Below are 482109 nucleotides of genomic sequence, written 5' to 3'. Positions count from 1 at the left end.
TGTGATTTTTCTACGCGGTCCTCCCCCTCCCTGGTGGTCCATAGCTACCGAAACTCTTAGAGATAAAGAGTTGTCTGTTGACACGTCTCTGTTGCTTTGTGCAGCGCGTTCAATTTGATCAATGAATAATGATGCGTCGTGGTTGCTCTCAGGCGTTAATACTGTATTTATAGATGTGGGTAGGCTGGTACCATTTAGTGCTATATTTATATACCCCGTATCACCAGCCGTCAGTTGAGAAAAATGCACAATCTCATCTAAAATATTGTGTAGATGAATATTAAAATCTGCCAAGTCGTTTGTATCTATTTCACGGAGATTCAGGGTCCTATGGATTTCTAGTCCGTTGAAACGTGGTCGAGGAGTTATTACAAAGTTGCCTACACGTCCTCCTTCAGTCGTCAACGTATGAATTTCGTCCTGACTAAGACCCATATTAGGGAGTTGGTGATTATAATTCGTAAACCCATTACCGGACTGTACGTTTTCATCATCATCATCATCTTCAGGTGTTTCTAACCACGTTCGTTGTTCGGCTATAATATTTTGTAATCTTTCGGATGTGGATAGTTCACTTGTGTTTAGCATCCCAAGTTGTTCACGTATTAAAAGACGCAATTGTTCATTAGTACTCTGACGCCTTGATCTTACGTGCTCTACGTCTTCATCTGAGTCTGACTGCATATCAGTGTAACATCTTTTAGATGACATTTTGGGGGTTTTATTATTTTATTTTTTATTTAAAAATGTGTTACTAGTAAACTACAAACGAATACTCCAACACCACTACCATTCATAAACAATATTAACGATGGCTAATGACTATGGATAGCAAACCCGAAACAGTAATAAAAATAACAATAACAGTCAAATGAATAAAAAATTATAACAATCAAATGAATAAAAAAGAAATCAGTCACCAAATATGAAAACTAGAGATTGTAAGCTTTCAAATGATATACAATTTTTCAAGATTAGTTTAGGTTTAGTATAGGGTATTAGGCTACTGTTTTAAATGTGTAACAGATTTGGGCCCACCGGCGGGCCGGTAACACTTAAGGGGTTCGCTAATGACCACTCAACAGCCATAGGTGTAATACAAATAACAACAACAAAACGTAACAGAAATAAAAAATAGTGTATTCTACATTAAAAACTACACATATTCATAACACATATTCATAACTTTCAAGTGAAAACGCTAAAATAACAGTCAAATATAAAATAATAATCAAATGAATAAAAATAAATCAGTAATTATGAGATGTAGCATAACTTCTCTTGAATGCTTCATGTCTTTCCATTAATAATCTGGATAACATTCGGACGTTCATTTAAAGAGAGTTAATGTTACCGTTATTAACTGTTGTCCAGGTCCCATTTCTCCATTCTCCCCTTGTGTTTAAAAGATCGTTACGAAGTTCACCGTTTACATCCTGACAAATCCCCAAAACGTTTGATTCACCCAGTGAAATATTCCTCTCGCTGTGTTTGATACTCCACAAAGAAACGTGTTCACCCAATAATATTCCTCACGAAGAATAATGGTCTGATACTCCTTAAAAGATCCCGTGAAACATTGGTTAATCCAGTAAATATTCCTCACGTGAGTTTTCCTTAAAAGATCCAATGAAACAGGGTTAATCCAAATAAAATGTTCCTCTAGCTGTGTTTGATACTCCTTAAAAGATGCAACGAAACCTGTGATTAATCCAATATACCGTTCACTGATGCGCGTCGTTCCTCTGCACTTAAACAGGAGCTGAAGTCCGAGCCACGATCCACAGTAAGTTTAGTAAATTTTAGATACGAGTTTAAACAGACCGCGTTATCCTGTCAACCTCGGCATACGGGGATCCCCGGTGATGTCATCGTCAGCGTCACCAAATGCATCCAATGAAATCCTGTGTGTATGCGTGTGTGTTGGTGAGGAGGCGGGGCCTCCGCGCCTCTCAACACAGATGGAATTTGACCATTCCAAGACAGAATGGACAGCCGTCGGTCGTCTTTTCTTGAAGCTGCGCGAGGAAATAATTTTGTTCACTTTTTTCTTTTTTGAGTGTAGAGATGTTTCACGTGTCGCTCCACACCTGATGGGTCTTGGTAATCTGGTGGATAGAGTACAATCCTCAGTGTATTTTTGTGTATTTTTACAATTTATTTGAAATATTCGACGGATAAATAGTTAGGTAAATGTTTATCATAACTCACCGTAACCTCTCCTCTTGTGTTTAAAAGATCGTTACGAAGTCCTCTGTTTACATCCTGACAAATTCTCAAAAACTATGGTTCACCCAATAAATATTCCTCTCGCTGAGTTTGATACTCCACAAAGATGCAACGAAAAGTGGTTAATCCTCTCGATAGTTTGATACTCCACAAAGATGCAACGAAAAGTGGTTAATCCTCTCGATAGTTTGATACTCCACAAAGATGCAACGAAAAGTGGTTAATCCTCTCGATAGTTTGATACTCCACAAAGATCCAATGTGTTGTAAGATCGTGGCAGTTTGTTTGGCTCCGGGTGAGTTTACATTCAGAAAGTTCCGCTGTTTGTGAGGAGAGACTTGAGTGGCTGTTTTGGGTAACCCCAGGAGTGATGTCATCGCGAGCGTCACCCGAGGCCTCCAATGAGACATAAGTAAATCTGTGTGTGTGTGTGTGTGTGTGTGTGTGTGTGTGTGTGTGTGTGTGTGTGTGTGTGTGTGTGTGTGTGTGTGTGTGTTAGAGATGTGTTGAAAGTCTTTGGGCTGAAAGTTAAAATAACTTCTCCTGTGAGGCTATGCATTGCATGGGTTTATTTATATAGTACATTTCGTACACTATGACAATTCAAACTGATTTAGATAGAAAGGAATTAAAAAGAGATAAATGATAGTTATAAAAAGGAATTAGAGTAAAATGAATTCATGTATAAAGATGAAACATAGTATAAACAGTGGGAGGGTCTTGGTGTGGGAGGAGTCTACGTGTGGTCACTTGCTCCAGCCAGAAACAGTTAGTCTTGACTCATCTCTGAAGCGGCTACATGTGTTTCATTGAGCTCCCAGGACTCATGGATTACTTTACACAAAGTTGGATAATTTTTGTTCTTCTTTAAACTTTGGAGATCGCTGAGTTGGATAACCTTTGTTCTTCTTTCAACAAACGGAATTGTAAAAACGTAAGTCTATTTTTAAAATGTACGCATGTGTTTATGCGTTTGATGTGTTTTAATATTTAATGTTTGATAACTTTTTTACATTTTGATAGCTTTAAGAAAATGCAATTTAAACTTTTTCATTAATGTTTTAACATTTTACAAATGTATTTTAACGTTATATGTTTTATACACCTTTAAACAGTATGTAATTGTGAAAGTACAACTTTTCTTCAAATGTATTAGAAAATAGAACTATTTGCATGATATAATTTTAATACATGTTGTTTTAACGTTTTAATGTGGATCGTGGGAAAATTTTCCCACGGTCACATGACCTGTTCAGAAGCGGGGTGGGGTTGGGGGTGTTTGTAGGGAAGGGTACCGTGGGAAAATTCTCACGGTCACGTGACTTGTCCGGAGGTGGGTGGGAGGGGTAGAAAGGGGCGGGGCAAGCGTGGGAACCTTTTTATAGGGGGGCAATAAATCACTCAAAGTGACAGAAGCCGCCCTATATTCTCTCTCTCATTTTAAATATGAATATGTTTCTTACACGAACACATCGCATTGCTTCAGAAGGCCCTTATTAAACCCCCGGTGTGGTGTGGATATTTTTTATTATTGATGGATCTACTTTTTGGGTTTAAAAATCATGTCCACTCTTCTTTCCCATTACAAAGCTTGGAAGAGCCAAAATATTATTTAATATATAACTCTGATTGTGTTCATCTGAAAGTAGAAAGCGCTTTTCCACTACACAGTACCAGCTCGCCTCGGCTCGCCTCGACTCGACTCGGCTTTGTTTGGTTTTCCACTGTGTAAAAGTTGTACCTGTACCTGCTTCCAGGTACTTTTTTTCGTACCACCTTCGGCGAGGTTCTAAGCGAGCTGAGGCGATACTAAAATGTGACGTGAAAACAAGGCAGACTGCTGATTGGTCAGAGAGAGAATTGTCACTATTCACTGCGTCATTATTGCACGCGTGCCAGACGGAGTATCCTGAATAAAAAAACAGCAAAAACAACAACAAAAACATCCAAAAACAGCATACACTCGATTTCCTCCATTGTCCTGTGTGTGTGTGGGTAGCAGGTGTGTCTCGCGGGTCTCGCGTAAAAGATAAAGTCATGTCAGTTTTCTGCGGCGTCGCTATGACGACCAGGTACTATTGTGGAGGTACCATCTGCAATGGAAAACGGAGCGAAAAGCGAGCCGAGCGTTAAAACTAACGCTTCATCTTTTGTGTGATGTACAATAAACTTCACTGAACTCAACAGTATATTTTGGTCATCATTCGGACGAGGTCTGCTACAGCAGGCTTGTATTAATGGTGGATAAAAGCAGATGATAAATAAGTTATAACCATAATTAAACTAAACTATACCTGTTCTATCTCCGTACAGCATATATTCTCTGGCTCTGAGGGCATTATTGTCCGACGAGTCGAAATGAACACGCTACTGAGAGTTTCTGTTTTGATATTATGATATGATTATGGTATGATTATAATATTCAGATGAGATTGTCCTGACAATTGTCCTGAGGCTCCGCCCCTGGGCCGTGCAGCAGCAGTTAATTTGCATTTAAAGGGGACACACTAAAACGTCACGTTTTTCTGAGCCCCCCAAAAAATGACAATTTAAACATGCTGTAAAAAAATATCTGTTGGGTATTTTGAGCTATATGTGATTTCAATCTCATTTTTTAAATTTTTTTTAATTTTATACATTTCTTTAATACTTTTCTTTATTGAATACAAGTGTTAATGTCAAAGGTCTGACATGTCCCCCTCGTCTCATCCCTGAGGCACAGAATGTGCAGCAATCCTCCAGTCATCTCATTTTGAAAATATTCAACCATGTTGGTCCTCACCTGTTGATTACACAAGTCAAGTCATCTTTATTTATATAGCGCTTTTTACAATACAGATTGTATCAAAGCAGCTTCAAAGTGATACTGTAACATGAAAATAATACAACAAAGTTTGCATCATCGTCCACCTTAAGGCAAATCAATAATATTGTTGAATATTAAATGTCCCCAACTAAGCAAGCCAAAAGCCAAGGCAACAGTGGCAAGGAACCAAAACTCCATCAGTGACAGAATGGAGAAAAAAACCTTGGGAGAAACCAGGCTCAGTCGTTCAGTTCTCCTCTGGCCAACGAGCGAACAGTGTATAATTATGATTCAGGCAGCATTACAGGTCAGAGGTCAGATTGAATCAGAACATTCAGAATATTTATCCAGTTCCATCTGGTTGGAAGTCGGAGTCATCACACCGGTATGGAGACGAGTTTGTTGAGGATCAGTCGTGTGGATGAGGCCTTCACAGGGCTGATGAGGCTGGCCCTTCAGGGATGCGTCATGGATGGGTCCGGGCGCAGGTCCACCTTCTGATCTGGATACGGCCCGGATCCGGCTGACTTCAGTAAACTTTAGAATGAACAGAAAGACAAACATTAGCATAGATGCCATTCTTCTTATTAAATAATGAGTACATCAGTTGTTATAGGAAAGTGTCCCCGGTTCCGGCTGACCTATGCAGCCTAATAATCATTTAACTGATTTGAATAATATGTTCTATATGAATGCCAGGTAAAAGAGATGCGTTTTTAGTCTAGATTTAAACTGACAGAGTGTGTCTGCTTCCCGGACAATCACTTAGAGTGTTGCAATAAAACTGACATGCAAGTTAAGCTTTTTTTGTGGAAGTATCAATTTATTATTGAATATGCAATTAAAATTATTGCAAACATTACCAAATGACCAAATGTGAAAAACAAACAAAAGGTGTATTCAGTATTTGCAAACTGAATTACAGTAATAGTAATAAAAAAGTAATTTGGACAAATATTATCAACATTAAGGCATTAAAATAAAACATTACTTTATTAAAAGTAAAATATTACTGTAATGTTGATAGTGTCTTTAACATTAAAACTCAAAAACCCACAAAGCTACTCGTTAATCTCCTGACTGGCAGCGCTGATGATCGCCTCATTTAGATGTTACACACAATAAAATGACCAATCGGCCAATCGGAATCTTAGCACTTGCGTCAGAAGCACACAGCGTCAACTGAGCTCGCCATTGGATGAGACACCTGGCTACCACGCGAATCTGATGGAAACTCATAACGTGAAGTAATCTTATGTTCAATTCGAGGTAAGTCAAGCTTTTTGGAGCAAAAACAACAGCTATTTGTTTGCTTGATTCAATTAACATTAGCTACCGATTTTTTATGTGATATAATTTACAATAATATTGGATTGTTTGTCGTCATCCCTATGAATTATAGCCGCCAGACCCGGAGATCGGCTGAATGGTTTCCAAAACGGTAAGAAACAGTTGTTTTACTCGAGGAGAGGTGGAAAATTTGCTTAATTCCCCAAATCGTTAGCCGGGTGCTCTGCCCTGAGTTCCGAGATATACAGCTACTAATCGAATTCTGAGCCACCCTGAATATTCTTACGGAGGTTGTCGTGCGCACTCATGTGGTAGGCAGTCATTCGTGATGTGGGTAAGTTAAATGCGACTGTTTACACAACAGCTGATGCGAGAGTATGTGTAACATAAAGCAATTTGGCAACCGTGTTAATCTCTTGTTGCATGGGATGCGCCGCATACCTGGTAAACAGTAATTTCTAACAACATAGGGCTATTTAGATAATCTGGCGAGCATGTTGTTTTAGGCTAATACACCAACATCAAATTTATGTGTATAATAAAGCACTCAGAAATTGTCATTTGCATATTAAAAATCACAAAACAAATCGAGCTGGGGGCACGCCCACGCCCCCCCGTTATTTATTTATAATAAATGTATTTTTAATTAAAACATTGGTTAGTAATAGTCATTATTGGGATTTGATCTGGTGTTTTACGACTGCATAATGGGTGTGATGTAGGTCTTAATTTTCATTTAAGTGGTCTTAAAAAGGTCTTAAAAAAGTCTTAAATTTGGGGTGATCAAACCTGGGGAAACCCTGTGAAAAAAGATGGTATTCATCCGTCCTGGGATGGTGCTGCTCTTCTCTCTAGTAATATGGCACATAGTCTTAGAGCTCAAACATGACAATCTGGGGCTCAGGTCAGAAAGCAGACAGACTGGCTAAACCGACCGTCTGCTAGCGGCCTCGCGTCACCAAGGTCAGATAAATCCCATCACATAGAGCCTCTTTCACCTAGCTATCATCATATAGAGACTGTGTCTGTTCTCCGAATTAGGACATACAAAAAACGTTTAAACTCATCTAAGGTTAAAAATGTAATTGATGTTCAAAATATAAAAAACAGCTATAATACAGATGAGCAAATGATAAAGCACGAGTTGCTGAATATTCAATCCCTTACTTCAAAAGCACTCATTGTTAATGATATGATTTCAGATAATAACCTTGATGTGCCGTGTTTGACAGAAACCTGGCTATAAAGTTGTGGATGGTTGTCTTTTTTAAAAAGTCTTTTGTCTTTTATTTTTCGTGTTCGCATTTATGAGGAAAAAACTATTTTACGTGACAGTTCTCCGTAACGGACGCGGCTGATCAAAGCGGCACTAAAAGACTGCTTTAAAACTTTCACAGAGACCTCAAACAGAAAGCACAAAGCCTTTCTTTAAAACGAATTTCGTTTTGTATTAATTGTATCTTAATTTTAATCAGTGTTTCATTATCCAATTTTCTCGATTTAATAAATAAAAAGTAAATATAGCAGATAGATATCACGACACGGAGGCGCCAGCGCCTGAACTGGAGCTAACGTTAAGCTATCATCCATGAACCGAAACTCAACGTATAAGATAGCTTACTCTCGCCTCACACACCTAAAAAAATAGAAATATATCTATTATCTACAGAAATCTCTACTTTTAAACAGAACCATTCAAAACAAAATAAAATGATTTAATCCGTATGAAATGTGTATTTCTCTCCGCCGCGTTCACTACTGCGAAGATCGCGAGTCAGACTTCATCTTTGCAGCCGACACAGAAAACACTTGTTTATTAATAGACAATTAAAATGTCTCATTGCAATATTTTACATTTACATTACTTTTGCTGGTTCTTTGTGACAGCTTTTAGGTGCCGTTTACATGAACGCATCACTGCATCAGCACCGAAAACAGAGAGAGAGAGAGAGAGAGAGAGAGAGATTTTTTTTTTACTTATTTTGAGGAAATAATGAACAAACAAACAAACATCTGTTAAGAGCGCCGCCAAGTTGGATTGCGTAGAACGTTCACCGAATTCTGACAGAAATATGTTCTAATTTTGGAATAAAATATTAAGTGACCTTTTTGTCACTTGTAATGAAGCTTGCTTATTAGTGAAATTATTAATATCATGGAATGGTAATTATTGACTTTAGTAGGCTGTGGAAATGCAAATTTATTAAAATATTTAATTTAGGTTTACATTGAATTTAGCATGTTAAGGTTAGGTATAAATTATGGTTATCAGAGTTTTCTAGCAAAAGACTCTGGTCAGTCCTGTTTTACTGAAACTCTTGGAGTTTGTGTTTTAGCAAGAAAGTCCAGCCAGTCCTGTACTCGGGTCTCAGTGTTTGAATAGATATGCTGAGTGGATTAGGGTGGGCAATGCTCTCAGTCTAAAACCGGTTCCTAAACCTGTCTTTTTCGGTTCCTGCCCCTAAATGTATATAAACTGTAAGAGAACATTCACATTAGACTTGGTGACTGCAGCTACCGACAGCTCGTGTTCTCAATAAAGAATCCTGCTGAAGAAACAACCAAGTCTCCTGGTCTTTCGATTCTAAGTTCACAACAAGGCCTATATTGATCATGGGTCGCAATATCGCAATATATAGGCTATCGTTGGGAAAAAATATCGCAATGTAATTTTTCCCCAATATCATAATATTTTCCTAATATTGTGCAATATCGTGCCTGCAATTTCGCAACTCTGTCGCAACTCTGTGCCGCTCTGCCTCCCGCTTTGGCTACCTTTCTCACCCGAAGAGGCTTGCGGGTGTCGCGTTTTCAGGTGATACATCATAGATGATGTGTTACTACTGTATTTAAGCACTGTATCACACAAGTTGCAGCTTACATCTATGTCATTCTTTTTGGTGAAATGGTCCCACACACTTCTTTGCACGCTTCATCCTGTTGTCTGCCCTGGCTCTAACCTCGAGTGTTTTAGCCTGTTGCCTTTACTTTTCGCAAACCTTGTGAGCGCGCGAACCCAAACGCTGTGACCTCGCGCCAAATGTTTTTATTGGTTTATTAAGTACAAACAGGCGAGTTATGAAAAATTGAGTGTGAGGGATTTGTTCACTTCACACAAAAAGATATTGGAATGAGATGGCTAACTGTAATAGCGTTTAGTCCACTGTCTATAATAGCCTAATTTAGAAATCACGTTTTTTTTTTTTAACCGACTACCGACAATTTTGACCGGTTAACGTTAAAACGGTCAACCATCGGTCAAACGGTCATCGGTTAACATCCCTAGTCCACACCGCAAGATTACTGTTATAAACATGAGCCTCGTCTGAAACGCAAAGGGGAAGGTGTTGCTGTAATTTATAGTAATATTTTTAAATCCACTAAGAAATCAAGTTTTAAATATAATGCTTTTGAAGTGTTGGTGCTTAATGTAAAAATATATAGTATAAACGATAAATCACACTTGAGATTTGTGCTGGCTACTGTATACAGGCCACCAGGGCACCATACAGACTTTATCAAAGAATTTGCGGACTTTCTATCAGAGTTAGTATTGGCTGCAGATAAAGTACTAATTGTTGGTGATTTTAATATACACATCGATAATGAAAAAGATGCATTGGGTTTGGCATTTAAAGACATTCTTAACTCTATTGGAGTTAGACAACACGTGTCAGGACCTACTCATCGTCGTAATCATACTCTAGATCTAATATGATCACATGGAATAGATGTTGATGCCGTTGAAATTCTGCAGCAGAGCGATGACATCTCAGATCATTATCTAGTCTCGTGTAAATTACATTTAGCCAAGGCTGCAAAGCCGACTCCCTGTTATAAATATGCTAGACCTATCACTTCTGCCACTAAAGATTTCTTTATTAATAATCTTTCCTGATCAGTTTCATCATCTCAGCATCCCGGATAGCTTAGAAGAGCTAGATATTGCGACAGAAACTTTAAACTCTCTCTTTTCCAGCACTTTAGACACAGTTGCTCCGTTGTGCTTAAATAAGATTAAAGAAAATAGTCCAATGCCGTGGTACAACGAGCACACTCGGGCCCTTAAGAGAGCAGCCAGAAAAATGGAGCGCAGCTGGAAGAAAACAAAACTAGAGGTATTTCGCATTTCATGGAAAGAGAGCTCGATTGCTTACAGAGAGGCTTTAAAAGCTGCTAGATCTGCTTATTTTTCAAACCTATTAGAAGAAAATAAACAATCCTAGGTATTTATTTGAAACAGTGGCTAAACTAACGAAAAAGAAAAGCTTCAAGCACTGAAGTTTCCAAGCAACACAGCAGTAATGACTTTATGAACTTCTTCACTTATAAGATTGATAATATCAGGGACAAAATTACAACTATGCAGTCGTCTACTACAGTATCACATCAGGCAGTGCATTGTAGTCTCCCTGAGGAAAAATTTAATTCATTCATTGCTATAGGAGAGGAAGAATTCACTAAACTCGTTAAATCATCTAAATCGACAACATGTATGTTAGACCCTATACCGACTAAGCTACTGAAAGAGATGCTTCCAGAGGTCATAGATCCTCTTCTTAATATCATTAATTCATCTTTGTCTCTAGGATACGTACCAAAAAACTTTAAGCTGGCTATGATTAAACCGCTTGTTAAAAAAACGCAACTTGATCCTACAGAATTAGTCAATTACAGGCCGATCTCGAATCTGTCTTTTCTGTCAAAGATACTAGAAAAGGCAGTATCCTCACAATTGTGTTCCTTTTTAGAAAGAAATGATATTTGCGAGGATTTTCAGTCAGGATTTAGACCGTACCATAGTACAGAGACAGTTCTCAGAGTCACAAATGATTTACTCTTATCATCCGATCGTGGTTGTATCTCTCTTGGTGTTACTCGATCTTAGTGCTGTATTTGACACTATCGACCACAACATTCTTTTAAATAGACTTGAACATTATGTTGGCATTAGTGGAATTGCATTAGCATGGTTTAAATCATATTTATCTGACCGTTATCAGTTTGTAGCAGTAAATGAAGAGATGTCTCATCGATCACTAGTTCAGTATGGCGTACCACAAGGCTCAGTACTAGGACCGTTGCTGTTCACTCTGTACATGCTACCATTAGGAGATATCATTAGGAAGCATGGAATCAATTTTCACTGTAATGCTGATGATACTCAGCTCTATATTTCTTCAAAACCTAACGAAACTTGCCAATTCACAAAATCAATGGAATGCACAGCTGATATAAAAAATTGGATGACTAGTAATTTCCTACTTCTAAATTCAAAAAAAAAAAAAAAAAAAAGATTTTAATTATTGGACAAAAAAAAACTTACATCATAAGAAGAATGGCATCTACGCTAATTTTACTGTCTTTGTTTATCCCGAGGTTTTCCCCCAGCCTGCCGGATTCAGGCTGTATCCAGATCTGATGAAGGACCTTCGCCTGGAACCGATGACAACGCAGTGCTGAAGTGCCAACTAGTCTTTCCCTATGGAGGATCCCTTCACTCTACAGATAAATCGTCGTCGGGAAAACTCAATTCGCATACCTACCCCGAAGTGACAAAATAAAATAAAATAAAAATTTATAAGGAAAGTACTTTGTTTACGCTTGGTTTGTAGGGAATTCCAAACCTGCGCACATATATTCAAACGCACATAACTATAGAACCAATTCTTAATGCGCATGTGAATGCCATCAGCGTTTCTCACAGGTTCGCGTTTAAAGTTGAACTAAGTAACTTTTTTATCTTAACCGAACAGCCTCGAAGTTATTGGAATAGTTATGACTTTTTTCGGGTTGAATGTTGGTCGTCTCGCACCCCCAAGTACATGTGAGACGAAAAACCACCCTTGCAACTTTGGGCCGGAGGCTCAAAGACTCACGGAGGCGATTGACATCTCACAACTTGTACTTTATTCCCCAATCAAACTCGTGTTGGCTAACTGTCTATCACCCGTTCTACCGTCCACAGCTTTACTTGATAAACAAAAGTAGGATAAGAATGAGCATCAAACTGAAATAACCCGCATACATGGGGTGTTCGAGGTGCACATACAATACAGACTGCCGACAGTTCAACAGGGCACGCGCAGCTCTTAACCCTCTGGGGTCTGAGGTTTTTTTGCCGTCCTTGAGATGTTCTGACATGCTCTTACATTTGTGTTTTTGTCAGTTGCTTATAAACAAATTAATGGAAAAGGTGTAATTACACTCTATTTAGCACAAACACGGCTACCATAATATGTGAGCAACATGTACATGTTTTCATTTTTGAGAGAATAATGTTTATGCATAGTTATTGAAAAAACTAAAAATGAAAGTTTCTGAAATAAGGCCACAAAACACATAGTAAATATGTGTCAATAAGACCTCTGAATAATGTATTTTGTCGCCTAGAGTTTTTTCTTCAAAATGATGTGAAAATCATCCTGCCTAATCGTTCACATAAAACAATACATTGATTTAAATTTTGTGAAACACTTTTAGTTTGGAAAGGCAATATGCGGATGGGGCGTAAACGATCCAACACCATCATGAATATTTAGTGTTCACACCTGAGAAGTTTACACCCATAATGAGCCTTTCATTCAGGTGTGTCACTGAGCCACAGGAAAGAATGCAAGGATATATATACACTCACCTAAAGGATTATTAGGAACACCTGTTCAATTTCTCATTAATGCAATTATCTAATCAACCAATCACATGGCAGTTGCTTCAATAGGGGTGTGGTCCTGGTCAAGACAATCTCCTGAACTCCAAACTGAATGTCAGAATGGGAAAGAAAGGTGATTTAAGCAATTTTGAGCGTGGCATGGTTGTTGGTGCCAGACGGGCCGGTCTGAGTATTTCACAATCTGCTCAGTTACTGGGATTTTCACGCACAACCATTTCTAGGGTTTACAAAGAATGGTGTGAAAAGGGAAAAACATCCAGTATGCGGCAGTCCTGTGGGCGAAAATGCCTTGTTGATACTAGAGGTTAGAGGAGAATGGGCCGACTGATTCAAGCTGATAGAAGAGCAACTTTGACTGAAATAACCACTCGTTACAACCGAGGTATGCAGCAAAGCATTTGTGAAGCCACAACACGCACAACCTTGAGGCGGATGGGCTACAACAGCAGAATACCCCACCAGGTACCACTCATCTCCACTACAAATAGGAAAAAGAGGCTACAATTTGCACGAGCTCACCAAAATTGGACAGTTGAAGACTGGAAAAATGTTGCCTGGTCTGATGAGTCTCGATTTCTGTTGAGACATTCAGATGGTAGAGTCAAAATTTGGCGTAAACAGAATGAGAACATGGATCCATCATGCCTTGTTACCACTGTGCAGGCTGGTGGTGGTGGTGTAATGGTGTGGGGGAGGTTTTCTTGGAACACTTTAGGCCCCTTAGTGCCAATTGGGCATCGTTTAAATGCCACGGCCTACCTGAGCATTGTTTCTGACCATGTCCATCCCTTTATGACCACCATGTACCCATCCTCTGATGGCTACTTCCAGCAGGATAATGGGATCAGGCCGTGAGTGCAGAGATGGCTCTGCGCGAGTGGTATTTACGACAGTAACGTTAAATACAAGTACTCCACAGCGACTCTAGGGGTCGCCGTTTGACAAAAACGGAAAGCTGCATAGTGTGCCTTTAAAGTCTGTGTAGAGAGAATGGTGTCATCTTGGCGGCCCCTAATTTAATTTAATAACATACGATCGTTGCGACGGAAGTGAATCAATCAAAACTAAGTTTAGCTGGAAAATAACTTTTAAAAGAACCGCTATAAAGCCAAAACAATCTCTGTTAAATAATCAGTATGGGTTTCATGAACTTATTTCAGTGACAATTCTTTTTTGTATTTTCACAAACCACGCATAAATGTCATTATCTCAAAACTACAAACTTTTACATACATGCTGCTGATATATTATTGTAGCAGAGTTTGTGCTGAATACAGTGTAATTAGACTTTAGCCATGAAAATGTCACAAGTAACAGAAATAAGCACAAATGTCAGAGCATGTCAGAACACCTCCAGGGCCCAGAAAACACCTCAGACCCCAGAGGGTTAATAGATATCAAACAATCAACAAAGTGTCCTGTGCTCACCACACAACGGCTATAGGTGGAGAGGAGAGATTTGCCTATAGGGAGATGTGTGTCTAACTTACACAGAAGAGACTTTGTTGCTCAGCACATGAAAATAAACTACTTACCGTGATCTCAGACTGAGGTGATGTGGTTTCTCCACTGCATGGATCTTCATGTGTAGATTCAGCTGAGTTTTAATAGAGAAACTCTTTCCACACTGATCACACGTGTGTGGCTTCTCTCCAGTGTGGATCCTCTCATGTTTTTTCAGAGATGTTGACAGACTGAATCTCTTGTCACAGTGTGAACACTTGTAAGGTTTTTCTCCAGTGTGGATCCTCTCATGCGTTTTCAGATCTGATGACTGACTGAATCTCTTGTCACAGTGTGAACACTTGTAAGGTTTTTCTCCAGTATGGATCCTCTCATGTGTTTTCAGAGATAATGATCGATTGAATCTCTTGTCACAGTGTGAACACTTGTAAGGTTTTTCTCCAGTGTGGATCCTCTCATGCGTTTTCAGAGATGATGAGTCACTGAATCTCTTGTCACAGTGTGAACACTTGTAAGGTTTTTCTCCAGTGTGGATCCTCTCATGCGTTTTCAGAGATGATGAGTGACTGAATCTCTTGTCACAGTGTGAACACTTGTAAGGTTTCTCTCCAGTGTGGATCCTCTCATGTGTTTTCAGAGATGATGAGTCACTGAATCTCTTGTCACAGTGTGAACACTTGTAAGGTTTCTCTCCAGTGTGGATCCTCTCATGTGTTTTCAGAGATGATGACACACTGAATCTCTTGTCACAGTGTGAACACTTGTAAGGTTTCTCTCCAGTGTGGATCCTCTCATGTTTTTTTAGATGTGCTGACCGACTGAATCTCTTGTCACAGTGTGAACACTTGTAAGGTTTCTCTCCAGTGTGGATCCTCTCATGTTTTTTCAGATCTGCTGACAGACTGAATCTCTTGTCACAGTGTGAACACTTGCAAGGTTTTTCTCCAGTGTGGATCCTCTCATGTGATTTCAGAGATGATGATCGATTGAATCTCTTGTCACAGTGTGAACACTTGTAAGGTTTTTCTCCAGTGTGAATTCTCTGGTGCAGTTTTAAACAGTTTGCTGTAGTAAAAGTCTTCTCACACTCAAAGCACATGTACTCTCTCACACCAGTGTGAGTTTTCTGATGTGTGTGTAAATATTGCAGCAGTGAAAAACTCTTTCCACACACACAACATGAATGCGGCTTCTCCTTCGTATGAACTGCCAGGTGTGTCTTCAGGACTGATGCCCTAAGAAATGTTTTGCCGCATTGATCACATGAGAACGGCTTCACTCCGGTGTGGATCCTCATGTGACTCTTAAGAATACTTTTGCATGAGAATCTCTTTCCACACTGATCACACATGAATGGCTTCTCTCCAGTGTGGATCCTCATGTGAACATCAAGTTGCTTTTTGTTAGTGAAACAATTCCCACACTGATCACACGTGTGCGGCTTCTCTCCAGTGTGGATCATCTCATGTGTTTTCAGAGATGATGATCGATTGAATCTCTTGTCACAGTGTGAACACTTGTAAGGTTTTTCTCCAGTGTGAATTCTCTGGTGCAGTTTTAAACCGTCCGCTGTAATAAAAGTCTTCTCACACTCAAAGCACATGTACTCTCTCACACCAGTGTGAGTTTTCTCATGTTTATGTAAATAATTCAGCAGTGAAAAACTCTTTCCACACACAGAACATGAATGCGGCTTCTCCTTCGTATGAACTGTCAGGTGTGCCTTCAGGACTGATGTACTAAGAAATGTTTTGCCGCACTGATCACATGAGAACGGCTTCACTCCGGTGTGGATCCTCATGTGAACATTAAGATATCGCTTGCATAAGAATCTCTGTCCACACTGATCACATGAGAATGGCTTCTCTCCAGTGTGGATCCTCATGTGAACATTAAAACTGTGTTTGCTTGTGAAACTCTTCCCACATTGATCACATGAGAACGGCTTCACTCCAGTGTGAATTCTCATGTGACGTTTAAGATCTCGTTTGGTTGTGAGACTCTTTCCACACTGAGTGCAGGTGAAAGATTTCTTGGCTATTTTCTTTAAAAAAAAATTTTTAGTCTTTGAGCGACTCAAAGGTTTTCCTCCAGGTTTGACATGATGTTCCTCCTTCACTTCACTCAGTTCTTCACTCTCCTCCTTCACTTCACTCAGTTCTTCACTCTCCTCACGCTCTTCCATCAGGTCTGAAATCAAAAGAGAAAATTATTAATTTGATTTTCAGTACATCAAAATAATTCAAAGAGAGAAATATAAAGTGAAAGGACATGCAAGTGAGCCCTGATGTAATAGTAGAAAGTAGAAAACTGTTATAAAATATTGTTTTTGAAACTTTCCAAAAATGAGGAACATTTATCTTCCAATTATTATTTTTAAAACATTATAGGCACGAATCCCATGTTTCTTTAGCAATAACTATTACATATATTTGGTAAATGACACAATTATCTAACATGATATTAACATTAAAATATACAATACTGCCATATTTTGACACCAACTTTGAGATATTTATTTGACTAAAATGTTTTAATTATTAATGGACGTTCACACTAGACTTTTCCTTGCACTGACTTCCATTCATGCGCATGTGAAAGTGGGACACCAGAAACACAAGCTCAAGTGAATTACCCTGTGAGAAATAACACAAACGTTTATTAGCATTACCCATGTCCTACTGTACATGTTTCACTCAACTCTGTTTCTTTTGACATGATTTTTCTCCTTTTAAAAACAAAGCATTTCTTAAAACTGTGACACACAGGAAGTGACACCATCTGGGCTCTTTCTACTGCATGATGGGAAGACAAGAAAATAATCTCAATCCTTTGTCTCAGTTTTTACAAAAACTGTAGCACTGACTGTATTCATCAACCCTGTTACCAAAGTTACTCCAAGAAGAATCTCTATAACTATGAACAACATATGATATTTGACAAATACAACTTTATTAGTAACTTGGTGTTTACTGATTATGTAAAATAAAAGTTAAAATAGTATTTAGGCTTGATCTGATGTTGGCAATCAATATAAAATTCTCAAACCTTCCTCTACTGACCATTTGTTGAAAAAACAAAAAAACAAACCCAGCAGGGCTCAAGATTGTGACCAATTGGTCACATTTTTGCGTCCATTTTTCCTGCCGGTGTGACCAAATATTTATTTAGGTTGCGCTGGTGTGACCATAGCGTTGCTGAGCAGCAAATGCAAATGCCAAAAAAAAAAAAAAAGTGGAATGAAAATGTGCTACTCATTTATGCTTCCGTTTATTAGACCGTTTAATATTTCGGACCAATCATAGACAGCGCAGCGCCCCAAACATGCCAGTCGCGGGCCGATCTCAATCACACAACACTGTTACTAGGAGATCCAGACTCTGGAGATTCAGTGAAGAAATCCATTGAATTTGCTTCAGAATTAATATCATCATCGCTGCGAGTTCCAGTGAGAAACATTCAAATTCAACTAACCCTAACCCATAGATATCAGATCAAACAGCGCTGATGTGGAAACAAGAGAAACACTTATAGAAGGCTATCAGTCCACAAATCAGCAACATTCACCATGGATTGAGGCTAATGTAGTAACTCTAGGCATAACTACTTGGTTACTAACATAACCTCAGTTCCCTGAGATGAGGGAACGAGTATTGCGTAAGGCTAGCTTACGCTATGGGAAAACCTTTTTCTTCAGAATATTGAAGCAAACTTTTTAAAATGCAGTGCAGCTGCACAGCGAGCACAACTAAGTGCGAGAGCAGTCATTGGCTGTGCTGCGGCAACTCACAAACCTATGGCAAGGCGGCTTTGATGCTAGAACCAATCAGGACGCCTGGCATGTCAGAGCCCGCCAGATGGCCGTGGTCAGAGGCTATATATTGCCGTACTTCGCCTAGGTGCTCCAGGTTTTAAACGAATAAAGCGATCTCCTGATCCTAGCACAGTAGCACGGCGGGTTACGCAATACTCGTTCCCTCACCTCAAGGAACTAAGGTTACGTTAGTAACCAAGTAGTTCCCTTTTGAAAGGTCTCTCGTATTGCATAAGGCTAGCTTACGCTATGGGAACCCCCTTCAAAACACTGTGTGTGCTAACTTTGCCCTACCGTAACCCAAGGCATATGAATGAACCACAAGGGAAGCATGATCCTAATATAAGCCAGTTCTAGACGGGCTTCATATACTGGATAACTAGGAACCGTAGTTCATGGTCATAAGGGATACATAGTAACCAGTTGAAGGCCAGAGCCGGGTATGTATGAGGCCTAAGACTTTTTTGGGGGGGAGGGGGGTGCTTAACACTTACACTGAGAGAACCTTGGCCTGGTACCTCCAAGTTATAAAATTTCACAAATGTGGATGGCGAGGCCCAGCCAGCCGCCGAAAAAATGTCCTCAATGGATATTCCACTGAACCAGGCCCACGAAGAGGCCATGTCTCTCATGGAGTGAGCTCTGACGCCCAAGGGGCAAAGAAGGTCTTTGGACTTATAAGCTAGCGCAATAGCATCCACTATCCAGCGCGACAGTCTCTGCTTTGTGACGGCTAAACCTTTAGTGCAGCCACCAAAGTATACAAGGAGTTGCTCTGACTGCCTAAATGACGCAGAACACTCCAGATAAATCTCCTGAGAGCCATTACGAGGCAGAGTAAATAATAATAATAATAATAATAATAATAATTCATTACATTTATATAGCGCTTTTCTAGGTAGGCCTACTCAAAGCGCTTTTACATGAAAGGGGGAATCTCCTCAGCCACCACCAATGTGCAGCATCCACTTGGATGATGCGACGGCAGCCATATTGCGCCAGAACGCCCACCACACACCAGCTTACTGGTGGAGAGGAGACAGTGATGAAGCCAATCAGTATATGGGGATGATTAGGAGGCCATGATGGACAGAGGCCAAGGGGCAAATTTGGCCAGGATGCCGGGGTTAAACCCCTTCTCTTTTTCGAAGGACATCCTGGGATTTTTAATGACCACAGAGAGTCAGGACCTCGGTTTAACGTCTCATCCGAAGGACGGATAATAGACATAACTCTCATCATCTGGCGAGGATAGAGCCTTCAGGGAAATGACCTGTGCTCTGAATGGAATGGAGAGTACTTTAGGAACATAACCGTGCCTCGGTTTAAGGACGACCGTGGAGTCATTTGGCCCAAATTCCAGGCAGGAGGCATTCATATATAACGCTTGTAGATCACCCACTCACTTGACTGAGGCAGCGCCAGCAGAAAAGCAGTTTTGAGCGAGAGCAAATTCAGGTCCACAGACCGAAGCGGCTCGAAGGGGGACCGTTCATGGCCTCCAGGACTTTAGAGAGGTCCCAGATAGGCACAGACGGGGAGCATGAAGGGTTTAACCTCCTAGTGCCCTTGAGAAAACGGACAATGAGGTCGTTCCTTCCCAGTGGTTTGTCGGCTACCAGTGCATGAAACACTTTTATAGCTGCCACATAGACTTTGAGTGTGGAGGGGGTGCGACTGAGTGATCCAGGAGCTCTTGTAAAAATACGAGCACACTCGGTACTTAAAATGAACGAGGGTCTACGTTTAGTGTAGCACACCAGCTAGAAAACACTGCCTATTTCTGAGTGTACAGGCATCTTTGTTGAGGGCGCTCTAGCTTCCAAAATGGTTTGCAGCACTCTATCCGGGATATACCTGGGTACCTGTTGAGAGGCCATGCGTGGAGGGCCCATAAGTCGGGACGTGGGTGCGAAATTTTCCCGTTCGCCTGTATGAGGTCTTTCCTCTGTGGAATTGGCCATGGGGCTGTTTTCAGCAGCTTTATCAGCTCTGGGTACCACGACTGGGTTCTCCAGGGGGGGGGGGGGGGGGCTATTAACAGCACTTCACATCTGCACTCCCTGATCCTTTTGATGACCTGTGGTAACATCGTGACAGGAGGGAACACGTACAGAGGGCGGCTCGGCCAGTCGTGGCCCTGTTATTTGTAAAAAATATTTGGCAGTGAGCGTTGTCTTCTGAGGCGAAGAGGTCGAACTCCGCCCTGCCGAAGACATCCCCACAGCAGCTGAACCGTTTGTGGGGGAGGAGACCATTCCCCTGAAAGAACATTGCGTCTGGATAACATATCCGCACCCTGGTTCAGAATGCCTGGCACATGCGCCACCCTCAGCAAGCACAGGTTGTGCTGGGACCAGAGAAAAAAAAATTCTCTGCCATGCTTTGTAGGTTGTGTGACCTGAGACCTGAGACCTGGCGGATTATGTACGACACCACTGCCCTGTTGTCCATCCGGACCAGGACGTGGTGGTCTCTTAAGTATGGGAGAAAGGCTTTTAAGGCTAAGGCTACCGCCTTCATCTCTAGACAGTTTATGTGTTGGCGTTTCTCTGGGTCTGATCACAGACCAGAGACGGGCCTGCCCTCCTAAAGGGCCCCCCAGCCTGAGCTGGAGGCATCTGTCGAGATTGCTTTTCTCCTCGAGATCACACCCAATCTCACGCAAGACCGAAACCAGTTGGTCGCTTTCCGGGGGGTCAGGGCTCTGATGCAGTAGTGACTCGCTCTGATTTGTAAGTGGCCAGATCGCCATGCGTGAGCTGGGACCCGTGGTTTTAGCCAGCACTGAACAGGACGCATTCGCAGCAGTCCTAGTTGGAGTACTGGTGAGGCCGAAGCCATGAGACCCAGCATCTTCTGGAATCTCTTGAGGGGAACGCGGGCACCCGCCCTGAAAGATGTCGCCAGGCACCGAATAGAAAGCGTGTGCGCTTCGGTAAGGTGCGCTCTCATGTGTACCGAGTCTATTTCTATACCCGGGAAGGAGATGTTCCGGCTGGGAGATAGTGTGTCCGATTGGGCAACGATGAGCCAATCGTCAAGGTAGTTTAACACTCGCACTCCCCACTGTCTCAAGGGGAAGAGCGCCGCGTCCATACACTTCATGAAGCTACAGGGCGCTAGAGACAGGCCGAATGCTAGTACTGTGTACGGATAAGCCTGCTCTCCGAATGCAAACCTCAGGAATGGTCTGTGTGTTGAGGCGCTATCTGGATGTGAAAATAGGCGTCTTTCAGATCTACTGAGAAAAACCAATCTCCCGGGCCAATATGCACGAGAATTTGTTTGGTTGTCAACATCCTGAACAGACGCGTCATAAGCGCTTTGTTCAAGTGTCTGAGATCTAGAGGGTCTGAGACCGCCATCCTTTTTGGGGACGAGGAAGAAGTAGCGTCTGTAAAAGCCTGTCTCGCTTTGTGACATAGGAATGGTTTCGACAGCTCCCGTTTCCAACAGTTTTGTAACTTCGGTGTGGAGAACACGGTCCATGCCCTTTTCGACCGTTGTCTCGACCTTGGCTAAAAAGTGTGGAGGTCTGGAAGCAAACTGGAGCGAGTATCCTTGTTTTATTATGTTCAACACCCATTTTGATATTTCGGGGATAGCCTCCCAGGCTTCGGGTCCCATAGTTAGGGGTTGGATGAAGACAGGACCTGGGTCGCTGTGAGACAGGTGCCCAGCTGTCTGGCTGTCTAATGTTTTCCCTCCCGTGCGAGCAGCGCTCATGCACAGGGGCACGCGCCTCAGGGAGCGCAAACCCCCTAAAGCATCTATAGTGTGGGCTTGGGTGGAAACTAGCCCCACAGGAACAGTTTTCACATGTAGCGGTGCGTTCATAGCAGTGTGCACACAGTCTACATTTATTACCTTCTTTTCCCTGATAGGGGAAAAAGATGACACCGTGTTGGAAGTGTTTCTGTGTAGGGGCGCGCACATCATAATGGACACCTGAACTACACTGGCAGCGTGAGCTGTCTAGAGACTGTATGCACAGTGTTTATGTGTGGAGGTGCAGAGCTTGTGGTGGGCACACCTTCTATATTTGTTAAATTAGCAGCACGTGATGGCGAATTGTCTACTGTGGGGACAGTGCTTGTGTGTAGGCGTGCAAACTTCATAGCGGGCACATGGCCTACATGACACATGGAGAAAAGAGCTCTGTTCTTGCTTTTTTTGTGTCGCTGTGAAAATGGCGTTTGTTTGCAGGCGAGCGTGCTTCACGGCAGACTCGTTTGCTGCAGAGTTTCCAGAGTTTCTAGCCGCCTGAACAGAGGGAACTGGGGAATGTCTGAAGGATTTGAGAGATCGGTCCGGCCTCGGTGGGACTCGAATTCTCTCTTTTTCTCCCTGTGACTAGGACGGCTTACGAGGCTCAGGGTCCAACGCAATCCTGGGTCGGGGTCCCCGCCTCTCAGGGAACGGAGTGCGCCTAGCAGAGCGAGAGCGGCGACAGACTTCAGCCGCTGGGCGGGGGCTGGGTGACCGGTGGCACTGACTTGGGCTGCTGTTGAGGAGGCTTCCTTCTGGTCTGGCATCGAGCTGGAACGTTTCGGAAGGAAGTGCATCGCCTGTGATGCTTTCTGCACCTCTGTGTAGCGCTCGGAGAAGCTCTTAATGGCCGGGCCAAAGAGACCAAAACTGGAGATGGGGAAGTCCATGAAAGCCGCCCCCTTCTACCTCCTTCATATCTGTCAAGTTCAACCACAGGTGCTGCTTGAGCACCGGTAGGTAGGCCATGCTCCTCCCGATGGCCTGGGCTGTAGACTTCATAGCCCGCAGGGCCAGGTCAGAGGAGCTACGCAGCTCCTTGAAAGCCTCTGATTCAGGTCCAGACTCGTCCAGGGAATGGAGAAGTTTGGCCTGAAAGACTTGCAGGACAGCCATCGTGTGAAGCAGCGGCGGTGCCTTCCACGACTTAGTAAGTCATCATGAACTAAGGTGAAGAAGGGGGCGGGTCGCTGCTGAGGGGTCTGTCGGCGCCCCTGCAGGAACCACTCGTCGAGCCTGCTGCGTGAGGGTTGTTGGGGTGGAGACCAGTCGAGCCAGAGGTCTGCCACTGCCTTCGTGAGTACGCAGAGAATTCCATGTCGATGTTGGTCCTCACGCTGTCTTGTTCATTCATTTCATTTCATTAATTTATTATTTATTTGAACAGGGACAATGTAAAATATACATTAACCTTATAAAGGAGAGATGCATTTTACCAGGTTGTAGCACATGTGCTAATTTCCACCTGTAGTCCCTGGGCAGGCTGATGTCAACATATAAAGTTAATAATACATTATCTCAAAAATAATATTAAAATTATCACACCCTTCATTCATTCCTCAGCATTCATTTACAAGTACACTCTCACATACACATCAATTACAATACATTATGTGAACATGTTTGTTTTAAAAGAAGCCATTTTTTGGCCCGATGTGAAAAGGTGTTAAAATTTACACATGTGGTCAGCTCTGTTGGCAATTTATTCCATTGTCTGATGGCCACACTCGAGAAAGCTGAGCTGGCGAATGCTAGTGTGGACGGAGGGGGGCCGGAAACGGACCCCGCCCAGTCGTCGCAGTCCGAAGCCGCGAGGGAAAGGCTCTCATCCTTTTCCTCTTCTTCCTCGTCTGAAGTCCCAAACGACACGAGGTCTGCCGCTCACAGAGAGGGTCGCTGGTCGACCTGTGTAAACAGGACTGGCGAGGGAGACCGCTGGAGAGAGACCGAGGCACCCGGGGACTGAGCCGGCGTGAGCACGCTCGTCTCGGCTCGCTCAGGCTCCCTTTGTGAACGGTGCTTCTTCTTGCGCGGCTCAAGCAAAGGAGCGGGGAGCGGGGAGCGGGTCATCATCGGTGAAGCAGGCGAGTCGAGCCCGCAGAGTGGTAAGATCCATCACATCACATCACATTCCGGGCAGCTGCCCTTAGTGAGTGCAGCTCAGGCAGGAAGTGGGCCTCTACACGAGGTGCGGGTGGTGCGAGGCATTTGAAACAACGCCTCAGAAATATACTCTTTTAAAGTGTGAACGCAGCGGTGAACACACAGGATTTGCAATAAAAGGATATGGCGCGCCCGATGGCACAGCAAAACAGCGTGCTGAATGAAGCCGGCATCCGCTGAAAGGCGTTTTGACGGCGACGAGTGCTTCTATTCCGGAGGTCAGCGAAGTGGAGAAGTCGCTGCAGGAGTAAAAATCTAAAGGACCTAAGCGAGGCTCGGCAATATATAGCCTCTGACCACGCCCATACTGGCGGGCTCTGACGCACCAGGCGTCCTGATTGGTTCTCGCGTCAAAGCCGCCTCGTCGTAGGTTCGTGCAGTTGCCGCAGCACAGACAATGACCGCTCTCGCGCTCAGTTGTGCTCGCTGTGCAGCTGCACTGCGTTTTAAAAAGTTTGCTTTAATATTTTCGAGAAAAGAAGGTTTTCCCATAGCGTAAGCTAGCCTTACGCAATACGAGAGACCTCTCGAAAGGGAACTATGAATTGTGACAGAAATAGTCAAAGGCTTACAAGTACTACACATCTTTTTCCAGCACTTCAAAACTATAATATCATGTGTTATTTTTAATGTGATAACACACTTTGTTCATCCTTCAAAGATTCCCCTAAAACTAAACATTTTAAGATGTAGGAAAACTCTTATTTAAACACTAAATTACCATTGTAAACAGTAGGATGATTATTGGCTATTTTCACTCCCTAACGTCAATTTTTTCACTCATTTTGCTTTTAATTAATATTAAGACATTATGGCCCGGTTTCACAGACATGGCTTAGCATAAGCCAGGAGTAGGCCTTAATGTGTACTAGTTAAACTGGGGCATTTAAGTACCTTTCATGAACGTGGCTTAAAATAAGCTTAGTTAGTCTGAGACTACAGAGTCCTGGAGTAAATTAAGTAATCTTAAATGAAAACACCTGGGATAGGCCTGATTAAGTTGAGTATAAGCACATGCCGTTGGGCTGATGGTGCTCATAAAAACCTGGAATGGACCAGAAAACATTATTATTGGTGAACATTTTGACACAAAGCAAAGGCAGATGCAAAAAGAATTCGTTCCAAAAACTTCAGTGAGTATGAAAAAACACTACTGAAACAAATTTTGACCAACCATCCAGTTATTGAAAGTAAAATCCACACTACTGCTAGTGAGCAAAAGAAAAGGAGTGCTTGGAATGCAATTTGCAATGAATTTAATGCAAATGAAAATGCAACCACAAGAACAATACAACAACTTCAGGTGAGATTTCTTCATTATTATCATTGCTCATTTCTCATATTCATATTTTTGGGACAATTTATAATGAATGATTTTTGCCTGTATAGACTCTGTGGAAGAACCTTAAACTGGCTTTAAAACGACAGAATGCAGAGATCAGAAGACAGCGATTTACTACTGGTGGTGGACCACCAAATAAAGACAAAACTGATGAATTGAGTGACTTGCTGTCTGGAATAATACAGCACCAGCAACCTCTGGATGGTATACCAGATGATGATCACTTGAACAGTTCAGATGAAGATCTGGGGCCGTATTCACAAAGCATTTTATCTTACCACTAGGAGTACTCCTAAATCGCACTAAAAGATTTTAGCTAGGAGTTTTCTCTTAAAAGTTATTCACAACGCCTTTTAGACCTACTCTTAGTAAAGAAAAATGACAACTCCTAAACTAAGAGTGAGTCTTCGTTGCTATGGATGACGTCATTACTCATGCACAAGCTTGACTGAAGTGACCACCTTGATTGGCTGATGATTGTAACGCGGGAATGATTCCAAACACCTCCCCTACGATGATGATTGACAGGTGACAGGTCTGAGAATGCGTGCGCTACACAAGTAGTGCGAAGGACGGAAGATGATGAATAACTGAATAAATAGCCTAAATGAATAAAGAGTAAGGCAAAACAAATAGCCTAGTAGCCTAATGAAACATATGGATTGATGCAATATCTTTGCAACATTATTGAATTAATCTGTCACTATATGCCTCTGCCTATACGTTTGCAAAGAGAAGAACATTTTAATTTGATTCACAATGAAACGTTACAATTACTTTACATGCAATGAGTAGCCTAGTTTTGCTTGTTGTTGTTATGCCTACAATGCAAAATTGTTCCCTCTCCTGTAGCATACGCATTTCAAAACATCGCATCGTGAAATGCCACAAAAAATGGTTTGTGAATAGGTCTTAGTGAGTTAGGAGTCCTCTCGACTTCTTTTAAGCTGTCCCAGGCTTAGGTGCTACTTTTAGGGCTAAAATGTTTTGTGAATTACTCTTAGTCAAAAAAATTAGGAGTCCTAAAGTTACGAGTGACACGGCCATTATTTTTAGGAGTTGCTCCTAAATTCGCCAGTTAGGAGCTACTTTAAGCCTTAAAATTCTTTGTGAATACGGCCCCTGAGCACAAATGGTATGTTAGAAAGAAATTGATTTCTTCCTTTGGTACATATATTCCACTCTGTCAATTTTTATTCTTCTTTCATTGTAAGGATCATGTGAATTTATTTGTGCCTCTGTTTTTCCCCACAGAAGAAAGGAATCTGAACGGGTTGGAAAAGCCAGAGCACAGTGAGTGTGTGCCTTCCACATCTGCTCCTGCATCCCTGAGAAAAGATGCTGCCACCACCTTTCAGCAGAGAACAAGCAAGATGACCATCCATGAAAAGTTAGCCAGAGAATTTCATGAGGAAAAAATGAAATATCTGAAGGAAGAACATGAAATGAAAATGAGAATTCTACAGGTTGAATTGGATATGAAGTTGGAAGAAAGAGGTATGATCCAAAAACGATACAGTAAGGAGCCAGCCATGGTGAACAATATGATGTATAAACAATAAAAACAAAAATAAACCTTTTGTCATTTAGATATTCATGACTGAGTGTATTTAAACAACCACAAACTACATTTTCAACCAGTATTGGTTTAGTAATTTTTTTAAATTTTGCTGCACACTATTTTAATTTTGTACAGAACAAAAATTATCAAGGCAAAATAAGGCATAATGAATACATTCCATATTGAAATGCATCTCATCTAGCTGAAGTGCTGCAATGTGAAAGCAACTCTGTGTGCAAGTCCTCGTTGGTCACTGGCTGCCTCAGTCATGGGCACATCTGCTTCATCGTCATCTTCCATTGGAGGATCAGGACAGCAGCGCTGCTTCAGGTAGTTGTGCAGCACCGCTGTAGCAATGATGACCTTGCAGCATCTCCTTGGCCTGAAGCGAAGTGTATTACGTAAACACTGGAATCGATTTTTCCATATTCCAAACATGCGTTCAACCATGCCACTTGTTCGGATATGAGCTCTGTTGTATCTTTGCTGCTCAGCTGTTGTGGGATTTATGTATGGAGTGAATAAAAAGTTACTCTGACCATATCCACTGTCACCAAGTAGAAGTCCACTATACTGTCCACTCTGAAACTGAGCACATAATGAAGAGTTGACAAAAATCCTTGAATCGTGAGTTGAACCTTTCCAGCGCGCAACAATGTTTGAAAACTCTAAATTAGGTGTGCATACACCCTGAACGTTGATAGAAAACCAGTTCTTACGGTTCCTGTACTCCTCAGCATCAGGGGTTGATGGACACTTGACAGGAACATGACATCCATCTATACAGCCAATGACACCTGGGAAGTGCCCATATTCATAGAATTGCACTTTATATTTGGCTTGGTCAGCAGCATCTCAGTGTGAGCAGAACTTGGAGAGAAATGGGTAAAGGCCTTCCTCTCAGAGACAGACAGGAAAGTCTAGGCTCAAGCAAAGATATTATCTCCACTGCATTTTCCTTGGACATACGAAAGCGGTCTTGAAAAGCTGTGTCATCAAAGTAATGTAAAGGATCACTCCTATCCACAAGTACTCTGGCTGGCCTCTGTTGTGCATGTTGGTTTTCATTTAGATATTCCAAATATTCCATGCTCCCTCACAAACAGTACTAAGCACGAGTTAAACCTGCCTCTTTGAAGGATTAATTTAAGATTCAATTTAGTCATAGACTAGCTATAATCCTTCCTCTTGCAATCGGCTTTGTTTAATCCAGAACAGGCTAAATCTTTGACTATTTTAATATATATCTGTGCAAGTCGCTTTGAGTTAAGACAGCTCAAGTGGGCAGTTTAGTCTGGGACTAGGCTTAAGCCATGTCTTCTTTTATTATTATTAGAATTTATTAGGATTAGCCCCTTGAGATGTATCATCTCGTTTTCTAGGGGGTCCTTACAATGAAACACAATTACAACTTAAAGAACATAACAAGATTACAATTAACAATACATCAACAAACAGACAAAACACAAAAACACATCACCCAAAAAATAAAAAGAGCAACAGTACACATAACAACAACGATAGTTTCAATGATAGCATGTGCAATCTACTTTAAAATAAGATAATATAGATTGTTTAAACAACCGAAAAGAAGTAATGGATCTAATATCTACAGGCAAGTTATTCCAGTCTAGTACAGCTTTAAACATAAATGCTCTCTTACCAATTGTTTTTCTAACACGAGGAACGAGAAAGTAAGTCTGAACAGAATGCCTAACTTGATGGTTTGAAGAAAAGAGTACAAAGTATTGTTGTAAATAACTAGGATAATCAAAGTAAATACATTTAAATATAAATTGGAGCCAGTGAGTCTGCCTTCTCACATTCAAAGATGGCCACTGAAGTGCATCATACATTGTACAGTGGTGAGTGGAAAAAGAACATCCTAAAACAAATCTGCAAATTCTATTATATGCCGAATTAAGTGAGACAAGATCAGATTTTAATGCCGTCTGATAAACCACATCACAGTAATCAAAAAACGGAAATATTAATTGAACAACTAGTTTCTTACGAACACTGTAAGAGAAGCAATTTCGAGATCGATGCAAGATACTCATTCCAACATTGACTTTTCGTAAAACATGATTAATATGTGGTTTAAAGGAAAGTTTAGAATCGAGCCATAAACCAAGATATTTAATAGTGTCAACTCTATGCAGAGGAGTACCGTCTTTACATGATACAACACAAGAACAGGTTTTAGAATTAAGTTTATGTCTAGAACCAAAAATCATAGTATATGACTTGGTTTTATTAAGCACTAATTTATTAGCCAAAAGCCAGTCTTGTAAACTATTAAAATCCGATTGAAGAGATAATTGAATTTGTATAGGATCCGAATTACATGTATATATGACAGTATCATCTGCGTAAAGTTGAACCTGACAGTTTTTAAGAAGTAATGGTAGATTATTAACATAAATAGAAAAAAGAAGTGGTCCCAGAACTGAACCTTGAGGCACACCTCTTTGCTGAATCAGAAAATCAGATTTATTCCCATTTAGGACAACGCATTGTTTCCTGTTGTGCAGATATGAATTAAACCACAAAATTGTATTTTTTGAACAACCAATAGCATGAAGTTTATCTAGAAGCAAATAACGATCAACCAAATCAAAAGCTTTAGTCAAATCAAGAAAAATAGCACCTGTGAGCTTTCCATTATCTGAGGCTGAAAACACATCATTTGTAAACTTAAGTAATGCAGTAGTTGTGGAATGATTAGACCTAAAACCAGATTGAGACGATGATAGAATATTATTGATAGATAAATAATTTGAAAGTTGTTTATAAATTAATTTTTCAAAAACTTTAGATATAGAACATATAATAGATATTGGTCTATAATTATTAATATCAAGTACATCACCTCCCTTATAAAGCGGAGTAATGCGTGCACATTTCCAGATCACCGGCAACTCACATGTAGACAAAGAAAGATTAAATAAATCAGCTAGTGGATACATAAGAATATATGAAGTTAATTTAAGATACCTATTTTCAATTCCATCTAATCCTTCACCACTAGTCACTTTTAATTCATCAATAGCACTCTGAACATCAATTGGAGCAATCTTCCCAAATGAAAATGAACTATTACATGATGCAGTCTCATTACAAATATCAGTATTCAAGTAAGAGGCGGATACTAAAGTAGACCAAACTGAAGAAAAATGCTGATTAAATTCTTGCGCAATAGATAAGGAGTCATGAAGTATTATATTATTATTAACTCTAATTTGATTAACTGAATGTTTATTTGATGTATTAATAATGTTTTTAATTTTATTCCAAAATTGTTTAGGATTTTTATAATGAAAAGAAAGACATTCTTTATAATAATTAGACTTTGCATTTCGAGTTTTTGTTTTGCTCAAATTTCTCAAATGCCTGTAGACTTCCCAATCAGCATTACTTCTTGTCTGACGAAATGTTGTCCATGCTTTGTCCCTTTGCCTAAAAAGACTAATAAGTTCCGAATTAATCCAAGGAAGATGATTGCCCTTAACCCTAACAATTTTCCAAGGTGCATGCTTGTCTACAACATTTATAAATTCAGTATAAAAAAAATCCCAAGCGTCTTGTACATTAGGAATTAAATTATATCTATTCCAATTAATAGAAATCAGATCATGAATAAATAAATCTAAATTCAGTTTTTTATATTGTCTGATTTTAATTAATTTTGGTGGCAATTTAGGTACTTTAATTTTCCATACACAGAATATAATCGAATGATCACTAAAGCAGTCAGACATCACACCGGACCTTAAAAATCTATTTGGGTGTGAGACAAGTATCCAATCAAGAAGAGATTGTGTGCGAGAAGTAATTCTAGTAGGCTCAGTAATTAATTGGGTAAGATTTAAATCATTAAATATATTTTTCTCTTTATTACATGACGTATCCAACCAATTCTTATTGAAATCGCCTAATAAGATTAACTCATTTTTACCAAAAACTGAATTAATAGTGGATATCAGGCAGTTAAAGGACTCCACTGGTGAAGAGGGTGGTCTGTATATGCTCCCGATGATTATACATTTATTTAAATGGAAAACCACCTTAACAAAAATACATTCAAAATATAAAGGATCAATCGAAGGTATAATTAATTCAGAAACAAGACCTGTAGATACATATATAGCCACACCTCCACCCCTGGAGCACCTATCCGATCTGTAAACAACATAATTTGTTAAGCTAATTTCATTATCCGAAACATTGCTATTGAGCCATGTTTCGGAAAGAGTGATAATATCAGGCTTATTTAAATCAACCCACACACGAAGTAAATCAATTTTACACACCAAACTTCTAATATTCAAGTGAATGATTTTTAATCCCTTAACCTTATCCAGCTTGAAAAATAACTAACAATGATACTGTCACTGGTCAAATATAAGAACACAAATAACTGAATACAAAAATTCATAACAAGGGTGAAAAAACTATCAAATAAACTGATCACAACAGAACAAACAAACAGGACATAAAATACAAAACATATAAACATAAAAACATGACACCCTTCAAGACTAACCCAGCTGCCCCAGAGACCATGTCCCAGGGCACTCCAGTGAGTAAACCAAATAATATAGATCAAAAACCGTCTCATCAACTCAACTCAAACAGCAATAATAATAAAAATAAAAATAAAAAAGAATGTAACTTAATGAAAAAATAAAAAATAAAAAAATAGAAAAGAAAAATATAGGCTATATGCCAAACAGTAGCTCTGTGTGAGGTAATACAGAATCCAACGCTCCAAAATAGTATTTCACATCACAAAACTACCTCCACACAATAATAATAATTATGCTACTAACAAACTTCGGTTATCCAAAAAATCAAGCCTCTCTTCAGACAGTCATTAAATTATCCTGGTGAAGTCTGAGGTGACATGTAGACAGCTTCAGCATCTTTGTGGCAGCTAAAACGCTGCTGTTTGCCATCAACAAAAACACACAACGTGCAAGGATATCTAAGATAATATTTCATATTAAGTTCGCGAAGCTTACGTTTAACAGGATCAAAGCTCCTGCGCTTCTTCATCAGGTCAGCACTGAAGTCCGGATAGATATATACACGTGTCCCGTTGTACTCGAGCTTCTTTTTCTCCCTCGCAATGCGAAGAATTTTCACTTTGTCCTGGAAATTAAGGAGCTTGATCATAATAGGTCTAGGACTGGCTCTATCGCTTTGACGAACTGTCGGAGAGCGATGAGCCCATTCAATGATCAACGGAGTGGAAAAGTTGTCTTGTCCCAAAAGCTGTGGAATCAAACGGGACATAAAGCCGGCAATATCACCGCCTTCCGATGACTCTTGAACTCCAACAAAGCGGAGATTAGAACGTCGACTTCGATTCTCCAAATCGTCAACTTTGTCCAGCAGGTATGAGTTGTCTTTCTCCAGTTGTTGAATCCGAGCGACACATACTTGCACGTTGTCCTCATTAGCCCCAACACGTTGTTCTAACAAATGAACTTGATCTCCCAAAGTACTTAATGAATTCTGAATACTAGTCAGTCTGCTATGAATGACGTCCATTTTTACATCAAAATGCTCCAGCATATCAGTCTTACTCTGTGTAATGGCGTTCCACAAAGTTTGGAGTGTGATATGTGACTCATCCATTGCGCCAATCGTGTAATCCAAACAACAAAAAACGTGTGGCTGTATGAAAAACTTTAACGCCAATGTATTGAAAAGCAGTCAAAAAAGAGGAGATCTTACAAAGTTACTATGATAGCAATAAGCATGCTTGAGTAGAGCTTTACAAACGTTCACTCACGCCGCGACCATCTTGAATTTTATTTCTGTCTGTGAAACCGGGCCTATGAATGATAGTAATTAAAGTTAATGTCATCTAGGGGTCGATCGATTAATCGTGTGACTATTTCACTGTAGACTAGGGGTGGAACGTTACATGTATTCGTATTGAACCGAAATGGTACGGGCCGCGTCACGGTTTGGAGTATAAATTTACACGGAGAATACACGGTATAAAAATAAATAAAACTCGCGTGCAAAATTAATTCATGTAATGCGGAACTACTGTTAGATACGCGGGTTCTTTAGGGACACCTAATCTGTAGCTCCGCCTTAACTCTGAAGCAGGCTGCGATGTAAAGATTGCAATGCTGGAATCGACTGTCTATGGCTGGAATATGGTGTGTGTGTGAGAGAGGGAGAGAGGGGCGCGGGCGCGATCGAAAAGTCGCGTGTGTTTAAAGTCACAAAGTTTTTACTTATATTTGTGTGTGTGTGTGTGAGGCGCGGATGCGATCGAACGGTGGAAACATAAAAACATACTCATTTTGTTTATAGCCTACAAGACATCGTTCAAACTGCAAAGTGTTTAAGTTACTGTTAATTAATTAAGGAAAACAAATATATTAATCTGAAATGTAGCAAATTAATTTAATTCATTCAGGTGCAATTACCAAACATATCTCATGGTCTTTTTGTCTTTTGTACAAGTGCAGATTGGTCAATTGTTCATTGTTCAATAAATGTTTTTGTTGAGAAATCTTGTCCATCTTTAGTAATTATTTGTGTTACATTTTATCTTTCAAATAGAGGTTAAAAACAAGCACATAATCGGCCAAAATAAATCGGCAGCATTTCAAAAGATCGGCATCGGCCTGAAAAAAAAAACATATCGGTCGACCTCTAATGTCATCTACACCCTAAATTAAGCTTAGTGCTTTATTGTCAGCCCCAGTGCCACCAGATACTCTCTGCAGAACTCAGTGGCTCCGGTGCCGCCGCCCTCAGATGCTAGTCTGGAGCCTGTGAACTTAAAGGAACACGCCGACTTTTTGGGACTTTGGCTTATACACCGTTTACCTCCGTTTACCTCCAGATCGAGCCTTTGCCGTTGCTGCACCAAAACTTTGGAACAGCTTACCTGCTTTTATTAGAACTGTCACTACACTACATGAGTTTAAAGCTAAACTCAAAACCTACTATTTTTCTCTGGCTTATAATTGTAGCTGATTTGTGCGGTGTCTGGTATGTTCTGTGTTTTGTCCTGTATTCGTATGTAGTAAATGATGTCAATGCCAATGTTTTGTGCAATAATGTACAGCACCTTGGTCAACAATCGTTGTTTTTAGTGGTGGTATATAAATAAAGTTGAGTTGAGTTGAGTCTTTGTGCTAAGCTAGGCTAGCGGTGGGTGCGTCAGACAGAGTTACAGGACACACGGAGATGAGAAGGGTATGTATGGACTCATCTAACTCTGGGGGATACGGAGAATAAGCTTAAGTCCCAAAAAGTTGGCATGTTCCTTTAAAATAAAACTGCACATTGTAAAATCTGTACGTTGTCTATTTATTATTAAAGAATTTGTCAGTAAAAAAAGTTAGTCTGGAGCCCTGCCCAGAACATTCTGTACCATTTCATAGTTGAACTGTTTATCTAAATGTGATGAAGTGCTTGAATGTTTCTAACATGAATGTTCTTCAGCATCATGAATGAATGAAGAATAAACACCAACCTCTTTGTTCTTCAGGATCTTCAGTGTGTTTCATTCTGCAGGGTTCTGGATCACTCATGTTCTCACTGTCCTCTTTAATAAACTCAGTCTTTGCAGATTTCAGCTCTTCCTGATGCTCTGATGCTCGACTTCACTTGCAGCAGATGGGAATTTACAGCATTTATTGGGGAATTACTGTGGGAGGAGCTTCACTGATGATGTAATTGCTGTGGGAGGAGCTTCTCTGATGATGTGATTGCTGTGGGAGGAGCTTCTCTGATGATGTATTCCAGCGTGGGAGGAGCTGATCTGCCTAAATCAAAAAAATCAATTACTGAGTTTTCAAAAAAAAAATTACGACACTAAGGATTTATGTCTGTCTATCTATTTATTAGACATCCATCTATTTGTATTGCTAATCCTAACATTATTCTGCTTCTTCATTAAAATACAGAAATTAATATAAATAATTTAAATTCTTCCAAATATAAATAATAGTAAGAAAAACAGATAAAATCATAAAAACATAAACGTGCATATTATAGTAGCCAACAAATCCCCTCAGTCTGCTGACACCAATGAAATGAGCTTTAAGTGTCAATTTACAGGAGATCTGAAGACATCAGCATAATAAATGAGGTGAAAACAGGAACTATTGTCATGAAATAAAGAGTGTTTTCAGCAGATCTGTTAATATTGATGAGCCTCAGACTATCAACACTCATTCAACAAGCCATTCAGGATCATCAGCAGATCATCTCACTTTATTCTGAGTGTTTGCTGTTAGACACACATTATTTGAGTCAGGATACATGATAAAAGCCTGTAAAACTGCTATATTGAAAGACAATACTGTAATCTTTCACAATATGACATGAATAAAACATCAATAACACAAAAAGAATCACTAATGACACTCATCTCCATCAACCACCACAGAGAAATAATTACAGCAGCTTATACCATGGTCTGGGTGAATACTCGATTCTGATTGGCTGCAGGGTGTCCGTTAAAAAGTGATAGATGACACCTAGTAAAGGAGTTCTGGTGAAACTGCCTGTTTACCGTTCGAAATTAATAAATAAATGTGCTGGCTGTGAGTATAACCATAGCAACAGGCAGTCAAAGTATCCATAGTGTATTTATACTGGAGAATGCTTTGACGCACTACAACAGCGCACCCTTAAAGGGATAGTTCACTTTGAAATTAATTTTTGATATGTTTTAGCTTACCTCAAGGGCATCCAAGATGTAGGTGTCTTTGTTTCCGCAGTAGTTTCAATTTTGATATTTTTAGGTCAAACCGTTCTTGTCTGTCAGTCATATAATGCCAAATTAAAACAATTCCCCATCATAAGTACACATTGATGGCCTAAGACACGAAACGAGCGGTTTGTGTGAGAAAACGAACAGTATTTATAGCGTTTTTACCTCTTATACACAGCCACGTCCAAATGATCTGATCTGACGTGTACGCAGACTGGTGCATAGATATATACACTAGATGTCGCATTGTCTACAGCAGTTCATTGGAACGAATGTCTTTAAGGCAACATCTAGTGTATATATCTATGCACCAGTCTGCGTACACGTCAGATCAGATCACTTGGACGTGGCTGTGTATAAGAGGTAAAAACGATATAAATACTGTTCGTTTTCTAACACAAACCGCTCGTTTCGTGTCTTAGGCCATCAATGTGTACTTATGATGGGGAATTGTTTCATTTGGACGATGGAGAATTGTTTTAATTTGGACTCTGTGCTTGTGTTTTGAGACAGTGACCATAGACCTGCATTATATGACTGACAGACAAGAACGGTTTGACCTAAAAATATCAAAATTGAAACTACTGCGGAAACAAAGAAACCTACATCTTGGATGCCCTTGAGGTAAGCTAAAACATATCAAAAATTAATTTCAAAGTGAACTATCCCTTTAAGGGAACGTCTGGCAATTCCACCAAGTGATTAAAACGTATAATTTATTATAATATGATTTGATAACTGATAGGAATGTAAATGTGTAATGCAATGTAAGTCACTTTGGATAAAAGCGTTGTGGCAGGGGGGAGTGTGGTTCAGCGATCTCTGTGACGGGAGAAAGTGTGTGTGTGTGTCTCTGCCTGTCGTCTCACGAGGAGAAGCCTAAAGAAGCCGCTGTTTTGTTTGAGGAGAAAGTTATTGAAGAGTGTGTGAGAGCGCACTGAGCGCGATTATTGTTTGGAAAAGACTTATCTAATAAAACACACGATCCACAGCAAGCCGACCCCATCTCCTTCCTTTCCACAAACAAACCTTTGTAGACAGACATCAACATTAGACGTGTGGAAGACGTCGAAAAAAGACGTCGCCTGGCGTTACAAAACAACCCCTTCAGTGGACCGAATTTGGACGTCCAAAAATTACATAAAAAAGACGTCACTCCGACGATGGTTTTTATTCGTTATTTGACACTATAAACCATGCTATAAACACACTGACCTCCTCCAGCTTTTATTTTGGCACTTCCGGTTACCGGCATTTGGAATTTGCATATTAGTTAAATATTTAGTTTCACCCAAAACATTTAGATTCAACATTTATATTTAACATTTATATTTAATATTTATATTTAACATTTAGATTTAATATTTATATTTGGGTGAATGACGGATAAGGATTAAGATGTGAAAAAATTCAAATTTTAGGACTTTCTATACTTATTAGAGTGTTGTGTATGTAATGCAATGACATGTACACATTTCAAGAATGTAATTAACCACTTTTTTTGGTGAATCAGATCTTTTTCCCCATGAAAATGTCATTCCTGGGTAACGTAATGAAATTTTAAATTAATTACATTTCTACCATTGTTGGCATATACAAATGTACTGATATCCATAATTGGAGCTCAACAAACAACTAGTGCTCGTAAAACTACATTTTAATCACAATAAATATAATCAATTTGGGATTTCATATAGACATGGGCTCAGTTTTGGCTGCTGATAACTCAAAATTCAGAACCAAATTTAAAAAAAAAGCTGGAAAATGTTTTAAAATGTTTTCCAATAAAGTAAATAAGACTTGTTTTATCATTAACTCAACAAAAAACAGAATTGTGTAATCTAACACACAAATATGGGTTAAATTAATTGCCTGTGTCATTGTTAGCCGGAATGACATACTGTTAGACGGAAGGACATTCTGTAATATTTTTCAGGATTACCATAAAAACCATCCTCAGTATCATTTTTTCCTTTCCAACACTCAAACTTGAAACAAAGTAAGAGACACTGACAAGTTTTTAATGATTTAAAAAAGTTAAATTCATTGATAATGACCCATGTGACTCATTGAATCATATGAAATCAAGATGAATGACAGCTAAAATATGGCAAAAAACATACAATTATGTAAATAATGTTAATGTTAATAATATAACAATGATAACTTTGCCTAAAAGTTTACAAATGTTAATTAAAAACTAGATTGTTGTGCATATGTCATTCTGGATAACGGATGACATGTCCTGGCTAACAGGTTTTTTGTTATACAAGAATGACATGTTGTTATCCAGGAATGACAAAAACCAATATTTTTTCTTTATAATCAGGCACTAACTTAACCACCTATGGAAAACTACAACTTAGCTATCATCACTTAAGGTAACCTTTTAGATCAAATAGATCGTTTTTTAATATAAAATCATTATAAATGTTTTATTAGTGTTATCCAAAAGGTCACATGATATTGCTACAAAGTGCACCAGTGACCGAAATATCAAAATATCGACATTTTAAGAGACGCTTCCTGACCTTTGCACATGTTCTAGTGCTCCTTCAGGGTCTTCTTTTTGATACAATATTATGTCACATGACATACCAAAATGCATTATGGTCCAAAATGGTCATTGATGTCTGTTATCTAGGACTGACATTAGAGAAATCACAATTTGGGGACAAAAGTCGTTCTGTCATAAAAATTTAAATAAGCTTAGTATTATCACTATATTTGTAGGAATCATTGAAAACATCAATACAATTATGCCCAAGTAGATTTTAAATACTTTTATTTATATTTTTAAAAATTTTGTAGTATTTTTGTATTCAGATTTTAAGCCGGGACAGTTACCCGGAATGACATTGAGACTTTTGAGCTCAATAGTTCCTTAAAGATTAATTATTTATAATGAATTCTCACATGAGTAATTAAAGAGGGGGAAGTTGAGTCACTTAATGAAGTGCATTTAAAAATGTATACATTTTTATATTATGAATATGCTTGGGACACCAGAATTGACACGCCACGTCATTGACCCATTTAACATTTAGATTTATATTTAACATTTAGATTTAGCATTTAGATTTAACATAGCCTATAGGTGTAACATTTAATATTTATATTTAACTATTTATAATATTTCTAAGTTGACAAATATTGTTGTAAATGTGGTAAAAAGTGACCGTCAAAAATTAATACCAGTTTTTTAAACATTGTTTGAAGCTAATGTGACAAAATGTTGCCGTTATTGCGTGAGCCGCTTTACAAACGGCGCCCCATACTCACGTGGCTCATTATACGCTCAACGTAAAGTAAGAGATCGATTCACATAATTCCCCTCACAGATCTCAAACTTTACCTCTTGACTCGACATTCAGTAACAGTTCTCACTCCAAACATCGAGACAATCACACAAACGAACACAAAATCGCTCAGGTCTGAATTAACTCAACATTCTCCTCATGCTCGCTGCTGCTGCACTAAATGATTATTTCAGAAGGAAGACGCCAGAAAAGACGCACAAGTATCGCTGTGATCGATGAAAACAACACAGAAATGAGCCTGTCGCTTAATCAAACTGTATAAAGTGTTTGTGTAAATATGAGAAATACCGTGAACTGCTCTCCTCACCTCAGAAGACTCGACGGTGCGTCCCAAATCGCATACTATCCGCCCTAAATAGTCTCAGAAAATTAGTAGGCTACATCCCTGTTCGTTGTATTTTGGTTTCAAAGATACCCGGATGGTCTACTATTTCCGGTCAGAATCCGTGCAGATCGCGCGTTTGGCCGAGGATTCGGTTAGAACTACAAACACGAGTGAAAAGAGCTAAAAAACTACAGACAAGGAAGACGCGCTGTAGAGAAGTTTAGATAAAGTTTTTTTTTAATTGCAATATTAATGTGGCCGGAGCAGTATATTTGTAATATAACTCAATACGGATAGCCTGACTACGCCACCTTGGGAATTACACCCAAGGAAATATAAAAAGGAACCCAGGTTCGGTGGTGCAGAGAAAAGTCAGAGTCGTGTAATTCAGCAAACAAATAAATAATTTTATTTGAGAGGAAAATATTCTGCTTGTATCTTTAAATAGTATAAATCACTAGCAAGTTTATTGTAACAATACTAAGAACAATGTTAAAAGAACATTCCTACAGGCATACGGGATCCAAGCAAGTTATCACATCAAACAAAACATCACAACCAAAGAAACAAATGTATTGTCTCCACCCAAAAAAAAAAAAAAAAAAAAAAAAAAATTATATATATATATAATAATATATATATATATATATAATAATAATAATAATAATAATAATAATAAAAAAAAATATATATATATATATAAAAAAAAAAAAATATATATATATATTTTTTTTTTATATATATATATTTTTTTAATTATTATTATTATTATTATTTATATATATATATATATATATATATATATATATATATATATATATATATATATATATATATAAAATATAAAATGAACAAGGCTAAAGTTACTTTTTATTGAAAACTCAACCATTTATGTGTGCACGGCAAACCAAATAAGTCGAGGTGCTCAACCCTGGTGCTCCAACCTCACAGCAAATGTGTTCACCCAGGTGACTAGCCTCCCCCTCGGCGCACTCAGCCTTGACTCAAACAAAGAAACAAAAAGAAGAAAGATTAGTGGGTACGATACAAATACAAAATAGTCACAGTACATCCGACACAAATAGAAAGATTGACCAAATCAGTAATTATTGGTCTCAACAGGTGACCGTTAGAGAGACGCTACTGATATGATATGATATAATATAATTAATTACACCACACGGCCAACGGCCCAAATCACACTGGTCAAGCAAACCTCATTAAGGAAATAACAAAAATAACCCAAACCATGAAATGAAAAACAAAGCAAAACACAACAATCATAAAGTAATAACTATCCGTTCACGAGAAACAAGGAGACTGATCTAGTCACGAAAAACAGAAAAAAAATAACCTAATCATGAAAAACAGCAGCACGACCTGAATTAACCATCACGTGGTACACGAGACTGAAAAACAAAACATAATCAAATAATGATTTACTCCAATCAAAAAAAAAAAAAAAAAAACTTTCACTAAATCATACATACCACACGAGAATCACACATGTCACGAGGTCAGGATGCACTCGCGAATGTTCTGCTAAAACACACAATAAACCCAATTAACTTGACTAACCCCATATAACCCTCATCACATCGCGATAGTCGGCATACCTTAAAGCCTTCAATGAGCGCTTGACGCAACTCCCAGAGAACGCCGCCGAGACGGCTACAGCCATCACTTCAAAGGTAAAAAAAACACATACTCTAGACACTCTTAAAACTCCATGAAGCCGTGTATAACCTCCATCGCTTACCTTAACTATAATGAAACCGGAAGAGGGGCGGGTATGACAAAGCCTACATTCAAGGGTTCTTCTTCTTCTTCTTATATAGGATTCCGGCAGTGTAGACGCTGCTGAGCGTATTACTGCCCTCCACAGGTCAGGGTTTGACTTAAATTCTTACATACAGTCCTGTATCATGCAAGAACTGAAGAACTGCCTTTGAGATCAGTTTATGCTCATCACTGTGACCAAACAAAGAGAAAAGAGAAAAAGCCTTAACTCCAAGTCCTGTCAGTTTAATAAAGAATATATTTCTTTCTGCCCTATACTTTCTGCATTCCAGGAAAACATGCCCTACTGTCTCAAGACTCCCACATTCACACAAGCCAGAAACATGCTTTCCTACAATGCACAAAGAATAATTTAACCCACAGTGCCCCAACCTCAATCTACACATTTTAACTGAGTCCCTACGTGACAAAATGTTAAATGAACGTCTTTTCCTAACTTTAGGTTGTATGGAAAAGTAGTGTCTACCCCTAATTTCCTTTTCCCACCCTCTCTGCCATTCATTTATTAAACCCTCTTTAATTTGTTCCCTCAGTTCCACCCTCCCTAATAATACATGGACATCTACTTCTCTTCCTAAGCTCTCCTTTGCTATTTTATCTACCCGCACATTCCCCCTCACCCCAGCATGCCCGGGAACCCAGCAAAAACTGATGTTAGAATCAAACCTAATTCTAAAAAACACATTCAAGATGTCAAATACAATGTCAGGACGAGCTTTAGATTTTCCTACTTTTAAATTTTCTAGAGCAGCTGCAGAATCAGAGCAAATAATTACTTCTCTAGGTTTTACTTCCTCAATCCACCATAGAGCCCATAAAATTGCCATTAACTCAGCAGTAAGAACAGAACTTCCATTAGAAATACGTCGACCAATTTCCAACCCTAACAGTTCCACATATACCCCAAATCCAGCTTTCCCACTAACTAGATCTCTAGATCCATCTGTAAAAATAATCATAGTGCTCTCACTGATTGAATTAAGATATTCCTCTATTTTTGGTGCCACCTCACATTTATTTTTTTTCCTGAAGAAAACCAAACTCAACACACATTTCAGGCAGCACCCAATAGGGCATAGGTAACCAATTTGTGTGTTCTACAATACCTCCCTGATCCATGCTCATCTTCCCTGCCCACTTATTTATTATGACAAAAAAATTATTGTATCTATTATCTCCAGAAACCTCTTGCAACAGACACCTTGCTGGGAATGTATGATTACACCCACTAAGTTTTACCCAGTACTGTAACCCTAGCTTAATGCGTCTTAACCATAAGGGCATTTCTCCCATTTCAATGAGCAGGGCAGGTACTGGGGTAGCTCTGAAGGCCCCACAGCAAAGCCTCAAAGCTCTTGCCTGCAACACATCCAACCTAGCCAGAACAGTTTTGGAAGCAGATCCATATACAAAGCACCCATAATCAAGAGCAGATCTGATCATAGCCTGAAAAATTAGCATCATTGTCTCCCTATTAGCCCCCCACTCACACCCAGCCAGACTTCTCATCACATTCAAAACTTTTTCACACTTTAACACAATTTTACCAACATGCACAGCCCAAGTCATACGCTCTTCAAACCAAATACCCAAAAATTTAAAAAACTTTACCTTCTCCAATGGAGACCCATACATATGTAGCCCTATTTTAGGTAACTTTCTTTTAAAACCAAATATCATATATTTAGTCTTAGAAGCAGAGATTTTGAAGCCCCATGTATTTCCCCATTCCTCTACAGATACTAACACTCTTTGTATCTGTTTTAAAACAAACTCTACATTACGCCCTCTTTTCCAAACGGCCCCATCATCTGCAAATAAAGATAACCCAAATCCTCTCTCTATTTTACCAAAGATATCATTAATCATTATATTAAATAAGACTGGACTTATTACACTTCCCTGTGGGGTTCCATTCTCTATGTCCACAGTCTTTGAACTAACACTACCAACCTTTACTTGAATTGTTCTTTTCATTAAAAATTCCTTTATCCAATTAAACATTCGTCCCCTAACTCCCATGTCAAAAATTTTAATCATCAATCCCTCCTTCCACAAAGAATCATAAGCCTTCTCAATATCCAGAAATACACTCACTACTATTTCCTTATTGCTAAATGCCCTTTTAATATCTTGATCCAAAACTGCAACTGACTCCATTGTAGATCTTCCATTTCTAAAACCATTCTGAATATCAACAAATTGTCCTCTAGTTTCTAAAAAATATACCAATCTGTTAGTTACCATCCTCTCCATAATCTTACAGGTCACTGCTGTGAGTGCTATAGGACGGTATGAGTTAGGGTCAGATGCCTCTTTCCCTGGTTTCAAAACAGGGACCACAACTGCATGTTTCCACTCCTTGGGCAAATGACCCTCTGCCCACACAGTATTAAACAAAGCTAAGATTTCTTCAAGTACAAAATCATCCAGATATTTAAATAACTCATAAGACAGCCTATCTCTCCCCGGGGTAGTATTTGCTCCAGACATAATTGCATCCTTTAATTCTTTTAAAGAAAAGAACAAATTAATAGGATTTTCATTTTCTAAACTCCTCTCTAACTTCCACTGATTAACTTCCATCAATTCATCCCTCTTCCTACACCTCTCAACCCCCATTCTCTCTGATCTATGCACAGCTTGAAAACTCTCAACAAACATGTCTGCTTTTTCCTTATTGGAAACTGCTACCACCTCACCCTTCTGTAACACTGGTATCAATCTTCTTTTATATATCCCTGACATTCTACGTACCGCTGACCACAAATGCCTTACTGGTGTATCAGGACCTAACGTACCACAAAACTTCCTCCAACTATTTCTTTTTGCATCTTTTATAACTCGTCTTGCTATTGCCCTCAGACGTTTGTACTCTATTGCATTAACCAACATTGGATACTTTCTTAACCTTCTATATGCTTTATTCCTACTCCTTACAGCTTCATCACATTCTTTATTCCACCAAGGAACCAGCATACGTGACCTAGGTTCCTGCTTCACAGGTATAGTATAGCAAGCAGCCTCATGTATCATGAGACTAATTGAAGTATTCCAGTTATCTACAGAACCCTCACTATCAACATTTCCTACTAAGCTTTGAGCTTTCTCCTGGTATTTATCCCATCTGGCCTGAGAAAAGTTATATCTAGGGACATTCTTTTCCACTTCTCTTCTCAAATCCCTACCAAACCTACATAAAATTGGATAATGATCACTACCTAATGTATATGAATCTATAACATCCCACTCACCAATTCTAGCTAAGTTTGATGAGGCAATTGATAAATCTATATGGCTGTAGGTATTTCTCCCAATATTATATCTAGTTGGTCTTCCGTCATTTAACACTGCCAACTCATACTTATCTAAAAATTCTTCTACTATAATACCATTTCTATCCCTGTGATCACTCCCCCATATTGGATTGTGCGCATTAAAATCCCCGACCCATATAACAGGACACCTTACCTTCTCCATTATCTCATCAAAATCTAACAATACCAAAGGTTGACAGGGGTTATAATAGTTTATCACAGTGATAGAACTGATACTACTCCAAACCTCCACAGCCAAACACTCAATATTAGAATTAATGTCAACCTTCCTATACTGCAACCCATTCTTAACAAAGGTTGCACAACCCCCGCCTGATCTATCAAGCCTGTCTAATCTCAAACATTCATAACCTGGAATTACAAAATCTAGACAGGGCTTTAGCCATGTCTCCTGGATACATATCAAAGCTGGTACTTCTTTAAAATCATCTACAAACCTTTTTAACTCCTGACCATTTCCAATCAGACTCCGGGCGTTCCATTGAAGAATATACCACATTAAAATATTAATGAGGATCCTCATCATCCACCTCACTAACGTCCTCCATACTGCTAGCCTTCGACAACTGTGACCTGTTTATACACTGACTCTTCATCATGTATTGATGTAACTTTTCTGGCAACTGCTTTATACTCAGATACCTTTCGGCTGCACCCACCACTAACCTAATGACATCCGACCGGTTAGCTGCTTTCTTAGTTCCCACCAACACATCAGAAACAAAAGACAAAAATGACTCCTTACTAAAGATGATCGTGTCAGATGAAGGTACAGATGGTAGATTGGACATAGGGACCTGGCATCCTAGTACCTCTCTTTCAACAGAACTTCCATTTCCGCTTTCTCTAGCCACTCTTTGAACCGCCTCTGCATATGTTACCTTGTTCTGATCCCTCACAACCTGCACCCGCTTAGCTTGGACAAAGTGCACACAACCGTGAAACCCTGCTGCATGAACCCCATCACAGTTAGGGCACTTAGGAGTCTCTGCCTTACAATTTTGTATTATATGATCTCCACCACACTTTGCACACTTTCTTTTGCCCCGACACGATCCAGCAACATGCCCAAACTTCTGACAATTATAGCAGCGCAACGGTGGTTTAATGTACTCCCTCACATAATATGCCATACTTCCTAGAAACACTCTCTGTGGCAATACACCATCTTTAAACGTTAACATGATGGGCGGATCCCCAGCTCCATCTCTACGCTTAAATCTTACCACATCAGTTACTTGGGCTCCCTTAACATTTTCTAAGATTTCCTTCTCAGATAAGCCAGCAAACATTCCATATACTATTCCCTTGACACCCTGTTTGCTTCCTCTTGGGACCAAAGTCTCCACCTTAACCACCAACTTCCCCACACCTCTAGCATCATCATACTGTTTCTTATTTTTGCAACAAACTCTTAACATTCCATTGTATAATATCTTGGCCTGAAAATCCTTGCCTATCTGACTCTCCAAAGCATTAGTAACCTTTAATGGATTAATTGCTCTGAATCCTGCATCTCCTTGATTAGCTCCCTTGACTTTAAACAGCACAACTAACTCCTCAGAACTTCCTGTTCTCCTAACTTTATTTCCTTCATCTCCTGACATTTCAGGTCTTTCACTCGATGCCTCCCTCTTAGAACCCCCCTTTTCCTTAACCACCGTATGCCACCCACCATCCTCATCATCATCCCTTCCACTCCCTGAAGCCATAGGCCTCCAATATCACTTCCTTATCTCAACACTAATCTAATATTATTATAACTTCCACTACTAAAAAGAAAATAGGAAAAAACAAGGTCCTTCCAGCATAGAAACACCAACTGACCTCCAGACAGACTCAGATATCACTTTAGAGCCTTCGCTCGCCCCCCCACATTCAAGGGTTTCCAGTCTACACACTTAAATACACCGGTACTGATTACCTCATCCTCCCACTCCCATATAAGGGTAATGACGCAAAGAAAAGGAAAGGGGAAATCCCCTACTGCTACATTCACAAACAGAACAAGACGATACATACAAGAAATATAAACAATCTTTCAAAAAAAAAAAAAAAACAGAAATTATGGTTCAGTATACATTAAATGAGGAAATGTGAAATAAATTTAAATCTATTCAACAATAGTCTTAAAAAAAGAAAAAGAGAGAAGAAAAAAGATAAGGGCACAAAAAAGAAAACCATATTAAAGGGACACTATGTAGCTTTTTAGGTATTCTATTATCTAAAATCAATATTTTTATTCATACATATGCCCTCAATGGTGTACAAATACCTATGCCAATGATCAGACTAATCCTCGTAAACGAAGAATTTATTATCTTTATATACATAGGACGGGTAGGTCCACGGAGGCTTCCATGTAGTTCCGCCATCTTGAAAAACTATAATAGCAGAGAGGGACAAAAAGTACTAGGCCAACGCGTTTCCACAACGCGTTTCGTTCAGAGCCAGCGTCACGTGACTGAAGCCAGCAGAAGTGGAGGAGCAGAGCAGTGAGAGGTGCTTGTCACTGCCGCGGCAAGTTTAAAAGGCTGCACTGCACGGTTATTTATCCACCGTTCATTCATACATACATATGAGTCACAGGATAAGGAGTCCTCGTCATCGAAAAAGTCCAAAATAGACCGTAAAAGGAAACGTGACCGGAGATTACAAAAACAAGGGTTAATGTCGGGATAGCTAATGCAGGAGAAAGCTTTCAAAAGAGATGCTGAAGTTGCCTGCTTTCTTCTCGACAGGTAAGTCAATGTAACGGTCTTAATTACAAGCTTATTTTTCATTGCTTGGTTGTGAACTTTATTATATAGATAGTAGAACATTTATAGTTATATCTATTTATCTATTCTATTCATAGTAAGTTAAACAGGCTCTTTGATGAATAGCAGCTATTGAGTAAAGTAACGTTAGAGAAGGCACGGATGATGATGATATCTAACAATGCACGTACTTCAAAAATATAACGAATAAAGGCGGCATTACTACTAACTACCATAGTTAATGTTTTTCACAGTCAGTAATTTATACTGTAACATTCTTTTTTTCGTTGATTCAAGTTTCAGTTTGTTTTTAATAACAAACCTGTATGTTAGTTGTATGCATAACTATGTTATGTTAGTTGTATGTTAATACATATATTAACATGTAATATATGTTATATATATGTGATGCGATCTGGGAAAACCCACCACATGGTGAAATTTTACCTATTACAGGTTTTGATATCATATGGAAGCTGGTATCAAGCCCTTTCCAAATCTGTTTTTATTTTTATCATAGCTTGTTGGTAGCAAAAGTTATGTTTATCTGAATTCGGCCGATCGCTATGATTTTCTGGAACGGAATTTTGAGAAAAACAGGTTTAAATAACTGTCACCGTCGGGACGCGATTGTTATAAAACTGCGTGACGTTATAGTTTAAACAGGCTTGGCGCGAAATGCGCACTAATACACATTCACTGTACATGTTATGTGGTTTATTTTATAGGTAAACTATCTTTGTAGTGTTAAGAGACGGACAGGTGTATGGGATATACGGCGATTGTTTTGTTTTTTTCACCTCTGCCGGGCGTTAGAGAAAATGGTCGCATAGAATGCATTAGAGAAAGAGAGTATTTTCAGCTTGACACTATAAATCGCTGTTTTTCTGCACTAAACAAGGGAATTTTGCCACGATATTTTCAGAGATAAGAGAAAAGATGTTATAGAATAATAATTTAATGAAAAAAAAAATTGACAAAAAAACTGACATTCAAACTATTTTTGAATTTACTGAAAACGGCCCAGCGCGACATCCGACGGGTTTTCCTAGATCGCATCACATATATATGTCAATATATAACATATATTGATATGTTTTATCAATAAAATCTAATATTTACATGGTGTATTTCATACAACAATGTTCATGAATATGCATGGTCCCTATTCAAATAAACCAATAAATAAATACCAAACATGTAGGATAATTATTCACATTAAACCATATAGATTCTTGGGTGAATTTCAGGTGATTTCAGCATGAAAGTGGGGGAAGTGGGAAAGACATGCAGATTAGGATGATTCTGAGGTGAGACTTGCGTCTCGAATGATGGTGCTAGTTTCACAAGAGAGAGTTCAAATGTTAATTTCTTTGTTCTCTCAGAGAGTTGCCTTCTGTTCCAGTTCTTCCAGCCTTACATTTTCATGATCCATCGTCGCTGTCACGAACAAGTACTCATGCCCATCCCCAGTTATTTTATTGTTGCAAAAAAAAATTAAATTAAAAGAACATTCCTAGAACATTATTTATTTCCCAAAACAATAACAAAACAGGAACCAAATACTAACGTTAGGGGAACGTTCTGTGTTTGCTGGGAAGCCCCAGAAGCAAACGTAATACTTAGCTTTCAGAAATGAAAACTATGAAATTATTCCTGATGCAAATAAAATTGGACAATAACAATAAGCTGTTGATAAAATGATAGTTTAATTAAAAGTGAAAACGAACAGAGACAGATCTCAAACAATGAACAAGTTAAAATTAATTTCAGATTCATGTCTCTGTTGAAAGTGTTACGGCCTCTTCTTCAGCTCCTTGAACACGGAAGCTTTTTCCGGTGTAATTTTCCGGTGCTCTTCTTCAGAATGATTTCAGAACGGAGGCTCCAGTGAAACTCTTCCCGCATTGATCACATTTCACAGTTTCTCTCTGCTTTGACCTCTCATGTGAACCTCCAGACTTTTCCATGTGAAGTGTTTTTTTATACTGAGGGCAGGAGACAGATTTTTTGGCTTTCATTACTCCTTTCTTGTTCCCGTCCATCAGGTCTAAAAGAAACAATAAATCAAGTGAGATTTCAAATGAAAGTGAGGCTCAAAGTCAATATTCAGTCTTCAATAGATATTTTAATCCCATCAAATCTGGTCAACAACTGCTGTGCACGATTACGCTCTATTTTAATGTCATGAAGATGATGTGTGTTATAAATCACAAGTTTGGTCACTAAACAATGTAAATCTGGTGAGAATCAGCATGTTCTTCATCATGATGAATTAATGAGGAGTCAAGAATGAACACTAACCTCTTTGTTCTTCAGTATCATGATGTTTCATTCTGCAGATTCTGGATCACTGGCGTTCGCTCTGTCCTCTCCTTCCAGATGCTTGCTGGCAGTTCTGCTAAAAACAAACAAGTTTCTTTTCTAATGCTGGGTACACACCAAAAGATAATCAGGTTGATTTTGGGCCGATTTCCCCCCTTCCGACAATCCTAGCTATGTCCAGATTATCTTGATGGTTCTACAGATTATTTTATCAGATGTTCCCTTGGTGTGAGGTGTGTTAAGAGTGTCCGAACCTGCTCGGAAGAACGTCGGAGCCGCCCCGATCGCGAATCATAAATTTTCAACAGGTTTAATATTTACGATCAGAAATCCTGATGTGTGGGGGGAACCCCGAGGACAAACGCGCGCACACTCTGGAGATTATCACGTGAAAGGAAACAATATCCAATCAGAAAGCGAGATGATGGAAGACACGGTCATTCTCACACACACACACACACACACACTTGCAGGAAGCTGAGTGGGATTAAATAACTTTTTCTAAAGAGACAATCCAATAAAGAATAAATACAGATAATAAAGAATGAATATCTGTATAAAAGGTTATATATAGCCTAATGGTGGGTACAATGTTTTTTTTCACGTGAATTTTCTGTGAAAATCATTCTTAACACTATCATCGCAATTTCTTCCTGCATATCATCCGCCATGCTTATTCTGAAGTCTCGCGAGATTTTTACATTACGAGTATCTTCTTCTCCCTTTCCTTTCACACTTATATCTTATTTGCTTTACTCAACATGTGCTTTCAATACATTTCTGTTGTCTCTCGACAACGCTTTTTCATCACGCGCAGGAGGCAGCGCAATACTGCTAATCTGCGTCCCATTCTCTCATCCTCACACACACCTCTCTCTCTTTCTGTGGGTCTATGGAATTGTCAGTCAGCAGTCAATAAAGCTGACTTTATTCCAGCCTTTGCATCTCATTCTACTCTTAGTATCTTGGGCTTGACTGAGACCTGGATTCGTCCAGAAGACTCAGCATCCCTTGCTGCTCTCTCTAACACTTTCTCTTTCTCTCACTCCCCTTGCCAGTCTGGGAGGGGTGGGGGTACAGGGCTTCTCATTTCTAACAATTGCAAATACTCAGCACTCTCTATCTCTATGCAACAATAACTCGTTTGAATATCATGCTATTACACTTACAACTCTCAATAAAATCCATATTGTAGTCATTTATCGCCCCCCAGGTCAGCTGGGTAACTTCGTAGAGGAGCTGGATGTGCTGCTGTCCTCTTTCCCTGAGGACGGCACCCCACTTCTAGTCCTCGGTGACTTCAACATCCATCTCGAAAAGCCGCATGCAACAGACTTCATCTCTCTCCTAGCCTCTTTCTGCTCATCATCACAGGTACTCACAAATCAGGCAACCAACTGGACCTGGTGTACACACGCAACTGCATCACAGACAACATTCTGGTGAGACCTCTCCATGCACTTCTTCCAGCACTCACACACATCAACTCATCCCTCCATACTGGCATTTTCCCTACTGCATTCAAGCAGGCTCAGTTAACTCCACTGCTTAAAAAACCAACACTAAACACATCTTTTGCAGAGAATTACAGACCTATCTCTCTCCTACCATTCATTGCGAAGACACTTGAATTTTCAACCAAGTAACATCTTTTTTCAACCAAGTAACATCTTTCTTGTCTCTGAACAACCAGCTGGATGTCAACCAATCCGGCTTCAAGAAAGGGCATTCAACTGAGACTGCACTACTGTCGGTCACTGAAGCCCTACGGATCGCAAAAGCTGCTTTCAAATCTTCAGTTCTCATTCTCCTGGATCTGTTTGCTGCCTTCGACACTGTGAATCATCAGATCCTTCTGTCCACCCTCTCATCACTGGGCATCACAGGTACTCCTCTCCACTGGTTTGAGTCCTATCTCACAGGTAGGTCCTTCAGGGTCGCATGGCGAGGCGAGGTATCCAGAGCACATCAACTGACCACAGGGGTTCCTCAGGGTTCAGTGCTGGGACCGTTCCTCTTCTCCATCTACACCACATCACTGGGACACATCATACAGGCACATGGCTTCTCCTACCACTGCTATGCTGATGACACACAGCTCTTCCTCTCATTTCAAAAAGATGATCCCACAGTAGCTGCACGGGTCTCAAGCTGTCTGGCGGACATCTCGACATGGATGAAGGAACATCACCTGCAGCTCAACCTGGCAAAGACTGAGCTTCTCGTCCTCCCTGCCAATCCGTCTCTACAGCACGACTTCACTATCCAGCTAGATTAATCATCAATCACCCCATCAAGGTTGGTCAGAAATCTTGGAGTAATATTGGATGACCAGCTGACCTTCACAGATCACATTTCAAAGACAGCATGTACAAAGATGTACAAAGATTACTGTCATCTGCATACATTTGGGTATTGGCATTAGGACAAACATTTGGTAAGTCATTTACATACAAAGGAAATAAAAGTGGACCCAAAATAGAGCCCTGTGGGACACCTGCAGACAAGGCAATAACACCTGATTGATAATTCCTAACTCTAACTGAGTCTGATGTGTTAAATACGATTCTACACATTTAATAGTGCCTGTGGCGAAGTTCAAATTTTGTAACTTAGATAGAAGAACTCCATGATTAATGGTGTCAAATGCTTTTTTTAAATCTAGAAAAACAGCACCAACAACCCCTCCTCGATCCAACAGTGACTTGACTTTGTCAACGAAATAGTAATTGGCTGTTTCTGTTGAATGATTAATACGGAAGCCGAATTGATATGGATGTAAAGAATAGGAACTAGTATTTAAATGATTTGTCATTTGTTCTGAAACAAGTTTTTCGGCCACCTTGGAAACCACCGGCAGGATACTAATAGGTCTGTAGTTGCAGATAGACAAACGATCACCCCTACTTTAAATACAGGAAAGACTGCAGTCAACTTCCAAACATTTGGGAACAATCCCTGAGCAAATGAAAGGTTAACAATTTTCGTAATTGGGTATTCTAATGATTCAGAGAGCTCTTTCAACATAACAGCGTTCAAACCAATGACATTTTTAGCTCGAGAGGGCCTCAATGATCTAATCACTCTCACAACATCTGCCTCAGTGATATATTCTATGCTAAAAGCTGGCTCTGTGTTTTCGACTTGACAAGGAGTGTTTTTATATTCAGAGGAAAAACACTTGATGATATTTTCTACACAGTGAATGAAATGATTATTGAGAGCATCAGCTACTTCAGCTGGCTTGTCTCTTAATTTTCCACCAACAACAAGTTCAATTGATTTGGCTTTGTTAACATCATGTCCCATTAGTTTTCTCAACTGGCTCGAGATAGTTTTAGTATTACCTCCTGCTTTTTCAATTATGGTCAAAAAGAAGTTTGCTTTGACTTTCCTTATCTCTTTAACTACTCTATTCCGTAGCAAAGTGAAAATATGTCTATCACTGCTTGCTTTGGATTTAACGGCAGATTTTAAAGCCATATTCAGTTTTTTCATTAGATTTACGATTTTTATGGTTATCCAAGGAATGGTGTTCGTATTTTTTTTTCTATGCCGTTGTCTGCATGTAAATGCATCAATTGATCTCTGCAGTTGTTGTGTAAATCTGTGACTGTCTTCTTCCAAAGATCTGCCTAGAAGTATGTAATCCCAGTTGATGCTCTGGACAGCACCTATAAACTGACCCTGCATATTTTGGGGGATATTTAAAGATTCTTGTTCTTGGACAAACGACGTGAAACGCTTGTTAGTTAGCTTCCTGGCTACCAGGATCATATTGTGGTCTGATAGTCCAGTCAGCATATTAAAGAATTTAACAATTTGCTTTGGCCTATTGCTAAATATTAAATCTATTTGTGTTCTTGTAGAATTTGTTACTCTGGTAAGGCCCATTGATCAACTGTGTAAGATCACAATTTGACGATTTGTCTTCCCAATTGATATTGAAGTCTCCCATAATAATCACCTCCTTATTAAAATTACTTTCCTTTTACATATTTTCAAAATGTTCATAAAAGATATTCTTAGAAGATGGAGGGCGATATAGTGTAATAAGTGAGAAGGACATAGATGGAGATAAAGTTATGTTAAGTCCAATACACTCCAATTCGTGTGTGGCCAACTTACACAGAAGAGACTTTGTTGCTCAGCACATGAAAATAATCTACTCACCGTGATCTCAGACTGTGTTGATGTGGTTTCTCCACTGCATGGATCTTCATGTGTCGCTTCAGGTGACTTTTAAAAGAGAAACTCGTCCTGCATTGACCACACGTGTGCGGCTTCTCTCTGCTGTGGATCCTCTCATGTTTATTCAGAGTCACTGACTGACTGAATCTCTTGTCACAGTGTGAACACTTGTAAGGTTTTTCTCCAGTGTGGATCCTCTCATGTGTTTTCAGAGTTGCCGACAGACTTAATCTCTTGTCACAGTGTGAACACTTGTAAGGTTTTTCTCCAGTGTGTCTCTTTTCATGTGTTTTTAGATGTGCTGACCGACTGAATCTCTTGTCACAGTGTGAACACTTGTAAGGTTTTTCTCCAGTGTGAATTCTCTGGTGCCGTTTTAAACCGCCCGCTGTAGTAAAAGTCTTCTCACACTCAAAGCACATGTACTCTCTCACACCAGTGTGTATTTTCTCATGTCTATGTAAATATTGCAGCAGTGAAAAACTCTTTCCACACACAGAACATGAATGTGGCTTCTCCTTCGTATGAACTGTCAGGTGTTTCTTCAGGTCTGATGCACAGAGAAATTTTTTGCCACATTGATCACATGAGAACGGCTTCTCTCCGGTGTGGATCATCATGTGACGCTCAAGATTTTTTTTGTACATGAAACTCTTCCCGCACTGATCACATGAGAACAGCTTTTCTCCGGTGTGGATCCTCATGTGACGCTCAAGACTTTCTTTGTATGTGAAACCCTTCCCACACTGATCACATGAGAACGGCTTCTCGCTGGTGTGGATCATCATGTGACGCTTAAGATTTTTTTTGTTTGTGAAACTCTTCCCACATTGATCACATGAGAACGGCTTCTCTCCAGTGTGGATCATCATGTGACGCTCAAGACTTTGTTTGTATGTGAAACTCTTCCCACACTGATCACATGAGAACAACTTCTCTCCAGTGTGGATCCTCATGTGAATCTCAAGATTTCCTTTCTTTGTGAGACTCTTTCCACACTGAGTGCAGGTGAAAGATTTCTTGGCTCTTCTTTTCTTTAAACATTTCTTTTTAGTCTTTGACCGACTCAAAGGTTTTTCTCCAGGTTTGACATGAAAGAAAAAAAATATTAAATACATTTTTCAGTACATCAAAATAATTAAAAGAAATATAAAGTGAAAGGACATGAAAGTGAGCCCTGATGTAAAAGTAGAAAGTAGACAACGGTTATAAAATATTACGATAATTTGATGCCTTTTTATAAATTGATTATTATTAGTGGTGCAACGGATCAACATTGATCAGTGATCCATTCGGATCAATATCTTCGGCTCGGCACACGTGATCCGCGGATTGATTTATGAAAAAAGAAAGAAAGTTGTGCGCATGTTCAGTCCACACACACAGCGTGGTCATGGAGAGCGGATGAACGGAGGAGCTTGAATGCCCTGCGTCATTTAAATCCCCTGTTTGGGAGCATTTTGGCTTCCCTGTCAAATATAATGATGAAGGAAAGAGGTTAGTGGATAAAACCGTGACAGTGTGTAGGCACTGTGGCACAAAAAAGCCATATGACAGTAGGGCTGTCAACGAATATTTTAAATTCGAAAATATATTCGAATAGTTTTAAAAAACAATATCGAAGGTAAAAATTAATATTCGAATGTGGAAAAACACGCCCGCGGTAACAGAGACGCGGCTGTCTGCTTTGCGTGTGGGCGCGCTGCCTGAGGGATCAGGGACAGCCAGGTCATTTTATTTAACGTTAAACAGAAACATTATTAAAGTTTAGGCTACGTACTGACGGAATCGATACTGCATGAATAAGGTAGGTTAGTTACGGCATTTTTATGCACTGTCTGCAGGCTTCCACTGGTTTGATTATTTGCCGTTTCATGCCAAGGAAAAGTTCCATGTTTACCACAGCACAGCTCGCTCAGAGCGTTCAATGTCGGTTCTATATAGACTACTGTAAAACTTCAATTAATGTTAATAATATTTGTTTCAATCACTGAATGAAGCCTGCTATATTTGGGACAAGAGTCGCGACCTTAAATTGCTTGCACAAAACTCTTGATCAGCACTCAACATTTGCTTGTATTTGTTGTTCATTTAAACCGTTATGAACCGCAGAGAGCGTGACGCCTCATTCGCGCCGCAAGACCTCCAGTGCCTGCGAGTGTGAGTGAGGTCTGCGGTCTTGGCCATTAGTTGATTTACTTTTGTAGGTAATACGTTGTCAAACATGTTTAAACTTAAACTACCAATACAAGTAGTTATGTCTCTTTGTATTAATTTGTCCTGTTATTGACGTAATGCGCGTCATTGACAAAATGCGCAACCAGATGTTCGAACTTCGAATAGTTCGAATATATGTGTTTTTTTAGAGGGAATATTCGAACGTCATTTTTGAGCAATTTTGACAGCCCTATATGACAGTGGAAACACATCAAGCATTGGTCCATGTTTAAAGGAAGGAGATATGCCTTTTTATGTTGCACTTTAAGTTGTTTTTCATTAATTATGTTAAAAAGAAGATATTATGCCTTGTGCACTTTAAGTTGATTTTATATATTTTAATTTAATAATTTAAAAGTGTTAATAAACCAATTTTTTTTTTTTTTGCTGATCCGAAAAATGATCCGATCCGTGACTCTGATCCGAGAAACGATCCGAACCGTGAGTTTTTTGATCCGTTGCACCCCTAATTATTATGTCCTTGAAACTTTCCATGAATGAGGTAAATTTATCTTCCAATTATTATCTTTAAAACATTATAGGCACGAATCCCATGTTTCTTTAGCAAGAACTATTGAATATATTTGATCAATGACACAATTCTCCATTCATCCCACCATAATGCTTTTAGAAAGCTTAGGTCCAACAGTATCTACAGCTGACTGTTCCAGGGACACGTTTAAAACTGAAAGGAGATCGTGCCTCTTCAGTGGCCGCTCCACAGCTGCGGAACAATCTGCCGTCTTACATAAAGACTGCACCAACATACATTGTTTTTAAATATCTGCTTAAAACCCACATATTTACTGTTGCTTATGGTCATCAGTGGGCCTAGTGGTATAAAGTGTGGTGTATTGTTTATTTGTGTGTTTTATGTTTACTCATTAGGATACCCGTTTACACTTTGTACAGGACAATGGCCAACAGCTGCTGTTTTTATATGTGCTCCATAAATAAATGTGAATGACTGACTGACAACTATCTAACATATTAACATTAAAATATACAATACTGCCAAATTTTGACACCAATTATGAGATTGATATTTATTTGACTAAAACCGTTTTAATTATTAATGGCCGTTCACACTAGACTTTTCCTTGCACTGACTTCCATTCATGCGCATGTGAAAGTGGGACACCAGAAACACAAGCTCAAGTGATTTTCCTCCTTTTAAAAACAAAGCATTTATTGAAACTGTGACACACAGGAAGTGACATCATCTGGGCTCTTTCTACTGCATGATGGGAAGACAAGAAAATAATCTCAATCCATTGTCTCAGTTTTTACACAAACTGTAGCATTGACTGTATTCATCAACCCTGTTACCAAAGTTACTGTAAGAAGAATCTCTGTAACTATGAATAACTTGTATGATATTTGACAAATACAACTTCATCAGTAACTTGGTGTTTAATGAATATTCCTAAAAAAAAAAAAAAAAAAAAAAATGTGTACACTAGGTTGAAAATGACAAAACTTCCGGTATCGTTGTTACAAATTGGGACCAGATATAAAATAAATGTAAAATACAATAGTTAAAATAGTGTACTGGACAAATGTCTTGTGTTTCTAAATGTATAACTGTCTTTTTTTTTTTTTTTTATTGAGAAGAGAAGTTAATTATGTGTATTTCGGTCTGAAATGATACACACATACGCAAACAAAGTGTCGATGGACTTTTCTTTGTTGTTTTTTAATGTTTTCTATATGAGATATTTATAAAAGTTTTGTTTCCAATGTGTGTGTAAGGGAAAACAAAACATGAATGGCTACATTTTGTGTGTTTTCTGAGAGCGTCGCTCTGACGATGAGAACTGTGTACTTTGACCCCTGAAGTTCAAGGTGCAGGGGGGGTAGGGTGATAGAAGAAAAAGGCAACGCCCAGAAGAATATTCCCGTGTTTATTTTCTCAAGTTCAGTGTTGCAGTTTAAGTTATAATAGGTTGTGTAATTCGTTTAAAATCCGGAAGAATATACCCATGTTTATTTGGTTAATTTTGGGTAAAAGTATCGCAGTGGTCTATGTAGTTGAGAGTTCATGCCAAGTGTGTTTTATCGTCTTTAACACGGAGAGAACGGGAGATCTGTGTGGATTTTCATCGAGATCCACTCAACATCGTTGTGGGTTGCGTCACGGATGCTGTTTGTCATCTCGTCGGGGAGCAAGGATTAGAGATTACTATTCTGCATTGGAATTCTTGTTTTCCTGATTCGTGAGTAGCCTACACTGGTTTTGCATCAAAGAGCTCCAACTAGCACTATCTGTGCACTGAGAATCCCAGCTGGGAAAAATAATAATATTACTTTGACATTATTATATTTTTTTTTTTCTTGGTTTATGGTGATTATTGGGAATCACTGCAGTTGTGTTGTGACTTTGTGAATTGAATTATTTGGTCATTCAAAGAGAAACAAACGAGAAAAGAGTACTGAGAAGAATAAATACATATGTTTATTGATCTGCCATAATTTTGTGTGATTTCCAATGGAAAGAACTGATTTGTTCATTTGTTTTGTTTTATCTTTGAGAGATTTGTTTTTTCAATTCTAACGGTAAACACAGTAGTGTTGTTTTTATTATTATTTCCAAATAGAAAAAACATAAATCTGACACTATTCTGAGATCTGGGTTATAGTTGTTGATACTGTAACTGAAGGGAAATGTGCCTTTACCGGGGTAGTGGGTAAATTTAAAATCCCCTAGACAGATTCCTACCTTGTGAGCCACAAGATTCTACCCGGCGGGAGGGCTACAATAGTATTTAGCTTGATCTGATGTTGACAATCAATATAACAATGTCTCAAACCTCCCTTTACTGACCATTTGTTGAAGAAAACCCAGAACATTCTGTACCATTTCATAGTTGAACTGTTTATCTAAATGTAATGAAGTGCTTGAATGTTTCTAACATGAATGTTCTTCAGCATCATGAATGAAGAATAAACACCAACCTCTTTGTTCTTCAGGATCTTCAGTGTGTTTCATTCTGCAGGGTTCTGGATCACTCATGTTCTCTCTGTCCTCTTTAATAAACTCAGTCTTTGCAGATTTCAGCTCTTCCTGATGCTCTGATGCTCGTCTTCACTTGTAGCTGATGGGAATTTACAGCATTTATTGGGGAATTACTGTGGGAGGAGCTTCACTGATGATGAATTACAGTGGGAGGAGCTTCACTGATGATGTGCTGCAGTGGGAGGAGCTTCACTGATGATGTGACTGCAGTGGGAGGAGCTTCACTGATGATGTGATTACAATTAATCAATACAAATATTTTACAACATGCAGAAATATAGAAAAGATTAATAACTTAATGTAAATTCTTCCTAATATAAATAAATGTTAAGAAAACAGTTAAAATCATAAAAACAGAAATAAAGGTGCATACAGTAGCCAACAAATCCCCTCAGTCTGCTGACACCAATGAAATGAGCTTTAAGTGTCAATTTACAGGAGATCTGAAGACATCAGCATAATAAATGAGGTGAAAACAGGAACTATTGTCATGAAATAAAGAGTGTTTTCAGCAGATCTGTTAATATTGATGAGCCTCAGACTATCAACACTCATTCAACAAGCCATTCAGGATCATCAGCAGATCATCTCACTTTATTCTGAGTGTTTGCTGTTAGAAACACATTATTTGAGTCAGGATACATGACAAATGCCTGTAAAACTGCTCTACTGAAAGAAAATATTGTAATTTCTCACAATATGACATGGATAAAACATCAATAACCGAAAAACAATCACTAATGACACTCACCTTCATCAAACACTACAGAGAAATAATTACAGCAGTATAATATGTCCACATTAAGTTTGATCTTATGATATACAACTTTTACAATTAAAGAGCATCACAAGCACTATTGTTCCAAGAGTAAAACGCGATTCATATTTATTAGTATTGCTTTAATGTCTCACATGGCTCATCTTAGGCTCAATGTAAAGCATTTAGCAGTCTCTGTTCCAGTATGACACTTGAGATCGATTCACATTAATTCCCTTCACAGATCTTAAACTTTGTCTTTTGACTTGACGAAACAATCACACAAACGAACACAAACTCGCTCAGGTCTGAATGAACTCAACATATTCTCCTCATGCTCGCTGCTGCTGCACTAAATGTTTATTTCAGAAGGAAGACGCCAGAAAAGACGCACAAGTATCGCTGTGATCGATGAAAACAATACAGAAATGAGCCTGTCGCTTAATCAAACTGTATAAAGTGTGTGTGATGGTTGTGTAAATATGATAAATACCGTGAACTGCTCTCCTCACCTCAGAAGACTCGACGCTGAGGGAAGAGACGGCGCGAGCGAGCGGTGACGTCATCGGCCACCAACTGTAGGAGAGGGGGTTCAGCTAAAAAATCGACAGCTGGCAGTACCTGTCAATCAATCCAGACGTCAGCTGGCGCTAATAACCGGAAGTCGGAGGGGGGATGCCGCTTTTAGCCAGGCAAATAAGGTATTATATCAATATAAAATTGTAGTACTTATTTAAATAAAATACTTATATTAGTAATTATTTTATTATTTTATTAAAAAAGGTTTATCCAATATAAATCAAGTAACAAAGATCATAGACATAATACAAAAAAACAAACATTAAGCTGCACTTGAAAATTTGTAGGCTACGTGTATAAATATAATTTATGAATGAGTGTACATGTTTGTTAAATAATGAAATCTATACAGAAATAAATGCCTATGTAATCATATTGTATATTTATTAAAAACACATTCATTAAACTTAAATAATGAGAACAGGCAAAGGCAAAATTAATTTTAGGATACATCTCTGTCCAAATAGGCCCTATCTTAATTAAATTATAAATATTGTAGCTAATATATTTAAAGGTTTTTCATTTAAAAAAATCAATCGGAGTGTTCAATGCCAGTTGTTTCAACTGATTTCGCAGTTTTAGAATGTTTAAACAGTGTGTATGAATGTCAACAATCTGGCCTTATTTAAACATGAACAGTTGACAAAACGCGTTCATGCCAGCTAGAAATGAATGCGAGTGAGCAGCAGATACAGGGCGCTTTAATTCGCGATCAACCTCGTTTTATGATAGTAGTTTTTATTCTAGTCCTATAAGGTGAATTCAAAAAGGCATTCTTTTTCTTTGAAGCAACAAAGGCTAAATAATTTTTTTTTTTTTGTTTTGTTTTGTTTTTTAATTGGTGCGGATGACACGCAGCGAAATATAATATATAGCATTTTTATAAATATAATATATAAATTATGAATTTTTACATGTATAAATATAATTTATGAATGAGTGTATATGTTTGTTAAATAATTAAATACATACAGAAAGAAATGCCTATGTAATCATATTGTATGTATTAAATATATATTCTTAATACATATTAAATATACAACGTTTAAACTTAAATAGGCTAATGAAAGTCCTGTCTAAAAAAAAAAGAAAAAAAAAAAGAACTTTGTCTCATCAATTACCTTTATTGAAAATCATATTTTGCTATCATTTAAGTTCAGTTTTACATTTGTAGTACTACTTTAATACATTCTTGTATTTGTTTAATGAAGCAGCTGTAACTGTTGAAACAGGCTTTGTATTTGTTGTTCTGAAATCAGAATGACTGACAACAATCCTGAACTAGATGGTAAAGTTCGGGCTTGAATAAACCTAGCCAGAAAGTTTGAAAAAGTTTGAAAAAGTGTTGTAGCATGGTTTTTCCTATGTTGTTTCTAGTATGGTTATCGCTGGCGCCACCATTGACCATTGGCTACTGTCGCTTGACTTCCAGTTACATGTGATTGGTTGCTACTACGTTGGACGGTACTGATTGGCTGTCACGAAATGGCAGGTCCCTCCTAATATGGCAGGGCTTCCGGCTGTCAGGCCGCTACTTCCTGCTGCCAGCTGCCGATTTTTTCGCTGAACCCCTACTGGACTGTAGATGATCAAAGAAGTGCATATGGCAAGCCGTTTTAGCATTAAATACCCCTGGCTGTACTAGTGTAATTAAGTTTTGACTAGTCAAAATTCAAATTCCAGATATCTTAATTCCAATTTTGACTCGTAGTAATTGAAATTAAGATATCTACAATGTGATTATGACTAGTCATAATATCTACATTTGAGATATCTACAATGTTATTTTGACTAGTCATATTCTTCCATTGACTTCCACTGGAAAATATTTCCTGATATCCTCAAATGAGTTTTGACTAGTAGAAATTGTAATTAAAGATATCTATAATTGATTTTGTACTAGGCATTATTATGGCTAACCGTTTTAGCATATAAAACTACGTTTTGACTATCCATAAATATATTTTGGAAAGTCATAATTATAATTTGACTAGTCAGAATAATATTTATAGATATTTGCAATTATAATTGCACTAGTAAGAAATCTGATTTGAGATATCTTTAAATACATTTTGACTAGTCAAAATTGCATTTAAGATATTTGTAATGACGTCATAGATATCTTCAATTGATGAGTCACACATACGCAAAGGTAATTAGAGATATCTCTAATTCAGTTTCGACTAGTCACGATTATGTTTTAAGATATCTGAACTGTATGAATCTGCTGTTGTGTGATGTGAGAATAGATTTACTCAGCTCCTCCCCCTCAGCAGAGTCAGCCCCTCCCTGCCTAATGATTAGTGCTAACTGCTAACAACAGTAACACTAGTCTGCTGAGAGAAAAGATACTGGATTAAGTTAATTACTTCAGGAATTATTACATAACATCTGGATGCATTCATATGGTAAAAGGTCTCCAACATGTATGTATTAAGAGCTTTGATTTTAATAGAATCATGTTGCAAAACTGACCATTGTTGTGGTTTGTCACGGGTCTATGAAGGAGGACTCAAATGCAGAACGAGTGTTAACCGGTTTATTGACAAACAGTAGACAGATGACAAGATGTGGTGGGAGAGGTGAAGTGAAGAATTTTCTAGTAATCCTGAGGACCTTGATTAGCTTGTTCAGGTGTGTTTGATTAGGGTTGAAGCTAAACTCTGTAGGACAGTGGCCCTCCAGGACCGAAGTTGCCCATCCCTGGTTCAGACCATAGGCAGGGATGAGACAATGACAGCCGTTGTAACTAGCCGAGCAGCCGTTGTAACTAGCACAAGAGGACTGTAGGCTGGAGATTCAGGCCGCATCATAGCACTGAAACTGCGCTCGTTAAAATCACAAATGATTTACTTTTAGCTTCTGACCAAGGCTCTATCTCAATATTAGTTTTACTTGATCTTAGTGCTGCGTTCGATACTATAGACCACACAATACTCTTAGATCGACTACAAAATTATACTGGTGTTCAAGGACAAGCATTAAGCTGGTTCAGATCATACTTATCTGACCGCTACCATTTTGTCTATTTAAATGAAGAAAAATCGATCATAACTCCAGTAAACTATGGAGTGCCGCAGGGATCTGTGTTGGGCCCTCTGCTATTCTCAATATATATGCTGCCACTTGGAAATATTATAAGGAAACATGGAATTAGTTTCCATTGTTATGCTGATGACACTCAAATATATATTTCATCACGGCCGGATGAAAACGCTAAATTATCCAATTTGACAGAGTGTGTTAAAGATATAAAAGATTGGATGATGCGTAATTTTCTTTTATTAAATCCAGACAAGACAGAGGTACTACTTATCGGTTCAAAAAACCGCCCACAAAACCTCTCAGAATACAACTTTAACATAGTAGGATGTCCTGTTACTTTATCCTCTACAGTAAAAGACCTGGGTGTTATACTTGACTGCAACCTGTCTTTTAAAAATCATATTTCATATGTTACAAAAACAGCCTTTTTCCACCTTAGAAACATTGCTAAGCTACGTAACATGCTATCAGTTTCTGATGCAGAAAAGTTAGCTCATGCATTCATGACCTCGAGACTAGATTACTGTAATGCTTTATTAGCTGGTTGTCCTGCATCCTCAATAAACAAGCTACAGTTAGTCCAAAATGCCGCCGCTAGAGTTCTTACTAGATCAAGAAAATATGATCATATAACACCGATTTTATCATCACTACATTGGTTACCTATAAAGTTCCGTATTAATTACAAGGTATTGCTACTGACTTATAAAGCCCTTAACGGCTTAGCTCCAGTCTATTTAACGGATCTTCTATCGCCCTATAATCCATCGCGCTCTTTAAGATCACTAAATTTGAGGCTTTTGGTCATACCTAGGATATCCAGATCCACCAAAGGAGGGAGAGCATTTTCACATTTAGCTCCAGAACTCTGGAATAGCCTTCCTGATACTGTTCGTTGCTCAGACTCGCTCTCCCAGTTTAAAACTAGATTAAAGACGCATCTCTTCAGCCAGGCATTCATATAATACTTTTAATCTTACAGTTAAATCCGACCTCTAGTTTATAAACGCCAGAGGAGAACTGGCCCCCGACTGAGCCTGGGTTCTCCCAAGGTTTTTTTTTTTCTCCATTAGGTCACCTGATGGAGTTTTTCGGTTCCTTGCCACTGTTGCCTTTGGCTTGCTCAGTTGGGGATATTTAATTAAATTAATCAATCAACAATACTATTGATCAGCATTACCAAACGTGGACGTTTTCCACTAGAAACAAACATTGATGTATTATTTTAATTTAATACTGTGAAGCTGCTTTGATACAATCTATATTGTGAAAAGTGCTATATAAGTAAACTTGACTTGACTTGACTAGTAATGGCAGAGCAGAATGAGACCAGAGAATACCGGCAATAGCCAGACAGGAACTTCAAGTACACCAGGCAAAGCACTCAGGGATCTCAGGCTTAGCACCAGGCTTGCTCCAAAGCAAAGAGGGTAAGCAGCCAGGGATGCTCTGCTAGCAGGACAGGAATTTAGTAACAAGAAACAAACTATGTAGCACAATAGCACAACATCTAACGAACTGGCAACACATATAAAAGGAGCTAAGAACAAGAGGAACAGGTGACAACACTCGGACAAGGAACAGGTGACAACACTCAGACAAACGAGGACTCAAATAGACAAGAGGGCGTGGTACAGGGAAACAAGGAGGCAGGAACAGAGGAGCACATGGCCAACACAAACAAAGACAGAGCCATAGATACATGAAACAAAGACACAGTCAAAGCTGCCAGGGAAGAACCCTGACATGGTTTCAGTCTTTTGGGGAAATCACTTCTCAGAGATCTTTGATGCCAGAAATATTAGACTTTATTTCACAAACAAAACCGAACACCTCCTGCAGAAAGACACTCCCTACATCCCTTCCAAAGATGGTAATGCCAGAGACAATTTATATAAGAGACATGCCACTTCCTCAATCCTCAAAACAACTATATAAGGAAAACCTGTAACGGCAAAGATGGCGGTTGTATGCACATGTCCCGCCCCTCCCGCTGGAAAGCCAATCATCTGCTTTTAACAGTCAAGCCGGGAAACATTTAAGCCTATCGTCTGGTTCCACTGATGCATGCGCACAGTTGAGGTTTTGCGTGAACCCTTGCGCATGCGTAGTAAAAGTATAACCTGTGGGGAAAAGGGCGTTTTAAACCTTATTTTGGGGCAAAGTCATCAAACTTTTTCAGCGATTTTTATCATATTTTACTGCTGTTTCTATACATGCAGTTTTTATGTCCCGGTGACCAGTGAAAGTGCAGTTCTGACTCTCTGCCCATTCATTTAGATAGGAGCCTGGTCTTGTTAGTCCGAAATAGCTGCCCAGAGGCGTTGCCAAGATGGCGGCCGAGTGGCACGACCTGCCTAAAAGGACTTTGGTAATGCAGTGGTTCCCAACTCTGCTCCTGGAGTACCCCCAACACTGCACGTTTTCTTTGTCTCCCTAATCAAACACACCTGATTCAACTCATCAGCTCATTATCACATGGGTTAATGAGCTGATGAGTTGAATCAGGTGTGTTTGATTAGGGAGACAAAGAAAACGTGCAGTGTTGGGGGTACTCCAGGAGCAGGGTTGGGAACCACTAATTAATGCATTCTAAAGATATTTTGAGAAATATTTTGTACCATGTGACATTACTGAAATAGAATTCTCTGTTGCATCAACATTCTGGTCGTTCAGGTTTCCAAAGTCAAACCCAAAGACACACACACAGAAAGGAAATAATAGTGTACAAATATATAGCTAAATTACTTATTTTCTAAATAATAAAATCTTCAACATTCGCTGTGTATTTTGATGATAATTGTGGGATATTCTGCGCGCAATGGGATGGCTGGAACTCAACTGACCTAATTCTTCTGTTAGAAAGAACTGCAGCTACTCCATGAACATGCTCATATCGAGTTTCATTTAGATTCTGAAAGTCTTTTCTTATTAGTCAACCCTCCAAGCAGATTCATAAAATTATCTTCAACATAAGCAGCTTGAGCGTCGTCCTATCCAGCGTGCATGCGCTTTGTAATACCGCGCATCTGTAACGCGTCACTGTCAGACGGAATAACACTGATCAAACACTCAAGCTGTTTGCCGTTTATATCGAAGTCTATTTTAGACTTCAATAAATCCAGTTCATTTATGTTAAATTTTTTTTAGTGCAGGATCATATGGCAATTATTATTTTCTAATAAACCGTAACGGTACTGATCCACTTGTCCGTGCGACACTTCTGTCGCGCCGCACTCCACTATATTCCTATGGGTGACGTCAAGCGGTAACGCCCATCAACGTACAAATGTGGGGAGGCGTCGCAACACCACGCGACAGTCGTGTCGCAAAAGAGGATCTGCATAAGAGTAGCATAAGCCAGACAAGAGAGGATTAAAGGAAAAGGAATTTATTTGTATGTTTTTATGAGGTTAAGTGCTCACGGAAGAGACGAGTTTCCAGCTGTGTTTTGAATGTTGTCAGGGATTCTGCGCTCCGGATGAGGGTGAGGAGATCATTCCACCAGCATGGAACCGTGAATGAGAAGGTTCTGGAGAGGGATTCACTTTCATCTCCTCTAGATTATCATTCACCTCTACAGATGTTTCTGAAACACTTGGATCTGCAGTTTCGGTAGTTGTCACAACATCAACAGACAGAGAAGGTACAGGAGTCACATAAGATTTCAATAAATTAACATGACAAACCTTTATATTCTTTCGACGATCTGGTGTAATAGTTGTTATTCGGAAAACACTTCGCAATCGTATAAGGTCCAGCAAACCTAGCCTGGAAAGGATTATTCAAAACAGGCAACAACGCCAACACTTGATTACCTGAGGGTTGTTCCATAAAACAAGATTAGAATACAAGCCAGGCTTATTTTGGTTATTATTTTTGACTTATTGTTGGTGGATTCTGTTTCATAAAGCAAACTTAAAATAGTTCAAACTCAGTTACCCTGGCAACTTATGCTGGGAAACTAGCCTGGTCCAGGGCAGGCTAACTGTCAGGCTAAGCCTCAGTTACACAGATCCTCCAACACTGACCAATAGGAACACAATGATATTACCACTGACACTCTCTCATACCATTATTGGACTTTATTAACCACTATTAGTCCAAAAATAAATACACAGTATACAGAAAATCAACTTAAATAAGGCTACATTGATAAATATACTGTATATAGATAGATAGATAGATAGGCCTAAATACAATATATATACTACAGGTTTTCATTTTTACTGGCTGAATGTTTTGTGTCCAAGATTTAATTAGATTGTTTTAAAGATTTATGAATACATTTCTCTCTGGTTTTGTTTGGCAGCTGTAGTACATGGTTATGATTATTAGAAGAACATTAGAACACAATTTAAAAAAAAAGCTTTGTAAAGCAGAAGTTAAAATCACAAAATTAAAAATAAATAATTACAAAAGCACAGTATAAATTTTAACTGGTAAGATGAATCTGAGCTTAGTAATTGACAGTATATTAGCCTACATTTGATTTACCCCATTACAATAGTCCCTTTACAGTTATTGCTATCATAAAAATACACTTGTAGGTTTAAAATTCTAAATAAGGGACATCTAATGTCCAACTAACAAATATTTTAGCATATATATATATACACACTCACCTAAAGGATTATTAGGAACACCATACTAATACTGTGTTTGACCCCCTTTCGCCTTCAGAACTGCCTTAATTCTACGTGGCATTGATTCAACAAGGTGCTGAAAGCATTCTTTAGAAATGTTGGCCCATATTGATAGGATAGCAACTTGCAGTTGATGGAGATTTGTGGGATGCACATCCAGGGCACGAAGCTCCCATTCCACCACATCCCAAAGATGCTCTATTGGGTTGAGATCTGGTGACTGTGGGGGCCATTTTAGTACAGTGAACTCATTGTCATGTTCAAGAAACCAATTTGAAATGATTCGAGCTTTGTGACATGGTGCATTATCCTGCTGGAAGTAGCCATCAGAGGATGGGTACATGGTGGTCATAAAGGGAGGAACATGGTCAGAAACAATGCTCAGGTAGGCCGTGGCATTTAAACGATGCCCAATTGGCACTAAGGGGCCTAAAGTGTGCCAAGAAAACATCCCCCACACCATTACACCACCACCACCAGCATGCACAGTGGTAACAAGGCATGATGGATCCATGTTCTCATTCTGTTTACGCCAAATTCTGACTCTACCATCTGAATGTCTCAACAGAAATCGAGACTCATCAGACCAGGCAACATTTTTCATTTAACATATTAAATAAGTAAATAAATAAAATAACAAATAACTAGAAATAAAAGGGAGGGAGGGTTATATATAAAAATGTAGTTAATGTAGGCTAATATATATTCCTTTATTTTATGGAATATTCTTTGATTTTAGAGTTGCACATATCTTTTCAAAATGTATACATTTGCTCTTAATTTCATTTTATCCTCTCCATAATGTACTGTAGAAACTAAATCTACTCATTTAAAACTGGGGATTCTTGCTTTCTCCAAAAAATTATTGCATTAAAATCTGTAATTCTCAGCATTCTAAATAAGTATACGTCATCTTTATTAAGTAGCATAGGTCTTATACCCAAAACTATATTTTGTATCTTTATATATTTAGTTTCTTAAAAAATAATCTTCCCTGAATTAGGCTACTTCTGTTCACTGAAGTACTTCTGTTCGCTAGAAGTTCACTGCAACTTATCCAACATCCTAAAGATAAATTATTATAATTAGAAGATATTTCTAGTGTTATAAAATTTCGCATATTAATTTTCCAAGCAAAATTTATATTTTAGTCAGAATTATAGCGCTCCTATTTGGCGCGCATGCGCGCAGCAGCGCTCGTTCAATATGAAGATTAGCAGCAAAATGGATATATTTGCATGACTTTCTAACATTTACAGATGGATAATATAACTGTAAAATGTAAGTTTTGAACTGAGAAAAAAAAAAAACATGTCACAAACGCATAAAACAGCACAAAATATACGCTGTTTGATGGTGGATCGATTTGATCCACGATCGACCTCTAGGGCTGCTTAAGAAACGCGTGCACACGCAATTATCTAGACTAGATAAACCTGGATCAAATTAGTGAGATTGCGTGAACTTCAATTACCTTTTATGGAACCACTTTAGCCCCAACTTATTTGTTAGGCTCATTCAAGTCCGGTTTTGGAGTTTAATCCCCGCTTTTCTAAGCGTCTTTTATGGAACAACCCTCTGCTTGAAAGTGTCTGGACTTGACTTTGCGATCAAACAACCTCTGCATCTTTCCCTGAGTCTTGGCTAACTTTCGTAGAGCAATAGTTCTAGCTTCGTCGAGTCAATAACGGAAACTGATTACATAGTCTAAAACATTCTCAGGAGGGTCAAAAGTCATCCACTCATCTGCCAGGACAGCAATAGGGCCCCTAACAGTGTGTCCAAACACTAACTCACTAGGGCTAAAACCTATGCTCTCCTGTACAACCTCACGGATAGCTAGCAACATCAAAGGAAGTCCTTCCTCCCAGTCACAGTCAAGTTCGACACAATAAGACCTCAAAACTCATGGAATCTTTCCAGACCTTTCCTCTTCCAGACTTTGAGGGTGATAAGCACTTGAGATATTATGTTTAACTTTAAGTTGTCGCATGACCTTAGAGAAGGTTTGGCACATAAAATTCGAGCCCTGGTCTCAGACTGAATGGTTTTTGGAATGCCAAAAATAGACTTTTTTATTTATTTATTTTTTTTATTTTTTATTATACCTTTATTTAACCAGGGAAGAAAATCACATTGAGATAGATATCTCATTTACAAGTGAGCCCTGGCCAAGGTAGCAGCACACAGTAAACATAATAAAAACAAAGTAAAATTAAGTACATAAAACAATAGTCACAACACACACATACACTAACACACTCACACACACACACACACACACACACACACACACACACACACACACACACTCACACTCACACTCACAACCACACACATACATACTCACACACACAACAATAAAACAAAATTAAAAGTTAAGAACAGGTGTAGACAGTTTGGAATGTTTGGTTGAGATATAACTTAAACTCATTGATTGAAATAAATACAGTAAGTTCCAATGATCTTTGAATCTCATTCCAAGCAGTTGGTGCACTATAAATAAAAGCAGTTTTTCCAAACTCTGTCTTCATTAAGGGAACATTTATTGAATATATCTACTTGAAGGCAGATTATACCCTTGACTATTGACAGTTAATAGACTAATCATATACAGAGGAAGCTGGCCCAATATGGCCTTGTACACAAGTATAAGCCAATGCTTGTACCTTCTTAAGTGAAGTGAAGGCCAACCAACCATTTCATACAGCGCACAGTGATGAGTATAATAATTTGTACGAGTTATAAATCTTAGAGCAGAGTGATAAACAGAGTCTAATGATTGTAAAAGAGCCTTAGTGGTATTTCTGTATAAAACATCTCCATAATCTAAGACAGGTAAGAAGGTAGCTTCCACCAACTTTCTCTTGGCTGACTGTGAAAAACAGGCACTATTCCGAAAATGAAACCCCAGCTGTAGCCTTAACTTAGATAGCGATTGTTTAACATAAGTCCTCCTCCAACACAAAGCCTAGGTATCTGTAGGAGGAGACCAGTTCTATAGATTTACCCTGCAGAGTGTAAAGAGGTGGTGGAGAAGATTCACACTTATGTTTCCAAGAAAATACCATGTATTTTGTTTTCTTATCATTCAGAACTAGTTTTAAAGAGAGGAGGTTGCGCTGAACTATTACAAATGCTTCCTGCACCTTTAAAAAGCAACTATCAATGGAGGATGCAAAACAATAAATTATGGTGTCATCTGCATATAAATGAATACTTGCGTCTGATAGGTTATCACCAAGATTGTTAATATATAGTGTAAATACCAGGGGACCCAAAATGGACCCCTGCGGCACACCAGATTCAATACTGAGCCTATCAGAAAGAGACCCCTTAATTTGCACCCTTTGGCACCTATTCTTTAAGCAGTTCCTAATCCAACCTAATGCGGTTTCAGAAAGACCGATACTGTGTAAACGCGATAGAAGAATACCATGATTGACAGTATCAAAAGCTTTAGTCAAATCAATAAACACTGCAACACATGATCTTCCATTATCTAGGGCACAGGTAATGTCATTTAGAACTTTCATAGTGGCAGTTACCGTACTATGATTCTTTCTGAAACCGGACTGAAACCTAGACAAAATGCTGTTACTAACCAAAAATTCCTTTAGCTGTTCGCTGACAATTTTGAAAATTTGGGCTTTAACTGATAGCTTAGAAATCGGTCTATAATTATTTAAGTTGGTTGGATCACCACCTTTCAACAGGGGTACAACCAGAGCAGATTTCCAAACATCAGGGACAACATTCTGTTCTAATGATAAATTGAAAATATAAGCTAGTGGGCCAGCAATGATCTCAGCAGCTACTTTCAAAAAATATGGCTCAACTTCATCAGGCCCCGCAGACTTCTTAATGTCCAGGTGTTTTAAGGCCTTTAAAACTTCACTTCTTAAGATTGGAGAAAAGCTAAAAGTATGGCTATCTTCTCTCAGAAGAGGAGATGGATTTGGTATTTGGTATGGTTCTGCTGAAAAAACTGGACGTGACCTATCATAGTGTCATACGCTTTGTTACAAATGCTCCTTACAACACCCACCACTGCAAGCTCTATGCACTTGTTGGCTGGCCATCATTAACTACTCGGCGTTTAACTCATTGGTACCAACTTATCTACAAGTCTCTGCTTGGTAAAGTCCCACTGTATTTAAGCTGTTTAGTTAATATTGCTCTACCTACTCGCAGTCTACGATCTAGTAGGTATATCGCCTTAGTCATCCCGAAAGTCTGCACATCATTTGGCCGCCAATCCTTCCAGTTTGCAGCCGCCAATGACTGGAATGAATTACAAAAAACCTTAAAACTTGAAACACTCATATCACCAGTTGCCTTTAAATTACTCCTTTCTGAACATTTCACCGATTTATGTACCTGCTAATTGTTCTCAATCTTCTCTCTCTTATGCTATGTCCGCATTGCACAGTGGACTTTTTTCATCTGCACTACTGTCATACCTGTTGACGTTCTTGTATTATTATTATTATTATTGCTCTCTATTCCTTTAAATTCTTTTTCCCATAATATCGCAGTCTTATAATCCATGCACTTAAATGACTTATCGGTTAGATACACTTTAATAAGGTACACTTTATTATTGTTATTATTATTATTATTTTATTTTTTTTTATTTTTTTTTTCTCTTAAAATACATTTGCTTGTGCCTTAATTATGTTGTTCAACAGAACCACATATACCTTATCCTTTTTCTTGATTTTGTATTGCCCTATTGTGTTTCACTGTAATTTGTAAATTTGCACTCCTGTGTTTTGTGTATTTATTATGTAACTCTATGTTGTCTGGCACATTTTTCGCCTTATCTTGGCCAGGTCGCCGTTGCAAATGAGAATTTGTTCTCAATCGGCCTACCTGGTAAAATAAAGGTAGAAAAAAAAAAAAAATATATATATATATATATATATATATCACTCACTGAAATTTTGTTAAAAATAGAACCTGAAGAAATTAAATGCTTATTAAAGCTATTTACCATATCCGTCCTATTAGTAATAAGACTATATTGTACCAAAATTTGATCAGGAAAATCATTAGATAACGTGGAGGGAGAAAGTGACTTGATGGTTTTCCAAAATTGAATAGGATTATTTAGAATTTTTGACGTTTCATTTAGATAATATTCAGATTTTGATCTGCGTATAAGAGCTGTACATTTGTTTCTCAATATTCTAAATGCTACCCAATCTCTTTCTATATCCGATCTCCTCGCTGTGGCCCAAGCCAAGTTTCTTTCATGAAGGAGTTCAGATAATTCATTTGAGAACCATGGATTATCACGGCCTTTTACTCTGAATATCCTAACAGGTGCATGCCTATTCACAATCTTCAAAAATAAAGTGTGAAAATACTGTGCAGTGGTCACATCAGGTATTAAAAACAATCTATCCCAGTCAGATGCAAACAACTCATGCAGAAACCCTTGAGTATCAAACAATTTAAAGCTCTGTAATAATTTGTAATAATTTGTAATAATTCTAGGTTTTACTTTGGGAATTTTACAATTCCTTATAGCAACTACAGTACAATGATCACTGACATCATCAGGAAAACCCATGTATAGGTGTATTTATGGGGTTTATTTATTAGTATAATATCTATTAGAGTGGACTTGCTTGGGTTCTTATGATTAGGTCGTGTAGGTAAATCAATAAATTGAGTAAGATTCACAGAATCACAATATGCTTTGAACTGATCTGAGTTTGATGTCAATCAATTCCAATTCAAATCACCCAATAATACAAGATCTTTAGAAAGCAGGTCAATTAAAACAGCTGACAGTGAGGTAAGAGCATCACTGATAGCTGCAGGAATATGAAGAAATATGAAGATAGTATCCGTACGTTTTGATGGGAGATGCATGTGGAGACGCTACAAATGAATCGCTTTGTCTTCTTGTTAAAGTAAACTTCTTGTAAACTTGTTAAAGCCTTTAAAATAGCTTTAGAAGTAATTGATCTCAGAGGATAAGCTGCAGGGTAACATGTAGTCTGACACATTACAGTGAGTAAATAAGCATGTCCAGCCTTAGATCGTGGTAAAGGACCAACGCAGTCAATAGTCAAGTGTGCAAAAGGAGTGGTAACTGCAGCAATAGGCTGTAAAGGAGCCAATGGAACTTCTTGATTTGGCTTTCCAGTCATTTGACAAGTATAGCAGGACCGTATATAGTTAATCACATCTCGCTTACATCTAGGCCAATACAATTTCCTAAGAACTCTCTCATAGGTCTTTCGTACCCCCATATGACCAGCCATGCCCTGGTGTGAAAGCTGTAGGAGGTCTTGACGGAAATTAAATGGAACCACAATTTGGATCCTAGGATCGAGTGAAATGTCGGAGGTTGTTGTCTATGAAGCAATCCATCTTGAAGAAAATAGAAGGGAGATGAAGTCTTGTCTCCTACTTCTTGAGCTAAAGAGAACAATTCTTGAAGAGTATCATCCGCCTGCTGTGCTTTGATAAGGTCATCTCGAGTCGCACTATAAAGCGGAGATCAAGACGTGTTAACATGGTCATCACAGATAAATGGACTTTCTGACATAGAATCAGACTTATCAGTCTTATGGTCATCAACAGCATGTGACTCATGAACAGGAATCACATCTTCCACATCCGTACACACAGTACAAGGAATTTTCAGAAACGGTATTCAGTCATTGGTCTGACCTGCCCTGTTAATGCTACAGGAATGAATGGTTACTGAGTAAATAGGCCAAGTCTTTTTTATACAAGGACAGTTTTCATCTATATACTTTTCGAATTTTCTGTTATTCTGTGTTCATTATATTGGGAAAGGTGATCCTCGAAATGTTTGTAAACAGTCATTGGTGGCCCATGAGTTGCAAAAGGTTGAGAAAACCTGTGCTATAGGGCTGGCACTAACGACTACTTTTGTATCTCCTGTTTTGTGCTCTTCTGTCTATTGTCTAGCCCTTCCCATCTTGTTACCTGATTATTGATTAATTTGCCCCACCTGCTTTTCTCATTGCCTTCTTTTATTTGCTTCCCTATTTAGTCTCCCTGTGTTTGCAGTCCTGTGCTGGTTCGTTGTGTATGTTCCCTTGTGTTTCAAGTTCCTGTCTAATGCCTGTCTCCGGTTGTCCAGGAGAACCTGACTTCGGTGGTCCCAATCCTGGTGGTTGAGGAGAACCTGACTTCGGTGGTCCCAAGCCCAGTGGTCCAGGAGAACCTGACTTTGGGGGTCCCAGGCCTGGTTGTCCTAGAACAGTCAGACTGGACTGTCGCAGCCCCAGTGGTGGCTGTAGAGGCAGTGTCACCGTAAACAGAGGAGGAGGAAGGCGTTCTCCGTCCCACAGGGCAAGGAGGCCACGCCAGAGCTCCTGGCCCTGCCGGCACCGGACAAGCTGGCCGCCCCCGAGCCAGTGTCTCCGGACAAGCTGGCCGCCAACGAGCCAGTGTCTCTGGACAAGATGGCCGCCGCTGAGCCAGTGTCTGTTCCTGAGCCGGTGTGTGGAGCTGTTCCTGAGCATAACTCCACAACTGCCTTTAAGAAAATTTTGGGAGGGGGCAATGGGTCCTTTGACCTGTCATCTCTGCCCTGGCCAGCCAAAGGTTTGTCTCCGCCCTGAACTGTCTGGTCAACCCTGGCCCCCTGCTCCACCCTGGCCGCCTGCACAGCCTGCTTCGCCCTTGACACCTGCTCCACCCTGGCCCGCAGCCAAGAATCCTGACCCGTCTGAGTCTCCTTCCCAAATCTGCCCCCTGGATCTTGTGTACTGCAGTGAGGACCATCTCAAAATACCTGAAGTGTAATACATGGAATAATCCACTGGGTTTTTTGGCGGTTACTCTGTAACACAGGTAAATTGCAATCAAGGATTTTTTCAAATTTAATACTCCGCTTTAATCGAGGAATCGTGACAGCCGTAGTCTGCTATCAGACCAGCTCTTCTCTTCCATGGAGATGAAAAATCCATCTAAAGCACATAGATTTTAGAAACACACACACCTTTTAAAACAGCAAGGATAAAGACAATTAGGAAAAATAAACTACTGACACTGAAATGAATTCGTATTGACCTTGTTTAAAAGCTTACTTTTCTAGTTGATCACTTAAAGATGTGAAATTGCAATCTAAATCCAGTGTTAGTTCAGTCTAATTGCCACGTGCTGAGCAACAAAATCTCTTCTGTAAGTTAGTCACAGTGAAATCACTCCATCGCCACCAGTGTAAATGTCCAAGTTTTGTACCAGAAGCTCAAAGTGATCGTATTTGGAACAAAATTATCATACACAAGTCAAACGTACAGAATACAGCTATTTATTGACCAACAACTTTTTGACACACATGAAAATGACTTTTTTTGCTAAAATATCAACCTCAGCTTGGAAAAGCGGAAGGAACCCTTTACTTTTTGTTTTGTTTTTTCTTCTTCTTGTAAAACATACAGAGATGACATGTTAATGATACACAACTTTGTATACAATATACAAAAAGAACATTAACTTGTGCTCATGAGAGAGTCATTCTCCATGATGATTGGCCGAGAACACATAACGTGAGATGAGATGAAAGACATGCGTATTCAGGTTCTTCTCACGGTAGACGTAGAATCCACAGCTAGATCAATGAGAATAGAAGCCCTATGATTACAACCACCATCATTTGAAGTGGCACACAATTCTGAAATTAACGTACATTATGGGATTTTTTTTATTATTATTGATCGTAAATCGAACAGAGGTCAAAAATATTGTACAAATACGATAATTATTGTACGTCTGGCAACACTGATTTCCACTTATAGCTGGTGTGTGGTGATGGTTTTAACAACCGTGAGTCTCGGGCTGGTTTGTCTTCTGTTGATTATCATCATACTGCGGTATTTCATGATCACAGCAGAGAGAGACGAGAAGAAGAGTTACAGGAACACAGCTGAAGAGTTTGATCAAACTAAATACTGCATATGTGGTTTCAACACTGCATGGGTCTTCATGTGTCGCTTCAGGTAACATTCAAAATAGAAACTCTTCCCACACTGATCACACGTGTGCGGCTTCTCTCCATTGTGGATCCTCTCATGTGTTCTCAGATTTGCTGACTGACTGAATCTCTTGTCACAGTGTGAACACATGTAAGGTTTTTCTCCAGTGTGGATCCTCTTATGTGTTTTCAGAGATGATGGCTGACTGAATCTCTTGTCACAGTGTGAACACTTGTACGGTTGTTCTCCAGTGTGAATTCTCTGGTGCAGTTTTAAACCGTATGCTGTAATAAAAGTCTTGTCACACTCAAAGCACATGTACTCTCTCACACCAGTGTGAATTTTCTCATGTGCATGTAAAGATTGCAGCACTGAAAAACTCTTTCCACACACAGAACATGAATGTGGTTTCTCCTTCGTATGAACTGTCAGGTGTGTCTTCACGTCTGATGCACTAAAAAATGTTTTGCCACACTGATCACATGAGAACGGCTTCACTCCGGTGTGGATCATCATGTGACGCTCAATGGATGATAATCGACTGAAACTCTTCCCGCATTGATCACATGTGAATGGCTTCTCTCCAGTGTGGATCCTCATGTGAATCTCAAGACCTCGTTTGGTTGTGAGACTCTTTCCACACTGAATGCAGATGAAAGATTTATTGTCTTTTCTTTTCTCTAAAAATTTACTTTTAGTCTTTGAGCGACTCAAAGGTTTTCCTCCAGGTTGGACATGATGTTCCTCCTTCACTTCACTCAGTTCTTCATTCTCTTCCTTCACTTCACTCAGTTCTTCATTCTCTTCCTTCACTTCCATCAGTTCTTCACTCTCCTCCTTCACTTCTCTCAGTTCTTCACTCTCCTCCTTCACTTCTCTCAGTTCTTCACTCTCCTCCTTCTCTTCACTCATTTCTTCACTCTCCTCCTTCACTTCCATCAGGTCTGACATGAAAGAAAAATGTATTAAATAAGTTTTTTAGTGCATCAAAACAATTCCAAGAGAGAAATATGGACATGAAAGGACCAGTGAAAGGACATGAAAGTGAGCCCTGATGTAATAGTAGAAAGTAGGGGTTTAACCCTCTGAGGTCGACAAACGCGCGGGCGCGTTTTGCTGGATTTTCTTCACATTGTAGCACTATAAACTTAAATTACTTAAAAAAAGAAATATAAAAAAATAATCTGTGATATTTCTACTTTTGTATGTGTCCACTTACAATCAAATCAAAACATTGTGCTTTTGTAAAATAAAGAGAAAATAAACAGGGTGTGCGTTCTGCCTCTCCGTCGCGGTGAACTTTTTTTTCTTGAGCACGTCTATAAACTGAAACAAAACTCAGCGAATACTTGTCACACATTTATGAGCCATATACCTTTATAAACATTTAAGTGTGTACTTTTAAATGATCGGATTCAAACTGAAAACAAATATTCTCTGTTTAAGTAATTTGTATAAAACCAACAAGATGTCCAGCTTCTCAAACGCTTGCTCATTACAGTTAATTTGGCCACGCCCACTCGCGCAAAAGAGATTGACATGCAAATCTCCACATGGAACGCGAACTCGCTCATTACCTAAACAACAAAACACCACTTCACTTCACTTTTCCTCGAGTTTGAAAGACACGCCTGAGCTTACATTGGATTTAGGCTACATCAGAAGAAGAACGCGATTTGAAGACAAGAAAGAAAGATGTAAGGTAAGAAATTCTTACATATTAGTTTGTTATTGTTGCATAAATGTCACGTTGCAGTTGAACTGTTGCTAGATATATGGGGGAATATTATAATATTTAGACCCATGTTTACTGTTACTGTGTTTGTGGATATCTGCTCAAACGTAGATATGTATATAGGCCTAACCATAATGTTTTATATTTGAGCGCGATCGCGTTTGAATGTATCATATTTTGGATCGCGATCGCGTTTGAATGTATCATATTTTGGATCGCGATCGCGTTTGAATGTATCATATTTTGGATGAAAGCAAAACGCACCAAACGGCTTCATGTTTTTACTATTATCTCATTTCATATCATAACGAATGGAAACATTTGAAGTAACATGATAATCAATATATTTTTCTCTAGCTTAGTTGTTACTGAAACTGTTATTATTATTTTATCCAGCACTGCGCATAGCTTATGCCTACAAGGCACAACAAACCTGGTGTTCATTATATTATATATTGTTGGAAACATTTGTGTGTATGTGTGTGTGTGTGTGTGTATGTATTCTTTGAATTTTTAAAAAGCAATTTTAACCAGAAAAATCTAATATTTATTCCAAAATCGTGCAGGACTTTCTCTTGATATCAGTATGTTCACTTTTTTTTTTCAGGGCCCAGATGCCACTGAGGACTTTCATTCACATGAGTCTCTGTACATGAACATGGTAAAGTGAAAATCAAACACCTCGGAAATGAAAGGTATGTACAATGTTTTTAGGAATGGCCCAAAGGTCTCTGTCTTTGGATCACTGTTTTCAAGTGCTTTTTTGGCATTTGTTTTGTATCTTTGGATTATGTTTGTGTTGTAAATAAATCCAAACAATTTAAAAGCCATTCTTTTTTAAATCTCCTCATTTACAGTATTGTGCAAGGTTGCCCAGAATGACAGGGCCTGATAGCTCCTAATAGGGCCGTTTTGTCTTTCTCAGGTGTGAAAAGCTTACATATTAATGACCTCCGCATAAAGCTTTTTCACACAAAACACATCGTAAAATTTTTTAATCAATATATTGTCTTATCTGAATGAGCAGTCAGGGTGATTTTCGATACAGCAAAAATAAAGAAATGCCAGATAATTTTTTTATTTTTTAAATTAAAACTAACATAATAAAGTATATATATATATATATATATATATATATATATATATATATATATATATATATATATATATATATAGGGGTGTGCAAAGCAGCCGGTATTTGTATCTGTATTTGTATTTGTTGAGGGGGGAAAAGTATTTGTATTTGCATTCGAGTAAAATTCAAAATAGGTGTAAAATCCAGTTTTTTTGTTACACTTCTAATTTACGTTATAGTGTAAGTATTCTTTAATTATATCCATTATAATAATTATAGATATGCAATATTGGTTGATGTTTTTCCATAAATTCAGCAATGAACATGTAAAGGAACGTCATTGAAAAGAAAATAACATAACAACCATTACCTATGTTAACGTTACTCTGTCAACAGCCTATTGTCTAAATTACCGAGCTGACAGAGCTACTAGTGTTGTCACGGTACCAAAATTTCAGTATTCCGTACCAATACCAGTGAAAATCCGCGGTTCTCGGTAACAAAGCTTAATTTAGATTAAATTTACATATATTAAAGTTTATATCACGGTTACAAAGATAGAAACTGTAGTATTATTTTATTATCTACATTAGATAAAATTACCTAACAATAAATAATAGTTATATACTGTCGCAATTATTCTCCTTGGGGTTAATTTAAAAATACATTTTTAAAATCAAAAGTTAACATTATTTATGTTAACATTATTTAATGCACAATGAATGAAGTGAACAAACATGACCAGTGTGTTTGTATTAAATAACATTCACAAACATTAGCCTAATTGATGTTGTAAAAATATATTGTTCACTCAATGTGTTGTTGTAGATAACGCATTAAGTAATGTTAACTAGATGTACCGCATGGCGGTACAAAATATGACCGCCGCTCAGGCCTGCACTGGCTTTCCACAAAAATAAATGACGTGGAGCAATTTGGCTGTATTGCGTGTTTATGTATATACCTAAAAAAAATAGTAGTATGTGCATGTCTGTCTGTGTGTGTTTGTATGTGTGTGTGTGTGTGTGTGTGTGTGTGTGTCTGTGCGTGTATGTATGCGTGCGTACATGTGTGTGCGCGTGTGTGTTTGTGTGTGTGTGTCTGTGCATGTGGATTTGTATGTGTGTGTATGGGTGTGTGTCTGTGCGTGTGGATGTCAGTGTGTGTGCATGCTTGCGTTTGTTTGTATTCCTGCATGTGTGTGTGTGACAGTTAGGGTTGCCAACTTCAGAAAAGGAAAATGCGGGACAATCGTGGTTATTTATAGGAAAATGAGGGACACTCAAAATATTTGTACTGTATCACACAGTGTACGTCATTTCAGTGTCTGCAGTTAAGTTTGTGGTTATCAGACATAAACACATTTGTATTGCTTAACCTATTTATGTATTTAATTCTAAAAATAATTTTAATGTCATACATGAAAAAAGTAACATTACAAACAAACCATAGTTCAAAATAACAGCATTTATCTAAAATAGAAAGCTTTTTTAACATTATACACTAGGCTTACAGTTCAAAAGTTTGGGGTTAGTAAGATTATTTTTTGGGAAAAAAAATAAAGTAATTGCCTACTTTTATTCAGCAAGGATGCATTACATTAATCAAAAGTGACAGTTAAGATAATGTTACAAAAGCTTTCTATGTACTTTCTAAAAGCTTTAAAACATTAATAATAATCAGAAATGTTTTTTGAGCATATTATTCCCTCAGGTAGATTACATGTTTTCTTGCGTGGCTGGATGTTAGACTCATGAACAATAATCACTTGTTTGCATTCGCCAAAATTGATTAGCCGAAATCAAAACGTGGACAGTGAAAGGAAATTACCGTTAGCGCGAGACGAGTCCGGCTTGAAGCGGAAGCGACCAGACGGCAGAGGATGTTCGCAAATCAAACAATGATTTGTCTCAAAACAGTGATTAAAAAAATTTACATTTGAGATTAACAGCTTGAGGGCAATTTCATCCGTAATGTCAAAATAAAACCGGCCAGACAAGGCGCATCTCAAACAAGCCTTTTCTCAATCCATTGTCTCAGTTTTTACACAAACTGTAGCATTGACTGTGTTCATCAACCCTGTTACCAAAGTTACTGTAAGAAGAATCTCTATAACTATGAATAACTTAATTTAAAATAACTGATATTTGACAAATACAACTTTATCAGTAACTTGGTGTTTACTGATTACTCCTAAAAATATATATTTTGTAAACTATGTTGAAAATGACTAAAATTCTGTTAATGTTGTTGCAAATTGGGAACCAGATATATAATAAATGTAAAATAAAACAGTTAAAATAGTATTTCGCTTGATCTGATGTTGAAAATCAATATAAAAATGTCTCAAACCTCCCTTTACTGAGCATTTGTTGAAGAAAACCCAGAAAATTCTGTACCGTTTCATAGTTGAACTGTTTATCTAAATGTGCTGAAGTGCTTGAATGTTTCTAACATGAATGTTCTTCAGCATCATGAATGAATGAAGAATAAACACCAACCTCTTTGTTCTTCAGGATCTTCAGTGTGTTTCATTCTGCAGGGTTCTGGATCACTCATGTTCTCACTGTCCTCTTTAATAAACTCAGTCTTTGCAGATATCAGCTCTTCCTGATGCTCTGATGCTCGTCTTCACTTGTAGCTGATGGGAATTTACAGCATTTATTGGGGAATTACTGTGGGAGGAGCTTCAATGATGATGTAATTACAGTGGGAGGAGCTTCACTGATGATGTGACTGTGGGAGGAGCTTCACTTATGATGTGACTGTGGGAGGAGCTTCACTTATGATGTATTCCAGCGTGGGAGGAGCTGATCGGCCAAAATAAAAAATATCAATTATTGAGTTTGTTTTTATAATAAATTACTCTAAGCATTGTAGCAGGATTTGTGAATTTTAATAGGTATTGCGAACCTACAAATACACTTCCAAACACATATGCACGCACACACATACATAGAAGTCCAAAGCGCAGAGGACGGAAAGGACGCAAGAATACCCATATATGGGAAACAGAGATATCAGCGAAAACCCCCGTCTGAAGCAAGAGACGATTGATGTTGCAAGGCTCAGTCATGAGACTGAGTTCCTCTGGAAAAAACCCAAGAAACTGTATTAGAACAATGTAACCCAGTTCCGTATAAATATGACTGCATTTTCGACTGTACGTTGCTGCATTTTTGATTTTGATGTCGATTGCATCCCTAGAGAGAAATCAAATCTCTTCTAGTTTAAACCTAGCTGAATTTCGTTTGGTTTAATTTTGCTCTGCTGTATTATTGTAACTTGAGAAACCTCGGATGAGAACAAGTTCGTATTTACTCCAATTGCTTGAACTGCTTTAAGGTAATTAGCCTTTGTAATATTCACTCATACAGGACTGCCCTGTTGAGATTGAATAAGCTGAAGTTTTATAACCTGTAACATTTTCTTTTTAATTTGCTACGAGTTTTAATTTTGTGTAACCAGTGTTTTAATCTTTTGTATAAATAAATTTTTATTTCTAAAAGACAATCACTGTTAAGTTTTTACTTCAGCTATTACAAACAGTTCTAAAAAGCAATAGACAGAGCAATTTATTGATCCTTTTCTAAACAAAGAAAACAAGGATTCCAAGAGAAGTTCTGCTGGATGGTAAGCATGATTTTTATTCATATGTCTAGTAAATGATGTTTATTATTGTTTCCTGGGAGTGTAGGGACTACACCTAGATTTACTGGTATAAATTATAACAAGCTAATGAGGGAGTTATATCTATTCTGACCTGACAGCAAAAGACCACCTAGACACAGTGATACCAGGGGTTATTCAGGAAAGTGAGAGTAATACCAGATCTCACCACATGGGGGCTCGTCCGGGATTGGGTCAATGTCTAATTGCCCAATAAAACCCACAAGAACCTAAGGGAACAATAGTTTTCAAAAAAAAACTAAGACAACGGCTAAATCCAAATGCAAAACAATGTCTCCTTAGTGCTTTGAGGAAGTTACTGAAACAGTTATTTCCTCCTAACCTCAGTAAATATCTCGGGGACGCCTGAGATAAGATTGTTGGTTGGGCACGACAGAGGTAACAAGAGATCTCAGAGGCAGCGCTGTAGGACCATAGAGTACCTAAACTAGAAACCTCATATAAAGAGATTGTTACCAAAAAAGAGCCTCAGAGGAGTGTACAGATTCACACAGTCATGGAAAAAATAACCAATATTACTTTGCTATCGCAAGACCAATTAAATAAAAAATTAAAAGATGCAGGGCTTGTAGGTAATGAGGAACTACTGGCTACTGATGATACATTATATACTTCTAATGAAGCTGGATTAAGTAAATTAGTCCAGGTAGTAGGCCATAAAAGTAGAAGTAAAAAGGTTACCGTTGAAATTGGGGATAGTGATATTACTGTACCAATAATTAAAGGGACCGACATAAGAGTTACCAGGAACGGTGTTCCTGACCCAGACGCTTTAATCACGGCTGACTCCCCCACCCCTTCAGAATACACTGACAGGGAGGGAGCGGCTGGAATTGACTATGGTCATGTAGGTTTAAACTTTGACATGACGACGGTAGAGACGGGAGCTATTCCTAAACGTAAAAATATATTAGCCGGATTCAGTCCCCTGATAACAGGGGAAGAAACATGGGAAAAAGAAAAGACAGGTTTTAGGCCCTATAAAACATCTACAGATAGAAAAAACAAAGAAAGATATCAAATAAAAGTAGATGAAGAGTCAGAAGGAAGCTCGAGTTCAGAGTATACTGAGGATGAGGAAATACCTCGAAGAAAGATTATTAATTACAAAAAATCTAGAAGCCAATCTCGCGAGAGGCGAAGTAGCTCTCATCAGAGAGAACATGACAGGCTGGGAGGAAGGACATTTTTGACATGTCCTGGTCTCATTTTTGCTCCCAGAGATTCACAGTTATCAGCTGTAAAGGGAGCGATGCAGAAAATAGTGAAACTAGCTTGCGGACCTACTCCAGATGAAATTCTGGATATGCCCGGAACTAGTTCTAAGGCAAAATTAGATATGCTGGCAGAACAGCTAGACTGCATGCAAAAATCTTTGTGTTACTTGTTATTAGGCGAACAGAAAAAAGAAAAACAGGAACCAACAGTTAATGATGTGTGGAAACTCAGAGAGGCCACACATCAGGAAGCACCACCTAATAAAGAAAAAGCGCCCAGAAAACAACAAAAGTCGAATCAGGGCGATAACTTAAATAAAAGAACTATCAAAAAGGATAGGAATGAGAAATATGAGCAAAGGGAGGTTAAAGAAGAGGAACCTTCTGATTCTGTGTCTGAGTCTGAGAGGTCAGAGTCTGACACAGAGGGGGAGAGTGACAGTCAGGAAGTGCCCTCTCTGATTAGCACACAGATAGATCTGTCTCTAGTAGCGGCCGTTGCACGGCAGGAAAGAGAAAGAAAAGAGGGGACATCTAAAAAAGAAATGACTCCTAAGCCCAGGCGTGGTCCATCGAGACAGGCCAAGGGTGATGGCATTACTACAATTCAGATGTTACAGAATATGAGATTTCCAGGTGCAAAGGATGATAAAATGCTAAAAGCAAAAATGGTAGCTGATTTAGGAAAATCCATAAATGCTACTAAATCACTGATAGAGCAAATGATTAAATTCCATACAGGATTATCTTTAAAGCTAGAAATCCTAAATGCCCATCATGCACAAGTCTTAGGGACAGATGAGGAAGAGGAATTTAGAGAAGAAGTAGAATCAGTAAAAGCTACAGGTCTGTGGCCTTATATTTCTTATAAAGCCAGCGAAGGCTGGACCGAGCTGGAAATGGTAGCCAAATTGAAGAAACTAGCTCCTGAACTGCCGGGCTGCCAGGTGATAGCAAGCTGGGGATCAGAGACTGATTGGACAGAGCTATCTAAATTTGCAGCTAGATATGACAGAGAATGCAAAAGAAGGAAGAAGTTGAAAGAAACACAAGGTCAATTCAAAAGCAGACCAGCAGAGGGGGTTAGGGTCAAACCAAAGACTGATTTCAAGAAGTTTAACCCAAAATCCAGTGAGGGGAATAAAATGAAACCTCAGAGAAATGATTTTACGAGGAGTATAGATAAGAAATTTAAACCACAGACCAGAAAAGTGCAGAATAGAAAGCCGGAAAGAAATAACAAATATATTGAACCAGAAGACTGGGCAAAAATGAACGAAGAACAGAGAAAAGCCCATATCGAAAAGAGGAACAAAAAAGCAGAACCAAGACAAGAAAGGACACGCACTGTCAAAACCAATAGAACAGAGAGAGAGAAAAAACAATAGGACATAAGAGCTCCAGGAAAAGCGACCATTGCCTCTAGTTTAGTGGAAGAATCGAAAGACCAAGAATTTTTTATTAATTATAATGGTATCAGATTTCTTTTAGATACGGGAGCTGAGGTAACGACAGTAACAAAACTAGATGCGAAAGTTCGTCGAGACAAACTTTAAGTTGGCTTGAGAAAGTTTGGACCAGAAAGTTTTTTGCTAGGCGGTTGCTAGGATGTTATGGGTGGTTGCTATGGTGTTGCTAGGGTATTTTGGGAGGTTGTTAGGGTGTTCTGGGTGGTTGCTAGGTGGTTGCTAGGGTGTCCTGGGTGGTTGCTAGGGTCTTTTGGGTGGTTGCTAGGGTGTTTTGGGTGGTTGCTAGGGTATTCTGGGTGGTTGCTAGGTGGTTGCTAGGATATTTTGGGTGGTTGCTAGGGTCTTTTGGGTGGTTGCTAGGGTCTTTTGGGTGGTTGCTAGGCGGTTGCTAGGGTGTTCTGGGTGGTTGCCAGGGTGTTTTGGGTGGTTGCTAGGGTATTCTGGTGGTTGTTATGCGGTTGCTAGGATATTTAGGGTGGTTGCTAGGGTCTTTTGGGTGGTTGCTAGGCGGTTGCTAGGGTATTTTGGGTGGTTGCTAGGGTATTCTGGGTGGTTGCTAGGGTATTTTGGGTGGTTGCTAGGCTATTTTGGGTGGTTGCTAGGGTGTTTTGGGTGGTTGCTAGGGTATTCTGGGTGGTTGCTAGGCGGTTGCTGGGATATTTTTGGTGGTTGCTATGGTGTTTTGGGTGGTTGCTAGGGTGTTCTGGGTGGTTGCTAGGCGGTTGCTAGAGTGTTATGGGTGGTTACTAGGATGTTTTGTGTGGTTGCTATGGTGTTGCTAGGGTATTTTGGTTGGTTGCTAGGGTGTTCTGGGTGGTTGCTAGGTGGTTGCTAGGGTGTTATGGGTGGTTACCAGGATGTTTTGTGTGGTTGCTATGGTGTTGCTAGGGTATTTTGGGTGGTTGCTAGGGTCTTTTGGGTGGTTGCTAGGCGGTTGCTAGGGTGTTTTGGGTGGTTGCTAGGTGGTTGCTAGGGTGTTCTGGGTGGTTGCTAGGATATTTTGGGTGGTTGCTAGGGTCTTTTGGGTGGTTGATATGGTGTTACTAGGTTGGTTGGTAGTTGTCACAGATGGTTACTATGGAGTTTTTATAGAGTTCTTACTTAACTAATCGCTATTAGCATGTAGCTATTCACTGCTAGCATGTGTAGCATGTTGAAAGTGCTGTTTGCTAGCATGAGTCAAAAGAGTCAAACCTCATCTCTATACGATGTTCTGATACAGAGATATAGGTCTTGCAAAACGGTTGCTAGGGTACTCAAGTTTGGTTGCTATGGCGTTGCTTTGGAGCTGGTATATTTAAATTAAGAAGTTTAAAGTGGTTTGAAGTTTAAAGTAGTTTAAAGTAGTTTGAAGTTTATGATAGATAGATAGATAGATTGATAGACAGACAGGCACACACACACACACTAACTCGCTCACACACTCACTCAGACACACACACACGCACACTCAGAGTTTATGAGTTTAGAGTTTATAAGTATAAATTGATGAGTTTATAAGTGTACGAGTTTTTGAGTTTAGAGTTTATAAGTTTAAATGAGTTTTACAGTTTATAAGTTTGAGTTTAAGAGTTCAGAGTTTATACATTTATGAGTTTAAGAGTTCATAAGTCTATGAATTCATGAGTTTATAAGTTAATTAGTTTATAAGTGTATGAGTTTAGAGTTTATAAGTTTAAATGAAGTAAATTTAGTAGTTTGAAGTTTAATTTAGTTTGAAGTTTAATTTAGTTTGAAGTTTAATTTAGTTTGAAGTAGATAGATGAGTTTATTAGTTTAAATGAAGTAAATTTAGTAGTTTGAAGTTTAAATTAGTTTGAAGTTTAAAGTTTAAATTAGTTTGAAGTTTAATTTAGTTTGAAGTTTAATTTAGTTTGAAGTAGATAGATAGATGAGTTTATTAGTTTAAATGAAGTAAATTTAGTAGTTTGAAGTTTAAATTAGTTTAAAGTTTAAATTAGTTTGAAGTTAAAAGTTTAAATTAGTTTGAAGTTTAATTTAGTTTGAAGTTTAATTTAGTTTGAAGTTTAATTTAGTTTGAAGTAGATAGATAGATGAGTTTATTAGTTTAAATGAGTCTCAATGGCTCATATAGTATATAGAACGGCAGTTTGGTTTAGTCTTCAAGGGATTTAGATTTGAATTTTTGTCGGTTGGTCAGTTTGAAAAAGTCAATGGGAGTTTTTCCGAGTTTTGATCGTCATTTTTAGGAAAACCGTAAGTCCGATCAGTTAGAAAAGATATAGCATACCGAGTCAGAATAGTCTGAAGGTCTGAGCCGAGTTTGGAGTATGTAGAGTTAAAGCTCTAGGCTGTATTAAAGTTATATTTTTTTAGTCTCAGAAGAAGAAGAATAATATTAAGTTTAAGTACAATATCAGTAAGTTGGCTCTCTCAAGCCAACTTAATTACCCGAAGGGGCAGTTAAGTTAAAAGGAAAATACCGGGTTTTTGGTTTTAGTAATGAAATGAAGCCAGTAACCAGAGATAGGTATTATTGGCAGGGTTTACATTGCATATTAGACAGCTCGAATTTGATGTGTCTAAAGGATGCCATTCTTATTAAAGAGATGAATGAAAAGATTACTGATTCTGACAAAATAATTAGATGGCTTAAACCGGTCGACCTGGAGTCAGAAATGAATAGGGTTATAAACGAGACCCTATTACCAAAGGTAGAGCTGAGAAAATTGTTGGAAAAATATAAAAATCATTATGCAAAAAGCAAAAATGATTGCGGAAAATTGTCCGACAAATATGAACATACCATTGTAGGTGGAATTCCAGCACCACAGAGGCAATACCCTCTAAATAAAGCAGCATATAAAGAAATAGGAGTAACAATAGATGAATTATTGGAAAAAGGGGTAATAAGTATAGGAGAAAATTGTCCTACTAATTCCCCGATTCAGGGCGTGGCCAAGGGGGATGGTTCTTGGCGTTTAGTTTGTAACTACAAGGCTTTGAATAAATGAACGGTACCGGATACCAGGTATTTAATAAATGCGCGGGACGCGACAAACGGTTTGAATGGTGGCAAGATATTGTCTAAAATCGACTTAGCTAATGGTTTTTGGTCAATACCATTAGCAAAGGAAAGTCGAGGGCGGACCGCCTTTACCTATGAGGGCAGACAATTCGTCTTCAACCGTTTAGCTCAGGGATTACGCAATGCTCCAAACGTTTTTCAGGCTTCGATTCTAGAGATTTTACAGGAATTGCCGATTACGGTTTATGTTGACGACGTTTTAATAGCCACTCAGACAGTGGACGAACATATGAAGGTGTTGGCAGAAACGTTAAAAAGACTGACAGATGCAGGTTTTCTTTTGAACTTGAAGAAATTAGAGTTGGGAAAAGAAAAGGTTGACTTCCTAGGGTTTGAAATATCAGGTGAGGACCGAGGTATAGCTAAATCAACCCAGGAAAAATTAATTGAATTAAAAAATAAAACTATAACGAACTTGAGAGAATTACAAAGTCTCTTAGGAAGATTAAATTTTGTAAGAGATTTAATACCTGGTTATAGTGCTAAAGCAAAACTGCTGTATAAAGCCACTTCAGGAGAAGATTTTAAATGGGACGAAAACCTTGAGAAAATCAAATGTGAAATCATAGAAATGGCTTTAAATTCTGGGAGGATCATCAGAAGAGATCCTGACAAAAACCTTATAGTCAAAATTGATAACACACCCGAAGAAATGGAAGTTGTGTTATTCAATGAAGGTAATAGTAAAAGCCCAGTGATGTTTATCTCTCATGAAAAACCAGCTACTCAGAGGAAACAAGAGAATTTGTCTGCAGTAGATATATTAGCCACGGTAGCGAGAAATTTGCTAATCATTAAATCATTGGCTGCAGAACGATCTATAATAGTCATTGCCAAAAGTGAAGGTATTGAATTATTGGCCAGGGAAGCGAAGAATTTAGTGAATGAAAATAAGCGTGTTCACACTTTTACCTGGTCAAAATGGACTAAATTAATCAGTGACAATCAGATAGAATTTAGACATGAAAAAACTCCGAAAAAGGAGAAAAAGACTTTGATTAACCCAGCACATTTGTGCTACTTTACTGACGGAAGCTCAGAGAAAGGACAAACGTGGTGGGGTTTTCTGGTGAAATTGAGAGGTAAAATAATCCACAGAGAAAAGGGAAGGTTAGAGGATGACAAAAGTGCTCAGGAAGCTGAAGTTACTGCAGTTGCTAAGGCGTTATCGCACATGAGAACTAATAATCACGTTAGGTGTTTATTAATCACAGATAGCGAATACACGTATTTAGGATTAATTGAACACCTGGATAGGTGGGAACTTAATAGTTTCAATAACGCTAAAGGCAAACCGTTAGCACAGGCAGAATTGTGGAAGAGCATAAGTGAAAATTACAAGGTTGTGAAACCTAAAGTATTGCATCAATCAAGCCACACAGTTCAGACAACGCCTGCAGCAGTTGGAAATAAGGAAATTGACCAATACATACGCATACGTGCGATTACTAAACAGAGTGAAGGGGACTTGCTGCAGAAACTGCATGATGAGCTGTTTCACCCTTCAACAACATATCTTGCGAAATACTGTCAGCAGATGGGCCTACACATTCAGAACTTGAAAACTAATTATCAAAAGATTAAGCTTAACTGTCCTGATTGTAGGAAAGGGATGACCAGTATATATCATGATTTTGGAAAAATCAAAACTGATAAGGAGAATGTTGAAATAAGTGCAGACTTCGCTGGGCCTCTTTTTCCGAAGACAAAGAGGAAGAACGTTTATTTCTTAATTATTGTGGACAATTGCTCTAACTTTATACAACTTTATCCATGTCAGCAAGCAACAAGTGCAGTTGTAGTAGACAGCCTAAAGACTTGGATTAGATACCGTGGAACGCCACAACGTCTGAGAGGGGATAATGCGCATAATTTAACCGGTCGTGAAGTAGAGACCTTCTGCAAAGAGCAGGGTATTACTTTAATTAAGTCGGTTAAGTATGAATCGTGCAGCAATGGCTGCGCGGAACGGGCTATCAAATCGGCTAAACAGTGGTTTGTCAAGAATCAAGGCCTAGGTGAGTGGGATACTTTAATTAATGAATGCACCCATTTCCTTAATTATAGGGTCACGAAGACCAATAGAACTTGTGAACCAGCCGACACAAGCAAAAACCCGTTCACGGTAGGAGATAAAGTATTTATCTTATTAAAGCAAAAACAGGGACGTTTCCGTAGCAAAACGGGGACTGAGGATAAAGTAGTTGAATTAACTTCAAATACTACTGTTAGATTAGAAGCTAACGGGATTTGGTCCATCAGAAAGCTTGTGAGAAGCAAAGATTAATTTATTGAACATGAGTAAGGTATACAGACCAAAAGTAAGTTTCCAGACGGACGCTAAGTGTCCAGCAGAGGGCACTGTTGTAGTGTGTAAAGACTTTAGTGACTCTTTCTTAGTAAAGATATGGCATAAAGACTGTGTTACAGGAACTGCAACAACCCGAAGGAAACCTACTGACTGTGTGATCTGTGGCAAACAGGATATTTGTCAACTCCTCTGGGAAGGACCTAGGGAGGTCAGAGAAAGTCAGCATTGGCTTAGAAGTCAAATGACTGTCTTACCAAAATGGTTTTGTTCGGACAGGTCCGTAGGATCTTGTTCACTGGGAGATGTAAGCATTTGTGGATCGTGCCGGTTGTCCAGACAACGTTGGTCAGTCTGGCAATATGAATTAACCACGGGAAATTGTGGTTGTAAAACATGCATAGACTGTAAGATACAGTTGAGTCTCAGAGGTCAAGAGTGTAAATGTACTCTAGACAACCAAGGACAACTGAATAAGTGTCCAAGGTGCAAGTTAATGTTAAGAAAACGATGGTTAAAAATTACCAGTTTAAAGGAGGTTTGGCAGTCTAGAAAAACTGAGACAAGTCTAGGCTGCTTAATTGATGATAAAATTATGAATAACTGGGAAGTGAATCCCTTGGCTTTGGTCTGTAATACAGAGAAAGCCTTCCTTTGGGAAAGGCTGTTAAGTTCTGGTGGCCCAATGCCATTGGATTCTGATCCATTGTTGAAAAATAGTGTTTTGGATAAAACGCTGTCAAGGGATACTGACCTGAACCGTTGGAAAACGGTGGTGAGGGATCCATTTTATGACAATGGTTGCTCAATTCAGTATAAAGAGGAAGGAATGTATAAGGAATCAAATGTGCATGACTTACTTGTTGAATTGATGACCAAAATGTCCTTTCAGGAGGAATTTCCTATATATATGCCTAGAGAATATAGTCATTTTGTAAGGGAAACCTCGTTGACTGTCAGAGCAAGGTCACAACAGACCTTCTTAGGGACAGTTAGAATTAAAGTTAAGCTTGATTCACAAAGGAAAAGTGAATTTTGGCAGGTGAAAGTTTTTATCACCACCACCTCTGATTACCTAGGCATAGGCAAATCAATAGAGGGGGTTAAAGTTGAAAGGATGAACATCAAAAAGCCTAACAAACTGAGCAGAATGTCCGCATGGTTAAAAGGGCAGATAGGGAAAGCTTAGGAGGTTTTTTGTGCATCTATATCTTTTTGTGTTTTTCAGCAACAGAATGGTGAAACGAGGAAGCGGACTAAAGGGGAAGTATCAGGAGTTACTTCGTCTTCGAAGTGAAGTAGGACTGTTCCTGTTAGCCCTACAGATGGTTCTGGTAGTATGTCTCCTTATAGTTGGTTTTGGAATCACAGTAGAAAATCAAACAAATGAGGTAGGAGTAGCCTCCTGTTCTGTTGTTGAGAAAATTGTACCAAAAATATGTTACAATCAAACTGTGAATTTTGATGGTACTATATATGGTCCAAAAATGATAAAGAATATGTTTAAAGGATTTATAAAAGATATAGACAAGTCATTCTGGAACTGCACAGGTACTAAGCGTAGGAGTGCCACAAAAGGACCTAAGATTTATGGAAACAAGATTGTTAATAATAAAACTAGGTTACGGTGGAATTACTTAAAAGGATATAATCAGACACATGTCAAATTACAGGGCCTTAAGTATAATCTTTCGGATGTCTTTAATTTGACGTCTACCATGGTTGTATATAGATTATGGAATAGTCCAATTCTACAGATCACGAAAATGGATGATTGGGATTGTTTGACTAAAACTGTTGTCCCAATAGTGAAGAGATCTTGGCTGGGAAAGGATAGTTCTGAAAAATCTATTGCCATGACAATAAATGATAAAAGAAAGAGCAGAGGGCGGAGTGGAAGATCCGCTTCAGACGGCTCTAAATATTTGATAAGTAAGAATACATGGAATAATATGGATAATCGGAACCCAGTGCAAAAAGGCTATTGGCCTAAGGGCCTAAACCCGTATGTATTGATAATTGGTGTATACAAAAATAGACCTAAACCAGCTTATGTGGAATTAGAATGGGTGACATGTGAGAAGCTCATTATGCCCATTGAAATGTGCGAAAATCACAAGAAATGTCCGTTTCTGAAGAAAAATAAATTCCTAAGTGATATACCTGAGAATCAGTTTTGGTATGACATTGATAAACATTGTATGTCTGCTTATGAGACGACATCTGCATGGGTGTGTTATTTGAATGACACCTCGATATGGGATGATAAAGTTTTTGAGCAGCATGGTGCTAACATTATTAAGCTGTGGCATGAATGGATGGGATTACAGGACCCAGATCATGACATGGTGAAAGCAGAAGGTCAACGTATGACATGGACCATTAATGACACCTTGTGGGCAAACGGGGTAGGAGGCAGTAGACTCCATCCAGTGACTTTAAATTATAGCCCTAGGCCTGGATTATCGTTAGAGCTGGCGAACCATTCGGGTATTATGGAATATATTTTAAATAATATTACTGAACAGCAATATAGATCGGCTATTGTTCTGTATTGTATGGGCTGGTCTAGTATTCTCCGAGTTACCCATACCAATCAAGGCATCTGGAAGAATCATAGTGATGCAAGTAATAAGGGGACTTTGAGGTGGATTGGCCTATCGAACTTTTTATACAGAGAATGGGACGTTTTTCCGGTTGCGATGGGTCTAGATAAGACCAGCAATCATACAATAACGTGGAGGTCATTTAATAATCATAAAGCTAATGAAGTCATATTCCCAATAACATTTTACTATAGACATAATAGAACTGTGGGACTGAACAGTCACAATATAGCGCACAGGTATTGGAGTACTAAGTATTACATACCAATGATGAAACCATCAGAACTGAGATATGGTAATTATAGGGTAATGATGGCCTCGTCAAAATTTGATATTAAAACATCTCAACCGTTCTCACGAAATAGCCTGAGGCCAGAGATTTTGGATAATGATCAAGGGAAGATTAGATCAAGTTCATGGAATTTTGGTTTGGGCAGGTTTGAATTTAGACGAGATGAGGATGTCAAATATTTATGGTTCCCAGGTAAAGAGCAGTATTGTAGCTCTGAGATGTTTGACTCATGGAAGGTCAAAACTCCAGGAACAAGGTTTAGTCCTAATATATCTTGGATGCATGAGGAAGAACATATATTTTGTACTTTTAAAGATCTAATGAGAATAGGGGCTACGAGGGTTGGTAGCACTAAAGCTTGGTACGACATTAGTTCTATAACTAGTGCGGCTCCATTGATGATGATTGCACAGAATCAGGTCATGAAAAAATGCGCTCTAGCCAGGCTGGTTAATAGCGAATCTGAATTAAAAGGATTTTTCTTTCCAATCGATGATTTTATCGAGGGTTTTTCCGTTGGCCCGGCATGGGTGTATGTAGCGGATCTAAGTGCCCAATTAATTAAACCGAATAAGGGGGATATCTTTACGGTATATTGGAAAATTCAGAAAAAAGCTATTTTATGGGTTGTAGATAATGTGAAGGATTTTGCGGTCTCTGTTTGGGACCTAATAGTACAATATGGATACTACATAAAAATAGTGATTATCTGCTTAACAATTATCATAGTAATAATTGTCATATTGGTAATGGTGTTTAAATCGACAAAACTGGGGCTGGTGTGCAGGAAACTTTCGAAAGAGTCTGGTTCAGCAAAAACCAGTGAGGAGCAGGAAGGCCTAACTTCCTCAAACAGCAAGTGAGCTGGAGACGGAGGTGTGACCTGTATAGCGAGAGGGGCTATAAGGAGGTCTGTGGGAGTGACAAGATTACAGAACTTGACGGTTGCAGACGGAACCTCGGGCCTTTTCAATTCAAAATTTTTGAGAAATAGTACTTGGGATGATGGCAGGCAATAGCACCAATTCTACATGGCGTTGCGACGAATCTCCAAAGGAGATTGTGAGTATTATCTCTGTAAATTTTTGGTTGATTTCCTATTGGCTTACTGGAATATTGACCAGTCGCATGCCAGAACAAATAGTCTTGATGTGCTTAAGCCTGACCTTATATAATGTTCTTGATGACTTTTCATTAGTGTTAATTTTAATTTCCCAATTACTTCGAAGTTCTCGTTATATTAAAATTTTTGGCTTTAAGGGAATTATCGCAGTTATGATATTTGCCGTGGCCATCGCTGTGTATAACTTGACACAGTGCTATATTAAAATGATTTGGCTTAAATATGTTGGTTTGGGACTGGCATTCCTTACCTACACGTTTTTGGTTATCATTAGCTATAGGAGGAATACAGTTTTAAGACCACTAGTGATTAAGCTAGCGGTACTTTATTTTATTGTTTTATTAATGGCGGGGACTTCCAAAAAAGTGAACGAACCAAAGTTATTTTTTCTGGGTATCCTGGTTGGGATCAATGATTATTCATTAATGTTTAAATTTTTAGACAGATGTAGAAAATAAGTTGTTGGTTCTATAGACCATATAGGATTAGGGGTTCATTTACTTTGAGTTGATTTTTGCTTTGATTTGTTGATCAATCACCATTTTATTTTGTTTACTTTCTTGCATGGATGATCGACAATATAGGGGAAATGATTCCTAATTATGATCTTGTTTCAAGTTGATCTGATCTTAGGATTTTGTCTTGCTTTGGCAGACAAGTTGAAAAAAAAAAAATGGAATTTTTTTTTTAATTAATTTTTTTTTCACGATGATAATTTTGTTTTATGTTCATTATTATTATTCAAAAAAAAAAAAAAAGAAATTAATTATTATGAATTTTTTTTTTTTGGGGTTTATTCTCTTTCGTTTATAATTTCAAATGAAAGTTACAGAAAGGCAACTTAGTGCCATTTTACATGATTTTAGATTATTTCAATTTTTTTTTTTTTTGATTTGATTTATTAATCTGTGTTTGTATTTTCTTTTATTTTTATTGAAGATAAAAAGGGAAATATTAATTTTTATATGTGGTTACTTAGTATTTTATGAGAATTTTGGGGTTACTGTGCCTAAGAGGTAATAACAACAGTTGATTTGCGATTGTTTTATTTTGTGTTATTGCTATAGGGTCCAGGAGACAGGAGACTTGCCAACGGATATGGGATGTATAAAGTGTGTGATGAATGTTTAGAGGTTAAATGTTACCCGTTGAAGATTGAAGCATACAAACGGGGTTGTTTTGAGTTTAAAAACTTCTGTCAATCATGTATAGTTTCCAAGGGTTATTACATGGCCGAAATGAAAACATTTGCTTTTTATGATCGAGGGGCTAACTTTACGGGTCCAGGCTGCACTCATTACTTAACCTATGATGCAATGAGATTTATCATTGCGATGAAATGGCTGATCATCGATTTAGATGACGCACTTGAACTACTAATTGGGAACAGGGAACGTGTGACCAAGACTACGTGCTGTGTTGACATTCAGACCTACCTATGGAAAAATAAGGTGGTCTCGGGGTTTTGTACTAAACAAGCACGTGCTAACGGGCGAATTGTTTATGTAAATGTGATTGATCCATTAGATTTGTCTTCACCGCCTGACACAAGCCCGGTGGGAGCTGAGAGTGTTGGACGAGAGCTTGGCGGACAGTGGTTCCGAGCTGGCTCTGTACCCAGAGGATCTGGTGAAATTGGATCAGGCCCCGAGACACCGGGACTCGTTCAGGTAGAAACCTGTGTCCCAGCGGTGGTTCCGCAGAAGCATGGAGAGTCTGTTGACCCAGCACGGGAGAGTGACGATGGGTTTCTTCCATCGGGAAAGTCAATTAGTATTTAGGTTTCATGAGTGTTGCTTAGACTTCATTATTCCAACGCAATTTGTTTTTAAAGTTAAAATTGATGAACTGGATGTGATTTACCCTAGGAATTTTCTTAGAGAGCAGCATGATGGAATTGACAGGAGGATTGTACATGAAAGTGCCATTGTACGTTCGAGAGGGGGTGTAGCAGGATTTGTGAATTTTAATAGGTATTGCGAACCTACAAATACACTTCCAAACACATATGCACGCACACACATACATAGAAGTCCAAAGCGCAGAGGACGGAAAGGACGCAAGAATACCCATATATGGGAAACAGAGATATCAGCGAAAACCCCCGTCTGAAGCAAGAGACGATTGATGTTGCAAGGCTCAGTCATGAGACTGAGTTCCTCTGGAAAAAACCCAAGAAACTGTATTAGAACAATGTAACCCAGTTCCGTATAAATATGACTGCATTTTCGACTGTACGTTGCTGCATTTTTGATTTTGATGTCGATTGCATCCCTAGAGAGAAATCAAATCTCTTCTAGTTTAAACCTAGCTGAATTTCGTTTGGTTTAATTTTGCTCTGCTGTATTATTGTAACTTGAGAAACCTCGGATGAGAACAAGTTCGTATTTACTCCAATTGCTTGAACTGCTTTAAGGTAATTAGCCTTTGTAATATTCACTCATACAGGACTGCCCTGTTGAGATTGAATAAGCTGAAGTTTTATAACCTGTAACATTTTCTTTTTAATTTGCTACGAGTTTTAATTTTGTGTAACCAGTGTTTTAATCTTTTGTATAAATAAATTTTTATTTCTAAAAGACAATCACTGTTAAGTTTTTACTTCAGCTATTACAAACAGTTCTAAAAAGCAATAGACAGAGCAATTTATTGATCCTTTTCTAAACAAAGAAAACAAGGATTCCAAGAGAAGTTCTGCTGGATGGTAAGCATGATTTTTATTCATATGTCTAGTAAATGATGTTTATTATTGTTTCCTGGGAGTGTAGGGACTACACCTAGATTTACTGGTATAAATTATAACAAGCTAATGAGGGAGTTATATCTATTCTGACCTGACAGCAAAAGACCACCTAGACACAGTGATACCAGGGGTTATTCAGGAAAGTGAGAGTAATACCAGATCTCACCACAGCATTTATGTCTATCTATTAGTAACTGATGCCAGTAGTAACTGATGCCAATTCATTATTTATTTTTAATAATTTTTATTACTAATCCTAACATTATTCTGCTTCTTTATAAAAAATCAGGTATCTAGAAATAAAGAAAATAATATAAATTATTTCAGTTCTTCCAAGAATAAATAATGGTAAGAAAAACAGATAAAATCATAAACACAGAAATAAACTTGCATATAGTAGGGCTGCACAATAAATCGAGATTATCGAAATATCGCAAATATATCGCGATATGAATATCGCAACGGCTTGCAATAACTGGAACAAAAGACAAAGAGAAAATCTCTCACTCTTGGCTGAATAACTTTTGTAGCTTTAATAAGAATCAGTAGGCTAAATATATTTAATTCATAGAGTGAAAACTAAGCCGTGTTTTATTTTTACATTTGAATATTCAGTTTCTGTTGTTAAATAAACCTAATGTAGGATAGCCTAAAACCCTAAACCCTGTGGTTTACACTGATGTTAAAATAACACTTCTTATGCGACAGTAAAACACTGATGTTCACTCTCAGAAGTTGTGGGGATGTTTTCTTGTCACAAAAAGAATGTGAAACATGCATGTAGGCTATATAATAGAGCATTTAATTTAATTTTACACACTTTAAGCATTATCATATCACATGTTGCATTATTTAATGAGTTATCACATTTTTCTTCAATATCGTCCAGCCCTAGCATATAATAGCCAACAAATCCCCTCAGTCTGCTGACACCAATGAAATGAGCTTTAAGTGTCAATTTACAGGAGATCTGAAGACATCAGCATAATAAATGAGGTGAAAACAGGAACTATTGTCATGAAATAAAGAGTGTTTTCAGCAGATCTGTTAATATTGATGAGCCTCAGACTATCAACACTCATTCAACAAGCCATTTAGGATCATCAGCAGATCATCTCACTTTTTATTCTTAGTGTTTGCTGTTAGAAACACATTATTTGAGTCAGGATACATGACAAAAGCCTGTAAAACTACTCTACTGAATGAAAATACTGTAATTTCTCACAATAAGACATGGATAAAACATCAACAACACAAAAACACTCACTAATGACACTCATCTTCATCAACCATTACAGAGAAATAATTACAGCAGCATAATATGTCCACATTAAATTTGATCTTATGATATACATAAATCCCTATAAAGTAGTTAGATCATTAAAAAAACAACATTTTATATGCTCAGAAATTGAAAATGATCATAAAACTTTCAAAATAAATTGCACCACAAGCACTATTGTTCCAAGAGTAAAACGCTATTCATATTTATTAGTATTGCTTTAATGTCTCACGTGGCTCATCTTAGGCTCAATGTAAAGCATTAGCAGTCTCTGTTCCAGTATGACACTTGAGATCGATTCACATTAATTCCCTCACAGATCTTAAACTTTGACTTTTGACTTGGCGAAACAATCACAGAAACGAACACAACATCGCTCAGGTCTGAATGAACTCAACATATTCTCCTCATGCTCGCTGCTGCTGCACTAAATGTTTATTTCAGAAGGAAGACGCCAGAAAAGACGCACAAGTATCGCTGTGATCGATGAAAACACTACAGAAATGAGCCTGTCGCTTAATCAAACTGTATTGTGTGTGTGATGGTTGTGTAAATATGAGAAATGCCGACGCTGAAACTCATTTACATTTAGTCATTTAGCAGACACCTTTATCCAAAGCGATTTACAAATTAGGACTAAATTAAGCGAGTCATCGTGAAGAGGCAAAACCAATGCAAGAAGTGCTCAAAATACAACGTTCAGGCATTGTTCAGAGTAGCATAAGCCAGACACGAGAGGATTAAAGGAAAAGTAATTTATTTGCATGTTTTTATGAGGTTAAGTGCTCACGGAAGAGACGAGTTTCCAGCTGTGTTTTGAATGTTGTCTGGGATTCTGCGTTCCGGATGAGGGTGAGGAGATCATTCCACCAGCATGGAACCGTGAATGAGAAGGTTCTGGAGAGGGATTCACTTTCATCTCCTCTAGACTATCATTCCCCTCTACAGATGTTTCTGAAACACTTGTATCTGCAGTGTCGGTAGTAGTCACAACATCAACAGACAGAGAAGGTACAGGAGTCACATACGATTTCAATAAATTAACATTTTCTTTCGATGATCTGGTGTATTTAACCTGTTAAGCTGCAATCCCACTCATGAAAAATCCCCAGAAATTGCATACCCAAACTGAAACAGGACCCTTCATGAACCCTTTGCACTAAAAGCACAAGTATGATCTCACTTGAAAGCTGACACCTTTATTTATTATTGTAAATGGAGAATTAATTAATCATAATGAAAAAATAGTTATAAATAGCTTTAAAGTTTTGTAAAGTTATTTAGAAATGTATTTTTATGAAACATCTTCATGAACATAAAATTGAAGTTGGCATTGTACCAATCTAGAAATGCACTGCAGCTAAAGCCACATGTCTGACCATGTTATATTTAAAATCTGAAGATGATAAGTCTAAAACTAAACTGTATTTAGTTAAATGTTTTTCAAGATCATGTCATATGACTTTATTTTGATTAGACTCTAAAATGCAAACTGATGTTTATTGTCATCTTCTAAGCATCCAACATTCAGTCTATTGTCTCTATTGTTTTGTGGTGCAAACGAGCCCCATTCAGTCTCAGTCTCTCCTGCACACATTCACACCTCTTCAGCCTGGTTATGGCTCTAAATATGCATTTCTTTTGGCTGCATTATAATTACTAACAACTGACTATTCACACTGTTTCAATCCCTAATTTCTTTTATCAAAGTTCTCATTTCACATGAGATTTGAAACTGTATAAAATGCCCTTCTTGAATAAAGAAACATTTCAGTAAGCATTCCTATTTAGAAAAAAAATCATAAAAGAATAACTGCTAGGTGGCAGGTGCACCTAGGGCGAGCTAGCATGTTAGCTTAGCACACCATCAATACACGACAATATATGAGATTAAACCATGTTTGTGCTCCAAACTTACTTTATAACGCAAGTCAAGTGTTTTAAATAATCTTCTGTGATCTAATTTGGTTTCAGATAAAAAAATCAGACAGAAAATATATTATTTTATAGTATTCTGCACGATGATAAAGTCTATATCGATTAGCATTACATTATAAATATAATCTATTATTATGAAAATACCTGACATGTGTGCCATGTGCTCTCCTGTCTATTGTCTAGCCCCTCCCATCTTGTTACCTGATTATTGATTAATTTGCCCCACCTGCTTTTCTCGTTACCCTCTTTTGTTTGCTTCCCTATTTTGTTTGTCTTCATGTGTTTGCAGTCCTGTGCTGGTTTGTTGTGTATGTTTCTTTGTTTTTCAAGTTCTTGTCTAATGCCTGTCTCGTCTAATGCTTTCCCTCTGGAGACCACATGATAATATCGGGCCTTAGAGTTGTGAACAATACCGCCTCGGGGAAGTGGAGTTTCCTCCCAAAATCAACCTCCATTTCCCATCCCTGGGCTGACGGCAGGAGATTCTGCCTGGCTTGGCTGTGGACGACAGGTCTTTGGCCCTCTTTCACAAAGGCGATGGTGCTCAGCATTGGCCTTTGGCTGGTTGTTTCTTCCTCCTTTCTTGCTCCAGGATATCTGCGTGCACTGCCAACACCTTGTCATGGCGCCACCTGTATATCCCGTGTGTCAATGCAATCTTACACCCTGACAGAATGTGTGCCATTGTTTCTTTCCCACCACACAACCTGCAGAGTGGGTCCTCTCTCATCCCCCACCTGTGCAAATTGACTGGGGCTGGATGTCAATGGACAATGATAGGGCTGGAGCATTTGACGTTTGGGGAATTCATTAATTGTCTGGATCGCCAAAGGAATCCTCCAGTTAGGGAGGCTGCTGTCATCCCAGAAGAGGCGGTTAGTTCCACACCATCTCACCCTCGCAAGCGCAGGAGGAGGAAGGCTCCTGTTGCTTCCCTTAGCCCGGTGGTCCAAGAGGACCTGACTTCAGTGGTCCAAAGCCCGGTGGTCCCGGAGGACCCGACTTTGGTGGTCTCAAGCCCGGTGGTCAAGGAGGACCCAACTTTGGTGGTCCAGGAGAACCCGACTTCGGTGGTCTCAAGTCTGGTGGTCCAAGAGGACTTGACTTCGGTGGTCCCAGGCCTGGACACCGGTGTGGTGAACAATCGAGTCCGGTTGAAGAGGTGAGTCCGAGCTTAGGACTCAAGAAATCCGATTGGTTCAAAGCACGTTTTATGGGTAATAATCGTTTTAGTGCCTGGTTACAAATAATACGAAATCACTTTATTATAGTTAATTTAAATTTAATTTGACTTAATAATTTAAGTTTGTACTACGTTATAATGAGTAATTCATGTATTTTAACTTATATGTTTAATATACTAGTATTTAACCGAAGCTATATATTGTGAAATTAAACATTTCTCGTTGTTAGTGTGTTTTTTTATATAATAAATAAACAACATATTTGAGCTTCAAACAACTATATTCTTGACTGAGAAACTCTTAAATCTACATTTCGTGACACAATAACAGTCGTATTTTTTAATTTTGCAGTCTTTCTCCTCTGCTATTGACAAAGCTCGGACTCATCTCTTCAACCGGACTCGATTGTTCACCACACCGGCTCAGAAACAGGAACAGACACCGGCTCGGCGGTGACCATCTTGTCCGGACACACTGGCTCGGCGGTGACCATCTTGTCCGGACACACTGGCTCGGCGGTGACCATCTTGTCCAGAGACACCGGCTCGGCGGCGGCCATCTTGTCGAGAGATACCGGCTCGGCAGACGTGACGTGAACAGTCTCTGGATCGGCAGACGTGACGTGAGGTGACTCAGGCTCGGCAGACCTGACGTGAAGAAACTCAGGGTTCTGTCACTTCTGTCTGGTTTGTATCTTGGTTTGGAAACAGAGCTCTGACACTCCCGGTTTGTCATGTGTTTGAGCACATGGCTTGTCATGTATTTCCTTGTGCCATGTGCTCTCCTGTCTATTGTCTAGCCCCTCTCATCTTGTTACCTGATTATTGATTAATTAACCCCACCTGCTTTTCTCATTACCCTCTTTTGTTTGCTTCCCTATTTAGTCTCCCTGTGTTTGCAGTCCTGTGCTGGTTTGTTGTGTATGTTCCTTTGTGTTTCAAGTTCCTGTCTAATGCCTGTCTCGGTTTCCCCCCTCACGGGAAGGTTTTGTTTGTAGTTGTGGTATTGCTTTTCATTTACTTAATAAATATTCCTTTTTGCACTTGAATCCTCGCTTCGCCATTTTTCCAGCCCGTGACACAGACAGTGAGCTAAGACAGTGGGCCTCCCTTTTGACACAACTTACCCCCCTCCTCCCCCCTCCCCCCGGGGTTTGGGGGGTTAGTGCGTGTACACATGGAGGGGGTGTGGAGGAGAGAGAAGCATGAAGAGGGAAGTTTGAATTATGGCCGACACACGACCAAAGAGAGGACGTTCTGATGAACAAATTGCAAAGAAGAGGGACAAGGATAAGGGACAAGGTTAAGGAATGCGCGAAGTATCAAATTTATATCGGAAAAGCCTTCGAAAGGTGAAAGAACTCCGCCGGCAGAAGGGATTCCAATCCGACATTCAGTTGTTCTGTTTTTGCTGGACAGGTAAATCCATTTTTCTTTCTAAACTGACGTTCATGTTCGCCAAACCAACACAAGGATGTAGTTAGCTAGAACTATGCAGTCAGCGTTAACTTTGGTGAATACAACATGTATGTTTCTAGCAGCTAGCGATCAATCTCTATTGTAAATGATCAAGCAAATTCACAGTAGGTGAAGATATGTGTGTATGATTGTTTTCACCCACTGTTTGTTATGAATTTGAATGCTCATTTATAGGCTATTGACAACTTTGACTAAATTTGTTTACGACGCTGCCGTTGTTTATGCTCACTGGGAAACGCGAAGCTAATGTTATCTTGCTATTATTGTGTCCTTGTATGGGAGCTATAGTTACAACCTCAGGTGGCGAAATGATTTTAAGATAATGTTTCTCTTTTTCTGCATTCTGTTCTGCAATATATAAAAGCATTTATCTAACTTGGTGACATTACACATTGAATGAAGTATCAGTAAAACTTAACTTTGTTTGTAGTGACTACTTTGACTTTCCTAAATGCCGGGAGGGAGGAGACAGGATGAGGAGGAGGGAGGGTCTAGCTAGCCACCATTTTGTTTGACAACAATTCGATTGTCAACAAGAAGTTACGACTCCCGGCATCGCTTAGAGCACCTTTAACTAAATCACAGCCTTTGTGATTTCACAATAGCACTATGCTATATTATGATTGTAAATGGTTTTAATATATCGCGTAGCTTTAAAAAGGTGTAATAATGTGGTACATGGATTCTTCCATGTATTATACTTACGGTACTTTGGCGGTTACTCGACACGTAAATTGCAATCGAGGATTTTTAAAAATCTAATACTCCACTTTAATCGAGGAATTGTGACAGCCCTAGTCTGCTATCAGACCAGCTCTTCTCTTCCATGGTGATGAAAAACCCATCTAAAGCACACAGATTTAAGAAACACTCCTGACACTGAAATGGATTCGTATTAACATTGTTTAAAAGCTTACTTTTCTAGTTGATCACTCAAAGATGCAACATTGCGATCTAAATCCAGTGTTAGTTCAGTGTAATTGCCACTTGCTGAGCAACAAAATCTCTTCTGTGTAAGTTAGTCACAGTCAAATCACTCCATCTCCACCAGTGTTGCCAGATTGGAAATGTCCAAGTATTGTACCAGAAGCTCAAAATGATCGTATTTGGAAGAAAATTATCATACACAAGTCAAACGAACAGAATACAGCCATTTATTGACCAACAACTTATGACACAACATGAAAATTATTAATGACCTAGTGAGTCTTGGACTGGTTTGTCTTCTTCTGTTGATTATCATCATACTGCGGTATTTCATGATCACAGCAGAGAGAGACGAGATGAAGAGTTACAGGAACACAGCTGGAGAGTTTGATCAGACTAAATACTGCATATGTGGTTTCTCCACTGCATGGATCTTCATGTGTCGCTTCAGGTCACTTTTAACAGAGAAAGTCTTCCCACACTGATCACACGTGTGCGGCTTCTCTCTGCTGTGGATCCTCTCATGTGATCTCAGATTTGATGAGTGACTGAATCTCTTGTCACAGTGTGAACACTTGTAAGGTTTTTCTCCATTGTGGATCCTCTCATGTGATCTCAGATGTTCTGATCGACTGAATCTCTTGTCACAATGTGAACACGTGTGCGGCTTCTCTCCAGTGTGGATCATCTCATGTGTTTTCAGAGATGAAGACTGACTGAATCTCTTGTCACAGTGTGAACACCTATACGGTTTTTCTCCAGTGTGAATTCTCTGGTGCCGTTTTAAATCTCTCCCTGTAGTAAAAGTTTTCTCACACTCAAAGCACATGTACTCTCTTACATGTGTATGTGCTTTCTCATGTCTATGTAAAGTTGGCAGCCATGAAAAACCCTTTCCACACACAGAACATGAATGCGGCTTCTCCTTCATATGAACTGTCTGGTGTGACTTCAGGTGTGATGCCCAAATAAATTTTTTGCCGCACTGATCACATGAGAACGGCTTCTCTCCGGTGTGGATCATCATGTGAATATCAAGACTTTGTTTGTGCGTGAAACTCTTCCCACATTGATCACATGAGAACGGCTTCTCTCCGGTGTGGATCCTCATGTGAACATCAAGATTAGGTTTGCTTGTGAAACTCTTTCCACACTGATCACATGAGAACGGCTTCTCTCCGGTGTGGATCCTCATGTGTTGCTGAAGACTTGCCTTGGTTGTGAGACTCTTTCCACACTGAGTGCAGGTGAAAGATTTCTTGGCTCGTCTTTTCTTTAAAAATGTCTGTTTAGTCTTTGAGCGACTCAAAGGTTTTCCTCCAGGTTTGACATGATGTTCCTCCTCCACTTCACTCAGTTCTTCACTCTCCTCCTTCACTTCACTCAGTTCTTCTCTCTTCTCCTTCACTTCACTCAGTTCTTCACTCTCCTCCTTCACTTCACTCAGTTCTTCACTCTCCTCGCTCTCTTCCATCGGGTCTGAAATCAAAGAAAAAAATATTACATTTAATTTTCAGTACATCAAAATAATTGAAAGAGAGAAATATAAAGTGAAAGGACATGAAAGTGAGCCCTGGTGTAATAGTAGAAAGTAGACAACTGCTATAAAATATTATGATAATTTGATGCCTTTTTATAAATTGATTATATGTCCTTGAAACTTTCCATGAATGAGGTAAATTTATCTTCCAATTATTACCTTTAAAACATTATAGGCACAAATCCCTTGTTACTTTAGCAAGAACTATGGAATATATTTGATCAATGACACAATTATCTAACATGATATTAACATTCAAATATACAATATTGCCATTTTTGACACCAACTTTGAGATTGATATTTATTTGACAAAAACCGTTTTAATTATTAATGGCCGTTCACACTAGACTTTTCCTTGCACTGACTTCCATTCATGCGCATGTGAAAGTGGGACACCAGAAACACAAGCTCAAGTGAATTACCCTGTGAGAAATAACACAAGCGTTTAGCATTCAAGTGGAGTGGGTTGTTTATTTTTACATTTTGAATTATTATTATTTGTTATTTGTTAAATTTATTTCCATCATTTCACGGCCGTTGCAGTGTCTGTAGAAACTTCACAAGCTCAAAGTGTAGAGTGGCCATAACTTTAACTGGCTTCAAATTAACTATTTGTATTAGCATTATCAGTGTCCTACATGTTTCACTCAACCCTGTTACTCCTGACATGATTTTCCACCTTTTAAAAACAGAGCATTTCGTGAAACTGTGACACACAGGAAGTGACATCATCTGGGCTCTTTCTATTGCATGATGGGAAGACAAGAATATAATCTCAATCCATTGTCTCAGTTTTTACATAAACTGTAGCATTGACTGTATTCATCAACCCTGTTACCAAAGTTATGTAAGAAGAATCTCTATAACTATGAATAACTTGTATGATATTTGACAAATGCAACTTTATCAGTAACTTGGTGTTTACTGATTACTCCTAAAAAAAAATTGTGTAAACTATGTTGAAAATGACTAAAATTCTGGTAACGTTGTTGCAAATTGGGAACCAGATATGAAATAAATGTAAAATAAAACAGTTAAAACAGTATTTAGCTTGATCTGATGTTGACAATCAATATAACAATGTCTCAAATCTCCCTTTACTGACCATTTGTTGAAGAAAACCCAGAACATTCTGTACCGTTTCATAGTTGAACTGTTTATCTAAATGTGATGAAGAGCTTGAATGTTTCTAACATGAATGTTCTTCAGCATCATGAATGAAGAATAAACACCAACCTCTTTGTTCTTCAGGATCTTCAGTGTGTTTCATTCTGCAGGGTTCTGGATCACTCATGTTCTCACTGTCCTCTTTAATAAACTCAGTCTTTGCAGATTTCAGCTCCTCCTGATGCTCTGATGCTCGTCTTCACTTGCAGCTGATGGGAATTTACAGCATTTATTGGAGAATTGCAGTGGGAGGAGCTTCACTGATGTATTATTCCAGTGGGAGGAGCTTCACTGATGTATTATTCAAGTGGGAGGAGCTGATCTGCCAAAAAAATCAATTACCGAGTTTTTTTTATAATAAATTACACTAAGTATTTATGTCTGTCTATCTATTCATTGTACAGTAACTGATGCCAATTCATTAATTATTTTAAATTATTGTTATTGCCAATTCTAACATTATTCTGCTTCATTAAAATACAGGTATCTAGAAATAAAGAAAAGAATATAAATAATTCAAATTATTCCTAATATAAATAAATGTTAAGAAAAACAGTTAAAATCATAAACACAGAAATAAAGGTACATATAGTAGCCAACAAATCCCCTCAGTCTGCTGACACCAATGAAATGAGCTTTAAGTGTCAATTTACAGGAGATCTGAAGACATCAGCATAATAAATGAGGTGAAAACAGGAACTATTGTCATGAAATAAAGAGTGTTTTCAGCAGATCTGTTAATATTGATGAGCCTCAGACTATCAACACTCATTCAACAAGCCATTCAGGATCATCAGCAGATCATCTCACTTTATTCTGAGTGTTTGCTGTTAGAAACACATTATTTGAGTCAGGATACATGACAAAAGCCTGTAAAACTGCTCTACAGAAAGAAAATATTGTAATTTCTCACAATATGACATGGATAAAACATCAATACCACAAAAACAATCACTAATGACACTCATCTTCATCAACCACTACAGAGAAATAATTACAGCAGCATAATATGCCCACATTAAGTTTGATCTTATGATGTTGTAATAAACCTCAGAGAACAGCCCAACGGTGGTCAAAAACTCTCAACAGCCAGCCGGTTTGATCAAAAGGAGTTTACACTTTATTTCAGATAGAAAAGATAAAACTCATATTCACAGGCACAGATATAGATACGGAGAAGGGGAAGAGAAACACGGGAAGACCCGCAGGGCACATCACTTCATCTACACACAGTGAGTTTCACGCTTAATACGTCACACAGTGTTTTATACTCAACGTAACACCCCAGCCTGCACAGCACACAGTGGACACAAGTAAGGCGTGTTTTCTCCGTTCTCAATTCCCCGACCTCCCTCCTTAACTCGCTGTCCGTTACACAATCACCAGTCCATACATACATACATACATACATATAATCGATTAAAAACACTTCCCTCTCCCAGGGCAAAGAAGACCCATCCATATGGGGTGAATAGTGCAGGCAGCTTCCCGTATCCTCAGCCAAGGACGCTAATCCACCATCCAGGAGTGGCGTTTAAAGCATAAGTTCATTCATCAAGTCAGTGCGTCGTTCGCGTCAGAGAATTCTCATTCGCAGAGTCTCAGTGGCATGTGGGCGTCAGCCGAGCAGTCTTCCGAGGTAATTGGTAACTCTATAATAATCCCCCCCCCCCCCTTCTAAGTCCACTTTCTCACCCAAAGGCAGCTAACTAACTATCTTTATCTCCAGAGGACCTATTGTCCCCGAGAGACAGCCAAAACGTTCTCCCCAGGTCACCACCTCAGAGCCCAGCAAACCCGCTTGCCCCACGCCTCTTTTTTAACCCTCTGATGGTTTACGGGGTCTTTTTGACCCCAAATGACTTTTGCTCAAATAAAAAAAAAAAAATCCCTTTGTCCAAATGGTATGAAACCTTCTACGGCTCTCAACACTTTCTAGATCTATATAAAAAAAAAAAAAAATTGGAATGATATCTGTTTTTATGTTAGCGTGACAAAATTTGTGACACTCGTGGTCTTCGGGGTCTCTAGAGACCCCACAATCAAAATAGACTAAATTCATCATCAAAATCAGAAACAACGCAGAACACATCGACAGAAATGGCACAAATAAAGTGGCACACTTCCACCAATGCAAAAAACATCCACAATGCTAAATTATATTGCTCACAACACGCGTACACACTAGCAGGGCCGGCCCTGACCAATTTGCTGCCCTAGGCAAGATTTTACCTGGCGCCCCATGCATCACAGCCCATTTCACCCTGTCATTGTGTTCATGATTTAGCATGCATATATATATATATATATATATACACACACACACACACACACACACACACACACACACACATTACAGCAGAACTGTTTCCAACACTCATAATCAATCATCATATTAGAATGATTTCTAAAGGATCGGATCTGATAGACCGGATGTCACATGTGACACTGAAGAATGGAGTAATGATGCTGAAAATTCAGCTTTGCATCACAGAAATAAATGATAATTTAAAGTATAATAAATTGAAAACAAATTATTTTAAATTGTAATAATATATCACAATATTACATTTTTTTCTGCTTTTCTGATCAAATAAATGCAGGCTTGATGAGCAAAAGAAACTTCTTTCAAAAACATTAAAAATAGCAATGTTTCCAAACTTTTGGCCTGTACTGTATCCCCCAAAAACTGCACAACTGTAGAGTAAAACATTAATAAAAAAGTGATAATAAAAAATGCGTCTTAAAACTGACATGATTGTACAAAATCACACCGTCTGGGGCCTCTGGAGAACTCAGAACAACTGCTAACATTAAGTTTAAGGTAAAAATAACTGCCATGAAATTATAGTATCTTACTCCTATGCAATAAATTGTTCATTCACTACATCTCTTTACCTCTGTCTTTATCCTCTTCTCTTCTTTTTGGCACTGTATCTATCGCAGACTATGCTCATTTATAATGTGTCATGTAAATTCGGCCTTCCGTCACAATCAGGAAACTTTCACCGTGTCTAGAACTGGCGCGAGCTGCCAGGCCCGTTTCTACGAGCTGTGTGTTTACAAAAGCAGTGCTGTCTACATTGGATGCGGCGTCGGGCACGCTACACAACAAATTACCAACAACTGATCGCGCGCGCGCTCTGTTTCTGACGCACTTCAAGCACTCGATGGGCGGGGGAAGATTGAAGACCCGGACTTTTTTTTTTGCTTTATTTGGTAGTATTTCGAATTAATGGTTTTAAAATAGTAGCCTATTATAAAAAAAAAAAAAAATGTAAAAAAAAAAAAAAAAATTTCACTCGTTCACTCATTCTGGCGCCCCTATGGATGAGTGGCGCCCTTAGCATTTGCCTATACCGCCTATGCCGCGGGCCGGCCCTGCACACTAGGGCTGTCAACTTTAGTCGTTTAGTCGACTAATCGGTCGATGCCGTCTTGGTCGACTGACATTCTCATTGGTCGACCAGTCGCATCATTTTTTTTTTTTTTTTCACCAATAAAGAAATTTTCATTGATTTACTCCTTGATATTTATTCCTTTATAAGCAGTTATATATTACTGTATTCTAAATATAATTAGCCTATGTTTTATCCCCAACTTTATGCTTTAATTTAGGCTATTTTGTAACAGCGCCACAGTTTAGCGCACCACGTAGAACACTCGGGAACCGCACCTGTGGCTGGCTGCACTGCTGCTTCGCGCTAGGAATATAGGTAGTAATCTCTATGTGTCTGTCTGTCCGTTTGCATTTTGATTATTTCGAGAACCGTTCATCCAATCGACTTCACAAGGGAGTGCAGTGTCGCATTTGGTGCAATATAGACAGACACGCGAGACGCGACACGTTCAGAATTAATAGTAAACTACAGAACAGCGCGAGCGGGAAGCGGCGCACCTCACGCGAGCAGGGCGGCTATATTCTCCGAGAACGGACACTGCACGAGTGATATAAAACGCACACAGTCTGTTAACCCTCTGGGGACCAAGCTGTTTTTGGGGCCCTTGAGATGTTCTGACATGCTCTGACATTTGTGCTTTTTTCAGTTATTTATAAACATGTTAATGGCAAAGGTGTAAATTCACTCTATATAGCACAAACAGGCCTACCATAATATGCGAGCAACATGTATGTAGATGTTTGTATTTTTAAGAGAATAATGTTTATGCGTGGTTATTTAAAAAAATAAAAATGAAAGTTGCTGAAATAAGACCACAAAACTCATACAAAATATGTGCCCACAAGACTTTTGACTAATGGATGTTGTCCCTTTCAGTTCTAGCTTCAAAATTATGTGAAAATAGTCTTGCTTTATCGTTCACAAAAAAAAATACATTGATTTAAATGGTGTAAAACAGGTTTTGCTTGGAAAGCCAATATGCGAGGGGGAGGAGTAGTTTACACCTTAGTCCCACCCACTCTGCATAATGACTCTGCATAATTAGCCATTCATTCAGGTGTGACACTGACTGAGCCACAATGCAAGGACAAAATATATATTTTGAAGAAGACTTATATTGACCATTTAAGATTTTGCTTACATCTATCTTGTAAATATGTTTTGCTATTTTATTAAAAAGGTTACAATTACAACAATAATTACAATTTCAGCAATATTTCTGCAAAAAAGTACTCTTTCTTTGTAAAAAAAAAAAAAAAAAGATTATAGGCCTTCATTTTATCATATGTATTCATTAGTTTGAATATAGCCAACATTGGAACATCTTAGTCTATGACTTTATTTATGACAAAATAGTATTTTATATATATTCAGAAAAGCTTATTTGATGTGACAGTATATTCTACAGTAAAAACTGTACCCAAATTTAGTCAACAAAATGTTGTCTTTCATACTTCGCCTGACTGTAACGCAGTAACTGTAACTGTAAAAGCAGTTTATTCTTTCACACACAGACGCGCGATTCATATTTAGGCTAAACACTCTTTACAAATAGACGCGCGATTCATATTATAGAAACGCGATTCATCTTTTTGTTTACATAAGCCTACAACGTTATTCCATAACGTTATTCCACATTAACACTTGAGAAAGGATAACTTAGCCTACCTCACTCCTCAGCGGGATCTGCTCCTCATATCAGCACGGAAAATTTTCTCCATAAGGTAGGCTATATTATGCCTCTTTGTTTACAGCTGATGTGGGGGCGTTTCACAGACTGAAATGGTTCTCAGAATTTGCGTTTGAATAGCACGCGCTCTCCGGGGCGTGGTCAAATTACTTTTGAATGGCTCGTAATGAGCTCGACTGGAGTCGCTCTCTTTTTATACAGATTACAGAAGCTGATAATATTTGTTTTTTATATAAATTACTTCATTTAAAAGCTGCGATCTCAAGCTTTATGCCCGTGGGTCTGTTTGCCTGTTTGACTGAATTTTCGCGGAGTTATAGATAATTTTCGAACGCGTTTCAAATGGGAGTTTACTGACAGAGAGAAGGCAGAAATAGCATCATGTTAGTTTTTCTTTATTTGTCAAAAAGCAAAACACTTTATTTGTATTGTGAGTATACAGAAAAAAAATAGAAACTGAACAGGATCGATTGATGTATTACACGAAAATGAAAGATCAAAATTAACAGAGCATTTTGTGTTTATTTTTCATTGCTAAAAAAAAAAACGAGCAAAACGCGTGGGCGCGTTTTTGGTCCCCAGAGGGTTAACTTAAGCAATACTTTTAAGGTAGTCTAATATTTTTCTGACTAACAAATTACTGACACAGTAAAGGGTAGATTTAAATAAAGACAAACGAAATTTAAATAAAGAAAAACGAAATTTAAATAAAGAAAAACGAAATTAAAAAAAAAAAAAAAAAACGAAATTTAAATAAAGAAAAACTAAATTAAGTTAGCCTAAATTAAAAACGCATGCACGCATTTTCCGCGTGGCTCGAGCCGCGCCTGAGACGCGTGTCTCACGCAGGCAGTGTGCAAACTCCAACCTATTAACATGGGAGCCGAAATAAAAACAGACACCCAACGCAGCTGAGACTCTCACGCCAGCAGCCGGTGTGTCGCCGGCCTTATTCAAGCGCGAATGAGAACCGTTTCGCGGGGGATCCCAGGTGTCAATAAAAAAAAAAAAAGTTTTTTCGTTGTTGTTTTATAAATGCTCTGTGACAATTGTTTAATAAATGTTCAATCAAAATGCAAAACAGCGTCGACTAATCGTTGTGCAAGACAGGACTTTGGTCGACTAAGCATTTCTTTGGTTGACTACAGCCCTAGTACACACACACACACACACACACACACACACACATAGAGGAATACATTTTTGAGACTATAAAAACTGTTCTCTTATCATTTGTAAAATAAAATCATCCAAAATGCAGTACCACCACACAAATAAATTGGTGACACTGACACATTGAAAATGTGCACACTCACACACACACACACACACACACACACTTGTAAGGCTATACTGCCTTACACTACTGCCTGCAATGCATTGACGCATAAACACCTGCAGTGCACTATAAAAGAAGCTGTATGAGATGAAACCACCAATTATTGTTCCTCGTTGTTTGATTTTTTTCCCCCATTTACTGATTTTTTTTACTAAATGTTAACTTTTTACTGCTTTATTTGCTCACTTGTTATTGCTGTTCAGTTCATGTAATGTAATGTACATTACATGCACTACATGCACATCAGTATGTAATATGTTATTGTTATTAAAAATAGATGATTGAAATAAATTCTTAAGACTCCAAAATTTCTCTTTGTAACATTTTGTTCAGGTTTGATTCTAATCATAATGTAACATTATTGAAAAACTGGGGTTTTTTTCAGTACAAAAAATGCTAAACTTTGACAAAAAATATTTTATTTTTGTTATAATTGTGATTTTATAATATTTAGATATGAATCCAACTGAATCCAACTTGTGAAAAGATACCTTTCAGGTAGTCTAATAGCAAATAGCATATAGTGGAGCTCTATAGCCATATAGTGGTTAAAGTGATTTTTTTTTATTTTAAAACTGCATTTTCCAAAAAATGGGCATAAATGTTACATTAAACCATTTAAAATTATCCATGTTATCCCCATGAATGAAAGTTAGAAACCTGGGTCTTTTATAAAGTGAATTTTACATCAAATGCGTTTTTTTTTTTTTGTAAAAAGCCTATTTAAATAAATATTTATTTATTCATTTATATAAATTTAAAAGATATCATAAATCCTCCAAAAACTGCACAAATGTTGAGTAAAAACATTAACAAACAGAGTAAAATTACATTTGTAAAAAAAAAAAAAAAACTATTATCTTGTTACAAAATTAAATGTTATTGTCTGGGGTCTCTGGAGACCCCAAAGACCACGAGTGTAGAAAGAAACGAAGACCATCAGAAGGGTTAAAGTCCCTTTGTGTACTCCTTCCACATGTGAATGCCATCAAAGCAATCATGAGATCACCTAGTGACGACACACTACAATATACATAAATCCCTAAAGAAGTAGTTAGAGCATTAAAAAAAAAAAACATTTTATATGCTCAGAAATTGAAAATGATCATAAAACTTTCAAAATAAAGAGCACCACAAGCACTATTGTTCTAAGAGTAAAACGCTATTCATATTTATTAGTATTGCTTTGTCTCACGTGGCTCGTCATAGGCTCAATGTAAAGCATTTAAAGCAACAACATGGAACTTTTCCTCTGCGGTCGCCCTACAGGTTGGAAGCGGAATTGTCCATTACCGCTGTCGTAAAATGATTTACGGTTACTGTCAACGCATTCTCATCCCCAAATCGTCACTTTCAAACATTCTTCAATATCCGACGCACAAAGCACCCTTCAATATGAGACGCTTCGGTTATGGGTACGTTTAGGTCTGTGGTAGGGTTATGCGTCTCATATGGACGCTAAAGGGTGCTTTGTGCATCAGATATTGAAGAAATTTTGAAAGCGTCAGTATATGACGACTTGGGATGAGAACGGGCTGTTACTGTATGAAGCATGCAGGTTTTTTTCATATGGGCAATGATAATATTATTAATCTTCCTCCTTTCATAATTTATACATGTTTAGTAGACTAAACATTTTAACTCAAACATTTGCGATTTGCATGTCGATTGCAATGCTCAAATCTGAACGAGAATGATAGCGATAGCATCCTAACCATCTAAACCTAGCATGTTAGTGTTTACTAGCTACCAGATTTTCGCTCATCTACTAACGTTAGCTGATTCATGAAGATAAATGGAGGACCAGATAGTTTCCGTAACCTAGCCAGGCAGACAACAGATTAGAAAAACTAAAGATAGTATGCAAGCAATTTACTTACTAGTTCAACAGCATGACGGCCAAGTCAGCATCGGTCTGATGATAAGCTCACGCCAGCGAGCAAACGCTCGACCAATATTGATCCTAGTTCTGCCTTTCAGTTTATCACTCTCCCTTTTCCTCTTCCGACTCTACTCCGACAAAACCTTGGACTTCTTACGTTTCGCTGCTGCTTCAGCCATGACGAAAACAGACGCGCTGGTTGGCCTGTCACGGCCGAAGTGAGGAAGCGAAGTGACGTATGCCGTAAAGCAGTCGAATTTTGTAGTTCTTTTTGAGCTCTGGTTACTACCCGCACCCCGAAGTTACATAGTGCCAGTAAAAGCGATACAGACCCCGTCAGGCTCTGGCAGACGTGTCATTCAACCTATTGTAAGTCGATGTACCATCACAAGGGTCTTGGAAATATATTATGAAGGTTGAAAAACTACATGTTGTTACTTTAACAGTCTCTGTTCCAGTATGACACTTGAGATCGATTCACATTAATTCCCTTCACAGATCTTTAACTTTTGACGAAACAATCACACAAACGAACACAACATCGCTCAGGTCTGAATGAACTCAACATATTCTCCTCATGCTCGCTGCTGCTGCACTAAATTTCAGAAGGAAGACGCCAGAAAAGACGCACAAGTATCGCTGTGATCGATGAAAACAATACAGAAATGAGCCTGTCGCTTCATCAAACTGTATAAAGTGTGTGTGATGGTTGTGTAAATATGAGAAATACCGTGAACAGCTCTCCTCGCCTCAGAAGACTCGACGCTGAAACTCTCAATGACGGAAGAGAGACGGCGCGAGCGAGCGGTGACGTCATCGGCCGCCACCTGTAGGAGAGGGGGTTCAGCAACATTTGTTTTAAAGAACTGGGAGCTAAGCTTACAAATACAGTCGTTTTAGTAATGCTTATTTGATTATAGCTGGAGATTTTAATGAAACCCCTGACGATGCACAAGATAGATTTCATATAAGAACTACCTCTAATTCACATGATAATATTATTTTATGGTTGTGTGGAAATCTTTCAGTGGCAGATGCTTGGCGTTTCTTTAACTCTGGTTGTAGAGGCTTTACTTGGTCCAACAAATCTGGATCGCTTAAAGCTAGAATTTATCTTTTTTCTAATTTCTCATGCTATTTTGAAAGATGTCCATACTGTTAATCATCAATTTGCCCCGTTTACTGACCACATGTTCATTTCTTTGAATCTTGAACAATACATTTAGTTAAATAGAACAAGGGGTTACTGGAAATTGAACAATTGTCTTTTGGAAGACCCAATTTTAATGATAGTGTAATTCAACTGGCTAATTCTATGTTTAGTAGGCTAATACTGAAAGCGACCCTGGCTCTAGCTGGGAGTTTTTAAATTTAGAGTTAGAGACCTTGCTGTTAATAGAAGTAAGCAAATTAAAAGAGAAAAAAATAAAAACATGAAAGAATTAGAACTCATTCATAGATTAAGTGTGTTATGCAGAAGGAAAATCCCAGTAAAGAGGATGAGGTAGAAATGAGCACATGTCATTTGCAAATTGAAAATATGTACACAGAGATTGTTAAAGGTGCTTTTATACACTCTAGAGCAAAATGGATCGAGAAGGGTGAAAGAAGCACTAATTACTTTTTTGCTCTTGAAAAAAGAAATCGTAAAAAAGACATCTCTCTCTGCCTTAAACATTAATAGTGTTTTATGTACAGATCCAGGAATGATTTCAACCTTTGTAGGCTATACTCCTTTTATAAAAAAATTTATACTTCTCAGTTTTCTCAAGAAAAATCTGACGATTTTCTTTTGAGTATTCATGATAAGATTTCAGGTATTAAGGATGACTTTAAGCAACTTTGTGATTCTGATATCTCTATAGTTGAAATGGAGGATGCACTGAAATCTATGAAGAGGGGAAACTCTGCAGGTACTGATGGCTTGTCTGTTGAATTTTATTTACATTTTTGGGACATCTTAAAGCAACCTCTACATAGTTTGTTTAAAGACTGTATTAAAAAAGGAGAGATGACTCCCTCAATGAAGCAGGGTCTTATTTCCTTGATCCCCAAAACTGACAAAGACTCGCTTTTAATTGAAAACCGGAGACCTATATCACTGTTAAATGTCGATTATAAATTACTTGCTTTAATTTTGGAAGTTCGTTTAAAATCTGGCCTTAATAGTATAATTGGCGAAACACAAAATGGATTTATGAAAAATAGGCATATTAGCTCTAACATAAGATTAGTTCTTGATCTTATTGATTATTCAGAGAATATTGATTCAGAAGCTATTATAATGTTTTGGGATTTTTATAAAGCATTTGACTCTTTAGAACACCAATTTTTGCTTAAATCTCTTAGTCTTTTTGGTTTTGGATGTACATTTATCAATATGGTTAATAATAACATTAACTCTTCAGTTTTGGTTGGCTTTCAGGAGTGCGCCAAGGTTGCCCCATTTCCCCATTTCTTTTTCTGCTAGCTGTTGAATTGTTATCAATTGTTATTTTACAAAATCCCAGTTTAGAAGGTATTTCAATTTTTGGTAAAGAATTTATATCTGAACTAGCTGATGATACAACTATATTTCTTAAAGACCACAGTCAAATTCCCCTGTGTATCAATATTATTCATTCTTTCTCCGAAGCTTCAGGCTTATATTTAAATGTATCAAAGCGTAATGAGACATGGTTGGGGCACTACAAGTCCCATCAGCCCTAGCGCTATATAAGGAAGTAGTGAGGTTTGTTCGCTCTCTTGCTTCCTGTCTTTGACTGATTTGGATGATTGGATGTCACGGCACATCTAAAACTTCAACTGATGGTAGGTGGAAAGATTAGTTTGCTCTCTCGCTTCCTCTGTTGCATTGATTGTGAGTCATGTGTGAATAATGTTGCGGCAGATTTATCACTTCAGAAGAAGAGTAGCGGACGAGTAGTGATGGCCAAATGAAGCGTTTCGAAGCATTATTGCTTTCTCATACAATTGTGTCGAAAATGGTTCATTACTCAAAGCTTCATTCAGATAGAAATTGCAGCACCATCTCATGGTGAAGTAAATGTAATGCAACAAAGCTGTCAACCATAAAATGCAAGTAACGTCCTGTTTATTACGTGTTTTTACCGAGGCGATCAAAGCTGAAACAGTGTTAGTGCTGTGAAACTCATTTATGCAGGTGAATTTTACAGATACTGATGAATTCCATGTGTTCACCTTGATAATAAAACATTAAGAATGATGTGTGTGTGTGTAATTATTTCTTTAGACAAGGACAGAAGATCAGACCAGCTTAAAAAAAGTTGGAAACCATCACAGAAATTCTAATGATTTCTATTAAAATACCAATAGGAACCATTGGCTTTTACCATTTAAACCACTACAGAATTATTTTTTGTAGTGTGTTTGGGACATATTTCATTAGGATTTAATGCCCCCACCAATACAACCCAACACAAATCAGTAGAGACCCACAGAGACCACTATAATTCCCATTACAAGTACAACCAATAAAATTCCCATGAGAACCATTCAATCCAATAGAATTTCTGTAATGGTTTCTATAGTTTTTTTTAGCAGGGCAGTATCATGTGTGAAAGCTTTATCTTGTTTAGCTGTGGGAAGCAGAACTCTATAACTTGTTAACTGGTGGGACTGATATTTTTGTATGTTGAAAAGGATGTGCTTGTGTAACTACTACAACCCACGGTGTTGCCATGGTTTGGCATCACTTTTATAAGAAATACAGCCGCCAGGTTTCAAACCTGTCAACACTGGATTGGGCTGTCAAAGCAGTCAGGTGGTTCACCACAAGAGTGAACCAGTGTGTTTGCTTCAGAAGTCATTTTCACGTGACTAGTGACGTTATGATACAAGCTCCGAAGCAGTGGTTCATTGCAAGGGCGTAGATTTGGTTTGAACATTGGGGGGGTTGAAGTTTGGGTATGCCTCCTGATATTGTGATCATGGTATAAATATTGGGGGAGTTGTAATGCATAGATTTAAATATAGGGGGGTTATTAGGTGGTTTAGAGTTTTGTTTCAAATGTAATTTCACCCCTTCTAAATTACCCATTTCTCTCTCCAAATTTCACCAACATGTTTTACTTGCTTGGAAATTGTTATGTGTCGAGGGCCGCTGTTGGGGGCGTGCCGAGGGCCGTTGTCGGGGGCGTGCCGAGGTCCGTTGTCGGGGGCGTGCCGAGGGCCGCTGTCGGGGGCGTGTCGGGGGTGTGCCGAGGGCCGTTGTCGGGGGCGTGCCGAGGGCCGTTGTCGGGGGCGTGCCGAGGGCCGTTGTCGGGGGCGTGCCGAGGGCCGTTGTCGGGGCGTTGAAATGTCCAAGTCTAAGAATGTCCAATGTACCAGGTTAAGCAGTGGAAGGAGTCTTAATAAATACTGTAATATCTAAAAATTAGGGCTGGGGTTAATCTTTGCGATTAATTTGAGATGTTTAACGCGTAAAAAAAAAATAACGCAATTGAAGCAGCATTTTTTTTTTTTTGCCTCGTTTTAATGATTTCCTGTTGCAAATATGCCGTCCCGCCCCTCCGTGTTCGGCGATCAGGTTTCATTCTCACGCTGCTTTCATGAGCGGGTCTTTCGGTCTTTTCCGCTCCGTGTGTGCGTCGCACTCTCTGTTCGGTGTGTGTGTCGGCGCGCTGCACTCTCTGCTCAATGTTCTGCTCCGTGTTTGCGCTGCGCGATCTGCTCTGTCGTTAACGCCCCAAACGCTCGAATCATGTACGGATCACGCACTGGAAAAGCAAAGTCCGCTCAAATAACGTGAAATTTCTCAGTAGTAGACTTCTGTTTGCTGAGCTGGTATAGCCATGCTGGACAACAATGGTAAAATGACCTGCTCTGATCACATGCTCTGGTAATAATAGCTCTGTAGGACTATATTTTATTTTGATAATTAGTAAAAAAATAAAATAATTTAAATTGATTATGTTGATTGATTATTGAAAAAGATTAATATATTGATATATTGATGTTTAATATTATTTTAATATAGGGCTATTTTCTGTTCCTTTTTTTTTTACCTGTGTTGTTTAATTTAATTAGGTGATTCTAAGTTTAAATATTGATGATTACAAGCTTTGGGGAATTGCAATTAATTGCAATTAATTGCAATTAATTACAGCAAATTGTGCAATTAATTAGTTTTTTTTTTTGTTTTTTTTTTATTAATAAATATTTCAACTATACAAAACAGTGAATGGTCAGATATGCTGTATTTGTGATAGATTTGCATATCAAATTTGAAAAGTTACCCAACACTGCCTGGCTGTGGATATTCATAGCTATCTTGGTATCGAAAGCCTTTTTTATGCTGCTCAATCGTAGTTTGTTTTTGTGACAATTGTATTGGTGAATGATATTCCTCATGAGAAACAGATGAGTTGACGGTAAAGCCATGTTTAAGAAGTACAACAGTTTTTCATTTTTGCAAACAGCTGTTCTGCTACTTGACTATTGACTATTCCAGCAAGTTGCGAGACCAGGCAAAGCATCATGGGCATCCTTTGTGGAAAAGATCGTACAGAGCATAATGCTCTGCTGAACCAGTTATGGGATGGCTATCACAGTCTGGGACCACTTTCTTGCAATTCAACCAAGGAAGTGACACCTTTAGTTTCCCATCTTTGGCAAGTGCTATGTTTTCTGCATTTGGGGCCTTTAACCGTCCTTCAAATGGTTAGAAGGGCAACCTTTGTGGTTCTCTCAGAATCATGTGTGTTGATAGTCCACGTGCGAAGTCATATATTACAATATTTGGCATGTATTTCCAAGAAAGGAGCATGTCTGTGAAGTCACGTGGGCTTTCAGCTCTAATGTTGCACTTTATACTGTATACAATGCCACACAGGTACATAATCACAGCCCAACCGCAGAAATGAACAGACTGTAAAAAGACAACCCTTGTTTATCCAACCATTGAGCTCAATTAGTAATGACAGAACTTGCGACCGTAGGTCTGTAATTGAATCTAAATCAGTCCATTCCAGGAAAAAAAAATGTACCTGACAAATGGAAGGCTCCCTTTTGATGGAGGTCCATGATGACCACTGGTGGATGATCACCACAATTTACACAGGAATATCGATAGTCATGATCAGTGAGTGCTTCAAAATAAAGATACCCATGTAGAACTGTATTAGCTGAGGGTAACTTTACCCCTGAAGTCAATTCTACATATTCTACCACTCTGCTCACTGCAGTATGCACCTAAGGGAGAAACATTATAGTGAAAATACAGAAAATGTTCTGTTTAAATTTCATATATTTACCCTTTTAAAAGATTAATTCATAGATTATATTTAAATTAAATATGGTATAACAGTTCCTTATGGTTAAGCATAAAGAGAGATCAAGCACTATCCGGTCATTAAAATTGTGTAGGCCATCTTTCCACTCTTGGTAACGGTAGAAGGTTCCGCTTTGATGGCAAGATTTACAGTACGTAGAGATGTCTAGAAATCAGAAGTTTCAACAATATTTTCAGTACGGTTTACAATACATTCAATGATTAATGAAAGCACAGCAAATCTACCACAGTGGATTGTCATAAGATATAGTTTCACTGACCTACCTTCAACAATACGCGAGTTGGTGAGGATGTTGGCCTTATTTGTCTTGTTGGCCTTATTACAATGAAGATTGTGTCACTCATAGGTACATTGTCAAGGCACTGCTGGCACATCATCTCCAGTGGAATGAGGTGCCTTGGGTATTCTTTTTCCAATAATGGATGCCGTAAATGTTCTGGCAGAACAGCAGGTAATTTTTTGAACTTCAAAATATACTCAACCTTGGCTTTGAACTTTTGGTCATCTTTTGGAGGATATGGAATGTTACCCAGCTCAACCTCATCATGACGGCATCCATCCTCTGTTGATGTTTGAAATTCCACCTCCTCAGTGCACCGGACTTTCCTGAACAGTCATGATCTAAGAGTACTCTAAGAGTAGGTGAGCTTCATGCCCTCTCGGTGAGTCCACAGTGTCTCAGATGGGGGCCTCAGATGAGTACAATCAGGTTACACTCTGGCCGAATCCAGCTTTCCGACCTAAAGTGTTGTCTGATCGCTTTGTGAACCAACCCATTCAGCTTGCGACGTTTAATCAAGAGGCTTCCCAGACAACTGCGTGTCCAGTGAAAGAGCATTGCGACAGTATGTGTTGAAGACTGCTTCATGGCGTATCACTGATCAGCTGTTTGTCCGTTTTGATGCCTGTCAGAGAGGCTCACCCTTGTCAAAGCAAAGGTTGTCTCATTGGGTGGTGGATACCATTGTACAGGTATATGATTCGGCTGGTCAGACAGTTCCAGCATCTATAAAATGCCATTCAACCCAGTCAGTGGCTACTTCTTGGGCAGCACTACGTGGAGTGGCCCTTTCTGTAATATGTGCTTCTACATGGACGTCACCTTGCACGTTCACAAGATTCTACAGGATCAATGTGGCCCCTATTCCTTTGGTCAGTTCTGCTGTGTTAGCGGACAGTATCAAGGTGAGTGGCCCTCGTGACTTGGTTGTATTCGTCTTCCACTATGTTCGGCTGTCTCTGGCGGTCTGTAACAATGAAATAGAACGCCGGTTACTGATGTAACCTTGGTTCTATGAATAGTGGAAGACCGCCAGAGTCTCTGGTCACTCGGATTGAGAGAATAACTGCAGAGAACGACCGTGACATGAACGGAGTGGATATAGCTTCCGACACGTTATCGGTCAGGGTCACAGGTGACAAATCAATGCAAGATTTTCGATATGGCTCGCAAGACGCGACTCCTTCCACTATGTTCGACCGTCTTTGGCGGTCTTCCACTATTCATAGAGCCATGGTTACACCAGTAACCGGCATTCTGTGGACTCAGGGGTCCTGAGCTGCAGTAGGCAACCAGTTACTTATAGTGCAGCGTTTTACATAGCGTCCCGACTGCATATAGCTACACAATACGAAGTGACCGTTCGAAAGAGAACTACTGGGTTACTATCGTAACCTCAGTTCCCTGAGAGTAGGGAACGAGTATTGCGTAGCCGGCTGCACTATAGTAACCTGGCGAGTTGTCGCTTCAGTCGTTTAAACCTGCTAAAATGGCTTTTGTCCGGGGACTAATATAGGCTGATAAAGACAATTTGGAAAAATAAACTACTGACACTGAAATGGATTCATATTAACCTTAATTAACCATATTAAAAGCTTACTTTTCTAATTGATCACTTAAAGATGTGAAATTGCGATCTATATCCAGTGTTAGTTCAGTGTAATTGCCACGTGCTGAGCAACAAAATCTCTTCTGTGTAAGTTAGTCACAGTCAAATCACTCCATCTCCACCAGTGTTGCCAGATTGGAAATGTCCAAGCATTGTACAAGAAGCTCAAAATGATCGTATTTGGAAGAAAATTATCGTACACAAGTCAAACGTACAGAATACAGCTATTTATTGACCAACAACTTATGACACGACATGAAAATGACTTTTCTTGCTAAAATATCAACCTCGGCTTGGAAAAAAACGGACCTAAGCGTAGGGCTGGGCGATATATCGCATGACATTGTTAGGTGCATCTCGTCAGTAAAGCAGGTTCCTTGATTAGTAGTAAATCGCCATCACCTGCTTTCAGATGGAGCGGCATTTACAACAGAGCCGTAGTTAACTGACAAGCTGAGCCATATCGCATTAATTATCGCAGGCGATACGTCATGCGATATATCGCCCAGCCCTACCTAAGCGGAAGGAACTCTCTTCTTTTTTATTTACTTTTTTCTTCTTCTTGCAAAACATACAGAGATGACATGTTAATGATACACAACTTTGTATACAATATACAAAAAGAACATTAACTTGTGCTCATGAGAGAGTCATTCTCCACGATGATTGGCCGAGAAGACATAACGTGAGATGAGATGAGATGAAAGACGTGTATCACCACGTTCAGGTTCTTCTCACGGTAGACGTAGAATCCACAGCTAGATCAATGAGTATAGAAGCCCTATGATTACAACCACCATCATTTGAAGTGTCACAAAATTCTGAAATTATCGTACATTATGGGATTTTTTCATTATTGATCGTAAATCGAACAGAGGTCAAAATTATCGCACAAATACGATAATTATCGTACGTCTGGCAACACTGATCTCCACTTATAGCTGGTGTGTGGTGATGGTTTTAATAACCGTGTGTCTTGGGCTGGTTTGTCTTCTTCTGTTGATTATCATCATACTTCGGTATTTCATGATCACAGCAGAGAGAGACGAGATGAAGAGTTACAGGAACACAGCTGAAGAGTTTGATCAAACTAAATACTGCATATGTGGTTTCTCCACTGCATGGATCTTCATGTGTTGCTTCAGGTCACTTTTAAAAGAGAAACTCTTCCCACACTGATAACACGTGTGCGGCTTCTCTCCAGTGTGGATCCTCTCATGTGTTTTCATATTTGATGAGTCACTGAATCTCTTGTCACAGTGTGAACACTTGTAAGGTTTTTCTCCAGTGTGGATCATCTCATGTCTTTTCAGATTTGCTGACAGACTGAATCTCTTGTCACAGTGTGAACACTTGTAAGGTTTTTCTCCAGTGTGGATCCTCTGGTGCCGATTTAAATCTATCCCTGTAGTAAAAGTCTTCTCACACTCAAAGCACATGTACTCTCTCACAGCAGTGTGAATTTTCTCATGTCTATGTAAATACGGCAGCAGTGAAAAACTCTTTCCACACACAGAACATGAATGCGGCTTCTCCTTCGTATGAACTCTCAGGTGTGTCTTCAGGATTGATGCACTAAGAAATGTTTTGCCACATTGATCACATGACAATGGCTTCTCTCCGGTGTGGATCATTATGTGACGCTCAAGACTTTGTTTGTATGGGAAACTCTTCCCGCATTGATCACAAGAGAACGGCTTCTCCCCAGTGTGAACTCTCCTATGCACATCAAGATCATATTTGGTTGAGAAATCCTTTCCACACTGATCACATGAGAACGGCTTCTCTCCGGTGTGGATCATCATGTGACGCTCAAGACTATGTTTGGTTGTGAAACTGTTTCCACACTGAGTGCAGGTGAAAGATTTCTTGGCTCTTCTTTTCTTTAAAAATGTCTGTTTAGTCTTTGAGCGACTCAAAGTTTTTTCTCCTGGTTTGACATGATGTTCCTCCTTCACTTCACTCAGTTCTTCACTCTCCTCGCTCTCTTCCATCAGGTCTAACATGAAAGAGAAATTATTCATTTCATTTTCAGTACATCAAAATAATTTAAAGAGAGAAATATAAAGTGAAAAGACATGAAAGTGAGCCCAGTTGAGTTTGTAAAAAAGCTGCCGCAGAATGTGACGTCATTTCACGACCATTGCAGTGTCTGTAGAAACTTCACAAGCTCAAAGTGTAGAGTGGTCATAAGTTATAACTTTAACTGGCTTTAACTATTTTTATTAGCTTTATCTGTGTCCTACAAGTTACATCATCTGGGCTCTTTCTTTTTTTTTTTTTTTTTTTTTTTTTTTTTATAAAAATTAAATTGCTTAACCCAAAGAGAACACACTGTCAGATAGTTTGGGAATATTCACACATAACATATACACATAAAACATGATATCAGAGTTTTAAAATCAAACATTTTAAAAGAGAACAATACATCACGGTTGTTTAAACCAATGAACATTAAGCTGTGTCGTCAGCAAGTCGCATCGTGCTTTTGATCAGCGCAGTCGGTGGAGAGCAACTGCGCGCGACTGCAGAATCCGACACGTGCGCCTTGCGCTCGCGAGAGTTTCAGATACACGTCATCATGACATCAGAGCAAGTCGGACCGCACTCGGACACATTTCTAACCAGCATGCATCTCGCGCTGATCACCAGTGATCGGTTCTGCGCAGATTTTGCTCATCTCAAACAAGCCTAATCTCAATCCATTGTCTCAGTTTTTACACAAACTGTAGCATTGACTGTATTCATCAACCCTGTTACCAAAGTTACTGTAAGAAGAATCTCTATAACTATGAATAACTTGTATGATATTTGACTAATACAACTTGATCAGTAACTTGGTGTTTACTGATTACTCCTAAAAATATATATTTTGTAAACTGTTGAAAATGACTAAAATTCTGGCAATGTTGTTGCAAATTGGAACCAGATATGAAATAAATGTAAAATAAAACAGTTAAAATAGTATTTAGCTTGATCTGATGTTGACAATCAATATAACAATGTCTCAAACCTCCCTTTACTGACCATTTGTTGAAGAAAACCCAGAACATTCTGTACCGTTTCATAGTTGAACTGTTTATCTAAATGTGATGAAGTGCTTGAATGTTTCTAACATGAATGTTCTTCAGCATCATGAATGAATGAAGAATAAACACCAACCTCTTTGTTCTTCAGGATCTTCAGTGTGTTTCATTCTGCAGGGTTCTGGATCACTCATGTTCTCTCTGTCCTCTTTAATAAACTCAGTCTTTGCAGATTTCAGCTCTTCCTGATGCTCTGATGCTCGTCTTCACTTGTAGCTGATGGGAATTTACAGCATTTATTGGAGAATCGCAGTGGGAGGAGCTTCACTGATGATGTATTCCATTGGGAGGAGCTGATCTGCCAAAAAAAAATCAATAATAAATAATAATTTTATTTTTCAATAATAAATGACACTTCTAAGCATTTATGTCTGTCTATCTATTCATCGTACAGTAATTGATGCCAGTTCATTGATTATTTTTAATTATTTTTATTGCTAATCCTAACATTATTCTGCTTCTTCGTTAAAATACAGGTATCTAGAAATAAAGAAAAGAATATAAATTATTTTAATTATTCCTAATATAAATACATGTTAAGAAAAACAGTTAAAATCATAAACACAGAAATAAAGGTACATATAGTAGCCAACAAATCCCCTCAGTCTGCTGACACCAATGAAATGAGCTTTAAGTGTCAATTTACAGGAGATCTGAAGACATCAGCATAATAAATGAGGTGAAAACAGGAACTATTGTCATGAAATAAAGAGTGTTTTCAGCAGATCTGTTAATATTGATGAGCCTCAGACTATCAACACTCATTCAACAAGCCATTCAGGATCATCAGCAGATCATCTCACTTTATTCTGAGTGTTTGCTGTTAGAAACACATTATTTGAGTCAGGATACATGACAAAAGCCTGTAAAACTGCTCTACTGAATGAAAATACTGTAATTTCTCACAATATGACATGGATAAAACATCAATACCACAAAAACAATCACTAATGACACTTATCTTCATCAACCACTACAGAGAAATAACTACAGCAGCATAATATGTCCAAATTAAGTTTGATCTCATAAAACCCTATAAAGTAGTTAGATCATTAAAAAAATAACATTTTATATGCTAGGAAACTGAAAATTATCATAAAACTTTTAAACTCTATTCATATTTATTAAAGAGTCAAACGCTATTCATATTTATTAGTATTGCTTTAATGTCTCACGTGGCTCATCTTAGGCTCAATGTAAAGCATTTAGCAGTCTCTGTTCCAGTATGACACTTGAGATCGATTCACATTAATTCCCTCACAGATCTTAAACTTTGACTTTTGACTTGACGAGACAATCACACAAACGAACACAAACTCGCTCAGGTCTGAATGAACTCAACATATTCTCCTCATGCTCGCTGCTGCTGCACTAAATGTTTATTTCAGAAGGAAGACGCCAGAAAAGACGCACAAGTATCGCTGTGATCGATGAAAACAATACAGAAATGAGTCTGTCACTTAATCAAACTGAATAAAGTGTGTGTGATGGTTGAGTAAATGTGAGAAATACCGTGAACTGCTCTCCTCACCTCTGAAGACTCGACGCTGAAACTCGTTCACATTTAGTCATTTAGCAGATGCCTTTATCCAAAGCGACTTCCAAATTAGGACTAAATTAAGCGAGTCATCGTAAAGAGGCAAAAACAACGCAAGAAGTGCTAAAAATACAACGTTCAGGCATTGTTCAGAGTAGCATAAGCCAGACACCAGAGGATTAAAGGAAAAGTAATTTATTTGCATGTTTTTATGAGGTTAAGTGCTCACGGAAAAGACGAGTTTCCAGCTGTGTTGTGAATGTTGTCTGGGATTCTGCGTTCCGGATGAGGGTGAGGAGATCATTCCACCAGCATGGAACCGTGAATGAGAAGGTTCTGGAGAGGGATTCACTTTCATCTTGTGGTGAGATCTGGTATTGCTCTCACGTTCCTGATTAACCCCTAGTATCACTGTGTCTAGGTGATCTTTTGCTGTCAGGTCAGAATAGGAATTATTCCCTCAACTTGCTTGTTATCATTTATACCAGTAAATCTATGTGTAGTCCCTACACTCCCAAGGAAACAATAATAAACATTACTAACCAGACATATGAATTAAATTCATGCTTACCTTCCAGCCGAATCGCTCTTGGAACCCTTGTTATCTTCGATTAATAAGGATTAATGTATTGCTCTGTCTTTTGCTCTTTGAACTGTTTGTAAAAGCTGAAGTAAGACTTAACAGTGATTGTCTTTAGAAATAAAAATGTATTTATACAAAAGATTAAAACACTGGTAGTACAAAAATTAATACTTGTAGCAAATCAAAAAGTAAATGTTACAGGATATAAAACTTCAGCTTATTCAATCTCAACAGGGCAGTCCTGTATGAGTGAATATTACAAAGACTAATTACCTTATCATCAGTTCAAGCAATTTCGAGTAAATATGAACTCGTTCTCATCCGAGATTTATCAAGTTACAATATTACAGCAGAGCAGTGCAAACCAAAAGAAATTCAGACAGGATTATACTAGAAGAGATCTGATTCCTCTCTAGGGATGCAATCCGACATCTAAATCAAAAGCCCCTAACAGTAAAAATGCAGTCATATTTATACGGAACTGGGTTACATTGTTCCAATACAGTTTCTTGTTTTTTTTCCAGAGGAACTCAGTCTCATGACAGAGTCTTGCGACATCAACCGTCCATTGTCTCTGAGGGGGTTTTTGGTAACATTGCTGTTTCCCGTATATGGGCATTCTTGCGTCCTTTCCGTCCTCTGCGCTTTGGGCTTCCATGTATGTGTGTGCGTGCATATGTATCTGGAAGTGTGTTTGTACGTTCAAAATACCTATTAAAATTCACAAATCCTGCCACACCCCCTCCTGGACGTTCAAAAGCACTTTCATTTACAATTCTCCTGTCATTCCCAACACGTTGCTTTCTAATAAAATCCCTTGGGTAAATCACATCCAGTTTATCAATTTTAACCTTAAAAACATATACCATATAGGCATTACGAAATCCATGCAACACTAATGAAACCTATACATTAATTCATTTTCCCGATGGAAGAAACCCATCGTCACTCTTCCGTGCTGGGTCAACAGACTCTCGAAGCTCCTGCGGAACCACCGCTGGGACACAGGTTTCCACCTGAACGAGTCCCGATGTCTCGGGGCCTGATCCAATTTTACCAGATCCTCTGGGTAAAGAGCCAGCTCGGAACCACTGTCCTCCAAGCTCTCGTCCAACACCCTCAGCTCCCACCGGGCTTGTGTCAGACGCCACAGACAGATCTAGTAGATCAAGTACATAAACAATCTGGCCGTTATAACGCGCCTGTTTAGTACAGAACCCCGGAACAACTTTATTATTCCATAGATAGGTTTGAATGTCAACACAGCACGTAGTCCTGGTCACACGTTCCCTGTGCCCAATTAGTAATTCAACTGCTTCATCTAAATTGATGATCAGCCATTTCATCGCAATGATAAATTTCATTGCTTCATAGGTTAAGTAATTAGTGCAGCCTGGATCCGTAAAATTAGCCCCTCGATCATAAAAAGCAAAAAGTCTTCATTTCGGCCATGTAATAACCCTTGGAAAGTATACAAGATTGACATAAGTTTTAAACTCAAAGCAACCCCGTTTGTGCTTCAGTTTTCAACGGGTAACATTTAACCTTCAGACAGTCATAACACATCAACTTATGTTTATAACAGGCAAATACAGTAACCCAAAGTTCCCAAAAACAAAAATTGCCATCAACTGTAATTCCTAAGTCAAATCTCATTTTTTTGTTATTCATAAAAAAGAAAGAAAAGAAAATAAACTATAATAAATCAAAACATTAAAAATTATCATCAATTTCATACTAGCAGCAGTTTGTTGTTTCCTTTCCTTCCAAATATATATATATATATATATTTTAAACAAATCAAAAAGATAGTAAGATAGAGAAAGGGAACATAAAACAATAATTATCAAACCTTCTATGTCCTCCAATAGGAAGGCTGTTTCTGTCATTTAGACAATTGTTGGAAGCCAGGGGGCCCTCCCGACTTACAACAATGTCATTGACTTTGACATATCAAATCTCATGCCGAAAGATCGTTTATAAAAACTTGTTTGTTAACTTGGGTTTAAAAATTTGTAATTAAATCAACATTAAACAAAAACAACCCAACATCAAAAGTGAATAAAGAGGGGGTAAAAAATATATATTTAAAAAATCAAAAATTAAAAATGTCAATTGACAATATATATTTCCCTTCTTTTTTTTCTTTTTTTTTTTCAGTTTGTCCATTACAATCATAATAAAATGCCAACAAAATCATAATTATGTTTCGTTTTCTTTTGACTCCACCATCAATCACAAAAATACAACAAATGAAACAAAATAGTGATCAATCAATTGTTTCAAAATAGAACAAAGTAAACAAATCCCTTCAAATTCTATATGACCACTGTTTTGTCACTGTTTACTTTTTTGTACTTTAATAATACAATAATCTATTTCAGAAAAAAAATCAAAAATCTGAAACGCAAAGGAATAATCATTTATATCCAGAAAAAATAGCAAGAAATAATAACTTTGGTTCATTCACATTTACGGAAGTCCCCGCCATCATTAAGATAATGAAATACAGCACTGCCAAGTTTCCACTAATGGTCTTAAGGCTGTATGTCGTCAATAATTTAAAATAATCAAAAACATCTAGGAACACAAGTTCCAAACCAGCATATTTGAGCCAAAACATTTCAATATAGCACTGTGCAAAATTATACACAGCGATGGCCACGGAAAATATCATTACTTCGATAATTCCTCATTCGCCAAATAATCTTATTTGCGCACTCCTCAACAGCTAAGACACTAAATTCAGTAATAACGAATAATCGTTCAATACATTATACTGGCCAAGGCTTAAACACATCAAAACTATTTGTTCGGGCATGCGAATGGTTAATATTCCAGATATCCAATAAGAAATCAACCGTAAATTTATAGAGATAATACACACTATCTCCTTTTGGCGGTTCATCCCAATGCCATGTAGAATTGGTGCCATTGCCTGCCAACGTCTTCAGCTGTTGTTGCGCCCAAAGTTTATCAAGGGATTACACTTCGATCCTTTCCCCATTACCAACTTTGTCTTCAAATGTCCGTTACCTTGCCACGCCATGTGACCCCCTTATAGCCCCTGTCGCTATAATAGGTCACACCTCCGTTTCTGACTCACTGTCAGTTAGTGGAAGCGAGGCCTTCCTGTTCTTCACTGAACCAAACACATCCGAAAGTTTCTTGCAAACCAGCCCCATTTTGGACGATTTAATAATCATTACCTTTATTACAATTATTGCTATGATAATTGTTAGGCAGATTATACCCATTTTTAGAAAATACCAAGATTATACTATTAGGTCCCAAACAGAAACCGCAAACTCTCTCACGTTATCTACGACCCATAAAATAGCTTTTACTGTATCTCCAATTAACGTAAAAAAGATCCCACACATTTGGTTTAGTAGTTGCGAATTGTAATCCGATACGTTAATTAACGTCGGTGCCGCCGAAATTCCTTTTGAGAAAATTGTCGACCGGAAAGAAAAAATCCTTTCAATTCAGATTCGCTATCAACTATCCTGATTAGAGAACATTTATACTGTCATAATTTGATTCTTTGCAATTAACATTAATGGAGCATCACTAGTTATTGAACTAATGTCACTCCATTCTTCACTGCTGCCAACCTTCTTTGATCCTATTTCTCCTTAGATTTTTTTTTTTTCAAAATACATGTTCCTTATCATACATCCAAGTAATATTCTGACTTTCCATAAGTCAAACATCTCAGAGCTTCAATATTGCTCCTCAGCCGGAAACCACAAATATTTGATTTCCTCATCTCCTCAGAATCAAACCTGCCCCAAACCAAAATTCCATCAACTCGACTTAAATCTTTTCACGTTCATTATCTAAATTCTCTGGCCTCAAGCTGTTTCTTTGAAAACGGACTAGATGATCTAACATCAAATTTTAAAGAGGCCATTATTACCTTATAATTACCATACCTTTGTTCCGATTGTTTCAACATTGGTAAATAATACTTGGTACTCTAAAATCCATGAGCTAAATTGTGACTATTTAGACCTATAGTTTAGTTCTTCTTATACGAGATTGAGATTTGGAATATATCCTCATTAGCTCTATTCAAATTAAACAACCTGCATGTTACCTTACGATTACTGGTTCTATCCAACCCCATCGCAAAGACCCTTTATTAATCGCATCACTATGGTTCTTCCAGATGCCTTGATTAGTATGGGTAACTCGGACAACACTAGACCAGCCCATACAATACAAAACAATAGCCGATCTACATTGCTGTTCAGTTATATTTTTTAAACATAGTCAATAATACCTGAATGATTCGCTAGCTCCAAAGACAAACCTGGCCGGGGTGCATAAGTTAAGGTTATTTGATGAAGTCTAATTCCACCTACCCCGTTGGCCCACAAGCTGTCATTGATAGTCCATGTCGTACGTTTGCCTTCTGCTTTCACCATGTCATTATCTGGGTCCTGTAATCCCATCCATTCATGCCATAGCTTAATAATATTAGCACCATGCCCCTCGAAAATTTTATCATCCCAAATCGAGGTATCATTCAAGTAACAAACCCATGCGGATGCTGTTTCATAAGCAGACATACAATGCTTGTCAATGTCTCGACATTTCTTGTGATTTTCACACATTCCAATGGGCATAATCAGTTTTTCACATGTCACCCATTCTAATTCCACATAAGCTGGTTTAGGTCTATTTTTGTATACACCTATTATCAATACATATGGGTTTAGGCCCTTAGGCCAATAACCTTATTGCACTGGGTTCCGGTTATCCATATTATCCAATGTATTCTTACTAATTATATACTTCGAGCCTGACGAGGCTGATCTTCCACTCCGCCTACCGCTCTTTCTTTTATCGTCTATTGACAGGGCAATTGATTTTTAAAAACTACCCTTGCCCAGCCAAGATCTCTTTACCATTGGGACAATTTGTTTAGTTAAACAATCCCAATCATCCATTTTTGAGATCCGTAGCAATGGAGTATTCCATAATCGATATATGGCCATAGTAGACGTCAAATTAAAAACATCCGAAAGATTATACTTAAGGCCCTGTAATTTGATGTGCGTCCGATTATATCCTTTTAAGTAATTCCATTGTAACCTAGTTTTATTATTAACAATCTTGTTTCCATAAATACTAGGCACCATTGTGGCACTAATACGTTTAATACCTGTGCAGTTCCAAAATGACTTATCTATATCCTTTATAAATCCTTTAAACATATTCTTTGTCATTTTTGGTCCATATTTAGTACCATCAAAATTCACCGTCTGTTTATAACAGATTTTTCTTACAACTTTCTCAACAACAGAACAGGAGGCTACTCCTACCTCATTTGTTTGATTCTCTACTGTGATGCCAAATCCAACTATAAAGAGACATACTACCAGAACCATCAATAGGGCCAACAGTAACAGTGCTTCACTCCGGTCATGAAGCAATTCCTGATACTTCCCCTTTAGTCCGGTTCCTCTTTTCACCATCCTGTTTCTGAAAAACACAAACAGATATAGATGCACAAAAACCTCCTAAGCTTTCCCTATCTGATCTATAATCCATGCGGTCATTCTGCTCAGTTTGTTAGGTTTTCTGATAATTGTCCTTTCAACTTTGACCCCCTCTATTGATTTGCCTATACTTAGGTAATCAGAGGTCATGGTGATAGAAACTTTCACCTGCCGTAATTCACTTGTCCTATGTGAATCTAGCTTGACTTTTATTCTTTCTGTCCCTGAGAATGTCTGTTGTGACCTTGCTCTGACAGTCAGTGAGGTTTCCCGTACAAAATGACTTTATTCTCTAGCCATGTATATCGGATATCCCTCCTGAAAATACATTTTTGTCATCAATTCAACAAATAAGTCATGCACATTTAACTCTTTATACATTTCTTCCTCTTTAAACTGAATTGAGTAACCATTGTCATATAATGGATCCCTCACAACCTTTTTCCAAAGGTGTAAATCAGTATTTCTCTGCAGTGTTTTATCCAAAACACTGTCTTTCAACATTGGACCAGAGTCCAATGGCATCGGGCCACCTGAGCTTAGCAGCCTTCCCCACAGAAAGGCTTTCTCGCTATCACAGACTAAAGCCAGGGGATTTATGTCCCATTTACACATAAGTTTATCATCAATTAAGCAGCCTAGACTTGTTTCAGTTTTTCTAGACTGCCAAATTTCTTTCAAACTTGTAATTTTTAACAATCATTTTCTGATCATTAACTTACACCTAGGGCACTTACTTAGTTGCCCTTCCCAGTTAACACAGAACGTTCCCCTAATGTTATTTTTTGGTTATTTTTTTGGGAACCAAATACTTACGTTAGGGGAACGTTCTTTTTTGGTTTTATTTTTATGTAACAATAAAATAACGTTCCCAGAACGTTGCTGGGTGGTTACCATAAAAAAATAACGTTCTGGGAACCATAAACTAACATTCTGAGAATGTTCTGGGTACCAAAAACTAACGTTATGGGAACTAAAAATTGTTAGCTGGGTTGGTTGTCTAGAGTGCATCTACACTCTTGACCTCTAAGACTGTACTTTATCTTACAGTCTATGCAAGCTTTACAACCACAATTCCCCGTGGTTAATTCATATTTCCAGACCGCCCAGCGCTGTCTGGTTAATCGGCACAATCCACAAATGCTTAAATCTCCGATCGAACATGATCCAACGGACCTGTCGACACAAAACCATTTTGGTAAATATTGTCATTTGACTCCTGAGCCAATGCTGACTTACTCGGACCTCCCTCAGTCCTTCCCAGAGGAGCTGACAAATCTCCTGTTTGCCACAGATCACACAGTCAGTAGGTTTCCTACGGATTGTTGCAGTTCCTGCTTCACAATCCTTATATCATATCTTCACTAAGAAAGAGTCACTAAAGTCTTTACACACTACAACAGTGCCCTCTGCTGGACACTTAGCGTCTGACTGGAAACTTACTTTTGGTCTGTATACCTTATTCATCGTGAATATTAATCTTTGCTCCCCACAAGATTCCTAATTGACCAAATTCGCTTCAAGGCGAACGGTTGTGCTTGAAGTTAATTCAACTAGGCCTACTTTTTTGGTTCTCGTTTTACCTCGAAAACGTACTTGTTTTTGTCTTAATATAACTAAAACCTGTTTTGCCCTTTCGACTTAGGGCTTTTGCTTTTGTCGGTCGATTTAGGAATTTGATTAGTCTTCGATGAGTTCATACACTTTAAGTAACCTATCCCGATCCCCTAGATTTTGATTTTTCAAAAAAATCTGTCCTTAAACAAAGGTATTGCACGTACAACCAATCCGCTACTCTGTATTTATCCACTACTTGGATGGTCGGTGTTCAACCGCCTTAATTAAAATAATACCCTGCTTTTTTGCAAAAGGTCTCCACTTCATGACCAGTTAAGTTATGTCTGTTATCGCCTCGAACTCATTCGTGCGAACCCTGCTATGTTATCAACCTCTTAAGGCTGTTCAGGACAACAGTAGCCTACCTGTCGCCTGTTAAAATGGGTAGATCTCTATAAAGGTAGAGCAGTTATCCACAATAACTAGGAAGTAAGCGTTTTTTCTTTTTTGTTTTAGAACAAAACTAGTCTAGCGAAATCTGAGCTTATTTCAACGTTCTATTTCTCAGTTTTGATTTTTCCCATAATCAATATAAATACTGGTTATAACCTTCCTACAATCAGGGCAATTTAACTTAATTTTCTGATCATTAGTTTTTAAGTTCTGAATATGTAAGCCCATCTGCTGACAATATTTCGCAACATACGTCGTTGGAGGGTGAAACAGTTTATCATGCAGTTTCTTCAGTAAGTCCCCCTCGCTCTGTTTAGTGATCGCTCGTATGCGGTTGTATTGGTCAAATTCCTTGTTCCCAACTGCCGCAGGCGTTGTCCTGTATTCTGTGGCTAGACTTATGCAATACTTTCGGTTTCACAACCTTGTAATTTTCGCTTATGCTCCTCCACAGTTCCACCTGACGGTTTGCCTTTAGCGTTATAGAAACTATTCTGTTCCCACCTATCCAGGTGTCCAACCAATCATAGATAAACAAAACCGCTGTCCGTTATTAACAAACAGTCCATGTGGTTATTTTCTTTAATAAATAACAATGCCTTCGCTACCGCTGTGACTTCAGCTTCCTGTGCACTTTTGTCATCTTCTATCTTCCTTTTTCTCTGTGGATAATTTTACCTCTCTGCTTAACAAGGAAGCCCCACCATGTTTGTCCTTTATCTGAACTTCCGTCAGTAAAGTAGCACAAATGTGCTTGATTTATTACGGTCTTTTTCTCCTTTTTAGGAGTTTTATCATGTCTAAATTCTATCTGATTGTCACAGATTAGCCTAATTTAGTCCATTTAGACCAGGTAAAAGTGTGAATGCGCTTATTTTCATTCACTAAATTATTTTGCTAATAATTCTATTCCTTCACGTTTAGCAATGACTATCACTAATTTTTCTGCAGCCAATGATTTAATAATCAGCAAATTTCTAGCTACCATAGCTAATATTTCTACAGGTGACACATTTTCCTGTCTTTTTTGGTTATCTGTTTGTTTTATCATTATCAGTATCTTTTTCCTTAATTTATTTAATTAGAATGTTATCATTTAGACGCATCAAAGTTGTGCTGTCAACTATACACTGCAATCCTTCCCAGGAATATCTATCTCTGGTCACTGATTTCATTTTATTACTGAAACCATAATCATTATATTAACCTTCAAATTTTATCGCTCCGTTAGGAACTTTCGTTACAACCTTTTCTAGGTTATCTAACATAATTTTTATTCCTTTTTATTGGACATATAATCCTTATTTTTTGTCTCCCCATGTCAGAGGCAGTGGGATTATACTTCCCTACTTCTAGTTTTCGGTTCTGCTATTTAGTTTCGTTTGTTTATGTGGGCTTGTTTCTGCTCTTCAGTCAGTTTTGCCCATTCTTTAGGCTCTATAAATTTAGTTCCTTTTCCGGTCTTCTTAGCTGGCCTAACCTGGGGTTTTAACTTTTTCTATAAAGTTTCAGGATGCTCATTCCTAACTGTCCTAGCCTCATTTTTATCCTTCTGATAGGCAGTTTCCCGTTTCATCCTATCCCCCTCTATTGGTTTATTTTGGCCTAAGCTTTCTCTGGTCCTATTACTTCTAACCGTTTCCCTGTCATATAGGTCCGCTAAACTAGTTGGTAACTGTGGCTAGCCTTTTAAGTCTAGCTAACTCTCCTCCATTTGTCCACCCTTGGGTGGCTTTCTCGAAAAGACATGGCCATCAGCCTCTGGTTTTAACCACTTCTGTCTTTTTCCTGAATTCAGTCTCCTTATCTATACCTATCCCTTTGGAGTGGAATGCATTAAGGTTTTCTAGTTTCATGGATATTCCTGTATGATATTTAATCATTAGTCTTACCAGGCTAGTTGAGGCACCTAGGGTTTTCCCCAGATCAGCCACCATTTTTGCCTTAATCATATTGTTATCTTTTGCCCCTTTGAATTTCATATTTTGTAGGAGCTGGATGACTGTAAAACTGTCTTCCTTAATCTGTCTAGCTGGACCGCGCCTAGGTTTAGAGACCACTTTTTCTTCATATTCAAATTCTGACTGTGTCCTCTCCTTTTTAACTGACAAGGGCTTCTTAGAGCGCCTGCTTTCTTTTCTCTTTATCAGAGTCTGAGGTGTATGAGCTGGAGGAAGAATTAGAAGGTTCCCCTCCCTTTTTCAACCTCTCGTCTATACTCTTTCCTTGCTAGATCTCTGTTACTAAAAGGGGAAGGTGATACTTCCTTTTTCTTTTAGGTGACTTAGCTTTCTGCGGTTTTCTTGGAACTCTACCCTTATTGATGGGAGGAAACCTTGCTATGCGTGGCCTCCCATAATTTCCACAAGCCTTTCATCATTGGTACATATCTAATAAAATATAACACAATGTGTTTTGCATTTGATCTAGCTGTTCTGCTAACATGTGACATTTTACTTTTTTGCTGGTTCCCGGCATATTCAGGATATCATTAGCAGTAAGTTCATAAACAAACTGCATTACTTTCTGCTCTGGCCCCTTGAGTGCTGTTGAATGTGAATTCACTGAATTAAGCACTTGACCAGTGCAAGTTAGAAATGTTCTACCTCCCCTGGTATTATTTTCTCTTTTATGCGAGCTGTTTTTCCATTCTTTAGACGGGCTTCCAGATTTTGTTAGCACTATCTCTGCGAGGTATTTTCTCGTCTTCTGTATTTTCTGAGCCGAAACTATGATCAGGCTCTCTAATTATCTGCACTTTGGGTTTATTATCGTTTAACTCTCTCCCTGTTGAAGCTTTGTATGATCTAAACCCTGTCTCTCTTATTTCCCCTGATATTTCCCCTGTCATCAGGGATCTGAACCCGGTTACAACATCTTTTTTGTTTAGGAATCGTTCCCGTTTCTAAGAGCATTTTTTCATAGTTTTTATCTATTTGACCATAGTCACATCCTGAGGCCCCTTCCATTTCAGTGTACTCTGAAGGGGTGGGGGATTCAACTGTGATCAGAGCTTCCTGATCAGTAACGCCGTTTCTAGTTACTCTTATGTCTATTCCTTAAACAATTGGTACGGTGGTATCACTGTCCCCAATTTCTACAGTAACCTTTTTACTTCGACTTTTACTGCTAACGACTTGGACTAATTTACTTAATCCAGCTTCATTAGAGGTGTATAAAGTATCGTCAGTAGCCAGTAGTTCTTCATTGCCTACTTGCCCTGCGTTTTTTTAACGTCTTGTTTAGTTGATCTTGTGGGAGCAAAATGATATCAGTTATTCTCTCCATGACTGTGTGAATCTGGCTTCTCCTCTGAGGATTTTGGCAACTATCTCTTTATATGAGGTTTCTAAATGGGTACTCTGTGGTCCCACAGAGCTGCCTTCGAGATCTCTTGTTACCTCTGTCGTGCCTAACCATAGAACCTTATCTCAGGCGTCCCCGTGATACTTTCTATGGTTAGGAGGAAGTATCTGTTCCTGTAACTTCCTCAAAGCACTATGGAGACATTATTTTGCATTTGGATTTAGCCGTCGTCTTAGTACTTAAACTATTATTCCCTTAGGTTCTTGTGGGTATTATTGGGCAATTAGAAATTGACCCAATCCCGGACGAGCCCCCATGTGGTGAGATCTGGTATTGCTCTCACGTTCCTGATTAACCCCTAGTATCACTGTGTCTAGGTGATCTTTTGCTGTCAGGTCAGAATAGGAATTATTCCCTCAACTTGCTTGTTATCATTTATACCAGTAAATCTATGTGTAGTCCCTACACTCCCAAGGAAACAATAATAAACATTACTAACCAGACATATGAATTAAATTCATGCTTACCTTCCAGCCGAATCGCTCTTGGAACCCTTGTTATCTTCGATTAATAAGGATTAATGTATTGCTCTGTCTTTTGCTCTTAGAACTGTTTGTAAAAGCTGAAGTAAGACTTAACAGTGATTGTCTTTAGAAATAAAAATTTATTTATACAAAAGATTAAAACACTGGTAGTACAAAAATTAATACTTGTAGCAAATCAAAAAGTAAATGTTACAGGATATAAAACTTCAGCTTATTTCAATCTCAACAGGGCAGTCCTGTATGAGTGAATATTACAAAGACTAATTACCTTATCAGCAGTTCAAGCAATTTCGAGTAAATATGAACTCGTTCTCATCCGAGATTTATCAAGTTACAATATTACAGCAGAGCAGTGCAAACCAAAAGAAATTCAGCCAGGATTATACTAGAAGAGATCTGATTCCTCTCTAGGGATGCAATCCGACATCTAAATAAAAAATGCAGCCCCTAACAGTAAAAATGCAGTAATATTTATACGGAACTGGGTTAAATTGTTCCAATACAGTTTCTTGGGTTTTTTCCAGAGGAACTCAGTCTCATGACAGAGTCTTGCGACATCAACCGTCCATTGTCTCTGAGGGGGTTTTTGGTAACATTGCTGTTTCCCGTATATGGGAATTCTTGCGTCCTTTCCGTCCTCTGCGCTTTGGGCTTCCATGTATGTGTGTGCGTGCATATGTATCTGGAAGTGTGTTTGTACGTTCAAAATACCTATTAAAATTCACAAATCCTGCCACAATCTCCTCTAGACTATCATTCACCTCTACAGATGTTTCTGAAACACTTGGATCTGCAGTTTCGGTAGTTGTCACAACATCAACAGACAGAGAAGGTACAGGAGTCACATAAGATTTCAATAAATTAACATGACAAACCTTTATTTTCTTTCGACGATCTGGTGTATTTAATAAATAGTTGTTATTCGGAAAACACTTCGCAATCGAAAAAGGTCCAGCAAACCAAGCCTGAAAAGAACTAGTCAAAACAGGTAACAACGCCAGCACTTGATCACCTGCTTGAAAGTGTCTAGACTTGACTTTGCGATCAAACAACCTCTGCATCTTTCGCTGAGACTTGGCTAACTTTCGTAGAGCAATAGCTCTAGCTTCGTAGAGTCGATAACGGAAACTACTCACATAGTCTAAAACATTCTCAGGAGGGTCAAAAGTTGTCCACTCATCTGCCAGGACAGCAATAGGGCCCCTAAAAGTGTGTCCAAACACGAACTCACAAGGGCTAAAACCTATGCTCTCCTGTACAACCTCACGAATAGCTAGCAACATCCAAGGAAGTCCTTCCTCCTAGTCACAGTCAAGTTCGACACAATACGACCTCAAAACTGATGGAATCTTTCCAGACCTTTCTTCTTCCAGACTTTGAGGGTGATAAGCACTTAAGATATTATGTTTAACTTTAAGTTGACCTTAGAGAAGTTTCGGCACATAAAATTCGAGCTCTGGTCTCAGACTGAATGGTTTTTGGAATGCCAAAAATAGACATGAAACTTGTTAAAGCCTTTAAAATAGCTTTAGAAGAAATTGATCTCAGAGGATAAGCTGCAGAGTAACATGTAGTCTGACACATTACAGTGAGTAAATAAGCATGTCCAACCTTAGATCGTGATAAAGGACCAACGCAATCAATAGTCAAGTGTGCAAAAGGAGTGGTAACTGCAGCAATAGGCTGTAAAGGAGTCAATGGAACTTTTTGATTTGGCTTTCCGGTCATTTGACAAGTATAGCAGGACCGTATATAGTTAATCACATCTCGCTTACATCTAGGTCAATAAAATTTCCTTAGAACTCTTTCATAGGTCTGTCGTACCCCCATATGACCAGCCATGCCCTGGTCTGATAGCTGTAGGAGGTCTTGACGGAAATTAAATGGAACCACGATTTGGATCCTAGGATCGAGTGAAAAGTCAGAGCTCATAGGTTGCTGTCTATGAAGCAATCCATGTTGAAGAAAATAGAAGGGAGATGAAGTCTTGTCTCTTGCTTCATGAGCTAAAGAGAAGAATTCTTGAAGAGTATCATCCGCCTGCTGTGCTTTGATAAGGTCATCTCAAGTCACAATATAAATGGAAATAAAGAACAAGACGTGCTAACATGGTCATCACAGATAAATGGACTTTCTGACATAGAATCAGACTTGTCAGTCTTATGGTCATCAACAGCATGTGACTCATGAACAGGGATCACATCTTCCACATCCGTACACACAGTACAAGGTTCTGGCTGAGAGGAAGTTTCAGAAAAGGTATTCAGTCATTGGTCTGACCTGGCCTGTTAATGCTACAGGAATGAATGGTTACTGAGTAAACCTTCCAAGTCTTTTTTATACAAGGACATTTTTCATCTATATACTGTTTGAATTTTCTGTTATTCTGTTCATTATATTGGGAAAGGTGATACTCAAAATGTTTTTAAACAGTCATTGGTGGGCCAAGAGTTGCAAAAGGTTGAGAAAACCCTATAGGCAGGCACTAAGAAAACCCTATAGGCAGGCACTAACGACTACTTTTGTAGTCTAATCAGGGTTCTGTCACTTCTGTCTGGTTTGTATCTTGGTTTGGTGACAGAGCTCTGACACTACCGGTTTGTCATGTGTTTGTGTATAGTCTGGTTTGTTGTGAGCACATGGCTTGTCATGTATTTCCTTGTGCCATGTGGTCTCCTGTCTATTGTCTAACCCCTCCCATCTTGTTACCTGATTATTGGTTAATTTGCCCCACCTGCTTTTCTCGTTACCCTCTTTTGAATGCTTCCCTATTTACTCTCCCCGTGTTTGCAGTCCTGTGCTGTTTAATTTGTTTAATTATGCCCTTGATGAGCCCATCAACGTCTGGACAATGATAGGGCTGGAGCACTTGATGTTTGGGGAATTCATTAATTCTCTGGATCACCAAAATAATCCTCCAGTTAGGGAGGCTGCAGTCATCCCAGAAGAGGCGTTTATTTCCACACCATCTCACCCTCGCAAGTGCAGGAGGAGGAAGGCTCCTGTTGCTTCCCTTAGCCTGGTGATCCAGGAGGACCTGACTTCAGTGGTCCCAAGCCCGGTGGTCCTGGAGGACCCGACTTAGGTGGTACCAAGCACGGTGGCCCAGGAGAACCCGACTTCGGTGGTCCCAAGCCCGGTGGTCCAGGAGAACCCGACTTTGGTGGTCCCAAGCCCGGTGGTCTAGGAGAACCCGACTTCGGTGGTCCCAATCCAGTCTCCCTGTCGCAGCCCCAGTGGTGGCTGAAGAGGCAGTGGCACCACGCTCTCGTAAACGGAGGAGAAGGAAGGCATCCTCCGTCCCACAGGGCCTGGAAGCCACACCAAAGCTCCTGGCCCTGCCGGCTCCGCCCATGCTACCCGTAAAGCCTAAATCTCTTCACAGCATGCTTGTCGAGCCTGAGTTTCCTCACGTCAGGTCTGCCGAGCCTGAATCACCTCACGTCACGTCTGCCGATCCAGAGACTGTTCACGTCACGACTGCCGATCCAGAGACTGTTCACATCACGCTTGCCGAGCCAGTGTCTCCGGACAAGATGGCCACTCCCGAGCCAGTGTCTCCGGACAAGATGGCTGCCCCCGAGCCAGTGTCTCCGGAAAAGATGGCTGCCGCCCAGCCAGTGTCTGTTCCTGAGCCGGTGTGTGGGCCTGTTCTTGAGCATAACTCCACAGCTGCCCTCAAGAAAATTTTGAGAGGGGGCAATGGGTCCTTTGAACTGTCATCTCCACCCTGGCCAGCCGAAGGGTTGTCTCCGCCCTAGCCACCCGAACTGTCTGGTCAACCCTGGCCCCCTGCTCCGCCCTTGACGCCTGCTCCACCCTGGCCCACAGCCAGGAATCCTGACCTGCCTGAGACTCCCTGGCTCCCCTCCCTCCCCTCATTATCTCTTTGTTTTGATCTTCCTGTCTTGTTTGTTGTCTTTTGGTCTTGTATTGTCATGTTCCTGTCTGGTTTTGGTTTCCCTTTGAGGGCGGGGGGGTAGTGTCAGGGTTCTGTCACTTCTGTCTGGTTTGTATCCTGGTTTGGTGACAGAGCTCTGACACTCCCGGTTTGTCATGTGTTTGTGTATAGTCTGGTTTGTTGTGAGCACATGGCTTGTCATGTATTTCCTTGTGCCATGTGCTCTCCAGTCTATTGTCTAGCCCCTCCCATCTTGTTACCTGATTATTGATTAATTTGCCCCACCTGCTTTTCTCGTTACCCCCTTTTGTTTGCTTCCCTATTTAGTCGCCCTGTGTTTGCAGTCCTGTACTGGTTTGTTGTGTATGTTCCCTTGTGTTTCAATTTCCTGTCTAATGTCTGTCTCGTTCCAGATCCAAGACCTCCCAACTTACATATACCTAAACCTACCCATCTCCACCCCCTGATCTCTAAACCCACCCCTAAATCTACCAATCTCCACCCCTTAGATCTGGATCCAACTCCGCCCCCTGGATCTCGTGTACTGCAGTGAAAACCATCTCAAAAAACCTGAAGTGTAATACATGGAAAAATTCACTCGGTATTTTGGCGGTTACTTGGTAACACAGGTCAATTGCAATCGAGGTTTTTTTTAAATCTAATAATCCATTTTAATCGAGGAATCGTGACAGCCCTAGTCTGCTATTAGAACAGCTCTTCTCTTCCATGGAAATGAAAAAGCCATCTAAAACACAACACTTTTTAAAACAGCAAGGATAAAGACAATTAGGAAAAATAAACTACTGACACTGAAATGGATTTGTATTAACCTTGTTTATTAGCTTACTTTTCTAGTTGATCACTCAAAGATGTGACATTGCAATCTAAATCCAGTGTTAGTTCAGTGTAATTGCCACTTGCTGAGCAACAAAATCTTTTCTGTGTAATGGTGCGTTCACATCGGACGCGAATAGAGCATCAAGCGTGAGTGATTTCAATGTTTTTAAAAAGTCAATGCAATGATGATTTCAAAAAGTCAATGCAAAGATGCGTTACGCGCGTAAAAATTCCTGCGGTGCGAATTGAGCGTCTGGCGCGTAAAGTGCGAATGATTTTATGTAGTGATATTTGTGCATTCACACGTTTGACGCGAATTCGCGTCTGACGCCCGAGTTGAAAAATCTGAACTTCTGCGTCAATTTGCGCCGCCTTAACCAATCAGGAGCCTGCTTGCTGCTGTCACGTGGTGAAGTAAAAACAAAGTAAATCTATTATCACATAAAAACTTAATTTCAACATACAAGACATTCATTTTGTATTGAATGCTATTTATTCCTTATCTAAATCCAGATTATATGAAACATTATTATTCTAATGTAAAGACAACCAATACACTTTAGTGTATAAGAATAGTTTGTGTCTGGACAGTGTTGTGTGAGAAAAAAAAAAAAACACAGGACAGGTGTTACTTTTGGAGGCTGGCTCCATTTATCATCAATACAAAAATAAATGACAGATTATGTGGGTGAGGGTGCGGGTGATCCTCGCTCCGATGCGGGACAACAGGTCCTCAAACTGGGCGCAGTACTGGCGGAAGCACCGCTGATAGCGGCCGTCATCCAGGCGCAGCTCCTGGAGCAAATGGTGAAACTCGACAAACTCTGTAGGGTCTCGGTGGACCCAAATACGGCGACGATGATCCCTACGCCGCTGTTCTGCTCTCCAGAGCAAATACAGAGCGGTGACTCTGTCGATAAATGATCGATTAACATCAATCAGACATCTTGTAAAAAGATGGCTGCCAACAGGTTTCGTAAATTTAGCTTCAAACTTTTGTATTGACGCGCGTAAAAACGAATGGACATAAAGTGGTCAAGTGTATAACTAGATGCGGCAGGTCGCAAATTTGACGCGCTATTCGAGTCCGGTGTGAACGCACAGTAAGTTAGTCACAGTCAAATCACTCCATCTCCACCAGTGTTTCCAGGTTGGAAATGTCTAAGTATTGTACCAGAAGCTCAAAAATGATCATATTTGGAAGAAAATTATTGTACACAAGTCAAACGTACAGAATACAGCTATTTATTGACCAACAACTTTTTGACACGACATGAAAATGACTTTTTTGCTCAAATATCAACCACAGCTTGGAAAAAAAACTGACCTAAGCGGAAGGAACTCTTTACTTTTTTATTTACTTTTTTCTTCTTCTTGCAAAACATACAGAGATGACATGTTAATGATACACAACTTTGTATACAATATACAAAAAGAACATTAACTTGTGCTCATGAGAGAGTCATTCTCCACGATGATTGACCGAGAAGAAATAACGTGAGATGAGATGAAAGACATGCGTATCTCCACGTTCAGGTTCTTCTGACGGTAGACGTTGTAGCAACAATGACAATGACATCCGGCCAGATCGTCTGAATTAGCGAATCCTGCTTGTTTCTCTCATGCTAAAAACACATATGAGCATATACATATTCGTTTTCAGAAAGTTTTGAATAATGTGGCTTGGTAGCATGTCTCCAAGTTTGCAAGCAGACCACGGGTTAATGTTTACCACGACTTAATGAAATCAACGAACAGGTCCATGTTGTTTCTCAAACTATCATGTGCTGCGACAACAATTCCCTTACTGTGTCTAACGTTTTTTCTTTGTGTACTGAAGGAAAATGACAAAACTGGCTCCATTCAGTTGTCTAGGACCACTAGCAAAATTCTACGACGCCTCAGGCTGATAAGTGTTTGCATACAATACTACCTTTGTCTCTGAGACTGCCATTTCCAATTAAACCCCCAACCCCTCATGTGGTACGCGTACCACGGGATGCAACAGACACACACACACAATCATGCACAAACACACGCACCTCTCCAGCTAACGGAGTGGAATTCCGATAGCAGAATGCAGTAATACCTCTCTCTTTTACCCTGCTCTCTCGCTCTGATCTTCTCCTCCCAACGCAACCAGCTGGACAGGCCTTGCCTTGGCCTCTGGGACGCATGCCCCGCGTCATGTAGAAGCTGCCGTCCTTTGCAACTAAGTTCATATTCGCCTTTCCCTCCATACGGGAAATGATCTAAATTTTCTCTGTAACCTTAAATTCAATCGAGCCTTTACATCGTCTTGCGAGACGACACCGGAAGACGACGCTAGACGCAAACTTTTCCAGCACCACACTAAAAGAGCACAGAATCTTGCAAGTATCTCTCTCTAAAAAGCTGATTTCAGGTGTCTAGCTCGTAGGTCTGTGAATTAAGTTACCCTCTTTTCTCTTCTCTCTATATCCTTCTTTCTTTCATTTCATTCATTCTGATCACGTTATGTCTTATGTTCTTGTTTGGTTAAATGTTTGTTTGTTTTATTGTTTGCATTTTTACGTACGTTTATATTTGTAGCTCATATAATCTCTAGTTTTACATTTATTAAAATCCATTTATACTTTTACTGTCTCTGTGTTTGAAAACCCCACCTTATAAAGTCAATGAAATAAAATATCTTATTAAGCTACAAGCTCGATATTATAGATTACCTTGATTAGTTTTTAATTCATAAACTCAGAAAGTTTGATGTTCGTGGCCAGAAGATAAACTTTCTTGGAGTTTGTAAACAGGGATACCCCTTCTTAACTGTGATAATCTTACATTTATTCGCTGGACGAATGACTGATGACCAGACCAGTTACGGAACAAAGTAATCTCGATAATTGATAAAGTAAATGTTCATGCGATTTATGAATTATTATGACCATGAGTTATGATTATTAATATTTCCAAAATTCCCTATATCCTTGAGCTAATTCGCATTTACCCAGAGTCGTTTACGTTACAACGTAGAATCCACAGCTAGATCAATGAGTATAGAAGCCCTATGATTACAACCACCATCATTTGAAGTGTCACACAATTCTGAAATTATCGTACATTATGGGATTTTTTTCATTATTGATCTTAAAATCGAACAGAGGTCTGAATTATCGTACAAATACGATAATTATCGTATGTCTGGCAACACTGATCTCCACTTATAGCTGGTGTGTGGTGATGGTTTTAATAACCGTGAATCTCGGGCTGGTTTGTCTTCTTCTGTTGATTATCATCATACTGTGGTATTTCATGATCACAGCAGAGAGAAACGAGATGAAGAGTTACAGGAACACAGCTGAAGAGTTTGATCAAACTAAATACTGCATATGTGGTTTCTCCACTGCATGGATCTTCATGTGTCGCTTCAGGTCACATTTAATAGAGAAACTCTTTCCACACTGATCACACGTGTGCGGCTTCTCTCCAGTGTGGATCCTCTCATGTGTTTTCAGATTTGATGACTGACTGAATCTCTTGTCACAGTGTGAACACTTGTAAGGTTTTTCTCCAGTGTGGATCATCTCATGTGTTTTCATATTTTCTGCCCGACTGAATCTCTTGTCACAGTGTGAACACTTGTAAGGTTTTTCTCCAGTGTGGATCATCTCATGTGTTTTCATATTTTCTGACCGACTGAATCTCTTGTCACAGTGTGAACACTTGTAAGGTTTTTCTCCAGTGTGGATCATCTCATGTGTTTTCAGATATGAAGACTGACTGAATCTCTTGTTACAGTGTGAACACTTGTAAGGTTTTTCTCCAGTGTGGATCCTCTGGTGCCGATTTAAATCTATCCCTGTAGTAAAAGTCTTCTCACACTCAAAGCACATGTACTCTCTCACACCAGTGTGAATTTTCTCATGTCTATGTAAAGTTGGCAGCCATGAAAAACCCTTTCCACACACAGAACATGAATGCGCCTTCTCCTTCATATGAACTGTCAGGTGTCTCTTCAGGCCTGATGCCCTAAGAAATGTTTTGCCACATTGATCACATGTGAACGTCTTCTCTCCAGTGTGAACTCTCCTATGCACATCAAGATCATATTTGATTGTGAAACTCTTCCCGCATTGATCACATGAGAACGGCTTCTCTCCGGTGTGGATCATCATGTGACGCTGAAGACTTTGTTTGGTTGTGAAACTGTTTCCACACTGAGTGCAGGTGAAAGATTTCTTGGCTCTTCTTTTCTTTAAAAATGTCTGTTTAGTCTTTGAGCGACTCAAAGGTTTTTCTTCAGGTTTGACATGATGTTCCTCCTCCACTTCACTCAGTTCTTCTCTCTCCTCCTTCACTTCACTCAGTTCTTCACTCTCCTCCTTCACTTCACTCAGTTCTTCTCTCTCCTCCTTCACTTCACTCAGTTCTTCACTCTCCTCCTTCACTTCACTCAGTTCTTCACTCTCCTCCTTCACTTCACTCAGTTTTCCACTCTCCTTGCTCTCTTCCATCAGGTCTGACATGTAAGAGAAATTATTCATTTCATTTTCAGTACATCAAAATAATTTAAAGAGAGAAATATAAAGTGAAAAGACATGAAAGTGAGCATGAGTATATTAAATATATTTGATCAATGACACAATTATCTAACATGATATTAACCCTTGTATGGTGTTCGGGTCTTTTGGACCCGGTTTCATTTTTTATCAAAAGAAAAATGATACAATTAATTATTTTTTCAAACTGAGACTCATTGGCCTTGGCTCATTTTCTGTGAGGAATATATATCAGAACACATTTTCAATGAAAACCCACTGTACACCCCCCCTACACATTTATATTACACACAGGATGTTCGGGTCCACTGGACCCGGGGCTAATAAAAGTGTGGAAATTGTAGGTCCTGTGTGTACCTTTACTATGTCCTACTCCTGTCAGGGCCTGCTGTTAGTGTGTGTATGTTCTTGTATATGGTTTATGAGGACACAAATGTGTATAATGACATGGGTATTACAACGTAAACATGGTTTATGACGACATCTGTGTCCTCATACTAAAACATACTAAATGGTGTTTTTTGAAATTCAAAAAATGCCAAAAGTTTTCTGTGATGGGTAGGGTTAGTGTAGGGGGATCGATTATACAGTTTGTACATTAGAAAAACCATAATGCCTATGGAGAGTGACCAGGGCCGGAGTGGGGCCACTTTTCAGCCCTGGAGTTCAGGCCCAAGACCGGCCCACTTTTTTCATTGTGGAATTCCAAATTAGCACTTTTTCCAATTTGGATAAATGAAGCAACAGTTCAGCTGTTACTATTGTGTAGTTTGTATTAATACCATAGTTCAACAAATAATGTAAAGGTTAAATAATAATTCACTTAGACTTTATAAGAAGCAATTGCGACTTTATATCACACAATTCTGACTATATCTCGCAATTCTGAATTTCTGACTTTAAAAGAAGCAATTGCAACTTTATTTCACGCAGTTCTGACTTTATATCTTGCAATTTCTGACTATAAAAAGCAATTGCGACTTTAATTCACACAATTCTGACTTTATAACACGCAATTGCGACTTTATATCTCACAATTTTGACCATCTCGCAATGCTGACTTTATAACACGCAATTGCAACTTTATTTCAGGCAATTCTGACTTTATATCTCGCAATTCTGACTTTATAACACGCAATTGCGACTTAATATCACGCAATTCTGACCATCTCGCAATGCTGACTTTATAACACGCAATTGCAACTTTATTTCAGGCAATTCTGACTTTATATCTCGCAATTCTGACTTTATAACACGCAATTGAGACTTTATTTCACGCAATTCTGATGTATTCCGAGATGTAAACTCGCAATTGTGAGATAAAAAGTCGCAATTATCTTTTAAAATGTTTTATTCTGTGGCGGAAACAAGCTTCCATACCTCCTGGCCTCTTCCTCCCATCCATCCTCCCTGACGCGTACCGTTACGGTAGGGCCGGCCCAGCTATCGGTAGGCGCCGGCGATGCCGCGGGCCCGCGGCCGCGGTAGCCTACCTAAAACGTTTTGGAAAAGACGGGCTATGGACCCAACCAACTCTATAGTAGGGGAGGGGAGAACTCCCTCACATGGTACAACCCATGCAGAGGCTGCGCGCTGCAGTGTCAGAAGGCGGAACGTGTAATGTTACTAACGTGACATTGAAATGTGAAACAAAAAAAAATCCTTGACCGGCCCAAAAGTGAAGCGGCCCACCGGGAATTCTCCCGATTCTCCCGATTACCCAATCCGGGCCTGAGAGTGACCGTACACCACATATCCAAATGAGTGAGTGTGTGAGTGAAATGAAATGAACTCTGAACTCTGTGTGTGTGGGTGTGGGTGTGGGTGTGGGTGTGTGTTTTGTGTGTGTGTGTGTGCATGAGTGTGTGTGTGCGTGCGTGTGAGAGAGAGATTGTGTGTAAGTGTGAAAGAGTGCAGAAGTGAGTTTTGTGTTTCTACTCCTGCCATTCCCACACGAGGTTGCAATTCTTAAATGTGATCTAACAAAGGTAAAGAGAAAATATTAACCATATATGCTGTTTATATTGCTTGTAATTGGGATGAAGTAAACATCTGTTGAGTATTTTAAAATAAAATTTTTGATTGTGTTGAATTAAAAACCCAAAAATGCAGCGGGTCCACCAGACCCACGAACACTGGCTGAGAAAAATAAATATGAACACCAGACACTGCAACGGCCGTGAAATGACGTCATATTCTGTGGCAGCTTTTTTACAAACACAAGTTCAACTTACAACAAATAATAATAATTAAAATTTAAAAATAACCAATCCACTCCACTTGAATGCTAAACGCTTGTGTTATTTCTCACAGGGTAATTCACTTGTGCTTGTGTTTCTGGTGTCCCACTTTCACATGCGCATGAATGGAAGTCAGTGCAAGGAAAAGTCTAGTGTGAACGGCCATTAATAATTAAAACGGTTTTAGTCAAATAAATATCAATCTCAAAGTTGATGTCAAAAATGGCAGTATTGTGTATTATAATGTTAACCCTTGTGTGTACAAACTTCACAAGCTCAAAGTGTAGAGTGGCCATAACTTTAACTGGCTTTAAATTAACTATTTGTATTATCTTCAGGGGCGGACTTTACCATTAGGCAAAGGTCGGCAATTGCCTTGGGCCCCGAGCTACCTAGGGGCCCCCAAAATGCCCCATTAACTTATGCTTAAGATTTTTTTTTTTTTACTTCTTGCAAATTATATATTTCTAAAACTCCATTTGCGAAAAATGGCATCAAATCATTAGTGTCGCAGACAGGAGGGGGCCCCCCCACCTCACTACATTGGACTATTCCATTATCTCACTTACTGCGCATCTGCGAAAGTGACAAGGCTGTAATGCGCCAAAAGAAACTGACGGAGAAGAAGTGATTGACAGTGATAGACAGAGTGTACAGAGAGAGTGTTGACAGTAAAAATGAAGCGAAGCTACCCAAGCGGTGCTGAAAAAAGGAGGAAGCGGGAGGAGAGCAAAAAGTTTTTAGCAAAATTGCCGAAGGTAACAAACTTTTTTGTGATGCCCGGCCCCGCTGACAATGACAACAACGCTAACACCATCACGACCGTTAGCACTGCTGCTAGCGAGGAGGAGCTACCCGTTGCTGTGACTGTCGACAGTGCCAGCCCAGGCTGCTCAAGCGATATTGCTGCTAACGTTAAAGTTACATGCAAGGCAACTTCACAGGATGAGGAGGATCCTTCAACTGCAGGTAACAAAACTTCCGCGTTCACTTTCAGTGACAGTGATAATAATGATGACGACGTCTATGACGAAAAAGACGACAATTCCAATGATGAACAACTAATGAGTACTAGCAGTCATTCTGACCAATGTGTTACACTTGAACTTGAAGATGACCCAGCACTCTGGCCAAAACATCTCACTGACAAAGAGCGCTGCTCAATAGTGCAGAGAGGCCCAGTTCAGAGCAAAGACAGAATTTATCCTAAAAATCAAGAGGGCCGAAGATTTACAAACAGCAATTATTACCTGCAAATGAAGAATGGAGAAAAAATAAAGAGGTCCTGGCTTGTGTACAGTGAAAAAAATGACTGTGTTATGTGCTTTTGTTGCCGCTTGTTTGGTAACCGAGAAAAGGCCACTCAGCTAAGTGCGGATGGGTTTAATTACTGGAAAAATCTTTCTGCACACTTGAGACAGCATGAGAGGTCTGCAGAACACATCACAAACATGGATGCTTGGCGCAATCTTTCACAGAAACTACAAACCAACACAGCTATAGATCAGGTAAACCAAGATCTAATTGCTCTTGAAGTAAACCGCTGGAAAGAGATTTTAAGACGACTTATTGCAATTGTAAACCATCTGGCAGAGCACAATCTTGCATTTCGTGGCCACTCAGACAAATTGTTTGAGTCTGGTAATGGAAATTTTCTTGGACAAGTGCAATTAATGGCTCAGTTTGACCCAGTGATGCGAGAGCATCTGAGGAGAATTCAGGCAAAACAGCTAAGTGACACCTATTTAAGCAAGAATATCCAAAATGAACTTATTTCCCTTGTGGCAAAATGTACAACTGATGCAATTGTAGAGAGAGTGAAAACAGCCAAATACTATGCAGTAATTATGGACTGCACTCCAGACCTCAGTCACAATGAGCAGCTCTCAGTGGTGCTACGAATTGTTAATTGTGAATTATCGAAGGGTGTCTCCATCCATGAGCACTTTGTTGGATTTCTTCAGGCACTTGACACAACAGGAAAAGGCTTATGTGAGACATTTTTAGGCCAACTAGAAACACTAGGATTGGATCTTTGCAATTGTCGAGGCCAGTCTTACGATAACGGGAGCAACATGCAGGGTAAAAAGCAGGGAGTCCAAAAGAGAGTGCTGGAATTAAACGACAAAGCGTTATATGTTCCTTGTGGAAGTCACACACTGAACCTTGTTGTTGGTGATGCAGCCAAGTCCTCTGTGACGTCCATCAGCTTCTTTGGGCTGATACAGCGACTCTACAATCTTTTCAGCTCCTCAGTTCAACGTTGGAACATTCTCAAAGAACATGTCAAGAATTTTACACTTAAAGCATTGTCAACAACCAGGTGGGAGTGCAGAGTTGAAGCTGTGAAAGCTGTTCGCTACCAGCTGCCTGAAATCGTGAAGGCATTAACTGCTCTAAAGGAGTACGCCACAGAGAAACGAGATGCAGATGTTGTCTCAACAGCTGAAAGCATCTACAAGGAGCTGCAGAGATGGCCTTTTGTGGTAAGTACCATAGTGTGGTACAATGTGTTGTTCCAGATAAACAAAGTGAGTAAGATCCTTCAGAGCCCCAAAGTTTCAGTTGAGACAGTGAGGGAAGAAATCAGGGCAGTGAAAGAATTCCTTCAGGAATTTCGCAGTCATGGATTTCAATCTGCGAAAACAGATGCCAGGGAGATAGCAGAGAAGCTTGAGGTGGAGATGAGCTGGCCTGAGGTGCGTCAGAGAAGAAAAACCAAACAGTTTGAGTATGAGGGAACAGAGCAGACTCAGTCAACTGCAGAAGAGCTCTTCAAAAGAGAGTTTTTTCTACGTCTAATAGATACAGCTCTTGTCACAGTAGAGAACAGATTTTCCAACATGGAAATCTTCTATGAGCTTTATGGATTTCTCTACTCACTCGACACAATGAGAAGCACTGAGAAGGAAGGGAAGCTGGATGAATGCTGCCACAGATTAGAGCAGAGGATGGATGACATTGATGCAGAAGATCTGAAGCTTGAGGTTAAGGGTGCAGTTAGGTCATTCCCGCCACATGTCTCATCACCATTTGAGATGCTTGACTATATATATAAAGAGAATTTACTTGACATATATCCAAATTTGAGTATAGCTTTCAGACTCCTCCTCACTCTCCCTGTTACAGTAGCTTCAGGTGAGAGAAGTTTCTCATCACTGAAACTAATCAAAACGTACCTCAGAACAACTATGTCACAGGACAGGCTGTCTGCTCTAGCTGTTCTCTCCATCGAGCAGGAAGTCAGGAAGTCACTGGATATGGAATCAGTGATAGCAAGATTTGCTGAGGCCAAAGCTCGCAAGGTCAGATTATAGCGCTTTAGACATGACAATACAGACACTCACTCACTCACTCACTCACTCACTCACTCACTCACTCACTCACTCACTCACTCACTCACTCACTCACTCACTCACAGACACACACTCACACAGAGACACACACTCACACAGACACACTCACTCACTCTCACTCACTCACACAGACACTCTCACACAGACACAGACACACTCACTCACACAGACACACTCACTCACACAGACACACTCACTCACACAGACAAACTCACTCACACAGACACAGACACACTCACTCACACACAGACACACTCACTCACACACAGACACACTCACTCACACACACAGACACACACACAGACACACTCACTCACACACACACACACACACACACACACACACACACACACACACACACACACACACACACACACACACACACACACACACACACACAAACTCACTCACTCACTCAGACACAGACACACTCACTCACTCACACACACCCAGACACAGACACACTCACACAGACACACTCACTCACACAGACACACTCACTCACACAGACACTCACTCACACAGACATACTCACTCACACAGACAAACTCACTCACACAGACACACTCACTCACACACAGACACACACACACACACACACACACACAGACACACTCACTCACACACAGACACACTCACTCAGACACAGACACACTCACTCACTCACTCACTCACTCACTCACTCACTCACTCACTCACTCACTCACTCACACACACACACACACACACAAACACACACACACACACACACACACAGACACACTCACTCAGACACAGACACACTCACTCACTCACTCACTCACACACACACACAGACACACTCACTCAGACACAGACACACTCACTCACTCACTCACTCACTCACACACAGACACACACACAGACACACACACACACACAGACACACTCACTCAGACACAGACACACTCACTCACTCACTCACACACACACACACACACACACACACACACACACACACACACACACACACATAGATCGGATGAAGAAACTCAATGTACATAAATACATTCAAGAGAGAGGAAGAGAATACAAAGACATAGAAGAAAGGTGAGATGAAGGGAAAGACGGACAAATACAAATAGAAAAGGGAGAAGGAGAAAGACAAAGACCAAAGAGAGAAGAAGAAAAAGACAGGCAAAGACCAAAGAGAGAAGAAAAAGACAGGCAAAGACCAAAGGGAGAAGAAGAAAAAGACAGGCAAAGACCAAAGGGAGAAGGAGAAAGACAAATACCAAAGAGAGAAGAAGAAAAAGACAGGCAAAGACCAAAGGAAGAAGACGAGAAAGATGCAAAAACAGAGACAAGGGAAATGAAGAAATGGTCAGGAAAAAAAGGGAGAGCAGGAGAAAGTCAGTGAAAGAAAAAAGGTAAACATTTTAAATGGTAAGTTATTTTTACTAAAATTATGTCTCCATAATTGATCACTTATTGTCTTGTGTGTTTCTTCTCACTTTAGTAACACAAGACAGAAGTCCAAAAACAACATGTAGCAGCAAGCAGATCCATATAGAAGATACTATCAGAAAGCCAACCAAGGTAAATGACAACCAATGGCAGCTCTTCCCTGTGTAAATAGACAATACATATTATTGTACAGAGAACATTTTATGTAAATACAATTTTACAGAGGATGCATCTGTTAAACAAAATGTTGTTCTGTGTTTTTTTTTCTTCTTTTTTTCTTACAGATACAACTCCAAGCAAATCTAGACATCATTGCTGTGTGAAGACTGCTGAAGAGAAGTAACAAGTAGGGCTTTCTTAGAAAAATAAGGATTGGCAAAAGGGGGGAAACAAGAGATGTAGAGGGCCCCATGTCTGTGTTTGCCTTGGGCCCCAAAATGTCTAAATCCGCCCCTGATTATCTTTATCTGTGTCCTACATGTTTCACTCAACCCTGTTACTCCTGACATGATTTTCCTCCTTTTAAAAACAGAGCATTTCGTAAAAATGTGACACACAGGAAGTGACATAATCTGGGCTCTTTCTACTGCATGATGGGAAGACAAGAAAATAATCTCAATCCATAATCTCAATCCAATCTCAATCCATTGTCTCAGTTTTTACACAAACTGTAGCATTGACTGTATTCATCAACCCTGTTACCAAAGTTACTGTAAGAAGAACCTCTATAACTATGAATAACTTGTATGATATTTGACAAATACAACTTTATCAGTAACTTGGTGTTTACTGACTATTCCTAAAAAAATAAAATTGTAAACTATGTTGAAAATGACTAAACTTCTGGCAATGTTGTTGCAAATTGGGAACCAGATATGAAATAAATGTAAAATAAAACAGTTAAAATAGTATTTAGCTTGATCTGATGTTGACAATCAATATAACAATGTCTCAAACCTCCCTTTACTGACCATTTGTTGAAGAAAACCCAGAACATTCTGTACCGTTTCATAGTTCAACTGTTTATCTAAATGTGATGAAGTGCTTGAATGTTTCTAACATGAATGTTCTTCGGCATCATGAATGAATGAGGAATAAACACCAACCTCTTTGTTCTTCAGGATCTTCTTCAGTGTGTTTCATTCTGCAGGGTTCTGGATCACTCATGTTCTCACTGTCCTCTTTAATAAACTCAGTCTTTGCAGATTTCAGCTCTTCCTGATGCTCTGATGCTCGTCTTCACTTGTAGCTGATGGGAATTTACAGCATTTATTGGAGAATCGCAGAGGGAGGAGCTTCACTGATGATGTATTCCAGTGTGGGAGGAGCTTCACTGATGATGTATTCCATTGGGAAGAGCTGATCTGCCAAAAAAAATCAATAATAAATAATAATAATTGTATTTTTTAATAATAAATGACACTTCTAAGCATTTATGTCTGTCTGTCTATAAATCGTACAGTAATTGATGCCACTTCATTAATTCTTTTTAATTATTTTTATTGCTAATCCTAACATTATTCTGCTTCTTCATTAAAATACAGGTATCTAGAAATAAAGAAAAGAATATAAATAATTTAAATTATTCCTAATATGAATACATGTTAAGAAAAACAGTTAAAATCATAAACACAGAAATAAAGGTACATATAGTAGCCAACAAATCCCCTCAGTCTGCTGACACCAATGAAATGAGCTTTAAGTGTCAATTTACAGGAGATCTGAAGACATCAGCATAATAAATGAGGTGAAAACAGGAACTATTGTCATGAAATAAAGAGTGTTTTTAGCAGATCTGTTAATATTGATGAGCCTCAGACTATCAACACTCATTCAACAAGCCATTCAGGATCATCAGCAGATCATCTCACTTTATTCTGAGTGTTTGCTGTTAGAAACACATTATTTGAGTCAGGATACATGACAAAAGCCTGTAAAACTGCTCTAATGAAGAAAATATTATTGTAATTTGTCACAATATGACATTGATAACACATCAATACCTAGGGCTGGGTATTGTTCAAAATCTTTCGATCCGGTGCCAATTTCGATACCTCAGATTCGATACCGGTTTCTAACGATATTTTTTTTTTCGATACCAATTTTATGAAATACATTTTAACAAGACTAAATAACACTCTTATTTTTTTCAGTTTGACTCATTCTCCTTAGCCAGTGCACAAAGAAACAAAAAAAGCACAAAGGAACAAAAAATGTTTTATAAAGAGCTCATGCTCACCAAAGCTGATTTTTTTAAATAAAAAATACAGTAAAACTTTTAATATTGTGAAATAGTATTACAATTTAAAATCGTTTTTGAATATATTTCAAAATGTAATTTATTCCTGTGATGTCAAAGCTGAATTTTCAAAATCATCACTTCAGTGTCACATGACCCTTCAGAAATATGAAAAGTTTGCTGCTTAATATTTTGGAAACTATGATAAATAATACATGATTCTTTGATGAATAAAAAATTCAAAAGAACAGCATTATTTAAAAATGAAATATTTTGTAACATTAGGCCTACACATGTTTTAATGTTTGATCTTATAATAACTACATTCATCAAGTAGTCAGATCATTAAAATAATAACATTTTATATGCGCAGAAACTGAAAATAATCATGAAACCTTTAAAAATAAAGAGCACCACAAGCACTATTGTTCCAAGAGTAAAACGCTATTCATATTTATTAGTATTGCTTTAATGTCTCACGTGGCTCATCTTAGGCTCAATGTAAAGCATTTAGCAGTCTCTGTTCCAGTATGACACTTGAGATCAATTCACATTAATTCCCTCACAAATCTTAAACTTTGACTTTTGACTTGACAAAACAATCACAGAAACGAACACAACATCGCTCAGGTCTGAATGAACTCAACATATTCTCCTCATGCTCGCTGCTGCTGCACTAAATGTTTATTTCAGAAGGAAGACGCCAGAAAAGACGCACAAGTATCGCTGCGATCGATGAAAACAATACAGAAATGAGCCTGTCGCATAATCAAACTGTATAAAGTGTGTGTGATAGTTGTGTAAATATGAGAAATACCGTGAACTGCTCTACTCACCTCAGAAGACTCGACACTGAAACTCTCAATGACGGAAGAGAGACGGCGCGAGCGAGCGGTGACGTCATCGGCCGCCAACTGATTGGAGACGCGCCTATGGCAAGCCGGTTTAGTATTAAATACCCCTGGCTGTACTAGTCGTAATTTAGTTTTTGACTAGTCAAATTCCAGATATCTTAATTCCAATTTTGACTCCTTGTAATAGGAATACAATGTGATTATGACTAGTCATATTCTTCCACTGGAAAATATTTCATGATATCCTCAAATGAGTTTTGACTAGTAGAAATTGTAATTAAAGATAACTATAATTTATTTTGTACTAGGCATTAGTATGGCTAACCGTTTTAGCATATAAAACTGTTTTGACTATCCATAAATATATTTTGGATAGGCATAATTATAATTTGACTAGTTAGAATAATATTTTGCACTAGTAAGAAATCTGATTTGAGATATCTTTAAATACATTTTGACTAGTCAAAACTCCATTTAAGATATTTGTAATGATGTCATAGATATCTTCAATTGATGAGTCACACATACGCAAAAGTAATTAGAGATATCTCTACCCTTACGAAAAAGAAGTTTATTCAAGTGTGCTATTAGTATACTTTTTTAAAACTAAAAATAAGAAAGTATACTTTTAGTCTACTTTTTATGTACTTCTCAGAAATATACTTCATGTACTTCTCAGAAATATACTTCAAATTCCACTTAAATATACTTGACTTATACTGACAGAAAAGTCTAAGTATATTTAGCCTCTACTTGTTGATCGAGATATACTTAAAAGTATAATTAAGTATTCTAAGTATTCTTGGCTTGTACTTGTGTTTACTATTTTAATTGAGAGTAGCTTATTAAATACTTTTTTTTTAAAACATAATATTACACACCGTCTTATAAACTAACATGTTCAGGTTTATATAGTAGCAAACTTTCGGGTGGAAAGTTATTTATTGGCTTATAAAGTAAATAAAATAAGCATGGAAAATAAGTTTATTCAAGTGTTCTATTACTATACTTCTTTTCAACTAAAAAGAAGAAAGCATACTTTCAGTCTACATTTTATATACTTCTCAAACAGATACTTTATGTACTTTCAGAAATATACTTAATTACACTTAAGTGTACTTGACTTATACTGAGAGAAAAGTCCAAGTATTTTTGGCCTATACTTGTACTCAATCTTTTGATTGAGATATACTTAAAAGTTCAATTATTCGAGGCTTGTAGTTGTGTTAACTCTTTTGATCGAGTAGCCTATTAAATATACTTTTTTTTTACATTGTTTTTCATATACAGTCTTATGAAACTTTGTTTGAATATATTGATTAAAATATTGATATAAAACAGATATTTATCTAATTCTGCATATCTGAATTTTTGGGTTGGCTAGTCCACTGGTAGTGTACAGAGGAATTTACTTGATTCTAGAGATGCACCGATTACAATTTTCTAGGCCGATTCCGATTTCCGATTTTTCATTGAGTTTGACCTGCCGATACCGATTTTAGCCGATTCCGATTTAATTTTTTTCTAACCACTTTACAGCACACACAAATATTTATTTTCGATCTTTTCTTTAACCCTTTCACGCGTAAATTTAAAATATTCTAACTGACACCCCCACCCCCAGAGTGAGTTTTTTCAAGGCGAACGTTCCCTTTAATGTTTCCATGGCGACGCGTCACGCGATACACCGCAGCCACAATAATACTGTATGACAGATGTGTCGCTTTTATTTAGCTTTTCCTTTTTTATTCAAAATATTCACAAACTTGCTTACCATGTCATCAACTAGCCTATCTGATATTCCGATTCTCAAATACGTGTGAGTGAGTGTGTTTGGTCGTTTAAAAACCTTTATAAATATCTTGATCTATAACATGAGATGGGCGCCGCAATGTTGTCCTGTCAGTCGGATTTACAGCACGTGAATTCATCAGTTTCACCCGAAATAAATGCAAGAAAGTGGCCGGTGAACTGAGAAGAATAGAGTCAACTTTATAGTTAACGTTACTTCTACTATGTTTGTCTGATATGAATAACACATGTCGGCAAATTATATTTGAATAGATTGTTATTGCTGCTTCCACAGACATCAGTGTGTATTTTACAAACTCCAGATGTATTGTTTTACTCGTGCTTGTGTGTATTTAAATATCTGAAACCTAAAATAAACATTATGAGGTTGAAAACACTGCTTAGTTGTGATATGACAGCGCTGAACGGGTCCGACTCTGGCTCAGCGCCAGCCAACGCGCGAAAGCACAGTTTGAATCTGGCAGTTATGCAACGTCACTGAACATCCTAAATGTGGCACCGTAACGTTACTCTCAGGGGCACAGAGATAAAAATCCCATATATGAGACCGTACCGCTCAAAAGGTTAATCATGCGGCGCCCGAGTGCATTTGACCGGCATAAAATCGGCATATGTCAGACTGCCCGGCCGGTTGCCGGTCATGGCCGATCACGTGAAAATCGGCCAATTCCGGTCACCAGCCGATCAATCGGTGCATCTCTACTTGATTCTGCTTTACTCTTTCCCCACCATTGACTGAATTTTCCAGCCATCCATGTTTTCACTGGTATACGGTAGGGGGCGCTATGACACATCTTCTAGTGCAGAATCTCCAGATCAAAACACAGGAGAAGAAGAAGCTGAAACAAGTGATAGAAGATTGCTCACTTAAATGTAAATGCAGGGTTCTCAAGTCTCACGCATTGGCCGTGAGACACACGCAATTCAACCAGTTCACACGCTCACACGCCACACCGTGTATTTCTCACGCTGAAAAGGCAATGCCAACCAAGTTGTCCTGCAAGCTTTATATATAACGTTGTATACGAGGCGCATGCACACAAAGTGAAGCTTCCTGCCGCCAGCACGTATCTCGGCCAGATTGCGTTCGTTACTAGGCAACATAGATGCGCGAACCATAGGCGCGAACACACGGAAGTTTACGGAAAATTCTCGGCCGCCGTACGTTCGTTACTACCGGTAAGTAATCAACAACATCACGCGAACACACGTCGTGATGGAGAAGGTAAGTTGGAATTAAGAAAGCTCGTCTAACATTTTTAGGCCAGAACATTAAATATATCAATGTTATCAAGGCGTCAAAATGTGCAACAAACACTTACAACACAAAACACATTTCATAAGCTGCAGTGTGTACTCTTGTGTACACACACACACACACACACACACACACACACACACACGTAGTGTTTTAATTTTTTATGGGGACTTTCCATAGACATAATGATTTTTATACTGTACAAACTGTATATTCTATTCCCTTACACTAAACCTACCCATCACAGAAAACTTTCTGCAATTTCACATTTTCAAAAAAACATAACTTTTTTTATTTATAAGCCGTTTTCCTCATGGGGACCAAAAAATGTCCCCACACGAACAAGGATTTCGGATATTGCCATCCTTGTGGGGACATTTTGTCCCCATAATGTAAGGTTTACCAGGCCACACTTACACACACACACACACACACACACACACACACACACCTTAATACTATGTCATTTGTTTACAATAGGGTAGGGTTAGACTAGACACATTCAAAATGCAAAAAGATTTGTTTTTCAAAACTGTTTGGAGCAATTTGTTATATTTTTGTATATTTGTAATTTTGAAATATAACATTAAAGAGTAGCCTATATTTGATGTGATTAATTGCTCTGTCATTTATCAGATTTACCAATTGTTATAATTTCAATTTGTGCTGGTTAATTATGAACAATGGTTAAAATTGGGGGGGCGGGGACGGACGGGCGGGGGCGGGGCTCCATTAGGGCTCCTCCCCTAACCGCATGTGATCTCACTCCAAGCTTTTGATAAAACTTGAGAACCCTGTAAATGTCTTGTAACAACAATGACTTTGTGTTGGGGAATTAATTAGCTCAAATTAGCGGTAATATTCATCAATGTGAATATGCATCTGTTGCTTCCATAAATTAATTTATTCAAATTAGGGAATAGGTCACAACCTCGGCTTGTATCAGCGATTACACAGTTACTTGTAATAATCACTGATAGAGACGGGTAGAATTTACTCAATTTGGGGGAATTTGAGGTAAAAGTTGAAGACTGTTCATTTATCACACAGATTGGCCGTCCAGCAGACAGAATGTATGATTCATGAACAGAAATCGGGCGTCTTTAACACTGATAGATAACACTTTCTTGTGGCCACAAAGAAGATAATTATCTTCGTGTTTTAGACAATTTTAGGTTTCTTTTAAGAATAAAAGAAATCGTAGAGCTTATAAGGTAAGATCTGCACTACTCAGGGACTCAGAATTTGAAACAAAACAGGCAAACTTAATTCAAATGATTTAACAAAGTTTATTTAAACAAGCTAGCGATTACACAATCATTTAAAATCACGCAGGAGTAAAAATGCATAAACAAAACAAGCAATATAACGATCGTAATACAGAAAGACAACAAAATAAAAAGGTTTGAGAGAGAGAGAGAGAGAGAGGAAACTAATAGTGAAGAATGGAGATAAGAATGATTTTAGGTGTTCGTGTGAGATGTTGAGAGGGTAGCGTTTTGTAAGGAGAGATGGGTTTGCCGACAGCTCCGTGAGCACGTGGCAGTGTGTTTATCTCGGCACACGTGGGTGAGAGTATGTGTGTGTGTGAACGTGTATGTTTGTGTGTGTGAAAGAGAGAATTTAGAGGGAGAGATAGAAACAGTTTTAGTCATTCACCACAAAACCCCAACGTTTCTTAGTAATATCTAGACAACTTTAAACAGCATTTCCTTCAGATTGCAAATTTAAAAGATCTGCGTTACTCTGTTTGGGAGATCGGCCTTCTGTGTGTGTCTCTCTGGCGGATTGCGATGAGAGGAAAGGGGGCGCGCAATTTTAAAGGGCTAAACTCACGCCTCCCTCACGTACGTGGGCCAATCGTCTTTAACAACGTATGGGCCCACCTCCTGACGTTTTGAGGTCTATACGCCTTCTTTCCGCGGGGTTTTGAAACGATGAATTCGTCCATAACTTACTAACACTGGTATTTAATAAAACAATGCATTCTCTGATATTTTGTGTTAAAGATTCAGCATCGTTGTGGTTTGTGGAACACGGCAATACCGCGAATGACAGTTCTAATATCTAAAATCAAGGAGGTACATCATTTCTTGTAATTGTGGGCACCACAGGGTGATTTACAAGCCAACAAACTACATAGGCATAATATTTGGGACAAAGGGGGTCAGGCACACATCAAGAAAATACATTTAAAATATTTCATACAAGGATTTGAGTCCCACGTGGTGGGCCTGCGTGTGTTTCTGTGTGTGTGTGTGTGTGTGTGTGTGTGTGTGGTGTCAAACAGAGTTCACACCATGCGTTGAACTTTTGGCTTTCCGAGCCGGGGAGGGTGAGGGTGTAAATGTGTGTACGTGCGTTTGAGTCCTTGGATTGATGTATTAGGCACAGACCACATGTTTTGGGTATCTGGTCTCTAAAACACTGTTTTATTGTCGTGAAGAGTTAATTAGTGTCTATGTGTAAATCAGTGTCCGAGAGACTCCCTGGGGGGGGGGGGGGGGGGCGCTTTCGGGATCGCTCTCATTGGTCAGCGTCAGGCTCTCCGGCCATAAACAGACGGTCTCTGTTGGTTTAGACGTAAGAGATCATGTAGAGTGAGAGATAGTCAATGATTTACACCATTTTTCGGCGCCGTTTGGGCTGCACGTCTTGCGTAGAGCAATCTCAAAACAGCAGAGGTGTCGTAAATGAGAGTTCTTTGGAATGTGAGAATAGCTTGGGTCAGAGCGAGACAGGGGTTTTGTAGATTTAGACTGAATTAATTAATTTGATTTAATCACCATGCAACTGGTGATCTGCTCTCCGTTACATTCCCCCTTTTGATGAGTCGACCGGGCGTGTATGGGCCTAGTCGAGTCATCACGGTAACAACGGTCAGATGGCAGGTGCATGGATGGGCGGAGGCTGCACACGGGTGTTGCTTAGGACTGCAGCGTGAGCTCGATGAGGTCTTCAGCTTGCTCTGGTGGGGAGTCATCCTTCCGGAGGTTTCTCCTGAAGCCGACGGAGACTGCCTCTGTGAGCTTGGCTGTGGAGGTTCGAATTGCGTTGATCCTTCTGTACAGGATATAGGCCAAACCCAAAGCTAGGGCGTGTCCGAGGATGTTGGTAATGCACAGTGCGGTATCAGCGGCTGTCCATGTTTGTACCACAGGTGAAGTGTTCAGAATGGGTAGTCGAGACAATGCTTGAAGGGCTGAGTCCAGGGGAGCTATGTCGATGACTTGTGACCCCCTTTTTGCAATCCAATCTTCCAGTTCGGGATCTAGAGTGAAATTGCGGCTCTTGAAGAAAGACAGAATTTCTAGTTCGGCTTGGTACTCTTCACTTGGGAGGTGGTACGAGGCCAGGTCCTCTAGGTGGAGGATGGCTCCTCGTGGGACTTGAATCCACATGCTTTGGTTGAGCAGGCTGACACGTGTAGCAGTGTCGTGTTGGTCATAGGTCAGCGAGGGTTGTCCCGGGGGATGGGACAGTCTTCTTTCCTGTAGGGACGGCGGTTGAGTTTAGTTCGTATTGGCCTCTTCTTGTCTGTCCCTACTACGGGCCACATATCTTCTAATTTGATTTCGGTGGACCCATTTGAGAACGGGTTCTCTTGGTCCCCGTTTAAGCTGGATCTGGTATGCTACAGGAGAGAGTTTGTTCACAATTTCATGTGGTCCAGTCCAGTGAGGCAGAAACTTTTTTGACAGTTGCTTGGGTGGCAAGGCGAAACTGTAGTACAGGACTTTGTCGCCCACACTGAGTTCTTGGTGGGATGCCTTTCGATCATAGTATGCTTTCTGGCCATCAGCGCTGGTTTTCAGGTGTTGCTGAGCGAAAGCGAAAGTTGTTTTCAAGTGTCTATGGAGCTCGTCCAGATATTGGGACGTGGTATAGGCGGTGACGAGGTTGTTGTCTCCTGGTTGGTACAACAGGTGTAAGGGCAGAGTCATCTGCCTCCCAGTCATGAGTTCAAATGGAGCCACTCTGGTGGATTCCTGTGGTGTGGCTCGGATAGCCATCAGCACCAGGGGAAGTTTCACATCCCAGTCTTTCTGGTTAGCCGACACATATTTTCTCAACATGGCGACCACCGTTCGGTTAGACCTTTCTACCTGTCCGGATGAGATCGGATGGTGACTGATGTGAAGTTTGGCTTGTACCCCTAGAATTCTCCAGATCTTTTGCATGATCTCTGCGGTGAAATGGTTACCTCGATCTGAATTGACTTTCAGTGGCAACCCGAATCGGGAGAAGATGTGGTTCATCAGGAGATATGCCGTTGTTTGGGCGGTGTCGTTAGGTGCTGGCAAACACTCTACCCACTTGGTAAACTGACACACCACCGTGAGAAAGTATTTGTTACCTCTGCTCGATCTGGGCAGCGGTCCCACCCAATCAATTTGGAGATCTGACCAGGGAAATGTGATTCCTCTGCGTTGCAACGGGGCTCTGTGAGTCAGGTTTGTTGGGTGAAACTGGCAACAGACCAGGCATTCTCTCACATACTCTGCCACATCCTGCTGCATACCTGGCCAGTATGCCACTTGTCTAAGTGTCTCATACGTGGCTCTGGTACCGTGGTGCCCCGCGTAAGGTGCGTTGTGGGCGTGGTTTATCATCTCCCCCCTTTGACATCGGGGCACGACAAGCTTGGGCGAAGTGGTGTCATCGGTGACAAACCATAAAATGTCGTCCCGCACACGCAGCATGTGTCTGCTGTTGTGTAAGTGTCTGAGATCTGAGTTATCAGTGGTGTCAGACGGTGCGATTGGGTTGGGGGAGGGGTCTTTGAGGTGGAGAATCATAGTCTTTATGGCAGTGTCTGAGGCTTGCATTTCTGCAAGGTCGTTGTTTGAAATTTGTGGGGTTAGTGACAGCATCTGTGAAGCAGGTGCAGTAGCAGGTGATGGTTTCTTGCTTCGGGTTAGCACTGCTACATCGGGGGTGGGTGAGGGTTTCGGGGAATTCCACGGTTCACCGTGTAGGGCGCCCGCTTTTGCGAGGGCGTCAGTGTGGTCATTGAAGTCTTTGTCTTGGCCTGGGAGTTTGGAGTGTCCTTTTACCTTTTTCCAGTACACGGCGAGATCGTGTGTCGTTGTGATGTTATCACATTCCTGGAACAGGTGTTGGTGTTTTACAGGCTTGTTGTTAGCAGTTTTGAAACCATTCTGTTTCCAGGTCTGGAGATGGCATACAAAACTGAGTCTGGCATAGTTAGAGTCTGTGCAGATGAGAAGTTCTTTGATGTTGTGTGATGCTGCGATTTGCAGAGTTATGAGAATTGCTGCGATTTCTGCATACTGGGATGACTTGGGGCCTAGCTTGAAGTGTTGTGGTGGGCATGGGTGGTCGTTCACCCACAGTACCCCTGCACCTGCTTTTAGGATGCCCTCGCTGTTGTAGGAGCATCCGTCCACGTAGGCTGTGGGCATGCCTTCGCACGCATTCTTGTCAAAGTACCTGTGGCAGGTCAGTGGTGGTTCTTGGGGCTCAGGTGTGTTCAGCGTTGCGGCAGGAGAGTTGTCAGAGCAGTTTTGACAGGCCGCCAAGCCGTTACCTAGAGCGGATTTGTGGTTTTGTGCATATCTTGCCTCGACGTTTCGTCCTTGGAGAGCCATTAGCCATGTAGCAATGCGTGAATTAGTGACAACGCCGTCGCGGATTCGCTGGCTATTGAGGAACATGACGGGCTGGTGGCATGTTTCTATGATGACTTTCTGTGCACCAATGTAGTTGGAGAAGCGCTGAATTGCCCACACTGTACAGAGCAAAGCTTTTTCGCAGTCTGAGAATTTACATTCTGGAGGGAGAAGTGTCTTGCTGGCATATGCGACTACCTTCTTGTCTTGGTCATGTTGTTGGTATAGGCCAGCACTGAGACATTGGTTTGAAAACCCAGCTTCCAGGTGGAATTCTTTCTGTGGATCAGGGTAAGCAAGGCATGGAGCTGTGCATAAATGTCTTTTTAGTTCTACCATAGCGTGTTCTTGAGCATCTGACCAGACGAAAGGGCAGTCCTTTTTCAATAAAGTCGTTAGAGGCCTGGCGATGTCTGAGTAGTTTTCGATGAACTGTCGGGAGTAGTTGCAAACTCCCAGAAAGCTTCGAAGTTCTGAGACGTTAGTGGGAGGCTTGATGTTTTGAATGGCATGAATACGGTTTGATTGTGGTTCAATGCCATGTGGTCCAATGAGCAAGCCAACGTAATTGACCTTGCTTTTACACCATTGTCCCTTGTGGAGGGCTATTTTGGCGCCGGCAGCAGATAACTGGTTTAAAACATAGTCAATTTCTTTTAGGTGGTCTGCCACCGTCGTGCTTTTCATAAGCACATCGTCGACGTAAATCAGGTTACCTCTCATCCTGGCGTCTGGGCATGCTTTGTTCAGGAATATGTTGAATTCAGCTGGTGAGTTTGCATATCCGAACGGACACCTGTTGAAGGTGTACTGTCGGTTGCCGAACGTGAATGCCAGCTTGTGTTGGTCGTCAGGGTGTACTGGAATGGTCCAGAATCCAGAGGCCACATCGAGTGTAGAGAAGATGGTGGCTCCTCTGATTTGTGGGATTTCCTGTTCCAGCTGAGTCATGGGCCATCGTGACAATGGCACCTGTTGATTTAATTTGCGATAGTCGATGGTTGGTCTCCACTTTCCATTAGGCTTGAGAACAGGCCATAGTGGCGCAGAGTATGTGCTGTTGCAGGCTCGAATGACATTTTTCTCAAGCATTGATTCGATGATTTCCCGCACCGGTTCGTGTGAGGCGATGGGAATCTTGTATTGCTTGACAAAGGTGGGCGGAGCCTCAGGGTGCGTGGGGATACGCACTGTGTGGAGGTCCGTCAGACCACAGTCTAAAGAGTCTTTCGCAAATGATTCTTTGAACTTGTATAGGACTTGTTTTAGTCTTTGGCGGTCTGCATCATCCTGAAGGGCATCGGCATCCTGTAGAATTTGTTGCACTTGCAATTCGAAACCTTGGTATGGTTCCTCTGTTGGTTTGTCATCAGTCGGGTTGGTTTCAACCGGCACGGCAGGTGCGTCAGCTTCACTGACGGGCTGGTGGGAGACTGTGTACACTGTGAGGTGTTGATCCTCTGTCAGCTCCGTTCTGCACACACGGTGTTTGGCTACCGACATGACAGATGTGATGGCAATGAATTGGAAGGGTGCTGTGAACAATGTATTGTCAGTATGTCCCTCAGGTATCAGTGCAGGTGGAATAGGCCCTATTACGGGTAGTATCAGTTCAAAGTCATGAAAGTCATTACTGACTAGCCATCCCAGTCGGTAGGCTTTGGGGATGTTGATGTCGGCTGCGGTGCAGTTGTTGAACAGAATGTAGACTACCCGAGATGACACTTCAGTGAGGGGTGTGGCTTCTAGGGTGAGTCCGAGTTCTACACATTCAGGTGAAGGTTGGAAGAAAGCCAGTGTGTGGTTTAGGGTTTGGCCCTGTCGCAGGTTGAGGCGCACGGCGACGCCTTTCGTGTAAGCAGGTATGACTGTTCCTTGTTCGTTGATGAGGGTGCAGACTTCAGGGATGGTCTGACCTGACAGTAGATTGTCATGACTGATGGGAACAGGTGGCAGTGAAATCAATGGAGCCCATACAACCTCATTAAACATGTCCACATGAGCCTTGAGGCGAATCAAGATGTCTGCTCCAATGTAGACGTCGTGAGCTGGGTCTTCCAGGATCAGGAAGTAATGGGTCAAGTGCCGGTGATTCCATGTCAAGTTCAAGGCACAGATCCCTTTGGCAGATGTCAATGAGGTTGGTTCTGGGTTCAAAGGGAAACGGGTGCGTTTACAGGTGTAGGGCAGGTCTGGAGTCTTTTCAAGAATTGCATTGAATAGTGACAAGCTTATAGCTGAGTTGTCTGCCCATAGTGCCAGGATAATGTCTGTTGCGGTTACGTCCTGCAGCTGCAGGGGAGTTTTTACCTGGGGGCAGTAATTATCGGAGTCTGGCGTTGTTCTGAACGTGCAGAGTAGCGAACTTGAACCCTGAACAGCTGTGGGGATTTCATCCTCATGTCTGGCTGAGGAAATTTCCACGATCCTTGTGGCTTGGCATTTTGGCTCAATGGATTTGTGCGGCTGGAGGGGGAGGGGTTCGCGCACCTGAGCCCAAATTTGTAGATGCTTGAAGTCCAACAAGGGTTCAAAACGGTCCAGCAGGTCCTTGCCTATGAGAAATTGATAAGTGTTCACAGGGGAAATATACACAGGGTGGACTACGCTCATAGGACCGATTGCCAGGTGAATGGGAGCTAAGTTCTTTAGCTGGATGTCGTTCTGGCTGTATGACTGCACGTTCAGCTCACAAGTGTGGAATTTAAGAGTTCGGTTTTGTCTTTGCGCTTCACACTTGAGTTTTTGAAATAGTTGAGCAGAAATTAGCGTTAGGTCAGAACCTGTGTCCACCAGGGCTTCGAGCTGCATTTCCTTTTCTAAGGTGATGGTTAAGTACAGTTTTCGTGCCACTCCTCTCTCAATGAGGTTGCCCAGGAGTTGTGGCATGGGCTCTTGTGTGTTGATTGACAAGCAGTGGGGGTAGGTCTCTAGTGTCTCGTTGTTGGTGCAGATTACTAGGACAGCGCTGTCTGGCATTTTGTTGTGAGAGCTGCTGCAGTCTTGTGCAGGAAGTGTTGCTGTCAGCTGGAGGGAGTGAGTTGAGCTGTCATTTGGTGATGCAGCAGCGAGTTCGATAGTCTGAGGTTTAACAACAGTGTTTTGCGGGGCTGTCAGCTTGAGGGAGTGAGTGGAGCTGTCATTTTGTGATGTGACAGCGAGTTCGATAGTCTTTGGTTTGACAGCAGTGTTTTGCGGGGCTGTCAGTTTGAGGGAGTGAGTGGAGCTGTCATTTTGTGATGTGACAGCGAGTTCAGCAGTCTGAGGTTTAACACTAGTTTCAGGTGGGCTGTCAGCGTGAGGAGCATTGGTTTCAGGCCTGTGGGCTAGTCATGCGGTGTCTGGTTTATCTTTGTCTTCCTTGTGAGGTTTCTTTTGGACAAGATTTCTCAGTGCTCTTATGAGTTCTGCTTCTTCGGGCGTGGCTGCACTGTTTCTGTCGGGTGTGGGCTCCATTTTGACTTTACCGTTGTCATGTCGAGATGGGTCCCTTGGCCGTTGATCTGGGCTTGTGGTTCGGGGAGATCGGGGTCGGCCCCTTCTGGGGTTGCGGTCGGCTTCCCAGCTGACTCCGCCTTTTTGGTTGTGGGGGAAGCGATGCCGGTCCCAGGATCCACCGAAACGATCATTTTGCGGCCTTGGGCGGACACCTCCCCGGTTTCGCTGTCCTCTGCCGGCTTGGAACGGTCGGGACTGTTTGTTGCCGGGTTCGTAGTTGGCAGGCTGTGCACCCTCCAGGGCAAGTTCTGGACCGGGCGCAGCGACGGCACACACTGTGGGGTATTTTACAGGTTTTTCAGACACAGTCTTTTGTTTTACGTACGCTTTGTGGGCCAGGTCACGTAACTGTTGAATTGACAGGGTCCGTGGACAGACTAGAACGCCCAGGTGCGCACTTTGACTTGGGTGGAGATTCCGCAGAAAAAGCGTTTTGAAACTCACGTCCTCTTCCATGTGTGCCTCATTCCTCGGTCCGAAGTAGGCGAGCCGCAGACGTTCGTAGTAGGCCGGCGGCGTTTCCAGACGAGCTTGTTTGAGGTCCATTGCCGCAATGATGCCTTGGTCCGAGTCTGGATCAGAGAATTCACGGATCAGGGCTTGTCGTAATTGTGGATAGTTCGTTTTAACGGATTCTGGCTGGCGATCCAGGAAACTTCTCACGATGCGCCCAGAAGTGGTCCGAAGGAGATATAACTTGTCCCAAGTCGTGACATTGTCCACAGTTTGCAAGTGAAATTCAATATCGGTTAAATAAGAGTGCACGTCGTTGCCACCTGCTGGATTTGGGTTGAATGTAGGGATGTTTCTTGCCAGCTTGTCCAGTTCTTTAGAGGCTGTGCGGTGACTGGTGGCTCGTCTTTCCGGGACGGGGCCAGCAGGTGAGGTAGTGTCAGGGCGTGGGCTTTCCTCTTCTTCTTTAGCTTTAATAGTTTGTCTGTGAAGTGCAGGTTCGCGGGTGAGGAGAGACGGGGTGGTGTGTGTCTCCCCCTCCCGCTTATCTTGTAGGTCGTACACATGTTTGAGTTCACAGTGGACCATGTCCAGCTCGCCCTTAAGCTCATGTCTTTGTTGGATGAGCTCGTCAATTTCAGCTCGGGCTTTCTGCAAAAATGTTTCACAAACTTTGACTCTAGCGTCTCTGTCCGTTAATTCTGTGCGTGCTCTTGCTAGCAGATCCTCTCCACGTAGCAGCTTGGAATTTAGGGCAGCCGTGGTCTGTTTCTCCGCCTCCACTGTCCTGTCCGTGTCCAGACGCAGGTCCTCCAGGGCCTGCTGTAATCTTTCCACTTCCTGTTGTAGTCTTTCCACTTCCTGTTGCAGTCTTTCCACTTCCTGTTGTAGTTCCGGGTGTGTTTCCTCCTCAGTTCCCAGAAGTAGCTCGTCCAGTTGTTGTTGTGCCAGCTCCTTTTGTTTGCAGGCCTCCTTTAGCTGAGTCTTTAGTCCAGCGGTGTCCTTTTCCAGCTTGGCTTTGTCCTTTTCCAGCTGGGCTTTGTCCTTTTCCAGCTTGGCTTTGTCCTTTTCCAGCTGGGCTTTGTCCTCCTCCAGCAGACGTGCCTGGGACACCAGGTAGTGAGAGAGACTCCCGATGAGGCGACTCCATTCTTTTGAACTGTAGGCCTGCGTGGGGTCCTGGGACATGATCTGGTCCACGTTGTTGTCCAGTTCCTGTTGGGTCAGGAGTTTTGGGTCACCGAAGTCTTTGGATAGACATCCGGAAGTCATGGCGGACAGCCAAGCTTCTAGGCTACTCCAGTGAGCTGCAGGGCTGGGTGAGCGCGACATGTTGACTCACTGTAGGCGAGAGAAAACACAACACACACACACACAAGAAGGGCCAATGCAATCGTGTCGTGAAGCTAATAAACTATAGGACGGTGTGCCGTCTATAGAACTTTGGGCTAACTGACTTTAGACAGTTAGGCGGGTCAGCCTAGGACCCGGAATAGAGACTGTTCAGTTGTCCCTCTATTACTTAGCTTTCTGGGGTCTCGTTGGTGCACTGAAAAACAAGTTACCACAGAACATGCAAGGCACGAGTAGGCGAGGATTTAAAGGGGAGGAAGAAACAGAAATTGAACACAAAAACAAAAACAAAAAATATCAGTGATTTGATCTGAGCTGTAATTTGGACACTAATAGCACAAAGGATGTGCCTTGGGGGAGATATTTAAGATTATGTGGCTTATAGTGGGAGGCAGAGTTTTCTTTTTTTTTTTTAAATGATTTAGTCTTACCTGAAATGGACGGAGGTCGCCCCGGCCGGCCCTCCCTGAGCGCGGTCAACCTTCCTGGCGCCCCGAACACCTGGCCGCCGTGACCTTGGATTCTCCGTTACTCTGCTCACGGACACGACCCCTCAAACAGGGTGACTTTTAACACAATCCTAGTAGTTCCGGAGATATCAACCAACCAAACGCAATGCAAAGGTGAGTGCGTCACAGAACGGTGGCAGGGGCTGCCTAGTGTTTGCGCAGCGGTCTCAACAATTGACTCTTGCGTCGGTTTTTATGGCTGACACTCCGAAGCACCGGATTGCTGAGGTCACGCACTGCGTGCCGTCGCCCGTGGCAGAGGTAAGAGAAACTCAAGGGTCACCGCACGGTCAGTGTCGGAAACGTCAGTCGGGAGACTCACCCACAGAGGGCGAACCGGGACTCCTGTGGTCCACTGCAAGTGCTGAGATTCTTGCCTATAAAAGCCACAACATGGAGTGAAACAAGGGACTCTAGAGTGAATTAAGATTTCTTGCTTACACCAAATGGGTTATGTGGTAAAACAATAATAACAAGGTAAAACTTCGCAGAGAGAAAAAAAAACAAAGTAAAATTAAACCAACCTTGAAACGGAAAAACCGAATTAAAAGGGTGTATGGTCTTGTCAGTTAAAGGTGAAACAGAAGATGGTTAGCGGTTTCTCGATGTAGGTGGAAACAGGAGAAGCGGTGCGGTAGACCACTGTAGTGGTTTAATAGAGCCTCTAGGGGGCGCTCTTCCTCTCGTCGGTTCGCCTTAACTGTTGGACACACTTAAACTTTTAATTCAAAATTGGCTTAAAATCAAATCCAAATAATCCTGGGGTACCTTAACAGAGAATTCGAATGGTTATTTATAACAATCAAACAACACTTAAGTTATTTTGTAATGATTACAAACTAATCATTCGAAATCAGCATCTATGGAATGAAATTCAACAGAGTAAATTTGTAGAAAGCTGACTTGGACAGGGAGCTTCCACTAGGGGGCTCTGTCTTTCTCAGGGGTATGATGATTGGAAATAACAAAAAAAAAAAAATTTTTTCTTTTAGAAATGGAAGGATTTCAACAACAAAATAAAATAATCACTATAACATTGAAGTCGTTATTAAATGATTATTTAAAAACGGGAGTAAACCCAAACAGAATCATCAATGTAGATTTAAAAGTGGAAAACACAGCAGGGTATAGTGACCCCGAGGAGAAGAGGGATAGTTGACCTGGAGGGGTGTGGCCACGTGGGGCACTGTCCTCTTCCGGGTGAACTATCAGTGCTTTTGGGTTGAGACACTCTATAATTTCCGGTTTCCTTTCTGGGAATCTAAATTCACAATAAAATGTCTCAGTTCAAAATACAAGGGTTGTTTTAAACGAACTTAGCGAGCTGTAAATACAAATATGTATTTAAACAGCGTCTTAGATACTTACGACCGCGAATTTATTTATTTATTTTTTATCACCAAAAATCAAGGCGGAAGGAAATGGCCGACGGGTGTTTACCCCGTCGTCGACCACGCGGTGGCAGTGTTGCGCTTACGCGGAACAAAGACACGAGGTGGTAAATTTAAAACATGAGAACAATACACGCCTGTAGGATTGACTTCAGCAATCGCAATTTCACGCGTGCAGGCCTTTTACAAACACACAAAAAAAATCACACTGCAAATAAATTCTTTAAAAAGGTCACGGCGGATCTTTTGTTTCTGTTCTGTGCAGAAACTATAACGCGGGTTTTTTTTGCTGGTTAGCGAAGCCAGTGGTTTAACCCGTAATGTGTCGTAGCTAGCAACATGCAATAGAATATTCTTTCTGACCGGAGTAGCTTACTTTGCTCTCGGGATTTACAGAAGTACCGGTAACAATGCCTGATGGACTCCTTTGTTCCAACACAGGTATTAAAACAGAATTACATGTACGGTCAAGCAAAAGAGATGTTTATTTTCCTCTAATTTTGGACTCGCAACAATACTGTAAACTTAACTGCAGTTTTTCTCCACGACCAGACTTAACTGGTGGGTTTATGGCTTTTTGCCCTTTGATCAGTTTTTCGAGTCGACTTATTCAGTAATTCAATACTTATTCAGTAACGTTACAAGATTCAAACGCGCACAAAAACGTTAAACTTTCAAAAATCACACATGAATATCAAATTGCACAATTTGTATCAAAACTGAGTATGAGAGTGCCCGCATTCAAAAAACCAATATTTATGTAACAACAATGACTTTGTGTTGGGGAATTAATTAGCTCAAATTAGCGGTAATATTCATCAATGTGAATATGCATCTGTTGCTTCCATAAATTAATTTATTCAAATTAGGGAATAGGTCACAACCTCGGCTTGTATCAGCGATTACACAGTTACTTGTAATAATCACTGATAGAGACGGGTAGAATTTACTCAATTTGGGGGAATTTGAGGTAAAAGTTGAAGACTGTTCATTTATCACACAGATTGGCCGTCCAGCAGACAGAATGTATGATTCATGAACAGAAATCGGGCGTCTTTAACACTGATAGATAACACTTTCTTGTGGCCACAAAGAAGATAATTATCTTCGTGTTTTAGACAATTTTAGGTTTCTTTTAAGAATAAAAGAAATCGTAGAGCTTATAAGGTAAGATCTGCACTACTCAGGGACTCAGAATTTGAAACAAAACAGGCAAACTTAATTCAAATGATTTAACAAAGTTTATTTAAACAAGCTAGCGATTACACAATCATTTAAAATCACGCAGGAGTAAAAATGCATAAACAAAACAAGCAATATAACGATCGTAATACAGAAAGACAACAAAATAAAAAGGTTTGAGAGAGAGAGAGAGAGAGAGAGAGGAAACTAATAGTGAAGAATGGAGATAAGAATGATTTTAGGTGTTCGTGTGAGATGTTGAGAGGGTAGCGTTTTGTAAGGAGAGATGGGTTTGCCGACAGCTCCGTGAGCACGTGGCAGTGTGTTTATCTCGGCACACGTGGGTGAGAGTATGTGTGTGTGTGAACGTGTATGTTTGTGTGTGTGAAAGAGAGAATTTAGAGGGAGAGATAGAAACAGTTTTAGTCATTCACCACAAAACCCCAACGTTTCTTAGTAATATCTAGACAACTTTAAACAGCATTTCCTTCAGATTGCAAATTTAAAAGATCTACGTTACTCTGTTTGGGAGATCGGCCTTCTGTGTGTGTCCGCGTCTGTGTTGGATAAAAGGCACCTGGATCACGTGGCCACAGCGTTCTGGTTGCTATGGCGACTTGAAGCGAGCGAAAGGCTCAGCAAAGATTATTTTAGCCTTCGTGGGTTGGTTTTAGCAGACTATCAACTTCAGTAACAGTGGTTCTAAGAAAAGACTTGGAAATAAAAGAAAATAAAAGCGAGCGAAGCTTCCTGGAGGGAAGGAGGCGTGTCGTCTGTCTCTCTCTGGCGGATTGCGATGAGAGGAAAGGGGGCGCGCAATTTTAAAGGGCTAAACTCACGCCTCCCTCACGTACGTGGGCCAATCGTCTTTAACAACGTATGGGCCCACCTCCTGACGTTTTGAGGTCTATACGCCTTCTTTCCGCGGGGTTTTGAAACGATGAATTCGTCCATAACTTACTAACACTGGTATTTAATAAAACAATGCATTCTCTGATATTTTGTGTTAAAGATTCAGCATCGTTGTGGTTTGTGGAACACGGCAATACCGCGAATGACAGTTCTAATATCTAAAATCAAGGAGGTACATCATTTCTTGTAATTGTGGGCACCACAGGGTGATTTACAAGCCAACAAACTACATAGGCATAATATTTGGGACAAAGGGGGTCAGGCACACATCAAGAAAATACATTTAAAATATTTCATACAAGGATTTGAGTCCCACGTGGTGGGCCTGCGTGTGTTTCTGTGTGTGTGTGTGTGTGTGTGTGTGTGTGGTGTCAAACAGAGTTCACACCATGCGTTGAACTTTTGGCTTTCCGAGCCGGGGAGGGTGAGGGTGTAAATGTGTGTACGTGCGTTTGAGTCCTTGGATTGATGTATTAGGCACAGACCACATGTTTTGGGTATCTGGTCTCTAAAACACTGTTTTATTGTCGTGAAGAGTTAATTAGTGTCTATGTGTAAATCAGTGTCCGAGAGACTCCCTGGGGGGGGGGGGCGCTTTCGGGATCGCTCTCATTGGTCAGCGTCAGGCTCTCCGGCCATAAACAGACGGTCTCTGTTGGTTTAGACGTAAGAGATCATGTAGAGTGAGAGATAGTCAATGATTTACACCATTTTTCGGCGCCGTTTGGGCTGCACGTCTTGCGTAGAGCAATCTCAAAACAGCAGAGGTGTCGTAAATGAGAGTTCTTTGGAATGTGAGAATAGCTTGGGTCAGAGCGAGACAGGGGTTTTGTAGATTTAGACTGAATTAATTAATTTGATTTAATCACCATGCAACTGGTGATCTGCTCTCCGTTACAGTCTTTACATGCAAGACCCAACATTTGCAGATCAACATACTACTTATTTTCTCTCCGGCTAGTAGCAAATTAAATTAAATTAAATTAAATGTGGAGGATATTAACTGTTAAAAGATGATTGACAGGCCAGTTTATGATGTCCGTTAAACATTATGTCCCAAAGCTTGCCTATACTCTTCTCTCACACACTCAAAAGTATGTACTTTTTCTTCACAAAAAGAGCACATACTTTTAGGGCATGGTATAAGTAGGCAAACTGGGACGCAGGGATTCTTAACAAGCCTTAAGATAATTGTCCATGGATGAAAAGGGGAAGAAAAGAACAGATGGAGCTGAAAAGCTACGCGTAAAAAAAAAAAAAAAGCATTAGAGGTCGATGCTGTGAAATGCTTCAAATTATATACATTTGGCACGAAGAGTAGAGGTTCAGCAGGCTCTGACGGCTCTAGCTCCCCCTGAGTACATTCAGGGTACATTCAGCACACAAAATAATTTATTCAGTACGGTGCAAATACATTTCGGCAGTCATTCCTTTTTCAAACGCTTTACTAAAAAATTATGAGCCAGTAAAGTTCTTAATGATTTTTTTTATTTATTTATACTGTGCATAAAGGACACAATGCACTTCTTTCTGAATTCCACCATTTAAGTTTCATAATAATGTCGTCGCTTCTAAACAGTAAATTATTGTTAATTGTTCGGGGGTGGAATTGCATCTGTGATCGTTGTGAAGAATTCTCCGGTTGCTCTTCTCGTCGACGATTGATGAGTGGGAATCTCTAGGCACCTCACGATTCGATTACGATTCAGAGAGTAATGATTATCGATTATTAAGGATTTTTTTTTTTATTTTTTTTTTTACTACTTGGTACTTTTAAAGCAAAGTATTTATGATGACCCATAAAGTACTTACTTCCTATACTTTCTATATTAATTTTATTAATAAAACAAATGGAACTGATTTGGCAAGTCAACTGTAAGGTTACATTTGCCAGCATTTGTTCCAACATTGCAAAGAACCAACAGGAAAATAAGTGTGTGCCTGTAGCAGTGTACTTGTAGTAAATGAATACAAACTTCAGCATATTCTGAATCTCTAGCATTTAATAATAGACTTCTAACCAACATCCTCTTGTTATTTCCAATGAGCAATATAATCCTTCAGACAAAAAAACAAACAAAAACATTTTGCTTTAGCAAATCCACAAACAGTTTTCGTTCAAAAATATAGAATGATGTACCAGCAGCTCTCATACAAACATAATGCTTGTGGACTTAGGCATATTCTGAATAATTAGTTACATACACAACTAAATAATAAAGAGTTATGATGACTTGAAATGTTTGCTGTATACCACAATCAAAAACAGCTTACAAAAAAAGTGAATGAACATCTGCAGAGAGCACAGTCAAAATGTAACTTTTTGTGACTGGCATTGCACATATTGCAGGGCAGTATAACGTACGTATAACAGATCGGTTTACAGCATATTGATGTGATAACTAAACAATACAGAAAGCAGCTCTTATACAAAAAATACTAAATAGGTAACAATGAAATTGCCAATTTTCCATACGTTAGCTTTTAACGAAGAGGGTGCCGTTCGAATTTGGCGCTCAGCCATCATGCGTCTCTGTTAGCGCGTCTCTGTAATGTGCGCATCTCTGTTATGTGCACGCCACAGACTGTCCGTCCGCGCACTGCACGTCCGCTTTAGAGTTCCGCCTTTTGTGTTCCATCAATATTACGTTATTATTAGGAAAAATATATATATATTTTTAGAAAATCGATTTTTGACTTTTGTGAATCGATTCAGAATCGTCCATGTCCGCATCGTGATGCATCTAATAATCGATTTTTTCCCCCACCCCTAGGTACGGGGGCCAATCAGGGGCCAATCAGATTTCTAGAGTGATTTCAATGTTAAGTCAATGCAAAGACACGTTACGCGCGTAAAAAATTCCTGCGGGGCGAATTGAGCGTCTGGCGCGTTAAGCGCAAATGATTTTATGTAGTGATATTTGTGCATTCACACGTTTGACGCAAATTCGCGTCTGCCGCCCGAGTTGAAAAATCTGAACTTCTGCGTCAATTTGCGCCACCTTAACCAATCAGGAGCCTGCTTGCTGCTGTCACGTGGTGAAGTAAAAACAAAGTAAATCTATTATCACATAAAAACTTAATTTCAACATACAAGACATATTCATTTTGTATTGAATGCTATTTATTCCTTATCTAAATCCAGATTATATGAAACATTATTATTCTAATGTAAAGACAACCAATACACTTTAGTGTATAAGAATAGTTTGTGTCTGGACAGTGTTGTGTGAGAAAAAAAAAAAAAAAACACAGGACAGGTGTTACTTTTGGAGACTGGCTCCATTTATCATCAATACAAAAATAAATGACAGATTATGTGGGTGAGGGCGCGGGTGATCCTCGCTCCGAAGCGGGACAACTGGTCCTCAAACTGGGCGCAGTACGGGCGGAAGCACCGCTGATAGCTGCCGTCATCCAGGCGCAGCTCCTGGAGCAAATGGTGAAACTCGACAAACTCTGTAGGGTCTCGGTGGACCCAAATACGGCGACGATGATCCCTACGCCGCTGTTCTGCTCTCCAGAGCAAATACAGAGCGGTGACTCTGTCGATAAATGATCGATTAACATCAATCAGACATCTTGTAAAAAGATGGCTGCCAGCGGGTTTCGAAACTTTTGCCTCTGACGCGCGTAAATTTTGCTTTAAAAGTCTCGCTCTTCAGTCTACAGTCAAATCATTCTCCACCAGTGTTTCCAGGTTGGAAATGTCTAAGTATTGTACTAGAAGCTCAAAAATGATCGTATGTGGAAGAAAATTATTGTACACAAGTCAAACGTACAGAATACAGCTATTTATTGACCAACAACTTTTTGACACGACATGAAAATTACTTTTTTGCTAAAATATCAACCACAGCTTGGAAAAAAACTGACCTAAGCGGAAGGAACTCTTTACTTTTTTATTTACTTTTTCTTCTCCTTGCAAAACATACAGAGATTAGAAAAAGAACATTAACTTGCGCTCATGAGAGAGTCATTCTCCACGATGATTGACCGAGAAGAAATAACGTGAGATGAGATGAAAGACATGCGTATCTCCACGTTCAGGTTCTTCTGACGGTAGACGTAGAATCCACAGCTAGATCAATGAGTATAGAAGCCCTATGATTACAACCACCATCATTTGAAGTGTCACACAATTCTGAAATTATCGTACATTATGGGATTTTTTTCATTATTGATCTTAAAATCGAACAGAGGTCTGAATTATCGTACAAATACGATAATTATCGTATGTCTGGCAACACTGATCTCCACTTATAGCTGGTGTGTGGTGATGGTTTTAATAACCGTGAGTCTCGGGCTGGTTTGTCTTCTTCTGTTGATTATCATCATACTGTGGTATTTCCTGATCACAGCAGAGAGAGACGAGATAAAGAGTTACAGGAACACAGCTGAAGAGTTTGATCAAACTAAATACTGCATATGTGGTTTCTCCACTGCATGGATCTTCATGTGTTGCTTCAGGTCACTTTTAATAGAGAAACTCTTCCCACACTGATCACACGTGTGCGGCTTCTCTCCAGTGTGGATCCTCTCATGTGTTTTCAGATGTTCTGACCGACTGAATCTCTTGTCACAGTGTGAACACTTGTAAGGTTTTTCTCCAGTGTGGATCATCTCATGTGTTTTCAGATGTTCTGACCGACTGAATCTCTTGTCACAGTGTGAACACTTGTAAGGTTTTTCTCCAGTGTGGATCCTCTGGTGCCGATTTAAATCTATCCCTGTAGTAAAAGTCTTCTCACACTCAAAGCACATGTACTCTCTCACACCAGTGTGAATTTTCTCATGTTTATGTAAAGTTGGCAGCCATGAAAAACCCTTTCCACACACAGAACATGAATGCGGCTTCTCCTTCATATGAACTGTCAGGTGTCTCTTCAGGCCTGATGCCCTAAGAAATGTTTTGCCACATTGATCACATGTGAACGTCTTCTCTCCGGTGTGAACTCTCCTATGCACATCAAGATCATATTTGATTGTGAAACTCTTCCCGCATTGATCACATGAGAACGGCTTCTCTCCGGTGTGGATCATCATGTGACGCTCAAGACTTTGTTTGGTTGTGAGACTCTTTCCACACTGAGTGCAGGTGAAAGATTTATTGTCTTTTCTTTTCTCTAAAAATGTCTGTTTAGTCTCTGAGCGACTCAAAGGTTTTCCCCCAGGTTGGACATGATGTTCCTCCTCCACTTCACTCAGTTCTTCACTCTCCTCCTTCACTTCACTCAGTTCTTCACTCTCCTCCTTCACTTCACTCAGTTCTTCACTCTCCTCCTTCACTTCACTCAGTTCTTCACTCTCCTCCTTCACTTCACTCAGTTCTTCACTCTCCTCCTTCACTTCACTCAGTTCTTCACTCTCCTTGCTCTCTTCCATCAGGTCTGACATGTAAGAGAAATTATTCATTTCATTTTCAGTACATCAAAATAATTTAAAGAGAGAAATATAAAGTGAAAAGACATGAAAGTGAGCATGAGTATATTAAATATATTTGATCAATGACACAATTATCTAACATGATATTAACATTAAAATACACAATACTGCCATTTTTGACACCAACTTTGAGATTGATATTTATTTGACTAAAACCGTTTTAATTATTAATGGCCGTTCACACTAGACTTTTCCTTCCACTGACTTCCATTCATGCACATGTGAAAGTGGGACACCAGAAACACAAGCTCAAGTGAATTACCCTGTGAGAAATAACACAAGCGTTTAGCATTCAAGTGGAATGGGTTGTTTATTTAAAATTTTTGAATTATTATTATTTGTTATTTGTTAAATTTATTTCCATCATTTCACGGCCGTTGCAGTGTCTGTAGAAACTTCACAAGCTCAAAGTGTAGAGTGGCCATAACTTTAACTGGCTTCAAATTAACTATTTGTATTAGCTTTATCTGTGTCCTACATGTTTCACTCAACCCTGTTACTCCTGACATGATTTTCCACCTTTTAAAAACAGAGCATTTCGTGAAACTGTGACACACCGGAAGTGACATCATCTGGGCTCTTTCTACTGCATGATGGGAAGACAAGAAAATAATCTCAATCCATTGTCTCAGTTTTTACACAAACTGTAGCATTGGCTGTATTCATCAACCCTGTTACCAAAGTTACTGTAAGAAGAATCTCTATAACTATGAATAACTTGTATGATATTTGACAAATGCAACTTTATTAGTAACTTGGTGTTTACTGACTATTCCTAAAAAAAAACTGTGCAAACTAGGTTGAAAATGACTAAAATTCTGGTAACGTTGTTGAAAATTGGGAACCAGATAAAAAATAAATGTAAAATAAAACAGTTAAAATAGTATTTAGCTTGATCTGATGTTGACAATCAATATAACAATGTCTCAAACCTCCCATCACTGACCATTTGTTGAAGAAAACCCAGAACATTCTGTACCGTTTCATAGTTGAACTGTTTATCTAAATGTGATGAAGTGCTTGAATGTTTCTAACATGAATGTTCTTCAGCCTCATGAATGAATGAAGAATAAACACCAACCTCTTTGTTCTTCAGGATCTTCAGTGTGTTTCATTCTGCAGGGTTCTGGATCACTCATGTTCTCTCTGTCCTCTTTAATAAACTCAGTCTTTGCAGATTTCAGCTCTTCCTGATGCTCTGATGCTCATCTTCACTTGTAGCTGATGGGAATTTACAGCATTTATTGGAGAATTGCAGTGGGAGGAGCTTCACTGATGTATTATTCCAGTGGGAGGAGCTGATCTGCCAAAAAAATCAATTACCGAGTTTTTTTTTATAATAAATGACACTAAGTATTTATGTCTGTCTATCTATTCATTGTACAGTAACTGATGCCAATTCATTAATTATTTTAAATTATTGTTATTGCCAATTCTAACATTATTCTGCTTCATTAAAATACAGGTATCTAGAAATTAAAAAAAGAATATAAATAATTCAAATTATTCCTAATATAAATAAATTTTAAGAAAAACAGTTAAAATCATAAACACAGAAATAAAGGTACATATAGTAGCCAACAAATCCCCTCAGTCTGCTGACACCAATGAAATGAGCTTTAAGTGTCAATTTACAGGAGATCTGAAGACATCAGCATAATAAATGAGGTGAAAACAGGAACTATTGTCATGAAATAAAGAGTGTTTTCAGCAGATGTGTTAATATTGATGAGCCTCAGACTATCAACACTCATTCAACAAGCCATTCAGGATCATCAGCAGATCATCTCACTTTATTCTGAGTGTTTGCTGTTAGAAACACATTATTTGAGTCAGGATACATGACAAAAGCCTGTAAAACTGCTCTACTGAAAGACAATACTGTAATTTCTCACACTATGACATGGATAAAACATCAATAACACAAAAACAATCACTAATGACACTCATCTTCATCAACCACTACAGAGAAATAATTACAGCAGCATAATATGCCCACATTACGTTTGATCTTATGATGTTGTAATAAACCTCAGAGAACAGCCCAACGGTGGTCAAAAACTCTCAACAGCCAGCCGGTTTGATCAAAAGGAGTTTACACTTTATTTCAGATAGAAAAGATAAAACTCATATTCACAGGCACAGATATAGATACGGAGAAGGGGAAGAGAAACACGGGAAGACCCGCAGGGCACATCACTTCATCTACACACAGTGAGTTTCACGCTTAATACGTCACACAGTGTTTTATACTCAACGTAACACCCCAGCCTGCACAGCACACAGTGGACACAAGTAAGGCGTGTTTTCTCCGTTCTCAATTCCCCGACCTCCCTCCTTAACTCGCTGTCCGTTACACAATCACCAGTCCATACATACATACATACATACATATAATCGATTAAAAACACTTCCCTCTCCCAGGGCAAAGAAGACCCATCCATATGGGGTGAATAGTGCAGGCAGCTTCCCGTATCCTCAGCCAAGGACGCTAATCCACCATCCAGGAGTGGCGTTTAAAGCATAAGTTCATTCATCAAGTCAGTGCGTCGTTCGCGTCAGAGAATTCTCATTCGCAGAGTCTCAGTGGCATGTGGGCGTCAGCCGAGCAGTCTTCCGAGGTAATTGGTAACTCTATAATAATTCCCCCCCCCCTTCTAACTCCACTTTCTCACCCAAAGGCAGCTAACTAACTATCTTCATCTCCAGAGGACCTATTGTCCCCGAGAGACAGCCAAAACGTTCTCCCCAGGGGCCTCATGTACAAAGACTTGCGTTGAATTCATACTAAAACATTGCGTACGGACAAAGCTGTAAATGTGCGTACGCACAAAAAAAACCAGATGTATGAATCTCTGCGTACGAAGGATCCCACGCATATTCTCTTTGTACATCCCAGTTAACGTAAAATTGAGCGCACATGCACGAGCACAACGCCCCACCCAGTCTCCTCCCTTAATTAAATTAATTTAAATATGGTAATGAGTCCACTTTGGCAAAAGAAAACAGTAAGAAAATGGCGGCAAGAAACGAAACTTTACAGAAAGTGAATTGGAGGTGCTACTATCGGAGGTAGAAACGAAAAAAATAGTTTTTTTTATTTGGAACTTTGTCCTCCGGAATTAATAACAAAAGGAAAAAATATGAGTGGGAGAGTTTGGCTGATGCCGGTGGGATCTGAAAGTTGCACTGTAGAGTAGACTGAGTACAGTTGAGACACTTTTTGCGTTTTGATTTTCCACACAAAAATAGACACTGAAAAGAAGTGAATTTCCACATGACACGCCACATGACATTTCATTAGCTTGTAGACTAAGATATTATCAATCAATAATACCCACAAGTAGTTTATATTTTCCACAATTAGATCATAAAAATAAGGTGCTTTTTGTCTCAACTTTGTCTCAACTGTACCAATATGTGGTACAGTTGAGACAGTGCATGGTACAGTTGAGAGTGAGACACCCATTTTTAATGATGTAAAGGTAACTAACCATTCATTGTAAATATAAAAAATAAAAGACAAATAAAGAAAATAACAATTGGGCAACATTTTTTTTATTCATCCATTTATATTCATTCCTTTTATTTAAATTAGCACAGGTTAAAATGTATAAAGCACGAACAAGATATTTAACAATATTTATTAATAATACACAGTTTAAATATCAAAAATATCTAATTTTATTTTAATTTGCATCCTATGCTGGCTAATTTACATTTACATTTACATTTAGTCATTTAGCAGACGCCTTTCTCCAAAGCGACTTACAAATTAGGACAAAATTCAGCGAGTCATCATAAAGAGGCAAAAGCAACAACAACGCAAGAAGTGCTCAAAGTACGAAGTTCAGGTATTATTCAGAGTAGCATAAGCCTGATAAGTGATGTTACAAAGGGAAAGGAAAATTATTTTTTTAATTTTTTTTTTTTTTTTTTTTTTTTTTTTTTTTTTTATAAGGTTAAGTGCTCACGGAAGAGATTTGTTTTCAGCTGTCTTTTGAATGTTGTCAGGGATTCTGCATTCCGGATGAGGGTGGGGAGAGCGTTCCACCAGCATGGAACTGTGAATGAGAATGTTCTGGAAAGTGATTTTGTGGCTTTCTGTGATGGAACCACGAGACGTCGCTCGTTGACCGATCGTAGGTGTCTGGTAGGGATGTAGACTCGTAGGAGTGAGTGAAAGTAGGAGGGAGCTGAGCCTGTGATAGTTCTGTAAGCAAGCGTCAGTGCCTTGAACTTGATGCGAGCAGCGAGAGGTAGCCAGTGCAGAGAGATGAACAGAGGAGTGACGTGGGCCCTCTTGGGCTCGTTGAAGATAAGACGAGCTGCAGCATTCTGGATCATCTGTAGGGTTTTGGTTGCACATGCTGGAAGTCCAGCCAGAAGAGCATTGCAGTAGTCAAGCCTAGAGATGACCAGGGCCTGGACGATGAGTTGTGTTGCATGCTCAGTTAGGAAAGGCCTGATTTTCCTGATGTTGTGCAGTGCAAACCTGCATGATCGAGCTGTCTTTGAAATGTGATCTGTGAAGGTCAGCTGGTCATCAAACGTTACTCCAAGATTTCTGACCGATCTTGATGGGGTGATTAATGATGACTCTAGCTGGATGGTGAAGTCGTGCTGTAGAGACGGATTGGCAGGGAGGACGAGAAGCTCAGTCTTTGCCAGGTTGAGCTGCAGGTGATGTTCCTTCATCCATGTGGAGATGTCCGCCAGACAGCTTGAGACCCGTGCAGCTACTGTGGGATCATCTGGTTGAAAGGAGAGGAAGAGCTGCGTGTCATCAGCATAGCAGTGGTAGGAAAAACCGTGTGCCTGTATGATGTGTCCCAGTGATGTGGTGTAGATGGAGAAGAGGAGGGGACCAAGAACTGAACCCTGGGGAACCCCTGTGGTCAGCTGATGTGCTCTGGATACCTCACCTCTCCATGCGACCTTGAAGGACCTACCTGTGAGATAGGACTCAAACCAGTGGAGTGAAGTTCCTGTGATGCCCAGTGATGAGAGGGTGGACATAAGGATCTGATGATTCACCGTGTCGAAGGCAGCAGACAGATCCAGGAGAATGAGGACTGAAGATTTGGAAGCAGCTTTTGCGATCCGTAGGGCTTCTGTGACTGACAGTAATGCAGTCTCAGTTGAATGTCCTTTCTTGAAGCCAGATTGGTTGACATCCAGCTGGTTGTTTAGAGACAAGAAGGATGTTAGTTGGTTGAAGACAGCTCTTTCAAGTGTCTTCGCAATGAATGGTAGGAGAGAGATAGGTCTGTAATTGTCTACAAATGATGTGTTTAGCGTTGGTTTTTTGAGCAGTGGAGTAACCCGAGCCTGCTTGAATGCTGTAGGGAAGGTGCCAGTATGGAGGGATGAGTTGATGATGTGTGTGAGTGATGGTAGAAGTGTGGGAGAGATGGCTTGTAGAAGGTGTGAGGGGATGGGGTCAAGCGGGCAGGTGGTAGGGTGACTGGAGAGGAGAAGTGTAGATACTTCTTCCTCGGTTAGCGAAGAAAAGGAGGACAGAGGGATATTGGCTGTGGAAGGGGTCGGTCTGGGTTCCTGTGTGTGTGGAGCTGAGAATTGACTGCTGATAGCTGTTGTTTTCTTGGTGAAGAAGTGCGCAAAATCGTCAGCAGTTAAGGAGGAGGCGGGTGGTGGTGTAGGTGGACAGAGGAGAGAGTTGAATGTCTTGAAGAGTAGTCGTGTGTTGGAGGAGCTGTTGATCTTGTTGTGGAAGTATGAAGATTTTGCAGCATGAACATCGACAGAAAAGGAGGAGAGGAGAAATTGATACATACTCAGGTCAGATGCGTCTTTTGATTTGTGCCATTTCCTCTCCGCTGCCCTGAGTTCGGTCCGGTGTTCACGAAGAACCTCAGATAACCAGGGGTTAGAGGGAGTAGCGCGTGCTGGCCTGGAGGAGAGGGGGCAGATAATGTCTAGAGAAGAGATTAGAGTGGAGCATAAGGTGTCCGTTGCGGTATTCACATCCAGAGATGAGAATTGTGAGGGTGGGGGAAGAGAGGATGACACGGCAGAGGAAAGATGGGAGGGGGAAAGTGAGCGCAGGTTTCGTCTGAAAGTGACTGGTGGTGGGGGTGGTGGTGCAGGGGTAGAGAGTTGTAGACTGAAAGTAATGAGGAAATTATCTGAAACGTGGAGAGGTGTCACCAGGATGTTTTCTGTGGTGCAGTTGCGTGTGTAAACCAGGTCCAGTTGGTTGCCTGATTTGTGAGTACCTGTGGTGATGAGTCGTTTGAGATCGAAAGAGGCTAGGAGTGAGGTGAAGTCTGTTGCATGTGGCTTTTCGAGATGAATGTTGAAGTCACCGAAGACTAGAAGTGGGGTGCCGTCCTCAGGGAAAGTGGACAGCAGCACATCCAGCTCATCTACAAAGTTACCCAGCTGACCTGGGGGGCGATAAATGACTACAATATGGATTTTAATGGGAGTTGTAAGTGTAATAGCATGATATTCAAATGAGTTGTTGTTGCATAGAGAAGAGAGCGTGGAGTATTTGTAATTGTTAGAAACGAGAAGCCCTGTACCCCCACCTCTCCCAGACTGGCGCGGGGAGTGGGAGAAGGAGAAATTGCTAGAGAGAGCAGCAGGGGTTGCTGAGTCTTCTGGACGGATCCAGGTCTCAGTCAGCCCCAAGATACTAAGAGTAGAATGAGATGCAAAGGCTGGAATGAAGTCAGCTTTATTGACTGCTGACTGACAATTCCATAGACCCACGGAAAGAGAGAGAGGAGTGTGTGAGGATGTGAGGATGGGACGCAGATTGGCAGTATTGCGCTGTCTATTGCGCGTGATGAAAGGACGTTGCCGAGAGATAACAGGAATGTATTGAAAGCACATGTTGATGAAGGTGAACAATAAGATAAGTAGAGGGAAAAAGAAGGGAAGAGGAGATACTTAAGTGCCTTTCTGGTGTCCTTGCTCGGTGGAGTCGCGCAGGTAGAGTCGCTGGTCTTTACCCGAGTCGGTCTTCACACGAGGAGGCTGAACACGAGAGCTGAATGCTTCCGCTGACGCTTCCGCGGCAGCGTGCAAATTACACAGATATACAGATAATGCTCTCACCGCTTGAGTGAGTACAGCTGTTTCGTTCGGGCAATTAAGTCAATAACGGCAAAAATGTGTCAAATCTAAAGTGCTAGGAGCAACGGCTTAAGTTACGTGCAAATTAGGTTGCTATAAACAGTTACATGTGTTTCGTTCGCGGCTATTTCTCTAAAGTGCCAATGCGTCTAACTGAAATACAGGATTATGTCAAATTAAAATTACAAAAGAACAAGAAAATCGAAGATGGCCTTACCTTGACTAAAATACAGCACTGAAAAATCAGGAGAACAAGGTATTCTAGAGAAAACCACTTGCGAGCTGCGTGCCTCTAGTATGCTGCCCGCTGGTCCTATTGAAGTGATCTTGACTAAAATACAGCACTGAAAAATCAGGAGAACAAGGTATTCTAGAGAAAACCACTTGCGAGCTGCGTGCCTCTAGTATGCTGCCCGCTGCATACTAATTACGACATTTAACCTGTTATCATAACACTGAACAACTAAACAATGTGTTTCCTAATAGAACTCTATTGGGGGTACAGTAGATATGTGTCTCAACTATCCCCCGCTGGACACCTCGCACATTTCTCTAGATTTTGCAATTACCTTGCATGACACAATACCATGAAATATGTCAGTTTTTAGGGCACAGAATAACGTTTGTGGTGATACCAGTTATGTTTAACAGTCATATAGGGATAATAAGCTATTCATTGTGGAGAGTGCATGGTGAAGTGAACGTCATATCTTAGAAAAAAAAAAACTTTCCCCGATATCTTCGGATCGGAGATGCGTCCGTTGTTCAAATTTCCCACGATCAAAGAGGACACTAATACGCATGTGCACAGCAAAAATCACAACTTGTGCTTGCTGCGAACGCAAGTTATTTAAGGTGTCTCAACTGTACACATGTCTCAACTGTACACCGTCTACCCTAAATGACCTTAAAAAGAAATGGTCTGATATAAAGGTGGACATTAAACCAAAGCTATCATTGCCATAGACTAAGGGTTGTATCAGTTTGCATATGCTTTTATATGTTCTTACTTAATTGCAAAATTGATAGAATATTCCCATAATGCTCGTGTGACAATATATGTCAATTATTTTATAAATTGCAAATTAATAGCAATGCTTCCCACAGGTGGTGGTGCGATAGACTTGTAGAACAATTCGTTGTGTAATGTTTGCAGCTTCACTTCATTGCCTGTAAGAGTCGCCAACGGACAAAAACAATGAGAAATGTACGTACGCCAGACATGAAATTGGCGTGGAGGAACGCACATTCTCGCGTTTATTTCACTGTTAGTACATACGACCGTGAGCGTGAAAGCTGGCGTACGCAAAGTTTTTGTGCGTACGCAAGATTGATACATGAGGCCCCTGGTCACCACCTCAGAGCCCAGCAAACCCGCTTGCCCCACGCCTCTTTTTTAACCCTCTGATGGTTTTCAGGGTCTTTTTGACCCCAAATGACATTTGCTCAAATTAAAAAAAATGTTCCCTTTGTCCAAATGGTATGAAACCTTCTACGGCTCTCAACACTTTCTAGATCTACAAAAAAAAAAAAAAAAAATTGGAATGATATCTGTTTTTATGTTAGCGTGACAAAATTTGTGACACTCCAGTCTCTGGAGACCCCCCAATCAAAATAGACAAAATTCATCATCAAAATCAGAAACAACGCAGAACACATCGACAGAAATGGCACAAATAAAGTGGCACACTTCCACCAATGCAAAAAACATCCACAATGCTAAATTATATTGCTCACAACACGCGTACACACACACACACACACACATATATATAGAGGAATACATTTTTGAGACTATAAAAACTGTTCTCTTATCATTTGTAAAATAAAATCATCCAAAATGCAGTACCACCACACAAATAAATTGGTGACACTGACACATTGAAAATGTGCACACTCACACACAAACACACACACACACTTGTAAGGCTATACTGCCTTACACTACTGCCTGCAATGCATTGACGCATAAACACCTGCAGTGCACTATAAAAGAAGCTGTATGAGATGAAACCACCAATTATTGTTCCTCGTTGTTTGATTTTTTTCCCCCATTTACTGATTTTTTTTACTAAATTTTTTCTTTTTACTGCTTTATTTGCTCACTTGTTATTGCTGTTCAGTTCATGTAATGTAATGTACATTACATGCACTACATGCACATCAGTATATATAATATGTTCATTTCTGTTCATTTTTATTCTGTTACAGTTAGTAACTGAAATGTTGATTAAAATTGTAGAATTATATTAAAAATAGATGATTGAAATAAATGATAAAATCTTAAGACTCCAAAATTTCTCTTTGTAACATTTTGTTCAGGTTTGATTCTAATCATAATGTAACATTATTGAAAAACTGGGTTTTTTTCAGTACAAAAAATACTAAACTTTGACAAAAAATATTTTATTTTTGTTATAATTGTGATTTTATAATATTTAGATATGAATCCAACTGAATCCAACTTGTGAAAAGACATCTTTCAGGTAGTCAAATAGCAAATAGCATATAGTGGAGCTCTATAGCCATCTAGTGGTTAAAGTGATTTTTTTTTTTTTTTTTTTTTACTGCATTTTCCAAAAAATGGGTATAAATGTTACATTAAACCATTTAAAATGATCCATGTTATCCCCATGAATGAAAGTTAGAAATCTGGGTCTTTTATAAAGTGAATTTTACATCAAATGCTGTTTTTTTTGTAAAAAGCCTATTTAAATAAATATTTATTTATTCATTTATAGAAATTTAAAAGATATCATAAATCCTCCAAAAACTGCACAAATGTTGAGTAAAAACATTAACAAACAGAGTAAAATTACATTTGTAAAAAAAAAAAAAAAAAACTATTATCTTGTTACAAAATTAAATGTTATTGTCTGGGGTCTCTGGAGACCCCAAAGACCACGAGTGTAGAAAGAAACGAAGACCATCAGAGGGTTAAAGTCCCTTTGTGTACTCCTTCCACAGGTGAATGCCATCAAAGCAATCATGAGATCACCTAGTGACGACACACTAAAATATACATAAATCCCTAAAGAAGTAGTTAGAGCATTAAAAAAATTACATTTTATATGCTCAGAAATTGAAAATGATCATAAAACTTTCAAAATAAAGAGCACCATAAGCACTATTGTTCAAAGAGTAAAACGCTATTAATATTTATTAGTATTGCTTTAATGTCTCGCGTGGCTCATCATAGGCTCAATGTAAAGCGTTTAACAGTCTCTGTTCCAGTATGACACTTGAGATCGATTCACATTAATTCCCTTCACATATCTTAAACTTTTGACGAAACAATCACACAAACGAACACAAAATCGCTCAGGTCTGAATGAACTCAACATATTCTCCTCATGCTCGCTGCTGCTGCACTAAATGTTTATTTCAGAAGGAAGACGCCAGAAAAGACGCACAAGTATCGCTGTGATCGATGAAAACAATACAGAAATGAGTCTGTCGCTTAATCAAACTGTATAAAGTGTGTGTGATGGTTGTGTAAATGTGAGAAATACCGTGAACGGCTCTCCTCTCCTCTGAAGACTCGACGCTGAAACTCTCAATGAGGGAAGAGAGACGGCGCGAGCGAGCGGTGACGTCATCGGCCGCCACCTGTAGGAGAGGGGGTTCAGCAACATTTGTTTAAAGAACTGGGAGCTAAGCTTACAAGTATACAGTCGTTTTAGTAATGCTTATTTGATTATAGCTGGAGATTTTAATGAAACCCCTGATGATGCACAAGATAGATTGAACTACCTCTAATTCACATTATAATATTATTTTATGGTTGTGTGCAGGGCCGTATTAAGACAGTGTGGTGCCCCTGGGCACTATACCTCAAAAGGCCCCCCACCCCCCATCAATTATCAATTCATTGACAGCGTCAATTCATGTTTGCCCAAAAATAATAATAATAAAAAAAGTATTTTACTTGTGTAAAAATACTTTCTCTCTCTTTTTCAAATTTATGACATTTGTCTTTTAACAGGAAAGGAAAGTGGCATAATTTTGAAAATATTTGGTGCTGTTTTATTTAGAGATGCACCGATTACAATTTTCTAGGCCGATTCCGATTTCCAATTTTTCATTGAGTTTGACCTGCCTATACCGATTTTAGCCGATTCCGATTAATTTTTTTTCTAACCACTTTACAGCACACACAAATATTTATTTTCGATCTTTTCTTTAACCCTTTCACGCGTAAGTTTAAAATATTCACAAACTTGCTTACCATGTCATCAACTAGCCTATCTGATATTCCGATTCTCAAATACGTGTAAGTGAGTGTGTTTGGTCGTTTAAAAACCTATAAATAATCTTGATCGAAAAAGATGGGCGCCGCAATGTTGTCCTGTCAGTCGGATTTACAGCACGTGAATTCATCAGTTTCTCCCAAAATAAATGCAAGAAAGTGGCCGGTGAACTGAGAAGAATAGAGTAAACACTGCTTAGTCGTGATAAATGACAGAGCTGAACGCGTCCGACTCTGGCTCAGCGCCAGCCAACGCGCGAAAGCACAGTTTGAATCTGGCAGTGATGCGACGTCACTGAACATTCTAAATGTGGCACCGTACTCTCAGGGGCACAGACATAAAAATCCCATATATGAGACCATACCGCTCAAAAGGTTAATCATGCGGCGCCCGAGTGCATTATTTGACGGCGGTACCATCTGAGATGCTAGTACCGTCTCCACAGTTAGCTCCGGCTTCGCTGCTAGTGAACTTCTCACAAAAAAAAACCTTTCGATCCCTGGAACATTTTGAATTGTAGCTAAACGTCTAGCGACTAGCGTCCTTGTCTTTCTTTAACTTTCTTTTTGCAAAACCACTCAATTGACGTCGGTCCATTTTGGATTTAGATTCATTTTCTGTAGTCGTTAAAAAAATGACACATTTGCGCGTACTTGTTGTGGACCAACTCAACTCTGACAGATTGGGGAGGGAGGGGGGGAGTGATAGTGGTCATGTAATCTTTATTTATTTATATTATTATTTATATTATTATTGTTATTGTTAAATTAGTGTTCATAATCGAGTTATGTATGGTCTTTCAAGAATTTCAAGTTAATAATATAACAATTTACGAAAAATATTTTTAAAGCTTGTGTCATGTGGTGCCCCCCTAGTGGTTGTGAATGGTTGGTGCCCCTGGGCACTGGCCCAAGTGCCCTTATGGATAATCCGGCTCTGGTTGTGTGGAAATCTTTCAGTGGCAGATGCTTGGCGTTTCTTTAACTCTGGTTGTAGAGGCTTTACTTGGTCCAACAAATCTGGATCGCTTAAAGCTAGAATTTATATTTTTCTCATGTCTCATGTTATTTTGAAAGATGTCCATACTGTTAATCATCAATTTGCCCCGTTTACTGACCACGTGTTAATTTCTTTGAATCTTGCACATACAGTTAGTTAAATAGAACAAGGGGTTACTGGAAATTGAACAGTTGTCTTTTGGAAGATGCCAATATTAATGATAGTGTAATTCAACTGGCTAATTCTATGTTTAGTAATACTGAAAGCGACCCTGGCTCTAGCTGGGAGTTTTTTAGAGTTAGAGACCTTGCTGTTAATAGAAGTAAGCAAATTAAAAGAGAAAAAAACATGAAAGAATTAGAACTCATTCATAGATTAAGTGTGTTAATGTAGAAGGAAAATCCCAGTAAAGAGGATGAGGTAGAAATGAGCACATGTCATTTGCAAATTGAAAATATGTACACAGAGATTGTTAAAGGTACTTTTATACACTCCAGAGCAAAATGGATCGAGAAGGGCGAAAGAAGCACTAATTACTTTTTTGCTCTTGAAAAAAGAAATCGTAAAAAGACATCTCTCTCTGCCTTAAACATTAATAGTGTTTTATGTACAGATCCAGGAATGATTTCAACCTTTGTATACTCCTTTTTATAAAAAAATTTATACTTCTCAGTTTTCTCAAGAAAAATCTGACGATTTTCTTTTGAGTATTCATGATAATATTTCAGGTATTAAGGATGACTTTAAGCAACTTTGTGATTCTGATATCTCTATAGTTGAAATGGAGGATGCACTGAAATCTTTGAAGAGGGGAAAATCTCCAGGTACTGATGGCTTGTCTGTTGAATTGTATTTACATTTTTGGGACATCTTAAAGCAACCTCTACATAGTTTGTTTAAAGACTGTATTTAAAAAGATGAGATGACTCCTTCAATGAAGCAGGGTCTTATTTCCTTGATCCCCAAAACTGATAAAGACCCGCTTTTAATTGAAAACTGGAGACCTATATCACTGTTAAATGTTGATTATAAATTACTTGCTTTAATTTTGGCAGTTCGTTTAAAATCTGGCCTTAATAGTATAATTGGCGAAACACAAAATGGATTTATGAAAAATAGGCATATTAGCTCCAACATAAGATTAGTTCTTGATCTTATTGATTATTCATAGAATATTGATTCAGAAGCTATTATAATGTTTTTGGATTTTTATAAAGCATTTGACTCTTTAGAACACCAATTTTTGCTTAAATCTCTTAGTCTTTTTGGTTTTGGATGTACATTTATCAATATGGTTAATAATGACATTAAAGGCTGATTTATACTTCTGCGTCGGACCTACGCCGGAGCCTCTACGCTGTAGGCAACGCGTTGGTTTTCATTTATACTTCTGCGTCGTTGTCCGCGTTCACGCGGGCAGAGGGAGCATGTTGAACCCGAGGGAGCGGTCCAACAGACCAATCACAGCGCTTGCGTCCGCGTAGAGTTGACGCGTTGTTACATTTTTGGAGAGGTGCACGTCAGGGTACGCCGAAGGGTACGCGCGCTACACACAGCCTACGACGTAGCTACGGCGTAAGTTCGACGCAGAAGTATAAATTGGGCTTAACTCTTCAGTTTTGGTTGGCTTTCAGGAGTGCGCCAAGGTTGCCCCATTTCCCCATTTCTTTTTCTGTTAGCTGTTGAATTGTTATCAATTGTTATTTTACAAAATCCCAGTTTAGAAGGTATTTCAATTTTTGGTAAAGAATTTATATCTTAACTAGCTGATGATACAACTATATTTCTTAAAGACCACAGTCAAATTCCCCTGTGTATCAATATTATTCATTCTTTCTCCGAAGCTTCGGGCTTATATTTAAATGTATCAAGTGTAATGAGACATGGTTGGGGCACTACAAGTCCCATCAGCCCTAGCGCTATATAAGGAAGTAGTGAGGTTTGTTCGCTCTCTTGCTTCCTGTCTTTGACTGATTTGTGGATGAATGGATGTCGCGGCACATCTAAAACTTCAACTGATAGGTAGGTAGAAAGATTAGTTTGCTCTCTCGCTTCCTCTGTTGCATTGATTGTGAGTCATGTGTGAATAATGTTGCGGCAGATTTATCACTTCAGAAGAAGAGTAGCGGACGAGTAGTGATGGCCAAATGAAGCGTTTCGAAGCATTATTGCTTTCTCATACAATTGTGTCGAAAATGGTTCATTACTCGAAGCTTCATTCAGATAGAAATTGCAGCACCATCTCATGGTGAAGTAAATGTAATGCAACAAAGCTGACAACCATAAAATGCAAGTAGGCTTATATGTTAACGCCCCGTTTATGACGTGTTTATCAAAGCTGAAACAGTGTTAGTGCTGTGAAACTCATTTATGTAGGTGAATTTTACAGATACTGATGAATTTCACGTGGTCACCTTGATAATAAAACATTAAGCATGATGAGTGTGTGTGTAATTATTTCTTTAGACAAGGACAGAAGATCAGACCAGCTTAAAAAAAGTTGGAAACCATCACAGAAATTCTAATGATTTCTATTAAAATACCAATAGGAACCATTGGCTTTTACCATTTAAACCACTACAGAATAATTTTTTTGTAGTGTGTTTGGGACATATTCCATTAGGATTTAATGCCCCCACCAATAGAACCCAACACATATCAGTAGAGACCCACAGAGACCACTATAATTCCCATTACAACCAATAAAATTCCCATGAAAACCATTCAATCCAATAGAATTTCTGTAATGGTTTCTATAGTTTTTTTTAGCAGGGCAGTATCATGTGTGAAAGCTTTATCTTGTTTAGCTGTGGGAAGCAGAACTCTATAACTTGTTAACTGGTGGGACTGATATTTTTGTATGTTGAAAAGGATGTGCTTGTGTAACTACTACAACCCACGGTGTTGCCATGGTTTGGCATCACTTTTATAAGAAATACAGCCGCCAGGTTTCAAACCTGTCAACACTGGACTGGGCTGTCAAAGCAGTCAGGTGGTTCACCACAAGAGTGAACCAGTGTGTTTGCTTCAGAAGTCATTTTCACGTGACTAGTGACGTAATGATACAAGCTCCGAAGCAGTGGTTCATTGCAAGGGCGTAGATTTGGTTTGAACATTGGGGGGGGGTTGAAGTTTGGGTATGCCTCCTTATATTGTGATCATGGTATAAATATTGGGGGGGTTTTAATGCATAGATTTAAATATAGGGGGGTTATTAGGTGGTTTATAGTTTCCTTTAAAATGTAATTTCACCCCTTCTAAATGACCCATTTCTCTCTCCGAATTTCACCAACATGTTTTACTTGCTTGGAAATTGTTATGTGCCGAGGGCCGCTGTCGGGGGCGTGCCGAGGGCCGCTGTCGGGGGCGTGCCGAGGGCCGCTGTCGGGGGCGTGCCGAGGGCCGCTGTCGGGGGCGTGCCGAGGGCCGTTGTCGGGGGCGTGCCGAGGGCCGCTGTTGGGGGCGTGCCGAGGGCCGCTGTCGGGGGCATGCCAAGGGGCGTTGAAATGTCCAAGTCTAAGAATGTCCAATGTACCAGGTTAAGCAGTGGAAGGAGTCTTAATAAATACTGTAATATCTAAAAATTAGGGCTGGGGTTAATCTTTGCGATTAATTTGAGATGTTTAACGCGTAAAAAAAAAAAAACGCAATTGACGCAGCATTTTTTTTTTGCCTCGTTTTAATGATTTCCTGTTGCAAATATGCCGTCCCGCCCAGGGACGGATTATGGCGATGATGTGCCCTGGGCACGGATGTCTCAAAGGCTACGTTCACACTGCAGGGCTTAATGCTCAATTCCGATTTTTTGAAAAAATTCGATTTTTTTGCAAGGCCGTTCACATTTCCAATTAAATGCGACCTTTTGTGATCTCCTGTGTGAACGTGAAATGACCCAGAAGTGACCCGCATGCGCAGAAGAGTACTCAACGGTCAACGACGTCACTTGTTGTTTGCGGAAGTAACGTTAGCTAAACTTTAACTGTGATTCTCTCACACACACACACACACACACACGAGCTCGCGCAGCGACCGTTACACAAGAGCCAGACAGCAGCCGCTGACCTATCTAATATCAGATTCAGCACAAATAAGTTAACATAACGTATATAATGGCCGTGGGCTTTTATTTTTATTTTTTAATTAACGGGCTCGTCGAGGTCGACCCGTTCGGCAGATTTACCTCAGCTCGATGAATATGCAGTCCGTTTTCAAACCGACGACTACTTCAACGCAGAATTATGACGTTTTTCGCGTATCAATGACGTGCGGGTCGGATACATGCGACCTGGCCGTTCAGACTGAAGTCGCATTTCAAAAGATCGGATATGTATCGGATTTGGGACCATATACCCAAGTGGCCTGGGTCGCATTTGAAAAGATCGGATCTGTGTCGTTCAGACTGTCATGAAAAGATCAGATACAGGTCGCATAGGGGCAAAAAAATCGGAATTGGGTCGTTTCAGCCTGCAGTGTGAACGTAGCCAAAGGCACGGACTCAAATGTCTGGGCACGGATGCCCTGGGCACGGATGTCTTCACCAATTTTTTGGACAACAGTGTTGCACCTGTATGCACAGGCGCCGCAATAGGGCAGGCAAGCCAGGCATTTTAAGGGGGCCCCCGAGGGCTGATCATTTAAACAATCAGAAATGTTAATATAAAGACGCAGCAACATCTCTGCATCCCCCTTAGTGGGCCCCCTCTCTCGTTACGCTCGTTATGCTTTAACCTTTTTCAAACTGGTGCAGCGCTTACTCGCGGTTGCTAGAAAATGCATGATTTGATTTGTTAAACATGAAAAGGACTTATCCGTCTGGCATGGCAGCTCGCTCTAACTTTAACCTAGATAAATGCATATCCAAAGTGTTTGTGCGGAGTGTGCAGCGCGCACTGCATGGCAGGCGTCGGCGCGAACACTTGCATTTTCCTATCAACAGTGGAAACAACTTGAAATACTCAATCTTTCCTAGTCATATACAGAAAAGAAGAATGCATCAGTCGCAAGTAGCTACTTTTATTTTTGTAAACTCACAATAACAAGAAACGTTGTGCTTTTGTAAAATAAAATAAAACAGACAGGGCGCGCTTTCATGGTCTCCGTGGCGTGAACTGGAGCGCGTCTCAACAAAGAACTGAAACACAGTGTATAGCCTCACAGACATGATGAATATTTCTATATAAAGCTTGAAATCTACACTTTTAAACGAAAAAATTCGAATCGAAAGCAAATACCGGCTGATTAGGCTGATATATGAAAGGTCCATTTCTCTCTAAAGGCGCATCCATTTTACAGCGGAGATATAAATATGTTTGCAGCCGACACTGATTTAAAAATATTTTTTTTTATTATTAAACAATAAAAATGGCTATTTTAGACCATTAATTTTAGACCATTAATTTTAGACCAAATTATTTTTTTAGACAAAAATTTAGACATATTATCATTTGCCTGCTTTTGCCGGTGCTTTGCGGCAAGATTTATGCATGAAATTAATATTAACGTGAGATTAGTCGACTAGAAAAATCTTTAGTCAATGGCAATTCTAATCAATGCATTTAGGCTAGTTGACATTTATTTAATTAGTAATTCTAGTATCCAGGTCTTTACGTTAAATTAGTTGAGTTAACAATTAGTTAATGAACTAAAATAATAAAAAGATGCTATATAGCATTGCTTGTTCCACCACAAAAGACACTTTTTAAGGAGACAATCCGTTACACATTTAAAGATTTACTGTATCTTGATGATTGTTGTATTGTATTTTATCTTCTGTTATAAAGATGAAGATTGACATTTCGTTAAAAAAAATAAGCCCATAGGTTTTAAACTCATTTTTGTTTTGGTTTTTGAGTAACCGTCTTCTACGCGTGACTTTTATATTACAATGCTTTTCACTCGCCTCTAGATGTCCCTCTCAACAGCGCAGCAATACTTTAAAATTATTTATTTGATTTATTTACAAGTTAATACTTTGCAACTGAAAAAAAAAAAAAAATCACATTATTCCTCAATATTTAACACAATTTTACTTAAAATAAAAATAATTATTTGAAAAGAATAGACACAGTAAATTTGACAGGGCCCCCTGCTGGCCCAGTGCCCTGGGCAAGTGCCCAGTAGGCCCGTGCGTTAATCCGTGCCTGGTCCCGCCCCTCCGTGTTCGGCGATCAGGTTTCATTCTCACGCTGCTTTCATGAGCGGGTCTTTCGGTCTTTTCCGCTCCGTGTGTGCGTCGCACTCTCTGTTCCGTGTGTGTCGGCGCGCTGCACTCTCTGCTCAATGTTCTGCTCTGTGTTTGCGCTGCGCGTTCTGCTCTGTCGTTAACGCCCCAAACGCTCAAATCATGTACCGATCACACACTGGAAAAGCAAAGTCCGCTCAAATAACGTGAAATTTCTCAGTAGTAGACTTCTGTTTGCTGAGCTGGTATAGTCATGCTGGACAACAATGGTAAAATGACCTGCTCTGATCACATGCTCTGGTAATAATAGCTTTGTAGGACTATATTTTATTTTGATAATTAGTAAAAAAAAAAAAAGTTAAATTGGTTATGTTGATTGATTATTGATTATTGAAAAAGATTAATATATTGATATATTGATGTTTAATATTATTTTAATATAGGGCTATTTTCTGTTCCTTTTTTTTACCTGTGTTGTTTAAAGGAGAACTCCAGTCAATTTTAACATTGAGCTAATTTTTTTGTACATTTGGAGTGCTGTCAATACAGAGAACAACGACAAAAATCGGTGTTGCCTACACCGTGTTATCCTCTTTTTAAAATTTGCACCCTGTTGACTTCAATGGGGCAAGTTTTAAACCTGCTTTTAGCCTCTTAAAGTAACACTAAGTAACTTTTCAACCTTCATAATATATTTCCAAAATCCTTGTGATGGTAAATCGACTTAAAATAGGTTGAATGACACGTCTGCCATAGCCTGACGGGGTTTGTATAGTTTTTAATCGTACTTTTAAACTTCGGGGTTCGGGTAGTAACCCGAGCAGCACAAAAAGAACTACAAAATTCGACTGCTTTACGGCATAGGCTACCTCACTTCCCCCAACACGTCCTCACATGCTGTTGGACTTGTAAGTATATTGCTTATATTGTATATCACTCGGACAAGCACCTGGCGTTCTTGTTGATGGATTAGTAGACATCTTCGGAGGCTAGCTGTGCTTGTTCGATGTCCGACGATTTGTAACGCGTTGTGTTTATTCCCCAATCGAACTCGTGTAACTGTCTGTCACACGTTCTACCGTCCACAGCATTACTTGATAGACAAAAATAGGACAAGAATGAGCGTCAAACAGAAACAACCCGCTTACGGGGTGTTCGAGGCGCACATACAATACAGACTGCCGAAAGTTAAACAGGGCGCGCGCAGCTCTTAAAGGGGCCACACCTTATTTCCACTCGTTACAGCTTCTATCCGACTGAACGGGGACCGGTATAAAGGGGGGAGGGGATCAGGCCGTGAGTGAAGAGACTGCTCTGCGTGAGTGGTATTTACGACAGTAACGTTAAATACAAGTAGTCCACAGCGACTCTAGGGGTCGTTGTTTGACAAAAACGGAAATTCTACATAGTGGGGCTTTAACATCCTTGATGTGTCATTACAAGTGCACAGAAAATGTGAGTGATTCCTTCAGAGTGAACACGAGTGAATCTGACTGCAGTAGATGTGAAAGATATGTATAAAAATGATGTTATTTAAGCCAGCGCAAATACCTGTGTTTACCTGTGTCAAATACCTGCGTGATCATAGGTAACTAAAACTATGCGCGTGAACTCGGCAATCGACTACTTTGGACTTCGACCGAAAACAGGATGTAAACACAGGTATTTGCGCTGGCTTAAATAACATCATTTTTATACATATCTTTCACATCTACTGCAGTCAGATTCACTCGTGTTCACTCTGAAGGAATCACTCACATTTTCTGTGCACTTGTAATGACACATCAAGGATGTTAAGAGGCTAAAAGCAGGTTTAAAACTTGCCCCATTGAAGTCAACAGGGTGCAAATTTTAAAAATAGAATAACTCGGTGTAGGCAACACCGATTTTTGTCGTTGTTCTCTGTATTGACAACACTCCAAATGTACAAAAAAATGAGCTCAATGTTAAAATTGACCGGAGTTCTCCTTTAATTTAATTAGGTGATTCTAAGTTTAAATATTGATGATTACAAGCTTTGGGGAATTGCAATTAATTGCAATTAATTACAGCAAATTGTGCAATTAAATTTTTTTTTTTATAAATATTTCAACTATACAAAACAGTGAATGGTCAGATATGCTGTATTTGTGATAGATTTGCATATCAAATTTGAAAAGTTGCCCAACACTGCCTGGCTGTGGATATTCATAGCTATCTTGGTATCGAAAGCCTTTTTTATGCTGCTCAATCGTAGTTTGTTTTTGTGACAATTGTAGTGGTGAATGATATTCCTCATGAGAAACAGATGAGTTGACGGTAAAGCCATGTTTAAGAAGTACAACAGTTTTTCATTTTTGCAAACAGCTGTTCTGCTACTTGACTGTTGACTATTCCAGCAAGTTGCGGGACCAAGCAAAGCATCATGGGCATCCTTTGTGTTATCTTCATGGAAACGATCGTACAGAGCATAATGCTCTGCTGAACCAGTTATGGGATGGCCATCACAGTCTGGGACCACTTTCTTGCAATTCAACCAAGGAAGTGACACCTTTAGTTTCCCATCTTTGGCAAGTGCTATGTTTTCTACAGTTGGGGCCTTTAACCGTCCTTCAAATGGTTAGAAGGGCAACCTTTGTGGTTCTCTCAGATTCATGTGTGTTGATAGTCCACGTGCGAAGTCATATATTACAATATTTGGCATGTATTTCCAAGAAAGGAGCATGTCTGTGAAGTCACATGGGCTTTCAGCTCTAATGTTGCACTTTATACTGTATACAATGCCACACAGGTACATAATCACAGCCCAACCGCCTGAAATGAAAAGAGGCAGAAAATGAACAGACTGTAAAAAGACAACCCTTGTTTATCCAACTAAAAAGGTTTTCTTCCTCACTGATATGTGTATGTGAAATCACTTTTCAGAAATTCAAAGAATAACACCATTTGAAGTTATTCCACCCAGTGAAAAATCTTGACAATAATAGTATCTTACACATACAGTACACTGACATTTTGCTTACCTGATGCAGCCCAAATCTTTTGAAAGAAAGACCTTGTCGTACGTGTGCCTTGACTTAAATTCATTGGACAGTCTCAGGAGGAGGTCATTTTGCGATCCAGAGAAATCCAACCCACACTCTCTGCATAATTTCCTAACCACTTGAACCTGTCAAATAAAATAAAATATGTGAGGATCTGCATGTTTTCAGGTAAAATAATGGCCTGTAAATCACTCTAAAAAGGACAAATATAATTAACTGTATTTTTACCTTCTGCTTGTACAGCTCCTCTGTTCAGGTGGTCTTCAGAGACTGTAATTTCATAGACCTCAGCTGGTTTTGCCGGACTGACTTTTTCAAATTCCATATTGAGGACACTGTTTGACCGGCGTGTATTTCTGCCTATCCACGACACCCAAAAATGGAAAGTTGGCATCTATAAACAAGATGTTTTAGTTTGTTAATTAGTTTGTCACACAATTCTTTAGTCATTGAAAAAGATGTTACATGTTGACAAATTAATCTTGGCTTGCGTTACTTGTTACAAATCCTCGACTGATCCTTTGCATTGAAAGTGCTTCCCAAAAGTGCTCCATGTCAACCTCTCCATTAAAGTCCTTTGGAGGTTGTGCAAGGTCACTTACTAAAGAAATGATGTGAAAAAACATTACACAAATAGTAAATTCAGAAAGTAACCTGGTGTGCGTTTCCCGAAAGCATTGTTAGTGAACTATGGTCGTAAGTCCCATTGAGCTCAATTAGTAATGACAGAACTTGCGACCATAGGTCTGTAATTGAATCTAAATCAGTCCATTCCATGAAAAAAATTTACCTGACAAATGGAAGGGTCCCTTTTTATGGAGGTCCATGATGACCACTGGTGGATGATCACCACAATTTACACAGGAATACCGATAGTCATGATCAGTGAGTGCTTCAAAATAAAGATACCCATGTAGAACTGTATTAGCTGAGGGAAACTTTACCCCTGAAGTCAATTCTACATATTCTACCACTCTGCTCACTGCAGTATGCACCTAAGGGAGAAACATTATAGTGAAAATACAGAAAATGTTCTGTTTAAATTTCATATATTTACCCTTTTAAAAGATTAATTCATAGGTTATACTTAAATAAAAAAAATAAAAAATAAAATACCTGTGGCATGTTCCTTATGGTTAAGCATAAAGAGAGATCAAGCACTATCCGGTCATTAAAATTGTGTAGGCCATCTTTCCACTCTTGGTAATGGCAGAAGGTTCGGCTTTGATGGCAAGATTTACAGTACATAGAGATGTCTAGAAATCAGAAGTTTCAACATTATTTTCAGCATGTTCCTTATGGTTAAGCATAAAGAGAGATCAAGCACTATCCGGTCATTAAAATTGTGTAGGCCATCTTTCCACTCTTGGTAATGGCAGAAGGTTCGGCTTTGATGGCAAGATTTACAGTACATAGAAATGTCTAGAAATCAGAAGTTTCAACATTATTTTCAGTACGGTTTACAAATACATTCAATGATTAATGAAAGCACAGCAAATCTACCACAGTGGATTGTCATAAGATATAGTTTCATTGACCTACCTTCAACAATACGCGAGTTGGTGAGGATGTTGGCCTTATTTGTCTTGTTGGCCTTATTACAATGAGGATTGTGTCACTCATAGGTACATTGTCAAGGCACTGCTGGCACATCATCTCCAGTGGAATGAGGTGCCTTGGGTATTCTTTTTCCAATAATGGATGCCGTAAATGTTCTGGCAGAACAGCAGGTAATTTTTTGAACTTCAAAATATACTCAACCATGGCTTTGAACTTTTGGTCATCTTTTGGAGGATATGGAATGTTACCCAGCTCAACCTCATCATGACGGCCTCCATCCTCTGTTGGTGTTTGAAATTCCACCTCCTCAGTGCACCGAACTTTCCTGAACAGTCATGATCTAAGAGTACTCTAAGAGTAGGTGAGCTTCATGCCCTCTCGGTGAGTCCACAGTGTCTCAGATGTGGGCCTCAGATGAGTATAATCAGGTTACACTCTGGCCGAATCCAGCTTTCCGACCTAAAGTGTTGTCTGATCGCTTTGTGAACCAACCCATTCAGCTTGCGACATTTAATCAAGAGGCTTCCCAGACAACTGCGTGTCCAGTGAAAGAGCATTGCGACAGTATGTGTTGAAGACTGCTTCATGGCGTATCACTGATCAGCTGTTTGTCCGTTTTGATGCCTGTCAGAGAGGCTCACCCTTGTCAAAGCAAAGGTTGTCTCATTGGGTGGTGGATACCATTGTACCGGCATATGATTCGGCTGGTCATACAGTTCCAGCATCTATAAAATGCCATTCAACCCAGTCAACCCAGACGTCACCTTGCACGTTCAAATGATTCTACAGGATCAATGTGGCCCCTATTCCTTTGGTCAGTTCTGCTGTGTTAGCGGACAGTATCAAGGTGAGTGGCCCTCGTGACTTGGTTGTATTCGTCTTCCACTATGTTCGGCTGTCTCTGGCGGTCTGTAACAATGAAATAGAACGCCGGTTACTGATGCAACCTTGGTTCTATGAATAGTGGAAGACCGCCAGAGTCTCTGGTCACTCGGATTGAGAGAATGACTGCAGAGAACGACCGTGACATGAACTGAGTGGATATAGCTTCCGACACGTCATCGGTCAGGGTCACAGGTGACAAATCAATGCGAGATTTTCGATATGGCTCGCAAGACGCGACTCCTTCCACTATGTTCGACCATTTCTGGTGGTCTTCCACTATTCATAGAACCAAGGTTACACCAGTAACCGGCGTTCTGTGAACTCAGGGGTCCTGAGCTGCAGTAGGCAACCAGTTACTTATAGTGCAGCGTTTTGCATGGCGTCCCGACTGCGTATAGCTACGCAATACGAAGTGACCGTTCGAAAGAGAACTACTGGGTTACTATCGTAACCTCAGTTCCCTGAGAGTAGGGAACGAGTATTGCGTAGCCGGCTGCACTATAGTAACCTGGCGAGTTCTCGCTTCAGTCGTTTAAACCTGCTAAAATGGCTTTTGTTCGGGGACTAATATAGGCTGATAAAGACAATTAGGAAAAATAAACTACTGATACTGAAATGGATTCATATTAACCCTTAATTAACCATATTAAAAGCTTACTTTTCTAATTGATCACTTAAAGATGCGACATTGTGATCTATATCCAGTGTTAGTTCAGTGTAATTGCCACGTGCTGAGCAACAAAATCTCTTCTGTGTAAGTTAGTCACAGTCAAATCACTCCATCTCCACCAAGCGTACAGAATACAGCTATTTATTGACCAACAACTTTTTGACACATGAAAATGACTTTTTTGCTAAAATATCAACCTCAGCTTGGAAAAAACTGGCCTAAGCAGAAAGAACTCTTTGCTTTTTTTTTTTTTTACTTTTTTCTTATTCTTGCAAAACATACAGAGATGACATGATAATGATACACAACATTGTATACAATATACAAAAAGAACATTAACTTGTGCTCATGAGAGAGTCATTCTCCACGATGATTGGCCGAGAAGACATAACGTCAGATGAGATTAAAGACATGCGTATCTCCACGTTCAGGTTCTTCTCACGGTAGACGTAGAATCCACAGCTAGATCAATGAGTATAGAAGCCCTATGATTACAACCACCATCATTTGAAGTGTCACACAATTCTGAGATTGTTTTCATTATTTATCGTAAATTGAACAGAGGTCAAAATTATCGTACAAATACGATAATTATCGTACGTCTGGCAACACTGATCTCCACTTATAGCTGGTGTGTGGTGATGGTTTTAATAACCGTGAGTCTCGGGCTGGTTTGTCTTCTTCTGTTGATTATCATCATACCGTGGTATTTCATGATCACAGCAGAGAGAGACGAGAAGAAGAGTTACAGGAACACAGCTGAAGAGTTTGATCAAACTAAATACTGCATATGTGGTTTCTCCACTGCATGGATCTTCATGTGTCGCTTCAGGTGACTTTTAATAGAGAAACTCTTCCCACACTGATCACACGTGTGCGGCTTCTCTCCAGTGTGGATCCTCTCATGTCTTTTCATATTTGATGAGTCACTGAATCTCTTGTCACAGTGTGAACACTTGCAAGGTTTTTCTCCAGTGTGGATCATCTCATGTGTTTTCATATTTGATGAGTCACTGAATCTCTTGTCACAGTGTGAACACTTGTGATGTTTTTCTCCAGTGTGAATTCTCTGGTGCCGTTTTAAATCTCTCCCTGTTGTAAAAGTCTTCTCACACTCAAAGCACATGTACTCTCTCACTCCAGTGTGGATTTTCTGATGTCTATGTAAAGTTGGCAGAAGTGAAAAACTCTTTCCACACACAGAACATGAATGCGGCTTCTCCTTCGTATGAACTGTCAGGTGTCTCTTCAGTTGTGATGCCCTAAGAAATATTTTGCCGCACTGATCACATGAGAACGGCTTCACTCCAGTGTGAACTCTCCTATGCACATTTAGACTAGTTTTGTATGTGAAACTCTTTCCACATTGATCACATGAGAACGGCTTCTCTCCTGTGTGGATCCTCATGTGTTGCCCAAGACTATGTTTGGTTGTGAGACTCTTTCCACACTGAGTGCAGGTGAAAGATTTCTTGTCTTTTCTTTTCATTAAAAATGTCCGTTTAGTCTTTGAGCGACTCAAAGGTTTTTCTCCAGGTTGGAAATGATGTTCCTCCTCCACTTCACTCAGTTCTTCACTCTCCTCGCTCTCTTCCATCAGGTCTGACAGGAAAGTAAAAATTATTCATTTAATTTTCATCAAAATAATTGAAAGAGAGAAATATAAAGTGAAAGGACATGAAAGTGAGCCCTGATGTAATAGTAGAAAGTAGACAACGGTTATAAAATATTACGGTAATTTGATGCCTTTTTATAAATTGATTATATGTCCTTGAAACTGTCCATGAATGAGGTAAATTTATCTTCCAAATATTATTTAAAACTTTATAGGCACGAATCCCTTGTTTCTTTTGCAAGAACTATTACATGTATTTGATCAATGACACAATTATCTAACATGATATTAACATTAAAATATACAATATTGCCATTTTTGACACCAACTTTGAGATTGATATTTATTTGACTAAAACCGTTTTAATTATTAATGGCCGTTCACAACTAGACTTTTCCTTGCACTGACTTCCATTCATGCGCATGTGAAAGTGGGACACCAGAAACACAAGCTCAAGTGAATTACCCTGTGAGAAATAACACAAGCGTTTAGCATTCAAGTGGAGTGGGTTGTTTATTTAAAAATTTTGAATTATTATTATTTGTTGTATGTTAAATTTATGTTTGTAATAAAAGCTGCCGCAGAATGTGACGTCATTTCACATGTTAGGCTCAAAAGCTCAAAGTATAGAGTGGCCATAGTGAAACAACCCTGTTACTCCTGACATGATTTTCCGGTAACACTTTACGGTAAGGGTACATGAATTATCATGAATTCATGTATAAATTCATGCATGAATTATGCATTCATTCATGCATTAATATCTCATGAATCATCAGGAACTAACACGAGTTCAACATTTTTCATTCATGACTTCATGGATGAACAACACCTTAATTAAAACATTAACTAAGAGGAGTACATCATCATGAATTATGATTTATTACACATGATCATAATGTTTTCTTTGTTCACAGTTATGCCACCATCACATTGTTCATCAGTGTTTCAAAGGACCTAGTCAACACTTTAGTTGAGGGGCCACACACATGATGAAGTCATTGATAGATAATGCTTAGTTAATGATGACTACTGTATTTGAATGTCAACAGAATTTGTGTGCTATGAGCTGTGATTGGTCTATTTTGGGGTCTGTCCAATACAGTAGTCATCATTAACTAAGCATTATCTATCAATGACTTCATCATGTGTGTGGCCCCTCAACTAAAGTGTTGACTAGGTCCTTTGAAACACTGATGAACAATGTGATATTAATGGTGGCATAACTGTGAACAAAGAAAACATAATGATCATGCGTAATAAATCATAATTCATGATGATGTTCTCCTCTTAGTTAATGTTTTAATTAAGGTGTTGTTCATCCATGAAGTCATGAATTAAAAACGTTGAACTCGTGTTAGTTCCTGATGATTCATGAGATATTAATGCATGAATTCATGTACCCTTACCATAAAGTGTTACCGATTTTCCTCCTTTTAAAAACAGAGCATTTCTTAAAACTGTGACACTCAGGAAGTGACATCATCTGGGCTCTTTCTACTGCATGATGGGAGGACAAGAAAATAATCTCAATTCATTGTCTCAGTTTTTACACAAACTGTAGCATTGACTGTGTTCATCAACCCTGTTACCAAAGTTACTGTAAGAAGAATCTCTATAACTACGAATAACTTGTATGATATTTGACAAATACATTAGTAAGTTGGTGTTTACTGATTATTCCTAAAAAAAAAAAAAAATTGTAAACTATGTTGAAAATGACTGAACTTCTGGTAATGTTGTTGCAAACTGGGAACCAGATATACAATAAACGTAAAATAAAACAGTTAAAATAGTATTTAGCTTGATCTGATGTCGAAAATCAGTATAAAAATGTCTCAAACCTCCCTTTACTGACCTTTTGTTGAAGAAAACCCAGAACATTCTGTACCATTTCATAGTTGAACTGTTTATCTAAATGTAATGAAGTGCTTGAATGTTTCTAACATGAATGTTCTTCAGCATCATGAATGAATGAAGAATAAACACCAACCTCTTTGTTCTTCAGGATCTTCAGTGTGTTTCATTCTGCAGGGTTCTGGATCACTCATGTTCTCTCTGTCCTCTTTAATAAACTCAGTCTTTGCAGATTTCAGCTCTTCCTGATGCTCTGATGCTCGTCTTCACTTGTAGCTGATGGGAATTTACAGCATTTATTGGAGAATCGCAGTGGGAGGAGCTTCACTGATGATGTATTCCATTGGGAGGAGCTGATCTGCCCAAAAAAATAAAATAAAATAATAATAATTTTATTTTTCAATAATAAATGACACTTCTAAGCATTTATGTCTGTCTATCTATTCATCGTACAGTAATTGATGCCAGTTCATTAATTATTTGTAATTATTTTTATTGCTAATCCTAACATTATTCTGCTTCTTCATTAAAATACAGGTATCTAGAAATAAAGAAAATAATATAAATAATTTTAATTATTCCTAATATAAATAAATGTTAAGAAAAACAGTTAAAATCATGAACACAGAAATAAATGTACATATAGTAGCCAACAAATCCCCTCAGTCTGCTGACACCAATGAAATGAGCTTTAAGTGTCAATTTACAGGAGATCTGAAGACATCAGCATAATAAATGAGGTGAAAACAGGAACTATTGTCATGAAATAAAGAGTGTTTTCAGCAGATCTGTTAATATTGATGAGCCTCAGACTATCAACACTCATTCAACAAGCCATTCAGGACCATCAGCAGATCATCTCACTTTATTCTGAGTGTTTGCTGTTAGAAACACATTATTTGAGTCAGAATACATGACAAAAGCCTGTACAACTGCTCTACTGAATGAAAATACTGTAATTTCTCACAATATGACATGGATAACACATCAATACCACAAAAACAATCACTAATGACACTCATCTTCATCAACCACTACAGAGAAGTAATTACAGCAGCATAATATGTCCAAATTAAGTTTGATCTCATAAAACCCTATAAAGTAGTTAGATCATTAAAAAAATAACATTTGATATGCTAGGAAACTGAAAATTATCATAAAACTTTTAAACTCTATTCATATTTATTAAAGAGTAAAACGCTATTCATATTTATCAGTATTGCTTTAATGTCTCACATGCCTCATCTTAGGCTCAATGTAAAGCATTTAGGAGTCTCTGTTCCAGTATGACACTTGAGATCGATTCACATTAATTCCCTCACAGATCTTAAACTTTGACTTTTGACTTGACGAGACAATCACACAAACGAACACAACATCGCTCAGGTCTGAATGAACTCAACATATTCTCCTCATGCTCGCTGCTGCTGCACTAAATGTTTATTTCAGAAGGAAGACGCCAGAAAAAACGCACAAGTATCGCTGTGATCGATGAAAACAATACAGAAATGAGTCTGTCACTTAATCAAACTGAATAAAGTGTGTGTGATGGTTGAGTAAATATGAGAAACACCGTGAACTGCTCTCCTCACCTCAGAAGACTCGACGCTGAAACTCGTTCACATTTAGTCACAGTGGCGTGGTAGTGGCGCAATGGATAAGACACATGCCTTTGGTGTGAGAGACCCGGGTTCGAATCCACTGTGAGACACCAATGTGTCCCTGAGCAAGACACTTAACCCCTAGTTGTTCCAGAGGCGTGCGACCTCTGACATATATAGCAATTGTAAGTCGCTTTGGATTAAAAGCGTCAGCTAAATGAATAAATGTAAATGTAAATGTAGTCATTTAGCAGATGCCTTTATCCAAAGCGACTTCCAAATTAGGACTAAATTAAGCGAGTCATCGTGAAAAGGCAAAAACAACGCAAGAAGTGCTCAAAATACAACGTTCAGGCATTGTTCAGAGTATCATAAGCCAGACACCAGAGGATTAAAGGAAAAGTAATTTATTTGCATGTTTTTATGAGGTTAAGTACTCACAGAAGTGACGAGTTTCCAGCTGTGTTGTGAATGTTGTCTGGGATTCTGCGCTCCGGATGAGGGTGAGGAGATCATTCCACCAGCATGGAACCGTGAATGAGAAGGTTCTGGAGAGGGATTCACTTTCATCTCCTCTAGACTATCATTCACCTCTACAGATGTTTCTGAAACACTTGGATCTGCAGTTTCGGTAGTTGTCACAACATCAACAGACAGAGAAGGTACAGGACTCACATAAGATTTCAATAAATTAACATGACAAACCTTTATTTTCTTTCGACGATCTGGTGTATTTAATAAATAGTTGTTATTCGGAAAACACTTCACAATCGTATAAGGTCCAGCAAACCAAGCCTGAAAAGAACTAGTCAAAACAGGTAACAACGCCAGCACTTGATCACCTGCTTGAAAGTGTCTGGACTTGACTTTGCGATCAAACAACCTCTGCATCTTTCGCTGAGACTTGGCTAACTTTCGTAGAGCAATAGCTCTAGCTTCGTAGAGTCGATAACGGAAACTACTCACATAGTCTAAAACATTCTCAGGAGGGTCTAAAGTCGTCCACTCATCTGCCAGGACAGCAATAGGGCCCCTAACAGTGTGTCCAAACACTAACTCACTAGGGCTAAAACCTAGGGCAACATCCAAGGAAGTCCTTCCTCCCAGTCACAGTCAAGTTCGACACAATAAGACCTCAAAACTCATGGAATCTTTCCAGACCTTTCCTCTTCCAGACTTTGAGGGTGATAAGCATTTGAGATATTATGTTTAACTTTAAGTTGTCGCCTGACCTTAGGGAAGTTTCGGCACATAAAATTCTAGCCCTGGTCTCAGACTGAATGGTTTTTGGAATGCCAAAAATAGACATGAAACTTGTTAAAGCCTTTACAATAGCTTTAGAAGTAATTGATCTCAGAGGATAAGCTACAGGGTAACGTGTAGTCTGACACATTACAGTGAGTAAATAAGCATGTCCAGTCTTAGATCGTGGTAAAGGACCAACGCAATCAATAGTCAAGTGTGTAAAAGGAGTGGTAACTGTAGCAATAGGCTGTAAAGGGGCCAATGGAATTTTTGATTTGGCTTTCCAGTCATTTGCCAAGTATAGCAGGACCGTATTTAGTTAATCACATCTCGCTTACATCTAGGCCAATACAATTTCCTAAGAACTCTCTCATAGGTCTTTCGTACGCCCATATGACCAGCCATGCCCTGGTGTGAAAGCTGTAGGAGGTCTTGACGGAAATTAAGTGGAACCACGATTTGGATCCTAGGATCGAGTGAAAAGTCAGAGCTCATAGGTTGTTGTCTATGAAGCAATCCATCTTGAAGAAAATAGAAGGGAGATGAAGTCTTGTCTCCTGCTTCATGAGCTAAAGAGAACAATTCTTGAAGAGTATCATCCGCCTGCTGTGCTTTGATAAGGTCATCTCGAGTCGCACTATAAAGCGGAGATAAAGAACAAGACGTGCTAACATGGTCATCAAAGATAAATGGACTTTCTGACATAGAATTAGACTTATCAGTCTTATGCTCATCAACAGCATGTGACTCATGAACAGGGATCACATCTTCCACATCCGTACACACAGTACAAGGTTCTGGCTGAGAGGAATTTTCAGAAATGGTATTCAGTCATTGGTCTGATCTGCCCTGTTAATGCTACAGGAATGAATGGTTACTGAGTAAATATGCCAAGTCTTTTTTATACAAGGACCATTCTATCTATATACTTTTTGAATTTTCTGTTATTCTGTGTTCATTATATTGGGAAAGGTGATCCTCGAAATGTTTTTAAACAGTCATTGGTGGGCCATGAGTTGCAAAAGGTTGAGAAAACCTGTGCTATAGGGCTGGCACTAACGACTACTTTTGTATCGATTAATCTATCGACTGATTTATCGATAAATCTAAAACAGGGGTTTTCAAAGTGTCAGAGTTCTGTCACTTCTGTCTGGTTTGTATCTTGGTTTGGTGACAGAGCTCTGACACTCCCGGTTTGTCATGTTTGTGTATAGCAGGGTTTCTCAAACTCGTTCCTGGAGGGCCACTGTCCTGCACAGTTTAGCTCCAACCCTGATCAAACACACCTAGCTGTGAGTTTCTAGTGATCCTGAAGACATTGATTAGCTTGTTCAGGTGTGTTTGATCAGGGTTGGAGCTAAACTGTGCAGGACAGTGGCCCTCCAGGACCGAGTTTGAGAAATCCTGGTATATTCACCTTATTCCGCCCCGCCCACTTTTAATACTTTGCGCTTCCGCATTTTGTCATCCGACTTCCGCTAAACTGACACGGCACATCCGGTAGCTATTTCAGTAGTTAGAAGATTGTTTATAGTTAGCCAAAACTTTATCAAAATGACAAATAACGTTAATACCGTTAATTCCTTCTAACTAGAAGACTTAATTCATTTAAGTTTTCAGGGGAATCTACAGAGCTCACATTATATTGTTTTATAATAAATAACTGACAGGTAAAATCTGGTCACATTGTAAAGGTTTATAAAAAAAACTTCTTAACAGGTGACATCTGGTCACATTGTAAAGGTTTATAAAAATAACGATTCATAACAGGTAACATCTGGGCACATTGTAAAGGTTTATAAAAATAACTATTCACAACAGGTAACATCTGTTTTACAAGAAGGACAAGTTTCACCTTCCTTTCATAGAGGAGATCGGTAATGGTGAAGCCTCTGTCTGCCATTACTTCATCGCCTGGATGAAGTTAAGTTATTGAAGAAAAATGCGATATGTGATAACTCATTAAACAATGCGATATTCGATATGTGATACGATAATGCTTAAAGTATATAAAATTAACTTAAATTAGATTTAAAATTATATAACCTACATATGTGTTTCACATTCTTTTTGTAACAAGAAAACATCCCTTCAACTTGTGAAAGTGAACATCAGTGTTTTACTGTATATAAGAAGTGTTATTTTAACATCAGTGTAAACCACGGGGTTCAGGTTATCCTACATTAGGTCTATTTAACAACAGAAACTGAATAATCAAATGTAAAAGTAAAACACTGCTTAGTTTTTCACTGTATGAATTATATAAACTGATTCAATTATGCATATTGCGATATATACATTTGCGATATTTTGATATATTGTGCTCTACATGTTGTGTTTGGAAACTGCTCTCTGAAACACTTCTCCTCCATGATGTCAAGCCAACGCGAAATCACCTTGCTTACAATGGACTGAGAAACACCAAACCTTTCAGCAAGATCACCCTGCAATAAATTGAAGGGTTAGTTCACCCAAAAATGAAAATTATGTCAGTAATTACTCACCCTCATGTTGTTCCAACCCCATACGACTTTCGTTCATCTTCGGAACACAAATTGAGAAAAAAAAAGCTCTCAGTTTAATAAAAAATATCTTAATTTGTGTTTCGAAGATGAACGAAGGTCTTACGGGTGTCATGGATTTTTCCCTAATCTAACTATCTGGGGCGTCTGCACTCGACACCCAACTGATCTTAATATCTCTGGCGTCTTCACTCGACACCAATACCTTAATATCTCTGGCTCTTGCGTCTTCAGTCGACAACTGGCCGAGTTTCTAACTAACTTGCTTCCCTAAACTAGCTTCCTGCGCAGGAATAAATCGACAAACAGATCTGCAAATGTCCTTTAAATGCTTTAATCACGGCCAGGAGATCTTCCCGAGCAGTTCCCAGGGAATCTCTCCCAAGAAGCAAGGCCGGAGGATCTCAGACAAATTCCATTGAGAATCCCACCGTAAAACACATATACAACAGTTTTTATAGAATCAAGAAAACAAATAAGACTAACATGTCACCTTCAATATGATTGGTTCAATTGGTTCAAAAGCCCCAACCTTTTCCCTCTGTCACTGGCATAAGCAAACTCTGATTACTTATCACAAGGTTTTTGCGAACTAGTCATGTCTAGTTTCAGTTCCCCTTTCTGTTATTAATACACATAGACATACACTCAAAGTCACAAGTTTTTCCCCAAAGAGTTTGGAAACATTAAAAGCATATGAATGTTATTCCTGCAAGAAAAACAAATGTTAGTTGATTAATTAACGTTGATTAATTAAAATTCATTCACACGGGGTTGGAACAACATGAGGGTGAGTAATTACTGACAGAATTTTCATTTTTGGGTGAACTAACCCTTTAAAGGGACACTCCACCCATTTGCATTAAGCTTTGCATTGTTAGAAACCCAGTCATACTATTGAATGGTCGTGCAACACTCTCTCATTTTCCCCTGAGACGGGAGAAATCCGTTATTTACCTCTCACACTTCCTCCTACAATGACGCAAAAATCGTCATTTTGCGTCATTGTAGGAGGAAGTGTAAGAGTGGGGGATTTCTGTTGAGACTACAGACACTCGTTCCTCATCTTTCCCAGGGGGCGGGACCCTCTCACGCTACAGACCTATTACAGATCAGTGGGTGGGACTTTACTCTCTGAAACTGAAAGCAATATCCTCCATCTTGTTCGAAGCTAAGCTAACAGGCGCTGTGGAGACAGATGTACAGTTATGACAATAGCGGAGGAGAGTGCTCAATATGATATAGAAGAAGAGGATTTCGGAAGTCTGATGCTTGAATCAGGTGTTTGTGGCTACCTTTACAAGCCGCATTATAGCGAAGAGCAGCCGAGGCAGAAGACCTGCCTGCCGCCGATGAGGAGCCCGGACTGGCTCAAGTTAGGGCGGACTGGTGGCGCCGGTGATCTCACTATGCAACTACGAACTGCTACGAACACAGAGATAGAGTCCGTCTGCGGCAAAGAATTTCAACGATGACAATTTCTCCTGGACGAAATCTCTGAATCAGACGAGGACACGGACGTTTGTGTTGAGAACTATCCTAGTTTCGCACCGCATATGTTCTGACTGAACATCCAGGTACCATGCAATAATTCATCTTTTCGAAAGAAATACAAACGAGGAGTAATGCACTAATGAGTTCGCCTACTAACTAGACATTTTGTGTGAATGTGAAATTAATTTCAAGCTCTGGTGGTAGCTAGCCTTGTAGACGGAAGAGTGGGCAGATATGCGCTTTCTGGATTAGTGGGAGTGGCTTGCGGAGCTGTGCAATGAGGTGCATTGTGGGAGTTGTTGCGACAAATGCGTCCTGAAGTTATTTTTTGTCTTTCCTCGGTCACGAAGGCACCAAATTCAAAATTTATTTTACATTTCGACTACATATATGACCCACTTTAAATAAAAAACGATGTTCAAATGGGTGGAATGCCCCTTTAAGACGCAGCTTCATCAGAGTCATCAGGAGCTGATACCAAGTGTGTAGCTGAAAGCTGTTGGTGTATGAACTGGTAAGGCGCTCGGCTCGGCAACTGAGTGGAATGCATCAATGTCGACCCTGTGTAGAGCTGACAAAGGTGGTCGTTTCTCAGCAGAGTTATGTACTATGGCAATGGCTCAACGAATTGTGTTCCCATTTCAGATGTAGGTGGCTTCAGGTTGAGTTGAGATTTTGAAGCGTAGTTGACGTGAGAGAGTTTGCCCTGAAGTTCAGCGCTGCTGCAGCGGGACTGGGGCTTGGTGATATCTTGGTGATAGCTTGGTGACAATCACAACGTCTGGACAATGATAGGGCTGGAGCACTTGACGTTTGGGGAATTCATTAATTCTCTGGATCGCCAAAGGAATCCTCCAGTTAGGGAGGCGGATATTTCCACACCATCTCACCCTCGCAAGTGCAGGAGGAGGAAGGCTCCTGTTGCTTCCCTTAGCCCGGTGGTCCAGGGGGACCTGACTTCAGTGGTCCCAATCCTGGTGGTTGAGGAGAACCTGACTTCGGTGGTCCCAAGCCCAGTGGTCCAGGAGAACCCGACTTCGGGGGTCCCAGGCCTGGTTGTCCTAGAGCAGTCCAGTCTCCCTGTCGCAGTCCCAGTCGTGGCTGAAGAGGCAGTGTCACCACGCTCTCGTAAACAGAGGAGGAGGAAGGCATCCTCCGTCCCACAGGGCCTGGAGGCCACGCCAAAGCTCCTGGCCCTGCCGGCACCGCCAAAATTCCTGGCCCTGCCGGCTCCGCTCATGCTACCTGTCAAGCCTGAATCTCTTCACGGCATGCTTGCCGAGCCTGAGTTTCTTCACGTCAGGTGTGCCGAGCCTGAGTCACCTCAAGTGACTTCTGCCGATCCAGAGACTGTTCACGTCACGTGTCCCTCCCTCCCTCCCTCCCTCCCTCCCCCCCCCTCTTCCCTTTTTCCAACATGACAATGCCAGACCACATACTGCATCAATTACAATATCATGGCTGCATAGAAGAAGGATCCGGCTACTGAAATGGCCAGCCTGCAGTCCAGATCTTTCACCCATAGAAACATTTGGTGCATCATAAAGAGGAAGATGCAGCAAAGAAGACCTAAGACAGTTGAGCAACTAGAAGCCTGTATTAGACAAGAATGGGACAACCTTCCTATTCCTAAACTTGAGCAACTTGTCTCCTCAGTCCCCAGACGTTTGCAGACTGTTATAAAAAGAAGAGGGGATGCCACACAGTGGTAAACATGGCCTTGTCCCAACTTTTTTGAGATGTGTTGATGCCATGAAATGTAAAATCAACTTATTTTTCCCTTAAAATTATACATTTTCTCAGTTTAAACATTTGATATGTCATCTAATTGTATTCTGAATAAAATATTGAAATTTAAAACTTCCACATCATTGCATTCTGTTTTTATTCACAATTTGTACAGTGTCCCAACTTTTTCTGATTTGGGGTTGTACAAAAAGAACATTAACTTGTGCTCATGAGAGAGTCATTCTCCACGATGATTGGCCGAGAAGACATAACGTGAGATATCTCATATCTTCATCTCGAAAGACACGCGTATTCAGGTACTTCTCACAGTAGATGTTGAATCCACAGCTAGATCAATGAGTATAGAAGCCCAATGATTACAACCACCATCATTTGAAGTGTCACACAATTCTGAAATTATCGTACATTATGGGATTTTTTTCAATTATTGATCGTAAATCGAACAGAGGTCAAAATTATCGTACAAATACGATAATTATCGTACGTCTGGCAACACTGATCTCCACTTATAGCTGGTGTGTGGTGATGGTTTTAATAACCGTGAGTCTCGGGCTGGTTTGTCTTCTTCTGTTGATTATCATCATACTGCGGTATTTCATGATCACAGCAGAGAGAGAGGAGATGAAGAGTTACAGGAACACAGCTGGAGAGTTTGATCAGACTAAATACCACATATGTGGTTTCTTCACTGCATGGATCTTCATGTGTCGCTTCAGGTAACATTCAAAAGAGAAACTCTTTCCACACTGATCACACGTGTGCGGCTTCTCTCCATTGTGGATCCTCTCATGTGATCTCAGATTTGCTGACTGACTGAATCTCTTGTCACAGAGTGAACACTTATAAGGTTTTTCTCCAGTGTGGATCCTCTCATGTGATCTCAGATTTGTTGACTGACTGAATCTCTTGTCACAGTGTGAACACTTGTAAGGTTTTTCTCCAGTGTGAATTCTCAGGTGCAGTTTTAAATTGCCCGCTGATATAAAAGTATTCTCACACTCAAAGCACATGTACTCTCTCACACCAGTGTGTGTTTTCTGATGTCTATGTAAACATAGCAGCTGTGAAAAACTCTTTCCACACACAGAACATGAATGCGGCTTCTCCTTCGTATGAACTGTCAGGTGTTTCTTCAGCTCTGATGAACTAAGAAATGTTTTTCCGCACTGATCACATGAGAACGGCTTCTCTCCGGTGTGGATCCTCATGTGACGCTCAATGGATGATGATCGACTGAAACTCTTCCCGCATTGATCACATGTGAACGGCTTCTCTCCGGTGTGGATCCTCATGTGAATCTCAAGACCTCGTTTGGTTGTGAGACTCTTTCCACACTGAGTGCAGGTGAAAGATTTATTGTCTTTTCTTTTCTCTAAAAATGTATTTTTAGTCTCTGAGCGACTCAAAGGTTTTTCTCCAGGTTGGACATGATGTTCCTCCTTCACTTCACTCAGTTCTTCACTCTCTTCCTTCACTTCACTCAGTTCTTCACTCTCCTCCTTCACTTCACTCAGTTCTTCACTCTCCTCCTTCACTTCACTCAGTTCTTCACTCTCCTCCTTCACTTCTCTCAGTTCTTCACTCTCCTCCTTCACTTCACTCTCCTCCTTCACTTCTCTCAGTTCTTCACTCTCCTCCTTCACTTCACTCAGTTCTTCTCTCTCCTCCTTCACTTCACTCAGTTCTTCTCTCTCCTCCTTCACTTCACTCAGTTCTTCACTCTCCTCCTTCACTTCACTCAGTTCTTCACTCTCCTCCTTCACTTCACTCATTTCTTCACTCTCCTCCTTCACTTCCATCAGGTCTGTCATGAAAGAAAAATGTATTAAATAAAAATTGTTAGTGCATCAAAACAATTCCGAGAGAGAAATATAAAGTGAAAGGACATGAAAGTGAGCTCTGATGTAATAGTAGAAAGTAGGGGTTTAACGGTTCACAAAATTCACGGTTCGGTTCAATACGATACACTTGTCACGTTTCAGTACGTTTTCGATACAGCAAAAATAAAGAAATGCCAGATATTTTTTTATTTTTTAAATTAAAACTAACATAATAAAGTATTATATATATATATATATATATATATATATATATATATATATATTTTTTTTACTTTGAGCAATGGTGGAGCTATCACTGATTCTTGAGAGTCACAAAACACGTTTTAAAAACTTTTTTTTAAATACACTATATCAGTTAGAGTTATATGTTTCTGCAGAGAAAGGTCTTAGCTATTTAACCATGTAAAGGAACAGGTTCTAAATAAAAACACATTTTTAACAAATAAACATGTTTCCCTTCAGAACTGGATTTGTGTCAACTCCATCAGACACACTAAAAAGTACACAATTTTAATTCTTCAAATCCAACAAGAATCTAAAGTTCTGAAGTATATTGTAATAGTGTTTAGTTACTCTGATATGTAAAAACAATTACAATATATAAACTTATAAAAAGTTGTGATGTCACACTATTCTGAAAACTCAGATTTCTAAATATTTGCATTTTCAAACTTTGATTTTAATTTCAATATTGTAAAAACAAATTCCTTAAATAAATAAAACATAAGAGGATGTAGATCAGGGGCCTATACCATGAAGCCGGTTTAGATGGCTAGCCAGCTATGTTTCAGTTTAGTTTGTGCCAACCCTGGGTTTTAGGGACCATGAAAGTGGTTTGGCTTTTAGCAGTGTTCACAGCCATAATAACTTACGCTCCACGGCTAACCTGGTCTGGGGCAGGTTATGTTCCAGGTTAGAAATCTCAAACCGAACTTGGACCAATCAGCTGTGAGCAAAGGATAATGTCACTCCTCCTGTTTCTACTCCAAATTAAAGGTCACTACATAGCACATGATGAGACAAAATCGTCTGCTTTTTAGTAATACTTATTTAGATTAGAATAATATATTTGTATGATAGATATTATTTATGTAATAAACCCTTAATTGATCACACATGTACAATTTTAGTTAATCAATTATTACGCAGAGTTTAAATGAATAAATATATAAAGGTAATATAAATATGCTTTAGAATCAATAGATAAAGCTATAAAATGACTACATGTGAGCTTAAATGTTCAATTCTATCTATACCTTTATCAACTGTATAAACTAACTTCACAACTTTTACTTGCACTGAAATAGCGAGACTTTTTATTTTAGTTGTCCTCTTTCATAGACAGCTATTTTCTTCTTGTTGTGTAAATTTGTTTAAATGCTTAATATTTTCCACTCTCGTAATATTCTGCAGAAGAGAGAAGCTTCTCTCGTGAGAAATTAATCGCAGTTTCACTCTTCCTCAGCATGTGATTGGCAGTTCGCTACTGATGTCACACCTAAACTCCTAAACTAAGGATCAAAGCTGGAGTTGACAGAGAAAGTAGATGATCAGCATCATGGTACCAACAAAGCCTGGTTGGATTGGTTTGGTTTTGTCAACTCGAAACTAATCCTGTAACCCTGAATTTGTTCAACTACCATCATGGTACAGGCCCCTGATGGTCCTTTATTACAAAAACAACATAAACTGAAGGAAGATTTTTTTTTTTTCCCCAAAAGAATAACAAAAACATTCATACATCCAACGCCGTTGACAAAGATCTGACGGTGTTGACGAAAAACTGACGGTGTTGACAGAAAAACTGATGGTGTTGACAAAAAATGTTTGAATATTTTACCTCTGATTTGTGAAATGTTCACCTGTTTGTCATGATATGTTCTGACAATAAAGAGTAGTTTAAAACCACAATTAACACTCTGTTTTCTACAACTTTCACTTAGGAGCAAAAATCTGCCTTTGAACTTGAAAGAAATAAAGATTTGACATTTATCGTGATAATTATCGATATCGACTGATCGAAAAAAAATTACTGTGATAATTTTTTTTGCCCATATCGCCCATCCCTACACTGGCTTCTCATTTCTCTATCTCTGTCTTTACATATAAATATATATATTAAAGTGCTGGCAAAGTTACACGTTACACAATAATAAGCAGACCACTGCCTGCCCATTCTCTACAAGTCAGATGCGTATGGTTAAATAATGTAATGCATGCTATGTATGTGCATTTATGTGTAAATAAAACCCTGAAATAACAGTTTAACCCTTCACTATATTCACAAATAATATTATATTTGTACATTAAGAGGTTATTGGTGGATTTGTCAACTCCATCAGCTTACAGGCCAACTCCGTCAGACATAGAACCTGATGGAGTTGACGTCTGACGGAGTTGACGTAAGGGCATGTATTTTCCCGCCAAAACATGTATTGTACACTGCAGCTAGGTAGTTTTTCCTCAGTTGCTAGCTGTCCCAATAACCTCACTAAAATGCTTAAATTCAATCCACTATGGTTTAAAAAAAGTATCTTAACAGAAAGATGGTATTGACATGGTGCAGCTGTGACCTTAGGAATATTGACATTGTTTGTCTAAAATATAACAAAATGTAAAACGCACCAGAGCATGTGTGGTAGTTCTGCATTCACCACAGGCAGGGAGATGAAAAGGGGTCCTCAGGGATATAGCTGACCATGCTATTTCCTGATTTAAAGAGCTTTATGAAAAAATCTGACGGAGTTGACAGAAACTGAGGACACAACTTTAATAGGCATATTTTTATGGAAAATATTGTTTGATGTTCACTTCATGCATTGTTTTTTATATTTATACCCCTTATTTTTTATTTGATATATATGTTTTCACAATTGTAGAGCTTTTTTAAAGTTTTTTGGGATGGTTAATATTGTGACCTCTTGCTGAGGACAAGTGCAATAACATGGGCCTTCTAACCACAGACCATACATTTAAACAAATTTTCCCCAAAAAGATAAAAAGGTTTATTCTAAAAATCAGATAGGTATATACAATTCCTTTAGATTTAATTTTGTAAGTATGTCAATCATGATGAATTTCTTAATTTTTGCTATAAATGAGACTTTTCTATGTGGGACATGTTTTGTCCCGACTCTCAAGAATCAGTGGCTATAATTGACTCTTCTTAGGAGCATGTAAAATAAAACAGCTCCTTGAAAAAATAAATAAATGTGGGCTAATATTGTAGCCTAGTAGTTACAAACAAAAGGTTTATTTTAGTTCAGATTAACATTTGAGGGCAATTTCATTCAGAATGTCAAAACAAAACCGCCGTAATGTTACTTGAAAACATTATAGCCTACTATTCCATGGTGAATGTTGCTGATCTGTTGCTTTATTAGCAACACTGTGCACGAGCGTGAATCCCGTGAATCCCACAATATCCATCTTTGATCTCACAGGTGTCAGATCCACTGCGAGAAGAGAGAACTGTCCGGCTTGCCTGCGCTTTTTTCACTCCTCTCACTGCAGCCGCCTACTCTCGACTACACTTCAGGCGAGGCAAGGCGCATCTCAAACAAGCCTTTTCTCAATCCATTGTCTCAGTTTTTACACAAACTGTAGCACTGACTGTGTTCATCAACCCTGTTACCAAAGTTACTGTAAGAAAAAATCTCTATAACTATGAATAACTTGAATGATATTTGACAAATACAACTTTATCAGTAACTTGGTGTTTACAGTCTATTCCTAAAAATATATATTTTGTAATATATATGTTGTTGCAATTTGGGAACCAGATATAAAATAAATATAAAATAAAACAGTTAAAATAGTATGTCGCTTGATCTGATGTTGACAATCATTATAAAAATGTCTCAAACCTCCCTTTACTGACCATTTGTTGAAGAAAAACCCAGAACATTCTGTACCGTTTCATAGTTGAACTGTTTATCTAAATGTGATGAAGTGCTTGAATGTTTCTAACATGAATGTTTTTCAGCATCATGAATGAATGAAGAATAAACACCAACCTCTTTGTTCTTCAGGATCTTCAGTGTGTTTCATTCTGCAGGGTTCTGGATCACTCATGTTCTCACTGTCCTCTTTAATAAACTCAGTCTTTGCAGATTTCAGCTCTTCCTGATGCTCTGATGCTCGTCTTCACTTGTAGCTGATGGGAATTTACAGCATTTATTGGGGAATTACTGTGGGCGGAGCTTCACTGATGATGTGATTACAGTGGGAGGAGCTTCACTGGTGATGTGACTGCTGTGGGAGGAGCTTCACTGGTGATGTATTCCAGTGTGGGAGGAGCTGATCTGCCAAAATAAAAAATATAAATTATATGCCAATTCATTATTTATTTTTAATAATTTGTATTGCTAATCCTATCACTATTCTGCTTCTTCATTAAAATACAGCTATCTAGAAATAAGGAAAATTATATAAATCATGTGAATTCTTCAAAGAATAAATAATGGTAAGAATGAATGAAATGAGCTTTAAGTGTCAATTTACAGGAGATCTGAAGACATCAGCATAATAAATGAGGTGAAAACAGGAACTATTGTCATGAAATAAAGAGTGTTTTCAGCAGATCTGTTAATATTGATGAGCCTCAGACTATCAACATTTACATTTACATTTATTCATTTAGCTGACGCTTTTATCCAAAGCGACTTACAATTGCTATATATGTCAGAGGTCGCACGCCTCTGGAGCAACTAGGGGTTAAGTGTCTAAGTATCAACACTCATTCAACAAGCCATTCAGGATCATCAGCAGATCATCTCACTTTATTCTGAGTGTTTGCTGTTAGAAACACATTATTTGAGTCAGGATACATGACAAAAGCCTGTAAAACTACTCTACTGAAAGAAAATATAGTAAATTCTCACAATATGACATGGATAAAACATCAACGAGACAAAACCAATCACTAATGACACTCATCTCCATCAACCACTACAGAGAAATAACTACAGCAGCATAATATGTCCACATTAAGTTTGATCTTATGATACACTAGCCTACATTGATCACTATGAAATAGTTAGATCATTAAAAAAAAAAAACATTTTATATGCGCAGAAACTGAAAATGATCATAAAACTTTTACAAATACAGAGCACCACAAGCATATTGTTCCAAGAGTAAAACGCTATTCATATTTATTAGTATTGCTTTAATGTCTCACATGGCTCATCTTAGGCTCAATGTAAAGCATTTAGCAGTCTCTGTTCCAGTATGACACTTGAGATCGATTACCTCGGTAAAGTTGGTTTCATATTCGCACATTCGAAGCTATGCTCTCAATAACTTCCTTACGGTGTGAGCAAAATATTTCATATGAGATTATTATTATTACCTCCATGTATAACTATCTTCTTCAACTCTGTTTTCTTTTAGTGTCGATGTCTTTCAAGTCCGGAAAAAAACATTGCTCTCTATGGGTGGCGGTGACGTCAGCGATCTCCAAGGGACAGTCTACAAATTACATTGTTTTATCAAATTCATGATATGTTTCAACATTCAAAATTGAATATCTGTATTACTCATGGCACAGAAACGTTACTAAAGACGTTGAGACAAAAAAACCCGCATAGGCTACATGTCCTTCATAGATGAGACGAGTAAAATAACTGAAAACTGAGTGTATTGAGTTGAGACAGATAGATAGAACCTTTTAAACTCTACTTGTGTGTGAGAGAGAGGATAGGGACAGAGAGATGGGGGAGAGAGAGGGGAGAGAGAAAAAGAGGGAGGGGGAAGGAAAATGGGAGAGAGAGAGAGTTTTTGTTACATAGTGTAGGGCTGAGCAAATATGGGCCGAAATATTTAGTGCCCTAGTACTTCTAAAAGCTTTTTAAATGTATGTGAATTAAACGTGGCACAATGGCCTTCATCATCATGCTAATATGCGAGGATTTCATCTATGCTGATTGAGGACTGTTGGGACACTCCAGGCACAGTATGGCTCTGTGGGAGACCGAGTCGTTTGCCACATTGTACAGACTCATGTCAGTACCATTTGCTTCACATATGGGCTACATCCGACTACATTCTGTTTATTCACTATTGTGTTCTAATATATAGGCTAAATATGCCATGTGTGGTCTCATCTGACAGCTTATAAACTGAAATGAAGAACTTAATAGAGATATTAAAGTATCATCAAGGTACAATTGCGCATTGAGGAGAATACTGTATGTTAATGTTCTTCTCCCCCTCTGGATCTCCAGCCATTTGCATCATCGTTGGGTTTCCTGTCGGTCGGGTTTGGTGCTGATATTCCACTCATGTTTAACAATGCTTTGCTCAGGGTATAAGAAGGAACAGTAACTGTTGATCTTGGAGAAAGGATTTAAACCCCCCACTCCCGCACACCTGTGCGTAACTGAGAAAGGCTTGTTGGGCGTCGTCGGCACAACAGTGCATAATTTGTTACAACAAAGTTTCGCAACTCTATCTCACATGCAGGCCTATGTATAATATTTAAATAAATTAATAAATTACTTTGCCTGCTTTAAAGGCTTTGAGAATATGTCCTTGTTTAATCACGATTATTTTGAAAACTAAAGTGATAACTTTCGTTTCCAGCCTTACACACACACACACACACATTGACACATACATATATGTATATATTGATACACACACACACACACACACACATATATATATATATATATATATATATATATATATATATATATATATATATATGCATGCAACATTTGTTATTTTACATGCTTAAACATCTCCCCCACACAACAGCTTTACTATTTATGAAACATATCTTGCCGTTTTTGTTTGAACATACTGTTCCATAAGGCTTTCTAAAAATAAAGGAAAGAAAAAAACCTTACCTCAACCTGTTGCATCTGAACTACTCTACCACCCACTTCTGTCTCTTCTTTATCAATCTCTTCCCGACCTTCTTCTTCAGCAAGACTAAAGCTTTAAATTTGTCAAATCAAATTAACTGGAGAACTGCATGATCATAGGATGAGGGCCATGCATTTTGGGGGCAGGTGCTCAAGTGAAAAAATAAGCCCTCTCATAATTATTTCTCGAAAAATAAAATTACATAGGCCTAATATTAAACACATTTTACTAGGCTACTTAAGCTATGACATAGGCTAATTAATTCAGTGTCGTCCAATCCATTTACATTAGAATTAAAATAGCTAAAACAGTGTTATATTTTTTTTCAAAATATACAATTTTAAATAAAGAAATATTTTGGAGAATGAAATGATAAGATTATAGACGAGACTAAATACACCCGTATGGCGGCAAGTCTTAATAGGCTATATTAATGAATTAACTGATCGTTTTACTACACCGTCACTGTCCACATTGCTGAACGTGCAAGGGTAGCTTATCACTGAGCACCAATCTATTAAAATAACTGTTAAAGTGGTTGGAATGATTTTTTTTAGAATCCATTTAGGGTTTAGGTTTTAAATAGATTACTCAAAAACGAATTAAAAAATTTTTATTGCTACATTTCTAAACGGGCCCAAAAATGAATATCATTAGGCTTATTAAACACAGTATATTATAAATTATATTATATTAATTATAAACACTGGTCTGCTTTATACGCCACTGTCGCTGTCCCGGTGCGTGGTGCTGAATACTCGAGGTCCCACTGGCCGCCAATATACATACTGCTGAACCATATAGCTCAACAGAATTAAATGTGAACCATCATACACTACAGCTTAAATATGTTTAAAAGATTTATATTACATGAGATAACACGGCGTTCAACGTAATCACTGCGGATCAGTGGTTAAAACTGTCGACTAACAACAAGAAGGACACCGGTTCGAGATCAGGCTTAGCTTAGACGTGCATCTTCATATGTTGAGATATATGCTTTCCTTCCTTGGCTTGCAAAAGACATGCAGTGATAAACTGCAGCAGCTCAACAAGCCTCGGAACATGTCTGAATAGAATACTGATGCATTCCTAATCTATATATATTCTCACGGTATGTTGTATATTTTCATATGTAATCGCAAAAACTGCAGTGTGCATTTTTGTTTGATTATTTAAAAATAATCTGTGAAATCATCAATATCTTAGAAGACGAGGAGTTTAATATAAGTGCCTAAAATACCAACAATTTGGTCCATTTTAAATAGATGTAAGAGTAATCTCCTAAACCATTTCTATTATCTGCACATGGGAAGAAATCGTTTGACATTTTTGAAACATTAACTAATCTGGCACGACCTGTTCTTGATTATTTCCCCAATGTCCTTGTGAATTGTAAGACAGGTGTTTTAGTTTACAAACCTTATAAAAGAGTGTCCAGACAGAAGAAACATTCGCATGTCATCATGGGAAGATTTAAAAAAGGACACAGACAGAAAAGGAAAGATGTCTGGGCACAGGCAGGGGGAAAATAACTTATTGTGCAAGAGCTACTAAAAGCTGAAATCCTAAAAAGTTCTCAAAAGTATGCATCACCAATTTGGTCGCAATTATGCATTGCTTTATTTGGAGAGGATACCCCCCAAAACCGTCACTGGCTATGGCTTATTTGGACATACAACAGAAAAGGTGTGAGGGACCAATTACATCGGACCATGGCTTCCAGTACACTTTCAACCACATCTGAACCAAAGCTACTGGAGTCGGGTGATCAAATGGAAAATGAAGGTAGGCTAAGTTTTGTCCACACTATGATAATTTATTAAAATAACTAGGCTAAATAAACTTAAAAAATGTCACTCATAGACGTCAAGGTTCATCAATGCAGCATTAACTGGGAATAAATTAAGAATCAAATCTAAACACATTAAAATTAAATAAAATCATTACAACCTAAAAAGTATAGCCTACCCTAATTACATTTTTCAAAACACCGTCAAACGCATAGCCTAGGCCTAAGCCTTTGCGCAAACTTGAGTTTAACGTGAATTGTCTATAATTAATTTGTTAATGACACTGCAAATATATTGTATAAATATCGCAAACTAAGGCATATCTGAAAAGAGGAAGGGCTATACAAATAATGTGAGTTTACTTAAGGTATGGGTAAATTCAGGTTGCTGGGACACATATTTGCCATTGAGATGACTTGGGGAAAAAATATCACAATCAACCAACCTGAATTCAACGTATACCATACTTGTTAGTCAATTTTAGGTTCCCAGAACGTTCCCAGAACCTTCCTAGAGGTTCCCTTAAGGTTAGGGGAACGTTCCAGGAACGTTCTCTTTAAAATAACCTACAGGGAACGTTCCTAGAACGTTCTTGTTTGGTTCCCCAAAAAAATAACGTTCCCGGGAACGTTCTGTGTTTGCTGGGCTAGCACGGTGTCGCAAAACGCAAGTCAGCTATCCAGCTAGCTAACTAACCCGTTTGTTCAGTGATACACAAATTACACACACACAATAGGCTACTGTGTTGTGTGTGTGACGTTTGTGTTGTGCACTAAATACCTCAAAGATAAATAGCCACAAAAACGCAAATCTTCAACAGCATGGCACAGCACCTCAAAAGGAGACATTGTGTGCGAAAATCGACTCGTTTCACAGCAGCGTTTGTGGCCGGCATTTGAACCGCGGCTTGTGTAGCTGCATTTACAAACCAGGATCTTACAGCAGGGGCGGTGCCAGATCATTTTTAAGCAGGTGCTGAGGGGATGCTATTGACAGGGCCCTGTGAGCTGCGCAATTCTGTGTTTGTGTAATATTTGATTAAAAATACAACCATTATAAAAATCAGTTAGGCTATTCTTATGAAATATTATTACAGTGTAAATCAGCTGTTTTCTACGTGAATATATATATATGTGAAAAGAAAGTTCAAAAGAACAGCATCTGAAATGCAATCTTTTGTAACATTATAAATGTATTTGTGACTTGTGATAAATTGAATTCCCCCTTAATGAATCAATGTGTTGATTTATATGTCCCCCCCCCCCCAAAAAAAAATTACATACAAATTCTTACTGACCCCAAACTTTTGAGCGGGTTTAATGCAAAAGCTTTCCATTTCAGATAAATGGGCTTTCTTTTGAATCAAAGAATCCTGAAATAAATGTAAATAACAGTTTTCAACAATGATAATAATTATATATGTTTCTTGAGAATCAAATCCTCATATTAGCTGGTTTGTAAAGGATCATGTGACACTGAAATCTGGAGTATGCTGGAAAAATCAGCTTTGATCACAAGAATAAATTACACGTTACTATATATTCACATAGAACACAGCTGATTTACACTGGAATAACATTTAATACTATAACTGATTTTTGTTGTATTTTTTTATCAAATAAGCACAGCCATGGTAGAGTCTTCTTTTAAAAGCATTTAAAATCAACGACCAAATCGTACAAATTTGTACGAGTGGTTAAAAAGTGGCTAATTTGTACGAATTCCTACGACAACCATTACTCATACAAATTCGTACGATTTGTCTTAACCCACGTAATGGGTAGCCTAGGTTTAGGGGCGGGGTCAGGGGGTAGGTCATTTGAAAATATACGAATTTGGCAACTTGTAAAATATGTACGATTCAGCAAAAATTTTACAAATTTGTACGAGTGAGGTCGTGTGTATATATATATATATATATATATTTATATATATATTTAAACATGTTATTGTGTGCATATTCCACCTTCTGGCAGGTGCTGGACCAAAAATAAAAAAATAAAAAATTGAAAAGATTGTAATGTCCGCAACAATGCTACTTTCGTTTCGACCCTACTGGGTGTTCAGGCAAAAAAAAAATAACCTTATTGTGTACTCGAAGAATACCCAGTAGGGTCGAAACGTTGCCTTTTTAATTAAAATATGGGAGTAAGTAGTGTTGCGGACATTACAATCTTTTCACTGTAAGGGCCTATATAATTCCAATAGAGACAGGCATATTTTCATTTTTAAAGGCCAGTTATTTCATGGATCCAGGAGAGTCTGCATCCTGATAAAGTTCCCTTGGCCTTTGGAATAAAATCGCCCCACATTATCACAAACCCTTACCTAGAGATGCACATGGTTTTATTTCAGTTAGCTTAGCTGGTTTGATTTGCATTGAGAGATGATCTTATGGAAAGTAGCCCATGCCAATCTCTAGGTATGGTGAAGGGTATGTGATAATGTGGGGTGATTTTAATTCCAAAGGCCAAACTTTATCAGGATGCAGACTATCCTGGATCCATGAAATAACTGGCCTTTAAAAATAAACATATGCCAGTCTCTGCACAATTGGGAGACAAATGGAGTGGGCAGAGATGATTTTAACCATTTCATTTTTTTTTTCTATTAAGCTTTTCTTTAAAGTGAATTTTGTTTTGTATTAATTGTATCTTAATTTTATTCGTCGTTTCATCAACCAATTTCCTGGATTTATTACATAAGAAGTAAATAGCAGGCAATATCAGGACTTCAGGAGCTCCGTGTTGTGCGTGAACTGGAGCTCGCCTCATAAATGAACCCAAACTCATAAGCTTTGCCTCAAGTAATAGACAAATATACATTTTCATTTTCAATTGTTTTGTTTAAAGATATTTCAAGCTCTCTATAGATATTTTTCACGTGTCTGTGAAGCATAAGCTGAGTTTCGGTTAATGATGAGATGGGCTCCATTCACCTGCAATGCAAGAGACCACGCCAGTGCCTCCATATCATGATAATATTGTCTGCTATATTTGTTAAATCCAGGTAATTGGTTAATGAAAAATGTATTAAAATTGATATACAATTTATACAAAACGAAATTCACTTTAAAGACTTTCTACAAAATAAAACTGAAGTGGTAAAAAATAAATCCCGTCTGACCCTTCGTCTCCTTGATTATATTGCTCATCTTACTCATGCTGTTGTTCACTTTCATAATCCACATAGATGGAAAAAAAAATAACATTATAATATTTTAACAAATATGAAAATGTGTTTGTTTATGGCTACAACATAGCATAGTAGCATGCATACTCTCTATTTGTAAAAATTTTGTCATAAATTAAGCATGCCGTGATTATTGAAGTTGCTTTCCCACAGGTAATGCTCTGTGCGAGAAAGAGGACATGGAGGAAAGTGTGGACTTGGAAGAGAAAAGTGTGGACTTGGAAGACATGGAACCACTCAGTGCAGCAGACACTAAGGAACCTGGCCATGTCTCCCGGGAGACAGGAGTGTGGAGAAAAACATCCAATGCTTTTCGACAATTTTCAATCAATCTGGAAAGAAAAGTATGGGACAAAATATGTCCATTGCACAACTCCACAAAGCTCAGAAAGCCATGGAGTCACTATCTATATAACCAATTCAAACAAAAAAATGCTTGCTGCACACTTTCGTTTAAGTATCAGCACATTAAACCTTTGCTGAGCAGAAAAAATCAATCTCCATATTTGCACATTGTGGCTGTATGCACATTTAAATCATGCTCTGCCAAATATATTTTCCAAAGAAAAAATAAACCAGACAAATATTCTCAAGTGAAAATCTGGGTCACACAGAAAGGGAAAATCCATCATAAAATAGGTGAAAGAAGGTTTAGGCCAGCGACCTATACAAAACGAGGCAAAATTGCACGCTCAATGACCCATGGACCAAGTAATTTTTTTTACAGCAAGCTTGCATCAACACCCACAGAAGAGCTACTGGCTGGGAATATGAGCAGCTGCCTCAACAAAAATGTCCTTAAGGTCATAGGATCAGAGGTAAGAAGAAGCCAGAACTTCCACAGAGACATGCTGATTGATGTGCACCTCACACAGAACATTTTAAGAGAGTGTGACACATCCCACTTCAAAATGCCAGGGTACATTCAACATTTCAGCATGGACCCTTTTGGGGTCCATTTGTTTACTGAAATGGGCATCAGCATTCTTCTTGAACACCTCAGAAGAAAAAGTTCTGTGACCCTCTACCTTGATGCCACTGGGGGACTCGTCACAAAAATCACAAATCAAGGGAAAAAAGTGCTGTATTACTCCCTTACACTTCCAGGAGGGGGTCGGGATGCACCACCTCTCCCAGTGTCTGAAATGCTTTCCAGTGAACATTCAGTTCCCCCGATTACATTTTGGCTTATGCAGTTTACACTACATTTGTCAAGATATACACAAATACACATCACTCAGGTTGAAACTGATTATAGCTGGGCTCTGATGCACAGTGTCTTACTTGCATTTAATAAAGAGAATGTAACGTCTTATCTCAACAGAGCATATGACATTTGTCATCGGAAAATTTTGCCTGCTGATTTAAAACCATTCACTGTTCTGCATATGTGCTCTGCCCATGTCTTGAAAGCAGTCCGTCAGGCAATGTTCAGACAGACAGAAGACAAGGGCTTGGTAGAGTTTGCCACATTTTGCTTTGCCAGACTGCAAAATTCAAGCACCATGCTTGAAGCCACACAGATCTTCAGGGCATTATGTACCACCCTAACAACTCCAAAATACACGAAAAGTGTTGAGGAAAGTGTTTGTGTGTTGGGTCATATCATTAAAAAATCCACAGAAAAACCCACTGAAGACACTGAACTGGAGGAAAACAAGTGTGACTTTGAAGAAAAAAAACATGCAAAAACGATAATGGCCAGTTCACCTTTCACTTTGTATTTTCATAAGGTGTTGGAAGAGGCTAGGAAGCAGGAGGCACATGACATCTCTGAAAAGAACCCATACTTCTGTCCGGGAATCATCAGCATGCTATTTGATACCTATATTGGGATTTTTCCAATGTGGAGTGGCTTGCTTTTAGGGGATCTCAAAAGACATGCCTCAAGTCTAGCAGAGAAAGAAAAGACAAGGGACACCAACTGTCATGTGGAGAACTGGTTTGGAATTGTTAAACACTCCATCATGGGTAAAATAAAAAAAATGACACCAGGAACATTCATAAGAAAAATTTACCCATCATTGCAGGCCAGGTACAAAGAACATGTGATCCAACATAATTTGTCCCAAGGTTTATTGATCAAGCCTGTACCACCAATGGATGTTGAGGAACCCCATGAGACGTGGAAGAGGAAAGAAGCAAGGTTCCTAGGTACAAAGTCAAAATTCTACTCTGCTCCACACACAGTACCAGTCCCCCACAAAAAGCAAAGAAAACCCCCCAACACAATTTCTGTTCCTCCAATTACAAAGAATGTGGAACAAGAGTCAGCACATGATCCCTGTAATGTTCCAGCAGAAGTCCTTCTTTCAGAGAAAGAAGTAAGAATAATAATAACAAAAGTGACAGTTGGACAATTGTGCTGGAATTGTGAATTTTAAATGAAATTGTAATGTATAATTTAAGACAAAATATTCATGTTTATGTCATTGCAGGTTGACTTGCTGTGGACAAATAAACCAACAGAGCTACTTATAGCTATTATGGAGGACACAGAAGAAAAAAACGAGTACCTGCTCCATCACAAAACATTTCAGACATTGAAGCCCCATAATTGGGTCTTTGGAGAGGTAAGCTCATTATGACAAGTTACTTTATTTATATGTAAGACAGTAACGCATTTGGGTCAGAATATAGGTCATTTCCGTGTCAATGTTGCAATGCTTTGTACTTGCTGATGGATTCAGGCAATAGAGAGTTACATTCGGGCCCTACTCAACAAAAAGGGTTCAACTACTCCCCTATACCAGTTGAGTCATTATACCACATATGTAATTCTGCATGGTACGATGGAGCAACTGGCACGACAAAGTTTACGAAAAGTAAGTAATTCCAGAATGTTTTTGAGTTTTTAAATCTAGGCAAAAATAACAGTTGAATTTTTCCATCGTAGGTAAACTTTGAGAAATATGATGGGGCAATTACTTTTGTAAACATAAACAATGTGCACTGGAAGTTAGTGGTAAGTTAAAAGCATATTGTGTATTTCTGTACTCCATTACTCATATTAATGCATCCAGATACTAATGTTAGAAGGACACTGTATTGTTGTTGTTATTATTCTTATTATTGTGAACCTAAATAAGAATAATAAGAAGATTCATGTATTATTTCTTTCTTTATCCTAGTACCTGGATGCTAAATCGGAAACAATCTTTGTGCTTGACCCTCAAAGTGGTTCCATGGAAATGGATGATGCCTCACATGCATGTGGCAGATTTGGGTACATTGTTTTGTTGTTTTCCCCATCAACCATTCACATTTATAACACTTTGACAAACTATCACAAAACTGATTCCATGTATTTCACCACCTTTAGTGAATACTTAATTGAGAGAAAAAATCAACATGGAAGAGAGGATTGGACCAACATCAAATGGAAGCCTGGCACAATACCTCACACATTTCAGAGTGATGGTGTTAGCTGTGGTGTATTCGTGATGCAGGTAATGAATGAATAAAATGTGTACATTAATGTGTCACAACTGTGTGTTTTTCCTGGTTTTTCATTGTACTGTTCACTGCTGTTTCTCTAGATGGCAAAACAGCTGGTGGAGAACTTCCCTAACATACCTAAGAGCATCAATATCAATCCATCAGATGAGTGGATGCACCACTGTAGAAAGCAGATTGCAAAAGAAATTTTGATTGGATCAGGTATCATTTTCAAAATAAATATGAAAGTACTGTTGTATCTGATTACCCAGAATTACATTATAAGATTGACTTTAAAATAATTACAGTGTCAAGGGAAGAGTACTGTTCCATTTGTGGACAAAAAGAAGGAGTCCAAACAGAGGAGCACTGCATTTGGGTAATTATTACATTAAATCTCATGGTCATCACTAAACACTGCCAATGTAATGTATACTAACTACACTATGACATGGAAAAACAATTTACATATATTTCCAATTTTCTTCTTAGATACAGTGTGAATTATGCAGAAGGTGGTTTCACACTAAATGTCTGGACATAATGGTCCCACCTGAAGATGAATCATGGTCCTGTGTTTTGTGCTTATAATTTTTTTGTAGGAGATGTAATGTTTTGTTCTTATTTGTTACCATGTGTGTTTACTTTGTTACCATGTACAGTGTGTGTGTGTATGTATATATATATATATATATATATGTATGTATGTATGTATGGAAAATATATAAACGTTCAAAGTGTTTTGAAACTGTCTTTTTGTATTTTATTGAATACAACACTGGTTTTACTATTTTACTGTTTTATTTCTTATCTGAAAACAGAGAACATAAACAAATTACAAATTCTAACAAAGCAAAGTACAATTTCGCACAGTACAGAGAAACTCCAGAATTTAACAAAATCCAGCTTAGATGATTAATGAAAATATAAAATATTAATATCATCACACTGCTGATTGTGCAGGATTCATCAGTTGTTTTAAAATAACTGTTAGTGTATTGATTTCTTTTTACCGATTCAGCACTTAGCTTTCAGTAGTTTTAACTAATTAGTCATCATGTTGTGTAAAGTTTAGTGTACATGTTGTTGTAAATTTTAGCTGAATTTTAGGTGAAACTTCATTAATATGTATATGTTCAGTAGGCTCCAAGGAAGAAATTCATGGTTGTCCTAAATATTTGTGTTCCCTATATTGTAAATTCTATTGAGTGTAAAATTCTACTGTATATCAAAGTTACTATAATTCTACAGATATGACATGCCAAACAATGATTTCACAGTACCCAAACTACGAGGTGTATTTTATTTTGAGGTTTATATTGAAACTTCCAAGACAGAGTTAGTGCAACTTGAGAATGTTACATGTTGTAAGTTACACAAAACCTCCAATGTTGGATTTAAGAAATATTTATTGAAAAATTTAACACCAAGAAAGTTTAGAATATCTGAATGTTATCTCCAAACACTAGGCCATTACTGAACTGTACATATTCAGAACCACGCATTAAGTTAAATAATGCAAAGTTATAGCTTTAGATTTGATATTTGCTGAGGCTGCCTGTACGAACAGAAAACTCATATTGGTTTATGTAAAACTTTCCATAATTTACCAAAGAGATATTGTAAAGGTTGTAGAATATTACTAGTGACCTGACTTACTACTGAGGAAAATTTGCCAATACCTCCCTACTGTACATACGGTACACAGAAATGAATATGGAAAAATTACAGTAATTCACCTGAAGTAATTTGTCATGTGCCAAAGGCTGTAGTGCTTTCCTAGTGACCACTCTGACTTACTACAGGAGACATTTTGACAATACCTCTCTAACTGTACAATTGTCAAATGATTATGAAAATAATGACTGTAATTCACCTAATGTATTTTTTTGATATTCCAAAGGGTTTTTAACCCTTTGTTAGAAAAATGAAACTTAGTACACAGGATTCCACTCATTATGGTGATCCCAATCAATATCTTACATTAAGACTCCACCCATTACACTAGTGGCCATTTTGAAAAGTACATTTTCATTTTTTTAATACTTCTCATTCAAAATTGGTTAAATTATGGCAAAAATAGCTCACATGATCTTTGGACCATCTCTTTTGGTATCAGGCTAACCGTAAGCTACATTAGCATTAAGCTGACTTAGCTTGCTGATTTGGGCAACATGCATTTGTGTGCTCAATCTTAAATTTAAGTCTCTCCTCAGCAGCTTGGTAAGACAGCATCAACTGTGGCAGAAGCTGCTAAACCTTGTTACAAGCCCTGAACCATTCTGGTTGTTGGTTTGAACTTTGTGTGCCACATGCCATGCCCAGGACGAAGAGGTACTGTGGCCTTAAAGGTTGTATCAGTGATTTTAGGTCCAAACATAAATTAATTATCTTTCCTAATGATCCGCCAGATGGCTGTCCCATTAGCAGGCTGTCAAAAAAACGTGTCTCTGTAGGCAGCCTAGGCTCTGAGATCTGCACACAAAATCAACTGCTTTCAACAACATAAACAAAGTTTTCCACCCAATCACCACCAGGTGGCGCTAAACATGTTGAGCTCATCCTGTCGGTGATTGGTTGGAGCAGTGTTTACTTTGGTTTTGAGTGTTTAGTTATACCCATTGTTTTTGTGTGCAGATCTCAGAGCCTAGGCTGCCCACAGATACGCGTTTTTTTGACAGCCTGCTTATGGGACAGCCAGCTAGTGGATCGTTAGGAAAGATTAGATTAATGTGATAATTTATATTTGGACCTAAAATCACTCATACAACCTTTAAGTAGTGGAAAAGTTTCTTCTGTTCCAGACATGGTGTCTATATGTGAAGGAACTCGCTAAATCCAAAATGCAGGAATTTTATATAAAAATGATGCTTTATTATCTTATTACTCGTCCTGATCTTGCTGGTGCTTTGGGGGCTTGGCCCTGTATCTGTGCTTGCAGTTATATTTTGTTCTTTAACCTGTAACCAAGAATACTAACACACACACATTTGGCAAAGCTTTAACTTTTTAACAGGAGACTTCTCAAAACCTTTTTCTCGTTCTTTCTCTCAAGGATAAGACACTTATCTTACTGTAAAATATAGACTTTGACTAAAAAATGGTCTCTCAATATAGGTTTCAATGACCCCTGAGACCAGCGTAGCCAAGAAAAGCAGATGTATGTTGTGAAACGTTATAGAAGTCCATATTTCTGCAAGCCGGGCTAAATGAGCAAGCCCTTTAATGCATTCCTGGCATGGGCCAGACCCTTCAGTCACACCTCAGATAGCAAATACAGGCATTTAAATGATACATGAAATAATATTAATCAAACAAGTAATTTCTATAACAAATTAAAATGTTTAAGTTGATATTTAATCTTTAAAAGCATTTTTGTAATGTTGAAAAGATGATTACGCTAAAATATTTGCAGTTTTTTAATCAATGAAATAAATGTGTTGTACAAGAAACAACCATTGTAAAACTTACTTTTACCTAATACTTTTACCAAAACTAATTGAGTAGAGACATCACTAGAAGCATACAATAACCTTTGAAACTTGAAAAAGGTGAAATTATTTGTTTTCATAAAATGTATGTAGCCTACTAAACTTATAGTATAGGCAGGTATTGTCAATATTTCACCTGTATTAAGTCAGTCCTTGAAAGAACTACAACCTTTGGGATATATAAAAAAAAACAATAGGACATTTACAGTTTATTTCATAAACATATGTAATAAACATATGTAATAATAAGCTTATTACATACATATGTAATAATTGTACAGTAAGGGAGTTCAATTTGTTAAAATTTCACCTGTGGTAAGTCAGCCTGGGCCGTAGGAAAGCACTAAAGCCTTTGAAACATGAAAAAATACTTACAGTGAATTACAGTTATTTTCTTAAAAACATTTTTGTCAACTGTACGTACAGTAAGGCAGTTTTTGTCAAAATTTCACCTGTAGTAAGTCACTCTGAGCTGTAGGAAAGCACTACAGCCTTTGAAACACGAAAAAATGCGTACAGTGAATTACAGTTATTTAAAAAAAAAAACATTGTCAACTGTACGTACAGTAAGGCAGTTTTTGTCAAAATTACACCTGTAGTAAGTCAGTCCTTTCACTAGGAAAGTACTACAAACTTTGATATATATAAAAAAAACCACTATAGGTGATTTACAGTTTATTTCATAAACATGTGTAATAAACATGTAAAAAATGCTTATTACATAAAATTATTTCATAATTGTACAGTAAGGGAGTTCAATTTGTAAAAATTTCACCTGTGGTAAGTCAGCCTGGGCCGTAAGAAAGCACTACAGCCTTTGAAACACCAAAAAATACTTACAGTGAATTACAGTTATTTTCTTAAAAACATTTTTGTCAACTGTACGTACAGTAAGGCAGTTTTTGTCAAAATTTCACCTGTAGTAAGTCAGCCTGGGCCGTAAGAAAGCACTACAGCCTTTGAAACACCAAAAAATACTTAGGGTAAATTACAGTTATTTTAAAAAAAACATTTTTGTCAACTGTACGTACAGTAAGGCAGTTTTTGTTAAAATTTCACCTGTAGTAAGTCAGCCTGGGCCGTAGGAAAGCACTACAGCCTTTGAAACATGAAAAAATACTTACAGTGAATTACAGTTATTTTCTTAAAAACATTTTTGTCAACTGTACGTACAGTAAGGCAGTTTTTGTTAAAATTTCACCTGTAGTAAGTCAGCCTGGGCCGTAGGAAAGCACTACAGCCTTTGAAACATGAAAAAATACTTACAGTGAATTACAGTTATTTTCTTAAAAACATTTTTGTCAACTGTACGTACAGTAAGGCAGTTTTTGTCAAAATTTCACCTGTAGTAAGTCTGAGCTGTAGGAAAGCACTACAGCCTTTGAAACACGAAAAAATGCGTACAGTGAATTACAGTTATTTAAAAAAACAAACATTTTTGTCAACTGTACGTACAGTAAGGCAGTTTTTGTCAAAATTTCACCTGTAGTAAGTCACTCTGAGCTGTAGGAAAGCACTACAGCCTTTGAAACACGAAAAAATGCGTACAGTGAATTACAGTTATTTAAAAAAAACATTTTTGTCAACTGTATGTACAGTAAGGCAGTTTTTGTCAAAATTACACCTGTAGTAAGTCAGTCCTTTCACTAGGAAAGTACTACAAACTTTGATATATAAAAAAAACCCCACTATAGGTGATTTACAGTTTATTTCATAAACATGTGTAATAAACATGTAAAAAATGCTTATTACATAAAATTATTTCATAATTGTACAGTAAGGGAGTTCAATTTGTAAAAATTTCACCTGTAGTAAGTCAGCCTGGGCCGTAAGAAAGCACTACAGCCTTTGGAACACCAAAAAATACTTAGGGTAAATTACAGTATAAAAAAAAAAAAAAACACATGTCAACTGGACGTACAGTAAAGGAGTTTTTGTCAAAATCTCACCTGTGGTAAGTCAGACTGGTCACTAGGAACATGCTACAACCTTCGGATAGTAAAACAAAATCCCTTTGGTGAATTAATGTAATTTTCTTTAACAATATTTATGTACATTATGTACAGTGAGGCAGGTTTCAATCAATGCACTTTTTATTGTTGCTAAAGTACAATCAATAGAATTTGAACAAATAATGTGAGAGATATTTGCTGGTACATTTGTATTTTGCTAAATTTGAGTTGTCTGTTTGCACACAATGAAAAAAAAAACAACTTTTTAGACAGTCCCTTAATTCGCCAGCGCACCGAGAAATATATTCGGTGGATATTCATAGAAAATATGATATCAGCTCATTAATAGTATATTTTTCTTCATGAAATTAGTTGGAGCTAATGGTCAAACATGCCAATAATATTATTGAACTTACGTTTACACTTTCGCATCTACTTTTGGAAATCTATTGAAAAACAAAGTCCGAATGTGCGAATATGAAACCAACTTTACCGAGGTAGATCGATTCACATTAATTCCCTCACAGATCTTAAACTTTGACTTTTGACTTGACGAAACAATCACAGAAACAATCACAGAAACGAACTCAACATCGCTCAGGTCTGAATGAACTCAACATATTCTCCTCATGCTCGCTGCTGCTGCACTAAATGTTTATTTCACGCCAGAAAAGATGCATAAGTATCGTTGTGATCGATGAAAACACTACAGAAATGAGCCTGTCGCTTAATCAAACTGTATAAAGTGTGTGTGATGGTTGTGTAAATATGAGAAATACCGTGAACTGCTCTCCTCACCTCAGAAGACTCGACGCTGAAACTCTCAATGACGGAAGAGACGGCGCGAGCGAGCGGTGACGTCATCGGCCGCCAACTGTAGGAGAGGGGGTTCAGCAACAAGAACTGGGAGCTAAGCTTACAAGTATACAGTCGTTTTAGTAATGCTTATTTGATTATAGCTGCAGATTTTAATGAAACCCCTGACGATGCACAAGATAGATTTCCTATAAGAACTACCTCTAATTCACATGATAATATTATTTTATGGTTGTGTTGGAGCCATTCTGAGTAATGCCATGGCATGGCGCTGTTTCTGCCACAGGTCTATTTAACACTGGGGTTAATTAGTGCAGGTGTGGCGTACAGCGAGGCATATGGTTTTTGACCGTGAAACTAGGGTGACCAGACGTCCCGAAAAATTCGGGACAGTCCCGAAATCTAAACTGTTGTCCCGAATCCCGAATCTGGCCCTAATTGTCCCGAAAATTATACTAAAGCAAAATCTTGAGTAGTTATTGTCTGATAAACATTAAAAACTGTCTGCGGAGGTTGAGGCCGGCGACACACTGGCTGCGTGGCGTGTCCGTTTTTATTTCGGCTCCCCTGTTAACAGGTTAACTCGTCCGTTAGAGCTTGCACACTGCCTGCGTGACACGCGCGTCGCAGGCGCGCCTCGAGCCGCGCGTAAAACGCGTGCATGCTAGAAATAGAACCGACGCCTATTTTTCACGCGACACGCAAGGCAAAATAGAATAGGAAAAGACGTTTGTATGTCATTTTGACATGAAAACATATTAATAAATGACATTTTGATGTTTGAAAGTTTAAGTTTTTACATAAATGCAGATATAAATGTAATAATAAAAAAAATATGATCGATTTTCAAATATTGCACCTGTCAATACAAAACAAAATATTCTGTAGCCTATTTTGCCTATTATTAGAGCGCAAGTTGCTGCAGCCGCGAGGACAGTGCTGCATGCGTAAAGGAGTGATTGATTGTGATTGATTGTTCGCGGCACTGTGTACAAAAAAAATACTTCACGACACAATTATCTCGTTATTTTCGTTAAAGCTTATTAGCGATAGGCTATACTGAAAGGTCTGATTTACGCACTGTTACTTACAACAGTCATTGGTTTTTTTCTTTTCACAATGACATTTGTGTCCATGATTTTAATGTTTTTTTGTTTTTTTGTGACAGACTAAAGAATAATGACAGACTGTTGATCTTTGCATAAAAATATGTTTGGTTCAGGTTTGAAATTCATTATCTTTTATTATAGGCTACGCAGTCTAATATCATAGAAGCCCCCCATCCCGTCACCCCAGACCCATAGACCCATAGACCCCCCCCCCCCCCCGTCCCGAATTTCAGCCAATCTCATCTGGTCACCCTACGTGAAACCCATGCGTGAGCCGTGAGACACGGCAAATTGTAGACTGAATTGTTTATGTTTTTTTTTGTTATTTTATTAAATGGATTGATATATCCAACTTTAAGTTCACAGTTTTGAAAGTGTATTATTTATATTTTAAGCTACAAGGAAACAGCACGCCGGTAAACACGCGTGCAAAAACGACTTAAATGTGCGCCAACAATTAGTCAAAAACCATCTCTGTAAGAGAAAAAGACTGATCAAGTTTTAACGACACGATCCTTTTGCGGTGGGAGCACCTTGTCTTTGACGGCGATCGGCTGAGTGGAAACGCTGGCATTGGAAATAGTAGGCCTATACTACTGGCGCAGCGGGTCTCACACTGGACAGTGAGGCAGCCACGCAGTGACGGATGAGCGGTGATCGGTAGCGGATGACGGATTAAAACGCTTTGAGCCTCACAGTGGATGGTGTGGCTGTCTGGACACGGTCACGACGGAGGTTATTGAGCGTTCTCGCATTGGTCAGTGAGGATTGGACACGGTCACGACGGAGGTTGGTGAGTGTTCTCGCATTGGTCAGTGAGGATTGGACACGGTCACGACGGAGGTTGGTGAGTGTTCTCGCATTGGTCAGTGAGGATTGGACACATCACCAAGTGAAGGAAAGTTCTGTTGGACCTGCACGAGTAAATGAGGTATGAGCAGATAACACACACACGTAAGAAGACACATGAACCAGAACTGCCTGCAGTTACTAAAGTGTAAACGGCAAGAGTGACAAGAACACAATGCATTGACATTTGATTTATTGAACTTGACATTTTCAAACGAGGACTTGAAATAAGAGACATTTGTGTTAAAAAAAAAAAAAAAAAAAGATGATGAAAGTGTTTATGCTTTATTTCTGATTCTGATGCTCGTTTCCATGATATTTTGAAATATTGCTGTTGTTTTTGGGTTGTTGATTTAAAAACGAGGTAAAATGGATGAAAATAGTCAAAGTACTGAGGTAACAAATGTGGTTTCAGCTGACTTACAAAAGGTTAATGAGGATGAAGCCTCTGTGAGGAAAAGATCTATAAAACTGACAGCAAAAGCACTGTTTTCTAAACTAAGTGACTTAGAGACGTTAAGAAAATCCAAATTAAGTAAAGCTGCCAACATAAAACAAACTGTTCAGGGTTTAATAGGTCAGTCTGGTTATAAAACTGAAATAAAAAGTAGCTTCAGCAAATATCAAGCCTTGATTAAAGAAGCAAAAGTTGCACATAACAAGCTGCTTGAGTTGCTACCTGCGGATGAAAAAGAAAAGCATGAAACCTGGTTCAAAGCAAAGCTTTTAAGTGTGAATGAATTTTGCCAGTGTGTAGAAAATCATTTTAAGAGTACAAATGGTACTATGGAAACTGTTTCCCTTGTGGATGATATAAAGCCAACGGACAGTGTATCAAATGTTGAAACATCATCATGCACTAAAAGCAGCACCAGTGAAAGATCAAGTCGATCAAGCAAAGTTGCATTGGAAGTTGCACATGCACAAGCAAAAGCCAAGAAAGCTGCACTCATAGCACGTGCAGCAGCATTAAAAAAGAAGCATGAATTGGAAGAGGAGGCGGAGTCAATACGTAAAAAACTGGAACAAGTGGAAATGGATGCTGAGATTGAAGCCTCAGATGCAGAGTTGGCAGTACTGCAAACATTTTCAGATCAGGATGGAATGGAATCTTACTTTGAGAAGCAAAAATTGAAAGAAAAATCTGACATTTCTGATGTAAAGTTTGAGAAATCTACCAGATTGATGAGTAGTAAAAATGTACCTGTTGCAGTTGCAAGATCCACTGCTAATGTTGCACATGCAGTTGATGACAATTCTACACAACAGATTTTGCAAAGGCAAAATGAAATATCCGAGCTGCTCTTACAACAACACAAAGCAAGCCAACTGCCACCAAGACAAATACCTGTTTTTGAAGGTGATCCACTGAAGTTCAAAATGTTCATGCAAGCCTTTAAGCATTGTGTGGAGGAGAAAGCTGCATCTAAAGGTGATTGCATGTATTTTTTAGAAAGGTACACTAGGGGGCGCCCTCACGACCTTGTGCAAAGCTGTTTACATATGAGTGCGGAGAGAGGCTTTGAAACAGCTAAAGCTCTCCTACGTGAACACTTCGGTAATGAAACCAAGATTACAGCAGCATATATGGAAAAGGTTCTCAACTGGCCTGTGGTGAAGCCTGAAAGTGTTTTGTTACTACAGGATTATGCATTATTTTTACGTGGATGCTATAATGCAATGTCAGATTTGGAGGACATGAAAGAGCTGGACTTGCCGGCTAACCTCAAAATTATTGTTTCAAAACTTCCTTTTAAATTGAGGGAAAAATTTAGAAGTTCTGCATGTGATATTCGGGAGCGACACCTCCGCAGACCTAACTTTAAAGACGTTGTACAATTTGTGGAATATCAAGTCAAAATCTTGTCTGATCCTATTTTTGGTGATATTCAAACTACTGAAAGAGAAAAGCAGGTTAAAAGGGATGTGTATACAGCCAAGTCTAAGTTGAAGCGAGATAACTTTGCTACAAACGTCTGTGCTGTTAGCAAAGTGCAACACAAGGACACACAAGAAGGTAAACCAAGAGACCACAACATCAGCATCAATTGTTTATTCTGTTTACAAGATCACAGTATGGATGAGTGTCAACGATTTGCAAAGAACAAACATCGTGAAAAGATCAACTTCTTAAAGAAAAAAGGGGTATGTTTTGGGTGTCTCAACATTGGGCATTTGAGCAAAAATTGCGATAAGCGTAAAACCTGTAAAAAATGCAAACAGAGCCATCCAACAGCTTTACACATTTACGTCAAACAAGAAGACAAATCGATGAACATCAACGGCAACATCTATGAACCTAAACCAGCTGTAAACCATACACTTGTGTCAGCTCAGACATTTGGGAGCCAGACCGGGGCCGGTAGTAATGGAATGCTCTCCATCCTCCCAGTTCAGGTAAAAGCACAAAAAGGCAACAAGGTCATTCGGACTTATGCTTTTCTGGACAATGGCTCAACATCCACATTCTGCTCTGAAGCTCTTATGCGTAGACTTAATCTCACTGGAACAAAGTCAAAAATATGTTTGTTAACGATGAGCCCAAAAACATCAGTGTCAACCTACATTGTAAATGGACTTGAAGTAGCAAGCCTTAATGGAACAAGGTACTACAGTCTTCCAGATGTTTACACACAGAAAACAATGCCAGTTGATACAGCAAACATCATAAAACAAGAGGACATTACTCAGTGGCCTTACCTTGATCACATTGAAATCCCTGAAATTGATGCTAACGTGGAGTTATTAATAGGTACTAATGCTTCAAAGTTGCTAGAACCATGGGACATTGTGAATAGCCAAGGTGAGGGTCCCTTTGCTGTTAAAACCCTATTAGGGTGGGTGATCAATGGCTTAGGAAAGGATTCCAAAGACAACATGAATGACATTGGTTATCCTACTGTTACTGTAAACCGAATATCTATAGAATCACTTCAGCTGCTATTGGAGAAGCAGTATCAAAGTGACTTCAATGAAAAAGTCGCAGACGACAAAGAAGAAATGTCAAGGCAAGAGGCAAGATTTATTGAAATAATGGACCAATCTGTAAAGTTAAAGGACGGACATTACAGTTTAAAGTTGCCATTCAAAGCCCAAGAGGTTACTCTGCCAAACAATCGTTGTATTGCTCAACAGCGCCTCGTTGGACTAAAAAGGAAAATGGAACGAAATGAGAAGTTCCATCAAGAATACACAAGCTTTCTTGAAAATGTCATCAGTAGTGGCTATGCAGAAATAGTACCACAGGATGAATTGCGTTGTGGAGAAGATAACCTGTTCTATATTCCTCATCATGGAGTATATCACCCACGAAAGGGCAAGTTGCGAGTTGTTTTCGATTGTGGAGCTAAGTTTAAAGGAACTTCTCTGAATGAACAACTTCTGCAGGGTCCGAACCTCACAAGTTCCTTAATAGGAGTGTTTCTACGATTCAGGCAAGAACCAGTTGCTTTTATGTCTGATGTGAAATCTATGTTCTATCAAGTTAGAGTGGCTGAGGAAGACAAAGACTTTCTACGGTTCCTGTGGTGGCCTAATGGAGATCTGTGCAAGCAGGTAGAAGAATACAGAATGACTGTACATCTCTTTGGAGCAGTGTCGTCGCCTAGTTGTGCATGTTATGCTTTAAGGAAGACTGCAGACGACAATCGGAAGAGTTATTCAGATGAAGTGATTGGCACAGTACATAGAAATTTCTATGTGGACGATTGTCTGAAAAGCTCACCGTCTGTGCAGAAAGCAGTAAAGATCGTCCATGACCTTGCTGACCTTTGCCAGAAAGGAGGGTTTCATCTTACACAGTGGATAAGTAACAGTCGCGAAGTCCTTGAAACAATTCCTGAGAAAGAACATTCTAAAAGCGTGAGTGAACTCAATTTGGACATAGACCAGCTTCCAGTTGAAAGAGCATTGGGGCTACATTGGTGTCTGGAAAATGACAAGTTTAACTTCCATGTGAACTGCAAAGAACGGATGCAAACACGACGAGGGATTCTATCGGTCACTAGTTCAGTATACGATCCCTTGGGGTACGTTGCGCCAGTCCTTCTTCCAGCTAAGCACATATTACAAGAGTTGTGCAGAAGGAATTATGGCTGGGATGAAGAAATTCCACAAACATTAAAACAGCAATGGATAAAGTGGTTAACTGACCTGAAAGAGATCTCAGAGTTCAGAGTGAGTAGGTGCTTGAAACCACACGACTTTGGAACACCAGTCCATGCCCAGTTACATCACTTTGCTGATGCCAGCGAAAGGGGATATGGCACGGTAACTTACCTGAGGTTACAGAACAAAGCAGGTCAAGTTCATGTTTCATTTCTTCTTGGAAAGTCCAGAGTGGCACCTCTTAAATCTGTAACCATTCCTCGTTTGGAACTCACTGCTGCTGTTTTGGCTGTTCGGGTGGACAAGATGGTAAAATCAGAATTACAGCTTTCTTTGTCAGAATCCTGTTTCTGGACTGATAGTAGTACAGTCTTGAAGTACATCATCAATGAAAACAAAAGGTTTAGAACATTTGTGGCCAACAGAATAGCCATCATTAGGGAAGATTCAGACCCAGCACAATGGCGGTATGTTCACACAAAACAAAATCCTGCAGATGACGCATCTAGAGGACTGACAGTCCATAAGCTTCTGAACAGCAAAACGTGGCTATCAGGTCCAGAATTCCTGTGGAGAGCAAGAGAAACATGGTTACAGTATGAACTAGAGCCCACATTGGAGGAGGATGATCCAGAGGTCAAAATGGAGATCTCCACAAACACAATAACCATTCAAGAGGATAATGCGACCAGCCAACTCATCACCTATTTCTCTGACTGGAAAAGGCTGAAGGTCGCAGTTGCATGGTTACTCGAGGTAAAAAAGACTCTATTGGAGTTGAGTCAAAGAAGGAAGCAACTTGTGAAAGATGGAATGCCTAATCTTGATGTTAACAAGAAAATATTGGAAGTCAGAAAGTCATTGAAACGTGAACGTGTATCAACTGAGGATCTATTAGCAGCAGAAAAGGCTATCCTTCAGTTTTGTCAGAGAGAAAGATTTGACACCGAGATTTGTGCACTAACTACAGGAAAACCTGTAAAAGGGTGTAGCCCTATCTACAAGCTTAATCCTGTTCTTGAGGATGGACTGGTAAGAGTTGGTGGAAGATTGTCCAGGACTGCAATGCCCGAAGAGAGCAAACATCCAGTCATCCTGTGTAAAGATCAGCACATCTCCATGTTAATTCTTAAAAATATTCATGAACAGACAAGGCACGGTGGGAGAAATTACATCCTTTCCAAATTGAAAGAAAAGTTCTGGGTCACTCATGCCAATGCAGCAGCAAGGAAAATCTTGTCAAATTGTGCTTTTTGCAGACGTCACCAAGGAAAATTGTGCGATCAAAAGATGGCTGATCTGCCCAAAGAAAGGATTACTCCAGACTTACCTCCATTTACTAATGTGGGAGTGGACTATTTCGGGCCCATTGAGGTAAAACAAGGACGTTCTTAGGTGAAACGCTATGGGGTTATCTTTACATGCATGGCAAGCAGGGCTATTCATTTAGAAGTGGCACACTCCTTGGACACAGACTCCTGCATTAGTGCTATTCGTCGATTCATATGCAGAAGAGGACCTGTAGCACACTTTCGCTCCGACAATGGCACAAATTTCACAGGTGCAGAAAAGGAACTAAAAAGAGCAATTGCAGAATTAAACCACAAATCAATTGAGAAAGCTCTAATTCATGATAACATCAAGTGGACGTTCAACCCACCTGCAGCTTCCCATCATGGCGGTGCTTGGGAAAGCATGATCAGACTGGTCAGGAAGGTCTTGGTATCTGTGTTACATCTACAGACTTTAACCGATGAAACCTTAGTTACAGTCTTATGCGAAGCTGAAGCAATCTTAAATGATAGACCACTTACGAGAGTTTCTGAGGATCCTAACGATTTAGAGCCACTAACACCTAATCATCTTCTTACTTTGAAAAGGAAGCCAGTTTTGCCCCCAGGTCTGTTTGATGAAAGGGACCAATACGTAAGACGAAGATGGAAACAGGCTCAGTATCTTTCAGATCTATTCTGGAAGAGGTGGACAAAAGAGTATCTTGTTACTCTACAGAAAAGACAAAAGTGGAACAAAACAAAACGTAATCTTACAGCAGGAGATATTGTTTTTATTGCAGATGCTACAGCACCCCGAAATTCTTGGATAATTGGAAGGATTATTAAATGTTTTCCAGACAAATCAGGCCTAGTTAGATCTGTGCAAATCAAAACCAAAACAAATGTAATTGAAAGACCAGTTACAAAACTAGGACTATTGGTAGAGCAGTCAATATAAAAGTGAACGAATACACCAAAGGAGGGGTTTATTTGTTTGTTTATTTGATTATTATTTTTATTGCAAAATGTTTTTTGTTGTATGAATGTCTCCATACATGAATATGTTTATAATTGTTATGTCCTGAAGTGCCATGAACAATTAGGGGCCGGTTGTGTTGGAGCCATTCTGAGTAATGCCATGGCATGGCGCTGTTTCTGCCACAGGTCTATTTAACACTGGGGTTAATTAGTGCAGGTGTGGCGTACAGCGAGGCATATGGTTTTTGACCGTGAAACCCATGCGTGAGCCGTGAGACACGGCAAATTGTAGACTGAATTGTTTTGTTTTTTTTGTTATTTTATTAAATGGATTGATATATCCAACTTTAAGTTCACAGTTTTGAAAGTGTATTATTTATATTTTAAGCTACAAGGAAACAGCACGCCGGTAAACACGCGTGCAAAAACGACTTAAATGTGCGCCAACAGGTTGTGTGGAAATCTTTCAGTGGCAGATGCTTGGCGTTTCTTTAAATCTGGTTGTAGAGGCTTTACTTGGTCCAACAAATCTGGATCGCTTAAAGCTAGAATTGATCTTTTTCTCATTTCTCATGCTATTTTGAAAGATGCCCATACTGTTAATCATCAATTTGCCCTGTTTACTGACCACATGTTAATTTCTTTGAATCTTGAACAATACATTTAGTTAAATAGAACAAGGGGTTTCTGGAAATTTAACAGTTGTCTTTTGGAAGACGCCAATTTTAATGATATTGTAATTCATCTGGGTAATTCTGTTTAGTAATACTAAAAGCGACCCTGGCTCTAGCTGGGAGTTTTTAAATTTAGAGTTAGAGACCTTGCTGTTAATAGAAGTAAGCAAATTAAAAGAGGGAAAAAAAACATTAAAGAAGTAGACTCATTCATAGATTAAGTGTGTTAATGCAGAAGGAAAATCCCAGTAAAGAGGATGAGGTACAAATGAGCACATGTCATTTGCAAATTGAAAATATGTACACAGAGATTGTTAAAGGTGCTTTTATACACTCTAGAGCAAAATGGACCGAGAAGGGTGAAAGAAGCACTAATTACTTTTGCCTTAAACATTAATAGTGTTGTATGTACAGATCCAGGAATGATTTCAACCTTTGTATACTCCTCTTATAAAAAAAATTATACTTCTCAGTTTTCTCAAGAACAATCTGATGATTTTCTTTTGAGTATTCATGATAAGATTTCAGGTATTAAGGATGACTTTAAGCAACTTTGTGATTCTGATATCTCTATAGTTGAAATGGAGGATGCACTGAAATCTATGAAGAGGGGAAACTCTGCAGGTACTGATGGCTTGTCTGTTGAATTTTATTTACATTTTTGGGACATCTTAAAGCAACCTCTACATAGTTTGTTTAAATACTGTATTAAAAAAGGAGAGATGACTCCCTCAATGAAGCAGGATTTTATTTCCTTGATCCCCAAAATTGATAAAGACCCGCTTTTAATTGAAAACTGGAGACCTATATCACTGTCAAATGTCGATTATAAATTACTTGCTTTAATTTTGGCAGTTCGTTTAAAATCTGACCATAAAGGGATAGTTTGACCAAAAATGATATTTAACCCATGATTTACTCACCCTCAAGCCGTTCGAAATGCATATGTCAATCTTTTTTCAGACGAACACATTTTCAGTACAAAGGCGTGACCTTTCCGGGCAACGTGCGCTAAGCTGCTGTCGAATCACAACACAGGAACCGCTGGAACAATCAGAACTCGTTACGTATTTCTGAAGGAGGGACTTCATAGAACAAGGAAGTAATCAGCCGTTCTTAGTCAAGTCAAGTCAAGTCAAGTATATTTGTATAGCGCTTTTCACAATACATATTGTATCAAAGCAGCTTCACAGTATTAAATTAAAATAATACAACAAGGTTTGTTTCTAGTGGAATTTATTGATTAATAAAATAAAATAAAATATCAAAAATATCCTCAACTGAGCAAGCCAAAGGCAACAGTGACAAGGAAGCGAAAAAACTCCATCAAGTGACCTAATGGTGACCTAATGGAGAAAAAAAACCTTGGGAGAACCCAGGCTCAGTCGGGGGCCAGTTCTTCTCTGGTGTTTATGAACTAGAGGCCGAATTGTAGTTTGAACTGTAAGATTAAAAATATTATATGAATGCCTGGCTGAAGAGATGCGTCTTTAATCTAGTTTTAAACTGGGAGAGCGAGTCTGAGCAACGAACAGTATCAGGAAGACTATTCCAGAGTTTTGGAGCCAAATGTGAAAATGCTCTTCCTCCTTTGGTGGATCTGGATATCCTAGGTATGACCAAAAGCCTTGAATTTAGTGATCTTAAAGAGCGCGATGGATTATAGGGCGATAGAAGATCCGTTAAATAGACTGGAGCTAAGCCGTTTAGGGCTTTATAAGTCAGTAGCAATACCTTGTAATTAATACGGAACTTTATAGGTAACCAATGCAGTGATGATAAAATCGGTGTTATATGATCATATTTTCTTGATCTAGTAAGAACTCTAGCGGAGGCATTTTGGACTAACTGTAGCTTGTTTATTGAGGATGCAGGACAACCAGCTAATAAAGCATTACAGTAATCTAGTCTCGAGGTCATGAATGCATGAACTAACTTTTCTGCATCAGAAACTGATAGCATATTACGTAGCTTAGCAATGTTTCTAAGGTGGAAAAGGCTGTTTTTGTAACATATGAAATATGATTTTCAAAAGACAGGTTGCAGTCTAGTATAACACCCAGGTCTTTTACTGTAGAGGATAAAGTAACAGGACATCCTATGATGTTAAAGTTGTATTGTGCGAGGTTTTGTGGGCGTTTTTTTGAACCGATAAGTAATACCTCTGTCTTGTCTGGATTTAATAAAAGAAAATTACGCGTCATCCAATCTTTTATATCTTTAACACACTCTGTCAATTTGGATAATTTAGCGTTTTCATCCGGCCGTGATGAAATATATATTTGAGTGTCATCAGCATAACAATGGAAAATAATTCCATGTTTCCTTATAATATTTCCAAGTGGCATCATATATGTTGAGAATAATAGAGGGCCCAACACAGATCCCTGCGCCACTTCATAGTTTATTGTGTGATCTATAGTATCGAACGCAGCACTAAGATCAAGTAAAACTAGTATTGAGATACAGCCTTGGTCAGAAGCTAAAAGTAAATCATTTGTGATTTTAACGAGCGCAGTTTCAGTGCTATGATGCGGCCTGAATCCAGACTGAAACTTTTCATAGATGTCATTTTCTTGCAAGAAAGAGCCCAGTTGAGCGGACACCACTTTTTCTAATATTTTAGACATAAATGGAAGATTTGAAATGGGTCTATAATTTGCTAGGTTATTATGATCTAATTGTGGTTTTATAACTGCCAATTTAAATGTTCTTGGAACATGACCTAAAGATAAAGACGAGTTAATAATATTGAGGAGAGGCTCTTCCACTACAGGTAACACTTCTTTCAGTAGTTTAGTTGGTATAGGATCTAATAAACATGTTGTTGTTTTAGATGAAGTGATAAGTTTATTTAACTCTTTTTGTTCTATAGTTGTAAAGCACTTAGGACAGTGAAAACAGTGAAAAATACTGTTTTTTTACACGCGAAACATGAACACATGTTATATTGCACACTGTAAACACAATCAAAGCTTCAAAAACACACGAAAAACGGGACCTTTAAATAATTAAAAGAGCTATTAAAAGCACAAAAATCTGCGCAAGAGATGCTGTTCGCAAGGCGGCACGTGCTCCGAAACCGAGACCGAGACAAGCAAATTATAGCCTACTTTGGGTTTCATATGCGCGTCTAAACGATCAAATGTACACAAAAGTATGTCAAAATGACCGGCTTGGAGATTCACTAAAAACAGTTTATGTCTTAAATGGACGCAGTTATGAAAATAGTTGGGAGAATATGGTGCAGATCAGTAGCAGATCTGCACTCGGTCTTTAAGGGGCCGCAGTCTAATAAACATGCGGACGATTGCTCCATTACTGCGAATCAAACAACAAGAGAAAAATCACTCACAGCACTTGAAAGAATAACTTCAGCTTTAATAAGCATTAATCTATTTATGATAAATTATGCAGAGTTATTTTACATTTTATTACTTTATTAGATTTCTTTTTAGACCATACCTGAAGAGTAATGTTAGTAGACCTTCCTGATAGAGATGCACCGATTGATCGGCTGGTGATTTTCACGTGATCGGCCATGACCGGCGACCGGCCGGTCAGTCCGACATATATGTCGATTTTATGCCGGTCAAATGCACTCGATTAACCTTTTGAGCGGTACGGTCTCATATATGGGATTTTTATTTCTGTGCCCCTGAGAGTAACGTTACGGCGGCACATTTATAATGTTCAGTGACGTCGCATCACTGCCAGATTCAAACTGTGCTTTTGCGCATTGGCTGGCGCTGAGCCAGAGTCGGACGCGTTCAGCGCTGTCATATATCACAACTAAGCAGTGTTTTCAACCTCATAATGTTTATTTAAGGTTTCAGATATTTAAATACACATAAGCACGAGTAAAACAATACATTTGGAGTTTGTAAAATACACACTGAAGTCTGTGGAAGCAGCAATAACAATCTATTCAAATATAATTTGCCGACATGTGTTATTCATATCAGACAAACATAGTGGAAGTAACTATAAAGTTTACTCTATTCTTCTCAGTTCACCGGCCACTTTCTTGCATTTATTTCGGGAGAAACTGATTCATTCACGTGCTGTAAATCTGACTGACAGGACAACATTGCGGCGCCCATCTCATGTTAGATCAAGATTATTTATAAAGGTTTTTAAACGACCAAACACACTCACTTAGGCCTACATGTATTTGAGAATCGGAATATCAGATAGGCTAGTTGATGACATGGTAAGCAAGTTTGTGAATATTTTGAATAAAAAAGGAAAAGCGGAATAAAAGCGACACATCTGTCATACAGTATTATTGTGGCAGCGGTGTATCGCGTGACGCGTCGCCATGAAAACATTAAAGGGAACGTTCGCCTTGAAAAAACTCACTCCTGGGGTGGTGGAGGGGGTGTCAGTTCGAATATTTTAAACTTACTTGACTTAACTTACTTACCCTTGAAAGGGTTAAAGAAAAGATCGAAAATAAATATTTGTGTGTGCTGTAAAGTGGTTAGAAAAAAATTAAATCGGAATCGGCTAAAATCGGTATCGGCAGGTCAAACTCAATGAAAAATCGGAAATCGGAATCGGCCTAGAAAATTGTAATCGGTGCATCTCTACTTCCTGAAATTAAAGCACTGTGTAGGCATATATAATGTGTATCTTTGTTTAATTGTTCATCTTTTGTTTATATATTGTTTAGCTTTGTTTAATATATATATATATATATAAAACAAAAAGAACCGATAAGAATACAGTTAAAGTACCGGATCGATAAGCAGTATCGGTAAGAGTAGGAATACCGTTAAAACCCTACTCCCCGGTCAATGCTCCGACAACAGCCCAGACATGAGCTACTTCAGCCACCAGTCTCCCCAGTCCCTGGTAAGATGCCAAGCCCTGGTCCTTCGTCGGAGATGGCATCCGACTCAGAGACGGAGGTAGAGCCTATACCGCACCTGGGGCCTGTACCATGAAGGTAGCTGAACAAACTCGGGGTTACAGGATTAGTTTTGAGTTGACAAAACCAAACCGATGCAATCAGGCTTTATTGGTACCATGATGCAGCTCATCAACTTTCTTTGTCAACTCAGGCTTTGATCCTCAAGCTATGATTACTCCACACGCGCGTGCACATAAAAGAGTGACGTCGACACTGAACAACCAATCGCGGGTAGAGCGTGAGCGATATATTTTCCCGCGGAGGAGCAAGAGATAATCATTCAGAATTACGATGAATTTAAATATGTATTTCAAGCTCGAAACAATACGGTCTCTGCTGCCAAAGCAAGAGAAGACTGTTGGAGAAAGATTGCTGATTGTTAATGTGTAAGTTAAACAAATACGTTCTATATTTATGTAAAATGATGTATATGTGTAGCCTATATGTGTAATATAGCCTATAGCCTATTTTTTATAATATATAAAAATGATACATGCACATTTTTAATATATTATAAAAATAGGCTGTAGGCTATATTACACATAGGCTACACATACATGTATACATAATTTTACATAAATATAGAACGTATTTGTACTACTAAGAAAGCTAGGGAATCCTATCATAAGATTAACAGAATAATAATAAAGATTTAAAATAATTCTTAACATGTATTATTGTATAGTACATTTGTGCAATTTGCTTTTTGAAAAAAAATAAAATGTGTTCATGTGATGTCACCCTATCAATATATCTTACCGGCAATTTTATAAAAGCCCTCTTTTATGGACATGGCCGATAAATGTCCGGGGAACACTATTAATGAAACTATTCATGTACTCCTGCAGAGCGAGGACCACCTTACGAATGGTTCGACAAACCGTGTTTTCCCCGAGCTTCTGTGCGTCACCCACCGTGCAGGAATGTACCACTTGCAACAAAAAAAAACGCAACGCAATATTTGCGGTACAGTAAGTGCATGAATTCGACGTGTTAAATTCTTTATGTGCGGCTCAAGAAGTTCGCAAAGATAAGACATTCCTTCCGCGGAAAATCTGTATCTTTCATACAAGTAACTATCAGGAAAGGCAAGGGGATTTTGTCTGGCTAAAAACTCTCTCTACGAAGTGCTCGTCAAACAATTTGCGCTGAGATGTCACAGGATTTGGAAGAAAAGGTGAAGTCATTGCAACAGACACTGGGAATAAGTTATGTCACCTATATGTTTCTTTGCTCTCAGCTGATTGGTCAAACTTCAGTCTGAGATCTTGAATCCAGAACAGAACCTGCCCTCGAGCAGGTTAGCCGTGTGGCGTAAGATACCATGGCAACGAACACCGATTAAAGCCAAGCTACTTTCATAGTACCTAAAACCCAGGGTTGGCGGAAACTAAACTGAAACATAGCTGGCTAGCCACCTAAACCGGCTTCATGGTACAGGCCCCTGAGCTAGAGACTCAAAATAGTTAGTTTGGCAGCTCAGTGAAGCACTTTAAACATTGTTTATTTAAAAAAAAAGACTATTCTTTTTATATACAGTAAAATTGTGCTTCAAATAAAAAAGTATTTACCTACACCTTATTCTTGTTTAAAATCATTTACATAATATGAATGTATATAGAGCGTGATAAAAAGGCGACCTTAAAATTGTGGCGTTAAAGGTGATGTGAGCCGAGAAAAAATGTGGGTGCACCTACATTTTGTGCTGGTGCACCCAAATAAATAAGTTAGGCGCACCAGTGCAACCAAGGCAAAAAGTTAGTCTGGAGCCCTGCAATATAAATCAAGTAACTAAGATCATAGACATAATACAAAAAAGCAAAACATTAAGCTGCACTTGAAAATATGAATTTGTACGTGTATAAATATAATTTATGAATGATTGTACATGTTTGTTAAATAATTAAATACATACAGAAAGAAATGCCTATGTAATCATATTGTATTTATTAAATATATATTATTTATACATATTAAATATACAACATTTAAACTTAAATAGGCTAATGAAAGTCCTGTCTAAAAGAAGAAGAAAAAATAAAATAACTTTGTCTCATCAATTACTTTTATTTAAAATCATATTTTGCTATCATTTAAGTTCAGTTTTACATTTTTAATACATTCTTGTCTTTGTTTAATGAAGCAGCTGTAACTGTTGAAACCAATATTATCCGTTTGCAGTCCCGGAGGCCGCATTTTCAGGACCCCAGTTCTAGGACCGCATTTCTAGGATCCTAGTTTTTTGTGACAGCGCCACCTTCTGAGTCGGAGAACCGCAGTCCCAGGAACATATTTCCAGGACCGCATTTCCAAGACCCTAGTTTTGGAGGACTGAAAAAAGTGCCACCAAGGCAGTATTTCCCATAGATATCCATATAAGGCTAGACGTCTTAATGCGGAGTCTCGAACAGCATCACACCGGCAGCCATCTTGTCACAGGGGAGCTTTCTGGCTCTGTGGTATTGTAAGGATGGACTTTTACTAAGACTGAATTCAAGAATCCTAACCTGCAATAAAACAATAAAACTCACTAATCTGAAGAAGAGATCTATGGGACAGAGCACAACACAACTTCTCCAATCTTGTCTCTTCCCCCCATGCTGGGTTCCTGATTCCTCACACTGTCTTCTTCCCCCCCAGGTCTCATTCAGCCATGCAAAACACACACACACACACACACACACCTACTGTCTCCAGTTGTTTTATGAGAGGTCAAAATAAATACTTCTGGTGCGAATGGTAAAGAAGTTTCATTCCCGCAGCAGCAGAACAGTCAGAACAAAGAAAACAATGCCTGTTCTTCTGATGTGTGAAGATGCCCCAATAAAGATAATAGATAACCATTTGTGTTTATCCCCCAAACTCAGGCGTGACCACTTGGGCACGAGAAAGGGTCCAGCAAAAGCTGAATAAATATTTGGGTGCTAGATGTTTATTGTTCTTTTGTTCCACTTGGGTATTTAAAGGGGATTGGCAAACCACTCAAGGAAGCATCTGTAAACAGAACTTCCCACACTGTTGCTGTGTGTCTCTATTGCCAGGTATGCTGACTCTTTTAAACTATTTTGATATTACATTTTGAATTATGTTTGTATTTTATGCTGATCAGTTATGTATTGTGTATTCTGTTTAATTCTTTTAATTGATGTTTAACCTTGCCTGGCAAAATAAATGTTACATCTTGATTTATTCTGAAGTATTCTGAAATCATTATTTTAGTATATTTAAGGAGGCTGGTGCTACCGCAAATCTTAGTTAAGGTAGGTCAAACTAAAGGCGCATGTATGAACGGAGCAGTAGGCACGTCATCTGAAGACCTTTTGATTTCTGTCTATCACTGGTTTAGCAAGTTGTATGGAAATGGCTAAATTAAACTACACTCTCTAGCTCGAGTGAGCAGTAGGCAACCGACTTTAGGGGTATATTAGCAAACCCTACATCCACTGACTAAAATCAGAATTAACAGGTTTGTGTCCGTGAGAAACACGATTTGGCCGACGTGATCTCTAAGCGGCATTCGGGTCCATAATGTATTAATAACTGAAAGTATGGAATGTTAAGAATAATAAAGATCTAAATTAAATCACAATTCCTCTGTTGATCAGCTATTAAGAGCAAAATCTATAAAAACAAAGAGTCACTTAAAATTGGAGTCAGATTTAAAATTGGAAATCAACTGTTTAATAAATTAAAGTGATTTTTCAGAAGCGCCCGAAAAGACATACACGCTGCATTGCCTTCGACCAAGACATCGGACACCGTCATTGGGCCGGTGATTGGAGCTTACAGTATCTTAAGTAAGGCGAGTGATCAGCACGAACACAAATCCTCTTATCTCGCTGAAATCTTGACGGATTTACAAATGGTTTGGTTTCTTATAAACGTTATTAACGTGGCTATAATTCTACTGAACATGTTTAAATATATAATATTATATTTATTGATAAGTATGCAGTGTCATAACTACATCTCTGATGTTTATAACAAACCAAACCGTTTGAAAATCGGTAGAAAATTTAGCAAGTTAGCATTGTTAGTGAACTATGGTCATAAGTACCATTGAGCTCAATTAGTAATGACAGAACTTGCGACCGTAGGTCTGTAATTGAATCTAAATCAGTCCATTCCATGAAAAAAAATGTACCTGATAAATGGAAGGCTCCCTTTTTATGGAGGTCCATGATGACCACTGGTGGATGATCACCACAATTTATACACAGGAATACCAATAGTCAAGATCAGTGAGTGCTTCAAAATAAAGATACCCATGTAGAACTGTTTTAGCTGAGGGAAACTTTACCCCTAAAGTCAATTCTAAATATTCTACCACTCTGCTCACTGCAGTATGCACCTAAGGGAGAAACATTATAGTGAAAATACAGAAAATGTTCTGTTTAAATTTCATATATTTACCATTTTAAAAGATTAATTCATAGGTTATACATAAATTAACAAAAAAAAAATAAAAAAATACCTGTGGCATGTTGGTCTTTGGTGTTTTAAGCCCCCAACGGCGCCTTCCAGGCAGCGAGGGGATGGGTAGGTTTAAGGTTGAGGGTAGGGTTAGCTGCCTCTAAGGAGCCATTGGGGGCTTAAAACACCATCGAGCTGGCATGTTCCTTATGGTTAAGCATAAAGAGAGATCAAGCACTGATCTCTCATTCAGTGCTTGATCTCTTGATCTCTGGTCATTAAAATTGTGTAGGCCATCTTTCAACTCTTGGTTACGGTAGAAGGTTCCGCTTTGATGGCAAGATTTACAGTACGTAGAGATGTCTAGAAATCAGAAGTTTCAACAATATTTTCAGTACGGTTTACAACACATTAAATGATTAATGAAAGCACAGCAAATCTACCACAGTGGATTGTCATAAGATATAGTTTCATTGACCTACCTTCAACAACACGCGAGTTGGTGAGGATGTTGGCCTTATTTGTATTTGTATTGGGTCACTCATAGGTACATTGCCAGGGCACTGCTGGCACATCATCTCCAGTGGAATGAGGTGCCTTGGGTATTCTTTTTCCAATAATGGATGCCGTAAATGTTCTGGGCAGAACAACAGGTAAATTTTTGAACTTCAAAATATACTCAACCATGGCTTTGAACTTTTGGTCATCTTTTGGAGGATATGGAATGTTACCCAGCTCAACCTCATCATGACGGTCTCCATCCTCTGTTGGTGTTTGAAATTCCACCTCCTCAGTGCAGCGGACTTTCCTGAACAGCTCATGGTGAGTCTGAAATAAGTGCCATTTTGCAATGTACTTGTGTTGGCATGATCTCTTCGTCATTGCACATGGACAGTGCCACAAATTCTTTTTTGTGTCATATGACACCATGACTCTTCCTAAACGACTGTAATATGAAACAGTCGGCTCATAAACGGATATGTATTTTTTGGACTGAGGGATTCCAATTTGGGAGTATACAGACAGAGGTATATGGTTTGCATTTGCAAGGTTTTGCAGATCAAGGCAGACCTTCTTTTTATCCTTGCCAAACCACCGGCTGTTCACCATCTCATTAAGTGTTTCCTCACTAAGTACAGGAGAGGAGACATAGGATGTGCAGTAAGTTAATGATTTAAGGTGTACACATTGATGTGCTTTCAACCCACTTCTCCATGTCAACTCCATGTTCACCTGGCACTCAGCAGATTCACAGAAAAACACGTTGATTTTCCCCCCAGACTTTATTTTGAACGTGCAGAGGTGTAGTTGCCCCGTGAAAAGATTTGTGAACAGTATAAACTCCATTCTCTGGATCTATGCATTCACTTGGAAGGTGTGAACATGCATGCCCTTATGTTTTCCTGTGTGTTTCCTTTCTATGTGCCTTTTAAAATTGATTCTGTTCATGCTAAGCTGGCAGATGGGACAATTTTTACGCAGTACTTGCTTCACACGGACCCTTTGTATTTGCGTACTCTGGGTGGCTGGCACAGTGAAGGTTGTTGGAGCTGGGACGGTGGAAGTACTTGGAGCTGGGACGGTAGACGTGCTTGGAGCTGGGACATTGGAAGTACTTATAAGCCAGCAGCCATATCACCCTTTAGCCCAAGACTGGTTGCCCACTGAAGCTAAGCAGGGCTGAGCCTGGGTAGTACCTGGATGGGAGACCTCCTGGGAAAAACCAGGTTGCTGCTGGAAGAGGTGTTAGTGAGGCCAGTAGGGCGTGCTCACCCTGTGGTCTGTGTGGGTCCTAATGCCCCAGTATAGTGACGGGGACACTATACTGCCAAAAGAGCACCGTCCTTCAGATGAGACGTAAAACCAAGGTCCTGACTCTCTGTGGTCATTAAAAATCCCAGGATGTCCTTCGAAAAAGAGTAGGGGTGTAATCCCGGCATCCTGGCCAAATTTGCCCCTTGGCCTCTGTCTATCATGGCCTCCTAATCATCCTCATATACTGATTGGCTTCATCGCTCTGTCTCCTCTCCACCAGTAAGCTGGTGTGTAGTGGGTGTTCTGGGGCAATATGGCTGCCGTCGCATCATCCAAGTGGATGCTGCACATTGGTGGTGGTTGAGATTCCCCCTTCTATGTAAAGCGCTTTGAGGTCTCAGAAAAAGCGCTATATAAATGTAACATTATTATTATTAATTACTTGGAGCTGGGACGGTGGAAGTACTTGGAGCTGGGACAACTGAAGTACTTGGAGCTGGGACGGTGGAAGTACTTGGAGCTGGGACGGTGGAAGTACTTGGAGCTGAGATGGTGGAAGTACTTGGAGCTGGGATGGTGGAAGTACTTAGTACTTGGAGCTGGGACGGTGGAAGTACTTGGAGCTGGGACGGTGGAAGTACTTGGAGCTGGGACGGTGGAAGTACTTGGAGCTGGGAAGTTGGAAGTACTTGGAGCTGGGAAGTTGGAAGTACTTGGAGCTGGGACGGTGGAAGTACTTGGAGCTGGAATGGTGGAAGTACTTGGAGCTGGAATGGTGGAAGTGCTTGGAGCTGGGACAGTGGGAGTACTTGGAGCTGGGATGGTGGAAGTACTTGGAACTGGAATGGTGGAAGTACTTGGAGCTGGGATGGTGGAAGTACTTTGTACTTGGAGCTGGGACAGTGGAAGTGCTTGGAGCTGGGACGGTCGAAGTACTTGGATCTGGGACAGTAGAAGTACTTGGAGCTGGGACGGTAGACGTGCTTTGAGCTGGGACGGTGGAAGTACTTGGAGCTGGGACAGTGGAAGTACTTGGAGCTGGGAAGGTGGAACACAGTGGTGTTTTTAATCAATCACCAAGGGGCACGAGGTCTCTACCTTGCCTTCCACTTTCACGAGTGCTGCTTTTGTGGGCAAACCAGCACTTCCGGTCACTGCAACAGTGTGGTAGACTCACTCTCTCGATCGGGTCCGAAGTCAGGGGACTGGTGTCTGCACAAGGCGGTAGTTTAGTCAGTTTGGGGACTTTATGGGACGGCAGCAGTCAACCTCTTTGCCAGCAGAAAGACAACACATTGTCCGTTATGGTTCGTGGATCAAGAGGAGCAGGGATCACTAGGCCAGGATGTCCTGGCCCACGACTGGCCAGACCTCCTCCTCTATGCTTTCCCTCCAATTCGACTTCCCTGGCCTGTGTTGAGGCATGTGCAGGTGAGACGACACAGGCTTATTCTAGTGGCACCCTGCTGGCCAGCGAGACCATGGTTCAGTCTGCTGTTGGCCCTTACATAAATGGAAGATCTTTGTTTCATGGTGTACAGATCGGTCTGTTAACCCAGTCACTTGCTCCATCAGTTAAGTGTTGGAATTCTTACAACATTTATTGGACACTGGGCGCTCCCCAGCGATTCTAAGGGTATTCGTGGTGGACTTGTCAGCACATCGGAACTCCTTTGGGGGGGATATCGATTGGTGCGGAACAACTGGTGGTGGCTTTCCTTAAGGGAGCAGTACGTCTTAATCCACCGGCACGGACAATGCATACCCAGTGGGATCTTCAGATGGTCCTTAACAGCCTGCGTTTACTGCCTTATGAACCACTTGAACAAGGTGATATTAGGAGTCTTTCGATGAAGACTGCTTTTCTCTTGACTATAACGTCAACCAGAAGAGTAGGTGAGCTTCATGCCCTCTCGGTGAGTCCACAGTGTCTCAGATGGAGGCCTCAGATGAGTACAATCAGGTTACACTCTGGCCGAATCCAGCTTTCCGACCTAAAGTGTTGTCTGATCGCTTTGTGAATCAACCCATTCAGCTTGCGACGTTTAATCAAGAGGCTTCCCAGACAACTGTGTTCCCCTCCTGTGGCTCAGCGGCGGAATCTTAGGCTTTCGCACGAGAAACCCGTGTTCGAATCCCGGGCAGATAAAATTATAAGCTTTCCTGTAGCTCAGTGGTAAGAGCATTGCGTTAACAACGCAAGGTTGTGAGTTCGATCCCAGGGGACTGCACATACCCTATGTATAAATGTATAGGATAATGCAATGTAAGTCGCTTTGGATAAAAGCGTCTGCCAAATACATAAATGTAAATGTAACTGTGTGTCCAGTGAGAGCATTGCGACAGTATGTGTTGAAGACTACTTCATGGCGTACCACTGATCAGCTGTTTGTCCGTTTTGATGCCTGTAAGAGAGGCTCACCCTAGTCAAAGCAAAGGTTTTTCTCATTGGGTGGTGGATACCATTGTACAGGCATATGATTCGGCTGGTCAGACAGTTCCAGCATCTATTAAATGCCATTCAACCCAGTCAGTGGCTACTTCTTGGGGAGCACTACGTGGGATGCCCCTTTCTGAAATATGTGCTTCTACATGGATGTCACCTTGCACGTTCACAAGATTCTACAGGATCAATGTGGCCCCTATTCCTTTGGTCAGTTCTGCTGTATTAGCAGACAGTATCAAGGTGAGTGGCCCTCGTGACTTGGTTGTATTCATCTTTCACTATGTTCGGCTGTCTCTGGCGGTCTTTAACAATGAAATAGAACGCTGGTTACTGATGCAACCTTGGCTCTATGAATAGTGGAAGACCGCCAGAGTCTCTGGTCACACGGATTGAGAAAACGACCGTGACATGAACGGAGTGGATATAGCTTCCGACACGTTATCGGTCAGGGTCACAGGTGACAAATCAATGCGAGATTTTCGATATGGCTCGCAAGACGCGACTCCTTCCACTATGTTCGACCGTCTCTGGCGGTATTCCACTATTCATAGAGCCAAGGTTACTCCAGTAACCGCCGTTCTGTGAACTCAGGGGTCCTAAGCTACAGTAGGCAACCAGTTACTTATAGTGCAGCGTTTTGCATGGCGTCCCAACTGCGTATAGCTACGCAATACGAAGTGACCGTTCGAAAGAGAACTACTCGGTTACTATCGTAACCTCAGTTCCCTGAGAGTAGGGAACGAGTATTGCGTAGCCGGCTGCACTATAGTAACCAGGCAAGTTGTCGCTTCAGTCGTTTAAACCTGATAAAAATGGCTTTTTTTCGGGGACTAATATAGGCTAATAAAGACAATTAGGAAAAATAAACTACTGACACTGAAATGGATTCATATTAATCTTAATTAACCATATTAAAAGCTTACTTTTCTAGTTGATAATTTAAAGACGTGACATTGCGATCTATATCCAGTGTTAGTTCAGTGTAATTGCCACGTGCTAAGCAACAAAATCTCTTTTGTGTAAGTTATGGTGCGTTCAAGTCCTCCTGGGAAGTTCGTACGTACGAGGTGGGAAGTCATGCTTATAACAAAAATACAGTAAGGTTCTTAAACTCTTGTTCTAGAAAATGAAGAACAAAGAAATGTGCATCAGGTGTACTTTGTATTTTTATGTTTTTAATTAATTTATGAAGGCACTGCCAACACATCGTTACATGTTGCATTGTTATATTATAATACTATCATATTCTGTGTTGGCGATTAGCTAACTGAGCTGTTAATAGAAAAGCCTGACAATATCACAGCTAAATACCTTTACGTATTGTGTATTCCGCCATGTTAATCACTGACACGCCCCCAACTCGTAAAGATCGGATCTTAGAGAATATCCTGAGCTCCCCACTGGTATTTACTACATTGTGGTGCGTTCAACTCATAAATACGATCTATACGAGATGACTTGAACGCACCAATAGTCACAGTCAAATCACTCCATCTCCACCAGTGTTGCCAGATTGGAAATGTCAAAGTATTGTACCAGAAGCTCAAAATGATCATATATGGAAGAAAATTATCGTACACAAGTCAAACGTACAGAATACAGCTATTTATTGATTAACAACTTTTTGACACGACATGAAAATTACTTTTTTGCTAAAATATCAAAACTGGCCTAAGCACCTCAAAAGAACTCTTTACTTTTTTAAAACATTTTTCTTCTTCTTGCAAAACATACAGAGATGACATGTTAATGATACACAACTTTGTATACAATATACAAAAAGAACATTAACTTGTGCTCATGAGAGAGTCATTCTCCACGATGATTGGCCAAGAACACATAACGTGAGATGAGATGAAAGACATGCGTATTCAGGTTCTTCTCACGGTAGACGTAGAATCCACAGCTAGATCAATGAGTATAGAAGCCCAATGATTACAACCACCATCATTTGAAGTGTCACACAATTCTGAAATTATCGTACATTATGGGATTTTTTTCATTATTGATCGTAAATCAGAGGTAAAAAAATGATCGTACAAATACGATAATTATCGTACATCTGGCAACACTGATCTCCACTTATAGCTGGTGTGTGGTGATGGTTTTAATAACCGTGAGTCTTGGACTGGTCTGTCTTCTGTTGATTATCATCATACTGCGGTATTTCATGATAACAGCAGAGATAGACGAGAAGAAGAGTTACAGGAACACAGCTGAAGAGTTTGATCAAACTAAATACTGCATATGTGGTTTCTCCACTGCATGGATCTTCATGTGTCGCTTCAGGTCACTTTTAATAGAGAAACTCTTCCCACATTGATCACACGTGTGCGGCTTCTCTCCAGTGTGGATCCTCTCATGTGTTTTCAGATTTGCTGACTGACTGAATCTCTTGTCACAGTGTGAACACTTATAAGGTTTTTCTCCAGTGTGGATCATCTCATGTTTATTCAGAGATGCTGACCGACTGAATCTCTTGTCACAGTGTGAACACTTGTAAGGTTTTTCTCCAGTGTGGATCATCTCATGTATTTTCAGAGATGATGAGTCACGGAATCTCTTGTCACAGTGTGAACACTTGTAAGGTTTTTCTCCAGTGTGAATTCTCTGGTGCCGTTTTAAATCTCCCCCTGAAGTAAAAGTCTTCTCACACTCAAAGCACATGTACTCTCTCACTCCAGCATGTATTTTCTCATGTCTATGTAAAGATTGCAGCAGTGAAAAACCCTTTCCACACACAGAACATGAATGCGGCTTCTCCTTCATATGAACTGTCAGGTGTCTCTTCAGCTCTGATGCCCCAAGAAATGTTTTGCCGCACTGATCACATGAGAACGGCTTCACTCCAGTGTGAACTCTCCTATGCTTATCTAGACTAGTTTTGTATGGGAAACTCTTCCCACATTGATCACATGTGAACGGCTTCTCTCCAGTGTGGATCCTCATGTGTTGCTCAAGACTTGCCTTGGTTGTGAGACTCTTTCCACACTGAGTGCAGGTGAAAGATTTCTTGGCTCTTCTTTTCTTTAAAAATGTCTGTTTAGTCTTTGAGCGACTCAAATGTTTTCCTCCAGGTTTGACATGATGTTCCTCCTCCATTTCACTCAGTTCTTCACTCTCCTCCTTCACTTCACTCAGTTCTTCTCTCTCCTCCTTCACTTCACTCAGTTCTTCACTCTCCTCCTTCACTTCACTCAGTTCTTCACTCTCCTCCTTCACTTCACTCAGTTCTTTACTCTCCTCCTTCACTTCACTCAGTTCTTCACTCTCCTCCTTCACTTCACTCAGTTCTTCACTCTCCTCCTTCACTTCACTCAGTTCTTCACTCTCCTCCTTCACTTCACTCAGTTCTTTACTCTCCTCCTTCACTTCACTCAGTTCTTCACTCTCCTCCTTCACTTCACTCAGTTCTTCACTCTCCTCCTCGCTCTCTTCCATCAGGTCTGACAGGAAAGTAAATATTATTAATTTCATTTTCATCAAAATAATTCAAAGAGTCTTGAACTTCTGGTAACGTTGTTGCAAATTGGGAACCAGATATACAATAAATGTAAAATAAAACAGATAAAATAGTATTTAGCTTGATCTGATGTTGACAATCAGTATAAAAATGTCTCAAACCTCCCTTTACTGACCATTTGTTGAAGAAAACCCAGAACATTCTGTACCGTTTCATAGTTGAACTGTTTATCTAAATGTGATGAAGTGCTTGAATGTTTCTAACATGAATGTTCTTCAGCATCATGAATGAATGAAGAATAAACACCAACCTCTTTGTTCTTCAGGATCTTCAGTGTGTCTCATTCTGCAGGGTTCTGGATCACTCATGTTCTCACTGTCCTCTTTAATAAACTCAGTGTTTGCAGATTTCAGCTCTTCCTGATGCTCTGATGCTCGTCTTCACTTGCAGCTGATGGGAATTTACAGCATTTATTGGAGAATTACAGTGGGAGGAGCTTCACTGATGATGTGATTACAGAGGGAGGAGCTTCAATGATGATGTATTCCAGTGTGGGAGGAGCTTCACTGATGATGTATTCCATTGGGAGGAGCTGATCTGCCAAAAAAATCAATAATAAATAATAATAATTTTATTTTTTAATAATAAATGACACTTCTAAGCATTTATGTCTGTCTATCTATTCATCGTACAGTAATTGATGCCAGTTCATTAATTAGTTTTAATTATTTTTATTGCTAATCCTAACATTATTCTGCTTCTTCATTAAAATACAGGTATCTAGAAATAAAGAAAAGAATATAAATTATTTAAATTATTCCTAATATAAATAATTGTTAAGAAAAACAGTTAAAATCATAAACACAGAAATAAAGGTACATATAGTAGCCAACAAATCCCCTCAGTCTGCTGACACCAATGAAATGAGCTTTAAGTGTCAATATACAGGAGATCTGAAGACATCAGCATAATAAATGAGGTGAAAACAGGAACTATTGTCATGAAATAAAGAGTGTTTTCAGCAGATCTGTTAATATTGATGAGCCTCAGACTATCAACACTCATTCAACAAGCCATTCAGGACCATCAGCAGATCATCTCACTTTATTCTGAGTGTTTGCTGTTAGAAACACATTATTTGAGTCAGGATACATGACAAAAGCCTGTAAAACTGCTCTACTGAAAGAAAATTATTGTAATTTCTCACAATATGACATGGATAAAACATCAACAACACAAAAACAATCACTAATGACACTCATCTTCATCAACCATTACAGGGAAATAAACAGCAGCACAATATGTCCACATTAGGTTTGATCTTATGATACACTAGCCTACATTGATCACTATAAAGTAGTTAGATCATAAAAAAAAAATGTATGACAAATTGAAAATATGTACACAGACATTGTTAAATGTGCTTTTATACGCTCTAGAGCAAAATGGATCGTAAAATGGATGAAAAAAGAAACCGTAAAAAGACATCTCTCTCGGCCTTAAACATTAATAGTGTTTTATGTACAGATCCAAGAATGATTTCAACCTTTGTATACTCCTTTTATAAAAAATTTTTTATACTTCTCAGTTTTCTCAAGAAAAACCTGACGATTTTCTTTTGAGTATTCATGATAAGATTTCAGGTATTAAGGATGACTTTAAGCAACTTTGTGATTCTGATATCTCTATAGTTGAAATGGAGGATGCACTGAAATCTATGAAGAGGGGAAACTCTGCAGGTACTGATGGCTTGTCTGTTGAATTTTATTTACATTTTTGGGACATCTTAAAGCAACCTCTACATAGTTTGTTTAAAGACTGTATTAAAAAAGATGAGATGACTCCTTCAATGAAGCAGGGTCTTATTTCCTTGATCCCCAAAACTGATAAATACCCGCTTTTAATTGAAAACTGGAGACCTATATCACTGTCAAATGTCGATTATAAATTACTTGCTTTAATTTTGGCAGTTCGTTTAAAATCTGGCCTTAATAGTATAATTGGCGAAACACAAAATGGATTTATGAAAAATAGGCATATTAGCTCCAACATAAGATTAGTTCTTGAAATTATTGATTATTCAGAGAATATTGATTCAGAAGCTATTATAATGTTTTTGGATTTTTATAAAGCATTTGACTCTTTAGAACACCAATTTTTGCTTAAATCTCTTAGTCTGTTTGGTTTTGGATGTATTTTTATCAATATGGTGAGCATGCTTTATAATGACATTAACTCTTCAGTTTTGGTTGGCTTTCAAACTACTAAACGCTTTAATTGCGATAGAGGAGTGTGCCAAGGTTGCCCCATTTCCCCCATTTCTTTTTCTGTTAGCTGTTGAATTGTTATTTTACAAAATCCCAGTTTAGAAGGTATTTCTATTCTTGGTAAAGAATTTAAAATATGTGACCCTGGATCACAAAACCAGTCTTAAGTCGCACGGGTATATTTGTGGCAATAGCCAACAATACATTGTATGGGTCAAAATTATCGATTTTTCTTTTATGCCAAAAATCATCATGATATTAAGTAAAGATCATGATCCATGAAGATATTTTATAAATTTCCCACCTTAAATATATAAAAAATTTATTTTTGTGAGTAGATGCAGCACAATCGCCTATAGAAATGAACAACTTTAAAGGCGATTTTCTCAATATTTAGATTTTTCTGCACCCTCATTTTCCAGATTTTCAAATAGTTGTATCTAGGCCAAATATTGTCATATCCTAACAAACCTAATATCAATGGAAAGATGATGTATTCAGCTTTCAGATGATGTATACATCTCAATTTAAAAAAAAATAATACACATAAGACTGATTTTGTGGTCCAGGGTCACATATCTCAACTAGCTGATGATACAACTATATTTCTTAAAGACCAAAGTCAAATTCCCCTGTGTGTCAATATTATTAATTCTTTCTCTGAAGCTTCAGGCTTATATTTAAATGTGTCAAAGTGTGAACTGTTCTGTCTGTATGACACTCAACAACCATCAATGCACCATATACCTGTAAAAGACTGTATCAAGTAGCTGGGGATTTTCCCTACTAAAGATAGATTGCTCCGCCAACAATTTTCTTAATTTTTCACATAAAATAAAGAAAACAAGAACCATCTTTAATTGTTGGCTACAACGAGGTCTGTCAATCTATGGGAGAGTACTTATTTCTAAAGCAGAGGGTTTGTCTCGTTGTGTTTATCCCTCTTTATCTTTATTTGTTAGTGACAAAATCTGTGATGATATTGACAAAATCTTATTGAATTTTATTTGAAAGAACAGATCTCACAAAGTTAGGAAATCTGTTTTGTCTAATAGACGTTCTGAGGGTGGACTGGAAGTTTTACATTTTAAAGGATTAGTCAGCTCTTTCAGAATTAGTTGGTTAAAAAAAATGTTTTTGTAGTAATGGTTCAATTTGGTACTATATCCCCAATGTCATATTCCGTAGATTAGGTGGTTTAGAGTTTCTTTTAAAATGTAATTTCACCCCTTCTAAATTACCTATTTCTCTCTCCAAATTTCACCAACAAGTTTTACTTGCTTGGAAATTGTGTTATGTGCACAATTTTTCTCCCCACAAAGAAATTCTGTGGAATAATTTGAACATTTTAATCCGAAACAAGTCATTTTTTATGGATAAGTGATGATAGAGGTATTGTTTTTGTTTTGGATTTATTTAAAAATGATGGCAGTCAGGGCTTGACATTAACATAGTCACTCCAACTAGCCACTTTGGCGGGTTGAATAATTTTAGTCTTTTCAAAAGGCATCTGAATTAAGTGTGACACTACGACACTACAACTCCCATGAGTAGGCTATTAGGGCTGTCAACGAATATTCTAAATTCGAATATATATTCGAATAGTTTTAAAAAACAGAATTTCGAAGGTGAAAATGAATATTAATGTGGAAAAACGCCCGCGGTAGCAGAGGCGCGGCTGTCTGCTTTGCGAGTGGGCGCGCTGCCTGAGGGTTCAGGGACAGGGACAGGGACAGGTCATTTTATTTAACGTTAAACAGAAACATTACTAAAGTGTAGGCTACTGTACTGACTGAATAGATACTGAATGAATAAGGTAGGTTAGATACAGCAGTTTCATGCATAGGCTTCCACTGGTTTGATTATTTACCATTTCATGCCAAGGAAAAGTTCCATGTTTACCACAGCACAGCTCGCTCGGAGCGTTCAATGTCGGTTATAGGCTACTGTAAAACTTCAATTAAAGGGGTGGTTCGGGATTTTTGACATCGGACCTCATTTTTAAGTCAGCCTGGTTGTTATTCATCAGTGGAGAATTTTTTTTTTTTAAATGATCCAGTCCTTATATTTGGATAGTTAGCCGATGCTAGGCTAGCGCGAGTCAATGGTATATGTTAGCCAGCCATTAAAAACCGTTTTACCCACTCCACAGTGCACCAAACGCAAATCAATTATAACACTAGACTATCGATGTATATGTCCGTTGAGAGAATAATGTTAGAAATCAAACTTACCTTTCATCTCAATGATCCCAAAGGAACTAGTTTCTCAGCAGCTGCGGAATTTTACTTTGCTCCGGTTAGTAATGCGGCAAAAAGTAAACCCAGAACAGAAGCGCACTGTAATCAGTGTACCAGCGGCAGGTAAATACACTTGCGTCATGTGTGTACCGGCTCACTCGGTTGCCTAGGTAATCAATATCACTCCGCTGCTGCTGTAGACAAGGCTTATGATTACAGGGAACAAATTATAACTAATGCAATGTGATGAAAGGTAAGTTTGATTTCTAACATTATTCAGTAGCCTAGCATCGGCTTACTATCCAAATATAAGGACTGGATAATTTAAAAAAAAAAATTCTCCACTGATGAATAACAACCAGGCTGACTTAAAAATTAGGTCCGATGTCAAAAATCCCGAACCACCCCTTTAATGTTAATAATATTTGTTTCAATCACTGAATGAAGCCTGCTAAATAAGAGTCGCGACCTTAAATTGCTTGCACAAACTCTTGTTGTTGTTCATTTAAACCGTTATGCGCAGAGAGCGTGACGCCTCATTCGCGCCGCAAGACCTCCAGACGCGCGTTTTACATTGACTTAACATTGAAATCATGACACTCTATTCGCGTTTGGTGTGAACACAGCATGAGGGTGAGAGAGAGAAAGAGTGCCTGCGAGTGCGAGTGAGCGAGCGAGCGAGAGTGAGCTCTGCGGTCTTGGCCATTAGTTGATTTACTTGTTTTTGTGTAGGTAATACGTTGTCAAATATGTTTAAACTTAAATAAACTATACAAGTAGTTATGTCTCTTTGTATTAATTTGTCCTGTTATTGACCTAATGCGTGTCATTGACAAAATGCGCAACCAGATGTTCGAATAGTTCGAATAAAGGCTATGTGTTTTTTTAGAGGGAATATTCGAACGTCATTTCGAGCAATTTTGACAGCCCTAGAGTATTACATGCACACAGTGTTGCCTTGCGCTTGCGCTCTAGTGAACTACAACACAGAAACGTAGCGACAGCTAGCTGCCCTGCTGGAGTTATGTCGTATGCCGGTGGAGCTATGTGGCGACATATAATACATAATACATGGTTTTATTTTAAAAAGGAGCTTTACACACAACCTTACCAGAGCTAATGATAATGACCTGTATTGTTATATATTTATGTAGTCTTGATTTGGGCGTGTACAGGGGGTTTACATTTAAAAGGGTTGTAAATCTAGTTCAAGTAAATTTTAGCACGCCATAGTCAACTTTTATCAGGTAATTTCACAACAACAAAAATGTGGCTAGTAAAAATGCTGTGTGGCTAGTAACTTTGGAAAACCACTAGCCAAAAAAGTTAATGTCAAGCCCTGATGGCAGTATACTGGAATATGAAGAATTTATGACTTTGAATAATTTTTTTGACAGTATTCACTGGAAGAGGGCGTGGTTACTCCCAGAGAAATATTGTATGTCCAATAAAATTAGAGAGATACACTTTAAGATTCTTCATAATGTTTACCCAACAAAATCACAAGTTGCCTCTTTTGTTGATCTCTCTGACCTGTGTGTATTTTGCAAAGTTGAGGAAGAAACTTTGCTTCATTTATTCCACCACTGTAATCAGGTTAAGCCTCTTTGGGAGAGCTTGGGTTGTCATCTTTCTCACTTTATCAAATGTGATTTAAACTTTTCATTGAAGGATATATTTCTCTATTTTTCTGGGAGTGACTATGCTATTGATAGTGTTGTTCATTTCTTTGTGTTGCATTGTACATTTTTTATTCACAAACACAACTTTCTCAAGACTTTGCCTAGATTTGATGTCTTTATTGCTGAGTTTTCCCTTATTGTAAAATCTCTTAAACTCATTGATAACAGTAAGAACAACAAGTTTCTCAAGAACTATGTACGTTTTTTTCTTACTTGTTGAGTCAATTATTGTTTTTATTTTTATTTTATTTATTTTTCATTTTTTGTTAATGTATTCAATGCAGTGCTGTTTCTTCTTTGTAAAAGAATTAATAAAAATAAAAAATAAAAAAAGGGTTCAGCAACAGTACCTGTCAATCAATCCAGACGTCAGCTGCCACTAATAACCGGAAGTCGGAGGTGGATGCCGCTTTTAGCCAGGCAAATAATTTATTATATCAATATAAAATTTTTGTACTTATTTAAATAAAATATTTCTATTAGTAATTATTTGATGAAAAAGTTTTATCCAATACAGGGCTCTAGAGTGCGACCAAATTTTGTAAGAATACAGTACCGGATCGATAAGTAGTATTGGTAAGAGTAGGAATACCGTTAAAACCCTACTCCTCGGTCAATGCTCCGACAACAGCCCAGACATGAGCTACTTCAGCCACCAGTCTCCCCAGTCCCTGGTAAGATGCCAAGCCCTGGTCCTTCGTCGGAGATGGCATCCGACTCAGAGACGGAGGTAGATCCTACCGCACCTGAGCTAGAGACTCAAAATAGTTAGTTTGGCAGCTCAGTGAAACACTTTAAACATTGTTTATTTAAAAAAAAAGATTTTTCTTTTTATATACAGTAAAATTGTGCTTCAAATAAAAAAAGTATTTACCTACACCTTATTCTTGTTTAAAATCATTTACATAATATGAATGTTTATAGAGCGTGATAATAAGGTGATCTTGAAATTGTGACATTAAAAATTTGTAAGTTAAATAAGTTAGGCGCACCAGTGCAACCGAGGCAAAAAGTTAGTCTGGAGCCCTGCAATATAAATCAAGTAACGAAGATCATAGACATAATACAAAAAAAACTAAACATTAAGCTGCACTTGAAAATATGAATTTGTACGTGTATAAATATAATTTATGAGTGAGTGTACATGTTTGTTAAATAATGAAATCTATACATACAGAAATAAATGCCTAGATGTAATCATATTGTATTTATTAAATATATATTCTTTATACATATTAAATATACAACATTTAAACTTAAATATGGCTAATGAAAGTCCTGTCTAAAAGAAGAAGAAAAAAAATAACTTTGTCTCATCAATTACTTTTATTTCAAATCATATTTTTCTATCATTTAAGTTCAGTTTTACATTTTTAATACATTCTTGTCTTTGTTTAATGAAGCAGCTGTAACTGTTGAAACCAATATTATCCGTTTGCAGTCCCGGAGGCCGCATTTTCAGGACCCCAGTTCTAGGACCGCATTTCTAGGACCCTCGTTTTTTGTGACGGCGCCACCTTCTGAGTCGGAGAACCGCAGTCCCAGGAACATATTTCCAGGACCCTAGTTTTGGAGGACTGAAAAAAGTACCACCAAGGCAGTATTTCCCATAGATATCCATATAAGGCTAGATGTCTTAAGTTATTGACACACACATTATATATATATATATATATATATATATATATATATATATATATATATATATATATATATATATATATATATAATATATATATACATATATATTACTAGACCCAACAGTGTCCAGTCTGTTCATTAGATATACTTGGGTTCTGGCTTGTTTCAGTGAGCTCAGGGGTCCTGAGCTGCAGTAGGTAACCAGTTACTTATAGTGCGGCGTTTTGCATGGCGTCCCGACTGCGTATAGCTACGCAATACGAAGTGACCGTTCAAAAGGGAACTACTCGGTTACTATCGTAACCTCAGTTCCCTGAGAGTAGGGAACGAGTATTGCGTAGCCAGACACACTATAGTAACCTGGCAAGTTGTACCTTCAGTTGTTTAAACCTGCTAAAATGGCATTTTTCGGGGACTAATATAGACTAAGGCCGCGCCCCCTTGGAGGGCTCTAACATGTAATGGCGTGATGCTAGCTCACACGTCAGAGGTGCCTGCGCCATTGAATGTGCAGTTGCCGCAGCACAGCCAATGAGTGAGCCAGACACTCACTGTGCTAGCTGTGCAGCTGCAAAATGCGTTTTACATTATAGGCTTCAGTAAATCGAGGAAAATTAGTTTCCCCACTGTGTATAGCTATATAGCTATAGGTTCCCTACTCTCAGGGAACTGAGGTTACGATAGTAACCGAGTAGTTTTCATCTATATAGCTGATTTGACCTAGTCTGCTACAGTGGCATTACAGATTAACAACAGATTGAATTTTCTGTTATTCTGTGTGTTCATTATATTGGGAAAGGTGATCCTCAGAATGTTTTTAAACAGTCATTGGTGGGCCATGAGTTGCAAAAGGTTGAGAAAACCTGTGTATCGATTAATCTAAACCAGGGGTTTTCAAAGTCTAAGACAGTGGGCCTCCCTTTTGACACAACTTACCCACACACACACACACACACACACATCAATGTCAGACTCTTAACTCCTCAATTTTATCCTTGTTTGTGTTAACATGAAAAGTGCAGTGTTAAACTTAAAAAAAAAAGAGTGCATATTTATTTAACTGAATCATAGCCTTTGTGATTTCACAATAACACTATGCTAAATTATGATTGTAAATGGTTTTAATATATCGCATAGCCTTAGAAAAAGGTGTAATAATGCGGTACATAGATTCTTCCATGTATTACACTTCTGGTATTTTGGCGGTTACTCGGCACAGTTAAATTGCAATCGAGGATTTTTTTTAAATCTAATACTCACTTCTTCTGTTGATTATCATCATACTGCGGTATTTCATGATCACAGCAGAGAGAGACGAGATGAAGAGTTACAGGAACACAGCTGAAGAGTTTGATCAAACTAAATACTGCATATGTAGTTTCTCCACTGCATGGATCTTCATGTGTCGCTTCAGGTCACCTTTAACAGAGAAAGTCTTTCCACACTGATCACACGTGTGCGGCTTCTCTCCAGTGTGGATCCTCTCATGTCTTTTCAGAGATGAAGACTGACTGAATCTCTTGTCACAGTGTGAACACTTGTAAGGTTTTTCTCCAGTGTGAATTCTCTGGTGCCGTTTTAAATCTCTCCCTGTAGCAAAAGTCTTCTCACACTCAAAGCACATGTACTCTCTCACACCAGTGTGAATTTTCTCATGTCTATGTAAAGTTGGCAGCCATGAAAAACCCTTTCCACACACAGAACATGAATACGGCTTCTCCTTCGTATGAACTGTCAGGTGTCTCTTCAGCTCTGATGCACAAATAAATGTTTTGCTGCACTGATCACATGAGAACGGCTTCACTCCGGTGTGAACTCTCCTATGCGCATCTAGACTAGTTTTGTGTGTGAAACTCTTCCCGCATTGATCACATGTGAACGGCTTCTCTCCGGTGTGGATCATCATGTGTTGCTCAAGACTTCGTTTGGTTGTGAGACTCTTTCCACACTGAGTGCAGGTGAAAGATTTCTTGGCTCTTCTTTTCTTTAAAAATGTCTGTTTAGTCTTTGAGCGACTCAAAGATTTTCCTCCAGGTTGGACATGATGTTCCTCCTCCACTTCACTCAGTTCTTCACTCTCCTCCTTCACTTCACTCAGTTCTTCACTCTCCTCCTTCACTTCACTCAGTTCTTCACTTTCCTCCTTCACTTCACTTATTTCTGACATGAAAGTAAAAATTATTAATTTAATTTTCAGTACATCAAAATAATTCAAAGAGAGAAATATAAAGTGAAAGGACAAGAAAGTGAGCCCTGATGTAATAGTAGAAAGTAGACAACTGTTATAAAATATTACGATAATTTGATGCCTTTTTATAAATTGATTATATGTCCTTGAAACTTTCCATGAATGAGGAAAATTTATCTTCCAATTATTATTTAAAACATTATAGGCACGAATCCCATGTTTCTTTAGCAAGAACTATTAAATATATTTGATCAATGACACAATTATCTAACATGATATTAACGTTAAAATATACAATACTGCCATATTTTGACACCAACTTTGAGATTGATATTTATTTGACTAAAACCGTTTTAATTATTAATGGCCGTTCACACTAGACTTTTCCTTCATAGACATGCGCATGTGAAAATGGGACACCAGAAACACAAGCTCTGTGAGAAATAACACAAGTGTTTATCATTCAAGTGAAGTGGATTGTTTATTTTTACATTTTGAATTATTATTATTTGTTTTATGTTAAATATGCAGTAGGTTTGTAAAAAAAAGCTGCCGCAGAATGTGACGTCATTTCACGGCCGTTGCAGTGTCTGCAGAAACTTCACAAGCTCAAAGTGTAGAGTGGCCATAACTTTAACTGGTTTTAAATTAACTATTTTATTATCTTTATCTGTGTCCTACATGTTTCACTCAACCCTGTTACTCCTGACATGATTTTCCTCCTTTTAAAAATAGAGCATTTCTTAAAACTGTGACACACAGGAAGTGACATCATCTGGGCTCTTTCTACTGCATGATGGGAAGACAAGAAAATAATCTCAATCTATTGTCTCAGTTTTTACACAAATTGTATAGTGTTGATCACATTCATCAACCCTGTTACCTAGGGTGACCAAACGTCCTGTTTTCCCAGGACATGTCCTGTTTTCACGTCCTGTCCTGAACATATGAAACCGGCTTCGGCTTCGCCCCGTCTTGTTATAGCCTAATCAGCGCGTTCCTCAATCCGCAGCAGCAAGCAGGAGAGCACGTCAGAATACAGAGGCGTGTGTGTGTGTGTGTGTGTGTTCATCTAAGCCTCATTGGTCTGTCACACTGCTCGTCAATGTCAGAATATTTGAAATGACCAATCAAATCAAAGTAAGTGGACTTTACGTTCACAGACACAGAAATTCAATTTTAGCAGCGTGACTCGTCCAGGACTCGACGGTCTACGCTTCAGTTTACGGTCAAGTGCGAGATAAGATGCAAGTAGCTAACAGCGTAAAAAAAAAAAGCCCAAATGTAAACTCAGATGATTTACAGAGAAAATAACCCTTTTTTCATTTCGGTCGGGATCCGTGTAAAGCAGAATGCATGAACTGCAAAGCTGGAACGTGTCAGTGTCAAATAAAGGTGCTAGCGAAGTAGAAGCCCACATAAAGAAAGTATAGGCTACAAGAGAACATCAGGAGGATTGAAATTGTTTTTTTACTGAAATAGTGTAGTAGATTTTTTATTTTAGTAGTAGATTTTTAACCTGCTATGGCCATGAAAAGAAATAGTGTCATGTAAAAGGTGTTAAAAGCTAAAAAAAATTTAATAGTAGGCTATTCTATTGTTGCGGGCCAAACATTGAATGGAAAGGATGTATTACTTTATGTATTAAAGTACAATAACATAGTTGCATGGTTTTGAATGCATTTGTCAAGTATTTTTTGATGCATTCACCCCAACCACGCCCCCACCCTTTAGCCACGCCTCCACCCCTTAACCACGCCTCCCAGACCACGCCCCCATCCTGTTTTCTGAAAACTAAAATATGGTCACCCTATGTTTGCAAAGTTACTGTAAGAGGAATCTCTACAACTATGAATAACTTATATGATATTTTACAAATGCAACTTTATCAGTAACTTGGTGTTTACTGACTATTCCTAAAACAAAAATTGTGTAAACTAGGTTGAAAATGAATACAATTCTGGTAACGTTGTTGTAAATTGGGAACCAGATATAAAATAAATGTAAAATAAAACAGTTAAAATAGTATTTAGCTTGATCTGATGTTGACAATAGGGCTGCAACAACGATTATTTTGATAATCGATTAATCTAACGATTATTAGAACGATTAATCGACTAATCGTCGATTATTTCGCCGACTAATCAGTACGTTTGGAATTACTTTTTCAATTAGTTAAAACTGAGTTATACATATTCTAACTATAATATAAAAAAGAAAATCACTTCAGCTTTTGAAATGTTGTTTTAATGAACTTTGAGCCAACTAAACAGGTCATTCTCTTTCAACTCAAATCACACACAAATGCTCTCTAAGCATTGGTTAAATATTCTGTTCTCTTTCAAAAGGAAAAAAAAATAAACAAAAATGAATCAGCTGCATTACAGGCACACTTAATCTGCAAACAATTATTATAAGAATAAAATAAAAAATAAAAATTTGACATGACAATTGAGCTGAGCTGAGCTTTTAATTTACAGTATGAAAAATTAACTGACATGATATTCTTCATAACATCTGCTTTTGTAAGTCTTCATGAATATGGAACAAAATACAGGGAAGTAATACCTAATAGTGTTGCAATAATAAAAACAGCCCTGACTCCTAAGCTTGATCAAGCTTTATCCTATGCAAAAATACATCATCCCATTACTGTAAGTATATTACTATTGTTAATATTATTGCTATTATTAGTAGTATTGCATTTTCTAATAAAGAGTTTTGCTGCTAGTTATTTAGCTCCAGCTGGAGAACATTCACCTCTCACCGGCTCCTCTTGTTTCCTCTTTAAGTGCTTTAACACGCACGTTTTGCCTGGCATGTATTGCACACGACAGCATTCTTGGTTTGAAGTTTTGTGAAAACTTGCTAGTTTGGATTCGTTTGCACTCCGTCATAATTTGCGCTGTGTTTTCTTCTACCGCAATAACACCGTTATTTGTAACGGCTGCATTTCACTCTAGCGCTACAGCGCCGTAGCGGTCAAATCGCGACATTGCAGGCCCTTACATTAGGTCACGTGAGATCAAACGACTACTCGACAACAAAGATATTTGTCGACAATGTCGACTAATCGTTTCAGCCCTAGTTGACAATAAATATAAAAATGTCTCAAACCTCCCTTTACTGCCCATTTGTTGAAGAAAAACCCAGAACATTCTGTACCATTTCATAGTTGAACTGTTTATCTAAATGTGATGAAGTGCTTGAATGTTTCTAACATGAATGTTCTTCAGCATCATGAATGAATGAAGAATAAACACCAACCTCTTTGTTCTTCAGGATCTTCAGTGTGTTTCATTCTGCAGGGTTCTGGATCACTCATGTTCTCTCTGTCCTCTTTAATAAACTCAGTCTTTGCAGATTTCAGCTCTTCCTGATGCTCTGATGCTCGTCTTCACTTGTAGCTGATGGGAATTTACAGCATTTATTGCTGAATTACTGTGGGCGGAGCTTCACTGATGGTGTGATTGCTGTGGGAGGAGCTTGACTGGTGATCTATTCCAGTGTGGGAGGAGCTGATCTGCCCAAATAAAAAATATCAATTATATGCCAATTCATTATTTATTTTTAATATTTTTTATTGCTAATCCTAACACTATTCTGCTTCTTCATTAAAATACAGGTATCTAGAAATAAAGAAAATACTATAAATCATTTTAATTCTTCCAAGAATAAATGATGGTTAGAAAAACAGTTAAAATCATAAACACAGAAATAAACATGCATATAGTAGGGCTGCACAATATATTGAGATTATCAAAATATCGCAAATGTATATATCACAATATATTCTGTTCTGATCATTCTGTTGTTAAATAAACCTAATGTAGGATAACCTAAAACCCTAAACCCTGTGGTTTACACTGATGTTAAAATAACACTTATTATGCGACAGTAAAACACTGATTTTCACTCTCAGAAGTTGTAGGGATGTTTTCTTGTCACAAAAAGAATGTGAAACACGCATGTAGGCTATTTAATAGATAATTTAATTTAATTTTACATATCGCATTTTTCTTCAATATCGTGCAGCCCTAGCATATAGTAGCCAACAAATCCCCTCAGTCTGCTGACACCAATGAAATGAGCTTTAAGTGTCAATTTACAGGAGATCTGAAGACATCAGCATAATAAATGAGGTGAAAACAGGAACTATTGTCATGAAATAAAGAGTGTTTTCAGCAGATCTGTTAATATTGATGAGCCTCAGACTATCAACACTCATTCAACAAGCCATTCAGGACCATCAGCAGATCATCTCACTTTATTCTGAGTGTTTGCTGTTAGAAACACATTATTTGAGTCAGGATAAGTGATAAAAGCCTGTAAAACTGCTCTACTGAAAGAAAATATTGTAATTTCTCACAATAAGACATGGATAAAACATCAACAACACAAAAACAATCACTAATGACACTCATCTTCATCAACCACTACAGAGAAATAACTACAGCAGCATAATATGTCCACATTAAAGCTACAATATGCAAGAATTTTTGGCCTCTGGAGGGCGCTACATTCCAAACAACAACAACGGCGTAGCTTGATGACGATGTGAAGGAGCGTGGAATGATGGGAACTGTCGTTTTAAACTCCACCGTGGATGTAAATCAGTCAGACGGGAATCTAAAATCATGTTCATGGATGAGGCTAAGTTCTTTTTTTATAATGACATGCTTTTTGTGGCGGGGGGGTTCAGCGCGGTCTGTAATGGGAGAGAGAAGAGACGAGCAAGTAGGTCAAGTGCAAATGACGAACACCTGTGTTTTATTACAGTGATCCGCGTGGAGAGACCGCTTATAAGCCGCGCGCTGGAACGAGAGAGAGACTGAAGAGAAAATTGGACGCAGAGAAAGAAAACCGGTGGATCCAAGCTCTCATTTTTGAACTGTTTTGTGCCGTCGCGGTTGCCACAGTGAATGCGCGTTGTGCACGACTTTTGTTTGTTTTGCTTTATTTTAATAAAGTACGAGTCCCAGTCACGCCGACCCCTGTCTTCTTCCTTCCTGACTCTTGAACCTCATCACACTTTTATTTCATTAAAATGAATTAACCGCAAGAAAAGTAAGGTTTAATACTAAATTGGTTATCATAGATGTTACTGTATGTCGAATTCATTGTTGTGATAACGCGGGGCAGTTTTACGTGTTCTAAACAATTGTTGTAAAAGTACATTTGAACATGCCCACATCATTTGCCAAAATACTGATTAATATTTATGTATAACACATGCTATATTTATTTACATGGCCATAAACACCAGACGTGATAAACAATGTCAATAAACTAAACAGAAATCTAAAGCAATAATACTTCCCTTACATACCGAATGCTACATTAGGAAATATAAAATTAAGCATAACGTTACTTTGTCGACAGAACCAGCTGCAATCGGTAAAGAATAATTGTGTTCCATAACGACTGCAAGAAACAAGCTAAAGTTTGTAGCTTGATAGACGCTACAACTACAACTTCCGCATTTGTCCAGGACTCCACGCAGTATGAGCGGAAACCGAGGGTAACGCGGATATGACGCAATTGACTGGCGACTCCCAGCTCCCCCCTGCTCTAACGCCCCGTTTCCTTGGTTAAAATCGCAATTTTCTCACGATTTAAAAATAGTTGGAAACATTTGGGATATTGTAAGTAATCAACTTAACAAAATATATAACACTGGCCTTGAGATTATGGGATATGTTAATGCAAAATTCTTGCATATTGTACCTTTAAGTTTGATCTTATGATATACATAAATCCCTGTAAAGTAGTTAGAGCATTAAAAAAAAAATCATTTTATATGCTCAGAAATTGAAAATGATCATAAAACTTTCAAAATAAAGAGCACCACAAGCACTATTGTTCCAAGAGTAAAACACTATTCATATTTATTAATGTTTTAATGTCTCGCGTGGCTCATCTTAGGCTCAATGTAAAGCATTAGCAGTCTCTGTTCCAGTATAACACTTAAGATAGATTCACATTAATTCCCTTCACAGATCTTAAACTTTGGCTTTTGACTTGACGATACAATCACACAAACGAACACAACATCGCTCAGGTCTGAATGAACTCAACATATTCTCCTCATGCTCGCTGCTGCTGCACTAAATGTTTATTTCAGAAGGAAGAAGCCAGAAAAGACGCACAAGTATCGCTGTGATCGATGAAAACAATACAGGAATGAGTCTGTCGCTTAATCAAACTGTATAAAGTGTGTGTGATGGTTGTGTAAATATGAGAAATGCCGTGAACTGCTCTCCTCACCTCAGAAGACTCGACACTGAAACTAATTTACATTTAGTCATTTAGCAGACACCTTTATCCAAAGCGACTCACAAATTAGGACTAAATTAAACAAGTGATCGTGAAGAGGCAAAAACAACGCAAGAATTTCTCAAAATACAACGTTCAGGCATTGTTCAGAGTAGCATAAGCCAGACACCAGAGGATTAAAGGAAAAGGAATTTATTTGCATGTTTTTTTTAGGTTAAGTGCTCACGGAAGAGACGAGTTTCCAGCTGTGTTTTGAATGTTGTCAGGGATTCTGCGTTCCGGATGAGGGTGAGGAGATCATTCCACCAGCATGGAACCGTGAATGAGAATGTTCTGGAGAGGGATTCACTTTCATCTCCTCTAGATTATCATTCACCTCTACAGATGTTTCTGAAACACTTGGATCTGCAGTTTCGGTAGTAGTCACAACATCAACAGACAGAGAAGGTACAGGAGTCCCATAAGATTTCAATAAATTACCATGAGAAACCTTTATATTCTTTCGACGATCTGGTGTATTTAATAAATAGTTGTTATTCGGAAAACACTTCACAATCGTATAAGGTCCAGCAAACCTAGCCTGGAAAGGACTAGTCAAAACAGGTAACAACGCCAACACTTGATCTCCTGCTTGAAAGTGTCTGGATTTGACTTTGCGATCAAACAACCTCTGCATCTTTCCCTGAGACTTGGCTAACTTTCGTAGAGCAATAGCTCTAGCTTCGTACAGTCGATAACGGAAACTGATTACATAGTCTAAAACATTCTCAGGAGGGTCTAAAGTCATCCACTCATCTGCCAGGACAGCAATAGGGCCCCTAACAGTGTGTCCAAACACTAACTCACTAGGGCTAAAACCTATGCTCTCCTGTACAACCTCACGGATAGCTAGCAACATCCAAGGAAGTCCTTCCTTCCAGTCACAGTCAAGTTCGACACAATAAGACCTCAAAACTGATGGAATCTTTCCAGAGCTTTCCTCTTCCAGACTTTGAGGGTGATAAGCACTTGAGATATTATGTTTAACTTTAAGTTGTCGCATGACCTTAGAGGAGTTTCGGCACATAAAATTCGAGCCCAGGTCTCAGACTGAATAGTTTTTGGAATGCCAAAAATAGACATGAAACTTATTAAAGCCTTTAAAATAGCTTTAGAAGTAATTGATCTCAGAGGATAAGCTGCAGGGTAACGTGTAGTCTGACACATTACAGTGAGTAAATAAGCATGTCCAGTCTTAGATCGTGGTAAAGGACCAACGCAATCAATAGTCAAGTGTGCAAAAGGAGTGGTAACTGCAGCAATAGGCTATAAAGGAGCCAATGGAACTTTTTGATTTGGCTTTCCAGTCATTTGACAAGTATAACAGGACTGTATATAGTTAATCACATCTCGCTTACATCTAGGCCAATACAATTTCCTAAGAACTCTCTCATAGGTCTTTCGTACCCCCATAAGACCAGCCATGCCCTGGTGTGAAAGCTGTAGGAGGTCTTGACGGAAATTAAATGGAACCACAATTTGGATCCTAGGATCGAGTGAAAAGTCGGAGGTTGTTGTCTATGAAGCAATGCATCTTGAAGAAAATAGAAGGGAGATGAAGTCTTGTCTCCTACTTCATGAGCTAAAGAGAACAATTCTTGAAGAGTATCATCCGCCTGCTGTGCTTTGATAAGGTCATCTCGAGTCGCACTATAAAGCGGAGATAAATAACAAGACGTGTTTACATGGTAATCACAGATAAATGGACTTTCTGACATAGAATCAGACTTATCATCTATTTATATTTATCTTATGGTCATCAACAGCATGTGACTCATGAACAGGGATCACATCTTCCACATCCGTACACACAGTACAAGGTTCTGGTTGAGAGGAATTTTCAGAAATGGTATTCAGTCATTGGTCTGACCTGCCCAGTTAATGCTACAGGAATGAATGGTTACTGAGTAAACCTTCCAAGTCTTTTTTATACAAGGAGTTTTTATCTATATACTTTTTGAATTTTCTGTTATTCTGTGTTCATTATACCGGGAACGGTGATCCTCAGAATGTTTTTAAACAGTCATTGGCGGGGCATGAGTTACAAAAGGTTGAGAAAATCTGTGCTATAGGGCTGGCACTAACGACTACTTTTGTATCGATTAATCTATCGACTGATTTATCGATTACTCTAAACCAGGGGTTTTCAAAATGTCAGGGTTCTGTCACTTCTGTCTGGTTAGTATCTTGGTGTGGTGACAGCTAACAATGACCTGGCGGTCCACCAGCGTTTTTTGGGCGGCACGAAGTCAGCGGTTTGACACGGTCGGACCTCCGGCGGCACACCATCGGCAACCCGACCAATCTGAAAACCCCGTCGGTCTGCAAGCGTTTTTTGGGTGGCACGCCACCAGCGGTTTTCCGCGGCTGGGCCACCGTCGGCACACCAGTGGCAAGCCGATAGTCGGTCCACGTGTTTCTGAGCGCTTACAGGACGTCTTTAATTTATAAATGTATATATATATATATATATATATATATTTATTTATTTATTTATTTAACAGTTAAAAAGAATCTGAAAGCACAGAATAAAAAAATGGTGAAACTGACCTAATAGCTGCAGCAATATCAAAAGCAAAATGTTGGTGATATAAAAAATATTGCCTATGAGCATTTTTAGCACGCGTTCAAATGAAATATGGGGCTTGAGTGTTCGTAAAAACAACAACAAAAATATTTAAATTATTTTTAAAAAGCCACAATTGTCCCACTATCACGAGCAGTAGTGGTAATTGCACCTATGCATGGGTCATATAACTTCAAAATGAGTTTTAAATTCATAATTTTATGAAGAGATTTTTATTCAAGTAAGGTTCTTATTCTAGATGTTTATGTTTGTAAATGCTGTGTGTGTGACTATGACGCGTTTTAATGTGCGTGCGCGTGAACACTCGAGCCGGGTTCAAACACTGGAGTGGAGATGAGTTGCCAAGGAAACGGCGCGGGTCCGCACCGCACTACTGCAACTGTCAGCAAAACTCCGTCTCTCGCTGTTGTTTTCACTGCTTTCAGGTGAGTTTAGCCTCTAAAATCACACAAATAATACACACAACTGTTCTTGACACTTATCTTACTTGTAATTGACACGCTTCTGTTGAATATTTACTTCATAGAAATGGTTTAGTGTCTTCGAAAAAGTCCGTTAGCATCTCAACCGTTTTCAGAAGAGGTAGGCTAACTATAGCTTGAGCTTTTGTTTATGAAAGTTTGGGCCTTTAATCACATCTTATGTGTAGATGAGAGGTTTTGATAGTTTTGTAAAGATTTTGCTTGGACGTAAGCTAATTTAACGTAAATGTACTGTTAATCGGTGACGTCACTTACATGGAGTACTTAAAAATTGCTGAAACTAGCTCAACGGTTAACAAATATTGATAAAAATTGTTCTGTGATTTCAGCAGCAACACAAATAATCCCTCTACAACAGAGGAAAGCTCCAAAATGTCGACATTTTTGAAGAAAGCTGCTGCCAGAGAAGTGGGAAACACATGGTGAGGTGAGGAAGCTCATTAAATAACAGAGAAGATTTTCTTTTTCCCGAAAATATTAGTTAATTTTATCTCATTGGTTTTTTTGTCAACTTGTTCTCTTTCAATTAGGACTGGTTTTATATTTCTATTTCCATCTGATTAATTGTGGGCCTCATTTAACTGAGAGTAGGCATTTATGAATAATTTTGGAAATATTAAATAAAATATGAAAAACATTGCACTGTTGATCAAACTAGTCTACTTTAATGTTTCAAAAGGAAGTTTGATTTGTTTTGTGTTTATCAATGTCAGATGGATAAATGAATATTAGATGCAGTTCAGGGTAGGATCAAGTTTCTCTCTGTGAAAAAGAATGTGTGTAATATTCAAAATAGTTTCTGTGTTTTAATGTGTGTGTGTGTGTGTGTGTGTGTGTGTGTGTTTGGGTAGCGTGTGTATGCATGTATCCACACATGCTCAGGTCCAAGGGCTCGATGTTTGCAAGCACACATGCACATATGTGTACATGAACATAATGAACATGTTCATATTTTACTTAATATTTTCAAAATTATTCATAAATGCCTACTCTCAGAAAAATTAGGCCCACGATTAATCAGATGCAAATAGAAATATAAAAACAGTCGTAACTGAAAGAAAACAAGTTGACAAAAATATTGAATCCAGAATTGGGTGATAATATAGCATAACAAGTGATTTATAAGCTATTTTTTGTAGACCAGTTATTTTTGACCGGGAACACCACAAGTGTTATAGGGTTTTGAACACAACACAATGAAAAAGTAAACCTAAAAACATACATTTTGTTATCCTAATTAAGAAACCATTGTCTGTTCTTTCTCTTTTCTGCATTTCACTTCTGTTGTAGCTTCTGTCCTTTTAATAAACCTGTCATTGTATAATAATATTGTTGGCTCTGTGGCAAATGGTTAGTTGTGTTCCTAGATCCTTCATGCTGATGCCCTGCACCATTGCAGAGTTGAGCTGATCATCATCTCTGAGGCGCTATCACCCATATGACTAGTAAGTAAAACCAAGCCAAATACAAATTTCCACTTGTGGACAATAAAGGAACTAAACTAAAACTTCAAACATACTCTAATGTTGTTGGTAAAAAAAAATGTTTTGAAAGAAGTCTCTTATGCTCACCAAGACTGCATTTATTTAATAAAAAATACAGTAAAAACAATAATATTGTGAAATAATATTCAAACATTTAAATAACTGTTTTCTATGGAAAATGAATTGATGAAACGTTTATGATTATTATCAGTTTTGAAATCAGTTGTGCTGCTTCACATTTTTGTGTTTTTCAGGATTATTTGATGAATAGAAAGGGAAAAAAAGAATTTTTTTTGAAAAATCTTTACTCTCTCTTGGTCAATTTAATGCATCCTTGCTGAATAAAAATATTTATTTTCTATTCTTATAAAAATAATCATTCTATTGAACCCAAACTTTTGAATAGTAGTGTAAACTACCATTTATATATGTTGGGTCTATATTTAACAATCCTGGAGAGAGAAAAAAGAAAGTGGATTAAAATGTTACACTGGTTTACAAAAAAAATATTAATCAGCACAACTGTTTTCAACATTACAAATACTCAGAAATGTTTAGGACGTTTGCATTGTGAGAATGTATAGTATTCAAATATAAAAATGCTGACTCGTTAGGTCATGTTTTCTCATTAAAATCTGACGATTTCCTATTAATTCAATAGAATGTAAGGGAATAACTCTAGAATATCCTTCCTGATATGTTTGGGGCCCAGAAACATGATCCTAATTTAAATCTAGATTAAAGACACATCTCTGTAGCCAAGCATTCAATTTACACATCTCATAATCTTGCACTACAGTTATATGTGATGAAATAATAAAAAGTGCACATGATCATCTTTTGCCTGAAATAATATGACAGCAGCAATGCTAATCTTTCTCCTGTTGCTTCCCTGTTTCTATCTCAGGATGCTCAGCAAGTTCACTAGAGATTACAGCAGCTCTAGTGTGGATCCAGCCTCACTCGTGAAGACTTCAAATGACACCAAGACTCAAAAAGACTTCAGATGGTGACAACTATCGATGGACACAAAACTGCCAGATATTATCCTTACATTGCATTGGCCCAGTTTCACACACAGGGCTTAGATTAAGCCAGGATTGGGCCTTAGTTAAATTAGGATATTTAAGTAGCTTTTTTAAATGTACTTCAGAAAAAAAGAAGGAAAAAAAAAACATTACTGGTGTGCATATTGAGACAAAACAATGGCCCTGAAATATTTTAAGATATGTCAGTGCAAGTTGCTTCCAGTTAAGACAGTTCAAACATGCATTTTAGTCAGGGACTATCTTAAGCCTTTTCTGTGGAACCGGGGAAGGGAAGGGAAGGTTTGCATGACAGTTTTGCTGACAAATAAACAGGAATATCTCAGTACACGTAACTAAGAGAAAGAGTAAACATTGTTCTAACATATTACCAACATTGTAAGAATAGCGGGTTAAAAATCTGCAACCCTTTGAAGGATAGCAATTAGGACTTTAAACTCATGACTTGGATTATCTTATGGACATTACTTTGTTGCCAAAAGATGCTCTCCAGTGAGTAGCAGTCGCCTCTGGCTGATTAAAGGATATTTCGCGATTGTATAACCTTGAACATGCATTTTTTGTAAAGCTGCTATGAAACAATTTGTATTGTGAAAAGCACTATATGGTTTTACTATGGTACAACTGTACCAACCATGTTATTTATTTATTTATTTATTTTTCAAACCATGGTTCAACTAGTAATATTGCTGTAATAATTGCTGTAAAATTATGGTAATCATGACTATAAACGTATGTTTTTAAACCTTGGTTGTTGTGAAAGCATGGTTCATTTTGTTAGCAACTATGGTTTTACTGCAAATGCTGTGGTAAAACCATGGTTAATTTTCATAAGGGTACAACTTATCCTATAATGTCCTTGACTAATAGTCACATTGGATAAAAGAATCTGATAAATGTAATGCAAATGTATCCATTTCATCTGTTCACTGAAAATTAATTTAATAAAAATTAATTTGCAACTGCTATTGAAACTGGTGTACATTGCTTTTTTTATCCATTATAGTGAATTTTGGTTAGCATGAGTAACTGATTATAAACCGTGGACCGACCGTGGTCCGCCAGAAAACACTTATTATAAACCAGCGGCACGATAGCGGACCACCGTCGGGAAAGCGGCGGCTGCCGCTGGAGGTCCGCTAGAATAACGATGAGCAAAACGCCAGTGATCCGCCGGCGGCGTCCGCCGGTGGGCCGCCAACTTTGCCACCGGTGGTCCGCCACTGGCCCGCTGGACTCATGTTAGCTGGGACGTGCCATACGAAATTATATATTACTTTAAAATACAACATGCAAACACACAATAAAGACACATACCTCGCTCCGCTTGCCAAAGGGTACTAAAAGAACCAAACGTAAAGTGCATCCACCTTTTTACAATATATTTTTCAAACTTTTGTAAACACCACGTGAGAACCACAATGTGCTCCTCGTCCGCACCTCTTTCTTCTCCCTGAGTTACAGCTTACGTTACGTTGCGTGCGCGCGCACAACACGTTTAAAGGGAAACACACACATACATATTTTTGTGGTCATTTACAAACGTTATAGGCTTTTGTATTTAACTTTAGGCTACTGTTGTAATGTTAGACTAGAGCGCTGCATTTGGATATTTGACTGAATTGTTTGCTTTATTTCTTATTGTATAGCTTCTTGTACCTTTTACTTAAACTTTTATATAGGCTATTATTGATAAAACTGAAATTTTACAAAAAGAAATATGATTTCTTGTCATTCTTTTATTACTAACGTTAGATTATCACTGATGTTTATTGCAACATTTGTACAAATGCATATATAGCCTGGAATATGTTTTTTTTATTATTATTATTTAAACGAAAAGAGGTAACGTTAGGGTTGTGTTTTAAATTTCGTTTTGTTATTAGAATAACGTAAACGTGCAGTGAATAATCAATATGCGTTGCGCATGAACCACATTGTGTCCCTAAGTCCCTATAATGTTTAATTTCTTTAAATGAAAACGAAAAGAGGCAGAGTGGTGTTTTATTACATATTTTGTTTTATTGTTGCTTAAAATGTACATACAGAGTAAGTTACAGAGATAACCGGAGTAGCAGAGCGAGCTGAGTGACGCTTTCAAGAACGCGCTGTACCATGTAGGAGTCGCACATGGCAAGTACAAACTTTGCGTACTTGATATTGAGAAAAGCATAATGTCGGCGCTTGTCTTCTTGTGACAAAATATGATACATTCAAACGCGATCGCGCTGCAAAATATGATACATTCAAACGCGATCACGATCCAAAATATGATACATTCATATGGAGTCAATATAGGGCCATATATATCTGCAAAATAAAACAATGTTTTGCAAAAAAAAAAATGTTTTGCAAATAAAAATAAGAGTATTGAGAATTTTTTTTGCTTTTTTGCAAGTAAAAAAAAAAATTATTGCAAAAGAAAAGTTAACCACTGAGAGAAAAAATAAAGTTTAGCAAAGTAAAACTTCAGCAGCATTGACTTTGCAACACATATTTCCCTTTGCGCCGCTCCTTTAAATCCGCGTTTCAGTCATCTGTGCCTCTGCGGCGCAAGCTTTCCTTTGCGCTTCATTTTTCTTTGCGCCTCGCTTTGTGTCCCTGATTTGACGTGGGGGGAGGGGTCAAGAGGTTGGGGTGTGTACAAGGGACGAAGGCGCGTCCCTCTCGTAACGTCATCAGCGCGAGCCCCAGACCGACTGGATCGATCGAAATGGCGGAGCAGAGACATGTGAGGCTGCGTTCCAGTCCACTTTTAGACATGCACTTGCGAACTTCCCTAAGCACTTCCCCTTGGGGGAATCCCTGCCGCCATTTTGAAGTGCGTTCCACTTCGTGAAGTGGACGAGGGAAGTTTATATGGACAGACCCTCGTTCCCTCGATTTTGACCGAGGGAGCGAGTCTGCTTCAATGTACACTTCAGGCACCTATATGTCCCACAATGCAGTACGATTGTGACGTCACCACATATATCATCTAATCACCACCACAACAGACAACTCTATGATATATTAATAATATATATTTTTAATTTAAAACAACCCAAACACACCTATAAACATTTGGATGCTGCATTAAACAAATTCTTAAAGGGAAACAAAATGTAAATAATAAATCAACTCCACAGCTGATTCCAAGTGATCAAGGGCTTAGGACGTTCCATTTCAGCCCATTGCAGTTTCCGCCAGTAGTGAGCACTCGCAATGACGTACATCCGAGTGAACGAGACGGAGGGAAGTTAGCGAGTGAAGGGCATGACAATTTTGGACTGGAACGCAGCCCGGGTGATGGATCACAGGTATGTATTATTGACAATAATAGTCTGGGGCTCGCGCTGATGACGTTACGAGAGGGACGCGCCTTCGTCCCTTGTACACACCCCAACCTCTTGACCCCTCCCCCCACGTCAAATCAGGGACACAAAGCGAGGCGCAAAGAAAAATGAAGCGCAAAGGAAAGCTTGCGCCGCAGAGGCACGGATGACTGAAACGCGGATTTAAAGGAGCGGTGCAAAGGGAAATATGTGTTGCAAAGTCAATGCTGCTGAAGTTTTACTTTGCTAAACTTTATTTTTTCTCTCAGTGGTTAACTTTTCTTTTGCAATAATTTTTTTTTTACTTGCAAAAAAGCAAAAAAAATTCTCAATACTCTTATCTTTATTTGCAAAACATTTTTTTTTTGCAAAACATTTTTTTTTTTTGCAAAACATTGTTTTATTTTGCAGATATATATGGCCCTATATTGACTCCATACATTCAAACGCGATCACGATCCAAAATATGATACATTCAAACGCGATAAATATAAAACATTATGGTTACCATATACATAGCTACGTTTGAGCAGATATCCACAAACACAGTAACAGTAAACACGGGTCTAAATATTATAATATTCACCATATATCTAGCAACAGTTCAACTGCAATGTGAAATTTATGCAACAATAGCAAACTAATATGTAAGAATTTCTTACCTTACATCTTTCTTGTCTTCAAATCGCGTTCTTCTTCTTCTGAGGTAAATCAATCCAATGTAAGCTCAGGCGCGTCTAAAAGCAGAGACTTGTGAAGTGTTTTGGTGTTTTGTTGTTGAGGTAATGAGCGAGTTCGCGTTCCATGTGGAGATTTGCATGAGAATCTCTTTTGCGCGAGTGGGCGTGGTAAATTAAAAAATAATTAGGAAGCATTTGAGAAGCTTGACATCTTGTTGGTTTTATACAAATTACTTAAACAGAGAATATTTGTTTTCAGTTTGAATCCTATCATTTAAAAGTACACACTTAAATGTTTATAAAGGTATATGGCTCATAAATGTGTGACAAGTATTCGCTGAGTTTTGTTTCAGTTTATAGACGTGCTCAAGAAAAAAAAGTTCACCGCGACGGAGAGGCAGAGCACACTACGAAAGGAAGATTTGAGATCGGTTGCTTAATATCGTCTTATCCAGATTGCTCTTTTTCAGGAGGGGCTTGACAACTGCAGTTTTCAGGGAGTTTGGAAAACTCTCAGAGAGAAGTGAGGAGTTTACCACTTCTAGAAGATCTGCTTCTAAACTGTTTAACACACTTTTGAAAAAAGATGTGGGTAGTGTGTCAAGAGCGCAGGTTGATGTTTTAAGGTGCTGTACAGTTTCTTCCAAAATGTTGCCATCAATTACTTTGAAATCAGACATTGTAACTACTTTCTCAGGTGGTCTGATCTGTCTGACCCCAGGGCAACTCAAGGATGTGCTGATCACCCATAGACGTTGGAACAGGGGGGGCGGGGGGGTCGTGGATGTGGAAGTGGATGAATGTGAAATTTACACGTGTTGTAAATCCAACAGATCCGATTCTCTGAACTGCGTCTGCGGCACAAACTAACACGGCGGCGCCCATCGCGCATACAGCTCAACTAACGCGATCGTTATTTGGTGTTTAAACAACAATACACTTCCACTTGCATATATTTGACAATCGGAATATCAGATATTTCATGCCATAGCTAACACATTTGTGAATATTCTGAATAAAAAAGGAAAAATTACATAAAAGCAGATCATCATTCATTCAGCGCTGTTGACTTTAGAGCGCTCCGTGGATAGACTGAAGGAGTGGTCCGTGGAGCTCGCTGAACTCCAGACACACATGGCCACGTTTTCTGCGCGTTTATGACCCTGCTCTGCGTAAATGCATTGCCTCTTTTGACGCGTTTTGACATAGATTTCATTGAAGGTAAATTGGAGCGGCCACACTGAGCTGTGCGTAACGCCCACGGACTTGAAGTGAACGAGACAGAGGCTGTCCGGTAGCCTACTGTCTGAAATGGTTAACTCTGTGGGGATGCATGTGCAAAACAGGTTTAACTAATCATAAAGTCAATCAGGATACATAACACAGGCTACTAGGCCTACACTAACACCCCCCCCCCCCCCCCCCCCCCTCAAGAATCCCGCCCCCCCTCTCACAATATAGTTCCCACGTCCCTGTGATCACCTTTCTGATATTATTGATTTTCTCAGAGAAAAAAGAAGCACACTCACTACACTTGTTGTCTGAGAGCATTTCACTGGGAATCTGGCTTGGGGAGTTTGTCAGTCTCTCTACAATAGAACAAAGAATGTGTGTGTTGTTTAAATTGCTCTTTATAATATTTGAGAAGAAAGTCTGTCTAGCTTTGCCTAGTTCCATATTGAAAGTGTAACCCGCATGTAGTAAGTCTTTTATTTTGGCGGGCCCACTTTCTGCGCTTTCCCCGAACTCCCAACTTCCTCAAAGTTACGCGTCACGGAGTTCACTTCCTCTCTGCCTCCACTGTGGCTGTGGCATGGTCTGTTCGGCGTCCCCAAACACATTTATAAAGTGCTCCAACTTTAGCGATTCAAGCTCTGAATACTCGGTGAGTTTTTTTTTTCAACTGTAACTTGTTCAGTTCAGCCGTGTGATTGATCACCGAAGCATTATTTTGACTATAGTTGCTGCCGCTTTCCAATCAGAGCTGTTTGATTCCGCTCTGTTTAGACGTCGGGCTGCGCCTGGAGACCCGCGTTAGTCATTCCGATCTCAAAGGTAAACGATTTACCTGTTATATTATGAAGGCATTGATAATGCACGGTTGCTAGTTTAGAGCATTATTGCTGTTTTGAGCGTGTTCGTCACTGTTGTGACTACCGCTGAAATGGCTACATGTATTGGCGGTCATTGAAGCTTATTGATTTTAACGTAGCTACGTATTTACCTTTTTGATATTGCGCAATACCTTTCATGAATACCAAATTCTGTTTTAGTGTTTTGGGTAATTTGGAGACTAATACTTTTGTTTATTGGAATTTGAAGGTGCACTTTGTATTATTATTTTGAATGTCAACTTTGAGTATGTGTTTTGATTCTGAAAATGACTACATTTAGATTAGTTGACTATGAAATTCAAGTTATGGTAAAATATCACAGAACATGAGATTAGTTACTTTATTATACTTATTCCATAATACATGTAGCGTAAATGCCTCTGGGTTAATGCGAATTAGCTCAAGAATATAGGGAATTTTGGCAATATTAATATTTATAACGCATGGTCATAATTCATAAATCGCATATGCATTTACTTTATCAATTATAGGAAATGCCTCGTTCTGTACTGTCTGATCATTACAGTTAAGAAGAAGCATTCCTGTTTACAAAACTCCAAGACAGTTTGTCTTCTGGCCACGAAGACAAAACCTCTTTGGGTTTATAAATTAAAACTACTCAAAGTAGTTTTATAATATAGAGCCTGTAGCTTTATAGATCTTTTGTTTCATTGACTTTATAAAAAGTGGGTTTTCAAACACAGAGACAGTTAAAAGTATAAATGGGTTTATTAATAAAATGGCACACGCTAGAGATTATAAGCTACAAATATAAACGTACGTAAAATGCAAACGAGAAAACAGACACACATTTAACCGAACAAAAACATAAAACATAGCATGACGTGATCGGAATGAATGACATGAAAGAAAGAAAGAAAGAAAGATATAGAGGGAAGATAGAGGGTAACTTAAATCACAGACCTAAGACCTAGACACCTGGAACAGCTTTTATAGGAATCAATATACTTGCGAGATGTGGTACTCTTTCAGTGTGATGCTGAAAAGGGGACGCGCGTGCGCATGTCCGGCTGGTTTGCGTCTAGCTTCTTCTTCTGGGTCGTTTCGAAAAACGATGTAAAGGCTCACTTGAATTTAACGTTACCGGAAAAGTTCAGATTCGTCTCCCGGGATGGGAGAGGCTGGAAATCTTAGTTGCAAAGACCGGCGGTTACGACTCGAACATGGGTTCGTTCGATGGAGAAGGCCAGGGCCTCCTTCAGATGTTCCTTGGAGAAGCGCTGCGCCGGGGAAGAGGGTCCAAAGAAGTTGGATGAGTTGAGAGCGGAAGGATGAGAGAGCGAAGAGAAGAGATTTTGGACTTTTATCAGTGTCCCAGGTGCCGTCCCCTCCTTCGTGTAGGACGAATCAGCTGTCGAGATTTTTCGAGCGGGAAGATTCCTTTGTCCGGTTAGACACGCCCACTCGAATGAGTCATGATTGACTTTAACTGGAGAGGATTTTCTCCAGACATATGAACTTATAAAACAATGCGCATCACTGAATTCTGTTATTGGAATTCAACTCCGTTAGCTGGAGAGGATTACAGAGATATCAAAAATAGAATCTAGGCGTTGTAGCCATGCAACGATACATTATTATGCATTTGTATAGGCAATAGCAGTTCTATTAAGGTCACAAATAGGACATATGCTTTCCTATGGGTTACACACACCTCTTAACACACAAATTTATATATTTAGTACCTTTAGGAGTGACTTTATGGGTAAAAGTCCTTTTCTGTAAGGGGGTTTCTGTTTCACAGTCCAGAGTGTGTTTGTATGTGTGTGTGTGTTGGAATGTTGCGACCCTGTTATCTCATGCATAGGGCTGGATAGCTCTGTGGTCAAATTTTATGACCTGCCAATGAGCTCGGGTTACGGGATGCGATTCTACTGGGAGAACATTCTTCAAAAATACATTTCAGATCCAAACACTCGAAGATCATAACTGTATGATCACAACAACATTAATCACACATACATACAGGAAATTCAGATACCAGTCTGAGTTACACACATTTTAAGTTAAACACAAAAGGATGTTGGTGTGTGTGTGTGTGTGTGTGTGTGTGTGTACGTGTGTGTGTGTTCTGGAATGTCACGAGTCTGTGAGGTTGTAAAAGTCACAGGGAGTCCAGAGCTGAAATGGGGGTTTTAGAGGGGATTCTAAGAAAACAGGGTTTCCTTATGTGACTCAAATGTCCCTCGGGGGAGCCACAAAGATGCAATTTTGACCGTTCAAGCAGACTTGGAGATCAGGATTTACTAATTTGAACAGCATGTGACCGCATGTCATAGTCATTGTCGTTACATATTCCCCCTTTTTGTTAGATAAAGACCTCGGAAGGACTTTATCGAACAACAAATTAGCGCAATGGTCGATGGCAAGCGGCTGATGACTGAGGACTCAGGTCAAATGAGGTTTAGGCGAGCCCCGGATCGGGACCCCCTTTTTGCGGTTCCATAGGAAACCACCAGACACGGCTTTGTGAGCTTTGCTGTGGCTGCTCACATTTGGTAGGGTCTGGTACAGGGTGAAAGCCAAGACGGGAGTCAGGGCGTGGTCGGTTGCTGTGGAGGTACACAGCGCAGCGTCAGCTGCGGTCCAGGTATGGACACAGGTGAGGTGTTCAGGCTGGGCGGTTGCCCATGCTTGGAGGGACTGTGTTGAGTGCGAGTCCTGCCTTGGTGTTCAGGACTCAGGGTTGCTCTCTCCGTGCGATGCCGGATGCCAGACCTGGTGAGTGTGGCTGCTTTCTCGCGAACCACTGCGGCCTGCATCCTGTTAGAGGCGATAGGGAGAGAGAGAGAGAGAAGGAGAAAAAAAAATTCCAGCGAGGGACGTCCTTGATTGGCTTAGGACAGTCTTTTGTTTTCGCTGAGGTTGGTATGCCACATGCTTTGATGTCCCATGCATGGCTTTTTGGCACATGTGGCGTCATTGTTACGCCTGGCCCCCCCTTGTGCTTTGTGGCTTTACGAGCTGTGGCGCTGTGATGGCAACAGGTGCACAATGCGTATTGAAGTCTTGTGAACGCAACATGTGCGTGGTGGCAGACAGCTGTCTGAGGCACTGGTCGTCAGTGAGCTCAGATGGCCTGCGAGGGTGGTGGAGGGGTAAGTGGTGGCATAGGAAAAGTCTGTTCATCAGAGGCCCGCATGACTTTCTTTGTACACAGCGGAGGTAGCGTTTAGCGGCTCTGAGGCGTGCAGTGTAGTTGGTAAAGTTCGTTTGTGCTGTGTAATCACTGCAATGGTTAGGGTGGGTGGGTGGGTTGTCTGTATGTGGCGCAGACATTGGTTTGGTTACTCAACTGCAGGTCAGTCAGGACCTTGAAACAGTAGGTGTCAGTGTTCGTTTTCTGTGTCTGTGTCAGACGTGGCTGCACTGTCTTCATCTGTGATGTAAGAAGACTCGGGCTCACCAGTGTTCTGAGGAGAGTGGTTCCAGTTTCGACGGTCTGGGCTTGGAGTTCTGGACGGCGGGTGGTGCTGGTTCCAGAATCTTTCTGAGCGGTCGGTCCGACGCTTTGGACGGGCACCGTCACAGTCGTGCCGCCACCTGCTGTCTGGTTCTGAGCGGTGCTCAGAGACGGAGTGAATTGTGTGTGTCTTTACCGTCTTTTCATCCATGGCCCTTTGCTTGGTGTAAGCCTTGTGGGCTAAGTCTCTGAGTTCTCGAGTAGACATGGTTCGTGGGCAGACGAGCACGCCGAGATGTTTACTCACGGTGCTATGCAGGTTCCGCAGAAACAAAGTTCTAAAGGTTATATCTTCTTCCATATCTGGTGTGTTGGTTGCTCCGAAGAACGTTTGTCGGAGTCGGTCATAATAGGAGTGTGGGTGTTCAAGTCGGGCCTGTTTCACGTCGAGGGCCGTGATAAACCCTTGGTCTGATTCTGGGTCAGAGAATTCGCGGATCAACGCTTGTCGCAGTTGCTTGTAATCTGCTTTGACAGGCTGTGGTTGGCGATCCAGAAAACTACGCACCTCTCTGCTTGAGGTGATTCTTACCAGGTACAATTTGTCCCAAGCTGTCGCGTTGGCGACAGTTTGCAGGTGAAAGTCAATGTCTTGAAGGTACGCATGAACACTGCAGTCTCCGGCAAACGTAGGAATGTTTCTGGCCATCTTGTTGAGGTTTGTTGGACGAGAGCTGTTGCTGGGGGCCCAATCCGTCTGGAGAGGATTCTGACCCTTTACAGCTCTTGGTGTTTGGCTGACAGGCGTGGTGTTGTGCAGTGGGCTTTCGCCCCCCTTTTCAGCTCTGGGTGTGTGGCTGAAAGGCGCAGACTCGCTGGAAGGGGGAAATGGTGTGAGATGTTCTTCCCCTTCCCGGTCGCGGTTGAAACTGTAAGCATGTCTCAGTTCTCTGCGAACCATGTCTAGTTCGTCTTCGAGATCGTGTCTCTGCTGAATGAGCTGATGGATTTTAGTCTCTGCTCTCTCAAGGAGAGCTTCAGCCCGTTGGAGCCTTTCGTTGAGTTCCTCCCGGGTGTTTTCCTCCGACTGCTGTCTTTGATCTGTGTGCAGACGAAGATCGTCCAGGGCTTTTTGAAGTCTTTCAACTTCCTGTTGTAGCGTTGTGTCCGTCTCGTCCTCTTCCTCGGTCAGGAAGATTAGCTGGTCTAGCCGACTCTGTGTGTGGGCTCGGTCCTTCCGGGCTTCTGTGGCCTGGAGCTGTAGTGCGGCTGCCTTCTGTTCCATATCGAGACTGAGCCTTTCGCTGGCCCGGGCCTTGGTGACGAGGTTGAGTGCGATTTTCCGAAGATTTTGGCCAGCTGCTCGTGGTCGTACTTTTGGGTTGGATCGCAGGTCTCAAACTGGTCCAGGTACTGTGGGACTGGGTTAGCTCGACATCTCTGCTTACTGTGGTGAGAGAAGCACAGCACACACAAAAAGAGACACAATGCAAGTTTGTTTTAGGGTTAATGAGCTATACTCATACGGGCTATGCCGTTTATGAGAATTTCGGGGCTAACTGATGTCAACAGTTAGCGGAGCCAATTTCGTGGGTATGGATGAAACCCACAATAGAAATTTGGACAGGCGGTAGCCTGGGGGGGTCGTCTAGCGACGCCCGCTTTGATCGTCACTCTATTATTCAGCTTTTCCTGGGGTCTCTCTTAGGTTCTGTGTCTAAGTGAAATGAAAGAAACAAATCACAACAGAGTGGAGAAAGAGACAAGGTTGAAGGTAGGGAAGATCAGAGGGAAACACAACACAAGGAAGTGCATTGGTCTGCAATGAAATGTCACAAACAATAACACGGGGAGCGTTATTTAAGGAAAATAAATCAAATAAGATCAAATAAAATAAAATAAAGAGGCCTAAGCCTTATTAACACTGCGAGAGTTCCTGATCGGGCCAGGAGATGCGTGGGTTGTCGGGACAGGACCTCGAAAGAAGGTGTGTCTTAGAGAGAGAAAGGTGAGTCCAAGCACTTAAAATACACCCGAAGGAATAGCTAGTATTCTGTGGTTCCTAATAAGTGGATGGGTTCTATCAAATTTTAGTTTACCTGGGGTGAATAGAGGTCATCCAGGTGGAAACCAGCGGGCGCGGTCAGACTCTCCGACGGTCCCAACACCAGACAGAGCGCAGTGTCAGTAACGCCGGACAGATGATCCCGCCCACCGGAAACCACCAGGGATGACTTTTGGATTACCACAGTGCACTGACTGGGTCCTGCCAATAGATACACAATAAGGGATTGAGAGGTTAGACTTAAAGTGAATTAAGGCTTTCTGTTTTCATCAAATTGAGTAAATATGTATGCAGGGGTCAGAGGCAAAGGCTTTACTAAAATAATGATACAATGCAAAGGAATTATGATAACCGATGGTTAATTATCGGAATAACCTACCCCCCCTTTGAAAAGGCTGGGGAAAGAGAAAAAAAAATTATCAATGAAATAAAATTCAAATAAACAACACAGGCTTGGGACGCAGGCAGAGGGATAGGCCCTGCAGTGGGTTTGTGCCACAAGGGAAAGGGGCGTATTCCTTCTCCGTGGTCCACCTGGTTGTTAGTGAACACAATTTAAATTAAAATTAAAACTAGTTTAAATTAAAATTCAAATAAGCATGCAAGGAGAGGTCCAAAATAATAATAATAAGGAAGGAAAGAAAATCAGAATGATAACAGTGATGAATCAATACTAAAAATAATCAAAACTGAAATTCAGAATGACTTCCTATAATCCTTACAATAACACTGAGGTTATTAGTATTGATTATAAAAATAATCAAACGAAAAGGGTGGCAATGAGACACTTCAATTGCAGACTGGGGGTTAAACAGATATTGATAAGTCGACCCAAGATCGCCACACGGTGGCGTGCTTCTTCCTAGGTGGACCTTATCAATGAACTGAGTGAATCAAATCTAAGTTTTTAATTCGAAAAGTTTTCCCTTTTTTTTTTTTTTTTTGAACTTAACTTAAAGTGTGACAGTCAAAAACAGAAAAAGGAATTGTCTAACTCCAAATAATATCAGCATAAGCTAAGCTTGAATGCAGTTAAGTATTTGAGAGAGAAAATGAATGCAGAGAGAAAAAGAAATTGAAAGCAGGTATTATCTTAGAACGCCACGAGATGGCGTAGTTGCGCTCGCGCAGGCTGACGTCAGTGGGAGGCGACGCTCACGCAGGATGACGTCGGTGGGGGGCGCGTAATTTGAGCCCTGCCACACCTCTAGAGGCTGCCCTCTAGTGTCGGTGACGTGATTCAGCAGTTAAGACAGCAGATTTTTTTATCTGTGGAATCACGTGGTGTTTTGCGCTTCTGTTGCATGCGGAAAACTGACGCGAGTTTCACAACATGTGACTAACAGGAATTACACATTATACATTACACATTGAGACGGTTTTAGAATAAGAACAGGGATTATCATCTTTTCTTAATTCATAAAACTGGTCTCCAATTACTCATTACATATAAAACGGTTTACATAAAAACAGGTATTAAAACTTCGTGTTTTAATCACTAGAAACTGTGAGCAAACAGGCATTGAACATCTATTTACTTAAGCTGTGAGCACACCAGGCATCAGAACAGCTGTGAGCAGGACTTATCATCTGCTCATCTCCCATAAGCATTAATCAAAATAGCACTTTTATGATTTTTGCGTAGGTTTACGAAATTGGATCGCGAGGCCAATTTCTGACCAGGAGCTTATCGTTAACGTATTGTATAAGGCCTATTACGACTGAAAACTATCAGATTTACGTCTTCGTCCTAAAAGAGATCCTTCGTCTTCATTTAGTCGGTTTAAATCATGTTACATGTATCAACTGCAAAGAGTTTTGCTTCGTCTTTACAGAGACAGATGTAATGTCATGAACTGCAGTTTTAGCAGAGCTGAGCTGGCTTTTGTGCCCGCGATCAGCTGGGTGAGTTCGCCTTGGCGACTTATCTCACAATTCAAAACGCGCGTATAGCCTACAATTATTAATACCAATAATACACATTCAACTGAAACTGAATTTGCCCACAAAAATGAAGTTTGAAACTGCTCGAAATGTCTCCACCATAATACATGTAGCGTAAATGCCTCTGGGTTAATGCGAATTAGCTCAAGAATATAGGGAATTTTGGCAATATTAATATTTATAACGCATGGTCATAATTCATAAATCGCATATGCATTTACTTTATCAATTATAGGAAATGCCTCGTTCTGTACTGTCTGATCATTACAGTTAAGAAGAAGCATTCCTGTTTACAAAACTCCAAGACAGTTTGTCTTCTGGCCACGAAGACAAAACCTCTTTGGGTTTATAAATTAAAACTACTCAAAGTAGTTTTATAATATAGAGCCTGTAGCTTTATAGATCTTTTGTTTCATTGACTTTATAAAAAGTGGGTTTTCAAACACAGAGACAGTTAAAAGTATAAATGGGTTTATTAATAAAATGGCACTAGATAGAGATTATAAGCTACAAATATAAACGTACGTAAAATGCAAACGAGAAAACAGACACACATTTAACCGAACAAAAACATAAAACATAGCATGACGTGATCGGAATGAATGACATGAAAGAAAGAAAGAAAGAAAGAAAGATATAGAGGGAAGATAGAGGGTAACTTAAATCACAGACCTAAGACCTAGACACCTGGAACAGCTTTTATAGGAATCAATATACTTGCGAGATGTGGTACTCTTTCAGTGTGATGCTGAAAAGGGGACGCGCGTGCGCGTGTCCGGCTGGTTTGCGTCTAGCTTCTTCTTCTGGGTCGTTTCGAAAAACGATGTAAAGGCTCACTTGAATTTAACGTTACCGGAAAAGTTCAGATTCGTCTCCCGGGATGGGAGAGGCTGGAAATCTTAGTTGCAAAGACCGGCGGTTACGACTCGAACATGGGTTCGTTCGATGGAGAAGGCCAGGGCCTCCTTCAGATGTTCCTTGGAGAAGCGCTGCGCCGGGGAAGAGGGTCCAAAGAAGTTGGATGAGTTGAGAGCGGAAGGATGAGAGAGCGAAGAGAAGAGATTTTGGACTTTTATCAGTGTCCCAGGTGCCGTCCCCTCCTTCGTGTAGGACGAATCAGCTGTCGAGATTTTTCGAGCGGGAAGATTCCTTTGTCCGGTTAGACACGCCCACTCGAATGAGTCATGATTGACTTTAACTGGAGAGGATTTTCTCCAGACATATGAACTTATAAAACAATGCGCATCACTGAATTCTGTTATTGGAATTCAACTCCGTTAGCTGGAGAGGATTACAGAGATATCAAAAATAGAATCTAGGCGTTGTAGCCATGCAACGATACATTATTATGCATTTGTATAGGCAATAGCAGTTCTATTAAGGTCACAAATAGGACATATGCTTTCCTATGGGTTACACACACCTCTTAACACACAAATTTATATATTTAGTACCTTTAGGAGTGACTTTATGGGTAAAAGTCCTTTTCTGTAAGGGGGTTTCTGTTTCACAGTCCAGAGTGTGTTTGTATGTGTGTGTGTGTTGGAATGTTGCGACCCTGTTATCTCATGCATAGGGCTGGATAGCTCTGTGGTCAAATTTTATGACCTGCCAATGAGCTCGGGTTACGGGATGCGATTCTACTGGGAGAACATTCTTCAAAAATACATTTCAGATCCAAACACTCGAAGATCATAACTGTATGATCACAACAACATTAATCACACATACATACAGGAAATTCAGATACCAGTCTGAGTTACACACATTTTAAGTTAAACACAAAAGGATGTTGGTGTGTGTGTGTGTGTGTGTGTGTGTGTGTACGTGTGTGTGTGTGTTCTGGAATGTCACGAGTCTGTGAGGTTGTAAAAGTCACAGGGAGTCCAGAGCTGAAATGGGGGTTTTAGAGGGGATTCTAAGAAAACAGGGTTTCCTTATGTGACTCAAATGTCCCTCGGGGGAGCCACAAAGATGCAATTTTGACCGTTCAAGCAGACTTGGAGATCAGGATTTACTAATTTGAACAGCATGTGACCGCATGTCATAGTCATTGTCGTTACATAAGTATAATACAATTATTGTACGATATAGTTAGATGTATTTTTGATTTTTATATTAATGATATTTATTTATGGAAATGCCTTGCATTAAGCGGGTATGGTTATGTATACATTGATTTACTTTAGTATTTGTTATGGTTAGTTACTTGAGTAACCATGTTATTTTACTTAATTTGTATTTTTGGCCTTCTTAGGTCAGGTTTTTTTTCTGGACCAACCAATCCCCATTCTTCATTTATGGACTTTTGAATTCTCGACTGTCCCAACTTAAGGACTCTGATCGAGATGGCGAGCCAAAAGAACTCGGACCTATACGTGGTAGGATAAGCGAACCACACATCCACCATGATTGAAGCTTTCTCTACTTGGATTATCTATGGCTCAATCCGTAATTAACTGACATTTCACCAGACTTTGTCTCGGCCGTGGAACACATTGCGTCGGGGGTTATTTTTTTTTCCTTCTCTTCCTGTTTTTCTTTTCCATTCGTTGGCAGTGCATTAATCTGCCATTGAATTGAACTTTACGTAGAATTGTGTTTTGTATGTGTCATTGAAGGTGCTTTGTTTATGTTGTTTATGTTTTGTTTATGTTGTTTATGTTTTATTATTTACTGAATACACACACTCAGACTAAAATCTATGACTCCGGTGTACTCATTCACAACCCAGGCTCTGTGACGATCCATCTTCTGTTGCCAGATAGCATCCGCAGTCAATTGCCTAGTCTATAACTGTTACAAAAGCATGAAGGCTGTCTTTGTAGATGTTATAATGGACTACAGGTTTTGTCTTCCGCCACATGCACTCTGCTTTTCTGCATTGTCTTTTCATATTTTGCACTGCTGTTGAGTTTCTCCAAGGTGCTTTTTGTGTGCCACTCTTCTTCCTGATTTTAACAGGAGCAATATCATCCATCACACTTTTAACTTTTGAGTTAAAAGAATCAAGGAGAAAATCAACAGAGTCTGCAGATATGCTTGGTGTTAAGGATATAGCCTTCATAAATAGTACAGTAGTGTTCTCATTTAAGCATCTCTTCTTGACAGACACAGATCTAGCTTCAGTGGCAGGAGAGATCAATATATCAAAGAAAATACAGAAATGATCAAACAGTGCTACATCCTTAATAACAATCAGTGAAATGTTTAGACCCTTACTGATAAGTAAATCTAGAGTGTGTCCACGATTGTGTGTGAGCCCATGTTCATGCTGAGTCAGATCAAAAGTTTTTAAAATAGTATTGATTTATTTTGCCATATTGTTTTCTGTGTTATCTATGTGAATGTTAAAATCTCCAGCAATGGCAAAACAGTCAAACTCTGAGGTAATTGTTGATAACAGTTCTGTAAAGTCCTCAGCAAAGGCTGGAGAGTATTTTGGAGGCCTGTAAATAATGATAAGTAAAATGCGTGGAGCACCTTGTTGCAGGAGAGGGGAAATAGAAGTGGCCTCTTTAAGACCGCTATTTATGGGTGTTGTAGTCCGCAGCGAAGTGCAATATGGGTAGTGTAGGTCGACACATGTGCTGATGTGATGTGCGCTCTCCCTGTGTGCTGTGTAGTTGAATTGGATGGAGGAAGTTTGTATTCTGTTTTAGTTAAGTTCACTCAAATTATTCCACCTGGGAGCTGGTTGCATTGTGAACCTGGCAACACGAAAATAAGTAAAAGAACGGCATGCATCGGTCATTTTTGTCCGTCTCATCCTTTGCACGAACATGAATTGACGAGCTGTTACGCTGCCGCCGGAGATCGCTGAAGCGGAGAAAGTAACAACCTTTTAACACAATACCCAGATATTCGAAAGAATGGTAATTCCCAAATGATATTTGCTTACATTGATAGACATCTTTAAAAAGAGCAGCTAGACCCCCACCTCTCTTAACAGCTTAGGATTTGGGAGGGGCTGCTTCATTGAGGATTGTTGCACTGCAGCTGTCTCCTAGCCAGGTTTCATTCAGAAGCATAAAATCCAGGTTGTTTGTGGTTATTAAGTCGTTGACTAGAAGTGATTAATTTTTAAGTGAACGAATGTTTATAAGTGCTAACTTAACAGTCTTACTTTTTGTCCCCACATCAATCTTAGTTTGACGTGTAATAGGCACCAAATTAGTTGGGTTTGCTGTACGGCTATTGAAGGCCTTAGACTTTCTATCTTGTAATAGAACAGCAATAGAGAAAGATTCAGGCACACTGGGTTCCCGCTTGTTCTGTAAACATTTGAGAAAGTTACTGTTATCATAGCGGGGACCCGACACATATCACTGAGAGCTGGTATCAGTTGTTTTCGGTTCACCTCGAGCAGAAGGAGGAGGGTGGGGGCCCTGGCGTTGTGGCAGAGGCCGAAGAGCTCTCACAGGAGGGGGAGGGCGAGCTGGGCCCGCAGGCTTGGGTGGTTGCGGTGCATGTCGTTTTTTGGTTGGTATCTGGGGGCTTGCAGCAAAAGAGTGGGATAGTTTGGTTCCAGCATACACCAGTTCTTCCATTTTCTGTGAGAAGCACAGAAGTGGCGATGCTGGAGAGAGGGAAAAAGTGTCTGGTGAGAGAGGCTGTTGCTCTGGTGTTATAGGAGGCTGTGATATGCTGTCCTGGCTTCCCTGGCTGTTTTCCAGGAAGTCGTCCTTGGGTGCTGAATCTTGGAGCAGTTCTGAAATGTCTGTCTGTGATGAGCTCTGTGGGCAGGGCTCAGCTGAGATTGTGTCCGTGTGCAGAGGTTGTTGTGGCGGAGTGGTGTTATCATTGTCCTTGTGTGATATGTCAACCGCAAGTCCATTTTGCTGCTGAAGTGAAGTCCCGTGGTCATTCATACTGTGTCCAGGTGTGTGTGTGCCGTTCAGATTGAGTGGATTTTGGCACACACTGCATAAGGATAATTGAGGAAGAAGTAGATATTGTCATTTAACACTCTTGAACCAAGTTTGTTTGGGTGATGGCCATCCCGATGAAAAAGTTGTCTCTGACTCCAGAAAAGATTGAAATTGTCAATGAAGTTTACTCCTTTTATGTTGCAGGTTTTTTGCAGCCATGTATTTAGCCCAAGCAACCGTGAAATCCTGTTTTTTTTTTCATTTTGCTGGGAGTGGTCCACTGATGAATGTTTGAACTTTCAGTCTTTTAAGTGTTTCAAAAAGATAATGGAAATCCTTCTTAAGGAGTTCTGACTGCTCTTTATGAATATCATTCTTCCCCACATGTATGATGAGTCGATTTGCAGTCTTATGTTTCATCAGAATGTTCTGAAGTTCCCTGTTTATATCAGAAGTTGTTGCTTGTGGAAGGCAGCATGTAGTTGTATCCCTGCCGCTAATGTTTCTGATTATGGAGTCCCCCACTATCAGAGTCCTGGGCTCGGCTGTGCTCTGAGCTAAGTGCCGCTGTCTGCTCGACCTTGAGCGCCAGTTAGCATCAGTGTTAGCTACTGGCCCATTCAGTCTGTGTTCGATCACATTCATCACGTTTGGGGATTCCTCATTTACATTCATTAGTACTTCAAATCTGTTCTCAAGATGTATAGGCGGTGGTAGGAGACGAGTGTTTGCAATCCTTGTCAGAGCTGTATCTGGGGTAGAGGATGCTACTGCGGCAATATGTGATGCTCGTGACAATCGGATGTCTCGAGTGCCTTTGGGTCTCGCTCCCTGTTTGTGCCATCGATTTGTAAGTCGATTGGCTTGTTTCTCTACCTGTTGAGGAGCACTAGTTCCTCGGTACAGAGCACTAGTTCCTCGATTCCTCGGTAACAGGCAAAGAGTTAAAGAAAAACAAACTTAGAAAGATTATGGATGTAAGACTGGAAAAACTGGAAGAGAACTCTCTGAGAGAACAAAGGAAATTATTATTTGAACTCTCTCTTGTGAAGGTAGCACCATCATTCGAGACGCAAGTCTCACCTCAGAATCATCCTAATCTGCAATTCACTGCCATTATATGCACATTATAAAGAGCCAGGACATTTTTTGATATAACTCCGATTGTATTCGTCTGAAAGAATTCACACCTAGGATGAGTTGAGGGCGAGTAAATCATGGGCTAATTTTCCTTTTTGAGTGAACTATCCCTTTAAAATGCTTTCTCAATGGATCTGCCAGCTCTGTGTAGTAATGTTGTTGCGTGATCGAGATCTCGTATGCGGCAGAAATGGCAGCTCTCTCTTAAAAAAGTAGCAAAATGTGACCATGAGTGCCACCTACTGTCAGAGAGCGAATTTGTGTTTTTTTGCATTGATCTGAACTGGTTTTGCAAACACTCAGTGGCTGAAGAACTTCAGAATGTCTGAAGAAACATTTATGCACTTGTGCAACAAACTGCATCCAGAGATGTAGAGACGGGACACAAACTTCCATGTGTGTGTGTACCTCTAAAGATGAGAGTAGCCATTGCACTGTGGAAGCTTGCAACCGGCTCTGAGTACAGAAGACTGAGATACTTTTGAGACTGTCCACACTGTGGGAGTTGGCAAGCCGTGGAAACCACATACCAGCTAACACCAAAAACATTGGTGGGGTGAATGTTGGCTACTACATCCTAGGAGACTCTGCCTATCCCTTGCAGAACTGGCTCTTAAAACCATTCACTGACACCGGACAGCTGACTGTGGAACAGCGGGTCTACAACATGAACATTTCCAGAGCATGTGTAGTGGTTGAAAATGCTTTTGGTAGATTGAAAGGAAGATGGCGTTGCCTTATTAAAGAAGTGACTGTGCGGTCGACCTTGTGAAATCTACGGTGCTGACATGCTGTGCTCTACATAAGCTTTGTGAGAGTCATGGAGAGGCCTATGAGAGTGCATGGGATTCACCTTCAGCAGCAGAGCCTGTTTTTTTTAAAACATTATTTCTGAAAGTTTTCTTTACGTTCAAAACATCCGGGGTTTTTTTTACGTATTAAGAACTTTTTTCTTGGTGTATGTGAACGTTACAGGGACATTCCATTCTATAATTTTGGAAATGTTCTGAAAACGTAATTTTTTTAATGTTTTCTGGACTTTCACATCGCCTTGAACGGATGGCCCGCCCATCACTGGGCTTACACACAGACACTCGAGTATCGCTAATTAACCTGAAGGAAATCACAGAGAACCTGCTAACTCCTGGCTCAGCCGGGACTCGAACCGGGGACCTTCTCGCTGCGAAGTGATAGTGCTACTGTGCTGCCATGTTTCTATTTATGTTTATATGAATTCATAGCATGCAAGCAATTAATTTCTTACAGCTACAGGTCCAGATTTCAAAGTAACAGGATTTTTAAGTACCAAAAACTGTTGACACATTTTTTCCAGAGTATAAAAGTTTCTAAGTGCATTAAATATTAAAATTACAAAAATGACAGATAAGACTTTACTTTAAAGGGTAACTAAACCCCAAACCAACTTTTTTTATTTAATGATCTGTAAGAATGAGGCTTTATTAATGCTGTTCATTGATTCGAGTAACTTTTTTGACATTTGGGTATAAAGTGTTTTAATTTTACAATATATGGTGTAAAAACGTCTGAGTGCTGCCCTCTTAAGGTTGAACGGTGGCTACTGCAGTTGAATTTTCCTATTGGATGTTGCGGTGGCAAGTGACGTAAAAGGTGGCAGGTGACGTAAGCAGGTTCCAGCTCACCACGCCCCTGGTACGAGCTCACCACGCCCTTGGTATGAGCTAATGTAGATTTATCTGTGTACAGTGGTCAGGAGGGTACGTAGGTGTAGTGTTGCTGGTTGCAACAGCACTGCTGGACTGCATAACTTTCCAGCAGACTTGGAAAATAGGCGCCAGTTTTTGCATGCACTCGGCCTGGAAGACCGTGAGTGTGAAACCTGCATTTTCGCGGGATTGCTTCTCCAACGCAATAGAGGTGGAAATGGGCTTCTCCACACAGCCCCCGCTCACGGTTCGTCCCCTCTATCTCCGCTGGGGTCTGCCCACTTTTCTAGCATTTTTCAAATATTGACAGTGGGTGGAGTCAGGCTCTGACCAGGGGTTTAGTTACCCTTTAAGATTCACATTTTACTGAAGAAGTACACAGCATTTAGTAAAGCGTCTCTGGGAAGTACACAGTCCAAACAATGGAATTATAAAGAGCAAAAATTACATTTTCTACACCAAAAACACAACCCCACCACAAGGGAAAAAAAAAAACACAAACTCAAACATACAACTAGACAAGTCAAATCTAACAAGACATGTGGAAGACAACACAATAGAAAAATAAAACACCAGAAAATTGTGCTCTGTGTGTATGAATTGTTTCATACGATATTCAAATTCTGTCATTTACAGTGATGCTTCAAGCTGAAGAGAGACCTTAGAGTGTAATGGTTGTCTGGAGATGCTGGATGTTCGTCTATCAGTAGGCTACAGGTCAAAAGTTTGGAAGTTATTTTTTTTTATATTGTGATATTATTACAATTTAAAATAATTGGTTTTCAATTTATTATACTTTAAATTATAATTTATTTCTGTGATGCAAAGCTGAATTTTCAGGACCATTACTTCAGTCTATCACATGATCCTTTAGAAATCATTGTAATATGATGATTCATTATTAAAGTTGGAAACAGTTCTACTGCTTAATATTTTTTCATAACCTGTGATACATTTTTAGGATACTTTGATGATTAAATTTTTTTTGTCCATTTTTTATTTTATTTTTAAAAATAGAAATCTTTTGTAACAACAATATACACTACTGATCAGTAATTTGGGATCAGTCATTTTTTTCTTTCTTTTAAAAAAATAAATAAATCAATACTTTTTTTATTCATCAAATATATCAGGCAGCAGAACTGTTTCCAACACTCATAATAAATCAGAATATTAGAATGATTTCTAAAGGATCATGTGATAGACTGGATGTCACATGTGACACTGAAGACTGGAGTAATGATGCTGAAAATTCAGCTTTGCATCACAGTTGTGGTGTGCGTAACTAGGCAACCATGTTCTCGTTCACATCATCGAAGTATGTCCCAGAACGTGCATTCTCTTTTGCTACACACTCAAAAGTGTGTACTTTTTCTCCACAAAAAAGGACATACTTTTAGGTCGTAGTATAAGTAGACGAATTGGGACTCAGCCATGGTATAAATAGGCTGAGACTAACAGGGTGATGAGACACAGGTGAATGCAATCAGTGATGATGAGTCCAGGCGGTGATTTATGGGAAATAGTAGTTTGTGAGGGAGTGATAATAGTCTGGTGTGGAGTGCCCTCTGGTGGCTCTCAAGGGCACTCCAGCTGGTGACCGTTACAGTACTGTAATAATAAATATTATTTTTCCAATACCTTTCACACACAAAAAAAAGCTCAGAGTGGTTCTAATGAATATAATTTTAAACAGGATGGGACAAAATAGTTCTATAAGAGTTTTTGAGGCCTTCATATTCATATAGGGCCCAACAGTGAGTTTCAGGAAGTAGTCCAGGAGCCTTGTTTAAGATGCCTTGTATAGGCTATGGAACACATATATTACAGCTTTAATAAACATTTGTTTTCATTGTTAAAGGGTTTCTGAACCAAACTGGATCGCGTGGCCTTAAACCCCAAATGAGATATTCCTGTCAAGTTAATAGATATCAATCAATCAACAAAGTGTCCTGTCCTCACCACACACCAGCTATAGGTTGGAGAGGAGAGATTTGGCTATAGGGTGATGTGTGCCTAACTTACACAGAAGAGACTTTGTTGCTCAGCACATAAAGATAAACTATTACCGTGATCTCAGACTGTGTTGATGTGGTTTCTCCACTGTATGGATCTTCATGTGTCGCTTCAGGTGAGTTTTAATAGAGAAACTCTTTCCACACTGATCACACGTGGTGCGGCTTCTCTCTGCTGTGGATCCTCTCATGTGATCTCAGATGTGTTGACCGACTGAATCTCTTGTCACAGTGTGAACACTTGTGCGGCTTCTCTCCAGTGTGGATCATCTCGTGTGATCTCAGATGTGATGACTGACTGAATCTCTTGTCACAGTGTGAACACTTGTAAGGTTTTTCTCCAGTGTGGATCATCTCATGTGATCTCAGATGAGATGAATGACTGAATCTCTTGTCACAGTGTGAACACTTGTAAGGTTTTTCTCCAGAGTGAATTATCTGGTGCCGTTTTAAACCGTCCGCTGTAATAAAAGTCTTTTCACACTCAAAGCACATGTACTCTCTCACTCCAGTGTGAGTTTTCTCATGTGTATGTAAAGATTGCTGCAGTGAAAAACTCTTTCCACACACAGAACATGAATAAGGCTTCTCTTTCGTATGAACTCTCAGGTGTTTCTTCAGGTTTGATGCACTAAGAAATGCTTTTCCACATTGATCACATGTGAACGGCTTCTCTCCGGTGTGGATCATCATGTGAACATTAAGGTGTGATGATTGAGTGAAACTCTTTCTACATTTATCACACTTAAACGGCTTCTCTCCGGTGTGGATCCTCATGTGAACATCAAGACTTTGTTTGGTTGTGAAACTCTTTCCACATTGAGTGCAGGTAAAAGATTTCTTGACTCTTCTTTTCTTTAAAAATGTCTTTTTAGTCTTTGAAGGTTTTCCTCCAGGTTGGACATGATGTTCCTCCTCCACTTCACTCAGTTCTTCACTCTCCTCGCTCTCTTCCATCAGGTCTGACAGGAAAGAAACAAATATTACATTTAATTTTCAGTACATCAAAAAAACTTAAAGAGAGAAATATAAAGTGAAAGGACATGAAAGTGAGCCCTGATGTAATAGTAGAAAGTAGACAACGGTTATAAAATATTATGATAATTTGATGCCTTTTTGTAAATGATATGTCCTTGAAAACTTTACATGAATGAGGAAAATTTATCTTCCATTTATTATCTTTAAAGGGCACCTATTATGCCCCTTTTTACAAGATGTAATATTGGTCTTGGGTGTCCCCAGAATGTATTTGTGAAGTTTCAGCACAAAATACCCCACAGTTAATTTATTATAACCATTTGAAAATGTCATTTTTGGGGCCTGTTTTAAAAAGAGCTGTTTTGGAGTGTACCACCTTAAATGTAAATGAGCTGCATATCCCTGCCCTGCTGGACCCAGATGATGAAGAGAGTCCCGGCACAGAAGAAACACGAAATAGAATAGACCAAGACGTCTCGGAGTGGTTATTTGATACATTTATGTACTTACAAAGTTTTAATCGCGTCCCCTTTGCAATTATGGATGTACAACACACACACACACACACACACACACGAATTGTGATAACGTCCGCGCAATTTTTTGAAACTACACACACACAAATACTGTGATAACGTTTGCTAAGTACAAACAAATTTTTTTATTTTTTTATTTTTTATTAAGTACAAACGAAATTATATTTATGCCAGGGGCGCTGTTGCGTCATTTTGACATTACTTGTCGTACAGGTGCTTATGTGGCAAATGTGAGAAGATGGATACAGAACCAGAAAACATATGCTGCAGGGAGATAGACGTTTATATAGGCTACTGTCTATGGAGATAGAGCAGACCTTAATTTATTTACATTTGTAATTGCTGCAAAAATAATACATGACATAAAACTGTCTGACGTTGTTTGTTGAGTAATCCTATGACGACGACAATAAATAGCTTTAGACGCATTTGTTGTTGAACTGGCTGACATCGATTGAAATGACTATTTGCTCATAAATCATAAAATACACTTACTTCTTCTGGAGGTGACGTTGGATCGCGAACAGTAGGCAATGATCCACACTTGAGGATTAAATTTGACCCTCGTTCACTAAACAGTCAGTCAGAAAATGATTCGCGCAAACATAAACGTATTTAGGAAGTTTAAGTGGCGCCTTTTCTTCATAAATAAAATCCATCCGCTGCGTTTTCAGTGGCTCTGATATCAGTGAAGACTACTATGTCTATTCTTACATCCCACAACAGAACACCTACATTTCTTAGTAGACATTACCGGCTGTCGTTGAAACAATGGCGATGGTGTACAGATCACCGAGGGCGGGGTAACCACAGTGTCAATCAAACCACGTCGGTGGGGCTTGTGCAATTCTACGTCACAGTGCGGGAAATCTAGAACAGGGCTTGTGATTTATTGAGATAGTAAAAAAAACACTGGATGGATTTTTATCATTCTAGGGTGGTTTTGCTCACACACTGCCAACACACATTTATGTTCAAAAAACATGTAAAAGTGAATTTTGCATAATAGGTTCCCTTTAAAACATTATAGGCACGAATCCCTTGTTTATTTAGCAAGAACTATTACATATATCAATGACACAACTATCTAACATGATATTAACATTAAAATATACAATACTGCCATATTTTGACACCAACTTTGAGATTGATATTTATTTGAATAAAACCGTTTGAATTATTAATGGCCGTTCACACTAGACTTTTCCTTGCACTGACTTCCATTCATGCGCATGTGAAAGTGGGACACCAGAAACACAAGCTCAAGTGAATTACCCTGTGATAAATAACACAAGCGTTTAGCATTCAAGTGGAGTGGGTTGTTTATTTTTTAATTATTATTATTATTTGTTACATATTACATTTATTTCCGTCATTTCACGGCCGTTGCAGCGTCTGTAGAAACTTCACAAGCTCAAAGTGTAGAGTGGCCATAACTTTAACTGGCTTTAAATGAACTATTTTTTTATCTTTATCTTTTATCTGAACTTGTTTATTTCCGTCATTTCACGGCCGTTGCAGCGTCTGTAGAAACTTGCTCAAAGTGTAGAGTGGCCGTGGCTTTAACTATTTTTAAATTAACATTTTTTATTAGCTTTATCTGTGTCCAACATGTTTCACTCAACCCTGTTACTCCTGACATGATTTTCCTCCTTTTAAAAACAGAGCATTTCTGTGACACACAGGAAGTGACATCATCTGGGCTCTTTCTACTGCATGATGGGAAGACAAGAATATAATCTCAATCCATTGTCTCAGTTTTTACACAAACTGTAGCACTGACTGTATTCATCAACCCTGTTACCAAAGTTACTGTAAGAAGAATCTCTATAACTATGAACAACTTGTATGATATTTGACAAATACAACTTTTTCCAGTAACTTGGTGTTTACTGACTATTCCTAAACATATATATTTTGAAAACTATGTTGAAAATGACTAAACTTCTGGTAATGTTGTTGCTACTTGAGAACCAGATATAAAATAAATGTAAAATAAAACAGTTAAAATAGTATTTCGCTTGATCTGATGTTGACAATCAATATAAAAATGTCACAAACCTCCCTTTACTGACCATTTGTTGAAGAAAACCCAGAACATTCTGTACCGTTTCATAGTTGAACTGTTTATCTAAATGTGATGAAGTGCTTGAATGTTTCTAACATGAATGTTCTTCAGCATCATGAATGAATGAAGAATAAACACCAACCTCTTTGTTCTTCAGGATCTTCAGTGTGCTTCATTCTGCAGGGTTCTGGATCACTCATGTTCTCACTGTCCTCTTTAATAAACTCAGTCTTTGCAGATTTCAGCTCTTCCTGATGCTCTGATGCTCGTCTTCACTTGTAGCTGATGGGAATTTACAGCATTTATTGGAGAATTACAGTGGGAGGAGCTTCACTGATGATGTGATTACAGTGGGAGGAGCTTCACTGATGATGTGACTGCTGTAGGAGGAGCTTCACTGATGATGTATTCCAGTGTGGGAGGAGCTGATCTGCCAAAAATAAAAAATATATAAATTATATGCCAATTCATTATTTATTTTTACTATTTTTTATTGCTAATCCTAACACTATTCTGTTTCTTCATTAAAATACAGGCATCTAGAAATAAAGAAAATAATATAAATCATTTTAATTCTTCCAAGAATAAATAATGGTAAGAAAAACAGTTAAAATCATAAACACAGAAATAAACATGCATATAGTAGGGCTGCACAATATATTGAGATTATCGAAATATCGCAAATGTATATATCACAATATATTCTGTTCTGATCATTCTGTTGTTAAATAAACCTAATGTAGGATAACCTAAAACCCTAAACCCTGTGGTTTACACTGATGTTAAAATAACACTTATTATGCGACAGTAAAACACTGATTTTCACTCTCAGAAGTTGTAGGGATGTTTTCTTGTCACAAAAAGAATGTGAAACACGCATTTTGGCTATATAATAGACAATTTAATTTAATTTTACACACTTTAAGCATTATCGCATCGAATATCGCATTCTTCAATATCGTGCAGCCCTAGCATATAGTAGCCATCAAATCCCCTCAGTCTGCTGACACCAATGAAATGAGCTTTAAGTGTCAATTTACAGGAGATCTGAAGACATCAGCATAATAAATGAGGAGAAAACAGGAACTATTGTCATGAAATAAAGAGTGTTTTCAGCAGATCTGTTAATATTGATGAGCCTCAGACTATCAACACTCATTCAACAAGCCATTCAGGATCATCAGCAGATCATCTCACTTTATTCTGAGTGTTTGCTGTTAGAAACACATTATTTGAGTCAGGATACATGATAAAAGCCTGTAAAACTGCTCTACTGAAAGACAATTATTGTAATTTCTCACACTATGACATGGATAAAACATCAATAACAGAAAAACAATCACTATGACACTCATCTTCATAAACCACTAACAGTTACAGAGAAATAAACAGCAGCATAATATGTCCACATTAAGTTTGATCTTATAATAACTCCATTCAACACTATAAAATAGTTAGATCATTAAAATAATAACATTTTATATGCGCGCAGAAACTGAAAATTATCATAAAACTTTTACAAATAAAGAGCATCACAAGCTCTATTGTTCCAAGAGTAAAACGCTATTCATATTTATTAGTATTGCTTTAATGTCTCACGCGGCTCATCTTAGGCTCAATGTAAAGCATTTACCAGTCTCTGTTCCAGTATGACACTTGAGATCGATTCACATTAATTCCCTTCATAGATCTTAAACTTTGACTTTTGACTTGACGAAACAATCACACAAACGAACTAGGGCTGTGTTGAAAAAATCGATTCACCAATTCTGAATCGATTTTCATATCAATTTCTAAAGATCGATCCGTAATTTAGAGGATCGATTTAATAATAGGCCTACATTTTCCCCGTGAACTTTAACTACAGGTGATGCTTGGCCAGAGGCAAGGAAAAGAGCCTTGCTGCTTCATTGCTTAGGAACCGGAGGACAAAGGATTTTTTATACCTTACCAGAGACTGGAGATACACTGGAGTCTGCTATCACTGCGTTGAGTACACATTTCACCCCTGCCATAAATGTTGTGGTAGAACGTCATAATTTCCGGAAACGAGTGCAAGGTGCTCACGAGTCTATAGTGAATTATATTGCTGCACTGAGACAGTTAGCTGCAACTTGTGATTTTCCTAATACAAATGACATGATTCGAGATCAACTCATTGAGCATGTGTCGGATCCTCGAATTCGCGAGAGACTGCTCTTAAGACCTGACCTTACATTGGCAGAAGCTATTACAACTGCGACCCAAGTCGAGTCTGCATCGGAACAAGCAAAGGTCATCGGGGAACGGAGTTTTCCTGTGCAAGCTGTCCAAATTCAACAAAATGCCGTTCAGCGCAAACAACAAAGAACCACGTTCACCGCAAATACCTTTTCAAAATCTTCTGCACCTGCTGCGCATACACGCTCATGTTTTCGTTGTGGTTCTAGTGGACACTTGGCTAATGCAAGAGAGTGCCCGGCTACAAGAGCAATATGCAAAAACTGTAACAAAGAGGGACACTTTGCACGCGTGTGTCGTTCGGCTCCTACGCACACAGTTAGAGAAGTTGAGTTACCCGAGTACACGTTACTGTTAATTCAAGAATCCAGCATGCAGAATAAAATCCAGTGTGCTGTGGGCATCCAGACACCTAAGTCCTTTGCAAACGTGGAACTGATCGTGGATACTGGCGCTTCAGTATCAGTTCTGCCTCGATCTGTGTATGAAAAACACTTCAAAGGTACACATTTGCAGCCATCGACAGCGCAACTAGTTACATACTCGCGCTCGCCTATTACTGTGCTCGGCTGTCTGCCAGCTACTGTTATTAAAGACAATGTAGAATGCTCTGCTACCTTCTTTATTGTGGAATCAGGAACTGCTCTAATGGGGATGGACTTGATATCTGCTCTACACCTTTGCATAGAAGGGAATACAATCACTTCTGCACGGGCCGCCGACTTACCTGCTTCTCTTCCTCTGACACCAGTGATACAGCTTTCCTCTTCTGCACCTGCGACAGGTTGTGTGAAAGAGTTCATGCATAAAGTGAAAGTCTTACACTCCGCTGTACCTGTGCGACAAAAACTGCGACGTCTTCCTTTATCAGTACGTGCTGCTGTGTCTGATGAACTGAACCGCCTTCTCAGCGCCGGTGTAATAGAGAGAATTGATGCTTCATCGTGGATCTCACCAATTGTTGTAGTACAAAAAAAGACAGGAGGAATTAGAATGTGTGTTGATTTGCGGGAGCCTAATAAGGCTATTATAGTGGATGCTTACCCTCTGCCACACATGGAGGAGACTTTAGCTGCCTTGTCAGGTGCAACTGTTTTTTCTACCATTGATCTGGAAAACGCTTACCACCAGGTTCCGCTCCATCCAGATAGCCGTGACCTCACAGCGTTTATAACGCACGACGGGCTGTTTCGTTTTTGCCGTGTTCCGTATGGCCTCGCATCGGCTCCGGCCGCATTCCAGAAAATGATCTCAATAATACTCAAAGATATTCCCAATGTACAGAATTACTTGGATGACATCATCTGTTTCGGATGTACACAGCAAGACCATGACGTTGCTTTGGATGCTGTCCTCAAACGTCTAAGCGAGGCTGGTCTACGAATGAATGAGAAAAAGTGTAATTTCCGTCAGTCCTGCTTGCGCTTCCTTGGACACATGGTGAATGGAAATGGTATCCAACCTGATGAAGATCATCTGCAAGCAATAATGCAGGCCCCAGCTCCAACTGATGTCACCAGCTTGCGCTCCTTTCTGGGTATGTTGTCCTGGTATAATAAGTTTATACCTAATTATGCCACTCTCGTTGAGCCGTTGCGTGCATGCCTGCGCCAGGATTCTGAAGTTGAATGGACTGATGATGCCCAACAGAGCTTTATGGATGTTAAGAAATGCTTAGTGGACAGTTCAGCGCTTGCCCTATTTAACCCAGAAATGCCAATCATTGTGTCCACTGACGCATCAGATTATGGTCTGGGAGCGATATTATCGCAGGTGTACCCAGATCACAGTGAACGCACAGTGGCATTTGCGTCACGAACCTTAACCTCAGCCGAACGGCGTTATTCAACTGTGGAGAAAGAGGCTTTAGCGTGTGTTTGGGCCGTCGAGAAGTGGCGCACATACCTCTGGGGCAGACGTTTTACGCTGCGCACTGATCACCAGGCGCTGACAACACTGCTGTCTACGCGGGGAGCTGGACGTGCCGGGATGTGCATTGCTCGGTGGTCAGCTCGCCTTCTGTGTTTCACTTATGACGTTGTGTATCGGGCTGGCTCATCAAATCATGTTGCTGACTGTCTGTCGCGGTTACCTCTTCCTCTCGCTTCTGCTTCTACCTCTGATGATGAGCCAGAGCTGGTCGCTTTACTGTCTACTGCCCTGACTGCGATTTCACCATCCGAGTTCAAAACTGCTTTATGCACCCAAATCGAAAAAGGATGGCCTGTTTCTGTAAAAGCTGTGCATACCGACCTTCAGCCCTACTACAATGTGAGGAATGAACTTAGTGTCAAGGACAATGTGGTGTTCAGGGACACCCGTCTAGTAGTTCCAGTGACATTGAGACATTAATAACTCTCGCGCACGAAAGTTACCAGGGAATCGTGAGGACAAAACATCGCTTACGCGAACTATACTGGTTCCCTGGAATGGATCAGATGATCCAGACTCAGGTCTCCTCGTGCGAGCTGTGTCAAAGGCTGGATAAATCTGCTCGTACGGTTACCGCCCCCCTCCAACCGGTACCTTTTCCAGATGCACCATGGAGTAAACTGGGAATGGACATTGTCGGCCCGTTTGACACTGCTGGTTGGGACTGTAAGTACGCTATTACCTTAACTGATTACTATTCCAAATGGCCAGATGTTGCCTTTACATTGTCTGTGACGACAGGGGTTGTTATTGACTTTCTCAATGGCATTTTCAGTCGCCATGGTTACCCGGTAGAGTTGGTTACGGATAATGGGCCACAATTCACGTCGGATGCGTTCACCACCTTTCTGCGAGAAAGAGGCATTGCGGCAGTTCGCACGGCTGTCTATAATCCAGCCGCGAACGGGGCTATAGAACGTTTTAACAGAGTTCTTAAGGACTGTGTACAGTCGGCTATAGTACAATCTAAGCCATGGAAACGTACTGTTACAGACTTTCTTCAAGTTTATCGCTCTACTCCACATGCTACCACGGGAGTTTCACCCTTCGAATTACTCCATGGGCGGAAGATGAGAACAAAACTGAACGTTGCCCTTCATTCCCCTGCAAGCACTCTCCAGACAACGGATGTTCGCAAGCGAGTTGTTCTTAAGCAATCTCAAATGAAACGTTATACTGATGCAAAACGTGGAGCACGACGGCTTATCCTCAAAGAGGGGGACAGGGTGCGAGTACGCAAGCCCTTTCATGTGCCGAAGGGACACTGCAAATTTTCTGATCCTGTTGAAATTGAGAAACAAGTGGGTCCGAATACCTACTTGCTAGAGGATGGAAGGAAATGGCATTCCTCACGATTGGCACGAGCTGTTCAGATGCCTGATCCTGCAGCTGAGCTTGCGGAGCAAAGTTCCTTCTGTAATGAAGCTGATAACTTTCCGCGGGTTGAGGAACGTCCGTCAAGAATGCGCAAACCTCCTTCATGGCCAGGGGCGTCACTAGGCCCTTTTTAGGGGGGCTTCAGCCCCCCTAAACTTCTGCCCAGCCCCCCTAAAAAATATTTGATTAATATATTTTTTATCGCTTCAGTCCCCTTTAAAAAAACTCATTTGAAACGGCGGCAAGCTGCGTCAAGTTTCGGCTCCTCCCCTTATCTGAGTCTGCTTGGATTTAGCGCATTTTTCAATCTGCAGGGGCGCCGAGCAGAGCGAGGTGTGTCGTGAGTGCATTTATTGATAGATTGCTATGATATTACATCTGCATCGGTGCAGTTCTTTGTCATTTATGCATTGCAGTTTACATAATGTAATGTTACTGGAGCATTGGGAGCAACACGGGACGGTTCGGTTTCTCTTCCAATACCAATACGTTTCGCTGCGTTCACCTTCAGCCCTTATCAGTGTGATAGTTGTTTTTTTCTACAAAACAAAAATGAAGCGATTAACACCCATGAAAACATACTTTAGAAAACGATCATGATTTATTTTAATTTACTTTTTAAACTTTAAAACATATTATTTTGTATTTCGTTATTACATTATGCTGCCATGCACAGAAATGATTAAAGACACACATCATTGTCTGAAAGCACTAGATGGCCTTGAGAGAGAAACATCATGTGGAGTTATTTGGTTTTGTATTAATAAATATAGTTTTGTATTAAGTAATAATGAATCAGTAGAAGTGTATAGCCTACATATATTAGAGTAGGCTAAGAGTAGAGTAAAGGGATTTGTGCTTTTCTTTTAAGCACTTGATTTATAGAAGTGGCAAATTGATAATTCATGTTGTTATTTTTAATAAATAGAAATAAATATAGAACAGATTAATCATATTGCCAATAGACAGTTACATTAATACACGTTTAGCTGGTTAGTTAAATGATTTTAAATTAAATAGATTTTCACGGGGTGACTTGATGAATAACCAACCGTATTGTTGATTACAAAGGCTAAAAAGCTTAAAAAATAAAATAAATAATTTATATTTCATTGTAGATGGACTTAGTTACCTAGCTTTCCTGGTAGCTTTGTCTGAGAAAATGATTCATAAATCAACCTATCAGTTGACCCTATGTTTACTTTCTTCACTGACAGACAAAAATTAAAAGCCTGTATCAGTCAAAGCTCAGCTTTAGGAGGGGAAAAGACAGAGCAAGATAAAAACAAAGAGAAAAAGAGTGTGATGCTGATGAGGTGAGAAAAAAACAGCTGCCCGCACATGGTTTTAAAGCTATTGTCATCCAATTTTTTTGGCCTTCAAAACATCTTAAAATGCACATATGTAGATCAGAGAAATCAAAATTTTCTCGGGGGAGCATGCCCCCAAACCCCCCTAACTACCTCACATTCGGTACCTCAGTGATTATAAAACCGTGCCATATGCATGTTACTGGATGAATGAATGAAACTACTTAATAATGAGCATTAGACCATAAACTAACCTTTTTTTTTTTTTTTTTTTTACATCATACCCTCATTGGGGGCTGAGCCCCCCTAAAATGAAAATCCTAGAATCGCCCCTGTTCATGGCTAAAAGATTTCGAGACGTAAATGTATAGTTATACATTGCATAGTCTATAGCTTATACGTTCTGTTCCTGTTATAATTAAGATAAGCTTGTTTTTGTGCTCAAAAAATAATAAAAATACTGTTCAAACCATTTTACTTCCTTGGGTTATTGCTTAATGTTGGAATGAAACATCTTTTTGTTTTATGGTAATTACTGATAGATTAAGTGGGAAGGAAAATATCTTACGTATTGGGGGGATGTTGTGTCTACATAAACTGTTATTACAAGAACTGAACACTAGAGGGAGATAGAGAAGGGCGATTGATCAGTGTAGATACAAGAGAGAATGTGAGATGTACATGTGAGTTCGATCTGGATTAAAAGAGTGAGCATCTAATAATTTCTTGTGCCATCGCATCATTTATTGTTTTGTAAAATTAAGTAACAATATAACACATTAAGCGGATGGTGGGCGGGTGCGGTTTTGAAAATTGGTGCGGATGGATGGCGGACGGATGATGAGTTTTGTGATGCGGTTGCGGATGAAATAATACGTTTTTTTCAAAAACCATTATCTAAATCTCGAAGATCGGATCGGATCAGATCGGATCGAATCGAATCGAATAATGATAATCGATTCAAGATCTTGAGAATCAGAATCGAAACCCAGCCCTAAAACGAACACAACATCGCTCAGGTCTGAATGAACTCAACATTCTCCTCATGCTCGCTGCTGCTGCACTAAATGTTTATTTCAGAAGGAAGACGCCAGAAAAGACGCACAAGTATCGCTGTGATCGATGAAAACAATACAGAAATGAGTCTGTCGCTTAATCAAACTGTATAAAGTGTGTGATGGTTGTGTAAATATGAGAAATACCGTGAACTGCTCTCCTCACCTCAGAAGACTCGACACTGAAACTCTCAATGAGGGAAGAGAGAGACGGTGCGATGACGTCATCGGTCGCCAACTGTAGGAGAGGTATGGCATTTTAACATTTAAAAGCTAATTTTGACTATCCGGAATTAACATTGTAGATATCAACAATGTCTTTCTGACTAGTGGTAATTACATTTTGGACAGTTGGAATTGTCATTCAAGATATCTGTAACGTAATTGTGACTAGTCGAAACGACAGATAGAGATATGTAATTCAGTTTTGACTAGGCAAAACTGAATTACAGATATCTGCAATGACCTCATTGAAAACGACATTCAACTCGTCACACATCTTAAATGACAATTGCAGATATCTGTAATTCAGTTTTGACTAGGCAGAATGAAAGTTAAAGATATCTCAAACGTCATTATGACTAGTGCAAATTATTGTGCATGATGTTGCTCTATTTTAGATATAGATTTCCCCTCCCCGCCATAATCAAAGAAAAAGTGGGTTAATTTCCTTATTTCTATGAATGGAAGAAGAAAGAAGCAGTCATGGCGTTGGCTGTAATCGAAAAAAAACACCAGAAAATTTTTTTATATAAAAAAAAAGAAAAAAGATATACAATATTTTATAAAAAAAAAAAAAAAAATGTTGCAATGCTATGTTTATGATCATGCTTAAAATGACGTAGGTTATTGTTGCATTAAGATTTATGCGTGAAAGAGATTCACACTAATTCACTTTAATAAAGATGCTGACATGCATGCTATTCTTGCCATGGAAGTACAATAACATTAACTTCCTTAGATGAGAAAAAAAAGTTCTTAGTTCAGATTATTTCTTATTTTTTATTTTATTTTTTCAATTTGAAACAGTATCTAACAGCATTAAAAAGACGATTAAAAACTCTGGTTGCTCCAACATGGTGCTAATCAGTGCTAATTACAAGTTAACAGTTAACAGGTGCTATGTGATTTGATGATTTGAACAACACGCTCTGCTCCCGCCTAAAGTGTGATGCGGGCCTAATTTGTATACAGATATCTGCAACGTCATTTCGCCTAGTCAAAACTCTAATTCAAGATATCTGTAATTACATTTTGACTAGGCAGAATGAAAGTTACAGATATCTCAAATTTCAGATATCTCTAATCAAAATTAATTTCAAGATATCTATAACTTTATAATAGATATCTACAATTAAATTATGACTAGTCATAACTCCAGTTACAGATATCTACAACGTCATTTCGCGTATGGCAAGCCGTTTTAACATTTAATGATTTAAACCGACTAGTCTCTATTTTCATGCTACTAGTACTTATTTTTTAGATACTAGTATCTATTCCATTAAGTACTAGTACTTATTCATTAGCTACTAGTGTTTATTCTTTAGGTACTAGTGCCTATTCTTTAGATACTAGTGCTTATTCTTTAGGTACTAGTACTTATTCAATAGATACTAGTACTTATTCATTAGATACTAGTACTTATTCATTAGATACTAGTACCTATTAAATAGATACTAGTACTTATTCATTAGATACTAGTACTTATTCATTAGATACTAGTTCTTATTTATTAGATACTAGTACTTATTCATTAGATACTAGTACTTATTCCAATAGTGACTAGTAACTATTCTTTTGTTACTAGTAGTAACAAATATTTTTTTTTTGCCATTGACTTCTATGGGGATCTGTCATTCAGATATCAACTATTCAGTTCTGACTAGTATGTATTCCAATTGTGACTAGTACATATTTATTAGGTACTAGTACTTATTTTTTAGATACTAGTACCTATTACTAGATACTAGTATGTATTCAATAAATACTAGTACATATATATTAGATACTAGTAGTTATTTATTAGGTACTAGTACTTATTTTTTAGATACTAGTACCTATTACTAGATACTAGTACTTATTCAATAAATACTAGTACTTATTCATTAGATACTAGTACCTCTTAAATAGATACTAGTACCTATTAAATAGATTCTAGTACTTATTCATTAGATACTAGTACTTATTCAATAGATACTAGTACTTATTCATTAGATACTAGTACTTATTCATTAGATACTAGTACCTATTAATTAGATACTAGTACTTATAAATTAGCTACTAGTACTTATAAATTAGCTACTAGTACTTATAAATTAGCTACTAGTACTTATAAATTAGCTACTAGTACTTATAAATTAGCTACTAGTACTTATAAATTAGCTACTAGTACTTATAAATTAGCTACTAGTACTTATTCAATAGATACTAGTAACTATTTATTAGATACTAGTATTTATTCCAAATGTTACTAGTAAGATTTTTTATTTTATTTTGTTGATGATTTTTTTTTTTTATTGATGATATTGACAAAATCTTATTGAATTTTATTTGGAAAATAAAACTCACAAAGATAGGAAATCTGTTTTGTCTAATAGACGTTCTGAGGGTGGACTGGAAGTTTTACATTTTAAAGGATTAGTCCGCTCTTTTAGAATTATGAGTTAAAAAAATGTTTTTGTAGTAATGGTTCAATTTGGTACTATATCCCCAATGCCATATTCCGTAGATTAGGCGGTTTAGAGTTTATTTTAAAATGTAATTTCACCCCTTCTAAATTACCGATTTCTCTCTCCAAATTTCACCAACAAGTTTTACTTGCTTGGAAATTGTGTTATGTGCACAATTCTTCTCCCCAAAAAGAAATTCTGTGGAATAATTTGAACATTTGAATCCGAAACAAATATTTTTTTATGGATAAGTGGTATGATAGAGGTATTGTTTTTGTTTTGGATTTATTTAAAAATGATGGCAGTAATTAAATAGTTATATAAATATAATTTATGAATGAGTGTACATGTTTGTTAAATAATGAAATCTATACATACAGAAATAAATGCCTAGATGTAATCATATTGTATATTTATTAAAAACACATTCATTAAACTTAAATAATGAGAACAGGCAAAGACAAAATTCATTTCAGGATAAATCTCTGTCCAAATAGGCCCTAGCTTAATTAAATTATAAATATTGTAGCTAATGCATTTAATTCGATTGAAGTGTTCAATGCCAGTTGTTTCAACTGGTTTCACAGTTTTAGAATGTTTGAGCAGTTAGTGTGATTGTCAACAATCTGGCCTTATTTAAACATGAACAGTTGACAAAACGCGCTCATGCCAGCTAGAAACAAATGCGAGTGAGCAGCAGATACAGGGCGCTTTAATTCACGATCAATCTCGTTTTTGTCACATGCCTGTCCTGTCTTGTGCTGCACATGGGTGTTTTGTTATTTTGGGCCATGTGCTCGTGTCTATTGTCTAGCCCCTCCCATCTTGTTATCTGATTATTGGTTAATTTGTCCCACCTGTCTGTCTCGTTACCCTCCTTTGTTTGTTCCCCTATTTAGCCTCCTTGTGTTTGTAGTCTTGTGCTGGTTCGTTGTCCGAGTTACATGTTCCTGGTCCGAGTTACATGTTCCTGGTGTTTCCTTCCCGCTGGCTATCTGTTTCTTGAGTTTGTACTGCCTGTCTGGATATTGAACTCTGCCTGTTTTTGACCACGACTTTGGATTACCCTTTAATAAATCTCCTCTGCATTTGAATCCTCGTCTCTCGTTCACTGTTCCGTGACAGTTTTATTGTAGTCCATAAGGTGAATTCAAAAAGGCATTATTTTTCTTTGAAGAAACAAAGGCTAAATTGGTGCGGATGACACGCAGCAAAATATAATATCATATTATAAATAAAACACTTATCCGTTTGCAGTCCCGGAGGCCACATTTTCAGGACCCTAGTTCTAGGACCGCATTTCTAGGACCCTAGTTTTTTGTGACAGCACCACCTTTCGAATCGGAGAACCGCAGTCCCAGGAACAGTTTGAGCTATTGAGCAAGTTAGCATTGTTAGTGAACTATGGTCGTAAGTACCATTGAGCTCAATTAGTAATGACAGAACTTGCGACCGTAGGTCTGTAATTGAATCTTAATCAGTCCATTCCCAGAAAAAAAAAAAAAATTACCTGACAAATGGAAGGCTCCCTTTTTATGGAGGTCCATGATGACCACTGGTGGATGATCACCACAATTTATACACAGGAATACCGATAGTCATGATCAGTGAGTGCTTATAAATAAAGATACCCATGTAGAACTGTATTAGCTGAGGGAAACTTTACCCCTGAAGTCAATTCTACATATTCTACCACTCTGCTCACTGCAGTATGCACCTAAGGGAGAAACATTATAGTGAAAATACAGAAAATGTTCTGTTTAAATTTCATATATTTACCCTTTAAAAAGATTAATTCATAGGTTATACTTACATTTAAATAAAAAAAATAAAAAATACCTGTGGCATGTTCCTTATGGTTAAGCAAAAAGAGAGATCAAGCACTATCCGGTCATTAAAATTGTGTAGTCCATCTTTCCACTCTTGGTAACGGTAGAAGGTTCCGCTTTGATGGCAAGATTTACAGTACGTAGAGATGTCTAGAAATCAGAAGTTTCAACAATATTTTCAGTACGGTTTACAACACATTAAATGATTAATGAAAGCACAGCAAATCTACCACAGTGGATTGTCATAAGATATAGTTTCATTGACCTACCTTCAACAATACGCGAGTTGGTGAGGATGTTGGCCTTATTTGTATTTGGATTGGGTCACTCATAGGTACATTGCCAGGGCAATGCTGGCACATCATCTCCAGTGGAATGAGGTGCCTTGGGTATTCTTTTTCCAATAATGGATGCCGTAAATGTTCTGGGCAGAACAACAGGTACATTTTTGAACTTCAAAATATACTCAACCATGGCTTTGAACTTTTGGTCATCTTTTGGAGGATGTGGAATGTTACCCAGCTCAACCTCATCATGACGGCCTCCATCCTCTGTTGGTGTTTGAAATTCCACCTCCTCAGTGCAGCGGACTTTCCTGAACAGCTCATGGTGAGTCTGAAATAAGTGCCATTTTGCAATGTACTTGTGTTGGCATGATATCTTCGTCATTGCACAAGGACAGTGCCACAAATTCTTTTTTGTGTCATATGACACCATGACTCTTCCTAAACGACTGTAATTTGAAACAGTCGGCTCATAAACGGATATGTATTTTTTGGACTGAGGGATTCCAATTTGGGAGTATACAGACAGAGGTATATGGTTTGCATTTGCAAGGTTTTGCAGATCAAGGCAGACCTTCTTTTTATCATTGCCAAACCACCGGCTGTTCACCATCTCATTAAGTGTTTCCTCACTAAGTACAGGAGAGGAGACATAGGATGTGCAGTAAGTTAATGATTTAAGGTGTACACATTGATGTGCTTTCAACCCACTTCTCCATGCCAACTCCATGTTCACCTGGCACTCAGCAGATTCACAGAAAAACACGTTGATTTTCCCCCCAGACTTTATTTTGAACGTGCAGAGGTGTAGTTGCCCCGTGAAAAGATTTGTGAACAGTATAAACTCCATTCTCTGGATCTATGCATTCACTTGGAAGGTGTGAACATGCATGCCCTTATGTTTTCCTGTGTGTTTCCTTTCTATGTGCCTTTTAAAATTGATTCTGTTCATGCTAAGCTGGCAGATGGGACAATTTTTACGCAGTACTTGCTTCACACGGACCCTTTGTATTTGCGTACTCTGGGTGGCTGGCACAGTGAAGGTTGTTGGAGCTGGGACGGTGGAAGTACTTGGAGCTGGGACGGTAGAAGTGCTTGGAGCTGGGACGGTAGAAGTACTTGGAGCTGGGACGGTAGACGTGCTTGGAGCTGGGACATTGGAAGTACTTATAAGCCAGCAGCCATATCACCCTGTAGCCCAAGACTGGTTGCCCACTGAAGCTAAGCAGGGCCCAGGGACTCCTACTGGGAGTAGTACCTGGATGGGAGACCTCCTGGGAAAAACCAGGTTGCTGCTGGAAGAGGTGTTAGTGAGGCCAGTAGGGGGTGCTCACCCTGTGGTCTGTGTGGGTCCTAATGCCCCAGTATAGTGACGGGGACACTATACTGCCAAAAGAGCACCGTCCTTCGGATGAGACGTAAAACCAAGGTCCTGACTCTCTGTGGTCATTAAAAATCCCAGGATGTCCTTCGAAAAAGAGTAGGGGTGTAATCCCGGCATCCTGGCCAAATTTGCCCCTTGGCCTCTGTCTATCATGGCCTCCTAATCATCCTCATATACTGATTGGCTTCATCGCTCTGTCTCCTCTCCACCAGTAAGCTGGTGTGTAGTGGGTGTTCTGGGGCAATATGGCTGCCGTCGCATCATCCAAGTGGATGCTGCACATTGGTGGTGGTTGAGATTCCCCCTTCTATGCAAAGCGCTTTGAGGTCTCAGAAAAAGCGCTATATAAATGTAACATTATTATTATTATTAATTACTTGGAGCTGGGACGGTGGAAGTACTTGGAGCTGGGACAATGGAAGTACTTGGAGCTGGGACGGTGGAAGTACTTGGAGCTGGGACGGTGGAAGTACTTGGAGCTGGGACGGTGGAAGTACTTAGTACTTGGAGCGGGGACGGTGGAAGTACTTGGAGCTGGGACGGTGGAAGTACTTGGAGCTGGGACGGTGGAAGTACTTGGAGCTGGGACGGTGGAAGTACTTGGAGCTGGGACGGTGGAAGTACTTGGAGCTGGGAAGTTGGAAGTACTTGGAGCTGGGACGGTGGAAGTACTTGGAGCTGGAATGGTGGAAGTACTTGGAGCTGGAATGGTGGAAGTGCTTGGAGCTGGGACAGTGGGAGTACTTGGAGCTGGGACGGTGGAAGTACTTGGAGCTGGGAAGGTGGAAGTACTTGGATCTGGGATGGTGGAAGTACTTGGAGCTGGGATGGTGGAAGTACTTTGTACTTGGAGCTGGGACAGTGGAAGTGCTTGGAGCTGGGACGGTAGAAGTACTTGGATCTAAGACTGGGACAGTAGACGTGCTTTGAGCTGGGACGGTGGAAGTACTTGGAGCTGGGACGGTGGAAGTACTTGGAGCTGGGACGGTGGAAGTACTTGGAGCTGGGACGGTGGAAGTACTTGGAGCTGGGACGGTGGAAGTACTTGGAGCTGGAATGGTGGAAGTACTTGGAGCTGGGATGGTGGAAGTACTTTGTACTTGGAGCTGGGACAGTGGAAGTGCTTGGAGCTGGGACGGTAGAAGTACTTGGATCTGGGACAGTAGAAGTACTTGGAGCTGGGACGGTAGACGTGCTTTGAGCTGGGACGGTGGAAGTACTTGGAGCTGGGACAGTGGAAGTACTTGGAGCTGGGAAGGTGGAACACAGTGGTGTTTTTAATCAATCACCAAGGGGCACGAGGTCTCTACCTTGCCTTCGACTTTCACGAGTGCTGCTTTTGTGGGCAAACCAGCACTTCCAGTTGATCAGAGTGGCACACATTCCCGGTCACTGCAACAGTGTGGCAGACTCACTCTCTCGATCGGGTCCGAAGTCAGGGGACTGGTGTCTGCACAAGGCGGTAGTTTAGTCAGTTTGGGGACTTTATGGGACGGCAGCAGTCAACCTCTTTGCCAGCAGAAAGACAACACATTGTCCGCTATGGTTCGTGGATCAAGAGGAGCAGGGATCACTAGGCCAGGATGTCCTGGCCCACGACTGGCCAGACCTCCTCCTCTATGCTTTCCCTCCAATTCCACTTCTCTGGCCTGTGCTGAGGCATGTGCAGGTGAGACGACACAGGCTTATTCTAGTGGCACCCTGCTGGCCAGCGAGACCATGGTTCAGTCTGCTGTTGGCCCTTACATAAATGGAAGATCTTTGTTTCATGGTGTACAGATCGGTCTGTTAACCCAGTCACTTGCTCCATCAGTTCAGTGTTGGAATTCTTACAACATTTATTGGACACTGGGCGCTCCCCAGCGACTCTAAGGGTATTCGTGGCGGACTTGTCAGCACATCGGAACTCCTTTGGGGGGGATATCGATTGGTGCGGAACAACTGGTGGTGGCTTTCCTTAAGGGAGCAGTGCGTCTTAATCCACCGACACGGATAATGCAGACCCAGTGGGATCTTCAGATGGTGCTTAACAGCCTGCGTTAACTGCCTTATGAACCACTTGAACAAGCTGATATTAGGAGTCTTTCGATGAAGACTGCTTTTCTCTTGACTATAACGTCAACCAGAAGAGTAGGTGAGCTTCATGCCCTCTCGGTGAGTCCACAGTGTCTCAGATGGGGGCCTCAGATGAGTACAATCAGGTTACACTCTGGCCGAATCCAGCTTTCCGACCTAAAGTGTTGTCTGATCGCTTTGTGAACCAACCCATTCAGCTTGCGACGTTTAATCAAGAGGCTTCCCAGACAACTGTGTGTCCAGTGAGAGCATTGCGACAGTATGTGTTGAAGACTACTTCATGGCGTACCACTGGTCAGCTGTTTGTCCGTTTTGATGCCTGTAAGAGAGGCTCACCCTAGTCAAAGCAAAGGTTTTTCTCATTGGGTGGTGGATACCATTGTACAGGCATATGATTCGGCTGGTCAGACAGTTCCAGCATCTATTAAATGTCATTCAACCCAGTCAGTGGCTACTTCTTGGGCAGCACTACGTGGGATGCCCCTTTCTGAAATATGTGCTTCTACATGGACGTCACCTTGCACGTTCACAAGATTCTACAGGATCAATGTGGCCCCTATTCCTTTGGTCAGTTCTGCTGTATTAGCAGACAGTATCAAGGTGAGTGGCCCTCGTGACTTGGTTGTATTCATCTTCCACTATGTTCGGCTGTCTCTGGCGGTCTTTAACAATGAAATAGAATGCTGGTTACTGATGCAACCTTGGTTCTATGAATAGTGGAAGACCGCCAGAGTCTCTGGTCACTCGGATTGAGAAAACGACCGTGACATGAACGGAGTGGATATAGCTTCCGACACGTTATCGGTCAGGGTCACAGGTGACAAATCAATGCGAGATTTTCGATATGGCTCGCAAGACGCGACTCCTTCCACTATGTTCGACCGTCTCTGGCGGTATTCCACTATTCATAGAGCCAAGGTTACTCCAGTAACCGCCGTTCTGTGAACTCAGGGGTCCTGAGCTACAGTAGGCAACCAGTTACTTATAGTGCAGCGTTTTGCATGGCGTCCCGACTGCGTATAGCTACGCAATACGAAGTGACCGTTCGAAAGAGAACTACTCGGTTACTATCGTAACCTCAGTTCCCTGAGAGTAGGGAACGAGTATTGCGTAGCCGGCTGCACTATAGTAACCAGGCAAGTTGTCGCTTCAGTCGTTTAAACCTGATAAAAATGGCTTTTTTTCGGGGACTAATATAGGCTAATAAAGACAATTAGGAAAAAATAAACTACTGACACTGAAATGGATTCATATTAACCTTAATTAACCATATTAAAAGCTTACTTTTCTAGTTGATAATTTAAAGACGTGACATTGCGATCTATATCCAGTGTTAGTTCAGTGTAATTGCCACGTGCTAAGCAACAAAATCTCTTCTGTGTAAGTTATGGTGCGTTCAAGTCCTCCTGGGAAGTTCGTACATCCGAGGTGGGAAGTCGTGCTTATAACGGCATGTGCGTTCAAGTCACTTTCGTCGGAGCAAAATGGCGGAGTACTTTCTCTTAATTAATTACACAAACATACAGTAAGGTTCTTAAACTCTTGTTCTAGAAAATGAAGAACAAAGAAATGTGCATCAGGTGTACTTTGTATTTTTATGTTTTTAATTAATTTATGAAGGCACTGCCAACACATCGTTACGTTGCATTGTTATATTATAATACTATCATATTCTGTGTTGGCGATTAGCTAACTGAGCTGTTAATAGAAAAGCTTGACAATATCACAGCTAAATACCTTTACGTATTGTGTATTCCGCCATGTTAATCACTGACACGCCCCCAACTCGTAAAGATCGGAGCTTAGAGAAAATCCTGAGCTCCCCACTGGTATTTACGAGTTGAACGCACCACAATGTCGTAAATACCAGTGGGGAGCTCAGGATTTTCTCTAAGCTCCGATCTTTACGAGTTGGGGGCGTGTCAGTGATTAACATGGCGGAATACACAATACGTAAAGGTATTTAGCTGTGATATTGTCAAGCTTTTCTATTAACAGCTCAGTTAGCTAATCGCCATCTTGTATAAATACGATCTATACAAGATGACTTGAACGCACCAATAGTCACAGTCAAATCACTCCATCTCCACCAGTGTTGCCAGATTGGAAATGTCAAAGTATTGTACCAGAAGCTCAAAATGATCATATATGGAAGAAAATTATCGTACACAAGTCAAACGTACAGAATACAGCTATTTATTGAACAACAACTTTTTGACACGACAACCGTGTCAATAATAATATACCGTGTAATATTTAATAACCGTGAGTCTCGGGCTGTTACAGGAATTAGAATTACAGGAACACAGCTGAAGAGTTTGATCAAACTAATACTGCATATGTGGTTTCTCCACTGCATGGATCTTCATGTGTCGCTTCAGGTCACTTTTAATAGTGAAACTCTTCCCACACTGATCACACGTGTGCGGCTTCTCTCCAGTGTGGATCATCTCATGTGTTTTCAGAGATGAAGACTGACTGAATCTCTTGTCACAGTGTGAACACTTGTAAGGTTTTTCTCCAGTGTGAATTCTCTGGTGCCGTTTTAAATCTATCCCTGTAGCAAAAGTCTTCTCACACTCAAAGCACATGTACTCTCTCACACCAGTGTGAATTTTCTGATGTCTATGTAAAGTTGGCAGCCATGAAAAACCCTTTCCACACACAGAACATGAATGCGGCTTCTCCTTCATATGAACTGTCAGGTGTCTCTTCAGGTCTGATGCCCTAAAAAATGTTTTGCCACATTGATCACATGAGAACGGCTTCTCTCCGGTGTGAACCCTCCTATGCGCATAAAGACTATGTTTGTGTGTGAAACTCTTCCCGCATTGATCACATGTGAACAGCTTACCTCCTGTGTGGATTCTCATGTGAAACTGAAGACTTTGTTTGTATGGGAATCTCTTTCCACACTGATCACATGTGTGTGGTTTCTCTCCAGTGTGGATTCTCATGTGCCGTCTAAAATTTGGTTTTTGTGTGAAACTCTTCCTGCATTGATCACATGTGAACGGCTTCTCTCCAGTGTGAACTCTCATGTGAATCTCAAGACTACATTTGCTTGTGAAACTCTTTCCACACTGAGTGCAGGTGAAAGATTTCTTGGCTCGTCTTTTCTTTAAAAATGTATTTTTAGTCTTTGAGCGACTCAAAGATTTTTCTCTAGGTTTGACATGATGTTCCTCCTCCACTTCACTCAGTTCTTCACTCTCCTCCTTCACTTCACTCAGTTCTTCACTCTCCTCCTCCTCTTCACTCAGTTCTTCACTCTCCTCCTTCAATTCACTCAGTTCTTCACTCTCCTCCTTCACTTCACTCAGTTCTTCACTCTCCTCCTTCAATTCACTCAGTTCTTCACTCTCCTCCTTCAATTCACTCAGTTCTTCACTCTCCTCCTTCAATTCACTCAGTTCTTCACTCTCCTCCTTCAATTCACTCAGTTCTTCACTCTCCTCCTCCTCTTCACTCAGTTCTTCACTCTCCTCCTCCTCTTCACTCAGTTCTTCACTCTCCTCGCTCTCTTCCATGAGGTCTGAAATGAAAGGATGTTGTCAGTGTGGAAGCATTTTAGAGTCTCAGAGAAAGACGCAAATATGGCCGTTTGCAGACACTGACTACGTTTACATGCAGCCAATAACCCGTTCAAAACCGGAATATTAGCAATAACCCGGTCGCGCACGGCCATGTAAACACCGGCAAAAACCCGTATATGCTCATATCCCGGTTTTTAAAAACCCGGATATGACCCCTGGGGTACCCCTTTTCTAACCCGAATATTTGGTCATATAAACACGTATCGGCATATCCCCATAAAAAAGGAACATTGATTTGTGTTCTGCGCATGTTCTATTCGCAAGGAATCTTGGTCTTTTGAGTAGAGACGGCGCATACAAAAACCTGCGTGCAGTATACCGAAGTAAACAAGAAGTAGAGGTAAACATGGGCGAGATGCAGCACAGCACCACACTTTGAGCGAGGAGGAAAGCGCAAACAAAGGCGATCACTATCTGCCCCGAACTATTCATTATCCGCGTGCTGCTGCTGTTGTTGTTGTTGTCTTTGGATACAGGAAGAAGAATCGGAAATGACGCATATTGCATCTTAACGTTGTCCGTACGTCCAGACGCTAACCGTGCGTCGCCGTTTACATCGGGATATTGCCAATTGATTACAAATTCCATGTATACAGGAGTAACTCTCTCTACTCACGCATGTAAACGGGTTATTCTGAATGTTTCAGAAACCCAAATAGTGACCTTAACCCGACCATAACCCGTATTTTAACAGCTTGTAAACGTAGTCACTGTTCTGCTGAACTGTCAAAGGGTGCATCTGCAAAAACTTAGGCTACAGCACTATTTAGTGAATTTCAAGTCAACGCGGAGATAAAGTCAGAGACGCGTGTGTTTAACAAGAATCTTCAAAAAGAGTATCAAGCTATAAACTATGCACAGTAAGTTGTGAAAAATAACTCTAATTTTGTATCGGGCTGAATGACGCCCACCAGAAGCAACAGCGCGCACTCCCGAATTCACTTCTCTTTGCACCTGAATGGTGAAATACTGACACACAGGTGTCAGTCAAACTGCCCATCATGTGGAGTATCTCACGTAAATACAGTCGGTTATGGCTTAACCGCTCGGTGAAAACCGGAGGTGTCAGTTAGTCAGTATACTGTATATGCACTTTTTTGTTGTAAGCATACAAACGTTACCTTCGTTCAGCAGTTGGTTATAGGCCTAATATTAGCTAATAAAGCTCAAAGATGGTCAAATAAAATAAATAAACTGCTAAACTAATAATATTTTTAAGTTATATTGTGCTTTGTTAGTATAATGCCTGCTGGAATGTAAACAAAATGTTCATTGTTAAATAAATATTTTTAAATTGTAGTTTTGTAATTGTTTTTTTCTTTGAAAAGCAAGACAATAGTAAAAAGCACATTCTGACTTTAATTTATGCAGTGGTGGAAAAATTGTCAAAATAAATGGTAAAAAAAAAATGCGAAAACCCGTGTTCGGTATTCGTCCTTCGGCAAAGTCTTTCATTATTTTCGGCTTCGGCCAAGAATTTTTATTTCGGTGCATCCCTAGCATTTTCAGCAAATCAAACAATTCAAAGAGAGAAATATGAAGTGAAAGGTCATAAAAGTGAGCCCTGATGTAATCACTTTTTACATTTTGTATTTTTGCCTTTTTATAAATTAATTATACGTCCCAATTACTAATGACTTACTTCTAGCTTCTGACCAAGGCTATAGATCATAAAATACTCTTAGATCGATTACAAAATTACACTGGTATTCAAGGACAGGCGTATCTATCAGGCCATTACCATTTTGTGTACTTAAATGAGGAAGAATCTAAGATAATGTCAGTAAATTATGGAGTGCCTCAAGGCTCTGTGTTCGGCCCTCTGCTATGTTCAATATATATGCTGCCACTTGGTAATATTATTAAGAAAACATGGAATACATTTTCCACTGTTATGCCGATGATACTCTGTTATATATTTCATCACGACCAGATAAATTCTCTTAACTGTCGAACTTAACAGAATGTGTTAAAGATATAAAATATTGGATGACCTGTAATTTTATTCTATTAATTTCAGCTAAGACAGAGGTATTACTTATTGGACCAAAAACCTGTACACAGAATCTCGTAGAATACAATTAGCATTTGGAAGGATGTCCTGTAACTCCATCCTCTGCAGTTAAAGACCAGGGCCCGTATTCATAAAGAATCTTAATGCAAAGAGTAGCTCCTAGTGACAAAATTCTAAGAAAATTCTTAGAAATGTGGGCGTTTACTCTTAAAATTAAAGAAAAAATCCTAGTAAAGAAAAGAGTAATTCAGAAAGCATCTTAACCCTTAAAAGAGGTCTTAAGGTCAAAATTGTTAGGAGCACGGACGAGGACTTTTAAGAGGCTTAAGAGTTTCTTTAGCAGAGGAGAAAATGGCAGAAAGACGAAGAGGGAGAAGAAATGTGTTGAAGACAATGAATAACAGTGAGTTAATAAGACGCTATAGATTAGATCGTGCAGGGATCATGTTTGTGACTGATCTTATTAGAGACGCGCTAATATCTCCGATACAGCGCAAAAATGCCATAGCACCAGAAATGAAAGTAATCACTACTTTACGATATTTGGCAACTGGGAAAATTCCATGTTTGATACATAAAAACCAACATTCAAACCACCACTTAAATAGACATGCCAGCAATTAGTGTAATTGGAAAGAGTGGAACAATTTTTATCATTCTAAGCCAAGCAAATACCTTATAGGAAATTAACAGCATGGTAAATAAAAATAAAAAGGATTTATATACACATATATAATGTGTGTGTGTGAGTGTGTGTGTGTGTGAGAACGGTCAAATAGGAAAAATTACGTATGTAATTTCAAAGTGAAGGCTTAGAATAGACCCTATACTTAAAATCACTTCTTTTTCCCTTCTTGGACAACCAACCAATCACAGTCGTCAAAAGATTGTGTCATACATAGCAACGGGGTCAACCCCGCCTCCTTACTAAGATAAAAGTTTTTGTATAACTCTGGAATATGCTTCTGTTTCTGATTCAGAAAAGTTAGTTCATGTTTTCGTGACCTCTAGACTAGATTACTGTAATGAAGTAAATATGCATTTCCTTTAATGTACAGTAGAGGGCGCCGCTCAAACAAACCTTTCAGCTGCTGCCGTTCTAGATTAAAGAACTATAGGATACAGGAGAGGGAGGTTCAACAATCTTATTTCTAAATCTAATCTAAAGCAATTTTGCTTAGTATGGTTGAATTAGATCATTGAAGGTCAGCAGCAAAGACATTGGTTAACAAAATGTGATTAAGTACATAACGTATATTTGTGTAATTTAACAGTGAATTATAAAATGATAAAAATCTGAAAATCAAAAAAAAAAAAAAAAAAGTGCTATTGAGAATTTACTGCTTTAAAACACAATGGGAATGTCAAACATGATGTAAAACAGCCACACAAACTAAAAAGACTGATGAAAAGAGGGGAAAACATCATCCTGCACCAACATAAATTTCCCCAAAATGTGTTCTGCTAATAATGACACATATTAGCAAAAACCTGGCTTTCAGATATTCAAAGCGAAGACAGGAAATTAACATTTTCAATATAAGAACATGTTAAGTAAAGTTAGTTTGACCTACCATGGCACTTTTTTTCTACCATGGCACTTTTTTTTTGGCACAATTATTATTTATTTTTTAAACTGATATGTTAGTTAAGTCAAGTCACTTATTTATATAGCTCTTTTAACAATTGGTGCATAAATAAAATAAAATACATTATTATCCTTTGTTAAAGGGGAACTTGGCAACTATTTCAACTTCATAAATCCATTTAGAAATCATTTGGATGGTTAAATAACCTTTTCTGGTGAGAATGGTGACTTTCCCCGCTCCCCCCAGCATTCCCAGGCGCTAAACCAACCTTGCAACATGGGGACTAACGTCCCGGTAAGTTGGAAATAGGAAGTCTTGTGAGAAGCGAGAACGAGCCAGAAACACGAACTGCTTTATGGCAATTCGACATAAACACACGCCATATGATACTGTGTATTATGTATTACCCACCTCGGTAGACATAGCTCCACACGATAAAGTTGGCCGGCTCCCATAATAACAAATGCACATGAGCAGCGGTAGAAAGGGGGAGGAGGTGAGGCTGCAAGTGATATTTTTTACTACAGTGTTGTGAAATATACCGGCCCACAGCTGTAGGGGGAGCTCGTTGAGAAAACACACAACAACAAAAGTCAAAATCAGCGAAGAAATGGCTAGAGTTGCCTTGTTCCCCTTTAACAAGTAAATGCTAACTCGGCTATTACTTTATTGCAGTTATGTTATCAATGCATGTGTGGATGATACCACAAAAAACACAAATAAATAAATCTCATGAGATGCGCTGGGACCTGCTAAACGGGAACACACTTCAACCCCCCAATGTTCAACCAAAACTACGCCTTTGACCTCCTCACTTTATTTTTCCTTTAAACATAGGGACAGGAGAGGAGCTGTCAGTCGAAAATTTGAAAAAAGTAACTTAGATATTTTGCTGTAATTTGAAAAGGTAATGTGTTACTTTACTAGTTACCTGAAAAGTAATCTGATTACGTAACTCAAGTTACTTGTAATGAGTTTCCCCCAACACTGCAAATGCCTGTGTGTGTGTTTGTATTGTCCATCTCAGGAGATCAAAGTATCTGAGGTTATTTCATCCTTACACTGTTACTTCTGACATGATTTTCCTGCTTTTAAAAACAGAGCATTTATAAAAAACTGTGACACTCAGGAAGTGACATCATCTGGGCTGAAAATAATCTCAATCCATTGTCTCAGTTTTTACACAAACTGTAGCATTGACTGTATTCATCAACCCTGTTACCAAAGTTACTGTAAGAGGAATACAAGTGTAAATTAAGGGAGATAATTTGACCTGATGTTGAAAATCAATGTGAAAGTTTCTCCAACCTCCCTCTAATGACCATTTGTTAAAAAATCTGTAACCATTTCATAGTTGAACTGTTTATCTAAATGTGATGAAGTGCTTGAATGTTTCTAACATTAATGTTCTTCAGCATCATGAATGAATGAAGAATAAACACCAACCTCTTTGTTCTTCAGGATCTTCAGTGTGTTTCATTCTGCAGGGTTCTGGATCACTCATGTTCTCACTGTCCTCTTTAATAAACTCAGTCTTTGCAGATTTCAGCTCTTCCTGATGCTCTGATGCTCGTCTTCACTTGTAGCTGATGGGAATTTACAACATTTATTGGAGAATTACTGTGGGCGGAGCTTCACTGATTATGTGATTACAGTGGGAGGAGCTTCTCTGATGATGTGATTACAATGGGAGGGGCTTCACTGATGATGTGATTACAATTATTTAATTAATACAAATATTCTACAACATGCAGAAATATAGAAAAGATTAATAACTTAATGTAAATTCTTCCAAATATAAATAATGGTAAGGAAAACAGTTAAAATCATAAACTCAGAAATAAAGGTACATATAGTAGGCAACAAATCCCCTCAGTCTGCTGACACCAATGAAATTAGCTTTAAGTGTCAATTTACAGGAGATCTGAAGACATCTGCATAATAAATGAGGTGAAAACAGGAACTATTGTCATTAAATAAAGAGTGTTTTCAGCAGATCTGTTAATATTGATGAGCCTCAGACTATCAACACTCATTCAACAAGCCATTCAGGACCATCAGCAGATCATCTCACTTTATTCTGAGTGTTTGCAGTTAGAAACACATTATTTGAGTCAGGATACATGATAAAAGCCTGTAAAACTGCTCTACTGAATGAAAATACTGTAATTTCTCACAATATGACTTGGATAAAACATCAACAACACAAAAACAATCACTAACTAGAAAAAAAAGTTTGTTGAGACAAACTTTAAGTTGGCTTGAGAAAGCCTGACCAGAGAGTTTAAGAGTTTAAAGTAGTTTAAAGTTTGATAGATAGATAGATTAGTTAGAAAGAATGAATAGTTAGAAAGAAAGAAAGAAAGAAAGAAAGAAAGAAAGAAAGAAAGAAAGAAAGAAAGATGGATTAGTTAGAAAGAAAGAGTTAGAAAGAAAGAAAGATAGAAAGAAAGAAAGAATTGTAGATTAGTTAGAAAGAAAGACAGATAGATTAGTTCGCAAGAAAGAAAGATACATTAGTTAGAAAGAAATAAAGAAAGATGGATTAGAAAGAAAGAAAGAAAGAAAGAAAGAAAAGAAAGAAAGATGGATTAGTTAGAAAGACCAATATATATATATTAGTTAGAAAGAAAGAAAGAAAAAAAGAAAGAAAAAAGAATGGTGGCTTAGTTAGTTAGAAAGAAAGATGGATTAGTTCAAAAGAAAGATAGATTAGAAAGAAAGAAAGAAAGATGGGAAAGATGGATTAGTAAGAAAGAAAGAAAGATTGATTAGTTATATAGAAAAAGATAGATTAGTTAGTTAGAAAGAAAGAAAGAAAGAAAGAAAGAAAGAAAGAAAGAAAGAAAGAAAGAAAGAAAGAAAGAAAGATAGATTAGATAGATAGATGTACACTAATGGGCCACCATGGCTCAATTTGAGCACTCTGCAATGTAAGTCTATGGGATTTTTATGATTTTTTATATTAATTTTTAAGAAAACTGAAAGTCAAATCAGTCTGAAAAGATATAACACACCAAGTCATAACAGTCTGAAAGTCTGACCCGAGTTTGGAGTTTGTAGAGTTAAAGCTCTAGGAGGAGTTTGTGTCAGAAAAGTTTGGGTCAGAATAATAATAATAAGTTTAAATAGGATTTCAGTAAGTTGGCTTTCTCAAGCCAACTTAATGACACTCATCTTCATCAACCACTACAGAGAAATAATTACAGCAGCATAATATGTCCACATTAAGTTTGATCTTATGATATACATAAATCCCTATAAAGTAGTTAGATCATTAAACAATAACATTTTATATGCGCAGAAACTGAAATTATCATAAAACTTTTACAAATAAAGAGCATCACAAGCTCTATTGTTCCAAGAGTAAAACGCTATTCATATTTATTAGTATTGCTTTAATGTCTCACGTGGCTCATCTTAGGCTCAATGTAAAGCATTAGCAGTCTTTGTTCCAGTATGGCACTTGAGATCAATTCATAATTCCCTTCACAGATCTTAAACTTTGACTTTTGACTTGACGAGACAATCACAGAAACGAACACAACATCGCTCAGGTCTGAATGAACTCAACATATTCTCCTCATGCTCGCTGCTGCTGCACTAAATGTTTATTTCAGAAGGAAGACGCCAGAAAAGACACACGAGTATCGCTGTGATCGATGAAAACAATACAGAAATGAGCCTGTCGCTTAATCAAACTGTATAAAGTGTGTGTGATGGTTGTGCAAATTTGAGAAATGCTGTGAACTGCTCTCCTCACCTCAGAAGACTTGACGCTGAAACTCATTTACATTTAGTCATTTGGCATCAGCCTTTATCAAAAGCGACTTACAAATTCGGTAGTTGTCACAACATCAAATGACAGTGAAGGTACAGGAGTCACATGAGATTTCAATAAATTAACATGACAAACCTTTATTTTCTTTCGACGATCTGGTGTATTTAATAAATAGTTGTTATTCGGAAAACACTTTGCAATTGTGTAAGGTCCAGCAAACCTAGCCTGAAAAGGACTAGTCAAAACAGGTAACAACTCCAGCACTTGATCTCCTGCTTGAAAGTGTCTGGACTTGACTTTGCAATTAAACAACCTCTGCATCTTTCCCTGAGACTTGGCTAACTTTCGTAGAGCAATAGCTCTAGCTTCGTAGAGTCGATAAAGGACACTACTTACATAGTCTAAAACATTCTCAGGAGGGTCTAAAGTCGTCCACTCATATGCCAGGACAGCAATAGGGCCCCTAACAGTGTGTCCAAACACTAACTCACTAGGGCTAAAACCTATGCTCTCCTGTACAACCTCACGAATAGCAACATCCAAGGAAGTCCTTCCTCCCAGTCACAGTCAAGTTTGACACAATAAGACCTCAAAACTCATGGAATCTTTCCAGACTTCGAGGGTGATAAGTACTTGAGATATTATGTTTAACTTTAAGAAGCATCTTATTGTTATCTTCTGTTAGACTTCCTCATTTTTGGATGTGTGGGAAGGGGTATGAGTAACTAGTCCAGTTTTTCTCCAGTTGAATTGTAAAAAAAAAAAAAAAAAATTCAAGTTTGTTTAATATGTAAAATTGTTTTGAACAGTCATGTTCATATCTCTAATTGTATTTGATAAATTATACTTACAGTATGTAAATTGGGGTTAATGAACTTTGTTGAACATTTCTGCTAATGCATATAGAGAATGTTCCCCTCTTGTGTGTCTGACCTGTTGTTACAGGTATGTTAGCCTGGATGTGGGGATGTATTATTAATTAGGCTAATTTGTTAAAAGAGTGTTCCCCTTGTGTGCCTGACCCAGTCATTGGTCTGACCTGCCCTGTTAATGCTACAGGAATGAATGGTTACTGAGTAAACCTGCCAAGTCTTTTTTATATAAGGACCGTTTTCATCTATATACTTTTTGAATTTTCTTTTATTCTGTGTTTATTTTATTGGGAAAGGTGGTCCTCATAATGTTTTTAAACAGTCATTGGTGGGCCATGAGTTGCAAAAGGTTGAGAAAACCTGTGCTATAGGGTTGGCACTAATGACTACTTTTGTATCGATTAATCTATTGACTGATTTATCGATTAATCTAAACCAGGGGTTTTCAAAGTCTAAGACAGTGGGCCTCCCTTTTGACACAACTTGTGGCATGCCTTCGGGGATTCCATCGGTGTGGCATCTTCTAATAGCCGCGTCGGAGTACCAGCTGTTGTTTATTGACTCACTAACGGACCCATCGTATGACTTCTGTGTGCCTGTGATTACGTGTGTGTGCGCGCCGACATTAAATCAGGGTGAGTAAATTTTCTATCGTTTCTCTTTTTAATCTGCAATTGTTTTTAATTAGATGGTTAATAAATATTTGTGTTTAGGAAATCTCTTTGCTCGCGTTAAAGCAAGGTTGAGCAGCTACATTAACAACTTGCTGTCAGCAGCCCTTGCTTTTTGAGCCACGTCTGCAGCTTTGATCCCATCCAGTCTGCTGCTCAGGCGATCTGTTTTAGGCTCGAGTGGGCCTGAACGTTTTTTTTTTTTTTGTGGTTTCATGATTTTGTTTCTGTTTGTGTCTTTGTATGGATTTGGCTGGTTCTGTCACCAGTCTGATGTCAATCAGATGCAGGGTTCTGACATAAACCCGACTTTCATTTCCAACCAAAATGCAACCCCTGATCATCCACTGACTGATGTTACTTTCTACTCAAGGACCTTGACAGAATTGTAGTGGAGTAAAAAGTAAGATATTTGTCTTTCAAATGTAGTGAAGTTAAAGTAAAAAGTTTCCAGAAAAAATAATACTCAAGTAAAGTACAGATACTCAAAAAGTGTACTTAACCCTCTGAGGTCTGAGCTGTTTTCTGGGCTCTGGAGGTGTTCTGACATGCTCTGACATTTGTGTTTTTTTCTGTTACTTGTGACATTTTCATGGCTAAAGTCTAATTACACTGTATTCAGCACAAACTCTAGCCTGGCAAGCCAGACGTACATCAAGATGTTTAGTCTGGCAACTCACCATAGACACGGTCAATCTGATGGGTGGGATAAACGGCTGTCTTTCAAATTCCCTCTGCACACAATAGGACAGCGCTTCAACCAACCAGAGCGTTTTCCCAACAGCGGAGCTAACGTTAGTTGATAGATTCAACTTTTAAATCTGGCCGACAAAACTACGAACACATCTTCCTTTTTTTAAGAATGACTTAAGTGCCGTTCTTTGTTCTTTTCTCAAAGAAAAACTTAACTCCAAGTCCTCCAAGTCCTCCAGAGTTGCGGCCAAAGCCGATTCGAAAGACCGCTGTTCTCCATCCGCAGCAGCCGTCATTCTTTGTTTTCAAGTGGCAGGAACCGTCACAACTCTGTCGTCATATGTTAAGCCCGCCCCCGCCTACTCTATACACGACGTGATTGGCCTGACCCAATTTAGGTTTTTGCAGCAAAAAGGTCTATTGAGAGTTGCTAGACCCACCCTGGCTGCAAAATAAGTTTGCTGCCGCTAGGGTGCGTCTAGATTTCTAGGCTACACAAACTCTGCTACAATAATATATCAGCAGCATGTATGTAAAAGTTTGTAGTTTTGAGATAATGACATTTATGCGTGGTTTGTGAAAATACAAAAAAAAAATCTCACTGAAATAAGGCCATGAAACCCATACTGATTATTTCTTCACAAGACTTTTGAAAATTGTATGACATAGCCTAGAATATTTGCTCCAAAACTATGTGAAAATCACCCTGACTGCTCATTCAGATAAGACAATATATTGATTTAAAATTTCTAGGGCTGTCCCCGACTATGGATTTTCATAGTCGAATCAGAATCGTCATGTCTTGCCTATAGTCGACTAATAGTCGAATCATGTGTATGGGGGTGGGGGTGGGGCTGGGGGCGGGGCTTTAACGTTTCAAAGCCGCGATGTACAGAAAATCACACAAAGATATAGAAGAAAATGTATAAAAACATTTTTTGATCAATAAGAAATAACATAAATAACTCCAGAAAGGCCACACTGCAGATTTGCATTTCACATGCAAATCAAATTAAATCGGCTAAATTACCTGTGCGAGCAGGCCAGCCTACAGCACAACATCGATGCACCGAAAAAATAAACAATTAATTTACTAAATTAAATTAGAACAGAATATACCTTTCTAATAAATAAAAATACAAAACGAAATAAATCAGAATCAAGTCACAGGATGAGGAGCAAATGTGTGCAAAATGCCTGAAGTGCAGGGGAACATATATTCAAAACACAAGCCAAAAATAGTTAGATTAGATAACCCTGACAGATCAATAAATAAAATAAAAATAAAGAAATTATTAAAATAACGATAGTAGCCAAAATTTTCACCTTTGTCTTTTTAACTGCAGAAACAACAATAAATGCTAAACTGGAGAGGCAGTCTTTTTAGCTAAAAATGTTCACAGCATCCAAAAATAAAATTAGAACCGGCTGAAAAGTTTTGAAATCACTTGTACCTGATCGAGAGAACAAATCCTGAAAGTCTTTCACTCTGTCTGTCCGTTGGAGTCTTTTCAAATTGTGCGCGCGCATTCTAACGTGAAACCCAGTCTATGCGTGAAACATGTTAACGGTGGCCGGCAGAAGTGCGATCATGGTTTTCCTGATGCTAAATCCAGCCTTGGAGAATATCCTTTCTGATGGTGTACATCCACACTTTAGATTTTCTTATCCCAGACATCGTTAAAGATTTAAATCCTTGCCGCGAAGACGCTCCTCTGTCGGTCACGGATTGAAAGTGAAACTTAAATCTGTCACGGGTGTTTGGATTTATTCACGCACGTTAAAAAAATATTTATTAAAAGCTTCTTTCTTTGCACATTTTTATATAGGCCTACAGCATTATCATAATAGGCTGAATATTAACGTATTGACATAAAAGCTAGTTCTATGTGAAATCAGACATTGAGCGCCCTCATATAGCCAAAGTGGCATGATCCTCGTTTCATAACACCTCTGCGAAGATTCGACCGTGAGATCGGTAGTCGAATCAGGCTCCTCCTATCGAAGCATCGAATCTTCGACTATTCGGGGTCACCCCTAAATATTTCTAAGACGTGTTTTGTGTGACAAAGCCATATGCGAAGAGGCGTGATCATCTCATGAATATGTAAGCCTTTAACACCTGAGAAAGACAAAGACACTCCCCTAACTGCCCTATTAGGAGCGATCAGGCCCTGTCATTAAGAGCAACCTTGCACAAAGAATGAGGAGATTTAAAAAAGAATGGCTTTTAGATTGTTTGGATTTATTTACAACACAACACAATCCAAAAATACAAATGACAAAAGAGCACATTGAAAACAATGATCCAAAGACAGAGACCTTTGTGCCATTCCTAAAAACATTGTACATACCTTTCATTTCCAAGGTGTTTGATTTTCACTTTACCATGTTCATGTACAGAGACTCATGTGAATGTTGAAGTCAGCAGGACTCAGTTGCATCTGGTCCCTGAAAGAAAGAAAAAAAGAAAAAAACTGTGAACATACTGATATCAAGAGAAACTATAGGGCTGCACGATTTTGGGAATAGATTTTAGATTTTTCTGGTTAAAATTTCTTTTTAAAATTCACAGAATACACACACACACACACACACGTTTCCAACAATATATAATGAACACCAGGTTTGTTGTGCCTTGTAGGCATAGGCTGCAGTGCTGCATAAAATAATAATAACAATAAATTAAATCTTCCAAAAGATTTCAAGAACAACTACGCTAGAGAAAAATATATTGATTATCATATGTTACTTCAAATGTTTCCATTCGTTATGATGATATGAAATGAGATAATAGTAAAAACATAAAGCCTAATGTTTGGTGCATTTTTCCTTTCAAACGCAATCGCGCTCCAAAATATCATACATTCAAACCCACAGCGCGCTCCAAAATGTGATACCACAGCGCGCTCCAAAATATGATACATTCAAACGCCATCGCGCTCCAAAATATGATACATTATGGTTATACATATCTATGTTTGAGCAGATATCCACAAACAGTATTTAACAGTAAACACGGGTCTAAATAGTATAATATTCACCATATATCTAGCAACAGTTCAACTGCAATGTGAAGTTTATGCAACAATACCATAAACTAATAAGTAAGAATTTCTTACCTTACATCTTTCTTGTCTTCAAATCGCGTTCTTCTTCTTCTTAGGTAAATCCAATGTAAGCTCAGACGTGTCTTCCAAACTCGACGAAAAGCAGAGACTTGTGAAGTGTTTTGGTGTTTTGTGTTTGAGGTAACGAGGGCGTTCGCGTTCCATGTGGAGATTTGCATGTGAATCTCTTTTGCGCGAGTGGGCGTGTCGAATTAAAAAGTAATTAGCAAGCGTTTGAGATACTGGACATCCTGTTGGTTTTATACAAATTACTTAAACAGAGAATATTTGTTTTCAGTTTGAATCCGATCATTTAAAAGGACACACTTAAATGTGTATAAAGGTATATGGCTCATAAATGTGTGAGAAGTATTCGCTGAGTTTTGTTTCAGTTTATAGACGTGCTCAAGAAAAAAAAGTTCACCGCGACGGAGAGGCAGAACGCACACCCTGTTTATTTTCTTTATTTTACAAAAGCACAATGTTTTGATTTGATTGTAAGTGGACACATACAAAAGTAGAAATATCACAGATTATTTTTTTATATTTCTTTTTTCTGTATAACCATAAATGACGGAGTAATTTAAGTTTATGTTGCTGCTATGTGAAAAAAATCCAGCAAAAACAGTACTCAAGTAAATGTACTTTGTTACTGTCCACCTCTGATGTATTGCATGGATCGATCACATCCAAATGGTCCCGTCATCTGTGTAGTTTCTTTGACTGATTATGTGACTTAGGTGACGTGACCGCGTTGTCTTGAATGTATTTTTTTTTTGGCATAAATTGTTGTTGTTGTTGTGTTCTGTCTTGGTTTAAAGGGGGGGTGAAATGCTATTTCATGCATACTGAGTTTTTTACACTGTTAAAGAGTTGGATTCCCATGCTAAACATGGACAAAGTTTCAAAAATTAAATTGTACGTTTGAAGGGAGTATTTCTGTACCAAAAATGCTCCTTCCGGTTTGTCACAAGTTTCGGAAAGTTTTTTTCGAGTATGGCCCTGTGTGACGTCAGATGGGGCGGAATTTCCTTATATGGGTCCTAAGGGCACTTCTCCTGGAAGGGCGTGCGCGCACCTGTAGACTAGAGCGAGAGAGCGAAAGCACAGCAGTACGCCCATCAAAGCGCTGTGCTCGGCTTTAGGGAAGTCAATGTCACCAAGTGGGTTTTTGGTTGCCAGGGCAAGACAACCCTGCACAGATTCCCAAAGAACCCGGCGTTAAGGGACCAGTGGATGGAGTTTGTTTTTCCAGAGCATCAACAGAGTTGTGTTCTTGTTTGTTTGTTACCTGCATTTCGCCGATGATTGTTTTATAAACAAAGCCCAGTTCGACGCCGGATTTGCAGATCGTCTAATGCTTAAGGATGGAGCAGTCCCAACGATAAAGGTTCACGGTTGTGCGTTGGAACCACAGGCGGTGAGTAAAACTGCTTGTCTGCTTCAAATGTCTCTGTGTTGTTAGCTATCTGCGCATAAGCACAGCTTTAGCTCCGCCCGCACGGCACGCCTCCAGCCGCTCGTTTTTTTTCCGGAAAGACTCGGTACAGCCTATCTTTCTTTCATAAATGTAATAAAACTAAAGACTTTTTGAAGATATGAAGGATGCAGTACTACTCTATAGGTACTCAAGATTAACATGAGATTGACTGAAACTGAGTGTTTCACCCCCCCTTTAAGTGGAATGTTTCTTTATTTCTTTTTTTCTGTATTCCGCAGGAGCTGAGTTTTCCTGGAAGCAGGCTAGTGGTGGTAGCTGCACGGCCTTCACCTTAATTAGGTGTTATTAGTGTTGTGTTATTTCTGATCACAATTTGTAGTGGAGTGTGATTTTTCAAATTGTGTTTTCCTTGCCGTATGCAGCTATAGCTAGCCTGCTTTTCGGGGGCCTCAGCCCCTGCAGTGATCTACATTCCTTGTCGTCTTTTGTTTGTCTTTTTGTTTACGGATCGAGACAACTTATTGTGAGTTATTATTTGTTTAATTGTTTTCTTTAATAAAAATTGTTTGTTTAAATGTGAACTCAGGCCTCCTGCCTCTTCTGAGCAAACGGACTTGTGTTCCGTTTATTGAATTATTTCCCCGGTAATTCGGGGTGGCATAGTCACTATTAGACGAGCCACGTTTTGCTACACATGTAAACAATTAAAGCGTTGTTGTGGCGAGAGGGGGAAAAAAATAGTGCATATTTATTTAACTGAATCACAGCCTGATTCACACGGCTCTCGTTTCTCCGTGTACACTGCATGAACACTGCACAACAAACGACGCACGACAAAGCTGAAAATCGTCCCGACCCGAAAAAGAGTCGCACGAGTCAGAATTCGGCTCAAAATCGGACGAAAATCGCACAGTGTATTCCCGCCTTAAGCAGATCCTTCATGCTTTAAAGCAGATATGTGGGAGCACTTAGCACTTATGGGTTTAAAAAGAAGAAGGAAAGCGACGACTTAGACAGAAGCATCGCGGTTTGCAAGCTGTGTGAGACAAACATGAAACACTCTGGAAATACCACCAATTTCAACCCGCGAAGACCTCACCAAGGTTTGCATTCCCAGGCTGTACGCTCAGACAAGGGCACACGTGCGACGGCTGGACCTTGCGAACAACTAAAGCATATGTCACCATCACGGCCCACTTTATCAATGAGGAATGGGAGCTCTTTACGTATGTTTTACAAACCAGGGAAATGCCTGAGAGCCACACCAGACACAACCTGGCAGAACATCTGAGAGGGGAATCACAGAAAAGGATCCAGTAATAGTCACTGACAATGCGTCAAATATGACAATCGCAGCTGAGAAGGCAGCATTCACACTTCATCTCAAATGCTACGCTCACACACTAAATCTGGCTGCACAACGTGCCCTCAAAATCACAGCAGTCGCACGCCTGGTGGGAAGGGTGAGACGCATTGTGAATTTCTTCAGATGGAGCACCACAGCCAACCACATGCTGAAAGAGAAACAGAGGCTTCTACGACTACCAGAGCACAAGCTGATGACGGATGTGGTTACCAGGTTAGTGTGTGGTTACTTTTCAATAGTTTATTTTGTTTTTTATTACTAATTTGTTTAGTCATTTATGTAAAGCATGCTGTGAAGTGTGAAGGGCGCTATAGGTCTATAAATAAAGTATATTTCTTTTATTTAACTAAGGGTGGAATAGTGTGCATGACATGTTGGAAAGATTCCTGGAGCAACAACCGGCCATCTGCAGAGCCCTGCTCTCGAGTGAAGTCAGGAAGACCGAGAAGGATCTGTGCACACTGACTGAGTCAGACGTGACAACAGCTGAAGAAGTAGTCATCGCGCTGAAGCCCATGAAGGAGGCTACACAGTACATGTCCAAGGAGAAGACCCCCTCACTGTCAGTCGTCGCACCCCTCCAGGACACACTGATCAACAGACTGAAACCGATCAAAGGTGAATCTGCAGTCATAAAAGAGATGAAGGTTGCCATGGCTGGAGATCTTCAGAAGAGGTATATTGACCTCAAGGCAACTCTTCATGCATGTTCAGCGATGGATCCAAGATTCAAAGAAAGACAGGAAGTTTATGATGGACTGATTGTAGAGGCTGCAAGACTGAGCATGCAGCCATCAGAGGTAAGGCAGTGATGGTACTGCTAGGTTTAACCTTTGGCCTTGTACCCTATCCGCCATCTCCTGGCGAGAGTAAGCATAGGCCTAAATAATGCATTGTTCAAAGTTTAAAAGGCAAATCATTAACAGGTTTAAAGGCATATTTTAAATATAGTAATTAAATTCAGTAATTTAGTCACTTTGGAGTGTGGATGAAGAGGGGACAGCAAATGCTCGTGCTGATGATGAGGGGATGTAAAGAAGACGCTCTAAAGAAGACGCTGTAGATGAAGCAGAGCAATTTATGGAAGGAGAGAGCAGTCAAGGTCAGTATCACCCATCATTATCCAGTGAAGCGCACTGTGTTGTCTGAACCTCTGTGTAGGAATTATGGAATGTGCATAACTATAAGTAATGCTTTTTTGTTTTTATTGCTTATTTATTTGAAGGCCAGCGTCCTCCACCCAGGAATCCAAGGCCGTCTTGTCCACTGGCTGCCCTTCTTGGTGAACGATACAGTGGTGGTGCAGCACGACCCAAGACAAATACCCAAGAGGACGAGGCCAAGGAGCAGATGACCCGCTACAAGGAGGCAGATCTCCTGGAAGTGAAAGAAGATCCACTGGTCTGGTGGAAGGAGTACCCGTATCAGTATCCACTCTTGTCACAACTTGCTAAAAGGTACCTCTGTGTCCCTGGCACTAGTGTTTCCTCAGAGAGGGTCTTTTCCACCACCGAAGATATCATCACTGCTCAGAGAAGTGCACTTCTCCCAGAGCACGTTGATCAGATTCTATTCCTGAACAAAAATCTGAAGACAATGTACAGATGGTGGACAACCAGAATGCCTATTACCGCCGCGCCAGCTGCCGCGGCGAAATCACCGCGGCGAAAATAAACCAGCCGCATTTCAAAGTCGTTCCCGAAATGACCGCCAGGTGGCGCAAAGGGACATTGTGCAAAACAGCAGCAATTGCCGTTTTTTAAAATGTAAGTGGGTTAAATATAAAACCCTAAGCCTAATAGGCATATTTCTCATATATATAAATAGGCCTATTAGGCTACAACAGAATAGAACCAAAGATGGAATCAATTTTAGAACTGAAAAAATAGAATCAAAAGTTTAAAATATAGACGATATTAGGAGCAATGACGCTGAATATTTTTACTATTCTATTGAGGAATTAGATAAATGAAGAGCTCTCGTGAGCGATACAATTGCATAGTAATTTATAGTGATTTCAAAAGCAGTCCTTAAAAAAAAAAATACATGGAGTAGTGTGGCATAATTTTTGAGAGATTACGCGGAACGCGTTTTAGTTAAGATCCTGGTTTCAATGCCCTTAATGTATATAGGCTAGGCTACTGCTTTAAAAAAATGTCACAATACGTTCTGAGATTGTTTTGAATTAAACATTGAAGTTTAAAAAGTAGTGTTTTGGCACACCAGGCCGAGTGGCGTTACGCATTGTTCAAAAATCAGGTTTTATTCTGGCATGTTGAATTGGCGTTAGAATTTTTTTTTAGATTTAGATTTTAGATTTCGTTAGATTTATTTTTCTCATAACAGCTAAAATAACTTAATATATGCCTTGTCTTAATATGACCTACTTAATATAGGCAATAGGCATATAATAGCCCTTATAATAAATTAGCAAAACTTGGCCACTAAATATTTAATTTTCAATTATTTTAATTATCACAATTAAAGTTTTAATTTTATTAAATTGAACGAGCGCAACAATCAGCATTTAATCAAATATTCTAAAAGATGTTTATTTCAACATAATATTTCGTTTTTTCGACATAATATGTGTGCGTGCAACAAGCAAGATGTGTATTTGTAAATCCGGTGATGCGTGCATTGATTTTTATCAATAAACTAGTGTTTTCTGACAGTGTCGACTGCAAAGATGAAGTTGACGATCGCCATATTTGTAGTGAACGCACCTAGAGAGAAATGCACATAAAGACATAATCAGAGAGTAGCCTTTTTCTTTTCGTTTTGAATTATTTCGTTTGAAGACATTTCAAGCTTTGTGTATTTGATGTATTTATCATGTCTGTGTGAGGCATACGCTGAGTTTCGTTAAGTTAGGAGGATGAGATGCGCTCCAGCTGACGTGCAATGCAAGTGACCGCGCGGGCGCCTCCATGATTAGTGTCTGTTATATTTGCTTCTCTTACTTATTCAATCCAGGCAACTGGTTGATGAAAAATTGATTAAAATTAAGATACAATTTATAGAAAACGAAATTCACTTTAAAGAAAGGTTTTCTACTAAACAAAACTTAATGAAGTGGTCAAAATCATGTCTGACCCACTCCATATCCATCTCTCGATATAATGCGATATCTTACTCGTGCTGTTCACTTTTCATATTCAACATAGATGGAAAAAAATAGCATTATAATATTTTAACAAATATGATACTAAATGAGATTATTTAATGGCTACAACAGTATAGTAGGCCTATAGACTCTATTTGTACAAATGGCTGCACAATAATTTAATTAAATGAAACCTTGTAATGAATTCACACTGTAGGGTAGACTGTGTACAGTTGAGACACCTTAAATAACTTGCGTTCGCAGCAAGCACAAGTTGTGATTTTTCCTGTGCACTTGCATATTAGTGTCAGCTGGGAAGGAAATATAGAGACCAGACCTCTTGGAACTTTAATTGAATACATAGCGTTGGTAAAGCATACTGAAATTACATCCCTACAAATGTATTAGGCCCTACTGAAAATAAATGTATCGAATTTAAGCAAAGTAGCCTAAATGTTAAGACTGTAAGCCCTTTGCTTTTTTACGTAGCCTATAAAGGACTCTTATAGCCGACTTTGTGTTAATTTAATTTGTAGAGGATTTTTTAACTCAAACATTAACACTGAAATAAATGAAACTAAATTATTGTAAATTAATTCAAACATTGACTTGCTATTAGCTAACATATGCCAGGAAGCAGCATTTGGATTTTGCGTTATGTATGATATTTAAGAATGAAATACAGTAGTCCCGCGTTGTTGTGGTCAGCATAGGTTTCTTTAATGAATGAAATATAAAATACAAAACATTTCAATAGAAAAATATTGAAAACAATTCAATAGGCCTATTTTACATTTCTACATTCCAGTAGAACCCCCGTTGCGCTGTACCACCGCCGGCAAAACCTTCTGAAGGTGATCGATGTAGTTATTGCACGCTGTTTTTGTCAGGCGATCTCTCCAGAAAGTCACTATGGCCTGAAGAAGCTCGTCTTTGTTCCATGGCTTAGCCTCACGTCTGACGAACTCTTTTAGTGCGTGCTAAACCAGTTCGATCGGGTTGAGATCTGGTGATCTGCGGGCAAGGTACGCCATTTTACGCGTTGGAATGTCACACAATAGGAAAGAAGACTTTGGAAATATGTACGTTAATATTAATGTTAATATTAACATTATCTCAGGAGCTGGCTTGAGTTGGCTTAAAGTGGGGGAGGGCGCATACTTTGCATTTGAATGTTGTGTGACATTCTAAAACATTTCACTAATGACGCACACAAACACAACTGAGAAACATTTTTCATTTTATCTTATAATAAACATTGGCTAGTTTATGTTTATATATATAAACCAGTCAATGTTTATGATAAGATAAAAAATATTTCTCACTTGTGTTTGTGTGCGTCACGCGTTAAATGTTTTAGAATGTCACATATCATTCAGATGCAAAATAAGTTCCCTCCCCCACTTTAAGCCAACTCAAGCCAGCTCCTGAGATGAGGCAGGCTAAACAGTATGGGGGGGGGGGGGGGGGTTCCGACTCACAACCGACCCTACTAACATTAATATTAACGTACATATTTCCAAAGTCTTCTTTCCTATTGTGTGACATTCAATGGCGTAAAATGTGTGTTCTAAGTGTGTGTGATTGCACGCATTGTGTTTATCGTGTAGTAAAGAGTGGGCATCCACAACAAACTGGGATGGTTCGAGTCGAGAGGCAAACGTGGACTGCCTGTGAACGTAAGGCACTTTATAACTAATTCAGTTGCCCAGAGATTCCCCCGCATGGCTAGCTGTGACGGCAAGCGGATCAAGGACAGGGTGAACGAATTTCTACGCTCCCCGAGGAATACTATTGCTCACCGACGTCTACAATATTAGATATGGTAGTCATCTCCATTTTAAAGTTAGAATTCTTTAAATAAAAAAAATATATAAAATAAAAAAAATTATGTTTTAAAAAAAAAAAGTACATATTTACATTTTGCTTGTGTCAAAATTAACAAATTATATTGTAGCTACTATTTTTGTAGCTAACGAAATTATGTGTCGAAAAAATAAAAAAGTGTTTTTACAAAACCTTGTGCTGTTTTTTGTGTTTATTTATTTATTATTATTAAGTTGGCTTGAGAAAGCCAACATATTGAAATCCTATTTAAACTTATTATTATTCTTCTGTGGAAACTATTGACTCAAACTCGCCCTAGAGCTTTAACTCTACATACTCCAAACTCGGCTCAGACACTCAAACTGATCTGAAGTTTTATGCTATATCTTTTCAGACTGATCGGACTTACGGTTTTCCTACAAATGACGATCAAAACTCGGAAAAAGTCCCATTGACTTAACATTGGGCATTCTAAAAAAATTCAAACTCACCAACCGACAAAAATTCAAATCTAAATCCCTTGAAAACTAAATCAAACTGCCATTCTATATATATTAGCCAATGAAACTCATTTAAACTAATAAACTCTAATTTCATACACTTATAAACTAATTAACTTAAATTGAATAACTAATTAACTAATAAACTCATGAATTCATAGACTTATGAACTCTTAAACTCATAAATTAATAAACTCTGAACTCTAAACTCATTTAAACTTATAAACTCTAAACTCAAAAACTTGTACACTTATAAACTCATCAATTTATACACTTATAAACTCTAAACTCATAAACTCTGAGTGTGTGTGTGTGTGTGTGTGTGTGTATCTATCTATCTACCGCTCTGAATACCATAGCAACCACCCAGAACACCCTAGCAACCACCTAGCAACCACCCAGAACACCCTAGCAACCACCCAAAATATCCTAGCAACCACCCAAAAGACCCTAGCAACCACCCAAAACACCCTAGCAACCGCCTAGCAACCACCTTAAAAGACCATAGCAACCACCCAAAACACCCTAGCAACCACCCAAAACACCCTAGCAACCGCCTAGCAACCACCCAAAATACCCTAGCAACCACCCAAAATACCCTAGCAACACCATAGCAACCACACAAAACATCCTAGTAACCACCCAAAACACCCTAGCAACCGCCTAGCAACCACCCAAAAGACCCTAGCAACCACCCAAAATACCCTAGCAACACCATAGCAACCACACAAAACATCCTAGTAACCACCCATAACACCCTAGCAACCGCCTAGCAACCACCCAGAACACCCTAGCAACCACCCAAAACACCCTAGCAACCACCCAAAATATCCTAGCAACCGCCTAGCAACCACCCAGAATACCCTAGCAACCACCCAAAACACCCTAGCAACCACCCAAAACACCCTAGCAACCGCCTAGCAACCACCCAAAAGACCCTAGCAACCACCCAGAATACCATAGCAACCACCCAAAATACCCTAGCAACCGCCTAGCAACCACCCAAAAGACCCTAGCAACCACCCAAAATAGCCTAGCAACCACCCAGAATACTCTAGCAACCACCCAAAATACCCTAGCAACCGCCTAGCAACCACCCAGAACACCCTAGCAACCACCCAAAACACCCTAGCAACCACCCAAAATATCCTAGCAACCGCCTAGCAACCACCCAGAATACCCTAGCAACCACCCAAAACACCCTAGCAACCACCCAAAACACCCTAGCAACCGCCTAGCAACCACCCAAAACACCCTAGCAACCACCCAAAATATCCTAGCAACCGCCTAGCAACCACCCAAAACACCCTAGCAACCACCCAGAACACCCTAGCAACCGCCTAGCAACCACCCAGAATACCATAGCAACCACCCAAAAGACCCTAGCAACCGCCTAGCAACCACCCAGAATACCCTAGCAACCACCCAAATCACCCTAGCAACCACCCAGAACACCCTAGCAACCGCCTAGCAACCACCCAAAAGACCCTAGCAACCGCCTAGCAACCACCCAAAAGACCCTAGCAACCACCCAGAACACCCTAGCAACCGCCTAGCAACCACCCAGAATACCCTAGCAACCACCCAAAAGACCCTAGCAACCACCCAAAAGACCCTAGCAACCACCCAACAGACCCTAGCAACCACCTAGCAACCACCCAGAATATCCTAGCAACCACCCAAAACACCCTAGCAACCACCCAAAATACCCTAGCAACACCATAGCAACCACACAAAACATCCTAGTAACCACCCATAACACCCTAGCAACCGCCTAGCAACCACCCAGAACACCCTAGCAACCACCCAAAAGACCCTAGCAACCGCCTAGCAACCACCCAGAATACCCTAGCAACCACCCAAAACACCCTAGCAACCACCCAAAACACCCTAGCAACCGCCTAGCAACCACCCAGAATACCCTAGCAACCACCCAGAACACCATAGCAACCGCCTAGCAACCACCCAAAACACCCTAGCAACCGCCTAGCAACCACCCAAAAGACCCTAGCAACCACCCAAAACACCCTAGCAACCGCCTAGCAACCACCCAAAAGACCCTAGCAACCACCCAGAATACCCTAGCAACCACCCAAAATACCCTAGCAACCACCCAGAACACCCTGGCAACCGCCTAGCAACCACCCAAAAGACCCTAGCAACCACCTAGCAACCACCCAAAAGACCCTAGCAACCACCCAAAACACCCTAGCAACCACCCAGAACACCCTAGCAACCGCCTAGCAACCACCCAAAAGACCCTAGCAACCACCCAGGACACCCTAGCAACCACCTAGCAACCACCCAGAACACCCTAGCAACCACCCAAAAGACCCTAGCAACCACCCAAAATATCCTAGCAACCGCCTAGCAACCACCCAGAATACCCTAGCAACCACCCAAAAAACCCTAGCAACCACCCAGAACACCCTAGCAACCGCCTAGCAACCACCTAAAAGACCCTAGCAACCACCTAGCAACCACCCAAAAGACCCTAGCAACCACCCAGGACACCCTAGCAACCACCTAGCAACCACCCAGAACACCCTAGCAACCTCCCAAAATACCCTAGGAACACCATAGCAACCACCCATAAAATCCTAGCAACCGCCTAGCAAAAAACGTTCTGGTCCAAACTTTCTCAAGCCAACTTAAAGTTTGTCTCGACGAACTTTCGCATCTAGTTATTATTATTATTATTATGCAGATGTAAATTCAGCCATTCTGTTGGATAAAAATTGTCCCTAATGTAAAATGGAAATGAATGGTAATTTTATTTTATAAATATAAATATTTAATATAGGCTATAGGAGTTCTAAAATATTGCTACACCATTTTTGTTTGAAATGTATTTTTACATATTTTGCTTTCGTTAATGTTAAAGGGGTCATATAATGCCATTTTTGTACAAGCTAATATGATTCTTTAGGGTCTAAATTAAAAGTTTGTAATATACTTTAATTAAAAATTCTCATTAGTATTGTAAGAAAACACTAATTTTAGCTGGTCAAAAACAGCTCTGTTTTCAGCACGCCGTTTCAGTGCATGTGTCTTTAAATGATAATGAGCTTTGCTCACCCCGCCCCTCTGTTCTGTGGGTACACCGTTTGTAACACAATAACCACGCGTTGTTCATTATAAACGTGGGATTATGAATTATATTGAGAACGTCGTACATAGAAAACATGCTGTAATGTACCCTGAGTGTAAACCTTAGATGCATTCATCGTGAAGCCTGCAGCAAGGTTTGCAAATTTCGCAAAGATTAATATAAATACTAATATAAAGGTTAATAAAACATTACACTCACATCTTCTGGAGGTTCAGCAGTAACACGTTGGTACCGATCCGTTTTTTCTCGTTTGTAAAGCTGTCTGGTGTGAAATGATTAGCGTAAACATGAAAGCACAGACGGGAATCCCCGTGAGGGAATCCCCGCGTCAATCCTTTGGGCATATCGCTTCAAAAACAAAACTCAGCCACTGCTTCTTCAACGGCTCGGATTTAGGAACATCCAAATGACTGCTGTGTTCCTTATTACATCTAAGAACAGAACACCACAATCGTGTAGACGCCATTCTACTCCAGCATATCAACAATGGCAGACTACTATGACGACGGCTGTCACAGCTTGCTCAGGGCGGGTCTTGTGTTGAAGCACGGCTGTCAATCACAATCGCGGGAGGGGCGTACGATCTTATGACGTCACAATATCGAACGGCTTGATTTCAGAGATGGTCAAACATATAAGGAGATTAAAACAAAACCACTGGATGGATTTTAATCATGATAGGATGGTTGTGTACAGGCACTGCCAACAGACATTTCAGTGCAATCAACTTGTAAAAGTGCATGTACCATTATATGACCCCTTTAACCAATTCTGTTGTAGCATAATAGGCCTATATTTTTTCCCTAAAAGTCTGTTTTATTCTCTGCTTTGTTTGTTTATATTTTTACATATTCAATTAGTCTCATTTTTGTTCAAATAATGAAAAAAGTTTTTTTTTTTTTTTTTACAAGATCTTGCGCCATGTTTTTTATTATTATTTTTTAAAAAATAAACAGATAGGAAACTTACCTTTTAAAATGCCGCAGTTGCTGCTGTTTTGCCCTGTCACTTGCGCCACCCGGTATAGTCATTTCGCGAACGACTTTGAAATTCGACTGGTTTATTTTTTCTGCGGCAGTAATTGGCATTGTGGTTGATTATTTATTAAAGAATTCAATTGATAATCATAACAACATGTAAGCCTATTTAATTCTGAATATAACAAAGAATGCTAAACCGACTAACATCGGTTAGTAACTGCAAGTCCTGAAAATGTTTTAATTTTACGGTAAATTATTTAAATTTATTTCACTGTTATGTTTCAGTTAATAAATCTACAAACACATTAAAATAACACGAAGTAAATGACAAGTAACCTATTGACATAGCCTTTCTAAATTATAGAAAAACTGGGCACACAATGTTAACGTGTGTCTACGTTGTTTAAATTTAATGAATTTGAATTCGTTTAACCACAATATTTATCTTGAATTTATCTGTGACCTCAGCTCAGATTACTGCCGCGGCAGATTAAGTCATAAAGAGAATAAACTGACACTTTTCAAAGTCTGTGATTACAGCGCCACTCAGCGGTAAAAGGCAGCAATTACACATCCCAATTTTGCCGCCACGGGAACGGCGGCGGTAAAAGTCTCATTCTGGTTGTCCACCATCTGTAGATCACTTGGTCTGCAGTTATGAGGAGAGGAGAGTTTCTGTTTAGTGTTCACTTAAGGCCTTAAGCTACTCTGCTAAGATGGGTACACTTTTAAGTTGGCTTAAATGTTGCTCCTATGGACTTGAATTATTGGCTGCCATGATTTATGTTTCTTTTCTGCTGGCTAGACTGGCTACCTCACATACTTGTAGGCCTAAAGGCCTTAAACTACTCGGCTAAGACGGGTACATTTTAAGTTAAATGTTTAAATGTTCTTCTTAGTGACTTGAATAGTTGGATGTTTTGGAAAAGCCATGGTACTATGTTTACTTACCTGGTGGCTAAACTGGCTACCTCATATGTTCAGTGTCAAGCTAAAAAAGCTGTCAAAGAAACTGTTCAGAACAGGTCACTTGCTGCACTTTTTAACTCCATTGTTAATTGCAATACTGCACTTTATTTACTTTTCAAAGGCTTGTATGCTACAGTTTGCACTGTTTCAATAAATGGAACTAATTTTCTCAACACATCTTTGATTCATTTTGTCCAGTATTTGCAAGCTGTAGACTCTCTGTCCAGTCAGAGACATATATTTTGTAATTAATGTTTTAAGTTTTCAGTTCAATTAATTCAATTCAAGTAAATGTAACACTCACAAGATCTCACCAAAATCACTCTGTCCCCTTTAAATCTTTCAGAAAATGATGTAAGTGTATCGTATTATATCGAATCGTATCGAATCGTATCGTTGGCTGAATATCATGATATATATCGTATCGTTGGCTGAATATCATGATATATATCGTATCGTGAGCTGAATATCGTGTATCGTATCGTGAGATTAGTGTATCTACAGCCCTACCCTCCAGCGTGTCCTAGGTCTTCCCCGGGGTCTCCTCCCAGTGGGACATGCCCGGAACACCTTCCCGGGAAGGCGTCCAGGAGGCATCCGGAAAAGATGCCCGAGCCACCACAGCTGGCCCCTCTCGATGTGGAAGAGCAGAGGCTCTACTCTGAGCTCCTCCCGAGTGACCGAGCTTCTCACCCTATAGAGCTGGTAAGTCCCGCCCATCCGTAAAACCCCAAGTGGACCTCTAGGTTGAAAAATCGTGAATGGGAGAAAATAATTATTTTCTGGTCCCGTTTGAATTGTGCCATGAATGTGAACATATGTTGTCTGTGAATTTTTTATATAATTTTTCATGTTACGAGTTTGACAGTATATGGCATGATTCTTCGGCTAGCAGTTGTGGAAAAGACATAACGAGAAAGACTACATGTCGCCTATGTGACGTCACCCCATAAAGTTGACTTACCCGTGGTTTTCGCCAACCTCAACGATTTTGTCCTCTCCCTGAAAGAAGGCGGTAAAGTGCACCAAAGACACAGCCATGTTTAGCGGGATCCGTGAGCTAGTGTCCGTGTGCTAGTGGTGGTGACGTTTCAAACGCGTCGAAAGCAGCGAAGAGTTGTAGTCCACAAAGTGCTCACACACAAAGTCTAACCGTATCAAACTTCTACCCGCTAAATTGTAGCATTCTTTACACAAAAAATTATATTAAAAATTCACAGACAACATATGATCAATCGATAGGAAAAGGAAAAGGGGAATTTACCGGTGAGCTACCCCGCAAGATCAGGAAGCGAGTTAAGCGAGGTGGCGTACTTCAAAGACTGAGAAAACAATCTTTCTCCCGGATCCCCTGCCTTCTATTATTCTATCAAATGCCCAGTCACTTCTAAATAAAACTGATGAGCTGCAAGCCCACGTTTCCAGCATGAATTTAGAGATGCGTGTTTACTGGCGATTACAGAGACATGGCTTTCGGGAAGTGTTTTGGACTCGGAACTGGTCATTGATTGCTTTGGGGTACCTGTGCGCATGGACCGAGATGCGTGATGACACGAGGTGGGGGGGTTTGCCTATACGTGAACCAAAGATATTGTAAAAATGTTCTTGTCAGAGAAAGTTTGTGCACTAAAGATGTTGAACTATTGTCAAATCTAATACTCCATTTTTATCGAGGAATTGTGACAGCCCTATTCTGCTATCAGAACAGCTCTTCTCTTCCATGGAGATGAAAAAGCCATCTAAAGCACACAGATTTTAGAAACACACACACTTTATAAAGCAGCAAGGATAAAGACAATTAGGAAAAATAAACTACTGACACTGAAATGGATTCGTATTAACCTTAATTAACCATATTAAAAGCTTACTTTTCTAGTTGATCACTCAAAGATGCGACATTGCGATCTATATCCAGTGTTAGTTCAGTGTAATTGCCATGTGCTGAGCAACACAATCTCTTCTGTGTAAGTTAGTCACAGTCAAATCACTCCATCTCCACCAGTGTTGCCAGATTGGAAATGTCTAAGTATTGTACCAGAAGCTCAAAATGATCGTATTTGGAAGAAAATTATCGTACACAAGTCAAACGTACAGAATACAGCTATTTATTGGCCAACAACTTTTTGACACGACATGAAAACTACTTTTTTGCTAAAATATCAACCTCAGCTTGGAAAAAACTGAATTAAGCGGAAAGAACACTTTTTTTTTTTTTTACTTTTTTCTTCTTCTTGCAAAACATACAGAGATGACATGTTAATGATACACAACTTTGTATACAATATACAAAAAGAACATTAACTTGTGCTCATGAGAGAGTCATTCTCCACGATGATTGGCCAAGAACACATAACGTGAGATGAGATGAAAGACACGCGTATTCAGGTTCTTCTCACGGTAGACGTAGAATCCACAGCTAGATCAATGAGTATAGAAGCCCAATGATTACAACCACCATCATTTGAAGTGTCACACAATTCTGAAATTATCGTACATTATGGGATTTTTTCATTATTGATCGTAAATCGAACAGAGGTCAAAATTATCGTACAAATACGATAATTATCGTACGTCTGGCAACACTGATCTCCACTTATAGCTGGTGTGTGGTGATGGTTTTAATAACCGTGAGTCTCGGGCTGGTTTGTCTTCTTCTGTTGATTATCATCATACTGCGGTATTTCATGATCACAGCAGAGAGAGACGAGATGAAGAGTTACAGGAACACAGCTGAAGAGTTTGATCAAACTAAATACTGCATATGTGGTTTCTCCACCGCATGGATCTTCATGTGTCGCTTCAGGTCACTTTTAATAGAGAAACTCTTCCCGCACTGATCACACGTGTGTGGCTTCTTTCTGCTGTGGATCCTCTCATGTGATCTCAGATGTTCTGATCGACTGAATCTCGTCACAGTGTGAACAAGTGTGCGGCTTCTCTCCATTGTGGATCATCTCATGTCTTTTCAGAGATGATGGCTGACTGAATCTCTTGTCACAGTGTGAACACTTGTAAGGTTTTTCTCCAGTGTGAATTCTCTGGTGCAGTTTTAAACAGTTTGCTGTAGTAAAAGTCTTCTCACACTCAAAGCACATGTACTCTCTTACACCAGTGTGAATTTTCTCATGTCTATGTAAAGTTGGCAGCAGTGAAAAACTCTTCCCACATACAGTACATGAATGTGGCTTCTCCTTCGTATGAACTGTTAGGTCTTTCTTCAGGGCTGATGCACAAATAAATGTTTTGCCGCACTGATCACATGTGAACGGCTTCTCTCCGGTGTGGATCCTCATGTGAATCTCAAGACTTTGTTTGGTGGTTGTGAAACTCTTCCCACACTGATCACATGAGAACGGTTTTTCTCCGGTGTGGATCCTCTTGTGAATCTCAAGACTTTGTTTGTATGTGAAACTCTTCCCACATTTATTACATGAGAACGGCTTCTCTCCGGTGTGGATCATCATGTGAATCTCAAGACTGTGTTTGGTTGTGAAACTCTTCCCACACTGATCACATGTGAACGGCTTTTCTCCGGTGTGAACTCTTCTATGCGCATCTAGATTAGTTTTGTATGTGAAACTCTTCCCACATTGATCACATGTGAACGGCTTTTCTCCAGTGTGGATCCTCATGTGTTGCTCAAGATTTCCTTTCTTTGTGAAACTCTTTCCACACTGAATGCAGGTGAAATATTTCTTGGCTCTTCTTTTCTTTAAAAATGTCTGTTTAGTCTTTGAGCGACTCAAGGGTTTTCCTCCAGGTTTGACATGATGTTCCTCCTTCACTTTACGAAGTTCTTCACTCTCCTCCTTCACTTCTCTCAGTTCTTCACTCTCCTCACTCTCTTCCATCAGGTCTGAAATCAAAGAGAAAATTATTAATTTCATTTTCAGAACATCAAAATAATTAAAAGAGAGAAATATAAAGTGAAAGGACATGAAAGTGAGCCCTGATGTAATAGTAGAAAGTAGACAACTGTTATAAAATATTACGATAATTTGATGCCTTTTTATAAATTGATTATATGTCCTTGAAACTTTCCATGAATGAGGTAAATTTATCTTCCAATTATTATTTTTAAAACATTATAGGCACGAATCCCTTGTTACTTTAGCAAGAACTATTAAATATATTTGATAAATGACACAATTATCTAACATGATATTAACATTAAAATATACAATACTGGCATATTTTGACACCAACTTTGAGATTGATATTTATTTGTCTAAAACGTTGTAATTATTAATGGCCGTTCACACTAGACTTTTCCTTGCACTGACTTCCATTGATGCGCATGTGAAAGTGGGACACCAGAAACACAAGCTCAAGTGAATTACCCTGTGAGAAATAACACATGCGTTTAGCATTCAGGTGGAGTGGATTGTTTAAAATTTTTAATTATTATTATTTTTTATATGTTAAATTTGTGTTTGTAAAAAAGCTATTTGATCAATGACACAATTATCTAACATGACATTAAAATATACAATACTGCCTGTCAGGGACCAAAGCAGTGAGGCAAGAGGACACAGGAGACTGTTTTCAAAAAAGGGGGTTTTATTACCCAAAATATTGAGAAGTTACATAAAGACCAAAATTAATAACTAGGCCTTAAAAAGAGGTCAACAAAAAGTAACTGAATATAGACTCAAATACATAGACTCATAACACAAAGTTAACTGAACAAAACTGACCCTGCCACAAAAACACAGAAGGGAGCTTATATAGCGGCTTGACAAAACCAAATAACATAGAAGGGGTAAACAAACTAACACTTGAGAACTCAAGAGCTAACTAAGGACAAAATCCCCCCTGGCACATGGTGAGACATGGTATGGCCTAATGAGCTGGCTCCCGGATATAGGTCTCCTCAGCCCTTAGCCACTCCTTTCGCCCAACCAGGAAGGGACCGTCCCCAACAGGTCCAGGGGCATGTTCAAGTTCAAAACGGTGCGCAACGTTTTGCTACGGGTTCCGGGTTGAACGTCATGTTTCCTGGAAACGGCGTGCAACGGGGTTTGAGATACGTTTTCTCTTGTTTGGTGGGTGTGTCAGAACTGCAGTCCAATCAGCAGCAACATGTATATAAAGCACGCAGTATTAAAGTGAACTCGCACATTGGGTTCAAGGAAAGTAATTTACAAATGTGTTCGATGCAGCTCGGTATACGCAACAACTGAGGATATTAGAAGACATGTTTGTCGTAAGTTTTATTGTAAAAATATAGGATACCAACATAATGATGTAGTTGTTTATATTTTTAGCTTCATTGCAAGTGTATGACATTTGGTATAGAAATAAACAATGGTAATTAAGTGCTTTTCCTAAAAATGAGAAAGAAAATACAGGGTATTAAAACAGTATGAACTACAAATAAAGTCAGTATGTGAGGCTAAATAGATGTGTTTTAGTCTGAATTAGGTAAGATGTGTGCTTCCATTTCAGTTTCCACAAATCCCTTCACTCGATTGGGATGTTCTCTTTTGTTCTGGGCGGCAAGTGCAGTAACATTGGGCATATTTTGTAGTATTAAACACATATTTATACCGACTTCATCAGGCTCCGACTTCATAAAGAACACAAAGAATGGCCTTCTCAGCTGCCATAGTTGCAACTCTTGCGTCATCAGAACAGTGTGTTCAACGCATCACCGTTTCTGTTTAAAAAACGTTGTGCAACGTTTTGTCGAGGCTGAACGCAGCCCTGGTAACTCAACACAAAGAAACATGTGATTAGTGCACTCCCTGTAAATCAATGTAAAGGTAAAGCAAAATAAACCAAATCAAAAAACTGTATTGTGTTCGTTATTTAAATATCATAGTTTAGATGGCTGTAAATAATGATCAGTGCAACCAACTAAAGAGATGAAATAATAAAACGATAATCAAATGTTTAGAACTGAGGTGATGTTACACTGTGTGGCTGTAGCCATCACACTGCCATATTTTGACACCAACTTTGACATTGATATTTATTTTACTAAAACCGTTTAAATTATTAATGGCCGTTCACACTAGACTTTTTCTTGCACTGACTTCCATTCATGTGCATGTAAAAGCAGGGTTCAAGTCTCAAGCATTGGCCGTGAGACACACGCAATTCAACCAGTTCACACGCTCACACGCCACACCGTGTATTTCTCACGCTGAAAAGGCAATGCCAACCAAGTTGTCCTGCAAGCTTTATATATAACGTTGTAGGCGCAGGCACACAAAGTTAAGTTTCCTGCCGCCAGAACGTATCTCGGCCAGATTGCGTTAGATGCGCGAACACACGGAAGTTGACGGAACATTCTCGGCCACCGTACGTTCGTTACTAGGTAACCAACAACATCGCGCGAACACACGTCGTGATGGAGAAGGTAAGTTGGAAGAAAGCTCGTCTAACATTTTTAGGCTAGAACATGTAATATATAGCCCATCGTATACATTATTATTGATGCAGTCAAAAACTCTACAACTACTTTGCAACCAGGCCAGAAGCTTTGGCTCAGTTCGGCTAGCTTACGTTATCTGAAACTAAGGGAAATGTTAGTGGGTATGGGAAGGAATGAAGATGTATTTCTTAATTTTATTTTAAATTATATATTATACTGTATTAATAGTCTTTCTAGTTACATTAAGGCTACATGTATTAAAGCAGAGTGCTCTGGGTAATATTTTATATCCTGTCAAAACATACATTAATCATTGCCATTGCATTTGTATTTTTCAAAGATGTCAGGGAAAAAGCAAAAATTTATTTTACCATTTGAGATAATAATTAGCATTGTACCAGAGTTTTTATAAGTTCAAGAAAATGATAATATTATTCATGACTCAAAAATGTATATATATAAAAAAAAAATATATATATATATATATATAATAAAATATATACTACAACAAACATTTAAAAAAAAAAAGTATGTTTAAACTAGTGCTGTCAAATTGATTAATCACATCTAACATAAAAGTTTGTTTATATAATATGTTTTAATATATTTGTTTTTCCAAACTGTTTGGAGCAATTTGTTATATTTTTGTAATTTTTGTATTTGTAATTTTGAAATATAGCCTAACATTAAAGAGTATATTTGATGTGATGAATTGATCTGTCATTTATTAGATTTACCAATTGTTATCATTTCAATTTGTGCTGGTTAATTATGAACAATGGGTAAAATTGGGGGGCGGGGACTGGCGGGGGCGGGGCTCCATTAGGGCTCCTCCCCTAACCGCATGTGATCTCACTCCAAGCTTTTGATAAAACTTGAGAACCCTGTGAAAGTGGGACACCAGAAACACAAGCTCAAGTGAATTACTCTGTGAGAAATAACACAAGCGTTTAGCATTCAAGTGGAGTGGATTGGTTATTTTAACATTTGAATGTAAAATTTATGTTTGTAAAAAAGCTGCCGTAGAATGTGACGTCATTTCACGGCCGTTGCAGCGTCTGTAGAAACTTCACAAGCTCAAAGTGTAGAGTGGCCATAACTTTAACTGGCTTTAAATTAACTATTTGTATTAGCTTTATCTGTGTCCTACATGTTTCACTCAACCCTGTTACTCCTGACATGATTTTTCTCCTTTTAAAAACAGAGCATTTCTTAAAACTGTGACACACAGGAAGTGACATCATCCGGGCTCTTTCTACTGCATGATGGGAAGACAAGAAAATAATCTCAATCCATTGTCTCAGTTTTTACACAAACTGTAGCATTGATTGTATTCATCAACCCTGTTACCAAAGTTACTGTAAGAAGAATCTCTATAACTATGAATAACTTGTATGATATTTGACAAATACAACTTTATCAGTAACGTGGTGTTTACTGACTATTCAAAAAAAATAAAATAATAATAATAATATTAATAATAATTGTAAACTATATTGAAAATGACTAAACTTCTGGTAATGTTGTTGCAAATTGGGAACCAGATATAAAATAGTATTTAGCTTGATCTGATGTTGACAATCAGTATAAAAATGTCTCAAACCTCCCTTTACTGACCATTTGTTGAAGAAAACCCAGAACATTCTGTACCGTTTCATAGTTGAACTGTTTATCTAAATGTGATGAAGTGCTTGAATGTTTCTAACATGAATGTTCTTCAGCATCATGAATGAATGAAGAATAAACACCAACCTCTTTGTTCTTCAGGATCTTCAGTGTGTTTCATTCTGCAGGGTTCTGGATCACTCATGTTCTCACTGTCCTCTTTAATAAACTCAATCTTTGCAGATTTCAGCTCTTCCTGATGCTCTGATGTCTTCACTTGTAGCTGATGGGAATTACAGCATTTATTGGAGAATTACTGTGGGAGGAGCTTCACTGATGATGTGATTACAGTGGGAGGAGCTTCACTGATGATGTGATTACAATTATTTAATTAATACAAATATTCTACAACATGCAGAAATATAGAAAATATTAATAACTTAATGTAAATTCTTCCAAATATAAATAATGTTAAGAAAAACAGTTAAAATCATAAACTCAGAAATAAGGTACATATAGTAGCCAACAAATCCCCTCAGTCTGCTGACACCAATGAAATGAGCTTTAAGTGTCAATTTACAGGAGATCTGAAGACATCAGCATAATAAATGAGGTGAAAACAGGAACTATTGTCATGAAATAAAGAGTGTTTTCAGCAGATCTGTTAATATTGATGAGCCTCAGACTATCAACACTCATTCAACAAGCCATTCAGGATCATCAGCAGATCATCTCACTTTATTCTGAGTGTTTGCTGTTAGAAACACATTATTTGAGTCAGGATACATGACAAAAGTCTGTAAAACTACTCTACTGAATGAAAATACTGTAATTTCTCACAATATGACTTGGATAAAACATCAACAACACAAAAACAATCACTAACTAGAAAAAAAAAGTTTGTTGAGACAAACTTTAAGTTGGCTTGAGAAAGCCGGACCAGAGAGTTTGAAGAAGTTTAAAGTAGTTTGAAGTTTAAAGTACGATAGATAAATTAGTTAGAAAGAAGGAATAGTTAGAAAGAAAGAAAGATGGATTAGTTAGAAAGAAAGAAAGAAAGAAAGAAAGAAAGAAAGAAAGAAAGATGGAATAGTTAGAAAGAACGATTAGTTAGAAAGAAAGATGGATTAGTTAGAATGAAAGAAAGCAAGATTAGTAAGAAAGAAAGAAAGAAATGTAGATTAGTTAGAAAGACAGATAGATTAGTTAGCAAGAAAGAAAGATACATTAGTTAGAAAGAAATAAAGAAAGATGGATTAGAAAGAAAGATGGATTAGAAAGAAAGAAAGAAAGAAAGATGGATTAGTTAGAAAGACCGATAGATATATTAGTTAGAAATAAAGAAAGAAAGAATGAATGAAAGAAAGAAAGAAAGAAAGAAAGAAAGAAAGAAAGAAAGAAAGAAAGAAAGAAAGAAAGAAAGAAAGAAAGAAAGAAAAAAGAAAGAAAAAAAGAATAGTGGATTAGTTAGTTAGAAAGAAAGATGGATTGGTTAAAAAGAAAGATAGATTAGTTAGAAAGAAAGAAAGATGGGAAATATGGATTAGTAAGAAAGAAAGAAAGATTGATTAGTTATATAGAAAAAGATAGATTAGTTAGAAAGAAAGAAAAAAGAAAAAAAAGTAAAAAGAAAAAAGAATGGTGGATTAGTTACTTAGAAAGAAAGATGGATTAGTTAAAAAGAAAGATAGATTAGTTAGAAAGAAAGAAAGATGGATTAGTTAGAAAGAAAGAAAGAAAGAAAGAAAGAAAGAAAGAAAGAAGATAGATTAGTTAGAAAGAAAGAAAAAAGAAAAAAAAGTAAAAAGAAAAAAGAAAGATGGATTAGTCAGAAAGAAAGATAGATAGATTAGTTAGAAAGAAAGAATGATTAGTTAGAAAGAAAGAAAGATAGATAGAAAGAAAGATGGATTAGTTAGAAAGAAAGAAAGAAAAAAAGATGGATTAGTTAGAAAGAAAGAAAGAAAGATTAGTTAGAAAGAAATATTAGTTAGAAAGAAAGAAAGATTAGTTAGAAAGAAAGAAAGAAATATTCGTTAGAAAGAAAGAAAGATTAGTTAGAAAGAAAGAAAAAAGGATAGACAGAAAGAAAGAAAGATTAGTTAGAAAGAAAGAAAGAAAGATTAGTTAGAAAGAAAGATTAGTTAGAAAGAAAGAAAGAAAGAAAGAAAGAAAGAAAAAGAACAGTAAGAAAGAAAGATTAGTTAGAAAGAAATAAAGAAAGAGATAGATTATTTAGAAAGAAAGATAGATAGATTATTTAGAAAGAAAGAAAAAAAGAGAAAGAATAGTTAGAAAGAAAGATTAGTTAGAAAGAAAGAAAGAAAGAAATAGATTATTTAGAAAGAAAGATAGATAGATTAGTTAGTAAACAAGATAGATTAGTTAGAAAGAAAGATGGATAGAATAGTTAGAAAGTAAGAAAGAAAGAAAGAAAGATTAGTTAGAAAGAAAGACAGAAAGAAAGAAAGAAAGAAAGAAAGACAGATAAATAGGTAGATATATAGATTAGTAAGAAAGAAAGAAAGAAAGAAAGACAGATAAATAGGTAGATAGATAGATAGATAGATAGATAGCAAATGTTGTGTCATCAAACTACGCCTTTGTTATTGTAAGAGGTTAGTGTAGCTGACGCTAAGTCCAGTGTGAACTCGTTTCCATGACTACACCGGAAGTTGTTCATGCGCAACCCTTACGACGATAAAGTCGTTTTGTAATGCAATTATAATGTGTTTTGTTTACTGTAATCCTGAGTAATAGTGTGACGTTTAAAACTGTTGTTACGTTGCTCTTGTTAAATTTATGAAGAAGAGAAAAGTTGGTTATTGCTAGTCACATGTTTAACCCCGGAAGTATTGAGAGTAGCGCCAGAGAGGAGAGAGAGTGGCGGGTGAGAACAGCGAACTTTTAAGCTCCCGTCTATTATTCTACAGCTGGTCTACCAGGCGAACACGGTAATAATTATCGAGCTATCTTATTAAGCACCTGTTAAATTTTGTTTACAAGAAAATGTGAGACATTGTTTTGGTCTGCATAAGAAATAAGAGTATATGAATGTTGCTTTGGGTGCTTTGTGCTTGAAACTGTTTTGTTTATCTTCTAGTTTTCACGGTGTTCCATGATACCTCAGAGAAGAATAAATGTGAATGTGAACATCAGTAAGAAGCGTGGACTCATTTATGACCAGTGTAGCTACAGTTAGCGACCCCTAGCGGCGAAAAAAATTACATAGTGTACGTTTAAGTTTGATCTTATGATATACATAAATCCCTATAAAGTAGTTAGATCATTAAAAAATAACATTTTATATGCGCAGAAACTGAAATTATCATAAAACTTTTACAAATAAAGAGCATCACAAGCACTATTGTTCCAAGAATAAAACGCTATTCATATTTATTAGTATTGCTTTAATGTCTCACGTGGCTCATCATAGGCTCAATGTAAAGCATTTAGCAGAATCTGTTCCAGTATGACACTTGAGATCGATTCACATTAATTCCCTTCACAGATCTCTTTATTTTTTTACTTTTGACTTGACTAAATAATCACACAAACGAACACAAAATCGCTCAGGTCTGAATGTACTCAACATATTCTCCTCATGCTCGCTGCTGCTGCACTAAATGTTTATTTTAGAAGGAAGACGCCAGAAAAGACGCTCAAGTATCGCTGTGATCGATGAAAACAATACAGAAATGAGCCTGTCGCTTAATCAAACTGTATAAAGTGTGTGTGATGGTTGTGTAAATATGAGAAAAGCCATGAACTGCTCTCCTCACCTCAGAAGACTCGACTCTGAAACTCATTTACATTTAGTCATTTAGCAGACACCTTTATCCAAAGCGACTTACAAATTAGGACTAAATTAAGCGAGTCATCGTGAAGAGGCAAAAACAATGCAATAAGTGCTCAAAATACAACGTTCAGGCATTGTTCAGAGTAGCATAAGCCAGACAAGAGATGATTAAAGTGTCTATGTCAGATTAATTTATTTTTTTAGATATATTAAATAATGTTTAGATGTCTGAGTGAAAATGTAATTATCATTAAAATTATTACTGTAATTGCCCTAGAGTAAGCTTTATTTGGGAAATCCGTACTCACAAACTAGTCCAGGCAAGGGTCAAAATCCAATAAGGCAATAAGGCCAAAAACAAGAAACAAACAAGAACAAGCAAAAACAGACTTCAGAAGTGGTGTGACAATATACAAGGACTCTGTAACAAACACTAAACAGGCAGGATATTTATACACGCAGAAACTAACAATCATGATGGGGAACAGCTGGGTGCAATGAACAGTAATGAGTGCAGACAAGGATTGTGGGGAATGCAGTTCCTAATGTGAATGACACCGTGGGGGAAGAGGACATAACCCCCCCTCTACGGAGCGGCTACCAGACGCTCCAAGACATAACTATAAAACAAAACAAGAGTCCAGGAGGGAGGTGGAATGGTGGAGGATCAGGGGGAGGGATTGGGGGCCAGGTCCATGGAGGGGAACAGGAACAGGGGGTGATGGCTTAGCCAGCGGCCAGGGCGAAACATACAGTCCATCAGGCGGCCAGGGAGAAGCAGACAGTCCATCGGGCGACCAGGGCGGAGACGACAGTCCATCGGGCGGCCAGGGTGGAGACTTTCCCTCGGGCGGCCATGGCGGAGACGACCCTTCGGGCGGCCACGGCGGAGACCTTCCCTCAGACGGCCAGGGCGGAGACTTTCCCTCGGGCGGCCAGGGCGGAGACTTTCCCTCGGGCGGCCAGGGTGGAGACTTTCCCTCGGGCGGCCAGGGCGGTGTAACGACAATGACTATGACATGCGGTCACATGCTGTTCAAATTAGTAAATCCTGATCTCCAAGTCTGCTTGAACGGTCAAAATTGCATCTTTGTGGCTCCCCCGAGGGACATTTGAGTCACATAAGGAAACCCTGTTTTCTTAGAATCCCCTCTAAAACCCCCATTTCAGCTCTGGACTCCCTGTGACTTTTACAACCTCACAGACTCGTGACATTCCAGAACACACACACACGTACACACACACACACACACACACACCAACATCCTTTTGTGTCTAACTTAAAATGTGTGTAACTCAGACTGGTATCTGAATTTCCTGTAGGTATGCGTGATTAATGTTGTTGTGATCATACAGTTATGATCTTCGAGTGTTTGGATCTGAAATGTATTTTTGAAGAATGTTCTCCCAGTAGAATCGCATCCCGTAACCCGAGCTCATTGGCAGGTCATAAAATTTGACCACAGAGCTATCCAGCCCTATGCATGAGATAACAGGGTCGCAACATTCCAACACACACACACATACAAACACACTCTGGACTGTGAAACAGAAACCCCCTTACAGAAAAGGACTTTTACCCATAAAGTCACTCCTAAAGGTACTAAATATATAAATTTGTGTGTTAAGAGGTGTGTGTAACCCATAGGAAAGCATATGTCCTATTTGTGACCTTAATAGAACTGCTATTGCCTATACAAATGCATAATAATGTATCGTTGCATGGCTACAACGCCTAGATTCTATTTTTGATATCTTTGTAATCCTCTCCAGCTAACGGAGTTGAATTCCTATAACAGAATTCAGTGATGCGCATTGTTTTATAAGTTCATATGTCTGGAGAAAATCCTCTCCAGTTAAAGTCAATCATGACTCATTCGAGTGGGCGTGTCTAACCGGACAAAGGAATCTTCCCGCTCGAAAAATCTCGACAGCTGATTCGTCCTTCACGAAGGAGGGGACGGCACCTGGGACACTGATAAAAGTCCAAAATCTCTTCTCTTCGCTCTCTCATCCTTCCAACTCAACTCATCCAACTTCTCTGGACCCTCCTCCCCGGCGCAGCGTTTCTCCAAGGAACATCCGAAGGAGGCCCTGGCCTTCTCCATCGAACGAACCCATGTTCCAGTCGTAGCTGCCGGTCTCTGCAACTAAGATTTCCAGCCTCTCCCATCCCGGGAGACGAATCTGAACTTTCTCGGTAACATCACATTCAGTGAGCTTTTCAAGCTTCCCGCGACACCGGAAGACGCAGCAGAAACAGGACACCATCCTCGCTTCTTGCATCAGCTTCAGCCTGACCAAAAAGAGCACTCGCAAGTATATTGATTCCTATAAAAGCTGTTCCAGGCGTCTAGGTCTTAGGTCTGTGATTTAAGTTACCCTTTATCTTCCCTCTATATCTTTCTTTCTTTCATTCCATTTTCATTCCGATCACGTCATGTTTGTTTAAATGTTTATGTGTTTGTTTGCATTTTTACGTACGTTTATATTTGTAGTTTATAATCTCTAGCGTGTGCCATTTTTTTATTAATAAACCCATCTATACTTTTAATTGTCTCTGTGTTTGAAAACCCACCTTATAAAAGTCAATGAAACTTCAAGATCTAAGCTACAAGCTCGATATTGACTACCTTGAGTAGTTTTAATTCATAAACTCAGAAAGTTTGATATTCGCGGCCAGAAGATAAAACTTTCGTGGAGTTTAAAAGGGATACCCCTTCTTAACTGTAATGATCAGACAGTACAGAACAAGGTAATCTCGAAAATTGATAAAATAAATGTACATGCGACTTATGAATTATGACCATGCGTTATAAATATTAATATTCCCTATATTCTTGAGCTAATTCACATTAACCCAGAGGCATTTACGTTACAGCGGAGACGACCCTTCAGGAGGCCATGGCACAGGAACAGTCTCAGGCGGCCATGGAACAGGAACAGTCTCAGGTGGCCATGGCTCAAGAACAGACACCGGCTCAGGAACAGGAACAGACACCGGCTCAGGAACAGGAACAGACAACTGCTCCAGCACAGTGTCCGGGGTTCCAACCGGACTGGAGGCTGCCATCTTGGTGGTGTGTGCAGCCCAGGCATGCAGGACAGCAACCATATAAAAAGTGAAGACAGCCCTCTTGGCCGTGGCAGGGCTGACGGTTACAGCCTCCGGCACAGGATCAGTCTCTGCATCGACTGACGTGACGTTAACAGTCTCTGGATCGGCAGACGTGACGTGAACGGTCTCTGGATCGGCAGACGTGACGTGAACGGTCTCTGGATCGGCAGACGTGACGTGAACGGTCTCTGGATCGGCAGACGTGACGTGAACGGTCTCTGGATCGGCAGACGTGACGTGAACGGTCTCTGGATCGGCAGACGTGACGTGAACGGTCTCTGGATCGGCAGACGTGACGTGAACGGTCTCTGGATCGGCAGACGTGACCTGAACAGTCTCTGGATCGGCAGACGTGACCTGAACAGTCTCCGGTTTGGCAGGCGTGACCTGAACAGTCTCCGGATTGGCAGAACTCATGTGCTTCCTCCATGCATGCAGAACTGCCAATAAATAAAATAGGAAGACTGCTCTCTTGGCCGTGGCAGGACTGATGGTGGGCAGCTCCGGGGCGACCTCCGGGACGACAGCGGGCTGTTCAGGGACGGCCTCCGGGACGACAGTGGGCTGCTCTGGGACAGTCTCCGGGACGACAGCGGGCTGTTCGGGGACGACCTCCGGGACGACAGCGGGCTGCTCCGGGACGGTCTCCGGGACGAGAGCGTGCTGTTCGGGTACGACCTCCGGGACGACAGCGGGCTGTTCGGGGACGACCTCCAAGACAACAGCGGCCTGTTCAGGGACGTTAGGAAGGCAGGAAGTCTTCCTTCTCCCCCACAGTCTTCGAGAGCGAGTGACAGTCTTACTGTCTCTCCGGAATCCACAGGGAGCACAGTGGTCTCCTCAGTGATTCGAAAATATTCATACGAGGCGGAACATACGAGGGTCCTCTCCAGATTGGGAATTCCCCCTCTGCTGCCTCCTCTCCCTCTCGGTGGCTGGGAAAGAGACACGAGAACCCATACCGCTGGATCTATGCATGACGGAGTCCTTCTGTCACGATACACACACAGGGAAAAGGTAAGATCCAATCGCAGTATTTATTTGGGAAATCCGTACTCACTAACTAGTCCAGGCAAGGGTCAAAATCCAATAAGGCAATCCAAAAACAAGAAACTAACAAGAACAAGCAAAAACAGACTTCAGAAGTGGTGTGACAATATTCAAGCACTCCGTAACAAACACTAAAAAGGCAGGGTATTTACACACAATGTATACAATGAACAGTGATGAGTGCAGACAAGGATTGTGGGGAATGCAGTTCCTAATGTGAATGACACCGTGGGGGAAGAGGACCTCTAGTGGTTACCCAGGGAACACAAACCAGACACTGTGACAATAGTTTACTATTTATATATGATGTTTGCACTTGCAGTAGGCCTATACTACTATGTTCAAATGTAATTTTTTATACTTAAAAAATACCTTTAACTGTACAAAAAAAAAAAAAAAACATTTTATTAGCTTCATACAACACTTGAATGTTGGTAAGTTTCATAAATAAAGGCAACATTTTAAACAAAAAAAAAAGAGAAAATCTCATTTTTGTCAACGCCTTGATCAGATTCAGAAACATGATCAAACACAGATGGAGTAGATTGAGCCCAACACCCCCAAAGCTTCAAAGTCGTTTTCTCTTAATGGGTTACACTTCATTTCATTTGGAAACATTAAGCAGTTTTGATTTACAAGCTGTTTAATGTTTGATGATCACATTATTTTACATCTGAGTGAGCATTCTTCTATCACTCGTTTCAGCTTCTTCTTCTCCTGTGTTTTGATCCAGAGATTCTGTACTAGAAGATGTGTCATAGTAGCCTGGTTCTACCAGACTCTCGTACATTTCATTTGTGCAGAGAGTCTGGCCTCTCTCCATTGAGAAACGTTTACTTCCTTGTAGGCGGGTTCTCTGTTAAAGTTCAAAACTATTGGATCTGCCCAGAGTCACTCAGGATCTGCCATAGCCAATCGCTAACGTGTGGTCGTGACGTATGTCATGCGCCGAAACCGGCTGGAAACATTTACAAATTCTAAATGTATATTTGACACTAAGGACAGTGATGTATTCAGTCAACTGTCGAAGCTGGGTCTAATCATTAACAATACGCCGCTGCGGTCGTTTCGGATCTGCCGCAAATGCTGTACAGTGATCACCAGGCTACTGCGCGATACGGAAACAACTTTTCTGCCTCCTTCACTTGGTCCTCCATTAGTGCAACAAGAGGGGAGACGACAACAACTATCGGCTTTTGCATCCCTATTGTTCGCCTTAGCTAACTCATTCACCACTAGAACTGCCATGGCAGTCATTTTGACCGTTTTGAATTTTATATCTGCAATAACTTTGTTGAAAAAATAAATACAATCCTGCTGGTACCTGACTTTTCCTAAAAGTGTCTGTATTTTCATTTAAAATGTTTTTCATATAAATTACACATAAGGCAAAAAAAAAACAAATGAACATATTTACCTATTTCGGCCATAAACGGTCATGTTGACCGCACTGAATTTCGCGGTATTATTATACCAATATACGCAACAATAAAATGTTGAAAACATTTTCAACAACAAATCATTTAAATGTAATGATATTCAGAACAGAACAAGAATGAAAAAATAACTAAAGCCAAAATGAAATGCTTTATAAGCGAAAGTGAAAGTAAGCGGCGTTGGGCTCACGTAACTCTCTAATTAGAATCAAAATGTTTCAACATTTGCGATGTATTTGGATGCTAAACTATTCTTTATCATAGGCTTTGAACTTCACTCACGTTCCAATATCGACGGAAAAAATCATCCTCTTCACACGCATAAAATGGTACGAATTGTAGCCTACTAGTACTGAGAAACAGAGCAGTGGAATTTTTATATGTTAGGTTGACTATTTTATTATTATATTTTATTATGGCTATAATGAACAGGCTGCAATGCTGGAATATGGTGTGTGTGTGTGTGTGTGTGTGTGTGTGTGTGTGTGTGTGTGTGTGTGTGTGTGTGTGTGTGTGTGTGTGTCGGCGGGCGCGATCAAACAGTGGAAACATGAAAACATGCCCTATTTTGTTCAGGGCATCTACGAATGTTATTTATTTATAAATTATAATTAAACTTGTTTAAATGTACAGTTTGGTGTTGTTTTGTTTTTAAAAGACATCCTAATACAATAAATGCATTAATCTCTCAATTGGGGATTTATCATTAACGATATAGAGTTTTGAATAGCGATCAAAATGACCGCTTGCGGCAGTTCTTGTAGTTATGGAATTCTGGCACTTCTAGTGCTAGCAGAGTGAGCTGGAAAATCAAACTTTTCCCGAACCCCGTGGGGAGGAGGGCCACAACATCATGGCCACCAACAAAACTTAGCAAACATTGTTCTTGCTCCGGCTTTAACTTCTGTATATTCGGCAGTTTTGCAACAACGGACCGAATAGCTTTTCTCACATCTTTCTCCGCTGCCATTACTCCAACTCAAACTGACGCACTACATCAACGTCATCGTTCTCAGCCACTCCCTCTGTTCGCTGATTGGTCCTACAAAAAAATGGTTTCTGGAAACCTAAGAATATACAGCAGTCCCAGACGTAGTACTGAAGTAAAATGAAATTGAGCGGAAGTACGTAGGAGGGCGGAGCCAGGCTAGTGTCATAGCGCTCCCTACCGTATAACAGTGAAAACATGGATCGCTGGAAAATTCAGTCAATGGTGGGGAAAGAGTAAAGTAGAATTAAAGTAAATTCCCATGTGCACTACCAGTGGACTAGCCTACCCAAAAATTCAGATACACAGAATTAGTCACATATCTGTTTTATATCAATATTTTAATCAATATTTTCAAACAATGTAAGTTTCATAAGACTGTATATGAAAAACTATGTAAAAAAAGTATATTTAATAGGCTACTCAATCAAAAGAGTTAACACAACTACAAGCCAAGTATACTTTGAATAATTCAACTTTAACCCTCTGGAGTCTGAGCGGTTTTCTGGGCCCTTGAGATGTTCTGACATGCCCTGACATTTGTGCTTTTTTCAGTTGCTTATAAACATTAATGGCAAAGGTGTAAATTCACTCTATAAAGCACAAACAGGGCTACCATAATATGTGAGCCACGTGTATGTACATGTTTTCATTTTTGAGAGAATAATGTTTATGCGTGGATATTGAAAAAACTAAAAACTAAAATTTCTGAAATAAGGCCACAAAACACATAGTAAATATGTGTCAATAAGACTTTTGACTAATGGATGTCGTCGCCTATAGTTTTTTCTTCAAAATTATGTGAAAATAGTCTTGCTTTATCGTTCAAATAAAACCATACATTGATTTAAATTGATGTAAAACAGGTTTTGCTTGGAAAGCCAATATGCGAGGGGGCGTGAACGAGGAGTGGTTTACACCTTAGAATACACCCACTCTGCATAATGATGAGCCATTCACTCAGGTGTGACACTGACTGAGCCACAATGCAAGGACAAAAGATATTTAGAAGAAGACTTATATTGACCATTTAAGATTTTGCTTACATCTATCTTGTACATATGTTTTGCTATTTTATTAAAAAGGTTACAATTACAACAATAATTACAATTTCAACAATATTTCAAGTGTACTCTTTCTTTGTAAAAAAAAAAAAAAAAGATTATAGGCCTACATTTTATCTATGTATTCATTACTTTGAATATAGCCAACATTTTATATATAGAAATTGCTAAACAAAAGCTTATTTGACGAGACAGTATATTCTACAGTAAAAACTGTACCCAAATCTACTAAACAAAATGTTGTCTTTCATATTTCGCCTGACTGTTTTGAGGTCTCTGTGAAAGTTTGAAAGTCTTTTATTTTATTTTTTTAGAGCGCTCTGCATAATGGAGATAATTAGAGCATAATGGAGAACTGTCACGTAATATTGTTTTTTGCCAGCTGTGGTAAACAGCGCGCATCTATGCCGTTCATTCATTCATAAACAGAAACCCGAGAAGGAAAAACTTACTAGTATTCCTCAGCTCGTATTCCTCGTATTCCTCATTATTCCTCACAGCGCTGCGAGACGGTGTAAGCAAGTAATGTTCTGAATAAACTTGTGTTTTGGTTTTCTCGAGCTGATACGGGGGGGGGGGCGTTCACAGGATTGCGCGGATTACCTCAGCCATTTGCGTTTGAATAGCACGCGCTCTCCGTGGGCGGAGTCACATTACATTTGAATTAGCTCTAATGAGGTCGACTGGAATCGCTCTCTTTTAATACAGATTTCACAAGATGAGAATATTTGTTTTTTATATAAATTACTTCATTTAAAAGAAGAGAATTCAAGCTTCATGCCTGTGTGTCTGAATGCCTGTTTGACTGAGTATTTGCTGAGCTGCAGTTCATTTTCGGACGCGTTTCAGAATGGACTACACGGACAGAGAGAAGGCAGAACTCGCTTCGTGTTTATTTTTCTTTATTTGGCAAAAAGCACAACACTTTGTTTTTATTGTGAGTATACACAAATACTACACATTTAACAGAATCGATTGATGTATGAAACTTGTTTTGTAAAATCAAAGTCAAAAGAGTATTTGGGGTCTCAATTCAACTCATAAGGAAAAAAGCGAGCAGATCACGCCGGCGTGATCTCCGACCTCTAAGGGTTAAGTATATCTCGATCAAAAGATTGAGTACAAGTATAGGCCAAATATTCTTGGACTTTTCTCTCAGTATAAGTCAAGTACACATAAGTGTAATTAAGTATATTTCTGTGAAGTACATAAAGTATATTTTTGAGAAGTATATAAAATGTAGACTGAAAGTATGCTTTGTTCTTTTTAGTTGAAAAGAAGTATAGTAATTGAACACTTCAATATTTAGGGAATTATTATCGCTGTGTACAAGATCGGGTTCAGTTCCATGCTTATTTTATTTACTCTATAAACTATTCCACCTGAAAGCTTGTTACTATATAAACTTGAACATGTTAGTTTATAAGACAGTGTGTAATATTATGTTGTTGTTTTTTTTTTTAAGTATTTAATAAGCTACTCAATCGAAATAGTAAACACAAGTATGTTGTACAAGCCAAGAACACTTAGTATACTTAATTATACCTTTAAGTATATCTTAATCAACAGGTAGAGGCCAAATATACTTAGACTTTTCTGTCAGTATAAGTCAAGTATACTTAAGTGGAATTTGAAGTATATTTCTAAGAAGTACATAAAAAGTAGACTGAAAGTATACTTTCTTATTTTTAGTTGAAAATAAGTATACTAATAGCACACTTGAAAAAACGTATTTTTCGTAAGGGAAGCACTTGAGATATTATGTTTAACTTTAAGTTGATGCATGACCTTAAAGCAGTTTTGCCACATACAATTTGAGCCCTGGTCTCAGACTGAATGGTTCCCTTTCAAGGGAACTCCCGTTGCGTCGAAACTGACGCTATGGGGAATGCTTTGCGTGATGACGTCTTGAAGCACATGTCAAATCAGTCCAATGGTGTGGCGGAACGTCAGAGGCGGGTGACGTCACGTACCAGGAAGCTATAAAAGCCGGCCCGAAACAGAAAACGAAAGCTTTCTGAGTCTTCAGTTGCGCTCTGTGTTGAATCTGTCCTTGTTATTTGGTGTTGTCTGTCTATATCATATATATATATTCAGTATGGCGAGCAAGCAGCAGTTTAGAGTGTGTGTCCATCCCTGCCCGCGTTATTTAACGGGAGGTGATACTCACACTCTTTGTGTTGTTTGTTTGGGTGAGGAGCATGCCCAGTCAGCACTCGAGGGTGGTGACTGTGTGCATTGCGAGGCGCTTCCATTGCGTACGCTCCGATCCCGCTTGGCTCGGTTCAATCCCGACCACGTTCCCCAGGGCTTGGGTCCCGCCGCTGCCGAGGCACGGCGTCGATCTCAGACCTGGGGTTCACAAATGGATTTATCAGTGGATGTTGAGACGGGCTCTGCCTTATCTCAACATCCTTCTGATAGATCCAGTGCCTCTCATCAGGGTGTGGAAGCACACGCTGCGGTTTCTTCCCCCCCGATGGAGGCACCAATACTGCAATTGTCCAGCTCTGAGGCCACCTCAGTCTCACGCTTTTGAGGAATTGCTCGATGTTGTCACGAGAGCAGTTCACAGATTATCTATTGAGTGGCCAGAGGATAGGCAGGACGTTCGTTCGAAAAGTAAGCTCGACGAACGCTTCCTGCCATCTCGTACACAGCCTCAGCGAAGAAGCCTTCCGTTTTTCCCCGATCTCCACACCGAGGTGTCGAGATCGTGGGGAAAACCGGTTTCATACAGAGTGTATGCACCACAAACATCCCACTATTCTTCCATTCACAAATATAAAGAATATGGTTATGGGGAGATGCCGAAGGTGGAGGAGACGCTTGCGAGCTATCTCTCTCCAGCAACGGCATCTTCCCTGAAAGCTCCTTCACTTCCCTCTAAGCCAGTAAAATTCACATCATCTCTGGTTCATAAATCGTATGCAGCCGCTGGTCAAGCTGCAGCGTGTCTGCATACGATGTCTATTATGCAAGCCTATCAGGCAGAATTATTGGGGGATTTAGAGGAGGGCGGGGGAATTGGTCCTGACACAGTGGCCGAACTACGCAGAGCCACAGATCTGTCTCTCAGGGCCACCAAGGAGACCGCTAAATCAATCGGGCGGTCTATGGCAGCCCTGGTGGCCACTGAGAGGCATCTGTGGCTCAATTTGAGCGATATAAAAGAGAAAGAAAAGCACGTTCTCTTAGATGCTCCGGTTTCCACTGTTGGTTTATTTGGTGATGCAGTAAACAGTGCGGTAGCTAAATCTCAGGAAGGTGCTAAACAGGCAGCTGCATTGCAAAAACTTCTGCCCCGCCGTTCTTTCATTGAGGCTGCTGAGCGGGAGCAGCCTCACTCCTCTAAAAAGAGCGCTGAACACCGTGCCACTCAAAAACAGAGTGTGTCCTCTCGTGCTCCCCCACAAAAATCTCGGGGACACGGAGGGCGCTCTCAAACCCAGCAGTCTTCGAGGGGTAAAACGGATCTGCGGACCGTTATTACAGCCAAGAAGGCTGCTGGGAAAAGGTCCTGACGTCCGAGGGCTCAGGACAAATGAGGGTAGTTCCCCCCGAAGCAGAGCGGTTAACACCTCTTTTCACGGTGCCCGTCTCTCTTCGGTGCCCTCAGGGGACCGTTCTGCCAACCCTGCCACCTCTGGTGTTACAGGGCGCAGCGGTCTCCGGAGATATGTGCTCGCAAGGTCCACCCGGAAACGTAGTGGCCTCGGGATGCCCGCCCCCTCCGAGGAGGGTGCTAGAGCAGTCTGTTCGGTCGTTCCCTGCCGGTGCGCCGTTACAGGGCGTCGAACCGACTACTCAACAGCAACAAAATCCAGAAACCAGTCTCGAGAGGCTGGTACCTCTAGTAGAATCTTTGACAGCGTGGAAGCTACTGTCAAATGTTTCTCGTTGGGTCCTGCAGACCGTGGAAAAAGGGTATCAGATACAATTCAAGAAACGCCCACCTCGGTTTATGGGGGTCCTGCCCACAGTGGTGGGCCCCGAGCAGGTTCTGGTTATGGAACAGGAAGTAAACACTCTGTTAGAGAAAGGGGCCATAGAATATGTACCTCCCTCCAACAGGGAAACCGGGTTTTACAGCCGGTACTTCATAGTTCCAAAAAAGGACGGGGGATTGCGTCCCATTTTAGATCTTCGAGTTCTGAACGAGTCAGTCATGCAGCTCAAGTTCAAAATGTTAACTTTGAGACAAATCGTGCCACAGATCAGGTCCGAGGACTGGTTTGTCACGATAGATCTCAAGGACGCATATTTCCATATTTCCATCCGTCCGTGTCATTGGAAGTTCCTGAGGTTTGCTTTCGGGGGCAAAGCATACCAATATCGAGTTCTTCCATTCGGCCTGGCTTTATCACCCCGCACTTTCACCAAATGCGTGGATGCAGCTCTGGCGCCTCTGCGCCTCCAGGGTATTCGCATCATGAACTACATCGACGATTGGTTGATTTTAGCTCAGTCGCATCAGTTGGCGGTTCAACATCGAGATGTTGTTCTCGCCCACATGAAAGAGCTGGGGTTACGGCTGAACGCCAAGAAGAGTGTGCTTTCTCCACTTCAGAGGACCACTTTTTTAGGCGTGGTTTGGGATTCAGTGTCGATGCAGGCGCACCTGTCACCGCCACGGATAGATTCCATCCTTGCAGCTGTGAAAAGTGTAAAGCTAGACCAGCTACTCACTGTCAAACAGTTCCAGAGACTGTTGGGTCTCATGGCAGCAGCTTCCAACGTGATACCTTTTGGACTACTGCACATGAGGCCCCTGCAGTGGTGGCTCAGGACCAGAGGGTTTTCCCCGAGGGGCAACCCATTTCGCACGATCAAGGTAACGCGGCGATGCCTACGTGCCTTGGTTATGTGGAAGAAACCCTGGTTCCTGTCCCAGGGCCCAGTGCTGGGAGCTCCTTGTCGTCGCAAACTGCTAACGACGGATGCTTCCCTCACGGGCTGGGGAGTGATCCTAGAGGGTCGCTCATCTCAAGGTCTGTGGGAAGACCATCATCGTTCCTGGCATATCAATCGCCTAGAGATGTTAGCTGTCTTCCGGGCTCTGAGGAGCTTTATCACAGATCTCAGGGGACACCATGTGTTAGTACATACGGACAACACGTCGGTAGTCGCCTATATCAACCACCAAGGGGGTTTGCGCTCGCGCCCATTGTCCAATTTGGCACGCCATATCCTCTTGTGGTCCCAGGGGAAGTTGCTGTCTCTCAGGGCAGCCTACATCCCCGGGGTACAGAATATAGGAGCAGACACTCTGTCGAGACAGGGGCCGAGGCCCGGGGAATGGAGGCTCCACCCCGAGGTGGTGGAGCTGATATGGAGGGAGTTTGGCCAAGCACAAGTGGATCTGTTTGCGTCTCGAGAGACGTCTCACTGTCCACTTTGGTTCTCCCTCACGCATCCAGCTCCTCTGGGACTGGATGCTATGGTACAGACGTGGCCGAGGCTACGTCTGTACGCCTTTCCCCCAGTGGCTCTGCTCCCGGGAGCGACGGGGACCTTCTGTCCCAGGCAGAGGGCTCGATATTTCACCCTCGGCCAGAACTGTGGAACCTGTGGGCTTGGCCTCTGAGGGGGCCCAGCTCATAGAGTCAGGTCTCTCAACTGAGGTTGTTGAGACCATTCTACAGTCCAGAGCTCCCTCCACGAGGAAACTTTATGCCCTGAAGTGGAGAGTATTCACTTCTTGGTGTAGTGACCGTCGGTTGGATCCAGTCAACTGCCCAATTGGTACAGTTCTGGAGTTCCTGCAGGACCGGTTCACTGCAGGTCTGACCCCGTCCACTTTAAAGGTTTATGTGGCGGCCATAGGTGCTTACCACATTCCTTTGGGTGGAATGTCTGTGGGGAAAGACCCTCTGGTATCTCGTTTCCTTCGTGGCACTTGGAGGCTGAGGCCTGCAGTTCGCTCTAGGGTGCCACCATGGGATTTGTCCGTTGCGCTGCAAGGCCTTTCCCTGGCCCCCTTTGAGCCAATTGAGGAGGTTCCTGAGAAGTTTCTAACTCTGAAAGCTCTGTTTCTTCTCGCCATCTCTTCTCTTAAAAGAATAGGGGATCTCCAGGCATTGTCGGTTGCTCCGTCATGCTTGGAGTTTGCTCCGGGTATGGTCAAATCTTTTCTTCACCCTAGACCGGGCTATGTCCCCAAGGTCCCCACTAATGTGGCTAGACCTATTGTTCTGCAGGCCTTCTGTCCTCCTCCCTTTCAGAATGCGGACCAGGAGGCTAATAATTTGCTTTGCCCAGTTCGGGCGTTAGACGCTTATGTCCACAGAGCTGCCCTGTGGCGTAAAAGTGATCAATTATTTGTGTGCTTTGGGTCTCCTAACAAGGGAGGTCCGGTGTCTAAGCAAAGGATGAGCAAGTGGGTGGTTGAGGCTATCTCACTTGCTTATGAGGCGGCTGGACAGCCTTCTCCTTTGGCTGTCCGGTCGCACTCTACTAGGAGTATGGCGGCCTCTAAGGCCCTTATATCAGGAGTTTCGTTACAGGACGTCTGTGATGCGGCAGGCTGGTCCTCACCGCACACCTTCGTCAGGTTCTACTCTCTGGATTTAGACTCTGCTCCAGGGTCTCATGTTTTGTCTTCTTAGTGCTGCTCACTTGATACACACAGGACAGACATTTGTAGCTATGGAGGCGTTGGTATAGACGTTCCCCATAGCGTCAGTTTCGACGCAACGGGAGTTCCCTTGAAAGGGAACGCCTCGGTTACGACTGTAACCTCGGTTCCCTGAAGAGGGAACGAGCGTTGCGTCGCCTTGCCATATCTCCTTCATGCCTGTCAGCGCGACTTCAGACTTTACGAAGCTTTCGTTTTCTGTTTCGGGCCGGCTTTTATAGCTTCCTGGTACGTGACGTCACCCGCCTCTGACGTTCCGCCACACCATTGGACTGATTTGACATGTGCTTCAAGACGTCATCACGCAAAGCGTTCCCCATAGCGTCAGTTTCGACGCAACGCTCGTTCCCTCTTCAGGGAACCGAGGTTACAGTCGTAACCGAGGCATTTTTGGAATGCCAAAAATAGACATGAAACTTGTTAAAGCCTTTAAAATAGCTTTAGAAGTAATTGATCTCAGAGGATAAGCTGCAGGGTAACGTGTAGTCTGACACATTACAGTGAGTAAATAAGCATGTCCAGCCTTAGAACGTGGTAAAGGACCAACGCAATCAATAGTCAAGTGTGCAAAAGGAGTGGTAACTGCAGCAATAGGCTCCACTATAAACTGGAGATAAAGAACAAGAAGTGTTAACATGGTCATCACAGATAAATGGACTTTCTGACATAGAATCAGACTTATCAGACTTATGGTCATCAACAGCATGTGACTCATGAACAGGGATCACATCTTCCACATCCGTACACACAGTACATGGTTCTGGCTGAGAGGAATTTTCAGAAACGGTATTTGCTCAGACCGCGCGGCTGCTATGACGGGAAAATATCACGGTGTTGTTAAACAAATCCAAGAGCAAGCATCAGAAGCAAAGTGGACACACTGTTTCTTGCACAGGTAAAGTCTTGCAACAAAACATATGTCACCAGAACTGCATGAGGTCATGAACATTGCTGTGAAAACGGTAAACTATAATAAGAAAAATGCTCTCAACTCAAAAGGTGTTTTGCAGCTCTGTGTGAACGACTTGATGCTGATCATTTGCAGCTCTTGTACCACAGTGAAATAAGGTGGCTTTCAAGATGATGTTTGCTCAATTGTGCTTTTGAACTGAGAAAAGAAGTGCACACATTTCTGGAAGAGCAACGCTCCCTCACTGATGATCAATTTTGTGCAAAACTGGCCTACTTATCTGATATATTTGATCAGTTAAATCAGCTGAATGTATCAATGAATGACAGAAACAGCACAGCGTTTTTGGTTTCAGACAAAATTGAGGGATTCAAGGAAAAACTCATTCTTTGGAATATAAGAGTCAAGGAGGGACGATTTGACATGTTTCCACATTTGAGTGAAACTTTGGAAGCCTCTTCTCATGTGAACATCAAGTGTTATAACCCAGCACTTGTCTCAGTTGTCTCAAAAGTTTGCTGACTTCTTCCCAGAGGACCCTCAACATGGAAACCTTTGGATTTGGACCCATTCTCTGTAGATACTGCTTCAAAAGACATGGCTCTGTCCACTGTGTTGGAAAATGAATGAATGGAACTATCAGCTGACAGTAGCCTAAAACTTTGCTACATTTTGGTTCCTGGCTGCAAGTGAATATCCCTCTCTGTCAAAGCGGGGAATCAAATTTCTATTGCCTTTCACCACCACATACTTATGTGAGTCAGGGTTCTCCACTGTGACTATCACAAAAAAAATCAAAAGCAAGGAGCAAACTGAAAGCTACTTTGGATGCTACTCTCCGTGTCAGTCTCTCACCCATTTCACCAAGACTTGATCTTATTATCTCCAAGAAGCAATCCCAAGTGTCTCACTGAGGGTATGCAGAATATGCATTTTGTAGCAAGGGTTGTCTCAGTAGGCCTATATGATTTTCTCATGTGGACTACTCCAAAACCTGTGCTATAGGGCTGGCACTAATGACTACTTTTGTATTGATTAATCTATCGACTGATTTATCGATCTAAACTAATCTAAACTAGGGGTTTTCAAAGTTAAAGACAGTGGGCCTCCCTTTTGAAGTCCCACCTCTATTAAGTGTTCACTTAAGGCCTTAAGCTACTCTGCTAAGATGGGTTCAATTTTAAGTTGGCTTAAATGTTGCTCCTATGGACTTGAATTATTGGCTGCCATAGTTTATTTTTATTTTCTGCTGGCTAGACTGGCTACCTCACATACTTGTAGGCCTACAGGCCTTATACTACTCGGCAAAGACGGGTACATTTTAAGTTAAATGTTTAAATGTTCTTCTTAGTGACTTGAATTATTGGATGTTTGGAGAAGCCAGTAGCGGTTTTTGGCACGGGCGAACCGGGCAATCGCCCGGGGCGGCGCCGCCGGCACGAGCAAAAAAGAAAAGAAAAAAAGAAGAAAAAAAATCTGCGCCGCGAAGCGGTTTTCTATTATCTATCATTTCACTGTGTGGGGAATTGGCAAATTCGGGTAATCCATATAGTTATCTAAGTCAGTCACACCTCGACTTTCTTCCAAATAACGCACATTTCATTCATAATATTATAAAGACAGGACTCTATATTTCCTGCACATTTTTGTTTTTCTGAATTGTCTGAATGGCTAAAATAGGTAATACAAAACGATTACTTGGTCACCACCACCAAGGTGAATTGGTTTAGTCTTGACTTCTGGTCGTGACTCGTCGTGACTCGTGAGTGACAGTTGGTATGGGGGGGATCAGGGGAAATCTGTTGATTGTCGATGTCGAGGGCCAAATAAGAGATGGACAAGAAAGGTCAAAGCCATCAGGTGCCCAATTTAGAAACGAGCGAAAGATAAGGTATGCAACAATGTTTTCTCTGTATGATTACGGTATCCATGTCATGAATGAAGGGGCAATATTAATTGGTGGGTATGTATAACTCTTATTTGTTAGCCTTTTTGCTATGATTCTTGCTATGCTTAACAATAATTCGGTTTTAACTCAAACACGAGATCTAATTTCACCATAATATTGTGCTTTGCAACAAAACTGTTACAAGTTCAGTTATTACACTGCAAAAAATGCTTTTCTTACTTAGTATTTTTGTCTTGTTTCCAGTCCAAATATCAAACATTTCTTAAATAAAGATGCATAACGTTATTTTACTAAAGTAGTAAAATGACACAAGATAGTAAGTCTTGTTTTCCGGGGAAATAAATAAAAATTTAGTTTTTGCTTAAAACAAGCAAAACATGATCTGCCAATGGGGGTCTCGCCCAACCGCCACTGGGAGAAGCCATGGTACTATGCTTACTTTCCTGGTGGCTAGACTGGCTACCTCATATGTTCAGTGTCAAGCTAAAAAAGCTGTCAAAGAAACTGTTCAGAACAGGCCACTTACTGTACTTTTTTACTTATTTTTACTATTATTTTACTTTAATTGCAATACTGCACTTTATTTACTTTTCAAAGGCTTGTATGCTACAGTTTGCACTGTTTCAATAAATGGAACTAATTTTCTCAACCCATCTTTGATTCATTTTGTCCAGCATTTGCAAGCTGTAGACTCTCTGTCCAGTCAGAGACATATATTCTGTAATTAATGTTTTTAGTTTTCAGTTCAATTAATTCAATCCAAGTAAATGGAAAACTCACAAGATCTCACCAAAATCACTCTGTCCCCTTTAAATCTTTCAGAAAATGATGTAAGTGTATCGTATTATATCGAATTGTATCGAATCGTATCGTTGGCTGAATATCATGATATATATCGTATCGTGAGCTGAATATCGTGTATCGTATCGTGAGATTAGTGTATCGCTACAGCCCTACCCTCCAGCGTGTCCTAGGTCTTCCCCGGGGTCTCCTCCCGGTGGGACATGCCCGGAACACCTTCTCGGGAAGGCGTCCAGGAGGCATCCGGAAAAGATGCCCGAGCCACCTCAGCTGACCCCTCTCGATGTGGAGGAGCAGTGGCTCTACTCGGAGCTCCTCCCGAGTGACCGAGCTTCTCACCCTATCTCTAAGGGATCGCCCAGCCACCCTGCGGAGAAAGCAAATTTTGGCTGCCTGTATCCGGGATCTTGTCCTTTCGGTCATGACCCACAGCTCATGACCATAGGTGAGAGTAGGAACATAGATTGACCGGTAAATCGAGAGCTTCGCCTTGTGGCTCAGCTCTTTCTTCACCACGACAGATTGGTACATCGACTGCATTACTGCAGAAGCTCAGGGCGTGGCACGTTTTTGTCTTATGTTATGTTTGTTCATTGTTTTGTTTATTCTTGCACTAAATAGGAACGGCCTGAGAGAGTGAGAAGGAATTTATTGACATTTTTCCTTGCGCTGTTTTGTTGGGAAACAAATAGCAGGGAGTGCACCGCTTTGATTTTATTGTGGACGGCGTTCCACCTTGTGGAAACTCTGAATGAGTTGCCCAACCCAACGCACATCCGATTCAGCAGGGACTTTCTCTTAAAATGGAGCAACTTTCAGGTCAACAACCCTCTCTCAGATTTAATCTTCCCTAATCTCAACTGTTTCACCGATCAATCGAGAGGAAAAAGAAAAGGGGAATTTACCGGTGAGCTACTCCACAAGACCAGGAAGCAAGGTAAAGACCGAGTACTCGGTGGCGTACTCCAAAGACTGAGAAAACAATCTTTCTCCCGGATCCCCCTGCCTTGTATTATTCTATCAAATGCCAAGTCACTTCGAAATAAAACTGATGAGCTGCAAGCCCACGCACGTTTCCAGCATGAATTGAGAGATGCGTGTTTACATGAAAATGACTTTTTTGCTAAAATATCAACCTCGGCTTGGAAAAAACTGACCTAAGCGCCGCAGAAATAACTCTTTACTTTTTTCTTCTTGCAAAACATACACAGAGATGAAATGTTAATGATACACAACTTTGTATACAATAGACAAAAAGAACATTAACTTGTGCTCATGAGAGAGTCATTCTCCACGATGATTGGCCGAGAAGACATAACGTGAGATGAGATGAAAGACATGCGTATCTCCACGTTCAGGTTCTTCTTACGGTAGACGTAGAATCCACAGCTAGATCAATGAGTATAGAAGCCCAATGATTACAACCACCATCATTTGAAGTGTCACACAATTCTGAAATTATCGTACATTATGGGATTTTTTTCATTATTGATCATAAATCAAACAGATGTCAAAATTATCGTACAAATACGATAATTATCGTACAAATACGATAATTATCGTACGTCTGGCAACACTGATCTCCACTTATAGCTGGTGTGTGGTGATGGTTTTAATAACCGTGAGTCTCGGGCTGGTTTGTCTTCTGTTGATTATCATCATACTGTGGTATTTCATGATCACAGCAGAGAGAGACGAGATGAAGAGTTACAGGAACACAGCTGAAGAGTTTGATCAAACTAAATACTGCATATGTGGTTTCCCCACTGCATGGATCTTCATGTGTCGCTTCAGGTGACTTTTAATAGTGAAACTCTTCCCGCACTGATCACACGTGTGCGGCTTCTCTCCAGTGTGGATCATCTCATGTGTTTTCAGAGAAGAAGACTGATTGAATCTCTTGTCACAGTGTGAACACTTGTAAGGTTTTTCTCCAGTGTGAATTCTCTGGTGCCGTTTTAAATCTATCCCTGTAGTAAAAGTCTTTTCACACTCAAAGCACATGTACTCTCTCACACCAGTGTGAATTTTCTGATGTCTATGTAAAGTTGGCAGCCATGAAAAACCCTTTCCACACACAGAACATGAATGCGGCTTCTCCTTCATATGAACTGTCAGGTGTCTCTTCAGGTCTGATGCACTAAGAAATGTTTTGCCACATTGATCACATGTGAACGGCTTCTCTCCGGTGTGAACTCTCCTATGCGCATCAAGACAATGTTTGTGTGTGAAACTCGTCCTGCATTGATCACATGAGAACGGCTTACCTCCTGTGTGAACTCTCATGTGATTCTGAAGACTTTGTTTGTATGGGAATCTCTTTCCACACTGATCACATGCGTGTGGTTTCTCTCCAGTGTGGATTCTCATGTGCCGTCTAAAATTAGTTTTTTGTGTGAAACTCTTCCTGCATTGATCACATGTGAACGGCTTCTCTCCAGTGTGAACTCTCATGTGAAGCTCAAGACTGCATTTGCTTGTGAAGCTCTTTCCACACTGAGTGCAGGGGAAAGATTTCTTGGCTCCTCTTTTCTTTAAAAATGTCTTTTTAGTCTTTGAGCGACTCAAAGGTTTTTCTCCAGGTTGGACATGATGTTCCTCCTCCACTTCACTCAGTTCTTCACACTCCTCCTTTACTTCACTCAGTTCTTCACTCTCCTCCTTCACTTCACTCGGTTCTTCACTCTCCTCCTTCACTTCACTCGGTTCTTCACTCTCCTCCTTCACTTCACTCGGTTCTTCACTCTCCTCCTTCACTTCACTCGGTTCTTCACTCTCCTCCTTCACTTCACTCGGTTCTTCACTCTCCTCCTTCACTTCACTCGGTTCTTCACTCTCCTCCTTCACTTCACTCGGTTCTTCACTCTCCTCCTTCACTTCACTCGGTTCTTCACTCTCCTCCTTCACTTCACTCGGTTCTTCACTCTCCTCCTTCACTTCACTCGGTTCTTCACTCTCCTCCTTCACTTCACTCGGTTCTTCACTCTCCTCCTTCACTTCACTCGGTTCTTCACTCTCCTCCTTCACTTCACTCAGTTCTTCACTCTCCTCCTTCACTTCACTCAGTTCTTCACTCTCCTCGCCCTCTTCCATCAGGTCTGAAATGAAAGAAAAAAGTTTGATTGCATTTTCTAAGGATGCACTGAATGTTCGGCCACCGAAATTATTTGGCTGAAAATATCAACAACGGCACTTTTGGTGTTCGGTCGAATAAGTGAAATGACAGAATAAATTTTACCGAACAATGACGTTTTTGATGATGTGATCAAATGGCAACCAGCAAAGAGTGAATTATTATGAATCCAGCAACAACAAAAGATGCACTTTTTTGTTGTAAGCATACAAACGTTACATTCCGTCAGCAGTTATAGACCTAATATAAGCAAAAAACCCTGTTCGGTAAACCCTCTTTGCCCATCGGCAAAGTCTTTCATTATTTTTGGCTTCAGCTTCGACCAAGAATTTTCATTTCGGTGCATCCCTAGCCTGGGAAAACCCAGACAACTTCCGGCAAATTTAGATTTGCTCTGCAAGTAGTCTGGCAAAGAGCTCATTCAAGTCCATTTCCCCATGCCGAGAAATCGCAGCACCAATCAGAAACGTTGAGGCGGGCTTTACACATGACGATCGCTCTGATTGGTTTTAGGTCTAGCCTATCCAATTGCTCCCAGAGGCATTTGAGTGACGTCCACTCCGACGTCCGTTGGTGAAGCGCACCAACTTTTAAATGCATTATTATGTTCAAATTGCAAACACATGAGGACAGTCTTAATGAAAGACTCACTGACAGATGAACGTGCTGCTACATTTCTCTCCGAAACGGTAGGAAATAAAATTAGATTTAATAGAGGATTTTAACTGTGATGAGATGATTGACAGGGCAGTTTACGTGACGGGATGCACGCGACAGATCCGTCCGATAAGGATGACAAAGTAGTATGTCCCAAAGTTGCCTACTTTTTTGCTACACATTCAAAAGTAAATATATTTTCTTCACAAAAAGAGTACATATGGCGTAGTGTAACATAGCATAGGCGAATTGTGACGCAGCATATGGCTTTACACATGACGATCTCTGATTGGTTTTAGTTTGAGTTAAACCTCAGTTGATGAGTTTTAGGTCTATCCAATTGCGCCCAGAGGCATTTGAGCAACGTCCGTTGGTGACGCCCCTTTGGAAATGAGTTATTAAAGGAGCTTTGCCAGACCATAATTCAGTTACTACTAAGAATGGTCTGGTTTTAACCAGGCTAGTGCATCCCTAGCATTTTCAGCAAATCAAACAATTCAAAGAGAGAAATATGAAGTGAAAGGTCATAAAAGTGAGCCCTGATATAATCACTTTTTACATTTTGTATTTTTGCCTGTTTATAAATTAATTATACGTCCCAATTACTAATGACTTACTTCTAGCTTCTGACCATATTAGTTTTACTTGATCTTTGCGCTGCGTTCGACACTATAGATCATAAAATACTTTTAGATCGATTACAAAATTACACCGGTATTCAAGGACAGGCATCACAGTGGTTTAGATCCTATATATCAGGCTGTTACCATTTTGTTAAATTAATTGAGGAAAAATCAAAGATAATGTCAGTAAATTATGGAGTGCCTCAAGGCTCTGTGTTCGGCCCTCTGTTGTTTTCAATATATATGCTGCCACTTGGTAATATTATTAAGAAAACATGAAATAAATTTTCCACTGTTAGGCTGATGATACTCAGTTATATATTTCATCACGACCGGATAAATTCTCTAAATTGTCTAACTTAACAGAACGTGTTAAAGATATAAAATATTGGATGACCTGTAATTTTATTCTATTAAATTCAGATAAGACAGAGGTATTACTTATTAGACCAAAAACCTGTACACAGAATCTCGTAGAATACAATTAGCATTTGGAAGGATGTCCTGTAACTCCATCCTCTACAGTTAAAGACCTGGGCGTTATATTAGACAGCAACTTATCTTTCCACCTCAGAAACATCGCTAAACTCTGGAATATGCTTCTGTTTCTGATGCAGAAAAGTTAGTTCATGCTTTCATAACCTCTAGACTAGGTTACTGTAATGGAGTAAATATGCATTTCCTTTATGTACAGTAGAGGGCGCCGCTCAAACAAACCTTTCAGATGCTGCCGTTCTGGATTAAAGAACTATAGGATACAGGAGAAGGAGGTTCAACACTCTTATTTCTAAATCTAATAAAGCAATTTTGCTTATTAGTATGGTTGAATTAGATCATTGAAGGTCAGCAGCAAAGACATTGGTTAACAAAATGTGATTAAGTACATAACGTATATTAGTGTAATTTAATATAGTGAATTATAAAATGATAAAAATCTGAAAAAATAAAAATGTGCTATTGAGAATTTACCGCTTTAAAACACAATGGGAATGTCAAACATGATGTAAAACAGCCACATAAACTAAAAAGACTGATGAAAAGAGGGGAAAACATCATCTTGCACCAACATAAATTTCCCCAAAATGTGTTCTGCTAATAATGACACATATTAGCAAAAACCTGGCTTTCAGATATTCAAAGAGATGACAGGAAATTAACATTTTCAATATAAGAAAATGTTAAGTAAAGTTAGTTTGACCTACCATGGCACTTTGATTTGATTGATTAATTTTAATTAATACATTATTATCCTATATTAAAAAGTAACGCTAACTTGCCTATTACTTTATTGCAGTTATGTTATCAATGCATGTGTGGATGATACCACAAAAAACACAAATAAATAAATCTCATGAGTTGCGCTGGGACCCGCTAAATGGAACACACTTCAACCCCCCAATGTTCAACCAAAACTACGCCCTTGACTTTATTTTTCCTTTAAACATAGGGACAGGAGAGCTGTCAGTCGAAAATTTTAAAAAGTAGCTTAGATATTTTGTTGTAATTTGAAAAGGTAATGTGTTACTTTACTAGTTACTTGAAAAGTAATCTGATTACGTAACTCAAGTTACTTGTAATGAGTTTCCCCCAACACTGCAAATGCCTGTGTGTGTTTGCATTGTCCATCTCAGGAGATCAAAGTATCTGAGGTTATTTCAGCCTTACACTGTTACTCCTGACATGATTTTCCTGCTTTTAAAAACAGAGCATTTATAAAAAACTGTGACACTCAGGAAGTGACATCATCTGGGCTCTTTCTACTGCATGATGGGAAGACAAGAAAATTATCCCAATCCATTCTCAGTTTTTACACAAACTGTAGCATTGACTGTATTCATCAACCCTGTTACCAAAGTTACTGTAAGAAGAAAATAAGTGTAAATTAAGGGAGATAATTTGATCTGATGTTGACAATCAATGTGAAAGTTTCTCCAACCTCCCTCTACTGACCATTTGTTGAAAATCTGTAACCATTTCATAGTTGAACTGTTTATCTAAATGTGATGAAGTTCTTGAATGTTTCTAACATGAATGTTCTTCAGCATCATGAATGAATGAAGAATAAACACCAACCTCTTTGTTCTTCAGGATCTTCAGTGTGTTTCATTCTGCAGGGTTCTGGATCACTCATGTTCTCACTGTCCTCTTTAATAAACTCAGTCTTTGCAGATTTCAGCTCTTCCTGATGCTCTGATGCTCGTCTTCACTTGCAGCTGATGGGAATTTACAGCATTTATTGGAGAATTACTGTGGGAGGAGCTTCACTGATGATGTGATTACAGTGGGAGGAGCTTTGCTGATGATGTGACTGCAGTGGGAGGAGCTGATCTGCAAAAATCAGTTAGTGAGATTTTTTAACTAAATGACACATCTGTAAAATTGTGTAAATCATGTCTGTCTGTCTGTCTATCATAAAGTTAATGATGCTCATTCAACTCAGAACCCCAAAATTATTCTCCTTCTTTATTCAAATATTGTTGTGGAGTCTGTCACTTCATTAAAAATCAATATTGAAGTCTTGGGGTTTTGATGCCAGAGAATAAACTTTAATATCCAATATATATATTTATATATTTATCTAACAAAGCAGAGTGCATTTGCAAAAGCAACTCGAGTCCAATATCGAACATATAAACACCTCAAAGGTAATCAATACATTCCATATACTTTTATTTTAAGCAGTGAACATGAGACTAAGGAATTCACCATCTATGAGCATTTCCATCCATTCCAGTCGCAAGCTTTGCTTCTCTTATGCTCCTGCTCTGAGCCAGATATAAAAGTATAATGTCTTTGATAATATTATCACTTAATCCAGTTAATAACCAATACAAATATTCTACAATATGCAGAATTAAAGAAAAACATTAACATCTTAATGTAAATTCTTCCAAATACAAATAATGATAAGAAAAACAGTTAAACTCAGAAATAAATGTACATATATTAGCCAACAAATCCCCTCAGTCTGCTGACACCAATGAAATGAGCTTTAAGTGACAATTTACAGGAGATCTGAAGAAATCAGCATAATAAATGAGGTGAAAACAGGAACTAAAAACAGAGTGTTTTCAGCAGATGTGTTAATATTGATGAGCCTCAGACTATCAACACTCATTCAACAAGCCATTCAGGATCATCAGCAGATCATCTCACTTTATTCTGAGTGTTTGCGGTTAGAAACACATTATTTGAGTCAGGATAGATGATAAAAGCCTGTAAAACTGCTATATTGAAAGACAATACTGTTATTCTTCACCATCTGACACAAAAATATCAAACATATAACATTTTATTCACATTTATCTATAGTAATAACATTTTCCTGTTGAACCCCCGTTTTAATTTGGCATTTTTACTGACTTAAAAAGGACTTTGTTGCACTATGCTGGAGGGAGTAAAGTTCATAAATGATCGTTCTTTCTCATAGGATTTTGTAAAACTATATTGGGTGGACCTCTGTCCCTCTAGGGGGGTTCGGGGACATGCTCCCCGCAAGAACATTTTGTCGATCAATCTGGAGCACTTTGAGAGCTGGAAATTAAGAGCTTCTACCCATTAACTGCACACATTGAACAAAGAAAAAGCATTGACTTGTACCTGGACATTAAAGAGGGCTCAAACATCTTTTTAGTTATGATATAGAGTCTCAAGTCTACATTACATTATCACTGGTGTTTATGATTTATACAAGTATTCATATGACGTAAATCCATATAGCCTATAAATGTACAGTATAAATGAAAAAGAATATTTTACATTACACTATACAGTAGTATAGGAAAATTACAATACTTTCGTCCTAATTTCTTCACTTGCAAGAAATAAACCCTTGAGCTTTTATTTAGGAGAAAACACCAGATCACCATGCTGATCGCGTGAGCACTTCTCTTTAAATCACGCAGCACAAACAGAATACCTATATCATATAGGCTACTTAAAGTATTGTGCTGTTTTATAAAGGCACAAAGCCATATCACGGTTTCGATTTTAGTTAGTTGGCAAAATATAACGCTAGAGACCTTTATGCTAGGCTATACATTTTATATCTTGTGTGTTGGGAAAAGGGAGAAGAGCGAGTTCGGCAAAAGGTGGAAAAAAAGACTCATTCTTGTGACTCTGATGGACATTTTTGGAAAACCCAATCAATAGTTCCCTTTCGTGGTCACTCCAAGTTACGTCGGTGACGACGAATGGGGTTTCGCTTAGAAAGCCTATCACCTTCGAGTATATAAAACAAGCCAATGGCAATGAAATGCCATGGGTCTGCGGAATTTGCATAGCGTAACTCCGCCACACCCTGTGGGTATATAAGGAAGTACTCCGGCAATATGCAGATATGTTTTCGCTTCGGAGCCGAGAGCTATTCTTAACTCCACAAGCCAAATCCTGAGTTTACTCTTTTCTCTCCCTTTCCCTTCGAGATGAGCGACTCTCCAGTGTTGGTGTGACGGCGATTTCCACTCGTGCACATTACACTGCTGATCTGTGCAGTGATCTGCCAGTTAGTGTGTTTCTCCCTGGTCGCTTCAGTGAACAAAAAAATGTAAGATGTAGGAAAACTCTTATTTAAACACTTATTTAAAAATAAAATAAAATAAAAAATTAGCATTGTAAACAGTAGGATGCTTATTGGCTATTTTCACTCCCTAATATAATTTTTTTTTCACTCGTTTTGCTTTTTAATGAATATTAAGACATTATGAATGATAATAATTCAAGTTAATTTCATCTACACCCAAAATTAAGCTTAGTGCTTTATTGTCAGCCCCAGTGCCACCAGATACTCTCTGTAGAACTCAGTGGCTCAGGTGCTCCTGCCCTCAAGTTAGTCTGGAGCCCTGTGAACTTAAAATAAAACTGCACATATCTGTATGTTAAGTCTATTTATTATATTATTCTATTTAGACACTACTGGAAAAGGTTGATCGATTGCTTTTGGCTGATGGATTGCTCCTGTCTACCCTGCTGCTGCTACCCTGCCTGCTGCTGCGTTGCATTAGTTTGCGTCTGCAAGCTCTGTATCTTTATGTTTTAATCATCATTTTCATCATTTTCAAAAAAAAATTCTCTCGCACCTTTTACGAGTTTATCAAAAAACTGTGGTGAGTATCAGTCAACAAACACGGTGAGTCATGTCATCTCCTCTTATTGTCACCTGCACCTCGTGTAACATGTATAGCATAGCCTTCTCTGTGAGCACAGGATTTGCATGTGATAAATGTAGGGAGATAGTAAAGCTGACGGGGAAGATTTCAGAACTAGAGACACGCATCCAAACTTTAATCGAGGTTAATTGTAAGAGTGCAAGGGCTTTAGATATTGCTTTGGATGCGACTAGCTTAGTGAACTCTGTACACTGTTCGGTTCCAGCTGAAGTAGAGCCCTTGCAGCAGGGCAACTGGGTGACGGTGAGACGCTATAGTCGCGGGAAAAAACACTGCTCTTCCGTTCCGATTACAACATCAAACAGATTCTCCCCACTCAGTGAAACACCCACTGAGAATCGTGTTGATTGTGCCCTAGTTATTGGCGATTTTCTTACACGGAACGTGAAAATAGAGACACCAGCGACCATAGTCACATGTTTGCCGTGAGCCAGAGTGCCTGACATCAAAGCAAATTTAAAATTGCTGGCTAATGCTAATCGTGAATCCTCTAAGATTATTATTCACGTCGGCACTAATGATGTTAGACTCCGCCAGTCGAAGATCACAAAAATTTACATTAAAGAGGTTTGGAACTTGCAAGTACAATGTCAGGCACTGTAATTTGCTCTGGCCCCCTTCCTGTTCGCAGGAGTGATGAGATAGTTAGTAGATTGTGTTCACTTAACGGTTGGCTGTCGAAGTGGTGTCCGCAAAATAATATAGAATTCATAGACAATTGGAAAACCTTTTGGGGCAGACCTGACCTGTTGAAAAGAGATAGTATTCATCCCTCCTGGGATGGTGCTGCTCTTCTCTCTAGTAATATGGCACATAGTCTTAGAGCTCAAACATGACAACCTGGGGCTCAGGTCAGGAAGCAGACAGACTGGCTAAACCGACCGTCTGCTAGCTGTCTCACGTCACCAAGGTCACATAAATCCCATCACATAGAGCCTCTTTCTCCTAGATATCATACAGACTGTGTCTGTTCCCCGAATTAGGACATACAAAAAACTCCTAAACCCATTCAAGGGTAAAAATGTAATTGATGTTCAACAAATGAAAAACAGATACAGTATGACACGGATGAACAAATGCTAAAGCTTGGGTTGCTGAATATTCGATCCCTTACTTCAAAAGCACTTATTGTTAATGCTATGATTACAGACTATAACCTAGATGTGCTGTGTTTTACAGAAACCTGGCTAAAACCAGACAATTATATTACCTTAAATGAGTCGACCCTGCAAGATTACTGTTATAAACATAATCCTTGTCTGAAAGGCAAAGGGGGAGGTGTTGGTGTAATTTATAGTAATATCTTCAGAAGTCTTGTTTTAAATATAATTATTTTGAAGTGTTGTTGCTAAATGTAACACTATCTAGTGTAAATGATAAATCACATTTAACATTTGTGCTGGCTACTGTATACAGGCCACCAGGGCACCATACAGACTTTATCAAAGAATTTGCTGATTTTCTATCAGAATTAGTACTGGCTGCAGATAAAGTACTAATTGTTGGTGATTTCAATATACATGTGGACAACGAAAAAGATGCTTTGGGATTGGCATTTAAAGACATTCTGAACTCTATTGGAGTTAGACAATACGTGCAAGGACCTACTCATTCTCAAAATCATACTCTAGATCTAATATTAATCACATGGAATAAATGTTGATGCCGTTGAAATTCTGCAGCAGAGCGATGACATCTCAGATCATTATCTAGTCTTGTGTGAACTTCATTTAGCCAAGTCTGCAAAGCCGACTCCGTGTTATAAATATGTTAGACCTATCACTTTTGCCACTAAAGATTGCTTTATCAATAATCTTCCTGATCAGTTTCATCATCTCAGCATCCCGGATAGCTTAGAAGAACTAGATATTGCGACAGAAACTCTTAATTCTTTCTTTTCCAGCACTTTAGACACAGTTGCTCCTTTGCGCTTAAATAAGATTAAAGAAAATAGTCCCACGCCGTGGTACAACGAGCACACTCGGGCCCTTAAAGGGTTAGTTCACCCAAAAATGATAATTCTGTCAGTAATTACTCACCCTCATGTTGTTCCAACCGCGTAAGACCTTCGTTCATCTTCGGAACACAAATTAAGATATTTTTTATTAAATCTGAGAGCTGGATCCCTTCTCCATAGGCTGCTAGGTGACCGAAACTTGCTGGCCCAGAAAAGTTATTAAAGAGATCGTTAATATAGTCCAAGTGACTACAGTGGCTTAATCTTAAGTATATCAAGCGACGAGAATACTTTTTGTGCGCAAAAACAAACAAAAATAACGACTTTATTCCACTATTCATTTCCTTCTCTCTGGGCCTCGTAGTGTTTTTGCGCTGCGCGTCTGTGTTGCACGTCAACACGCATCACACACGACCAGTTTCGGCCAATTGTGAGCCTACGTGGTGACGTGTAACACAGACGCGCTACGCAAAAACACTACGTGAACCAACTAGAGGCCCAGACAGAAGGAAATGAATAGTGGAATAAAGTCGTTATTTTTGTTTGTTTTTGCGCACAAAAAGTATTCTCGTCGCTTGATATACTTAAGATTAAGCCACTGTAGTCACTTGGGCTATATTAACGATCTCTTTAATAACTTTTCTGGGCCAGCAAGTTTCGGTCACCTAGCAGCCTATGGAGGAGTGATCCAGCTCTCAGATTTCATCAAAAATATCTTAATTTATGTTCCGAAGATGAACGAAGGTCTTACGCGGTTGGAACAACATGAGGGTGAGTAATTACTGACAGAATTTTCATTTTTGGCTGAACTAACCCTTTAAGAGAGGTATACAGAGGTAGAACAAGAGGTATTTCGCATTTCATGGAAAGACAGTTTGATTGCATACAGAAAGGGTTTAAAAGCTGCTAGATCTGCTTATTTTTCAAACCTATTAGAAGAAAATAAACAAAACCCTAGGTATTTATTTGAAATTGTGGCTAAACTAATGAAAAATAAATCTTCAACCCCAGATGTTTCCTAGCAGCACAGCAGTAATGACTTTATGAACTTCCTTACTAACAAGATTGATAATATCAGGGAGAAAATTATAACTATGCAACCGTCTACTACAGTATCGCATCAGGCAGTGCATTGTAGTCTCCTAGAAAAATTGTATTCATTCGTTGCTATAGGAGAGGAATAATTTACTTAACTCGTTAAATCATCTAAATCGACATGTATGTTAGACCCTATACCGACTAAGCTACTGAAAGAGATGCTTCCAGAGGTCATAGATCCTCTTCTTAATATCATTAATTCATCTTTGTCAATAGGATATGTACCAAAAACTTTAAGCTGGCTATGATTAAATCGCTTGTTAATAAAACGCAACTTGATCCTACAGAATTAGTCAATTACAGGCCGATCTCGAATCTACCTTTTCTGTCAAAGATACTAGAAAAGGCAGTATCCTCACAACTATGTTCCTTTTTAGAAAGAAATGATATCTGCGAGGATTTCCAGTCAGGATTTAGACCGTACCATAGTACCGAGACAGCTCTCATTAGAGTCACAAATGATTTGCTCCTATCATCCGATCGTGGTTAGATCTCGCTATTAGTGTTACTCGATCTAAGTGCTGCATTTGACACTATCGACCATAACATTCTTTTAAATAGACTCGAAAATTATGTTGGCATTAGTAGCAACGGTCCTAGTACTGAGCCTTGTGGTACGCCATACTGAACTTGTGATCGATGAGACATCTCTTAATTTACTGCTACAAACTGACAACGGTCAGATAAGTATGATTTAAACCATGCTAGTGCAATTCTGTTCACTCTGTACATTCTACCTTTAGGAGATATCATTAGGAAGCATGGCATTAGTTTTCACTGTAATGCTGATGATACTCGGCTCTATATTTCTTCACACCCAGACGAAACTTACCAATTCACACAATTAACGGAATGCATAGCTGATATAAAAAATTGGATGACTAGTTATTCTCAATACCAAGTACGCAAAGTTCGGACTTGCCAAACAAAAGTGTTATAAAACACCACTCTTGCCTCTTTTCGTTTTCATTTAAATAAATTTTAAACATTATAGGCACACAATGTGGTTCAGGCAACGCGTATTGATTATATTCACTGCATATGGGTCAATGACGTGACGGGTCATTTTTTTGTCCAAAGGCCTTAATAATAATAATAAAACAAAAACAAATATATAACATCCAAAGTATGTAAGGTAGTACAACTTGATCTCTTTTACTGAATCCAAAAGGTATTAATTATATTTTACTACATAAAGGTATAGATTTTGAAGTGTCAAAAGGTCATTCGGTTTAACCGTCCGAAGGCCAATACAGCAATTTGTGATTAAAATATCTTAAAATGTAATTAATTTATTTTTATTTTTTTTGGGCATGATTTTATAACATTATATATCAACATAGTGCCAAATGGTATTAAAATTGTGTAGAATTGTGAATGTGTAGAAGTCGTTGCTTTGTTATGAGAAAGAATGTACGGAAAAATTATTTGGTGACAAATTTTGTCCATCTTGTAAAAAACGACAAAAAAACAGTGTTAATTGATTATACAAACAACAAAATCTTATTGTTAACACCTAGGTAAACTAAAAAATGGTTTCAAATAGTTATATCTCCATTCTATTTTTTTTCCACTTTTAAAAACCTTATTCATCAATGACCCATGTATAACGTTAGCCTATTTACAGAATAACACATAATACTAGAACACGTATGTGAGTTCAGGTTGTTGATAAAAATAAAAAAAAAAATAAAAAAAACACTATCTGTAACCTTCTTAGAAAACGACGTTTATCTGAAAAGTGCTTCAACTGTCCCAGCTCTCCCCCACTATTGTTCCAAGAGTAAAACGCTATTCTTTATTAGTATTGCTTTAATGTCTCACGCGGCTCGTCATAAGCTCAATGTAAAGCATTTAGCAGTCTCTGCTCCAGTATGACACTTCAGATCGATTCACATTAATTCCCTTCACAGATCTCAAACTTTGACTTTTGACTTGACCAGACAATCACACAAACGAACACAAAATGATTTTTTTTTTTTTTTTTAAATCGCTCAGGGGTGCGTTTCCCAAAACCATAGTTGCTAACTAAGTTAGCAACTTTGTTGGTTGCAAGTCAATTTCCCATTGCCAACCAACTAAGTTGCTAACAGGTTATCATAGTAAATCATAGTATGGTTTTGGGAAACGCACCCAGGTCTGAATGAACTCAACGCTCGCTGCTGCTACACTAAATGTTTATTTCAGAAGGAAGACGCCAGAAAAGACGCACAAGTATCGCTGTGATCGATGAAAACAATACAGAAATGAGCCTGTCGCTTAATCAAACTGTATAAAGTGTGTGTGATGGTTGTGTAAATATGAGAAATACCGTGAACTGCTCTCCTCACCTCAGAAGACTCGACGCCGAAACTCAATGAGGGAAGAGACAGCGCGAGCGAGCGGTGACGTCATCGGCCGCCAACTGTAGATGATCGGAGACGCGCCTATGGCAAGCCGAATTAGCATTAAATACCCCTGGCTGTACTAGTGTAATTTAGTTTTGACTAGACAGAATTCAAATTCCAAATATCTTAATTCCAATTTTGACTTGTCGTAAATGGAATTAATATCTACAATGCTATTTTGATTAGACATACTTTTTGCACTAGGCATTATTATGGATTGTTTACTGTTATTTCTCACCATCTGACACAAAAATATCAAACATATAGCATTTTATTCACATTTATCTATAATAATAACATTGTCCTGTTGAACCCCGTTTTTAATTTGTCATTGACGGTTTTACTGACTTAAAAGGACTTTGTTGCACTATGCTGGAGGGAGTAAAGTTCATAAATGATTGTTCTTCTTTCTCATAGGATTTTGTAAAACTATATTTGGTGGACCTCTGTCCCTCTAGGGGGGTTCGGGGACATGAAAATGTTGTCGATTTTAAGGTTAAATGCATCAATCTGGTGCACTTTGAGAGCTGGAAATTAAGAGCTTCTACCCATTAACTGTGCACATTGAACAAAGAAAAAGCATTGACTTGTACCTGGACATTAAAGAGGGCTCAAACATCTTTTTAGTTATGATAGAGTCTCAAGTCTACATTACATTATCACTGGTGTTTAAGATTTATATAAGTATTCATATGATGTAAATCCATATAGCCTATAAATGTACTGTATAAATGAAAAAGAATATTTTACATTACACTATAGTATAGGAAAATTACAATACTTTTGTCCTAATTTCTTCACTTGCAATAAATAAACCCTAGAGCTTTTAATTTGGAGAAAACACCAGATCACCATGCTGATCGCGTGAGCACTTCTCTTTAAATCACGCAGCACAAACAGAATACCTATATCATATAGGCTACTTAATTAAAGTCTTGTGCTGTTTTATAAAGGCACAAAGCCATATCATGGGTTCGATTTTAGTTTGTTGGCAAAATATAACTCTAGAGACCTTTATGCTAGGCTATACATTTTATATCTCATGTGTTGGGAAAAGGGAGAAGAGCGAGTTCGGCAAAAGGCGGAAAAAAAGACTCATTCTTGTGACTCTGATGTACATTTTTGGAAAACCCAATCAATAGTTTTTAGTCATGGATCCAATAACTCAGGTGTTGCTATTCTCAGTAGGTGTTGCTATTCTCTTTAACAAATTTAAAGGTGATATTTTGGAAACTATTTGTTCAGAAAATGGAAGATAGTTAATAATGTCTCTCAGATTGGATAATTCTATTTTATTCATTTGCAATGTCTATGGTTTCAATATTCGACTACATAATCTAGAAATGTTTAAGAACATTTGTGAAATATTAACAGATCTATAAAAGAAATAGAAAGTAGGGTATATAATTATAGTGGTGGACTTTAACGATGCTCCGGATTACTCAGTTGACCGTTTTCTGCCCAAAGTTAGTTCACCAACCTCAGACTCATTTTATTTTATAACTGACAAGTTACAAGTTACTGATGTATGGAGATATTTGAACCCTCATTTTTATGATTACACGTGGAATAAGTCCTCTCTTTCTTTAACATCAAGAACAGACTTCTGGCTGATTCCTCATGACTTAATTCACTATATATCAGAAACAAAAATTGTTTGTGCTCCTCTATTAGACCACAATTTGATATCGATTTCACAACATGAAAATGACTTTTTTTGCTAAAATATCAACATCGGCTTGGAAAAAAACTGACCTAAGCGTAGGGCTGGGCGATATATCGCATGACATTGTTAGGTGCATCTCGTCAGTAAAGCCGGTTCCTTGATTAGTAGTAAATCGCCATCACCTGCTTTCAGATGGAGCGGCATTTACAACACAGAGCCGTAGTTAACTGACAAGCTGAGCCATATCGCATTAATTATCGCAGGCGATACGTCATGCGATATATCGCCCAGCCCTACCTAAGCGGAAGGAACTCTTTACTTTTTTATTTACTTTTTTCTTCTTCTTTTCAAAACATACAGAGATGACATGTTAATGATACACAACTTTGTATACAATATACAAAAAGAACATTAACTTGTGCTCATGAGAGAGTCATTCTCCACGATGATTGGCCAAGAAGACATAACGTGAGATGAGATGAAAGACATGCGTATCTCCACGTTCAGGTTCTTCTTACGGTAGACGTAGAATCCACAGCTAGATCAATGAGTATAGAAGCCCTATGATTACAACCACCATCATTTGAAGTGTCACATAATTCTGAAATTATCATACATTATGGGATTTTTTTATTATTATTGATCGTAAATCGAACAGAGGTCAAAATGATCGTACAAATACGATAATTATCGTACGTCTGGCAACACTGATCTCCACTTATAGCTGGTGTGTGGTGATTAGTGAGTGAGTCTCGGGCTTGTTTGTCTTCTGTTGATTATCATCATACTGCGGTATTTCATGATCACAGCAGAGAGACACGAGATGCAGAGTTACAGGAACACAAGTTTGATCAAACTAAATACTGCATATGTGGTTTCTCCACTGCATGGATCTTCATGTGTCGCTTCAGGCGACTTTTAAAAGAGAAACTCTTCCCGCACTGATCACACGTGTGCGGCTTCTCTCCAGTGTGGGTCCTCTCATGTGTTTTCAGATGTTCTGACCGACTGAATCTCTTGTCACAGTGTGAACACTTGTAAGGTTTCTCTCCAGTGTGGATCCTCTCATGTTTTTTCAGAGATGAAGACTGACTGAATCTCTTGTCACAGTGTGAACACTTGTGCAGCTTCTCTCCAGTGTGGATCCTCTCATGTGTTTTCAGAACTGCTGACAGACTGAATCTCTTGTCACAGTGTGAACACTTGTAAGGTTTTTCTCCAGTGTGGATCCTCTCATGTTTTTTCAGAGATGAAGACAGACTGAATCTCTTGTCACAGTGTGAACACTTGTAAGGTTTTTCTCCAGTGTGGATCCTCTCATGTTTTTTCAGAGATGAAGACTGACTGAATCTCTTGTCACAGTGTGAACACTTGTAAGGTTTTTCTCCAGTGTGGATCCTCTCATGTTTTTTCAGAGATGAAGACAGACTGAATCTCTTGTCACAGTGTGAACACTTGTAAGGTTTTTCTCCAGTGTGGATCCTCTCATGTTTTTTCAGAGATGAAGACAGACTGAATCTCTTGTCACAGTGTGAACACTTGTAAGGTTTTTCTCCAGTGTGAATTATCTGGTGCCGTTTTAAATCTCTCCCTGAAGTAAAAGTCTTCTCACACTCAAAGCACATGTACTCTCTTACACCAGTGTGAATTCTCTGGTGCCGTTTTAAATCTCTCCCTGAAGTAAAAGTCTTCTCACACTCAAAGCACATGTACTCTCTCACACCAGTGTGAATTTTCTGATGTTTATGTAAATATTGCAGCACTGAAAAACTCTTTCCACACACAGAACATGAATGCGGCTTCTCCTTCGTATGAACTGTCAGGTGTGACTTCAGGTGTGATGCCCTAAGAAATGTTTTGCCACATTGATCACATGTGAATGGCTTCTCTCCGGTGTGGATCCTCATGTGAAGCTCAAGACTTTGTTTGTATGGGAAACTCTTTCCACATTGATCACATGTGAACGGCTTCTCTCCTGTGTGGATCCTCATGTGAATCTCAAGACCTCGTTTGGTTGTGAGACTCTTCCCACACTGAGTGCAGGTCAAAGATTTATTGGCTTGTCTTTTCTTTAAAAATGTCTGTTTAGTCTTTGAGCGACTCAAATGTTTTCCTCCAGGTTTGACATGATGTTCCTCCTTCACTTCACTCAGTTCTTCACTCTCCTCCTCCACTTCACTCGGTTCTTCACTCTCCTCCTCCACTTCACTCAGTTCTTCACTCTCCTCGCTCTCTTCCATCAGGTCTGAAATGAAAGAAAAAAGTTTGATTGCATTTTCTAAGGATGCACTGAATGTTCGGCTACCGAAATTATTTGGCTGAAAATATCAACAACTGCACTTTCGGTATTCGGCCGAATAAGTGAAAAGACAGAATAAATTTTAACGAACAATGACCCTTTTGATGACGCGATCAAATGGCAACCAGCATAGAGTGAATTATGAATCCAGCAAACAATGTCGACAGTGTGGAAGCATTTTAGAGTCTCAGAGAAAGATGCAAATATGGTCGTTTGCAGACACTGTTCTGCTGAACTGTCGAAGGGTGCATCTGCAAAAACTTAGGCTACAGCACTATTTAGTGAAAATATCATCAAATCCTGTAGCGTTTCGCTACTAAAAAGTAAACAGACGGATTCTTCCTCCTTCTAAGGCTTTATTCAGGAACTGCAGGGTTACTGTTATGGCCGTAACCTACGCCGTACAACATGAAGGGAGAGCGTGCTGTCTCTGCTGTTAAACTCACTCTGTCTTTCCGCTCCCAGCTCTCCACTCGCTCTAGTTACTTGACCCCACTAAAACCCTGCCCCTTAAAGAACCAGGGACTAACAGATAGAACCACTTATGATTTGATTAACATTGTCGAACAACATAACACTAACTAACTAGCGTCTTCCATTTATACTGACATTACAATACTCTTAGATCGATTACAAAATTACACCGGTATTCAAGGACAGGCATCACGGTGTTTTAGATTGTATCTATCAAGCCATTATCATTTTGTGTACTTAACCCTCTGGGCGCCACGGTCGAGTTTACTCGACAAGATGCGGCACTGAATAAAACGGCCGATTTTGTCAAATAGGGTGTCAAATTTCGTTCGACCTCCCCTCCACTAGTTGGCAGACATGTCATACTTCATCCCCGACTCAAAAAAAAGTCATGCTTCTATACAAAATATTCGAGCTAGAGCGCATTGAATCAGTGCGAACAAAAGCGGAGCTAGTGTGCGAGTGAGCCATTTTATCAGAGCAATATTGTCAACGTCAGCGAGTATTTGCATTAGATTATTATTATTATTATTATCTAATGGCATCAATAAAGCTTACCCGCAATGAAGTGTTGGGTCTTCTATTCGCGGACCCTGATTCTGAAGGGGAATAACGTTATCTGCCTTCAGAAAATGACGGTGATTCTGAAAGTGAAAGTATAGCCCTACACCAAGCACAAACGGTGAATCCTTTGCCCAATATAACGTTAGATGGTCCTTTGCCCAATGTCAGTGGTGGGAACAATGTTTCCCGGGGTCGGAGTGTTCATCGCGAAGTTAGCAGGCATGTTAGTGTTGTGGGGAACGAGGCGGCCGCGGGAGATTTTTACCGCGCTAGCCATGGTGACCGTAGGCCTCTCCGCAATCGCGGCGACAGTATTGTGGTGGAGACTTTGTCTAATGCCACTGGGTATGTTAGACGAGGTCGAAGTATTCATAGGACAGAGGTCGAAGTATTCATAGGACAGTTAGGGGGCAACGTGGAGGCAGGGTGGGGAGTCACAATGACAGTAGTCCGAGCTGTGCACACTCGGCGCGCGCGCGAGGCAGATCTGGCCGCGCCCGCGCTGCTGCTCGTAGCAGGAGAAGAGGCAATGTGACACGGGGCAGAGGGGCTATTATGCATAGTCTATCGCAAGACCACACCATGAAACACTACAAGAAATGTCACCTGGATGAATAGGGAGTCATTATCTCTACAGCAAAAGCCCTGCAACAATTGTTTTTGTCTGCCATTTATTACACTGTTGATTTACTATCTATTTCCCTGACCATTTAGTAGTGTACAATATGTGTTCTTTTTTGTGTGTTCATGTCCTTGTGATGTGTGCGTCTTTGTCAGCTAAAAAACAAAAAAACAACCAAATAAACATCAACAAAAACCATAAAAATTCTATAATCCAAGATGACCGCCACCATATGACATCATAATATGCAAATTAGATGGGAAAATGTAATCCCTACATAAACTTTGGGTCATCCTTAATATTTCTCTAATTTACAGAAAGTCTCTATCTTTTATCACTTTTAAGATATAGCCTTTTGAAATTAAGATGTCAAAATCGAACGTTTTAGGAAAAAACCTCTGGCGCCTAAAGGGTTAAATGAGGAAAAATCAAAGATAATGTCAGTAAATTATGGAGTGCCTCAAGGCTTGATTTGATTTGATTTATTTAATTATATCAAGAATGCCTTAAACATAAAACACAAGGCATCAAATACAATAGAGGATAAAAACACAATAAAGTCCAGGACTTATTTCCATTGTGGTCCTCAACACATAACATCAGGACAAGATACTTGTGATAATCAATGACATAACATACTGTACAAACATTTTTCTTAAATAAGCAAAAATATAAGCGGTAACTGGCCCCTGGTTCTATTCCGCTACCCTCTCTAATAACCAGTCCTTGATCCTCTTTTTAAAAGAGTTCATGCTTGAAATCACTTTAATTTGCCGATCTAACTTGTTCCACTGAACTGCCCCTATATAGGCAAATGTTTCTTTCCCTAACACTGTCTTGAATGCATAAGGACAGAGGTCTGATATACTGCCACGAGTGTAAATAGTGTGTGTGTCCTTCACCTTAGTAATAAGACATAACAAATAATTTGGGACATTACCATACAATATTTTATGGGTCATGGTCAGTCTTGACATAATAAAACGCGACTCAACAGGAAGCCAGTTAAGCTCAACAAATTGTGACCTACCTATATGAGACCTATGGCCCATGTTTAGAATTACTCTTGTTAATTTATTTTGTGCTGTTTGCAGCCTCCTTTTAAGTCGTTTTGTTAGGCCTTCAAACCAGGAAGTGCGTGCATATTCAAACTGGTTTAAAATTAAGGCGTTAGCTAAAATGATCATTGTTGACCTATCTAAAAATGTCGAATTTCTGGCTAAAAACTTTGTAAGCCCAGTGACTTTACTCAGAACCTTATTGGCCATCTTCCTGCCATCTAAGTTGTTTTCTATGACGCAACCCAGGTATTTTAATGACGTTTTTGTACTGACCACAACATTTAAAATAATCCTAAATTCCGAGCATCTATTCAATTTGTATTTTGAGCCAAACAGAATGGCCTCTGTCTTTTCAAAATGTAGAGACAGCATATTGTCAATCAGCCAGTTGTTTTCAGAAGATAGCTCAGAGCTCAGGTTACCCTTGTAATAGAATTTTTTATTCCAGCCAGCATAATACAATACATGGTGTGGAAATATTTACTCTAGCCAGCTTATACCATACATGGTGTTAAATAAACTGCAAGTTGGATATCATCTTCTTCCTCATAGCTGAAGACGAGTTGACAAGGACATTTGCAGAACGAACAGTTTGTTCTTTCTAAAACGGATAAGCTCACTTGCACTAAGAGCAAAGGTGTTGATTTGGAAAATATATATTCAATTGTTTTAATGACATATGTGTGTAAGTGTGTGCGTATAACCATGGGGTGTTAGAATAAGTGTGATGAGTTTTGTGTATATAAGCTGGGCAAAAAGGAGAAGTCAGTGCACTTCTCATATCAGACTCTGACTGATGTGTGAACGGCCTTTCTTGCAAGAAATAAAGATCTTTATAACTTTTGAAATTTCCAGCTGTCTTCCAATTATTGTTTAAATCTAGAAATAATTTCCACAACACTCTCTAGAGTGGATTGTTGTTTATGAGACATTAAAAGTGCAGAGTCATCCACGTACAGAAATAGTTCACATGAACAGGAGTCTGCCATATAATTTATATACTATATTCAACTATACAAGGGTCTGACAGTACTGCCCCTAAGACCACCAATTGTTCCGTCCCTGATAGGTAAGATCTAAACCATCTACAGGTGGCGCTGTCTGTCTGCCCCTAAGGCCTCAAGTTTGGCAATCAGTCTGTCATGGTTCACCGTATCAAATGCCTTTTGAAGATCCAATAACACCATTCCGCAGAGATTTCCATTATCTATTTCCCTGTGTATGATGTCAGATAAATAGAGTAGGCATGATTCGGTAGAATGTGACTTCCTGAATCCGGATTGGAATTTAAACATGAAGTTGCTTTTATTCATGTATTCATTAAATTGCTCATTGACCAACCTTTTAAATATTTTTGATACTGTGCATAAAATAGAGACTGGTCTGTAGTTACCGGGATCATGGCTGTTTCCCTTTTTAAAAAGGGGGACTACCTTGGCCCTCTTGAGGTCATTAGGGAAAACACCAGTTTCAACAGACAGGTTAAAAATATGTGAGATGTATGGGGCTATTTGGGCAGCGATATCAGCCGAGTCCAAATGATCTGAGGGCGCGGGCGGGTATAGATATATACACTAGATGTCGCCTTGGCTACGGTTTCGTTCCAATGAACTGCAGTAGCCAAGGCGACGTCTAGTGTATATATCTATACCCGCCCGCGCTCTCAGATCATTTGGACGCGGCTGTGTTCAGGAGGTAACAACGATATAAATACTGTTCGTTTTCTCACACAAACCGCTCGTTTCGTGTCTTAGGCCATCAATGTGTACTTACGATGGGGAATTGTTTAATTTGGACGATGTGGAATTGTTTTAATTTGGACTCTGTGCTTGTGTTTTGAGATAATGACCATAGACCTGCATTATATGACTGACAGACAAGAACGGTTTGGCCTAAAAATATCCAAATTGAAACTACTGCGGAAAAAAAGACACCTACATCTTGGATGCCCTTGAGGTAAGCTAAAACATACCAACATTTTATTTCAAAGTGAACTATCCCTTTAATATAGTGAATTATGAAATGATAAAAATCTGAAAGTCTGGAAAAAAAATGTGCTATTTGAATTCTAGAATTTACCGCTTTAAAACACAATGGGAATGTCAAACATGATGTAAAACAGCCACATAAACTAAAAAGACTGATGAAAAGAGGGGAAAACATCATCCTGCACCATCATAAATTTCCCCAAAATGTGTTCTGCTAATAATGACACATATTAGCAAAAACCTGGCTTTCAGATATTCAAAGAGATGACAGGAAATTTACATTTTCAATATAAGAAAATGTTAAGTAAAGTTAATTTGACCTACCATGGCACTTTGATTATAATTATTTCTTTTTTTAAACTGATACGTTAGTTAAGTCAAGTCACTTTTATTTATATAGCGCTTTTAACAATAGGTGCATAAATAAAATAAAATACATTATATCCTATATTAACAAGTGAATGCTAACTTGCCAATTACTTTATTGCATTTATGTTATCAATGCATGTGTGGATGATACCACAAAAAAACACAAATAAATCTCATGAGATGCGCTGGGACCCGCTAAATGGGAACACACTTCAACCCCCCAATGTTCAACCAAAACTACGCCTTTGACCTCCTCACTTTATTTTTCCTTTAAACATAGGGACAGGAGAGCTGTCAGCCGAAAATTTGAAAAAAGTAACTTAGATATTTTGTTGTAAATTGAAAAAGTAATGTGTTACTTAGTTACTTGAAAAGTAATCTGATTACGTAACTAAAGTTACTTGTAATGAGTTTCCCCCAACACTGCAAAGGCCTGTGTGTGTTTGTATTGTCCATCTCAGGAGATCAAAGTATCTGAGGTTATTTCAGCCTTACACTGTTACTCCTGACATGATTTTCCTGATTTTAAAAACAGAGCATTTATAAAAACTGTGACACTCAGGAAGTGACATCATCTGGGCTCTTTCTACTGCATGATGGGAAGACAAGAAAATAATCTCAATCCATTGTCTCAGTTTTTACACAAACTGTAGCATTGACTGTATTCATCAACCATTACCAAAGTTACTGTAAGAAGCATAATCTATATAATTATGAATAACTTATGATATTTGACAAATACAACTTTATCAGTAACTTGGTGTTTACTGACTATTCCTAAAAAAAATTTTTTTTTTTTTTTAATTCATCAACCCTGTTACCAAAGTTACTGTAAGAAGAAAATAAGTGTATGTTGAGGGAGATAATTTGACCTGATGTTAACAATCAATGTGAAAGTTTCTCCAACCTCCCTCTACTGACCATTTGTTGAAAATCTGTAACCATTTCATAGTTGAACTGTTTATCTAAACGTGATGAAGTGCTTGAATGTTTCTAACATGAATGTTCTTCAGGATCATGAATGAATGAATGAATGGAGAATAAACACCAACCTCTTTGTTCTTCAGGATCTTCAGTGTGTTTCATTCTGCAGGGTTCTGGATCACTCATGTTCTCACTGTCCTCTTTAATAAACTCAGTCTTTGCAGATTTCAGCTCTTCCTGATGCTCTGATGCTCGTCTTCACTTGTAGCTGATGGGAATTTACAGCATTTATTACTGAATTACTGTGGGCGGAGCTTCACTGATGATGCATTACAGTCGGAGGAGCTTCACTGATGATGTGATTACAGTGGGAGGAGCTTCACTGATGATGTGATTGCTGTGGGAGGAACTTATCTGCCAAAATCAAAAATCAGTTAGTGAGGTTTTTTTTTAACTAAATGACACATCTGTAAAATCATGTACATGATGTCTGTCTGTCTATCATAAAGTTACTGATGCTCATTCAACTCAGAACCCCAAAATTATTCTCCTTCATTCAAATATTGTTGTGGAGTCTGTCACTTCATTAAAAATCAATATTGAAGTCTTGGGGTTTTGATGCCAGAGAATAAACTTTAATATCCAATGTATATATATATATATTTTAATCTAACAAAGCAGAGTGCATTTGCAAAAGCAACTCGAGTCCAGTATCGAACATATAAACACCTCAAAGGTAATCAATACATTCCATATACTTTTATTTTAAGCAGTGAACATGAGACTAAGGAATTCACCATCTGTGAGCATTTCCATCCATTCCAGTCGCATACTTTGCTTCTCTTATGCTCCTGCTCTGAGCCAGATATAAAAGTATAATGTCTTTGATAATATTATCACTTAATCCAGTTAATAACCAATACAAATATTCTACAATATGCAGAAATAAAGAAAAACATTAATATCTTAAATGTAAATTCTTCCAAATACAAATAATGCTAAGAAAAACAGTTAAACTCAGAAATAAATGTACATATATTAGCCAACAAATCCCCTCAGTCTGCTGACACCAATGAAATGAGCTTTAAGTGACAATTTACAGGAGATCTGAAGACATCAGCATAATAAATGAGGTGAAAACAGGAACTATTGTCATGAAATAAAGAGTGTTTTCAGCAGATCTGTTAATATTGATGAGCCTCAGACTATCAACACTCATTCAACAAGCCATTCAGGACCATCAGCAGATCATCTCACTTTATTCTGAGTGTTTGCTGTTAGAAACACATTATTTGAGTCAGGATACGTGATAAAAGCCTGTAAAACTGCTCTTACTGAAAGACAATACTGTTATTTATCACAATATGACACAAAAATATCAAACATATAACATTTTATTCACACTTATCTATACTAATAACATTTTCCTGTTGAACCCACGTTTTAATTTGGCATTAACTGTTTTACTGACTTAAAAGGACTTTGTTGCAGTATGCTGGAGGGAGTGAAGTTCATAAATGATCGTTCTTTCTCATAGGATTTTGTAAAACTACCGTAAAACTTCAAATAATAGCCGAGTCCCAAATAGACGCCTGTCTCTTTTAAACGCCTGGTGTGACGACAGGTTTGGGTAAATAAAGGCCGGTCTCAAATAGAGGCCTGGTCTGTTTTTTAGTATCGGGTTGTATTTGATCTTCTAAAACCCGTCAGATCGTCTGTTCTATGTTTTGATTAGATTAGGGTGAACATATTTTAGTTTTCAGAAAACAGGACGGGGGGTGTGGTTGATGGGCGGGGGCGTGGTTTGGGGAGGCGTGGTTAATGGGTGAATGCATCAAAAAATACTTTTTTTATTTTTATTTGACAAATGCATTCACAACCTCTATGTTATTGTACTTTAATACATAAAGTAATACATCCTTTCCATTCAATGTTTGGCCCGCAACAATAGGCCTAGAATACTATAAAAAAAAGAAAGAAAAAAGTTTAGCTTTTAACACCTTTTACATGACAATATTTATTTTCATGGCCATAGCATAGGTTAAAAATCTACTACTAAAATAAAAAATCTACTACACTATTTCAGTAAAAAACAAAAACAATTTCAATCCTCCTGATGTTCTCTTGTAGCCTATACTTTCTTTATGTGGGCTTCTAGGTCGCTAGCACCTTTATTTGACACTGACAGGTACGTGCCAGCTTTGCAGTTCATGCATTCTGCTTTACACGGATCCCGACCGAAACAAAAACACGGGAATTTTCTCAGTAAATCATCTGTGAATTTACATCTGTGTTTTTGTTTTACGCTGTTAGCTACTTACCTCTTCTCTCGCACTTGACCGTAAACTGAAGCGTCGAGAGTGACTCGAGTCACTGCTAAAATTCAGTGAACGTAAAGTCCGCCTACTTTGATTTGATTGGTCATTTCAAATATTCTGACATTGACAGACCAATGAGGCTGAGATGAACTCACACACACACACACACACACAGGCCTCTGTATTCTGACGTGCTCTCAGTCTGCTTGCCGCTGCGGATTGAGGAACGCGCAAGACGGGGCGATGCCGGTTTCATATTAGGCCGCTGTACGTGAGCTGTATCGTTCCGTTTCGTTCCGACAAACGGGGCACTACTTTTTCTTTTGCTCAATATGTTCAACGTTAATAAAAGGTATCCAAGCAAAAAGTTCTCCACGCATTATCCTGCAGTTAATGAGAAATTGTAATTTATTGACGCACTATATTGACTGCGTATTGAGACATATAAAACTGTTGAGCTAGATTTTCAACCAATCAGCATCGAAAATGTAAGTAGGTCACAGCCGAAATCAAGCCACTACGCACATGTAAACATGGAGGAGGACGTAAGCAGCGCATCTTCATCTGATAGCGGTGATCAAGCTCGATTAACACCCGTAAAGTGTATTCTTCATGTCGGAAAAGATGGTGGGAAAGGTCCGCAGCCCTTTACTGAAGTCCGATGGGAAAAAATCAAGCAATGTGCGTAGGAATGGCTCATACGTCGGACACTACGGAGCTAACGTTAGCTATTGCTAATAAACATGTTGCCCTCCTGGACAAACTGGTCTCTGATGTCCCAACAACTACGGGTTTCACCCGGCCTGCTATCGGCGTTTTATAGACAAAAAACGCTTGACTTGTGTGTATGTGTGTGATGGGTAGGTTTAGGGGTCGGGTTAGTGTGTGTGTGTGTGTGTGTGTGTGTGTGTGTGAGAGAGAGAGAGAGAGAGAGAGAGAGATGGGTAGGTTTAGGGGTCAGGTTAGTGTGTGTGTGTGTGTGTGTGTGTGTGTGTGTGTGTGTGTGTGTGTGTGTGTGTGTGTGTGTGTGTGTGTGCGTGTGAGAGAGAGAGATGGGTAGGTTTAGGGGTCGGGTTAGTGTGTGTGTGTGTGTGTGAATCTGATTGTGAGGACAGTGATCTTGATATTTAGTGATGTGTATATGATAATAAAATTAATATAGGACATATATTTAATATAAATAAATCTAAATTAAATCTTGTTTACAATAATCATTCCTGTGAATATGTACATGTAGTGCAGTTACTGCTCGTGTATGCAAATTAACAATTCACCATTAAATGTGTTATTTTTAAAAGTGTTTTTTTTTTATATATACTTTTGAGTTTAACTTGGAGTGGGGGGGGGGGGGGGGGGGGGGGTTTGCAAAAAAACTTGCATCACAATAAGTGTATTGTGATTGTCAAAACATTTTAGTAACTAAACTGAATTTTATTAGGTTTAGTGACAACATGTTACAATGTTTATATGGTAAGCTATGTTTTTTTTTTATGTTTTTTTTTTTTTTTTACAAATTTCTTGAAACAAATTTCACGATTTCAATTCAATTCTTGCGATTTGATTTAATATTGACTCATTTGGATAAATATTAGGTACATAAGATAGGCGTTAATTTTTCTCAAGAAAAAAAAATACATAGGCTACATACAGACATACATCAGCTGGTAGTATTATTTAAGGGTAAAAATAACTCAAATGAAATATAATGCGTTTTTTATTATAATAACAACTTTATTTAATGATATAAGTACAAATATAATAAATATGTAATATAGTACACATATTAAGCAAAATACTCTCTATAGCTCTTTTTCTAGCCAACTAACGTGCCTATATTATGGTCATTAAATGGCTTTCCTGAGGTAAATGTTATGTGACATAATTGTTCTCCAGCTGTTTTATTGACCCCTTTGTTTGATTGATTGATCGATATTATGTATGAAGAATATAGGCTACATTTCGGTAAGCTGTACTGTTTCTTTCAACAGTGTTCATTCGTGTTTATTTAGCCTACTAGTAGAGATGATCGGGTCACATGCGCTAGGGATCTGTCGTGTCACAATTACAAACGCCAAAACGGTATTTAATGTTTGAATTTCGTAATAAAATTGACAGAATCTGAGAGCTGACATTTTTTTCATATCATAACTAACCTGCTGTGTCTAGTCTGTCGGTCTCCGTGTCCTCTTTGCTTCGCGATTTTTCTGTGCGTGAGAAAATGGATGTGTGGCGTGAGAGCGTGTGAAAAGTGTCAATTGCGTGAGTCTCACGGTGTATGCGTGAGAATTGGCAGCTCTGTTGTTATATTTTGGCTTAATTCTATTTGTTATTCAGATTTTACCTCAAATATTACCTTTGAATTGGAACAACATAATGAGAAGTAATTGGGATGTTAATGCTACAGTAGAAGTTTTCTTGATAATCTTATCTTGTTTACTGTCCCTAGATTCAGGTATATCACACATTTCAAACTGGTTTATTTTGTACTTCAAGTGGTAATTCGGCATTTTTGGGTTTATATGATAAACAGGTTTGAAAGTCGCTCTGACCTCTGCCCAGTCTCAAGTCGCTCTGACCTCTGCCCAGTCACCAGTCGCTCTGACCTCTGCCCAGTCTCCAGTCGCTCTATCCCCAGTCCAGTCACCAGTCGCTCTGACCTCTGCCCAGTCTCCAGTCGCTCTATCCCCAGTCCAGTCTCCAGTCGCTCTGACCTCTGCCTAGTCACCAGTCGCTCTGACCTCTGCCCAGTCTCCAGTCGCTCTATCCCCAGTCCAGTCTCCAGTCGCTCTGACCTCTGCCCAGTCACCAGTCGCTCTGACCTCTGCCCAGTCACCAGTCGCTCTGACCTCGGCCCAGTCACCAGTCGCTCTGACCTCTGCCCAGTCACCAGTCGCTCTGACCTCTGCCCAGTCTCCAGTCGCTCTATCCCCAGTCCAGTCTCCAGTAGCTCTGACCTCTGCCTAGTCACCAGTCGCTCTGACCTCTGCCCAGTCTCCAGTCGCTCTATCCCCAGTCCAGTCTCCAGTCGCTCTGACCTCTGCCCAGTCACCAGTTGCTCTGACCTCGGCCCAGTCTCCAGTCGCTCTGACCTCTGCCCAGTCTCCAGTCGCTCTGACCTCTGCCCAGTCACCAGTCGCTCTGACCTCTGCCCAGTCACCAGTCGCTCTGACCTCTGCCCAGTCTCCAGTCGCTCTGACCTCTGCCCAGTCACCAGTCGCTCTGACCTCTGCCCAGTCACCAGTCGCTCTGACCTCTGCACAGTCACCAGTCGCTCTGACCTCTGCCCAGTCTCCAGTCGCTCTGACCTCTGCCCAGTCACCAGTCGCTCTGACCTCGGCCCAGTCACCAGTCGCTCTGACCTCTGCCCAGTCACCAGTCGCTCTGACCTCTGCCCAGTCTCCAGTCGCTCTATCCCCAGTCCAGTCTCCAGTAGCTCTGACCTCTGCCTAGTCACCAGTCGCTCTGACCTCTGCCCAGTCTCCATTCGCTCTATCCCCAGTCCAGTCTCCAGTCGCTCTGACCTCTGCCCAGTCACCAGTTGCTCTGACCTCGGCCCAGTCTCCAGTCGCTCTGACCTCTGCCTAGTCACCAGTCGCTCTGACCTCTGCCCAGTCTCCAGTCGCTCTGACATCTGCCCAGTCACCAGTCGCTCTATCCCCAGTCCAGTCTCCAGTCGCTCTGACCTCTGCCCAGTAACCAGTCGCTCTGACCTCGGCCCAGTCACCAGTCGCTCTGACCTCTGCCCAGTCACCAGTCGCTCTGACCTCTGCCCAGTCTCCAGTCGCTTTATCCCCAGTCCAGTCTCCAGTAGCTCTGACCTCTGCCTAGTCACCAGTCGCTCTGACCTCTGCCCAGTCTCCATTCGCTCTATCCCCAGTCCAGTCTCCAGTCGCTCTGACCTTGGCCCAGTCTCCAGTCGCTCTGACCTCTGCCCAGTCACCAGTCGCTCTGACCTCTGCCCAGTCACCAGTTGCTCTGACCTCGGCCCAGTCTCCAGTCGCTCTGACCTCTGCCTAGTCACCAGTCGCTCTGACCTCTGCCCAGTCTCCAGTCGCTCTGACATCTGCCCAGTCACCAGTCGCTCTATCCCCAGTCCAGTCTCCAGTCGCTCTGACCTCTGCCCAGTCACCAGTCGCTCTGACCTCGGCCCAGTCACCAGTCGCTCTGACCTCTGCCCAGTCACCAGTCGCTCTGACCTCTGCCCAGTCTCCAGTCGCTTTATCCCCAGTCCAGTCTCCAGTAGCTCTGACCTCTGCCTAGTCACCAGTCGCTCTGACCTCTGCCCAGTCTCCATTCGCTCTATCCCCAGTCCAGTCTCCAGTCGCTCTGACCTTGGCCCAGTCTCCAGTCGCTCTGACCTCTGCCCAGTCACCAGTCGCTCTGACCTCTGCCCAGTCACCAGTCGCTCTGACCTCTGCCCAGTCACCAGTCGCTCTGACCTCTGCCCAGTCTCCAGTCACTCTGACCTCTGCCCAGTCACCAGTCGCTCTGACCTCTGCCTAGTCACCAGTCGCTCTGACCTCTGCCCAGTCTCCAGTCGCTCTGACATCTGCCCAGTCACCAGTCGCTCTATCCCCAGTCAAGTCTCCAGTCGCTCTGACCTCTGCCCAGTCACCAGTCGCTCTGACATCTGCCCAGTCACCAGTCGCTCTATCCCCAGTCCAGTCACCAGTCACTCTGACCTCTGCCCAGTCACCAGTCGCTCTGACCTCTGCCCAGTCTTCAGTCGCTCTGACCTCTGCCCAGTCTCCAGTCGCTCTGACTTCTGCCCAGTCACCAGTCGCTCTGACCTCTGCCCAGTCACCAGTCGCTCTGACCTCTGCCCAGTCTCCAGTCGCTCTGACCTCTGCCCAGTCACCAGTCGCTCTGACCTCTGCCCAGTCACCAGTCGCTCTGACCTCTGCCCAGTCTCCAGTCGCTCTGACCTCTGCCCAGTCACCAGTCGCTCTGACCTCTGCCCAGTCTCCAGTCGCTCTGACCTCTGCCCAGTCTCCAGGCGCTCTGACCTCTGCCCAGTCACTCTGACCTCTGCCCAGTCACCAGTCGCTCTGACCTCTGCCCAGTCACCAGTTGCTCTGCCCTCTGTACAGCCTTCTGTGGCTTTGTTCACAGCCCAGACTCCATTCATTAATTTTAATTTTGAAGACCAACCTACAGAGCCAATTGTCATTGATATTGATGAAGAGACACCACTTAGTTTTCCATCTCCCCAGCAATCAGACATTGTAGATCTATCCCTAATAGATCAAGGGAGGTCAGTGGCCCTAGATGAGTATGTTCCTATATATGCTTATTTAAAAAAATAAAATAAATTATGCGTTCGCAAATTAACATAAACACACACACAAAGCCACCAACTCTTCATTTAAAAATAATGGGATGAGGTTGATTTGTGACTAGAAGTCCCTGCATGTGTGAGCGGGGCTTTATGCAACAATCAATATTCTAAAATATACCATAATGTTCAGCATTTGACTAAAAACAATCCAATCCAATCAAAAAACTGCAAAGCAAAATTGATGGAAACATCTGCCCAACAGCAAACCAAATAAATATGTTCAGAATTTAGGGGTGTGGTCCTGGTCAAGACAATCTCCTGAACTCCAAACTGAATATCAGAATGGGAAAGAAAGGTGATTTAAGCAATTTTGAGCGTGGCATGGTTGTTGGTGCCAGACGGGCCGTCTGAGTATTTCACAATCTGCTCAGTTACTGGGATTTTCACGCACAACCATTTCTAACGTTTACAAAGAATGGTGTGAAAAAGGAAAAACATCCAGTATGCGGCAGTCCTGTGGGCGAAAATGCCTTGTTGATGCTAGAGGTCAGAGGAGAATGGGCCAACTGATTCAAGCTGATAGAAGAGCAACTTTGACTGAAATAACCACTCGTTACAACCGAGGTATGCAGCAAAGCACTTGTGAAGCCACAACACGCACAACCTTGAGGCGGATGGGCTACAACAGCAGAAGACCCCACCGGGTACCACTCATCTCCACTACAAATAGGAAAAAGAGGCTACAATTTGCACGAGCTCACCAAAATTGGACAGTTGAAGACTGGAAAAATGTTGCCTGGTCTGATGAGTCTCGATTTCTGTTGAGACATTCAGATGGTAGAGTCAGAATTTGGCGTAAACAGAATGAGAACATGGATCCATCATGCCTTGTTACCACTGTGCAGGCTGGTGGTGGTGGTGTAATGGTGTGGGGGATGTTTTCTTGGCACACTTTAGGCCCCTTAGTGCCAATTGGGCATCATTTAAATGCCACGGCCTACCTGAGCATTGTTTCTGACCATGTCCATCCCTTTATGACCACCATGTACCCATCCTCTGATGGCTACTTCCAGCAGGATAATGCACCATGTCACAAAGCTCGAATCATTTCAAATTGGTTTCTTGAACATGACAATGAGTTCACTGTACTAAAATGGCCCCCACAGTCACCAGATCTCAACCCAATAGAGCATCTTTGGGATGTGGTGGAACGGGAGCTTTGTGCCCTGGATGTGCATCCCACAAATCTCCATCAACTGCAAGATGCTATCCTATCAATATGGGCCAACATTTCTAAATAATGCTTTCAGCACCTTGTTGAATCAATGCCACGTAGAATTAAGGCAGTTCTGAAGGCGAAAGGGGGTCAAACACAGTATTAGTATGGTGTTCCTAATAATCCTTTAGGTGAGTGTATATGTCTCATGCTATTTACACCTTGTTTGCGCTATTAGTTATGATAAAAGGATTTTGTGAGAACACAGAAATCATGTTGCAATGATGAGATCACTGCATTCACTTGATCAATGCTCAGTGCTCTTTCCTGCAACCTTTCAGGTGATGAGGGTAGATCTAAATATAATCCTATAATCTACACCTCACACTTTGTTAATCTATACAGCTGTTATAATAAAAAATTGTAAAAGTATTCAACAGTTACACATGCGTATATATAACTCTTTCATATGCAAAGATGTTTTTGTGGAAGCTGCCACAAAATAAAAAAGGTAACTGACTTTTTATCTAACAATTCTGACTTTTTCCTCACAATTGTGCAATATTTTTTTTCTTAGAATTATGGGATATAAACTTGCAATCATGATTATAAAGCTTATAGAGTTGACTTATAAAGTTTATATCTCACAGCCATGACTTTATAGTACACAATTTTGATTATATAACTTGCAGTTGTTAGTTCATATTATGCAATTCTAAGAAAAAATAATTTGGACAAAGATGAGACCTACAAAGAGTCAAAAAGATGAATCTGTTTAAAAAATTGTCTCAGTTTTCCTCAGTTACATTATAAATGTAAGACTGTAGAATGTAAGGATGACAGTCCTGTTTTCACCTGCATTTAAAATGGTCCAATTATGATCAGATCTCCTGAATTCTAATAACAAAAATTAAGCCAGGGGTGACTGAGGGGTAAAATATTAACTTTTAAAAGTATTTAAAATGGTTCTGTAGGAATTTCTGACATCAATATTTCTTCTGTTTTACTTTAGCTTTGGAGAATAGGTTGTATGTATCAGTGGGGAAGATGATTGCTATGTGTGTCGTCCATGGAGGAGTTGGCCCACATTTCTTATTTAAATAATTGTTTAAAGATGTTATATGATGCTATTATTAAAGATCATTATTTTGTGTATTTGGAAAATGTGTTGACATGCTTCAACGTTAAAAAAAAACATTATTTTTCATATGCAGTGCATTATTTTAGCTCCTCTATGCCCATCCTCTCTCAAAGGTGGCGTTGTCCACAAAGCCCCTCCTTCCATCTGCTCTGATTGGTCAGCTGACCCAGTGCATTGTGATTGACCAAACACCCACAAGTGTGTGTCAGAAATATAATACCCCTTACCATAATTGTGAGCTACAGCTTTCAAAGTACATATATAAAAACAGTTAATGGGTACATGTTGCTCAGCTCTGCTTGAGCAGGCATCAGTGTCATACAGAACACAGGTCATCTAGAGCTGCTTTTCCACCATCAGGCCGAACGGTTCTCTTTGCTTAACAGTTTCATTGTGTGCCGATACAGATGGTTTTTCCTCACAATTGTAAAATTGCTTTTTTCGTAACTGTTTTAGATACAGGAAGCAACAACTGTTCAGGAGGCAAAGTGTGCCATTGCAGAAGCACCAGGCAGCTTAAGTATCATTGGTGCCTTGAGATGTATATCACCTGACAGAAAGGAACTCTCTTGTCCAGTCAGCTGCAGAGTTCTTTGTGAATGGGAGACTGCGAGCTGCCTTGGACCAGTAAGTGATTTAAAGGGTTAGTCTGCCCAAATATTGAAATTCTGTTGTTAATTATTCACCCTCATGGGTCAATGAGCAGAGGCCCCTTCAAGCAAAGGACCTCTGCAGTCTTTTTTATGTGAACTTTTCCCCACAAGGTAGCAACAGAAGGGCAAAGGAAAACCAGACCATATGCTACTGGAGGGACTGGTTGATCGATGTTGAAGGTATGCCATGTAAAAAAAAAAAAAAAAAATGTTTACAATTTCTACAGTATAATGATTGAATACTTAAATCCATTTTCCAAATTGTGTTTGTGCCTTGTCCTGAATCACTACAATTACAGTAAATATTTATATTCAGACTGTTTCATTATGAGCAGGACACATGCAGTTAAATTAATAGCTAGAATGCTAACGCTACTTTATGTAGCTTTTAATTCTCTTGTAATGTGACAAATACTTAGGATTGTATTTTTTTTTTTTTTTTGTAATCAGACAAAATATAGAAACCATGCAGCTAGATGTAGTCATAATTATACAGGCTGGCTAATTCTGTTTAGATCAAAATATCGCTGTCAAAGAACTGCATGTACCACACATTTTATAATAGGTTAGTCTTTTGAGGTTTGTGATTTTCTGTACACATATTTTGCAGAGGGAGAGACTGATGGAGTCACTCTTGAGATGATAATGGAGTTTGCCACTGAAGCCTCCACAGTGCCACCTCTGGGTTTCCCCCACCGCCCAGAAATAGAGTTCCTCCATCAAGACAGGAAAATCTTTCCAGAGGCCAATACTTGCCTCATTATACTACGACTGCCGATACACACAGAATATGAAATGTTCAAGACCTACATGACAAAGGGAATCATGCAGAGCCCATATTTTGCTGTTGCCTGAAATGCTTTAAGCTTTAATATTAGCCTACCTTTTTACACTAAGTAATTTTAGGTACAGTTATAACTGAGTACAGCTTTTATCAATTTAAAGTTCCATTTAAGAAGCACCTTGAAGTCAAATATGTTTGAGATGTGCATCCATTGCAAAATAAAATGTATTGTTCTGCATTATGCATGTTCGTGTTTATTGTGGAAAAACGGTGTTACATTGCTCATTTTTAACTGTTTGTTCAGGTTCTCTCACTTGTACACCAGCTTTTCATAGAAAATAATTTTTTCAATGTCAGCATCTAAGCATCTATTAATTCTTCAACAGAGCATTATTGTAGTTAAAACTTTTACATATTAAAATATTACAAAAGAATGACATTCTTTATAACACACTCTAATCTGCAACACTAGTTTGCCAAAACATTAGCAATTTCTGCACAACATACCTGAAACTTAATCTTCAAATCTGTAATATGGTCAATAGCATGGGAAACCGTTTCCATTTGCTGAGGAGTAAGGTTAATTTGAGGCTGTTCAACAGTTACAGCTGGGATTTCTTCATTTTCAGCTGTGAGCAAAGACTCAATGCCATGTTGAACCAGGAGTTCATTAAAATTTTCTGGCCTGTAGAGATCGTCTCCAAACACATTGTTGATGGCTGTGCTGTCAGTTCCTATCCTTGACAGCATTCCTTCTGTCCATATCTGTGTTGGTGTTTTATTGTTCTCTGTCCGCTGTGATTCCATGCCTCTTTGAAGTGCTGTAGTCTAGCTTGGATCTGTGGAAGAAAAACTACGCTGAGCGAAACTTTGTGAAGGTCATTGCTGGGATCAAGCAGTTCAGAATCTTCAAGACTGTAGAACATGCTGTAGATTGATTGTAGCACATGTAAAAATACATCCCTCCACAAACCTTCTATCCTTTGGTTGTGGACGGATTCCCCAGTAATGTGACTCCGGCGCTGAAGTCCTTGTACAAGGTTCATAAACAAGGCCACTTGTAAGTTCTCACCACCGTGATCTGACCTTACCCTAGAGGGCAGACCGTAAAGGCATGTTGCTTGAATAAACTGAGACAGCACAGTACTGGCACAGTTGTCGGTGTTGCAATTTAGGTATGTGATTAGTTGTGAATGTCCATCGATTGCACCATGAATCACAAAGCCCCATCTAAAAGTAAAAATACAAATTTAAGTTAAATATTATAGGTAGTACAGTGTGAAGAACAAAGAGGTCCTACAGGTCCCACTTTTTCACAGTTCCCAGGTTTCTGTTATGCAGGACGTCACAAAAGACACTTTAAATGTAATTGTGAACAAATCAACCTTTACAACAGGGCTCACAAATAATCAAGAACTGTTTGGACTTTTTTTTTAACATGAATAAATTATCTAATAATCTAATCTAATAATCAAGAAATGAGGAAGTGTAGGGCAACATAAGGACAACTGGAATATTAGGGACTACAGGAGTAAAATACAAACTACACTGTGTTATACTTAGAATAATTGTATGTAAATGTGGCATGAAGGGATACACATTTCAGGGCTTAGGCCCAAGCAGTTTGCAGACTATGTCACGATGGGACTTACACCCAAATAATTAACTATTTTGTTCTAACCAGGCACTCAAGTTCGTTGATGGATAGCCAGAGACAGTGGTCCAGTACAAAAATAGAATTTTTATTTTCACTCCAACAATGATTGAGATTTCATAGTAAACAACATGCACTGTACACCAAATCAAATAACAAAACACACACTCAATATTCACTCCAGGGAGAGGAGGACAATAGGGCGGAATCTTAACAGTGGGAGGCTAAGGTACACAAAGCACCTTGGGTTCACCAGCGTCAGAATGAACCCAGAACATCCAAATCTCAAACCTTTTATCCTGTTACAGTTTACAACTCTTAATGTCAATGATGTTGCTCTTATTGTAACAGCTGTGGTCTGTATGTTAATGAAGTTGAGACACCCCATTGTCTGAGAAGTTTCTCTGTGTCCCACACCCATTCCCATTCTACAATTGATTACCATTTTGTTCAGGATGTGATCAACCCAAATGGTCAACTCTTAATGTAAATGAAATCAGAACAGCAAAAGGTTTAGGTGATAAAATCTATCTGAAGTGATCACATCTTTGATCTTCTGTTAGATCTTCTGTTGACAGAACGGTCAAATGTTTAAGGTGATAAGCTATTTGAAGTCCCTGTAATCAAGATGGTTGCCCTCTGTGATACTATTTACATATTACTGAGATTGGATGTAATTGTCTCTATATGATAATTAAGCTCTTTTAAGTGAAGGAACATTTTGATATATATATTGGAGTGGAAGTTGTTAGGAACAGACCATAATGTCTTATAGTAATTAATTACACCCATCACTGTATAACAGTAATGAAAATGTGAAGAAATATGAAGACCTCTTTTTGTCTGGCGCTGTTGCCATGGTGACTCATAATATCTGTGCTCCATTGATAATGGATGTTCATAGTTGTGGTTCACGCGCTTAACTCAGAGTAGGTCAACTCAGAGTTGATTGAACTAACTAATTTCAGCTGTTCTGAAACCGAAAACTCAGAGTTTCCCATCTCAGAGTTCAAGTTTTAACTCAGAGTTGGTTGAACCTCCTTATTGAAACAGGCCCCGGGTGTACTAAGTTTCATTATACATCTATTTACATTCACATCTAGATCAAAGGGTTCAAAAGCTATAAACCTTTTAATGTGGAATTGTCACAAACTAGTTATTAAAATTAAACCCTAGTTATTTAATTGTTGCAAAAAATAAGTAAATAAAAAAGAACATTCCTAGAACATTAATATTTATTTCACAAAACAATAAACAATCAGCATCCAAATTCTAACGTTAGGGGAACGTTCTGTGTTTGCTGGGAAGCCCCAGAAGCAAACGTAATACTTAGCTTTCAGAAATGAAAATTATGAAATTATTCCTGATGCAAATAAAATTGGACAATAACAATAAGCTGTTGATAAAATAATTAGTTTAATTAAAAGTGAATAGAACAGAGACAATCTCAAACAATGAACAAGTTAAAATTAATATCAGACTCGAGTCATGTCTCTGTTGAGCTTTTTCCGGTGTAATTTTCCGGTGCGCTTCTTCAGAATGATTTCAGAAAGGAGGCTCCTGTGAAACTCTTCCCGCATTTATCACATTTCACAGTTTATCTCTGCTTTGAACTTTCATGTGAATCTTCAGACTTTTCCATGTGAAGTGTTTTTTTACACTGAGGGCAGGAGACCGATTTTTTGGCTTTCATTATGCCTTTCTCGTTCACGTCCATCAGATCTAAAAGAACAATAAATCAAGTGAGATTTCAAATGAGAGACAAATGTGAAATAAAAGGTGAAGCTCAAAGTCAATATTCAGTCTTTAATAGACATTTTAATCCCATCAAATCTGATGGACAACTGCTGTGCACGAGTACGATCCATTTTAATGTCATGAAGATGATGTGTGATATAAATCACTAGTTTGGTCATGAAACAATGTAAATCTGGTGAGCATCAGCATGTTCTTCATCATGATGAATGAATGAGGAATCAAGAATAAACACCAACCTCTTTGTTCTTCAGTGTTTCATTCTGCAGATTCTGGATCACTGGCGTTCTCTCTGTCCTCTCCTTCCAGATGCTTTCTGGTAGTTCTGCTAACGACAAACAAGTTTCATTTCTAACAGACATGATGCGAGAGGAATAATTAATATTTCAGACTCTGAACTAGGCTAATCACATGTTAAAAAATAGTGAGATTGATCATGTGACTTAAAAGGACACCTGCTATGCAAAATTTTAATACCAACTGACCCTGATCCAGCTTACAGTCTCCGGAGTGATAGGCCTAACGTTACTGATCACGACAGTAATGCGCACTTTATTACAGTCAGAGTCAGAGTCGTGTATTACATCAGAGTCGTTTTACGGATATAAAGTTTACCAGTTTATTAAGCACTCCCTGAAAGGGTGTAAGGGTCAAATTTATAGGGGATTCGAAAGAATCACTTATTACTGCCGAGTCAATGACTCATCCAGCGTTCATTTGAACAGGTCGTAACTATCAGCTCTGCAAATATCCAATCTATAGTGAAACACTATTTATGAGCAAGGTAACTTGGATCAGCAGTTTAAGACATTAAATTCATAAGCACATGACACAAGAACACTTCTCTTTAAAATACAAACATGACTTTGATTATTCTAACACATTAAACTACTTGGTTACTAACGTAACCTCAGTTCCCTGAGATGAGAGAACGAGTATTGCGTAAGGCTAGCTTACGCTATGGGAAAACCTCCTTTTCTCGAGAATCCTGAGGTTACACTTTTAAAACGCATTGCAGCTGTACTGCGAGCACAACTGAGCGCGAGAGTAGTCATTGGCTGTGCTGCGGCAACTGCATGAACCTATGGCGAGTCGGCTCTGACGCGAGAACCAATCGTGACGCTTGGCACCCATAGCCCGCCAGTATGGGTGTGGTCAGAGACTATATATTGTCAAGACTCACCTAGGTACTTCAGGTTTAAATGACTGAAGCGATCCCCTGATCCAAGCACAGTAGCACGACAGGCTACGCAATACTCGTTCCCTCATCTTAGGGAACTGAGGTTATGTTAGTAACCAACTAGTTCCCTTTTGAGAGGTCTCTCGTATTGCGTAAGGCTAGCTTACGCTATGGGATCCCCTTGCAAAACGCCGTGCGTGCTAAATTTGCTCTACCGTGACCAAGCATATGTATGAATCACAGTGAAGCATAATCCTAATATAAGCCAGTGAAAACGGGCATCAATATTGGATAACTAGGAACCTTAGTACATGGTATAAGGGATACATAGTGGCCAGCTAAAGCAGTGCCAGGTGTGTATGAACCCTAAGATTTTTTTGGGGGTGCTTAACACTTTTATACTGAGAGAACCTTGGCCTGGTACCTCCGAGTTATAAAACTTTACAAATGTGGACGGCGAGGCCCAGCCAGCCGCCGCACAAATGTCCTCAATGGGTATTCCACTGGACCAGGCCCACGAAGAGGCCATACCTCTCGTGGAGTGAGCTCTGACGCCCAATGGGCAAGGAAGGCCCTTGAATTTGTAAGCTAGCACAATAGCATCTACTATCCAGCGTGACAGTCTCTGCTTTGTAGCAGCCAGACCTTTAGTGCAGCCGCCAAAGCATGTGAAGAGCTGCTCTGACTGCCTAAACGAGGCAGAGCGCTCCAGATAAATCCTGAGAGCCCTTACAGGGCAGAGTAAATGCGCATCACTCTCATCATCTGGCGAAGAGAGAGCCGCCAGGGAAATGACCTGTGGTCTAAATGGAGTGGAGAGCACTTTAGGGACATAATTGTGCCTCGGTTTAAGGACGACCTTGGAGTTGTTTGGCCCGAATTCCAGGCAGGAAGCGCTTATGGATAGCGCTTGTAGGTCACCTACTCGCTTGACTGATGCGAGCGTCAGCAGAAAAGCAGTTTTGAGCGAGCGCGACTTCAGGTCTACTGCCCGAAGCGGCTCGAATGGGGGACCTTTCATGGCTTCCAGAACCTTAGAGAGGTCCCAGATAGGCACAGACGGAGGGTTTAACCTCCTAGCGCCCTTGAGAAAACGCACAATGAGTTTGTTTCTTCCTAGCGGTTTGTCGGCTACCAGAGCTTGAAACGCTGTTATGGCCGCCACACAGACTTTGAGCTTGGAGGGGGTGTGCCCCCTACTCTGAAGTAGGACCTAAATTAGTTCCTCCAAATGGAGTTCCTAGAACTAAAATCGTTCCTAGTTCCTGCGGTGCAAACACGCCGACATCCGGGTACTTTAGCCAATAGTTCTAGGAACTGTGAAAAGGTTCCTCCGGTCGGAAAGCGGTTCATGTTGGAAATGCTTGTGTGTAGGGGCGTACACGTTATAATGGGCACCTGAACTACATGAGCAGCATGAGCTGGCGGAGCAACGGATGGAATACTGTAGTAAGTTTTTTTTCATTCTCAAGTAAATCGGGTTTCTGTGTGAATGAATGAACGGCAGCGATGCGCTGTTTACCACAACTGAAATGTGTTGAAATAAAATGTATTTGTATAAGCAACGTATTAAATTGCAAATTAACATTTATATTCCTTATAATAAAAACGAAAGACCGATGTTACAGACATATGAAAGACAACATTTCGTTGATTAGTTTTGGATAGATTACACATTTTTACTGTAAAATATCTGCCACCTCAAATAAGCTTTTGTTTGCCAATTTTTGCTAATATGTTAAATATAGTATGTTTTGTCAATGTAGGCTATATTCGAAGTAATGAATCCTTAACTTTGAAATATATATGATAAAATGTATACTTTAGTTTTTACAAAGAAAGATTACACTTCAATTGTTGTTGTAATTGTAACCTTTTTAATAAAAAAATATATTTTAAAAGGTAAATATAAGCCTTTTCTTTAAATAATTTTTATTGTGTTTTATTATTGACAAATTTGGGGAGAGGATACATATTCCAAAACTGAAAATACAGTATGAGAATTAACTGCACAATTACTAGACATGTTTTCCTTGGATATTATACAATTTGCAAGCAAAATTTGTGCAAAAAAAAAAAAATTTAAATGCTTCCAACTGTGAACCAATTTGGTAGAATATATATATATATATATATATATATATATATATATATATATATATTGCTCTTGCATTCTTTCTTGTGGCTATAGGTGACACACCTGAATGAATGGCTCATTAAGTATGCGGGCCCCATTGTCTCCTCAGGTGTGAACCACTACATATGCATGATGCTGTTGAATGGTTGACGCCCCTTGCGCATATTGTCTTTACAAACAAAAAGTGTTTTACAAGATTTAAATCAATGTATTGTGTTATGTGAATGATAAAGGCAGGATGATTTTCACATCATTTTGAAGAAAAAACTCTAGGCAATGACATCAATTAGTCAAAAGTCTTATTGTCACATATTTAGTATGTGTTTTGTGGCCTTATTTCAGAAACTTTAGTTTTTAGTTTTTTCAATAACCATGCATAAACATTATTCTCTCAAAAATACAAACATGTACATGCATGTTGCTCACATATTATGGTAGCCCTGTTTGTGCTAAATAGAGTGTAATTATACCTTTGCCATTAATATGTTTATAAGCAACTGAAAAAAGCACAAATGTCAGGGCATGTCAGAACATCTCAAGGACCCCAAAAACCACTCAGACCCCAGAGGGTTAAATAAAAGAACCTAAAATTGATAAAAGAATAAAAGGAGGGTAGGTTCCAGGTCTTGAAAAACAGTGCATGCAGTAATTGTTTTTTTTGTTGTCTATGTACGCGAGAAGCGCGTGCCCCCAACGCAGAAGGTGAGTTATATGTGAGAAGCATGTTATTTTACGCGAGAAGCGCGTTTGTTAGTCTTATCTGTTGTATTGTCCTCAACGCAGAAGGTGTGTTATACGTGAGAAGCATGTTATCTGTGTGTACGCGTGAAGCGCGTTTGCTAGTCTTATCTGTTGTATTGTCCCCAACGCAGAAAGTGCGTTATACGTGAGAAGCACGTTGTTTGTCTTTAAGTGAGAAGTAAAGTGTTTTTTGTTTGTCAGTCTAAGTGATTTTTCATCGTAAATATAAGGAGAACAGTCGTTTCGGAGTGTTATGGAAAATTTTGATTTTCATTGATTTGCAGTATTGATTTTCATTGACTTTCAGTAAAACATTGAAATGACCTTCTACACGTGGTCTACGTGGTAAAACTGACGTGTATGTGTTCCTCTTAATGCTGGGTAACAGGTGGGACGTCAGGAGGTGGCAGAATGAGAAGAGACCTCTGATTTCTAGGGTCAGAGGTCGTCCAATTTCGAACTTGTGAGTTCGTAAGAATAAACTTGGCAGTATCAGAAAACTAGCAGGGAAGCTTCTCCTTGTTTAGATAAGGGCCTGTAAGCAGAAGACCTTGAAAGCAATATAAAGACTCCTCTGCCCTCCCTCTCTTCGTCGCACTTGTTTCACAGACTGTACTGGTGACTTCTGTGAGGCAACTGGGCCTTCTTGCAAGAATAAAATACTTTTTAATGATCATTTGAATTTCAATGTGTCTCTTACACAGTTGATGATTGTTTAATGAATTTTTGCCACAACAGGAGAAAATTAACAAAAGTGATAATAATAATAATAAATTTGTGCTTTTCTAAAAACCCAAAGCGCTAGAAATTAAAAGTTAGAAATTATATAGCCGCATTTGAGCAGAATTGATAGAAAAGGACGGAGACGCAAAGATAAAGTGCTTTTTGACTGGGCTGTGTTCTGCCTAAAAGAGAAAAATTACAGTGGAACCAGTCAGATTAATCAGCACTGCCCCGAGTTGTTACAATTGTTGTTACAAAGTGACCTTGGCACCGCTCAGTGAAAGAAAAAAGGGAGTAATCAGGCTGAGAAAGCTGAGATAGACAAATGCATATGAAATAAAACTCTTCCAAGAAATAAGAATGGTGAATCAATGCTATTAAAAAGTTTAAAGGATAATAAAAACAAATTAATGAAAGGAAAATAAGAAAATAAACATTAAAGAACAAAGAATATTCTGTGAAATTGGTTTTGTCGGCTGTTTGGCTATTTTCCTGATTGTAAGCGTTGTGATCCAGTAAAGGAAAAACAGCCCATATTGCACAAAAGTTTGATTGCTTAACTTTGTCTTTTCATTTGTTATAAGAAAAATAGAATAAGAATAACGAGTGAGTGAGTGAGTGTGTGTGTGTGTGTGTGTGTGTGTGTGTGTGTGTGTGTGTGTGTGTGTGTGTGTGTGTGTGTGTGTGTGAGAGAGAGGTGGAAGAGAAAGAGAGCTTTTAATTTTTTTGAAGCCTGAAGATAAGAACACATGTGGACCAGAGTGAGAGAAAATGAACTTTTGGCTGGAAAAGGAATTTGTAGATAATGAAGGACAGAGACAAGAATTAACAGACCAAAAGAAAAAATGATTAAGAAAACTAACAAAAATCTAAACAAAATTTTTTTTTCAAAAATTGCAATAAAGAGGAATTAAATATTTCAGTTACCATGTGGAAAGGCCATGAAGTGGAATTGACACCATCTCTTACTTATCTAAATAGGGCAGGAGATATAACTGCATGAGGCCGGTGGTTTGAAAAACCTTCAAACTGATGTGCCTGGGGGAGGATTGTCTGATGTACAAATACGAACCATCTTGAGATATCTTCAAAAAAACAAACAGGTACCTGAATTCCTCAACTAAACAGAAAATTGAGAAAACAGATTATAGTTTGTCTAATAGGGTGGGAAGACTTTTGAGGACAATTGAGGTTAAAACAATGGCTTCGACGTCACCACAACAAGAGACCCCCTATAGAGCAGCTTATATCACAATATCCGATGTGTAGAGATGCTATTAAAAACCAGAGAAGTGGGGAAAAAGGACTAGAAAGTTAAACACTAAGTGGCCAGCAGAGGGAAGAGAAGAGAAAAGAGGAAGAGAGCAGGAGGTGTTGAATCTTTTTAGAAACCAGGGGGTAAAAATGATTAAGGGAATTAGGGAGAAAACATAACATAACATGACATAACGGCAACCCCACCCCCTTATGCACTACACTATGATTCAACTGGTAAACAACTGCCACTGGTGAGTGCAACTTTAACACTACAAGGCAAAGTGGACTTTGAGGATGAACCAACTGACAAAGTAAGGAGGGAGGAAGAAGGGATGGATGACAACAGAAAAGTGAGTCCTGGCTACAGAGAAAGAAAACCTACAGACATCTTTGAACTTCCAACTTCCAACAAAACAAGGCACACTGAGTCATGGGGGAAGTCAAGACAGCAACCTAAGCATGAGATATCTGATCAGGAAAATCCCAGACCCCACCCTCTCCAATCCTTATCATCATGCAAGTAAAGCCCAACAAGAATTCGAAGAGAGACTGCAGAAGGAGATGGAAGCTGACAGCCAACAATTTGAACCTGAGCAAGATGAGATAGAGAGAGACATACTCATAACCAAAGAACAAATCCAACGAGAGACTGAGTCCATGTGAAAGGCCTTGGAGGAAACCATGCGAAGAGAACATCAGACACTTCAGGACTACACAAGGAACAGACCCCACTCTGCCAGCCCTAACAAAGAATTCAAGAATGTGTCAGGGACCCTCCTCCTGGAGGAACTCCCCCATAACAAACCACACTAGAAAAGGGGAACCAATGGGAGAAGAAAACCCAACTACCTATGTCCAGAGACAATCAAGAAGATGGGAACAAGAGCTAGAAAGAGACCCTGAACGAGACCCAGTGGTAACTGCACTGTTCAGGTCTGCTATAGTGACAGCCATGTCTCCTTCTGTAAAAGCCAAACTGGAAGATGTAGTGGGTCTGAATTCAAAGACAACAAAATAATTGTGTGACCATGTGGCTAATGCAGTAGAACAATAAAGGAAGAATGAACAGAAGCTGAAGAATCAAGAAAGAGAACTTCAAAGAAGGCTGACCTAACTACAGCTGGATGACCTAATCCAAAAAAAAAAGAGTCAGTTCAAGCTACCATGAAGGATGTTGAAGATCAGTCTGCAGTGATGGCAACGATGAACATCCCAAACCCAGCTGCACAAGTCATTCAGCCGGCACCAGCCCCTGAGGGTCAGAGTACATCCATCACCACAGGAAATCCACAGCAACCAGATGCACCAATTGTGATATACCATCCTGAACAGCAAAACAACAGATATGAAGCAAGGCCAAGTGTCAGGACCGGTCAACCCATGGCGTGGCCAAGATCAAGGCTACTAGGGATGCCCAGAGAATCCTACAGGGAGGGGTCAGCTTCCAATGATATTATCTAATTCTGACCAAGAACCTATGCTGCAGGTTGAAATAGAGGACAAGATAACACCCATTATGCTTGATACAGGGACGGAGTTTACGTGCTTGAGCCCAAATTATGCCCCTCTCACCTCCCTAGACCTTAAGCTGGTACCCGGGCATGGCAGGGGGGCTCGAAAGCGCCCCCTGGAATGGTGTCCGAAAACTTGGTCCATAAATCAAACACGCTTGCATGTAATAATATGAAACTCGGTGCACATATAGATCTCATCGGGCCGAACAACTTTCTAAGCTCTAAGTTTTACGCCAGCCCAATAGGAAGTCAGTTAAAATATATTGTTTGGAAAACGCATACAATGGAATGTGAAATACTCCTCCTAGGGAATTCATCCATTCGCATGAAGTAAAGACACTGAGGATGAATTATTGCAAACGGATTTTTGATATCTTGAACGGTTTGGCCGTGGCGAGGAAACAAATTTATGGCGAATAATGGGACACAGGAAGTGTGTTATAACTTCTGCATATATTAACTGATCTTGATGAAACTTCAGCAGTGTGTTTGTTGTAAGAGGCCAATCACATGGATGTGACTATTGTGAGTCAAAGTTATAGCGCCACCAACTAGCAGCAGGAAGTTTGTCACTTTCAAAATGCTTTGAAATCACTCTCTTATTTTTACCCGATTTGCTTCTAACTTTATGTGTATAATGTAGACACACGGCAGATGTAGACCTGTGAAAGGATTATTGATATCTTAGATACTGTTGCCATGGCAATGCATCAAACTTTAATATTCTTTTTTGATGCTTTTGAGACTCTTAGCATGCTTGAAATTGGATGAAACTCGACAGACACATCACACTTATTAGCCAGTAGACATGTGCAAAGCTTCAGAAACGGGCGTGGTGGAATGGCTCAATAGCGCCACCTTTTGACCAAAGTGGGGGGTTAGATTCATCTACAGCAACAAAACTTATGTATATTGTTCTCATCAAGCCGGACAACTTTCTAATCTACAGTCATTAGCTCCGACCAACGAACGAACGAACAGGAAGTCAGATATTTTGGTTTGAATGTGGATTTTTCTGGAGAATTCTCTCTCTCTCTCTCTCTCTCTGTCTCTGTGTGTGTGAGGGGTGGGGGGGATTTTTTCACCCTTGAACGGGGTCTGAAAACTTGGTCCATAGATCAAACACGCTTGCATGAATTAATATGAAACTCAGTACACGTACATATCTCATCAGGACGAACAACTTTCCCTTGGTCAAGTTTTACACCAGCCCAACAGAAAGTCGGCTATTATGGGTTGTTTGGAGAACGCTTACTGGAATTTGAAATAATCCTCCTAGGCAATTCTTTCAATTGCCACCAAACTCGTAAAGACATTGAGGATGCTAAATTGCAGACGGATTTTTGATATCTTGAACGGTTTGGCTGTGGCGAGGACACGAATTTATGGCGAGAAAAGATAAAAACGAAGTGTTATAACTTCTGCATACATTAACTGATCTTGATGAAACTTCAGCAGTGTGTTCGTGGTAAGAGGCCGATCACTTGTATGTAACTATTGTGAGTCAAATTTATAGCGCCACCAACTGGCAGCAGAAAGTGTGTCACTTTCTAAATGCTTTTGACAAAAGTGGGGGGGGGGGTACTTTTACCCACAGTTACAAAAATCAGTATGTATATTGGTCTCATCGAGCCGGACAACTTTCTAATTTACAGTCATTAGCTCCGACCAACAGGAAGTCTATGCTATGGCGAGGGTTTAAAGGAATGTCAAAAAAGGAAACACTAAATGCCTCATATCTTCTAAAAATGCAATTGTACGCCATTTATTTCTATATAAAATTATACAAATATCAGAACTAAACCCATTTTATTCTTTTTTTTTTTTAAATTTAAGAATTATGTTTAAGTTAAGTTTAAAAACAGCCAGAATAGTTGTTTAGTCCAAAAAATAAATAAACCAAGTCATTCATAGTGCTATGCTGCCCTCTTGTGTTCAAAATCAGGTAGGTCTATTGTATTTATATATAAATATGTTAGGGTTGTGACTCTGGGAATATTTACCCACCGGTTCATCGACGTGTGACACTGCTGGGGGCTTTTGAATCGCTAACTTAAAATCGAAAGTAAAATATGTTTGTCCGCACGGACATTGATAATGGTGCAGAGCAGAGGGAGCGTTTTCAATGAATTCTTATGGAAGTAGGAATGAACTAAAAAACGTTGCCTCTGTTCTGCTCGTTCCTCGCCGTGGACGCGCACAGTTATGAATGCCCGTGCAGCCGTGAGCATTTTAGTTTAATTTTAAAATTAGCGCCTTTCGGGGGCAGATTGCTTGAATTTATTTTACAAAAGCACAATGTTCTGTTTTATTGCGACTTTACACAAATATAAGTTAACACTTTTCAGTTTGAATGGTGTCCTGTATGAACAAAATGAAGGAGTTTGTTTCTATGTGTCCACTGTTCAATCGCGCCCACGCCTGCGCCACACACACACACACACACACAGACATTTCAGCATTGCAATCTTAACATTGCAGCCTGTTCATTATAGCCTTAATAAAATATAATAATGAAATAGTCAACCTAACATATAACAATTACACTGCTCTGTTTAAATAGTCAGTAGTACAATTATATATATATATATAAGTATATGTATATATATATATATATATATATATATATATATATATATATATATATATTAGGGTGCATCAAATTTGAATGGGAAATTTTAATTTCAAAATATCAATTTGGCTGGCGTTGCATTTTGTTCCAATTAACATAAAAATTACTTTCGCAAAGTTTTGAGGAATTCCATTGAGATTTAGGGGTGCCACCTAACACATGAACTTTGGCGAAATTTCGAAAAATGTGCAATTTTTAGTCTAATTGCCAAAAGGTTGACCTGGAAATGTTGATTACAGTGAACGTTTATACAGTAACATGTTCTATAGGGTTATCAAAGTAAAAGTTGTTTGTTTGCCATTTGGCCAACTTGGGCATTTCTCAGAATTCAACTTTCAAGATTCTCCATTCATTTGTTCTATAGACAAAATGAATGGAGGTCAATGGGACATTTTCACGTGGCCTTACCCTGTTAATTTACTGTAACAACTACAATGCTACTCTCAATACACATGAGACATCTACAGTGGGGAGAACAAGTATTTGATACACTGCAGATTTTTCAGGTTTTCCCACTTACAAAGCATGTAGAAGTCTGTAATTTTGATCATAGGTACTCTTCAACTGTGAGTGACAGAATCTAAAACAAAAATCCAGAAAATCACATTATGATTTTTATGTAATTAATTTGCATTTTATTGCATGACATAATTATTTGATACATCAGAAAAGCAGAACTTAATTTTTGGTACAGAAACCTTTGTTTGCAATTACAGAGATCATACGTTTCCTGTAGTTCTTGACCAGGTTTGCACACACTGCAGGGATTCTGGCCCACTCCTCTATACAGACCTTCTTCAGATCCTTCAGGTTTCGGGGCTGTCGCTGGGCAATACGGACATTCAGCTCCCTTCAATGATTTTCTATTGGGTTCAAGTCTGGAGACTGGCTAGGCCACTCCAGGACCTTGAGATGCTTCATACGGAGCCACTCCTTAGTTGCCCTGGCTGTGTGTTTCGGGTCGTTGTCATGCTGGAAGACCCAGCCACGACCCATCTTCAATGCTCTTACTGAGGGAAGGAGGTTGTTGGCCAAGATCTCGCGATACACGGCCCCATCCATCCTCCCCTCAGTACGGTGCAGTCGTCCAGTCCCCTTTGCAGAAAAGCATCCCCAAAGAATGATGTTTCCATCTCATGCTACATGGTTGGGATGGTGTTCTTGGGGTTGTACTCATCCTTCTTCTTCCTTCAAACACGGCGAGTGGAGTTTAGACCAAAAAGCTCTATTTTCAGATAGTCATTGGCAAACTTCAGACAGCCCTGGACATGCGATGGCTTGAGCAGGGGGACCTTGCGTGCGCTGCAGGATTTTAATCCATGACGGTGTGTGTTACTAATGGTTTTCTTTGAGACTGTGGTCCCAGCTCTCTTCAGGTAATTGACCAGGTCCTGCCGTGTAGTTCTGGGCTGATCCCTCACCTTCCTCATGATCATTGATGCCCCATGAGGTGAGATCTTGCATGGTGCCCCAGACCGAGGGAGATTGACCGTCATCTTGAAACTTCTTCCATTTCCGAATAATTGCGCCAACAGTTGTTGCCTTCTCACCAAGCTGCTTGCCTATTGTCCTGTAGCTCATCCCAGCCTTGTGCAGGTCTACAATTTTATCCCTGATGTCCTTACACAGCTCTCTGGTTTTGGCCATTGTGGAGAGGTTGGAGTCTGTTTGATTGAGTGTGTGGACAGGTGTCTTTTATTCAGGTAACAAGTTCAAACCGGTGCAGTTAATACAGGTAATGAGTGGAGAACAAGGAGGGCTTCTTAAAGAAAAACTAACAGGTCTGTGAGAGCCGGAATTCTTACTGGTTGGTAGGTGATCAAATAGTTATGTCATGCAATAAAATGCAAATTAATTATTTAAAAATCATACAATGTGATTTTCTGGATTTTTGTTTTAGATACCGTCTCTCAAAGTTAAAATGTACCTATGATAAAAATGACAGACTTCTACATACTTTGTAAGAAGGAAAACATGCAAAATCGTACTTGTTCTCCCCACTGTATACTCTGAATATGACATTGTCCACTCTAGAATACTGTTGATGTTAAGCTTAATAGCTTAGCTAACATAGATAGCTAACTGTGGTTAGCAAACTGTTGCTAGCTAACGTTAGCTAGATGTAATGAGCACCAAATACCTATAAATATGACTTAAATGACTTATGATAAATAAGTATACAAAGACACAACTACAGATATGATAGTAATGTGTAATAATTAGGGCTGTCAAAGTTAACGCGTTAATAACGCGTTAACGCAAAATCATATTAACGGCACAAATTTTTTTAACGCGCGATTAACGCAGCGCGTATTTTCTGTTTGACCCGTGGCCCAACCTGGAGATACACAGTGTTGCCAACTTAGCGACATTGCAGACCCCTTTAGCGATTTTTTCCCTTCAACAAAGCGCCCAAACCTTATTTAGTTTCTGAGAATCTACCGGTACCGCCGGTACTGCTCTCTCAGCACGCTCGCTCGCTCTCTCTCTCTCTCTCTCTCTCTCTCTCTCTCTCTCTCTCTCTCTCTCTCTCTCTCTCTCTCTCTCTCTCTCTCTCTCTCTCTCTCTCTCTCTCTCTCTCTCTCTCTCTCTCTCTCTCTCTCTCTCTCTCTCTCTCTCTCTCTCTCTGCGTCTCGCGCGGAGGAGCAGCGCTTTAATTCAGTAAAGCACAGATATTATGTTGCTTCACTAATTTTACAAGTATAGCCGAAATCAGAGCACAGATATTGTCTTTATCTTATGTGAATTTGATTTCACCAGACGACGGCTCAATTATCAGAATTGTTGTGCAGATTAACTTAACATCTTGGAAGGGAGAGCTGGTTATGTCTTAATGGGTCGCGTTTCAGTCACCATTTCAAATTCATTCCGTTGTTTGACAACAGAAACAGTAAAACATACCAATGAAAACAGTTTTATTGAGAATTTAGCTTCATCAAAATGGGCACATAGAGAGACAAACTACAATGTAATAATAACTAATAAATGTACATTTAGCATTTTCAGAAGAGCTGCCCTGTCATTCAAAATCTAAACATGTTTGTGTTAGTAAATTGCTCAGTGCAAAGAAGGAGAAGTAATGGGAACCTGGTATTTCTTTGTTCTTTCTACATGTGTCTAATAGACATGAACAAGTTCTTTGAAAAACATCTATGACCTTTGAAACATGTCTCGTCTTCATGCTCTATATTGACTATGGTTTCAATAATAAACATACATTTGCACAAAGCATCTATATTTATCCATGCCCTGGTTGATTAGAGTATTACAAACTTGAAAAGTATTAATTTAAGGTACATTTAGAACAAATAAAAAAATGTGTGATAAAATGCGATTAATCGCGAGTTAACTCATGACAATCATGCGATTAATCGCGATTAAAAATTTTAATCGATTGACAGCCCTAGTAATAATACATACCCAACACAGAAAGATCACCTCAAACAGAAAGATCACCTCAGTTTTCTTGAGCTGTAGTATTGTTTACCTCAGATCTCCATTGTGACCATTGAGCACTGTTGACCACTTTATCCAACAAAAACAGATGTGCGGTGGCACCCCTAAATCATCATGTACTGGAAAAATATTTCACATGTGTTGTTTCTACTTATATTGGAACACTTTTAGCACCCAGCCATATCAAAATTCAAGAATTGTGTTTTTTTATGCACCCTAATATATATATATATATATATAAACATTTTTTTAAGTGACAAGACAGAGAATATTACTTGTGTGAGATATATATATATATATATATATATATATATATATATATATATATAGCTGCGAGCAGCGATGGAGGGCCCAAGCCGGTGGCACCGCCACCCTGGTGCCTTTAGTTACACTATGTAACTAAAGGCACCAGGGTGGCGGTGCCACCGGCTTGGGCCCGCAATTTTGTTGTTCTGCTGTGTTGTGCTTTTTCTCAGATTCATGCTAGCCAACGTGGCCTCCAAACAGATGATTAATGTGTCAGACAAACCATCTGGAGTTGACATTGGGTGCACAAACTCAAGAGTGTACCCAATTGGGCCAGGACTGAACGAGGTAGACGACTTCCTATAAGGAGATCTGGTGAAGAAGCAAGGAATGGGGTACCTAACAGTTTGATTCTGTTTTGGAAGAGAGAGGGGGGTAGTAACACTGTGTATTTTATTATTGGGGCAAAATCAGATAGATAATTAGAACATGGGTAAAGTAGGGAGTTAGTTAGAGGGGTTTTTATTTGTTTATTTGGTTTTATATAAAGTACCCCTTCCTGAATATATATTTTTTTACACTTATAATCCTACTGAAAATATTTTTACATATAATCACACTAACTCTTCACAAATATGAATATGTGTATGGAGGGGACGATACAAGGATTGAATCAGGTCATTGCCCGTGGACGAGGTAATACAACCAGATATAAAGGGAAAAGATAAGAATGTTTTTACTACTTTTTATCACTTACTAATCATTTTACTCATAAAATAGTGAGGCTATTTTAATATTTTAAATTTTTTAAGAATTAAAAGTGAAGTACATGCATTAGACTACTGGTAGATGTTTCCACAGGGTAAAAAGAGAAATTAATTACAAGCACGGTCGACAATTGCCGGACCAGCAAGGGCAGACTCAACTGGTGGTTTAAAAACCCGCTGTCTGCTCCAACACCAGATAGCGCTCTAGACAGGAACAGCGCACCTCTGGCAACGATGGAGCAACCCAGATAGCACTCCAGGCCACCAGAAACGCCTATGCAGTTCCTCTGGCACCGTGGGACAATCCTAACTTCAAGTCTGTACACTGAGATATGTTGATTATACTGGAAATCAAATGTTTAAAGTAATCTGTCCCTTCAGAGTGATGATCCAACAGGAAGGTGAGATCTTTTACTCCACTCCAGTCAAAGAGGGGTGGAGATGTTTGGTCTCACTATTCCTCCAGAGTATACCTTTGTGATGAAAGCCTATTGATAAGAAAGATGGATGGTCTATATTGGCCATGATTGATAGATAACAGAGGTTTATTCATGAAGATACATTCTGGGACAAAAGTGAAGGTGGGACTAAAGTTAGTCCCAAATGGGGGATTATGTTGGAGAATTTCCCTTGTCTCATGTAAAAGTCTGAATGCTGTAATGCCCAGCAGAAAATAAGTCACAAGGATAAGAGAATGGAAAAGTACCCAAAAGTCTGTAAAGGCAGGTTTTGGGATGCGCTGGAAGAAAAACATGTTTTTGAGATGTTCCACCAATAGAAGAAGGTCTAGGGGGAGATGTTTGTAATGGTGGACACAAGGAGTGACAAAGAAGAAGACATAGATATGAGGGTGCTCATTGGGCACCTAGAGATCAGAAAAAAGTATAAGACATGAGGACTGGGAATGGTAACTTTAGATGTCCAGATGGACACGTGCGTCCGAGGCGAAATCCGCTTCTTGCGGGAGGGGCAAGTGCTAGGCGGTTGTCTGTTTGCAAGATGGCTGATGTTAATTGAGCATTCATCAAGAGAGACAGCAGTATAAGGGTCATCGTTGGCGTAATTGGGTCCACCAGACCCTCCAGAGGCTTATCCAGTTTGGCGAGTTTCACCATTTGCTCCAAGAGCTGCACGTGGATGACATCCTTTTTGCAGCATTAGACTTAAGTCAAATCCGTATGTTTGTTTGACCGGAAGCTAGTTATTTTACTTTATGAAGTTTTAAATGTGGATATTTTTCTTACTCCTTGCTTCAATTTAGAAGGCCTTTATTAGCCCCGGAGACGTGTGGAGCACTTTTTGGATAGATGCACTTTTATCATGGATAGATGCACTTTCATCATGGATAGATGCACTTTTATGGACTTCTAAACAGAAACAGCCATTCACTGCCATTATAAGCACATTATAAAGAGCCAGGACATTTATTACAACTGTATATACGATTGTATTTGTCTGAAAGAAGAATGTCATACACACTTAGGATGAGTTGAGGGCGAGTAAATCATGGGCTAATTTTCCTTTTTAGGTGAACTATCCCTTTAAAATGCTTTCTCAATGAATCTGCCAGCTCTGTGTAGTAATGTTGTTGCATGATCGAGATCGGCTCATGAGTAAACCGCTGTCTAGTATTGCTCTGAGCTGATAAACTGTTTGTGCTGCGCAGCTCAGACGAATAGCGTGGTTTCATTCTGCTTTCGTTTGCCGTGTGATGTTTCTCGTATGCGGCAGAAATGGCAGCTCTCTCTTAAAAAAGGTCGCAAAATGTGACCATTTAGTCGCAGTCTAGAGCCCTGTATAGTGCTGTATTTCTGCTTTACATGAGCGCCATCTACTGTCAGAGAGCAAATATGTGGGTTTTTGCATTGATCTGAACTGACAAATTAGACATTCCTGTTGGCTGAACACAAGTTAATGGATATAAATCAATCAACAAAGTGTCCTGTGCTCACCACACACCAGCTATAGGTGGAGAGGAGAGATGTGGCTATAGGGTGATGTGTGTCTAACTTACACAGAAGAGACTTTGTTGCTCAGCACATGAAAATAAACTACTTACCGTGATCTCAGACTGAGGTGATGTGGTTTCTCCACTGTATGGATCTTCATGTGTAGATTCAGGTGACTTTTAAAAGCAAAACTCTTTCCACACTGATCACATCTGTGCGGCTTCTCTCTGCTGTGGATCCTCTCATGTCTTTGCAGATCTGCTGGCTGACTGAATCTCTTGTCACAGTGTGAACACTTGTAAGGTTTTTCTCCAGTGTGGATCCTCTCATGTGTTTTCAGTTTTGCTGACAGACTGAATCTCTTGTCACAATGTGAACACTTGTAAGGTTTTTCTCCAGTGTGGATCATCTCATGTGTTTTCAGATGTCCTGGCTGACTGAATCTCTTGTCACAGTGTGAACACTTGTAAGGTTTTTCTCCAGTGTGGATCCTCTCATGTTTTTTCAGATCTGCTGACAGACTGAATCTCTTGTCACAGTGTGAACACTTGTAAGGTTTTTCTCCAGTGTGGATCCTCTCATGTGTTTTCAGAGATGATGACTGACTGAATCTCTTGTCACAGTGTGAACACTTATAAGGTTTTTCTCCAGTGTGAATTCTCTGGTGCAGTTTCAAACTGTGTGCTGCAGTAAAAGTCTTCTCACACTCAAAGCACATGTACTCTCTCACACCAGTGTGAGTTTTCTCATGTTTATGTAAAGTGTCCCACCGTGAAAAACTCTTTCCACACACAGAACATGAATACGGCTTCTCCTTCGTATGAACTCTCAGGTGTGTCTTCAGGGTTGATGCATGACGAAAAGTTTTGCCGCAGTGATCACATGAGAACGTCTTCTCTCCGGTGTGAACTCTGATGTGACTTTTAAGATGATGTTTAAATGAGAAATGCTTCCCACATTGATCACATGAGAACACCTTCTCTCCGGTGTGGATCCTCATGTGAAGATTAAGACTACTTTTGTCTTTGAAATTATTCCCACACTGATCACATGTGAACGGCTTTTCTCCAGTGTGGATCCTCATGTGAGCATTAAAGTGTGATGATTGCCTGAAACTCTTCCCACATTGACCACATGAGAACGGCTTTTCTCCAGTGTGGATCCTCATGTGATGTGCATGACCTTGTTTGGTTGTGATACTCTTTCCACACTGATCACATGAGAAAGGATTATCTCCGGAGTGGATCCTCTTGTGAATCTCAAGACTTTGTTTGGTTGTGAAACTCTTCCCACACTGAACACATGTGAACGGCTTCTCTCCAGTGTGGATCCTCATGTGACGCTCAAGATTTCCTTTCTTTGTGAGACTCTTTCCACACTGAGTGCAGGTGAAAGATTTCTTGGCTCTTCTTTTCTTTAAAAATGTCTGTTTAGTCTTTGATCGACTCAAAAGTTTTTCTCCAGGTTTGACATGATGTTCCTCCTCCACTTCACTCAGTTCTTCACTCTCCTCGCTCTCTTCCATCAGGTCTGACATGAAAGAAACAAATATTCAATTAAATTATCAGTACATCCAAATAATATAAAGAAATATAAAGTGAAAGGACATGAAAGTGAGCCCTGATGTAATGGTAGAAAGTAGACAACTATTATAAAATATTATGATAATTTGATGCCTTTTTATAAATTGATTACATGTCCTTGAAACTTTCCATTAATGAGGAAAATTTATCTTCCAATTGTTATTTTTAAAACATTATAGGCACGAATCCCATGTTTCTTTAGCAAGAACTATTACATTTATTTGATCAATGACACAATTATCTAACATGGTATTAACATTAAAATATACAATACTGCCATATTTTGACACCAACTTTGAGATTGATATTTATTTTACTAAAATGTTTTAATTATTAATGGCCGTTCACACTAGACTTTTCCTTGCACTGACTTCCATTCATGCGCATGTGAAAGTAAGACACCAGAAACACAAGCTCAAGTGAATTACCCTGTGACAAATAACACAAGCGTTTAGCATTCAAGTGGAGTGGATTGGTTATTTTTTAAAATTGACACTTTGAATTATTATTATTTATATGTTGAACTTGTGTCTGTAAAAAAGCTGCCGCAGAGAGTGACGTCATTTCACGGCCGTTGCAGTGTGTGTAGAAACTTCACAAGCTCAAAGTGTAGAGTGGTGTAGATTTTAAAATCATGGTTTCCCCTTTATGGTTGAATCACGGAAGCTACACCAGTTATCTTTGCCAAGAGATTCAATTTATTATGTATCATGTGTCAGACAGAGAGAAACAGGCATGTAAGAATAAGGCTACATGAGAGGTCTTCATTCCAGATTTCTCTGTTCCCCATTTCTTTATCTTCTCATTCCATCATACTAGATGTAAATGGTTTCTCTGGCTTTATGTTTCTCTGCCCTCATGTCTCTCAGTTCACCATGCCTCTGTTTCTCTGCCCCTGTTTCTCATGCCTCTGTTTCTCTGAGGTGGTACAGTAAGGTTGAGCTTATATACATTACAGAGCAGTTTCCTTTTATGGTAACAAACTATGTTGCTTAAGCTTTAAAAATGGAACGTATATGTCATACGAACACATGGCACAATTCACTTCCATATTAAGAAACTATCTGTGTTGTTTACATCTGCATCAGTTGAAAACATGTTACATTGTACACACCCTACAATGTAGGGTGCCTCACCCTACACCCTACGTCTGCCTCGCTGCCTGCTGTGAGTGTGCGCCTTTGAGTTCATAAAAGCTCAGGTGAGTAAGAATCACTCAACAAACACGGTGAGTAATGTCTTGTCCTGTTATTATCATGCGTCGCGTCTGAATACGTTGTTGTTTTTGGAGCTCTATCGATTTGATTTATAATTCTTGATTTTTCTCTCTGCCTCGCTGCCTGCTGTGAGTGTGTCTGCTTCGGTGCTGTAAGCTCCGTCTTAGCCTCGTATTTCCTTGTTTTGAACCATCATTTACTACAATTTCTAGTTGTTTATATTACTACTAAATACAGCTTACCCAACCCTGGCATCGCTAGCTTCCGTTACTACTAGCACAACACGCTAGTAATTCGCTAGCCTGTTAACTCGCCACCCGTGCGCTCAGCTATTTTTATTTATTTATTTTCTCTCGCGCCTTTGAGTTCATAAAAGCTCAGGTGAGTAAGAAACACTCAACAAACACGGTGAGTAATGTCTTGTCCTGTTATTATCATGCGTTGCGTCTGAATGCGTTGTTGTTTTTGGAGCTCTATCGATTTGATTTATAATTCTTGATTTTTCTCTTTAAACTCGCTTACAACGAACATTTTCTACTTTTCCTCACTGAGAAGCACTAACGTTACTGCTCAAACCTCATTGTTACAACGCGGACTGTTGAGCAGACGCGTCTCAAGCCTATTAGTGATCCAACGCCGGATACTCTTAAAGGTTACGTCCGTGGATCACGGCTGAACGCGTCTTCTCCACACTCACTTATAAACAAACATTTTTTTTTCGCCTATCGTGCGTCTACTCTACACCCCTACCACTAAAAAACCTAAAAAACCTCATAGTTACAACGCGGACTGTTGAGCAGACGCGTCTCAAGCCTATTAGTGATCCAACTCTGCATACTCTTAAAGGTTACGTCCGTGGATCACGGCTGAACGCGTCTTCTCCACACTCACTTACAAACAAACTTATAATATAAATTAGTATTAATATTGATAGCATCACTGGTAGCTTCGTTGCTAACTCACTGTCCATCTGTTAAAATGGCGAATATATCAGATGTAAGTAGTCTACCGCTTGGTGCAGGTGAGGACACATTTGAGCTGCACGCACTGCAGTCTGAGCTGGAAGCTGTTGAGAAACAGATCCACAACCTTTTATTGAGACAGGCCGAGCTGAGAGACCGGTGTTTGGCTCTTGAAACATCACGCGCCGATGCACACAAATCAGTGTTTAACGTTACTAACCCGCTGACTCCGACCGCGTCTACTCCGTGCGTTCCTCAGCATCGGTCGCAATCAGCCATGGTCTCGTTCACTCCGGCTCCAACACGCCACCACGAAGCATGGGTGGTTCCGCAGCGGAAGACGCGAGTCAGGTTTAGACCAAGACTTTCTCCGACCCTCCCGGTTTTCGAGTTATCGACACAAAACCGCTTCTCCCCTCTACGCGAAACAGAACGCGATGCTGTGATCATCGGCGATTCCATCGTTCGGCACGTACACGCTACGTTAGGTAAAAGTAAGGTGCAAAGTCACTGCTTTCCTGGTGCTCGTGTTTCTGAAATCGCTGCTCGCGTTCCCGAGATCCTGAACGGTGACGAGCACGTCGGAACTGTGGTCCTGCACGCGGGAGTGAACGACATCAGGCTGCGCCAGACGGAGATTCTGAAGAAAGACTTCAGGAATCTAATCGATACGGTACGCAGCACATCGCCTGAAACAACGATCATTGTGTCAGGACCGCTTCCCACGTACCGACTAGGGCATGAAAAGTTCAGCAGATTATTTGCGCTAAATGAATGGTTAATGTCATGGTGCAATGAGCAGAAACTGCTCTTTGTAAATAATTGGAATCTGTTTTGGGAGCGTCCTAGGCTTTTCCGTGCTGATGGCTTACACCCAAGCAGATTCGGAGCGGATCTTCTGTCAGATAACATCTCCAAAATGTTAAATACCCTTTGACTAGTAACCAAAAGTCCAAATCATAGTCTCTGCTGCACCAATTCAACTGATATAAATACTAGTGTAGAACATTGCATAGAAACCGTGTCTATTCCTCGTTTAGTGAGATCAAATAATAAATCTAATGCAGGATCTAGGAAAAATCTAATTGTTATTAAAACAGAAAATGTTGCTATTAGTAAACAAAAACTATTTCTAAAGCTAGGTCTTCTAAACATTAGATCACTCACACCTAAGGCAGTTATTGTAAATGAAATAGTCACAGATAATAGCTTCGATGTACTTTGCCTTACTGAAACCTGGCTTAAACCAAATGATTATTTCGGTATTAATGAGTCTACTCCTCCTGGATACTGTTATAAGCATGAGCCCCGTCTGATTGGTCGTGGCGGAGGTGTTGCAACCATTTATAGAGATATTCTAAATGTTACCCAGAAAACGAGTAATACGTTTATTTCATTTGAAGTACTTGTACTAAATGTTACGCTCTTAGATGTTAGAAAAACATCCCTATTATCTCTAGCCTTGGCTACCGTATATAGACCGCCAGGGCCTTACGCTGATTTCCTAAAAGAGTTTGCAGATTTTCTCTCAGACCTATTAGTCAATGTCGATAAAGCACTAATTGTTGGAGATTTTAACATACACGTAGATAATCCAAATGATGCGTTAGGAGCTGCGTTTACAGATTTATTAAATTCATTTGGGGTCAAGCAAAACGTCACCGGACCAACACATCGTCTTAATCATACACTCGATTTAATTATATCACATGGAACCGATCCAACCGATATAGATATCATTCCACAAAGTGATGAAGTCACTGATCACTACATGGTAACTTGCATTTTACGTACTGCTGTAATATGTCATGTGGCGTCGCGTTATCAACCAGGCAGAACAATCCTCCCATCCACCATAGATAATTTCTCAAATTGCTTATCTAATCTGTCTCGGCTGCTGCCTGAACCCAAACAAACAGATGAACTAGAAGAACTAACTAGCACTATGAGCACCATTCTCTCTAGAACATTGGATGTGGTTGCACCTATTAAATTAAAAAAGGTCAGAGAGAAAAATAAAGCACCATGGTATAACAATACTACGCATGTTTTAAAGAGAGAAACCCGTATTTTAGAGCGTAAATGGAAACAAACTAATTTAGAGGTCTTTAGAATCGCGTGGAAAGACAGTATGTCACGTTATAAAAAGGCCCTAAAAGCGGCCAGGGCTGAGCACCTCAGCAAACTAATAGAAAACAACCAAAACAATCCAAGGTTTTTATTTAACACCGTGGCTAGACTAACAAATAAACAGACGTCACCCGAACAAAATATCCCGTTACAGTTCAGTAGTAATGATTTCATGAACTTCTTCACTGAGAAAATAGAAAGCATCAGAACCACAATTGTAAACGTTCAATCTTCAATCGCGCCTTATAATTCAGCTTCAATTATCACCCCGAAAGAACAATTACAGTGCTTTACAACTATAGAACAAAAAGAGTTAAATAAACGTATCACTTCGTCTAAAACAACAACATGTTTATTAGATCCTATACCAACTAAACTACTGAAAGAAGTGTTACCTGTAGTGGAAGAGCCTCTCCTCAATATTATTAACTCGTCTTTATCTTTAGGTCATGTTCCAAGAACATTTAAACTGGCAGTTATAAAACCTCTCATTAAGAAACCACAATTAGATCATAATAATCTAGCAAATTATAGACCCATTTCAAATCTTCCATTTATGTCTAAAATATTAGAAAAAGTGGTGTCCGCTCAACTGGGCTCTTTCTTGCAACAAAATGAGATCTATGAAAAGTTTCAGTCTGGATTCAGACCGCATCATAGCACTGAAACTGCGCTCGTTAAAATCACAAATGATTTACTTTTAGCTTCTGACCAATGCTGTATCTCAATACTAGTTTTACTTGATCTTAGTGCTGCGTTCGATACTATAGATCACACAATACTCTTAGATCGACTACAAAATTATACTGGTGTTCAAGGACAAGCACTAAGCTGGTTCAAATCATACCTATCTGACCGCTACCATTTTGTCTATTTAAATGGAGAAAAATCGATCATAACTCCAGTAAACTATGGAGTGCCGCAGGGATCTGTATTAGGCCCTCTGTTATTTTCAATATATATGATGCCACTTGGAAATATTATAAGGAAACATGGAATTAGTTTCCATTGTTATGCTGATGACACTCAAATATATATTTCATCACGGCCGGATGAAAACGCTAAATTTTCCAAATTGACAGAGTGTGTTAAAGATATAAAAGATTGGATGACGCGTAATTTTCTTTTATTAAATCCAGACAAGACAGAGGTAATACTTATCGGTTCAAAAAACCGCCCACAAAACCTCGCACAATACAACTTTAACATCATAGGATGTCCTGTTACTTTATCCTCTACAGTAAAAGACCTGGGTGTTATACTCGATTGCAACCTGTCTTTTGAAAATCATATTTCATATGTTACAAAAACAGCCTTTTTCCACCTTAGAAACATTGCTAAGCTACGTAATATGCTATCAGTTTCTGATGCAGAAAAGTTAGTTCATGCATTCATGACCTCGAGACTGGATTACTGTAATGCTTTATTAGCTGGTTGTCCTGCATCCTCAATAAACAAGCTACAGTTAGTCCAAAATGCCGCCGCTAGAGTTCTTACGAGATCAAGAAAATATGATCATATAACACCGATTTTATCATCACTGCATTGGTTACCTATAAAGTTCCGTATTAATTACAAGGTATTGCTACTGACTTATAAAGCCCTAAACGGCTTAGCTCCAGTCTATTTAACGGATCTTCTATCACCCTATAATCCATCGCGCTCTTTAAGATCACTAAATTCAAGGCTTTTGGTCATACCTAGGATATCCAGAACCACCAAAGGAGGGAGAGCATTTTCACATTTGGCTCCAAAACTCTGGAATAGTCTTCCTGATACTGTTCGTTGCTCAGACTCGCTCTCCCAGTTTAAAACTAGATTAAAGTCGCATCTCTTCGGCCAGGCATTCATATAATCCCACAGTTCAAACTACAATACGGCCTCTAGCTCATAAATGCCAGAGGAGAACTGGCCCCCGACTGAGCCTGGGTTCTCCCAAGGTTTTTTTTCTCCATTAGGTCACCTGATGGAGTTTTAGGACACCATTAGGTCACTTGATGGAGTTTTTCGGTTCCTTGCCACTGTTGCCTTTGGCTTGCTCAGTTGGGGATATTTTGGGGATATTTAATTTAATTTTATCAATCAATAAATTCCTCTTGAAACAAACTTTGTTGTATTATTTTAATTTAATACTGTGAAGCTGCTTTGATACAATCTGTATTGTGAAAAGCGCTATACAAATAAACTTGACTTGACTTGACCCTCTACAAAATATAGCTCATCCACCTGTCTCATGTGACATATGATCTTCACATGCTATCTATAGTCTCCTCATGCACTGAACACATACATGAATCTCTGGCTTGACAAAATACATCATGAAATTATGAATAAAGAAAAATAATACAGATAAATACAATTTTCATAAAGTGCCCCTAAATTTTCTGCTTGTGTTCCTAAAATTTTCAGTCAGGGGCTCCAGCACTCCTAGTAAAAAAAGTTAGTCTGAAGCCCTGCCCAAAACATTCTGTACCATTTCATAGTTGAACTGTTTATCTAAATGTGATGAAGTGCTTGAATGTTTCTAACATGAATGTTCTTCAGCATCATGAATGAATGCAGAATAAACACAAACCTCTTTGTTCTTCAGGATCTTCAGTGTGTTTCATTCTGCAGGGTTCTGGATCACTCCTGTTCTCACTGTCCTCTTTAAGTGTCAACTTACAGGAGATCTGAAGACATCAGCATAATAAATGAGGTTAAAACAGGAACTATTGTCATGAAATAAAGAGTGTTTTCAGCAGATCTGTTAATATTGATGAGCCTCAGACTATCAACAATCATTCAACAAGCCATTCAGGATCATCAGCAGATCATCTCACTTTATTCTGATTGTTTGCTGTTAGAAAGACATTATTTGAGTCAGGATAAATGACAACAGCCTATTAAACTGATCCATTGAAAAGACAATAATGTTATTTCTCACACTATGACATGGATAAAACATCAATAACACAAAAACAATAACTAATGACAGTCATCTTCATCAACCACTACAGAGATAGGCTAGCTATTCTCTTCCGGTCTGTTTTCCATCCGCGTTCACGAGTCCACATTGACGCACCAGATAACGCGTCAGCAGCGTCTTACTGTACGTCAGCAGCGTCAATGTGGACTCGTGAACGCGGATGGAAAATAGACCGGAAGAGAATACAATGTTGAATAAAGTCATAGTTTTTATAAATTTTCGACCAAAATGTATTTTCGATGCTTCAAAACATTCTAAATAACCCACTGATGTCACATGGACTACTTTGATGATGTCTTTATTACCTTTATGGACGTGAACAGTGACACGTCCATTGACTTACAATGGAGGGACAGAAAGCTCTCGGAATAAATCTAAAATATCTTAAGATGTCTTCAGAAGAGAAACGGAGGTCTTACGGGTTTGGAGTGACATGAGGGGGAGTCATTAATGACATAATTTTCATTTTTGGGTGAACTAACCCTTTAAGAAGTAGGGATGGCGAAAACTAAAAAATGTCTTGACCGACCACCGAGCCTCATTAGCCGGTTGAAACCGGTTAATCGATTAGTTTGAAATATGCTACGCTATTTGACATAACAGCCATTTCGAGCAACTTTCGCAACTCTGTCGCATCTCATACTCATAGATGATGTGCTTCTACTGTATTTAAAAACTGTATCACACAAGTTGCAACTTACATCTGTGTCATTCTTTTAGGTGAAATGGTCCCACACACTACTTTTCTTTGCACGCTTCATCCTGTCGTCTGCCCTGGCTCTAACCTCGAGTGTTTTAGCCTGTAGCCTTTACTTTTCGCCAACCTTGTGAGCGTGTGAACCCAAATGCTGTGACCTCAAGCAAAATGTTTTTATTGATTTATTAAGTACATACAGGCGAGTTATGAAAAATTGAGTGTGAGGGATTTTTTCACTTCACACAAAAATATTTTTGAATGAGATGGCTAAATGTAGTAGCGTTTAGTCCACTGTCTATAATAGCCTTAGCCTGGCAAGCCAGACCTACATCAAGATGTTAGGTCTGGAAACTCAGAAGACAAGGAAATATTGTTGCGCTCAGATGAAGGCTAGTTATAAGTCCAGGTGCGTGAAAACCAATGAAATATTGAAGAGACTGTAGATGGTTCGCACTCTGAAAAAATAGACAAAGTCTTTAACAAAAAGAATCAATTATTTTAATAGAGCAAGAGCAGATGTTTCAGCTATCCAGCTATTCTCAATGCTCATAGTGAATCAACACCAGACATGCAGTCAATTAATACCCGATAAGTAATCAGGAAACAAGTAGCAGGTGCAAAGGGAGGGGCTTCAGCCCAGTCCCAGAGAACAAATAGGAACACAATTCTTTTAATAGAAAAGTTAACAATATTTATCTCTAAAAAAGAATAAAAGCATTTACAGAAAACATGAATAGTTTATCTCTTCATTCATCCCTTTCGGGAAAAGACTGTTGAGTTCAAAAATCCAAAAAGATTCTCTCTGTAGCAGTTTTTTATCTACAGCACCACCTCTCCTTTTAGGCAAAACTCTTTCAATGCCCAGAAATTTCAGGTCAGAAATTGCATGCTTAGCTAGTTGAAAATGTTGGGAAACAGACGAAGTGGCATCACATCTCCTGATTGCACTCAAATGTTCCAAAATTCTCGTTCGTAAAGCCCTGATAGTTTTGCCTACATACAAAACTTTTGTCCAAAAAGTTTTGCCTCCGCTTCGCGTCGGGCTCTCGTTCAGCCTGTCGGGCTTGTTATTCGCTATAACGACTTAATACTGTGAAGCTGCTTTGATACAATCTGTATTGTGAAAAGCGATATACAAATATACTTGATTTGATTTGATTTGAAAATTATCGTTATCGCTATAATAGTGCATGCGATAGCCGTATCGCATAGAGGTGCGTTAAATGAAATTTATTTTATGTGCCAAGCATTTGTGTATTGCATGCATAGGCTGTATATCCAAATTTGACCAATCAGATGTGGCCTTACTATCTTTATACCCGCCTCCACAGTAGGTGTTATTATGCCATTGGCTAATCCTCCCCCAACATGGAAGAATTTCTCAAACGGCTCACCGAGGTTAGCATCCGCCAGCAACAAATAGTTGAGCACCTCACTACCCGCCAGGGCAGTGGTTCTCAACCTCTCCTGCAGGGACCCCCTGACAGACCATGTTTCTGTTTTAACCCTGAAATGGCACACCTGATTCAATTAATGAGTAGTTATTAGAATAGGAAGAGTGGGAGTTAGTCAATTAATCAATTAGTCAACTACTCGTTAAGCCTTTAACTGAATCAGGTGTGCCATTTCAGGGTTAAAACAGAAACAACAACACGTTCCGCTGCCAAACCCCCGAGCACAAGCCGCCAAGTTGTTACCGAAGATGACCCCACACAATGACGTAAAGGCATACCTGATGTTTGAAGCCACGGCCACCAATGAAGGTTGGCAGCACGATGACTGGGCACAGGTTTTGGCCCCTCTCCTGACCGGAGAGACGCAGCGCACATACTTTTCTCTCCCTGGCACCACCGCCAGGCGCTGCGATGACGTGAAGCGGGAAATTTTGGCCTGTCTGGGTTTGTCTCTGATATGCGCTGCTCGGTACTTCTTCGATTGGGAATATAAGCCCCGTCGGCCAGCCCATGCCCAGGCCGCTGAACTCACGCGCTTCGCGCAGCACTGGCTGCTGGAGGGGAATCCAACGGCCAGTCAGGTGGTGGAACGCATTGTCATCGACCATCTGCTTTGTGCTCTTCCCCGTTCACACCGACAGGCTGTCGGGATGAGGAACCCAAGTACCACGCTGGAACTCGTTGAGGCCATCGAGTTGGCAGATGCTGCCCTACAGCGGGAGGCAGGGGAGCGAACGCCGCCGTTTCCTCGGAGGGTGGCCCTGTAACAACGCATGCCGAAGTGCGCTCAGCGGCAAATAGACAGGTCAGTGGCCCCCTCACCGCGGGACGAGCCCATGCCAACGGAGGCCCCCGCACCTCCTGCACAAACCTGGCTGGCTGACTGGCTGCATTGTTCACAGCAATCTACCAGTTGGAGCTCCAGAAGCCAGGTTATCGATGTCAGGGTTATCGATCCAGCGGTCTTTCTTAATTCAGCCCGTTTAATACCGGGTTTTGGAACCCATCCCTAACTACAACACATCCTTAATTGTGTAATATCAGTTTTTTTTAGTTTAAGGTCATAGGAAAACTCATTTTCTTCATAATAACAGGCTATTCAACTAGCAAACACGCAATATGACTTAAGGACGAATGTAAGAAAATTAATTGTAAACGGATTTGTCTGTCTTCTTCAAAATAGCCTATTATGGCTTGTTTCCACTGAGTGGTACGGTACAGTACAGTACGGTTTGGTAAACCATGATCCGGCTAGCGTTTTCACCACCAACAGTACCCTTACTTGATAGGCGTGGTGTTTGCCGGAAAGGATAAAAAGGATAAAAAGACTGAGAGAAAAAGAAATATGAAGATGAGGAGAGAGCAGGTATTGACAAATAATCGAATGACAAGGTTTTAAAGCTAGCCTATTTCTTATAATTTTTTGGCCTTCAAAAGTCCTAAATTGCACATGTAGATCAGAGAAATCCAAATTTTCTCGGGGGAGCATGCCCCCGAAACCCCCTAACTACGCCAGGGCCTTGAGTCTTGTTGCCCAGGGCACAGAAAATTGTTAATCCGGCCCTGAGTGAAGGCGGTGTCCCTGCAAAGAAACCGAAGTACCACAGTGTTATATGTGTTTGTACCAGTGTTAAACCCCCCCACGCGCCGAATGGTCCCCCGCACAAATCTCCTGGATTTTGAAAACCAAATGTTGACACTCAGGTATGGCATAGGCCTATTGTTTATTCGGCGACAAAACAAAAATGTTAATGTGAACCTTTAAATTAAAATCAATTACAAAATATGTTTGTAACAATGTAAGTTACTTGTCAGGTATTGTTCATAAAAACAAGCATTAGATGAATAGTTGGCGTTTAAAATGCTATGTTTCATCCGTCCCACCCCTGTCAGACGATTGAAACAAAGCACAACTACCGTTCAAAGTAAATTTTTACTTACATCATTCTATATTTGTACCGAATAACACATGATACTAAGAGAGCACATATGTGAATTCAGGTTGTTGATCAAAAAAAAAAAAATCTATATGTAACCTTCTTAGAAAACAAACTTTATTCTGAAAAGTGTTTTAACTGTCCCAGCTCTCCCCCACTATTGTTCCAAGAGTAAAACGCGATTCATATTTATTAGTATTGCTTTAATGTCTCACGTGGCTCATCATAGGCTCAATGTAAAGCATTTAGCAGAATCTGTTCCAGTATGACACTTCAAATTAATTCCCTTCACAGATCTCAAACTTTAACTTTACATTTAGTAACAATTCTCACTCCAAAAATAGAGACAATCACACAAACGAACACAACATCGCTCAGGTCTGAATGAACTCAACATATAGAGACAGAGCGCAACGCGTCATAATCTGAAGACCACGCCCACCAAGGGGGAAAACAAACGAACTGCCTCCATTGACTTTGCATTGCGAGAGGCTGCCTCCTTGTCATTTCTTGCTTCTAACAAAAGACAGAATAATGCCTAAAAGCTGCTGTGTGACAAGGTGTACAGCAAACAAGCTAAGAAACCCAGAAATAAGTTTTCATAAGCTGTCGACCCCAAAAAACGAGCGTTTGAGGACATAAAAGTGGATACAGGCTGGAACGAATGGGTCAATTGTGGGATCCTGACACTCAGTATGCACTAAAAATACACTACGTGTGCAGTAAGTTAAACATTTGGTCACTGGTGAGTCAAATATCCAAATGTCAGTTTTATATATTATATTTCTGTAAGATAAACTATCCTGTGTTGCCGATTACGGACTCCTCCAGCGGGTGTACGTTAGTTCTCATAGTAATGAGACACGTGACGCTCTGTCTCAACTGCCTGTATCCACTTTTATGTCCTAAAAACACTCGTTTTTGGGGGTCGAGAGCTAATAAAAACTTATTTCTGGGTTTTTTAGCTTGTTTGCTGTACACCTTGTCACACAGCAGCTTTTAGGCATTTGTCTGTCTTTTGTTAGAAGCAAGAAATGACAAGGAGGCAGCCTCTCGCAATGCAAAGTCAATGGAGACAGTTCTTTTGTTTTCCCCCTGGGTGTGGGCGTGGCCTAAATGCGCTCTGTCTCTATTCTCCTCATGCTCGCTGCTGCTGCACTACATGTTTATTTCAGAAGGAAGACGCCAGAAAAGACGCACAAGTATCGCTGTGATCGATGAAAACAATACAGAAATGAGTCTGTCACTTAATCAAACTGTATAAATGTATGTGATGGTGTAAATATGATACATACCGTGAACTGCTCTCCTCACCTCAGAAGACTCGAAACTCCATGAGGGAAGAGACGGCGCGAGCGAGCGGTGACGTCATCGGCCGCCAACTGTAGATGATCGGAGACGCGACTATGGCAAGCCGGCTTAGCATTAAATACCCCTGGCTGTAGTAGTGTAATTTAGTTTTGACTAGACAGAATTCAAATTCCAAATATCTTAATTCCAATTTTGACTAATCGTAATTGGAATTAATATCTACAATGTGATTATGATTATGACAAGTCATAATATGCATTGAAGATATCTCCAAAGCTATTTTGACTAGACATAATATACATTTGAGATATCTACAATGCTATTTTGACAAGTCATATTCTTCCATTGGAAAATATTTCTGGATATGTTCAAATGAGTTTTGACTAGTAGAAATTGTAATTAAAGATATCATGGATTTTGCACTAGGTATTATTATAGCAAGCCGTTTTAGCATATAATGTTTTGACTATCCATAAATATATTTTGGATAGTCATACATCAATTTTGACTAGTCATAATTATAATTTTTGACTAGTCAGAATTAGAGATATCTGCAATTATAATTGCACTAGTAAGAAATCTGATTTGAGATATTTTTAAATACATTTTGACTAGTCAAAACTCCATTTAAGATATCTGGTATCAAGGTATGGGAAGAATTAACTTTAAATGGTAACTAAACCCCTGGTCAGAGCCTGACTCCACAGTATTTGTCTTTATAAAATAAAAATGTATTTGAACAAAATATAAAAATACTGGTTACACAATGATTAATATTTGTAGCAAATCATCAAAAGGTTACAGGTTATACTACTTCAGCTTATCCAATCTCAACAGGGCAGTCCTGTATGAGTGGAAAATTACACAGGCTATTTACCTTGTAAGCAGTTCAAGCAATAGATATACAAAATAACTTGTCCTCATCCGAGCTATTCAAGTTAAGATAATACAGCAGAGCAATTTAAGCAAAAAGAATTTGTTAATAAACTGAACTGGAAGAGAGCTAATTTCTCCCCAGGGATGCATACCACATCAAAATCAAAAATGCAACAACTAACAGTCAAGAAGCAGAACTGGGTTACATTGTTTCTTTATGCAATTTCTTGGGGTTTTTCCAGAGGAACTAAATCATGTGACCTCAACCTTCTATTGCCTCAGTCAAGGAGGCTTCTGGTGTCGACATTGTTCCCCATATATGGGCATTCTTCCGTCCTTTCCGTCTTCTGCACTTCGGGCCTCTGTGTAAGTGTGTATCTGGAAGTGTATTTGTAGGTTCATAATATCTTTCAAAATTCTAATAATTCCCTGCAATATATTCAATTGATGAGTCACACATACGCAAAGGCAATTATAGATATCTCTAATTCAGTTTCGACTAGTCACAATTATATTTTAAGATATCTGAATTGTACCTGCTCCTAGTCGAATTTGCTGTTGTGTGACGTGAGAAGAGATTTACTCAGCACCTGAGATATCAAGTCAAGTATATTTATATAGCGCTTTTCACAATACAGATTGCATCAAAGCAGCTTCACAGCATTAAACCAAAATAACACAACAAGGTTTGTTTCTAGTGTAATTTTTTTGATTGATAAAATTAAATGAAATATCCCCAACTGAGCAAGCCAAAGGCAACAGTGGCAAGGAACCGAAAACTCCATCAAGTGACCTAATGGTGACCTAAAACTCCATCAGGTGACCCAATGGAGAAAAAAAAAACTTGGGAGAACCCAGGCTCAGTCGGGGGCCAGTTCTCCTCTGGCATTTATGAACTAGAGGCCAGATTGTAGTTTGAACAGTAAGATTTAAAATGTTATATGAATGCCTGGCTGAAGAGATGCGTCTTTAATCTAGTTTTAAACTGGGAGAGCGAGTCTGAGCAACGAACAGTATCAGGAAGACTATTCCAGAGTTTTGGAGCTAAATGTGAAAATGCTCTCCCTCCTTTGGTGGATCTGGATATCCTAGGTATGACCAAAAGCCTCGAATTTAGTGATCTTAAAGAGCGCGATGGATTATATTGTCACAGGCCGGGGTGGCCCTCCCTCCCCTGCTGAGCGTACCACCTCGAGGAGTTACCCAGAGACACGACAGACCAAACAAGATAATTATCAAAAACTTGTATTTTATTTAGTTAAAACAAGTCCAATCTCAACTTAAAATCCACCGACTGATCCACCTCTCTCTCTTCCACCAGGTTGCGGGGGAGGTTCACCCGACGGTTCCTCTCGACCAGAGGTAAGTAATGAAGCAGGCACTGGTAAGGTTTCGCCCCACGGTCCCTCTTCAGCCAGACATAAGTAATGGGGCGGACGCTGATAAGGATTCACACGATGACTCTTCTTCGGTTGGAGGTAAGTGATGGCACAGGCACTGGCAGGGGTTTCACACAGCAACTCCTCTTCGGTGGGAGGCAAGTAACGGACAGGCACTGGCGGGAGTTCGCACAACAGTTCCTCTTCGGCTGGAGGTAAGTAGTGGCACGGACACTGACAGGGGTTTCGCACAGCAGTTCCTCTTCAACTGGAGGTAAGTAATGACACAGGCACTGGCAGGGGCTTCACACAGCAGTTCCTCTTCGGCTGGAGGTAAGTAATGGCACGGACACTGACAGGGGTTTCGCACAGCAGTTCCTCTTCGACTGGAGGTAAGTAATGACACAGGCACTGGCAGGGGTTTCACACAGCAGTTCCTCTTCGGCTGGAGGTAAGTAATGACCCAGGCGCTGGAAAGAGTTTCGCACGGCAGCTCCTCTTCAGCCGGAACGTGAGTACTGGAGCAAGCGCTGGTAGGGAATTGACAACAAAGGAAGGGGTTACTCTTCGCACAGGACAGCATCAATTATTTGAGTGTCACCTCTCTTGGGATAGGGGGAAGGGTCGGGCAGGGGATCATCAGTAGTACTCCAATATTCCGTCACGGAGGGCCAGCAGGGAACTCTCTCATTCCTTCCACAGGCCAGTAGCAACAGTGTTCGATGACAGGGGACAATTTCTCTATGTGCACAGAACAATCACGATGAATAGAAGACTTGACAATCAGCAACTGAATCTTCTTACCACAAAGCGGCGATGGCAGTATTTAATGGCAGAGGACGGTTTCTCTATATTCACAGAACCACAGAGGTAGGTACAGGTTTCAATAGTCCTCAGCTGAGCCTTCTCCCCAACAGCAACAGCATTCAATGGCAGAGGACAGTTTCTCTATGTTCATAGAACAATCATTGGTGAATAGAAGACGTAACACTGAATCTTCTTACCACAGGGGGCGGCGGTGTCAGTATTCAATGGCAGGGGGTGGTTTCTCTATGTTCACAGAACAGAAATGGTATGTGCAGGTTTCAACAGTCCTCAGCTGAGCCTTCTCCCCAGCAGCAACAGCATCCAATGGCAGAGGACAGTTTCTCTATGTTCACAGAACAATCATTGGTGAATAGAAGACGTAACACTGAATCTTCTTACCACAGGGAGCGGCGGTGACGGTATTCAATGGCAGGGGGCGGTTTCTCTATGTCCACAGAACAGAAATGGTGAGTGCAGGTTTCAACGGCCAGCAGCTGAGCCTTCGCCCCACCGGACAGTGGTAACAGCATTCAATGGCAGAGGGCAGTTTCTCACGAAACAGTGATAACAGCGTTCAATGGCAGGGGACAGTTTCTCTACGTTCACAGAACAATCATGGTGGGTAGAAGATTCAACACTCAACAACTAGATCTTCTTACCACAGAGCAATGATGGCAGCATTCGATGGCAGGGGGACAGTTTCTCTGTGTTCACAGAACAACAGTGGGGAGTACAGGTTTCAACGATCCACAGCTGGCCTTCTTTCCATAGAACAGCGATGCATAGATCTCTCATAAATCCTCTTCAGTGGTGAGTACAGGGTAGACCTGCATTCCTGCACAGCATATGCTCAAGACACAACAGTTAATTAGTTTCAGTTGGACCTTCAAAACCCATGAGTAGACGACTGGGGAACGGGCAGACATAAACTTCAGTTTCCACACCAGTGCACAATTCAGTCACTTCAAATGATCACACGTGTTCACTTCACATTAAACACTGCAACTCACATCAACTCACAGTGAATAAGGTCTCTTATCGTGGTCCCAGTCGACTCCCTTCGCTCAACGGACAAACTGTACATCCAAGCTGTATAGATGGTTGACTATGGAAACACAACTGACATTGAAAAGCTTCAGAACAGAACTCACCGGGCGCGGGGGCGGTTTCACCACATCATGGCGGGTAGCGGGCACTACAGGCATTAACTTCCTAATAGAACTGGCAGATAACACTCGTCTGTTCGATGAAATAACACAGTTCAATCATACCACTGCTTTCCAGCTTTTCCTTCTTTACTTGCAGTTTTCTCCGTCCTTTAACGATCTGCCCTCTCGTATACTGCCCGATGTGATCAGTAGATCAACAACAACAGATTTCCTCCAGTCTGCGTCCGCCCAAAAGAATTCTTGCCCCAAAACTTCGCCGTCCAAACTTCTACGTACAAACTCCCAACACAAAACTTCCTCTCTTCACTGCACATCATCCGGATCCTTTTATAATCCCCCTCGTGGCTCAATCTCTACTCCTCGCCCAGCTGCCACTCATTTCCTCATCAGCGAGCTCCGTCGGACTGTTTACCCAGGAAAACCCGGAACCGTTCCGGTGTTACATCAAACTCGCTCCCCCCGAAAACAAGTATAGAGCGGGACAGTTCCACTTATTCGTTATATAGACTGGAGCTAAGCCGTTTAGGGCTTTATAAGTCAGTAGCAATACCTTGTAATTAATACGGCACTTTATAGGTAACCAATGCAGAGATGATACAATCGGTGTTATATGATCATATTTTCTTGATCTAGTAAGAACTCTAGCGGCTGCATTTTGGACTAACTGTAGCTTGTTTATTGAGGATGCAGGACAACCAGCTAATAAAGCATTACAGTAATCTAGTCTCGAGGTCATGAATGCATGAACTAACTTTTCGGCATCAGAAACTGATAGCATATTACGTAGCTTAGCAATGTTTCTAAGGTGGAAAAAGGCTGTTTTTGTAACATATGAAATATGATTTTCAAAAGACAGGTTGCAATCGAGTATAACACCCAGGGCCCGTATTCATAAAGATTCTAAGAATCCTCTCAGAAAACTCTTAATTTAGCTTAAAAACTTTTACGTAGGAGTCTTAGCTTAAGAGCAATTCGGGACCGATCTGAGAGGAACTCTGAGTAAGGAAAAGACAAAAACTTTCATCTTAGTAAGGAGGCGGGGCTGACCCCGTTGCTATGTATGACACAATCTTTTGAAGACTGTGATTGGTTGGTTGTCCAAGAAGGAAAAAAAAATGTGATTTTAAGTATAGGGTCTATTCTAAGCCTTCACTTTGAAATTACATGCGTCATTTTTCCTATTTGACCGTTCACACACACACACACACACACACACACACACACACACACACACACACACACACACACACACACACACACACACACACACACACACACACACACACACACACACACACACACACACACACACACACACACACACATTATACATGTGTATATAAATCCTTTTTATTTTTATTTACCATGGTATGGTAATAATGTATCATGCATGCTGTTAATTTCCTATAAGGTATTTGCTTGGCTTAGAATGATAAAAATTGTTCCACTCTTTCCAATTATTTTCCACTGATTGCTGGCATGTCTATTTAAGTGGCGGTTTTAATGTTGGTTTGAATGTTGGTTTTAATGTATCAAACGTGGAATTTTCCCAGTTGTCAAATATCGTAATGTAGTGATTACTTTCATTTCTGGCGCTATGGCATATGCGCTGTATTGGAGATATTAGCGTGTCTCTAATAAGATCAGTCACAAACATGATCCCTGCACGATCTAATCTATAGCGTCTTATTAACTCACTGTTATCCATTGTCTGCAACACATTTCTTCTCCTTCTTCGTCTTTCTGCCATTTTCTCCTCTGCTAAAGAAACTCTTAAGCCTCTTAAAAGTCCTCGTCCGTGCTCCTAACAATTTTGACCTTAAGACCTCTTTTAAGGGTTAAGATGCTTTCTGAATTACTTTTTTCTTTACTAGGATTTTTTCTTTAACTTTAAGAGTAAACGCCCACATTTCTAAGAATTTTCTTAGAATTGTGTCACTAGGAGCTACTCTTTGCATTAAGATTCTTTATGAATACGGGCCCAGGTCTTTAACTGTAGAGGATAAAGTAACAGGACATCCTACGATGTTAAAGTTGTGTTGTGAGAGGTTCTGTGGGCGGTTTTTTGAACCGATAAGTATTACCTCTGTCTTGTCTGGATTTACTAAAAGAAAATTACGCGTCATCCAATCTTTGATATCTTTAACACATTCTGTCAATTTGGATAATTTAGCGTTTTCATCCGGCCGTGATGAAATATATATTTGAGTGTCATCAGCATAACAATGGAAACTAATTCCATGTTTCCTTATAATATTTCCAAGTGGCATCATATATATTGAGAATAATAGAGGGCCTAACACAGATCCCTGCGGCACTCCATAGTTTACTGCAGTTATGATCGATTTTTCTCCATTTAAAGAGACAAAATGGTAGCGGTCAGATAGGTATGATTTGAACCAGCTTAATGCTTGTCCTTGAACACCAGTATAATTTTGTAGTCGATCTAAGAGTATTGTATGATCTATAGTATGGAACGCAGCACTTAGATCAAGTAAAACTAGTATTGAGATACAGCCTTGGTCAGAAGCTAAAAGTAAATAATTTGTGATTTTAACGAGTGTAGTTTCAGTGCTATGATGCGGTCTGAATCCAGACTGAATCTTTTCATAGATATCATTTTCTTGCAAGAAAGAGCCCAGTTGAGCGGACACCACTTTTTCTAATATTTTAGACATAAATGGAAGATATGAAATGGGTCTATAATTTGCTAGGTTGTTAAGATCTAATTGTGGTTTCTTAATGAGAGGTTTTATAACTGCCAGTTTAAATGTTCTTGGAACATGACCTAAAGATAAAGATGAGTTAATAATATTGAGGAGAGGCTCTTCCACTACAGGTAACACTTCTTTCAGTAATTTAGTTGGTATAGGATCTAATAAACATGTTGTTGTTTTAGATGAAGTGATAAGTTTATTTAACTCTTTTTGTTCTGTAGTTGTAAAGCACTGTAATTGTTCTTGAGGGGTGATAATTGAGGCTGAATTATAAGGCGCAATTGAAGATTGAACGTTTACAATTGTGGTTCTGATGCTTTCTATTTTCTCAGTGAAGAAGTTCATGAAATCATTACTACTGAACTGTAATGGGATATTTTGTTCGGGTGACTTCTGTTTATTTGTTAGTCTAGCCACGGTGTTAAATAAAAACCTAGGATTATTTTGATTATTTTCTATTAGTTTGCGGAGGTGCTCAGCCCTGGCCGCTTTTAGGGCCTTTTTATAACGTGACTTACTGTCTTTCCACGCGATTCTAAAGACCTCTAAATTAGTTTTTTTCCATTTACGCTCTAAATTACGGGTTTCTCTTTTTAGAACATGCGTAGTATTGTTGTACCATGGTGCTTTAATTTTCTCTCGCTCCGAGTTAGTTCTTCTAGTTCATCTGTTTGTTTGGGTTCAGGCAGCAGATGAGACAGATTAGATAAGCAATTTGAGAAATTATCTATGGTGGATGGAAGGATTGTTCTGCCTGGTTGATAACACGGCGCCGCATGACATATTACAGCAGTGCGTAATATGCAAGTTACCATGTAATGGTCAGTGACATCATCACTTTGTGGAATGATATCTATATCGGTTGGATCGGTTCCATATGATATAATTAAATCGAGTGTATGATTAAGACGATGAGTTGGTCCGGTGACGTTTTGCTTGACCCCAAAGGAGTTTAATAAATCTGTAAACGCAGCTCCTAACGCATCATTTGGATTATCTACGTGTATGTTAAAATCTCCAACAATTAATGCTTTATCGACATTGACTAATAGGTCTGAGAGAAAATCTGCAAACTCTTTTAGGAAATCAGCGTAAGGCCCAGGTGGTCTATATACGGTAGCCAAGGTAGAGATAATAGGGATGTTTTTCTAGCATCTAAGAGCATAACATTTAGTACAAGTACTTCAAACGAAATAAACGTATAACCCGTTTTCTGAGTAACATTGAGAATATCTCTATAGATTGTTGCAACACCGCCGCCACAACCAATCAGACGGGGCTCGTGCTTATAGGAGTATCCAGATGGAGTAGACTCATTTAGACCGAAATAATCATTTGGTTTAAGCCAGGTTTCAGTAAGGCAAAGTACATCGAAGCTATTATCTGTGACTATTTCATTTACAATAACTGCCTTAGGTGTGAGTGATCTAATGTTTAGAAGACCTAGCTTTAAAAATTGTTTTTGTTTACTAATAGCAACATTTTCTGGTATAATAACAATTAGATTATCCCTGACAACATTCAAAAGACAGCTGAAAACCCATCTATTCTGTGAGCACTTAACCTCATAAAAAAAAAAAGTAAAAAAAAAAAAATCCTTTCCCTTTGAAACATCACTTACCAGGCTTATGCTACTCTGAATAATGCCTGAACTTTGTATTTTGAGCACTTCTTGCGTTGTTGTTGTTTTTGCCTCTTCATGATGACTCGCTTAATTTAGTCCTAATTTGTAAGTCGCTTTGGATAAAAGCGTCTGCTAAATGACTAAATGTAAATGTAAATTATTCCTAGATCCTACAGTAGATTTATTATTTGGTCTCACTAAACGAGGAATAGACACAGTTTCTATGCAATGTTCTACACTAGTATTTATATCAGTTAAATTGGTGCAGCAGAGACTATGATTTGGACTTTTGGTTACTAGTCAAAAGGTATTTAACATTTTGGAGACGTTATCCGACAAAAGATCCGCTCCGAATCTGCTTGGGTGTAAGCCATCAGCACGGAAAAGCCTAGGACGCTCCCAAAACAGATTCCAATTATTTACAAAGAGCAGTTTCTGCTCATTGCACCATGACATTAACCATTCATTTAGCGCAAATAATCTGCTGAACTTTTCATGCCCTAGTCGGTACGTGGGAAGCGGTCCTGCCACAATAATCGTTGTTTCGGGCAATGTGCTGCGTACCGTATCGTACGATATGTAAATTATTTAGAAGAGGTTCCAATTTGAGGGATTTATCAGAAGATTTTACATTAAAATCCAGTAACATAACAACATTGAAGTTTTTCCTCAGCAGAGTCAGCCCCTCCCTGCCTAATGATTAGTGCTAACTGCTAACAACAGTAACACTATTTTGCTGAGAGAAAAGATACTGGATTAACCCCTAGAGGTCGGCAATCACGCCGGCGTGATCTGCTCGCTTTTTTCCTTATGAGTTGAATTGAGACCCTAAATACTCTTTTGACTTTGATTTTACAAAACAAGTTTCATACATCAATCGATTCTTTTAAATGTGTATTATTTTTGTGTATACTCACAATAAAAACAAAGTGTTGTGCTTTTTGCCAAATAAAGAAAAATAAACACGAGGCGAGTTCTGCCTTCTCTCTGCCAGTGTAGTCCATTCTGAAACGCGTCCGAAAATGAACAATAACAAAGCGAATACTCAGTCAAACAGGCATACAGACACACAGGCATGAAGCTTGAATTCTCTTCTTTTAAATGAAGTAATTTATATAAAAAACAAATTAAACAAACAAATTAAAAGAGAGCGATTCCAGTCGAGCTAATTACAGCTGATTCAGATGTAATGTGACTCCGCCCATGGAGAGCGCAAGCTATTCAAACGCAAATGGCTGAGACAATCCGCGCAATCCTGTGAACGCCCCCCGTATCAGCTCGAGAAAACACACAAGTTTATTTCAGATCATTACTTGTTTACACCGTCTTGCAGCGCTGTGAGGAATAATAATAATGGAAAATGTCCCTCAGAAGTGTGGGTATATCGAGGAGCGAGCTGAGGAATACTAGTAAGTTTTTTCCTTCTCACGTGAATTTCTGTTTATGAATGAATAAACGGCAGAGATGCGCGCTGTTTACCACAGCTGGCAAAGACAGTTTAAATTTAAATCGCGTGTGTGAATGAATGATGATGTTTTAGCAAACTGTATTGCTATACTGAGATGAGTAAAAATCTACTGAAATATGTTGAAATAAAATGTAGGCTATTTGTATAAGCAACGTATTAAACTGCAAATTAACAATATGCCCTAATATTTCATGAAAACAACGTTACAGTCAGGCGAAATATGAAAGACAACATTTTGTTTAGTAGATTTGGGTACAGTTTTTACTGTAGAATATACTGCCTCGTCAAATAAGCTTTTGTTTAGCAATTTCTATATATAAAATACTATTTTTGTCAAAAATAAAGTCATCAACTAAGATGTTAGCTGTTCCAATGTTGGCTATATTCAAACTAATGAATATATAGATAAAATGTAGGCCTATAATCATTTTTTTTACAAAGAAAGAGTACACTTGAAATATTGTTGAAATTGTAATTATTGTTGTAATTGTAACCTTTTTAATAAAATAGCAAAACATATTTACAAGATAGATGTAAGCAAAATCTTAAATGGTCAATATAAGTCTTCTTCTAAATATATCTTTTGTCCTTGCATTGTGGCTCAGTCAGTTTCACACCTGAGTGAATGGCTAATTGTGCAGAGTGGGTGGGATTATGCAGAGACATTGTATTCTCAGGTGTAAACCACTCCTCGTTCACGCCCCCCTCGCATATTGGCTTACCAAGCAAAACCTGTTTTACATCAATTTAAATCAATGTATGGTTTTATGTGAACGATAAAGCAAGACTATTTTCACATAATTTTGAAGAAAAAACTCTAGGCGAGGACATCCATTAGTCAAAAGTCTTATTGACACATATTTACTATGTGTTTTGTGGCCTTATTTCAGAAATTTTAGTTTTTAGTTTTTTCAATATCCATGCATAAACATTATTCTCTCAAAAATGAAAACATGTACATACACATGGCCAGGGGCGTAGCCATCATTTCAAAAGTGAGGGGGACAGAATGTCAAGTGTAATACCAGTTTTTTTCAGACTTTTGTTGACAGGTTTTTGCTTAATTGGCTTAATATGCTATTTATTTTTAAAGCAATAAAACAGAAAGAAAGAACGATGTTCATTACTTTATATTGCACATGCAGGGTTTTTCCTGGCTCAAAACTAGGCGGAAGTGGTAAAATCCTGATCATGCATTTTAATAATAAGATAATGAAATTTGTATTTTTCATAGACCATCATACTGTGTTTGTGGGTGGAGCTCGGTACCCCTAGGGGGGTCGGGGGGCATGCCCCCCTGGAAGAAAATGTGTACATTTTAAAGATAAATGCATTAATCTGGTGCACTTTGAGTCACCCGAATCTGCTGTTAAAAATAAATAATCCACCCGCCAACCGCCCAAACCTATGATATTTGATCATCACATTACAATTATTCAAACTACAATTATTACATCACTGTTGGAAAACATTTTTATCAGAATAAGTTTTTTACCTTTATAAAGGGCATTTTTTCCTTAATTTTATTAAATGTAGCCTATGCTCCATCTTTCATTTCAAATTGAAACTTTGTTACCGTCAGTGTATTATTATCAACTATAGGCTATCAATCGCCACTTAACATTAAATTAAATTAAATCAGAATCATCCTTGCATTATCTGTGATTCCCTATTTATTATTAATATTATTTATTATCTATCTATCTATCTATCTATCTATCTATCTATCTATCTATCTATCTATCTATCTATCTATCTATCTATCTATCTATCTATCTATCTATCTATCTGCCTGTCTGTCTTACTAAACTAAAACTTTCCAATTGAAAACCTTCAAACTTCAAGCTTTTAAAACTACTTCAAACTTTCTGGTTAGGCTTTTTCAAGAGAACTTAAATTTTGTCATCATGTACACATGTTGCAACGCTGCCTGATTCAAGCAGGCTGTTAATGCATGAAAATACAAATTCAGCATTAGGCTAACAATCACCATGTTTATTCTAATTTGAAGGGCTTTGATAACATCTGTGAAAATAAAAGACATTACGAATAAAAAAAGATTGAAAATAAATACGGGTAGTGCGGGTAGTGAATATTTTCAATTTACAACGAAACTTGTTAATTATTCAACAAGAGAAATAGGCAGAGTTATTCATCATTGTGCAACACAATTCAGATACCACATGACAACTTACTTACAGCGCTTGACTTTTTCGTGAAAAAGGATCGAGTTAAGACTGAAGAGTTTGTTGTCGTTTTGAACTTACTGCAACCTCTATGAAAAAAAATGGATTGGGCGCGGGTGCGAGCATGGGCGTGTCGTGATGCACGAGTGACTGATTACCATGGAAACGTGAAAGTCACGTATGTAGATAGACTTGACTCTTTGGATTTTAAATCTCGATGTAGGCTATGCACACCCGCGAAAACCGGGTGTGGTGGACACACTTGCCCTATGAAAAAGTGCGGGGGACGAATTTACATTTTATAAAAAGTGGGGGGGACACGTCCCCCGCGTAATCTACGCCCATGCACATGGCTCACATATTATGGTAGCCCTGTTTGTGCTTTATAGAGTGAATTTACACCTTTGCCATTAATATGTTTATAAGCAACTGAAAAAAGCACAAATGTCAGGGCATGTCAGAACATCTCAAGGGCCCAGAAAACCGCTCAGACTCCAGAGGGTTAAGTTAATTCCTTCAGGGATTATTACATAACATCTGGATGCATTCATATGGAAAAAGGTCTCCAGCATGTATGTATTAAGAGCTTTTGATTTTAATAGAATCTGAAGTGGTGTTCAATAAAGATTGAGAACCGCAAACTCCTCATCTGAATTGATTTATTAAATATTTTGAAAAGACAAGAGTGAAGAACAATGGAATTATACACCAAAAACATGAAAAATAGTACAAATAAACGTGTGATGGACAAGAATAATGCTCCAGAATCAAGGCACACCCAATTAGAATATGTTTGATTTTAAAAAGATAAGAATTTATCAAATGTAGGCTATAAATTAATAAAAGTTTAAAAAGAGATGTGTGGCATGTACTGACATTGTGTGGCATGTACTGTAACATGTACTGACACTGATTAGTACATTACGTTGTGTATGGATCGTGCTTTTTGTGTTGTTGCAGGTTTACTCCATACGGTAATAATAATAACCCACAAGCTGGGAGTGTAGTATTGTATTATAGCAAGTTTTAATTGTTCAATATCTTTGATTTAGTTGGAGACCTGTTTTTTAAATAGATTGTTTGTTTATGGATGAGGAGGTGATTTGTTGTATTTCTTTTTCTTTGCATAAACTTCTCAGTACTTTAGACCGCAGTGTAAACTCAGAAAGAGGTCTGGGGCAAAACAATTACTGGGAATGAAGTTCCTGGGACAAATGGGAGTTCCTGGGATTTCTGCATTATTCTCTAAGAAGGCAGTCCAATATACAGGCTGGACCCTGTCCTAGTTGATGGACTATTGAGGGTTTGGAGGGGGGCCGAGTAGGGGAGCGATGCCTGAGGAAGTCAAACATCCCATTATCCTCTCCAAAGAGCATCATGTTGCAACGCTCATCCTCAGATATGTTCATCAGAGTCTGGGCCATGCTGGACGTACTCACACATTGTCGTCAGCAAGGAAGAAATGCTGGATAACCAAGGCGAATGCGGCCGTCTGAAAAATTATTACCGAGTGCAGCTTCTGTAGGCGCTACAATGGACGTCTTCGGGAACAAAAGGTGGCTGATCTTCCAGAGATGAGAATTCAGCCAGATCTACCCCCTTTAACCAACACGGGAGTGGACTTTTTGATCCCTTGGAAGTGAGGAAAAGAAGAGGAATTTGTAAGCGATATGGAGCTATACTTACCTGTTTAGCCAGCAGAGACGTCCATTTTGAAGTTGCAGTGTCTTTGGAGATGGACGCCTGTATCAATGCTCTGCGGCGCTTTATAAGCAGAAGAGGGCAAGTGACTCACCTTGTGTCTGACAACGGTACCAACTTTGTTGGGGCGAACAGAGAACTGAAGGAAGCTCTTGCTGCACTGAACCATCAGCAGATTGAAGGAGTCCTCTCACAAGTTGGAATTCGCTGGAGTTTTAATCCACCAGCCAGTTCCCATCATGGCGGTGTGTGGGAGAGGATGATCTGCATCATAAGAAGAGTCCTTAGTTCTGTCCTACATCAGCAGATGCTAGATGATGATGGTTAAGGACGGATGGATGTCAGACGATCCAAATGATTTGGAATCACTTACACCTAACCATCTACTTTTGCTTAAAGGGAAGCCAGCCCTACAACCTGGATTGTTCCAGCCTCATGACCTCTATGTGAGAAGAAGGTGGAGACAGGTGCAATACCTCTCAGACTTGTTTTGGAAGAGATGGGTGAGGAAGTACCTGCCTCTACTTCAAGAGAGGCAAAAGTGGAATGACAAGAAGAGGAGTTTGAAGGCTGGAGATATTGTGGTCATCAAGGACGCTTCGGCTCCTCGTGGTTCTTGGCCACTCGCAAGAGTACTTGAAGTTTTTTCTGATAAGCAGGGCCAAGTACCAGGGTTTATACAGAGATTCTTAAATTGAATTTACTACCTTTTTACCACCTATTTTACTACCATCACAATATGTTTACTACCAACACGGCTTCAAACTTCAACTGTAGCAGTGTTAAGTGTTAAGTAAAGTGACAAGTAAAGACATGAAATATCTTTCCAAAATGAATTAATAACATATTTAATCACAATTTAATGAGGCAATTATAACTTAATTTCAACACTGGGAGGGAGAGATAGAGAACCAGAGAGACTTAAACCTCTGTCTTTGGGTCCGACTCAAAATAAAAATAAATTCATGGAAGTTTAGTAAGGAAATAGGCCTGTACACGTAAGTTACCCTAATTTAAAACCATATAGATCAGGGGTGTCCAAACTTTTTTTAGTGAGGGCCAAATACAGAAAAATAAACAAAGGGCCGGGCCACACACTAGAGGTGACATATTGACACAATACACAATACTGTATTTTTACAACCTGGCTATAAAACGCTATAAATCCATCCATATTTTTTTCCAAAACGCTATAAATCCATCCATATTTTTTTTCCAAAACACTATAAATCCATCCATATTTTTTTTCAAAACGCTATTAATCCATGCAGATTTTTTTTCAAAACGCTATAAATCCATCCAGATTTTTTTCCAAAACGCTATAAATCCATTCATCTTTTTTTCCAAAACGCTATTAATCCATCCAGATTTTTTTTTCAAAAGGCTATAAATACATCCAGATTTTTTTCCAAAACGCTATAAATCCATTCAGATTTTTTTTTCAAAAGGCTAAAAATACATCCAGATTTTTTTCCAAAACGCTATTAATCCATCCATATTTTTTTCCAAAACGCTATTAATCCATCCATATTTTTTTTCAAAAGCTATAAATCCATATTTTTTCCCCAAAAATTTTATTTTTAAAAGTATTTTGTCTTTTATTTCGTGTTTGCATTTGAGGAAAAAAACATGTTATGTAGCCTAACCGTTCGTTCTCCATTAAGGATGCTTTTAAAACTTTCACAGAGACATCAAACAGAAAACGCAAAGCCTCTCTTTGAAACGAATTTCGTTTTGTATTAATTTTATCTTAATTTTAATCCATGTTTCATTATTTTGTATAATCACAACACGTTCAGACATGAACCGAAACTCAGCGTATAGGTAGCCTAGGCTACTCGCCTCACAGACCTAAACAAATTAGAAATATCCTATATCTATTATCTACAGAAAGCTTGACATTTCTACTTTTAAACAGAACCATTCAAAACTAAATAAAAGTAGGCTATAGGCTAATCCGTAAGAAATGCATTTTTCTCCGGCGCGTTCACTACTGCGAAGATCGCGAGTCAGTGTCAACTTCATCTTTGCAGCTGACACAGAAACACTTGTTTATTAATAAACAATTAAAATGTCATAATATTTTTTTTTTACAGCGTTTAGGTGCCGTTTATATGAACGCGTCACCACTGCATGAGAGAGAGAGAGAGAGAGAGAGAGAGAGAGAGAGAGAGAGAGAGAGAGAGACACACGCAAGGTCTCTCCCTCTCTGCCGTGCGCTCGCTACACAGTTTGCATGCGCGCTTTTGCTCGCTCGCTCTAGATTCGCAGGAGATTTTAACTAATTTCCAGGCATCATAACATAACAAAAGGCAATTGTAATATTTTTTTTGTACTATTTTGGTATGATGAACATTCACCCGCCAGTGTGGCGGATAGCCTTTTGAGATTTACTCGCCAAACAGAAAATCTAACCGCACTTGGCGCTTGGCGGGTGTTAATTTCGGACCCTGGCTGCGGGCCAATAAAAACTGGACCGCGGCCGCAGTTGGCCCGTGGGCCGAAGTTTGGACACCCATGATATAGACCCAGTTAGATGGGGCTTCGAAAATTTACTACCTCGTCAGATGACGTTTACTACTTTTTACTACTTTTTACTGGCCTTAATTTGGCATAATTTAATTTACTACCTTTTACAACCCCGCGGAAACCCTGAGTACGTTTTGTGAAGTTGCAGACAAAATCGAATGTCATTGAAAGACCTGTGACCAAACTTTGTTTAGTGTATGGAGTATAACTGTGAAGGTATCATCTTGATTATCTCATGGTATTTTGTAACATTTTGTTTCATATGTTTGAATTGTTGTGCCTGCTGGTCAACAATTAGGGGCCGGTGTGTAAGAGCCAAACGCTACTTTGTATTCAGGTTGTCATTTCTTTTGTCTAGCACTGGGTGGCGCATGTCTGTAAATTGGCCTCAGGTATAAAGGTTTTTGACCACTTGCGCACGGCGCCTTGTATTGTTACGCTGATGGGAACTGCTATGGGCAATGTGCTGGAATATTGGAATAAATGTACCACTTTGGATTTCAACGTCAACATTTGTCTACATGCGTTTGTTTAGCAGAGGGCAATCAAGTGAGTGTAGCACTCGTAACATCTAGCGTGTCAGCCAGGCCTTCCCCGGGCTCTGTGATGGATTATCACGATTAATACTGTTCCCAATTATCCTACATCCTCCCTAGGATATATATATGGATAATCTTGCGGTAACTAAAGAGCCTATCCTTTAGTCGTGTCCTCAAGAGTTAGGTGATCAGTCTAT

The 482109-nt window shown here is 39.5% G+C and overlaps 8 protein-coding genes, 3 long non-coding RNA genes and 1 pseudogene across 23 annotated transcripts in view; 4 read left to right on the top strand and 8 right to left on the bottom strand.

Moving 5' to 3' along the window:
* LOC309488467 (uncharacterized protein) overlaps positions 1–39600 on the bottom strand; it is a 145192-nt gene extending 105592 nt beyond the window's left edge. Inside the window, exons 1-4 of one of the 4 annotated variants that reach the window (XM_082156718.1) lie at positions 39496–39600; positions 34624–34915; positions 14534–16652; positions 4919–5572 (exon numbers count right to left, since the gene is read on the bottom strand). In XM_082156718.1, the coding sequence (XP_082012844.1) occupies positions 5491–5572; positions 14534–16652; positions 34624–34681 (2259 nt within the window). In that variant the 5' untranslated portion in view covers positions 34682–34915; positions 39496–39600 and the 3' untranslated portion in view covers positions 4919–5490. Of the gene's footprint in view, positions 1–4918; positions 5573–14533; positions 16653–34623; positions 34916–39476 lie in introns of those variants that run through there. The other 3 variants (XM_082156720.1, XM_082156719.1, XM_082156721.1) reach the window with 3 other exon arrangements.
* Positions 27312–28203, bottom strand: LOC309492524 (putative nuclease HARBI1; annotated as a pseudogene). Its single transcript has one exon. The product of its transcript is annotated as a putative nuclease HARBI1 (transcript).
* A 19504-nt stretch (positions 39601–59104) lies between the features above and the next one.
* Positions 59105–351047, bottom strand: LOC309492428 (uncharacterized protein). Of its 3 annotated transcripts, XM_082161395.1 has the most exons (3): positions 227855–229118; positions 226518–226805; positions 182612–183850 (listed from the first exon to the last, which is right to left on the bottom strand). In XM_082161395.1, the coding sequence occupies exons 2-3, from the start codon at positions 226573–226575 to the stop codon at positions 182871–182873; spliced, it is 1038 nt and encodes a 345-aa protein (XP_082017521.1). In that variant the 5' UTR covers positions 226576–226805; positions 227855–229118; the 3' UTR covers positions 182612–182870. The 3 variants fall into 3 exon arrangements, 2 of the variants coding, with proteins under 2 accessions (XP_082017521.1, XP_082017522.1); XR_014203537.1 differs by lacking the exons at positions 182612–183850; positions 226518–226805; positions 227855–229118 and adding exons at positions 59105–59351; positions 244039–244100; XM_082161396.1 differs by lacking the exons at positions 226518–226805; positions 227855–229118 and adding an exon at positions 350515–351047.
* LOC309492235 (uncharacterized protein) lies at positions 84823–90603 on the top strand. Its single transcript, XM_082161109.1, has 2 exons — positions 84823–86386; positions 88741–90603. Exon 1 carries the CDS (start codon positions 84908–84910, stop codon positions 86258–86260), a length of 1353 nt encoding a protein of 450 aa, XP_082017235.1. The 5' UTR covers positions 84823–84907; the 3' UTR covers positions 86261–86386; positions 88741–90603.
* LOC309492816 lies at positions 148899–269204 on the top strand. Of its 2 annotated transcripts, none has more exons than XR_014203718.1 (3): positions 148899–149217; positions 182931–183061; positions 269165–269204. It is a non-coding gene; the product is annotated as an uncharacterized lncRNA (long non-coding RNA). The 2 variants fall into 2 exon arrangements; XR_014203719.1 differs by lacking the exon at positions 269165–269204 and adding an exon at positions 183146–183214.
* LOC309492370 (uncharacterized protein) lies at positions 221004–222460 on the bottom strand. Its single transcript, XM_082161309.1, has one exon. The coding sequence runs from the start codon at positions 222457–222459 to the stop codon at positions 221317–221319; it is 1143 nt and encodes a 380-aa protein (XP_082017435.1). The 5' UTR covers position 222460; the 3' UTR covers positions 221004–221316.
* On the bottom strand, positions 268163–343768 carry LOC309492320 (uncharacterized protein). 4 transcript variants are annotated; one of them, XM_082161233.1, is made up of 3 exons: positions 276821–277893; positions 270350–270631; positions 268163–270022 (listed from the first exon to the last, which is right to left on the bottom strand). In XM_082161233.1, exons 2-3 carry the CDS (start codon positions 270405–270407, stop codon positions 268806–268808), a joined length of 1275 nt encoding a protein of 424 aa, XP_082017359.1. In that variant the 5' UTR covers positions 270408–270631; positions 276821–277893; the 3' UTR covers positions 268163–268805. The 4 variants fall into 4 exon arrangements, with proteins under 4 accessions (XP_082017359.1, XP_082017360.1, XP_082017361.1 ...); XM_082161234.1 differs by having other exon boundaries at positions 270350–270636; positions 276821–276966; XM_082161235.1 differs by lacking the exons at positions 270350–270631; positions 276821–277893 and adding an exon at positions 343590–343759.
* LOC309492535 (uncharacterized protein) lies at positions 279223–319193 on the bottom strand. 2 transcript variants are annotated; one of them, XM_082161556.1, is made up of 3 exons: positions 293289–293434; positions 283325–283580; positions 279223–280029 (listed from the first exon to the last, which is right to left on the bottom strand). In XM_082161556.1, exons 2-3 carry the CDS (start codon positions 283380–283382, stop codon positions 279224–279226), a joined length of 864 nt encoding a protein of 287 aa, XP_082017682.1. In that variant the 5' UTR covers positions 283383–283580; positions 293289–293434; the 3' UTR covers position 279223. The 2 variants fall into 2 exon arrangements, with proteins under 2 accessions (XP_082017682.1, XP_082017683.1); XM_082161557.1 differs by lacking the exons at positions 283325–283580; positions 293289–293434 and adding an exon at positions 318948–319193 and having other exon boundaries at positions 279223–279999.
* On the top strand, positions 288579–292939 carry LOC309492757. Of its 2 annotated transcripts, XR_014203692.1 has the most exons (4): positions 288579–289541; positions 289771–289868; positions 290797–290886; positions 291833–292939. It is a non-coding gene; the product is annotated as an uncharacterized lncRNA (long non-coding RNA). The 2 variants fall into 2 exon arrangements; XR_014203693.1 differs by having other exon boundaries at positions 288579–289868.
* Positions 351048–354811: 3764 nt separating the features above from the next.
* Positions 354812–355664, top strand: LOC309481941. Its single transcript, XR_014200151.1, has 3 exons — positions 354812–354877; positions 355050–355179; positions 355303–355664. It is a non-coding gene; the product is annotated as an uncharacterized lncRNA (long non-coding RNA).
* Positions 355665–411807: 56143 nt separating this feature from the next.
* On the bottom strand, positions 411808–419642 carry LOC309508295 (uncharacterized protein; the record flags this gene model as incomplete). The annotated part of the gene is made up of 2 exons (XM_082182837.1): positions 419386–419642; positions 411808–413201 (listed from the first exon to the last, which is right to left on the bottom strand). The coding sequence occupies exons 1-2, from the start codon at positions 419441–419443 to the stop codon at positions 411808–411810; spliced, it is 1452 nt and encodes a 483-aa protein (XP_082038963.1). The 5' UTR covers positions 419444–419642.
* A 12607-nt stretch (positions 419643–432249) lies between these two features.
* On the bottom strand, positions 432250–464963 carry LOC309491886 (uncharacterized protein). The gene is made up of 5 exons (XM_082160906.1): positions 464902–464963; positions 459126–459222; positions 450769–452188; positions 434296–434381; positions 432250–434023 (listed from the first exon to the last, which is right to left on the bottom strand). Exons 2-4 carry the CDS (start codon positions 459157–459159, stop codon positions 434315–434317), a joined length of 1521 nt encoding a protein of 506 aa, XP_082017032.1. The 5' UTR covers positions 459160–459222; positions 464902–464963; the 3' UTR covers positions 432250–434023; positions 434296–434314.
* Positions 464964–482109: the final 17146 nt, after the last annotated feature.

Source organism: Leuciscus leuciscus, assembly GCF_965113295.1.
Source record: "Leuciscus leuciscus genome assembly, chromosome: 1".
Lineage (NCBI taxonomy): Eukaryota > Metazoa > Chordata > Actinopteri > Cypriniformes > Leuciscidae > Leuciscus > Leuciscus leuciscus.
The sequence above is the reverse complement of the archived record's forward strand: the minus strand, read 5'-3'. Positions and strand labels throughout refer to the sequence as shown.

Bases quoted from the DNA above. Each gene is read 5' to 3' on its own strand.
- LOC309492320 (XM_082161235.1), bottom strand. From the start codon at position 343,647: ATGAGTGATCCAGAACCCTGCAGAATGAAACACACTGAAGATCCTGAA. The intron at 270,023-343,589 runs GTTGGTGTTTAT...CTTTCCTGTCAG, and splicing joins AGATCCTGAAGAACAAAGAG to ACCTGATGGAAGAGAGCGAG.
- LOC309491886 (XM_082160906.1), bottom strand. From the start codon at position 459,159: ATGAAACACACTGAAGATCCTGAAGAACAAAGAG. The intron at 452,189-459,125 runs GTTTGTGTTTAT...CTTTCATGTCAG, and splicing joins AGATCCTGAAGAACAAAGAG to ACCTGATGGAAGAGAGCGAG. The intron at 434,382-450,768 runs GTAAGTAGTTTA...TGTCGTTAGCAG, and splicing joins CACCTCAGTCTGAGATCACG to AACTACCAGAAAGCATCTGG.
- LOC309492428 (XM_082161395.1), bottom strand. From the start codon at position 226,575: ATGAGTGATCCAGAACCCTGCAGAATGAAACACACTGAAGATCCTGAA. The intron at 183,851-226,517 runs GTTGGTGTTTAT...CTTACATGTCAG, and splicing joins AGATCCTGAAGAACAAAGAG to ACCTGATGGAAGAGAGCAAG.
- LOC309492235 (XM_082161109.1), top strand. From the start codon at position 84,908: ATGCAGAAAATAGTGAAACTAGCTTGCGGACCTACTCCAGATGAAATT.
- LOC309492535 (XM_082161556.1), bottom strand. From the start codon at position 283,382: ATGAGTGATCCAGAACCCTGCAGAATGAAACACACTGAAGATCCTGAA. The intron at 280,030-283,324 runs GTTGGTGTTTAT...CTTTCATGTCAG, and splicing joins AGATCCTGAAGAACAAAGAG to AAATAAGTGAAGTGAAGGAG.
- LOC309492370 (XM_082161309.1), bottom strand. From the start codon at position 222,459: ATGGAAGTGAAGGAGGAGAGTGAAGAAATGAGTGAAGTGAAGGAGGAG.